Source organism: Apus apus, chromosome 4, assembly GCF_020740795.1.
Source record: "Apus apus isolate bApuApu2 chromosome 4, bApuApu2.pri.cur, whole genome shotgun sequence".
NCBI lineage: Eukaryota > Metazoa > Chordata > Aves > Apodiformes > Apodidae > Apus > Apus apus.
Genome location: NC_067285.1, coordinates 20,854,644 through 21,308,107, shown reverse-complemented (window position 1 = coordinate 21,308,107; position 453,464 = coordinate 20,854,644). Strand labels below are relative to the sequence as shown.

The window sequence follows — 453,464 nt, the reverse complement described above, 5'->3', positions numbered from 1 at the left end:
AGCATGAGCATGTTAACATGCAATACCTATGTGAAGAGTAAATGGTAGGTGAGCAACTGGTGGAGCTAGCTACATGTTTAATGCTTGAAAATAATGTGCTTTCAAATTCCTGCAGTTCCAATGCAGCATTCTAAACTTCAGCTTTTTTTTAGAAGTTCAGACTGACTTTTTAAATAAATATAAAATATGTCAATAAAAGTCAAGTCAACAAAAAGTCAGCTGCAAAATTTTAGAAATCAGGTATGTATTTTTAAGTACATTAAAGAAGAAATAACATACTATTAATGACTATTAACTGTTCATCACTTGCTTTAGTAATTCAGTTAGTTTCTCCAGGCTCAGTTGATGTTAACCATTTTAGCGCTATAGACTGATGTTGCTTCACTGCACTTAAAGGCTTAATCAAGCTCTTTAATATAGCAGATATTACAGTCAGGTGTTTGTGACACCTGATGTTTATCCAAAGAGTGAGTGCAGGGAATATGTGTGGGAGTCTCAACTGATTTTTCACAATAAACTACTGATTTGAACAAAAGGATGTAATTAATAGGAAAAGCTGAGATGGTACAGACCAGAAAATAAAACCTCTCATAGTTTATGGGGGGGGGGAGGAAGCCCACTGCTCTCCAGTGGTTTTATAATTTTCTTATTGCATATAATTTGCTGGGTCAACATACATAGTAAAAAAGCCTTGAAATTCTTATGTGGGGTTATTTTGGGATATTCTTTTCTGCACTCATTTAACTATTAGTTACAACCCCAGGTTTGCCCCATTATGAGAGTCAACCCAGTTCCAATGGAACAGTTAATTCTTACTAATACTTAATGGTGTTTGATCTCAGTAGCTTGGTAAAAGAGGATTAAACTGGAGGTACAGTTGCACTTCTACTATCTGGTAATAATGCCCAGATATGTTTGTGATAAAGACTACATGCACTCTTCAGCAACTGACTCATGATAACTGCCTTTATGCGTTTGTTTCCACTTCTCCCCTGCACTCTAGTTTTCTGTAAAATTACCTAATGGATTCCTCTCATCTGTAGGACATCATGTTCATGGACCAGCATGCATCATCAAAGTTTAAAAAAAAAAAAGTTTTGCCTTGTCAAAGTTTAAAAAAAATAAGTTTTACATCATAGTTCCTCTTACAGAGCAAGAAGATTGCTGGTTTTCAATAAGGCCCTATATGTAGACCTGCTTACCTTGAATACTTTTGTCAGTTAGGTCTCTTGCATGTGGAGGCTCTGAGAAAACTAGAGAGAACACAAAGGAGGGCAACAAAAAGCTGAGTGAACTCAATTTTTAGAGTGAGTAGAGGTGACTGGATCATAGTCTATTAATATCATCAAGGTAGTAAGATAAATTAAGAGAGGGAATTGCTTGGTCTCAGATGGTAAGAGAGAGAAAGCAATCACTTAAGCCTAAGGAAGGAAAAGTGTGAACTAGATAATAAAGGCAGGGAAGGAATGCTTTAAGCAGAGCAAGTGACCAGTGTTTTGAGGAACCTAAAGAAGAGTTTGAGGTACCATCACTCCAGAGGTGTGAGATTTAAATTAGAGATGTGGCTGGTAGATTTTTTTTGTATGAAAAAAATGCCTAAAATTCTAGAGTCAGGCTAAATAGCACACAGGCCAAGTTGCCTTAGCCTAATTTTTACAGTTGTGGCATGATGCAAGGGGTGACCGTGGCCTTGACTAGCCTTTTAAGTGTAGTCTGTACTTCCACAGTCTGTTCATAAATGTTACTGGGGAAAGAAGGAGGTGTGTGCAGTAAGGGATTATAAAAGTATAGAACTGTAATAGTTAATTAACTTATAATTTATACCGAGAACTATCTAATAATTTTCTCCTGTTTTCTTTTTAAGTCAGTGCAGCTTCTCAGTACAGGTGACGTTAGCAGCTAGGATATTGCAGTGATACTGATTTCATGATGCTGGAGAAAATGGCTTAAGACTAAGCTTTCAACTTTTCTGAATGATGCCCTTGTGTTATGGATAATAAGGTTTGCTATTATAAAAAACTGGCTTGGGACAGTAGGGAAATCTTGTGTCCTCTTAAAAAAAAAAATTAAAGTATTCATATTGAAACTTAGAACAGAAATATGTAAAAATGTATTTAAAATAAAATATGGCTTGTTCTGAGGCAGTTTCACAGTTTATAGCAACCACAATACCATTTCTGGCAATTCAGAAAGGACAGTTTTAAGCAGTCACTAGTGGCAGTCAATGAAATGGAACAACTTCTTAAAAGTTTTGTTTTCCTCATCTTATTCTCCTGCTTATAGCATGTCTTCCCTTTCAGACCTGGTTTAACTCTGCAAGATTTGCTCTATGCATCTTTCTCTTGGGATCTGGAATATATCTCTCCCTCCGGTGATTCAATTTCCTTCTTAGAGTTATCAAAAAGTCCTTGTTGGGTAATGAGATGATTCTGGGACATTGCATTGTGCCAGTTTTAAAGATATGTCACTGTTAGCGTCAGAAGGGACTGTTCTGATCATCTGACCTCCTGCATAAGATGGTTACAGAATTTCACATAGTCGTTTTTATGTTTAACTTCTGTCTGAACTTCAATAAACAGCACTTGTTGTCAGGTAACAGCTTGCTTAAATATAATTGCTACTACACCTTGCAGTACTAGGTATGGGGAGGTGTCAGTAAGGTCCAGGTTTTAGCACAGCACCTTTTTGTTTAAGTATCTTTTGCAGGCAGCTTCAGTGTGTACTGCTTCGAGGTGGAGCAGGAGGAAGATACGGATCATCTGCACTCCAAATAGCTCCGTACCCCATGATCAGAATAAGATGGATTGGCTTGATTATTCCATGTGCTTCTCTTGCTGAGTTGTTTCTCCATTATGAAAGCAGTTGTTCAGAAAGCAGACCAGTGCTAGCTGCTAGCTAATGGTTTGGAATATCCAGACAGAATAGGAATTGGGTTTTTTTTAATTTATTTTTTTAATTAGGTATTAAAATGTGTGGAATGAAATGGCCACCTGGTGGCAAAGCTGAACATGAAGTAGAATGTGACTCCTTTTCAGAAATACTTCTATTTGTCTGGCATTTGTGGGGAAACTGTCAGGATTACAAAGGCACACTGACTTCTCCCTGTAGGGCCACATTTCTGTTGTCTGCCTATGTTCCTATCATACTAATGCTAATTGTGTCACTAGCAGAAATAGTTTGATTCCTCAAACATGAGACCACTGAATCAATCAGCTTTGCTTTCACCATGAGGTAAGTTGGGGGAATGTGCATGCCCCTTCCAGAGTTTCTAGCAGATTTAGAGACCATACAACATGAAAAACCTTCAATGCCAAGCTACAGGGCTTAAGTAGCGTTCTGTGGGCTTTGGTATTGTCCTAATGACCAAGGCACATGCTCTTCATTTTAATGAGGCAAGATGGAATATGGTGGAAAAATTGCAACAATAGCACCCCAGGGTAACTGTGCTAGCTAACTTCTCATTCTAGCTTCTGTTATTAAAAAAGTAATTCAAACTATTGTTTTTAATGTTTTCAAGAGGTGTGGTTTGTAGGGAGACATAACACCATTTATCACATCATCCTGATGCATTTATGGGCGAGAGAAACCAGCTTGATTTTCATCTGTATGAATCTTTTCTTCAGGTGATATGACTGCAAGTATTTCAGCATGCAGGGCACTAGATATGCTGCCTAGAAGCTGATGGTGTCTTCTCCTTGCACAGCATCGTAACAATTATGCTCTTCCTCAACCAGAGTTCTGACTGCATCAGCCCTTGTTACTTCACACCCCAGAAGAGACACGTTGCCTGCTGTCTCATGAGAGAAGTGAGCCATTGAAAGAATTAAGAGGCATTTCTCTTGCAACTGCATTTCAGGTGAGGTGAAAGGGTGAATCCTGACTACACTCAGGCTCCTGTCATGTTTGGAAAAATAGGAAGAAAGAAATTTGTTTGAGAATCTCTCTGCTGTTTCATGCTGTCAGACATTCAAACCGCATTTATCACCGAGTTTCTCTCCATTGTAAATAGGAAACTGAAGTAATCTCCCCTGCTCCTTGTTCCAGCAGATGTACTTTTTGCTAAGTCAACAGGAGCAGTGTTTACTCACTGCCCTTCCTATCCTGTGCTCTCACTGCATATACCTGCCATGCAATAAAAACGCAAGGTCAAACTGAGCTCTTGTGTAACCCATCAATTTTAATGTATTTTTCCTTGAGCCAAACTGCTTTTCATGCTTAAGACGGCAGGGTTATCCTTTTTGTTTGGCCCTCAATGAGGCAAGAAGCAAGACCTTGTTGGAAACTGACCTCTGAATGGCTTTTATTTTTTAAATTCATTATTTATTCGGTGAAATAGTTAGCACAGTGCAGTCCAGCTAACGTGTAAAAGCTGTGTTACTGCAAAGCAGCAACTCTCCAGATACATTACTTTTGTTTAAATATGGTTATATGGATATGTTTAGATGTTTGATAGATCTGACAGGGTTTGTTGGCAGCTGTGATGCCAAATCCTGAGATTTTTTTGTTTGGTTTTTTTGGGGGACTTTTTTTTGTTTGAACTTGTTGTTTTAAACCAAGTGCATTTCTGTGATCTTAACTACAGTGCAGTCCTAAAGCCAACCTGCACTGGTGTACCAGGATACATTGGAGGAGAAAGGATGAAGTTAACATCTGGTAAAAAGGACAGCAGGAACGACTCAGCTTCTTTCATCAGCACAGTTCATTTAATACAGAATAGTCAGAACGAATGACCAGATCAGTCATTTAGTACAGTTGTACCAACCCTTCTGCTAAGGCAAATCGCACACGTGGCAGGACCTGTTGCCCTACACACGGTTTGCAGGGTTTGTGTCTCACAGCAGGGCTGTGGCAGCTTTCAGGGGGGTCAGGGACGGGGCGGGGGCAGCTGGTGCTGCCACTTCCAAGGCTTCTGCCTCCCTCCTTTGCCCTCTGTTGTTCAGCTCCAAGCGTCGAGCAGAGCTTGGCTGAATTACCTGGTGCTGGGCAGCTGCAGTAAGCTGTGTCCAGGTTTCTCCTGGGGGGACAACTCCTTTTCCCCGCTCGGCAGGCTCGCCCGGCGCCGGGGCCGTGCGGCTCCTTCCCCCAGCGCCGCAGGCAGGTGCGGGAGCCAGAGGAACCCGAGGTGCGGGACGCCCGCGCCCCTCGCCGCCCCACAACGTGGCTCCCCCGCTGCCGGCGGGGCCTCGCCCTGCCCGGCCGCCGCGGGCGGGAGCGGCCGGCGCCGGGCGGAGCTCTCCATGGTGCCCCTGCCCGCGGAGGGGCTGGGGGGGCCGGCCCGCCCGCTCGCCTGGCGTTCCCCTGCCCTCCCGCCCGGCCTTCGCGGCTCGGCCCAGGGGCGGGACGTGCTGCGGGGCGCCCCCGCCTCCCCGCTCCCGCCTCCCCGCCCGGGGGCAGAGCCCGCGGGGCCGCAGCCGCCGCTCCGCGCCGCCCCGCAGGCAGCGGAGTTTCGCCACGCTCCCTAACGGCCGCGCCAGCGCCGCGGCGGAGCCGGGAGTTTCGCCACGCTCCCGTAGTCCCCTCGCGGGGTGGCGGCGCGGTGCATGCCGGGCCCGAGGCGGACTGTCCCCTGGCTGCGCGAGGAGCTGGGCGCCGCGCCTGCCGCCATGTTCCGCCGGGCCGCCGCCGCCCCGGGCCTCTAGCCGCGCCCGCCGCTGCCGGCCCCGCGCCCGCCGCTGCCGGCCCCGCGCCCCTCTCCCCGCCGGCGGAGGAGGCGGACCGAGGCGCTGCCGCGCCCAGCAGCTGCCGGCGGAGCCCGACAGCGCCCAGCGATGTCCGCCAAGGAGGGGAGCAAGGTGCTGCTGCTGTCGACCCACGGCACCAGCGAGCGCGCCGTCAAGGGTGAGCATCCCCGGGCCTGGCGGGGCGAGGGCGACATGGCTGCCTGGGGGGGCGGGAGCCGCCACTCCCGGCGGGCGGAGGCCGCCCGAGTGTCCAGGGCTGCCCGGGCGCGGAGTGGCGGCCCGTGCCTGGGGAGGGGGGCCCTCGAGATGCCCACGGACGGGGACGGAGCGGCGTGTCCGCGGAAGGGCTGCCCGGCTGCCTGCGGGGGCGGGGGGTGCTCGCCCCGGCGTGGAAATCCGCGGGATCGGCTCTGTTTGCAGAGGGGAGGCCGAGCTGAGCTGGCGTTACCTGCGGCGAGCCCCGGAGCCGCCCGTGCACGGCTGCGGGCCGAGGCGGGGCCGGAGGCCTGGGCCCCCGCACCTCCCGCACCTCCGCCCAGGTGCGCTGCTCGACCTTCTGGCACGGGTGTGCCCGTGCTCTGGGGGCCACCGGCTTCCCCGCTGGGGTCTGGCCCCTCCACGCCTCGCTCTCGGAGGGGGTTTTCCTCAGTCGGCGCAGAGGAGATCCTGGTAATTGCAGAAGCTGACAGCGCCGAGGGAGTGGGAAGATGCTGCCGCCCCTCCTATTGGCTGCTGGTCTCAGGTTCCCAGTTCTGATAGAAAAAAAACTCACCTTGATCTATTTCTTCGTGGCCTTTCTTGGTAGCAGAATCTCCTGGGAAGCTTTGAAAAGTCGAACGTTATACTTCTCAGAAGAGAAAGTAAAACGTTTTTTAGGAAGATACACCTGTGTAAAGCTAAGATAGTCTAGTGACCAAATACCGTATAGTATCAGGATCCTTGTTCCAGAGCACATCGAGTATGTCATTTTAGCGTTTGGGAGGGTAATAACCTTTCGTAACTGAAATATCCTAAAATATATTCATTAGATCTCAACTGTCAGTTAAGATGACAGCATAGGTAGCACTTCAAAACTTTTCTAGGTTATGTTTAGTCAAATTACGGATAATTTTATTTTATTCTTGAAGGTTTTGATATTGAATTGTATTTGGCTATGGCAGTGTAGTTGTTTGTGGTGGCAGACCTAGGCTCTTGAAATTCATGGCTGTACACAAAGCAGTCTGCTTTTAAAATTTATGTTCCTAGGAGCACAGCGTCTGACTGATTTCAGAGGGGTGGAGGTCTGTCAGTTTAACTTTTTATGTAATAGGGGGTCTTGAGAAATGAAAAGGATGCCGTTTGTATTCAGCAGGTCTTAATTAAAGCCTTGGAATCCCATAGTATGTTTTGGAAATCGGCATGTTTTCCAGTAAGCTGGAAAGCTTTACTCACAGTAAGTTGTTACTCATTTTGGATTGCTTAACCTGTTGATTTGTTTGAACAAATTGCAAGAGTTGAAGTAGAAAATGTTAAAACTAGTCTATTAGAAACTTGTAGAAACTTTAACATGCAGTGCTTAGACTTGTTGGATTTTTGTACCTTTACTGCAATTTGTTGTAACAAATTTAGGTCTTCAAACAATGCAGGAAAACCAATGGTAAGCAATTAGATGCTTTAGAGTTCTCTGGAAGCCTGCAGATTTCCAGTCACTTAATAATTCAGCTTATTAAAGGGGACCTACGCATCTGGTTGTTCAAAATCATAGCTAAGACTAGCTTTGTTCTAACAGGATTACAGCCTGGGGTTACTTCTTATTTCTTTGAATGTGAATGTGTAGGAGGCAGAACTATTGTAAAGGTAATTGATTCGATAGCTTCATCTGACATAATTACAACCAGTTAAATATTTGTATAGCAGCATTTTTCTGTTCCTTCTGTTGACCTGTCCTGTCCATACCTATCGTGCTGAATCATTGGCTTCTGGAGAAAACCTGGACAGCTGTGCCAAGCTGTCTGTGTTCTCAATATGAAGGACAGAGTGGTTTGCTTCTCTCCCCATTAGGTGCAGTGCAGTTAGAAATATTTTTTTTAGACAGTGACCCAAGGGTTGCAAGGTTGCAGGTTATGTCAGTGCTTAGTGGGGGCATCTGTGCAACACAAGTAATGTCTGTTGAAGGCACATTAAAATCTGACTACTATATCATATCCCTCTTCACAAACAGATCGGTGCCTCTCTCGTACCAAGAAATGTTCACTGTGCTCTTACCTATTGTACAGTGAATAGGTTACAGATATGGCAATACTCTCTTAAGGTGAGGTCACTGTTTTTGTCAAGACAACACTGCATGCCAGGAGACCTAGAAGTTTTAATTTTTCATACTGGCAGTGTATGGACCAGGCATGCTGGTGAAACTGTTAAGGCAACAGTTCAAATGTCTTACATTTTAAATTTCTGTAATGCTTATGAATCACAGTAGAAATTGCCTCTTTTTATCCTAAGTATCCACTTATACTTTGGGGCTTATTCGTGAATTTCTTTACTGGATTAAGGTTTGGGGATTCTTTTTAAGGCAGTAATTTTTCTTGTTTCTTTTTTTAGTGTGATCCACTGTAGGAGAAATAAAAGTGTAAAAGTGTTTGAAAATGTTACTTTTTTTTCTGTGCCAGCTCTGTTCCCAAGAAAAAACATCCTTGGGGCACCCAGGCTTTCTGTCTCTCCTTGCTGAGACATTTCATTTATAATGTTCTCCTTGAGAACAGCCACAGAGAAAAATGTAGCAATATTATCTGGTGTGTCTGTGTATTGGTCCATGTTTCAGCTTTCATGCTTTCCATGTTCTAGCTCTTTTGGGGAGGAAATGTGAATTCAGAACTTAATGCCTCCTGGTATTTCTATTGTTTCCTCTCTTGCTTTTATTTTTTTTTATGTTTTCCTTCCCTGTATTACGGGAAAAAGGGGAAAAATAATAGAAACCAATAAGTTTCAGAGGCTATGAGAAACTATATCCTTTACCACTAATAATGTATGTTGGCAGAAATGGGCAAGAGGTGCTTACCCAAGAGAAATTATTAAATTATTGTATCATCAGTAACTAATCTTTTCTAACAAGGTAATAATTAGGATTTGTCCCCCCTTATGCTTTCAGCTGTGTATTTAGCAATTAATGGGAAGTGCATATATCTAGAAAAATATCTGGAAAGTTATTGGGTGTAGTATTCATTAAACATATATTTAATAAACCTAAGAATGACTTTAAATATGTAGTCTATATTTTCTAGCTGTGTGAGTCTGTATGCCTTTCCAAGCATGAATTGCATCATCAAAGATCATTGTTGGCATTTAGCATGTATAAAAAGCACAAATTTCCTCTTTTTGTGGCTTAGTTAAATTGCCTAAGTAATTTGTAATTACAGAGTTTCCTGTAAATGAATGGTTAGCTATGGAATTGAAATGTCTGAAGTCAGTTTTTGGCATTTGGTTCCCAAAAGGTGTCTTGTGGCAAGGCTGTTACTGCTTTTTTTAATACAGGTGAGAAAATGTTTGTGTCATCATGATTCACTGTTTTCTTAGACACCCTCTTCATCTTTGAAGGATGATTCTTAGTGTTTTACTGTCTCATGGAAGATAACATTTTCCTCTATTATGTTCTGTCAAAATCATGGGAGGGAGGGGGAAGGGGATACCTTTTTCTTCTAAACTGCTGCTGATATTTAACTGCTGTATTTGGGTCGTTTGGGTTTGCCTTTCTGGATTATTGACTTTTCAGTGGGAGTGAATCTGTGAATCCCAAAATGACTAACTCATAGCATTGAGCAGGGTCCTAAATTATGACACAAAGAGCTACTTTTTAATTATTTCCTTGTAGGAGAAAAAGAAATCATTGCAGTATTTAAATTCAAAGTTCAGTCTGGTAAAAAAAAAAAAAAAGGTAAAAGGATAAATGCTTACAGGCAGCATGAAGGCTGTTTTAAAAATAAATATTATAATATAGATAATTATCTTCGTAGTTATATATAATGATAACATTGTAAGGCACTTAGAATGTTTTTATGCTGCTGGTCAAAAATTATTCTAAAATGAGCCAGAAAAGCATCAGAGTAAACAGAGTATTGAAAGGTTATACTTTAAAAAAAAATAAAAAATCACAGTTTTGTTTTGAGAGAAACTGTGGAATGGAACTGAATTCTGATAAGTCAGTGTTTGACTGGCCTGTATGCTTCTGTTTATTTGTTTGTTTAGGAAGATGGTTAGAGTGAATGAATGTTAAAAATAACAACTACAAAACTCCCCAAAACGCACCCAAAAACGGAAGCCTGCTTTAATTTCAGTAAGGTCAATTGGCAGTTGAGGCTTGAGTAGGTAAGGCCAGAGCAGAAAAATCTGGCAACTTCTTACATGTGTGTTTACTGCATAAAAACTAAGGACTCTTTCACATGAGTCAATTCTTATTGCTGAATGGAACCAAATAATTTTCTTGTTGAAATGTAAGTGGTTTCAGAACTTATCAACAAAACAAATGTTAAAAATGTCCCAGAACCAAAATACATTTGTCTAGTGGATCTAAAAGAATTCTTTGGGGTTTTTGGGTGAAAAATTGCAGATTTATTTTCCATAGCCTGTGGCATAACTCATCTTCTGAGTATGAGAAATGGAGCACAGCAGCATTTTTTTAAAAGCTCTAGATTGAACTGGAGAGCTGTAGATCAGTAGGTTTAATTTAAGCAGACTCATAGCACTTGTAAGAAAGAGTGGACTAACTGTCCCTAGGGAAATATAGTATTAAAGATGAGATGATACAATTTTCATAGCTGGAAATCAAGAGAAATTGTTAGAATGTTTTGAAGGAGTCTGTGAACTGGTTGATCCAGGCAAAACTATTCATCAGGTGCCTTCATCAGAGCCTTTAAAACAAGCAAAAGAGGAAATATCTTCTTTTGGATCAAAATTAGTTAGGTAAGAAAGGATATTAGTAGATAATAAATTTCCATGGTTGCAGAAGGTTAACATCTGTCATCTGTGCTCTTTAAATATATTGATAAGTTATTTAGAAAACAGAGTGAATGGCAAATAACGCTTACTCAGGTAGTAAACTTCCAAAGATGTTCCAGGAAGCTCTTGTTAAATGAGCACCTGGGCAAGGATTTGCAGGAGATGCTGTTCCAATAAAGGCAGAGTAGAGACTACAGGGAAAGAAAAATTCTTGCTTAAACATAGAGGACAGTGAACTCAGGAAAGAAATACTAGGGTCTATATAGGTAATATTCCAAAGATGTTCATGCAGTGCCAGTCTAACAGACTGGTAGGAATTTAGGGATGAGTATAGAAAAAAGTAGACTGCACCATCATGACATTATATGCATCTTGTGTTCTATGAGCATCTTTAACAGCAGTATGTAATTTTGGTTCCCCTTCCTGATTTTCTTTATTTAAATATGTGTTCAGAGGCACAGAGTGGCTTTTATGCGAGGTGGAGCAACAAAGGTGAGAAGTCTGTGACTTGGAAAAGGGTTAGCTGAGTAGGGGATGCAGTTAGATACTGCTTACCTCATGAATGGTATTTAGTAGAAAAGTTGAATAGGAAATAATATAATTCTTATCTCCCTGTGAAAAGGAGAAATGTATTACTAAGCAAATTTTTCCAGAAATTAATATAAGAAAAGGTGAAATACTTTTTCGTGTAATGTTTAATTGAAATTATGGAATTCTTAGATATGAGGTGCAGTGGAGGCAAAAAATATAAAAATGTCTGCTCATGGTCTGGACAAAATAGTGAAAAATAGTTCTATCAGTGATTGTAAAAATAATGGTCTAAATGAAACTCTGGAGGAAACCCATAAACAGCCCTGCTTAGAAAAGAGAGTAAGGAGAAGGAAAGATCTATGAATGTGCAAGAAGCACATTTAAGGACTAAATAATCTTTGGCATAACACGCTATGGCCATTTTAATAGGAGGAGCATCTTTAAATACTTTTCATACAAATAATTGTATTTTTCCTGAGAGAAACTTCCAAAAGCATCAACTAAGGTAACTGCAAAATTAGCCAGTATAAAGGATTAATGTACCATGTACTTGGTATATCAATGGTTTAAGTTGAGATTTAAAATTCTGTAAAACTTTTAAGACTGCAAGTAAATGGTTAGTAAGAAAAAATAAAAGTGCGTGCATTGCTTTTGTAGGGCTTTAAGGTTTATGGGGTCATTTTTCTTTTCATTTAGAATACTTGTTAATGTAGCAGGCAACATGCATTCAGAGAAACCCAAGTAAAGGCATAGTTTTTGTGGAATTTAGGAAAAATATCATAATTTACAAGAAACTAACTTTGCTGAATCTGTGCTTTCTTATTTGGGATGAATGGGGTAACTCATATCTTTTGACAACTATTGATTTTAGCTTTCTGCTTCAAGTAGGTGCTGCTATGTGTTGGTGCTTAACTAATGTTTTCAAGGTTGCTGGTCCATAGACCATCTGTGACATCTTTATGCTATTTCTTTTAAAATCTGTTCTACCAAATGCAGAAGGATAGTTGGATGTATTCTGTCTTCGTAGCAGTCATGGGTGCTGCATCTCTTTCTTCTGCGTAAGTGTTGGCAGAGATGTGAAAACTTCAAGGACAGACTGAAAGATGAAATCTGGGGAGAGAATTTTTACAAGGGCTTGTAGTGATATGACAAGAGGTGATGGGTCAAAACTGGAAGAGGGGGAATTTAAGTTAGACAATAGGAGGAAATTCTTTAGTGTGAGGATGGTGAGATATTGGAGCAGGTTGCCCAGGGAAGTTGTGGAAGCCACATCCTTGGAAGTGGACGGGGCCCTGATCAACCTGATCTAGTGGGAGATGTCCCTGCCCGTGCAGGGGTGTTTGCACTAGATAGTTTTTAAGGTTCCTTGCAATTCAAACCATTCTATGATTCTATGATTGTTAGGCTTTGTAATTCTTCTGAGTGGCAGTACATAGATAGCAATTCGTTTATAAAACCAACAGTCTAGAAAACCTAACCAAACAACAGAAAAACCACAGATGACTACGATACCATGATAATAAACCTGCTGACAAAATGAAGGATACTGGCCTATATTTTCACAGAACACCATGGTCGTATTGATACATATCACATGACTTAGTGGAGTAAATGATTATACACTGTTTCATGTATACCTTCCACCAAAGTAAAATATTCTTTACAATGTCTGTGTTTAGTAACCTTAATAATGTGAGCTGAGCCTTTATCTGTGAAATAAAACCATTCTTAAAACAGAAAATTAAATCTGGGATGTTGAGCATGCTTTTACAGCCAAAGCTGAGTTCATGGAACATGTCATGGGCTCCTGATTATAGAGGAGAAACTGCTAAATTGCTTTCACTGTCAGAGAAAAGAATTATGTAAGTTTTACGGTCTTAAGAGAAAATACTTTGCATGTGGAAGTACAGATCCTTATACATTTGATCCCTGATACTTTTCCTACCATTAGTCTAGTGGCTTTGATCTCATCTTGTTTCATGAGCCTGTTCCAGCAGGGTATCTCTGATACAAGGCAGATTTAACCAAGGTTATGAAAATGGGCATATATATCAGTGTGTTTTTATTTTAGAGGATCTACATATAAGATTTTATTAGCAGCTACTGTTGTACTCGGTTACTAGGCAATGTGAAATCTGCTTTGGTTCTGAAAGTAGCATGTTTGTGTTAGTTGCCATACTGCATCTCTCGGTGGGGTTTATTATATTGGGTAAAGTAGAAAGTCAGTGTAGAACTAGGTTTACACAGAATCACAGGATTACCTTGGTTGGAGTAGACCTTCAGGATCATCAAGTCAAGCCATTAACTTAACACTGACAAGTCCTTAACTAAACCATATCCTGAAGTACTAAGTCTGCATGACTCTTAAATACCTCAGGGAGGGTGACTCCACCACTGCACTGGGAAGCCTGTTCCAGTGCCTGGTAACTCTTTTATTGAGGAAATTCTTCTTCACATCCAATCTAAACCTCCCCTGACACAGCTTTAGGCCATTACCTCTTGTCCTTTCACTTGTAACTTCATTGAACAGACCAATCCCCACCTCTTTACACCCTCCTGTAAGGTAATTGTAGAGACCAATAAGGTCTCCTCTCAACCTCCTTTTCTTTAGACTAAACAACTCCAGCTCCCTCAGCTGCTCCTCATAAGACTTGTGCTCCAAACCCTTCATTATCTTTGTAGCACTTCTTTGGACACCCTTTAGTAGCTCAATGTCCTTTCTGTAGTGAGGTGCCCGAAACTGAACGCAGTACTCAAGGCGCAACTTCACCAGTGCCGGGTAGGATCACCTCCCCGGTCGTGCTGGCCGCACTGTTCCTCATTGAAACTCATACAATTGGCCTTAGCCCATTGATCAAGCCTGTCCAGATCCCTCTGGCCTTCCTGTCGTCAGCCAGATCAACAGTTTCACCTAACTCGGTGTCATCCTCAAATTTACTAAGGATACACTCTATGCCCTCGTCTCGATTATTGATAGAGATGTTAAAGAGAGTTTAGAGGTTTTGCTTTTGATAACTGTTTCAACTGTTACTGCAGTATAAAGGAAAGGTGATTTTTTTTCCCTCTTTGTAAATGCATATGCAAATAGTAATAAAACTCATACAAATATTTTTGTTAACAAATTTCAAAAGCTACTCACTGTTTTTTCCCTAGCATTGCTGTTCAAAATTTTGAATCAATATAGTTAAAATTTTATAATCAATACATATTTTAAAAGTTAAATTGGTTACTTTTACTAGTAAGCAATGGTTTGTTTTGGAAAATATGTTGTTGTAAATCATGGTGGGTTATCTTAGTTACTAATATCTGTACTTCTAATAATAAGATACAATCTGTTATTTTGTACTGCAGTGTGTATTGCTTTACAGATTAATCTCTGAGTGTTTTTCTATTGCTTAGCTTTGCTGGGAATGGAAGCAGGGAATCCTTTAATGACCAACACCATGTTATTTCCTTAGGGTAATTCCTCTTAATTACCATTCTGTTACAGTCCCGAGAGTGCAGGTTATGCACAAAGACTTTGAAACATGGTTTATATTTCTGTCTTGGAACACATCATGCTGCAATTCTTTTTCCTTAGGCTATAACATTCTATTGCTGCTTCATCAAAGGTTTAATTAAATCCATTAGTTTGCAGAAATTCTTCAAATTGAAGCAGCAATACTTCAAAAGTTATAATTCTTAATCTAATAAAAGACGTTATTTGTAAAATTTTTTAAAGGTATGAGCTCTAATGTAGTGTTCACTATTAATGAGACAGAAATTAAAGTGTGCAATGGAGAGAAACAGTTTTTATGCTAAGTGCTACTGTTTTATTCATCTGGGTGATGCAGATAAAATCTTTATCCATGTTTTTTTTGCCGCCTTTGAAGATTTTTCTAAAAAAATTCCTTCTTGAGCAATAGAGAAATACATTTATTGTGTGCAAAACATTTTGTTAAACTCTGAGGAACTTTTTGTATTACTTTGTTTTTTCATGAGGCAAATATAACTTTACAGACACATAACCGTTTCAGATGCTAACACTCAGATTTTTTCACATTACGGATAACCCCTGGATTAATCGAGTTTTGTAAGTGTACTAGTTCAAATAATTTGAGATCTCTCTTTCCAGACACTGGACAGAAACATGTTTTTATAGCTTCCCAGAGAATGTAGCTTGCTAGACAAACTCAAAGCTGGTGTTTATTAAAATAGACATAATTAATTTTTGTACAAATCCGATCTGAAATATATTATGTGGACATAAGAACTTTGTTAAGAAAATTTCATCCAAATTCTGCAGCCATTAGTAGTCATTATAAGTCAGTAATGATTTGCACATAAGAGAATGAAGAACTGCTAGTCACTTCAGCAGGCCATACTCTACAACACTGTTCACCCAAAAAACCCCTCCATAAATAAAGGGGTCATCTTTCACTTAAGTAGGTTGTTATCTAGAAATAATACTACAAATAAGAAAGCACAATTCCTACAAAACAGTATCTTGGAGGTGATGAACCTTGTTTCTCAGTGGGTAGGCTTTTGCAAGAAATTCTACTTTGTGAATTTTCTGGTCTCATATAAGAATGAGCTCAGCTTTGCGTTGCTGAAGGCAGTTGTGGGCCCACAATGAATGTTAAAAACAGTGAGTGAAAAAATGGCCTAAAACTTAATTTATGTGCAGATTTATATAAACCTCCAAATAATGCAAAAATAACATAAAGAGGATGTGAAGGTCGTAAAGTTTAAAAAAAGCAAACAGTGAATGCTAGAATTGATGCTTGCATGGTCATAATGAAGTGCTTCTAAAAATTAGTTAAATCTATCTTGTTGGAACAATGGATTTCTGAGGAACAGATTTATGTTTTTAAACAGTTGTGCGTGCAACAGAAGTGATTGGGTTATATTTCTTAAGTATGTTAAATTTATTAACATTTGGACCACATCGAATTTTAACACTTCCAAATGAAACTTGAATCATTCCTAGAGGAGAATGGAAGGCCATTTATTTTCTGTTAATGAAATATTTTATGTCCAAAAATCAAGTGTCAAATTTGTTCTACGCTGTAAAGTCAAGGCACATTTTCCAGCTTCTTCCTACTTACAAACTTTTATAAGAAGAAGACTAGACAATTCTCCAGTTTGTTTTCTAGTATAATTTCATTTCAGTGAATATGTGTGATTTATGCATGTTGTTTTATTGCTATATTTTTATTATTGCATTAAACAGAAGGGTGGCAATGTGTTACTATGAGTCTTGAAGTTAATTTAAGCCAAGTCAGTGAATGTTTTGGTAGTTAAGCATCAATTTTTGGAATGTAAAGTTTAACTTTGGAAAGTAAGAAATAAAGTATGAGTAATGTATCTGCAAGTTTACTAATACTGCTAGTTGTTCTTATCTTTAATTAGATTAATTTCTCCACTTTTTCTTTGTAAACATGCTTGAAATAATATTTAAATGGAGAGTGATGGAATGGCTTTGCTCCTTTTCTCTCTTCATTCTTACGATACAATTTTTTTTTTTTGCTTTTGCTGTTCTTTATTTTTCAGATTAGTTTTATTCCCTAGAATCCTGCATGAATACAATGATATTCTGAAGTACTGTTTAATGACAGTTTTGGTGTGTCCTCTTCTCCCATGTCCAACAGCCATATTTCATTGGTGCAGGAGCTCAACTGCCATTGTTTGAATTTATGAAATCTGCCGACATTCAGATGTGCTGTCTGGGCAGTTGCTGAGTCTGGCTTGGTCCTCAGTCTCAGACCTCTCTACTCCACTTCTTTGAGACATGGATCACATATGGCTGCTTTTGACCGTTGAGCCAGAATCCAAGGAATTCTGATACTTCAGTACTTTTTAAGGTTGTCTCTAGTATATGGACAGCCTCCTCTGTTAGGTTAATCTTTTTAGAGATGGCACAACAGGAAAATAAGCTCAAAGAAGAAATTTCAGTCTATGATGGCGATCTTGTAGGCTCCCCAAATTACAGTTTTTTCTGGTATTATGGAATTGTTCTGCTGCTTAGGGAGTGGTTTGGCAGAACTTCAAACTGACAGAGTACACCCTGCCCTCTTCTGCCATTCAGGGGCTGAGGGCATGTGAGTGCTGCCCTCCCTTCACCCTCTCTATTAATGATGTCATAGACCACTTATTTTTCATGGTTTTATGCTGAAGTATCCTAGTCTTAGTTACTCCTGTAGCAGAAGTAATTCTAACTTTTTTTTTTCCATTATTGTTCCTTGAATCCTTTTAAAATTACTCTTTCTTGTTTTTTTAAGGTGGGGAAACCAGGGTTACATGCTAGATTTACCAGTGACATAATTGCATCTTCTTTTGTTTTCTATTTGCTCATAGTTCTTAGCATTCATTTTTCTGGGTTTCTTTGACTTGTCATTATCAAGTATTTTCCTAGAATGATAGGAAAGACCTTGCTTCTGAGTAGTAATCTTATAACCTGTGATTTTTATATGTAAACTTAAAATGTATTTCCTTCATTAATTTGCATTTATTAATATTTGATGTGTCATATTTTGCTGAGCCACTCAGTAGCATAGATGACTTCTGTAGCTCTTCATAGCCTGCCCTATTCTTTGTCTGGAACACTGTCACCTGAAGACTGCATCACTCCATGAGTGCACATTCTTTTCAGTGTAATTTACAAATTTATTGAATAGCACAGATTATAGTGAGGCTCCTCTGGTGACCTTCTTCCTCTCCAGGTGCTGGCTATTTCCTCCTTTTAATTCAAGTCCTTTAAACAGCATTGTATCATTTTCTTGCTAGCTTAGGATTTTTTTTGTGTTGGGTTTTTTTGTTTGTTTGATTTGGGTTCTGTTGTTTGGTTTGGTTGGGTTTTATGGGGTTTTTGAGGCTTTGATGATGGGCTTATTTTAAAATGCCTTTTGCATGTCTTCAGCAGATATTAAACTAATCTCCTGCATCCTCAATACTTGTTGAGTCTGTCAGAGAAAGGCAGTATATTGGAGAAAGATGATGTCCCTTTGCAAAGGCTGTTTTCACTCTTCCAAATGTTGTACATATAATGGTGCCCTCAAACTCTGTTTTATAGTTTCTACAAACTTGCACATTATTTATCTTCATTTTTTTTAAATACACAGATAACACTATTCCATCCAGATTTTAATGGTGTCATCAAGTTGGTTGATTGAAAGACAAATTTGCTGCTTTGGATAGCAGCTGTTCTATGATAGATCTAGTCCTAGATGGACTATATTTTTTAAATAGCATTGTTGCAACTACTGTTTCTTCTTTTTAAATGCTAGCCGTCCCGTTTCCACCAACGCATCGCTTGACCTCTGAAGAAGTGTTTGACACAGATGGAAGACCAAGGGTTGACATTTTGAAGAACCACTTGATAAAAGAAGGTCGAGTGGATGAAGAAATTGCACTTAGAATCATTAATGAGGGTGCTGCAATATTACGGAGGGAAAAAACTATGATAGAAGTTGAAGCTCCAATTACAGGTAATAGATAATTTCATTTGTTCAGCAAAAAAATGCTAACATAAAATTTCTGTATGATCTTCCTGAGTTATTCCTCACAACTGCATTTGCTTAACAGGACTGAAATGGTCAGAAAAAATAGGCTGCATGTTATTTTGCAAAATGAAGATGTTATACCTATTGAAAAAAATTAGTATCATTAGTGTAAAAAGACAAACTCACAAGTATTCAAATAGTGATGAATTACTGATTTCCAGTGTTGTAAGTAGGAATAAACATGTACCTGAAATAAAATAAAAAAACCTCAGAATTATCCTGAAATCTAAATATGTGAAGAGAAGCTAACTGGTGTGGTTTGAAGCAAGTATTGTGAACTGGAATTGTGAGTGAAAAATATATCTTTATAGTTCCTCTGTAGGTAAGACTGATGATTACTTGCAGAATCATGTTCTTGTCAGGGTGGTAGTACTGGAAAGTGTTGAAAGATTCTTTTAGTATCTTTAATGCCCTAGGACCACATCCACTGTGATAAAGAACTGACTCCTGGGTTTTTTTGGAGTATTTTCATGGTTTGACTAGTTCGATTTCTGTTTGACCTGGTGAAAGGTGGAATTGATGTCTTTTAGTACTTTTATTTACAAACAATCCAGACTCATATAAAATAGTTTACACTGCATATCTATTATTTATGATAATGAAAGTAGATTTTATTATTGTGTTCAAATCACATTTAGTCAAAATGTGTTTTCTTCTAAATTGGTCTATTTAAAGTTAGTGTCTGAAAAGCTTATTTCAGGTCTTCATCTTGCTTTAATTTGTTAATATTGGGTAACTGAAAACATTTAAACAGTACATCATTATTATTGACATTTTTAAAAATATGAATGATTCAAGTGGTGGAAACCACTAAGTGACAGTCTGAACTCAGAGTCTCTTGAAGCTCCAGATAAAGCTCGAAACTACAGAGTAGTCTGTATGTTTAGAATTATTTATTTCCATTTATTTGGGTAGTTACCCGAAGCTACTGGTATACTGGTGGCTGAAAAAAAGGAAAGTTCTTGCAGTGTTTGTGTAGAGATCTTAAGAAAAATTAAAAGAGGTTACATTTTATTTAGTCTAATACTGTGTAGGTTGTGAGGACAAATGGTCTGCTACAAGGGAATAACAGCCTTTGAAGTGTAGTGTGCCGTATCTGATACTTCTTTCAAAAGCAAAACAACTTTTTTTCCCCAAGAAAAATGTCCTAAAAGATGCTGTTAGTTGATTAGTGACATTTGGCATCAATGGAGGACATAGTCTCTCAAATTCCTGTTAATTGTTATTAGGAAGAATAACAATAATAACTGTTTCCCACAACCTCATATAGAAGTAAGAAGGCAGCTCCTGATTTCCATTGAGCTGGTGGAAGCTCCTGTGGGAATGAGGAGTTAAGAACAGTTGTCTCTTCCGTGCATTTTTTTTCAATTATTTTTTAATTGTGACATGACCTGGCTTTGCTGTACGCTCTTGAAAGTCTTCCCATTTGCTGTCTTTGGCATTTCTGCCTTAGGTTGCTGACCACTGGTTTTGTCCTGTCTCGAATTCTAAAAACACAAGAATAATCCACTGTTTAAATAGTGAAGGTAGTTCACTGAAAGTGACTGAGCAAAGAGAAGATAGTATGATAATAAAAGCTGTGTTAGCCTGACTAAGAAAGAAAAGCATACCTTGCTTTTTTCAATCCCATGTGAACACAGCAGATTGTTGCAAAGCAGCAGGCATTTTCAAATATGCATACCAAGGAGAATTTGCTGAGATACCTGAGGGGCTGGGGAGGACAGTAAAGAACTGTTGAGAACTTTCAGTACCTCAGTGGTCAGTGCATTGACTGTTTGGAAGATACTACACAATCTGCTAGACTCAAATAGGGCTGTCATTAGTATTGTTACAGGTAGTGAGGACAGCATCTTAATGAAAAGCAAAGGGGGAAGCTTAAAAAATTTTTGTTATTCCTGCTTTATACCTTTCTCTCTTCATAATTAGAAGTTCTTTGTGGCTGTTTGCTTAACTATAACTTATTTTCTGTTAAATTTTCTTTCATTAAATTGAACAAAATTTTTGCTTGCAGTGTGTGGTGATATTCATGGCCAGTTCTTTGATCTTATGAAGCTGTTTGAAGTGGGAGGATCACCTGCTAACACAAGATACCTCTTCCTCGGTGACTATGTAGACAGAGGTTATTTTAGTATAGAGGTAACTGAATATATTAATGTTTTGTCCTAAATTTTTCTGTAAGCAGAATTTCATGGAAGTTTTCAAATGAGGTTTTAGGTCTGCTTTGAACATGTGAATGTTTTCTTCCTTGCTATGCTTTCTCCTATGACAAAAGCCTATTTACCAAAGGATATTGACCAACAGTTTGGACTATCCCATTGAAATCACCAGGCTTAATAATTTTTCCTCTTCTTTCTTTAGTTAATTTTTTAAAAGTTGAATTTTATAGTATTATTATGCATAATCCTGCATCTCTAATAATATGCAGGAAGGTGTGCTTATATGTTTTTGGAGAACAGGTGAGTCATGACTGCAAGGTCTTTCAATGTGTTATAGCTGTTTATCTGTATAAAGTAGATTCGTATGTACATAATAGATTCATTTATGTACATAATACATTTTTTTAAAAATAATTACTAGTACTTTAATAAAATTCTGAGGGTAATTCCCTAAGGATGACCTGTGTTTCTGCTGTTAAATTTTCAGGTATTTTGAATTAAAATAATTTTGATTTTCAGCATGTTTATTAAATACACCACATTCCAGAAGTATTCACTTACTTATATAAATCAGTTTCAGAGCTGTGATTTTTAAGTTAACTATTCTTCTGGAGCTAGCTTTGGAAGTACCTCAGCTTGGGATCTCTTCATAGATAAATATCTAGTAGAGTGGCATACCATTTGAAGTAGTAGTTTGCACATCATGGTGTATGATACTTGACTTCTGTATTAAAGTTACGCTGTTCTAATAACATATGTAGGTACAGACTGTGAAGAACATGCAAAGTGCTGTTTGGGGTTGTTAGGGATGGCAGACCATCAGGAGATGCAACAGGAGTGATTGCCTTGAAGTAATTTATGAGGAAAAATTTCAACATTTGAATCTTGGCCTGTTCTTGATTATGTCAAATAATCTATCTTTGAAAATGACTTTTACATAGCGACACTGTATGTTACTATATGAAAACTTGCAATGAAATATTTTTCAACCATTACACTTAGAAAAAAGAATTAACGATGGATGTTGTTGAATGTAGCAATAAGAACTGACTGATTTTTTTTCCTCATATAGTTCTGATTTAATTTTTAATATAATATTTTGTATGCTAGATTTACTTGCAGAATATGTCATGATATTATAAATACACTCTTGAAAACCACTCCAGGTTTCTTAAAAAGCTTGTTTGTCTTCATTGAGATAATCTGCTGTCTTTTCCTCTGGGTGTTGGAACATCAGTGAAGTACATGGCAGATTATCTGAATGAAGTGGAATTGCTGCAAGTGCATGAAGGTGGGACTATGTTTTGTGGTCCTGTTGAGAAAGAGGAATGTAGTACGTAAAAATCAGTCATTTGTTCTCCATTTTAACCTTCTGAATTTTTTTTCCTACTGAAGTTTTTGCCTTAATATTGAAGAGGTTTTAGTTGACCTCCTGGAGTTTTCATATATGATTACTTTAAAATCTTTCTTTGTGATTGAAAGCATAATCTACTTTTGGTAAAATACTGGACTTTTCATGGAAAAGCAAGGCTGAAATTTTCTAAAAACCTGTGAACAGTAACATTTGATTTTTCACTAAGAAATTCTTAATCAGTCTTTTAAATCAGTCTTTTAATCATCTTTTAAAATGTTATGAGTTCTAATAGGAAAGATGATTACATGCTCTGTGCTTGTATGTAACAAACTGTGGGGATCAAAATGGAGTCCTTCACATAAGTGTGTGCAAGTTCTTTTCTCTAGTGGAAGTAACAGAACATAGAAAATTCAGTCATGAGTCTGTCTGAATTTGGTGATAAAAAGCAAATATGCCAGTACAGGAAAGATTAACAAATAATTTTATTTTGTACTTAGCAGGTAGCATGCATCAGAATGTGTAAATCTCAGCAATTTAATAAAATGTAGCATCCATTCACTGGAAGGAAGGCACTATTTTGCCACTTTCGTATTAAGTGTTTTCAAGGTTGCAAGCTTTTATAATTTTTTCATACAAACTGACTTAACTATAACAGTTCAGTCGTAGAATTTGCCAAATTAATTCATGTATTCATTTGATGAATAGCAGTCATTTTGGAAGAAACTGATTATGCTCTCTGCTGGGAAACAGTTTTAAAGAGTCTGGGGATTTTGCCCTGTATGGAGATCTTGGAATGCCAGGTTGGAAGGGACCTGAAGGATCATCTGGTCCAACCTTTCTAGATAATCAATAGTTTATATGAGATGGCTCAGCACCCTGTCAAACTGAGACTTAAAAAATAACAAAAATAATTATAGAGTTGTAGAGATATTGTAAAAGAAGCTTTATCACTGGAAAAACTAATATTTTTCATATTTTTACTAAGAAAATAAGAAACATTTAGAAATAGGTTTAGCTATACTTCACAATAGAAGGATGATATATTTTTCCATGTTTGCTGAGTGTTTTAAAGTGTTCCTTTGTTTTCTTTTTTCATTTGTACACTTATTATTCTAGGCAAAGTAACTTTGAAGAATGATATCTTCAGTGTATTTGTACTGATTCAGAACAAGAATACTAACCACTTGCAGGTTACTTCAACATTCCCCACGACTTCTGGGGTCTTGAGATTTCTGTGCTCAGTTAAAAATGCAAGAATCAGATTTGAAATTTAAGAAATACATTTTGGGCATTCAAGACTGCTGAGTGCTAATAGACTCTTAACTGAAAAAATCATTCAAGTTCTGTAGTTCTGTCCTCAACTCTGTTCACTACTGATGTTGCAGTAATCAAGCCTACTAAGATGGAAGCCTACTATAATTCTTTGAATTTGCTGCTTGAACACTGAATAAACAACCAGCTTTCGTAGTTTTGGAAGGAAAAAAAAGGTTTCCTCTGTCCATTCTTAGTTTTAAAATTGTGTCCAAAAGATATAGCTGACTTAAATGTAAATAGTCTTGTGGAGTTGTTTTCTTCAGTCACTACTAATACACGTCTGCTTTCCTTCTTGTGCCAGTATTTAGAATCATATTATAAAATCAGATTTTAGGCATAAACACACATTATTTGTCTAGATGAAAGGTTTCTGCAGTATTATTCTGCTGAGTTTATGTATTATTGAGTGTCCAGTAAATATAAAAATTATATTCAGTATTTTGTACAGCTGTTCTTAAGAAAAGTAATAAGCAATTTACATTATCTCATGTCTGGAACTGGACTCAGGGAATTAGTGCTGGTTTTTAAAATGGCACATTAAGCAGTACTTGGGTTTGAAGCTGTTAATATTCTTAATCAATGTTTCTTAGTAATAGTTTTAAAAGTTCTTATAAAATAGTGTATTTTACTGGATATCTTTGTTTTTCAACAGTGTGTGTTGTACTTATGGGTCCTGAAAATTCTCTACCCAAGCACATTATTTCTTTTGAGAGGCAACCATGAATGCAGACACCTAACAGAGTATTTTACCTTTAAGCAAGAATGTAAGTATTGCCTAAGAATGTAAAATTAGCTAAGAGCCAACCTGCTGATCTATGGTCCCTCATTTTGCTTGAGATGTTTGTTAGTTTAATGAAGTTCTTATAAACATCTGGGAGGGGCCCACTGAGATGTGTAGAATTGCTTGCAGGTAAGTGTGACATTGGAGTGCAAGTTATGTAGAAGACTGCTGTCTGTAAAGGTACATTACCGAATAAATTTTGATCTGTCAATCCTGATTTTAAAATCCTGGAGAGATTAAGGGTTTTTTTCTGTCTTGGCTATAATCAAGAGTGCAGAGTAACTTGCTGAGCAGCATTGTGAAGCTAGCAAGAAAACCTTGCTGCTGAGTAGGTTTTCCATTTGGGGAACTGATTTCAACTATACAAGTAAGATAACTCTTTTCGTGACGTAAGCTGCTCCTCCATTTGAAGGTTTGTGTAGGTATTGATCCGGTGATAAATGGATCATTTGCCCTGGTAAAATGATGTCATCTATAAGCAGTTCTTAGCTTTTCACTGTAAATGAAAAATCACAAACTTCTCAGTAGTATTTTCCACTGAAGTCTGCTGTGTAATTGTATAATGCAAAATAATTGTTATTTTTTAAAAAAGAAAAATCGTTTCTCCACACGAGATAACAGAAGAAGAAATGAAAAATTGTTATAGTTCTGGAAGAGAACATTTAGCATAAGTGTGCTACTTGTTGTGGTGTTTGGAAATGCTAATTTAAACCCAAAAATATTAATTGCTTTGGTGGTTTTTTTTAAGCATTAATTTTGAGATTTGGTCTTATGATCCACTAAATTACTTCTCCCATCTAATATGTTTTTCTTAATGTTTTATATTTTCTTTCCTGCAGGTAAAATTAAGTACTCAGAAAGAGTCTATGATGCTTGTATGGAAGCTTTTGATTGTCTCCCTCTTGCTGCTCTTCTAAATCAACAGTTCCTTTGTGTTCATGGTGGACTTTCACCTGAAATTAATACACTAGATGACATTAGGAGAGTGAGTATTTTGTGTATTTGAAAATTAATGGAAATGCAGATATTCATACGCTGCTATGCAAAGTCATGTTTGTAAAATTGTGTATATTGTTTTCTGTTCTTGTTTCTTTTGGAAGTGTAAATCAGAAACTGAAATGTAGGCTAAGCAGTATCATAATGAAAAACTCTAGGATTATCTAGTGTATTTCCCATTAGTGGATCTCATTAGGACAGATGGGACTGTTACAAAACACACATTAAAAAAAAACACCTCAAAAACTCCACGTGGTTTCCCATGACAGGTAGTGTATGTACAATGCTACATAGCCAGTTGACATAGTGCTTTGTATATCTTTCTTGATAAGAGGTAGTGTTTTCAGGACAAAATTTAAGGAAGTTTTGTAGTTTTACAATTTTTGGTATATCAAACATGGTATTTCAGTTATTCTTACATTTATTTGAAAACTGGCATCTTGGTTTTTTCACTCTATTGACCATGTGGATTTTGGTTTTGAAAGAGTGTGAAATTGCAGCATTTAGTGGAAATTCAGATTGCTATTTAACATGGCAGATATGGTAGGCATTTGAGTAGCAGCTGTGTAGTGCTTCTCTCTGTGGTTAAGTGTGTTGAGTATATGAGTAAGAAGAGTGAAAACAAGTTTTAAAGTTAAGCAATGGAAACAGTAACTAGTAGTGTGCAATTCAAAGGGAAGAAGATACATAAGGTATCTATCTGTTCCTAATACCTTGATTTCAGCTTGTATGGACTGTTTATGTCAGGTGAAGATTGTAACAGATGGGAATTTTCAGACTTAAGTGCTTTCCTTTTTGCATACTCTTTTTGACTTAGTTAACTTAGCAAACATCCTGGCTGCTGCATTTGGAAATCAAAACCATTCCTCTTGTGATTAGTAACAACTAAAGTGTAGTTGATTTCAGCTTAAAAGATAAATGGGTGCTTCTAAGAATGCTTTGGTAAGGATGGAAGAAAAAAGTTGTTTATCCATATATGGAGGAAGGTATGCAGGGGCCTATTAAAATTTTCTAAATATCAAAGAGAAGGAGAAAGAATGTCCCTAATCAGGTTTTAGTATGTAAATATTGATGGCCCATTTTGCCTTGTATCTTCATTTATTGTATTTCTCATTTTCTTAGCATTTTCTCTTTTACTTGTGCTCCTTTTTCTTTTTTTTTTACCTCTCCCTCTCCTCAGATTTATAGGCTGCTGTCCAGTTGCATTTCATTTCTGAATTCAACAGATTTTTTTTGTACTGACTGGACCATTTCAGAGGCTGGAATGTCAGATTATTTCACTTACAGATAATTACACTGCCAAGCAGAATGATGTGAGAGGAGAAGAAAATGGTAGAAACAGAGAGGAAGAATATTTACAAGCTCATTGGTGTAAGTGGGAAAATGTACTGAGGCATTTTGCATTTTTGGAGCAAATACTAAGTTGTACAGAGGTCTATATGCATTGTGCAGAGAGAAGTAAGACAGCAAAGCAAGTAAATGGTGCCATTCTGATGAGACCTTAATACTTCTCAAGTTACAGATTAAAAGAATCATGGTCAGAGTTTTCTAGAACATAGTGTAAAGGAAACATAGTCTGGAAAACCACTTTGGAAAAATACTGTCACAGTAGGATTGTGATTAATTTTTCTTTTAGTCTCAATCTTGCAGCTGATCAGGTGTCAAAATGTCAAGTAAATTTAATGAAAAGGTAGTTCTGTCATCTTGGCCTGTACTTTCATACGTGCTTCTGTAACGCTCAGGACTACATTGGGATGAAATACAAGCTTGTATGTTTATATATATATGTATGAAAATCTGCGTTGTTTATTGCTTCTGATGAAAACTACATTTATAAATGCAAGGCAGTGTTATTAGAACTGTTCTTTGGACCTTTTTTGTTTTTTAAAGAATCATCTGGTAGCTTGTAAGAGGCACTGTTAATCAGTTGGCAGCAGCTTCAATAGCTGCATGAGAGTGTGGCATGCACTATAATTGTAGATGTGTTTAAATCGGTGATGTGAAATGATATTTTTATATCTAGGACAATATCATATACTTGTGGTACAAATGTATATGAAGTGACTTCTGTAAACAGTTGAGATGATTGTATAATATTACGAGCCTTCTGGTTTATTAGCTGATATTCTTATTAAGGAGAAGTCTTCTGTGTAACGTGTAGGTATAATCATCCAGTACAAGGGAAGAGAAGGGAAATCACAGCTCTTAAGCAGTGTTACTAAGAAAACCTAAGAAAAAAGAAGATTTCTCTGCAGATGCAATTTCTTCTGGATTAAGTGTTTTGTCAGTATTATTCACACTCAGGAAAGTGTTTAAACTACAAAAAGGAAAATATTATTTTTACTGACATAACAATAGAGGACAGCTATCATAGTAGCTATGACAGTAAAGCCTAACAAGAAAGATTGCTGCAAGTGCTTCTTATTTCTGGGAAAATTGAAGTTTGTGAAACTTGCACTAATCTGATTTCTATTCTCTGAACTTCATTTACACAAATGTCCTGATTGTGTTGGTAAAGAGTATCCCTTTCAGACACATGTCCATCAACTCAGAGATGCTGTTCAGTTGATTTCTATTGCACTGCCAAGACTTCAGCTGAAACAAAATTCCAGGATTTTAAGACTAGTGATTTATAAGGAGGGAAGTATTGAGAAAAGATTATGAGGACTCTAAATTCAAAGAAGAGTGACAGATAATTTTCTTCCTCATTTGCAACAGATGGTCATTCATTTCTTTAGATCTTGGTCATGCTGAGCCTTGATCAGCAGCGTGCCTTGAAATACACAGGGGTGCTACTGGGAATATGTCTCGATAATACCTTGCTTCCTTTCTGTGATCTGCTGAAATTTCCTTTTCTTTAGTATTATACAAGATGACTGCCACTCTTTACTGGCCTTCACATTGTTTTTAGGGCTTTACTGTGTGATAGTTCGCAGGAACTATTTTCTATTTTAACACCAGGTGTAGTGATTCTTATTCTTGAATAAAATTTACTTTCTCTGTTACCTTAATCATATTTAGAAAAATGTTAAGCTGATTTGTATTGAGATCTTGTTTTGACATAGTTGCAACATACTCAGAAATAGTTAAAAAGTAGCAAGTGTTTTGAATTAATTCATGTCCTTTGTTAACTTTCTTGCTGTCCTGATGTAGAGAAACCCTTAAGTTGATTATTCTGATTTGATATACGCAATCTGAGTTGAGTAGCTAACAGTGACATTTCCTTAAATGTTGAGATGTCTTGAGAACCATGCCACTTGTTAGACTATCTAGTGAAGGATAAACTGATTTGGTGTGTAAGTATATACTTTTTTTTACAAACTGACCTCCTTACTTCAAGAAGTTGCTACATTGTTGTTCCAATGCTAAGAGACAGTAACTTGTGAGAAAAGTGTGTTGCTTGTAGGAGCCAAAATCTTTAGCCAAATGGATAGAGACATTAAAAGTAAAAGTAACAAGGAAAATCAATGAATAATAACTCCAGAAAATGCTTAGAAATGCTTTCTAGACTTTCAGCCTTCTGTATTGCAGGAGACATCAGTCGCCAAACAGTTTAATCTTCTTGTGTGAGTGCTTCTGTTAGCTTCTGGACCCAAATTTATTGCTGGAGGTTTAGAAACTTGATGGTTTAATCTACAGAAATTCAGGTACTTGCAGAAGTTGATGGACTGACTTCTTCAATCTGGAAGAAATATTCCATACCGGGTTTATCATCCAGTGTGGGAAATGTTAAACCACTAGAATTTTTAATATTGAATAAATTCCAACAAGAACTTCAGTTAATACCTGCCTTGCCGTTATCTGGCAGGAATTTGTAAAGATCTGGACCTCTCCACTTATGTTACAGGTGGCAGCCTCAGGAGCTCTGATTTTCCAGGGCATGAGAGAGCTTGGCACTACTGCTGGTTCCATATTTGAATGGATTCCTATGGACCGTTAGACTCAAATTCACCAGGTGCTCACCAAACCTCCCTTCGAACCTGTCATGAAGAGTTAAGTGTTCTCTAGTACCATCAAAGTCATCTTCTTTGGTATGGGAGGTAAAGTGAGATAAATGCAGGGTCCATCAAAGAACTGTCCCTACATTTCTTGGATAAAATCATCTTGTGAACAAACTCCAGCTACATAAAGATCAAACAAACTTTATATTGAATCTAGGATATCTAATTTCATTTCTGGGACATCAGAGATTGATTGACTCTTACTTAAGCAGGGTATTTTATTTTTAAGTTGACAAATGTGCTGTTCTCCTTACTTCTTCCCCCTTTCACTGTGGTTTCTAGGAAAGCTGCAGGCTGCTAAAGCAGGTGTTTCCAGGCGGAAATTTGTTAAAGCAGCAGCTAGAAAAAAGTGAACAAAGACATTTCCCGAAATGCTTATGGCCCATTACACCAGGGCCATAGCTGAGAAATAAAGCCTGTATGAAAGAAGTCTAAGATGGCTAAGCTGGTCACCTCTTCATTACATTTTAAATGATCCATTATGCAGATGGGTGTCTCGGGGGGGGGGGTTTGGTTGGGTTTTTTTTGGATAATCTATTTAGTCTCTTCTAGTCAGTGCTAATAATTCATGCTTTTCTTTTATAATTCCTGTTTTCTGTACTGTGTCTCTGCTAATTCCTGGTGGTGTCTCGAGATTGGTAGATGTGGCATGTGCATGAAAGAGGACCATTTTGTTCCTTGTCTGTAACTTAACCTTGTATTACGCATATCCATCAGTCTGGAATTTATCTCCCTTCTTTTTACAACTAATGAATCTTATTGCTCTTAACAGGTTTGGTTCTTTTGGCATGCCTTTGCCTTATTTTATGAGGAGGAGAGGAAAAAATATACAGAAACTACTTCTCTATGATATAGTTGGGATTTGTTCTAAAAACGCTTGGTATTGATGGATATGTAGTTTAGCACATTTATGAAACATAAAGATTTAATATTCAAAGAGTCTTTGTGCTGTTGCCTTTTCTCAAACAGTTAGATAGATTCAAAGAGCCTCCAGCATTTGGACCAATGTGTGACTTGTTGTGGTCAGACCCTTCAGAAGATTTTGGAAATGAAAATTCACAAGAACATTTCAGTCACAATACAGTCAGAGGATGCTCATACTTTTATAGGTGAGAGTATGCTGTGATCTGTATGATGTTTTAATGCTGACCCTTGCTGCATACTTAAAGATAATTTCTTTTACTCATAGTTATTTTCATTTCACAGCTATCCGGCAGTTTGTGAATTTTTGCAAAATAATAATTTGTTGTCAATCATTAGAGCACATGAAGCACAAGATGCAGGGTAAGTAATTTGTGTCCTTCAAGAAATTACTTGCAGTGTAAAATAAAAATTAATTGCTTATTGCTATAAGTTGTAAAATAATCTGTTTGGTTTTGCAGTTATAGAATGTACAGGAAAAGTCAAACTACAGGGTTCCCATCATTAATAACAATTTTTTCAGCACCTAATTACCTGGATGTCTACAATAATAAAGGTAAGAACATGCTATTAATAACTATGTAATAATAAAATAAAAATGGCTCACTAGATAAGTCATCTAATATCAACAATTTTTTTGGTAGGTAAGGAATTAAAGGACAAAAAAATCCATTAATAAAAGTTATGTTATGAAGAAGAACATGTGACATAAATGACGATCTCCTGTAAGAGTACCTTGAAGTACAAGTGTGGGCAAATGTTTCCTTTGTAAAAATTGGTGCTATTTGGTACTTACGGATGTATCAGATGGTGTTTTCCGGTGAGGCAAGGCTTTCCTGTGCTGTGAGTTTTCACTCCTCAGGTGATCTTGTGAACTAAGTAAGGAAAGGAGGAGTCAGTTGTGATGGTGCAGGGCCATAATGCCTGCATAGGGGAAATGAAGAGGAAGCAAGTACTGATCTAAATACTGATCACCATTGGAAGTATTATTAGCGAGGTGTAATTAGTTTTTGTCCATCCTCTGCTTAAGATGAAGTTATACAGGAAAACCATGTTTAATAGCGTGGAGAAAGATTTACTAGTCAGAATTACAGAGAAGAGCTTAGCTGTGAGTTAATATTCTACATAGATGAGGACAAAGTTCAACAACAGAAATAATTAGAAATAAAGCCTGCTGAAAATCAAGTATAACATTAAAGTGTGACATTTCAAGTATGTAATGCATGAATGATCTCCCAGTGTTCAAATAGTGTTCCTTTGACACAAATATCTCTTTTCTGTGAGATATATTGCTTTTTCTCCCACCCACCTCCAAAGAACCACCGTCCAACCCATACCACTTAGGGAGGGTGATTAATTGTACAGAAGAAAAGATGAGCTGTTGTTACTTGCAATGATTGTAAAGTAAAGGAGAAATAAATATAGCTTCAACTGCCTTTTAACATTTTTTCACCGTATCTGTGGATGTTGCATTGTAAGAATCCTTTTTCACACTAGCTCTTCCCAGTGTAATACAAGCAGAAGTATGGCAAAATGCAAACACCACTTATTTAGCTTTAGAATGCTTCTGGTTTTGTTTTGCTTCTCCATGCTTCCCCTTGTCCCTGATCTTCTAGATTTTTGGGGTTTTACTCCAGGCTTAGAATGTGGGAAGACACATAAGAGAAAGAAAACCTGAATCTGGATATACTGCTGTTCTGAGTTAGGATTTTGTTAAGGTAGCTGAACTTGCAGCTTTTCTGGACCTTTTAAAATCTCTGTTCATTATAGACTCTACAATAGGATAGTACAGCACCATACTGACATGATACAGTACCTTAAACTGCAACATGTTAAATAAAAATGAAATTTCTCAATTAGAAGCCTGTCCTGTAAATACTGTGAAAGAAAGTGAATGGAGTATCTCTAGGATTTTTTTGACTATGGTATAAAATAGAGCTAAAAATCCCCTGTGACTTTACATTTGTGGTACTTCCAAGTTTTAAACATTCTTTTTAGAAGATCTGTATTTTATTTTAGCTGCTGTATTAAAATATGAAAACAACGTGATGAATATTCGTCAGTTCAATTGCTCTCCTCATCCTTACTGGCTACCAAATTTTATGGATGTTTTCACATGGTCTTTGCCATTTGTTGGAGAAAAAGGTAGGCAAAAGTTACATTTCAGTTAATAACTTTCCTGTTTCTCCCAGGTGAATGTTGGGAAGTTGTTTTTTTTATTATTATTAAATATATTTACCAGTGTGAGATTAATTGCATAATTTTTGTGAAAACTAGTATCTGTATTTATCAGGTAGAAGATTTAGTGAAGTTGTTAAAGTTATTTGGAAGGGGGTATTTTTGCATGTGAAAATGTAATTTCTGAGAAAAGATAGACTGAAATACAACCATTTCTACAGGTTTGGGTTGTCTTGTCCACCTCAGTAAAGACAGTTAAAACTGCATCTAAAAAAGCAGAGTTATTAAGAGGACTTGTAATTTCCATCGAGGGAGTATATCTGCATTGCTACATAGTATCATTGGACTGCATTTGAAGTCAATACAAAAATTTTTCATGCTTACAAAATGCTAGGTTATATACATTATTAATCTTGTATAGACTGTTGAGGTGTTCATGTAAAATTTTAACTTTTCTATATCGTTATAACAGTTTGACCTTCTTTAAAGATAATTGTTTTCAGTTGTGGGTGGTTGGGGTTTTTTTTGGCCCTGTAGAGTTGATAACTCTGAATCTAGGACACTGGGGCTCTGGGTAGTCTTCAGTTAAAAAGCAATGAGGTTAGAGGCTATTTGGGTCTGTTTAAAATCCTTCCATGACAGGAACTGCTCTTTTATAAGAGAGATCTGGAAAGCTCTTTAAACTTCTGTGAAAAATATTCTTGAGATGATACAGTTACAGTCATATAAACCTAGGGTTCTAGATTTGTTTGTATTGTCTTTAGTGAGCAGTTAAACACAGATGATTTCAACACTTTTTAGTGTGGTTAACCCACTCAACAATTTTGTTACTTTTTAGCTGAGAGACCTGACATTTAAAAGGAGATTTTGTTCATAGCTCTCTTAACCAGCAATGCAGTAGGTAACATTTTCAGGGGCCTTTGTTGTGATGGTGTCATGAGAGACCCAGGTACTTTTAAGTAAGTTGCTCAGTGACTCACTGTATGCTTAAGACTGCTGGAATCACGACCCCTGTATTTTGTCTTGCCTTTGAACAAATACATGCTTCCGCTTTTGATGAAGGATATATTGTCAAAATTTTCTGGTCTGTGTTGAACAGATGAAAATCAGAGTAACTTGTTAATTTTTTGTTTGTTGGGTTTTTTAATTAGAGAGTAACTCTTTCTGAAGACTGGAGAAGAGTATCATAGCAGATAACACAGGGATTGTATAAATTAGTCATGCATAAATGTCAACAGCAATTTACAGGGTTTTTAATCATCTGACTGAACTTCTGGAGTCGGTTTCTGAACACTGGGGGGACAAGAAGTTGACTTTTAAGAAAGAATCTGATACATGTGGGAAAGATTTGAGTGGCAGAATAGGGAGATTCCTGGAGAAAGGAAATGTAAGCTTTTTTGAGACAAGTTTGTGTTGTGACTATGTTAATATTTTTAAAGGGGGTTTGAAAAGATGGGTAGTTTGCAGCATATTTATAGAATAGTATTTTTTTGCTTCAGTGCCTCTGCTGCATGCTTGCAGGTGCCAGAAATAGAATAGTTTTATCATGTTAAACCAAAATTTGAGCTGTCAGAAGGTTTTCATATTGAAGTAAATTTTTGCATAAAATACAGTTCATATACTTATCCTAATATAAAAATACTAATACACAAGAAGAGAATTCTTAAATGCATGAGATAGGAGAGAAAGCTCTGCTGTGGTCTTTGATGGGTATTAAAATTTTTACATGCTAATTCTTCTGAGCTTTTTAAGTTCTGTGACAGCTCACATCAAGAACATCTTGGTTTTTTTGAAAACAGTTTACTGAGCAATGGCTCTGATGTTGGAAGTCCATTCACTATAGTTGTTGGTGACTAGTTATATCTTGTGTGCATGAAAATACTAGAAATCCTACAGGGAATGAATTAAGATTTATTTTTTCCTATACAGTAACAGAAATGTTGGTGAATGTTTTGAGCATTTGTTCTGATGATGAACTGATGACAGAGGGAGAAGATCAATTTGACGGTAGGGGTTACTTTAAGATATATAAATCTTTTTAATGGTAATTACTTGACCTGGAATTTTTCTTTAGATAATGACACTTAGGGAAAAGAAGGGAATTGTGTTCTTGTGTTTGTGATCAAGAAGTAGTAATGGTATCTTTTGCAAATACCCATATCTGATTTCTATTTAAAACTGAAACGTTTTGTGGAAAATCCCAATTTCTTGGTACTTTAAATTTGGAACATACAAACTTACTTTGGTAATATTTAGAATAATTAGAAGATCTTAAATTTCTTAATGATTGTTCTTCAGCAAAGAGTTGATACAGGTGAAATTCAGCTATAATATTTCTTATGAAAATGTGCTAAACATAAAGTATGAAAAACAAGTTTAAGTCCTGGTGTTTGAGTCTAAAGCATGAAAGTCAGAAGGAGAACTGTATAATATGTATATTGTATACATTGTATGATATGTATTCACATAATGAATTACAACATCTTTCTATCTTCTAAACTATGATACAGTAGATTGTTAAGGAGATGTTTTTAGCCTGATGTTTATGAAGCATCATTAACATGAAGACTTGTTTTGTTGGGGTTTTTTGGTAGTGTTTATTGTCACACCTAGAAGTTTCTCAGACTTGCTTCAATTTATCCAGTAACAACTGATTTGGTGGATTTTTTGTTTATGGGGGAGGAGGAAGGTTTTAGCTGCCTTTGAGGAACACTGAAGGATCATTTATAAGAATATTAGAGACATGACCCCATTCTTACTGTTGGATAACTATTGTGTTAAAATTCATTAGCTGAATAGTGTTCAGATGCAGCTGTATGTTTAAGATTGGGTTGCATTGGTTATGAACCATTTGAACTTGCTGCCATTTAGGTTGTTGCCAGACATGAAAACTTAGAAATAGTCTCAAATGTGATCCTGCAAACAAAGTAATTTATGTTTTCCAGTCAAGTAATACTACTAACTTGAGCATAAAGCAATTACACCAAGCATTTGCAGGATAGTGTTTGGTGGTATTCTAAGACATTAGGATTTAGGCTGTCCAGCGTAGGTGGTCGGTCAGTTGCATATGCTCTGTCTTTAGTACAGTAGTTGCAGTTTCCTCGTTTCAATTATTTTATTATTCTGTCTCGTTTAACAATTTCTTTGCCTGATGCATCTCTTAATGTCACCTAGGTACTGTCTGTGCTTTATCTTTCTATGTCAATGGATATTTTTTTAACTGTTGGCTTTCAAGCTTTTACTTCTTTCTTGTCAAACTTTAAAATACGTGCAACAATGCCACTACTTGTTCGATGAATGCATTTTTAAGTGTTGCAATTTTCCATTTTATTTTTTCACATTTCTTCTCCATTCCTTCTTTATTACCACTGCCAAGTTAAATATCTTTATTTGTCTCACTCACCTTTTTCTCCATCGTTCACTTCCTTTTTTTCTGGACTCTCCATCTGAAGAGCGACTCATATATGGCAATAAAAAAGGTACAGACCAGACAGAGTAGGAATGTTTTGAAATATGACTTCATAGAATCTGGCAATACAAGTATTAATGCATAAAATACCTTTCTGATGGGAGACATATGTAGCATTTTTTATTATTACAGTTTGATTAGATGTTTTTAAAGGCTTTTGTGTTTTGTGATCAGAAGTCATATTCCAAGACATCTGTCTTTCTGTGCATGAAATTTTTTTCCTCCTTTCTTCCATTCCTTCTCTTTTAAAAAACATTTTCTTGTAGAATTTCATTCTTTTACCTATTTCTAAAATTTTATCTTTGGTCCTGCATGTGTAGGGAACGTTCAGTTGTCTGTCTTGCTCTTTAATAATGTTATTGTGAGCTGTTTTGAGATTGTGCATGGAATGTGTTTATACAACAATGTTCCAAAACTTGGTTTGTATAGTACTTTTTGTTTCCTTCAATTGAGATGTCAAAAAAGTATTTTTTGATTGTATGTGCAATTTGAAGACAGTTGGATACAAAATATAAAAAGAAGCTTATTAACCTAAGTTCATGGTATATCATCTGTTTTATGGAAATTCCAGGTATAGATAATTCTGCGCAGAAAAATTCTTCAGACCATTACTTGGCTAACAATCAATTTTGCTCTCTAGAAATTCATCTGTTCCAGAGATTATTTCCAATACTTGAGAGTGCATTGGATCAAACAGATGTTTCCAAAGATTATGTGAGTTCTTTGGAACACAATCATGGAATGAAATCACTTAGGTTGGAAAATACCTTTTAAGATCAGGGAGTCCAACCATTAGCCCTACTCTACCAAGTCCAGCACTAAGCCGTATTCCGAAGTGCCACATCTAGACGACTTTTAATCACATCCAGGGATGGTGAGTCAGCCGCCTCCCTGGGCAGCAGGTTCCAATGTCTGACAACCTTTTCAGTGAAAAAGCTCTTCCTAACATCTAGTCTAAACCTCCCCTGGCACAGCTTGAGGCCATTTCCTCTTGTTCTATCACCAGTTACTTGTGAAAAGAGACCAGCACCTACTTTACAACATCCTTTCAGGTAGTTGTAGAAGGCAATGAGGTCTCCCCTCAGCCTCCTTTTCTTCAGACTAAATAGCGCCACTTCTCTCAGCCAATCCTCATAAGACTTCTTCTCAAGGCCCTTCACCAGCTTTGTTGCCCTTCTTTGGACATGCTCCAGCACCTCGATGTCCTTCTTGTATTGAGGTGCCCAAAAGTGGACACAGTATTCAAGGTGTGGCCTCACCAAGGCCAAGTACAAAGGGACGATCACCTCCCTGGTCCTGCTTGCCACACTATTCCTAACGTAGGTCAAGATGCCATTGGCCTTCTTGGCCACCTGGGCACACTGCTGGCTCATGTTCAGCCACCTATCAATCAGAACCCCCAGGTCCCTTTCTGCTGGACATTTTTCCAGCCACTCTTCCCCAAGCCTGTAGCATTGCATGAGGTTGTTGTGGCCCAAGTGCAGGACCCAGCATTTGGCTTTGTTGAACTTCATGCAGTTGACCTCGGCCCATCAATCTAGTCTGTCCAAGTCCTTCTGTAGAGCCTCCTTACCCTTGGGCAGAACAACACTCCCTCCGAGCTTGGTGTTATCTTGCAAACTCACTGAGGGTGCGATGCATTCTGTCTCCTTATCGAGATCATTGATAAAGTTGTTAAAAGGAAGTGGTCCCAACACGGAGCCCTGAGGAACCCCACTTGTGACCAGCCACCAGCTGGATTTAACTCCACTCACCACCACTCTCTGGGCCTGGCTGTCCAGCAATAGTATGGGCAACGCAGAATTTGTTTCTTGTGCAGACATTGGGAATGGAGACTGGGAGAGTTCTTTGTCAGACCTCCTCTAATTGAAGGTGCAATCAAAACATTCTTCTGCAAGCAGATGCCACCTTACCGTCTCATCTCAGAACTAACTGTGATTCAGTGGCCTCATTAGTGCAGTCCTGCAGCATGGAGTATTATGTTTGGCCTTTTGGTCTGGCTGTGGCAATGAAAGATGATGTTTAAAAAAACAAAACTACCTAAACCCAGCATTTCTCCTTTTAAGGGCCAGGGACCTTCCAGAGTTGAGACACAGGTATTAGCACTGCCTGAAATCTTTTCAGCGTGCATGTTACAGCTCTACAGCAGTGTAGCCCTCAAATAGGTGGTGTATGTGGGAGGAAAGTTGAGGACTTGTAGGGAAAAATGGATCATTCCTCATTTAGCCCGAGCCTTTTCAAAATCTCTGAAAAGAGTCCCCTTCTCATTCTAGATCCTCAAGCTGGTACTTAATAGTGTTCAAAGAGAGAAAGTAAAAACTTCCAGAACTTTAAAAGTTAAAATGTGAAATAAATTATTTTCAGTAAAAATTGAATGTTTCAGCCTATCCTATTCAAAGTTTTTCCTGAGCCTTCTGGATTGTTTTTTAATTTAGTGTCTGCAATTCATTAAAGTTGTTCCTTTGTCTAAAAAAGCTTTACTCAGTAGTTCCTGGCTTTTTCATTTTGTTTAAGTGGTTTGGCAGATATGTCATACCCTGAGATGCTTTCATTATGTTCTTACAAAGGTCGTCTCTTGCTCCCTTCTTTCTTCATGCAGTTATGTGTTTTCCTTCTTGTGTGACTTTGTTGTTGTTTGCCCTTATATGCTCTATCTTTTGCATTTTTTTTCCAATTTGATGTTCAGGGTGGGAAGTCTCCCTGCTCTTGTGCAGCAGAACGCCTTGTGTACTTGTAGCTGTGGTCTGAGAAGGGTGACTTCTGTGATAAGAGTGTATGTACTCTCATGTGGAAGCTAAATACCAGTGAGCAGGGATGAAGAAGGGCTTTTCCCACAGCTGTCTTTTTTGAATGCAGGTAGACAAAATCTGTGGATGTGCAGCTTTCCTCTGCCCACTTCTGTGATCCTCTCTTCTACATTCTTGCAAATTAGTTTGGCAACTTTTTAATGAGTACATTTCTCCCAAGGTTGAAGAGCAATTATATTTGGAAGAACTTGAATACCTAACAGCTTTCTTGAGTTTGTGCATTTTTGGTCCCCTGTGGTGGAATTCAAAGTACGACTGAGTTACTCTTATCTTGGGGTGATTAATACTATTTTTCTGCAATGGCTGAGGAGAAGTAAGCCTTTATTGTTTTAGTGGAATTAAGGAATCAGCAAAAGGAAAAGAGGATGAGGGGAAGAATGACTTTTATACATTGGAATAAACCAGCTACACCTAGTGTTGGAGAAAGGAGCTTCTCTTTTGATCATGACCAGGCAGGCAAGGGTGGCTCTCCTTCCCAGTCGCAAGCCTTGTTTCAGAGTTTTGTCTTCACTTCTGTCTGTGACAAGTGGTATCTCTGCTCTGTGGAGTATGCAGCATTCACTCCTGATCTTTGGTGTTTGTAATTCTGCAAATGATGCAAACCTAAGAATGCAGAACCTAGTGAGGTGGTAAGGGAGGTAGCACTGCATTTCTTTGGTGTTTTCTTTTGTGGGGTTTTTGTGGGGGTGTGTTTTGGGGACTTGATGTAAAAAAAAAAAAAAGTAAACTACTGATTTCTCTCAGACAGCTGTGTAAGAATAAGCAGCAAATCTTTTCCTATTTTGTGGCTTCAGTATCATTTTGCATTCTGTATTGGGCTTTAACATCTCTTTGAATTCTTTATTGGGCTGCACACCTACACCTTGATGTACACAGATGTCAGTGAAGAATTTCGAGTGTGAAGTTTATGCAGAGTTAGGATAGTTACTACACTGTAGTGGTGGTAATTTATATTCTTGCTAGCTTTAGGAAATCACTGAACATCCTAAACTTTTTTGTGTGTGTTTTGTGGACACAGAGTTGAAGGTGGTTTTGATGGCATTATGAAGCCATAATTTTATAACTTTGTGCTCTTAATTGTTTGGGTAGTGGCTTCCTGGGAAGAGTATTTAAACAGTTGTGTTGAATTTGATGCACTTTAAAATGGTGACGCAGTAACTCATGAGCTTGAGACTCTCTCTTATTCCATTGAAAGTAGGTACAGCTGCTGCACGGAAGGAAATAATCAGAAACAAAATTCGTGCAATTGGCAAGATGGCAAGAGTCTTCTCTGTTCTCAGGTACTTCCCTGACTTCTGCATTCCTAAAACCCTTTTTATTATGTATATTAGGAAAACATCTCTGTTCCAGGATAATGGATGCCAAACATTCCACAGGGAGATCATTACACATCAGAATCTTGTTTGGCATATTGATGCACCCCAATGATGTTGGTATGTTTGGTTAAAGAATATTTTAAAGTTCTTTTTCAGACATGTCAAGAAATTAGAGAATGTGATCTTTAGTTTACAAGTTATTTGTCCAGATGTTAACAATGAGGGTTGGAAAGACAATAACAAAATAGAGAGATTGAAGTCAAGGGTCTAATGGAGGTGGTCAGGATGGGCTCAAAAAATTTCTAGTATTCTAGAAACTTGAGGACTAAAGGGTCTTTGTTTCTGTTTTGAGCTTTTAAAAAATACTATTTTTTGGTACCTGTCTAGATTGAGAGATTTCATTATCACATTTACCCAAAATGTATGGTTTTTCATAGACCATAACTGTTCAAATATGGATAATTTTTTTTAAGTTAATATTTCCTGAAACATAGACACTTTGAACAAAATTGTAGATTTTTTTATGGCACTGAGATACATACAGTACCTCATGAGGCATTCAGTGCTAACTTCAAAGGTAATGAGGCTGCATGCAAATAATTGCTCAGAATTTGTTTTAGAAGTAATGAGTTTTAATAACTCAGAGTAATAGAGAGAGGAAACACTGGTATGGAATAGAAATATTTCCCCCAATTGTTTGGATTTGAATTTACGTTCAATCTTGACATGCATAAAACACAGCATAAAGTCCCTCTCCCCATCCCTTATTTTACTTTAATACAAGTTTTGATGAGCAGATATTTAAGGTTTTGTTACTGTTTTTTCTCACACCAGGGAGGAGAGTGAAAGTGTGCTGACACTCAAGGGTTTGACTCCCACTGGCATGTTACCTAGTGGAGTGTTGGCTGGAGGACGACAGACCCTGCAAAGTGGTAATGATGTTATGCAACTTGCTGTGCCTCAGATGGACTGGGGCACATCTCACTCTTTTTCTAACACTACACATAATGCATGCAGGGAATTTCTTATGCTTTTCAGTTCTTGTCTTAGCGGCTGATACAAGCATAGTGTTATGTGTTAATCAGGCAATGTGAAATGGATACTTAACCAGGGTATAAAACTAAAAGCAAATGAGTTCAGCTGTGTCAGGCCACATTTTTCAGACTTTGAGCTTCCTTAGTTTACAATTTTTCAGACTTTGAGCATCCTTACTTTACAATTTTTCAGGTGGCACAGATGCCTGAAGTGAGGTGACCCTTATAGATTTGATATTGAAGCATTTGATCATTACAGATACAAAAATAGCATTGTAATTTTGCATCATTACTTGTCTGCTTTCCATTAAAATTATTATAGATGTGTTAGTATTTTCATTGACAATGTCAAATACTTGTTGATATTAATGTGAACAAACAGCTACAGGCTGCAGAGTTCCATATTACACTCCACTGATAGATGGAAATCTGCTGTGTTTTGTACCCTGGTAATTAATGCCAAAGTTTGTTCTCTATGTTGTTTGTCAAATGTTCTATGTATAATTGACCTCCCTGAATTGTCCTTGTAACATGCTGTTTCCTTCCTCTGCAGATGTAGCTGCTTTCTTAGATCTGTCTGTCTCTCTCTAGGTATAGATGTATGTCTGTATAAGTGTTAAAATTAAACCACTATCCCAGACACTTGTCTGTCTCTTGATGTAGAAGCAATGTTGTAGCACCCTGTTTTTGAGGTTTGCTGCATTTGCTGCTGCACATTGTCTGTGCATTTTGAACAATAATGTACTTGAAAAATATTCAGTAATTGTTATAAAATCAGTTGAGAATAAAGGGATTGAATTTAAAACTTGTAAATAAATCAAAATAAAAGGGTGTTATTAAGTGTGCATATATTTTTTGCATGAAAATAAAAAGAACTCTATGCAAAATATATCTGTAATCTGGCTCATTCAATATTTTGTAAAAGGTTTTTCTTCTTTTTTTAGTTTGTTGAATCATTGGATCATTTTTATTCACAAGACCTATAAATGATTAATTAGGCTTAGGGAGAATGTTATGATATTATACCAAATGAAGAAAAGAATGAAGTCCAGGTTTCTGTTCATAATGGTGGGTAACTAAAATATACCAGTCTGAAACTGGGCTTCATAACAGCAGCACTCTTAACATAAATTATTCAAAGACTTTTTATTGGCCATCTTCAGGCTTTAATAGGAATTATAAAACTGTTCTATGGGACCACTGAATTTTATGACTATTGAAAGTTTGTGATCTATGAGTACCCCTTTTTTTGCATTATATTTTCCAAGAGTAGCTGCTTTTCTTATTTTGTGGTTTAGGCTGTTCTTTGAATTTTTTAAATTTTCTATGTAGTTTTTTTTAAGCCTTTCACTGCATTTTCTATTAAATTATCAAAGCTGGTTTTTAATAGCTTTGAAACATTAATGTCACATTTTTAGTAATTTTTCAGTGGACATATAATGTCTACAAGTAAGTTTATATGTCCAGTGTATGTATGTGGTTGTTTTGTGAATGTCTATAACAAGAAATGGTGTATGTTTCCTAATCCATCCAACTATTCCAGAAGCATATGTTCTAGTTTTAAGTGTCATTGTTTAATGAAGTACAGATACTTTATTATGCTTAAAAAAATTAAGTCTGCCTTCCTCTCACTCATTTAACAGATTTTTATCCATGTTGCATTACAAATACCAGAGAGGATCAAACTGACTAGAAAATTTTTTTAACATAAAACATTACTTTCTACCATTACTGAAAATGTGGGGCATTTGGAAAGTATGCAAAATGCGTGTTGGATTTTTGTGGGTGTGTTTTTTTCTTGTCTAGAACTTTTGATGGCAATATTCCTTGATGAACTACATTGCTATACCTCATTTGTTTTAGTCATGTTGATTGTTCAGAATAACTCATGCCAACTGTTATTTCTCTTAAATTACAGTAACCTTTTACCAGTAAGAATTTTATTCAGTTTTTTAAAAGTAGTTGTTTTCCAATTAATACGCTCAATTTCCTGCCTTGAAGTAAACAAAAAATAAAATAAAACTTCACTAATTTACACTTTTCTAAACCATCATAATATCAGTGAATTCTTGGCAAAAATATGGTCACTGGTAGTAGAGTTGGATTTCTTACTACAAATATTCAAGTACTTTTTGAAGTATATTGTACTATGGTAATCAATATAATACCAATAATTTAAAGTAGTCTAGATTTGAGAAAATAAAAAGACATTATATTAATTGTAGGGGGGGGTTTATTCTATTGTTTGCTTGAAAATTCACAAAATTGACCAATATATCATGGGTTTTCCAGGTTATAGTCCTACGAGTGCTTTTTTTTTCAATGGCACATCAAGCAAAGCTCTGGTTGTGCTTGTTGCTGTTAAATCTGTGAGAACCTTTGAAAGGTGTAAGGAACAGGAATGTGCATCTGAATTGCTCTTAAAAGCTGAGCTTTTTTATCAGGACAAATATATATAGACGTATATATGTGTTTAAGTCACTGTTAAGGCAGTGTGTATGCAATTTTTGCATATATGCCTATTGGAACTCTTCATGTCAGTACACATTCTGTACTAGATCTTGGCAAATGCCACCACTGGATCAGGAGTTTGTTCAGCCACACCTGTCACATTTGGTGAGATGCCAACCAATCCAACATAATGCAGAGTGGGGCACCAACCACCTTGTCTGTCTAGTGCAGCTGCTTCATGGGCACTGCTTGACCAGATGCTTACTGCAAAACAGCAGACTGAGGGGGAAATGCAAAATCTAGCTGAACTGAAAGGGTTAAACAAAGACAAGTCAGTTTAAAAAGATAATTTTGGAAAAAAGTGCAAAACTGCATACTAAGGAAGAAGTCAATATATTTTTTCCCAGAAGTATATAGATTTATTTTTTAAAAACAAATCATAGGTCACTTTCAGGTAACATGAATGTAGTAGGATAAAAATAGGCTTTGGGAAATGGTGGCCTTTGTATGTTTCTAAATTATTTTAATGTAGATTTATGGGGTTTATTATTTATTTTGCTTGCATTATAGTAACTGAAATATTAAAACCATATTAAGTACTGCTCTTTAAAGTAGTATTTCCTAGCTGCTTACTCTATGAACTGAATATTCTGTGAACTGAATCCAACAAAATTATTTTCCAAATTGAATGTACTGTTAAAAAAAATAATAAATCCCGAACACCTAAAGTCTTTCTCAGCAACATACTAAACACAAGCCTAAATTAAAAATTTTAAGTGCTTCTGTGGAAATCAGTTGAACTAGCCAAATACTTCTTATTTTCTGTTGCTGCCCTTGCTTTTAGCCAGAGGGGCAATAAGAGAGTTTTTTGGCTTTATGTTGAAAGTTGGCAAGGATCTTGTATCAAATCTGTCCCCTGAATAAAGCTGGGGGGAGAGCTGAAACTGAGGATGGAAATGCCATTGCACCCCGGTGCTTAAAATTTGCTCTCAAGTCATGAATTTTCTAAGCAAAGACTTCACAAGATTACCTGTTAAATTAATATGATACAGTGTTTATTTGAGGCTTATCAGGGTTTACAAAGAATATAGTTTTAATTTAGATGTACCTGCAAAAAAGAATCCAACAAAATTATTTCCCAAATTGAGTCTTTATAGTGTCTTTTTAAAGTGCTTGTATTTTCCAGTCAGTTTGTTCTTTTATGTCGAGTTGAAAATTATCTTCTTCTTGACTGTGATGTATATTCCAAGATCTTTTTGAAATAATAGTAGTGCAAGTAGAAGGACTAGGAGTAAATTTTGAAATTTGTATTTATGACCAAGCTACATCATTTGCAGAGATAAATCAGTATTCGTGATCTTTTCAGGAAAAGATTGAAAACAAAGACTTCACAGGTAACAGGAAATGGTGGAAAGAGGTGGTGTGTTGTTTTTTCACATAGTTTCCTATTTGAATGACAAATTGATGATAGTATGAAAGTATGTATTTGATGACTTAAAATCATTCTTAAACTCAGTTAGTTTTACAATTTGAGAAAGTTTCTTTCCCTTAATGTAAGCATAAACAACCATGCATTCAAGTGGCTTTTTTATTTAATTCTGAGATTGCCCTTGGCTCTACGTTTAAATCTAGGAATGTATTTTTTTTATATACTGTGGAATGTGCAGTATATAAAAGGTAAAGTGCTGCATTACCCTTAGATATTCCACATTATTTTAGTAGCAATTAATACAAGTCTCTAATGTATTTTTTTAGATTCTCTTAGTGGAAATTAGAATTTTATGCATGAGTGAGCTTAAGGCATAGTGTAGGCAGTTGATAATATTCAGGAGGCAATTGAAATGTCTAGTTTTTGTTGGATAGGAAATGAAAAGTAATAAACTTAATTTGTTATAAAGAATTCTATTGTAATCTAATGCCATATTCTCGTATATAGTATTTCTTTAGCAAGTCTGCCCTAATAGAAGGTTATTTTGGTATCCTAAGGACCTTGTGTTAAAGCTTTGACTTCTAGAGGTAAAACAATTGGGAAAGATCTTGCATCTAAGAAACTACAGCAGATGTTATGGTCATTTAGTTTAAAAAAGCCTACTAGTAAACTCTTTTTTTCATATTCAAATCAATTCACCCACCAAGACTATGTTCAATTGAGACCTCTTCCTGTTCTAGGTTTTGTTGTTAATTAAACTAAACAGTTTATAAGACTTTGTAAATATGACTTGCTAGATTTGTCCTTTATGATTTAAATTTCATGGTTCAGTTCTCAGAGATACCAGAGCTGAACATAAAGAGAAAAATAATTTCTTATTATTAGAACACTGCTAATGTTATTTTTATAGCATCCTTCCTGGTAATTTAATGAAGCTCATTAATCCATTTTAATCTTCAGAAATAGTAGTCTTAAATAGATTTTTAGTATTTTTTTTAAACCATAGTGCAATTTTAACATCAGTTGAAATTTTCTGTTGCTGTCTTAAAAAGAAAAAAAGTTAATAACATTGGTTAATTAGTTGCTTTGATATACTTTTAGTTGATAAAATGTGTTAGTTAAGGAGAAGTTTCACTTAAAAACAACCCCCAGAACCTTAATTATAATTTTAAAGAACTGTAGTCTGACCCGGCATTGCATACTATATTAAATTGATCATTGCCTTTTCTGCTGTGCGATATTACACTCTTCATCTTTCTCATTCATTTTGCATGCATCTGCTCACTTCTGTACAGCCACTGTAGAGGCAATTGAGGCTGAAAAAGGTATGATCAGAGTCTTTGCCATTGGCAGAGATCTGTGGTGTCTGGGAGGGAATTCAAAACTACTCTGTGTGGGTGTGTTTTACTTTCAACTTACACAAGCAGAGATGAATCAACTGCATTGATTCATCCCTTTTACATGTAACATTCATTCCTGGCTTTAGGATGATGATTATCTTTAATATTTTAGGGAAATTCTTTGGGGTTTTTTGTCTTTTTTCTTTGTTTTTACAAAATAGTTTTTTTGTATAATAGCATGTTGTGATACGTGGTGTTGTCTTGAAGTCCTTAAAAATGGTAGTGTTTAGTGTTTTTTTCTGCATTGAACGGCAAGGTTTTGTTTGGTTGCGGGGGGTTCTATGTGGAGGGGGTTTTGCATGCCTTTTCTCATAAAATCTATTTTATTGACTTTGAACATACTTCTAAAAAACTTTATGTAACATCTGGTAGCGCAAGACATACGAGTGTCATGTTTTTTCTGTAGATTTTGATCATAATTTGCTGACCAAATTTATTTCTAGTATGTATGCCAGCCTGCCAGTATGAGGCATATTAAATTCCATGGACTATCAGTGCTTTTGCACTAAAGTTGTATCTATGTCCTTTGCTAGTGGTACTGAGCAAAATGCCATCAAATGAATGGGTGTTCAGGGTATTCAATGTCAGATCGTTGACTTTTCAGAGATAGTTTAATTGCCTCTTCCTCAATATTCAATGAAGTGAATGACAAACAGCAGAGCAGTTGGGAGAGCTGCCTTCAGGGTTTTTCGGATTTGGTCACAAAGCATCATTTAATGACTGTATTCTTTGTTTTCTAATTAAGGAAGTCAGATCTCCAAAATATAAATAAGTGCCATCTTCTGTTCTCACACACACGTGCAAGAGGTCTGTTGTGAGCGGAAAGCTGTTCTTAAATCTCCAAATAATTCTTTAATCCCAAAGATTTCAGTCTTACTATGTGGTCAACCATTTTTCAGGTCTAAATTCAACTACCAGACCTCATTCATTAAAATAAACAGTAGCAAAATTATACCTATTTTCTATACTTACTTTAAATACATTTGTATTTAAATGATAGTTGTGTAACCACGGTGCTAATTCAGTGATTGTGGTTGTGTCCATTTCCATCATCCACATGATTAGCACAAAATGTGAACCACATCCTGCCGTTTTGCCTGCCTGAAAACTGCAGGATCGGGCCATCAATGTGTGTGCAGGATGTAAATGACTTCTGCAACCCTTTGCTGCTTTGCCTCCACTGCACTTGCTGTGCTGCTTAAATCTTACTGCCATCCCACTGAAGAAAAGGGGGATGTTAAGCCTGATGCACTGAACAGCAGAAACAGTTGGTGCTGATAGCTGGCCGGGCCAGGGACATGCAGAGGCAATCAAGGGGGCCTAAACCCCTTGATTCCTACTCACAGAATATTTGCCATACTTTGTTCTTTTTGTTATGAACTGAAATCATGATTGCTGGTGAACATTTCAGGAGAGCAGGTTAGAGAAGCTTTTACTAATAGAGATGCAGAGCCATAAGTTTGTTTGGCTGGTTTCTTACCTATTTTTAAATATAATTTGTTAGAAAAATTATATGCATTCAACTTATTTTTCCATTACTGACATATCAAATTTGCATTTTGTTAAGCAATACGAGGATTCTCTCCGCAACATAAAATCTGCAGTTTTGAAGAAGCAAAAGGTTTGGATAGGATCAATGAGAGAATGCCACCACGAAAAGATGCTCTTCAGCAAGATGGTATTAATGCTATAAACACAGCAAATGCCAATGGAAACAATGGAACTGGCAACAACAATGCACAGTGACCACATCAGCTTTTGGTTTATTCACTCATGTCTTGCCTGAGAATTCCTAGATAACTGCTTTTTGATGTGACAAGAGATGACATAGCCAGGGGGATTGCTTGAAGTGACTACTTAACAGGAGATGGAAAACTATCTGATGTGATCCCACTGAAGAAAGACCATCATGCTTTGGAGACAACAGCCCCTCTCCTTACGTGGTGACCCATCTCCTGGGAGCGTGCCTCACCCCTGACACAACCATCACTGGCTGCTGAAGCTTCAGAAGAGATCTGGGGAAAGAACGGGGCTGTTACCACTGAAGCACACCTAGACTAGCCTCTTACGCTTTTCATTGTCAACACCTTTAAGTTTACAAATGGGATCTTTTCTTTCAGTAGAGGTAGTTCTGTTTGTTTGGGTTTTTTTTTTAAAATCAGACTTTGACATACAACCCTAAGAGCTAACTATTTATTAATGGACATTGGTTTCATGAAATGTCTTTAAAATGATAGATTACAATGGTCTTAAAATATCTGAGGCTGCAGAAACTGTATTTTAAAGAGACAGAAAAAATGCCAAAAAAAATCTCAGTTGGTCATTCTGTAAAATGCTGACCTCAGGTTTACTCCTTAGATGTTGCTAATTCTATATTGTATTCACTGTATTTTTTAGTTACGGCTTATCAGAAGATTTCTATGTAGGAACGTTTATTACTTGAACACAGATTTTAAAAAAATATTTAATTTAGAAACTTTTTTGCCCAGCTTTTTCAAGACTCTTCCCCACCTTGAATTTAAAAAAATAAAAATAAAAAATTGTTATATATACTAATTTTAAAAGTAAGAAAAATATGGAAGTGTTAATTTTAAGGTACTTTTAATTGAGCTTTGTACATTGTTTAAGTAAATTTTGATTCATATCAAGTCTGTAAAGCTTGGCATTGTATTTTGTGTATGCATGTTTTCATTTTGCAAATATTTAATATATAGACCTATGATGTACGTCTATAGGTTACCTAGATGTTACTGCTACTTTTAGTTTATTGTGAGTATTATGGTTGCATAAATAGCGAATAATCACTGGGCTGAATAGTTGCAAGCTTTTTATTATTTTTAAATCTGTAAAGGAAGCTGAAACTGTATCGGACATAGTTTCTGTTTAGGCAAAGCAGCGTGTAAGCAATTGCTCTGTTCAACTGCTAAGGCATTAGTGAAAGTGTAAACGCGAGACTGCATGTATTTTGGTATCTACAGGATTGCTTGGTTAAAATAAAAATTGAAGCCCTGTGCTAATTTGTTCACAAATAATGGACTGTACTGATTGCCACTGTACTTTATTATATATTTTGACATTTGCTACATGTCCTTTTCATCCCCTGGAGCACAACTTGAAACTTTGGTCACTAGAGTTCATCTCCTTTTTTTTTTTTTTTCCTTTTTTTTTTTTTCCCCCCATAAATTACAATCTGTACATACCCCTAGGTTGGAAGTTTTATGCATGTTCTGAACTATTCCAAGTATTTTATAAACAGTAGCACACAATAAATTTTGTGCATGGGCTGCGGCTCCTATCCTTGCGTATTGTTTTTTTTTGGCATACATAGGTCTAATCTGACCTTGAAAATTGTTTAGAAATAGTCTTCAAAATTTAAACTTTTGAAAAAATTGCCTAAAAGGTCAGATTTAGCTCGCAGAGAACTATGTAAATGTAAATGCTGTTTAATTTAGATGTTATTCATGCTTCTTTTTTTGGCTTTTGAGTTCTCTCTGATAAATAAAATACCTAAACTGGACATCCATTGTTGGTTTGTACAAGCTTTTAAGAGCAAGACTACTTGATTCTAGAAAAGCTGTTAAGTACAGCTGCATTTTGTGTGTTGGTTTGAGCCAAACATCCAAGACTGGTCGAGTGTGTTGGGGCTGCTTTTTGGGCAGAGAGGACTAGCTGTTTTGACAGTCAATACAGATACAACATTTAGTCTTTTTTGGTATATTGTTTTTAAAGTAAGGACAAGCTGCTGATCAGGCTGAAAACTAAAAGATCATAAGTGACATGCTATTGCTAATTGAGTTTTAATGTTATGTTTTACTTTATTGCAGATGCATTCTAATTGGAAACTGTTTGCAAAGTTTGAGTGCAGAAGACTAAGTTAAAAAATGGTAAGTTATTTGGGTTTTTTTACAAGTCACCCTTGTACTTGTGAGCTGCACAGCCTGCATATGATGTCATATTAGAGCAGAACAAACACATTACTAAGTATGACTGAAATTTTACATGTTGAACATTATGATGGTACATTCCACTTTGGAAGCACTAGTGGAAAATACCTCAGCCTCACAGGAGAGTATTTCTTGTGTTATACTCGGATCTTTGCTATGATTAGTATTCTGACTAGCTGGAGTTGTGTATGTGGAGAAAATACAGATTCAGTCTTTGTCTGGAAAGACCTCATTGTAATTGGAGAGAGCTGGTTCTGGTACTTGTGTGGCAGTGAGTGCCCAGCTCTGATGATGTGTGCTCCTTTGATTTCCTTGCAGTATCCATTGTCTTGTAGTAGTTTTTGCCAGATATTAAGGCAGTTGTGCAGTAAAATTTATTGGGCAGTGGCTGAACCTGATTTCTCCTTTGCTGCTGTGTGTATCCTGTCACCCTTCAAGCCAGTTCTTAGGTAACAGGATTATGTCGGTGGGTTTTCTTTGTTTGGAAAGTAGGTAACTCATTTTTCGCTACTCTGTTTCTGAAAGGTGGTGTCTGGAGCTGTCTCTAATGCTTGCATTACTGGGGAGAAGAAATTATATCCTCCCTCTCAGAAAACTGTAAGTAGTTTGCATTGCTCATTTTCTGCTTTCAGTGTACTTGGGTGGGGAAGGCAGGTGGCTTGGAAACTTGGAAATACCTCAGTCAGGCAAAGGCCACAGGTAACAAAAGCTGTGAGATGTATTGTCGTTCCCTGGTTTGAGCTGCTCCCGTGTCCTGGGCTCAGTGGACACTGGGGGGGTCCCAGGGAATAGGGCACGTCTTCCCAGAACTGCCAGTGAAACCATCATGCATATTGCCTCCTACCTGCGGGGCAGGGGGAGGCATCTTCAGAGGTGGGCTGGGGGCTGGGCTGAAACTGGGCAGCAGAAGGACAGAGAGTGCTTGAGCAAAATCAACTTCCATCTATTGTTTGTATTTGAAATAATTTTAATCTGCCCCATGAATTTTAAATTGAACTGTATTTCTAAGTGTAATGTCAGAGAAAGTTTAGTCTAAAGTAACAGACTGAAGTCAGATTTAGGTTACAGAACACTGACGTAAGTGAAATACTTAAGCTTCTTTGATACGGTAAACTTGGTATTTGTTACTGTTTTGCAAAAACCTTTATGTACATGCTGCGTAAGAGTGAAAAGTTTGCCACGTTATAATCAACTCTACCAGCCCTAGCTATATTTGTTTGAGGAATATCAGCAGTAGGGTTTTGTTGTTTGTGTGAGGGTGTATCCTGTAATACAATCATCATTTGTTATAAGTGTTGCTTAGAAATGTTGGGAAACATATTGCTAGCTGCGGGACTTGAAGCTTCTGTTACTTTTATGTCTGGGGACAGATTCACTGTGGCTTTCTAAAAAACAAAATGTTCTATTTAAAACTGTTCTTTCTAAAGCCATTGAAAACACCCACGTAGTCATTTATATTGTTTAGGTCTCAACTGCTTTCAGTTTGGATTTAAATGGGTTCTGTAATGTTAGCATTTTTTTTCATTGCTCAGTCATTTGCTGTATAACCCACTCTTTTACAATGAGATACATCAAAATTAGATCTGAGATTATTTCTCCATTCTGTAATAGTAACTAACCAGTAATGGTGACTAATTTAAGAAATTAAATAGGGGAATACAGTCAGAATCCACCAAGGACTTAAACTCTCAGTGTATTGTGAGTTAAACTCAGTACTCACATGGTTTTCAACATTAGGATGAAAAGACATTAAAGGGGGATAGTGAGTGTAAAATGCTTCACATCACTGCTTCAGTCTTGTTTTGTCAACCACAGTTATCTCAGCAGTTAAGTTTAGGTATTTCAAGAAACTTGTTGGGTGCTGGAGATTTGGCTGAGACAAATAGTTAATCATGCAGGAGTCTGGCAGAGGGGGAGGTGGTTGTGTCAGATTTAAACAGACTAAGGATTAGGGGCTAATAGACAAGATACATATTTTATTATCCAAGGACTACTATGTGCTGTAAATTAAGGCAATGGTAAGTGCAACAAGCTTATTTAATCATCAGGAAGGCATGTTTGATTACATCAAGTTTAAAATTACTCTGACACACGAGGATAGTCAGTATCTGCATAAAGCATGTCATGTCCTTTAGTTTGTTTTAAAAAAGAAAACAAAAAAAACCCAGATAATCCTCTTCTATTGACCAACAATTGCCAACAGCAAACGCCTGTAATCGCCACTTGTATCACTTGCTATCATTGTAGCCAAAGTCTTCTGATACATTTGTGTGAACATCTGTTTAACTTGCACAAGGTCAATCTATGCAAAGGGAAAAAAAGCACAGAATTTAAACACAGTGCAACTCCTAGACAGTCTCCCCACACCTCCTCCCTCACAGACTACAGAACACGTGCCAGGGGTGAAACATGCAATTGGTTAACTCTGCACATCTTACAAGCCAGCTGATGCCTCTGAGGACAGAGGAGCAGCTCCCAAAGCAGGGTCTAGTAGTTGTTCCTTGCTTTGTTAGGACCATGGTATCCTAACTTAGCTGAACCTTTGAACTTGAGGGTGCTAATCTGCTACACAGACAGGCAGCCACAGGTTAAGAAGAAAGACAAGCAGTATTACTATCTAGCTAGAGATAATTAAATTACTATATAAAAGCTGGCTTTAAAACAAATTAACACATTCATCTAAATCAGAACCCCGTAAAAGGTTCATTGTAATTCATTATTTCTACAGCTGTGAAAGAAGGAGTAAGTGAAAAGCTGGCTGGGGTAGACAGCTTTCTGCTCCACACGTAGAGAGGAGAAAGTTTCTTACCTCACTGCGAGTGACTATAATTCTGATGAGGGTAGAATCATCTGTGCCAGCTCCTTTCATTGAGTGATAAAGTCTTTCTGCAAAAAAGGCTGGGCGATTTAAAGCACATTGCACTGCAATAAAGTATATTTTTTGGATCAGTTCCAGTATTGTATAGGGATACCTGGCAGGATCAATTCAGGATTTTTGCTGCAGACAGCTAGAGGGTAAGTACTGATGAAGATCCAGTTCCTATGGATTACAGGAACTGTAGAGCAAAGCTTATTTTCAAGCTGACCAAATGAGTAATTCCTTCACAAAAAAACTGAGGGTTATTAGCAGTTAACTTCTCTGGAAGTCCTTTTGAAAACTGGCTGAAACTTCAATCCTCAAATAGGTTCTCTAAAAACAGTTCTACTCCTTGGATAGCTGCTGCTGAGATACAAGGTATTTTACTCATGTTCCATTGGTAGAATCTCACTAAGAAAAATAAAACTATACCAATAGCTCACTCAATGGTATTGTTTCAGTTAAGATTGTTCACTCTCAGACAAATGCCTTTATTCTTTTATGAGCTTCTTAGAGCTGAATTTTTCCCATAAAACTCTTGAGCAGAATATAATCTTGCAAGTTTTTGCTTATCCGGTATGGCTACAGAAACACTGTCATTTTGGTAGCATTGATAGGAGTGGTGTCTGCAGAGTCACTAGCAAATCATACTGATTCTTACTAGCAGCAAATTGTGCTAAATTTGAACTGCTTTACTATAACAAGTCACCAGGAAAAAGTTAATTTGAAACAGAGTTTCTATTCTGTGAAGCTTTCCTTAGGAAACGCAGAACTTTTTAGGGGTAGGTGCTGGGGCCAGGAGGGGCAGGGGGAAAGATGGCTGGAAAGGGAACTGTGCCTAAAGGAGGTTCATGTTGGTTCTGAGATCATGTGTGAGGGTAGCTCAGTTGTGTCTGCCACACACCCAGAGTCATGGCTCTGTTACACTGCAAGCACTAAGCTGTCTTCCCAGAGAAATTACAGGTAATTTCTATGGAGATTTTTCTTGTTTCAAACTGACTTCTTCGTGGTGGATGCTTATGTTCTCCAATTAAGTGTAAAGTGAATAATTTGAATAATTGAAATTACATTTGTGCCAGCACGGTCTTAGATTGTGTGCACATTTGCCACGTGGTCAGTGTTGAACTGGACTCTTCTTCAAATACGTTTAGAAGGTTTCACTCATAAGGGATAAGGACAGGGAAGAACATATAACTTACAAATTGTCTTCAAACCACGTTCCACATTTCCTGAAAATTCTCGGTCGATGCTGCTTAATAAATCACGATTAGCAATCTACAAATGAGATAAAAATGTGGATAATGAAATGCAGTAACAAGCAGAACCTTAATTTAAAATACACTGACCAAGCTCATTTGAAATCAGTGAAGGACCCCTACCCTGGAGTATGCCTCGACTGTTGCTTTCAGCTGGGGGAAACTTCTGGTTGCCAGAACCATATTAAAGCAAGATTCATCAGTTCCAAGTTTTCCTTCACCTGCTTGGTACAGACGCTGAGCATCTTCTTGAGCTTTTTGATAATCCACAGTTTGGTTCTCATCCCGATTACCCTAAAAGCAAAGACAACAGATATGAGGTGAAATGATGCAGAGAAGGCCATGCTTTAACTGCTTGCAGTGTAGACCCCAAGTATGTTGAAGCAGACAGAGTAATACCAGTTGAAATACATTATTTTAAAACTACTCTTCAGTTTAATATATCTCACCGGTAACAAATAGAAAAGTGGTGCAGAATCTACGTAGGGCATGCTTTAAACTGTTGATCTACTGACTCAGATAATCTCACCTTTACATACCATCTCATGGTTCTAAGCAAGTACTGTATTTAATTCTGTATTTTATTTATAATATAAGCTTTCTCTTTATTTCTTTGTTTCTAGGCATCAAGTTGCAAAGAATCTTCCCAAATGAACTCATTAATTATCTTACTGAATATGCACACCTGAAATATCTCAGGTCTTCTATTTTATTTAGAATTTGCTAATTTCAAGTAACAGTATCTCTAGAAAGTACTTACTTTAGTTTTAAATTGGGCTTACATGTCAGTAGGGCTTATATGACATTTTATGTGCTTTGTTTGGGTGTTTTTGGCTGCCCAGTGCATGGATGGATACTACTAAATATACTGGCTGAGTAGGCTGGACAAATGCTCTCAAATACTATTGTATCTATAGTGGTTAATAAATATTTAAATGATGTGGTTGTCAGTTATTGTAAAGGACTGGATTTATCAAAATAAAAATTAGCAGCATGAGTGTCCCAAGGTTTGCTTTCTTGTGGATTTTGTCTTTTTAATCCAAATACCTAGTGCATAGCTGAAGTCTCACAAAGGAAGAGGCAAATTACATAGATAAGTGTCATAGAAATTCTAACAGCAGATAGGGAGATTGGTCAAAGAAATGGAAATCGCATTAGTTCATATTTCTTCCTAAATGTGGATAACTGTAAGTTATTATTCTTTAATGGAAAAAGATCCCTATTAAATGAGATGCAATAAGCAAGCCGAGTTCAATAGTAGCACCTCCCTGATTCTGGTGATGTGAAGGAAGCCTGGTGTAAATTGAGAGGCAAGTTTTGCCCTGTGGTGCCTCTTAACTTGTTCGTAGGGATTCTCACAAGTACTCTGCACACCATAAAGGTTATCCCATCATATTCACCCAAGTTATTTTGTTAATATATGTAAGAAATAAAAAGCATCTTGCTTTAATAGCAGTGTGGAACACTGCTTTATAGGACCACTTGATCATATCTGCACAGTATTTACACATAAATTCTCTGACATGAATATAGGGTGCTAAATTAGGCCACACAATTCATCATAGATTTATAGATAGGAAGTTATCTCTTCTTTGAGAAGGGACTGAAGTGCCGTAGTTTCTCATGAGGGAATAAATTAATGGCCCAGGGCTAATTTCTTAAAAACATGGCCCTTGCTAAGCATACTCAGACAATTTATTTATGGAGCCATTATGATGACATGCATCAAAGCCAGACCGTAAGCCATTATCTTACCAAAAACAAAACAAAAAAATAAAGCTTACTTGGCACATAGATATAAGTAATCGTTCAAAGTGTCCTGAAGTGTCTGCTCTGATGTCTTGTTCAATGTCCCTTCCAAATTCTGATTTATAGCAGTTCACTATTTCTCGTATTTCCTGGTTTGTCCTCGTGCAAAGGATCTCAATCAGCACTCTCTCCTGAGTGCCTGCTCCCTGTAGGCAGAGGGAAAGAGGACATAACTATAAAGTATTACCTATTCAGTTTTCTTCAACTGTGAAATGAAGCAGTCATCTGTTATTTTAAAACTTAATACAATCTGCATTGTCAGAACAGTATCCTTGCAGTGTGAAAGCACCAAGTCTCCTGTTTGCTTAAAATGGAATGAAGATTCAAAACAGTTCAAAAGCATCAGTTAAAGAAAAAAACAACCAAAACTATACAAAAGTGACATTAGCCAAAGTTAACTGGAAAATGACTTAGGAAGGATATTCTTTGGCAACAATAATCTGGAAACATACTGGAGGAAGGCAGAGTCTTATGATAAACAGGGACATCTCACACTAGACCAGATTGTTCACAGCCCCATCAAGCCTGGCCTCTAATGTCTAATGTACTTTCACTTCCAGCAGTGATTACAGTTTTAATAGCACCTTGTCCCTTTCTAGGTCCTAGCAAAACTTATGACCAAGTTCTGTCCTGCAGCGTTTCATCCTCTGCTGGATGGGCAGCTGCTCTGAACTGGCCAATCCTGCAAAAATTGTCTGGAACTGGGGGTCACAGAAAATAATTTTAAGCCCCACAGTCCCAAAATTTGTCACTTCAGGCTTTTTCAACAATGCAGGAATCAGGTACTCTTAGGTGAGTATTTTAAGACTATCTTAAACTATTTTGTTCACAGGAAAACCATACCTTCATTGCATGACGTAAACTCCAGGCATCGTAATAGGTGCTAGGCATGAAGAGTGCTAGAATCAGTTCTTCTATATTTCCACTTAATTCAGACTTCAGATCTTTAATTAAATCCTGTCCAATTATAAACAAAAAAGGGGCTTTGGAAAGTGTTAGCCATGTGGATTATATACTGAAAAAAGATTAAACTAGAACTTACTTTTGTGACTGATTTCTACCTTTGTGCTGTTTTATTTCTTACAAAGAACTTCCCTACATCCAAAACTTCGACAGCTCAGCTCTTCTCCTTTATCTCCTCACCAATTAGGACCTAGTCAGGTCCTGAAAAATGCTACCACTATAAAATTTCACCTTAAGTTGCACAAATGACAGAGGGAAGCAATTAAATTATCTCAGCCTTTTACTGACTCATCAATCCTCAACCAGTTTCTCAGTTTGCTTCTTATGAAAAAACATACTTCATTGCTGGTTTGTGTGTATTAAAAAACTTAAATGCCCAAACCACCCCCAAGACTAAAATGCGATCAGGCAGTAAAAGCAGCAGCTGAACGTTTGGATTTGTTTACTGATTCAATGAACTAGTGAACATACCTTGCCATACATAGTCTTGAAAGCTGCCTTGATTTTTTGCCTTTGATCATTAGAGCGGTTAGCAACAACATTGATGATAGCCTGCTCGTCAGTTCCTTGGAAACAGAAGGGCGGTGTCAGGTAAGAACTCACCATAATCCCTCTAAGACTGTATGTTATACTCTTGTGTTTGGGTATAGTTACATAAGAAATGACTACCACTTAAGTCTACCAACTTTTCTGTATAACTTCATCTACTAAATAGTCCGAATTGTTTTGGAAGTGTGACTTCTGAAAATCTTGGGGAGAAAAAATGTATTGTTAAATAAAAATAGAAGAAAAGGGCAAAATGTCCTTAAGGAAGTTACACAATAGAAATTTAACCTTCTGTTGCTTACTTACCAAACCCCTTCATAGCTTTGCGTAGAATTTCTGCGTCCCTTTCAGCATCAAAGTTTGGAGCAGCTTGAATTGTGCCCTGGGTGCACTGAACCATTGCTGCAGGCTGAAAGGGAGAGTCAGATATAACCAGCTATCCTGCACAGTATAAACTAAAATCACAACTTTGGAATCAGTACTTCAGAAGGACTTGTCCATTAGTTCCCCATTTTTTCTCTTAACACAGAATCAGGGCAGCATTTAGTCCTGTTCAACAGCTTTTGGGATGCTTTTACCCATGGACAAAGAGCTACTTGATGAGTGAGTATAAACAGAAACAGAGTTATGATTTTGTTCAGGTCATACTCTGAGTGTAGCTGGGAACTAGTAACACAGAATACGCTGTAAATTTTTTTAAACCAGCTGTAAAATTGCATAAGATTGATTAAAGAGGATACAGCACATACCGGACCAGGCACTGGTGATGGTGCTTGTCCACCAGGAAAACCTACTGAAAATAAAAAGATTAAAGGAATTAATTAGCTCTCCTCTTATTATGTAAATGCTATTTAATCTGAAAGTAAAGCCATGTACAGACCTACCACTGCACAAAAACTGTTTCCTAAGTAATGATACCCGTCATTATTAGTAATTGAACTTTTTTTGCCCTTGGAAATTATGGGAAGAAGCAATCACAGGCACATTCTGGTACATACACTAGCAAGGTAATTCTGAAAATACTAAATGTACTGGTGCTGTGGGAACTGGAAGCCTAGTGCTATCTTTGACGAAAGACAATATGGGTCATGTGAATGAAGAATGCCTGTCCCATGCTCTCTTACAAAGTCATATTATACACTTTAAAATGTCTAGCATATAAACAATAACTATTAAGATTTCACTGGTGCCAAAGGAATTGAAGGAATCTCGTGATCAAAAGTACTGTGAGTTTTTTGTACTGGAATTTTATTTTTATCCATAATACATATGTACAATTGTTATCATCTTAACAGCAGTTTATTTATTGTTAAGAGTCAACAAAGCAATAATTTAAAAAAAGGTTTTGCTGTTCTGAATTTCTTCCAAATGCAACTGACATAGGACAAAAATCATCTTGAAGGTAAGTGACCACTGAAAGCATTAAAAACACTGCACTGCTATGAAGCAATTGTGTGCATTCTACTTTCCACTTCCCCTACTATCCTAGGGATCACCATGAACAGAGGTCTGAAAAATGCAGTAATTTCTTTGATATTGACAGAACAGCCAGACACTTACTGAATGTGGACACTGGATTTTACGGTTCATTGGACACGCACAGCTTGAAGAAGTATGAGCACCTAAACCACTACATCATAACCATTAATCAGTGACAGCCATCCCTTTTGGATGTAGCACCTATAGAGATGGTTCTCATCAGCCCCTCGGTGGTCTTGTCAAGAAGAGTGGCAAGAGGTGTACAGCATAGAAACCTTGATAGCTGAAAGTAACAATGTTAAGTGCTTGATTTGTTAATACCTATCCTGTGATCTGTTGGGTTAACTTTGGATGCTTAAAAGTTTCTTATATAAGACATACCTGGAATTTGTGCTGGTCCACCTCCAGCATAGCTTTGGGCAGATGGCTGCATATAGCCACCAAATCCAGGGCCAGCAGGAGGCATACCAAACCCAGGGCCTGTGGGAACTATGAGAAGAAAGTCTTTAGCATACTTTAATGTTTTGTGCTGGAATTCTGACTCATGTACCAGGTTATTGAGCAGACCTGAGCAATTGACTAATCTCTCTGTGTCTGTGCAATGGTCCAAAACCATGAGGCCCTGCCACTAGCAGGCAGGTATGTACTGCTAGGTAGCAATCTGGCTGGCTGCCTGCAGGCTGCTGCCTAAAGCCATCACTGAACAAAGCTGCAGTTTCTTTACTGCTTCTACCAAGCACAGGGAATGGTTACACCAGAAACCACTCCCAAGGGGCACGCCAACAAAGGACCTTACCTCCAGGGTAAGGTGGCATTCCTCCAGCCTGGGAAACTCCAGGGTAACCCCCTGAGGCAGGGTAGCCCCCTGGGGCAGGATATCCTGCTGCGCCTGGATAGCCAGCATTCGGTGGTGCTGCGGGATAGGTCCCTCCTCCTGCTGGAGGAACAGCAGGATAGGAGTACTGACCGGCTGGTGGATAGACAGACTCTTGTCCTGTCGGCTGAAACACAAAAATGGGATGTCTGTATGCCTGCTAACAGGACATAAGAGTAAAAACTCTCAAGCTACCACAATGTCCATGTATATAATAATGTGAATTATATCATTAGATTCAGCCCTTAAAGCAACAGCAGCAGAATTCCTAAAGCCTGGATGGGAGCCTCCTGGTTGGGTTTTCTGATGCTTCTTCCATGTTGACACAATCAGAGAGTGCTGCTGGGTGGAAGACACCTCTAGAAGGCCTCTGATCCCATCCACCTTCAAAGCAGGGCCTGCTTCAGAGTTAAGTGAGGTCACACAAGGCCTTGTCAAGTTTTCAGTATCTTCAGCAGCAACTTCACAGCTTCTCTGGGACTCTGTTCCAGAGTTTGACTACTCTCATGGTGAAAAATGTTTTCCTCAAATCAAATTACAATTACAACCTGTGGTTGTTGCCAGCTGCCCTTTCACCATGTACCTCTGAGAAGAGGCTGGCTCCAATGTCTCCATCACTCCTTAGGTAGCAGAAAACTGAACAGATCTCCACTTAGCCTTCTCTTCTCCAGGCAAGCAGCCCTCCCTGTTCCTCCATGTTGTACTGGGAGGTTACAAGTAGACTTGGTATTCCAGATGTGGCCTCCTAGGCACTGAGCACACAGGAATAACAATTACCCTTGACCTGCTGGCTTTGCTCTTGCTAGACCCTGGTATGTCATTAACCTTCCTTCCCAGGGACATGCACTGCTGAGCCACATGCAATTTGTCAACCACGAAGTCCTCTCGTCCTTCACTGGAAAGCTGCTACTTCTATCCCACATATGTAAGAGCTGAGCTCAGCTAGGTTTGATCTCTATGAATCATTAGGAGCTCAACTCCTGTTCTGTTGGGACTTTAAAGAGCTTAGTATCTTTGGTCTCTCTTGCAAAACCAGTATTTTCAAATGGATCATCGTAAGAACTTAAAAGATGTGTTTTGTTTCCATTTTCTTTAGAATCCAGGCATGGATATTCAATGACTAAATCTGGACCACTGAGTCAGACTGAGTGCCTATTTCATGTTTTAAATAAAAAGAACAAGTCAAACATATGCCTTTGTTTTGCTGTGTATATGAGTTACCAGTCATATCACAAAGGTTCTTATTAGCATTAACATACATTAGAAATATTTAGTTGAATGACCAGGAAGGGAGAACCCTGTAAGTTAAAATTATATACTTGATCTTAAAAATCAGGTATCTAATGTATAGACTCATTACTCACTTGCTGAGAATCATCTTTACCTACTACCCTTAGAAATACGAGTCACACATGACATGCACTACACACTCATTCCTGAGCCCAGAAAACAGAAATAAACTGCAAAGTGGTAAAGTGCTGCTCAGACGTTCTCAGGTTTGTTTGCCCCAAGGTTTCTACCCCCAGATTACTGTGTCCAGGCTATATAATATTCTCTTCCCCAGTGGTACAGTCTAACCTTTCTCTGACAGACTCAACAAAAATATTTTAATGGAATTTAGATTCACAAATCCAAAATTAGGATCCTCAAAAGCCTTGCTCAGATAGCTATCACTATTGCAGAAGAAAATAATTTAACTTCTTTTTTTGCACTGGTTATCACTTTGGGCATCATCAATGAGACTAGAAAATAAATAAATTATTATCAAATCTAAAGGGACTTCTAAATTCATCCACTGAAGTTGGCTATATTTTAGATGCCACCTAGGAAAAAATTGTTTCAGATGTAGTTAGAAATAAATTACAGCTACAATAATGAGAGTTCAGCAGAACCTTGAGGGGAAAAAAGAAATCCTCAAGTTAGAAAAGTCTGGATTCTAACATGTTTGTCTTTAGTTTGGCTGACTTTAGCATTTCAGAGGGAGCAAGGGTAAATTGTAAAGCAAAACAATCTGAGAATGTATTGCATGTATTTATAGCTTTTCAGCATCTTAATGGGATCCAGGTTGAGCTCCATGCTTAACTCTAGTTCTGTACTACAGAAAACACAGAGCATATAAAATTCCCACCATTACTGTATGATGAGTGCCATACTAATAAAACCACACAGTTGCATCTAGCTTTGAAAAATGATGCAGGCATGTAAAAAAGACTGCAGTATCAGCCACATCTGATACTTCCAGCCTTGCATTAAGTTTCATTGGAATTTTCAGTCCATTCAGTCATGAGCTGAAGGAGGAACAAAGTCCTGTGGCTGAAGGATAGGGGGTCAAAGTCAAGATAGAGGGTCCTTTATCCTCAGAAAAATATTTACTTGGTGTCATATGGGAGCTGGGCTACTTGAGTAAAGCATTCCAAGCTATTCCTGAGGGCAATGGCCACTGAAGTTTGTTCAGCATCTTTGTAAATCCTTGGATATAGGCCTGTGGACTATTTGGTAGAGACTGTGGTAAAGCCTGGTTCAGAGATCACCTCTGACTCTGTATATAAAGACCCTCCTATTTATGTATGAACTACTGATACTTTCTAAAAAATTATTTGCTGAGGTAGGTAGGAAAATAAGCCAAAAACAGATGTCACGAGACATTAAAAAAAAAAAAATTAAAAAAATCTTAAACTTCCGTCTTGGAATTCTTACCAGAAAACTGTAAAGTCATCCTCAGGTATATATAGATTAAAAGAGACCATAATCTCTAGAAAATACCATATGTGAACTGACAGCTACTATTTACACATACACAGAGCACAGTAAGAAAGGCTGTTCACAGAATACAAATACATCAGCACAGCAACACGTTCAGAGCCATACTTACAGGATAACCAGGGAAAGCAGGGTAGCCGCCAGAAGGGGGGTAACCTGGGTATGACATTCTGGGTTAAAAAAAAAAAAAAAGATATTTTCACTATCGAGGCACTATATATGAGTTTGTAGTAGTTATTTGCTTGCTAGCTGCCTGTTAAATCACTTGAGCAATATTTAGCAGGTTTAGAATTGCTCCAGAGTACCTGCCAGCTGTTAAACCCACAAAACCTTTCCTTTTTTTCCTACATGTGACCACAGCAAGCAGGATTCAGAATCACAGAGAAGCATCTTCCACTTCGTGATTGACTACCACTCCTATTTTGGGTCAGGCAGACACTGAAGAACGGCAAGTGGCCTGAATCTCCAAAAAGAACTCTGAAATGCAGGATTCCTGCATTCCTGGAAACCTCCAGTTTCCAGCAGGAGGAGGCTGAGCCCTTTGCCAGAACAGAAACAGAGGGGTCAGGCTAGAGCAGGGCCCCAGTCCTGCCCTGCACCAAGTGCCTTTCTCCTGTCTCTCCTCAGCTTACAAGGGTTATTTCTCTGAGTACAGCAGTACCCAATCTATCCTGTGAAAAATGATAATTTGATAGAAACGTGTAATCCCCCAGCATTATTTAATTTGTATTGAAGATCTCTATTTCCTGACAGTAACTTTATTTTGGTCCCATTTTTAATAGAGGGCCTTGGAGAGTAGGAACAGACAGGACAGAGATCATCCCCCAGGATGCCAGCCAGCTGGGTGGGGAGTGTTGGGCCATTAGCCAGGTTATGAAACATTTAATGTCAGGGGAAAAAAAATCATGCTAATCAGCCAGATTCCCTGATCAGGGCCTGGGAATTACCCATGGCACGTTTCTAGGACAATATGCACCTTAGCTGCACAAATCAAAGGACATGGGAAATAAAGAAATTAATAACATACAGGGAATTGTTATTGACATTTCTAGGTATTCATTGGCAAAACCAAATTATTTAAAAGCAGAATTCTTACTGCACTGGACCATTTGGGCAATCCGAAACTTTTTGTGGAAAACATTAAAACTTTGCATAGGTTAGTTCAAATAAGAGCCAAAAACAACTTTCAGAGGAGCACAGCTATGCAGTCTCAAACTGATAAACATTGATTATCACTTCCAAATAAAGAGGGAAGAACAACACAAGGTGTATTTGTAAACCTATACTTTAATCATAAACATTGCTAGTGACTATATCCCTAAGAAGAAACACCTTAAACCAGTACCTGTGCAGTATTTATTACTGGCAGCTGCTTGAATGGACATTAAATTTGGCTTTCAGGAGCCCATTTCTTTTGGTATTTCTAACTTTAACACTAATTGTAACTCCTTTCAGGAACAAGATGACCAGCAGCACTTCCTTTTTATTTCAATTTCACTCTTTCTGCTTACAGGAAAATACTGTGTCAGCAAGACCAAGTATTAAAAACAAACACTTCTTCAGCTTTTCATCTTCATGTAATTCAACAGAAGTTACACCATTAAGAAGACAGGATTGTAAAGTCTGTAAAACTTGCTGAGATGCACTGTATCATTTCCATTTAAATTATATATATGTTATATGATATAAGATATATAACAACTTTATATGTTTTTCATTAAGCAAAATCAACAGCTGCTGACAGCAATTCAGCTGCTTCAAGAGCTGTAAATAGTTTAATTTGTACAATAAATGGGACCTAATATTTTAACCAGATTAAAATATACCAAATTTTAGACTCAATGGTAAGATACTTAATTTAGCATGAATGTAACTTGTCAGCTATGTCTCTGATTTACTAGCAAACACATCCAGGAAAATAGCTTTTCAATGCACAAGTTTCGAACATCTCGCTTCCAAGCAAACAAGCCATCAAGGCTATGTCATATTTTTGATTAGCAAATTAACCATCTGTGTAAACCTGTGACTTACGGTGTACTGGTAAATTGTTTAGCTTTCCTTACTTTCTTGTATTGGTTCCTTCTCTGGGATGCAACCTGTGATGCGAGTTCTTTTGGGCCAGGTTCTAGGAATCATCGTACTTCATTTAATCATCCCTCTCTTAACAAAACCTTGATTCCTATTTGTCATTCTTCTGAATAACAAAAACGAAATAAAGGTGTTTTCTTTGCATCTGCTTTTTTTATTTAGAAAAAAAAAAAAAACAGTCTAGTGTTACAAGAGCCAGGTAAGGATCACAGGTGGACATGATGCTGAACTGGGATTGCCTCTGACACCAGTCACAGAAGTCCCTCCAGAACTCACTATGACCCACAGCAATACCTACTGAAACCTCTTTCAGGACGCAGACGTGTTTTCCAGGAGAGAAGTCACTTGTGCAATGACCGAGATGGGAACACGGGATCGCTGCTGCCTTAGCGCAGCTCCGCTGCCAGCGCAAGTCCTCCCAGCAGAACAGGGCCTCTGACCTTACTGGTCTTATGACCAAAATAACAGCGGGTTTTCCCATCAGAACCCAACTTCCACCTTGTTTCCCCGAACAAGGCCCAGGGCGGGCCCGGGCGGTGTCACGGCGGCCCCGGGCCGCGACAGCCGCCAGCAGCGCCCGGTTCTGCGCTGCGGGATGAAGCCCAGCCCTGGCGGGGGTCACCGCATCGCGCGTGGGACGCGGCCCCGGGGCTGGGACACCCGGGACCCGAGCAGCCCCGGCCCCGCCCCGCGCCCCCGGCCGAGGACGCCCCGCCGGCCCCGCACCCGCCCCCGCCGCCTTTAAAGGACCCCTGCGGGGCCGCCGCCCCCCGCCCCGAGCCAGCCCCGCCGCCGCGCTCCCGCTCCGGAGCGGGCAGAGCGGTCACGCACCGCCCCGCTCCCTGCCTCCCCCAGCCCCGCTCCCGCACTGCCGAGGCGGCCCGGGCCCCGCTCCTCTCCGCACGGGCAGGCCCCGGCCGGGGGCGTGCGGCGCTGCGGGCGGGCCCGCGCCTCCCTCGGCCGAGCCCCGGGCTGGCGGGGCCGCGGCTCCGGGGGCTGCCCCGGGCCTCAGCCCCGGGCCTGAGCGCGGCCGCGCCGCGGTGCGCAGCGGGGCCGGCGGGAGAGGGGAGCGGCCGGGCCGGGCCGGGCCGAGGAAGGTGCGCGGAGCACGGAGCACGGCCGCGCCGCCGCTCCCCTCCCGCCCTCCAGCTGCCTCACCTGAGGGGAAACCGCGGAGCCGACGGCCTCTCTCCCGCACCTGCACCGCAAAGTGGAGGCTGTGGGGCCGGGCGGTGCCCGCCCCGCCCCCGGCCCCGAGCCCTCCCCAGCCCGGCCCACGGGCCCCGCTCCCCGCGCCAGGGGCGCGACGGCCGCATCCCGGCAGCGACTGCCGGCTCACCCGGGACCCCCTTCCTCTCCCAGCAGCTGTGCCCCATCCTGCTGCGGGAAAGCCGCAGCGGGCCCGGTTCCCCTCCCAGCCGGCTGAGAGGTAAGTTCAAAGGCACAAGTGCCACAGGAAGGCAGAGCCGCTTGCCCGCGAAGCGTCCCCCTGGGAGGTGCCGGGCGGCGCCGTCCCAGGGGGTTCCAGGGGGTCCCAGCCGGTCCCAGCCGCCCGCCGAGGAGGCAAGGGAGGAAGAACTCCACAGCGAAGTCAGCCCTAACGCGTGCAGCTGTAAATCGAGCCTGTTAACCAGTAACACATGAGGCTTTAGATCAAGATCAGCATTCAGTGGTGGCAGGTGGTCAGCCAAGTCATTTAGGCCACCAGGCAAAGCATAGAAAATACCTCAGTGCAGCTTTTTATGTGGTTACTCCGCATCAGGATCTAGGCCCCGAGAGGGCATAAGGTAAGAGTGTCTTGACTCCTACATACCTCCTTTAGAAATAAATCTCAATTACAGTAATTTGTATCCAGCTGTGGGAAGTGCTCTTGTTGTTTTGTTTCTGTCTGTTGTGATGTTTATTCATATTATACTTAGAATAGATGTTACATACACATAGTCCTTCTTCTACCTGGTGGTTAATTATTCATAAGAGGTTCAGACCAGCAAGATACAATGTAGGAAGGATCCACTCATGATATTAAGCACTGTTTGCCTGAGATTATTTAAAACAATTTCCTACTTCTTTATGACAAACATGTCAGCAGTTCTGAGACTATTAAAAATGCAAACAATTTTTCCCTGTAACCTGGTGCAGCACTTAAGCTCTTGAGACAACAGCCATTGCTCTATTTGTCAGTAAAACAGTATTAGGTGCAGGCAGCAGAAAATAGATGGGTAATAATTTACTATGATAGCCTGCTTCAAATGAAGAGCACATAAAGCCCCATAAAGAATAATAAATGACCTATCATCTTCAGTCAAATTTGACTTGTTCTCACTTGTTTTCCCAGAACACGTCAGGAGCAGCTTTAAGAATTTAATCCTCACAGGATTCTTCTGCTGACACTCCCTGTTTTTGTCTATTCTATTTCACCCCTGTTAAGCAGATTTATTTCAGGACAGGTATATATTTAAATTCCTGATTCCATGGAAACCAAGTACATGTATAAAAACCACAATTCTTTCTTCCATTTAGTGGAATGTTTGGATTTTAGCTATTCAGGAAAGGAACAATCTGTTTGCACAAACAAGTGGGAAAAAAGCAACAGAAAGCATTTAATAAAACAGCATATGTGTGAAGAATCTATGTTAATTCTATTGCATGCCTATGTGCTAACAAGAATATCTGGAATGACTTTTTTAAAGCATGGAATGGAACCATTGTGGTAATCTAATTTCACTGCCTGTATTTAAGGAAACCCCTTGGCTTGTTTCTGTAACTGGAGCCAGCACATTTAGGAAAGCTTCTAAAACCCCATGCAGAGTCAAGGCAGCTTCTCACTATTTGAAAATTCAACTTCAGTGAAGTTGGGAGGCAAAGCCTTGCTCCTCTCTTTTGTGGTATCTTTTCGTCTTCTGCTGAGATGTGATACTGGACAGAATTCCTGTCTGAAGGGAACTGGCCCTCATCTACATAGTGATGCAAAGTGAATGCTGTCAATAGAGCTGAAACAAAACTTTTTTGTCCCAGAGTAATTTATTGTTGTCACTAAAGCTTTTTTGCTATGTATACTAGTTGTAACATTGTTTACCACTTAATATTATGAAGCATTGCTTTTGATGGTTTATTTCAGCCAATCCAGTTAAATTAAAAAACAAAAACAAACAAACAAAAACCAACCCAAAAAAACCCAAAAAACTTTCCCACAGTTTGTTGTAAGCAAAAAGATCTGGTCAGCTTTGAACCGTAGGTCAAAGTATAACAAACTAACAGGATGCTGCAGTCATCCAAGTCTAAGTTAGGTACTAAAAATACTTTTTGCTGTTGCACTACCTTGTGACTGTGGTAATTAAAATGTAGATAGTCAAAGTTAGCTGTTGAGTTAACCTTCCATGTGAAAAGGGAGTAGAGCAAGTTTGGTTCACTTCAGGAAGAGCCATGTGTTTAGTTAGCTGCTCAAGTGTGAGTCCCTACCCAGTGAGTCACTTTAGGGCTTCACCCAGGGTAGTCCAAATAAAGATCTCACACAAACCTTACACCCGAGCTGTCACCGCAGTCTCTGGTTCTGTTGTGTGGAACGACACTGAAAAAAGAAACTTCACTCTTCCTCAAAGTACAGCAGGTTGTTCTGCTAGAATACTTTAAAAAGCAGCATGTCCAATGTTTTTCACTATCAACCTTTCAGTCCTTGGGATTAAAACTGTACCTTTCAGATTAGTTACTAGTAGATGATGTATGTCCACAGATTCACAAACTCACACACCAAAACACTACTTCCTCTTTGCAGCAGACTTAAGTATTCTGCCAAGAAACTCAAATTACTCAAGTAGGCAAACTTAGTGACCTTCATTCCGGTATACGGAAACAATCAGCAAATTAATTCTGGCAGCAAGGTTTTTTTAAAGTATCAGATTGCAGATAGCAAAATAAAAAGTTTGTTATTCTCAAAAATGTAGAATAATTAGTCCTATTTCCATTTTCCAAGACTTATAACCAAACTCATGGCTTATCAATCACTGGACATGCTGGCTCAGTTTGACAGAAGGTACATTCTAAATGAGGAATTCACTGTAAACCACTTGGATGTCCACTAAAGGCTTGACAAGAACCCATAATTAGTTAAACTACAGAAGATGGGAATTAGCATGACCAAGGATAAACAACTTGTAAGAAAGAACCAAGGCTCTGTTGAAAAGGCAATTTATAGAATTCTGTTCAGTTGGTCTCGGATCAGTTCCAAGTTTTTTCTTAACTAAATAGGACACAAAAGCTATGAATAAGCTAATGATACCTGCTGACAAAACTGTGAGGTGTCACTAATACTGGGAATGATCCAAACCAGGAGAAATATGTGGATCTAGAACTTTTAAAAAGTGTCATGGCAGGTCATGCATTTAAATTAATAATTTTCCTGGCAAATGGGAGTTCAGCTGCAAATGACAGGAGGGGCAAGAGATTGGGGTCCTCAATCATGCTACATGACAGACACCAAAAGGCAAGCAAGGAATTTGTAACAGGAAAGTATTGATGCATTCATTGATTTATATGCTGATACAGGTATGGTCTTTACCAACTCAAGTTCAAAGCAGACTGAAATTAGGTTTTGAGGTGGGCGTCTTAAGTGATCAAAGCATAAACGCTGCATCACAAGAAAGGAGATAAAGCTGAATATGTTCAGTAAAATGAAGGCTACAGTATGATGGCTACCTGTAATAGATTAAGTATAAATACCAAGAAGATAATGAGATAAAAACTTTAGTAAGGACAAAGGAGTTATATTTAGGTATATTTAAATTGGAATTTAAGATACGGTTGGTCAAGACAGGAAATAATTTAATTTGTGATTCAGGAAAACCCTTCCAAGATAGAGTTATGGACACATGAATGACATCTAAATGTCATCTGCAAGCCTTGCAGCACAACAGAGCGCAGGGAAGCTAATTCCCATCAGGTAGCTGCAATTTCCATTGTGGCACACCACCTTCCTACTGCTGAGACTGTCATCAGTTAAGAAATACTGGAGCATTGCCAGCTCCCTCCTGCCATTTTAAGACAGCATTTCTGTTACAGGTAGTTTCTCCTGCAAGCATGGATTTTGGCAGGCAACACAGAGTACCTTCCTGTGCTTGTGGGTTACACATGCACTTGCTCAAAGATACAAATGAGCACAGTCTTACTGCACTAGGAAGATGTCAGAAGAAAGCTTAATGTCTGCATGCAAACTTAAGTGTGGGTAGTCAGAGGTCACCAAGCTCACTGAAAACACAAGGTTTCATTGCCTCTTTGTGCTGCCAAGAGGTGCTTTGCTGAAACTCTGCTCCTTTGTTGAGGATGACTGAGATTACATGTCTGATAAGGGCCAAAGGCAGGAAGCTGGACTGGCGTTACATGTTCCTCCAACTTTTCTAAGTACACAGTATACCTAAAAGGAACAAGAGACTCAATAGTAACAGTAAACTCTTTTCTGATTATTGTTATGAATAGGAAGGAAAATAAGTTTTCAAGGACAACCTCATGCTGAGGTTAAAACCCAAGACCAGCTCAACTAACTCAGGATACAAAAAAAAAAAAAAAATCATCATTTGAGGAATTAAATACTTAAGTGCTAGAAGCTGGTAACAGCCATTTAAGCAAGGTATTTTAAAGCCAAAAAATTACCAGGAAAACATGCTTATTGCCAGAAATAAATATGTAATACAATAATGTCCACTAAAGTTGTACTCATTCAGAGAAGCCATCTAAGAAAAGGCTGAACATGTCACAGGAGATAGAAATGTTTTTTAGTGTATTAGTGAGAGCACTAATATGACTAAATACAATATATGGCATATACAGAACTGTCTATGTGTCTTGACTATTTAAAGGTAGACTTTGCCAAAGTTTTGCAACAATTAATCCCTAAGCAAACAAAAAAAAAGAATCCCCTAATAAATCCAAGAAATATGTGGTTTTCAAATCAAGTTAAAGCTCGTAATTCTTGTTATTTTTTCTGGACTTTTAAGGTTTTCCCACCAGATTTTGTATTGAACTTTTTATTTTTTTAGATTTCTGTGAAGGGGAACAATAAAATAAAACACCTTTAGAAATTCTCTAGATTTTCAAACTCCAGAGAAGGAATACTTAAGTTTCCTAAGTAATAAAACACTCCAGACTTTACAATTAAGCAAAATTATGTGTTACATTTGTCTTTGCAGTAATTTCCTTTCTTCAGTGGCCACTGAAGTTTGATATCAGGCATTCAGAATTCCAGAGTCAAAGTAAGGTTCACAATGTGTCATTTGCTCAGTAAAAAGGGATAGAATCAATGGGATCAGATACTCAATTTTTTAAAGGGCAACTTTTTTTTACTCCAATGGCAAACATTTGTCACTGTTTGTTCTGTGTGTCATACAACCAAACCTATGGATTGTGGACTCTTCTGCCACCTCTACTTTCAGTTAATTTTTCTGCTTAGGAAGACAGAACCTTAGTCCCTTATGACTTATCATAATGAGTCCTCAGGTCCTTGTAAGGACTTGCCAATTACAGAATACCTTTTCTCTATCAGTGATCACAAACTATCTTTATTCTCAGATCAGAGCTTACTAAACAGCATAATTATTCCAACTTGTAGAGCATTTTAAATCTTTCTTCTTACATTTTATCAGTTTTCGTAGCAGGGAATGGTAAGTTTACTGCAGAGGACAGACCAGGGAAAGAGTATTATGCTTCCCCCTGGAAATTTTTTGCAATTGAGAGACTTAACCAGCTATGCTGCTTGCTCTTTTCCTCCACCTATGTCAAGGCATACTTTAAAAACCACTTTGATGTGGAAAAAACCCCTTAGCATTTAGCACTGAGTTACTGGGGGAATTCTCCAGATTGGACCAACCAGAAGAGATCTACGTATTTGTAACCGGAGTCCCATTTTTGGGTTTGTCTGTCAGATTAGCACAAAAATTATTTTGGGGAACACTGGTTTTGCAGGCTTCTCTAACATTTTTAATTTATTTACCAAAAGATATGTGAGGCATAAGAAATAGTTAATTCTCTAAGCCATCACTTGAGGCGCTAATGCTATTGACTTTGACTTCCTTTCCCAAAGGATTAGATCCACATAGAAATCCCATAATGTAAACTGAATTCATATCTCATATTGTCAGAAGGGCATATACACAGCACTGGTAACAAACCAGTGAGCATTGTGTAGTCTTCCATGGAAAAGTATATTATGTGCAACACAAGAAGCCCCACTTGCAGTATACTTTAAAAGTTGGAAAAAAAACCCCACAAAGTAGTCTGCAGAATTGGAGTTGACTTGAATCCACTCCAGTTTCCTTTCCTGATGCAATGTTATCTCCCCTTTCTTCCAAAAGGGAAGAACAGGGTTTTTTTTTTGGACAGAAGCAATTCTTGCCATCGCAGTGGAATTTTTATTTCAAATACATTCTTACAATAAAGCTGCATTTTGTTATACAAGCAGATAAACCTGGGAGACAAGAGATTCATGTATTCCATTTTAAAATACTGGGCTCAGATAAACTGCAGCTGTTTCCATTCATTTCTTAAACCACATTAGGGATTTTTCAGGGCAATAGAAATAAAGATGTATATCAGTCATCTAGGTAATTAAATTACGGTCCAAGGAAATTTGTAACCACCATGGAAAAGTGTATCTGCTCATTCTTCGGTCTCTTTGAAGTGTAGGGTGGTAGGAGTTTCTTTATAAACTCAGAAGTTTTTCGTTGAGAGCAATCTGTGACTGGGTGAGGTTTGCCAAGTAGGTTACCATCAGTAAGTCCTGAGTGGGGAAAAAAAACAGCCAGTGATCAGAAATGGTTGGTTGTCAGTTAGGGAGATGAATTTTTAATACCTGTAAAGCATTTACAATCAGCTCCTAGAAATACTGTTAGTCCTGAAAGTTGTACCCTGAGGAATGCTTCCCTTGCAGGAAGAAGGTTTTGATATTCCCAGAATATAAAACACTGCTTGTGAAATGTTAACTCTGAGTTCACCCATGTTAACCAGGCAAGTCAAAGGGTATAAGCAAAATTAAAAATTAGTTCTGGTCTTGCAGACTGTGGGTGAACAACACATTGAGAAATGTAGCTTTTGTTTTCTAAACATCTGTTACAGAAACAAGGTAGCACACTAAAACCTTGTTCGTGTCCTAAGTGTTATGCCAGAAGACAGAACTGCAGCTCAGGCAAATCACCAGTTATCCCTGAAATCCAGATGGCTTTAAGCTTGGTAATTCATATTTTCCAGTCACTCTAAAAGAGGAAATGGTGCTGGCTTTCAGATTACTTGCATAATTCCTAAGTATTTTTAAACTTATTATCTGATTTGCAGTTAGTTGCAAGATTATTATGGTGAGCTCCTTTATCCACCTTCAGCTCTTAAAATGTCAAATTACTGACAAGAAAGCTCTATTTTCTATTAACATGTTTCTATGAAAAGCTAGATTGTTTTGATCACAAATTTGTGTCTGTATGACAAATTTTCAGAATTGCTGGCAATACACTGAAAAAATTAACTATGAACTTACATTGATATTGCTGTTCAACATTGTCTCAAAGTCCTCTGGTGAAATCTTTGGCACCTGGTTAATAAGATCCATCAGGAATCGCCCAACGGTGTTGTCAGCAGCCACTTTGCCAGACTAAGCACAAGAAACATACACTTCAATGTGAGCAAAACTCAGTAAATTTATGGACCAGAAAGAGAATACATAAAAAACCAAGATGCACAAGCTTACATCAAGGTTATCTGCTGACTCATAAAAACTAGCCTTACCAACACATCCTCTGCATACTGGAGCACCATGGTCAGGGTATCCTGAATCCTGGCAGATGCTGACCCCACCTGCTGTAAGTCACTGGATAAGCCAATCACTCGATTAGGGCTGAAACAAGTCTTCATTATAAGATCCACTGAAAGCAAAAGGAGAAGCACTGAAAAAAACCACCTGGCACAGAAAACAGCTTAAATATTTAACTTTTTGAAGTTTTTTACAAGAGCTTCAGCAAGACAGTGTAATTCCCAGTAGCATGGCAGTTTTACCAGGGTAAAAAAAAAAGCATTTAAACAGTGTCACAACAGTGATTATAACCAAAACAGGAAGAAAACATTCACCTCCTATCCGCTCTGTATCATAATAAACATATTTCACTGTTAGAGGTGTGAACATCACACCCATAGTTTTACCAGGGACTCCCATCGGGGCACTAGGAAGAAAAAAAAAAGAAAAAAAAAACATTTTCAGCATGGACATATTTAAGGGGGGAAGTAATAGATTTCCATCTCAATAATTTCTGTTAGCACTGAAGTGTGAACATGAGTAGGTTACTCATTCTCACCAAAATCAGCAATATTAAGACCACGGATAACTGAGGACAGGACATCAGTCCTGGCATGCTATTAATTGCTCACTTTCATCCAAGAATACTCCTAGCTGGTCTGACATTTGTCAGCATGAGTGCACAAATAACTAAGTATTATCTTCTTAGCCACAGTTCCTTCTTGCTTATACAGGAGGTATTCTGAAATACTCTGTGCCCTTTGAGAAATCACTTAAAGAACATTAAGTATGACAAGTTCAAGTACAAAGCCCTCTCAAAACTTTTACTATACCTATTATTCAAGGTATTTGAAGTTCACTTAGGATTTAAGTAAGCAAGATGTCATGGAACAGCTTCCTTTTTGAAGATGCACAGACAAGAAGCAGTAAACTGAACAGCTGGGGTGAGTGAGCTCTTCAGCAAATAGTGGGAAGCACAGTGAGATGAAACAGATTCATTTCTCAATATTTGATCTTCATTATTAATCAAATTAAATGGTAGGGGCAAAGGGGAAGAAAAACTGATCAAGATGATGCTGTTTCAGTTATGTTTTAACTGCACTAATCGTCCAGCTTGTTTAAGTAAACTGTCAAGGAATAAACCCCGGTACGTACAGGCTGGCATTCAGACAGCATGATGCAAGTAAGTGACACTAGTGCTAGATATCTGAATCCTGTTAAACATTGCAAAGATGTTCAGAACACTGTTAATTAAGTCACAATTTCCGACCCCAGCAAGCCACCAGCTTATGAAAGATTAGGTCTTTCAATTGGCATAGGATGGTCAAGACATTCCAATGGGAAGTAAGCCGTGATCCTTGGCTCACTGCAGGTGTTTTAGCTACTGCATAATACTGTCCAAAATAAGACACTACAGCCCACTGCTTTTCTTGTTCTGCTGATGTGGTGTCTCTCTAATTCAGATAACTCCCTTACCTGACGTAGGCTTTAATGCTCATGCGTGAATTCTGGAGACTCGTGTCCACAGTGAGGTGGATGGGATTGTGCGCTTCCCGGCTGTAATACTCGTGGATCAGGACAGAGTGTTCCGTGATGTCATGACCTGTTGCATACCTTCAAAAGAGGACATGTTGAGGAGCAAGACTTCCAAAATCCAAGTGCCCAGTGTTTGGTATTTTTGGTATCCTAAAACACGGATTTCCAAAGAAAGCACACTAAGCATACTAACTAAATACAGGTGTTTAAACTAGGGAGTTTGTAGTTTTATGGCCAGCTCTCCTAGCATTGTAGGAATCACAGGCTAACTACACCCATGCCTGAAACGTGTGCAGGGCCAGTGTTGTAGTATCAGCCATAGAGTTGGTACAGTTAACATGAGACACCCAAGATTCAGGTGTCTGTCACTATGCTCTGGACCAACTCTAGTTCTGTGTAAGTCACAGCACGCTAAACTAATTTGGACTAACCAATTTGATCTTCCACAAATTAAAATCTCTCTGCAGGAGGTAGAACTAGTTAATCTAGCTCCTTTAGCTCCTTTGCAATTAGCTTGTCACATACGCAGACAAAATTCCTGTCATTAGAACTGCACTTTGCTGTGCCATTACAAGGTTGTTGAGAAGTCTGCGCCACAAGAACAGAACTAAGCTATTCTGTAGGATCAGAGATGCACTCAGGCACAGACCGTGTTCCCATAACACCCTATGGATCTTGCTTGGTGTTCCCACACAAGTACTTCCACCTCTTCTCAGCAGAGAACTTGTGCACTCTCAAGCTGGTAGCACTGCTGCCTCCTGAGGCCTTCAGTACTTGAAACAACCTTTGCGCTCTCCCTGCTTTCTAACCAGTTCTCTTCTGTGGTGCAGGTTGTATTAGAGGTGGCTACGTTCTTCTAACAAATCTGTTCAAGTATTCTCTAACTCATCACTGCTCTGTGATACCTCTTCTAGATATAGACACATACAAACCCTGTAAGGCTCCAATACCATCACCTTCTGTTATGAACTGCAGCAGCTTTACAACTGACTCCACGACAAGCACTGCCAGATCTACCTATTGCTTCTGCTTCTCAACCCGTGACAAGGAGAATTATGTATTTCAAGCAGCTGAAAGGCCCAAGGCAGCTGCCTGCACGTTCTTGCAGAAGGACTTACCAACCCAGGATGATCTCGCTAGGAGACACCTTCTTGTGCAACTCATACATGTTTTTGGCAAATTCCATGTCGACTGCCACCTGAGAAACGGGACAGGAGCTCGTCAGGGGGGCACGGGACGCTCACCCCGTGGCGAGCGGGCACAAAAAGCCCGAGGGCGGCCAGCAGGGGAAGGCAGGGGCCGCGCCCTGCCCGGACAGCCCCGGGGGGCCGCGCGCGCCGTACCTCATCCTCGGACTCGTTGTGAGGGACGGAGAAGCAGTTGGTGACCTCCACGGAGTGCTTGTCCACGGTCCCTGCGGGAGGACAGCGCGTTAGGGGGGCGCGGGGGGCGGCGGGCGCGGGGGGCGGCGGCCCTTACCCAGCAGCGTCCCGATCACCCGCGCCGCGCCCTCGTTGCGCCGCTCGAAGCTGTCCACGATGGAGGCGAGCACCACCGGGTGCAGCCGCACCACGCGGCCGCCGGGGAACGGGCCCGAGAGCGCGGCCGACAGCGGCGGCGCCGGGGCGGCGGGCGGGGGCGGCGCGGCGGCGGGGGCAGCGTTTCCTGCCGGCGGGGCGGGCGCTGCCGGCGGGGTCTGGGCCGGGGCGGCCGCGGGAGGAGCCGGAGCCGGAGCCGGAGCTGTCGCCGCCATTTTGCAAGAGAGAGGGGTGGAGAGCCGCGCCGGCCCTCATTGGCTGCTGTGGACGCCTGTCACGCAGTGTCGCCTCGCTATTGGCAGAGGGAGTGCTAAGCCCCGCCTGGCCTCTGCTAACCAATCCGGGAGAGCGATGCGGTAAGACGCGCTGATTGGAGGAAGAGCGCGCTGCCCGGGGCCGAAGCGCACTCTTGTCCCCACCCTCTCGGGGTCAGAGCGTGTTTTGATTGGCTGCTCGCATTTCCCGCCTCCACACCTATCTGCTCTCTCATTGGCCGTCACCGCGCCCTGCCTGCTGCCTGTCAGGCCGGGAAGGCCGGTTTATTGGCTGCGCGGGGGCGGGGCGCTTCGAGCTGGGGGGCGGGGCGTCCCGGGCCGCCGCCGCCGCCGCCCCCGGGCCGCCCCTGGTGCCCCTCAGGCCTGTGCTCCCGTCGGCTGAGGCGCTCGGGTGGCGGCAGCGCATGGAGGGGCCCCGCGGCTGTTCGGTGCTGCAAGCACAGCAGCCTGCAAGCGCGGCACCGAGCTGCCCCGCAGCGGAGTCGGGTGTCCAGGAGGGCGGCGTGTGAGGGCTGTGCAGCCCTTCCAGCGCGGGCCTGGGCGGCGGGGATGTGCTCCTGGCCTTGTTTTCCACGTCTGTTAGCAGTGAGGCTCCGAAGAGTAAGTAGTTGCCATGTACGGAGCAAATGCAAATTACCTCTATCTGAGGCTCAGTGGCTGCCAACAGATTGTCCTCGTGGGTATATTTTGCCCATTACTTGTAGCGTTCCATGTGTTCGCTCTCAGGCAACAAGTTGTGGGTAGGGCCTGTTGTAAAACGAAGCATGTATACGTTTGATAAATCATGAGGAGAATTAATTCTTTCTGAGCTTCCCTTTTCCTTCCTTGGTCACATTTTTTGCAACTGTTGTAACAACACAGTGACATATATATCTCCAAGTCACTTAGTTCAAAACATTTTATCACAGTTTTTAATACTAGCTTGCCAAACTTTGAGAACTTTGGTATCTCTAAAATGTTGAAGAGTTTTCTTGACCTCAAGCTGTTCCTTTCCCAAAAGTAAAGTGTTTGTGTGGCATACCCATCTTATGAATACTAAATGATCTAGAAGTCACACCTGTGGATAAAATGCTCAGTCCAATGAAGCTATGCCAGTCAAATACTGCATCGGTTCTCTGGCACCACTTTGTTGCTCAGGTGGCTGAATAATTGAGAACATTTCCAGGTAGCTGTTTCTCAGGTATAGCAGAGAGAAAGGTGCAGTGGTGGTTGCTACTTCATGTGTAGTAATCTTTACCTTTTTATAAATCAACTCTGGGGTCCTGACACACTCCCATATTTGGGTTACCAGTTAAAGTAATTTTAACATAAAAACTGATTTTATCATGACTAGTGACTTGCAGTTTTCTCTGCTTCATTAGTGAACATCATCAGTTGATGAGCAGCTTTAACTCAGTCATAGAAGGCAGGCTCCTGAGTGTAAAAGGAGCAGCTCAATAAAAAAAGATAATATATTCTGTCCATGTGCTAGCAATTTGCTTCTTTTACATAAGTATGGAACACTTGTCAAAGCCACAAAGGAACACTGATGCATGGGAACATGAGCAGATTTTATCACATCATAAAAATGCTTCCTAGTCTGTGTACCAGTAAAAACTGGATCTCCTATTCTTAGGCTTTCATCGTGCAGCCTTCATTTCCTGTAGGTGTGCCTGGGTCAAATTGCATAAAGCTTTAAAATGTTTCTGTTCCTGGAGCTTTGATGTGTCATTGCAGAGTCTAGTGTATGAAGTGTTCTTTTTAGAGAGCAACTGTTTGATCTAATTTTTGTTTGCACCAGACTACCCTTGGTGCTTAATTTGACGTAGTCAGCTGCTGATTCAGGTGCAGCCAGCAAGGCTCTTTAAGGACCTACCCATTATACCTTTACATTGCCACCTTTAAAATTGGGCAGCTTAATACGGAGCCATAGTTGTGCTTGAAAAGTGGCAACTGTGATAACCTTAATGCGATACATTGACATCAAGCTGCTGGATGGCTTGCTGGAGGGGGTAGGTAGTCAGTAAAGGTGGATAGCCTGTGTCTCAAAAGTCAAAGATCAGTGGTTGGTTCACACAAAGCCAAATTAATATAAAAATTGTATAATTTTTTGTTTAATGATAAGAAAATCAAGCATCTGATCATGCTTGGAGCAGATGTGTTCAAGCTACAAAACTGTTTTTCCTTGCTGAATGACTAGTGAAAAACAGAGACCTTAATATTTGTTTCACAAATTATCAATTTACTTTTAGAGGAGGGTAGTTATCAGTAACACATATTAATGGTACCTGTTGCTGAAAACCTAGCATCCATCTAATGAGATTATTAAAATGTTTCCATTTTCCCCATTACAGGAGAATACAGCTGCCTGGAGGAGAAACAGAAGACACATTTGCACATGGACGTGGATCAGCATGGTAACTCAGGGCCTTCTAATTTTACATTTTTACTTGCTTGGTTGCCCTGCATCTGACTTGGTGGAGAATGTAATTAAACTCCTAGCTCTGCTCTTGCATGATTTCTCTTTCTAGTCCTTACGTGTGACTGAGTCATTATTGCATTTGCTGTCTTGCCAGCTGCATTTTCAGAGATGATGCTTAATTTCTCTTAGCTATCTTCTCATCTTGTTTGCCTTGCTGGAAGCAGCATCATCTCTCGCTCTAAGGAAAAGTATTTATTATGTTGCATTACAGGTAATATAAAATATATGCGATTTGTTTGATTCATCATTTCCGGACAATTTTACCTGGTTAGTTTTGTGGGATTGAATCTGACATTTTTACTCCATTTATAAGGATAATTTTGCATTGTACCTTCTGTCTAAGAAGTTAGTAGAGTTTTACGGTTACTGCTGCCAAGAGAAAAATCAGTCACTGAACTTAACATTTATTTTATATACTCATGCTTATTTAGGGAAAAATTGATACCAGGCCTCATAATAATTTTGGGAACAAAAGACAGAAGTCCATTTCCCTGCCTGGAATTTCAGGTCTGTGTCTCCAACCTTCACTGTGCTCACAGAGCTCTCACTTCACTTTCCCTCACAGTCACATTACCAGCACTTTTGTTGTCTTCTGGTTATCTGTGTTTTTCAGGATCCCTGTGTTCTACCTCCTGTCTCAGACTTTCACATTGTCATCATGGGTAGTGCTTTTCATTTTTTATTTGAGTGGTTTGTTTTTTTCCTATTACAAAAAAATAATGGTTCCCTTATTTAGTCTTAAAGGAGTATCTTAGATATTCACCTGCTTCCCATGCAGTTGGGATTGCCAGTAGATGAAAGTTGTTGGCAGGAGCCAACTCCCAGTGTAATGTGTCAGCTGATCCAGCTTCCTATTAGCAAGAGGGATTCAAGCCTTTCCCTGCTGTTGTGTAATGTTTTATGGGGCTACCTTAATTAGAGACATAATACTGACGTATGGGACTACTGACGTAATGAAATAAGAATAATACATGTGGAGGACAGAGACGAAGAAAGTCGATAGCTAGAAATAGGAATGTTTGGAAAATGTGAAAACGCCTTTACACATCAGATTTTTGGCCAATGAATGTCAGGGTGTCTTGTGGTGGCTCCCAGAAGACAGACCTGGAAATAAGTGTTTGTGTTGGAAAGGCAGTCTGATTTTCTTTCCAGGAAGATCAATTGATGTAATAAAAGGTACCGCCTCTCCTACCAGCCAGAGGAAAAGTAACAGATCCAGGTGTTCTGTGAAAGGTCTCGTTGTGCCGGCTTCCCAGTGAAGGATGAGGGGAGCTAGCTCTGTGTTTCCACCTGCGTTTGCAGACCGAGAGCCTGTTGTGCTGGGCTTCCCAACATCACCCACCGCCTCCTTGACAGAAGACGGCCACGGCCCGAGGATGCGGGTGCCGGAGCTGCCGGGAGCGGAGCGGCGGTGCCCGGGGCTGGGGGGGCCCGGCAGAGGGCGCCAGGCCCCCGCGGGCTCGCGGGCGGGCGGGCACCGCCTCCCGCCGGTGGAGTCACAGCTTTCAGTCCCACCGGCTGAAATCACTGCCTTTACGGGGGTTTCATGCTTAACTGGTTTTACTGATTGCTGCTGCGATGCAATTTCATTTTGCTCTGATACTAAAGCAACTAGATAGTCATAAATGCAACCCTCATCCTTTGTAATCAATTAGTTACTTAACTCTACTTAAGTAAGTAAGCATAAGTGGAAATTTGTGAATAGTACTTTTCCCACTTATGTTTATTGTATGGTTTTTTACCTGCCAGTTTCTTCAGTTAATAAAAATTAAGGTAGAATCAATGAAATGGAATTAAATAATCTTACCTTAATTCTACCTTAATTATTCTGTGCCAATTCACATGTCACAGAGACCTTTACTTATGGATATTATGGCAGTGCAATGCTAAGAGGTGTTGTACAACCCCAAATTTCACTGAAATATGTGGTAATGAAAGGGTCTTTGTAAACACAAGCTCTCTAACCTCTCAAGAAATTAATTCTTGATGATCTATCATTGTGATTGTTTTCTGCTTTCGACTCAAATCAGAGTCAGCTTTCAAGTGAGGCATTTTATATACTACTCCTATTTAAAACTAAGAAAGAATGTGTTTGCACTGACCTAGCAAAGCAGTTTGGTGCACTACGTTGCAAGATCAAACCTGATGTCATTATATCGTTACATTCTTCCTGCCAGTCCCATGCAGTGAGAACTGAATAAAACCTTGCTATGACTCCCGGCTTTTCTTATTTTTTTTCCTGGGGGAATATAGGGCAGAAGGGTGGCAGAACTCTTGCCCTTTCTATGTAATCAACTTGAATAAGTAACCTCTGGCAGGCAGCCTTTAACACAGTGTCCCTTTGGTAACTTGCTGCTACTGTGCTTCACTTCTAGGCATTTGTGACAGAGCAGTGCCATGTCCTTGAATACCTACTGACCTCCAAACAAAATTAAGTGTAATGTCACTGCTAGCAGTTAAGTGTGAAAGTTCTTGCACAGGCAGGTTTCAGATATTAAAAGCTTCTAACACTTGTAACAGCTAATGTATCCGTGTGCTATTTGTTGGGAAAATAATCCCAGTGGCTAGGTCCGTGTATAGGTCATGCACAGACAGTCTACTCAGGAAAGGCAGGAAAGACCTTACCCTTTGAGGAAAGAGCTTTGAGAGGAAGCTGAAGAGTGCATTTCCTGACCCAGAGACTGCACTTTGGAGAGGGAGGAAGTGTTCAACTAGCCTAAGCAGGAGGAGAACATTATCTGTCTCTGCACTGTTTTCCAATAAAAAAATTGAAATAATTATTTCAGTGGGGGCAGTTCATACTGTTGATACCTCAGCTATTTGATTGCATTTTATATCAAACCTGTTAATTGTGAAAGCTTGAACTATACTATAGTATTTTCAAGGGCTACTTTTGCTAAATGCTGTCTTAACCAATGCCTGTAGATTTGAAACACCCCGAGCACTGACATATGACTTCACCTCCAGTATTCTGTTTGTCAGTTTGTCTCTCCGCATCAGAAAGCATGATACAGCATTGAGTGAGGGGACTGCATAGGGCTGTTTGGACTGGCCTGCACAATTATAGAATTGCCCAGTACTCCAGCTGAATCACAAGCCTATAAAGCTCTGCTCAACTTGAGTTATTGTGGCAGATAGAGGAGTACACATAACTAACTAGGCTGTTCAGGTGAGATTTCCAGCCTCCTTCTGAAAAGATTCTGTTTCCAAGTACAACTTCACAGCTAATGTCTTTCACCCAGTGTTAGTTTGATCTAAAAAGTTCCGAATTTCCAGAGTTGTTTTTAGATGTTCTGAGGATTTTCTGTTGTAATTCTCTCAAGCATTTGTAGCTTGCCACTTAGTCTTCTGAATGACATGCCTTTGCATCTTTTTTTTTTGCACTGGAATAAATAACACGAGTTGATCCATCACTGAAATATCACCCCAGTCATTTGTTTCCATAGATGCCAGCAAGGCTGCCTTCTGCCAGTGGCAGAATTTATGGGTAATAATCCTTCACTATGGCCAGTCATTTTCCTTTACCTAGCTCTGTCTACAAATCTTTCTTTTTAATCTCTGCCCTCTGAAGACTACAGTGGATTCTGTCTCTCTCTGAAAATACTGTAAAACTTCACTCCCAGATCCTTTTGTTGTTAGGATTTTTTCTTAGGAAACAGGAATAAATGTCTTAATTTTTTAAAAGTGCCAGTATCTTACACTTAATCTGTGTATGCCTTGAGATATTCTGTAGAGTTCATTAACAGAACAATCAGGTTTAGTAAGTACATTGTATCTTAAAAGACAGTGGAAGTTGCAACCTTTTGCATTTTAATTCTTGTCCCAGTTTAGCAAATATGAGAAGAAAATCCCTTCCTAATTGCTGAAGGATTTTTGAATGGTATGCAAAACCTCCCCAGAAAAAGACATTGCTTTGACTTCCTGGTAAGAAGTCTGCCAATGTCTTTAAAAGATAAGCATATGTAGGTGTTGCAGCCTTTAAGAGTACTATTCAGCTTTAATTTCTCTTATTCTTGCTTCTGCACTGTAATCACTGTTCCTCACTAATGCACTCTGTTTCATTTTGAGCATGCCTGCCCCTGTGGAAAAAAAAACAAACTAGTCTTTGACTGAGGGCTCTGTTTCTGTTTTTTTTTAGATCTTAAAAAATATTTTTATTTTTAAGAACTGAAGAAGTGATTAGAAACAGAACAAAGTAGCTAAGTAATAGTTTTGAGGGTAGCTTAGCATCTCTCCAGCAAAATGAAAGCCTAGATCACTGGACTAAGAAATATGTGCTCTCAGAGAGGTATCAGTTAGGCATACGTTGCCCTCACTGGAACTGAATCAAATTTTACCTCAGCTCCTGCACTGAGTCTCGTGTTGGCTGATGTGCCTTTCAAAGAGATGAAATCTGTAGGAAAGACTAAACTTAGGGGCATGGATGAAATATTGGTCATCTGAATATAGCATATAGGCTTTCTGCTTCAGAGTGAGTTATGGATAATAACACCACCTTGCTTTGCAAGAGAAATATACAGACAATTTTAGTATGTTAGAAGCTCAGGTATTCTGGCCTGGGAGATGTATGGCTACTGTAGATAGAGTGAGTGAAAAAGCTTCTGTGTCTTTTTTCTGTAAAACATTTCTGAGACTGACAGTCTGCAGTCTTTCAGCAGTGTTTAAATTCAGTCTCTTGACAAGAAAAGCATCTCACTCTGTTTGCTGTTCTTTAGTTTGAAATCAACTAGTAGAACCCCAGAGGGTTTCTCAAGCAGCTGACCATTAAACACAGTCAGGAACAAAGATCAATTGAAAACACATTTATGTTGAAGCTTCCTGGTCTGCTTTTAATTTCTTTGAATCAGCATTGGGAGTTATTACTGTGGTCAATCTGGCCTTGTGTTTGACTTCTTCAGACAAATAATCAACTACAGAGATGCCCAACTGCTTTCTGGAGTATTTAATGTTTTTAATTTTTTAATTTTATTTTTTGTATATTCCAAATATTGCCAAGGTTATCAAAGGAATATGGTTTTAAATGCAAAAATGCAAATGTTAAATTGAAACACATTATTGGAAACAGAACTATATGAGTCTAGAGGGAATTTGCAAGAAACTTACTTTGCAAGCAGTGTTTGAGTCATGGCACCTTAAAGCTTCAGTAGCTTTCTTGAGTCTGGGATCTGAATTTGTGGCAACCTGGATTACTATTTCTGTTCAGATGGAGCTATACAGGCACAAAAGGAAATATACCTCTAAAGGGTTTGCAGTACAGACAGAAATTAGTAATAGTCAGTGGTTTGGCTGAGCTTACTTAGGCCTTTATGGGACAGAAGGAGGAGCCTAAATGCAGCTTGTAGCAGCTTCTGGGCATTAAAACAGTTGAAGCACATGTTGTTTTGTCCATGTCTGTTCTGAGCCCTGAACTATTTCTCTTGTGCAAGAAGCCATGCGACTGCATTGCCACCAGAAGTGTGATGCCAAACACATCGTTTTGTTGTACACCTTGCAATAATTGCTGTGTTTGGCTTTTGGGTTTTCTTCTTTTCCCCTTTCCCCTTCCCTTTTTTTTTTTTTTTTTTTTTTTAATACAAGCTACTGGAGTCCTAAATTAAGTGGTAATACCAGCTTTTAGAGTTTTATATTATGTCTTTTATTCTCAATCTTACAAAAGAAAATTATGACTGTAGCAATACTCTATGAGGCAAACATTGTTCTTGTTTCACCCACTTCAGATTTTAAGCCACTTTCCCATTTTTAGGATTGTTGCATAGGATGTTTGAGTGTTGAAAGATGATGGTAATACAGCATCAGTGTCAAGAAGAAAATAACAATTAAAACACAAACATACATGTCTTTGTGTTATATGTGTTAGTCCAATGCATGGCAAATACACTGCAATGCAGACACACTCAAAATAGTTTAGGCATGAGAAGTCCTAAGGCCCTGTTAGTACAGCAGTCTCACTGGACTAATATGCCCTTCTCAGTGGTGCCACTTAATTTCTGTGCTCAGGCAGCTATATTGCTTCCCATACCCAAGCTCACTTGCTCAGCTACCACAGCTGTCCCTGTATGGCAATGTTTGAGGTGCTGGCATATAACTTCACAGAGGAACAAGCACATGGGAGAAAACAACATCCCTAGCAGAGATCCCAGGCTCTGAGTCTGCATGCTAAATCTTTTTAAGCTAGCATTAGTGATAGCTTCAATATACAACAGGGTTTTAATTATGAACAATGGTAGCCTAGAGCCAGCTAATTATATTTGGAGAGGTTTCCTGAAAAAAAAAAAAGCAGATGTCAGATAGATAGTTGTCAAATGATCAGTTACACTACCATCTACAGCAAGTCTGAGGGCTGTGGGGAAAAAGGTAGTGCGTGGAACATACTTCTCATTTCTGTGGGAGCCGTCTACTTTTTTTTATAGGTATATAAAGGCTCACATAAATATGTATGTTGTTCATTAAGAATTGTAGAGCTGCTGATGGCTGGCTGCAGCAAGATAGCAAAGCTTCACCTTGACGTGCTTGTTACCTTTGGGTGACTGCATTCTTAAACAGAACTCTCCAAAGGTGATGAGACTGCCTGCTGGCCAGAGTTTTGCAAAAGCCTTATTAGGATAGAACATTTCTTGCTTCTATTTTTATTCTTTTTCCTTGAAGTCTTTTATTATTTGTGCTTTTTTTCTGGTCTGCTTTCTCATAGAAGCTCCCTATGCTGTTATGTTTCATGTCCTGGGAAGAGTATCCCTTCAACTGAAAACTGTAGTTCAATATTCTGCTGTAACTGAGATACTCAAAGCAAACACAACTGCCTGCGCAGATAGTGGCTTGTAGCATAGTCCAGTATTTAATAGGGCTTACATAACATAGTGCTCAGTCTTTATCATCTTTGTTCAGCATGGAAACTAGAATTGTATTTCCTGTATGATATCTTCCCTAAGATATTATTCTGACCACGGGTTCGTAACAGTACTGATTTCAGCGTCTCTTAATTGTTGCTAAATGCGTTTGTTTTGTCAGTTGAAGTCAAATTACGGGACACATGCTATGCAAACAGAACATGGTACTTAATTGTTTTAAGTGGCATGTCTAGTTTGTGTCACCACAGGAGAAGTTCTGGGTTTTGGGCAGAACTTTTTCAAAGGCTCAAGACTGCTCCATTAAAACGAAATCTTCATTTTCCGTTGCCCTTTAATCAAATGCAAACCAGAGCTTCCAGGGATTGTAACAATGTTTCAAGTTGAATTTGGCTCTTTTGCAGCCCATCAAAAGTTGTCCTTGACAAAAACAATATTTTAAATATCTGCTCACAAGCACGGGAGCCAAAAGGTTGCTATTTCATTTGGCAAAATACCTTCCCAAGAACAAAACTGAGACCTGAAGCTGAGCCAAAATAAGCTCTAACAGATGCTTAGCCTAGAAAGCACTGGACTGAATGACTAAAATTGTTGAAAGAGAATACAGGAAAAGAGACGGGCAGCTAGCTGGTTCTGCTTCTGACTTGCTGGGTGGGCAAGTGGCATCCCTTCTGTCCTAGCGCTCTGCCAACTAGAGGACCTATCTCCTCTGTCTGCCACCCCACTGCAGCTCCTGGGGTTTAACCCATTTCTTGCTGTGAGTACTGCTATAGTCAACAATAGACCTTCCTCTGTTCGTAATAACAGAGGAGTTTAATCTTTCCCTTTCCTAATTGACTCTGTTTAGCTTGAATAGCAAAAACTCTGTGGATCAAGAGGCTCTGCTGTGGCCTTCCATTCAGACTTTCCATACTGCATCTAATACTTGAGCTTGGGAAAAAAAAAAAAAAAAAAAAAAAAAAAAAAAAAAAAAAAAAAAAAAATTCAGATGCTAGTGAGATTTGAGAATTGCAAAAGCTGGTCTGTTATGACCAAGGTTGATCTAATTGGCCACACAGTCCTCCTTTCATTCCCGTTTGCTGGTTCTGGTCTTAACCTGTCCTCATATAATGCTGTCTTTGCTTTCAGATCTGGTGAGAAAGTAACTTTCTTGGTGTCTTTTCTTTTAATGCAAAGAAGGGGTGTAGGACTTTGAGGGAAGGACAGAGCAAGACTGTGGTGGCCATCAGTTGGATTGGTTCAGGTTGTTGTAAAAGTGCAGCCTGATGATGCTGTTCTATGACAGTTTCTATGAAACTGCTGCTTAAGTACTTGGCCATTCTCCAGATCCTGGCGGTGAGAGGAGGTGAGGACAAACAAGCTAAACAGCTTTCATGGGGTACAGAGGTGTCTGATCCATAACCAGAACTGAAGTCCTGTGTTCTTAAGTCAGACTGTAATCACAAATATCACCAAGATATAAGCAGCTAATTGCTGCTCTTCTGAAAACAGTCAGCCAGTCTAGGTAGCTTTGTTCAAGTTAAGAAATACCAAGCATCAGTGCTCCAGGGAAAAAGCTAAATAAATGTTTGTGCTGTGTGCTGCAGTAGAGGTTGGGACAGATTCTTATCTCAGTGACTCTGATGCATGTCTGGAGTAGGCCTTCTATCTGATTTAATTGATACCAGGGTGTCTTGCAAAATTCAAATTTTCTAGACCTTGAAGTGCAAGGATATTCTTCTAGAGCAAGTGGCAAGAATACCAACCCTGTTCATAAATCTCTAAATTTAAAGAAGCAGGTGTTGTGTGTTTTTTTTATGAGGCTTTTTTATGTAGATTGTTTTGACACTGGGTTTCTTCCCTAAGCACAGTGCAGAAGGAGCTTTGCCTTAACTGTTCCTCTGAAGCCTGTACCCTTGGAAATAATGCAATATGACTGATTTTTCTTTGCAGAAACTCCAGCATGGCTGAATGCAAGGAGCAGGCAATCTCATTCCATGACTGTAATCCCTAACATCTGAAGTCCAGGATCATAGCGGAGAATAGTGGTGGGAGAAAGATGGATTGCTTAAAAAAAAACAAACCCAAAGTCCCTCAATGCCTCCCTCCCCCAGTCTCCAAAACCCAAGTAATTTGCACTTAAAAATAGCCAGCATATGCTTTCTCAAAAGCATCCTGTGCTGTGATCTGATATATAACCAAGTAAGAAAATCTCAGTGGCCAAAAAGGACTCATAATGAGAAGGAGTTATCCTTTGGATGGCATTGGCTCACACTGATTTCAATATCTTCTGTTGTACAAAGGGGGTTCCAAAAGTACTGACTTGGGCTTGTCACCATCCTGATAAATTATTACCGTGATCTTAGATTAATGAGGTGGTATGAACATGGTAATAGCAGGCAAAGCTCTTGGGAAGTTAGGACCCAGGGGAATCAATGAAAATCTAAACTTGACCTTCCCTAGAAGTCTAACTTTGTACTAAATATGTGGCAGCACTGTATTACCAAGAGTGCTTCTTGGGAAAGAACACTGCCAGAAAAATATCTTCCCTGGTATTTCCTAGGAGTCACCTTGGCCATGTCGTTAACAAGATCACTGCGCTGCAAATTGCTTGGTTTGTATGGCTTGGCTAGAGCTGCTTTTGGGGAACATTTGAGTTTTGATTCGCTTACTGGCCCAGAACTTGTGAGGTCTGGTAGAAGAAGAGGCTTTCTTCATCATATATTTAAAGAAGCCTTAATGGGTCGCTCTAAAGAGCTGGGGTATTGGCTTCAGTTTCAGGTTAATAAAACCATGGCAACGTGCTGTGGGATGCAACAGTTGACAGGCTATATATCAAGAATTGTTCTGCATCTAAAGGGTCTATGATATAAATAAGACATTCAGGTTCCATCTGCAAAAGCTAGATGTGCTTGCTTTAACAACTCCTCGGAGTTCTGTCTTCACAGTGGGACTAGGCATAATGTGAAACCAGCTGTCTCTCTAAGCATAGACAAAGTGACAACAAGAAAGACATGCTGATCATTGGATAGAAAATGACATGGAAAAATGTGATGGCTCCAGGAGCAGGCATGTTAGCTTCTGTAATGGGAGCAATTTTTTTTCCCAGTCTTGTTTGACCTCAGATTGCATTGTTCATTCTGTTATCAGAAGTGATGATCTGTAAGCCTGGGACACTGTCTTTTAAATGATGCCTGTATAATTTATCACAGTTTTTCTCTCTGGTTAATCTCTGACATTGTGAAATGCTTCAATTCAACAAAACCTAACTTGCTGAGGTTAACTTCTTAGGTGCATGTGTGGGGTTTTTTAGTGCTATCCTTAAGAAGCCATTTGTAATGCCCCAAACACTTAGTGATGCTCTACAAAACCAAATTACAAGCAATGTTTATTCTGGAGAATTATTAACTTGCAGTATTTCTAGCTCATAGGAAATCTTAGCTTAAGTTTATCCCAACTCAGAATGAACTGCTTGCAGCAATCTGAAAACCAGGAATTTTCACAAAACCCCTTGGAAATGGCAGTTGCTGATTGAAATCACCTGTTTGCTTATTACACAATGAAGTGTTGAGCAAGGCAGAACAGCTGATTAGAATCTGGAAGCTTTGAGGTTTTCAGCCCAGAGCTTCTGTTTTGGGAGGAGATGTACTTGAGGCTCAGAAAGTTTGTGCTTTGCCTTGAATTGTTCAGGTTCTAGGTTACTTGGAAAAGAAGATGAAAAGCCCTTACTGTCTGAAGTCCTGGTTAGTGCACTGGATTACTAGACTGGTCAGACTAGACTAGAAATCAGAGCAGACAGGGCTTGAATGAATTTGATTAAGAAAATTTTTTTTACCAGATCTATCAGTGAAGTCCTAGCTGCTGAGTGATCCTCTGGGAAGTGACAAAACTGAAGAATTGTGTGTACAGAGAACCACAACAGGATGTGTTTGCTGTCCAAAAAGGTAATAAAAATCTGCTGTATTTTTTATTCTGCCAAATACAGAGATTTAAGCCATTTCAAGCTCTTTTTTAAAAATTAGATTTGTACTCCAGTTCTACTGGTGCTTTTTATGTCCTGTATAGGTGCTTGGCTTTCTCAGTCCTGAGATTGGGTTGAAATTTAGCACAGACGAGCAAACTGGCACCTGGGGGAGAAGTAAATACAGCAATGCCCATGACTTGGAATGTATGCTGGTATCAGGGATCTGTCATCCTGTGCTACTCTGTTTTTGATGTGTGGGTCAGGGTGAGGACACAGATGCATAAGCAAATACAAGGGTTGTTACGCTGTTGCAGCTGGTAGCAAGGCGGGGTGTGCTTACGAAGTCTAGTATGACACAAACCAATTTGTTTCTCTGTTTAAGAGAAGGTAATAACAAATGTGCCTATACAAACTTTTTCTGATGATCTCTGTGCAATTTATGGCTGTAAGTGGAAGGTACCTACATAAGGCTAACTATTGTGTTGTGGATAGGACAGTGTGTTTCAGGGTAGTGAAGTCCTTAGTGTGCTAGCAGCTGAGCTTGTGGTCCAACTAGTAACAGAGTTTCAACTGCTTGTGGTTGATTGGAGACTTGTCCCTTGTATAAGAACTAGTCGTGCTTGGAAATCTCCAAAATCTTATTTCTGAAGTATCCTGTTCCAATGGAAGGAAATTGGAAGGCCTGGATTTACTCATCTGAATCTTCTAAAGCCTTTGTCAGGTTCTTCAGCATGTGCCTCGAGTACTAACTTAGTCAGCAGTGTACAAGTTTTATCTATGTGAATACAACATCAGGGCAAGTCAGCTGGTGGTATTGTGTTGAATAAAAAAGCTGTTTCTTGCTTAGAATGAATTTATCTTAATATTTTTGTCTTTTTTTTAATGGCATTGTTTGTGTTGCATCCTCTGTTTTAGCTGACATTTCCTGTTTTCAGTTTTGCTGGTGGACTTCAGTGGTATTTCTGTTCTGCAGGGATCAGTTAAGGAGTTCACCTTCCTTTATGTTGTAACTAAATAGCCTCCTGTGGTTGGACTTGAAGTCACTTTTATTTATAGAATGAAAATAATAAGTGTTATCTACCAGCTTTCAAGCTGTCTGTCCATATGACTGAATTAGATGAAAATTGATGACTGAATTATAGTAATTTTAAGAACTTTATTAGGACAAGTGACCTGCTTTGTTGGGGTTCCTTGCATCTGATGGCTGTATGCAGAGTGAGCTAGTGAATAGGAACTACCATACGTGATTGGTTTGGGTTTACAAAGCAGCACTCTTGTCTCCAGTACTACATACTTGCAGTTTGTCCTTGGTCATTGCAAGGGGTAGGAAAATAGTGTGCACCATGAAGGTGTCTTCTCAAAGGAATAAAAAAAGTTATCTAAAACACCGAAACTAATAGGAAATAACAAGTTCATCTGTATGCATGTGTAGCCTTTTCAAACTGAGGGATGCAGCTTGAGAACTAGCTTCATGAACATTTGAATAATTAATAGATACACCCTCAATCCAAACATATCTGGGTGGTTTTCATATGCTTAGAGGAAGAGAACCAATTCCAGGAGCACACTCCCCAATCTGTTAAGCCATCCGAGCATGCAGGCATTCAAAATATTTCCCATGGGTGATACTGATGTTTTCAACTCCCTCAAGAGACCAGACATTTTGCCTCCACTTTGATGAACTCTGGCTGCCTTCTCTACAGGTCAGGGAGGGAAATGGGAGTGGCTTCTAATCTCTTCTGTGAAGCACTATGGAACACCACAGGGTGTAGCACTGTTGGGGTCCCATAAAAAGGGATGCTTGCAGTGGTAAGGCAGAGCTGGCAGATATAATAATGACCAGAGGCACTGAGAAGTTCAGTCTGCAGCATATGAAGAACCTTATAAGTTGTGCTTTATGTGTATAAAGCAAAGCTATTTATCCACATTTTGTGAGGCTTGTTTTTAGCAGGTAGTATTAGAAATATTTAGGCAGACTATTATCAGATTTTTGACACTGACAGTTCAGTGGGCCTCAGTTTTGTGGGGGTGGTATTTGATACTAACAAAAATGGATACATGAGGGCATTTACAGCAGAGAACACTGTTATGACAGTAGAAAAATAGGATGTTGCAGTCTGTTGACTTTTTATATTAAATGCCATTGATTTGAAGATGTATACTGTAATTTTCCTTCCTAGTAGGCCATTGCTTTTTTTCACATGGAAAAGAGACAAAAGTGTTTCCTGGAGAGCTGGGGGCTAAGAGCAAGCCAGGAATTGGAGGAAGTGTGTCCAGTCTAACGGATAACTGAGGCAGCAGTGGTGGTGCCAGTGTTAAGATATCAAAATAAGCATTCTGGGCATTTGTCTGTGAAAGGTCTGAGCATATCTGGTGAGAAAGCTTGCTTTTCAGTTTTATTGGAGACCCAGGTGCTGAGGAAAAAGCAAAAGTGTAATAAAAGAGATAAAATAAATTGTAAAAAAGATTGCTTGTGTCGGATTTTGGTTGAACAGTAAGATCCAGTTTCCATTGCTGTTGGAAATCTTTTAATCTGCGAAGAACAAAACATGCAAAGCTACAAGATGGAGGTTTGCAAGAATCCTTGACATAGCTAAGAAATGTGAAGTTAGTCTTATTGTACCTATTTGTTAAATCCTCTATTAGATTTCTTGCTGCTCCTCAGAAAATGTTGCTTCTGTCAAACCATTTCTGTATGCAGGAAAGAAGAATTACCTTGGGTTTCTTGCAGACTTGTAAACGAGCTGTTAATTTCCTTCAGTCTTAATCTTATGTAAGAAAAAGTGTTTCGAAGCTTGAAGCTTGTCTGACTTGTCTTCCCGTTCTTCCAAATCATGGTTATAGAAGCTGGTTCTGATATTTTTTTACTAGTTAACCATGGTATCCTAACTGCAGATTTTGTGTCGTTATCTCTATGGACAGGCTGCTCTGTTACTAGGTACTGGTAGATGGGAGAAGGGAAGGGTTCAGCGAAATAATGTGAACAATTGGATTGGTTTAAATATTTAGATCTAATCACCAGCTTATTGTGAATGTTTTGTAACCATGTCTCTTTTTTTCCTGTCTATAAAGTATGAAAAATATTTCCTTCTTCCAATCATATACAAAATTATAAACTGTTTAGGATAGTGACTTTTCAGTTCTTAAGGCTCAGAGGACCCCTTGTGACCCTTAAGCACACCGATGCCATCACCAATAAAGTTATCTTTAGTCTTTGGCCACTGGCTTATTATCCAAGCCAAGCAGCATGGTCAGAGCTGACACTTGCAGGGACCAGATCCTAAATGAGCTCTTAGTTTAAAGAAAAGTACTATTTCTTGCTATTCTTGACATCAGCTAAATAATATGATCGTATTTTGGTGTTGGTCTTTTTGCAGCAAATTATATTTTGAAAGGTGGTGAAAACAATGTTTTCTCTACAGTGTTCTTCTTCATTAAGTACTCCGTTGCATTGGCAAGTATATAAAAAGGAAAAGATCCTTTCTGATCTAGCTCAAGTAGTGTGCTGTTCTGGAAATGCAGTTTCTACTGGCATGAATTAACAGGCTTCCAAAGAATAACAGAGTATTGCACAGAAGATACAGTTCTGTCTTGATATTGCATATACCCAGCATTATATATTTATCTAAAACATAACTGATTAAAGTAGCTCAATATCATCTCCAGCTGGAAAAACACAGCTTTTACACAGCATATCCCTTAGGAAGCTTGAATTTGTGTCTTTTGGATCTAATTACTTTTCAGAGTTGAAGACCACTTTGGAATTTTGGATCCTCTTTGTTGTGTTTAACATATGGTCAAAAGGGCAAATTTGGCATCTGTATCTACTGGTTCAGATTTACTGGTAAGAGTTCTAAAAATCACTTCAGTATGTGTGTGTGTATATATATTTAAAATAGGTTAACAGAACATTATACAATGCTAATATACATGGGTGATTCTGTACTAGAACCCTAGGTATCCCCAGAGGTGAGTTTCTAGGCCACATTTGCTGTATGAACTCTGAAGACTGCTTTTTGTTAGAGAAGTGATGGGTGTAGCAATTAACCACAAATGGACTCTGTTAATTAAACAACAGAATCACAGAATTGTCACAGTTGGAAAAGACCTCTAAGATCACCGAGTCCAAGCATCAACCCAGTAAAAACCACTATGCCCACTAGAGCATGTCCCAAAGTGCCACCAGAAAAGCACTTAACAAACAAAAATAAGCAAGTTTGAAGTTACATGACCACTTTACCATTTACAGCAAGTAATTCTTAGTAGCAGAATGAAACTTCAACAGCAGTATCAAATTTTGTTGCTGGTATCATGAGTCATGTGAGTAAACTGTCCATAACAAGCAAAAATCTCAGTAGGCAACATGTTCTGTGGGCTTGTGTTTGGGTCAGTGTTACTCTAGCATTCACATGATGCAATGGACTGTGTAGAAAACTGCCTAGGGTCAGCAGAACCTGGAGACCTGGGTGTGTCATACAGCTCCATTTCTGCTGCTTGCTTCTCTTTGTAGCTAACTGGTTTGTTCTGGTAGCACAGTGTGTTGCAGAGCACAAAACCAGAAAGTTCTCTGCTGCTTCCTGGAAACCTGATAGCCTATACTGTTAACTTCTAGTGTTTGATTCCTTCTTTTCTACACAGACTCTCCTAAACCATTAGTTCATTTGCATTCTGCTAAAAAAAGATACGTGCCTTCGGGCAGTTGAGAGAATCATTTGTAAGCACTGTGGTTTTGGCCAGTGTACCAGGAATGCTGGCTTAGGCCAAGCTGCTCACATGGGCATTCTTGGAACTGCAGAGCAGTCCCAAGGGCATATTAAGAGCAGTTGTTATAACAAAAGGCAAAGGGCAGTAGCCAGAGGTCTAGAAATGTCTCCCCTTCAAGCATTTTTAAGGTAGTGCCAACGTAGAAAATGTGATATTCCAGTGTCTTGAGAGCTAGTTTTTGTTTTGGAGGAAATTGTGTGTGTGTGGGTTAGAGGGAGCTTGCTTTATGGAAATGGATGGAGAAAGGCTTTTACAGAAGACTTCAGGATGAATAATGGCAAACACAGAGTAGCACATTGAGTATGTCATCACCAGACTTTTTTAAGATCTTCCTGGAAGAACAGTTGGAAACCAGTCTGGCAGTAGTCCATATCTGCACTGCCCTCCTGCAGACCCAATGTGAAGAAGAAGCTTATCTAGGGTAGTTGGTAGTGGCATGAATTTAAAAAGTTCTTCAGTTGCCGAAATTCACAGTATGAGTGGAAGACAAACTATAGAAGTAGCTTAAGTGGTAATTTGTTCTTGCTTTTCCAATTTCTTTTACCTTTAATCTTCCCCTCATCCACCTCATGCCAGGAGGGCAGCTGGAAAAGAATAAGAAGGAAACACAAAAATAAAGGCTAAACATTGAATGCTAAGTAGCACTGCCTTACTGGTATCTATGCTTGTTTAGCATACCCTGAAATTGGGAGGCCGCTGTGTTCTTTGTAGATTTTTTTTGTGTCACCCCTTACAAAACATTATACATAATACATAACATTATTCATGTACTGCAGTTTAAGAAAACTACAGTAGAGTAATGACTCTGCTAATGACCTACAGGAATCCCACAAGTTTCATTTTTTCCCATTTAACACTTTAAAGAAACCTGTTGAATTCTACTAGAAAGACTCATACCACTCGTGGATTTTTCATCCCCCCCTTTCCTTTTTCACAGGGAAAAATTAGCTGTGGCTGTTGAGAACACTTACTACAGCTAGTTAGTGAAATTAAAAATCTCCTCCCATTCCCAGAAATCATACTTCCAAACTTGTCATGCAGCATCAATTCCGACTTGCTGGTGAGCATAAAATTGTCTGGTTCCCCTATAAGTGACCAGACCTTCTGTTTAGTAATTTCTATTGTTCCTAGGTTCTCAGGTATTTTTCACAAATTGAGGAGAGACTCTACAGAGCCCTAAACTTCCTGTTTGCTTTTTCATTCAAGGATCAAACACTTGTCTTCAATGGTTGGTTGTATGTGAAGAGGAAACTGGAGGAGAAAGGGAGTATCCGCTGAAAAATATTTGTTGTAAATTAAACATCCAAAATTATACCAAGACTAAGTAATCTGTTGTCCACTTTAAATCAGCAATGCCAGATTTTCTTTTTAGTGCAATTGATCAGGTGGTGAAGCACTGTCTTGCTCAGTGCGCTGGCAACTGCAGAATGGTATCACAGTATAAAAACACAAATTAGTGGTTGGCACAACAACACTGATTTGCAAATTGTGTAGTTGTGTTGCAAAGTTGTATGAGGAATCCTTTCTTATTTTTCTCCACTTCTGCAGAACATTTTTTCCATTTCTGCAGTGTGATTTAAGTGCTTAGTTATTAGTATTTAAAGGATTGATGCTGTGTGCAAATATCTGAGCACAGAAATGTTGCTTTTGGAAGCATGTTGTAGTTGAAATTGGAGAGCCAATGAACTAAAAGGGCTGTGACAGACTAGGAAGGAATAAAAGTACTGAACCTTGGATTTGTTGAAGTAGTTTTCACTCTATGGAAATAGAACAGTCTCAGAAACTTAACTGCTGTTCTGAACAAACTTCACAATGAGTCCTCACAGCTTTAAGCTGGCCTGCATGAAAAAGCCCTGTATTTTAAGGCATATCTTTTATTCATATACTAAATGAATGACTTAGCTGTTCAGTATCTTGAACTCTGCAGTAAAACACTAAGAAATAGTTACTGAACACTCTCTTCTTAGTGTGGATTTCTGCCTGAGAAGATCCATTAAGATCCTTTTGATCTTAACAAAACTAATTATACTAGGTTTGAGTATTCCTCTTATGTGGTCAGAAGACTACACTTAAAATAATAGAAATTGTGCAGGGGTAATAAATCATGGATGTATTTGAGACTTCGCTGTTGAAATTACAGGTCAGGGTAATATGCTTGTACTTGTGATGCAGACAAAGAAATGGCATACCTTGTACAAACTTCTGAAAAGACTTCTCAATGAGTATGTAAACAGCAGTTAGACACTGATATGTCTTAAATCTTTCAGCTGATAGTATGTTCAGGATAGGGCTTGTTGGAGGCGTGGTTTTGCAATAATTCATCTGACTGGGCCAGAGTTTCTATGTAGAGGCCTTCTGAAAATCCTTGTCTGGGTCCAGAGGCTATGACAGAGGAAAACTTTACCTTTGGGGCACTTACTGGTATGATGCTGGTAATAAGTGGCATGAAGAAAATGTTCATGGATAAGTGATAGAACTGGAAAATGAAATTGCTTCCCCCAAAGTTGAGCTGAGAGTCTGATTTTGACATCATTCAGAGAAGCAGGCTATAGAGAAGTTTTGGAAAGATGGAAGTACTGATTTCTTGTTATCCCAAATAACTTCTAAATGATGGAGCCTCTCTGAAGGTGCTTGACTGTGGTCAGAAATTATACTTCATTTTGCAGGCTTTTGAATTCCTGTGTGTTATTTTCATCCCCCATTTCCACCCCACATATGGGGATCCCTTAAAGTGTATAGCTGAATGGATTTCAAGTGTTTTCCACTGGTTAGAAACATTCTTGTACATTGAATAAGGACTTATTTGCAGCTAAGCTCTTTAAGAATTACTGAAATGAAAGGCAAGCTATAATTATGCTACAAATACTAATTATTGGGAAAATGTAGCAATTTCTAATTTTAAGACTGCTAAATATTCAAAACTGCTAAATATTGTTTTTTCAAATTAACTTCACTTTTAGTTTAAGCAGTCTTATGAAATCGATTAGAACATTTTGGAATGACTGGTGAGCTTTAATATTTTAAAATAATTCAGAGCTGGAAGCTGGCAAAGCTGTTTTAATGGGGAGAAGTAACTGTAATTCCTGAAAGGAGTACAATTGCTATAGAATATCCCCCAAAAGATACGTGGTGCCTCTTATTTTTTCAAGAAACATGCTTGTACTAGAACAACTGCTAGTGACAGACTTTGATATGGAGCCAGGCCTCAGTGAGCTCTGTGCATCCTTTGCTGTTCCATTCTCTGTCACGTGCTTCTATAACCTGTGGCATTGCTGGCTGTTACCTGGAGCTTCAGCAGGTGGTTATGAGGTGTAGACAAGTCTTGCCCACTGATGCCTCTACAAGAAGAAGTCTGTGGGGAAGGTAACACCAGGGACATTCTAGGCACTCAGTTTCACAAATACTGAGCCTGTTTGCTTCTTTAAATTGTACTTTAATGCATTAATGAAGTTCTGTTTAAAAAAATCTGGGTTATCATCTTTGTAATTAAGCAGTGTGTGAGAATAGAAAAAACACATAATCCTGCGAGCCCAGCAAATGGCACTTTATATCCCCAGACAAGGAATCAATTGGATGTAAATTGACAGCTTATGAGGATTGTCAGACATGATCTGTAGTGTGAATAGGAATATAAACCATGTGGAATAACAATTCAGTTTCCATAGAAACTTATTCTGAAATTGAAACCAAAATGAGCTGAAGAGCACAGCCCGTGACATTTTGTTAGCTCTAAGTCTTTATATGTAATATTAGCTATAACAATAGCTATATGATGTGATTTTTTTTTTTTGTCCTTCAAACTTCCATTAACACTGAAAATTATTTGTTCATGGTTAACTCTGCAGTTGCTATCATTGTTCTAGTTGCTAGGGATCACTCCAAGTCCTGATGTTGCAGGTATTATGTGGGGAATAATAGGCTGTAATTATGTATTTAGTATTTGCATCCAAATGGCTTTGGCAGTCACAGGCCAACTTCAAGAATGTGCATGTACCTAGCAGTTATATTCCTGTACATACTGTTCACTCTTTGAAAGCCATTTATATCTGAACTTACCAGCCTCCACAGCTGAGCTCCTAAACTGGTCTAAAGTGACCCTCTATGCAGTAACATACATTTCCTGAAGTTGAAGTCTGCATTATGCCAAGCCCATGTTTATATCCACCAGTTGGATCATGGTTAGGGGGCTGAAATGCTGCTCTGCCACTCTCTTGTGATGTGTACTGTCTATAGCCAGGTCTTTTTTTCTTCAGTGCTGTTAGTCCAATACTTCTTGTGCAAAAGTCACTTGAACTAGAGACCTTATTGAGCTGCTAGGGTATAAAACTAAAATAACTTTGAAGTGACTTAATGCAGCAGAGAATGTCAAATCCTTTCAACTGAAAGTGAAGGGATGTAAGCCAGTTTTGTTCCAGCCTTTAAGTGGGCTTGAAGGCAAGCAGCAAACATCCTTAACCATAACTTTGTTCAAAGTTGCTGTTTTCAGTTTTGTCCTGAAGAAATCTGAGATTTGGCAAGAAAAGAGACAGCAAAATCTTTAAATGATGACTACACAACTAGGCCCGGCTAATCCAAATAGCTTTTAAAGCCCTTATTTGGTTAACAGAAAAGCCTACATTGTTGACCTATTGGCTTGCTTACACTTTAAGCCTCTGGATACCTAGACATCTGGATGTGGCATTCACGGATTAATGAGGTCTCTGTGTAGTAATAGCTAAATGAATCCCTCTTTAGCCTTTAGCCTGCTCTTTAACACTTATTTACAAGCGCTCAGTGCTTGACCAAAATATAATACATATCTGAACTCACTGTTATTAATCAATGCAGAATCATATTTGAAATTCTACTGTCTTGTGCACCCTGATTCCCCAGTCAAACTAAGTTTGATTACTCCTTTTTCAGCATTCTTACGAGTTGTACAACTTAAAGTCTAGATTTTTGGTGCCATTTTAATCAGTTCTTCTTTTGGGACTGTTTTTTAGGGTTTAACTATTTGTAAGGGTCCTGTAATGTGCATTTTGGCTGTTCTTACCTCTTACTGGAAACTGAGACTGGAGTATTACAAAAACGTAACTGGTGCATTCAGTCTTGGGCTGTGTGCCAAAATAAAGAAAGGACTGGAGGCAGAAGGAGGTAGCAATAACTGGAATGAAAAAGGTCATGTTCTCAGAATAAGTAGCTGCAACTTGGCATGAGTTTGGAAATTGTATCTGTTTATGCTAGTGATGAATTTGGCATAAATTAGTCGCCAGTTCTCTTCAGTCTAGAAATCGTAATTTAGTTCTTTAGCCCTGAATATAATATGGAATTCTAATCTTGACCCTGTGAGCCTTGTTTTCTTTATTTCTCTAAAGTTGATAGATTAATAAGGTTGTCTGGCTAGGTCAGAAGATTTGGAAAATTATTTGCACATCCAAAGGGGCTGAAATCCTGAAGACTCCTCAAGCAAATGCAGTTATAGCAAGAGCCTTTAACAAAGATTTTGTAAAATAATGATTTAAAAAAAAAAAAAATCATTAAAGCTCTGGTTAATGGATGTGGTGAACAGAAATATCAGTCTCTTTTGAGGCCATAGTTCCACCTAGGAGATGAATCCAGGAAAAAAAAAGTGGGCTATGCTTTATAAACAATTGATGCAGTTAGGTCTTTAATTCTTTGTGAAGCCTTGCAGAAGACATGCAGTTTGCTGGAGTGGAACATTGACCTCTTAGTCTATGAAACTGTTGTGGTAAATATAATTTTAGAATATTGCATCTTGCAATTTTCATGAGTCTGATAATCTGCACAGCAATAACAGTGAGCACTTATGCTACTGGTGTTAGCAAGTCTAGGCTAGTTTCTGTTGTTGTGACATAGTGCTGTTCTATCAACAAGAGAAGATTCAAAACCCTTTATTTGTCTGCAGTTTTGTTTAACCCCTCCACACCAGCTGAATTGTCAGCCCAGATAGTTACTATGAAATAGAAGGGAATATAATTCCTTAGTGGCTAAAAGCTAGCTGATTGTTTCTAGAGTTTCCAGAGTTTATTTTTACTTGAGTCTTTAGCAGAAGTGGAGTCAAGGATGGGGGAGAGTGTGGGGAATTATATAACTGTAAAACCAAATATAATTGGAACGCCATTTCGTAAAGTTATGAAATAGACCAATGGAAAACTACAGATAAAGAATGGCAGGAAATGTACACAAAACCTGGTTCTGTGGGAATCAATTTCCACAGTACTCTCCTATTAACAGCATGTAAAGGGATGGATCCTCAGTTGGTGCTATATTATTCCTCAATGAGTTGAGCTGCAGTGATTCCCAGTTTAGGCTCTGACATAATCCATCTGACTTGCTGTTTGCACTTGTGCATCTGATAATAATTGTATTGGTGTGGGATATAAACACAGGCATGGCAGAAATAGGAAAATGCCACAGCATTTTTTCTGCAAGAATAAAGGCTGGCAAACACCTGCAAATTCTCCCCCACAACCAACCAATTCTCTGACAACCCTTGATACTTACCATGCAAACTTTTGCTTACAAGGACATTCCTAGAAAGAGAAGACTAAAATCTTGGCAAAGACTAAAATCTTGCTTGTATGATTACTTGTGCATGATTTTATGTAGTCACTGTGATTTGAGTCATGCACTGCATGTAGTGAGCCACAAATTGATACCAAATAGAATAGGGGAAAGAACATGAATGGTGGGGGATTGATGTAAAACAGCCTTGAGTTGGCTGGCATAAAGCCAACAATTTACTCATGCTATTAGGGGTTCAAACAATGCATAAGGAACTTCTAAATTCAAAGGCTGGTCAAATGTTCTTCTACAAAAAATATAGTAAATGTTTGTTGAAGATTTCTGTTATAATGAGCAATTATTTACATCAGTTTTCAGACATGTTTTGCAAAATTTGTTAGAACCATGACTTTGTAGAAGAGCACACTTAATCTGAATCAAAACAACTTTTGCAAATAGATTTATGCTCTATTATTCCCAATGCGCTTGACCACTTTTCAGGAACAGTTCCACTGAATTCAACAGGATCATTTATTGAACATTGAAAATTCAGTCTAATGCTGCAACTGCAGTAAGACAATGTTTCAAATGCGATAGCTAAACACAGTTGTGCAACATCAGGTGGAGACAAGTGTTGCAGATGGAAGGGGTGTTGATCTGCTGTGATCATGGCATCCTCTATACTTGCTACCATTTATTATAAACTCTTTTGGTCCTGTCCGTGTTTTTCACATAATATGCCATGTAACAGTAATATTACAGACTTGTTTCTACTTTGCCATAGGAGCTTGCTTCCCCACTTTAAGAACTGACCTTACGTTCTTTAAAGCTGAATCTTAAGGAGCACAGATGTCCATCTTTACCTGGTCGTAAAACATCTGTGCCCAAGAGTGATGCAAAAGTTCTGGGAAAAATCTTTCTTGCCTGTTTCATTGAGAGTCCCTGAATCTCATTTGCTAGCATGTTTTTGCAGCTATGAATAGTAAAACTAAAAAGAGGATCATGTTGTACTAAACTGCCCAGGCAAAAATGATTTGACAAGACACAGCCTATGCAAAATTAGTCCTTTTTGTTCAAGTAGGTGTTAATTTACCAGAAGAAAGGATGTAGGAGATTAAAAACTCCATAGGTTTCCTATAGTACAATCTGATGTATGCAAACTGGCAGTCACATAATTTCACAGTCATGTTGCTGTGTTGCTCCAGCATCTTCAAAGTCTCTTGATCCAGCCCTGCCTATGGTTTTGCAATGTTGTCCTTTGCATGATCTTGCACAAGTGTGGCCAGCTGCGTAAGATGATATGAACATTGCCTAGTAACATTGATGCACAAAATAACTATCAGAATATTCTCTACAGGGATTACTTACTCAGAGTCGCTTAATAGACTCAGGGAACACTTAAAATGCATATTTTAAAAATACATGACTAATATGCTTACATATTCCTTAATTTCTAATGTGAGGTAACACTGAGATGCTGATAACATCGATATTGGCCTCATTATCTGTAGATAAATATGCCACTCAGATGGTATAATTATGTGTGATAAGGGTAAAACAATGGACATTTTTAATTTTACCTTAATTTTACCTTTTAATTTGCACAATACAATAGATGAAAACTTTGTCTTGTCTTTTGTAATGTTTCAAGTGGCAATACCTTTGCATGTTAAATGTGTTTCTGAGCATTTGAAACAGTAAAAAATGATGAAAGAATAAATTCCTAACTACAAAACACCTTAGATCATCAGGTTTATTTTGTCTAGCAATCCATGATAATCACCATTTACCAGGATTATCTCAAGATGAAAATTTACTTAAACATTTTGCCTTTGAGTTATTCAGACCTGTCTAGTTGTGTAATTGTGTTAAACTACACTTCAGGTGTACACTTCTAAGCTGCCCATAGTGAGTAGCTTAATTTTAAAAAAACATGCAAACCAACTGAAAGCCTCTTACAGGTCTGATGAAGATACAACTGAGGATTCAAAAGGTTAAGGAGAAAGTTTGAAAGGCAAGTGATAACTAGACAAGGTTGCTGTATTTAAAAGAAAAAAAAAAAAGTAGTAAAACCCCACAATGCTACTTTATACATGCAGATATGCAGCCAGAAATGTATTCTAATCTAATGCTGTTATCAGGCACTGAATTTGTTCTGTTTGTAGCCATTCCATATTCTGCACTGAGAATTATGGAGGTGGAGTCTCTGAAATAAGTCAGAACTTATTTTCTATCTTGCTCATGCAGCTGAATTTACCCCCGATAAAAAAGCCCCAAAAAACAGTTGCTCTTCAGCTATCTGTCATTTCTTAACTGCAATTAGGAAATATGATGAACCAAACGTGGCTTGCTCAGTAAGGCTCTGAAATTTTCTACATTAGGTACAAATCTGATGCAATTTGAATAATGAAATATGCTTGGGGTTCATGATTTTAGCTGAAGTTGGCAGAGTGAAATACCTCATAAAGGAAAAGCCATCTAGGTTGATAGATAGTTGTGTTAAGTGGAAGTCTGCAAATTTAAGCTAGAAATCGTAGGTAAACTCTTAATACTGTGGATAAATGAAGTACTGCAAAATGTGTCTAGAATCCAATGCACTTCATGTAGTTTGACATCCTTATATCAAGACTTGCTCTCACCCTAAAGTTTTTGAATAGTTGAGTTACTGTCTTCTTCCTTCTTAACAGCAAGTACATAGTATTCTTGGGTTGCAGTCACGGAACACTCATCCCCTGGAGAACAGTGCCACTATTAGCATTGAGGGGGTGGGGAAATGTGAATCTCTGAAAGATTAAATATAGGATTGTGATATACCAAAGCAGTGCTGTGTCTTGGCTCTGATAATTTTCGTTTGCTTTGATAATTTTCGTTGATGCCAGCCATGGGAAACTGTGCACCCATGTTCTCATTCAGCTTTGTGGTTTGTCCTTAGCTATCTAGCCTGTGGCGTCCTGAAGATACAGATGTTTTGCTGTATAGGAACTTAGCACACCTTTTGGAAACTGCTTAGTGTTCTTTTATGACTTCCATGCACACTGGGAGTCTTGGTTGCCACCTTCAATAGTGGTTTGTAACCAAAACACAGACCAGAGGGGTCAGAGTCCTAAAATGAAGAATGTAATGGCCTGATGTGAGTCCTCACAAGGGGTGGAAAGCTGTCAAGGCAAGGCAAATTCATTGCTGACCTCAGGCTGCACTGTAGTTGGGTTGAGATATATGCATTATGGAGAGGATGTATGTTATAGTGATAGGTTTCCTTTTTCTGTCCAGTGGGAGCTGGCAGAACCATCTGATAAGGATGCTAAGCTGACTTTTAGCCTCTCAGGCAATGGATCCTGACTCTTGCCCTCACTCAAACCCTCTAGACAAGTTGAGCCTGTTAGAACAGGAGATGATGTTTAAGCTAATGGAAGTAAGGACTTTGCTTGCTGTCGCTATGTTTTGCCCACAATGAATAGCAATCCTGCACAGAGCAAAAATCCATTTTTGTCTTGCCTTCTCTGAAACAAAATTACCTTTTTTTCGCCCTGTGGTAAAGAACCTGGCCCTTTTAAATACCTAATGGTAGCACAGACTGTTTTCCTTTACTGGTGCTTTCAGCATCTTTAGCACTATGTGCAATTTTCCAAAAGCCATGCACATGGATTTATTAATGTACCAAACATGATAAATTTACTTGGGGAACTATTTTCAGTCCAGATCACAGTGCTGCTTTTATTTGTTGATGGGCCTCTCTGTTTCTTTGCCAACATTCCTGCAGATTTCTGGTTCTTATTTATTTTCCTAATAATGCTAGTTTCCTCTCATTAATCATTCTAAACCTATACAAAAGTTAATTTCTCATATTACATGAAATTTTTTTCAGGGCGTGGACCTTATGTTACTTCCTGATTATATTATATCTTAATTAGGCTACATATTAAATAGCAAAATACTTGATTAGATCACTTACTATTTCTGTGTATGTCAAACTAGTATCTGCAAGCTTAACCCTAGAGACTGATTCTGGCTAATCATATAGCACATAAATTGTGAGTGGCCTCAATATAAGCAGCTTTGTACTACTTCAGTCTCTCAGCCATCATAGGACTCTTCCCTAGAGGACGATTCAATACCTGGTTATTAAGTATGAAAAGACAGATGTATGTAAGGTAGATATATTTGTCTCCTCCTTTTGGAGCATAAAATGAGCTGGCTAGCTTAGCTCTCATATTTGGAAACCTGGTCTGCAACTAAAATAAGATTGGGCTTTTTTAGCATCAGGTGACTGAAATACATAAAGCAATCCCTGCAGCAGAAGCACGTGTCAGTTTTGATTAAGCATCATCTATATATGTGTGTGTGTAGTACTGAAATGGGTGATTCAAGAACAAGTTCCTCCCCATACTGCATCACCTAGTGAGAATGGGAGTCACTGCTGCACTGCAGTGTTTTTTACATCTCTTCTGTTTCTGAGGACCCTAAAAGTGGTCAGAAAACAAGTAAGGCTTAAAAGGAGGGAGGTTATAGGGAAAGAATCTAAAACGTACTTACCCCAGTTTGTAAATCTGCATCAGTCTGTAGGGTCTGGCACAACTGTGTGTTGGGAGGATGATCACTGGAATTTGAGAAACCATCTCTTGTTGAAGAGGAAAGTGATTTCTAATACCAAATTGTTTTTTCTGGTTATTAGTAATTACTCTGTTTGAGGTTCATGCAGGTAATTTTGGGGAGTAAAACTACTTTTAAAATGCATCTTATGCTGGAAGAGCAGGTATTTTGGAAGGCAGAAGGAGGAATACTGAGGGAAGGATCAATTTCATTCCCTGCATAAAGCTTTCAGTGCTACTTTGGATTGTACCTGCTGAGCTCTGTGCACAGCTATTGAGTAAGCTCAGTACAACTTTCAGGAGGAGAAAATAAACACTTCCATAAAATTTACTCAGGAGGAGCCTGTCTGCCAAGTGGAGCCACCTCCCTCCTTGGTTGTGTTTATGAAAACATGGTTTAAACGGGGAAAACAAGAGAAGAGCAAACAGATTCCTCGACCCACCCAGCACTTCTCAGCAGCACAGCCACTCCTGCTGTGTGGGATCCATCACATGATGGGGAGATGCTTCTGGGAGCTGTTATTTTAAAATATTGGCAGCACATCATGGGGTGGGACTGCTGTATCTTGTATCTTCTTACACTCTCCTACTAGCTGCTTTCCCTGTTTTCTACATATTCTTGCTCTGGCTGTATCAGAGCAAGCATTAATCATAATTCCCGTTTGTCATCTATGTGACTTGTTTCATATACTTTGAATAAGGGTTGTTCTGTGGCTCATGTGCCAAAGACCAGTCACCGGATGTGACACTTGTGAGTCTCTGCAACCCCAGTGGGGCAACAGTCATCTCCAAATGGCATGGATAGCTTTTGACACTGTATTAGCGCATCCACATGGGCCAGAGTCTGTGTGTCTAGATGCATAAGGAGGCAGTGTTATTCCAAATGCAGATCAGCTGTGCAAAGCATGATAAATGTCACTGTGTCTCCTTGCTCCCTGGTATAGTAATGTAGCCAGAACTTCAGTCTGACTGCAGGTTCCTGCTGCGCATTTTACAGCAGCTTGTACTTAACATAGCCTGGCTCCAGGAGGTCCTGCCTTACAATATCCTGTTCCATTCACTAGACAGTAACCTCCTTCCCTTTTATGGTTTGGACAGTGATTGTGTGTAGGAGGGAATGACAGAGAAGTGATAAAGCATATGGAAGCTCTTGCATTCTGTTTTTTTTTTTTACTATCTTGTTGTTTTGAATAGGAGCTAATGATATTTGCAAAGCTTCTTGCTGTTACACAGGGTTGTTCCATTCTTCTGAGGGAGGCCCTTCTTGCTGGGTATTCAGAAACAATGGATCAGTCACAAAAGGATTTTCCTTTATAGTTGTTTCTGTTGGCTAGCTTGCTCCTGATAACATCTCCTGCTGTGTACAAAGAGTGCTTGAGTTAAGGGCTTTAATATCTTGCATGGTCAAGGTTTTGTTTTAAAGGGTGTTTATTTTTGGAAGGGACTGAGGAGCGGCCACATAGCATTGAACTCTCCTATCCTGTTTATCACCTCCGAGCCCAGCCCTTCTCCCAAAATGGGTTTTCAAGATGCAGCACTGTGCTTAACCTCAAGATAAGATTTGGCAGTCAGTTTTCTGCTTTTGGTAAACTATTAGCTGGCACGGGAGTTTCAAAATGGAAATTGCTTGGGGTAAACTACTTAGGGTAATTCACACCTAGAATAATATCAGACACTAGTTGAGCTCTTTTACAAATGAATTTGTTCTCTTTTCCCTATGCCTTAAGTCTGCTGGAGTGTCACTGCCATGGGAAGACTGATTAAGGCAAAGAAGGGCTAATCCACACCCTAGTTGAAAACACTTTTTTTAAGTCAAATGCTTGAAGTCTTATGCATCTTGGACTGACTAGTGTTTTGCTTGTGCTCTTGGCAGAATCCTACACAGAGCTTTTTCTGCATTGCAGGCAATGTAAGAAAAGAAACTAGAGGGAAAACTACTATTTAAGAGAGCTGTCTAAACTAGCGGGATCGATACTAGCAATCCTAATTTGCAGAGTCTTGTAGTTCTGAATAATCTAATTTAGCTGTTTGATAAGTATAATTTTGCTAGACTTCCAGTTGTGTGCTTCAGGAGCATGACTAGAATGCTGCACCAGGAACTCTGGTGTGCCTCTTCAAGCAATGAATTGCTTGAATAATTTCTTGAATGTATGCTGATAAGCAAAGCTGCAGCAGCCCAGGTGCTTAGGTCTGTTGACTTTAATGAGACTTAAGCCCCTTCTTCTCAAGTGCCCTTCTTGAACTGGTGTCAGACTATTCCAGTACTTCCTAAGCAGTTGGATCAAGCAAGTTGGATCAGCAGTTGGAGTCAAGAAAACAAAGAAAACTCAATCTGAGCAAAGGCCCACAACCTGCTTTGGTTAAGAGCAAGTGTTGAATATTCATATTGGAGTGATGGGTAGGAGATAAGGTGTGCAGAAGACTGTAGTGTGTTTCCTGTTGCTGTAAATACATCTTTAAAAACTTTACCAAGATCCCTTGCCTATCTCTTTGACTAATAGAAATAGGGGAAGCCTTTTTGTTCTGAGTGTCATGAGGTGTAAGATAACAGGGCTCCTCTTTGTACAAGCATATCTACCAGTGCTTATCTACAGGATTTGAAATGGGTCTTCCAAATTTAGAAAAAAAATAAAAATCATTAGAGTTTTCATCATGTTCTGCTTCCCTTTAGTAGATTTTGGCATATTCAATTGAAATGGTAGTTGAGCAGAGAGCTCTGTGCCAGCCATAGTAACAGTGAACAGATGTTATCTAGTGAGATTCTGAATTAATTGGAGCCACCAGCTCCCTGAAAGACTAGGATCCTACAGGACTGTTTTCTCAAATGTAATTGAGAGCTGAAGGCAGATGGAAATAGGACTGGGGACAAGGTTAGGGATGCAGAAAACACAGTAGTTTCCTGGGTTTGAGGCAAACTGTGCTAAACTTGTCCCAGCAAAATTTGGCAGTTTGTAACTTGCTCTAAAATTTATATGAATGGTTGCTGACCTGTTATTACAGAAGCTGGGAACAGAGGCGTTGTCGCTGTCCAGACATTTCTAACCCTCCCAGGTGCATTTCCTATAGCAGAAACTGAGGAAGGAACAGCTGCAATTGTCTTATGCTACTAAAGGATTCCTTCTCACACAAGAAATCCCCTACTGAGTGGATTCACTGGGTTTTAAGCCTGCTTAGTGTGGTGTCATGGGAGCTGTAACAGCTACAGAATTGGGTCTTTTAAAGATAGCACTGGATGCAGAACAGCTGATTTCTGAGAAGTGGTGTTAGGATACCTTTTCTGATGTTCCCTCATGGATTTCAGTGCATAGTTCCTGTGTGACATGTTAGGTATTATGTATGAAGCTTGCAGTTTTCTCTAGTTAGCACAATTAGTCCACAACTGTGAGGTTTCTAGGCCTTGTAAGTAGTACCATTTGCAACAGTAATGCTCTACTGTACCCAGAAAGGATTTATCATCCTGATAACTTCTTCTTTAAACTGTTCATCTAATCGTAAACAAGATCCCATGTGGCTGCCTTATTCCTACAGTGACATAAATAGCTATCCTTGTGCACTACATAGGTATTTCACCTCAGTCTCTCCTTCTATCCATCCAAGTGATCTCTTCTTTATTAAAAATAAATAATATTGACTGGGTTTGTTTCACAAAGGATTAGAGAGATTAGTGGCAGAAACTAGATGCAGAAGCAGTTGCTGTTTCTTCAAAAGGTAAACTTTGCTTGTTAGAAGCCTCTAGCAGTACCCCTTGCTCTTTGGGTACGGATCTTTGGGCTTAGAAATAGTTAGCAGAGGCTTGATACAAGGTTACAACAGCTTGTTATGAAAATAGAACATTTATGCATATTGGGAGACATTTTAACAAGTCTGCAGACTGGTTGGAGCAACTGAAATGGGTTGTGCTTAGTGTTGTAATTTTATTGTGTGTTTTGAACAACTAACATTTTAATGAGTGTTTGAGTACAGATAATGTGGATAAAAATTATCACAAAATTTCCATTCCTTTTAATAAAATACTGTGGCATTTGTTCCAGCCAATACTATAGTAGCTCCTTTTCCTGCTGGAGGTTGTCTTGTTCCTTGAACAGTATTTACTTAAGCAAATTCTTTCATGTTTCCTGACATGAAAAGCAGGAGTAAAACCTCAGTGCAAGCCACATAATCATTGTGGTAGTAAACTGCAGCATTTTCTGGTATTTAATTCTTGTAAGTTTTTGTTACAAAACACTTTGTAATGCAGATCAACACATGCATTACAAACAGACTTTCGCTGTGACAGGACATGTGGCTACAGAAAGTGCACAGTGGATGGTGTCCTGACAATGCACCAGTAGATACTTGAAACTGTACTGGCCTTGCACAATATTTTTGGTGGCTTCATTTGAGAGATGCTGTGTCAGGCCTCATGCAGCTTGAAAGTCTTTAGGATCGTAATTTTCATCCCATCTTTTGTCCTGTGAAATAAGGAAGAAAAATGAGCATTGGGCAAAGGGTCTTGCCTAAAACCAAACTGCAAGCCAGTGACAACAGGAAAACACAGTACATGATGGTGGGAGGACTGCAGTGAATCACCTCTCCTGCTAGCTTATCTGTAAAATCCTTCATGAATAGGAGGAAGCAAATGGAATTGCTGCAAAAACACTGACTGCCTTGTTACCCAGTGCAGACAGCTTAAAAGGAGTGAGGCAATGTTCAGCTAATATGCTGCAGAAGCACACAGGAACAGTACAGGCAAGCTCCCTGCACAACCATTTGAAAGAAAGTACTATTGCTGCAGGCTGTATTTGGGCTGTATCTGTGCTAGCAGAATAGAAAGGCATGTTTCTCTTTTAAAATAGCTAAGCCAGAACTCCAGGTGTTTTTATCACCATAGTATCATATCAGTGTTGCTAAAGGCAACACAGGAAAAATTGCCTGTGGTTTGAACTCTTATCACTGTTGAGCAGGTGCAGGGTCATCTTTGCTGGGGAAAGCCATTCTCCACAGCCTCCTGGGACATGCTGCAATAGGAAGAGATTTGGTCTCTGGAATTCCCATAAAAGAGACTTGGCTGACACCTCTTCATCAATGCAGTCTCACACTGCAGTGATTTACAGCTTTGAAAGCCTCAGATGATTTTTAAGCTAAGATTGGATATCCTCGTTGACAACATTTTGTAAAATGTAGTGGAAAAGTTCATGCCATCTATGCTATGAATTTCATTACTGCTGAAGTTACTTACATGTGGACAGAATTCTAGAGGGTTTATAAATAGCACAGCTCTCAAAGGGATAGAGCTGATTTACACTTGGGATTTCATTATTTTTGCCTGGAAGACACTGGGCTACAATGTTTCTGCCAGAGAGGGGGTCTCTCTCTGTGCCAGATGTGTTGGCTGGAACACTGAAAGATAAGCAGTCACTTAACAGGCCCTTGAGTAGATGAAAGAAGCATTCACTAATAGGAAAACTCTGAATTTGCTGCCAGACCAATACCATCCACTGAGATGCACTCTACCCTTCACTGTGCAGGCTCCCCTCCGGAACTGAGGCAGCAGCCTCACAATGGACTGACTCAGGAGACAAGTTTCTTTCCTCTGAGAGTTCTGATACAGATTTCTGGAGTCCATTCAAGTACTACTGCTTTCATTAATGATGTGAAATTCGCAGAGACTTGTAAAAAATGCAAGTTTACAAAGTCCATTTTTTTTTTTCTTCAGAAGTTGGAGAACAAGTTTTCTTGTTAGGTGCTGTACCAAGTGTGGATCAGTGCAAAGCAAACAAATTGATGCTTGATCTGCTCTTCCTTGCAATTACTTTTAAAGCAAATTTATGCTGATTGTGAGAAACCACTTGTGAGATATGGCAGGTAAAAACTTTCATCTGTGCAGACCAGTCTCTTGATGGCATTTGGAATATAAAAGCATGTGCATAACAATCTAACAACCTCCTTCCCCTTAAACAATATTTTCTTTTAGATATCTTTCTTTCCTACTCCTATTGTATTTGAGAGACTTAGAGTCTTTATGTAGCAATAATCTGAGTGAAAGCAAGTGGGAGATAGTAGTGAGTGGTAATAGTTTCTTGGATTACTTTGCCTTGATATATAACTTTAAAATTAATTTTAAACATGAGTAGGTGAAAATATTTCAGCACTGGAGATTTCTGGCTTTTTCTCAGCACTCATCATAAATAAAATGTTTTTAATACATACACTCTGCTTTGTGATCAATTAGCATTTCTGAGGAAACTTCAATATTCTCCTTATGCTACAGCATTATGTGATGTGACCTAAAGGCTGCGACAAGGAAATCCTACCCTTTGGCACCACCAGACAGAGCTGTTGATGCTCTGCTGCATCAGAGCATCAACTGTAGGCAGCTCTATTATGCTGCCTACAGTAAAAATGCTAACAAAAATTATTTCCTGAAGTAAGTCTTAGCAGCTGTCTTGAAACAGAAGAATCTGTAAACAGTATACTGTGTGAGATTTGGTTCTATCCATAGAGGTGTGAGGGGAAGAAAAAAAAATGTATGTGCTTAAGCATTACTAAGGAGGAATAAATCTTAAGCACCACTATGCAGAGACAGAAATTGAATCAGGGAAGGGCCTTTTCCATTGTCAATCAAAAGGCAGTGGCAGATGAGCTTCATTTCCTCATTCCATATTGGCTCTGCTGAACCCATCCTTGGTTTGTTTTAAGACTATTTAGTTACATAATCAAGGAGACCAAAATGTTGTTGAGCTAATTACTAAATATTTTTTTTTCTGTCAGAGAAACTAGATAAATAAATGAGAGAAATTGCTAAAGATGACTCCACTGATATTAGAGTTGGAAAAGAAAAAATAATTTGAATGAATCCTCACCCCTGATATATTTAAGTTGAAATCAGCATAACTTAAAAACTGTTCTCAAAAATGCTGCATATGCAGACACTCAGCACTTGTGAGGAAAAAATACAGGCCCAAGAAAATTCAAATTGGGAACCTGCAATCAACAATCACTTCAAACAATTTTTACTCTATTTGTGGCTATTCTCTCTGGTCTTACTGCTTTTCCTTACATGGTACAGCTCTGGCCTTAACTTCTGTTAACTTCTGTGCTCCTTCATTCCTCGTGTCATGGAAATAGTGCTACAGGACATGTTTCTACCTCACCACTATTAATTTATTTGACAGTTCTGTCTCTGAGGTATTTGATTTGTGCATTCTGAGTGTCAGCTTTAAACAAACATCTCTCATTTTATTTCTTTATGGAAAGCTGAGTGTTAAAAAACCTCACTCACCAAGACTGGTTTTTTTTGGAAACTACAGTCATTGAATTATCCTCATATGCAGTTGTTGAAAAAGGGAGCCCACTATGTAATGCTTTTTGCAAAATGAAACTATAATCCCATTTGGTTAGCATTTATACTCTGTTTATGCTGACCTGCAGCTCAGGCTAACCAGAGCCTGACTGTTTTGAGTTTCATGATCAGCAGTCACAAGATACTGGTTACAGCTCTGCTACGTACTAACTGTCTTTGAACAAGTTTCATCTGTCTCTTTAAGGGTTTCCTTATTTGTCAACAAGAATAATTAATAGGATCTTAAATTGTCTGTGAATACAAGAAAACATTTGAAAATTGGAATGCTGTATATGCTCTAAGTTTTGAGGTGCAAGACTAAGTAGCCCTACATTTATATTTTGGCAATAGGGATCTATGGCACTGGCAAATTCTGAAAGAGATAGATCTGATAACAGAACATAAAAAGAAGCCTCCATGTGATAGATCACTTGCTTCTTGTGTGCTTGGCCCTGCACTGTGTGAAACTTACTACCCTCTCCCTCTAAAGCAAAAAGACCTGTCTGTTTATGTATAAAAGAAAAATCTCTTGGCAAATGGCAAAGTCATTCCTCTGTGATGAGTGCTTTGCAGATTTTGCCTTTTTGCAATTGGAAGAGTATGTATAAATGCTTATCAGAAATGTGAATGCAACTATATTGCATGGCTCTCCTTTTTACAAGAATAATCACATGGAGCAGGCAGCAAGACTATTTAATTTAGGAGAGTTTGCAGGTAGATAGAAAATACTTTTTTTTAGAATAAAGGAAGTGCTGTTATGTAGAGAAGCACCATGAAAAAGCCAATCTAAGGAGACCAGGTAGTGGAGGAAAGCAAATATGCCTTTTGGTATCAAAGGAAACAGGGGAAAAAAGCAGATGAAAAAGAATATGTGATTTATATAAAAGCAATTAAGACACTATCCATTATTTGGGAATTATATGGCTGTTTCTACTATAGGGAAGAAAAGTGAGCATTCACTGTTTGAACTTTTCTCTTGTGATTCTTAAGGTCATTATTACCTAGGCTCATGAAAATTGTGCAAACTGAGAAATAGGGGTAGGGAAGATAGACGGACTTAAACTTCTGTGCCCCAAGGTTCTACAGGATCTTCCCTCACTGGAGCAGGAGGAAGCAAATAATGCACGTGTTCCCAAGCTAAAAAAAAATCTTTCGGTTATTCTTATTACTGCATAAGTGCTGACTACACAGGGTCCCAACAGAACCTCAGTATTCCCTTATTTCAACCCCAAGAAAGTCCTTTAATCAGTTCCCCTTGTAGCAGCAGGTCAAGTAGTAAGGAAAAAAAAGGTGGTATGACATGCAGGAAAACAAGACATTTTTAAAACAGAAGGTCTTACAGGGCTTTGGAGGAAAACATCCATTGCACCTGGCTTCTAGTTTCTTAAAGATTTTCCTAAACAGTGCTCCAGTACTAAACTAGACATCGTTATTTCTGTACTGGGTCATTTGTGAAGTCTGGTAAAGAAGAGAGGCCAAGGCACATGTTTCAGACTTTGATAAGAAAATGCTCATGCTGGGAGACTTCAGTTAGAACACGGCATGTTCACAAACACTGTTCAGTAGCATAGCATTCATCTGACAACACTTTTAGGCACATTAAACTTAACCAGTTGTCAAAAAAAGAGTATACACACCAGAATTCCAGTCAGTGTTACCAAAGTTGACCAAAACTGCATTAATGGTCCCTGCATCTTTTCATGCTCCACCAAGATAATTTTCATGTCTTTACAGAAATACCACTATTCATGGCAAAAAGAAGACTGAATAATTTTGATTTTGCAGAAATGGTTTGCCAAGATACTTCATGCTGGTTTCAATGGCTTTAATTTATTCTTACCTGTCAGGCATAGACCAAGAAAGTGGCATTTGAATTTTGTAAGCTTTCAGCAAGATTTGGATCAGGATTTTGCAGACCTTGTGAACTGTGACTTTAGCTGCTTTTTGGTCCCAGTAAGATAAACTTGCCCTCAAATGATTCCTGGATTTTATAGTCTATGATTGAAAAGAGTTTTAGCCATGTCCAAATTCCTGTCTGACACACAGTCAATATAGCTGAGGGAGGGAAACTAACATTTACATTTATTCCATGGATGCATGGATTGCATTAAAAATTTTAGCCTTGTTTCAGCTTGTGTATGAGCCTTGCACAGCATTTGTTAAGTATGGACACATCAAATGGAACAGGGACCTTCTGTGTTCCTCCACCTTCCTGCTCTGTCCCTGAATATGTAAGAGGAGCCTGTGGTTTGGCACCCTCCTTGGGAGCTCCTGCTTCCTCCCACTCCCAGCAGACCAATGGAATGATCTGTAATTCATCTCCCACATTAAAAGTTCTGATACGAGGGCCTGTCCTTAAGTTACAACACCGTATACCTGCTAGTGGAAGAGTCCTTATCAAGTTACTAATGGTTAGGCACTCTTCTCTGATTGAGTTTGTTGCTTGTGTTATTTTGGTTTTTTTTTAAGGTCTGTATATTTCAAGCGTGGTGAACTTGAAGTTCCTCTTTGAACAGTAACATTCCAATCAGGCTCTAAACTGTCACTTTCTGAAGTCAGCCACATGCCCAGAAGCAGAATCTTTGTCTTGCAATGCCAGAACTGGTTCTGTGGATTAGTGTAATACTGAAACAAGTCAATGAGCCAGTGAGTGGCTCCTAAAACTTTAATGTTTTACACTTGGATGCTTGCCCTCAATACATGGTGGTAAGCAAGATGTGAAATTTCTCTTTACCTTCTGAGAAATCTAAGGAAATCAATGAATAGGCTGGGTTTTTTTCCCTCTTTTTCTGCAGATATACAGAGAAATTGAGCAATGGTTTGTTAGATCTTCAATAACACTTGAATGGTCTTTTCAAGTGCACCATCCTATTGATTGCTTCCAGATGCAAATTAAATGCATAGTCTTTGTCAGGACCTAAATGGACTGGGATCCAGGCTTGCAAATTTTCCTAGAATAATGCTTATTTGGAATGTCATATTTAGGCTCCTCAGACAGTTGGTCCTTACAACAAATGCTTTCAGTGAACAGCTCCTGGCAGAACAGATTTGATACAGAACTAACGTAAGTAGTCTGACTATGTCCATGTCTCACACAAGACTGTGTTATTCTCTATAGTTGTGTTACTAGTAAGTTAAATGGCATATTCAAAGGTTTATGTCAGAAGGTCAGAGAATGTAAATCCATTGGGAAAGATGGAGTGTTTCGGTCAAAGGCTTAGGAAGCAGACATCACCAGAAACTTGTCTGTTTTTTCTCAAGTTTATCAGTTCATTTAGGAAGAGATATTACCTTTGCCTACAAAACTTGTCCCAAAGGATTTTACTAGTAATGTAAGTGCTAGCTAGGATTCAGTAAGAACTACCCAAACATGATATTAGTGAAAGATACTATCAGTTTATGTAGGGATATCAGATTGATTTCCTGTGCACCTTGTTTCTTAATGATACACTAATACACTTAGTCTTTCACCAGTCTTCTAGTGAAAGTTCTTACTATTTTCAGAACATGGTTGTTCATTATTTCTAAAATGGAAAAAAACCTACAACATACTTGCTAAGGTAATATAAACTGGATATGTAAAAGCAAACAGAAAATGAAGTTTCCTTAGAAAAAAATACCGGCTTTGGTACTTACAACAAAGCCAAATAAACAGTTTCTTTCTCATAGCTAAAAGTTAATTCACTGTTTAATGCAATACCTGATTTCCTGTGCCTCTGCTTTATTCCACGAATATTTATGTACTTATTTGTCTGTAGTTTTCTGCTCAGCTGCCTGGTCTTGTAAATGGGAGAAGCTTCTCTGCTTAACTTCAGTTTCTGCCCTAACTGTCCTCCAAAAGCCTCTTCATCTTTGCTGCACTGCCTGCAAATTACTGTCGCCTGGCAGTCTTGAAGCTGGAGGCCATCTGTGACCATGGTGACTGCTGATTTATGTGAGCACACCCATCTTCATAGTTATTCATGCCACCCTCTTTCATACATTTTCCCCTCAGTCACTCAGTTTCTTGTTTTTGGAACATGGAGTGCAGAGTCCGGGCTGGGAACTGCCTAAAATAATTAATATAAGGTGTAAAATAGATGCAGAGCTTTGTGGAAAATATGTTGAGAAATAATAATATGTTTTGAGTGCGTATTTCTCAAAACAAGATTGTATCAAATATAATTACAGAGGAGGATGTATCTGCCAAAATACATAGGCCAGAATCACCCATCCAGCCAAAGACTCCTCTGTCCCAAAGACTTCTCAAGGGACAGCTTAGGAAAGCTTTATAGCTGCCATGTGCCTCTGGAAAGGGGCAAACATTTATCGTTCTGTAAAGCCTATATTAAGGCAAGATAGGAAAACATGTAAGTGGGAAGCACGTAAATCTGTGTAAAGGAAGCTTGTTACATAAATCAGAAAATACATTGTTTGAGAGAACCTATGTCTAATAAGCAAAAAATTAATTTAGTGGTAGTTCAAACATTTTAGAGGATCATGTTATAGTCAACAACAGGGGCCCAATCCTGCCATCACTGAAGCGATAGTAGTGCTGATGTAGTTAGGACAGAATTCCCAAGCTGTTAAGTGAAGATTATTTCTTTTTCTAAGTCATAGATGACAAGTAATCTCTACATTGCCCCTATCCAGTCTTTCTATGTTTTCACATGCCATAGCAGCAATCTGAGATGACTTTGGAGAAAGCTGGCTTATCTATGAGTAGAGCTGGGCTGCAGAATCAGCCTAGCTCTTTTGATTTATTTTTCAAAGCTCTTCTGCATGGTTTCTGTCTCGATTTTTCTTGTCAATGTGATTTAGTGCAAATCTCTGGGGATGCTTTTTGCATTATATGAAACTGGTGTTACTGTTATTGGAGCAGACTCAAGCAAAGAGCTTCTGTTTGTGGAACTGTTCTATGTTACATGCGTTAATAATGTCAAACCTGCAGGAAAATGTCCTGGAACAATGTAAGGCTGCATTTGCAGAGCAATCATCACCTCACGCTTCCCTGTAGTCTTAATTTTTCTTCATTCCTTGCTTCCTCTAATGAACTGTTTTTTTGTTTGAGATGTGGCTGATTAATAGCTTCATGTCAGTGCTCTAATTTGGACCTGATTTGCTAGCAAGGTGCTGAGCACATTTGGTGAGTCAGTGGGAGTGGCTGGTATTCAGCACTTTTGCAAACCAGGACGCTTACTTCAATACCTCAGTATGGGTTCAGAAGCCTGATTTAGGCTCCTGTTTTATTAACAAGACTCATGACAGCCAAATATATTAACTGATGTATTCTGTGAATAATTAGAGCCAGTATTTTTTAAAAAGATGAAGTCACTTAGCCAATTTTTTATGGGATTGTGGGTGTCCAGTGCCCTGAGCTTCTCTGAAAATCCTGTCCTGTTCCTTTTGTTCAGCGTAACTCCAGGCCAGGAGGAATTTCTTTCTTCTTTCTATCAGCTTTGCTGAAAATGTGCTCAGTACTTCTGCTTGCTTGCAGCTGCCATGCCAGTGTAACTGGGACATGGTGAATGCTTTAAAATGGGGAGAGAGTCAAGATGCATAAATTACTGGAATGAATTAATACAATATCATAATTCACCAAAGGAGCTCTGCTCATGTCACAGAATCAGTGAGCAGCACTCTTGCCCATTTGTTGCAATTTCAGAGTGGTCTTTCACTAGGTATGTTTTACCAGAGTGATTGCAGTCGATCCTGGCTGAGGCAATGAATAATGTCTAAATGGAAAAGGAACAGCTTTTGTCTTTTACCTCAAAACCCAGTAAATGAGATACCATCGACTACCACAACTGTTCAAATTATGTTGAAGGAGACAAAAGAGCTAAAAGCATACAGCTAATTGCAAATATTAGTAGAAAAATAATTAGAAAGCAGGTATTACTTCTGCCATTTCCTTTTACTTTCTTTTTATAATATCCTATCATCTTCTCCATCTGAATTGACCGATGCACATGGCCAGATGCCTCAAAGCCTCTCTCTCAGCTAAGCATTAGGAAAGCTGCACAAGGTGGATGAAATGCAGTCAAATTCTGGAACTGAATGCCTCAGACTCTGAGAGTGGGTAGTCTCATCCTTCTTATCACAGCCACTTGCAGAGACAGTGAAGTGGTGCAGGCTGTGATGTATTGAAAGGCTTACCCATAATAGATATTACTCATACATGTTGCTGTGATCTATAGAGATTTTTCAGGCACAAAAAGAGTGGAAACCCAAGTTTTGTGCAAGCTTGCTTGCCTGCTATGTCAGTTTAGTTGTAGTTTCGCTCCTTAAGAAGGCAGCCTGCTTCTGAAAGGGTAATGATTCCATCTCTCCTGATACCCATCTGTGCATTGGACAAGATGGGTGAACAAATGTTGCCTTGTGCCCCCAACCCAGAAAAAATCGTGGAATCAATAGGAAGTTACCCAGTGTCTGTACCTTGTCTGATCAGATGTAAGAAGAGAGAAATATTTCAAGAACATTTCCTTCTGTTTTGAGGGAGCCCAGAGACTGGTCAGCAGCACTTAATGGTCCCTGGAGTAAACGCTATAGGACTGATTGTTGCTTTCCAGTTTCCATGTTTTCTCTGCAGAGTGAGGTGCTGGGTGGAATGGCAGTGCTGTAGGGCTGCACTGCACTGCTGACAGCATGGCAAGTGAACTCAGTAGATGTGAAAAGTCGTATTTTTTCCCCATCCATACACACAGATAGACATAACACTTGCCAATAAATGGAAAAGGGGCATGGCAGGAGGAAAAAGACCATGATTGAGACAACTTGAAGACTGCTGATAACTGGCCTTTTGGCCTAGGCTGATATATTCTTTTGTTCTGTATTTTCTTCAAAAAGCTGATGGCATCCTGAGCAACTTCAGAGTCCTGTAGAACCCTGGAGAAAGGGTCAGTTCTCAAGTATTATAACAAAAGTAAGCCTGAATCCTACTTATCTTGTCAGGTATAATATTCATATCTCAGTTCCTATTTCTGTGCACAGCTCTGTATTCTTATACATATATGTTACATGCAATTTGTAGATATTTGTTGGTGGGAGATTCAGTTTGCAAGGTAACATCACAGAACTTCGTGGGTTAACATAAAGGATACTATTTTTCTTACTTTCCCCTTATTTGTTTATCAGCTGCTATTTGAAGCTTGATCTAACAGTCTAGTAGCCCTGCTGCCAATTTGAGAACTTCCAGGAAGCCAATGATTTTACTATGATCTTTCCAGATATGGAAATCTGGAATAATTTCCAGAACCTTCATTTTTCTTTCATTATAAATCCTGATCATAATGTTCTTGTCTAATAGGTTTTCTCTTGCTCCTCGTAGTAGGTGTTATGTCTTAATTTGCTCTAACAGTTTTTAACACGTTATCAAATGCACATGATACTTTGTTCTCCTCTATTCTGTGTCCCTTTCAAGCTCTCCCCACAACTTGGGCAGTTTATCTACTGCTCAGCCCCCATTAATTATTGCCATGTGTGCCTCATTTTACAGCCAATACTCTGAGCCACTCATGGCTGTTGTGCAAATGTGGCAGACACACATGTTGCTGGTCATACTTCATAGAGTGAACAGACCACACACAGACAAAACCTCTAAGGCTGGGAAGTCAGAGGGGCCAGTTAATTTAATACTGAGCAGCTTTTTACAGTCAGAGAGAGATAACACTGACTTGTTTTTGCACAGAAACTGATTACATGGTGACTTATTTTAAAGGGAGATCAGGTCGAATCTCTATTGATAATATATCCATAGGAATCTATTTTGATACGTATGCAGCTTGAAGTTAACCTCATCAGTTTAACTGGAGTCTCACAAGGTAGGGATTTGGTCTGTTGTTCTTTAAATAAAATAAGCTTCACATAGGTGATATAAATCTATTTGCACATTCTAGGATATGTATAAATAATGTGTAGCTGCTTCGAGCTATTTAGTTGGTTCCAACATCCAAGTGCTTAATTCTATGTTTTTTTCTAGGTTTGTAATATGTCTGCCTGCTGCACCAAAGATGGTACAAAAACAGAACACAAAGAAATGTGAAGTAGTAATGAAGGAAATATTTTTTTCACACAGCATGTAATTAGGGAGTGGAACTTACTGTTGATGAATGTCACTGAGGCCAAGAGTTTAGCAAGATTCAAATTGACAATGGTTTTTTATAGGCCCCTCCTGTAATTACTCTAAGCACAATAAAGAAAAAATCCAAACCTTATGAAAAGGTCTGGGTTTCATGATTAAGCCTGAAGTTTGTGACAGTTTTAGGATGTCATCTAGTAAAGACATTAAAAACTGAAGTTTCTGTTAGACTTTTTTATGATGTCAGTAGTGGCTTGCCCAAAATCTGAATCCTAGTGTTTTCCCAGTATGGACTATTTATTCTGTTAACACATCTTAGTTACTTTTTTTTTTTTTCATATGCTGATATTCCTGTCTAAGGGTTCCTAAAAGCTAAAGCAATTAATTGCAGTGGATTAAATTTGTGTAAAAATACTAGAATTAACATGTTGTGTGGCATGTCACCAGTGCAATTTTGCTATAAAATAAGTTGACTTTTCTTTCTCATTCTTAATTAAGATTGGTTTATGTGTAAGTAGACATTGTTGTGTTTCATGAATGTACACAGATTTATAAACATTTAGAAATGCTAGAAAAATTAATTTACAGAAGTGTGCAGCATGAAATTAATAACAAAGCAATAAAGTCTTTCCCAATCTTCAGTGCATTCTTTGCATGCCCCATTGGGGCCCCCAGGGAAGTGCAATTCTCTGTTGCCAAACGCTTACTTTTGCAGAGACCTTTCTCAGTGTGCTCTCAATCCAATCATGTTCTGAGGGTGAAGAAAACTTGGTGCCAATATCATGTGCATAAACCCACCAGGGCACTGTTCAGCATCTATCTTGTGTAATGTGTTGGGCCAAAGCTGTTGCTACCTTGGTGCTAGAGGGTTGGAAAACCTTTTGACTCCCTCTCCTGTCCTGCTTCTAGTCTGAGCCTTGAGACTTTTGGCAGCACAAACAGCACAGCCTACAATCTTGCTGCTGCGACTCAAAGGTATGACAAAATATTTCAGAGCATAATCATTAAGTGTGTTGCTAGCATCGAGTTTCAGCATGTTCACAAATATGCTCCATCAAAAATGCTGGCATCAACGGCAGGAGTTGTATCTCGAGGCTGAAAGCTACTCTCTAGCGAAGCCATCAGGTCACCTTTCCTTTTGCCAAGGCGATCATTTTGCATCACATTTTCTTCTATGAATCTTTGAAGGTTAACCTCAGAAAACCCAGTGTTGCTGGGTTTGTGTCATTGACAATAGTCCTTTAAAAATTGCTTTCTCTAGACCATTACCATCTAGTCTAGTAATGTCTGTTAACATGAAAAGTGCATTCAAATTAAGTTAGCATCTGACATTTTCTGCAACCCATGTACAGTATGTCACCTTTCTGATTCTACTGCAGTTTATATTGCACTGTGGTCCTCCTGGCAAAGACTGTATTTGCCTAGTCAGTGAAGGCATGGGATGACTGTTGATGTACCAAGCTCATGAAGGGATGTGTTTCTTTTCATTTTTTTAAGCATTAGGAAGTTAGTCATAGTCTTTCTTTACAATATGCAGTTAATTTTCCGTAGCCACCGAGCACCTTTTACAGACTCAAGCTGCAATGAAATAACAGAAATGAATTAAATTTTCCGAGATGATGTTCATTACAATCTGTTTATCATAACAGCTAACATTCAGGCAAATTTAATGTGAAGTGCAAGGCAGAGCAATTTCTTTAATTTGTATAGCTTCAAGTGTCACCAAAAGATGATGTTCACTAAGTTTAATGATTTTCTTGTAATGCATTAGCTGGCATGGGAACAAGAATATATGTACATATATACATACATGGGTTTCCAACAAGAATGTACCTGGCAGGCTTACATTTGTCAATACCTTGAGCTGTGACTGTGTCTGACTATCAAAATTGCTAGTGAGTGTGTCCTTATATCAATCACAGTAAAGTTCTTGTTGAAGAAACAGACAGGGTACACTCCTTGTATGCAGCGCCATAAAATGGCACATGACAATGTTCTTAAAATGGTTGCTACAGCCAGTAAAGCAGGAATGGTCCTGATGCTATATCCAAATATACTTATTAAGTCAAGCTGTATGACTGATGGTTTTAATACTTGTTACATTTGCATATATTCCCTTAGTCAACATGCACAGGACAAAATTCTGTCCCTAAGCTTCTGGGCAATAATGGCAATTAGACTGACTTGGCACAGGAGATTCATCATTGTAGTCCAGCATCTAAATTGGTATCCCTAGGCTTTGGCCAGTAGCCCCCAGTGTTGTTATCCTCTTGTCACTTCTGGAGTGTGTCTCTTTTTGTCCATCCCATCAGGGTTAGTCTAGGTGCTAGGTAAATAAGGAAGCTGTTAATTTGTTAGGAATGGTCTTGAAGCAGTCAATATTCCAAACACACCACTGAAATACCTCAGTTGTAGCAATTTATGTCACTGTTTAACCCAATGGCGTTTCACATTCATAATCCTTATGTGGAAGCTCTGAATCTCCATCTCCTGCACCAGATTACCTGTTTAAAATGTTTATTGATTTATTTGTCACAGATATGGTTTATGTTGCTAAAGAGTCTCAGACAAAGGCTTTTGTACAGATAGATTTCCTAAAATACTGTGCAATCCCAAAGGAAAGAACTACTTTAGCAACTAATGGAGATGTGATTATTGTAATGGCTTGGAGATAATTAAGGGAGTTTTCAGGGTAATTTTTAGGTATGAAAGGATAGATTTCTACTCTCAATACAAAAAATGTCTTCATTTGTTTGAAGAGAAATGATTCCACCTTGAAGTCGGTGACACGTGACGGAGCATTTGATGCACAGGACCTTAGACTCAGAATAGTGGGATTTCTGTCCCAGATCCATGGCGGGGTCATAGACTCTGTGCCAGTCACTTAATTTTCTGAGTCTCAGAAATAATGAGCTTTGCTTTCCACCTGAAAGTGCTTTGAAAGCTACAGAGGAAAGTTGACTCCCAGCTTGGTCATTAAGGGTATCCCAAATGAAGTAGCAGATGTATTTCTGTATGCTTATGAGGTGTATGTCATAATGATGTGGCTCTTTGATCCTTTGTGTTTACAGTATATAGCACTGACACTCCCAGAGTGGAGTGATTTATTCAGTAAACAAATAACAGTGAAAGCACAGTGACTAAGGGTATGTCTTTCAGTAATTCTTTGTAATTTTTATATGTTTATTTCAAACAAATGCTAGCATGATGTGTTGTTATTATCTAAATATTTCAGAAACATTAGGGATTCCAGATGTACAGCTTACATCTCATTCATCACTTTTAAGCTCAGACTAAGACAGACAGACTGGATAGCAGAACACAAATGCGAGGACTCGAGTTTTGGTAGACTAGTTATGACAACTTTCAAGAGAGTACTGCCCTCAGTTTTTCTATTTGTCCATTAATTGGAATCAAACATCCTGTCAAATGAGTGGTAGAGCAGGATGTGTGCTTTGTCCTAGGGCTGTAATACCAGTATCTTTCCCTAAGCCACTTGGTAGATCAGCTGTTGGGAAGCAAGACCAAGCAAGTTTACCTCATTGGGATGGTGGCTACTTAGAAAACCCTGATTTTCAGAGTGCAGATTACAGTGATAGTTTTGGAAAATGAAAGAGAAAGGAGATGAGTGAACAAGTCATTACACTTAAGTCTGATATGAAGAATACAAAGGCCTAGGACTAAATCTAGTAAAGCAGGCTACCTGTGACAGGCTGGGACTCAGCAGGAGTTAACACTCCCAGTTTTAAGTAGATTGGTCAAAGGACAAGTATCTGGAGTTACTACTTTACACTGTCCCTGGCATTATACAGGTTTCATGTTAAATGTCCACCCATTGGGATAAGAGACTGCCCTGGTGTGAAATGGAGTATTTTGGGAGCTTGGGAATGGAGGACAACCGTGCAGCTCTGAACAAGTCCCTTAGAAGATGTTTTGAATTGGGCTTTTGAGTGAAGTTTTCCAGGTTAGTTTAGGTTAAATTTTAAGGTGGAGACAGGAAGTACTCACATTATGAAGGAATCTGATTTATTTTTTTTTAAACACTATTTTTTTTCTCAACCTTAGCTTTGTATCTGGTTTTGTTTCTGCCTCTTTGTTTCTGTTCAGTGTTGCTGTGGTTAGTTCCTTCACACTGCAAATGTTTTAGGCTTGCTGGGGATAGATAAAGATTCCTTCATGGTTGACAGAAATACAGACAGAAAGCAAATTAAATTTCAGCAGAGAATAAGTGCTTTGTTATTCTCCCAAACTGCTTTCCAGACTTCAGTTTTACAAGTGAAAATACTGAGAAATAAACCTGGCTGCCAGTGGTGCTGAATAAGAATCCCCAGGTCAGAGATTTGGTGATGGGCCTTGTTCTAAAGTATGACAAGGTTAAGTTCCCTTGCTTTATTAGTTTCCAAAGACGTTTTGATTCAGCACATCTCTCAGGTTGTTTCTTTACCTATCTTTTGGTTAAAAACAGATATAAAAAAATGCAAAGAAGGCAGAAATCCTAACCAAATATCAGAACTTTTCCAGATCTCTTAATTTCAATTTCAGTTGATTCTTCCAGCAATTTAACTTTTAAAATCTGCCCCTACCAACACAGCTCACAGGTTTTGGAAGCTTTTTTAATTTTTTCACTTTCCAGGGTGGATGGGACTAGAATGGGCAGAAGAGCCCTCTCAATTATTCCAAGAGCGGAAGGGAAGAATTGTCCAGAACCACAGGCTATTTCTACTCTTTTAAGGTAGGAATAATATAAAATCTTGGAATGGGTGATCACAGGAAAGGCAGCCAATCTGAGGAAGGAAGATACTTTTGCAGCTGGACATGGACATTACTCTGTTTTACTTATTGCTTAGCATTTTCCTCACTGTTTACTTCTGAGATCTGGCACACTTCATGCTTTGCACTGGCTTAAGTTTCCAGCTCGAGAAAGTGTTTTGCTACCTGTAGAGAGAGATGGGAAAAGTCTCCCTACTGGTGAAGCTTATTATTCCCTAGGTCATCTCTGATCTCTCATTAGGATGAGATGTCTCTATGAATCCTGATTAGAGATGAGAACATATCAGTGAAAGAAGAAAAATATGTTCAGAATTGCTAAAACACAAACCTGAAAAGCACTTGGACTCTGTTCATACCCCTTTAATGTTATTAATATTATTATTTGCTCATAAACATTCTAGTCTGCTGTCAGAACTATTTTTCACAACAAAAAGTTGAAGAAGCCATTATAATGCATTTATGGAAAGCACTTCAAGTTAATAAATTCTTACTATTTGTATGGAAAACCTTGTTTTAAGCATTATCTGTATCTTGTAATGGAAATTCAACATAACCTGTTAAAATTATGAGCTGTGTTTACCTAGCAAATATGGCTTTATGTTCTCTGTGTGTACAGGTGTGTGTGTGTATGTATTAAGAGATATGAATGACCCTGCATAGCCTTCCAAAGAAGAAGAATCAGTTGTTGAAATGGTTTAATGATTAATTAGGCCAGGCAGAAACATATGCCCACATTCCCTGTCACAACTGCACAGCAAGAAACTCCTTTTGAGGAAGCATGGATTCCTTATACATACAGTCTGTCATAGACCCAGACAAAGAAAAACTTTTTTGACTTTCTGCATTGGGACAGGGAATGTGTCTGTGGACACTGGTATGTGTGGCAGCTACTTCTTGAATTGAAGAGGCTGGAAATACAGGCAATGTGATAGAGGGCATGAGTGTTTTGTACGGGGCTGCACGCAGTAGTGACACATTGGGAAGTAGAGCCAGGTCTCTGAATGTTTAAATCTACACATCCTCCTCCATACCACCCTAACAGACAGAGAGAAGGAATGGGCTGTGATGGTGGAAGACAAAGAGGGAAAATCAAACTTTATTTCTGCTTAGAAGAAAACTTGGTTTCCAGAGCCTGCTTGTTCCCTTTACATAGTTCCCAGCAAAAGAAGTGTTAAACTAGCATTCAGGGCCCCTCTTCCTCCTGGGATTTGGAATATAACAACAGATGTCAAGGTTATCTTTGTCTGATCTCTCCAGTGAGACTCTAGAGCAAGAACAAACAGAATGCTGCTTTCTTCCCTTTTTACTATCACTACCAACAAGAATCATAATTCTTTACAGTGTTTCCACTTAGATTATGAAGAATATAAGTGGGACTCTCTAGAGAGACTAAAATAGTTTTATTTGGAGTCTTTTGAGGACAAAGTCTGCTTATTGAATGAGTGCAAATCTTTTTTTCTAAAAGATTTCCAGAAGACAGTGCTGTCTTGACCCCTCCCATATCAGCTGGGAGCCTGCAGCATTTACCACAGCCAAGGCTGAAAACCGTGACACAAAATCCCTGTTCTGTTCAAGATCACCTCAAAGCTAAACCTTTCCTCAGTGCAGTTTCTTTGCCTCCCTTGTTTGTCTGTGCAAAGGTGGTATAAATCACTGTAATCCTAGTTTAATAATTTCTGATGTAAAAATAAGGCAGTGCTGCCTAGTGGATATATGATGAAATTAGGTTTAGGACTAAAAAAGCCCAGGATCTCTTATCTGCTCTGCCACTCATTTGTCAGGTGATCACGGTCATTTTATCCCACTCTGCTTCAGTTTCTCTATTTATAAAATTGAGACAATTTGTTCACTTTGTATTTTTTCACCATGGATATGAAAGGTGGTCTGGGATAAATAAGGTATATTCTGGCTTTTTTTTTTTTTTTTTTCCCCCCCATGTATTTTTGGCCCTCATCCTCAACAGCTTTGTACTTCAATAGGACAAGAGGAAACGGCCTCAAGTTGTACCAGGGGAAGTTTAGGCTGGATATTAGGAAAAAATTCTTCACAGAAAGGGTTGTCAAGCACTGGCACAGGCTGCCCAGGGAAATGGTGGAGTAACCATCCCTGGACATGTTTAAAAGTCATGTAGATGTGGTGTTTAGGGACATGGTTTAGCAGTGGACTTGGTAGAGTTAAGGTAATGGTAGGACTTTATGATCTTAAAGGTCTTTTCCAACCTAAATGATTCTATGATTTTGTGATCCATGCCATTATTTTGACTCTGCACTTTTCATACAAGACTAAATGGGAGAGGACTCCTTCCTTGATAGTAGCCCATATGCATTAGCAAAGATAGAATGTCAACACAAAAAGCAGGATGGTGAAGATCCAGGCCATTCATCCTGACAGCAGAAACAAATGTGTCTCACTTTTGCCCTACAATTTACTCAAGCAGAAAACAAAACAATAGAGACGAGGAAAGATCTGAAAGAGCTGTCACAGAACAAGTGCACCATGCCAATAATTTGAAGGATTAAGGACCCCAGGCTGTATATACTGACACAATAGCTGGGGCCATCCTGTTCACTGGGTTCATGGATTAGAGGGATGTTTCATATGATTCTGGTTTTCTTTTCAACTCTGGCTGAACAAACATAGCCTGTGTGCTTGCAAATCCCTTGTTAGCAGCGCAAAAAGTCAATACAATTTCCCTTTCACTACACTCTATGACTTCGCCTTTGGAAAATGTTGCAGTTGCTCTGTCTGGATGCCTTTACAGAATCAGCACGACTTTGTGTCTGGTTAAATAGTGGGATGGTGAATGGTGGGAGCCCAGAACAGAATCCTGGAGTCAGTATACCTGCATTGAGGCTGTGTCACTGAGAGACTAATCTGTTACACCACTTGATTTGCTTCTCTAAGCTGCTGTCTTATTAAGTGGGGTAGTTCACCCTCAAAGTGCACTTTTCCTCAGACTATGGTTATGTAAACAACAGGATTTGTGATCAGTGGTGTAATAGATTTTAGTTTAAATATGCTTTCATTGTGCAAATAAAAAGATGGTGCTGCTTTAGTGCTGTGGAAAGTTTATCTGAGTTTGAGTCAAGCAAGGAATTTTTTTCCTCTCACATCACTGCCAGCATGCTGCTAGTAAGCTCTGTCCCATCTATTTCCTATGCCTCCTCATGCAGGGGATCCCTGTTGAAGCACTAAATGGCCCTGTTTGTGCAAAGACCTAGTCTGTGCCTCCTCTGACATAATTTAGAGGCAGTCTGGGAATTTCTTAGTCAATGTGATAAACTCTCACCATCATGAAAGATGATCACAGAAGTGCCATGAGCTTCATTAACTTAGGAGTATTTGTGCCTATATATTTATTACATATGAACATTTGTTGTTCAGAACCTACCAAGTTACATGGTTTGTGGGAATACAGAAACATTTCAAGAGAGGTATCACAGCTCCTGGAACCAGCAAGTGGACTCAAATGCTAGCTGTCTAGTGAAGCGTTACTTTTGTTTTAAACTCACTGTTCAAAATTTCAATGGGAAGTGAGGCAAAAGCACATGTGATGTAGCATAAGTCTTTGTATTAAAAAGGATTCTGATGTAGTTTTGAGTGCTTTTTGTCTGTGTTGCCCATAATCTGTTTATCTCTCTTCTCACACCAGTTATTTAGCCATTGTATTTATCTTGTTTCAGCAAGGGTATTTAGATTAGCATTAAAATTCCAAAGCACCTAGGTAATGTCTCAGGGTTGTAAGTGTGGTGCAGTCTTTGTATCCACACACAGGACAAACCCTTTAAAGAGAGGGATGCCTGTCAATTGATATTAGTGTGAAGGCTATTAGACAGTTGCTTTTAGAGGCCTCTACCTGAAGTACGGACAGTGGTGGTAGCTTCCTCCCTATACTTGTTCTTGAGAGACACCACTCGAGAAAAACGGGATTCAGTCCCTGCTCTCTGGGACAGTTTGCTGAGGATGCAATTGTAGTGGGGAATATTCATTCATTCAGCCTGAGCTGCCTCTGCATTGGATTCAAACCAGTAACTCTGTGATGAAAGATTTGCTCCCTCTGGTAACATAGCACCTCACAGGAAGGGCTGAGTTCACTTCCTAATGAAATTATTGGCCCTGATACATATTTGTGTTCATGCTCTCGTGTTCATGTGTCATCTTAGACTGACTGTTATATTACTAGCATGGCTGCTAGTAACATAACAGTAAATTACATGCCTTTATTTAATACAGCAGGGGCACAAGCAGGAAGGCAAGCTTCCTGCTTTTGAGTGGAGCAGGAAGATAGGGCATTTCAGGAGACAAATGTCTGCTATTTATGAATTGCATAGCAGATGGGCATCTGTAAAATCACCTGCTGACACCAGTAAGGTACAAAGCCCTCTCCTGTTACAGAGGAAATACTGGCTTCTTGAAGATAGGCCAAGTACGGCTTGATGGGGTTTTTATTTGTATGAGCAAAATGGCGCAGGCTTATTTTGTGAGCGTTTTTTGAAAAAAACCTGCTCTTCTTTAGGTGGATGTTCAGAAAAGCTCAACAGGGATTGAAAACTGGGTTATGTATGTAAGTACACTTTCACTTAAAATTGTAGCTTCATGGTTTGACTTGCAGCTACCTGCTGCTGCGGGTGGTACTGGTTTGGTGGCCATGTCAATGCTAAGTTTATCACATACCTGACTCCTCTGTTGCAAGCAGAAAAGACCTTTATTCGTGCATTCCCTGTGATCCTGTCACCTCATTTGTGGTGCTGCACAGGTTCCATAAACAATTGTATAATCTTTCTAAGGACAGCACGAGTGGTACTTCAACAGTGCACATAAAAATATGGTCCAGAACTTCTCGCACTGAGAGGTGCTAATGAGGTAGAAGGTACAGCCAGCTTTGCTTTGTGCTGCTAGTGGATCTGCCTGATAGATGAGCCCATCCTGCTCAGCACCTGTCTGCCTCACTAGAGTCTGGAACAGAACAGGTATTCTAGATTGGCAGATTGACATTCCTGCATCTAGGGATAATGTGTAAGTCCTTTGTCTACTTAAATTAAAGCTACATGAGTTGGTCCTTAGAAGCACTATTTCAAGAGCAGTGACAGGCAAACCACCCTTGCAGACCCCAAACAGGTCAGGAGAGATCAAGGCTACAATGAATTGGCTGTTATCCAGTTAATCCTGGGCTTTTCTGCTTTTGCATGGAGAAGTATACACACACTTGTGCACATTTTGCACTTCAGTAAGTGTTTAAATTGAAAGTGAGATTTTCAGCAATTAGATCAACCCCAGGCCCTGCTTGGAGTTATTCTCACTGCTATTCTTATGATGCAGGGAGTCTTTTATTATTTTTTTTTTTCTTTTTTTTTTTGAGCAGTGGGAATATCAGTTAATAAGATCTCAATCCTTTTTTTTTTTTTTATTATCATTTCCCCTCCCCCCCCCCCCCCTTGATGATATTCAGCCTGGGTAATACGAGGTTTTGTGCCTAAGTGGGTTCAGTGGTTTTGGCAGGATGCCACAAATTTTACCACCCTTCTCTCCACCAGATGAGAAACCATTTATTTTCTGCCCAACCTGGATTTCAGATATGAGATCTGCCGGCTGTCCATTCTGCTCTGAGATGGTGGTCACGTTCCTCTCTCCTGAGGATTGCAAGAAGCAGAGGGCTGCTTGGGATCATTGCTGCAAACTTCCGGTCCCCATCTGGAAGGCAGCTAGCCTGCCTTTTGTATGTATTCATCTCTGAAATGAAGGAGGTTTTTCCAGCTGCCCTTGAGAGGTTAGTGTGCTTTTAGACGGAGCAGTTTGGTGCTTAACTTCTTTTGCATCTTGTGGCAATTTGAGCCAAAATAGATTTGATCTTTTCTCAAACTAATAGACAGATTGAGATCTAATTAATATGTTTTGCAATTGGTTTGAATTATTGGGGGATATTCTTGATTCGTGGGTAGTATTCAAGTACAATAAGTTAGATTCCTGTGGCTGACGGTATATTAAAGACAAAAAGAACCTGTCAGGGGAAAAATAAAGAAAATAGAACTGTAGCGGCTGAAGACGTAAAAATCACACAAGAGGTCTTGACAGCTTCCGAGGGATGAAATTCCCTCTCTGACCACTGCGGTGTCTCCTCACACAAAGGCGGCGCAGTCAGGCCGTACGCGGGCCGGCACCTTCACGGGTGCGGTGCATGTGTTCTCCAGCGCGGACTGGGTTTCCCTCACTTCTGAGGAACAGCTCGCTGATCCGAGTAGTGCCTAAGCATTGATGAAACCTAAATGGTAATATTAACCCCATAAAATGCAGGGTGAATAAGACACGGATTTTCAAAGGCATTTAATTTATTTTATTTGCTCTTTTTTCCCCAGATGATTTATCAGTCAGTTATCTCCTCCTCCTTCCTTCATCTCTTCCTGTTTTTCTGTCATTTGTAGCGCATACGATCAATGCAACGATGGCTGCATTGAAAATCTCTTTCTTTACCGCTTGCTAAGCCTTGTACCGATCCGCACCGCCGAACGGCTTTCCCACCCCTCAACTCTTAGCCCATTTCACCACCCCGGGAGCCAACAGCGACCGATACACGCAACAAGTCGGGCGAGGGGCTTCCGCCCCGCCCCGCTCCGCTGCTGGGCTGGCGGCCGCCGCTCCCCTGGCAGCTCCCTCGGGCTTGGGACTTGGTTTTCGCCCCCGATCGGGAAGCGCAGGCCCTTTCCCCCCCGCCTTTCTCCGCTGCGCTGCTGAGAAGGTTTCGCTCCCCGCCGGCGCCGAGCGGGTGGTTCCCGCGCCGCTGCCGGGCGGGCGGGGGCGGTGCCGGGGCGGGGGCGGCGGCTGCGGGCGCGGGGCTGCGGCGTCCCGGCGCGGCGGGCAGGGAGGGCGGGAGGCGGCCGCCGCTCCAAGGTAAGCTCCTCCGCGCGTTTAACTTTCGGAGCGGCCGGGGCTTCCGCAGCTGCGGCCGCTGGTCAGTGGTCGTGTCGTGTCCTGTTGCCGTTGTCCCCTCTCGCCCCCCCCCCCCCCCCCCGCAATCGCCTTGGCTCCATTTTATTCTTGAGATTATTTATACCCATAAGGACTAGGTGTTCTTTAAAGGGCCATCATGCTGTGGGATAGTAGCGCCTCTCTTTTTATTTTATTTTAATATTTTTTTTCCCTAATATCAGGAATGTGGTCGGTGTTACACCACAATTTTTGCAACCCTTTATTCAAGCCATGTCATTTGCACGTAAAATAGATTGCAGATGTAGAGCAGAAGATCTGGGAACGATTTCTCGTGCTTGTAAATATAAATGTTATTTTTCTGTCAGTAGGAAGGGGGAGCAGAAGACAACATTGCTTTTAAAATAAGAGGGAATGCACAGGGGTATTTTCTGTATGCCTTCGGACGCGGAAAACTGAGTGAATCTGGTATGGGGAGTCTGTTATCTCCTTGTCCCGAGAGAGCTAAGCCCAGGATGTATGCATTACAGTTGTTCATTCATCAGCGGCTGCAGATAATGCAATTACCAAGTCAGCGGCGCATGAATGCTGCCCTGCGTGTGACATGCTGAGAATACTGTACTTTAGGAAGCCAACACTTGCTGTAGTTTGGATAAAACAGAGGCTGGGAATAGCAGGGCGTGAAACTATTGTGTCTTTAAGTGGAGAAGGGGCTACTGGTTTTGTGTGCTTCTATGCAGGCTGTAAATCGCTTTTGCAGTCTGTTCATAAGAAATTCTGGAGTGAAAAACAATTGGCAGCAGCTTTTAGGTATCACTAGTGCCTGATGAATGGTAGATGATTTAGATACCTGAAAATTCACGGTAGTTTTAATTAAATTCTGTCACATAAAGGGCTCCATTTGAGTCTCGGTTTTTTATTTACATACCAGATTCTGTAGCCCTGCTATGGCTACCTATCTCCAAAGGTGTCTTGGAAAGGAAGGGAAAAAAAATCACCAGTGTGATTACCATGGGCACAACTATCCCTTATTTATTTAGTAGGCTATTAGGTAATGAAGAAAAGCCATGCTGGCGCTGCTGTGCAGATCTCCTTTCAGCAAAACTGCCTGTGCTCCTGCTCTTACCTATGTTTGATTTTTAACCAGTAAGTGCCCTGTGCTTTATGTCAGTGCCATGGTTGTTACACCTCCATCTATGGGTATTCATTGTAGCCCCCAAATCAAGGGGATCAGGGTGGAGTCCAGATGGTTATTGGTGGCATTTGTTCTAAGCAGAATGTGCTTTTACCCTCTTCTATCCAAAGATCAGTGTTTGCTTACTTTAGTTGCTGCTTCTTTATTCTGCCTGGTACTGCTGTTAGTGCTGCTGTTCTGGGGCAATATTTGGTACATTAGTATTTCATTTTAATAGATTAAGCTGCTGAAAGATTGTTCTTAGATTTCTTGCTACCCTGTCATCCAAAGAAACTGTATCTGTTCCAGACAGCTTCTCTACCTAGAAGGTAAAGGAAGGCAAGAGGAGGTCTAGCTTGCTCAAGGTTACTAGCAGAGTTGGTATCTCTTGACTTCTAAAGGCAGGACCCTGTTGGTTCTGCTGCACGTATACTGAACGTTAGTGTGTATCACATTAGTGTCTCTTATGATTTCAATTTTTTTATGCTCCCCTTTTCTTGTTCAGTTAGCATTCTTATAATCTTTAAATAGGAGTAGTTATTTTTAAAGATAAGCCTATTCTATAAAGCAAATAGTGGTTGATAATACCAAAACATTTATATTTAGGCAGTCAAAACACAGCAAGTGTTCCTTTTTTGGAATACATCAGATGTTTTGTAAACATAAGCAGAAACACACAGGCAAGCTCACGCTTAAGCTGTCTACTAGAAGAAAGAAACACTGCCTAATAAATTTCACATACCCAGAAGGCTAAATCAAAAGTCAGAAAGAATTGTGTGCTCCATGTGAATATTATTTGCAGTTTCCTTTTTCTCCAGGACACAAGTGATTCAGTGAGTACATATGTAAGGATTCCTCCAAAGGAAGATCATGTGATAAACAGGTCTCTTCTTGTGTTTTCTGTTTGTAGGGGAGGGAAAATATTTCGAGTGGGGAGGAAAAAGGAGGGCTCAGGGGAACTCTGAAGCCCTCTACAACTGTTGAATTATGAGTTTACTGTTTTTTCAAAGGTTCAATTTGGGGAAAAAAAACAGGAATGTTAAAGCTTTGTGAGAACTATCTGTCCTGTTTTAAATAATGTACTGTGTATGTGTTTGGGTGCATGAAAGTGTGCGCAGACACTTGCATTACTATCAGATGGCAGCAGATGTTGGTCACAATGTTTATTTGTTCTGATGTGTTACTGTGTACAATGTGCTAATTAATTGATGAAACTGCTACAGAATGTTTTGTCTCAATGCTGTCCTGCAGCAGAGAGCAACACTGGTTAATTTTCTGTTCCTTTATGTTTCTTTGATGTGTTTCCAGTTTTGTGCTCCTTAACTTCACTAAATGCCTCTTTGGTCTGTTGTAGAACAGGGCAGATGGAGATACCAAAGCACTGTTGTTCACATTCTTGTTTGGTTTGTTTTGAGTGAAGACTGTAGTATATATCTACTAAGAGAGATGAAAAATCATCATGTTTTCTGTCTTTGTTGAGTCCTTTGCAATGAGCCAGAGAGGTTCTGTTGGTCTGATCCTGAAGTCTTCAGTCCCTTCAATAATCCCATTAGCTTCTGTGGAGCTATATATGTGAATGAGCACTATGGAATTAGGTTTTACAATGTGTTGTTTGTGGTGCAAGTGGTAAGAGGGTCAGCACTTTCATTGCTTAGTGTAATTTTTATCAGAGCAGAGGCTGCCTATAGCATTATGGAAACTGCTTGCACCTTTAAAAATGAATAAGAAGTTTTCAGCAGAGAAGTTTTGGGATATTTTTTTTTTTTGGTGAGATTTTTATTTTGGATTTATTCAGCACTGTGAAATGTGCTGGCAGCAAGGAAAACATTCAGTGTTCTTTGAAAATTGTTTTAAATTCAGGCCTTTGAAGTTCTTGGTCATGGGTAGGTTGCTTTATTATTGGCTCTTATTGTATAAAAGAATATGCTGGGGCTTTTATTTGCTGCTCAAGATTTCTGAAGTAGGAGCCAAACAAAAGCCTGGGTTTTCAACAATGCGAGGTACCCAGGTGCTTCCCTTCACTTTTTAAATTTTCCTTGGGTGATTGTCATTTAATCTGTGTATCTAAATAGGGATTTATGAACCTGACCTTTGACTTCAGTATGATTTTGGTCTCTGTGCAGACTATACGGTGACCCTTCTACATGCCACAGTATAAGCAGATTTTGGGCTGACTTGGTATTTGAATCAGTTAGAGGAGAGGTTTTGGGAAATGTTTATGTCATGTCTTCCTACTCAGCTAAGACAGTGCTTATCCAAGCATGGCACTAAAGGCAAATGTGCTACTGGAGGTGTCTTTCGAAGAAGGTGTCATACCACTGCCAGGCATGCTCAGGGTCTTCAGCACTCTGCAGTTTGTTTTGCGTGAAAATTTATCCGTGCTCAACTGCAACTCACAAAGTGGCCATCAGTCACTCTGCAATATAGTTATGCCTCATTCTCCTTGGTGTGTGTGGTTGCTTAGTGTTGCTGAAACAGTCACAACATGCCATCCTAGAGAGAAATGCTATTTAAATACTAGAAGGAATAATACCTTTGTATGTGCCTTCTCATGGTCTCACTAAGGTATTGTGAAGCATGATTAAGTAATTTTGGTTCCCTGCATCATAGATACTCTTCATTGGAATGTGTTTAGAAAAACAAATAGTATTACATGAGAATAATTGGGTAGAAAAACTGGTTTGTGATGTGCTTCTCAGATCAGACACTTCATATCTGAATTTGGGTGTGTGAGTGCTTGTACTGTCAGTTGGTGTTTTATTATCTCTTTCTTCCTTTACTGTTACACCTGTCTAATGTGTACAATTTAAACCTGGATGTTTGAGTTTCCTACTCAATCACAGTTAAAGGAGAAAATCTGGATTGATTTCTATGCAAGTTTATTCCATATCCTCTGAAGTCTCTCTAGGAGCAGAATTGTAAGTGTAGCACTAAATCTGTTTCTTACCTACGGATGCCAACACAGGCAGGCAACGATGCCATTACTTTACAGCCAAAGGAAATGAGATGTGGAGGGATATAGTGATTTCTATAAGAAATCATCTTTTATATCCATAGCTGACCTTGTAATGGTTTATTGATGTTTGCCCTCTTCCTAAACAATAAAAACTTTGAAGTAAGTGGCCTTATGTTAGAAAGTAAACTGTTGCTAAAATCATTTTTTGTTAAGAAGGCTTTTGAAATAATTCCATTTCCTCTTATCCTGAGAATCAAGAGAAGGTTATTCAGTACTGTAACAGCTGGGGGTTTTCACTACCTCCATCAAAATGGGAAAACAGGAAACAGCACTGTGCTTGAAAACATAGTTTGCCTACAGGTCTGATTTATAGCTATCCTGGTCTTTCAAAGAATCAATTATTTACATAATATGAATGAAATACATCCCAAGACCAGAAGGCTATTCTGGTTTTGAATAAACACTGCAACATTCATTCATGTAAGTAGTAGAAGTTATATTTCCCCTAGAGCAGAATGAACACAATTAGGATGAAGATGAGACTGCGGAAAGGGAGGCTGATACAGAATATGAGTCCATTTTTCTTGGTTTCTATGTTTGTATTGATCCTAGCATTTAAAGGTCAAAAGTAGCAGTTGTTCAGTTATTATTATGAGTTTTGTGAATTTCAGCCCATTTTCCAGTGCCTGCAGCGTTGCTGATGCCAGTGAGTACCCTTGCAGGAAGGCCAAGCCTAATGATCCTCACAGTCAAATGTCTTTTATAATCATAGGCATGGTTCTTCCACATCAAGCAGGGCTAGTCAGTCATGTGAGATCTAAAGAGAGAAAGGCCAGATTTAGGGACTGTGCACTTGGAATTTTGCCCAGCCATGTCCATAGCAGTAATGACTCGTATGGTAGTGTCAGTCCTGAGTTAGCTCAAACCCACGGCTCATAAGAGCTAAGAAAAAGCAATAAGCCGTGTTTTGGAACAGAATCTTATTTGGTATAATGTGGAATTACAGCAGTCATAATCTCATAAATATTCAGATCATTTAATATGAGAGTTTATACAGCATTTATGGTAGATAATGATCTATTTATGAAACTGTCCCAGTCTAGGTGAATTTAGAGGTATTTATCTATTTATCATTGATGTTGCTTAAGCTAGGAATAGTAGTAGATCTGTTTCCTACTCTCCATGTTCTTTGTTGTGTTGTGCTCTGTCTCAGCTCTCTGAATCCTGTAGATAATTATTTGCAAGTGGTTGTTCAAATAAGACATGTCTTTGCAGTGGTGGTACTTGTAACTCCTTTTTATTGGCAGATTTTGTAGAATTTTATGGAATGAAGCATTGCTTTTATAAATGGTTATTTTTCTGAAAACTTGGGTGAAAAATATATGCACATGAAGTGTTCTCATCCTCATGGAAAGCCATTCTTATGTTTTGGGCATAAGACAGTCACAAAATGTAAGCTGTACTGAGAGAGTAGCCAGTCATGCAGCACTGAGCTTCACAAACACTTGGTGGATATTGAAGTATAGCTGGCAGTCTTTTGCTTAACTCTAAGTTGAGATTTGTATGGTCATGATAGGAGGCAGCGAAGCCAGTGCTTGGTAGGGGGGGAAAAGCCAGGAAGACAAGTGTGATTTGTCAGTGTCTAGACTGTGTCTTGGAGGATGACCCAGGTCCTAGAGGCTTGGTAATGCACTGGCAGCTGGGGCCTGACATCATGCTGTCCCTAGCAAAAAATCTTGAATTGAGTGCAAGTTCAGGCTGCCTAAAAATGGTACAAGTCCTTACTTCAGGTCATGTGAGACTGGGGTGTTTTCAAATTATTCCCACCTCATCTTGCCCACTTGAAATGATCACTGTGTGGGTATATGGCATGACTAGAGGCCACACTGTGCAAAGTTTGCTTCCAGAGCTGGCTGTGTCTAATATTTTCTCTGGGAATACTAACAGGGTTGCTGAACACCCATCTTGAGGTTCCTTCCAGGAAGTAAGCGGATTAATTTCTCTAGACAACTATGAGGATACAAACTCTGTCTCCAGAAGCCTTAGAGAAGATCTTTGTGTTAATTACAATGGAATCCTCTCCATCATGTAGTGTGAGAGAGAACTACACTTGGTATTCTGTATATCATCTTAGTGTTACCAGTCAAGCCTTGTGTCCCAAAGAAAATTGCAATGAATTACTGCTTAGTACCCCATACCAATATAACATGTGTCTCAAGAAGAAATATTCTTAGAAATCTGTTGGGCACATGTCTGCAAAATTGGGAAAGAATATATCACATAAACATGTTGGGTGACTGTTAAAAGCAATTTATTCCCCAGAGTTACACCTTCAGGAAAAAATTATAAGGTATCGCAGTTTCTCCTGATGCAGTGTGACATTTGAAGGGCTAGAAATAGCACTCTGGTAACACATTATAATAGGTGACTAGATATTTAGTTTTGTTTCTTCTCTTGAAAGGTTTGTCTATGCTGTCAGTACAGCTAGACTGAAAGCTCTTAGACTGATTAATTATTAAAAGAAGTCACTAAATATTTTACATCTTTTATTTTTGTTTTTTTTTTAATCTATTGATACTTCTCTTTCAAGAGTTTACAACAGCAGAGAAAAAACTAATTACAATATAAGCTAAGAACTTACATAGCTTCCTATAAAAGATTAGAAAATAAAGACTATAAATATTTGTTTCCTCCCTATATCTTTGCTTCAGTTTCTTAGCACTTTCTCTACAGTATCTCCCTGAATCTGTTTCATTGCGTAACCAAATAACAAGTAGGGTTTTTTTAGTTTTTTTGTATATTTATGTGTCCAGCAACTTTGTGCTCCCTTCACACAAGATGTTACATCAATGCAGAATAAATGCAAATCCGTGTGGTAAAAGATTTGCTTTCTAGAAGGTGAGATGTGCTAAGCAAGGGTATCACACTGCTGCAAGACTGGGGTAGGCACACATTAATGAAGAATACACAGTTTGTGTTGTACCTTGCCATAGTATTAGGCACTATCTCTAAGCATATCTTTAAGTTAGGAGTATTTACAGCTAACTACATAAATGTATGATGAGCCATAGAATCAGAGACTTCAGACCTGGAAATCGCATTACCTCAGAGACTTGAATATGAATTTAGCATCTTGAGGACATCCTTGCTTGCTATTCTAACATATAGATGTTTGAAAGACCTGTACAAATCATGCTGTGGTTCTCCTAAAAGTGGTGCTTAGTTACACATACTGCAGAGCTATATTACAAACAGTGTATTATAATTCTTGTCTTTTTTTTTTTTTCAGCGGGTTCTGTTTTATTGCTTGGATTCCAACAGCACTGGCACCAACTAAGGTCAAAGTCCTCATAACAGTGGGGTTTGTGCAAATGTGCCAGAGAACAGCATTGACCTGACAGTCTGTTGGGCTAAGTAATGGAGAATCCTGGAAGAGGGAGGACTAGGAGGATGGAGGGGCAGTGGGGTATAGTGCTGTTGACATGGACTCTTGCATGAGGAATGAGATGGAACCTGGTGGCCTGCTACCTTTTCCTTTCCTTGACTTTGTGGCTTGGATTTGGTCTGTGGCATCACTTGGCAGTTTGTGTGTTTGGTAGTGAGTCGTCTCCTGCCTGATAGGTATAAGACAAAGCTAGCAGCAAAAAACCCACAGAATTTCTAATCTCTCTTTCATAGCAGTCTGCACAGTTTTGTGAGACTTTCTCTGTGAAGACTTCCATAAGTAATACACTGCTCATTCAATCATGACATACATTATCCATAGAAAAAATGCCTGAAAGTACATAAAAAGAAAAGAAACCTCTCCACAGAGAGATTGCTATCTTACTAACTGTAAAACTGATATGATAGAACAGATTTTCAAGCTTGGATATACTTACAGACAGTAAATTTTTAATAAAAGTTTTATTAAAATTAGATAATTTATCGTCGCATTGTGCTAGGGGGTCTCAGGAACTCAGGTTCTATCCCTGTTTTAATCACAATGCTGTGATTTTTTTACCTAAAAATTATTTATACTTAGAAATATGAAACAAAACCCCCAAAGACTGTTTTCTATTACAATTCCTGTGTCAATGTGCCCAGTTCTTTAACAAATGCATATGAATAGGGCAAAACACTGGCCATCAGTATTTATGCTTATGATACCGAATGACTGATTATTAGACTTAAATCATGTTGCTCATGTTTTGTTTCAAATTAGCTGAGAAATGTGATGCATGAATCTTTACATCATTGTTAAAATCTTCTATAAGAATGCTAGTCTGTATCTTGGTGCTAAAACTAAACAGAAGGAACTGTAGGAAAAGGGTTTCTTGAGCAAGTAAATTAACTGGAGATTCTTGGGTTAGAAGCCAAGGAGGGACAGAAGGGAATCCTGTTATTTAGTTCTGGTGGAAAGTGGGATAGAATTAGCAGTAAGACATTCCACATAAAGTCATTCTATTCGGAGCAGGAAATGAATGAAGCAGAGGTGTTCCTTTTCCCTGCAGCTGGCTTTAACTTGTTGCACTCCTGCTGGTAAGATGCTTTCCTCAATCTACATATTTTGTATAGATTTTTTTTTGTGGATGAAATTTTGATTAAAAAGAACCCTAGCCTCTTGTTTTGTAATCAGATTACTGGCAGGTGTAGAAGCACCTCAGCATCTCCCCTTGTCTCCTCTATCTCCTCCATTGGAGGGGGGATTATAGTATTAATGTCTTAGGGTGTGAATTTGTAAGGTTGGGAGATGGCCTCGTTAAAGAGAGGACAACAGCCCTTTGCCATCTCACAGCCATCACTTTTGTTCTTTCTTGCTGTCTTGCCTTGGTTTTTACTAGAACAAACAAGCTATGAGCGCGCTCAAATGTGCATATTTTTGTCCACTGAAAACCATAGTGTCAGGCATGCTGTCATTCTGTTGACCCAAACAAATGTTCTGCTGCTGATACTGCACTCACTAGAGCTCAGACACAGTGTGAGCTGAGGTGTTTTGTGACTCGTGCTTTATCAGACCGTTAGCTTTGTTCCAGCCCTTGCCAGCATAAGGGACCCAAGATCTCATCCAAACTTATTTGAGTTGATGGAAACATTGGCTTCAGTGAACTACATTGATCCAGAAAGGCTTTGGACTGAGTTGTCAGGACAAGATGTTAAATAATTTCCCCCTTTTGGTATTTAAATTCAAATAAGTTGGCCTGGAATTAAGAGAGAGAAAATGTCAAAATCCGGCAACGGCATTGTAGTTCTTTGGTACTTTGAGCAATACTTCAGGCACAAGGGATGGAATAGCCCCGTATTACCATAGTGCAGTGTTGGTATGATTCACAGCACATGCCAAAAACTCCTGTTGAACACCCTGCTGTTTGCTCTGTGATTCTCCACACCACTGCAGAGATTCCTTCCTGTGAAGAGATGATGTTGACAACTTCCAGAGGCCAGCCTGCAGGGAAGGTCCAGTTACGAGTGGTTCAGTGTTTCCTGGTGGTCTAGGGCTTGTACAGGTTCCTCAAAGAGAGCTGGTAGAGGAGCTCTGGAGAGGGTGAAAGAGATTAGTAGCTCAATCCAGTAGAGAGAAGACAATGTGGGCATCTCCACCTCTCCCTCCCAAAGCAGAGCTGTTGGAAATTTCCCCAGTCTTAACCTGTTTGCATGAATGTTTTGATTGACTTTCTGACTGTGACTAGAACTGGGTGCATTTTCTTTTTTTATTACATGTGACATTTCTCCTTTTTTTTTTTTTTTTTTTTTTTCTTTCTTTCTTTCGTCAAATACTGTCCTACTTCCTTCTTAGGGTGAACTATTGTTTTGTGATTTTTTAAAAAAACTGTATAAATTACAGAGCCTGGTATTCATAAAGGCTTGTAAATCAGCTGTTTGAAATCCTGAGACTAATTAGTGATGTGCCCTTGTTCTATTATTCTAAAAGCTTATAAGCCCTTGGCCGAGAACTATGGTGGATGTTTCTGCATAATTTTTTTTCTTTTAAAGGAAGACTATATTTTTTTATTAATTATTTCATGCCTGTCTATCTAAGGTTTTATACATCTATTAGTATTTTGCAGTATTGTAGCAGTACTAGGCCACCAGGTTTCCCACCTTTGTGTTGAAGATGGGAGAGTTTTGTAGGAATTTCAGCCTGATTACAGGCTTTAATTAAAGGCCCATGATGGGCTCTAGTACATTTCCTGCTACGTGAGGCAAAGCAAAATGACGGTTAATGGATAGTGGCTTACTCAACTCAGCAACTCAATGCCATCCAGGTTATACACTCATGTAAATCCTTTCAGAGAAGTTTTTTGAAGTGAAATCTAGCTGTTGAATTTATTAAAAACAACAACAAAAACCCTAAAAAACTATAATAATTTTATATAAACTCGTGACCTTCAAAATTATGCTGCTTCTCTGGCACATCAGCTAAGAATTCAGTCACCTGGCAACAGAAACACTTACTGAGTTCTGTGTCCAGGGTCATCCTAGAGCCTGTGTTAGCCTTGTAACAATGACTGACAAGAAATCCTGGCTGCTTGAGCTGCTGGATGTCACAGACCTCCTTATCTTAGGCGATTCCTTGATGCTGAACTAGCCTCCAATTGACAGTTAACTTCTCAGACAAAGCTTAATCCTGTGAAAGGTCTGCTTTACTTGGCATCTTGCCCAACCATGGTTTGTAGTTGTATTAATTTGGTATTAATTAGTTAATTATGTTTCTAATGGTTTAGTAAACTAAGGCCAAATCTGTGAATGCAATTCATTTTGTATTTGGGAAGGCTCCCACTGAAATGAAGATCAATTTGCATGCATAAGGGCCTTGGGATCACTGCCTTTCATTATTAAGGCTCTATTAGAAACTACTCATTGTTATGTTACCTCCTCTTGCCTGTATGTAGATGCACAAAGATCAATAAAAATGCACACAGAAGGTTGGAAATTCATCTGCAAGCTGGTGTCTGCCTACAAGGTAGATGCAGGGGAAAGCATTCACCAGCAAGTTTAACTGAGCCTGGCTCAGCACCTGTCCTTGCCTCCCTGGGACATTGAGCCCACATTCTAGTTGACGTGCTTTGGAACAGAGCTCTGTGAAGCACCTGTCATGCCTCTTGATGTGGTGTCTAATAGGGGAGGTTTCTATTTGCAGCTCTGTTACTGATATAGAGCTGGGTGATGGGTAAATTACACAGTGGTTTTGGTTTTTTTATATATATTTCCACTCCTCTGTCTATGATGTGGCTGGAGGAGTTTTGCTGGCCAGTCAGGGTTGTCTTCTGATGTACAGCAAAAAACTTGGTTTATTTGTGCTAGTGCTTAAGGTGATTTTTGGGCAGGAGAGGGATGTTTTGACCACATCTAATATTTAAATTTACATGAAAATATAAGTGATGCAGGAAGCAGTGTTGCTCAGTACAAGGCAATCCTTCTAGGTGAGTGCTGAGTGACATACCATACACAGCAAGTAGCTGGTGAACTCATAAGAGAAAACATGAGCAGGAGGTCTGACCCTACCTACCTGGCACTTTGCAGGTTTACGGAGACTAACTCTGGTGATACCACTTCATTTTGGATATGCCATAGAAACACAGTTCCGAACATCTGTTGTAACCTACTCTAGAAGTGGCTGTGTTCCCTGCAGTGAGTGCAGGAGCTTTCACTATTTATGACTTTGAGTCATTAGGAGTGGAAAGTACAATAGATGTGTGAGATGGTGTGTTAGTGGGGGGAAAAAACCCACAACATTGCTGGAGTTGACTTAATCATCTTTAGTACAAAAAGCTTCCATTGTAAATATTGGAGCTTTCTGAATTTTCTTTTGTTTGGTCAGTGTTTTGTGAAATTCTGCTTGTTGCAAGGTTTTCAGAAGCAATGTATGTTATCTTTCAATTCTATTTTGTTTTCTTCTCCATGAAATGTTGAGAGAAACACTTTTTAGCCACTGAGTGGTTGTGGACCTTATGTTCCTGTAAAAGCTGTAATTTCCTACTGAGGGCTTTTGTTTCCATTCATCCATTCTGGATATATGCTACATGCTATAATACCCCCTGACTTGAAGAGCTGCATTGTAGCCCCAGCTGGTTACAGTGCTGATGCAGAGATCTGAACTCAAAAGCATAGCTGAAGTATTTGGAGCCTAACCTGAGGCCAGATCTGAGTGTGAGTGAGAAAATGCAAGAGAACATGTGCAAAAAGGGTTCTGGTCAAGGGTAGAAGACTGTTGTTTATGCTCACAGAACAATGAGAGCACAGGTGAAGTCTGGGGCAGATGTGCAGTGTAACAGAGGAGCAGCTAGTCAGCTACTGAAAATCCAGTAATTGCACATAATTCAAATAACTGGATACCCTGGACATTAAAAAAAGTAATATAAGAGTGTCACTTTCCCCAAGGCATTTCATACCCCAGACACTCACGTTGTATAAGTTAACAAGTTCCATAGATCTTCCCAAAGTTCCTATTGGTTCCTACAGAAAAGCCACTGTTTCCTGACCAGGTAATGCTGGCTTCACTCAGTGTGCATCTGTGTGTGTGAATTACATGCTCAAGCCCTCTTAAAGTACCCATGTAAGTTGCCTCCATTTTTCTTGGCTTTATTAAGGATGTGACTTAAGGGTATTTAAAGTGTATTTGATCAGTTGGCATCTTGGTGCTTTTTTTTTTTTTTTTTTTTTTTGGGGGGGGTGTTGTTTTGTTTTCAAGGGCTAACTCAGAATCAAGCAGGTACCTGGCAGAATATTTTTTTTGTTGTGTTAGCTGCTGGCACAGCATGTATCACAGATGTGGCTTATGTTGAGAGAAGGGCTGTGTGCAAAGTTTACTGTGACTATTAAAGCGAGGTGGGCAGTTGCCCTGATGGGAGTTGGGCTCTCATGTCTGAGAGCCCCAGGTATGGACCAGGAGACTCTTGTGCTCAATGCTGTCTTGACCAGAGTAAGAGGACAATCTTAGTAACAGGCCATGGACAAGAAGCAGCAAAATGTTAAAATGTGTGGGTTTCTTATTTCGCTGTAGCCTTCTCTGGTTATGCCAAATGAGTTATCCCCACATCCATTTACTATAGAAGGTATCTACAGAAGTAGTCCTTGGTTAACCTTTGGACCCCCAAATTAGGAAAGCTGGAACGACAAAAGCACAAGGAAGCAGAAAACGAATACAGTTCACCACAGGAATAAGAGATTCAGCACACGTACTCCTGTCAGCTGGGCTTTTACACAGCAACCATTTTCCTTCCTTTATCTAAATAAACCGTTCTGGATTTTAAAATGTTTTATAATTAAAATAGATGTATTTTGTTATGCAAATCTTATTATAATTTCCATTCCTGCCACTTCAATATTTAATAAGAAATTTAATTTTGAGTCTAAAAAATACATTTATTATATGATTGCAGAACAGTTAACTGCCTGCTAGGCTGTTGTCATCAAGCAGAGTGTTTCTTATTTCTGTAAACCCTCCCCATATTTATGGATGAACGAAATTAATTAAATATTTAATGTCCTGGGGACTTTTGCAAGCAATCATTAAGTAATCTATGAAAGATAAAAAGTACACTTGTGACCTTTTGTGAAGGCTGTTTTTCTGTTCTATAAAAAAGGGCCCAAAGGGCCCCTCTGTTTTCTACCTCTTGTTTCTTTCTAGATGAGAAAAGTGTCTTGTTTCCTTTTTTTTTAATTTTTAATTTTTTTATTTTTTTTTTTTTAAATAATTTCTTCCAGAGTGTATGCATAATTGATCTGGTAGAATTATGCGGATGAAAGCTTACTAACTGTCCAGGGAAGAGGTATATTTATTTGAATAGCTTACAAGTTTAAAATAAATAAACAAAACCCCCAAGGTTTTGAACACCTGAATAAATATGTAGGAGAAAAGTTGTTTGCCAGAATGCAGCAGCTTGTTCGGTTAGATGGCTGAAGAAGCTTCAAGTCTACATCTAAGGAAACCACACAGGAGGACAAGCGAGATTTTAAATGAGAAGAACAAGTGGCAAAAAAAAGTCCTACACACCCCTCTCTCATTTTAAGCAGTTTTCAGGCCTATAGAAGTGAAAGAAAAAAAAAAAAAAAAGAGGGCATAGAACTGGAAAGATAGTCTTTTATGTATTTTACCATGGAAGTTGATGTTATGTAAATTAAACTGATAAGCAAGATATTATTTATGGTAGTAAATATTAACTAAGTATGCTGAACAAATCTTTTTGTATTAAATTACCCAGGCTGCCACTGTTTGCTGTAAGTGGAAAATCTTTTGAGTTGCAATGTTTTTTCCTCACCAGTAACACAGATAGCTTCACAGTGTCTGTGCCACTGAACATGGAGGAGTTTAGATAACATCTTTTTCTACTGCTCTGGATTATTAGTAATCACTGTGGCTTCAGAGAATCATTCCTTTACTTTGTGCAGGTGGGATTTGTTTTTCATTTTTTCAGGTCTTTATCATGCCACTGTGGTTTGCTTTATAAAAGCAGACTTTGATAATGGGTCAGTGTTTATATGAGTGTGTGACTGGGGGCAAGAGAGATGCACAGACCTGATGTGGAAGGAAGGGCCAGGAAGGCCACGATGCAGAATCTCTCTGGCAATGCAGACCAAGGTCATTCTCCCTTCCTAGGCAACAAGGTAAGTCATAAAGTCACGCCCTGTCCTTCAGTTCCAGACAGAAAACAAACTCTAGACTCTTGCTTCTCTTTTACTTAACTCTGTATCTTGTTAATACTGTGTATGTATGTCTTCTGGGAAATGTTTTTCAATTGCCTGAATGAAGCTAGCAAATTTAATTGATTTGATTCCCTGAGAAGCTTAAGAGACATATAAAAAATCAGATTTTTTTCCCCCTGAAACTAATTCATATATCCCAAAGCATTGCTCATTAGGAGTTTTTTTTGGGGATTACGAAGTATTCTAGTACTTTGTGATGGGCTGGTTTTGGCTTGATTTGTATGTCTATATACTCGGTGCTCTGCAGGATAAATGGTAACTGTTTTTAACTGTGTATTTTAAGTTCTCTGCTGCCTTTGGAGTAGCTGTCAGAGAGTATTGGAGAGCATTATCTCCCTGCTTAGGGATTTGTGCTTTTGAACCAAGAACACATTTGCTGTCCTCACTGGGGAACTGCAAATGACATGAATACTGTGTCATCAGTGAAGCCACAGGCAACTCACATGTTGTTTCCATAGATGACAAGGTTGCACAGCCTTAGTGCAGTAAGTTGTTCCTTCTTTGCACAAGCTGTTCGTTTATAAATATCATGGGGATCATGTCTTTTGGTGCTCCTCTGTGAGAGGGAGAGTGATATTGAGAAGAATGCAAAATGCAAAAGGAGAATCTTGAGTCTTTGCAACCTTAGCTCTTCCCCACATTGTTGCTGCTTTCTCTCAGAAAATGGATGAGATGGTGGTGCTTTTTTCTGTAGTGATTTACTTTAAATTCAGGCTTAAGTTCCAAGCAAGATTACAAATATAACTTTTATCTATAGACCAGCAACCTGGTCTAGTGGGGGGTGTCCCTGCTCATGCAGGCAATTAGAACTAGAGGACGTTCAAGGTCCCTTCCAACCCAAACCGTTCTATGATTCTATGATGTGGATTTTAGCGAACTGCTGTCACTAGAGCTGTGTTTGATGACTCCAGTGCAGCCTTTCAGTTCTGTGGCTCTGATGTGCACTGACACTAAATTGGGTAAGACAGCCTTGCAAAGTTAATGTAAAAGGACAGCAATGCCTTCTCTGTGTGAAATTCATCATACCAGTGTGCTTATCTGTAAAATCTCTGTTGGTAAAAGCAAAGGGAAATATTTGAAAAGGAAAGCAGTGTTCTGAAGCAAGCCCTGCGGTGTGTACCATGTTGCTGGGATGCTGTCAAGGCTGGTAACTAGAAAGTCTGTCCTTGCTTTTGCCATGCTGTCTTTCGTGGTATTCCAAGATAGGCAGGAATTCCAGCTCCCTCTTGTCAAGAAGCATAGGAACAGCTGTAGAGTACTGTTAATAACTTAATTAAGTTTGTCCTTATTGACCTTAAGGGACATCATTGTGAGCTGGAATATGTATTTTCCACCGAGTACAGTGTCTGTCTGTTTTCTCTGAGGGAAAATGCTTTCACTTATTTTTTAGCTGCTGCTTCAAGGAACCTCAGTATTCTATACAGAAATGAAATCTTGTTTGTTCTTTTTCTGAGCCAACTCAGAGCAAAGAAAGTCCTGTTCCGATACCTGGACAGAGTTCACATTCTGGCCTTTGTCACTGATTACCTAGTGCAAGTTCAGGTGAGGCTGTGTAAGGCTCCATGAAAGGTCTGCACGGAGTATGAAGAGGCTCAGTTGCAATAATTTCATTCTAGTAGCAGTGCTGCTGTAATTGTAATTGCAACATGTAATTAAGGTAATATGGAGCCATATTAGTCACATGTGCCATTTTTTCATTAGGAATATATGATTGTATTTAAATTCTCAGGTGACATAAGCCACTGTGAGAGAGAGAATATAGCCACTAACACCTGCAACTGAGGCAAAAATGCCAATGTAATAATGAAGACCTTTACACTTGGTTCACTGAACCTGACATCATTTCACTCTAACTTGTCTTTCAATCTAATCAGTCTGTGCTAGAATTTAAATTCAGCATTTTATTTCTGTATTGTCATGGTTTCTGACCGAACATTAGACACTGGTCTTTTTATTTCTCTCCAGCCCAGCATGATGGTAAGCAGTAAAGAGCTCAGTGACTGTAAGAGATTGTTGAATAATTGAAGAAAGCATCTACAAACATTCTATGACTTCCAAATGTGGGTGTCTCTACACCCAGCTTATCCCCACCTCCAAACTGTCTCAGCAGCACTGAGTGCTCTTAAAATTCTTTTTGGTCTTCTTCTTCTTTCCTTACTAAGGTCTGTACCACAATCCCTCATGAGCATCCTTTACGATTGTATATGTGTGGCATTTTAAAACTGAGATAAAAATAATATGTCTCAAACTCAGATGGTCACATTTAAATTAGTTTATGAGTTATTGATGTCTTTCAGGCATTTAAAATGATTTATCAAGTACTTCAGATGATCAAATGTGATCTTTTTCTCCTTCCCAACCTCCCTGTTAACCTGCTTGGAAAAGAAAAAATGAATTATTATTTTTGTGGCAATACTAAGGTGTCCTAGTGCAGGGTTATTATTTCTCTGGAAAGCAGCAGAAAAAATGTTCAGAGGAAGGCATTGAAATGTAGTTTCTAAAAGCCCTGAATCAAAGAAGAAAAAAATGAAATCTAGTAAAGATTCAGAATGTATCATTTAAGAGGTTGTCTGAAAAACAAACCAAAACCTTATGTTTAAAACAAAATTCTTGAGTTGAAAGAGCCAGCTCTCCTGATTTGTGAATCTTTAGCTGTAGCCTTGGTTTCAAGGTGCTCATCTTCTAAGATAGCCAAATTCTGTAGTCTGAAGCCCAGAATTGCTCATGCTGTGAAAATCTTAATTAATCATTTTAACTCTAATGAGCTATAGTGCAAGTCCTATCAGCAAATGGAGCTCTGAATGGTGGTTATGAGGTGTAAAAATAATCCATTAAAGTTCTTCAATAATTATAAAATGTATGTCAGACCCAGGCTGGTCAGGACCGAGTACAATTTCTGTCTCCAAATGTGCTGCATGAAATTTGTCCTCTAAACAATTATAGTTATGTTTTCTCATCCATGGATTTAAAGTTAAAATCCGCCGCTTCTATAATTGTTTGCTGGTGTGAATGTTCTTGTAGGCGTTTGCTGCAATTCTGAAATTTCATCTAAAGTAATATTTAGCAACAATTTCTTGCTGGTTTTTGCTATTGTCCTGGTTAAACTTGGGCACTACATTTTTCATAAATGCTTATCTATCCTGTTTTAGCATGTAATCATCTGCTTATTTTTCTCTTTTTTCACTCTTGTTCTGATCTCTTTTTCAGACAGGCTTTTCAGTCTCTTAACTATTACTCTGATGCATCTGAGACACAGGTTATTGATGAACAGATCCTGCTAACCACTTACATGCATGCAAGTACTGGGCTTTGGCATAAAATGTTCCCACACTCCCTGGTTCTGGTGCACTATGATATGTTGTGTGGTGTACTGCCACGTGCATCTGATAGGTGGTAATAGAGAAAGCACGTGGTCTAATGCTTAGAGAAAGGAGCTTTGAATCAGTGTCTGGTTCTGATACCAGTTGTGTCACAGTCTGTCATGTTGGGCAAATTGCTTTGTTCCTCTGCCTCATGGTTCATGAAGAAATGCTGTGACAGGCAGGTGATGCAGGCAGTGTCAATCACAGTGAGGCACTGCATTTGCGCGCTGCTGTTCTGCCTGAGTAGTATCTCCACAGTTTTCCTCTGTTACCTGGCACCCTCATTAACCATATTCCTATTGATGTCTGCCCACCATGTTACACCTTCATTAATTCACCTATGAAATGGGGAGGAATGCTCTTTATCTCACCAAATGCACCCCCACGTGTTTAACATGAGTTGAAACATGCTTTGATAAATGTTTATGGTGTGCGGTGGAGTCTTGAGATATGAGATGCTGTGCCAGGACACCATGAGGAGAGAAATATATCTGGGTCCTGGAGAAGGGAGTTGGATGTAGGGAACAGGAAGACTGTGTTTCAGGTGACTTTACAACACTTTCCATTAGTTACTATTTGTACTTCCATTTCTATGTAAATCCACTCAGTTCTTCTAGCAGTTTCATTAGACTTTATTTTCAGACATTCAGAAAAGCTTGAAGAAGAACTAAAGGATGAAAGCATGAATGCAGCCTGTCATTATGCTGTGTGCTGCTGAACAAACTTTTTCTCCCCAGTGCTCCCAGATAAAATGAGAATTGCTGTACATAGTGCACCAGGAAGTTGTGAGGGTTAATGACTCATCCCACAGTGCTCTGAACATTACAGAGTTCTTGAAAGAGTTTTTATCTCTAAATACAGATTCTGCATTTCTGATGTAAGCTGAAGGATGCAAGCATGTGTTTTGAAAAGCAACTGTTTGCATCTAAGTCAGGCACTCCAAGAGCTTTATGTAACTATTGTTACGAAGTTTGTTGGGAAAGCAGTGGGAGGACTTCTGCCACCAGTTAAGTTGCTTGTACAGTAGAAAGGGCAAAAGCTTGCATTATTTTGAAATTAGTATGGCAAAATTCTGCTTGCTTTGCCTGGACCACCTATGGTTTGGTGGAATAAAAAATAGATTATGAAAGTGTTTGTAGTGAAAGATAAATTTGTAGGAATTGTTGCATTCAATACTTTTTAAGCAGAAACAATATAAAGAGCTTAATCCAGTGCAGAATAAATCTCAGTTTTGTTGCACTGATTGTATAAAACTAGGCTGCTGTGCTCTACATTTGCCTTGAAACTGTTTATATTACCTAAAATGTCATTCCAGAGGAGAATTTGGCTTAGGACTGCAGTGAAAGCCATTTTATTCCTTCTATGGACCTCGTCTCCCAAAGCTATTTTAGTGAGTAGCTAGAAAATATTTTTTAGTGAGCCATAATTTCATTTGTGTTTATGTACATTGGCCAGTTTAATGAGGGAGCTGTGCTGTTCTGTAATCCTGCTCTGCATTATTTCAAGAAGAAGACAGGAATTTTCAGGTGCAGGCTGGGGTTGTGTTTTTTTAAACACTTTATTTAAAACCACATATTGAAATCACTGTGTTCTCGGTTTAGCTACTGAGGAATGAACTCCTTCTGTGCCTAGAAGAGGCTCCGTTAAAAAAAAAAAAATTACTTCCCTTGTTGGTGTTAATCAACACTGCCTTTAACAGAACCAAGCCGTTTTTAAACCATTACAGGTGCTGGTTCTAGCTTTCCCATCTCAGTCTTCAGAAACTCACTGATTGTCCTTAGAACACAGTGATGAGCAGATGAAGAAGATCCACTGCTTCAGCAGTGGAATCAAAAGTCTGCTTAAGCTTTTATTTTTGAGACTATGTCATGGCAGCACTGCAGAAGCCAAATGTAAGGATATGGTATAGAACCATGCTGCTTTGGAAATGGCAGCTCAGTGTTTCCTTGCAGGACAGCTTCCCTTAGGGTGAATCCCCAAAAGGGGGTAGGGAAAAGTATATTTGTTTGGCTGTATTTTGCATTTGGCATTATGCTATGCTAAAGAAATATTTCTGAGTCTTTTAATGTTTGAGACACCATTTGATGCTTGTTCAGAATACTCTCTGCTAATAATTGATGTTATGTGATCTTTTAACTTGGAAGAAATGTTATACAAGTGGAGTGTGCGTATGTATATATATATATATATGTAATACTAGATAGACTTACAAACAGTAGGTTTTTATGCCATTGAATCCTCCTTTGAAAGCGTGTAATCAGTATCTTCTGCTGTAAGCAGCAAACAGTCATGCTAATATGGCTGTCCAGTTTCCTCCATACGTGTTCTAGAAAGTCATTTATTCTTCTTCCAGGGGATTTATCTCTGGAATTGAAGGGCACATAGCATGTCTAACAGGCATGCAGCCTTTGTGTTGAGACTACCAGCTACTGTCATCCATTGTTATCATCTTTATACTTTAAGTGACCTGGAGTCAGTTTTTCAAAGGTATTTATTTGCTTAAGAGCCATTAGACTCTAAATGGGATTTCAGAATTGCCTAAGTAAATTAGGCTCCTAATTCATGCTGTAAATCTGATTAGGCTTCATGTATCTCTAGGTGCCTAAATACCTTTGTATGGCTGCCTGTTGGATTCTAGAAACCAACCTGAAAGCATCCCTGGAGGCCACTAAACAATAGAATACAATAGTTTTTGATAGATTTTTGAAATTAGTAGTATTCAAATTACTGAAGAAGAGGTTAAAAGCTCCGAATGTATTATTGATCTTTGTTTTCTGAAGCACTATGAGTCACCAGCTTGAATGAGTCCATATTGTAGGTCTGGGATGGAGTGGATGTGGGGCTGATAGGACACATACATAGCTTGTGCCACTTCCAGCACCAGCTAAGCTACAGTCTGGAGCCATTTCATGCTTCATCTGTTGGTATGAATAAAGACTTACATGAGACATTAGCAACTATCAAAGAAATCCATGGTGGATATGCCATCGTCTTGAACTTCAGTGTCTCCTCAGAATATTGGCATTTCTTGAATTGCTTTCATTCAGCTTTGAGTTCTTGCAAAAGTAAGTTTGTCTTTCAGGAATGTGTTCAGTAGGTTCCTTTAGGAACTTCTGTTTGTTTCCAAAGAAATGTGTTGAAAATGGTTTAAACAGAACCATGGAATTGTCAGAGTTGGAAGGGACCTCTGGAGATCATCTAATCCAACTCCCCTGCTAAAGCAGGATCACCTAGAGCACATTACTCAGGACTGCAGGTGGGTCTTGAATATCTCCAGAGAAGGGGACTCCACAACCTCCCTGGGCAGCCTGTTCCAGTGCTCTGTCACCCTCATAGTAAAGTTTTTCCTCATTTTTAAATGGAACTTCCTATGTTCCGGCTTGTGCCTGTTGCCCCTCGTCCTGTCACTGTGAACTACTGAAGAATCTGGCTCCATCCTCCTTGCATCCACCCTTTAGTTACTTAGAGGCATTAATAAGATCTCGTCTCAGCCTTCTCTTCCGCAGGCTAGAGTCCCAGCTCTCTCAGCCTTTCCTCATTAGACTGATGCTCCAATCCTCCTATCAAACTTACCCTTTAACATAGTACTTACCTTGATCTTTCTCCTGGCAGAGAAATGAGAAAACATAAAAAAACTTCAGGACTTGCAGGACTGGGCCCTTAAATCTTGATTAGGCCTTCCAAAAATTCAGTTGTGCAGCGGTCTGGTTTTTAGGTGTTTGGAGTTAATATGATTGTTACTGGTTTTGCATGTCTCAAAGAATTGTTGCTAAGTTCTTAACAGTCAATTGAGAAGGTGCTTGTGGAAGAGAGAAGTTTCTTTTCGAGCATATGGCTAAACTCAGCTGAACTGTAAGTTGATCCTGCTTATTTGTCCTTTGTTAAGCCCACTTATATGTTAAAACTCATATGTATTATGTGGGTCGAAAATCTTATGACCTATGTGGGGTATTGCTTTCGGCTATATTAAAATCCCAGTGATAGGTATGCAATGTAGACATTATGTTTACTTTCATCCATTGATGGTGTAAGGAGTCAGGCTTTCTTGAATTTTGGATAGTCTAAAGTGCTTATTGTGGTCTTAAACTAAAATGACATAGTAGTCACAACACCACAGTTGGACACATGTAGTGATCAATCTGAATAATATAATTTGTCTCAAAGCTGCTGGACAAGTTTGAGAGAGATTGATCTATCTCAGATTTGTGTGTGACCATTCAACAAGATTGTTTAAGGTGAGCAGTGAATTCCAAAGGGAAAATTTTGAGTGGTCTCTCTAGGCCTTATATCTAGCATCACACCACAGTGTGATCACATTGCTTTTTCATTCTCTGTTAAGCCTTCTTCAATGATTAATGCAAACTGTTACTCAGGAACACTGTTGAGAGGTATATTTTCTTTATTTACATTTAAGTTTGTTTTTTTTCTTTAACCCTTGGAAATTATTTCATTTTCAAATACACTTGTAATTTCCTGGATACTGAAGAACACTGTTATTAAAAGAGGGCAAAGGGAGAGAAGCCAGTGAAACCTTTGCTAACATACAATGTCATGCTAGAGTAGCTCTTAGCAGTAAAGGGTGGCTCTATATACCTAAGACTTGAACCACATTGTACAGCTTTGTGTATTTGCTGCTTCCTCCGAGCTGATGGACAAAGTCCTTTATTCTGAAGCAGGAGAGGTTCATACTTCCAAGGTAAATGGTTTCAGCTTTGGTCTCTATGTGGATGATGTTTCTAGCGTATTTTCATGTTGGGATGAAGGAAGATAATTAGTAGCAAAATACAGACAAAAAATTGTTGGTTAGGCACAGTCCTGTTGAAAGAGACATACATACCACAGCATAAAACTTAAGTCCCAAATTCCAAAGCGCTATTTTGTCTCAAAAAACTGACTTTGAAAACTCAAGACAAATTCCCTTGTTTCTTTGACTGGGAATTTCACAGGTGCTGAAAGCCATGAGATTCTTAATAAGAGCTGGATTCCTGAATACCTTGAGCCTCTCTGAATATCCTGAGCAGAAAAAGGCAATAATACTCTTCTGAGAACATGCCACATGGAGAGGATAAAGCACCTGTTTTAGATCAGTGTTTTGAAAAAGCCTGTAAATACAGCTGTGAAAATATTACTGTATTCACATTCATAATGGCATACTGCTGTAATTTGAAAATGCTGAAGTTCTGTAGTAAGCTGTTAAATAATTCCATTAATTCACCGTTTAAAGTTTTCCACTGAAGGTTCTTGAATGCTTCTGCCTCCTTTTTTGCCACAATAGGTAGTTTTGATGGGTGCTGGCTCACATACCATGTACAGTTAGTTAATAAATATTTAATTGCCATTAATGCAGAGACTGTTGTTACATAGTAACGTATGTTATACATTAAAAGTCTCAGATCCACCCTCACACTAGATGTCCACCTTCAGACATTGAAATGGCTTGGCATGGAAGCTTTGTGTTTACTGGGTTTTTATTGTGACTGTTATGGGGAAAAGTGGTGTATACTAAATGGGGAAGGATCAAATATAATGAAGAGGGTTGTGGTGTGTGATTCCTAGGCTGTCTCTGAGGCAGCACATGTTGTGTATTTGCACAGTGTTTTTGGGTGCTATGATAATGCAAACAATGCATAACGCATTCCTGGTTTCATTACTGGCTAGAAATATGTGGAAGTAGGAGAAGAATCAATTGTTAAAGACTTAAATATAGACTTGAGCAGAATTTAAGGTTGTGCGAGAACAGGTGGATCAAGGGTGAACAAACTCAAACTATTAGAAATATGGATGTGCACCTTTAATGCCTAAATCTGTCCTTCAAGGTGGCCTTTCTCTTCTGCATTCAACAAAAGGTTGTTCTGTTATTTCACTAGTCTGGTTCACTGCTTAACAGGCATCAGGTTGCCTGTGGGTAGGGATCTTGAATTAGTCCCAAGTCCTGACAATTAGGATATTCAGTGCTCAGACAAACAGAGTATTTTGGTAAATGACATTGCAGCTTGAGAACAGAATATCTCCTCTGTGTGTCTGCTGGATGAGGTGATCTGTACAGTGTAACAATCTGTCCATTTGATAGCATGTGTCAAGTGCCCTAAATATTGTGTTTATTTGTTTGACAGACATAACGCTTTCTATTGAGTGCTCAAATGGTTCATTGGCAGTAGCAATTCATGTATAATAATCTACCTTGAACAATGTTGTTGGGTTTTTTTTCATTAAACATGAACTAAAATGATTTGTTGGGGAATCAGAATGAAAAGCCTTTTAAATTCAAAACACTTAGAGCAAACTTGCTTTTCACAGAAGTTCCTTTGCAATGTCTTTCTCTTTTCAGTGCTTTTCTGTAGCACTGTTCCCAGAGAGATGAATTCAGTAACAAGGGACAGGGATTGTAAGATAAGAGTCTTAAGGTCTGATCAGATACCTCCATGTGAGCTGTGGGAAATCCACGTATCATGGAAAAAAAAAGCTTTTTAAAAAATCCACCATCACCAAAAAAAAGTCCTATTGTTGTGAAGATCTCTGGATATTATGCTTTGTGTAGTGCCAAGAACAAGATCCAGACTCAGGAGGTTGTATTTAACTTTGTTATCATGGAATTTAAAGTTCATGATCTCCTCTCTGTAGAGACAAAGAGGCTAATTTTCCCAGTAGCTTACAGACTTCTCCAAGACCTCTTTTCCCCAGGTAATTTGATTTAACTGCTCTTTGACTACTGAAAACAAAAGGATATACTGTCTTTTACTGCAGCCTGGATGTCTACAAAGGGTGGTAAGGATGATGTATCTACTGTTTCCACATACCTACACTTGATGGATGTAGCACATCATAGTTAGGAAGAAAAACCAAAGCTGTTTTAACTATTGTACCAAAGATGAAGATACTTTTGCATCACTGGTCAGTCTGTCACCATTTATGCTAGGTCTGTTTAATTTATATGGATTTTACATGGCATAGTGAGACATTCTAAGGTCAAACTCGGATCTCCTGGTAGAGCTGTTCCTGCAAATGACCTCCAAGTTCTTGGATCTGATTCCATGAATCTGAAGAGGCAGGCAAAGTGTTCTGTCACTCTGTCTCCTTGGGAAGAACACTACCTAGATGCATTTCAGGTTCCCATTGGTAATTCTAGTCTGAGCTAAAGTTAACATAGCCAGAATTTCTTCTCTGTGGGAAATCAGGAACTGTATCTAATGGACTAGTCAGAGCATCAGTATATTGATACTTGTGGTCTCAGCAGTCTGTAGCAAGGTTGCTTCAATTGTAGACTGGGGGAATTATGTCTATGAGGGATTCTTTCTACAAATTTAGTGCAAATAAGCTAAATTAGCACTAATAAAGACCCTGAACTGGCATCTCAGCTGGAGTAAATCTACCTACTGCTGTATGTGAGGAAGTTCCTATGAAAATAGGGGTTTCTCCTTCTTTAATCTATAAGTATGGATTCATAGTTCTGGTTTATACTTCTGTTGGCCATGATTTCTGCATTTTTCTTCCAGTTTGTCTGGAACCACTCATTCAAGTTTTGATCAGTCACTGTCATTGAGTAGTGTGTTATATTTTACTTTCAGGCAGTGAACAACTTTGAGTATGTACCCTAAGAGGCTTTTTAGTATGTAGAAAGCTGTGACTCAATTGCACATCTGTAGGACACAATATTTTATTATTTGTATGACACAATTATTATTTATATTACAATAGTGTTGGTAGGACACAGGACCACAGCCTCCATTTCTCAGGTTCTAAACAAAAGTAAGTTTAGTTCTTGCCCCAAAAAGCTTGCAGTTCAACCAGACTTTGTAGTGCAAACACATTTTATCTGTGGTCAAATTAAAGTATCATTTTTTATCTGCCGAACTGAAGAATCATATAATGAAGTGTAATCTTGAGAATTGGAAAGCGATTTTCATTTAGCCGAAAACAATACTGTGTAATTCTTCCTTATGACATTACTGAGCAGTTTCTTGCACTCTTAAACTGGCACTGAACCTCAGTTTATGTGGTTTTGGTTCTGACCTCTTCTGATTCATTTATCCTCACTTTATTTGATATCTGTATCTCACATCTAGGTCCATCTACCTGCCAACCATCAATGACAAAGTTGTTCTTAAATTAAAATATATCAGTTCAGCAGAACTAATTCAGCAGTGGAAGCTGGATGTATTGTGGGATTGAAGAGAAAAAAAGCAAAAACCCTACCCATAACCCCCTCAAATAACAACTTAATTTGGGAGTCTTTCCTTGTCTTGTTATCTCTGTTAAATTTGTAGTATTATTTTGATCATACATGTTACAGTGTGCAGGACCACAGGACAAATAAAATTATGGGTTGAAATATGGTTGTGCTACTGGAATAAATTTTGCACTGCATTTTTCAGAGTCTTTTATGGGAAGAACTTTTAATTCCAGTCATGCATCCGGTCTGTTTGACTTATACATACCATGAAATATACAGAAGTAAAACAAAATTCCTTCAGGCATCAGAGAACTTTCTGAGCAACAGCATACACTGAAACAAATATTGTCAGGAGATACACAGGGGAGGTATTTTTTATATATTAAATTCACACATCAAACCACATTGACTTCAGTGGGTTTCTTGGCAAATCATCAAACCTCTGTGATGAGTTAAATAAAGAGGAAAAATATTTTGTCAGAATGGCAGAATTGTAATATCCTAAGCAGCCAGGGAAAACATATAAGTTCTGATTAATGTTGTGGGTTTTTTTGTACTGTTACAGTAGCTTCTTCATCATCATTAAAATTGGGTTGTACCTATCTAGAAAAATGCTAAACACGTTTCCATAAGGAATATGTTGTCCTTCTGACATGGAAGAAGCTTGTTTAGAGGTCTTTTGGTGATTTTTAAAATGGCATAGCTGAGTTGGTTGTGGTTTACATCCTGTGAAAGGGCTTGAAGCCTTTTTGTTTGAAATATTCAACAGTAAATGCCTCTTTTATTTGATCATCCCAAAGCAAAACATAGGAAGATTCTATCTCTGGCAGACTCATGCTCAAGAAAGACAAAGAATAGCAGCCTAAAACCAAAAAATCTCAAATTACTTAAATTTTACTCCAGTTGGAGTAACTCCCAAATATCACTTATCAGAGTGAACATGAAACCAAGAAATATTCTGATTATCAGAGCTCTTCATGTTAAACTTATAAATACTATCTGAGACTTAGATAATATCGATGTACATTAAAGCACCATACTGTTTGGTTCCAAAGAGCACAAGATGTTGGAATAATTCCAGTGCAATATTTTTAGCGTCACAAATTCTCTGAAATTGAAATGTGCTTAGAGATAGCTCAACTTCGAAGAAATACTGACAGAATCCTAAATGTCAAACATGTTTCCTGTCTGTATGTCTGTTTGGTTCCTTGGTTTTCTGTTTGCTGGGATACCTTGTCCCAGATTTGCTACCTTGGAAAGATTCTGAGTAAACTACTTCTGGGCTGCAGGTTCTAGAGGCTCCCAGGATCCACAGCTTACTCTGGTCAAGCTTTCTGCACCCTTTTGCAAAGAATGGTTGAAGATTGGATACTACTTCATTCTATCAAAGAGGAAAAAGTAATTCAAGATGGAAATTTTCCCCACTTAAAAAATATCTTTTTGTGCACTGTTTTAGAGCGTGCATAATTTTGGCGGGTAGATGGACAACTTTAGTTCTACTGTTGATTTAGTTTTGAGTCATTGCAGAATCAAGTATTAAATTGCGGTAAGGTAGGTTATTATTGCTAGCCTTAAATTTTAGATGGGGGATTGCACTACGAGATGAAATAGTTTGTCCAAGTTATTAAAAAAGCTTGCTTCCAAGGAAGCTGGATTCAGCTCTTCAGCCTTCACCACAGGGTCACCTGACTTTCCTTTGTGAAACGAAACCAGTATCGATCTTTGGCACAGCTAAGATCCACACACTCCCACTGTCTTGCTGCCAGTAATCTCCATGTATTTGATGGTCTCTTCAGTTTTAATGGAATTGGATCATGTTGCAAAATGAAACCAGCTTCTTTACACTTGAAGGCTGGCTCCAGTTGTCCATGTGCTTTTTGGTTGATGGTATGAGCTATAACTAAATTAGAAACTTTGTTCCTGTGTACTTCAGCTATAAAAATAAGGATCTTGTTATATGCCTTAGTTCAGGCACAAAAATGCTCAACAGGAGCGTGTGGGTGAAGTTGGGGAAGACTTTTATTTTCTTAGCTTTTAAAGTAAAAAAATCCTAAATTTAGATCAACTTTTAAAAAAATTGTTGTATTTCTTACTTAGGTTTAACGTGGTGTGGCATAAACAGGAAACATCTATCAAAGTTGCCGGTGGTATCTGCAGTAGTGTTTCCCTTTCCTTGCCTGCACTAGTGCTCACAGTGATCATAGCTACTAGTATTTTAATTGGTGCCTAGTGTCCTTTCACTGGCAGCATGCCTGGATTATTTGGTAGTCCCAGCTGGTAGCCATGGGCCACTAGGGTTAGTAGGAATGCAGGCACAGCTGGTCTGGGTCAAATCCCTGTGTGCTTTAGTTTATGAAAATTTCCGATGGCCTCCAGTATGTGCTAGAAAGGATATGGCAGTTAAAATGTATCTTTCATTATCATAGACCAGTTAAGCCTGTCCTAACTTCCTGAGGGAATATGTAGCGATACCCCATAGTTACCAAAGACTGAAACCAGGAAGGAGGTATTAAGCCACAGAGGAGAACAAGTACTTGTTTCTGCTCCTCTGTCCTTTAGCTCCTTCTTTTATCTTAATAAAATGTAAGCTGGATGAAAAACAAAGCTGGGGAAAAAAATGAAAAGTTCTCCATTCTTTGGAGCTTGTCCACTTAGCCCCTAAAGGAAGTCAGAGTTGTTTTCTTTCTCACTGTGGAAGTTTGATTACATGACAGCTTTGCTTTTTAAATTTTGGATATTTTTTTCTCCTTTTCTTCTTAATTTTTGTTTTATTTCTCACTTGCATCACTGAGTCTGGTGCTATTTTGCCTGCATCTCTAGAGTGAAAATAGGCTTTGTGTTCTTGAGCTTCTAATCGGAAGTGATGACAAGCCCTTGAATAAAGCACTGTTGCCCTTGTCCTCGTGGAATATTTTATCATTTCTGATATCACTGGACATGCAACTGTAGGCCAGTTCCTGCCACTAGATATGTGTAGAAGCTGGTCCCTGTTATCTTTGTGCAGGAACACCTCACAGTGACATCTGTGGCTGTGCTGAATGCTATTTTCTCCATTTCATGGGAATAAGATGATGCTTGTGCATTAAAAGGGCCTAACAAGTTTTCTGTGGAGACTGTTAAGTGCAGTGTATAACAGTATTTATGTAATTAACTCATTGGGATTTTAATTAAAAATACTGCTTTTGCAACCATAATTTTTGTTTTCCATCTTAGGATAGTTGCTGTCAGGTAGAACATAAATTGTGGAGGTTTGTTTCAGTGGAGGATGGTATAAAGTCCTAAGCAGACTTGTCCATGAAATCTTTACAGGTCTTATGTTATGCCTCGTACACAGTGTTTACCTTCTCTCATGCATTTTTCAAATGCTTTGTTCAGTCCGGGATGTTTTTCCTTCAGACCAAATTTTCAGGGGGGTCACACACCATATGGTGACAATGGACAGTCTAGGTCCTTTCAGTCCCAAGAGAATTTCTGGGAGAGATTCTCAAGTGAATGATTTACCATATCTTGCCCTGTTCCTTCTCCAGTAGAGCAGAAGTATTCTAGTGACCTCAAAGCTAATGCACTCCAGTGTCTCCGGATGGCGACAGCAACATTTTTGGCAATGTTCTCCCTTTCATTTCCAACGTTTCTGCGGGTTCTTCTAGCAGAAATCATGACCTCACAAACATCTTCTGGAAACTAGTCCCTCCAGACACACTGTGGGGATGAATTTTGCTCTTCATGCCAGGGTACTCCCCGTGAAGTTAAAGCAGCATGAAAAGCATGTAATCTTCTGACTTGTTATGAACTTTTATCTGTGTTGTGTCAATCAGGCAACTGAAGTTCTTTTATTTATTAAACTGTCTCATACTCTGTGGCTACCATTATGTGTAAGAAGGTTTAGAAACAAGTTTCACTATGTCATTTCACATCTGAAACTTTCAAAAATTCTTCCGTAGTGAAAAAATATTTGGCTTATTTCCTTACATTATTGTAGTCTTTTCTTCCCAAATCTCTTGCTTATACAAAAACAAGCTTTCTCAGCTGAATATCTCAGCGTTGTTAATATAAGGACTCCACATTCTCCTGTCATATAATTATTAGGATTTGTTGAAATGACAAATAATTAACTCTGCACTGAGGTGGTCAAAGAATGGTGTCAGTTCTGGGCTTTGGTGTGCTTCCATTGCACGGGGTGAAGAATCAAATCTACAAATTCAATATCTGGATCATGTGAGTTGTATAGTACTCCTGTGATATGCTTGTATTGAAAATTGTTTTACCTGAAACAATTTAAGGAACTATACTATTTAAAACACTTCAGGTATTAATGATACTGCCTCTCATTCCTAATTCTACTACTGTAAGTTTAGAGTAATACTATTTAGAGGGAAGGTGTTTGATCCCATGTAATGAAGATCAGAAGCTTGTGTAGGATCTATCTGTAGCTAAGAGAAACTAAGGCATTTGAGAGTTTGAAATTCTGATGTTGTCAAATAAAAGCAGAAAGAGGAGGAGTCAAATGAAATGTTAGTATTGGTAGTATGGTATTACATTGTGAACTGGTGTAATGCCATTGACTTCAGAAGGTATTCTCACTGTACTTGTTGAGGATCTGATCTTTTGAGCCTATATCTACTCCAATCAATGCTGTTAATATCATAAGAAGTTATCTTAATTACTTCCAAAAATGTTCTTTTGATTTTCCAGATGGTATCTTGGATATGATGGGAACTTACTCAGTTAGTTTTGCCTTCCATGGGCAGATAACAATCTGTTTATGAAAAGTTTAAAATCCTCTCTTCCTATATTAATGTTCTGGTTTTGCCCTGTTTATTCACAATTGAATGTCTCTGATTATTTTAGTTGTCATGTGCTCCTTATTCAATGCTTTGCATAGTAGAACTGGAATAAATTGGCTATGCTATTAGATGTTCAGTGTGTACTTCAGACAATGACCTTTTAGTTATCTCATTTCCTTAGCAACTTTAAAAAGATTAATCATAGAGAGTGGTGTAAGCCAAGAAAAAGATAATTGAAATAGGTCAGAAATCAAGTATTTTTCTTCATGGTGTTTTGATTGGACTCAATATTTTGATAACTTGGTGTAGAGCTCACAACCACCACAATGCTTTGTTTGTGTGCCTGAAATTTGGACGATCAGCGGTAGAGCAGTTCTGAAATATGCAGGGCTACATTTTCTGAGCCTATTTCTTGGTCTTTGATGAGTCCTCAGCAGTCAAATTCTTGTTACTGCTAGAGGGTGTTTCCCTTGGGTGCTGGGGTTGTGGCCACTCTTTTGAGAAACTCCAGACAGAGGCCAGTGAGTCACTGAAGTATAGACTTCCAAGTAGATTAAGTGATGGCTTTCTTCTTGTCAGGGGCATTGCTGCTTGGGTCTGCACATGAGAAAGAATTCCTTCTTTTTTAGTTTAGCAGCATGAGGGAGCAAGGGAAAGTTTTGAAACATCTAGGGGAAGTGTTTTGTTTTCAAGTACTCTTAAAAATCTTTGTCACTGAAATTTAGATTTTAGCTGTTTTGATTTGTCCTACTACCAATTTTATTATAATAACTTTGTATCCTAATTTTTATATTAAAAATCAAGGAGTGACCTCAATACCAACACGTTATTGGCTGTGTAAATAAATAAATAACAAACCAAAACAGAAATCACAAAAAAACCCCAACCCTCACCAAGAAACAAGTGCCCCCAGCCAAACCAACCTGCCCCGCCAACCTAATTGCTTATCTCAAGAGGATAACATGATCTCCATTTCCTTCCTTCAGAGAAACAGGTATGTACACTGCTGTGGGATGCCTCTTAATCAGTCATGATTCACTCTTGCAGATGATGTACTAATGCCACCATAGGCGTGAGAGCTGGGAATGGTTTCTGCTGTCTTTCCTTCGGAAGTTATAGATGGGTGTGTTTTGTTTTTCTGACAGGCAATTGACCAGTCTTAACTGAGTAGCTCTGAGTGGATGAATCATGGGAACAACTAAACTTCGAGGATGAGGATTTAGGCAGTAGTTTATACAGCTTGTTTAATTGCTTAGTAGTACAGCAAGGAAGGACTGGGGAAATTTTGACCTTTCCTGATGTGGTTTTGACTGTATTTTGGGGAGAGACATCATGTCACATGCATGCTGGTTGCTTATAATCTGAATACTAGGCATTTAAACCCTGAGTGAAGGAGACATCTGGGACAGCTCTTTGAAGCTAAGTGAGGCCTGTATTGCCCGTGTGCAGCTAAGACAAATCCTTAGAAAAGGTTACCTAGTCACTGCATAGGGGAATAGACCTTTGCCAGGCCACACTCCTAAACAGTTACACCTTGGCTAAATAAATAGGCCCTTTGAGCAAATCCCAGATTTGACAGTTGAAATAGTGTTTTTCATGCTTCAAGGCTCAAGAACAAAGTCAAGCCTTCCAAATGTCATCTGAGAAGGTATCACCAATCAGGCTTATTTCGTAAATGAAAGGGTTTTGTGTTCTGTGCTGTTGTAACTCTACAAGTGTCCTCTATACCTCCTTGGTTCCATAGATGTTTTTAGAAACTTTCTTGGACCTTGATACATCAGCATGAAGAGAATATTAAATTCTGCCATTCTGATGGGGTGTAATTTTAATCTTTAATGACATTAACTCTTTCTATATGATTATTCAATTATTTGTATTGTGATGGAGACTTGTCTCTGTTGTGAGTCTCAAGGTCTCCTACTTCTAGGATTTTCACAAATGCAAAACAAAGAGACTGTGTTGCCCTTAAGAAGGACTTTAGACCTACTTTGACCTGCTCAGCCTTTCATGTAGAACTCATATGACATTACTGCAAGGTACAGTTCCATTGGTTTTGAAAGCAGATTATAGCGCTAGCAAGTGAGAGTCAGGGAAGGCATAAAGCATGTCTGCTTCACTGCTTAGTTATTCAATATTGCAGCTGGAGATGGGGAGGCCATATACAATGTACAGTCCCCGGGTGACACAAAAGATTTCATTTGGCTGGGGCTGCCCCAAGCTGTCACAGGTGTTCCTTAATTTACAATAGTTCCCTTAAAATATAAATGACTGCATTTATTACATCAGCTTTTTCCTTCTTTGGAATACCCCAGCTGAAGTTACATTACACATAACAAATGTTCTTGCTCCCTTGAGAATTAGTTTAATTACTGATGGAGGTGGGTAAAGGATCTATCGTGTTCGAGATGTTAATTTTACCATGCTTTAATTAAGAAGTTAGGTGTGAAAGGCTGCTGAATACGTTACACTTAAAGGTGCTGAATAGAATGATGGGGGATAGAAGGCAGTGATATGATGAGGGTTTTACTGTCTGTAGGAGTATCAGCTATCCTTCTGCATCTCATTACAACAAGGCTGACATGTGGAAATACATGCCAACTTTTATTTGTTCCTTGTGTTTTCTAACATTAAAGACTTTTTCTGTCTAGTCTTCGAAGTATCAAAACGGCTTGTCTCTGCTTTCAAAGGTTATGATCACTCCTAGGTACCACTGATTTCCATTAGAAACTTCAGGATCCTGTTCTCTTGCTCATTATGTTTGAAGAACAGGGCTTAAACTATCCTATGCCTCTGTGCTGTGGCACAAGGGAGGATGAGGGGTCCATGTTCACAAGAGGACAGCAGGTACTACCATCCTAGAACACCCAGTTGTTTCTTCCTTATGTCTCACTGTGAGTGAGCAGATTCTTTTCAGCATTTAATTTGAAAGTCTTGTTTCCAAGTAAATTAACTTTGAAAACATTTGGGAAGAAAGCAGCAAAAAGTGGGCAGGCAGAAGGAAGGGGTGTCTCATAACAAGATTAAAGAAAACTAGACAGTAAGAATGCTGTGCAGTAGGGTGGCCAGGACATCCCCCACTGAGCTTGTTATGTTTACATGGTAGCTGGGGCAGCAGTGCTATAGAGAGGAACAGGCCTTCACTGGCCAACATCTGAAGGTTTTCTTAAGATTGACCTGTTGCACTTTTAGAAATACTAACTGACCAAGTAAAGTAGTACTTCTGCTCTCCAAACAGCTGTAAGGACAGTTGATGATTTCTCCTAATGTCTTTTTCATCACTTATGTAATGTGTGATGAATGCTATCTGAATTGCTGATTCGTAAGATATTCTTGTGATGTGTGACACAAAGTTTATTTTCAGAAACCTATTTTCTTCTGTTATCTGTTACTGTTTTCTCTTTTCTGTTGTAGTAATTTCTCTTGCTTTTAAAGAGTAACAGTTCAGCTATGCCATTGTCATCCTCTGCATCCCTGAAGACTGGTGCAATACTGGAAAAACACAGAGTTAAATATTAACATGCACTACTGAATGTTCCCACTGAAAAAATCAGGAACATTTCCAAGCAGTGAAAACAGACTTTCCTTCCCTGTAGTTAGTTGAGTTTTGCTGCTTAACTTTTAGAACTACAGCTTGCTTGGTCGTTTTAACATTAAAACATTTAATCATGAGAAATTGAGAGTCCTCTATTTCTTAAGTACTCTCACGCAGACTGCTTCTCCTTACCAGGTGATAGTCTTAGGGGAATAATCTCATGTGGTGAATTAATGCTGGAATGTATACTAAGTGTTTTCAAGGTAAGATGTTGATTTATTTTTCCCTTCCCTCTGTACTTTGGCTGGGAACTGGAAATTTCATTGCTTGCTCTTTTAGTCAGAAAGGTGATGTTAATAAATGTTGTGTTTTGTTATTGATGCTACAGTAACTTCTTAAGGCATACTTAGATTTGGAGCTCCTCTTGGGTTATGAAGGCACATAGCCACCTCTGTGTTAGCTGAGGACCTAATTAGCTGCGGTTGCAAATGTGGCATTTTCTTCTGCTGACTAGAAATGTCAGCACCAGTCTCTGTAGAGATAAAAAAGTGCACAAAGAAAATGGTTTTGATTAAGTCTTTTACTCTTAACAGTTTAATGTATTGAGAACATGTATTTATTCTGTCTTGCTGGTTATCTCAGGTGCTGAGACTTCTGCCTCAGTGCAATGAGAATCCCTGCTGGAGGTATTAAAGCTCTAATCTTTGCAGAGCAGCTCAGGTTTCAGCTGTGGTGAAGCAGGAGCAGTAAAGTCTGTGATCCTGAATTGGAAGGGCTAGATTAGTTAATATAATGTGTGTGCAATGGTATTGTTGAAGCTTCTCTCCCTGTGTGTAAAAACTATGCATGAAGATAAGGAATTAATCCTTCAGAAGTAAAACTGTGTTTTTTGTTTTAATTCTGATTACTTGCATTTGTGCAATAGTATCCAAAAGCAAGAGAGTTTTTAGCATTTGCGTGAGGCATATACTTCTGCCCACAAACAGTAAGGTAAGTCAATAGAAATGAGCCATGCAAGGCATGAATTGCTTAGAAGTGGAAGAGACCTATTTGGCTATCTAGCCCTCCCACATGCCAACGAATAATTGCTTCAACTGGATTTGCTGTAGTGCTGACTAAAACACAACATCACCTTTTCTGTACCAATGGTGGAAAGCCTTCTATGCATCAGTTTTTACACATATGTCTAGCTTTGAACATCAGAAGCAGCAATATCCCAGATAATTATTTTCTGGGCTGTTTAATTTAAGGTGTAACAACAGTCTGAATGGAGATTGAACAGAATCTGATTGCTCAGATGTGTAGTTTTGCTTCATGGGGTGATTTTTGTCTCATCAAAGGAGAACAAGAAGAAAAGGCAAAAATCTGTGAGCATGGCTATCTATGGGAGTGCAAGAGTGCGTGTGTTTGACAGCATGAGAGGTCTGTCCATATTATATCAATTGTGTGAATAAAATGGCTACTTTGCCTTACTGTAGGGAGGGAATGTTGCAAAGGCAACATGTTAAGAGAAAAAAGGCCTCCCTGTGTTCTGGCTGTGTGTGACACACTGTTAATGCTAAAGCAACCTACCATTTCCTATTAAAGCAGTGTCTTGCATGTTCATGAAACAGACTGTAATACAAAGTGATTTAGCTCACTGGGGGCTGATGCATCTTCTTCTGGCATGGACATAGGAGGTCTCTGTGGTCAAAAAAGCAGACAAACATGTTGGTGCTGGTGTTTTAAGCAGCTTCATCTGGTGACTAAACAAGGAATTGCAGGCACATTTGTTTCATTGCATTAATTTCTTGCATTATTCCCTTTGTTTCTGTTATTGTTTCCTTTCCAGTATTTGTATTTGAATAGAAAAAGAGCTCTGTGATAAATTATGTGCGTGCCCCTCTTCTTTGCAGGCCTGACATGTTTATATATACAAAGAATTATGGAGGAATTAAAAGGATGACCAAAGAAGCTCAGAAATTCCTTGGAAGAGCTTGTCAGATTTTTAATTAATGGGCATATAGCAGAGGGAGTGAAATCTGTTGCTCGATACCATAATAGGCAGTGCAGTGCTTCTGCCTCTCTCTGTCATCCTTAACAGATGGGTTTATTTTTGGTAATGAAACATTTATCTGCTTTGCGTCTATTAAAAGCCAGTTCCAGAGTCAAAAATCAGTTGAAAATAACATGAAAAAGTTTAGTGGTGAAATGTGTTTCTTTTGGATACTTGTCACCACTATATCAAATTCTGGTGATTCTTTTACCCTTTACTTTGGTGTGTTGTGGCCTTACTGCAACTTGCATTTTGGGATTTTTTAGGTGTTGTTCCAATAGTACCGAATAATGGTGTGAATATTTAGGTTGTGTAGAGGCATAATGGAATTACTTTCAGGAGAATAATTAGTATACTGCTCGTGTAAATAGTTAGTTTTCAATACTTTTCTGTGTGTGCACCCTTTAGGACTTTTTGTTAGCCACAGATCCCTGCCTACTTGACTTAAGCATATTGAAAGCAGATTTGCTTGTCTTCATGAGCATACTTAAAGCAGTCCACAGAAAACCATGGGTAAGTGGCAGCCTGGTCCAACTCACCTGGTGCCATAGAGAAGGAGTCCACATAGAAGTAATTGTGACAAAATAATGGCATTAGTAAAAAAATATGGGCTCTGCATATATTTCTGGTGCTGATGCAATTCAGCTAGGAAAGTGTTTTCATACTTGTGGACTGAGTAATTAATATCAAACTTAAGCAGGTCAACAACCAGGCTGCTTTCCTTAATCTATCCATAGAGAAGTGTGTGTGCACTCTAGTTTAATGCAGTGGGCTTTTTGCAGGCATTTGTTTGAAATCCTGTGGGATTTATTAGGTGCATTTTATTATGTTTTCAAATTGTTCTACACCATTCTGCAGGTGGGAAATAATTTTCATGGTTAGATCTGAAGTCCTTGTCAACTGATGGAAAATCGACTACCTTCTTTTAGGTTTGTAAATAAGTTTTCTTTAAAGCTGTGTGGTGCCTCTGTGCACTTCTCTTTTGTTAGCTATAAAAGAGGAAAAGGTCAGGATATCAGAAAGGCTTACTGATACAAGGTGACCCAGGAGATTATTGTAGGAACTTTGTTTTCAGAAATCATTGAAGTATTCATACTTCAACAACCTTTTAAAGTATTTATGATTCACAGCAGACATTCCTTTCAGTCTTGGTTGATATCCATCTCAGATGTGACATAAGACTAAATAGATTGATGTAAGAAGTGTTTTGACTTTTTAGCTGATAAAGTGCTAATTATAAGAACCACAACCTGTGTCATAACAGAACCACAGATAATAAACATTGAAAGGTTACTATTCCAGAGGAGTTATGTCATCCAACTCCATGGATGAAACATCTTTTCCATGGAAGAAATTGCATCCTACGTGAAAGGGATTATCTTCTGTACTGTACAAATCCTACAATTGTTCTTACCTACCCATTTCCTTTCACTCTTCCGTTCAATCACAGAAATTATTCTCCTCATTTGGCTCCTGCTGTGGTCTCTGTGTCTATGTACTATAAACAATGCTACCCTTTCTTTCCCCTATCCTCCTATATATGCTTTTGAACAATTTGTTTGCTGGGATTACAGTCCTCATAAAGCTACAAGGTACAAAAAAAAAAGTGTCTCCACCATCAGCTTAATTTTGCTATCTTTCTGTTCTTTGCGTTGCCAAAGTTATTTTTTTGAAAGGCATGCTTGTTGTATGACTTTTCAAAAGCAACACTGCTGCTGTGCTTCTTGGTGCTTTTCTTGGCTTTTTGTTTAAAAAGGCATGGAAAGTCAGTGACTAAGTTCAGGAAAATTATTTTATTTCATTGTGGTGCTGTGAGTTAAACCTTCAGTGCCTTGCACAGGGACTACTTTCATTTGTGATGAAAAGGAACAAGTGCTCCAAAAAGGCAGAGGCAGTGATGCTCTTTCCCTTTCCTCCCTCCTCCCCCACACTCATGTTTTACAGGCATGGATGTTGACTTTGTGATGTGTCATGTACACCGCAGAAATGGGCATGTTTCTTCTTCGCAGGAGGTGTGTGGAAGATGACAGCCTTCACATTATTTCAAGTGGCACAGCAGCCATCCTTTGATGTGCCTAATTTTTGCAGGCAGGAATTGACACAGAGTTAGACTCTTGCTGGGAGAAGGATGGATATGTGTGCTCTTTGTTTTCTAATGAACACATGCTTCTGTATAGTGTGAGCATTGGCTTTTATTTTTATTTATTTATTATTATTTATTTTTAATGTGATCCTGTTTGTCAGCATGCTTGAGCTAAAGAATTCAGCTCCAGAAAGTTTTAGTGCTTATTCCAGGAATCTCACTGTAGCCTTTTCTTGGAAGGACAAAACAAGTTCACTCATTCCAGAATCTGTGTAAAGACAGTTTGAGACACTGTCATTGTACTCAAAATAGTACAGGATAATACCAAGTTCTCTGGAGCCACTGGACCTGTTTCACAAGGCAGGATCTCATTTTGGAAGAGCCTGTGTTCCCATGGGTCTTAAAACTTTGCCTGAGACATTCAGGAGTGAGCTATTTAATAATAATGCTACAGTTCAATGATCCTTCTTGATCAAAAGGCCTGGCATGCAGCTACAATGAAAGGTGAAATTTTAAACAGCCTGGTACCAATTGCTTCATCCCACTAGTCTGGCCGATCCCTATATTTTCTTTCCCACTCTGTGAGAGTGGGCACTGCTCAAGTTCTGCCTGTGTAGAGCTGAGCCATGTGCTCTGTGCAGGGAGAGGACGAGGAGGAGGAAGACATGCTGTCCACCTGAAGATACAATATGGTTAGAAAGGGGCCGACATTCAGCAGTTGATACTTGATGCAATAAATTCAGAACAATATTCACTCCATCAAAAATAGGAACAAGGACGTCTCCTTACCCTTTCTGTCACAGAATAGCTAATATTAGGTTGAAGCTTTCTTCTGGGTTTTGCATTCAGGAGACTGTCCAGATTTGTTGGGTACATCTCTCTGCCAGGTCTTCTAGCTTATTTCTGCTTAAATGCTTAACAGGTGTGGCTGAAGTATCGGCTGGGAAGTTGAATAAGGCATGAGTAAAAAGCAAAAAACTCATGGTGAACCAATAAATAAGTACTTCAAAGTGTGGTTTGAAAGGAGGCAATAAAATGGAATAGTTATGAATGACGCTTCTGCATGAGAGGCAGGGAAGGTTGCCCAGAATATCTGCTTCTATCTCCAGCAGCTTCCAGTACTGCAGCATCTTTATCGATGGTATCTAGGATATGTACTTCTGCTGCTCCTACTTCAATATCCAAACGTTTCACACTTGTAAGTCATTTAGAAAATTTACTTGAGCCTTAAAATAGTGCCTTGGTCAGAACATATGTTCTGTACATTTTGCATACTGCTTAATTAAAAAGTGAATCATTCCGATACTGTTCTCTCGTCTTGCTTAAGCTGTTTGTGGAAGCTGCATGGCTGCCACCATTGTGCGTGCCAGAAAGGAAGTCTGTACATTACCCTCACCAGACCATTTTGCAGAGAGTGGGTGGTATCCTGGGTACCTTCTTCAAGCTGTAAATCAGCAGTTTAAAAGCAGAATTTAATTTTACTGTTACTGCCTTTCTAGCTGTTAGTAATGTAGTTGCAATATGTGTCTGATCCTCAGAGATATCTGTAGGAAGCATGTCTTAATGATTGAGCCTAATTGGACTCTGAAGGAATTTCTCCTCCATTGCAAACCAATGGAAACAATAGTCCTTTGCTGCTCTGAGTTAACATTAGATAAGAATGCTTCGTGTCCAAGTTATTTATCTAATGGCAACACTTAATATTATTGCTATTCATTAATATTAGGCATTTTGCTCTCTTGTAGTATATGGAAAGTTCATGATTTTCCTTGAGCAATGTTTCTCAGGGTATCAGGGTGTGTGTATCTCACTGTTCTCAGCCTTTGGCTCTGCATTCTAGCGAAAAACATCGAAGACTTCTTTTTTTTTAAGTGATCTGACTTTTGATTCTATTTTTAGAGGTGTTTATTTGTGGATTGCCGCTGAGGGTAGGGCATGATTTGAGTCAAAAAGCTTTTGTGCAGGTAAACAATCCCAAGTTTGACATATTACAGACAACCTGTAGTCAGCATTTGCCCCTCACAAATTAATACGGGGGGAAAAATAGTAACCTCCATGTTTTCAGTAGCAGCACCAGCATTAGAGCATGAGAAAATCTGATTATGACTCAAGTCAGGCATTGGCTGGTCCCATGACTGAAAGATTTCAATCGGACAGGGGAGTTGATCCAGAGTAACAATAAGATAGAAACGAAAGATACAGCTGTGATGCTGCTGTTGTGCCTCTCTTCTTTCTTTGAGTTCCTTTATAGGGATGTCAGCACATCATAGCCCAAGCTGGGCAGAACATTGTTGCTCTTCCCTCTTTACAGACAATAAGTGAAAAATTAAGATCTGTGTGACACAGGAAGACAAGACAGCCAGGCTAGGCATGCAGGCAGAATGTCTCTGCTTGTGGAAGTGGCTTTAGGGCATCAGTGGTACCACAGCTTGCCAGCTGCTATCGCCTGCCTGTTGCAGGTGGAGAGGTTGGCAGGTGAGTTCCCACTCTATGGCCTTAATGAAGTGAGAAAAATCTAGATTTAACCTTGAGCAGAGATCCTGAAACCAGATCTTCTACAGGGCTTAGATCACATTGAAATACTCTAAATAGCTTTTCCAGACCTGTCTTCCTAGGCAACACCTCTCTCAATTGATTCTTAGGGACGCCTGCAGGAAGAGACAGGCAAAGGCCAAACTCTTTGGGCAGGAGGAGGCACTTCTTTGAGAGACTGCAAGATGGAGAAGCATCAGCATAATGTCCACAGAAGGGAACTGGCACACTCACTGTATCCCTAAAATAGGTATCCATGGGCTGCATCCTTGGCCATCAGGAAAAGACCTGACTAAATAGTGATGGCCAACGTTGTAAAGCTGACTTTTCTGTACGTGAGAACTCTGACTCACATGTAACTTTGTATTAAATACAACATAATAAGAGTAGTATTAGAACATTTGTGTGCATCCATCAAGCTGTCATTTCTGTGACAAGCTAGGAAATTTTAATTATTTACCGACTTCCATGGTATTTCTAAGGTGTTTAGAACACTCTTGAAAAATTTCCAAGATGATGAGTAGAAGTTACTCTGTATGAGTTGCATACAGTGTTTTCATATTTAGCTCTATTTTAACCTGTGAATACTTTCTTGTCACCGAGTGAGCCTGTGTCTGATGTATTAGATCAAAACGTATTCCTATCTCCAAATTTTAGCAGCAGCACATTCAGTTCTCTGCATTTCAGTAGCTAAAGTGGGTGTTGCAGGGAGTTTGGCACTGTGTCTCTTTACAAATTAATAAACATAGACGATGCCTTGGGTTTCATATAGACATGGAGGCTCTTGCCTCATAAAAGCTGATTCATAGACAAATGGTGTCTCTCAGCTTTAAACGACAACAATCATAGTTGAAGTAGATGGGCTAGAAAAATTGTCAAATTTTCCAGCAGACCCTGGGATGGTGGTTTATTTTAGGCTGAGAGAAGATGTTAATAGTTCATTTTTCTAACAGCTCCATTAGATTGTTATATTCTATAACACTTACTGTTTTTTTTATTTTCCAGGAGGAGTCCAGAACATACCTGTAGAACTGTGGCTTCTCTTTTTTCAAGCTCTGCCAAAGGTATGCACTTTAATGCACTGTTACTCTCCTGACTATTCACCTCAAATGCAGCATGGAAACTTTCAGAAAAGTGGGTTTAAAGGTATTGGCAAAACATGACTACTTCATGGATTTTTAAAATGTGGTATTTTAAATACACAATAACAATGATCTTCTCCGGAAAGTTGTATTGAATCAGAACTAAGCTTGAGAGTTAAGGTTAATGTATACAACAGTGGCTATCCTGCTTGTACTGACTGTTGCAAGTCATTTCAAGGTTGAGCTGCTAATAATGGATAAACACTTGATTCCAGAGTCTGCAGAAGAACAGAGCTATTTAATAGCAGGTCTATACTGACTTAAAAATCATGGTCAGTGTCTGTTAATTAGTATAATCCCCCAAATGACATGCTAACTCGTATGTCACTCCTGGGCAAATAACATGGCATAATGGAAGCCATTATGTGTCCTTCCCTTGATAAGTCTGTGAGTCTTCCTATTTCTCTGTAAGAACATCTTGGTTTTTAATTAAGCACTGACTTAAAGCTCTACTGTTCCTCCTTGGCAGCTTGGTACCTGAAGCATTTTTACCAGGAGAATTGCCTGATGCAGAGAAGGTACTTTCAGCAGATGCATAAAATTTTGACCTAAAAATAGGATAGCGTAGTAAATAAGAACCTGATGTTGAAAGGATCAAAGCTGTCCTTGCTGTCTAGTTTGTTGTATAACTTGGAAGAACTGAAATAGTTTTTGTGGCAATAATTGTTAACATATGATTGCAGAGTTAAGAATAAAGAATAGTGTTTTTCTATAAATTTTACTATAACAGCCCATAATATAGAATGATATTTCTATGATTTTTCTGAACTAATATAAAAAACTGTGTAGCCTAGTGATTAATTTCTATATAATTCTATAGGATGCTGCAAAATTCCAGAGTAAAATTCTGTTTTCTAAGGAATTCTACATGTCAGCTTGACAGTGCCTGGCAGCAGAGAAAGCAATGTGTGATGAGGAACAGCAGGACTCATTTTGCTTGTTTGTTTAGTTTTTCTTCCTTTTGGGCAGAGGGTGGAAAGTGGTTCTTTTGAATTGTCACACCACATAAGTTTTAAGTACTGCAATTTGTACTCCCCTCCGTACCTTCTAAACACACCACCACTCCCTTGTATCTGGAGCTGATGGTGCCCAAAGTTCTCAGTGGGAACCATGGGTGGAGAACATGCTGGTTGCCGCTTTCAGTGTCTGAAGAACCATGAATGTTTTCTAGTTCTGCATTCGAAAAGCCAGGTATTCCTTGACCCTGTGTGAATTCACCAGTGCTTTTTGCCTTCCGAAGACCCCTCTTTTCAGTGTGGAAGAAAGAACAGAGAATGATTCAGACTTAACTTAAACAAAATTTTCTGCAGTAATTCTCAGCCACCCATGGCTTTTCCTGGAAGAGTGCTATACAATAGGCCTTTGTCTCCAAATGGATTTATTATATTTTAATCTAAATGCCTGGCTTGACCCCAGTCTTTCAGAGATTTTTAGTCCCTGAGGCTTAGCTGTTCATCTTTGAGACCTTTGAAAGATGTGACTCTTCTGTGAATATGCAAGGTATCATGAATCTGCTTAGTACTAGAATAAATGCAAATTATTCTAATTATATCTGAGTCAGAGCTTGTTACATTTTAAAGGAACTAAAGACAAAGCAAAATGGTTATGCAAGAAGTTCTGTGGTTTCTACAGAAAACTATTTTTGTGAATTAAATCTGGATTCATTGTCAAAACCAGTGCTTGGTGGGGCAGGGGGTGTACTGTCAGCAACAGGCTGCAGTTCCTACAAGCTCTGAGCTCTGAATTAGTTGTGTAAGATAAGTTGCTCAGTTAACTGTTCTTTTGATTATTTGTTTGGGTACATGAGACAGTGTTCTTTAGAGGGAAAATAAAACAACAGAGATCTCCATCTTCTCCTCTTTGCTTCGAATTAATTTGTTTTAAGCACAAAGGTATTGTACAACTTATCCAACTGGTGATACAATGTTTTATTTTTAATTTGAAAATAATGCTACTCAAATAATGAGGACTTCACCAAGAGGTTTAAATTCTTCTCCTTAAAAGTGTTGTGGTTTGGTAGCTGTTTGTTTGTTGGTTGGTTGGTTTTGTTTGTTAGTTGGGGTTTTTTTGTGTGTTTTTTTTTTTTTCTCTGATGAGGTAGAATAAGAGTGTGGTTTTAACTTAGCCTGTTTAAATGTTCCCTCCTCATTTTAGTTTAATTCTACTAAGTAGTTTAGCCTTGTGGAACACAGCTTTCATGTGAAAAACCTCTTGCATGTGAACTGTAATATTTGATGAGCTGAAAAGTCAGTGAAAAGGATTGTATCTTCAGGGGAAGTGTTTATGACATTGTGACATCTAATTACAAGAGACAGAGAGATGCACCCAGTTTATAATGGGGGCAGATTTTCTAAGGGCTTTCTGAAAGTCTTTGTCCATAACTGATCTGTACCAAGAAGTTTTGCCCCTCCCTGCCCCCACTTCAGAACTGCAATACTTCTCGCTTGGTAAAGGGTGCACACCTTTTCTCCTAGAGAGATAATTTACACCAAATCTGAACTCTGAAATTTGTGTTGGCCAAAGGTAATTACATTTTGACTACTACTGACATCTACAATTATGAAAATTAAGAAAAGAGAGTTATTAGCTCATCTGTTTTACTGCTGTGCCCATACAACTGTGTTCCCTGCAATATATTTTTGTATTGCTTGGTCTAATCTACTTTTAAATGACTGAAGTGGTAGAGTATTTTTTATACCACGGAATAAACTGTATAAAGCCCAATAGATTTCACTGCTACAGGAATTTTTCCTAATAGAGTTGCCTTCTGCTTCATTTTAGACTCACTTCCATCAGATATAGCTCCTTTTCTAATGCACACTGACAATTGTGAAAACCTTCTCAACTCATCACTTAGTCAAATCTCTTTCAAGGCCAAAAGTGCTGTTAATGAAATTGTATTAACTAATTAATAGGAATGAGATCTTGACCCCTTGCAGTGTTGCAAGTAGATGGCTGGAAACTCCTTGTTTCAGAGCCCCTGTGAACCTGGTACAACAGTGATTCTTTATTGCCCTGCATGTCATGTCAACTGTGCACTAACTGTGGAGAGTATGGGATAAGCCTTGTCATCACCAGCTTCATCATTAGTAGCAACCTGATATAGAGAGAACAAACATCAAAGTTTTCTGTTTGTACAGGTTGTGGAAGTTTCAGATAGGTTTTGTTTGTCTCCATGAGTGCTAACCTGAGGCTAGATGACATGAAGGCCCGACACTCCTGCTGCCCCATTAGTTTGCTCCATTAGCGTCACCATATTTTGTTCTTTGGCCCTGAGGCCAAGACATCGTGTGTTGCCTGTTTGTTTGAGCATTCACAGCTTGTGGTGCCATCAGTGATGAATCACCCAGCTCCTGTTTTGTCACTGAAATAAAACGCGTGCATCTGATCTACCACTGGCATTTCTCTTTCACATTTAATTCTAACATAGGGCATGATACACTCAAACCCAGAGGAAAATAATGCCAAGAGTGGTGTAAAGAATGGACAGGACTATTCTTGTCCCTTCAGTCAACATAAAGAGAAAGCAGAGATTTGAAATATTTGCTTAAAATGAGGTTAACGTGGGGGTCTGGAGGGAGATAAGACACAGTGGTTGAAGCTAAGCACAGCCTCACATCCATATTGCTGAGCTCTCAGTTTCAAATTTAAACATGGGAAGAGTAGATAAGGCTGTTTCCAGTGCTTCAAGGTTTTGTTAGACCACTTCAGCTGTTGCACCTTTTAGCTTTGAAACTGCAGTGTCATCAAGCAGCTGCATTTTTGTTATTCCAGAAGCTTCTGACAGTCAGCAAGGTTTGTATCCAAACAATCTCACTGGGTATTGGTGCACAACTTGTTCCAGCAAATGCATTATTGCCTATTAAACATTTATATATCAGCATAAAGTTAGACAAAGATTCACAAACATAAATAAGGCCAGTTCTTTGCACTGTAGAGCTTCCAGTCTAAATCATGCCTAGATGATGACATACAGCACAGCTGCTTGTAGGAGGAAGGGTGAGAAATGTTTGAAGGAAAAGTCAGTTCTGAGATGGTGACTGGAGAAGGGAATTTGCAGGTCTAGGCACTAACAAATCAGAAGGTGTGAAAAGAGTGTAAGGAGGAATTGAAGCAATATAACAAGTTTAAGAGGTAGTAAATTTAAAAGAACTTGTTAACTGTGTTAGTTTGAACATGAAATGGGCAGGAGTGGACTGAAGAATTATCTCGTGTAACTTTTTAACATTTAAGCAGAGATAGCTTCAGTATCCAGATCTGATTGAACGCATCTTGCAGATTTTGAGGATGGGACACTTTGGGTGGCTTTCTACCAACATTCTTTACATACCAGCAGAATGGAATAAAGTCTGTGAAAGTCTGTCTTGAAAAGCAGTAGATACGGTTTCTTTGGTCTTCCCTGATGAAAATACAAGTGTTCATTACTTATTGGTCTGCAGAGCTTTGCACTTCCCCTCCCCCTGCAACCCTGGCTCCACCTGGGAAGCTTCTTTTATTGTTTTAGTGCTTCCAGAACTGAATTATTTTCTCTAGGTTAATACTGAATTGTTGAGGCTTCCTGCATTCCCCAATTGCCCAAACCACCCCCCCCCCCCCCCCCCCCTTTTCTTTTTTTCTTTCCCCAGCAAGATCAAGGTATTGAAAAACAAAGGGTGGTACAGATTTTTTTATTGGTTGCCTGGAATGTGTCCAATATGGGAGCTGAAGGAAACACTGCATCATGAGTATCAAGCCAAATGGAATCTCAGTAAATCTGTAAGCCTAGTGGATTGTATGGGAAGAAAGAAATAATAATATTATTATCTGGGGCTGGGTCTAAGCAAAGCTGTCTAGGTCCTCTCTGATCTGGAAAACCAAAACTGTCTGAGAGAAAGTACATGAAACTGAGAGATAGTTGGTGTTGAGAAAGGAATGGAACCTTCCAGCAGCATCAGCTGCTTTTGTCTGTTGGCAGTACTGGGAACAACAGGGCTCCACAGCAGTTTTGGCCCAGCCAAATCCATCATTCAGATGCATTAATTCTTGTCCATATTGCTGGGAATCTTTTAGCCTGTTAAAATTAGTGAGTGCAAATTCTTAGTATTTCATAAAAATAGTTTCATGGCAATGCTACAAAATTATGTTATTTTTTACCAGTTTTGTTTGTAGTACTTTGAGATTTCATCTGAGATCTGGACTTAGTGCAAGTGTAGTGAAAGATAGTTGCCACTCTGACTGAACAACTTTGATAAATGTTTTTGAAACACCAGAAGATTAAATTAGTTGAACTAGGTCCTTGAGAGAGAGACTGGGTAAGGCTGGAAATGAAATGAAGGGCTTCACCTAAGGCTCTTCAGTACCTACATACCCATTTTGTCCTTGCACCAAATCTGCATGTGGCATTTGGAAAGGAAATTTTTTCTTTGCCCAGCACTGTACTTAACGTTCTCAGACCATTATATTTCTCCTTGCTTTCCCTTACCCCCACTCTCATTTTTAACATGCACATATCAGAGGAGTTACTAATAATTTGGCTGAATGCAGCAGTATTTATCAGAGCACTCATGGAATGTGGGAAATCACACGCTGGAGTGCTACTTGTACAGAGACAGCAAATTCAGGAGTAATGCTGTCAGGAAAGGACATCTTGTCACCAGCTTTTGTTCTCCAACACAGCTGCCAGCAAGCGAGAGCGCTGGTCACGCTGTCTGTCCTGCCTGCCGACTCTGCCAGCTCATGTCCATTTGTGAGCAGTTTTGCAGTGTGACAAGTGCCATGGCTGTGGGATACAGAGAAACACTACAACTACTGGCTACTCCCTACTCGGGACTGAAACCAGAGTGTGGACTTTAAAGAATTAAGTCCCTGTTGACAAGGACTTTTGACTGTCTGTGTATAAGCCTCCATCCAGAGGACTTTCATCCTGGTTTGGACAAAATCTGCATGACTTCAGTCCCTAGTTTGAGGTTTTGTGTGCTTTGGTTCTGCTGCTGACCTGATCTAGTGACAGCTGCCACCACTTCACAGTCTGATGCTGACCCACTCCTTGGGGCAGGACTGGCCAACCATCCTCCTGAGTGCGTTTACGTGCTGCTTTTGTAGACCAATGACAGCATTTAGGATTTCGCCTGAAGTGAGAAGTCCTGCTCATAGGGCTTGGGAGGGGATGGAAGCACTGTGCAGTCCCTCTCCCCACAAAACCTTTCTCTACGTAAGAGTGAGCAGAAGTTGTAATGCCCTAAAACTGGGGTTACAGTGTCAGTCCAACTGGAATGTGTTTCTTTTAGGTTTGATATACACTTAAAAGAAGCTTGTGAAACTGGCTTGAATTGGCCTGATGTTGAAACCAATTTTGGAAATGTGAAGCACAGCAAAAGTAATCTGTATGAAAGTCTAGTGCAGGAACTGGTGCCAAGGAAAGGCAGCTAGAGTGAGGGAAATGGCACAGAGAAGTCAGGTGGGATCTGTGAAGTATCTATAAACTTAAGCTTTGTATCTGTAAATGAGACTTTAGTGGTATCTAGAAAACAGGGGATTAAGGTAGAAGGTAAAGTGGAAAATTATGCAGATATTAATCCTGATTAGTAAAATATTTCCAAGAAATAAGATTTCATGCCTAGAAGAAAAACAAAAAGTGCCAAAGCTGATAGTCTGAAGGTGAAACAGGAACCAAAGCCTATGCCAGGGTTAAACCCATACGGGGAAAGGCAGAGATTGCTGGTTTTTGCCTGCCCCAGAACCAAGCTAGGCAGGTTGATTCAGAGATGGTTGTACCATTTTTGGATTGGATCTGAAAGATCAAGGAGGTAAATTGTTACTTGCATTGGAGAAGTGGGGGCAGGGAAGAAAATAAATGGTGAAGCACATGGGAAACATCTGTTCCAAGGAGCCATTTTAGAAATAAGCTTCAGGAAGAGGGAAGGAGAAGCAGCTGTGCTGCGTGCAGGGGACCACCAGGGCTGCAGTGAGAAACAGGAGAGGTGAGAAGACAAGGCTTTAGGATAAGGCTTCAGCGAAATCCAAAGAGAACACAGAGTTAGTGATAAGGCTTCAGCTGAATCGGAGATGCAGAGTGAGAACCCAGACTGCAACATTGTGGCTGAGACACCTCTCTAGACTGGAAGTGAAAATTCGGAGTGTCTATGAATACTGTGTTGTCTTTAATGTAGACCCAGCTCAGGGAGAGGAACAGAGTGCTTTGGAGTTGTGCTGAAAGCAGGGTAGGTAGTAAGGACAGAATGATTTATCAGAAATTGTGTCCTTCAAAGAGGGGACATATCACACTTATCAGAAGGGAAAGTAGCTGTGTGGAGAACATGAACCCAGCCAAACAGGGAAAGTGCTAGGTTAGGGTTTTCAGACTGCTTCTTAATGTGTTGCAGGTTCTTTAAGTGACCTTTGAGCTTAACACTTAAGAGTACATTCAAATGTTTGGTTCTAGGTCTTCAGAGGTGCCAGGTACATTGCTTCAGAAATACAGGCAATCATACTTGTTCCCAAATAGCTGCTTTGCCTGAACATGACCTGTTCTCTTGATGTTTACTTTATTGTGCTGAACTGTAAAATATTTCACTTTAAGTTCTTCTATGGAGCTGTGGTTTTATGACTGGTGCAAACTGATCCAACTCCTGGCTGCTGCTGAAAGAATATACCCCACTCTACCCCTACCCCAACTTCACACTTACCTTGTGTTAGCTCTAGTGTTGATGGGACATGGTCAGGTAAATTGTGGATTGATTCAGCTAAAACCTTACCCAGCAAAGACAAAATGATGCCTCTCTGACCTGGGAAAGCTACCTTGTGTCTTGTCAAACACCAGAGATGCCCAGTTTCAGCTTTCCCAGAATTGCTGATTGCTTCTTGCATGTGACTGAGGCTTCTGGTACTGATAAAAGCTTTTGGATTAAGTATATCAGTGATCTGATCAACTGTGGCATCTCCCAGTTCTTTCTTCTGGAAAGTAAATTTTTTTCCACTACATTGCTAAAATTACACTGTCCTTGTTTCTGTAGTTGTCTGAGTTAATATCTTTTCCATGTTGCTCATGGGAGACTCACCCAAAGCCCATTGAAAGCAGTAATAGGATTCATGTTACTGATAGCAGTCTTTGGATCAGAAACAAATTCTGTTATTATGCCTGGGAGCTGTACTGTTTAAACTCCACAGCTCAGTTTTTATATCCCATTATTGTAGCACTAAAGACAAATTGGATAAAATTCATCCTGTGTATCCATTTGTCTCTATTACCCTTTGAATGTAGGGGAAATCCTTCCTATACTTAGAGACGACATTTCCCCTAGAATGGATCTAACCCCTGTTTTTCATAAAACCTTTTTTTGGGTGAAAGCATCTCAAAGTGCACCACAACAGCTATGCTCAACCCATCCTGGTACAACTCCTTCTGTGGATGTGCTATATGACCATTCCTACGGTCATGTAAATTGCAGTTGTGGGATTGATTCCTTGCAAGTTGAAAAGAGCTATCCACAGATGGGCAGAGTTATTATACTGGCTTTTGGTTGGGACTAGTATTTTTTTTTCCAGCCTAGGTGGGCTGGAGACAGAAAACCAACAAAACTTTCCATGAGCCACATTAAAACTTTAAGTTTTGCTTCCCTGGTAAGAAAAGCCACTCCCAAAACAAAGTGCTTTCAGGGTGGGTGGGGAAGTTATCTCAAAGAGATGATGATCCAAAGAACAGATTTAGACTGTTGAGGGTTTTGCTCGGCATCTCTGATGTAGATCAGGTTGCCTCAGCCTGCCAGATTTATGAGTTAGGTCAGTCTTGGTTTGGTTCTGTAAAGCGTATGCATTTCTTGAATGGATCCTGAGAAAACTGAGTTGTCTGTGCGCAGGACAAATACTAAAATATTCTATGGAATTTCCATGGAATCACGGCAGTTTGTGTTGACCTCCGTTGAAATCAACCTTGTCTGTCATGGTTGTGAAAATGCTGACATGGGCAACTTGCTGGTCTCTGTTGAGAAAGTGCCTGGTTTTTAGAAGGTAACACTGCTGAGGATTTTATTATTACGTGTTTGGCTGAAAGTGGGAATTGAGAGCTTATCCAGAAGTACTGTGCATGAAGTCTGAAGTTGTGTGTGATTTCTGAGGCACACTGATTTGCTTGCCGATGCTAGCTAATGAGCAGGAGCTCTTTATTATCTTTTAGGGTTTTCTGATGAGAGACAAGCCAGGAGATATCTTGTCCACCAGCAGCTTTGTTCGTGTGAAAACGCAAAGCTATTTTTCAAGGTAAACCTAGAAACATCCTGAAAAAGTCAAATGTAGCAGAATTTGGTACAGACCCCATGAGGCCCCTGATTATGTAATAAAAACAATGGTCTAAAGCCAAAGTTAATAACCTGAGTATTAATAAAATCACTGGGAATTTTCCAGAGATATTAGCATAAGTAGTAATACAGTGAATGCAATCCTGAACCAAAAGCCAAAAGATTGTTGTTTTGATACATTTAGCCACACAGTCCATTTATATTGCAATCTCCCTCTCCTTTTCAATATTTAATTTGAAATAATTATGAATGTTTCCAGAAAGAAACGATTGCTTATGGAAACTGTAAAATAAATTGTGGCAAAATGGCAGGATTAACTGGTTTATGTTTTCAGAGTGAGACAAAAACTTTTCACTTTTTAGCTTTGAAATCTCTTTTTTTCCTTTAAAGAATTGTTCTCCCATCCTTTGGGTTTCTGCTTCCCTAACCTAAATGCCTTTGCTCTCCTTTCCTTTTCATGTCTTTTTTCCATCCAATGGAAAAAAGGGTAAGGAGGAAACAGGATTGGGAGAAACTCACTGCTATCCCAAACCTGATTTTCTTATTTTTAAAATACTTTTTTTTTTTTTTTTTTTAAATGAGACAAGCTAAAAACTCTGAGGAACTGCACAGAAAATCTTTTTGGATTGCCATTGGTGCAATATTATGCTATTTCAGCTGGTACTGCAGGTGTAACTCTCAACTGCGCATGCTGAAGGCTATCTGGTTGCACTTTAAAACACTGTAGCAACTTTCTGATTTGTAAAAACACTTGTCTTTGAAAGCCTTGTCCTAAGTTCAGAGGAAAGCTTAATTTATTGAACCACCATCTCCCTCTGTAACACCTAAGGGACTTCCTATCCAGTTACTGAATTGTCACAAGTCTGTTTCTTTTAGGAGATTTTCATAGAGTTGCTGTGCAGAGAGGAATGCCTGCGGACACAGAAGCATCTCAGAACATTTCCCCTCAGTGTATTGATCTCTCATTCATCTACTGAACAGAGTACCTCATTGTACGTTGGCTGTTGTTTCAATAGCCAACATTCCACTGTGTTGCACCTACTGAGTTACTCAATCAGTAATTTCCTTAATGTCTTCTGACATAAGAGGTGTAGTTGCAGCTGACTGAAGATAATGAGATTTTCTCTAAACTCCTGTTGATTAATCTTGATTTACCCTGCAACTTTTAATTAAAAGAGGGAAAGAAGGGGCGGGGAAGAAGATCTGATCAGTTTTAGTCAAGCCTTAAAGAAGGGAAGTCAAGACTGCATTGAGGAAAGGCAAATTTTCCCAAAGTTATTTTTTATTCTGCTGGTTCTCTAGCAGAAGGTATATGGTAAAGTGAAAGAGAGAAAGGATGCACCTGTCAGGAAACAGTGATGAAGGAGACTTAGGACCACAGTTTGCTGCCATGAATGGGCCAAAGAACAAGACTTGAAGATGATTGATTACAGCCAGGGCAGAAGGAAAGAGAACATCCTCTTGTTTTTCATCCCCTGCCCTGCTGGATATGAAATGGTATGTACTCTTTGGGTTGGGTGAAGTGAGAGGGGACAGGTGTAAGAAACAAAGCCTTGTTTACCTCTGTATCTTCATCATTTCTGAAGCTGCTAGTACTGAAATACTCAGAATTTTCTAAAAGACTGATTCAGTGTAGAAGGGAAGACATGCACAGGAATCTGCATCTCATTAGACCAAAATGTCTGCTATTTGCTAGTTTCTGATGACCATTCTTCTTGTACAAGCATGAAGTGTTGACCAGCCCAAGATTTAGAAATCAGCTTTCTATTTGTGAGGCTCTTCTGTACCTTCAAGGGATTATCTGGCAAAGAGGACATCAGAACTTTTGTTTTAATATAAAGAAAAATTCTAACAAAAAAATTCTGACCAGACCTTAACCTGGATTACTTAGACAAGAAGTAGCCAAAAATAGGCAGCATTTGTATTCTACGATGTGGACAGAAAGTAGTAAATATTTATCTGTCCTTTCCTTCCCTTTGAAATAAACACATAAGACTCTGCTGTCATTCAGATAATCTCTGTTTCTTTACTAACCCATCTCTTCAAGGGAGGCATCTATTTCCTATTGCAACCATACAGAGGCCCTGAACTAAAATATTTTGCATGCCTTTGCTGGCCTCCAGGAAACATTAAACACACAGGGACAGACAAAGGGCTACAAAACCTCTGTTTAAAATTAAGAGCAGAGAAGGGAAGCAGAGTTTGTGGCTGCTTTTCTCAGACCCGATCTGAAAAGGATCTCAAGTCAATTCACTTGTTTTGCATAAAAGTATCTTATTTCTCAATTTTAATTAAGACCAGCTGTTGAACCAGAAGGGTCAGCAGGCAGTTATGCCTTTTGCCACACTCTGAATGCTTGGTCACTACAAGGGTATTTTTAAAGTATGTCTCTTAATGTCTCTTACTGAAAGAAAAAAAAAAAGCAAACCAAACCCCAAAATCACAACCTTGACTGCACAAATTATTTGCTGTTTGCTGCTATAAGAACAGCCGTTAGCCAGCGATGATCTGCTTGCCTTACATTGAAAAAAGCTATTTCATAGACTCAGAGTGGTTTGGGTTGGAAGGGACCCTAAAGATCATCTAGTTCTTGCCCTCCTACATGGACAGGTACACTTTCCACTAGAAGAGGTTGCTCAGAGCCACATCCAACCTGGCCTCGAACACTTCCAGGGAGGCGGACAATATATAAATGGCACAAATGTAATTGAAACTTGTTACAAGAGGATTTCACTGTCAGAATGCATTAGTTTTTGTAACTGTAGGCAAATGGAGAGCAAGCAGAAAATAGGAGTAATAGCTGCTGAAATCTATTATGGAAAAACTCTTGTTGGTGAATAACTTTGCTCATGAAAGTTGTTACACTGGAGTGACCAGCAAAGGGTAGAAGCTAACTGTCAAATTGTGATTACTAGCCAAAATTTCTGAAGAGCTGTGTTGCTTTGGCTTTAATGTACATAGTTAATTCCCCGTCTGTGAAATGGACCTAGTAATACAGGCAATTTCTCACCAAGGACTGTTGTGAAAATTAGGTAAGTGGGAGTATAAGAACTGGCCAGTTGTGGCTCAGAGATCCTTGTGATGCAGTCTGCTGCTCGGGCAGTGGCTAGTGTCACAGGTCTAGAGAAAGGATTAGTGTCAAGGGTAAATGCAAATTGCTACTTCACCTGAGATATCTGCACCTTCTAGTAACTTGTGCTTAAAAACTTCCCAAGCTAAGAGTTTTAGCTTAAGATCATTCCTTCATTTTTCCCAATTTCATTTTTTGAGCTTGCTTACACAGTGGATCTCCACAACACCCTGGGGATAATGAGCTCTGCAATTCAGTGATGTACAATGTTAAGAAGTACTTCCTTTTCTTTGTTATAAAGCTTTTGCCTAAATGTTTCTCTCAAAGCCTGTTAGTTCTTGTGTTCCCAGAAGGAATGAGCCCTGATTCCTAACTTAGCGTTTTTGATGTTTTCAAGATTTAAAGAGCTCTCTCATCTCCTCTCTGCCAATACACTGAAGAATCCTTGTTTATTCAGTGTCTCCATGGGAAGAAACAGTTGAGGAGCTTTCATTGTTCTTACCACCCTTCTCTGCTTCTTACCTAGTTTTAAGTTTGAGGTGATAGTCTGTAAGACTCATGCTATCAATTTTAAATGTTACTAATTGTGAGCTAGTGGTTGTTGTTTGCTTGGGACTTCTTGGTGGACAGTCATTTGATGCATTCATTACTACATTACATGTAGATTTAAGCTTTATAAAGCACACATGTACTTGTGTAAGTCCTTGCAGGGAGGAGAGGGAGGATCTTTTAGGGATCTGTTTTCACCTAGTTAGATGTAATGATTTAAAAAATGGGGAGATTACTATCCAGTATATTACACTTATTTCTGAGCTGAATTAAAGCCAGTCTTTTTAAGAACAATGCAGAGGAAGAATGAAATTCAGAAGAAAAATTGTTTTGCTTAATGAGATTCCAGAACTAAACCATTTTACACCTAAGAAACTTAATCAAAAACTGCTTTGACATCCTCTTCCTTTCTACAGCAGCTGTTTCCACTCTGTATTTTAATGAGTGGGCTGAACAAAAAACTTTGGGGAAGGGCTTTCCCTTCCCTCCCCCTCTTTGGCATCCCTACGTAAAAGGCTGCACTACATGATCACACTCTGCTTCTGTTGAATGAGTAAATGCCTGTGGCTGGACTGTCCAAAGGAAAAGCTACATCATGTTCTCAGCTGGTTAAGCTCTTTAATACAAGCTTTTTAAAATTTTCCTGGATATTCAACTGATGTGATTTTGGCTGCAAGAAGTAAGTATTTAAAATCTCAGAAGATTTAAGACCTTTCCAATTGCTTCTAAATTTTTTCTATAAATGCCTTGTGGAGTATCTGTTGGTTTTGGAGGTAGATTCTGTTTGAAATACTTTTTACATTTCCTGTTAACTGTTTATATCTCTTCTGAATGATTTATAAGTTCCCTAAAGTTGCATACTTGGAGGAAAGTAACTTAGAATGTCTTGTGTATGATGTGTAGTGGAAGGATTGATTCTCTTTAACTTTGTAACACAATGAGACTTACTTATCACTACAGATGTTGTTTCCAAACTGCTTTGAGTCCCCTATTTCTTGATTTGTGTCTGCCTGCTAACTCTTTTTTTAAATCATGGTTGTATGGTTTTATTAAATGTCTAATCAGTCCCCCTTATGTGTGCTGAGACCATCTGCTTTGCAAGTTTGTCTCCTTTCACAGTAGTACAATCATTTCTCTGTCTTTTGTATACTTTCTCATTTGAAGCAGAATGGAGAAAATGTTGAAAACAGCAGCTTTTACATATTTTTTTTTCCCCTGTTTTTTGCACTAGATTACATTCACTAAACTCAGCAAATAGCAGAATTCCCTCTGGAGTACTGGGAAGCTGCCCAAACTCACTACAGTTGCATTTTGCTGGACTATTCTTGTAGCAGGGTTTTCTTTTTTCTTCTTTTTATAGCGTGTGAAATTCTTTCTGTTGTAACTGCATTCCTGATTGATTCCTTTCTCAGATAGGTATCTATTGCCTGTTAAATTTCTCCAAATGAGCATCCTAGAACAAAAGTAATAGAGATGCCATGTGTCTGCCAATCCAGGTTGAGAATAAGACAGGCTCAACTTCAAGAAGCCTTCTTATTAGCTTATTTCATTTGAGGCTGAAATTACTGCCTTACTTTAACAGAAAATCATGGCTGACATTAAGCCTTAGAAATTTAAGGTGAGGGTTTGGTTCTTGACTTCTCTGCTGCAGCTGGAACCACTTAGGACAAGTCTCAAACTTGATGATTTGAGTCAATAATTAGTAGCACAGCTAAAACATTTAAAATGAGACCTAAGGTCAGGTCTCTTGATTATGCTGGCATAAATATGGGAGAATTCTTTTAATTTTAAATGTCCCAGTCTCTGTTAGCATGCGGATACTTGGATTTCTTACAACAGGCATTGTGGTTGATACCTGGGCTGAATTTTCACTCTCATTTTGCTATTTTATTCTACTCCCAGTGATTGCCTGTATCTGTTCTTGCAATATTCATCTCACCTGAGGTTTGCATGGCAGCAAATAGCCTGTGGTTCTGCAAAATGGGAATGTTCTGGGTATTCCTATGGCAACAAATAACCTGTGTTGTGTAGAGCAGCATAGCAGCTGCTCTTGAGTACCAGAGTTTTTCTATAGGCTTTGGTTGGAGAAATTAAAACTGTAGTTAATCTGAGTTTCATTCTGACATAGCTCTGGGCTATGAGCCTGTCTGTTGGGAAATAGAGATTACTGGAACTCGGAAATCATTTTAAAAACAATTTTTTATTTAGGTAGATTTGGATGATAGCTGAAGATTGTAACCCTGTCTCTTTCTCCTTATGGACTTAAATTTTAATGTTTCCTTTATGTATTCATCTTCTTGCTTAGTAACATGGCCTTTCTGAAAGGCTGGAGGTATATTCTATGTTGTTGCAAATAGTTACCTGTTGCTGATCCCAAGCAAAGTCCCAGGAGTGCCTTCCCAATTCTCCCATCAGATGGAGATGGCTGTTAATGGGCTAAGCAGTACCGAACACCATGCTTCAGTTTCCTGTTGAGCATTTCCAGATGACTTCCTTGAAGTTTAAATGACAAAGTTTTTATTCCACAACTTCCTGAGGCAAATAGTTCAATAGAGGCAGTCTTTTAGAGGAAGAGCCAGAACCCAGAGTGTGGTTAATAGAGAGCTTCCTGCCTGTTCTACAGGAGAGACTTCTTTTTTAAGAGTCCTCTGGAATGGCTGAATGGTCTCCTCTTATACAAAATATCCTCTACGCAACCATTGTATAGTAGTTTGCTGCCTTGCACAGTAGTCTGAGAGAGAGAAATAACCAGATGCAGGTGTAAGTGGGCACAGCAGCTTTGTCCAGCCTGCCCCATGGCAGATGAAAATGAGCTCTGGCAGTAAAACGGGACTCACTGAAAGAAAAAAGTTTAATACCTACCTTGGCAGTGCTTACTCCATGTCATCTCTAGCATATTGTTTGGTCTGCCTGCAGTACATTTCCCACCTGTGAATGGCATAATGCTTCATTTGTCTGTATTGGCTGTGAACTAGTCTGAAAAGAGCTATAGTCTTATATACACCTTGCACATTGGGAATAGGATTTGACTGGACCTTTAGATAATGCTGTAATAAAAATACTGCAATATGTGAACAGGTTATTTCAGGTAACTGCATTTCCTGTATGTATCCATACAGAAGGCATGTGTTGAATTAAAGATCTGTTGAAAGCTCTCTTATTAAAAGAGTAACATCTATCACATAGAGTGTCTCTGGTTTACTTCACTTTATTCCAATTAATCCACAGAAGTGAGACCTTTGTGTCTTATTTTTTATTGCAAGTACTGGTAATGTCTGAATGGAGGGAAGCAGAGATTTATATGTTTCTGTCCCCTACTAGGCAAGCTGCAGTAATGTTTAGCCCATGGATGTGCTTTAATATAACTTTCTGAATTATTTTTAGATTCTGTTAAAATCTGCTGGCTCTGTATGTGGTAGATTCTCTAGGGCCAAGAGCGCATAACTCAGGGGTGTCCTGTTGTATAAGAAACCCCAACAAGCCCTTGCCTTGATTAGTTTCTGAATTCCCACAGTTCTATATTCTGAGCTCCCAAGAGTCGTAAGACTCACTTAATTTTCACAGAGAATAAACTCTGAAGCCTATTTCTTTTTCGTCTACCTCTCATAATTTTGTCAGGTTATGAGAAGCTTTTGGCGCTCAGATCTGTGCCAACTTGTTTTGCAGCTCACTCGAGTATCTCTTTGAAGTCTTCATCCTCACTCAGTGTTCTGATATTTTCTGTGTGACAAAATAATTTTCAACTCTACAGATTCTGATGTTGAAGTGAAGAAAAAAGAAATTTAAGAAGAATGTATTAACAGCAGAATTTGGATCCTTATTTATGAGTAAGGGAGAGTAGGTAAAATATGAAAATATTTGTAATAAGTATTGTTTATATTGTTTTCTCTGTGATATATGAATGATTCTTTAAAGATTATATGAAATGAAGGTATTTTGTGAAGAACAGGGTACTAATTATCTAAAATTATATACTCTTTTGTGGCTAGTATGCATAGAAAGACTGTTATCCATTAAGTAATTAAAAGGTACAGGTGAATTCAATGTATCATAGGATGGTTTGGGTTGGGAGGAACATTAAAGATCAGCTAGTTCCAACCCCTCTACATGGGCAGGGACACCTTCCTCTAGGTCAGGTTGCTCAAATCCCCATCCAACCGGTCCTTGAACACTTGCAGAGAGGGGGCATCCACAACTTCCCTGGGCAACCTGTTCCAGTGTCTCACTACCCTCACAGTAAATAATTTCTTCTAAGTATCTAACCTAAATCTACCCTCTCTCAGTTTGAAATTTGTCCTCTCACTACATACCCTTGTGAAAAGTCCCTTCCCAGCTTTCCTGTAGGCCCCCTTCAGTTGCTGGAAAACTCCCTGGAGCCTTTTCTTCTCCAGGCTGGACAACCCTGACTCTCTCAGCCTGTGTTCATAGGAGAAGTACTTCAGCCCTCTGATCGTCTTTGTGGCCCTCCTCTGGATTTGCTCCAACAGCTCCATGTCCTTCTTGTGCTGGCAGCTCCAGAACTGGACACAGTAGTCCAGATGGGGTCTTGTGAGAGAGAAGTAGAGGGGGAGAATCACCTCCCTTGACCTGCTGGCCATGCTTCTTTTGGTGCAGCCCAGTATGCTGTGGCTTTGTGGGCTGCAAGTGCACATTGCCAGCTCATGCTGAGCTTCTCATGAACAAGCACCCCCAACTCCTTTTCATCAAGGCTGTTCTTAATCCATTCTCTGCCCGACTTGTAATTGTGCTTGGGATTGCCCAAGCTACAGAACCTCATATGTAGTCAGTATTCTCATTCTTCCCAATTTATTCATGTTGTGAATCAGGGAGCAGCTTGGGTAGGAGGGAAGGTGGGATTTATAAAAGTAATCATTAATTATGCCATTAGGAATCAAATGGCTCTAGGAAGTGCTTTAGATCTCTTGTTCTTTGCATTATTCAGCCCAGATTTTTTCTGAGATTGAGCAGGTCAGCTTTCCTGAATCCCAGTTCCTCAATGAGCTCTTTGAGAATCTGTGTGCTGCTGAATTATCTTTGGAGAGGAAAATTACACTGAATTGTGATTACTTCACAACACTCTAAATGGAGAAGATTTGCTTTTTCTAAGGGCAAATCTTTTAGATCTGTGGATAAATGTCTTCTAAAAATATGGAGTGGGAGAAAAAGCATATCCATTAATTCTATTTGCATCCTATGCTATTACCAGTAGCAGGATATTATTTCTTGTAAATTCTACATGCTTATGGCTAATGTCTTATCATTGTGTAAGCTTCCATACAACATTTTCTGTATCCTGAGTCTTTTCTCAAAATTGAGGGTTTTTTGGTTTTTTTAGGATTTTTCTTCCTGAAATGTCTGTATGTTTGTTTCTTATAGGTAAGAGGTAGACTGCTGTTAATGTTCTCCTTAATAAGTCATGTGCTGTAAGAGAAGATTGTAAATTTACAAATTGGCAGCAACAAGAATATTTGGCAGGAGGTTTGTCTGCAGATAACACACAAGACTACTACTTTAAATGTTGGGTTTGTTTGGTTTGGTTTGGTTTGGTTTTTTAGCAGATAAAAAGGTTTCCCACAGTTTTTGACATGATCATTTGTATTAGAACTGTTTTTGGAGCAGATTGCATGTAATTAAGTTTATATACTTGTCCAAAACCTCCAATTGTCAGCTCCTACACATAAATGGCAACTCATCTTCAGTAGCAAGGAGGAGCAGGCTGTCTCAGAGCCATTTAAAATGCTTTGCTTTAGTATTTGCCAAGTTCTTTTATTCTCTGTAGGTTTTAATGACTCAGACCTCTGAAATCGTTTCCATACATGGTTAAAGTGTAACCACTGGTTGGAGGTGGAGGGGGAGGATGGACGAACAATTTACTGAACTGATAGTTTTAAACAAACTTGGGTGGTTTTCTTGAAATAGCATTTCAGTCCTAAGTCAGACATATATATTAACACACAGGGCATCTCTCATCCTTAATCATGCTGGAAGCTAGGGGAAATAAGTATCCATATCCAGTGAATGCAGTGTGTTTACATCCAGCAAGGGTAGCTAGCCCCAGTCCTTCATACAGGAAGATGGCCCATCTTCTTAGACAGAATCTTTTCCTAGGGTCTTCTACAAGATTCCTTCAGCCTTTCTGCCTTTGTCCATCTTTTGCATGTGTGTTAGTGAAATAACTTGGTTAATATCACCTTCTTTTAACAGTGCACATCCGTTGCGCTTCTATCTTATTCTCCCCTTGAAGTAGCTTAGCACAGACAGCCCTTTTGAGCAGGTTAGTAACAGATCATCTGCAGAGCTATCAGACCAAATGTTTTCCACCCATTTCTATTTGTGAAATATCCCTTAAAATAATTCATAGTTTTCTGTGTGACTGAGCCCTCTTTGAAGCAAGAAACATATTAAGAGGAACTGATTTGGTCTAGTGCTCACTAATGTCAGACAAACTGAGTTGTCATACTGTTTCTGTCACAAGCCTGTTTTGTCATTTTGGTCAAATCATCTAGCTATTGTGGGTAGGATTTTCAAAAGCACACGCTGCTTATGTAAATCCATTCCCATTCAAGCTGATGGAGGCCCAACTCTTATTTCCGCTAAGGCTTCATTACACTGCCTGGCAAGGTCAGAATCATTAAAGCTAGGCTTTTTGCTCAACCAAAGGGAATATAAAGAGACTCCCATGCAACTACAAATCTGGCTCTGGCAATTTTTCTATGGACTTCAGTGGAAGCAAAATTAAACAAACACAACAGCTTTTTAAAAATTTAATTTTGTGCTTTTTCATTTTCCCCGTTGTTAAAATAAGCCTAATATATAAATGCAGCCAAGCCAGTTTAATGTTTATGCAGCTATTTGAAGATGTCCAGTGCTTTCCAAGTGTCAACTTGCATCATTAACTTGAACTAATTTTTGCTGCTGTTCAGTGAAAAACTTGTATGGTGTTCTATAACTCTCTGAGAAGCATCACCAAATCCAAGTACTTTACTTTGATTAAGAAAAATGGGTGGATCATGAATTTAGGAGCCACAAATGTGGTGTGGACTTCTGATATCCAGGGCTACATTGTCATAGGAGGGTGTTTGGTCCGATGTTAATCATGCAGTTGGTCACAAGACTGTGATGGGAGCCAGTTTCTTTCTGTCCAAACACTACAACAATCTATCAGTTACTCATGGCATTTTGAAACAGGTCCTTGTGAAAGTTCGTGAGGATGTGAGGATCCCTGTCTTCTAAATGCCACGTGTATTTTGCAGACTGATAATAGAGCTTTTTTTTATCACAGTGAATGGCCTTTTATTTCTCTTGTTGGCATTCTAGAGTTCAAATTAATACTGCACTCTGTAGCTCAGGATAGCATTGCTCAATTTTTATTAAAGTGTTAGCAGAAGTAAAAATAAAAATACATTTTAAGGATGTTCTTGTTACGTGAGCTGAGAAGGTTGTTAGATAAATTAAGAGACCACAATAATAAGCATCAAATTAAGGGGAACACAGACTGCCATACAAACAGATATGAACAGATGCCTGCAAACACTTGCAAGAGAAATCTCTGCCTTTATGAGCAGCTGCCTTGCTGTCAGTGGACTTGTCATGGGAAGGCTGTGTATGAAATTGCAAAATTGGATCCTAAATGAAGAACACAACATGGTGCTTCAGTGGAGGTGGTGGGCTTATCTTGAGGCATAGAACATTTGCTGTCTCTTTAAATAAATTAGTATGGTGCAAAAATTATCGTCTAAAATGTTACTTTGGGAAACATCTCATTCTGTTTCCACTCAGTAGCGCTGCCTCTGGATTTGCATGATCAATAATGTACGTGAATCTTTCATGAACTTGATCTATATTGCCTTCTGTTGGTGATGTATTTTTGTCTCTGTAAACACTAGAATAAATAGGAACTGCCAGATCAGATTATTAAATACTGCTAATAATACTGACTGTTTCTGGAATGCAACCTGATTTACAATTAGAGAAAACCTAACTGGGGCTTGTTAACACAGGAGAAGTAAAGCAGGTTGAAAATCAGTAAATCGGCACTTTTCCAGTAACTGTACAGCTAGCTGAGAAGAATCCTTACCATCTCTGATGTCCAATGCAGAGTATGTTAATCATCTTGTGTTTAAATTTATTATGCTTTATCAGCTACAGTATTTTATAATTGGAGTTGTCCAGATCACCCAGTACTCCAAAGAGGTTGTATCCAGAGTCTACCATCAATGAATTCCTCTGAGGAATCTAGACCAAAACCAAGCATTTAAGAAAATGACCCTGACCTCATGTGTGTCAGAGTAGAGAGGGGTGCCAGTATTTTAGTCACATTTGGATGTTCAGCTACATAGCCTCCATGGACCTTAGGGAGGATGAAAGCGTGGCCACGTTATGAAATGTCTGGTTTAGTATTCCAGACCTACCACTTTCACCAAGGAAATGTGCCACCTGACATTTGATTAGTTATCTTAATGCCATGGCATTCCAAATATTGCAGCATAGCCTGGTCTACGTTTCTAGTACAACCACATTTGCAGTCTGGAATTGACACCTTCAACTGTGATATTTGCACTAAATGTGTCTGGATCCAAACAATGTCTCTGCCAAAACCCAAGCCATAACTTTAAAATCCACAACTTTAAGTCTAGTATGAGCTCACGCTAACTACGTATATGCTGTTCTAGTAGAAAAATAAATGTGTGGCTACTGAGTGCCAGTTTTTCAACTTTCCTTTTGTAAAGCAATAAGCATCTCCATATAGCCCTGCAAATAGGGGCTACTGCTTGTGTGTGTCTGGATCTAGCTGGTTGCCATTATTAGCTGTGAACAGACGAGGGTAGACAGAGGGTTTGTTGCTGTGTTTGCTAGTGGGATGTAAATCTCACTTCTCTGTGTAAAACAAACCCCTAATGTTTCCAGGTTCTTTCCATACCAAGTGGAGAAGGAAAAGCACTACCATGTAGGGATCAATTGCAGCTTATGTGCCTGTCCCAGTGCAGGCTGACTCAAATCCCTTATCGCTGACCATAGACAACAGAGGTAACTGTCTAGATGCCTGACATCTGGGTAACTCTAGTTAGGTGAAGTGGATCCTGCTGTTTCAGTTTGTCCCTCATGTTAGTACATGCGGATATGTTCATGTTTGTAGTCCAAGGCATCACTAATGTTATCTTGGGTGAGAATTATGTTTTACAAAGCTCAGGTATGCATAGGCTGGTGTGCAAAAGACAGTTCGGCAACATGTTTTCAGGAGACTCCTGCTGCTGGAAAGCACCTGGTAGCTGGCCTTCATGGGAAATGGAAGATGTGTAAAGTGGTGAATTAGGGATGGCCGGTTCTGCCCTGAACATATCACATAATTGTTCTGAAAGCTTACTGCTATTAATTTTTGTCTCTGTGGTCTGTAGTACTCTTTCTCTGTATTACTCTAGTTTCTGAGGCTTTAAAATGATTCTTATAATAGACAAAGCCTTCCTATGATGTTAGTATAAATCCAGGAATAAATCCAAATTCTGTAATTTTTTGAAACCTAGACGTGCTGGCATCCAAGCTGTACTGGGGGTTCCTTAACAAATAGTAGTACATGGAGAAACCCAGTCCATCGTTCTCGCAGGAGAGCTGGTATTTTGTTTGTATTCATTTTGTCAGGGGTGGGAGGAAGGAGTTGTAGTAAGATACTGTCTGTCCTTGTCTTCTCTTTTTGCATCAGTGGAATAAGAAAACCTGGTTTGATTGTCAGGCATATTGAATTTCTTGAATCAAGGGGGTCTGGTGTACAATGGGTAGAAGCGGTGTCAGATTCCACTCTGCCATCTGCTGAGCTGCTCCACTGCTGCGACCTGAGCTGTTTCCTGGTAGGGCCAGTTTAGATGGAAGGTACTTCCATGTGTGTCACAACTTCCCTTCCCTGGGCAGCTAACTTGTTTCACACAGTTCAACCAAGTTATGATATAGAGGTGACTTATGTTTAGTCCCAGACTGATTTCAAGATCATCTTGTCACAGAATCACAGAATGTTAGGAGTTGGAGGGGACCTCTGGAGATCATCTAGTCCAACCCCCTGCCAAAGCAGCTTCATGTAGAGTAGTAGGTTGCACAGGATGGCATCCAGGCAGGTTTTGAATGTCTCCAGAGATGGAGCAGTGGAGTGGTTATTACTCTCTTCAGAGTCATCCAATTTCGTCATTATGCCGTTTACACCATTTTCTAGTCAGGCTTGTCTTGGAGTGTGTCTGTTGAAGGGTGTCAACTTCACTGTATAAGCATATCGATTAACTCTTAGTATCTTGATTGCAGACGTGAAGCCCCAAATCACTTTGGTTATTTAGAGAAGCAGTGCCTGAAGATGGCTTGCTGTGTTATTGAGGATGCTCTTTGTCATTTCAGGAGTCTACTGGCTACACTGTGTAGACTCAGTTCCTCAGGCTGCTCGTGGCCTCCTTTGGTTCTCTAGTCAAAACATCCTGCCTTTGCAGCAATTTCTCATGTAGTTACAGCAATAGGGACTTATTGGCTTAGAGCTGCTATGAAGTTGTTGAGATGATACATGTTACAGAAATGTTTCATTTTGTTCTGACTGAAAGCAGCATTACTGTTCACCTTGTAATTCTCTTTAAGAAGAGAACGTCAGGACTTTAGCACCTATAGCAGTTCTTTTACTGCATCGCTGGGCAAGTTCTTGCTATTTGTAACAGCATAGTTTCCATTTGTCATGACAGAATATTTCTAAGCTTCACTCATTATTTAGGACTGGATTATATTGCTTTGTTTCTGTAGATGCTTTCATCAGAAACCAAGTCCAGATGTAGTGGGTTGGCAATAGATCAGGATGAACTACCAAAGGTTTTGCTGAGACTAAATAAGGTTTAAATATTTTCGTTCTGTTTCCTCTTCACCTTACTAATCATCCTGGCATTGACAGAAGCAAGGCTGCTTTCCTGAGTGTTGATCACCCTTCTGCATAGCCAGTAACTGCTGTTAGCAGTGTTTAAAATACAAGTGACTTGTTGATGCAAGAGAGAGACAGGAGTTTGAATAGCTAACCCTCCTTGTTTTAGCAAGCCTATTAAGATGTCAAGTGGCTCATGCAGTGGACAAGATTCTGAGACCTGCAGTAGCACAGCCCTGACATTTGGAACTGGCAGCCAGCCCTGAAAGTAACAGTGCGCTCAGTCTGTTTTCACAGTGGTTCTCCTCACAGGTCTATATCTGGTAATAAGCTGTTGCTGGCAATTTGAATGGCAATTCAGACTAATTGCCAACAGTGTTGTCACCTGTCACAAACAATTAATGATCAAATACTGCCTCTTTGCAACTCTGGGCAATTACCACGTGTGTTTAGAAGATGTGTTATAACTTACTGTGATCAGGAAGCAACAGCATTATGCTGACTTTTTTTTTTGCCTTGTGTTTCTTGAAGAGTACTAGTGGAAGCTAATTTGCTTCAAGACATGGCTCTCTCTGGCCCACAGAAGGCATCCTTTGTTTTCAGCACACAAAGCCAAGAGTAAGGGATGGCTTACGCTTGGAGCAGGGTGTGTGACAAAATATTGCTTTAAGGGCACTCATGCCCCCCAAAAGGCCTTGTGGTGAGGCAGTTAGACTTTAAGTCATTATCTCAGAATAAATAACACAACCTCTAATGCCTCAAACAAAGGTCTTAGAGCAATGTGGGCTTTATGGAAAGTGCTGATCCGGTTTTTAGCAGTTGAGTCAGTAAAACAGCATGACTTGGCATCTGCTTAGTTATAGAAGAGGTTGGGGAATGATATTGCTTGCCAGATATGCAAAGCATTTGTGTGATTTTCTTCAGCAAAGATATGAAATACATCCTACTCAGTCTAGGCTAAGGAGGAACCCTGGGGCTAGGAAAGTGCAGGGCTGTGAATGATAAATGGAAATTGGAAAAGCTGCAAACCCCCAGGGAGATGCCTTGTCTCCCACCTGCTTGAGGCCAGCCTGTGGTGGTGATAGACCTGCCTCTGGATTGAAGTCCTAGGACAGTTCTCTATGTGACACAGTGGAATGATGAGATTTGACAGAAGATGAAAGTGAGTTTAGGCTTCTATTTCAGAAGAGTACTGTTGGAACTTCCTGATGTGATTAGGGCCAGTACTGCTTTTCTGCTGATAGGTCTCTGATTTGTGATACAATTTAGTTGTGCATGAAGATAAAATGACAACTGTTCACATCTTGTTTCCTTAAAGCTATCATAGGAAACATCTCAAACACTGCAAGCGAAGTAACTGTAGACACTATTTAGTTACCACTGTCAAATATGTTGTATGTTCTGTCTTCTACAGATGGAATTTTGATTTCTGAAAGCTCTAAGTTAGAGTTGGTTTTTTTTTTTACCTCTCTGGGGTTAGTCTTCTGAATACTTTCCCATGAATTATGCAAGTGAGAGGGAGAATAAAATGTGCCAGTATACATCCACATTTAGTTCACAGAAATTACTAGAGCAGAATTGATTTGAATTGCAGAATTTTGTCTTCTTCTAGGAAACACGTATCAGTGACTTCAGTGGATCAGTCTGTCTTCTATGTCATTCTCTACAAGTGAAATGGCTCACTTGGATATGGAATATAAACTGCATTAAAAATATTTAGTCACCCACCTTTTCTACAGAAGACGTGCTGCATTCCTCTTTCTTGGTTATTACATGACAATTTTATGATAGCAAAGCAAGAGAGGATTAATTTGTACAAGAAGTCAGGTCAGGTCCACGTGAAGAACATATGACTGGTACACTATGACAGAAATGTATGCATACTGTGATTGTAAGTTATGGAAAAACTTCACCTTGTGGACAGAGATCACTCTGCCTCCCTCATTCACGGAATCATAGAACGCCAGGTTGGAAGGGACCTCAAGGATCACCTGGTCCAACCTATTTAGATAATACAATAGTTTATATGAGATGGCTCAGCACCCTGTCAAACTGAGTTTTAAAACTGTCCAATGTGGGGGAATCCATCCCTTCCCTTGGGAGACTATTCCAGTGTTTGACTGTCCTCATGGTGAAAAATTTACCTCTTGTATCAAGTCAGAATCTCCCGAAGTGCAGCTTGTGCCCATTACCTCTTGTCTTTTCCATGTGACACCTTGTAAAAAGGGAGTCTCCATCTTCTTGGCAGTCACCCTTCAAGTACTGGAACCTGGTAACGAGATCTCCCCTAAGCCTTCTTTCCTCAAGGCTGAACGAACACAGTTTTTTCAGCCTCTCCTCATATGGTAGGTCCTCCAGTCCTCTGATCATCCTTGTGGCCCTTCTCTGGACCCTCTCCAGCCTGTCCCCATCCTTTTTATGATGCAGGGGCCAAAACTGAATGCAGTACTCCAGGTGTGGTCTGACAAGCACTGAGTAGAGTGGGATGATGACTTCTTTATCTCCGCTGGTGATGCCCTTGTTGGTGCAGCCCAGCATCCTGGTGGCTTTCTTTGCTGCTGCAGCACACTGTTGAATCCTGTTGAGCCTGTTATCCACGAAGACTCCCAGGTTCTCTCCAGCCTGGTGGATCCCAGTCTGAACTGCACTCCTGGGTTATGTGTTCTCAAGTGCAAGACTTTACACTTACACCCATTGAACTTCGTAAGGTTCCTGCTAGCCCACTCCTCCAGTCTGTCTATGTCATCCTGGAGGGTGGCTCTTCCTTGTGGAGTGTCAGCCTCTCCACTCATCTTGGTATTGTCAGCAAACTTCATCAGGATGCTCTTGATCCTAACATCCAGGTCACTTACAAAGATGTTAAACAGCATTGGGCCCAATATCAATTCCTGGGGTACCCCACTTGTGACCAGTTTGAGGACCACTTGTCAAGGCCATAATAAGTCAGTTTCTCCAGGTGGAGGTTGTGGGGGACTGTGTCAAAAGCCTTGGGAAAGTCCAGGTGGATGATGTCCACTGCTTGCCCTGCATCAACTAAGCACATTACTTTGTCGTAGAAGGCAATAGGGTTTGTCAAGCACGGTTTGCCCCCAGTAAATCCATGTTGGCTTTTCCTAGTTACATGCTTTAATTGACGTGTGACAGTCCCCAGGGGGATTTGCATTGTCTAAAAAGAAGCAGCGGGATCCCAGTGCATGGATATAACTGCACTGACACAACCATGGTAAAGTGAGTAATGGATCATGCTTTATATCAGTACCTCAGCAGATCTGCTTTCTCTTTTTCAGCTCCCTCCTTTTTCAAGGGTTCTAGTCTTATTCCAGTTAAACAAAGAGCTGCTGCTTTAATGCTTTTGCAGTGGGGCTGGAGAATTCACTTACATAAAATTCCTTGAAATCAGTGGGTGTTTTGCCTTAGAACATACCAGGTTTACTTCTGAACTTAAAAGGTTTATTGTCACTACATCACACACACAAGACAAAGAGGTGTGATAATTGGTGGCTCAAGGGGCTGTGGAAAGCTGTGGGTTTGGCTAAGAAACTCTTTCAGCATGGAGGTGACTTCAGGGTGAAGCTAAGGCTCATCAGACAAGGTATTCATGAAGTTGCCACTGTGGCATGGATGTACCTTGACAGTCTAACTAGTGCATACTTCTAACGTCCTTAGACTATTCTGTTGAGGTCTTCTTTACAAAATACAAGAAGTGTCTGGCTCAATAAAAAGCAGGAAAAAAAAAAAGAGAAATTTTAAAATAATTCTTGTGAAAGTTTTATTCGGCTTCTCTTGGCACGTAACACAGCTGGGAGCTTCTACTTATGTGAGCTATGGATACTTTGGAATGAAGTAGTAGCCCTTCTAAGATTTGAATATGTTTCAGGAGTAAAATGTTGGCCATGAGCACACATTATAAATGACTATATTACAGTTAAGCACTGTCACACTCACTGCTTACAGTCCTTGCAGATTTTAGCAGTCAAAGAACTGTGTCTGTAAAGCTGTGTACCTCTTGATGTTAATCTTCAGAATGGGGACATCTTTCTGACTTGTTCCAGTCCTGTCATGCTTGGTTTTTTTGCTCTGATTACTGGGAAATGTGGTGGAACAATGCTGGCTTATGTTTGCTGAGGAGTACAATGCAATGGAACTTCCCTAGATCCTGGGAGCTTAGCTAAAGGGCATTGCATGTCTTTGTTAGTGTTTGAACATCTGCTTAGTTAGCAAACCCCAAGCCAGGTGAGTACCTTGCTATTCTTAGGACAAAACTTATAATGTTTGAACAACTTGTTGAAAATGTTTAGGCCCAGCACTGCTGCAGCTAGCCTAGCTGTGCTACAATAAAGCCAAGTCCTTCTATTATCTGAATGGATGGAGGGGAAAAAAATATTTCTAATCATTATTCTTGGGCATTGGACTAGATGATATTTTGAGGTCCTTTCCAACCCCTAAGATTCGGTGATATATTATAGTAAAACACAAGGCAGCTGAGTTACTGTTCTTCTTAAATATGGGTCACTTTTACCCTGAAGTCATGTCCGAAAAGTCTTTCCAGGGTTTAGCATCCAAAGGATATCATCTGCTTGAGTCAAAGCGTCCTTCACTTCTGACTGCATGCCCAGGCTCTGCTTAGCAGCCCCTTGTCTAGGACAAGCAAGTTGCTTACATGGGGAGTGTCTGCTAAATTCTCCACCTTTGCTAAAAATGTGCAGGTGTGATAAATGATGGAGGGGTGAAAGCAGTGAGAAGGAAGTTTTTTGCCTTTCTGTTAGTATGCTTGTTTCCCCACAGCAATGATTTGGTCTAGTCTATGAAGTCAAAGGAGTCTTTACGTATAAACTTCAGTCTTTAGGTCTGAAGGGAAGGAGGCTTAGCACAAGATCTGGCACAAGGTTAATAGAAAATTCATCTAACCAAGATGTGGTCTCATAAATGACAGCACTGTCTCAGGTTTAAAGTTTTGACTTGGATTAAATGTATAAACATTTGCAAAGACAACAGTAAGAGTAGCTAGAAGTTTATGCATTACTTAATAATGAACAGACCAGGTTAGATTTGGATATCTAATGCTGGTTAAGTTACTCATGTGCTTCTCTCAGATTTTAATATTTTTTTTCTTGTTTGTAAAAATGGAAACATGGAGCAGTGTTACCTCAGAACCATGTCACAAATCACAAGAATACTGGATAGTTTTGTCTTAGCTTTACAGCAGTGTCCTTTCTCCCTTTTGAAATTCTGCAACCATATTTGACTGTTCTGTCTGTGCTATCCTAGACATCTTTGCTGCTTTTGTCAAGCACATGGCTTAGTTGTCTCTTGGCACCAATTTATAATAATCTACCATATCTTTTGTCTCTGACTTTTTTTTTTAATGGTAAGTCTGATGAGTTTGTAGTTCATTTGAGTATTTGTGAGGTGTCCTCATCTCTCAGATATTTAATGACCATATTAGGGAAGCTCTGAAAGCCCAGAGAATCTGGTTTATAGGATTAGTTCTGAAAGTTTAGTATGCTTACAGGATTTGAAAAACAACTTGACTCGACAGCTTGCATTTTATGCAAACCTGTAAACAAGACACTAATCAAAGCTTGGCTAGTTCATAGGTATGAATGCTTTAATAATATCTCATGGCAAACACAAGAAAAGTCTGATTATTCAGATTCATGGATAGCATCTATTCTGGTGAGTGACCTCTTAGAATAGGTACAAAGATATAGGCTGTTCATTCACCATCCCGAGTGACACCTCTAAATATGAAGGACCAGCATATCCGTGCAGGATGAGGAAGCGTTGATGTCTTCAGTGTTTTTTTCTGTAGAAGGAGAAATTCTGAGCAGCTGTGCTCCATTCTTAACTGCATTACCATTGTATCTCACGTCCCATGGGATATTTAGCTATGAAATGTATCTGCCTCTGCTTTTTGATAGAATCCAAATGAATTGGACTTTCAATGCAATAACAAGGTTGTGTTTAATGTTACGAGGTACTTGAATTTTAGGTAGTACCAACATCTTTCTATGCCATTTTGATTTTTGTTTTCCTCTGAGCCTTTGATATGTTTTTCAAGCTTATTTTCTGTAGCCACAAAGGCAGCTGAGGTTCTGAAATATTCATGTGCTTCTTTAATTAAAAAAAAAACAGAAACAACAAACAACAGCAATAATAATAATAGTTTTAAAAGCCCCTTAAGGTTGGCTATATCTACTCTGCAAGGCAATGGAGCTATGACAGTTTTTTTCTGCAGTGAAAGTGCTCAACTTTGCAGAAAGGTCAGGTAGTTACCAGCTCTGAAGGATGATGCCGACAGCTTGGGCCTTCAGAGGTGATAAATAGAGTATTTAAAGGGAAGTCAGTCTTTAGGAATGTGAGAAGTAAACACTGCCAAGGCTTCATGTCTATTTACAGTGGAAATACCCACATGAATGCTTAATTGATCTCACCTGCGGACCTGGAACAGCCTGCACTGTGCCCAGGAGCACAGTGCTCCATAGCTAGGTAGCAGCTAGCTCAGAGCTCTTTCACATACCTCTGTATAGCCCTGTGTTCTGCAAAGTAGGCATTCCCAGGAAATGATTATTTTTTTCAGTTGAAACCTAAGATTCCTGGTTACTTCATGAGCTAGAGTAGCTCAGACTTTGCAGAAAAACCCAGCTATTGTGGGAATCGCAGTCAAAGCACAAGAGCTGGCATGGCTGGGCCTCATGCAGTCAGTCCACATTTGATTTGCAACTGGTTTGTGTCCCCAGAGTTCACAGGGACAGAAACCCTCCTGCAAGGCAGAATCAAATTGTTTCATGCCTGCTGCAGAGTAAACTGTGAAAGGAGCTGTATTCATGGAGAGCTACTGCTCTGGTTCTTATGTCTTCTTTTTGCTGATCTCAACACCCTGTTCTCACATTTCTCAAGTCCTGGCTGACTGAGGCACATCCTCCTGTGTCAGTGGGACAGAACTTCCTGTCAAGTGTATTAATGGAAGACAGATTGGAAAGCAGTGTTCACTGCAAGATTCAGCTCTCCTGTCTCTTGAGCTTTTGGAATAACTGGACATATTAGACTTCAATGCTAAGAGACAGAAGAAAACCTTGGATCTTATTCAGGTTTGGCTCCTTCTAGCTATGCCTGACACCTGGCAGGATGTTGCAGCAGCCTGAGGTGTTTGCTGCTGGGGGTCTCTGTGCACAGGAAGAAGCAACTGAATCTCTGCTAGAGGATCCTCAACTAAGCACAGCATTGTCCTGCCCCCAGCACCCAGAGCACTTGTGCTATGATCAAAGGGAGGCATTGCCTCCTGAGAAATGTCACCAAGTATTTAGAAAATCATTCTGCTAGGCAGTGTTTCAGCTTCTTATTTTATGGCTCTCAGGTCCCTTGTCCTTTGATATCATAGGCCTTTGCATTAAAGTAGGATCTGTGTTTCCTAACTGAGAATGCCTGGAAGATCATGTGTGAAGTCATGTGTTGTATGTTCACACTATTGCCACTTGAAATGTTATTGAATCAGTATGTGGTGTGTGTGTCTGTCCCAGTTAAGTGATTTCACTTAAAGACTTATGAAGGGCGTTTGTTTGTCATGTAAGAATACATGTTAGAATGACTTTTGTTTGCCTTCTGCTTCTGATCCTTTCTGGTTCTTCAAGTTCTTTTCTTCAATGTGAGTATCAGTAACTCCCTGTTTTTATTTCGGAGGTTTTTATTAGATTAGATGAAAACTGAGGTTGTCATGCAATTTTCTGTTTCCATCAGGTGAGGCTTTATGAAAACATCACCCATTGTAAGATTTGACAACACCATACTAGATAAGCAATGTCCAAGGTTGTGTCAAATGGGGAGGTGGCACCTTGTGCTGTGCCCGTTCTTAACTGACTGGGAGATTGTATATCGTTTAGAGCAGCTCCCTAAGTCAGTGTGGGGAATTCTGAATGGTTTCAAGCATCGAGAATCCCCCAGGAATTTTTTGGTTAAAGGCTGAATGTTATTACTTGACTAGGACTATGTGAGAAGACTTCAGTATTTTTGCATAGACATTTTGGAACTATTGCAGTTGCTGGAACAGTGGATGTTAAAAATCTGGGCTGGTATTTTGGCATCATGGCTTTGTTGAAGACAGGGTGGCTTTTAAAGCCACTTTACAAGAAATTAATCTCTGTCAGAGTTCATGCATTTAGTGGTGGTCTGAGTAGGAAAACCAAAAGACCAAAGATGGAGTTTTTTGTGCTTATCTTCATTTATAGGAGCAGACTGAGTCACAGCTGGGGCAGACTTTAGGGGGCGAAAGGCTCTTGAGCTAAAGTAATCAGCTTGCTGCTGTGGTCATTAGCTTTCCAGCTTGCTAGAGGAATAGAAATACCAGTCTTGTACCAGACAATGCTGTAGTCTTCCTCACTGGCAGTGGCACAACCCAAAACTTCTGAGAACTTGAACCAGTGCTTCCCCACAGTTTGGCACCCATCACACACAAGGCCATGTAGGGCCAAATAGGAATTTTACAGCCTTTTTAATTCCAACAATGACTGAGAAAGGGCAGACCCTGCCTGAAGGCACAAGCGTAGGGCTGCAAAAATGGAAGAGAGTGGTGTGTTTAGGCTGATTATCCTTGTAACTTTTCATGTAGCTCTCCAGGCTGTAGGTATTATTTATGTTAATTTAATTGTTTAATCCCTTTTAAAAGCCAGTAAAGCTATTTCCCTACAGTATTCCCTCCTTGCCCTGTGGTAACAAATTCCTCAGGATGAATTTATGCCACTTTAAAAAACTTATTTTTATAAAAGAATATCTATTACATATACTGCCTTTTTATAGTGTGGAGCAAGATAAATTGGCATATCCCAATCTTGCTTCACAATTACTCATTCATTGCTTCACTTACAGCCTGAAATTAATCAGTTTTTCTTCTTCTGTCTTTTCCAGCTAAATATTTCTCTAATCTTTCCTTGTAACCTCAATGTATATTTGTATTTTTTAGTCTCTTAAGCATTTATTTGATGCAGTTGTCTAATCTTTCAAGGTTCCTTGGTATTATTTAGTTATGCATTGGTTAGCGAGTCAGATTTTCTGGGTGGCTGCTCCAAGAGTCTGCCGGATTCTTCTGGGGCTGTTGCCTGGAACATTATTAATCCCAGCCCAGATAATGATGTAGTCCCCAGGTCTTCATACAGAACAGCTTCCATGTCTGTGATCCAGGGCTGATCCTTGCATTACTCCCTTTCTGTGCTTGAGACAAGCAGGAATTTTCTTAAGTTGTGTTTGTGGAGCCCTACAGGCAGGGTGCTGCATAGTCCATCAGCAGCCATAGCAGCCTTGAAACTGTCTCCCGTGTTCTCCCCTTCAGCATCCCAGACCAGTACAATGCAGAGTGTAGTAGCTGTAACTTGGCATGTTCTGGTCCAAACAGTGATCATCTGAGAGCTGCTCTTTAACTGGCTTAGACTCCTATAAATGCCATATGAGCAGGAAATTTTTCTTAATGAGATTTTTTTTTTTAAGGATGCAGCCATACCTGATGTAACTTTGCCAGCTCCTTTGTTACTTGCAGTGTTCAAGCCCAATATACAGATTTGGCAGGGAATCTCATGAGAATTTTTCTCATAGTGATTACAATCAGTTTTCTTCTGTTATGTATAGACATCAAAACATGAGGTTTAAAGAAATATGAGACATGAATTTGTTCTTTAGAACAGGAAGCATTTTTCTTTCCTGTAGTCCTGATGGAGAGCCTTAGCGTTTGCCCTTTGTTTTGCCAAGAGCAGATCATGTTGTTTCAGGGTCTGAGTCTAATTTCTGAATTGGAAGAGCAGCATAGAGAAAAATAACTCCATTTAGTCACAGTGGAAAAATAAAGCAGTCACATATGCAAACACGTATGTATAAGCACATGCAGACAAGGGACAGAAGCCAGCCGTGCAGCAGACATGCGTGCCGTTTCATCACAACATGGAGCTCAGGTCCAGAGAAAGCAGAGGGGCATTTTGCATCAGTTACACAGCTCACAGACAGTATGACTGTGTCAGCTTTTCTGTGAGCTGATAGTGACCCCATGCTGTGCACTATTCCTTTCCTCATTTCCATCTGTTCAGTGTTTCACAGCTTCTCAAATCACTGGAAGCCTGCTATTGATCTTTAGATGTGTTCCAAATTTGCTGTAGATTTTATACAGTGACCTCATACTGCCAGAAAAAAAAGAGATGTCAGGACACCTTCAGCCCAGTATCTGCCCTTAAATAAATGGAAGATGTTTGAAAATCATTGCAACCTGTTTATAACCCTCTGGGAATGCCTGAATTGAAAGAGAATTGCCACCATCTTGGTGGTTGTTGATCTCTGCAGAGTAGATCTTTCTTTTCATAGAGGAATTTGGCCACTTTACCTTTTGTTCTCTCTATTTCGGTGTATGAGCATCTCTTTTGTGCTATATACATGACAGCACCAAATCATTACAGTTGCATCTGTCTTAGTGCAGCATATAGGGATTTCACTTGCAGGCAATACAGTCTCTGCATTAAATCAGACACATTCTGCTCTGGCAATGGCACATCTGCCTGACATGCCCCATTGCTCCTGCAATCTAGAGCTGAACCCTCTTGATGTCATTCCACTGTTCCTTTACTCATTTTCATCTGTTTGTCATTCCAGAGCTTACTGAATAATGGAGAGACAGTGATTGCTCTTGAGATGTCATAAGCTTGTCGTAAGCATTTTCTTTCCTTTAATAGCCTCCTTTGTCAGGTGATGCAGTTGGAGGATACAATTAGGGGAACTGACAACTTATTCCAGCTGTTCTGCTGAAGCAAATGCCAGTGGCTCTTCTCTGTGTTTCCCTGCTCACTGTCCACATTGATTTTCTATTTTTCTTGGCAGAAATACTGAAGCCCATTATTGTAGTCACTGAAAATTAAGGGAACCTTGTCCCTTGAAGTGTCAGAACAGGAGAGATTTTTAGCATTAGGGAAGTGAGGAAAATAAGTACTTGTACTTTAAAGGTTTACTGATATAAAGTCTAAGGCAAGAAACTTGCTCCTGTGCTGAATTTTGCATGCTTCACTCTTTCTCTGTTTATTGAGGTAAAATTCATTACCATAGTTGTTAGCTGTCAAAAATTATGTGGAGTTAACTCATGTGGCTGGATTTTAAAGTCCCAGCTTTATTTACAGCCAAGTAATGTTTGTTTCAAGCTGTGATAAAGATCTTACACCTTAGGACTCCAAGGTCAGGTAGAAATAAAATTCTGTCTTCCTTGCACAGTGTTCTTGAGATGCAAAGGGAGGATGTGAGAGGAAAAGGCACCTGTCTCCTGCAGGAGTACTAGGTGCTGGCTATGGACAGGGTCAGAGCCTAGTAGTGCACCCCCAGAACTGCAGCTACTGTGCCCTGCCTGTGTGGAGTATCTCTGTGTCAGACTGCAGCATTTTCCTCCTTGCTACAAAGCCCTACATGAGTGATATTGCACAGGGTGGGGAAATAATTACTGCATTCTCTTTCTCTCCTTGACTGCTATGATTTCCTTTTTCTGGGCAGTTATAGTTCTCAGCCTTTCTGAACAAAGCATAGTGAGTATGACTTCGGTGAGATTTTTATAGCATTATTTCCCATCCCGGCCCCCCTCTGGCCCCACCCTTGGAATAAGGGGCTATTGTTTCCTCCCAGAGAAGTGTAATCAACATAGTGTCCGGAGGCAAAGTAACTATGTGTTTGACCCTTTGCCTTGGTCACTGACCCACATTTCATTCAAACATGGTGGTAAATAGTGACACTTCTTCTGTCTTTAAGACTTACGTAATGAATGAGGGAAGATAAGAATTTGAGGCATCTCTTACTATTTTGGGGACTGGGCTGCCTACCAGTTTTACTTCTTGAGAAGAAAGTGTTTAGTTTTGTGAGAATGAAGCGTGTGACTTATTCTCCTTGACATGCTTTAGTACATGTACTGAACAGTGATTTACATGAGAATGCATTGAGGCTCTGCTTGAGCTGACAGCACTCTGTGCACTTTAATCTCACATGTGGAAAGAGGAAATGAGTTAATCTGCAGTTAAATATAGAGGTGATGAAAGAGGTGGGAAGGGGAGGGGTTGACTCTAATCTCACTTAGGTTGGGGTCATTTGAGAGTAACCTCTGTATCTGGACAGTGTTACTCTGGGGTAAGTCATATCTCACCTCTGTGGAGCTGACAATATTAGCTAATGGAAAATGGTGACAAAGTGAGAATGTGCCCTAAGCTCTGGCATTGCTGCAGTGTTGTTCTTTCTGTTCACCCTCTACATGTTTTTTTGTTTTTCTTTTCAAGATGTAACCAGTGGATTGTAGGGGTAAGCAACTGCACATTGCTGAAATTACATTTATTGACCAAATCAAAGCGTGGATCAGTGTTGATCTGCAAGTTTGGTTCTCTGGACTTGCTGTAAAGATGTACCATGATTTTGTTCCTTTATTTTGCAGTTGGTGTTTGTTTTCTGTTTGTTCCTGTCCTCAGCTTTGAACTGGAGATGCAGAAGAACTGAGAAACAGGGATACCTCCTCCGTACATATCCCTTTCTCTTCTCTCTTTGTGGGCAAATGTGTTCCTAAAATCTGTGTTAGACTGAGAGCTGCCACTGACCTCTCCAGCTTCCTGTGTGCCAATGTGTTTTTGTTTTGGGAAGACTGCATTCTTGTATACCTTACTGGTATATATTAGCTGCTTCTGAACAGTTTCTCTCTGCAAAGAGCTGCTGGTATGCTCCCTGCTGATATGCCCAACCAGAAAGATAGCCACACCTGAGCAGAGGGGTACTTTGCACCAGGCTGGCACTGCTGCCAGACAGGGTGCACTCCCTGTGTCGTGAAGTGGTACATTGCCTGCAAGAGGTTGGAGAGGAAGTGAAATCAAGTTTGCTAACTCATTTGGGCAGGTAGAAGCAGTCTTTTGGGCATAGGATGAACAAACACTAAAGAGGAATTTCAGCAGCAGTCAAGAGTTGCTTCTTTGGAGAGGGCAGCTTGAGCTAATCTATTACGTGCTGACAGTGTTTTCTCAACAGAGTTGAACCCAACTAGTCCATGTAAGGAATTTGCATTTGGAGTTCACATACTGTATGTGTCATGTTTGCTGAGCAGTGGGTGAGGATAGCCACTGGTTTACATAAGCTCACTAAGATGGAAGGTCTCTCAGTTAGAAGAGTTCTTTTCTATACTGGAGAAAATATAAAACAGTTTTTAGAGATCAAGATCTACCCTGGAATGTACTTATACCTCTTTTGTTGCCTTCACTGGGAATCACATTCTTTTGCAGGATTTGGCCTGGCCTCGCGTATAGATTAGTAACAGCATCACTGTTGTCTTCACTCTTCCTGTTGGCCCAAAGCAATATTCTGTGAGTTGTTCCAGACCATAGGCACGGGCTGAACTCTGGCTGTCTGGCCCTAAGCAGTCCAAATAGATAACATACAAACAATCTGGTAAAATCTAAAAACTCTCCAAAAGCCAATAACATTAGAGATGGCTTATCAATTACAGGCTAATTCTCAGTATTATTATAAATTGTAATTAGCAAAAATGCTACCAGAATCTGATCTTTGCTGCAATAGCTGAGGATGGCATTTTTGTTGCATGTGATGCTTACTAAGCTAGAACTCCCAAAATGGAGTGGGTCAGATAAGAAATTTTTAAAAGATCCATTGATAGCACTTCTTAACTGAACCACAAGTCTTATGACTTCCAGAGTGGAAGAGCATAACCATATCTGAGACGAAGGACAAGCACCAACTTTGCAGATGAAGACAGGGACCCTTGTCCTCCCTTCCACACTGCTGCTTATTGCTGCACCTGTACTGATAGTTCATAACTTCACTCATAGCTTTGCCAGCTGAAGAGTGCATGTGAGCCCTGTCTGATGATCATCAAGAAAATAGATGAGCTTAATTTATCTTCACTGGTGATTCAGTTTAACTCGGTGGACTGTGCCTTCTGCAGATCATGGAGTGCTCACATGGACACTTCTGCTACCAGCACTGCAGGGAGTGTTAACCTTCAGCAGGTGGGATGGTAACAAGCAGCTTTCAATGGAAACATCTTCAAAAGATGGGTGTCAGTTTCCAGCCTTAGAGGCAGTATAGGCTAGTGAAAAGAGCATTGTGCTCGGAAAACAGGAGTCACAGTTTGTTCCTGGCACTGATCCTGGTGTTACGTGATCAGGTCAAGTCCCTTCTCATCCATGCATCTGTTTCCCCTTCATCTGTCTTGTCCATTTAAACTCCTTGAAAAAGGGGCTGACTGTTCTTATGTGAACAATGGCAAAATAATATTTTTGTTCTGCTATAGTCTTATAGACTTGCTTAAAGTTGTTCTTTTCTAAATGGCCTTTAGAACTGAGTATGCTTTGTTGTGTTTTTTTTCTTTTCAACCCTTTGCTTTTCCATTGCAAAGCTGGCCCCACACTGATGTGTTTGATGTTTTCATTGCCATTGTACTTGCTTTGATTTTGCAGCTCAGTGCTTAAAGCACAGGGTGCTGTACAAACAACGTGATGAAGTCAAACAGGGTCAGCCTCTTTTTCTTTTACCTTGAAAACAATGTGAAACTCCTGTGTTTCTTTTGCTTGGCACCTTCAGTTCTTGAGCTCAAGGCTGTGTGTGTCTAGCTGCCCTCCTGTCGTGTTCAGGTGTGAGATCACTTGGACAGAGCTTTCCATTGCTGCCTGTGGGGGTACTGGAAGCTGTGCTGTCTGCTTGGTTGTGTGTGAGATCAAGCTGTGAGGTGTGACAAATAAATGAAAGAATAGCAGTGTGCTGAGCTGAAGTCCATGTCTACTGTGGGTTAATTGTGACTAGGTGCCATTACCATGGATCACAAATGTAAGCATAGACTTGTCTTGCTGGATCATGCCAGGCTACTGTGACAAGGAGTTTTCTCCTGTTTCTCACCTCTCCTTTTGGCTTTTGGCAGCATTTCTTTCTCCATGGGAATGCGGTTTCAGTGTGTCCTGTGTCGAGCCCTTTTAAGAAGTGCCAGGTTACTGGCTGTTGATCTGAGAAAGGGAGAAGGAGCTGGATAGCTTGATTCTGCACTACCATAGTACGATCAGCCGCTGTATCGGCCCTCAGCATGAACAAAGCAGCCTCCAGAAGCACCTGTCAAAATGTAGACCTTGGTACTTCACTACTTTAAACTCATCCCCATCTTCTTCCTGCTGTTCCCTTCCCATGTGACTCTGAAAAGCCCCTTAATGGCAGGTTTGCATACCAGGACAGACTGAGGCTGTGGCAACCTGTAGTTGCCACAGTGATTTATTTGACTGCAGATCTGAACACTAAACTCAAGAAGTGTTTAGGCTTGAGGAAACCCCTACTTAAAAAAAACCAAAATCAAAACAACCAACAAACAACCCCACAGGAAACCTCTTTTCCAGCCACGTGGTGAGGTTTTTTGGTTTTGTGGTAGGCTTTTTTTCTCCACAGTTTGCTTGATTTCAGCACTCACCTGCATTGCTGCATTTATTCACAGCTCCCAGCTGGGAGCACTGGCCTGGCTCTGTGCTGCTTTTTGTAGCTCATGGAGCAGTTCAGTTCACCACTGGGGCCCAGGATGCTGACTGCTTGTCAGGAGTAGTCCAAGTACCTTTTGCATAGTTCAGTAGAAACTCTTTCAGTAGATGTTTCTGTTGCAGTGGTAATCAAACTCTACCAGCAGATAAAGCCATAACACAGCTGGGGTCTAACAAAATTAAAATTTAAAAATGTTGAAAATTTTCTGGCAGTGTCCTTCATCTCTGACACTGCCAGCTGCCCTAATTTTGCTGCCACTGACAGGAAGGGAAGTTTGGTTGCTAATGTTTGTCCAAACTGAATCCTTCCATGAATCCTGCATTGATTTTTCACCAAAAAATAGCTCCTTATGGTCTACTGGGAGTTAATGTGGGGCATATTTTAAAGGGGGAAGTTTAGTTGCGTCTTCTAGACTGGGGCACAGACCAGCCATAACCAGCACCCACATTCCCAAGTCTTGCTGTGCTCCTTGGCTATGTGCCAAGTTAGATCCTTAGTTGTAACAACTCTCAGCACTGGAATATTTTCCATCAGTAGCTTTTTCTGCCATTTACTTTCTCCTCCCCCTCTCAACCTAGCTCATAGTCCTTGTGATGAGTAACGAGTTCTATGCATTGGGCAGCTTTTGGTAGCTGGGACTCCAGCCAGCTTCAGTTTTTTGCCAACTCACAAGGACAGGGCAGGTTGGGAAAGCAAACAAATGGTAGTTAATGCCAGCAGGGCAGCTTCTTGTGTCACAGCAAAACTAAGGCTTGACCTTACTAGTGGAATATTAACTCTCTCTCTCAGTATATACTCTGGACAACTTTATGGGAAATTTTCTTCTCTATAGTAGTGACAAGCATTTCAAATGTGTCCTTTCATTGATCCTTTCTGTGTGTTGGAGAAACTACTAGACTGTCCTGGACAGAAAAATCTAGTTTGCTTCAACTTGTGTTCTAGTTGAAAAACTAGCCTGGTTCTTCTAGGCTTATTGTTTGGGATATTAGCAGGTCTTCTTTCAAGTCTTGAGGCTTGTAAACGTATCATATTTTTGGAGCTCTGTGCACATGTTCTGACATTGCTCCCAGCAAGGTCCCTGATACTCTAAAAGTTTTTATGTTTGAGCATCACCTTCCATTTTCTCCATGTCATGTTTATGCCCCACCTGCACTGTGATGAGGATGTGTAACTGGTGAGGCTTATTGGCTGGCAGGCTGGTTTTACCAGATCCTTGGAGATTCTGGTCTTGCATTGCTTGTTGAACGAAACTTGACTCTACTCCTCCCAGAGCTTGAATAAAACATGCACAAGGATTGGTTCAGTCATCCAGTGCAGGTATGTAATTTTGCTAGTTGGTGTCCTCAGGTTCTCTTTAAAGTTGTTAAGTACAGAAAAGTAGGAAGAAGGTAATATAGGGAGAGTCTGGGTTGCCCACTGGAAGAACCCCTTTCTTCACTCAGTGTGGAAGCTTAGAGTGACTAGCTGACTAGTTCAGCCTGTTAAATTACATTATTAAGGTTGGATGATGTCAGTGCTTACCCTATAAATCAAACTGCAAGGACATCTCTCTAGAGCCAGACTGCTGTTAATGTTATTGAGTGAAACAATGAAGCTGCAGAGCCATCTATCAAATCAGTATAAAATCTAACAATTTAGACTTAATATTGGACTGGAGTTAAGTAGTCACATTTAGTAAACCTCAATGTATGCATGGGGAAAAAAAAAAGGTCCTCTGTGGCTGTCCATCTAGCTGTGTACCCTAGCCAAAGAATTTGTCCGAAGACAACCTGGTAGGTTTTTATTAGTATATGTCTACTACCTGCCCTTCCGAGGGTTTTTGTTCCTGGAGCAGGGAGTTACATTTCGTGGCTGCCATAACCCCTAGCTCCCAGACCAGGCTCTATCAGCCTGTTGCTGCAGCAGGGATAGCTGCATCAGATGTGTATTCACTTATCTTTTTCTGCATTTTTGCAAAGCAGTATACTAAATTAAGCTGAAAACAGCAATGATTTACATGAGTAAAGAGACTGTAGGTTTTAGGGAGGCGTAAGTATTTGTGCTACTCAGCTGTCCTTGCTGCTTGGAGGGGATCTCTAGCAGAAAGGCAGGAAAATGGATGTGGTTTCAGCTTTCCCTGGAGACAGCTGTGAATACCGATTCCCACACAGAGGATGCTAGGATGTGGATCTGGTCAGCCTGCTGTTAATACTAACTCTGCTTCCTGTGGAGTAAGCAGAGGGAATTGCTTCATCTAGAAGTAACATTGTTTCTGTGAATGGCTGATTGGTACAGTCCTCTCAGAAATTGTGTTGGGCAGGAGGACTAGTGGCACTGATTGCATTTTCTTCTTTGACTTTAGGTATGTGCTGTTATGTAGCAGTTGCATGTGAAGAGAAGACGGAGTGGAAGCTGCGGTCCTAAGCTGGGCCTGAAGAGTTCAGCCAGCTGACTGGCGTGAGTACCCTTAAGGGGATGGGAAGGAGCACATCACTGGGAGACCTCAGTCTGTCCTGGGGCACCAAAATCCCATCTGTCTTTATCAGTTGCAGTGAAGGAGTTTTTCTTCCTGTAAGCAGCCTACCTGGGTTGTGCAGCAGAATTCTATATGTTGGTGAGAGCAGCACTCTATGATATGGGGGTTTTTGGTAGGTTAGCCAGTCCAAAGTGCCAGGTCTTGTAAGAGGATCAAGCTCCAAGTGTTGTTTTTGTGGTGAGTCATGGATGCATTAGATAAAACATAGTAATACCAGCAAGGATTAAATTTGCCTTTGCCACCATCAGATGTGTTCCTTGTTATTATCTGCATTTGTGACATCCTTTTCTGTTTATTTTGATGCTAGTGCCATAGTTCAGAAACACATGGAGGTAGCGGGACTTTGGAATTGGAGTGAGGGTTACATTTTAGGATAATAACCAAAGTTTAGCTACAAATCCAGTTTTAGCACTGGTGCCTGCCTGCATGGCAATAGTGAGCAGAATTCATTGACGTGTGATACACCATTGGGTTAGGCTTGAGAGGAAGATGGAAAGCTGTTTAGGATGTAACAAGCCATTTTTAAATCATTCTCCTCCTGCTGCCTTAGAAGCAAAACAACCTGCACCTTGTTGTTGAATCTGGACAATTACTAGGTCTCTTCTAGAGACGGGCTGTTTTACACCAAGCCTGAATATGATCCTGTGCTTTGGCTGCAAAAGGAAGGGAAGCTCCCTTCCCTCAGTTTGGCCACTTTAGAAGGAAGAGAACACAGTATTTGGTTTTCCTCCAGACAGAAAGATGCAGTCAGGATCTGGAAAAAGAGCATCTCCAAGAAACCCTCATTTTCAGAGATATGTCTGAGAGTGGAGGTGCTTCATGCTTGTGCTGTGGTTGACTTATGTCATCAGCCAAGTGGTGACATCTCCTTTCCTTCTTCCCTTATCCCCAGTGCCTGCTCCACCCTACTGGCTGCTGTCAAGTGTTATCAAGGCATAGCTCATCTGCATTTCAAGGAGCACATAGCATTGAGTACCATAGCCTGGATAGCCCATATGGGAGTTTGAAGAAGAATGGCTTACTCTTTAGCCCCTGTTCCAGGTTAGGTGGAGCTCTAAATGGCTCTTTTTACAGTATCTTTTCATATGAGAAAAAATGATTTGCTTTACTGTAGTCTGATGACTACTCCTTTCCTTTCATTGGAGACTCACGGGAATGCAGGGAAGTGCTTGTATACAATGTTATTTTTCAACTGTTGTTTTTTCAGATCTAATTGTGGCATTGTGTTGGTTTTTAATGTGACCTGCAATGCATGCTGCAGGTGAACTATTCTCTTCAGAATTTTAGTGCAGGCATCTGGCACTTAGCGGAGACGAAACAGTTCCAAGCTTGCCAAGCTGGATCAGAGGCACAGAAGGCGGAGGAAAAAAATCTAGCCACTGCATCAAGAAACAAAGCAGGTCTATGAAAACACCATGGGGAAATCTTGACTATATCTCTTGGTCTTGTGGGTGGTGGGAGTGACACAAAGTGAGGAAAACACTACCAAGTAGGTCCAAGGCTGTCTTAATTATTATTCCCAAAAAGGGGAAAAATTGCCCTTAGTGCATGCAGAGAACTTTTGCAGAGGTTGCTAGATTGTTGTTCTCACTGATGGCCATGTTTCCCAGGGCCTACTGGTCAATAGCTGCTGCCTTATTGAGTTCCCTAATTCATTGCTTCAAGTGAATGCTGAAGGTTACTCAGACAGGCTGGTGTAAGGTGCAATGAGTAGTCCTCCTTTTCCTGCTTTCCCTGGGGACAGAGCAGGATGTCTCATACAGGAAGGTGTTGCCAGAATGTTATTTTGGCTCCAGCCAGCTGGTCACACCAGCTCCACGCCAGCTGAAAAGAGGTTTAAATGATGCAGAACTATGCTAGAAACTGGAGCAATAGCATAAAGAGTGAGTTTATAGAACGCAGGAAGATTGAGTTTTCATTTTTTCCATTCAACTTTTGGAAACAGATGGAGAGTTGATGAGGCAGAGATGCTGGAAGGGATGGTGTGTTTCAAATGTTTTCCTTAATGTCTTCCAAATCTGCTCATAGCTCCTGCCTGCTCAGTAGAGGAGGGCAGTTACTATAGGATGTGAAAACTTCAGTACCCCTGTGCCTCCAGAGGTGGATGTTCCCCAAGGCCTGTTGAGCTGTGTGGTTTTGGGCTAAGGAACTTCTGATGCAAAGGGTCATGAGATCAGCTTATGGCCTGATGGGTAACATCTTTGTTTACTTCATTCCACATCACCACAGTGAACGGTCTGGACTTTCTGGATAAGGAGAATGACCCAGGAGTGTCTTGACTGAGCCCTGTACTGACACTAATAGGCCAGTCCTGCCTCTCTAAATGGCCAATGTTGTGGGTTGTTTTGTTTTGTTTTTTAATCTGGTTAGAAGCCAAGATGAATCTAATCAGAGCCCAACAGTGCACTGAGCAGCAGTCATTATCATTACTTAGTCATCCAGTCACTGTTTCTTTGCTCTTGTAAGAAATGTTGGTGTGGTGGGAGTAGCTGGGGGGAGATCAGCTTTTGTCTTTGTCCCCTTGAAGAGGTTCAATAATGTTTCCTCTCAATACACCTATAGCCAAGTTTTGCTCTTAGGAGACAGATCTAGGGGTCAGTGAGGCCTTCAAAACTCTGTTGTAGCCACAGTTTGAGGGAATCTGTGAGAAAGGGGAACTTCAGCCCTCAATAACTCTCAAAGGCAATGACTTTCAGCTGGGGACTGTGAGATACGATTACTCTCTCATTAGCTTTCATAGTGTAAGAATAACTGGTTAATAATTCCAGCCAGCTGGCCAAGTTAAAGAAAAATAAAAATTTCTCCTCAGCCTGATGTTTTGGGCTGGATCTCTACTTATTAATGACATACACAGCAAGGCAGAACTGCTGGAACTTTATTTCCATGAGTGCCCAGGCTTGTCTACTGGAAGACATGTTGCTTCTTTTAGCTCTGTAGTTCTGTTCCTGGAGAACAGAGGATCAGCTATTGGTAGCCTGATTTGCTATTCACTTGTCTTTAGCAATTAGTGTGCAGGGGAAAGCATTGCAGGCAAACACTGGGATGGAGAGCACAGTGTGATTTTTTTTTTATTGCTGCTCCTGCTAGATCTGCTAGTTCCCTTCTTTCCTGCACTCCTACCTCTTCTTTTTTACCCTTGACAGCCTGCCAATTCACTGTCATTAGAAAAGGTGGTAAACTGGGGTGGTGGCACAGAGATTATGCTAAATTTCTGAGTGTTTTGAGTCTGAAGAAAAGGAGAGAATTTTACAAAAATCAGCTTCTTTGTATGTCACAGAAGATTTTATCCTCACTGTGCCTTAAAGTTAATTTAAACTGTACAGCACAAAGGTTAAAAGCACTGGTAAACAGCTAGTGCCATTACAAAAGCTTTTAATATTGATTGGGCTGTATTCTGTTACCTTCACAGCCAGCAGTGCCTTTCATTGAATGAGGTGCTGGTTGGATCAGTAAGGTTGGCTCTAATCTAAACTTAGCTTGTTAAACGAAGTATCATTGTTCTTCTGTAGGAGAGGAACAGACCCTGGATTCCCTGGCCACACACAGTCCAGTGGCCACTGAGCATTCATAATCCTTGTGTCCTATGCCCCAGTTTGGCACATATGCCACAAATCACAGCAGGCACATTTTGTTTCCATTTTGTTGGAGTGCAAGTGGCAGTACAGGGTGCAAAGGGCTAGAGATGCGTATGTGCAGGTGAGGATGCATGTTTTGATTGCATGCTGTAACTGCTGTTAATTTCCATAGGATCTGGGTAAACATAGCTAAGCCCTAAGTTTTTTCCCCTGCCATGTTGTATTTAGTAGGTTCTGAATTGCTCAGAGCAGAGTCAGCAACTGTTCAAGGTAGATGGGCAAGGTTAAATTTTCTTTTTTGCATCAGAGTTCAAATAGGTCAGCAGATCAATGGGAAGTGGGAGAAACTGCTGCTGAGGTGACTGCTAAACAGCTGATAGCTCCCAGCTTTCCAGCTCCTCCTGAGTTATCCAGTCCGTAGAAGAGAGCTGCAGGAGTCATGCCTCTCATGCAAGTCTTCCCTAAGGTGCTGTAGATCCCAGAGCCTAGTAAACTGTGATCCTACGAGGTAGGTAGGTGGTTTTTTTCACCAGCTTACAGCATATCTCTTATTTCCAACAGCCAGAAGGGACACTAGAACAGTCTTCAGCAAGGAAGCTGAATTATGCATTTGCCTTTCTCAGCCATTTGAGAAAATTTTCTAGCAGTTTGTCTTGTAGCCTGTGTTGTTCTCTGTGCTTTAGCAGGCTATGTGCTTTCACTGGATGAATACACCACGTTATTGTTAGAATGGCTTTTTTCTAGCCCTTAACTTCTGCTCTGCAGACGTGCTCCCTCTGGCTGATTAAGTTCCTATCTAGAGCTTTTAAAAGACCTGTGTACACTTTGCAAGGAGTTTTGCTCAGTCTCTGGTGACAGTCTGAATCCCTTCATACCACACACATTCAGAAGTACTTATGGAGTCCCTGTGCAGTTGCACTAAGCTGCCTGGCAGGTTGTAGGGGCTGCTGGCATCAGTATTTCGTTCTGTGGTGACATTGGTTCTCATAGCTTCTGGGAGGACTGAGCTGCTGGACTCAGGTCTGAGGCATCCAAGAGATTTGGGTGTTGGAAGCTTTGGGGCAAGCTAGGGCTCATCTCTGATGGCAGGGAGGGTGCTGTAAAGCTATTCTAACTAGAGCCTGCATGGCTGTTATGTAACAAAGCAGAAGCTCCAGCCTAGTAGGGCAAGGGTGTTGGGTGAATGAGTTTGTGCCCATTCGCAGTACTGGGTGGAACTCTGGCAATAGCACGGTATTTTGTCTGAGTTTTATTTTGCAGTTCAAACCCCAGAACTCAAATGGAACTAAGCTAAAAATGTGAGCATGATTTATATTTGCTTGCCTTCTTCCTCTATATGCAGAACCATGCTCAATCACTTTTGCTTAGCATCTCCTGGATCTGTCAAAAGTACATCATTTTCTCAACTGCATGTTACAGCACCTCTCTGACCTCTTCTGGTGGCTGGAAGGCCCAGCCCCATAGCATATTGGGGTGGGATGAATGAACTAGTATGGCTGTGTGACATTTATCAAGCACAAAAATTGTACAAATTGTGCAGCAAAGTTTTCAATGTAGCTTATAACTGGAACAACCCACTCCATCCAGTGAAAGGATTTGTTTGCTGGCTACTACAGCAGTGGCTCAGAACATCACACCTGCCCCTGTTATGCCAAAAACTTCCTTTGTTATGCAAATTGATTTGTCCCTGCTGCTATTTCCTTCAGCTGTTTTAGAGATGATGTCTTCTGCAAAGACATGGCTATTATGGGAGAAGAATACAGCAGTGATTGTGCAGCAGTAGATGCCAGGAGAATTCTAGCGGGTACTACACTGTTGCTGCTTTATAAAAGTTTTTTGTCTTGGACTCTGGAAACAACCAAGTTTACATGGCCATGTAGCAATGCTAAGCTTGCTTCCCAGTTCTCCACTCATGTAGAATAGCATATTTTGTGAAAATGCACTATTTCATCCAAGTGGCTGTACCAGAAACTCCTCCCTTCTTGCCAAGCTGTTTGAAGGTTGTCGAAGCTTTTTTCAGCAAAGACCTGAAGTGTTTCAGATCCAATCCTTGACCTGAACTTTATTATCTAAGTTTGGTCCTGGGCCAGCCTCTGGATCGTTCCCTACTTTGTTTCTCCCTAGGTGCCATTCTTTTGTTCTCCAGCTGTTATTTTTACAGTATGGTTTCTACTCTGTCAACGTTTTAATCACAATCATTTTTATTACCTGAAGGCAAACTATCAGAGGCTTGCTTATAAACCCCCGCTGCACAGCAAGCAGGGCTTCCAGCTGTCACATTGTCATGTTGTCTGGGCTCCACAATGGACTTGATGGAGATCAAGGAGGTTATCTTTGGGTGGTGAGGGAGGTCTCCTGTTGGGCACTGTTGTGTATGTTCAAGTAACTGGAGCTGGTGATGACTGCAGAGCTTACTTTGGACAATGTTGTGAGCTTTTTTGTTGGCTGTCCTGGTTTGCTTTTGAGAACAACATGGGAGTTTTTGGTGTTGGTTGTTTTTGTTTTGGTTTGTTTATTTTGTTTCCAGAGAGGGCAGTAGGATCTGACCATTCAAACCACACTGCTTTCCATTATTCTTTGTTCTTACTCTTGGTATGTCTGAAATAAACATCTTCCTCCTCCACCCTAACTAAATACACCTGACTTTTAAAGGGTCTTCTAAACCTAGATGCAGACTGGATTTTTGCAAGTAGCCTCTAATGTCTGCTGGGGTAGATAAAACCAAACCCCTAGATAGAAGCTCCCCAGTATCAGCCTTCTGAGACGTGGTAGTAAATGTGGGCTCGAGGGCACTTTGTTTACTCTAATTAGAACTACCAGTGGCATGTTCACACTGAAGTATGGGATTGGTCTTAAATGAAGTAAGATGGAGCAGCAATATTTTCCAACCTCTTCTTGCCCCTTAGCCAATATACCAAGTCAGGATTCTGCCTATATTGGCTAACAATTAAATGCTTAATTTGGTGGGAGGTAAGTATTGGGCTGGTAAAGGGTGTGCTGGGGAGGAAAAGAACTTGTGTTGCTGGCAGAACCTCAGTCAGCATTTCACAGTGCATCAGTGTGGGTTTATGGCTGTGGGTATTTGGAGACCTTTGTTCTGTGTCCTTCACTAACATTTTACTGAAAGAACCTGAAGTTAGAGTAAGTGTTGACCCACACAGCAACCTTTGTTCTGTGCCCTTGTGCAATCAGCAAGCCTTGCCATCTATGTTGCTTTCTAGGTCTTGTTTGAATGCTGAGATGCTTGTTTTGCAATAATTTTCAGTACGTTTTTCTCAATCTGTGAGTTTGACAGCAGATTGGTGCCTGGATGTACATATTTGGGGAATCAAAATCCTGAGACAGGCTGTAAACAGAGGCAGTCTGGAGTGTCAGTCATGAAAGCCAGCAGTGTTTGGTACACTTGTTGTGGTCTGGTGACAAAGGACATTGCCAATACACTGGAGGGTCTCCTTTAAATTATTTCCATTATTAAGACAGCACTTGGTCTTACAAGAACCAACCTTCAATGTCTGATTTCCAGAAGTCTTGGTTGGTTGTTCTGTAGACATTCACTGTAGAAGGAAAGGTGATCCTGTGATGCTTCTCTCCTTCCTTACCAACAAGCTGCCCAGATCTGGGGATGTGTGAGTATACCACTCAACTTTCTAAAAGTTGGCAGCACGTCCCTCCAGTGTGAGTGATGGGCTGTCTAGAAGAGAACCAAGCTGCATTGTGGTGGGCATACTCCACTCTAGGGACATTCTAGGACAGCTTATGGCTTAAAAGCTCTCTTGATGCCTGTTACAAGGCTTATAGAGTGGGCATATAATAAGTACTAGCCATGTGAGCAGTTGGTTTCACTTTGTGTCTTCTCAGCTGCCAAGTGTAGAAACTTTAGCTGCCCTTTAGCTCCTACCCATTGAAATAGGATCTACCGAATCCAGTGCTAATGAAAATACTCCTTCCTTAACAAGCAGATGCTGCCTTAGGGGGGGAGGAAGAAAAAAGAAAAAAAAAGTGCTTTTTTAAGTACTTTCCCTGTACTTTAGTATTTCTTCAAGGTCTGCCCGTCACTTCCCTTCTGAAATGCATCCCATACCCGTGCTACCATGAAGTGTCAACTGTGAACTTTCCTTTCCCTAGCTCCCGAGCTGCAGGAAGAGTCAGTGTCTTTTGTGATGACAGTGGCAGGGGAGTGACAGGCAGGCTGGGTGGGGGTTGCTGATGGTGAGCAAGCCTAGTGACAGCATGGGGTGACTAAGAACCAGCTGGCTAATTAAAGCACAGCAGTAGGAGGAGCAAAGTATTTAAGGGTACCAGAGAGAGAGAGAGGCCTCCACAAATTTCTTGTTACACCTCAGCAGCCAAGTGACTGGGTAACACAGTTAAGGTTTTCTTAACTCTTTCATGCCTCTTATGCAGTGAAATCAAGGGACTAAGAAAATGGCACCATTAACTGAAAACCCTGAATCAAGGTAAGAACCCTGATATGTTTTTTAGTGACAGTGAGCTCAGCTCCCAGGACTTTACATGGCACTGGTGTATGCTAATATGCACTGAGTGGGTAGGTCTATTGGGGCCGTACATACTGGTTTTCAGATTGCTGCTTTCGTTTGGGTAGCCATTTCCAGTTGCTGCTTGAAAAGAGAGAACATATCAAGGTAGTTGTTACGTGGGTTTGTGTTCTCATTAAAGGAAAGGGGCAAGTCCCTTTCCTGAATCTTCCTCCTGACTATTTTTATGGGAAGGAGGAGTTGAAAGCACTTCCTGTATGCTGATTCTGAGGCTATTGCTAAAATAAAAGTGATAAGAATGGATGTGGAGTTCTCAGCAATAGTTGAATTTGGTCACCTGTGGCTGGAGGAGTCAGAGGAAAGCAGAGATGAAAACTGGCTTCTGGAATGTGACTTTCTGCTCTTTCTGGAGATGCTTTGAACGTCTGACTGTTGCTTAACCCAGCAGTTAGTTTCTTCTAGACTGTTTTCAACACTGACTAACAGAGCAGTCACTGTTCTTCATTCCACCGTGTAGGTGACTTCAGAGGCAGCACAGTCCAATAAGGCTAGCAAGCCAGCACTCCAGCCTGAATTCCCTGGCAGGTACAGTTTTGCTGTCTGGCTTTGAATGTGTGACAAAACTCATCCTTCTGAGTTTTGCTGGGACTTTTTTGTGGCAAATATTCAGGTAGAAGAAGCAGTTCCCTGGCAATTATTCTAATGTAACAATGCCTCCAGGTTAGCAAAGACTAAGGAGAACAACCCTGTCTAATTTCAACTTGCATCCCTACGCTTGTCGAAGCTGTGTGTGGAAGCATTGTGTGCCTGACTCCCCATAGGTGTTGGCTAGACTTAGCTATATGTGGTTAACTGGAGGGTTATTGCAGTTGTCTGTAAATGAGATCAACTCTTACACTGGTTTTACTTATTCTGAAGATATAAAAAGCAACCTGTAAGACTGATACATGCACCTTGTTAATACTGTGCCAGCTCAACATATATTAGAAATTGCAGAGGCCTGAGTCTTCCATCTCTGGGTAAAATAGAAACATTGCCTGTATTCCTTGAAAAGTGTTAGCTGTTGCTTAGTTGAGTGCTTGTGCAGAGCTTCAAAACAGCTAGTGCTAGCAGAGGCCATAATTAAAAATTGTTTGGTGTGGTTGCCACAGTGAACACTCATCAATGCCTGTGCAATTCCTTTGCCTTACACAACTGGGAAATTTGGGATATGCCTGGGATGGTATAACATGGTCTGTAGCAATCAAGTGTCTGGTTCATATGTCAGAGGAGCATAAGAATCTTCTCTCTACCTTCACTTCCGTCAAATGTTTGTAATCTGTATTTCAGCTTTGTGACACTAATCAATCTCTAGTTAGTAATTATACTTAACCCAACTTCCTCTTACTACTTCACTGTTTGAGAGTGTGACAGAGGTGAAGACAGCCTTTGTAGTATTTGTTGTACAAAATCATGCAAGAGAAGCTGCTGGATGTTGTTCAGATGATCTAACTGATCGTATTTATAGAATGCCATTCACTGTAGTAAATGCAATGTAGTGTTTGTGTCCCTCAACCCTGCAGTCAGCTGAATAGATCCATTGTCATACATAATTAGGGCTTCTGGAATTTGGGTCTGTTTATTTTCAGCAATTGTTCTGCAGAGGCACAAGTGGCCTCATGTCAGAGGTATACAGAGAGTTAAGTGCAGCACACAGAGAACCCCAGCTGCATAGCTCCTAGAAGTAGTCTCACAACAGCTTGAACTCAGTGCTTCCATTTCTTTCAGCTGAAGTATAAAAGCAGCATCCTTTGGGCTAGGTGTGGTGATTGCAGGTTGTCTGAAAGATTTCCCTTTTGCAAAAAGGTGAATCTGGTGTCATTGAATGCATTGGGATTTATTTATGGCTAAGGGGTAATTTTGATAGTTACAAGGTCCCTGCCCAAATTCCTGGTTGTGGTGTGCTGCTAAATAATTTACAGCTTTCCCTCTAGAGGCTGGTGACCTGAGATCTGTGCCCAGTGAGTTTCCTTGTAGAGGATGTATATCAACTTGTTTGTAAAATGCTTCCATCTATGAAGTGTTAGCATACATACCACAGATGAATCTGAGCAGAAATCTAAGCTGCTTCTGCTCGCAAATGCTGTGCCTTGTGTCTCCTGCAAAGACAAAGATAAGATTTTATTTAAAATATCCTAAAAAATATTTTTCTTTCTGAAGTTTTAAAATGTTAATGTGAGCTGCTTGGGGAAACAGGTGTGGCACAAAGGCATTGGTTTCCATAGCAGATGCGAGTAATACACGGGATACAGCTACTGTCACCTTGATCTCAGCTGTCAAATACACAGAGGGCAGTAGTTATGAACTTGTGAGGAAGTCAAAGCCAAGTTATAGTGTATTTAAAATCTATTGTCATGAAAAGAAATGCTTTTCACTGTAAGGCTGGAGCCCTCAGTACAGGAAAGATAAAGATCTGTTGGAGAGGGTCCAGAGAAGGGCCATGAAGATGATCAAAGGGCTGGAGCACCTCTGCTATGAAGACAGGCTGAGAGAGTTGGGGCTGTTCAGCCTGGAGAAGAGAAGGCTCCAAGGAGACCTTACAGCGGCCTTCCAGTAGCTGAAGGGGCTACAGGAAAGCTACAGGAGGGGCTCTTCATCAGAGACAGCAGTGACAGGACAAGGGGTAATGGTTTTAAACTGAAAGAGGGTTGATTTAGGTTAGACATCAGGAAGAAATTGTTCACCATGAGGGTAGCAAGGCACTGGAATAGGTTGCCTGGGGAGGTTCTGGAAGCCGCCTCCCTGGAGGTGTTTGAGGCCAGGTTGGATGAGGTTTTGTGCGACCTGGTCTAGTGTGAGGTGTCCCTGCTGATAGCAGGGAGGTTGGAACCTAATGACCTTTCAGGTCCCTTCCAACCTTAGCCATTCTCTGATTCTATGATAAGAGCAGTAATTTATCCAGAGGGAACTGGTGATGCAGTGCATGTCAAGTTGCTCTTCTATCTGCTCTGTGCCAAACAACCCTCTGGATGGCTGTTTTCCAAAGCTCTGTGTCTGTAGCAGAGCAGGTTCATGGCTCAAGCAGGAGCCACCTTTCATCCCCACAACCCTGCAGACATAAGTCATTGTCACCTAATGAAGGTTCAATGGCTGATGTGAAATTATTCCAGTCTGTTTCTTTTCAGGGAGGTCCCTGGAGACATCAAATCACTATCTGAACTAGCATCGGCCATAGAATTGTTTTTAGTAGACAGGCCAGAATTAGAATGGACTAAAAAAAAGCTGATTTACCTTTTAAACCTTGCTTTTCAGCTGTTGGGCTTGTCAGCTCTAGGCTTTGCTCTCTGTTTCTAATGACATTAAAGAGTTTAGACTTTGGATTGCCAACCTTTTAAAGTCTTCCACTATTTGCCAGATTTTAATGAGATGGGTGACAACATGCAGGCCAATTTCTTTAGAAATTCTTGTTTACAGCCTTGCAAAACGAAGACCCAGAGGTGCAATCGCTTTCTAAAAATGCATGGATGGGGGGAGTGCAAGGAGGAAAAGCTGCTTAAACGAAAAATTGTGTTGGTGGAAAACAATTTAGCTGTGGCTGTTCATGAATTAAATTTAGTTTGCAAATCAGAAACAGCTTTCAAGCCATGAGGAGAATGAGTTGTGAAGCAGGCTTCCAGAAGGAGCAGTGGAAGCAGGAAACCTTACCAGTTTTAAGCTGGAATGTGAAATGTTCTTGCACAGGATTGTATGACACAGTTGCCTGCAATAGCATGGGAGTAGGCCTGATGACCCAGGAGATCCTTTTCTGCTCCATGCTCTAAAAGTGATGACCTTGAACTGAGTTAACTCAGGTTGCAAATAAACATTGTTTACTCTGAAGTTGCTGACTGTAAGATGACTTAGTTCAAAAGCATCTCTGAGTTCTTAAAGCCCCATCACCTAGTTTACATTTCCTATGAAACTTTTCTTATTCAGAGTGGCACATTCCTCTTAAATTGCACAAAAGCTAGCATATGCCCCATATAACTTAATTTTGCTCATTAAGAAGGAAATAAACATGCAGTATATTTAAAAAAAAAAAAAGCAGTGATACTGCATATGAAATGTGCTGTGTTTGTTTATTTTAACCCCTGTAAATGCAATTATTTATAAGAACACCTAATCCAAGCTCATGCTCAATGCTGCCATTTGTTTCATTTAGTGAGCTTTCACTGCTCCCTCTGCACTCTTAACACCTGCTGAAGAGTGTGTGGAGGCTGATGTCTTGTACAGAACTGGTATGATTCTTTTATATGCACTGCTCACTCATTCATAGTCTTTTAATGACATTTATTCTTAGGAGCCCAGTGTCTTCTAAAAAAAATGACAGTAAGTTCTTTAACTCTTAGAATAAATTTGATAGGGAACATATTTCTCTCCATACTTCAGGATAGAGAATAGTGATACTTGCAGAGAGAGTTGATTGCTTGGGTTAACCTGGAGCTGCCTCCTGTATTCTAGCTTTTTTTTCTTGCCACATTTTATGTGATACAAAGCGAGAAGTATAGAGGAGATGTACTTTCCAGCAAATTCCTTTAAGCAGAGGAACCTTCTGGTGGGAGGCACTGGTTGCACTGCAGCCTTTTGCCCACTTTCCAGATTTGGGACCTCCACATTGCTGGCTTGGCTGGTTGAGCAGAGCATCTGCCTGGGTCAGGGAAACTGGTGGCAGAGTGAGAAGGGGTCTAAGCCAGGGCAAATGAGTGCTGGAAGTGATGTATGAGACCTGATCAGGTGAAAAGTGAGTTTTGTCATTGTTGATTATTCCCTTAAGTCTGAAAGCTTGCAATTTTTCTAAAAGCCTCAACTCCTAGATTATACTAATATAAGACTTTGATTTTTCATTGAAGTGCAGCAACAAAATACTTACAGCTCTTCTATCTGAAGAGGAAACTTTGAAATTGTAAAAAAAACCTCAGAACTGAGAAGGTAAAGCAGATGCCCAAATCTTATGAATGTAAGGAACCTGCCAAATGAGTTTTGAATGTTCATCTAATGTTTAGCAAATGTTTTAAAATCCTATGCAAGTCATCAGAGCTGTAAATAACAAGGAGAGAAGAAACAAAAAGAAATTACTTTTCCCCACATGGACATTAGACCACTGAAAATAACCACTGCCTGCAGCTCTCAGCTGAGATACCAATGCCTGAAAAGCGTGTGTCCTTACTCGGAGCTATTAACGAGCTGTTTGTTACCCCCTGCCATGGTAGGAGGAGTACTCGAATGTTTAGAGTGTGTGAGATAATCCAGAGACTGCTGTGCAGAAGTAGTTGCCACTTATCTGCATTCCTCCTAAATAGGCTTCTAGATGCACTGCTCTCTTTTCCACACCAAGTAGGGAAGGAGCTGCAGCCTTGGAAGAAATGTGCTGGGGGTGAAAGGGAGGAAGGAAGCATTAGTCTGCTTAGAGGTATGACTGAACTGGCAAGGACTTGGTGGATGTTACGCAGAGCCATTGGCATGTTCAGGGTTACAGCTGCTGGCTTATGCTCTGAGGAATTCATTACCTTTAATTGTGTTTTAAATGTCTGCAGCTTTGAAGCCTTGTTGCTACTTCAGGAAAGGCATGAATTCCAGTCTGTGGAGGAGACACTAGTTGGCTGGTTAGAGCAGGGAGCTGGAGAAGGGGGACATTAGGGAGTTTTGGAGTTTTTTATTTTGTTTGTTTGGGTGTTGGTTGTTTTTTGATTGTTTTGTTGTTTTGGTTTGGTTATATTATGTTTTGGTTTGGTTATATTATGGTTTGGTTTGGTTTGCCTGATCTGGCATACTTGTTTCTTTGTTTTTAATCTTGACCAGAGATATTTCATTTTTGGTTCCCTTTGAAAGGCTCCATACTGAAGTGCTGCTGTACCTACTTCCATCTGTGTCTACAGGAAGTTCTCAGGGGGAACTAAGAGCAGCAGAATGTTTCCAGATCCACCTGATTCCACAGCCCATGGACTGCCTGTCTGGCCAACCTGGGAGGGACTGCTCTGTCTATGGATGTACCATCCAAACATGGCACACTGACTTACAGCCTGTACCTTCCCAAGTGTTACAGAGGACAACCCTTGGCTATGCTGGGGTTGTGGAGCCAGATGTGATGTCTGGCTGGGCTGTGTATCTGGTCCCAGGACCAGCCTTAGGGCTGAGATAGGCACAATAGGACTTCAGAATGTGGTTTGGGTTAAGCACATGGGTGAAAAGTAGAATAACTCTGTAGCCCTGATGCAAAAAGGCACTGAAGCATATTCTCAACTCCAAATGTGCAACATAATTTTCTCAATCTAAACAGCAGTTGTTTGTACCTGCATGCAGCAAATACGTGAGCAGCTTTAAATGGAGTTAGGCCAATCCAAAGTGCTCAGAATTGGTTGCGCTCACCCTGACCACACAATCCATTCAGTGTATGGGAACCTGCATTAAGTATGTGTTGGTTTCAGTGCTTGGATAATGCTGATTAGTTTCACAGTAAGTGAACACTGAATGCTTGTTATTTAATTGAATTCCCTAATTGCTAGTAAGTGTGGGGATATGTGGAGAAGTGATTTTCTAGATCTAGTACTAATGAGTTTATACACCTCCTCTATTTAATTTTAGCAAACTTCTTTAATTATCACTTTATTTTTAACCTCAGATGACTTCTTGTGAAGAGTAATTTGTTCCTTTAAGGCTAAATAATTGTGCTTATTTTGGTGTAAATTCTTACCTTAATGCTTTTCTTAATGCGATGGAGGCCAGTGCTTCACATTGTAAGCAACATCAAGACTCTTGAATCAAAAAGGCATCACTGAAATCAGAGTTTTATGGCAATTGTGATGCAACTGTTTTTAAACATGGATGAGACAGTTTAAAAGTCATAAAGCATGGGGTCACAAGTTTAATTGCTCAGACACTAAAATAACTGACATCGCTACCATTGTGGAAGGGGACCAGTGTTTTTCTGGGATTGCAGCAGCAGGGGACCCTGCCTCTGCCCAGGCATGTGTGCTCATTCCTCTCCTGAAAAGGTAGTACACTAAATTCTGCCTCCTATCCCCCTTATCTTTTTTATCTTTACCAGAGGATAGCATCCAGCCTTTTGGGGATGCTTAGAGTGGAAGACACTTTTCTGTTGACTTGCATAAAGCCCATGGAGACAGCCAGGGCTGAATCCAAACTTCTGGGTACCAGCAACCTCCTCAGCTTCAGAATGGCTTTAATCCTAAAGCTGAGTTGACACACACTGACATACTGTCCCTTCTTCCCATTTTCTCCCTGCCCTATGTAGGGACCTGTATTTATCCAGTGAGTTTAACTTGTAACAGTTTGTCATACATAGAAGAGCGTGTTACTACTACAAACCTCCTTAACCTGGATCGTCTATCATTTTAGCCTGTTTCTTTCTGTTTGGCTTGAACTACAGTTATTTCTGTAACTGAAATGTATGGAGATCAGAAACACTATTATTATTTAGTACATTTGTTTAAATTTTCAGGCTATCAACCCTTATTACTTCAGGATACTTTCTGCTAATAGGAAATAGTAGAAACAAAAAGCAGATGCTGAGGAAAAGCAAGGCACCAGACCCCTAAGTTGGGCTCAGCTTTTGTTGTTAACTGGTTTTAGACTGCACTTTCCACTTCACAATGTGATTTATTTGGATTGACCTGGAGTTAGGCTATATCCTGCTGAGCCTTCGCCAACCCATGATGTATATCTTATGTGGATATTTTAATGAAGAAAATATTCAAATAATTAAGTGTTGGCAGCTGTTGCTAGGGTTGCATGCTGGAGAGACCAGATATTGACTGGTTTTACAGATTGGTCTGTTACTCTATTTGCTTGTTGAATTTTCTTTTCCTCCTTTTGAGTATATGTTAAGCATGCTCATTATGTTCTGGCTAGGATGAAACAAATGCTAGTTAAGAATGGGGATGCTTGAGGCAAGAAAGCAAATTCAATTCCCTGAAGGAAATTTCCACTTCTTCCAATGTCCCACTGGTGCCTCCAGTTCATATAACAGGAAATCAAGTATCTCCAACTCTATTATTTGTTTTCTTGTTTTTCTGAGCAATTTTTCCATCTCCTTCACAGTTTAGGGTCTTTGTTTATGCATGATTTTGCAGACTCAGATACATAATTTCTATTTGTGTCATGGAAGCCATTAATTTCTGAAGTCACACTTGATCTCACTCTTTTTAGTGCTGACTTTTGATCAGGAGAAAAAGAATTGGAGCACAAAATTGAAAGGTTTGTAATTCAACCTGGGACCTTTAGAGAGTTGAGAGATCTTGGCAAACACAGTCTTGTTTTGCAGAAATGCCACTCTCTGGCTATTCAACATCTGTGACGTGACATTGATCCTGTTTGTTTGCTGCAGGTATCAAGCCCCCACAGGAGTGGGCCCTGGGTATGAACAGGCCCCACAGTTGTCCTCTGTAGACTGCGAAAACTGACCTTTTTTTCTCCTCTGGTCCCCATCTGGTAGTTTTTCCTCTTGGGCTGGTAATTTCCCAGGAGGAAATTAAAGCTTCTAATTTTCAAGTTTCACTTACTAGAGTCTGATCCTGAAAATATTAGCAGCACTGCAGGACTGGAAATTATTGATGTAGTAGTTAATATGCATTTCAACAACTGTATCTCTTTTGTATTGTAGTATCTTTCAAAGGAGAGACTGATCTTAGCAACAGATCACCTTGAAATCTGGCAGTGATCTAAGGAGGGGGTTTTAGCCTAAAGTTCTTAATCTCACAGATATATATATTTATTTTTTTTTCTTAAAGGTGATGCACATCTTATGTATTAGAAACTAGCTAGATTTGCACTTTGCTACATATGGACTCTTAGCCTTTAATCAGTATCTTATGATTTAATGTTGTGGATTACTCTTAAAGTCTGAAAGTAGTACCTGTATTGGGTGGAAATACACTTTAATTTCTGATAATAATCTGTGAAAGATGTAACTGGTGGTTGACATAAATCCATTTGGGTTTTGGAACTAATTTTTTTAAAGAAGACTTTAACCTTGACTTTTGCGATGAATGTTGAGAACATCATGTTCAATCCTATCTGGACAGACATGAAAAATGATGTAACCACTCTGCCTTTCACTTTAAACAGAAATAAACAAAATCCAGAAGTGAAAAAGGCAAGTCCCTCCACCACAATGAGCTCTGGTAAGTCTGTGTTGTTTTCCACTTGCTTTAATTGGCGTTCCTTTTTATTACTAGAAATATTTCTGTCTGTTTCTGATGCAATTACTCTTTCTTGCCTCTTCTTCTGCCTCCCAGAAAAGAATCAAAGCTCTAGAAAATGTAAGGAATCTGACTATTAAGTCAATAGTGGCATGGCTTTCTAGTAAAAAGTGTCCTGGCTTTGCATTTGTTGTTTTAATTTGATTCATAATGCTAAAAAAATTACCAGTAACATTTTGAGCTGGAGTAGGTCATTTTAGCTTCTTTCACTTTGGAATACAAGAATTCAGAATTATTGATTATGTGAATAAATTGTCTGAAATAATTTTATATGTTTTAGTAGGGATGAATGCAAAGTTTGACATCTGGGTAGATAAAGTTGTCTGTTAAAAACAAAATAAATTGGAGACTAGGAAATGAGGGCTGGTTGGGAAGAGAAAAACTTCTGGGCTTGTCTGGGTAACAGGCAAAATCAGAGTGAAAAAAAACTTAACAGATGCCATACTGCAGTGCCACACATAGGACCTGTGGAATAATATTCTCACTTGATTTTAGCACCCTTTAAGTCTCAGCTGGAGTATTGTGTCCAGTTTTTAGCACCACATTTTGAGAAAAATGTGAACCATTTCAGAGAGTCCAGAGGCTAGGAGACTAATTGGGGCCTGGAATGAGCTGGAGATAGCAGGAATACTTTCCAATTCTTGAATCAAATAGTGCTGGCCCATAGCAACGCCTCAGAGCCAGAGGTTAAATTCAGTTGCAGAGGTTTTAACCCAGAAGTATAATCTGCTATTTCGTTTATGTTGTAGAACACGAAGAAATCGCTGTTGCAAAAACTGTTGTCAATGGGCTGAGCAGCAATGGACAAGAAAAAGGTGGGTTAAGAGTTTCAGAGACATCTCTGCAGCTCCCCCTGCATGTCAGCTGCGTGATGAGGTTGATTTCCCTGGACATTCGGTCAGCAGGGGTTTCCAAATTTAGTTTGCTTGGCGACTGATACAAGAAAAGCCTTGTGCTGCACCATGCCAGCAGCAGCAGAATTTCTTAGCTGAACAAGTGTTCTTTGTCTCTTAAAGGTGGAAGGCTGGATTTGCCTCTTTGTATATTTTTAGTGCTGATTCGAGGAAAGCTGTGCAGTACTTGTGGTGCTTGTGAGCACCTCTGAGTCAGCATCTTAGTGTATTTAGACAGCAGGGGTTTGTGGGTGCCTATCTGTGAAACCTGTTAACTTCAGTGGGAGGTGAAGGTTTGTAGGCCCAAATTAAAGGACAGGAACCATTTAAGTGATACATTAAAAAATCTGTCATAAGCATCAACAATTTAAAACCCAGACTTATCTAAACAAACCCATATTCATGTTAACATCAGCATGTTTGCAGTGTGCTTTATAGCATTCAATATTGTATAGTGATGGTAGGATGAAATGTACATGCTCATTTTCTGCTGGTTTCATTTCCTTTCTTTTCCTTTGGTGCCTTTTTATTCTAGTTAGTATTTTGACTGCACTGTGGACAGATGAATTCAGTCAGTTACAGAGCAGAATATTAGGGTTGTTTCCTAAACCACAGGCTGTTTAGGTTTGGGAGCTGTTGCATTCACAGGGTCTCCAGGACTAGGGAAGAAGCATGGAGAATAGGGTTCAATTTTGGTTCTTCTTTTATAAAAAAAATAATGTAGAACAATCCCATCAAATTAAAAACTAATAATTCGAAGAGGTTTGAAAAAATTCTATCAAGCTCATTTCTTTTTGCTTGAGAGCCCTTTTCCAGATGGGTGAAGTCTATGCTTTCCAGTTTTGCCAGGGACCAGAAAGATCAGCCACAAGAGGGGGTGTACACACCACCCTAATGTGAGTGCCTTCCTCAGGCTGGCCCAGTGCTCAGTGTTGGTGTGTGAAGTATTAGAAGTGTGGTTCCTCTTAACCTGGTTTTGCAGGCATAAGAGAGGTGGCATACATTGCGAGGAGGCTTCTAGCATTTTCCAGTTAATATATGCAGAAATCTAATAGGTTTAAAGGAGAAAATCCTGGCTCTGCAGAAATCAAAAGCACAACTCACATTATTCTGGTGGATCCATGATTTACAAGATGTTCATCTTGTCAGATCCTGTTGAGCTTCACCTCTGAATAGTTTTGCCTTTGCCTACATCCACTCCCCTTCCTCATCTACCCCCCACCCCCCCTTTGTTTTTTTTAAGAGGTCCACATTAACTGCAATATAGAAACGGAGAGAGAAAGTACCAGCTGTTTTGGTCGGTTTTGTAACAATTGCTGGAATTTTGCAGAGTACAATGTGTGGTTTTCCCCTATGTTATTATGTTTACTATAATTAGTATGCTAGCTGATGAAGTCCAATAGAAATTTCTTCAATTTACTGCTTTAATGGATGGATTTTTTTCTGAAATGGTATTTTGATGCTGCTCCTTCGCATGGGACTATTTTCTAGGTTTTCATTTTTCATTTCCTTCTGTTGTTGAACTTGTAAAAACGTGCCATAAAATCCAGAATTCATGTAATGTGGCTAGCTTAACGTTCCTATCTCAACCTTTTCAGTCCTTGTTTTTTTTACTTCATTTTGTTTTAACTGAGCCATATTAATGTTAACATAACATTTTTATTTTTGCATGTGGTGAATCTCAGCTGAATGGTTACTCTAAAATTTTTTGGCTTCTAAAAACTAACGCTTCCAGATTCTTTTTGACCTGCAGCATAGTGGCTGTCAGCAGTTAGTTCAGTAAGCAGTTCTATATGCTGCATAAAACAGACGTGTCCTGAATTAGGACAAATGAAGGGATATTTTTAACAGTTGCATCACTGCTCTCTGGACTGCTTTTGTATTTGAAATTTCCTGCTATTGTGTCTCCAAGTACATTAGAAAATTTTGTGGCATGCTTCCCAAACTCTGTTCTTCCCCTTTTGGATGTGCCATTTACACTTTTGTGTTTGCAGCTGTTGACGTCCCTTTATGTACACGCTCTATTTCTGCCGTTAAAATAATCCCTGTGAAGAAAGTGAAAAGTTCTCCTCACCTAGTGCTGCCTACAGGTATCTTCTTCTTTCTTCGCCCTGCCATGCATTAGTTGCCCATCATTCTCTCTCTTCTCTCTTGCTCTTTTTCTCTCTCTCTGTCTCTCTGCTTCACCCACACGCTTTGGCTAGTTTTCAGCTTCATCCTATTCTCACTGTTACCAGAGCTGTAGATTTCATCAGTAGGTAATAAAGTTAGCTCTTGATGGCACAATTATGCTGCTTCTCTGCAGACATAATTGTGTCTGCTTGAATCTGGGATCATTCTAAGATCTTCTGCTAATGCTTGGTTATGAATAATATTGTTATTACAGCCTCATTTGGAACCAAACTCCTGATGAACCTGTGTATCTTTAGTTTTTATGAAAGTAAATGGATATCAGAGATGATATTTTACAGGTTCAAGCATCGTTCAACATTGATGGAATTGTTTTGATTTTCTGTACACACTGACTTTACAGAGTCTTTGTATGGGTAAATAAGGATGTTAGGCTCTCTGTCGCCCCTGCCACAAGCACATGTTTTCCCACTGACAGTACAAGATTATTTTTGTACTTTGCTAGATTGGGACAGTCAGATTAGTCTAGTGGGTACTGCTTGTCTCTCCTAATCTGTCACTCATGCTCTGTTGGACTAGTACAATGTTACTGTCATGTTTGTTACCATCTGCTGGATTTCTATACTGAGATTCAGGTTTTTGTTTTCTGTCATTTCACCTAAATTTTGAGGGAATTCAAGACCTTAGGTAGTTTTCTTCCAAATTGAAATAGTCTGATAATATTTTCTTTTCAAACCTTTTCAAAACATTTTAGTTTTGCTGAGTTCAGAACACTTTTTCTTAATTCTTACTGTTTTGATTCGATATACAGGTTTAATGTTGTATGAAGATAAAAAAGTGCTTTGATTGCCAAATTTGAATCTCCTCCAATAGGTTGGAGACATTTATGGCAGAGTGAACTTTAAGTGTTTCTATTTCTCTCCAGTGCCTGTGAAAGGGAATCTAGGTGTAGGAGGCAGGAGAACAGCTACCCTTCACTCTCTGTGGATGTCTAAATCAAGCCTGGTGACCCCCAACAGTGTGTCCATGCCTCAGAGTTACAGCACTCTTGAAACTGGAGTCCCAGAGCATAAACCTTTGTCCTATGGTTTAAAAGTGGGTCCATAGGGTCCTTGGGCTTCATGTTGTGCTGTGTGGATGGGAACAATAACCAGAACTGGATTCCTGAGCAAAAGAAATCTTGACCATATCTGGATCATGCAAAAATCAGTTGGAGAAGTCAACTTCTATTTCACCAGGCGTGTGTGTGACCTTAAGGCATGATCAGTTGTGTGTGGTGTAAGTGCAAATGTGGTATGTTTAAGGATTAAGCAGCATTTGATATGTCTGTGTGGATAATCTTTCTCCTTACAGAGGCTGCTTAAATTCTACCTAAATTGACTAAAGGCTGAACTCTAGGAAAGTATCTTCTGATTCTTTACTTATCCATCCTTTCTCCAGTCTAAGTGTGGATCTGAAGCTGTGCTTTTTGTGAAATCTCTGAAGCATTTGAAGCCTATGTAACAGCTTGAACTACAGTGATTCCTATGTAGAAGGCTTTTGATGTGAGCCAGGTGTTTGACTTTTGTTGAGTCTTTTCTCCTGCTGCTGCTGTCCATCTGGAACTATTGATATTTCCCTATATTCCCACACCTTGGCTGTGGTTTGTGTGTTTTGCAACCTTAGCTGAGGTTGTTGTCATGGTCTATAAGCACTATACTGGTGTGGATTTCATTTATCTTACTGAACTCAGGCAGGGAATATTGATCTGCACAAACATGGACTGTTGTCTGGGCAATAAGCAGCAGCCTTTGACCCTTCTATCCACTCTGAAGGTGTCACTGTCTTTATAATAACAGTTCCTGGAGAGGAGCTGCATCCTTCCCTGTGCAGAGAGAGCAGGATCCCCACCTCATGAAAATAAAAATCACTGTATTGTCATTTGTGTAACAGGGCACATGCTCAGTACCATGTTAGGCTTCCTGTGCAGTGTCATGGTAGGATTAGCATCTCTGTGCTGGTAGGCCAAAGTGAAGTCTGATGGCAGCTGCAGGGTCAATAATAGTGCATGAGAAAGGGAGGTGATGTGTTTTCCTGTGGAAGTAGCTTTGAATAAGTGAGAGACTCCTTAGGCTTATTATTCTTATAGGTATCTTAGAAGGAATAACTCTCTAGAAGGATTTTAAGAAAGGGGAGAAAGATAGTCTTGAAGTACTGGTTTGTTATTACTTAATAGGATGATAGGAGGATAAAACCCAAATCCATGGACTGAAATGCACGAAGGTAAGCCTGCACAGAAACTGTGCTGAATCGATCCTCAGCATGATCTGGTGTCTGCCTCACAGGGTGATCTGAACAGGTATATATTAAATCTCCTTCTAGTTTTGGGGATTTGGGTTCCTATGTCAGAAGATGAAATACTGCCATGAAATGGGGAGAGAGAGCAAGCAAGGCTTGCAGTGCCCTTGCCGTTAGGTTGTAGTCAGCATAGTTACAAGACTTTTTCCTCCAGTGGTTGCAAGACTTTTTTCTCTTTCAGTCCTGCACAAAAGGCATTTTTAAGGCTTCAGCACACAAATTGTATTGCTTTATACCACTGGGAAATCCTGATAGAAGAGCCACAGGTGTAGGAGTAGAATCTAGTAGATACTAGTACAGTATCTCAACAAAAAGCAGAACAAATAAAGGAAATGGACTGGTGAAATTTGATTCAAACATTCATCCCTTTTTTTCTTCTTTCTTAGCTGTATTACACTGACTCAGAACTTCTACATTTATCATTTACATGAATATGAAACTGCTTTAATTTCTCAGTGCTTTAAATCCAGAGCTAATCCTCATCTGCATAAACATTACTAGATGGATTAATCCAGAGGCAGCCATGCTAAAGTTACTCTGTAGAGCTTTGAAGACTCCTATTAGCTTTTTGTATCATCTGCTTCAATGTGTCTCCTCTGTGCATGTGCATTTCCTGTAGAAACGGATCCAACTAAAGTCTGCAGTGGAAAAGGAGCTGTGACCCTCCGGGCATCTCCAGCCCACAAAGAGTATCAGAATATCACTTCACCATGTCCTCAGGATATTGAGCAACCTGAAAGTAAGTGAGTGGAAGGTTAACTGGAGTGTTACTCACAATAACCTCAAGTGAGTTCAGACCCAGGGCCTTGGGGTGACTTTTTTAGCAATGATGTAAAACCCAAAATCATGTAGGATAGTCAGAAACCTCTTGCATGAGCCAGACTAGTGGAAGGAGACTGACTCTTGTTCTCTCCTAGTGCAGGTTTTGTGAGCACTCACTCATTGGCTTATGTTTGTTTACAGCTCCCTTTTGCTGTCAGGAGCAAAATTTCTCTTTTTTTCTTTTTTTTTTTTTTTTCCTGGCAGGCCTATGCCACCTTCTTTTAGGCCAGGCGTGAGGCCAAGTGGTGCTACTGCCACCATAGCGTTCACTTGGGTTGTCAAGGGAGTGGGGATAGCATCCCAGACAGACAGTGTCGCCACAGAGCTCTGCCATCTTTCAATAACAGACGTGTAATTACTTAATTGTAGGAGACAGGCAAAGCATAACAAACCTGGCCAGTGTCGTGGGTCTGGCAGAGAGGATGAGCTTCCCAAAGGCAAGATGCCATTAAGCGGGAAAGGGGTCAAACTTGCTCTTGAAAGCAAAGCATACATCCTTTCTGACTGCATTGTTGGAGGAAGGGCAATTCCATTAATTCCAGCCCCAATGTGCTGCTTTCTGCTCTGTCTTCTCCTCCCATCCTGCTCCACCCGTGACCTACCCCCTTTTCATGCTTGCCATTCTCCGTTTCTTCTCTCCTACCCCCTGCCAATGCCTCTCTCCTTTCTATTGATGGCTTCATAAATTTCCATCAGCCTGAATGGCAATGAGCACATTACTATGGAAATCAGCTCATTAATACTTCCTTTGTTTACTCTCTCAGTCACTTTATGAAATGTACTTTGGAGCTGGAAATGCTTTTTGCATATAACTTAAACAGCAAAATGGGTAGAGTGGTGAGGAGGAGCCCAGTGGGAGGTGGGTAAATAGGTGACAAACTCAATGCATTTAGCTGCAGTGACTGGGCTGTAAAGTGACATTGTATTTTATAACTCTACATGCACACACATTTATTCTGCCAAACCTGATCTATTTGGCAATCCTTTATGTCAATTAATGATATACAGTGATGTTGAAAAGGATATATTTTCATACCCTGTATCATGGCTGATTATGAGGACCCTACATTTCCAGTAATTTATGGTGTCTGAACACAAAGCTGCAGCTTTAGAAAGTAACTAGCTGGGCTGCCTTTTTGCCTCTGAAATAGGAATGTCAATGAACAATTGTTTCTTCATTGCTCTGAATGAATTGCCTTGTGTTTACAAAGGTCAAAAACAAGGAGGGCATCATGTTTAGGGTTGGTCTCTATGGTAATTAGGGAGCCCTGTCAAAGCATTTTATGTGTGAAGTAGCTCAACTCTTCAGTTGGTACATGTTTTCTGTAAGTGTAATGGTTTCTTTTTCCTCCTTTCTTTTCCTTTATGCATTTGTGTATCCTTCACCCCCATCTCTTCTGTCCTCCTTTCTGTGAAATGCCTAGGTCTGGAGCCAGAAAACCCAGAAACAGGTACAAACATTGGTTGCTTATAATGTGGCTTGTGTTGCTTTCTTGGAAGTATTTCTTGTTGCCTGGAAAAAAAAAAAAAAAAAAAGGGCGGGGGGAAACTCCCCTCCTGTAGCTGGAGGGAATCCTCTGTGATCTGAATTTTCCTTCTCCTCACAGATGATTGGAGGTCATCATCTAATGCTGAAGCCAATGGGGATGCCCAACCATCTTCTCTCGCTGCCAAGGGTTATAGGAGTGTGCGTCCGAACCTTTCCTCAGACAGCAAGCCACAGGTAAGTTGTTCTTCTGTGACCCTGAGGGTGATCTTCTGGGTTCAAGCACTGGATTCAAGGTCAGGAGTCCTGGGTTGAACTCCAAACTTTGCTGCAGACTTGGGTAAGTTGCTGTGCCTCAGCTTTTCCTACCTTTAAAATGGGGACAATACTGATGTCAGTGGAGTGCTGTGGAGCTTGTGTTCAGGCACGTCACGCTGTTTCCTTGGTGGATGAAGGAGGAGGACAATGCTATTTTTTTGCAAGAAAAAGGTGAAGTAGTCATTATTACTGTTTTGTATTTATGTTGGTCTGTTTCCTAGAGATTGCTTCAGGCTGAAAGCAGAGTTACACCCTACATTAAAAAGAACATATTGGGGAAATGTCTTTCAATTTTAACACTGTAACGGATACAAGCCAACAAGGCAAAGTTTATTCATACCTGAATGTAAATTGTTAAAGACAGTCTTTTAAGAAACATGTAATTTTATCCATTTCCTTTTGGGTGGTCAGTCTTCACAGAAGCAGTCTAAAAGCTGATACGGAAGCCCTTCATTAGAAACCCCTTTATTGTATGAATCGAAGTATCTTTAAAGGTTTTTTCCTTATGAGGGTGTCTGCTCCCATCATCAGGGACCTATAGTAATGCCACAAAACAGACACTGTTCCTGAAATTGGAAGTGTAAGAGGGCACAACTCAGATAAGGGCATAGGAAGGAGCAGCACTGTAAAGGAGAGACCCATTTGCTGCTTGATACTTAGAACTGTCCTGCAGTCTGTTATGTTTCTTGTTGATGAACAGAGAAAGCACTGACACGCATAGTATTTCTTATACAGTCTCAAGGACTGCTGTTCAAACTAAGCTGAAATGGAAGAAAATGGAAAACAGCAATTGCAGGTGCTGAATTAGTATTTCTTTATAATACTGTTTAGAGTTAAAGTAAGGCTTCACCTAACCTAGGGAAATGTTGTGTCACTCTCAAGTCTACAGTCTGAAGCTACCATCCTTAAGTAGTCAAAAGGAATACGCCTGTTCCAGGAAAAAGGAGTACTTATCAACCCTCTTCTTCACTCTCCTCAGGGCAAGAGGGGAAAGAGGGGCAGCATGGGGACAGTAGCTGTAATTTTATGAAGCTATTCTAGGTCTGTATTCATGTAACAAGAATAGGTGCTGGCCACAACCTGTCATATGTGGATGAATTTTAAAGAAAGTATTTTTTTCAGATTTGAATGTTGCAAGCTGTAAAGGCATCTTCATTCTGTGGTTTTGGCCATTTTAGCAGTAACTTAGCCAGCCTTTGCCCATAAAGATAAGACAACGGCATGTATGTAAAACGTAGTTTCATGGTCTCCAGTAGTTTGCAAGAACGCAGGGAGCTACTGTTCACTAGGTGGGTATTTTACTTCTCTTCAGTAATTTAAAGTTTTCAGCTACTGGCAACAAATAAATAAAACAAACTTATCTATTACTAAGTTACTTTACTTGAAAATGGTTTGGCTTTCAGAAAAAAGTTCACTGTAGTTGGAGTTGCCGTTGGCAGGTGGTTGTGGAGTTAGCAACCTAGGTATTGCAAAGTATTCAAAGCAGTAAAGCTTTTAAAAATTATTTACTAGAAGCAGGATTGTTGGTGATCTTGATTCTGGAGGCAAATTCTTATGAACTCAGTTCCTTAAAAAGCTTTCAATTGTTCTAGCCTTCCTGAAATAATTTTCAGGGCTGAAAAATCCTGAAGAGAAGTCAAGAGCTAGCTTTTAGAAGGAAGAAATGCTGACTTTTTACTTAGCCAGCTGTGGCAAGCTATAGTATTCACATGATGTCTGCTTTCATTAGCACTGGTGAAACTTTGCAATGTTCATTTTTTGGCAGTGCACTTAACATGCAACAGACATAGCATAGAGCTCTGAATTTGGCTTTGCGATTCAAATGTCCCCAGTGCTGGGAAGTATTTAACTACACAAGCGTGAACCTGGGTTTAGTTAGCCAGGATGTTACATCTTGACTCAGGCTTTCCCAGGGGCATGGTGAGTGTTGCTGTGCAGGCCTCTTGAAACAATACAGCACTAAGATTTATTTAGCCCAGAAACAGAACTGTGTAGGCAGAGACTTGAGGGCTGGGTAGTTTGCCTGCTGCAGTGAGCAGTGCTAAGACAGAGTGTGTGTGTGAGACTATGTATGTGAGTGAGTTCTGCACTGGCCTTCCAGAGACTGTATTTGCTTTTTGTTCTTGCTGTATTAAAACCTGCTTAACCCTAGTCTAATGATCAAATTCATTCTTCAAATTTATTTTTTTCCCTCCCTTTTCCCTTTCATTTGATCCTGCTTCCTCTCGCCCTCTTTCTTCTTGACTCTGCCTGGACAGGCCCTTGCTCCTCCCCGTCCTCCTCTTCCCAAAGAGGAAAGCTTTGCATGGCGTCCACGCACTGACACTAAAGTGACCAACCTGTTGCCAGTGCCTATCATGGACTGTGTGTACCTGAATGCACCCAAGCCTTATACACAGCGTGCATCACCAAATGCCAGTGCACGGTGTTACTTCTCATCACCTACCCCCTATGGGGCCATCCCCAGTGGGAAGCAAGGCTTTCCAGCAGGGCATTCTCCCTCCCCAGGCCCCAAAGATGAGGTGCATGCTGGGCAGCCACTCTTGGGAAGTTGCTCCTCGTCGGATGCATCATCCATACAGTGTAACCCTGACAGGGCAGATCCCAGTAATAAGGCTGAAATGAATTCCAGTCATGAGACGAAGGCGGATAAAAAGGTCACCAAACTATATGTAGCTTGTTTATCTAACAGCACTTGCTCAGCTGCATCTGAAAATTCCACTGGCACCACACATGACCCAGCAGCCAGCACCAGTTTGGACGCTGAGCTCACTCAAGCACCAGCCACCAACGTTGTTTCCTCTGTAACAGATACTGGAAAGTCTCTTCCTGCTCCTCCTCCTCCTCCTATTCCTCCCAGGCCGTACTTTTACATTGTCCTCAATAAAGACGCAGTTAGTTATGGTGCGGGCCAACCCTCCGGGACTCAGTCATCACCTCTGCAAGCTGTGAGGGACAAAGTGCTAGAGCCCCCGAGCGCAGCTGCCACAGAGGACAGGATGAGAAAAGAGCCTTGCCTTACTCAGCAGCGACAGACACCATACAAGGCAATGGGACGCAGCATGGTACATGTTTTCTCCATAACCTTGTTTTCTTTCAGCCCTATAAATGGTTTGTTACGATGTTTCCTTAATGCTTTATTCCCCTCCTACCTTATTTCTGAGCACTTGTGCCACCTGAGTCTTGTTGTCTTCTACTCAATAATACTTAACACCCCATGCGTGCCCCCCCAGCATCAATCTGTGTGTTTGTGTGTGTGTGGTTATAGGGGTATGGGTTGGGCCACCGAGGATCTCTCTGTTTTAGGGAGATGTAAAAGAATCAAACTCTCTGAGGTGATGGTTAGTGCTTCTCAAGTGATGGTGAATGCAGGGCTGTTCTGTGGTTTGATTTAGCCTTATTGCACACTACTGGAGAAGAGGGGTGGTGAGGGGCAGAAAGATTTTTGTGAAAAATCATGCGTGTTCACAGAAGCCAGGGCTGCAAGACTGAAGAAGTATGTCTCCCTAAGGAAAGATCTGCTGGGGCTTCATATCATTTTGGGTGCATCCTTGCATGACACTGTATGGCTGCGTTAGACTAAAGTACCAATTTCCCCCATCGCATAACAACACCTTGTTTCCTACAGGATGCCACTGCCACCACCACAGCTCAGCCTGGGGTTATAGTAGTCCCCCTCCTCCAGGTTAATCCAGACAGACAGCAAGAAGGCAGCTCCAGCACTCCACCACCGCCTCTGGTTCCCTTTGGGCAAGGCTCCGTATTCCCTGAGACCGTTTCTTCTGGCTCACCCTTGACTTTTCCGACTCTAGATGATTTCATTCCCCCACATCTCCAGAGGGGTTCCCACCATAACCAAGCACCCTCTGCATCTGGCACATTACCCTCTGTTTATCCGAAACTGCCATTCTTCTCATCACCACCTTCACTTGTCCCTCCAGTCACAGGGGCTTTGCACAGGGGCTTGAAGCCTGAAATCACTGGAGTCATCTCACGTACAGTAAGCTTGCCAAGTACCCTCCTCGCCTGTTTCCTAAATTTGTATTCCCAGATTAAAACAAATTTCTCCTTGCAATACTAAACTTGAGAGAGGAGTGATGACTCACTCCCTGCCAGCAGCATGACAACTGAAACCTTGTTTATGTCCTGTGCTAGTGCATGCATGTTGCCTGCCTTGTGCAGCTTTGAACTTTCTATTGACTTCTCACAACAACATTCGACTGTCTCCCTTTGTGCCCATTCCACTGGGTGATGCACATCTTAAAAATCTTCACAGGGCTTGCTCAGAATAATGAATTCTATATAAACAGTGTAGCTACAATTAATGGATCTCTTCAGGCTCTTTTAATAGCATCCTTAATTGTGTTTGAATAACATTTAAAACAGCAACAGCAGACCAGTTAAAGATTAGGGCAGGCTTTCTGTTCCACTTGGAGCCACAAGCCCACATTGTCTCTGCGCAGTTCGCTGCTGAAATCAGTATAAGATTGCTGCTAGTATCCAGTGACCTACAGGCAATAATATCAGTTACTGAGCTAAGAGTCTTCCAAACATGTAGGTGCTATGGGATACATAACAGGGAGAGTTTCTCTTAAATTTCAAATTGCTTATATTTGAAAATTTTGAAGAATTCAGTCAAAAAATACCACAAGAGTTTTAACCTCTTTAAGCTCATCAGCTGTTTTAAAAACTCCTCAGGGATAAGGAGGAAAAGTAGCTCTCAGTTAAAGCTGCAGAGGAGGCAAAAATGTCTGACTCTACTTGTACTGGAAGTCTTATAACCTTTTTTTTTTTTGGTTGGTTGTAAGGGCAAGTAAGAAGCTCAGCAGAAACCCTGTCCTCTCATGGTCATGGTTTTTCTGCCCACTGACTCTGTAGAGATCTAGCAAACAGGCATGTGGGTAGGGAAAGAAAAAAGCAACCAAGGATAGTGTTTTCAAAAGTTCTCAGCACTGGCCTTTCTGGTTCTGTTGAAATTGATGGGTTTTTACTGCAGAGAACAAGGAGAGTTTGGGGGGTTAGTTGTGGGGGATTTTGTGTTGTTCTGTTTGGTTTGTTGTTTGTTGTTTTTTAATTGAGCCTATCCAGAAAAAATTGGCATGCATCATATTCCAAAAGGAGTACTGGAAGTTTTGTTGTACCTGATGTTCATGCAGTGAGAGTTTTGAAACTTTCTTGGGCATGTCTCTTTCAGGTATGTGGCCACAGAATTGTGGCCACAGTGATTTACATGGTCTTTGTTCACCCACTTTGGTGACTTAGCTGGGGCTGCTGAGCCTGTCCTGGTCTGATGTTCCTCTTCTGTTAGGGCTTCTTTATATTTTAGTTACCAAAGTTAAGCTCAACCCGAACTTTTACGCTTTTCCCTGACTCCCACTCCTTTTCCCAAATTGCCTCGTTTGCAATATTATCACAGCCAGAAAAATGGGGCTGGTTTTCTTTCTTAAGGACATCTCTTTCTGAAGACTGTTGATTCTTTTCTGTGCTCATGAAATGCCTGTGGCCTGATCAGATGCTGCTTGGAGCAAGATCCTCTCCATCCAGCAGGATTGTTCTTCCCTATTTTCCTTATAGGCTGGAGAGACTGTATATGGTTGTTCTCATTATGGCCAGTTCTCACTATGGTTTATCTCTGAGCTCTGCTGCCAACTCTTATTTTGGCCCCTGTTCAGCCTCCTGACTGATCCTGTAAGTTTTTTCCTCGGAGTTGCACTTGATTGGAAAAGCCAGGGATTCCTCAGGAACAATATTTTCGTAATATTCAGGGGGTTTTAATAGCAATTAAAATCTCCCTGAGTGCTCAGTTCCGTTTTACAGATCAGTGGCCTGCAGCATTTTACCCTGACAGTGAAGTAGCAGGAGTGCAGATATCTGGTACACTGTTCCATCCTTCCTTTGTTTGGATGCTCATTCCCCCTTCAAATTCCTTAAGAAGCTTTGAAAAATACCAGCATAAACTGGCATACACAGTCTTAGTGACTGTCCCTTGTCTATCTTTTCCTTTTACTAGCCACAAAAGCCCAGTATACCTGGACTGAGTTGTTTCAAAGGTGAACTAGTTTTAAAGCTGACACATGCTGTATTTCTACAGAACAACCAGAGCTATGATGATACCAGAGGTGGGTTTGAAATAAGCAAATAGTGAAGCTTGATGCTTTAGGAGAGCAAGAGCAGCTTGCTATCCATGCTCCGGTGGCAAAGCCATATTGAGTATGTTCCTTGCTAGATTCCTACTTTTTTACCCTCTGTCTGTTTTCATTATTTTAACCAGGTAGCTGTCACACTGTCTCCTGAGTGATGGGGCTAATATTATTCTTCAGACCTTCTTTACCAAACCAGCTGCAGTAATAATGTTTCACTCCAGAATTGCATGAGTTGTGCATGTCTGACTTCTTGCAATAAAGGAGAACTTGTAAAACAAATCTGTGTGTATATGTATCAGGGGAAATATGTCTGCATCTTCCCCCCTCCAACCTTATTTGCTCCTTTCTGGCACCCTGTACTTGCTCCAGAGAGTCTGCTGGATGAATTTAGTGTCTCCTTTTGGAGTTGGAGTTGTGAAACCCAACACCAAATAATTATAGACTGCCTTAGTAAACTAATTGCATTAACAACAAGCAAGGTACCTATAAAGAGCAGGGTATCACTTATGCTTATGCCTTTTTTACTAAAATTTGCTGTGATTATGCTTCTCATTCAGCTTAAATGTGCAGGTTTTTTTCCCAGATTTTCCCAGTATAGCAGTCTTCTGCATGCTGCTAATGATATGCTGCTCTCCTTTTCAGGATCCAAGTCCTATGCTAAATGAGGTGCCCCAGCCTGGCACTGGTACTGACTATCCAACCTCCTTCACTTCAATCAACAAGTCTTCCTCTGCCTATCCCTCTACCACAATCGTCAATCCCACTATTGTCCTCTTGCAGCACAATCGAGGTAAGGAGACTTGCATATAGATATTTGTGGTTCAAACTGAGCAACCTGTTATGCTGCAAGGTATTGGAGAATGCATGTGCCATGGACAATTATACCCAGAGTACTAAGAGCTAACAAAGCTGTCTCCAGAAAGCTGTAGTGACTGGAGCATACAACAGGCAAGTAAGAGGTTAGAGGATTGGGACAATGCCTTCTTTTTCCAATTAAAACCTGTGGATCAGAAGCCATGCCAAGGTTGAGGAAGAGACTTATAACTGGGCAATGGACAAATTACTAGGTTATTTCAGGGTAACAACTTATCCCCCATCAGGTGTCCTGCATGATGGAAAAGGGTCTATGCTCTCATCTCTCTGTCAGTAGAAGCAAGGTAACTTGAGGTAGGTTGTACGTTTCTGTGAAAGGGGATATGTCACTTCTCAGCTACTGCAGTGGGAAAGCAGCCATATTTTCAGTTACTGGGGGAAGGACTTGACGTCTGAATTCTCAGCAGAATTTACCCAATAGTAAATAATACCTGCATCTCTTTACCTCTGACATTAGAGGGAAACTTTGCTTCTCCTTTTTAGTTCCCCTGATGGTTGGCAGTGCCCCAGCCTCCCGGTTCATTGTGCATCACTTAAGACTGTAGCTTATAAAAGGGCCACAGAGGTACAGTACAATTTGCCTTGGTTTCTAGTGGACTTAGGAAACTCCAGGACAGTCAGATTTCAATCTACAACACTACGACTTAACTTTTGCAAAAGACAAAAAAAATAATCAGAATAGGGACAAGGCCTGCACTGCTGATATTGTAGCCCTTCAAATTACAGGCATGCCTTGATGTGCTCCTTTGAAGCCCCTCATACATTTTTTTTTCAGCATATTTTTAAAACAGAGTTCAGTCTTTGATCCTGAAGATTGTGTCCTCACTGTAGTGCAACTGGTTATAGGGCTAATGACTCGGTTATCTCTTCCTTTTTTTGCCAGCATCTGAAGCAGCTTTGCTTATGTGCTTCTGAATGAGGATGCCTGGATTCCTCAACTGCTTCAAGAGAAGGAAATACTACTTGAGGCAGCCCTTTTTTATCTCAAAACTTTTTGTTGAATTTCTTGAGGTGGGATACTCTGTGGGTTGGCTTTTGCATTAAATCTGGAGCATTTTGTTGTGTACCACACAAGGATGTTGTCTCTCTGTAGATTTTAAGAGTATGAGAGACAACTCTGTGTAATATGATGATCCACACAGACTGTCTCTGAGGCAAGTGATGTCAAATTGTTCTGTTTACTAATTGCCTTCACAGTTAACACTTGGTCCTGTCTGAATGTTTCACCTGTGACCATTAGCACTCACAATATTCTGATAGACCGAAGAGCCATCTCTCATCAGATTTTTGTTCTCTGTGATACAGATCATGGCCTGATAAGCAACTTAATTGAGTCTGTGAAGTATCTCATTCTAATGTGTAGTTTTCAATCTTTATTAGTCAAACTTACAATTTGCCAGAATTATATTGAACTGGTTTGACAAGGCATTTTAGTAATAAATCTGTGTTGACTGATATTGCATGAGTCATACTATATATTTATTAGTAAAATCCTGTATAAGTTATTACAGTATATTTTCTGTAATTGGTGGCTTGACAAACAGATGTCCCTGCCATCACACTAATGCTTTTCAAAGGTTGTCACAGGATTTGTTTTCTTCTTTGTCCTGTGGAGTTTCCTTTGTATTCTAAGAAATACTGAGGGTTAATGTTAATGGTCCAGTGAGCTCCCCTCTTTGTAACTGCTCTCTTTAGAGCAGAAAACTGCTGTAAAGCTCTTCAGTACAGTTTATATGAATGTGCTAATTTTCAAACATTTGACCTCAGTTGTCATTCAGCATAGTCCTTAGTTACGGTTGAAGTGGAAAGTATTTTGCCGTCAGGCAATAGGATGTCAGACTTGGGTTTTTTTTTTTTCAAATGTAGAATGGAAATAGTAATCAGATTTGTTATCTTTTCTGCGCTCTTGTTAACACTGTGCCTGTTTGGTAAAAGAATAAGATCATTGCTTGGTTTCTGTTTATTCTTCATGTACCTCAAAACCTATTTTTGAGGTTCTGAGATGTTCTGTTAATTAATTTACTTCCATTGTAATTTTTTCACTTGCCAACATGTTATCTACTCATAGGTATGCATTTTCTTTCTTTTCAATCTATTTATGTATTGGGGGTTTCTTACAGTTTCTCATGCTTTCCATTCCTATCTAGGCTTTATCCCAGCATAGCATTAAGATTTCCTTTTGCTAACTTAGTGTTTTTAAATAGTTTTCAGATCTTGGGTATCTGTTATATTTCTATTCTGATGGCCATAATTCATATTTGGCTTCATCTTTGTGATTCTTATCTATTTAAAACTTGTTTGGTCTCATAGCATATGACAAATTGTTACTAGGTTATGATCCACCTTCCACTGAGTGGTTAATTTTGTTTTGTGCTGGAATACATTCTTTGTGTCAAGATGAAGTTTAATATAAATTCCTCTTGTGTGCTATGAAATACCCTCTGAATTGTAAATTTCAAGGTCATTCTAATGCTGGCAGTCTGAGATCTCCAGTAGTTTAGTTAGTTTTTCAGATGGATAATGGGCCTTTTTTTCTTCTCAGTAGATTATTGATTGCTTTTTAAGGAGCTGGTTATCTTATTCTCTTGAGTGACTATCTTACCAGACATCAGCTGCTGCCCTATTTTATGCTTTATCTACTAGCTCATTAATCTGTAGGTATGTTAGACCCTTTAATTTGGAGCTATAGGAGACTTAGAAGAGGTAATGGCATTTGAAGCACAGAAACTGTACTATATTAATTTTCATCTGCTTGATCTCAGTAAGTTGTGATGAGAGATCTCAGTTTTTTCAACTGGATTTCAGTAATACCAACTGAATAAGACTGATGTTTATAGACAAGTCATATCAGATCTTTTTGTTCATTCCTAGCACCAAAATAATGTTTTTTTTTCCCTTCATATCTGTTGGTGTCTTGATTAGTTTTCTTTTTGACACCTTTATTTTGCACTAAACATATCTTCAAATACTTGTTTCCTCTTCCCATTTTCTTACAGTTTTCAAGTCTTAGACTCTTCCAGTGCTCCCTTCTCTGGGATCTCTGAAGGCATCTATAAGCATTCCTGCACTGTTGCCAGCAGTTATATTCCTCTACTCGACTTTTTCTCTGAGAATCTGTGAGGTTTTGGCCTTTGCTTGCAGTTTCAGAACAACAGATCAAGGATTAACATCTCAGTTAGCTGGTGTGTGCCTGAGACTGCAAGTTCTCTCTGTTCAGGCAGGAGTGTGAAATAACAGACACCTCCTGCTCCTTCCATTTCTGTTTTTCAGCAGCTTTCTTTCCTTGTCAGAGACAAAAGTGAAAAGGAAACCTCCTCTTCATGTAAAAAGTAAACGCATGTGAACAGCTTGCCATCAGTGGTTAGCAGAGCAGAAGTGCTGAGGTAAAAGAACAAAGTTCAAAGATACTGGTGAGGGAACAGCACTTAGTGAGGAGAAATACCAGCCTCCCTTGCTGAAGTTGATCCAGTTAGTACAAACATCTAGAGAAGGTGTGTTCTCCTAGCAAACTGCGTGTAACTGGGGGATTGTTACCTACTGCAGACTTGCTTGGCAAGTGTCCCATGCAACCTCAAAACACAGTTATTTCCTGGGCAGGCATTGCATGGCATGTTTGGGTTTTTTTAATGAATATATAACAGATGTGATTGATACATGAAAGTTTTGAAATCTTTGCATTAACAGTATGAGCTTTCAAGACTGTTTGTATTTTGTATGTCAGTAAAATAGTTTAATGGCTTTCATGCTTCAGATAAAAGGGTTAATTGCTAGGGAGTAGAAAGAGCAGAGAAAGGAGAGCTAAGAACTCTTGCTTTATTCCCAGCTGTGACTTGGACAAGTCATCCCTTTAGAAAGCAGCTGTGACCATCAACTTTAGGGTGGTCAGACATGGAGAAAGATACCACAAATGTCGCAGTCTGGGAACTCAGAAAATGAAAGGTCCTAAACCAAGGAGACCATTCTGAAAATCAAAGCCTTAACTAAGCTGTGTCTGTCTGCAAATCACTGAATCTGTGGCTCAGTGGTATGGGATGAGACTCAGCTTGCACTAACAATTACTTGATCCTTTCCTGTATCCCTTCAAAATGATACAGCAGCATTGTCTCAAATGTACTTCATGCTAGGAGTAACAGAGTTAGTTGTCAACTTTTTTGACTCTGTGGGTCTTTACTGTTTTTTTTATTTGTTTCTGGTCCAACTTTTTTTGTTCTGATGTTAAGAAAGAATATTTCTTAAAAAGCTCTCTGTAAACGTATTGGTCACTGCATCACGAGATTTGTATTATTCCACAAGGCTTCAGTGTGAAGAAGGGACTATGGGCTGTCACTTTAGCAGGGCATTTGAAAACAGATTCTCTCCAACAGCTGCTGCCGTTCTGTCTGCAGCGTATTTCTTGTTTGTCAGAAACGCAGCACTGGAGCATTTGCTGTTTGTGTCTCACCCATTTGTTCTGTATTTCTTTTTGTTTTGTTTCTTCCTTTACCACAGAACAGCAAAAAAGGCTTAGTAGCCTGGCAGGTATGATGTGAAAGGTCTGCTACCCCTCAACTGCTGCCTCTGCTGGAGCAAAGCTGCCGCTTTTTTAGCTTGTGGAGTACCTTTAGCAAACATGCTTCCCAGGAAGTGTGAAGGAATTAATATAAATATTTTTCCTGGCTTAGTCCAGGTTACTTTTCTCCCTGTGCTACCTGTGTTGCCACATGTTAATATACTGAAACTCTAAATTCTCTTCCTCCTAAGTCATAAGATTTACATGCAGTTCAATTTTTCTGGTTGACTTTTGGGTCTTTCAGGTTTATTCCCTGGGGACATATTTTTAAGTTTCTTTACACAGCCATTAGAGTTAGTCTTACTTGTGGTGAGAGGGGGAGGAAGAGAAATCAGTATTTATATGACTCCAAGAGCAGAAGTATTTGTGCTTCATGTCAAGTTGTAGATGTTAATATTGTAGTGTGCAAGTACGCACGTGTGCTGCCACCCTTCTCTCCCCGGGCAGCTCTGTACGACAGGTACAAGAGTCTCACCTTAAAAGAAAAGCAAGTTACTTTCCTGGACATCTCTTACTCCCCACATCTGAAATAGAAGTAGCTCAGTCTGTAGTAGGTGCTATAGGAGCAGTGCCTTATGTACTGCTTACCTACATAATTATTCTTTAGTTATGGCCATGGCAGGGTAAATTGAGAGGTGGGATAGAAGAGAGAAGAATGGTCTAGTTTCAGTTGCTCTTTCCATGTTCTCTTCTTAGAGGCTTAATATGGAGTTTAATAATAGAAACGGACCAAATACTTCCTACAAAATGGAGGGCCCTGTAGACCAGGAGCACAAAAGGACCAAAAGACAGGGCACACACATTCACAGAGAGGTGAAATAGGATGAAAATTCTAAAGAAGGATTTGCTGGATGCTTTGCCCCATTTTTTAAATTGATAAACATTATTTCATTTTTCATAAAGAGGGGGAATAATTAAAGTTTGATGCTAATTTCAAACCAACCACTTGGAACACGATTCCTTCACACACAGAATTTCCCAGGGCAAAATTGTGTTTGCTGAAGGTACCAACAGACCAATGCTTTGTTATGCACGAGTCTTTCCTCTGGTAACTGCCCCTTTCAAATTTCTGCACATTTAATGGCTTTGGGCAGTATGGTGATGTGCATGTGAATAAACATATCTTTTTCTCTTTCTTTCTTCAATGCATGCAGTGATGTAAAAAGGATAGGACTTGGCAAAGTCTTGATGAGGCAGACTGAAAAATCACAGGTGTTTCCTCTCCAAAAAATCCGTAGAAAAAGTCCTCAACAGAGCCTAAGAGTTGCTGTGCTGCAGCACTTCAGAGCACAGTAGAGCTTCAGATCAATCTAAGCTCCCTTGGTTCCTTGGCCTGCCGCTATGTGTGGGTGTCAGTTGGGCAGTGTCAAGGAATTCCAGGTGGAATCAATGTGCTATGGGGCAGTTAGTTGTTTCCCCCATCTTTATGCAGACTCCCATGCAAGAGGGATCATGCGTATGCTAAGCAGTAGTGGAATTTGTTCTTTATGAAGTTGGGTTAGGGCATGACGATGAACTTGGAAGCATCATATACTAACAAATGGGGTTGTCAGGCAGGTGAGTGCAAGCTGTTAAAAAGTAGTGCCTCACTACTTTGTAGTATGCTCCATTAGGTTGAAATCACCATCAGGAAAACATGTCTAGGAGACTGTATCATTGGTGCTTTTTGATGAAGTATAACATTGCAGAGTTTCTAATTAGTCAAAAAGGCACAAAACTCCAAGCCCCAGTCACTGAAAACAAAATTTTATGTTTTCTTACATACATGACAGCTGAGACTGTTGTGAGATATCTGAAGGTGGCTACCTAGGAGATGGTAGCCTGCTTTTGCTGGCATAAAGCATTTTCTTTGTAGATTTCTTTCAGTCCAGATGCTAACCACAGCTAGCAGTGACACAGTCTGTCTCATCAACTACTTGCTAGGATTTTTGCCTTAAAAGAGTGGAATATTGTGATGTGGAGAGATGCTGGGATAAGGTAAAAATTCCCCATTTTCATTTTCAGATTCAGTGCCAGACAAACTAGTTTCTGACAAAGTTGATTCAGCACTCATACGAGACAAACCAGTTCAGGAGACAGTGCCAAGTAAGAAGAGGACAATGGAGGAGAGGAGAAGCATTGTCAAGAGCCCTCAGCACATGGCTGATACCTCTGTTGATGATATTGGCATTCCTTTGAGGGTAAGGCAACACAAAACCTAGGCCAAATTCCACCGTGAGATTCAGAGACACTGAAGCTCCAGAGTCTGTGGAGATTTGAGGGAAGATAGAATTCTAGTTCCAATGTATTTTATTATGAGCGTGTCCCTTTGCTATTAATGACCTGTTTCAGCTGCCTCTGGGGAAAAAAAAATAAAAATTGAAATTTCTTATAATCATTTTTGAGAACACTGTTCTCTCTGTTTCACTCACATCTAGAAGCTAAGGGAGACTTCTGTCTCATTTTAGACGCCTTCAAGGCAGATATCTCTTTTATGCAACATGTTTAAGTACATTCAGTGTTGAGGGGAAATTATAATGAAAATAATTATAAACTTATGCTTACAACTAGTGCCTGGGATGACCTGAACACTAAATGTTTCTAACTGTCCATCAAATCCTTAGGAAATCGCTATGTATGACTAAAATAGGCAGGGTGTCTACTTACAGATGTCCAATCAGATTAATATGCAGAACCTTCCCCAAAATCTACAGTTCTACACAGGTTACAATCTGTCCGTGCCAAGCTTATACATTATTAGTAACCTGACTCAAGCCTATAGCTTCATTACATATAAGAATATATATCTGAGTGAAATCACTCATATTTCAAAGGATTAACCTCATATAGCCTTGATTTTTAGGTAGTCAGTCAGGAAGCAGAGTATAAACATTTTTCATTGCTGGAAGATTCATAAAAACTTTGAAATGTTTATGGAATTCATGGTTATGATTGTGTGTATATTTGCTTTTTCAATAGAATACAGACAGATCAAAGGACTGGTACAAGACAATGTTCAAACAGATCCACAAGCTAAATAGAGGTACTGTAACACAAATGTTTTTTATTTACTTTAAACAACTCCCTTGATGACATTTTGTTTTGTTAATGTGAAAACTGTACTGGATGTTAAATAAAAGTTTTTAATGCTAACCAGTGTTTGCTCTGCACCACAGAATTCAACCCATGTATTTGAAATCTCTGAAGTCAAAGGTGAGAGAACAGTGAAGTCAAAAGAAAGGTCTGAGTTGTTCTGAATGGTGAACTGCAGTGCAGAATCAAATCTATTTGAGATCAGAAAGCTGTTAATAATTCCATATTTAGAGAAAATAGATCCTTGAACTCCAGTTTTAGCTGCTAACCCCACCCCTATATACTTTTAAAGGATCGATTGCCACTGAAACAGCTCTGTGCAAAAGAGAAAATGTTGTACACTGTGAAGTTTTAGTACCTGCATAGTAAAGTTTGGTTTGAAGCTCAGGGAAACCAATGAAAAGGTTTCCACTGACTTTTGGTGAGTTCAGAATCTGAACTCTGCTTTTTCATAACCTCATTTTTTCTCTTTTCTAAACCTGAAGTTATGGTGAGCACCTAAAACCATCAACAGTGGTGCATTCTTAGGGAATCCCCTACTTTGTGGCACTTCTGTGCCTGGCTGCTGATACATTCACATTTGTTCTTCTATGTGAGAAGTGGCTATGGTAGCATTTGCAAACTGAACCCTCTGAACAGCCTGACATGCAAACAAATGCAATTCAGAACTGCACTTACATAATCAGACATAGAGCATGCAAAACTGGAGCTGTATTTGCTGCTGCAGATGCTGTCATGAGCTTTATGCCTATATAGATGCTGTGTTGTTTTGGATGGAATGAGAAAGAGTTGAATTGTTTCCTAATACCAGCGCTCCTAACAGAGGTTCTTCAGCTCAGCCAGAGCCCATGCTTCAGGAGGAGGAGAATGAGTTCTGTCCCCTCAGCTTCCAAAATCTCTCACAAGTCCCAGATATTCAAGGCAGCAGTGAGCAAAGAGGCATCTTGATTTTGTTGTGCTAGAATATCGACACGAGAGGGACTGTTCTGCAGCTTATATAGATTCTTGTCTCACCTTTCTCGCTCTTTAAATCTGTCCTCTCTCTTCTGTTTTTGCAAATCATATTCCTCTACTTAGACACTCCCGAAGAAAACCCTTATTGTCCTACCTACATATTTCCTGAACTTCCTGAAATCCAGCAAAAAACTGAAGGTACCAGAAGTTTAGACAGAATATCTGTTGTCTTGTGCTTTAACTGTTACTGTAGCTCCCTAATAGCAATTAGATTAATTAGATTCAGGTTCTAGATGTCCATCACCCATGTGTTACACTGGCTGGAAATTCAGTTATACCCAGTATACCTTCTTGTGTGATGCATAAAATAACTACATTTTACTAATCCTTTAATTTTTTATTTAAAAAAAAATATTATGCCATTTACTGTAGTATTGTTAAATTAGGCAATAAACTCATGCTGTGATAGGAAATTGGGGGTTGAAGGAGAATCTCCACTTCAGTGTGGATAGTCTCAAAATCCACTGCTTTTCTCTGCTGCAGAAGACAATCCTTATTCTCCTACATACCAGTTTCCTGCGTCCACTCCTAGTCCTATCTCTGAAGGTAATAATAAAGGACCATATATACTTTTCTGCACAAATGCTGCCTTAGCTCTTTATTTTCTTCCTGGAGTTTTTTCTAGTTGCTGAGCATTATGTTGCCTCATAATGATTTGCTGCACTCTAAGCATTGCCTTGACTGTATGATACCTTTTTGCCTTTGCAGTGCTCCTCTGGCTTTGTAACTAGTATTTGACTAATGCTACAGACTTGGGGATTGCTTGTTTTTATGTGCTTACCAGTTGTATTTAGCCATGTGTGTGCAGTGATTATTTAACATGCCTATGATGCAGACTTACATGTAAAGATGTGGTTTAACTGAGATTTCTCCCACCCCATTTTTGGATCAATACATTTTTTTAATAATTTCCTTTTGGTTTTGAATATTATTAACACAGTATTAGGGCCAGACCCAAAATGCCACTGAAGTGTATTGGTAAAAAGGCCAGTTGCTTCAGTGAGTTTTGGATCAGTCCCTCAATGTCATCTTTTAAAATAAACATAACTTGGTAACATAGGTTCAGGGCTGGCCTTAGGTGCACTTGGCATATCTAGGCAAGGAGAGAGTTTGACAGTCTAATCAGCACATCTTGCATCTTCAAATAACTTTATCCACCTCATGTGCTCAGCAGATTCCTTTAAACTTCATGTACAAACCAGAAGTCTTTGCAGTCACGTTTCAGGGTTAGTAAAATATTATCTATTGCAGTGGTAATCCTGTAACTGTGTGCAAATGCATGAAACCACTTGAGTATGAGAAACACTGGAATCTGCTGTACACATTGGACATACAGACATTTCCTGATTGGGAAACTGTTGTTGGTGACAGCCTTGTTGGCTTGGTGCTTTGGTATCGCTTTAGATCCTGCGGTTTAGGAACTTGCCTACTTAGCCTGTGCCTCAAGCCAACCCTGGTGAGACTAATAATTAACAATTTCATTTAATGTTTATGTTAAACATCTGATGGGTACTGTGTAAGAAGAAAGCATACATTATGGGTTTTAGCTGAGGTGTTCAAAGATGACTAGGAGATGTAAGGTGCATTTCACTGTTAAAATTAATGTGGACTAGTGTCATACAAATATCTATGATACTCGCTCATTTCTTGGTGAAACCTGTAGGTGAAGAGTCCTGTTTTACAAATCATAATGCAGTGTTAATAATTTTCTATTGACAGAAACAAAGAGTCTCAGTAACTAGTTGATAAAGGAGTTTCACAGAGATTCAATTTTCTTGTTTGTAATTAAGTTTGAAAATCTATTTTGCTGTTGTCTGAACTAACGTAGCTTGCAAAACCAATTAAGATAATATATTAAGTATGGTTTCCCATAAATGTCCCCTATGCACTTTTGTAAGTGCATATGAAAATAATTTGCTCAATGCAGTGGGAAATGTTTCAAAAATATCTACTTGGATAATTATATCTCCTTCAAAAGTTAACTGTAGATTGTCTAGGAATTACAGGGGAATAGCCTTTTCTCACTAAAGGAATCACATTTTGAAACTACCAATTGGTAATTTTTTAGTCCATTGAGGAGGGTCCCACAGATAAAATGCAGCTCCAAGGGCCAGTAAATCTTGGGTTTATGTTCATCTGGGATTTACTCTTCAGTCTTTATCAAGTCATTCCAGATTTCTGTGTTTCAGTATTCCCTCCTGTAAAAAGGGAAGAAATGTAGACACTCTTCTTCATAAGATATTGAAGAGAAAAAACTTACCTGTTCTCGTTGTTATTGTAGACACTAGAATCTTAGCAATTGGAAAACAGCACTTAACTGCTGTGAATATTTTTTCCTGTATGGTTTTCCTGTTTGAATGATGAGCTAAAATGAATGTTGACATTTCTCTTCAAGTAAGTAAATTCATTTTTTCATTGTTCACCAGCACTAATTAGTACTGAGAGGTGAGTGGCTGTGAAGATAGTTTTAGACATTTGTTTATCTGTATTTGTAGGGACAGAGTTTTGTGATCTTTCAAGTATTTTTCTGCCTGAATAAGCCCATTTTTATATAGGAATGCCAGTCAATTTTGTCAACAATTCAATATAATAACATTAAAGAATTAAGTATTTGTTCTCCATCATTTAAGTTTGAAATACAGGAATTGGCCTGCAAATTGACCTTTGCTATTTTTTAAATGTAAAGGTTATGATAAGCACATCAGAGTCAGTAGCCATCTGTTTGGAACATAAACCTTCTAATTTGTTCACCAAGAAAGCTCAGCAGAGGAACTAAATGTTAAGACTTCTTTGAGCTTTTCTGGAAGGCTTGATTAAGGCTTGAGTGCAATTTCAGGTCAGCTGTCTTAGCCAGATTGGTTTTTCCAGAAGTGATTGGCTGCAGCAGCTGATTTATGACCTCCTTGAGAGAAGAGCTAGAAATTGTTTCATTCTGTTAATTGGCATCACTGAATTCACATAACACTCTTTTTATATGGTCTGTACTTATCTAGCTTATTCTAGCTACATCTATTTTATTTTTCTGTCTTTTTATCTCATTCGCTTTTAGGAGTTTCTTCATGGAGGTTTTAGTACAACGTTTACTCACAGTTCTCTTTGCGGCTATTGCATTGTGTTTTCCTGCATTTTTGCATTGGAAGTCTGGTAGATATCCCATATATACTCCCCAGCCAGTCTGAACCCTCAGCAGGAGAGAATGGTCATGGGCCTGTGGATCCAGTTCTGATCCCAACTCACGCTGCTACTACCTGCAGTTCGCTAAGGGATTAATTCCAAACCCTACTGAAGGTGGTGGAAAGATACGGCTAGGCTTCTGATCAAGTCGAAGTCTCTCTGGCTGTCACCTGTGGAGTGGGGGTGGTAATGCTGCCATTAGATATGCCACCTTATTTTGGGGCATGTCTGCCTTGCACTGTACAAATTCATGTTAGCCTTGAATAAGGCGGCACGTGACCAAAGGCAGCAGTTGTGTCCTGGGAGTGAATTTGCAGTATTGATGCAGTGTTAACTCTTTCGCTGTCAGAGACAGAAGGTTGTTCAGCTTGGGGACCTGACCACACCATTCAGTTACACTGATGTCAATGCTAGCTCTTTCAGAGCTGCTTGAATATCTCTATTGCATCCTATAGACATGTCTTTCCTTTTTCAAAAGTAAGCTCTTCAGAACAGGAACAATCTCTTAGTGCAAGTATATATGTGTGTCTCATGCCACAGACGTGATCTGTGCTTAAGAGATAATCTGGGTCAGTGAACATACTTGAACTGTTGTGTAAGTTAATATGAGGAAGATGTCCCAGCGATTATATGTGATTTGGAGCAGGAGTCCTCAGCTCTGTTACTGTGTCTAGCACCTAGTGAGTTATTTTAGATGCATACTATGGCTTTTAGATCTTTTCAGCTTGTATGAAGTGTGTCTAAAAACCCTTGGTGTAGAGGAGTTTTGTGATAAAAAGCTTTTGTTTTTCTAAAATGCTTTGAAAGCCTGGAGAGAGGTATTAGTGTAGGAATGTTTATATCTAATCTGGGAATTATTTTTAAATGCAATTTAAACCTCACTGGAATTTTCTTTTTTAGGATCCTCTCCCTGTTTTAAGTATTGGGCATGTCACTCAAATCATGGCCAATGTATTAATAAAAGAAATGAAAAGGGTCTTTGGTGCTTTTTCTTCAGGACTTTTGTAGTTAACTTGCAAAATGCTTTTGTTTTTCAGATGAAGATTCTGATTCATACTCTCCTCGTTATTCCTATTCTGAGAGCAGTAAGTAATTAATGTTTCGTGTATAATCTATCAAACAAGAAAGGACATGTAAAGCATGTGTTTGTTTGCCTTCTATCCAATTCACCAATATTCCTGGATTTGTTTTACCCTACAGGCAGAACCCAGCCTTCAGTTCCTCGTTCCAAGAGTGAGATGGACAATATTGATTCAGAGAAGGTTGTTAAGAGGTCTGCTACTTTGCCACTGCCAAACCGTACTTCATCACTGAAATCAAGCCCAGAAAGGTGACCTGAGCTAAGATCTGTTTGGATCAGTACTGGAAGGATCCCTGAAAACTGTGAATGGGAAGGGAACAAAAGTGGTAGCTTTAGATCCACAACTCCAGATAAACTTTTTTGGGGAAGCAGAGGAGTAGTTTGACTCTTCTAGTAGGCAGCAAGTGAACGTCATTGTTGCAGTTCAGTCCCCTGATTAGTCTGCCTTTTTTTTACCAGGCCTCACACAGTCTGTTGCATAGTTTCCTGCTTGGGTTAGGAGTGTGTCCCTGAGTGCGACGTCTATACAGTTCTTACCACAGAGGCACAGTGGAAACCCTTGGCTCAGTTTGACACTCACCATAAAGACACCTCAGAGTACAAGCAAGTAGAGAAGCAAAATATGAATTTATGTTGAGCCTTGGTAAAAGTTTTGTTACATAGAGAATCTCTGAGGAGTCCCACCCATATGAACTTTATTGGAAGTTAGTTCTAGTTCGCTGTGTCGCAGAATCACAATGTATGGAATTGGCAGGGACCTTAAAGATCATTGAGTTCCAACTCCCTTGCTTGGGCAGGGACACCTCCCACTAGAACAGGCTGCTCAGAGCCCCATCCAATCTGCCCTTGAACACTTCCAGAGTTGGAGCCCCCACAACATCTCTGGGCAGCCTGTTCCAGTGTCTCACCACCCTTACACTGAAGAATTTCTGCCTGATCTCTAACCTAAATCTTTCTTCTTTCAGCTTAAAACCATTACCCCTTGTCCTCTCACTGCAAGCCCCTGTAAAAAGTCCCTCCCCAGCTTTCCTGTAGGCCTCCCTCAGGTGCTGGAAGGCCGCTGTGAGGTCCCCCTGGAGCCTTCCCTTCAGACTGAGCAACCCAAACTCCCTCAGCCTGTCCTCATAAGAGAGGTGCTCCAACCCTTGGGGACCTGGACAAGCTAAAGAACTGGGCCCAGGTGAACCTCATGAGGTTCAACAAGGCCAAGTGCAGGGTCCTGCACCTGGGCTGAGGTAACCCAAGGTATGAATACAGGTTGGGGAAGGTCACACTTTAGAGCAGCCCTTTGGAAAAAGACCTGGGAGTATTAGTGGATCAAAAGCTGGACACGAGCCATCAGTGTGCAGCTGCAGCCCAGAACGCCAACCCCATCCTGGGCTGTATCAAAAGAAGTGTGGCCAGCAGATTGAGAGAGGTGATTCTGCCCCTCTACTCTGCCCCGGTGGGACATCACCTAGAATACTGCGTCCAGCTCTGGTGCCCCCAGCACAAGAAAGATGTGGACCTGTTGGAACATCATTTCTGATCTTTCAAGATTACTTCCTTCCTGTTTTTTTGCTTTGCTTATGATCATATATTTTAAACCTCTTTGTAACAGTAATGAATTATTTACCAAATTAAGGGAAAATAGAATGGGTAATGAGTGCTTTATATCCTGCTGAATTCTCCCAGCTCTTGAACTGCTCCTCCCTCACCAACTTCCACATGCTCTTTATATTTTTCACTTGCTGCCTCAAATGAGCAATGCCATAATTTGAGATTGCTGATTCAGATTAGGCCACTAGATCAGGAGACAAAGTATGCTGATAGAATGTCTTCCTTATATAGGAATTTAAGGTATAGTACATTGAAAATTAAAGGATTACAATTATTTTATCCCTTGACAATAGGAATAATTAATTGTGTTTCATGAGGGAGAATTTTCTCCGGGGTTGAAATCTTAAGCAATCAAGTTTGTAGTAGACTGTAAAGATAAGCTGTGATCAAATTTGTACGATGTTTGTAGGACAGTCATTTTGGCTATTGTCTTGCCTTACTTTAAAAGAAAAAATTTAAATTAGTTGTCTCTGTCTCTCCTAAGCCAGTGGAGAGAGTTTGGACAACTCAATTTGGGCAATGTATCAAGAGCAAGATCAGAATTGGTTTACCAGCTTAAATGGCTTGTTTTCTGGGCTTTTTAAGGCGCATTGGATATTCTGTGTGATGTGCTCGAATATATTATTTTCAGAGAAGCTGGACATTGTAGGATAATGACTCTGAGTGCTTTGTGACTAAAATTGTCTGAACTGTGCCAAAGTGGACACTACACAAAATTGGAACTGATTGGATGGTCTATGGACTGTTCTTTAGATGTGCCAGTCTGAGATAATTTGTTCCCATATCTAGAAAATACTCCTTGCATCCCAGAGTGCCCCCAGAGTCCAAAGCAGTAGTAGTCAAGTAATCAGTGATGTGGCCAAAATGAAGAAATTTAGCAAGAGACATTTAGTCTGAGTTCTGCTCAAAATTTGGATGTGTTCAAACTTGTGACCTTAGTTGAAGTCCATCACTAAGCTATTTCCAATCAGGAAAGATATAGAAGTCTGGAAGTTTATTGAAAGTACTTGGAAGAAATCCCATTTGCTCCAATGGTTTCAGCAGCTGAACTGTGTCAAACAGCCAGCTATAGATAAATATAAGAACTGAGCCCTGTCTGAACTGTTCCTCCTGCAGCAGGCTCCTTTCCTAGATTAACAAAAGTATCCTGATGAAACCAGGATTAACAGGGAAAGGTGCCTGTCAAAAGGAAGTGCTTGTCTCTATGGAAACCACAGTGTTTTGGGTTAATTGATCTTTCTTTCCTCAGGACTGACTGGGAGCCTCCAGACAAGAAGGTGGACACAAGAAAATACCGTGCAGAGCCCAGGAGCATTTATGACTATCAGCCAGGAAAGTCCTCAGTTCTGAACAATGAAAAGATGGTAATGTTTGTTTTATCCTGATTTGTGGCTTTATCCTGTGATTGTAAAATTCTCTCCATGTGCCTGTCCATTTTCATTCTGACAGGATTTCTATGCTTACATTGCAGTGCTCCTGTGATGTATTTCCTGTATATTTTGTTTTGAAAACTGTTTTGTATAACTTCCTTCCTAACATTTTTGTTCTCTAGAAAGCAAGATCCAGGGTGATTGAGAAGCTTCTTTCCTTTTGGGCGTGTGGTTTTCTGTGTTAAGTATGGATCACTAACCCTGGTTTTTAATCCATGTTTGACACTGTGACCTGTTTAGCAGCTGTTTTGCCAGCTGTACTTTTTCTAGGGCACAGCATTAGTTGATGCAAGAGAGTTGAAAGCATTATGCAACAAAGTAGGCTGCTTCAGTTTTTATGTTCCTCTGATGTGTTAAACAATGAACGACTAATTTTTAAAGTGCCTGTAATGTGCCTCAGGGCATGCCTCTGGGGTGCTTTAGGACATGGTCCTCTCCCTGGGCTGCGTTTGATCCTTAGCTGGATCTCACCAGTTCTGTGGCAGGGGTGGCAGAATGAGTGTGAGTTGGCTCCCCAGCTACACTGGTGTGTAACCTGGAGTATTAAATGAGCTGTTAGCAATTTCAGTTTGATTTAGTAAGTGATGCTGTGAATTGGCAGCTGGGGTCATGCAAAAGTCTCACTCTGCAGGCTTGTCTGAGAACACTTGGCTAGGGGCAGGGCAGAGAGGTGGTGCTAACCTTGTCAGCCAGTCCTGCATAAATCACCACAGCTCACTTAAGGTGTCCTTCAGTGGCACGAGTGTAACGCTGTAAGTGCTTGAAAATACTGAATGAGGTTACTAATGAATAGCCAGTTTGGTACATATAGCTGTTCTATATAGGCACTAATTTGAAGGATTCTATTAGAAGCACTAATTGCACGCAAAATTCCAAATGTAATCTGGACTTTGTGCCTTAACAGCTCAGGTATTGATGGAGTAGGTAGAGGAATGCTCCTGAAAAACCTGCCAAGGATTTTACACAAGAGCAAACAGCAATTTAAATCAACAGAAATATCAGAATCAAGTCAAGTCTGGGACCTGAATGTTTCTCCTTAGTCCTTTGGTGGGTTTTCTTGGTTTTTTTCCAAGTGCTCTCAAGGTCCCTTTCTTTTTGGAGATCCTGCAACCAGCTTCTTTTCACACTCGTGTCCCTTCATTGACTTGAACAAAGCTGATCCTGATATAGGAGCATGATTCTAGTGCCTACTGAAATGGATGATGGATGACTCTCTTGATCCTGCTGGGCGTTGGGTCAGCCTATTACAGTGCCAGTGAGGAGTGGTTTGAACATGGTATTATAGTTCCATTCCTGCAGTTCAACTTGGAATAAGATTTCTGCTAACTTGAGTGGCAATTTTTTCTCACGTGTACCAGTGGCACTGGTACATGTTCAGACTTCATCACGAACTTAATTGAGCTGTTGAATCTGAGTCTAAAGGCTACAAGCAGGATCACCATCAGCATCATTCAAAAAAAATTATACAGAGCTCATCAAAGACAAGAAGAATGTGATAGCTGTGTTACTTCCAATATTGTTTTTTAAGCTTTAATTTCAAGACAGATCACAGAAGAAAGAAGGTCTTGAAACAGTGGCCTCATGGTCTCCATCAGTCTCATTAAATGCAACAGTAGAATAGTGCTTGGGGACTAGATTTTCAGGGAGACTGCAGGAGATTTGTGGATATCTCCTAATAATCACACCCAGAGCTCTGACTATTAGAATACCGATTCAAAACAATTTCAGAGCAATGAAGAGCCTCCCATTGACGCCAATATGCTTTTTGGTTTATGTTACCTTGGTTTTAGCCAATAACCAAGTGATAGATTCTCTCTGTTATCTCCCCACTGTCCTCTCAGGGGAAGATAAAAAGGGAATACAGGAGAGAGACTTTAAGGTAGGGGAAAAAAACCTAAAATAGGTTTAATAAAGTAGTAATAATACAAATAGAATACAAATATGTAAATGTGGAACCCATGCTCTTTGGTTGGTAATTACTTCCCAACCAGACAAGTTCCAAGCTGGACTCAGCAGCAGATAGGGGTGCCTTAGTCCCAGGGTCCTGGTGACAGTCTGCAAAAGCCTTGGAGCAGCTGAGCCAGTCCTATTCAGAGAGGCAGGAGAAGGTGACCTGTCTTGTGAATGATGATGTTCTTCAGCGAGAGAACAGGAGCACCATGGGCTCAGTATACATAATCAAACATGATGGTAACCATTGATCTTTCAGATTGAAGCATTACCCTTCTTTCAGCATCAGTCCTGAACTCTTGTCCTAGAGCATTTTTTTTTGAAGCCTAATGACTGTGGCAGAGTCTGGGACATCTAGCAAAGCCCCAGCACTGTTGGGAACTCCCCCCTTCCTCAGTAACCCCATTTTGCATTGGCCCTCTGTTCATGTGTGTGGCTCATCACTTGTTGTGATGCAGCACTTGGGATCACAGTGGCATGTCAGACATAACATGTTTTTATTTTCAGTGCACTGAGATCCATTATGTCCAGGGCTAGGCATACTGAAATGCAAGAGTTAATGAGATGTCTTTTGGTGAGTGGCACCTCATAAGCCTCAGCAATGAACCTTACTCTCTAGTCTCACCCCTATTGTTGTTAAACAGCTACAGCTGTTTCAACTTTTTTTGTTTAATTAGAACAGATTCTATGAACAAAAGGGAAGTTCCTTTTCAGCTGCACTGTTTTCTGTCCTGTCTGATTTTCTTTCATTGTAGTTTTGTCTGATTCTCTAACATTTATCTGTGAAGAAACAAGTAATGTCTCTCTATCCATCCCTTCAGAGATCTTTCAGGAATGTGCTCTGACTTGTGTCTTCTTTGATTTAGGAAACCACCTTTCACTCTGTTTGCAGTGTATAGAACAGGGTTTCTCACATATTCATGTGCTGTTAAAGATGCAGTATTTCATTCAGGTCTCACTGAATCTCTCTTTTTTTAACCAAATGAAGATTTTAAAAAAATAAATGTGTGCAGCTTTGGACTCAATGGAAGTGGCTGCCAGAAGAACTGAGGGACAGGATGACTCCTAGTTCTTCCGTTGAGTCTCCCTGTGATTCTGGGCAAGCTGCTTAATCTCTGTGTGGGTCTCCTGATCTGTAAAATGTAATTCATTCATATTCATGTTGCTCACAATGATGCCATTAGGCTTAACTGATGTTTGCAAAGCAGTTCATGGCCTTTCTGAGAGAGGTGCAATAGAAATTTCAAATTATAAGGCCTAAATATTTACATTTTAGAATGGAAACTATGGGATCTGCATCTCTAACAGTCCCTTTCCGTGTATTCTCTGCATAATGTTATCCTTCTCTTTCTTCCATTCCCCTATCACCAATTCCTTTAGACTCGGGATATAAGCCCAGAAGAGATAGATTTAAAGAATGAACCTTGGTATAAATTCTTTTCGGAATTGGAGTTTGGGAAACCGGTAAGTTTGATAGTTGCAATGACCAATGAAGTCAACCTGCCTTTTTTTATTATTATTTTTTATTTTTTTAATGACTGCCACATCTCTTTGCTAGGCCCTAAACCTGGAACAGCTGTCTTACTTATTTAAAAATGTAATTGTTCATAACATCATCCTAGTATTGATATGAAGCAGCTGTTCTGTGACCATTTTAAGTATTTTAAAGCCATTTAAAAACATTCCCCACCTTCCAGCCATATGTATCAACAAGGCGATATTTTTTCACATACTGTAGTTCAAGCTGCATTTTTGCTGTTAATGTTAGAAGTAATGCCCTGTTCTCATTATTGAAAATCCTAATTCAAAGCCCTTATTTTCCCTCGCCTAGCAAGATCTAGAATGGCTGATCAGTAGCTTTAAATCAAACAGAATCACTGATTTATTCCTGGTTTTGGCTTGTAAACTGTAGGTCAGTGGTTTCCAGCTAACCATAAACAGATCATGACCCTGTTTCCTGTTCATCACCTTATGCATGTAGCTGCCCATTGCCTAAATGGGATGTACCAGTCTGTGTTGAACGGCCCTTGCCATTCCCTGAAATTAAAGGAGTCCAAGAACAGTGTGCTTTCTTTCCAAATTGAGCTTGTGTTGCTATGTGTGAGGAAAGGAAGGAAAAGGAAAGAGAAAGAGAGAGAAAGAAAGACAGCCTTGTTTTCCCACTCTAGAAAAAGATGAAGCAAAGCTTAATTATTCAGTAGGACAAAGGACATTTTGATGTCCTATCAGTGGTGTCATGGCTACTGGAAGAAAATGTGACACTAAAGTATTTTATGGCCTGGTTCTTACTCATTAAACATTTCTAACTTCATTATCAAATACTTTTGAGTAAGCTACTGTGACAAACCAGAGGGTCAGTATCAGCCTCTCACATCTATTCAAGTATTGTGGTTGTTTTTCTTCCTCCTTGAGGTCAGTTGTCAAATGCCCAGGCACACCATTTTTGAGTGCTGCTGAGATTTCCCTGCATGTGCAACAAAACAGAAATATGTTTTAAGGTTCAGTACTGGCTTCAAAGGCAACTGCACACTGACACTGAAGAGCAGGTTTTCTTTAAATCTGGTCTTTGTTCTCATAGAAGTGACAAAATTCCTCTGCACAGGATGTAACTGTCTGAAGTTGGGTGTCCAGTCTGATCACATCATAGAAATAGCGTAATTTTTGCTGAAAAACAAAAGTGGATGGTGGCTGGGCAGTCCATTCTGCCATAGAAAACTGTTTTACAGCTATGGATCTTCTAAATTGAAGGAGTTTCAACAATGTTTGAGATGAGAACCCCTAACCTTTAGGCAGTAGAAGTCAGATAAATCCCACCTCACTGAGGCTTTTAAGTGATGTCAGTATAAGGATTTAACCTTCACAAATTGTCATGGTTTAAGATTTCTACAAAGTGAGAAGAAACCTGCTTCTCTTTGCTGCCATGTAATTAATAGCCATATACTCTTGCAGTGAATTAAGGTTTGTCATCTCTGTGATCCTTCAAGTTACTGTAAGTTAATGGAAGATGTTCCAGAGAAAGGAGGGCATTTATGCTCTTGAGCCTTTCTAGGGGTGAGGGTGTATCTGTCCCTTAGAAGTGTGTGTTTGTGCTTTTAGTCATGCAGCCTTGGCCTTCTTTCAGAAGACGGGCATCTCAGGCCACACCAGCAATCCATCTGTTGTTCTGCAGAGCATCTATTCTGGTGACAAGTTCCCCACCTTTCTCAGGGCACTTGTTATGGGCTGCTTTCTTACAGTTTGCCTTGAAATGGTATTCTATGTCAGTTTGCTCTAGCTCCAAAGCCATGCAGCCATCCTCCCTGATCAACTATGCCAGTCTCTGAATGAGGAATTCTGTACAAAGTGCTTCAGCATCAGGCAGTCCAGTTGAGGATGTAATCTTAGAATTTTATAGCTAGCAAAGCTCCCTCTGAGCTTCATTACCACAGCTGAAAGAGCATGCTTTTTGTAGCTTTGCTCACTCTAGTCATGAGAGGACCAGTTTTTTTGTGACCAGCTAGTGGCTAAGCCTCATGCCTAACCAAAAAGTTTCAACTGCCATTTGCTAGCACCAGGGATTTTCAAAGATCCTCTGTTTGTCCCAGATTTTTTTTATTTTTTTTTTTTTTCCCCAGTGCTGGTGACAGTGTGTGCTTCTACAGGCATGATTTCCCCTGGCTTTCTGACTATATTTGCAGCTATATGATGTGGACAGGGAATACCCTTGCTAAAATGCAGCATAGAATTATTGTGAGCCTGTGGGTGTTGTTCTCCAAAGACACTTGCATGGGGCTTTCCCCACTGAGGAAAGCCCATGTGCTTCCTATGGTATCTGCAGGGACACTTTGCTGCACCAGCATCCCAGATGCATTTCTGGGCAGCTCCATGAACAGGTGCATGCCCTGCAGATATATCAGTCTCTGCAGCATTAATTATTTTTCGGTGTGCTGCCAAAACTGAATTCCCATGTGCTTCTTCCTTCCCTCCCTCCTGCTGAACTGTGGCTCTGCAGCTCCATGGAGCCCATCCACAAAACTTGACATTTGGTCAGTCTTAGAGGTCAGCTGTCTTCTGCTGTGATAGCAGGATCGCACACATGGGCACTTTCTCCCAGCCCTTCCTGAGACAGCACTGAGTAAGCTCTTTGCTATAAATGGAAAAGCAGGGGACTGAAAAAAGGGATGCATGTCCTGCCTTCTCCCCACCTTCCCTCAAACCTAAATCTTTGCAGCACCATGTACCTGCAGCTGCTGAATTGATGGATAAGAAATAGGTATTTTGTGTTTGGAACCACACAGTGACTATCCAAATGTAAAGTGGGACAGATTGAAACTACAGATCTGGACAGTCTAGAAAAGGGATTTGGATAAAGACCCAAGTGTTGTAGCACAGTCTCACTTATGATAGATGGACACTGGGAGATTCCCTGTCAGTGACTTGATGGCACTTTAATAATCTAGTCAAAGAAGTCAGTATGGACACCTAGGATGATGCTAAGCTCGCCAGCCAACAAGGTTATTTTTGTTTGGAAACAGGGCAAATGTATTCTGATATCACAAAATAAAAAGAAAGTCTCTTTGAGGTGTGTATCTGGTGAAGTGAGGATATTATCATGGCATTATTTGGGTAGGAGTTTCAGGTATTTCAGTTTGAAGAATCGTCCCTGATATTTACCTGTGCATCCAAACAGAAAAATCGTATTTTGAAGTTGGCACCTTTACCTCTAGGATGAATTTTAAATAAAAATTCCCAAACTTCCATGTGTCCCACTCTCTACACCAAAACCCCCTACAAACAAACTCCCAAGTCAGCAAAATAAAATAACAACTCTGCATTCTCATTGCCCCACAATGCCACCACTGGAAATTCAGCCATTTGTTCACATGGTATGTATTCATAGTCTGGCGGGGCGGGAAAGATTCTCCCTTTATCAAAGGCCCTTGTTTTACCCTTTCATTTTGAAAAGAAAAATTAGCAAAACAAATGCTTTTTATGAATATGTGTGGTTTTTTCCCCTATTTTGTTTTGGGTTTGTGTTAAGAATGCTTTAAACACCAGCTGTGGTGCACCCTTAGAGCACCTTGCAAAAACAAAAATATCCTCAAACACTACTGAAAACGGCCCCTCCCAGACTGCATGTATGCTCCCTTTTGCCTCCCATGATTTCTTGATATTTGTGCTATAGTGGATTTATCCCTCGTTCTATCTCTCTTTCTATGTTGTGGGTTGTTTTTTTTTTTTAATTTCTTTTCAGTGTTGATGCAAATTCCCTATTGTATTCCCGCTCTGTTCTAATCCAGTTTCCATATTCTCTGTGATGTCTTTCCTTATCCTCATTTCCTCATTTCCTTCCTCTGCTTTCCATCAGCCTCCAAAAAAGATTTGGGATTATACTCCTGGAGATTGCTCTATCCTTACTAGAGAGGATAGAAAGGTAATTGTGTCTCATGTACATTGTACTACAGCATCTAGCGCGTATGTATGTGTGTATGTGGTTTTCTTTGTCTTTTTTGGTAGCATTGCTTGGGTTTTGTGTGCTTGTGAGTGATTTTTTTAATTGGGCTGGAGCTCATTAACCTAACAATGAAGTAGCTAGTAAATTGATTTAATAAACAATTCTTAAAGCATAATCAGCCATAATTTGGAGTGGTGGTTTTGCTGTCTTGACTTGCAATGATAATTATACTAACAGCATATTGCATATTGTTACAGTGTCTTTTTTTTTTTTTTACAGGTGGGTTTATAACTTTATGGTTTGTAGAATTAGATTCTAGCAGGCCTGTGCATCTCTTAATTTTGAATGTTATATGCCTAAAACTATTTTCTTTGTAATGACTGAAACATGATTAATTACTACTGAATTTCTGTGTATTGTCCATACCATCTTTGTCTTTTTTCAATTAAAAAGGCTGGCCTTTTTTTTTTATTATTCAAAATTAACCTTCCTTTGTTTTCCCCTAACCCTAAGCATTATTTTTCCATTCTTCTTCTCCTTCTTTAACCAGACTGATCTAGAAAAAGATCTCTACCTCTACCAGACTGAGTTAGAGGCAGATTTAGAAAAAATGGAGAAGCTTTATAAAGCGCCACATAAAAAGCCACAGAAGGTATTTCCTATTCTTTTCATGCTGCCAATCCCCGTTTCCAAACTCTCTGCTCTAATCTATTCACTGCTGGATGATTATTAAATGAGGTTGGGATAAATAATGGTTCTGACTGTTCTGACTGCATGGCTTGCTGTGTTGCTGTCAGAAATAGTAGAATGTGATGCTAAGAATCCGCCTTGAAATCCATTTCAGATACAGTGATTTCCTCTCTCCCCCATTCCCTTTCAGCTGCCCCCCACCCCCGTCCCCTTCAGGGTTTTGAGTTCAGGGTCTGCAAAAAAACCCTCTCTGTTTTTCACATGAATAGGCAGCAGCAATCAGCTTAAAATTCTTGGTTGGCGTCACGTCATCATCTCGTGCCTTTCAAGCGTGTTGCCATCTACCCTCCCTTCATACAAGCCCTGCTCTCTGCTGGGAGCTCACGCATACCCAAGATTTGGATATTCCCAAGAGATTTTGCACACTTTTCCTTATGCTGCACCTTGCCATGGCCGCCTAGGGCAGGTCAGCTGCTGCTTTTTGAGGGTCTGCGAGACCTGAACCATGAAATGATAGATTAATTTGGTAACACGCCATTTTTTCCTTTTTTTTTTTTCTTTTCTGTTGTTGATTTTTTTTTTTTTTTTAAGCTGCGGCATTTCACCGGGACTTGAAAAAGCTCCTTTTTGAAACCCAAGATTTGCTTTTTCCTTCCTATATAGGAATCTTCAGGTAGATGAGGGGACACCAAACAGAGCATTTCTTCTAAAATTGCCTTCAGTTTTTAAAATAATGTGCCTATGAAGTGTTAGATGGATTTAAAGCAAGCGGATAAGAACTGGCTTTTGCTATTGAACCTGTGCAGCTGGCATTGCTTCTCTTAAGTAAGGAAACTGAATGGAAACATTGCTTTTCTTGTTAGAGCTTTGACATTTATTTGAACGCTGAGGAATGTTTTGTGCTGCAGAAATGTAAAATACCTTTAAAGCAAAAGCGGGCAGTGACTGGTTGGGGGAAAAGCTTGGGGAAATAATTATGAGCATGTGTCTCCTGGTCATGGCCCAGCTGGTTATCTCTTCTTGCTTTTGGCTTTATTCACAATGACTCATTTGCAGACAAAAGACTAGGCACTGCAGAACGGCATCAGCTGTGCTAAAAACCTGTCACTGCCCTGAAGGAACTCAGGAAAATTGTTGCTTTTCTGCAAAGACATTGACAGCTTAAATTGCGTTTAGACTTAAACCTCAATGTCTCCTAAAGGCTAATATTCAAGCAATAAATGGAAAACTGCCTAAGCAAACCTTTTCCTTTCTCCTCATGTGTAAGTATGTATCAATGACTCCTTTGTTTGGACTTTTGCAGAATACTCCTCTGGAAACTTCCACAGACCATTCTTCCTAGTAAGTTTTCCAGTTACTTTTGATGACTTTTTTACTATCAGAGAGCATGTAGAACAGGGTTTAGGGCATTGGAAATGGGTTGGCTTTATTTTTTGATGATGGATATAGACAAATGCATATACCTTGAGAATTATATACATATGTTAGATGAGTCTAGGTATAATATCTGCATTTTGGTCTTGAATGAATTTTTAAGTGATTACATGAGTTATTGCATTGCCTAGATAAGAACTGGTGATTGTGCTCGGTAGTGACTTTAAAAAAAAACAAACCACAAACAAGAAACCACAACAAACAGACCTTTAACTCCATCTTGATGAAGTTTGCAAATTGACTGTAATTTCATGCAAATAACTTTATTGTGTGGAATAAACAAAGTTTGTTTCTGTTAGACATGTATGATAGATTGTTAGATATTCCCACTTATGCACTCCAGACCAAAAGGCTGCTGTTGATGGAAGGCAGTAATTTTCCAGCATCCAGAAAGGGAGCAGTGATAGCAGTAATGATATTTCTCAAAGATCTAATGTGGCACTGCTTTTTCGGAGGAATACATAATAAATAGTATACTCTGCCTAAATGAGTTTTACATGGAGTTAGTTTGTTTTAAAAGAGGAACAGACACACACACAGAAAAAAAAAAATTCCAGAGCAAGATGCTGAGCTGTGCTGAGTTACTCGACCCCCGTAAGACACAACAGCTCTGTAGCTATGTGTCTGTTTGAGCATCGCCTAGGTTGAAAAAGTGACAGTATTCCCTTTCTCTTTCACAATGCTTTTCACAAGCTTTTATTTGAGAAAGTAATTTGTGGGACCACATATGACCTGGTTTTCCTTGTCTGGAAACTAAAATCTTTGTGATCCAGACGTTGTGTAATTCTACCTCCACGGCCAGCCCTCTGAGGTGTTTGAAAGCTTTCTCTTTACCCCACAAGTACAACATCTCTCCAAAATAAACAGATGCATGTACAATTTTATCCACAACAAGCAGATGTAACTACAAGCATTTCCACACTCACAAAAATCCAAATCCCTTTTGGACATCAGGATATAAATCAACTTTCAGAATGTTTCCATGAATTGCAAAATGTCCTATTTTATTTTATTTTTTCCAACTTCCCAGCAGACATGCTTTGGCCCCAGAATAGCTTTCTGTGAGACTGCATCTTTTTCTGAAGAGCCTGGTTGGGCACAAGAATTGGTATCCTATGAGCTTAGCTTTTAGGAAAACATGGCCTGATTGCTTAGCAAGTCTTTCGTACCTAGAAAGTACATTTATACCATGACATTGTAGGTTATTTTTAATTTTTTAAGAGAGAAAGTGGTGAAATCTAGAAATAAGATGTGGGGGCATACTTGTGCTTAGATTCATGTCTGAGGAAAGGGGTCTATAATAAATGTCCAGTCTTTAAAGGTCTAAGAAATTAAGATTGTACTCATTTTATCAGCATTTTGTTTATTATATAGCTGCACAGTAGACCCAGAGTCCAGGATTTTTCATTCCCTATAGTGGAAGCCTGAGGCAAAGCTGATCAAAACTGTGCACACCTGGGGATTTCTTTGGCATTTAAACAGTAGTGTCTATAGACCCATACTGCTGCTTCTCTGCATGGTCCCTCAGTGATGGGTTTGAGGGATTGCTCTGGGAGTCTTGAATTATAGTGTTAAATGGGAGACTGAACTGGTTGAGATGAACTCCTGAACAGCTGTGCTTTGTAACCAGTGGACAGGCATGGCTAAGGATTAAGGAGAGAGGACTGGGAGCTGGAAGATACTTGTGTTACTTCTAGCTAGCCACAGAATTTCCTTGAGTCTGCAAAGAAATCATGCATCTGCTCTGTGACTGTGCTGTCTCATCTGTGAAATGGAGAAGGAGTTCTTTCCTGCCACCTGTTCTGTAGGGTACCGAGCTGGGAGAGTTCCCTCAGGTAGAAAATGCATTGGAGTGCCAAACCTAGAACATCGTGGCAATGTATTAATAACATCTTAATTCAGCACCGTTTCTTCATACACGGTCTATTGTGCGTTCACAAGAGTGGTTTTCTCTTACTTTGCATGAAGTTCTTAGCAAACAGAAGTGACCCACTGGTGTCACTCCCCCTTTTTTGTATTTTCCAGCTCTACGTATTCACCCAACTACCATGCAGTGAAAAGGGAGTCAGAACCAGCCCTGGGGGACCCTGCTGGCTTGGAGAATGAAAGGCAGATTTACAAGAGTGTGCTGGAAGGTGGAGATATCCCATTCCAGGGGCTGAGTGGTCTCAAGCGACCTTCTAGCTCTGCTTCCACAAAAGGTAGGTGATCAGGGCACTAGCCTCTTCTCTATTCTGCACGGAGTGTCAAAAGCCAGGTGATACAGGGCAAACTCTGCTGCAGGGTTTAGAGCCCTGGTTAAGCCAGCTGGGGTTTCATCTGTCCTTCCTCTTTGCCATCCCCAGTTTTCCCTCCTTTTTTCTCGCAGCCCACAGTGGCCATTATTTTTCGTGACACTTTTATCTGATCCAGGTTCCTTTTCCCAGTGGAGACCAGCTCCCTTTGTCCAGCATCTCAGCCACACCCTCAAATTCTTCCCCCAGTGCTGCTCAGGCTGGCCTTGGTATACATCTGCTCCCACTGCCTTGCCATGCTAGAGCCCTTCCCTGCCTATTCTGCTCTTCCTGCTGTGGTATCTCAGCAAGCCACATCATGTCTGCTGGCCTGGTTACCTTCCTGCAGCTGGCACCATGTACTCCACAGTCTCCTGCCTACGAAGGCTATGGAGAGAATGCATGGGACACCGAACGAGCAATGCCCTGCAGGCTCTGAGACAGCAAGGCAGCAGAGACCACTGCATCTCCTTCCCTCTCCTCCCCACATCATGGGCTCTTTAGAATATTAGGACAAGGAAGAGCCTGGCTTCCATCAGGGAGCTGTGTTGGGAAATGTATCTCTGAGCCAACTTCAACCTAAAAATGGCTTGAGATAGGGGAGAGGACTGGGGAAGGAATGCATCGGGTTTCTAAACTGCTCTCCCTAAAAATAGTACATCAGACCAAAAATGTCTCTCTCTGCCTCCATCTTCGAGCTGTTTTTCAGTATTATGTCAGGTCTGTGGTGCAGAGTCAAACAATCTGAACAAAAAAAATCTGTTCAAACAGTTGTTGTTCCCCAAACTGCAACTGAACCTGAATGGTTATTTTGACATTTGAATTTGAGCTAAAATTGGAAACAAAAATTGCAGTCTAAGCTGAACCCAGACTGGATCTGACTTTAAAAAAAAAAAAAAAAGGTCTGATCTGATTCCTTGATTTTTAAAGGAAACATGGCCAACCACAGTTTCTGAAGGACACTCAGCTTATTCCTAGTATGGGGAATCTCTAAGCAGGCATTTTTTGGGCAAGGCCAGCTGATTTGGCCTGCTTGTGCTCACAGGGTCAGCCACTGATTGTCCTCTCCCTCCCAGAAATAAACTGTCTAGCAAGCGCTGTGGTGAGGCCATGGTAGGTGTAATGACAGGCTTGGTATTAAGCCGTTTTTGCTGTGTTAGCGCCCCTGCATTCTTGCTGATGCCCTGATCCTGCACTAAGTTCAGCTGCCCTTTTCTATGGTGCTGCAACTTCCCTGGAAGTTCGTGATCCTTAGCACTTTGTAGGAGGGTACCTTCAAAGTGCTCCAGATCTGCTTCTGGCCAAGCCTCTCATTTTAGAGACATTAGCAGCACTTCACCTACTCCTGTACGTGCAGCTTGTTGTGCAGTTTACTCCTGCTTTTATTTACGTTTTGGAATTTTGTTTCTTTAAAGTGCATTTTATGAAATCCAAGCATGTTGTTTCTCCTTTCTGAATAGCTTTCTGGCACTTAAGCTAACAGGTTGTGTTTATTTTATCCTGCATGCTTACCAGTGGATCGTAAAGGTGGGAATGCTCATATGACTGCACCCTCTTCAGTTAATAGCCGAACCTTTAACGCTAGTCATATCGGTATGTTAGGTCACGCATGTAAACATAAGAAGCCCTTATCAGCTGCTAAAGCCTGCATTACTGAAATCCTCCCTTCTAAATTCAAACCCAAGCTAGCAGCTCCAGCTGCTCTTGTGCAGGACAAGAAGGGTATTTTGCTGTCTCATGAGAAAGCTCAAAGCTGCGAAAACCTTCGTAGCTCCATTGCTTTATTTGATACTAAAAAAGCTTTCATGGTAGACATAGGGGAAGGCATAGAAAACATGTTGATGAAGTCAAAGCAGGAGTATGCCATCAAATCTGGCAGTACCATGAGCCTGCAGGAGTATGGCACCAACTCTACGAAAGGCTACCTGTTTCCTGCCTCCAGGAAGAGTGGGATGGAATTTACAACACTTTATAAAGACATGCACCAGATCAACCGGTCCAGGATCCATTTGGGCACAGTCTCCTCCTGCAGTGTGAGGGATATTGCATCTCAATTTGAGAATGAAGCAAAGGACAGGATGGAGCACAGCCTTAGTCGAGAGGATTCAGAGCAGATCCCCAAACACACTGTTTCCTCCCGTATCAGTGCATTTGAGCAGCTGATCCAGAGATCCCGATCAATGCCCTCGCTTGACTTTTCCACTGGACAAAACAAATTCACCACTTGTCTCCAATCCAAAACTTGTCTGAGTTCTGCCTGCTCTGCAGAGTTTCTTCTGGATTTGCCAAAAGCACACCAAGAAGAAAAGGATGCTGCAAGTTTGGCAGATAAATCCTCCCACTCCTGCAGCAATGTGGAGGACACGGGTTCAGATGTCAGTGATGCCGTCCCTATGGACACATTTTCAGCTTGCACAGATGAGATAGATCTCTTCTCAAATGCGTCCAATGACAGTGGCAGCAGTAGCAGCAACCTCAATGGGCCTCAGAAGCATAAAATCAGCAGATGCAAAGGCACATGCCCAGCTTCCTATACCAGGTTCACTACCATCCGAAGGCACGAGCAGCAGCAGCCCTCCAGGAACTTTGATTCCAAGGGGGATGTCTATGGGGACAGACACATGCTCCCCAGAAATGTCTACCTAATGAGTCCACTCCCCTTCCGATTGAAAAAGCCTTTCCAACACAAATCCTGCAGGACTCCACCCCCAGACTGCCCAGGAAGCTTGGCAGTGTCCAGCCCTGAGAACCCAGATGACGCAATACAGCTGCAGGGGAACACAGGAGACAAGAGTCACCACTCCCAGCACCAACTGTGTTCCAGAAACAGGCCTCTTGCCCCAAGGCGCCTGTCTTCCTTTGACATTGTGGAGAGGCTTAGCTACTTCCCCACCACAGGATCTAGCCAAGATAGCTCCATGGGCCAGGCTGGCACTCCTGACTCCTTAAACAATGGGGACCCTGTTCCATATGCCCTCTGTCACAGCCTGGACACAAACAACAACCCACAAAATGAACTTGGGACGTACCTAGGAGGTGGCTTTTTGTGTTCTTTACCAGTGTCCCTTCATGTGTCATCTTGATTTCCTTTCTCATCCCCTTTTCTTCCACAACCCTTGCATTATTTACTCCCCACCTTTGCATCCCCTGACTCTATTTTTTCCCCCGAGTGTGTCTAATGTCCTTTGCGTGTCTTGCTGAGCATTTCTGTTCAGGACTTTTTAACAGCTGCACTTCTGAGAAACAATTTCCGCTGCTTTTCTAATGACAGCGGGTTCAGTTTGTCTCTCAAGCAACTCCAGGGATGCAAGAATCTCAATATGAGATATTTCATTTGCACACATGGGATTCTAAAACAAACCAAGATGATTTGCTTTAAGGAGCAGTTTCTCAAGGTCTAGTTGTGTGTGTGTGTGTGTGTTAAACTTTTCTCAACAGTAAAATGCCAAATCATACTTGGATGGCAGCAAATCTTTTCTTCACAAAGTGCTTCTGTCTCTACTCTTTCTGTTATTTACTCCCTGGTTTTGGCTCTTTGTTCACAAGTACAGCCCAAAAGGGAAAAAAATGCAAATGGATAAATTATCAATTATCAACATCTGATTGGCAATTTGGTCAATGGCAATTGAGAATCCATACTGTCATAATGGAAACAAATTATTTAAAAATATCTATTTTTTTTCCTTTCTGGTTATGCTAGATAAATCCATCTGTATTCTAATTTCCTTGTGTTGTTTCAAAGTAGATTCAGAATCACCAAGGCATTTTGCACCAGTTGATTACATGGAAACTCCAGAAGAAATTCTTCGTAGACGGCATGATGATAAAGAGGTAATGTCCTTTGCTGTCACATAATAACAATTTTAGCAGCTCCATGTAAAACAAGTGTAGCATTCAGTCTTATGTAAGGACAGCTTGTATGTCCATGGATATGTATATTGGAAGTTAGAGCAGCAAGCTGGAATGAATGTTTTCTAATTATAATACTCTCTCTGCCACTGATTTAATGTATAATGTGTAGTCCATTTTAGTTTTTGTTTAAAATGAACTTGATAATTCTTACAAATTGCAGAAAATTATACATATATGTAAAAAGGTTGAAAATGTATGTGAGATGTGGTTCAACACCCCAATACTTGCAGACAAGGATGAAATGGTTATTCTTTAAATGAGTTAGAGTTTTATTGTTCTCTGAGGAAGCCACTCAAGTTCGTATTAATCAAACTGGTGAGAACAGTGTATTTCTTGTGGCAGTCCTCAGGTTTTTGAACAGCAAATGTATGATATTTTAAGCTATCAGATAGTGTGAAGTTTCACCCCAGTGCAAACTAGAATTCTTTATAGCATCTCAAGTTGTTGGTGACAGCATGTAGCAGTCCTTTTTTAAATGGCTGGGCAACACTGGCACAAGCCAAAATAATAGGAAAGCCACAAACTTTTTAGCACTGACTGTGTTCAAGCTGAATTAAAGAAATTATAAAGTGATTGCTTTCCAGGAAGCTGTTAATTTTCACTGCTTGGGGGGAGGTTATATTTTTAGTGTTAATTTTCTCAGTTCAAACAATGTATGTGTGCTTTGAAATATGGAAACACTTGCTCTTAAGTCTGATGTGAAGAGTATATTTTTACTGTCTTCTCCCATGAAACAGTTAGTAATCCCCCCACTTCCAAAATTCAGCATGAAAACTCAAGTAAGAGCCAAATTCTGAATTCACCAAGACCTGCTAACTTCAAATGAGTTAGCACTTCTGCATACAGTCAGCCCCAAAAGGTGGAAGAATCCCTCTGCCCAGGTACTCAAGAATGCACATTTCCATTAGTGTGTCAAAGGTTTCAGAAGTTAAAAAAACCTTCTTGGGGTTTATTTATGTTATTTACAAAGTGTATTATATGAGTCCGAAGTATGGGAGAACCTGATACCTGAAGGTGGTTAGGCACTCTTCCAAGCTCCTTGCAAAGCTCAGGGGAATTTGGTTCCTTGGAACTTACCTGCGGGGCTGATTCAAGTCTTTTGGAAGTCAATGAGAGAAACTCTTTGCTGGTTAAAGGGAGATTGGATCAGCCTTTTGCATTATCAGCAGTCTTCTTAGAGGCTCTCAGGACTTGGCAAAAACTTAGAAAAACACCTCATTGACTTCCATCAGCTTTGGATCAGATCCTCTGTATACACTGAATTTCAATTTTGCCATAATGGTGATGTACTTTCTGTGCTTGTGAAATGAAAGGGTACTGTGTAGTTAGTAGAATCAGTATTTGATGTTGAACTGTAAAATCCCAGCTATTTTCTGGGACTTCAGCGATTTTAAGTCATATTTATGACAGCTTTTGAATGCCCTTAACTAGATTATTTACTGCCCATTTTATGCAATTTCGTGGCAGAAACTTTTAGAGGACCAGAGACGGCTCAAACGTGAGCAGGAAGAAGCTGATATTGCAGCTAGAAGGCACACAGGGGTTATTCCAACGCATCATCAGTTTATCACTAATGAGCGATTTGGGGACCTCCTAAATGTAGACGATACAGCAAAGAGGAAATCTGGGTCAGAGGTCTGTTTTAGTTACCTCAGTCTGCTGCTTGACCCAAAGCAATATTTGCCTCTCACAATGTGGTGCTTTAGGCCGACATTAGCTCTTCAGAGAATGTCGTTTGTTGTTTTTTTCCACCTTCCCCTTTCCCATTCTGGCTTCATTTAGATCTGCTTTGACTCTTGTGCCTGGTAAATTAATTGGTATGTCTATACCAAGCTGCATATGTTAAAGCATGCCTGCTGAGAATTGCTGGTGCACACCTGTGATGCATGCCTTTAAATATCAGCTACTCTTAGTGAATCAAAGGCGTTCTACATCTTTTGCATCATATTGCTACATTGCCTTCTTGTCTGTGCCTTACTTTTAGAAATTTCATGTCTTGTTGATCCTGGTCATGTGACACTCAGGTTTTTTTTAGAAATAGATTGTTTCTTCTCCTATTGAAAAATGCTTAATGTCCTTCAGAAACAATTGGAAGAAGTGTTACCATGTTTCACTTCATAAGACCTGGTTGGTCTTTCTGAAAGAGATAAAGGAGGAGGTTGATGGTTTTCCCATGAGCCCAAGACACTTTTCCCGAGGACTGGATGCTAGTCCAGGTGTTCTGGCCAAATGGCATTTCCTGCCTTAGGGATTGTTGCTGGAGCTCTTGACAGCAGCTCCCAGAGGTTTCTCCAGAGGTGCTGCACTGTGGCAGCCATGGTGGTCACCGTATTGAAGGGGTATGTTTGTCTGCTCTTTGTTTATGTAGTTTCAAAAGCTCTGGTGCCACATGGATGGGATTACTTCTTCTTTTATGCTGTATTGCTAAAATGACTTTTAAATATTCTAAATATTTTGTGGCCCTTAGAAAATCAGCCAAGTAAATCAAGCATTAAAGCTTAGGCCTGCTGTCCATGTCATTTTTGGCTTTATAGCCACTAAAGACATTTCTTTAGACATGTGTTTAATTTATTAATATTACCTCCTCACCTTTGTCTCTTTTCTACCAATTTATACAGAGTACTTGGCTCACATTGCATGATTCAGCAGGGCCAGGTAATCATGAACAAGGACCACATCAATTAAAATCATTAAAATATTTTTCTCCCAGCTAATAAATTCTGCTTTTCCATTCACACATCAAGGTAAATTTGGTCCTGAGGGCCCCAGTAGCTGTAGTTACTGGATTTGTCACATTTAAACGTTTGCTGCTGTTAAATCCATTTCCTGTAGAGCTCTTAATTACTGTTATACCAGAAACTGGCACTTTTTGCCCTAATGGGAGAGACCCACCAGCATATTTGGACTGTACTATCAGTTGTATGCAAGCTTGTAGCAGCAGAGCACCTGCATTCAAGTTCCTTCCCAGACTAATGTTAGCTATAGAAGAGTTTGGGTACTTTTTTTCAGAAGACTGTTGAAAACCTAATAATTTTTTTAATGTGTTGACTTTTTTGATCTCTAGATGAGACCTGCTAGAGCCAAGTTCGACTTTAAAGCACAGACGCTGAAGTGAGTACAGTTTGTTCCTACTGCTCTGAGTGTTCCCTCTGCCTTTTTCCCTAGAACACAGGACTTATGAAGGGCTGTGCAATTGGATTAATGTTCTGGGGGTGCCTTTCCAGCAACTCAAAGCAAGGTGTCCATAGTAAAGTGGGGAAAAGTAGTATCAATCTTGCAGGTTGCGATCTGTGAAGGACCTTTAGGAAAAGTGCATCTGCACCCCTTGTGGTTTTTGGGGCAAACCTGCCTTCTTCACTGGAACAAGCAAGCATTCTGCTCTGAGGGTGGGTGGAGCAATGGAAGAGCACTGTTGCTGATGTTCTTCCTTGTAAGCAGGATGATTGGGCAAGACCTTTGTGTCACTGCCCTTGCTGGAGACAAAAGGGATTCCTCTGTGTAACATCCCTGGTTGTGCTCAGATTTAGGGGCTGGAAGAACTGTATTAGTAGCTCACTGTGTAAATCAGCCATACAGATGGTCAGAAGAACATAGATATGAAGAGCAGCAGCATCCTTTTCACATGTGCTAAGCGTAGCCCAAAGTCAGCAAGGAACTTAAAAGGATGCTTTAAGCATGTCAGTGGGCCCTTGACTCAGGATTTTCTTTATTCAGGACCTGTGAGGGTACAGAGTGGTCACTGCTTCCCTGACATCTGTGAATACACCGGCATATGTTTCTGGTGACGTTGTATCTCTGAGCCCTTTGTGTTCCCTCAAGTGAATCACACAGCACTTTTGTTCTTTTTTCACAACGCTGCTGGGAAGAGAAGACATGGAGGGCCTTTCCCTCTGCACAAACCTAGAGAAGCTCTCATTTTAGCATTGCTAAGGAGGGAAGAAATAAGAAGACAATTCAGTGAAGGACCTGCTGTTTTTCTTCTTGGGTGCTAATGTCCTGGAAATATTTTGTTATATGTTCTATAGGTGATTATTTTTAACAATTTACACAGCAGCACCGTGTAATAAAACTGAGGCATATGTAAGGTGGAACTGTTGTATCCATTGAGCAGAATATATCAGGGTGCGAGATAAAAGCAAAGGAGAGCTTGTGAAGATCATCTCAGGAAAGGCTGGGTTGGTTGTGTTCCTGTGGGGATCCAAGTAGTAGGTTTATCAGGCTAGTACAAGCTGCCCAAAGTAGGAGCTCCTCAAGGTGCAGACATTCATAATTTGAGCACTGAAGGCTGTAGATTGAAATCCCAATTGTTAGCCCAGGTGAAGTCAGTGGTTGCACAACCACAGGCTGACCAGAACTGTAATCATTGCAGGATCAACACTGGTGTGTGAGTGGGTTCATCTAATCACCAAACTAGCTTTCATTAAAATCATGTGTCTCTTTGAAAGGGTCTTGTGACATGGCCTGTTTCAAAACAGGAATTGAGCACTGCTTACTGCATCCAGCATGGAAAGCAGCCAGTGGTGTCTTTTTCTTGAGCCTGACCCCATTGCTGCTGGAGAGTGTGTGGTTAGGTAGGCCCTCATAGGCCAGATCTTTTGACAGGGTGCCCAAAGCACAAGACAGTCCCTGCACATTGTGTTGTGAACAGGGTGGTTCTCAACATGTAGCTTTCACTTCAGGTGGAGCATGATTTTTATCAACTGGGCTGATGCAGACCTTGGTACCTAGAGGTTGCTGGACAGGAAAAGAACTCCTCTGTTCTTCAGTGAAGTGCTGATGGAATGCTTGTGTTGTTAACAGGGAGCTTCCTCTGCAAAAAGGAGATATTGTTTACATTTACAAGCAGATTGACCAGAACTGGTATGAAGGCGAACACCATGGCAGAGTTGGCATCTTCCCACGATCATACATAGAGGTAGCTTCTTTCATTGCAGGTGTTCTCTTCGCACATTCCCTTTCTACTAGTGACGAGTTTAGAGGCTTTTTGTATGTGACTCATTTGATTCTGTTTGTTGTTCATCTTAGCTACTCCCACCAGCTGAAAAAGCCCAGCCCAAAAAGCCATTGCCATTGCAAGTATTGGAGTATGGGGATGCCATTGCTAAGTTTAACTTCAATGGGGATACCCAAGTGGAAATGTCCTTCAGAAAGGTAGGACTTCTGTTGTGCCGATGAATTAAATCCAGACAAATGCTGAAGTTTTTTTAACACTAGAAACTTGCCATTTCCAAATACAAATCTCCAATAAGATGGACTCTGTATTCAGGAGGAATTCCTTCTTATCTGTGTTTTTACTCCATAGTTGCTATGTAGTGCATTGCAGTGAGAGTGTTGCAGGTAGGCTGACTCAGAGTGCCAATTGCTTCATTAGAGCTAGCTGAGAAGATACTTAGAGCACAAGTGCTGGAAACCTGGCCCTGCAAGACAAATTAAATATTTGGTGATATGTCTCCAGTTTGATCCTTTCTGATGGAGATGCACACAATCACATGAGAATGGCAACGTTCTAAAGAAGGAAACTGGGTTCACCTTCCTTCATACTACAAGGCAAATTATTGAGCACAGGCAAGTGAGGTTCTGTGGCTTTGCAGTGACTCACTAGACCTGGCTGCAGAGTGAAGGGTTGGGAGTGTTTTGTGTAGTGGCTGTTCAAAGCAAAGTAGCAGCATTTCTCCACCTCAACCAGCTTTCCATTTTGATGCTCAGATTAGATCTTGTCTCTCTTCTCTTCTAATTACACATGAAGGTGGGGCTTACAGTTTATATTAAGGATCTGGAAGTCACTCCATCTCTTAGCAAAACAGGAAGGAGCTTAGAGAGACCTAGTTTAAACTGCAGACCTGTGCATTCTCCCTGTACACCTCATACTCCTGAGAGTCTCGTGGTCAGCCAGAAACTGCTTGTTTCTTCTTTTTTCTAACTGGCTTTAGCAAGCAGGGACTTGAAACTGCAAGCATAACTGAATGAGCATAGCTAAGTCTGCAAACACCCTAAGTCAGCACCAGAAGATCTGCATTTTCTTCTCTGAACTGAAAAATATCATTCCCACCCAGAGGTTAGGTTTAGGATCAGATAACTGAGAAGCAGAAGAGGCTGAGAGCCACCAACTGTTTTAAATCAGCTGCAGCAAAATTAAAGGTGTAATTGCTTTGGAGTGATGAAGTATGTTCAAGTCAGGACTATGTTGCTGTTCCTTGCCACAGGGTGAAAGGATCACGTTGATTCGGCGAGTGGATGAGAACTGGTATGAAGGAAGAATCTCTGGCACCAGTCGCCAAGGCATCTTCCCTGTCACTTACGTGGAGGTGCTGAAACGGCCAGTGGTCAAGAATGCCATCGACTATCCTGACCCACCATCATCCCTCTCCCCTAACCGCAGCATGACAGCTTCACCACAGGTATTTGGACTAGGTGCAGCCAGTTACAGCACCTTGCAGAACAGAGGAATTTTGCCATTGCTGTGCAAGAAGCAATAGCTGAAAAAAGCTGTAGTTAAGACTAGTGTTTTGTGCGGTAAAAGCCATGTGCTCCCTGCACTACGCTGCAACTGCAGAAAAAGGTGATGTTTCTTTTACCAGAAAGGTTAATTAATGGGTCATTTGGGGATTTGGAGACTCAGCTTTTCATCTCTGATCTGTAGCTCCAATTCAGGTCAGGTTGAAAGGGCTGCAGTTCACTCATCTGAAGAATTTCAGTGCTAGAGATGGAATGAATTGGTGATTCTGCTCCTCTCGAGTGCTTCTTTACGCCTTACAGACCTCCACTGTGATGAGTGCATTTTTTATTGTGACTATTAAAAGGACATCGCAGACTGTTATGGTCTGTAGGAGTTATTATGTTGATCCCAGTCAGCTTGCATCAAGATGTATCCTTATTACTAAGTGTCCTAGCTCACAACCAAGGTTTTGGGAGTTAGGGTCAGGAGAGTGGCCTTTATTATTTCAAACCATTGCTAAATGAACTAAAGTTTTGAGAGCAGGCCAGTCTGGGATCTTCCATTAATATTAGATTCCCTATAAGCCATACTGCAGTTCAAACCAGAACTCAAAATAGCAGCAGTTAATTTTATGGGGATTCCAGAATGCTTGTCACAGAAAACATATCAGGGAAGTGACGAGTCTCTAAATCCCTTTGTTTTGCTCTCATCCTGCAAGTACTCGTGCTTGAAGATCAGCATATGTGACTGGGTCATGACTGTGAGGTTCTAGTGCATCTCCATCTAACCCACAGAACTGAAGCAAGGTCATTCTGAGGTCAAGACTGCAAGGAAAAAAGTGGAGGATTGGGAGGAGGGGATATATGGTACAGGACAGATGGGAAAGACTGCCATGGTGCATGCCTGGTATCTGCCTGGATCTTCCCTAAAAGGAGTGTTTTTATTCTTAGTCAGTGTGTAAATAGAAAAGTCTTGTTGTTTGTTTGGGGTTCCCTGTCAAAGTGGACCTCAGCTGAGCTTTTCTGTTTGAGCTTGGCAGCCCTCCCCATAGCTGTAGCCTGTCTGCCACCAGCTCTCTGCAGGCTTTTCCCTTTGATGGAAGTGATTGTATCCACCCTCCTTTTGTTTCCTTTGCTGTTCTTTTGATTCCTTCCCTAGTAGATCAGCTCTCTCCCTTATTGGCAGAGGACTGAGAAACGCTCTGAGAAGTGCTAATGTAGGCATCTCACTGACATCACTGGTGGTAATAGCTAAGGGGAGAACTGGGTTTTGTGTTCTGCCTTTATAAATACATAGCACCTACTTTAGCCACCTGAAGACCAGACATCCATAACTGGCTGTTTTGATCACTCTCTTCCACAACGTCAGCAATACAAGTTTCTTGAGGAGTAGGTATTGCTCATGCTAGAGTTGGATAAAGTAAAAATTGATTGCAGCAGTGAATTCTGACTGGGTCCACAGCGTGAGTAATTGTTGGAGCTCCAACTATTACTGCCAGGCGGGTCAAATGCTATATGCTGCCATCATGGATGGTGGCTTCAGCTGCTTCCTAAGGGACCTAAGACATGTGGAAGACCTTAGACTTTATACCATAGAATGTTTTGTCTGGGGTCCTTGAAAAGGCTGGAGAATGATATTTGTAGCACAGATACAGATTGGACTCAGTGTTTGGAGTAGCTGTGGACAGCACATTCTCCAACATGGTGCACCTGTCCATGGAAATCTTATGCACGATGCTTGGTCACAGATCTACTCCTCTCCTCATTCACTCTCTCTCCTTTTACTTTTGCTCGATCATTTTGTATTTTCCTTTACTATTTTTTTGTTCATTTCTTTCTTTTTCTCTCCTGCTTTTGTCTCCTTCAAGTCTCCCAGCTCTGAGCTGCTCCATACACCAACTCCTCCGCCTTTGCCTTTCACGCGCCGTGCCTTATCTCCAGAGGTGCAGGCAGTCACATCTGAGTGGATTGCTCTGACCGTGGGAGTGTCCCCCAGCCCCACTCCTGCTGTAACTCCTCCATTGCCTCCTCCGCCTGAAGCCTCCCTCTCTCACACTGACTATCTCTCGCCTTCAGCTGCATCCAGCCCTTCCCCCTTGGTCAGCCTCCGCCATTCTTATCCCTCTGGCTCCTCAACTCCCAGGTCCATTAAATCCCCGTTGCCCTCTTACTCCTCCAGACCTCAGGTCTCCACTCGCAGTTTCTATCAGGCCACTCCACAAAGTGAAGAAAAGTTTGGCTCCTTTTCTTCCAGTGTGAGCTTCTCTGACTCCCCTGGCTGGGCAGTGGAGAGCCCTGAAAGCTTCCTCACAGAGCAGCGTGACACCACTGCCAGCCAAGCCTGGCCCCAAAAGACTAGAGAGGGCAGCAGCACCCCCGAGCAGGGTGCTCAGGCTGTCCCCAAGGTCTCTGTTGAGCGCTGCCTGAAACCATCCCAACTAGACATGCGTGTGACCCCAGAAAAGAGACCTGTGGGTTCCTCTGAGGACAACCAGTTGTGTCAGGAGCTAATGGCTATTGTGCAGGGAGGTAAAACAGAGAAAAGAGGCGTGAGGAAAGGTGATCTGGGAAAGTTGCGAAGCGGAGAAAAGAAGGTACTTCTCCTGCATGTGTGTGTGCTGCTCTGAATCCCTGATTTTAACTGGTGTGTTGAGATCTGTGCTGCTCTGCTGGCCAGGCAGAGCCAGTGGCTGCCACATGTAATTTTTATGATCCTAAGACCTTCTTTCAGGGGTCACCAGTGGCATTCACTGGATAGCAGATCAAAAAGTTTCAGAAGAGAGCTCAGAAGCAGTGTAGTGAAAATTGTCTCAGAACAGTTAATAACACTGGACCGACTCAGTTGGGCACATCTAATGAGGTGATTGTCCCAGATAGTGGCTATTACCAGATGTGTCAGTTGAAAATATCACACAGGTCTCATGCCCTCACTGTGTAGCAAAAAGGCAATTCCTTGCTATTCAGAGATTTTCCAGTGTGGAATGGATCATCATTGGTGATAGGATTTATTTGTTCCTCCTAAAGCCAAGGACCAAAAAGCCTTGTAAATGTCAGCTTGGTTCCTGGGATCACAAAAGCTGTCCCTTCTTGTTCCTGGAGCCTGTGGTTTAGTGAACCTAAGGTTGGGATGTGCATGACTAAGTCAGGGAGGCTTTATTGTTATCTGTGCATTGAATGGAATTTATAATCTCTTTTTATTTCCAAAATGACATGAAAGGGTCTAGCCAAAAATGGCAATTAGACCTAGTGATATTTTTCCCCAAGAGTTCTTAGTTATATGCAGCTGTTTGTTACAATGAGAAGGAACACAGGGGAACCCTACAGTAGCTTCTAGAACATACCTTCTGCTCCCAGTTCTGGTATAGTAGATCTGCCTTTCTTTGAAGCTCTCAGTTGATTTGGGGTCCATTGTGGGCTACAGCCAGCTAAAATACATTACAGCATCCCAATGCTGTGGAATTTCGGAGAGCTCAAAATCATAGCATTATGGCTACACTGCAATAGCCCCTGTAACATACCCCACCTAGCCAATGTTAAGTAATGAGAACCTAGGATTTCTAAGATGACACGTTTCACACTGGGAATCTTGTGCAAATTGATTTCTGCTTGAATCATAAACAGAAGTGTATTGAAAGCTGTCCTGTTTACCATCTGGATGTATTTTTAGCAGCATTTTTTACAAGCATAACCCGCATGTTTAAAACAGAATGAAGTGTTCAGCTCAGACAAACCAACTGGAAACTGCACTTGCCCTTGCATGGAGTTATGTTTTGCTGTGTGTGCATCAGATTTACTGGATAGTAGATGCTCTTATCACTAACAGTGATTGTGATAAGAGAGTGTATTCCAAGCTGACCAACTTTTCTTTTCTTCAAAAGACTGCAGACTCAAAAGCATTCTCTTCATCTGCTCCTCTCTCTTCTTCTGCCCTCTCTTCTTCTACTGTCACAACACAGCCACCTCCCAGACTTACACGCAGAGTCAATAAGCCACAGGTAATCATCTTTGCTGATTACTCTTCCATTACTTGGAGTTGTTTCCATGCCATGCCTTTGTTTTGTCATATGCTTGTTTAGCCATTTATTGATTCCACAGGTGAGAAATTTCTCCTATGAATAAATTCAGAATTTTTATTTTTTAAAAAGTAATCATTTAAAAGTACTTCCAGGCTGTGCAGAAGGCCAGGTGTGAGCAAAATCTTCAGCTGGTGCAAATCTGCATAGCTGAAGTCTGAGTTTTTGCCAGTTTTTACTAGCTGAGGATCTGATTTGCATTCCTCCAAAGGATGAGCCCAGGGCTTATTTAGTTCCGATCTTGAGCTACAGCTCAGTTGTGTTTATAAAGCAGTATTGGTGGCCTTTTTAGCAGGAATGATGTGGTGTGGGATACTTTGGTTCAGGTTTTTTCTAACCACCTGGGAGTAAGGCATACACAACTTAGTACCCACAACATCAGGAACTTGTTAGAACCTTCTCAGGTAGTATTCAGAGGATCACAGCTGTATGCTGAGAGCTATACAAGTCTTTAAAGAGGGATGTAGTTGTCTGTGAACAACCGACTCAGCTGAAGCACTGTGTGGCCGGGATATCCAGGGTCCTGGAACAAACAGCGCTTGCAGCTGCTGCTCTCACGTCAGTCCTTCCAGGCAGCTTCCACAAGATGGCAGTATTTGTAATAGGAAGCTCACAAGCAGCAAAAACTGTACTCAGTTTGTAGTGATGGGTATTGGGGAAGCAATCCTTGGCTGGATCAGTGAACCAGGCAGGTTGCCCATGCAGGATGAGTAAGAGAAGTAGTTGCCCACAGTACATATTTTCTTGATCAATTCATGAGAGTGAGATACAGCTTTAACCCTGAAATATTCCTGTTGCGTTTACTCACCTCACTTCCCTCTGATTGTGAGCTTGCACAACTTTTTACTGAACAATCACTTTCTCCTTCCCTTTGGTTTTCAATATGTGAATCCAATAGGATACATATTCTGCTTCATGTTAAAAATCCACAGAAGTTTTCTATTTTTGCCTTTCTTCTGACCTCTCATCTGCATGGTCTTGCTGATGTTTGCACTGGATGTGTGCAATTCAAAAGAAAAGGAGCAGAGAGCCATGTTTAGAGGACGATGTTTCTCCTGAGTTCTGTGCAGTTCTATTTTGGGTGTTGCATCTCGTTGTAATAGGACCCTGTGGCCTTTCTTTGGAGTCAAAGCCAAGACAATCAGAGCATTGTCAGTGTCAAGTTAAAACTGTGTGTGACATTATCAGTAGTCTTGGCCTCCTTTGCAGCTCTGGGTCTACATTTGTTTAGGGAGCAGGAGTGGTATTTATATATGCAAATGACTTCTTATTATCTACATGACCCAAACAGGTTGATGGCTTCAGCAGAAATGCAGGTAATGCCCTGGCGGTCCTTTCAAAAATCTGTCATTTTTTCATTGATTTTAATCAAATGAGAAAAGCACTTAGTAGACATGGAAATGAGACATGACATTTGCTTTTTGTGTCCATTACTGTCCATCCCTGGGATTTTTAGGTATTTTTACCATTTTTAATTTTAGTTTTCATATTACAGAGAAATTCTGACCCAAGATTTTTTGTGGGTGTAAGACCCCTTTGGTACAGGGCTGGGGTGTAAAGACTATTATGTTCTTGCCTGTCCCATTAAGTAATAGTATAAAGTTCAATAGCTCTTTTAGCTATTCTGAAGTTACTCCCTTCTGTTTAGTTTCACAGTTCAAACTAAAAAGAAATAAATGTGAAAGGTATTTCAATTATATCTTAGAGATAATTTGTTTCAGTATTCCAGTAAAACATTAGATTAAGCGGTAATGTCATCTATCAAATTAATTCATTGCAGGAGACCATCAGTAATCTTCTGGTTTAATTTGTATTTTACTCTGAAGTCCTGTTAGCACAGCATGACAGTTGTCAGTGGTGCTAGCAAGTGTGTGAGCAGTGCAGCAGCTTTGGCTCCAGGGCTGGGGCAGCTGTGGGGTGGGGAAGGCAGGAGTGCCTGGATGAGGGCCCCTGCGTTGCTTGGCAGTGTGAGGGATGTCAGTGAGGGGCTGTTTCCATTTGGGCAAAATTGCTCAGGCAGAGTGGTGAGTAATTTCACCTGCTGGTAGAGAGTGTATGAGGGGGACTCTCAGATCCCATGTTCCCCAGCACAGACAAGCTACACTTGTTTACCATGTTTATTACTTAGCACTATCTCCAAGGTCATATTTTATCCCCCGCTTCCCCCCTTTGTGGTTTTCTGCTGCTCCTCAGGTTCAGCACAGCTATGTTTCTGCCCAGTGTGTTTATTCTCCAAGCTGGAGTTGCACAGCCTGCAGCAGGCGTTGATACCTGCTCCCCACAGGAGATGCATTTTTTTGCTGTAGAAGCTACCTTCAGCTTCTGATCCAGGGGCAGGGGAGTCTTTGCATTGACAACCTTTAGATGAGTCTGCTGTACACCGTGTCCTTTGTAAGAGCTATTTGACCAGCTTTCCCCTCAATTTCACCAGAGCTGGGGCTTGGTGTGTTTTTCTTTTTTCTTTTGGATGGGCTGGAGAGTCCTCCCTGGTCATAGTTCTTCATTCATGTGTGGGAGCATCACTGCTGATGTGTGCCCTTGTCTGAGGGGTAACAATTTGTCTGCCTGTCTTGTCTTTCTGTTAGTCTGTTCTGCTTAGCTTTCTCTTCGCTTATTAAGTCCTTCAATTCCCACCAGAAGGGGATGGAAGAAGGCACATACACAAGAGGTGCAATGGGTGGACAAACTGATGACAGTTGACTTTGCTAGCAGCAGCGAGAGTACTATGGAGTAACCCCACCGTCTTTCTTCCTAACAGTTAAAAACTGCCACTGGGCTTTTCTAGGCTCTTAACATAGAACCTTTTCCTGGTATTCTTACAAAACTGTGGTGTTCTTTAGGTCCCTCCTCAAACTCTGTATGAGGTGGAAACAGCGGCCAGCTGTGCTTCAGGACTGGCTGTACTTCATATTTGTATGATCTGTAGACATGGAGACATTTAAGCACCTGCTTAAGTTTATTCATTTAGTCTTAACAAAGCATGTAGTATGACTGAGGGGTAGGAGTTAAGTTGTCCTGACAGGTTATGAATACTCAGTGATTTTTAGGGCCCTCAGTTTACCTCCAGCAGCAACAGGGCTGGCTCAGTGTTTCGGAGGAAGGAACCTTTTGTGTTTTATAATTTGGAGCTGTGCTCTGCACTTACTGGTTCCTTGATCACCTCTGGCACATGAAGCCATCACTGTAGATAGTAGATGGGCTTTCTGAACCTGTGTTTGAAGAGCATTTGGACCTATGACACTTTTTTAATTATTATTTCTTTTTTCTCTTCTCTCCCTGTGAGAATAACATAGGTTAAAAACCAAACATCTAGGCCATCCTATTAAGGAATGATACATTTACAGCCTAAAATTATAGGGTCAGTTTTTCATCCTGTTTGACTAATGCTGTGTAGTCACTGACTTCGGGGTGCTGCATCACCTCACTGTAGGGCTCTGTAAAGTTAGTGCAGAGACACCCATTGCTTTGGTAGGAGCTGCCTGGGTCTCTGGAGCAGGGGCTGGAGGGGATCCACTTAGCCATGTGCCTTGTCAGGACTGAGGGCTGTTAGGTGGGCAGGTGGCCTCTGCCCTGCCCAGCTGCCTCAGGGAAGTCCCCATGAGGATCCTGCCAGGAAAGGGAATTTGGCCAACTTTCTGATGCTGAAAGGCTGCACCTCCTGGTACTACACATACAAGCCTGCACCATGGAGCATTCAGAAGTAATGCCAATTTTTTAGCTTTCAAAAAACTCAGTTCATAATTATTAATGCTTTTTGGAGAAAAAGATGGTCAGGGAAGTTACAAGTAATCAATTAGAAATGGACCATGTGGTCTTAGGAGCTCATGGAGCACTTCCAGCAGTCAGTTTATTAGTATGGAGCATAGAAATTCTTACAGCTGTCTCTTACCTCAGCCTGGAAATTGGTTTTCCCAGCTACTTGACCACCTGAGTGAACTCTGGTCTCATCAGATTTTATGCACTATACCCAGTTGGTCTGCACAGCATTGATTTGGAGTTTCTAATTATTCCATTTCCCTTTCAGGCCTGATGATAGACAGCTAGGAATGACTTCCAGAAATTCTGTGATGACTTCAGGCTCCACAGTAAATCCTTTGAATGTGAATTCTACTGCAATTAGCCCATCTAACTTACATTTAATTTTTTCTCTGTAGAAATATACTTGGTAACAGAGCATTGTTTCTTAAGGCAGTGATCCCAGATTCCAGCCTGAGACAGTACAGCTAAGTGCAAATAAGTTGCTGTGGGATTGGGTTGGCCTAGAGTGGGTCACAGTGCTTGAGAAAAGAGACAGTTTGCTTTAATACAGTGATGGGCACAGCTCCAGAGGTCCAAGATGTAGTTCAGAGGAGCTTTGAGAACAGGAACTAGACATGAATGAGCTCATCACCTTGCACTTCTCCAAAATCTTTTGGTATGCTTGGGCTGAAGGTGTTACAAACCTTTTTATCCTCTGCTTCTGCTCTGTCTTGGGATGCTGTGAGAAAGCAATTATTTTACTGAAGGGCATTGTTGAAGTGAATAAAGAGAAGAGAAAGACAAAAATATTGAGGGCTTTGTAATTTGGGTTGAAAATTGTGTTGAATGATCACAGAGGATTGCAATGCTTTGTGTCTTGTCCAGTGCACTTTGCCAAGCATTCCTGCAGGTAGTGCAAATCACCCTACACTAGTTCAAGCATCCCATTTGCTCACAGCATTCCTCTTGCTTTCAGGAGGTGTTTGAATATGCAAAAAGCATGCAAAACCAGACTCTGGATACCTGTGCAACCTTCTCAGCATCCTTCCCCATTAAACCTCCAAACACCCTTATTTTCCTAGGTGTGTTCTGGGACATGCAAGTCCTCATGAAGGTTGTGACTGGGGAGAGAGGCAGGGCACGTTCCAGAAACTTCACAGGGGATGATTTTTGGAGCTGGGTTCTCAAGTCAGGGTCTCTTCTGACTTGAAGCTCTGCCTTGTTGTGGGAGTTAGCAGAGCAGCTCATATCTTGGCTTGGTACAAGCTAGAGTGATTTTGATGGGGCTACACTGCATTGTACCTTCTGAGGACCTGTGCTGGTCTTTTTTAAGAAGGAAGTGACTTAACTGTTCTCTTCTGTGTCAAAGTCATTGAGGACTTTTCTAAAAACAGTGACAGATTCCTCTCAGCATACTTTTGGCCTTCCAAGTTTGATGCTGTCAAGTATGTGCTTCTGTCCTTGTTTTTTTGTCCCCCTACAGGAATGCAGTGTGACACTATGTACAATTTCTGGTTGTAGTGGTGTCCATAACTGTTTGCTCTGACTCCCTCCTCTGAACCTGTTTCACTGTCGCCTTTCTCTTTGCAGCATTCTGTGTGCTGCAGTGCAGTTGCATTATTGTAGCCTTAATGTTTCTTGTGTAAATGAAAGACCTTGTGTTCCAAGAAGCATGGTGTTGGGATGGGGAGGGGAAGAGTTGTTTGTTTTCTTTTGTTGTCTGCACTCCATTTAATTTTTTTTTTTTTTTTTTTTTTTGACCAATATAACATCTGCTAAAATGTCTTCCTTATCATTTGCTTGGTGATCACACAGCCTTCCCACCATTCATTGAGAGCTGGACCAGATCTCACAGAGTCTGAAAAGAGCTATGTGGTAAGGCCACTGTTTAAATCAGATGTGTAGTCCTAGACACTCTTCACCCAGGCAACACCTCAGTAGAGATAAAATGCCAGCACCATTTTTAGCTGCAAAGTAGGTACATATTTGTCTATTTGCATATATTGTGTTGTTTGCAAAAAAAAAAAAAGGAACTCAGCACTTCAAAAAACATTCATAGCGGATGAGAGTTGGGCTAATTGTGCTGCCAGTCCCTGGGTATAAGTTAAATGAAGCAAAATGCATGAATGGAGGGGCCCGCCTTGCATTCTTGAACTGACTTCATAGCATTTTTAATTGTGCCACTGCATAACTAATTGCAACCTCTTATGCTGCTGCTTTAAAAAATATATGTATATGTATTTGTTACAAATCTTCAACTAAATGCCAAATTCTTCTGTATCTTGCCTGTTTTTCCATGCTTACACCTGGATCCCTTCTGCACTCCACTACCTGGATATTTACCTGGATCTACAACTCTTTTTTTTTTTTTTTTTTTCTTTTTTTTTCTGGACTTATGTGCTGCATCTGGAATGTCCCATCTCTTCTTGTCTATATTTTCCCCTCCCTTCCCCCTGTTGACTGTTCTTTGGGTGGTTTTGGATGTCAATGCTGCCTACCACTCAGGAAGCTGTTTGCAATGAGATCATAAACATTGCAGAAAAGTCTGTTCATTACTGCAGTACTATTTCTCAGCCTCTTGACTCTCGCCACAAGGTGACCTCTAATGACCATAAACCATCTCTCGTCATTTCTCAGCAACCTCAAGCACAGCAGCAAGGAGCCAGCCCTGACAGAAGTCAAACACCACGAGACATGTAAGTCCTTTTGACTTCCATCTCTTCCAGGGATCTTGTCTCTGGCTGGTGGGTGAAGACCAGGAGGTGTGAAAGCTTCAGTTTTCCAGGAGTTTTATTAGAATTATGGGAAGGTGTTAGCTTTTCTTTAAACAAAAATAGCCACATCATGGTTGTAACAAGTTGTTTAAAACTGGGACAACATCTGTGTACAACATTTGTAACAATGACCTCATGATCTAGGACTGGGTCTCCTTTGGGCACTTGATTCATGCTGGTTACAGAGAGTATCTCAATGTCTTTGAATTCTGAAGCAGGAGACAAATCATTATCCACTGGCTACACCTGGCTCATGGCACAGGTCTCTGCATTCACCCCTGTTCTTAGCTTCTCAGTACAGTGAGCAGACAAAACTGATGCCATTTGGTGTGGTTTTGGCCAGTTCCACAGATGTATTTGTGCGTGAATGATCTGAGAGACCAAGGATGAGGTTTTCAAAGCTCTCTGGTGGGTTTAAGCCTGGTGCTGCCATTAAGCTTGGTGGGGCCTTTCACTGCTGGTTTTGAGGCTAACAACCTGCGCTGTGTGCTGGGGACTGAAGTTCATTGGCAGTTGGCTTCTTAAAGCAGGGACCACTTTAAGCAGAATGAAAAGTCTCACATCAGCTTTATTTTTGCCCCCCACAGCCAGGGGATTCAAGCTTCCCCAAATTTGCCCAGAGATTAAGTTTACTCCATTAAGTTCCATTTTGATAAATACAGAGAGGGTCTGGTGCAAGTGGTGTATCAGGGCAGGATTAAACCTTTTATTTTGTTTGCACTGTTCCTCCTCAGCCATGATTTCTACAGCAACCTTAGTGTAGTAGAGTAGGTAGTATCTTTTTTAAAAGTCCTTCACATTGCTATTTGGTCATGGCTTGCCTGTGTTCCTGGGCAAGGGAACAGTTGTCTCATTTAACTCAGGAATGGGTGTATCCAGGTTTTGTCTTGCATTCAGCGAGATGTCTGCACTTGTACACTTTCAGGGTGCTGCACATTAGGAAGATTCCAGTTGTCACAGTCTATGGAGACAAGCACATGGCAAAAGGGAAACAGAAGCCCTCCAGGTGTCCCACACACTGCAGACATGACACTTTTTACTGCCATGGCCTTGTGACAACAGCCAATTTAATGCAGTTGGCTTCCACCTCCCAAATGGAAAACATGGGTCCAGACTAAATTGAACAAAATATAATAGGAATTAGAAGGGGAAGGGGGACATCTCCTGAAAGGATGTCAGGGAAATCCAATGGCTAATTATGTGGCATTTTTCTGGTTTTAGAGTTAGTTACCAAGCCCTCTACAGCTACACACCTCAGAATGATGATGAGCTGGAACTGAGGGACGGTGACATTGTTGATGTAATGGAGAAATGTGACGACGGCTGGTTTGTGGGTGAGTGTGACACTTGCCTGTTAGCAAAGCTTTTTGAGATGCAGATGAGAAATTTTGTAGAACATCTGGAAGCTGCTTTCATTTGCAGGGTCAAAACAGTGAAAAAAATCAACTCAACTTCTTGCACAATTTCTCTTCTTTTCCCACTAAAAACATTAAAATTGAGGTGCAAGGTTGTGGAGCTTTGCTTTTCCTTTCTCGCTCTCTACTGTTTTCTTTTCTCTGCCCTTAATTTCCTCATTCCCCTCTTCCTCCTGATCCTTCTTGCTTACACAGGTGGCAGAGCAACAAAGGGAACTAAGAAAAACTGGATTTCTGTAGCTTTTCCAAGCTGATGGAGCCATGGCAAGTTACAGAAAGTGGCACGTAGGGGATGAAGGCAACACATGGATGGGAGTTGCAGTCCCAGAAAATCCATCTGTAGCTGAAGTTTAGCAAAATCTAGCCCTTTACTTTCAAAGAATGCAAGTCTGGACAGTGTTCTCCATCTCAGCAATGCAAATCTAGGCTTGTTATCTCTTCTTAAGGGAGATTAGCTCATTTACACTGATAGGAGTTTGGCTTCTAGCCTGTGGGCCTAGAAGCTTTCACCAACACCTTAATAACTGTTAAAAGGAAAGGCCAAAGATTATTAGTAGCAGAACTAGTTCTGATCTTGTCTATACCAAAAGGGTTTTTGACTGGGACTCCTATTTAGTTTTAAAGAGCAGTGCCTGCAGGCAGAGGAAGCTATCACCTCTACCTTTTGAAACCCCTAAGCCTTCTCCATCTTACTCTGGCTTCCTTGTGTTTTATTTTGCAACAGGTACATCCAGGAGAACAAGGCAATTTGGCACCTTCCCAGGCAACTACGTGAAGCTTCTGTACCTGTAATGTAACAGTCGTCCCACCACAACAAATGGGGGGTTGTTTTCCAGATGGTGTTTTTAAACAGTGAAGAAACAGACAATTTATGAATGTAATAGACAAAAGATGATATGTGTTAGGAGGATGTGGTTATGTGGTACAGTATTGAGTTGAATGTGTAGCCCTGCTTCCACTGATTCAGGGTGTGGTTTGTTTGCTGAAGAAGAGACAGTTTCTAGTTTACAGTGCTGCCTTTGTGTATTCCTCTCCCGTTCCCAGCAAGAGTTCTGGTGATAACCTTAATTTGTATGGAGTACTTACCTCTGAGAAGGCTTCAGGGAAGCACATGGTATAGGTTTTGTTTGTGTGTTGAGATATGATAGTGCTTTGGGGCAGTAGGCAGCCTTGCAGCTGCTCCCTTTTGCTGGCAAGGTCAGGGTGGCCAGGCTTTTTGCCTGGTTTTTGCCTTGCTGAAAACTCACTTTGTTCTGCCTTCCACTTCGACAGAAAATCCTTCCTTCATGTCATGCACCTTAAGACCCAGCACAGGCAGAGGGCAGCTGATACAGTTAAACTGCAGAGCTCTGTGTGGAAAAGGAGTTTGGGACTGGTGGTTTAATCGAGAAAAGAAAGCCAAAACAACACAAACACATAAAAATCCCAAACCCTTTAATAACATACTACCAATCTCTGCAGGGTTTTTTTCTTTTGTGCAGGGTGTGTTGTGTGAGTGTATTGTGTGCATCAAAAGGAATTGAGTCCTGTTTTTTTAAAGATAAATCAGCCTGGCTTTGACATTTATCTGCATAAAGAATAGAACCAATAAACAGAACATCTGTGAGAGCAAATTTGTTTGAGTCCCACAGCCGTTCGCTTTCTCTGCTCCTCCTGCCCTGTTGCTGGCCCTAAAGGATCATACACTTTCTGAAGCATACTCTTTGGGATGGAGGCATTGCTTTGTTCCTGACATTAAATCTTAGAGGCTCTGATAAATCTGAGCAACACATCACTGAGGGTGCCTTTTTTTTTTTTTTCTTCTCTTCTTCTTCTCTGTTTTGGTTACGCTGTTGGTGGTAGGTCTCAAACAAAAACATGATTTTGGTTGCCTCTTTAGTCATATCAAAAACTCTAATCAATTTGGAAGGCTGTTCCCAGCAGTTATTACCAGTTACATAGATTTGTATTTCCTTGAGGAAAAAAAGCAACATGGCTTGCCTGTCTGCTTGCCTGAAAGCCACTATGAATACCCTTTTGATAGACATTTTGTTATTAAGAAAAAGCATAAACAAAACCGGTTCTATCAGACTCTGCTTCCTACAGTTACCATACAAATAGCAAAGGGTTAGATTGGTATTTTGTCATAAGCCGTATTTAATAATATAAAATGCCTATTTTTATGCTGATGCTTTTATACAGATTTATTAAGAGTAACTACAACTAACTGTTAGCATGACTTGCAATGTTTTGATAAACTAGCCATGCTCCTGGGTTTGAAATCAAGTAGGCTTCTCTTCAGCCTAGGGCAGCAGAAGAGAAGACTCAGTGTCTCAGAAGTTTGACTGTAAATATGTATATTTAACTTTGTACAGACAATGTACTTACCTTGTATAGAAAAGTAATTTAAACACATTGAGTGAAGAGAGGAAAAAAAGGCAGTTGTGAAAGGTTGGGATTTTTTCCACTTTTATTTAAGTGATGGAATTCCATGTATGTTCACATAAAGAGTTTTAGCACAAAATATCCATTATGAACGGGTTTCAGATATGACACAAAGCACCACTGTTTCTTTTGTGCAGGAGATACCTTTAATCCTGCCTCTTATTTATGGGTTTGTTTTTCTGCTTCGAGTTTGCCCTCCAGTTATTTGCAGCAATATTTAGGCCTGTTGCTATGATTGGATAACACCAAATTAATCTTATCCTGCAAATTAACATGATGATACTGACTGTATATAACATACTCATTTAAAGGTTTATTTTTTTGTTCTTGCTCTTACCATTTAAATTACACACAGACACACACACACAAATGGCAACTTATTTTTGTGTTGATTTTTTGTTTCTTATTGCAGTGGATTACTATTTGACAATAAATGGAACTATTGAATTACTATTGTGTTCCTTGTGCAAATTATTAAATCAATTCTATTCCTTCTCTTTCTGCAGCAATGCACTTTTGCACTAGTGCCCCTCTGTGGCTGTCTTGGGCTGTGTCCATACAGAGCAGCAGTGTCTGCTGTGGGCTTCCCGAGGATTCTGCACCTGAGAATCCAACTTATGACAGGACCTGAGCTCACTGCTTCTCGCTCCTGAACCATAGTCAGGCCATGGCTTTTTCTCAAATAAACCAAGGAGAGAGAAAGCTGGTTTACACGCAGGTCTCACTGTGCCATGGAGTGCCAGTGCAGCTGCTGTAGCATGTGTGCAGACCTGGGAGCTCAGGAGCACACTTGAGTCTGCTGTTTTACAAAGAGTCGTTGTGATTCTATCTCATGAGAAGACCACTCAGGTTAAATAGAATTGTAGAATCATATAATGTCTTGGATTGGAAGGGTCATCTAGTCCAGCCCCCTTACAATAAGCAGGGACATCTCACACTGGAACAGATAGCCCTGACCTTGAATGTCTCCAGGGATGGGGCCTCCACCACCTCTCTAGGCAACCTGTCCAGTGATCCACCACCCTAACATTAAATAATTTTTCTTAATGTCCAACATAAATCTACCCTTTTCTAGCTTAAAACTGTTACCCCTTTTCCTATTGCTTCATGCTTTTGTGAACAGGTCTTCCCCAGCCTTCTTATAGACTTCTTTCAGCTACTAGAAGGTCACTATAAGGTCCTCCCAGAGTCTTCTCTTCTTTAGGCTGAAAAACCTTCCAACTCCCTCAGCCTGTCTTCATAAGAGAGGTCTTCAGCCCTCTGATCATTTTCAGGAAAAGAAACCCCAAATGGCAGCCTCTGTGGAAGGGGTGTCAGCTGATGTTGGATTTGCATGTGCATTTCTAACCTTGATTTGGGTCAAAAGCCATCAGACACTGACTTCTGCAGTACCAGGTAGGGTTGCAGCATTAATGTAAGGGTTTTGTACAAGGTGTGTGGTGAACAAATTGTGTCTCCCAGCCCTGTAGCAGTAGAGCTAGCCAGGGCTTTTTGGTTGTGCCTTGTGTAAAGGAACAGTCCCTTTAGGAGCAGAGTGAGGGCAGGCTGGAGCTGAGCTGCCCGGGTGGACTCACTGGTGCTCAGTAATGCACAAGGACCATGAAAATGCACCCTGCACCTCTGGCTCCTCCAGACTGTCTGAGCGGGGCTGCACCCAACCCAAAGGCTGGTCTTTGATGGGGAGTTTAATGTCCTTGAGGCCTGCACCTCGGACTGAACCAAAATTGGGCAACAGATTCAAACTCTGACGGTGTGACCAGATGGCTGAGCAGACAGATACACATCATCCTGCATTCGCAATGATTTTAGGAAGTCAAACTATAAACAAGCCAATCCTAAACCCAAAACTAACAGGGCAGCAAAAGCTTAAAGGATTTTACACAACCTCAGAAAGCACACAGGCACAAACCCATCTTTATGTTTCACAGGTTACCATCTATAAAAAGCAAAAGAGCAGCCTGACCACTGCTTTGCTGCAGTCATTGGCATTGCCAGCCCTGGCTGTACAGTGCCACGGCCGGGGGGCGGAAAGGCAGACTCATCTGTAGCTACTGAACCTCGGTACTTACTGATGTCACTCTCTATCCTAATGTGCTTGCTAAGAAACAAACCAGAGATGTTTTTGTGACTGCAGAAGCTGGGCATGTGGAGAGGAGAAGAGGACCCAGTGATGTGTCACGGCTCTCCGGAAACTCTCCACACCTAGGGGGAAAGGTGCTCTTTGCCTGTCTTTCTTCACCGCCAGGAGATGTGTAATGATGTGGGAGAAGAACTACTGCTCTCTGATAGAGATGAAATTAATAATCCGGATGTACGTACCTCAGAAGGAAATGGCCCATGGAATGGCAAGTTAATGCAGGAAAAGGGAGAAAGCCAAGAAAGGGGATTGCAGAGGTAAGGGTGTGCCTTGAGATGAGATAGCTCATGGCTGAGTCTTGTAGGGACGGCACCTGGATCAGCAGCCTCATCCCCACGTGCTGACTGCTGCATGCTCCCCAGCCATGGCTGAATCCCGGCTTCAGCAGCAGCCTTATGCTCTGGCTTACTGATGTTCTGTGTTGTCTGGGCTGTATTTATTTACTGAATTAGAAGCAATGTTTGTGCAGTTTGTAAATGCCAGCACCGTTGCTGTGACCAACCTCTCCCATCTGGCCGTGGCCAAATTGGTGGAGGCTTGACATGCAACTGGAACAACTACTTTACCTGAGTCACAGTTAAGGAGGTTGGCTGACAAACACATACAGAATTCCTTCTTTTGTTGGTGGTACTACCTCTAAGGGGCTAGAGGTAAAGAAAAATGCCTAAAGCAGTGACAAATCGGAGCTAAATTAGGGGAAAGGTAAAACCCTTCCCAGGCTCCGCCCTCACTCATCAGTTCCCAGCTGGGAAAGAGCACACAATGATGCTTACTTCCATCACTTCTTTTAGGTTTCAGAGTTTCGCAGTAGGCTAGAGCAGGTCGAGCCGCGTTTGCCCTGGGAGATGCTGCAGCGGGGCGGCTGCCGGCAGCTCTGCTCCCGGTCGCCTCCGCCGGGGGATACGGCAGGACCCCTGAGACCCGCTGAGTTCCCGAGGACCGGAATTCCCGTCCTCCAGCAGCGGCTCGGCCCCGCGAACCTCCGCCGGCCCGGTTTCGGCTTCAGGCGCGGCGGCCCGGCTTTCTCCTGGAGACGGCAGGGGCCGGCCCGGGGGCTCTGCCCCGGGGCGGGACAGCAGGGCGGGGGCGGGCCCGGGGGCGGGCCGGGCCGGGGCGGGCGGCGGGGCTGCTGGCTGTCCCGCGAGGTGCAGTCGCGCACATGGGGACACACCGCATCGTGCTGTCGGGCCCCGGGCCCTGGGGCTTCCGCCTGGTGGGCGGCCGGGACTTCGAGCAGCCCCTCACCATCTCCCGGGTAGGGCGCGGCGCGGCGGGGCGGGGGTGCTGGTGGGGCCGGGGCGGCAGCGCGGCCGGGTCCCGGGTGGGCTGGGTCCCGGGTGGGCTGGGGCTGGCAGGTGGCTGGTGCTACAAAGGCAAGGTTGGTGACACAGCCGTGGCAGGGGATCTTTGCTTTTTCTTCCTCCTGCTTATCTATTTATTTATCTATCAAATGTTTATGGAGAAAGCCGTGGCGGCCCACACAGCCCCTTAACCTGCCCGAGGTCTTTGCTTTGTACCGACCCTCCCTCCTCAGTTCGTCCGTAGCAACCCCCTTACCACAGGCAGCGGGAATCCCCTCTGCTCCTGCCAGCCCCTGAGTTGGGTTTTGCAGCCCGTTCCGTGGAAAGAAGTCAGATTGAGGTGGTGGTGAATGCTCGCCTGCTTTTGCTTGCCATGTATAGTTAAAAGACAAGCCTTTGTTTACAGAAGCCATATTAACCTGTGTTAAGTGCCTCTGCCCGGTTCTGTTGGAAGCCCCATCTTACCCCCACTTCAAGAAAAATAGTTATGAAAAGGTTCACGTTCAACCAGTTTCAGTAGTGTAACTTCATTTGCCCTCTTTTGCTCCACTGTTTGCCTGTAAAACATCAGGGTTCAGGTCAGACTGCCTCGCTTTTCTGTCCACGTACCCACCTGCGCCCGGGCGCTCCCGCGCAGGTGCTCGGGCCCCGCGGCTCCTCGCAGGGTCCGGGCCCGGCCCGGGCCGATCGCGGCAGACAAAAGCAAAGCCAGGGCCTGCGGGCCCATCTCTTCCTGCCTGGGGACAATGAACCCCAAACTCCCTGTCCCTTTGAGGCTTTACATGGGGTGCGCTGCTCGTCGTCGTGTTGGGGCTGGCTGCTGGCCTCCCCCCAGGGGGGGAAGAAGGAATTGCTCCCATTTCCAGCAGTCCCTCCGCAAACCGGAGCCGTCCGAGGAGTCGCTGGCAGCTGGGAGCTCCTGTGTCTGCTGCCATCTTTGTGCGGCTTTGAGGTCCCCACAGGCCTCAGGTGAGGAAGGGCCACTGGAAGTGGGATGTACAAGAACTTGAACTTCTGTGAACTGCCCTTAAAAAAGATCAGGATGGTCAAACGTGTGGTTTTTCTAAATACCTCCTGCTCTGTAGTCTCCTGCCATGGGGTCCCACTGCCTGGAGGACCCAGGGTGCCACGGGGAGGCTGCTGGCTCCAGGAACAGCAGAGGTGGCGAGTGCCATCAGCCCCACAGAGGGGGGGAAGTTATTAGTTTTCTTTGTAATCTCTTTGAATTACAGTAATTATGCCTCATTTGTCTAAAACTTTTTTTTTTTTTAGATGAAAGCAGCTTCAGCATAGGGGAAGTGATATTTACTTCACTGTTATGGCAATTGTTGCTATTTCCTTCCACTAAAAGACTCTCAGGCAGAATTATGTCTGGAGTCCTACCTCATTGCTCTTACCTCTGTTCCTCAGTTGCCTTTGTCAGTGGTTATGGTCACATACCAAGGGACGTAGATCAGCAAAGTAGCAAAAATAACCACCTCATGAGAAATTGTAACCCTGGAGACTAAAATGTAATAAAATAGCCTCTCTGGTGGTGGTGACGTAAATGCTGACAGTTGGCAGCTCTTATCACAGCTTTCTCTTGTGGCCCCTCTGTCATTTGTAATTTCCCTTCCAAGACCTCAAGCCATTAATCTTTCCTGTGGTTAGCTCCTAAGGCTCCTGGGTTTGTCCCTTTAGCTCAAGAACCGAATTCTCAGTGAGTCCCCCCTTCACTATGCCAAAAAAGTTCTAGTCAAGTTTTGGCCTGTTTTAGAGTCTGATCCTCCTTGTGTGATGACTTTACAGGGCTATAGCATCATTTTTCAAGTGGGCCTGAATGGGGTGTCTTGCAGCTCTCTTTGAACCAAAGTGCCTAAATTCAGCCTGTGTTGTGTGCCAGGAGCTTAGATTCAGCTTCTGGCAGCGTCACCTTCATGGCGAGCTCTTGAGCTTGCCATGGTATTTATGACCCTCATTACCATTGTTCCTCAGCTCCTTACTAGTGGCTTTTGGCTTCTCAAGCTCCCTTCTGATCTAGGGAAGGTTTATCCTGATCATGCTGGTGGGAGGCAGCACTGTTTGAGTTGCCAAGGCAGCTTGTTTCTCAGGGGGAGTCATTGGAGTTTGGTGCTGCAGTCCCAGGGCCAAGGAGGATGAGGAGCACCAGTGCCAAGACTGTGTGAGCCAGCAGAGCAGCCTGATCAAGAGCTACTGGCTGGCTGCAGCTGCATGGCACCACTGGCCAGTGGTGCCTTAGGAGAACAGCTAAAGAAAGATAATAGTATTTCCACAGCTGCTCTTGTCTTTTGTCACTACCATACTCCCCCTTTCCACTTGAACAACGTGTTCAAAACTGCTTTGGGCTCAGATATATCACAAGCATCTTCTATGAATGCTTCTGGTTTCTTGGTCATGTTGGACCAATCTGCCTGGTGAGAGCTGAGCTTGAGGATTTCACTAGTGCAGTGTGAGACTTTCCTATGCAGTCCCCCCTCTCTTCTAGAGGGATTTTTCACAGGTGTTTCTGGGTTATGCTTCTTTTTAAAACTGTAGGGTTATATGGACCCTTTATTATAGTCTTTGTTTGGATAAATTTATGTTGATCAGTGTCATGAACTCTAGACCAAAGCCTGCTGGATTGCCTGCAGGAGTAGGAAGACCCTTGTCTTTCTCAACCTTTGGATGACACTGTGCAGTTAGTCAATGGGGTAGAGCTTTTCCCAAATCTGAGCTGTGAATGGACATGCTTGCAGGATACTAGTGTCTGTGGAGCTGTCCTGTGCACAGGGTAGTTCCTAGTCAAATCTTGGTGAGATTGGTGTGGAAACGAGCAACGTGTTGCATGAGGAGACATGTTGATGAAGTGGAGCTGCCTGAAGATCAGCACCCTTGATAGACCCCATCCCCTTCCATCCCTCAGGCAATGTGAGCTGTTTCCTGTTTGTTTGGGTTTGATTTTGATAAACATTGGGAATTTCTGTTTCCAGGTGAATATACACATGGAACTGTCTGATAAACCTTGTTCTTGAGATAATTTTTGTGGCTTGTGCTAGTTTGTTGATTGTGAACATCTGACCCACAATATAGGCAGAGGGGAGTTTTGCTTAATGTTTTGTCCTGTCAGAAGTCCCCGGCCCGGTTAAGAAGGGGTGTCTGGCAAAGCCTATGAAACAGGCCAAAGTCAGCACTTGGACTTCTGTAGCTACATTTTGTTATGACACTGAGCATTTTCCCAATCAAAAAGTGGTTTCAAGACAGTTCAGTTCTGCGAATATATTAAAAAGAGGAAATCTTAGCATTGAACCTGTTGCGGATTTTTACCACAGTAACATGAATTAATCCCTGTTTAGTCTGATTTATCTATTCATGGTATTTTAAAAGCTTAGGATTTATAGCAAGTACAGAATTGGAAGATAATCAGATACTTCCTAGGTTTGGGTTGTTTTGGGGTTTTTTTGTAAGCATGACCCCCTGAGGCATTTCTATTAACTTAAAATTTGATTTAATGATAAAACTGGACTTGGTAGTCCAAAATCAGGCACGGGAATAAGTGCTGTGGTGTGAAAAGACATTGGGTTTGATTTTGGTACTGGCAGATGTCCTTACCCCTGCTTTTAGCTCTTCACCCTGTTTGGAAGCAGCTGAGCAAAGGCATCTTGGAGCCACTGCTAAGGGAAAGTCCCAGTGGTGTGGCACATCTTGCCAATGGGCAAGCTGAGCTGCTTCGTGGGACAGTGGCTATGCAGACACCGTCCTCCCTCTGGAGCATGCCAGCACTCAGCTGTGTGGCGCAAGCGCTGCCTCGGAAGCTGGGCTGCAGCATCTTCCCTGGGCAGAAAGAAAGAATTAACCTACGGCCACAGTCTGAGCCATGGGAAGAGCTGGGAGTGGACAGGGAGGCCTCTGTACCCAGAGGGGAGCTGGAATGCCTCTGTCTCTGCCAAAGGAAACATGGGGCATGGTGGATGTGATAGGATTGAGGGTGGGGCTGGCTTTCCTGCTTGGTCCAGGGAGCATTGGCCAGTCCCTGCTGTGCACACCTATGGCTGCAATTCCTCTGCCACCCAGCCCAGGTTTCCTGCCTGTAGCTGCAAATATGTTGGCGTTACACTTGGCTCTTGTCCTGAGGCTGACTTGGCAGAGGGAGCCAGCTAGGGAAGGCTGCTGGGGTTTATAGGAAGGTGAATGTGGCTTTACGTTTCCGGCACTGATGTTTTTTAACCTTGCAATGCTGCTCCTGGCTGCGGGGCTGGGCGGGGGCTGCGGCAGCACCAGCCGTGCCGTGCCGTGACTGCTGTGCTGTGCCATGACAGCCATGCCATGCTGTGCCATGACAGCCATGCCATGCTGTGCCATGACTGCTGTGCTGTGCCATGACTGTTGTGCCATGCCATGACTGCTGTGCTGAGCCATGACAGCCATGCCATGCTGTGCAATGACTGCTGTGCTGTGCCGTGCCATGATGGCCATGCTAGACAGCTGCTCAGTGCTTGGGGGGCACCCATCATTAGGGTCACCTTCCAAGGTCTTCTGGCCCTCCAGAAATATCTGGGTTGATGTCTAGAGTACTGCACAATGTCTTGCTGCTGGAGGGAGTCCTCTCTTGTCTGAATGTGTGGGGTATGGAGAGCGCAGGTTCCTATCCTGTCCCTACAGACTTCGAAGTCAGCATGAAGCCTGGCAGTTTCTCAGGCAGCTGCTCAGACAAGCCTGTGCTTCAAAGGTAACAGCTGCTGAGGACAGGAGAGGACTTTGCTGATCTACCTGACTGCTGGTTCAGATGAGAAGAAATTGCCCTTAATGGTAGCAAGTGGAAAGCTGGAGAATTTTCCTGCAGTAAAGACAGAGCATCTGGGGTCACAGGACAGGCTTGATCTTTTCCAGCCCTGTTTCCGGAGCCTCAGGGGCAGTTTTATCTTTAGTAAAACATTAAAATAATTAGGATACTAATCAAACACTATGCCAGAGTCATGTCCAGGAGTGGGTCCCTTTTCTCTCCTAGGAGCCAGAGTTGTACTTTCTGCAGTTCACCTTTTCAAACCAGTTTGCCACAGGTTAGTGCATGGCTTGATGTCACCAAACTTTGGAGTACCCTATTTTCTGTCTGTCTTCTTTGAGTTCAGCATCATATGATGGGCTACATCTGGCCCACCCTGTGATGAGTTCTCCAAGGAATCTAAAGAGAGAACTCAATGTTAGGAGGGGATGTACTAGCCGTAATCTTACATGAGAGCTTTAAGCCCCAGAATATCAGTTGACAAATGTAAATGTCGGACTTACTGGGAGAAAGAGTCTTTAGTTCCCTGATCTGCTTGTTACCAGATGTAAAATTATGTATGGTTGCAAGCTTCCTGGTACCTTTCAACTTCAAAAATTACTTTGTCCATCAAGAGGTGTATTTTGTTTGCAAAATGCTTTGGGTTTGAAGGGTGTTGTATCCAAATAACTGCAGCAAATTATTGGGTTTTTTCAGTACAAATGGAAATTACGGGAGGCCTTAACTGCATAAACAATTTATGTTTTTCTGGACTGTGACACAGTATCTTAGATTGTTACTGATTACTGGACATGTTGTTTTGTTTAGAGGATGAAATAAACCATCAGGAAAGGCTCAGCTGATGAGCAGCTTTCTTTATGTCATGTTTCTGAGGTCTTGTAAGAAGTCTTTATACTTGTTTTTTAACATTGGGGAATGTCGCAAGATGAGCTGGAGGGCTGAGTGACTCCTTGACCACTGACTGTGCATCTCTCTGAGCAAATCATCTGACCTTTGTCTTTTTACATTGCCTGCCTGAGGTCGGTCCTCTCTGCACTGTGTCTAATGCTTCCCCTTTTCTGTGTTAATAATCCTCATCTGCCAGCCATCAGAAACAGGCAGGAGGGTGAGGGCAAGCTGGGCTACCAGAGGGGCTGGTGCAGTGGAAGCCCTGACCCTGCTGGGGTGGGCTGATGCTCAGGGATTTAGCCAGCCAGAGGCATGTCCCATTTCTCCTTCTTTTCTCTTGGTGTGGCCTGAGCCAGGACAGAGAAGGCAGTGAGCTTTGGGGCTTGTGGCACTGTTGGACCATAACAATGCAGAGAGTGGCAGCTGGTTGGGAGGAAAACCTCTGGGAGCTGGATGTAAGGAACCAGCCTGTTGTTCCGCCTCCCCTGAAGAGAAGGGGTGGGGAACGTACTTGCCTGAAGTTTCTCATAGCCTCTGATCTCTGCTGACCCAGCTGCATGCTTTTGCTGGGAGAAACTGTGGCTGCTTAGCATAATACTTCAGTGCTGAGGACATTACTCCTGGTAAAACAGCAGTGTGTGTGGGTGGGGAGGATTAAACTGAATGTCAGAGATGTCTGGTTGTCACTGGTGGCCTTAGAAGTATGTTGCTGCATGTCTGTTTTGTCCAGCAAAGACGCAGCTAGGTTTCAATTTCAAGCACAGATGGGTGCTGTTTATCCAACTATTTTTCTTGGCTGATGTTAATTTTCTTGTTTCTTATCTCTTCATCGCTTCTTGCAATGTCTATCTTGGTGTGGAGAGATGGGTGGTGCTGGAGGCTGTAGGGTCCGTGAGAAACTGTGAAGGGCTGATGGAATGAGCAAGCAGTGTGCCTGAGTGGATGGGGGAGAAGGCCAGACAGAATAGAATTTATTTTTGTCTGACCCATCTATCTCAACTCACACAGAGCTGGTTATGCTACTTTTCATACAAATGCTTCCCACCCTTTCTTCCTCTCATTTCCTGTGGGCAGCTGCTTCCCTTAATATACCCACTACTGCCTCTTGGATCCTTGCCTGTGGAAGGAAAAAAGACATCATGTATCCCTGTCCAGTGACTGCAAAGCTTGTAAGGTAGCATGTATGGAGTCAGTTGCATCAAATGGCTGTGTTTGGCTAGCTCTGGGACAGACAGAATGTTTATGAAGAGGGCCTGGATGCTGGATAAGCAGCCAAATATGCCTCATTCCCTCTGCTAAATGAAAGTGTTTTCTATTGTAAATGCTTTTGCCCAAAGACTCCTGGAGACTTGACATGTAACAGCAGAGTCCTTTGTTTGCTGCCAGTGCAAACCACCTGGGAGACAGAAATCTGAACTTTACAAAGTTCCAGTGGTGTTGGCAAGTTGAAGCCGAAAGTGTGTGTGCAGGGAAGGTCAGGGTGGCAGGTCATTTTTTTACACTTTTCATGATTACAGAGCATTATATATGTGTGTGTGTGCACATGCATATGTACAGAAAGCTTTGCTTTGTAGTATAAGAATATATGTTTTTATTCTATCCATACCAACCCTGAATCTGTAGCACCTCTTTAAAAAGAGGGGTCTAAGCCTATAACTGGTGTAAAATGTTATCTACTACACTGAGCTCTGTGTGAGTAAAGAGTGCATGATCAAGCCCACAGATTATGGGGATTATTTATTCCTTTCATATGCTGGGAAATGTGTCTGAGCTGGTATCAGTGACCTAGTTTGATGTGTCTGGTTCTAAGTATCTAGATTATTTCTGTGGGAGCCCTGGCTTCTCACACAGACACCATCCAAACAGAGCATCACCACAGACACACTCCAGGACCTATTTTGGATATAGTATGAAGCAGTGCTGCTCAGCATGTCTCAGCATTGTCTGTTCAACGGTGAAATGATCTAATGGCAAAGTGTTACACAATTGCCTGGGACAAATCACCACAAGGGAGGGCATGGCTGCTTTCCAGCTGAAGCCTTTGGGCACAATGTTATAAGGTGTGAAGAGCTTTATTCACTGTATGATAGTGTCTCTGGCACTGGCGGGCTCCTGGGACCCTGTAATGGTGCCAGTGTCCCCTTTACCAGAGACTACTCAACTCCTGTGGGGGAAGTCCAAGCTAATTAGGGAGCTCTTTTTAAAGGAGCTATGCCTTTGCATGAGATGCAACTTGTGCAAAGTTGTGTTTGCAGGTTTTCTCTTTCAGCCCTCATTGTCTTCCTATGCAGAAGTGCAGCTGTACCTGCTTGTTATGGGGTCAGCTGCCTGTGCAAGGTGTGCAAGGCACTGCCTGCTGCACCCTCGAAGCCTGCTGGTGTCCACTCCATGCTTGGTCAAGAGAGGAGGGAAAGGAGAGATCTGCTGCAAAGCTTTAAATCATCTGAGAGGAGAGCAGGAGCAAAGCAGTTTCAGGAAGTGCATCATTTACTGGATGCCTGTGAGCCTGAAAGCTTTTGTTCCTTTTTGGAGTTCTTCTGGTTGGGGTACATGAGCTGGCTTGTAGCTGTCAGTGCTTTGAGCACCAATGCCTGCCCCCACCCCAGCCACATGCCTGCCCCTGCTGCTCCCCATGGACCAGGGAGAGATGTGACACAAATGAAAGCAGGAAAAGCTCTTCCCAAGTGGCAGGTCTCTGCTCCTCATTCAATAACAGAAACACTTTTTGCTTTCCTGACTTAACTGTTAAGTGAGTAAATCTCAAAAGCAGTGTTGACAGCACTGAGATAAGCCCAGATCTTACTGTGAGGGGGGGAAGGGAACATTACTAGTAGCTATTAATCATCCTAAAAGGGTGGGGGATGGGTTCCCTGCGGTACTGAGCCCTTGTGCAGACATGTTTGCTATGAGCAGTACTGACAGGGAGTACAAGCTGGATACTGGGATATTGCAGGGGAGCAGTTTGTGGAATGTTGCATTTCAGGGCAAGTTATTTCCAGAGCTGAAGAAACTGGACTTAAAAAACATGTTTCCTTTTGGCAAATTAACTTATCTTTTTTCATTACTGTGCATCTTTGTAGCCTCCCCTTAGGGGACAGGTTTATATGACCACCCCTGTGCTACCAGTGGCTCTTATCTGATGGAGAACAGCACTCATATTTCAAATTCCTCTGAAGTGGACAGGAAAGGGGAATGTGACACCACAAGCACCAACAAAGCTTTGAGATGTTACTGTGAATGCCACTCATCCCGGTGGCTCTTGGGATTTCTTCAGGAGGCTGCATTTCAGTGTCCTTGGCTGCTCTGGCTCAGTTGCTCCTTGTGGTACAGGATCATTTCTAGCAGCCTGCCACACGTGGCATACCTTATCAGTCTTTAAATGCAAGTTGCATGGCTAAGCCTCTGACAGTGTCCCAGCAGCGGTGTTAATCCACCATTATTCCTGACCCCTTGGCAGTCTTGTCTGATCAAAAATGAATCACAGTGATAGTGTGCTGAGCTTGGTGCTCCTCACAGGGCTGAGTAGTGTGGCTCTCTCTCTCCTTTGGTAGTGGAGGAAATAAAGGCCTGAGAAACCAAGTAACAATGTGTCTCCCATAGGCTCCTTCCAGTGTAATGGTATCTTTAGGGATCTATCTCATGGTTTCTAAATCTGGTGGGATTATGGGCAACTTTTGGTGCTCAAGATTTCTTCATGGCTGCTAGCTGTCCCTGTCACAAGGTTTACATGAAGGTACTCTCAGGGCAATGGATCCAGTGGAACACCAACAAGCTGCACTTGCTGGTCTTAGTAAGTCACCAGTCATCTGTGGGCTGCAGCATGGGAGGCTATGATCTTCATCTTTAAAGTGGATTTTCTATATCCACCTGGCAGATTTTTCTGGTGTTTTCATTAGCACTTCCTCTGTTTGTAGTCTGCTTACAGCATTGAAAGTGGTGAACAGGTAGACAGACACTCCTCGATTGATCCATCTGAAGGTCTTAGCGTTAACGTTGAGCACCTTGGCGAATGTGGACATCTGTGATAAAAATCTGTGTCCTTCCTTTTTCCATGAGATACTGTCCTAGTAGAGAGATGAGAAACGGAAAGTATCTTGTGATTTTTTTTCTGGTTAGGGAAAATATCCCACTACAGCTGTAAGGAGATGGTTTTGGTCTAGGGAAAGCAGTGATTGCAGCTAATGTCTGACACCTCTAGGAGGTGAATGTTTCCCTCGGGAGGAATGATTTACCATCCAATCCCACATTAGGTGGACTCCCTAATTCGTGTGAACAATGTTTATTTATGTCTGACAGCTCTGCTGGGTTTGCTCAGCTGCTTTCCAGCATGCTGAAACCTAGCAGAAGGCCTTGAATTAATACCAGTTGCAATGCACTTATAAATGAGGTGTGCCTCAGCTGCAAGGCATGTTATAATCTGTACTCATGTCTGGGAGTGGCCCACTCTTCCCATTTCCTCTGCCTGTTAAGTATTTGATGAAAGCCCACAGTAATAATTACACTCCTTCCACAAAGTCATTAAAACTGCACAAAATCTTACATATTGTTTGCAAAGCCACAAACAAATATGGCGTTCTTCACACTCTGCTCAGGCAATAATTTTGACCCAGAGAGGTCTCTTTTGTTAAGGGGACACTGTTTTCACAGAAGAAGGGAAAAATTAATGAGCTGTGTAGCTGATTTGCTTGAAAATGCCAGATTTTAGCTGGGATCTTGTTTTTTATGAGGAGTATCATACCAATGGCATTGCTGCATAGTGTCTTCTGTCTGGGATCCCAGTGAGAATATCCCTAGCTCCTTCTCATCAGTCATTTCTCAAGCAGCACCTCTTTAGCAGTTCAGTGGTGTTTCTGGGAAGCAAAGAGCTTTGTGTATAGAGGAAAGGGAGAAGCAAGATGGAAGAGTATCAAAGTGAGCTGTGATCAGGCTGGAGATGACTCTTCTACTTTTTCAGGAAGTATTGTCAGATTGTGGTTAAAAGATGAAATTTCTGATGCCTTTCACCATTCCAGTCTGCTTGTTAGATCAAGCATTGCTTTGGATTGAATTCACTGAATTTGGTGAGTGTTGCAGCTGTTCCTGGATAAAACCAGTTTATTACAATTAAAGAAGCAATCCAAAATCTTGAACCCTTTCTTCCAAGGAAGGAAGTAAATGAGATTGTGATGCAAATTATGGTGTCTGTGCTTCATGTTGACTGTGTTGCAATAACTTTGATACTCCTTTCTGTTGTCCTTGAAGGCTCAGACTCTCTGGCTGTCCTCAGCACCTTCTCTTTTGGAGAGCATTTCTCTGTCCAGCAAGAAACAAAGCTGCTTTCTGCGTGTCCTTGCTCTCTAGCACAAAGCAAATTGCCTTGTGTGAAAATACAATTTTTATTATTTACCTGTTGTCCTCTCCCCAAATTCCTATCTGTGGGTGCCAAAACAGAATCCTGCTCTTCAGTAATACTGAGAAGTACCTAAGAGTCCTAGAGCCAGACAGATTTTTGCTGAGAATTTACTTAATGTAGTTTTCACCTCTTTGCTTCCAGGTACCAGTGAGAAAAGCCCTGAGTGCTCTAATTGGTTTTTAGTTGTTGCTATGGAAAGCTCTTCCCTGGAAAGTCCATTCACTCTTTTTGTTTTCTCTTAGGTGACTCCAGGTAGCAAAGCTGCCATAGCCAACCTGTGTATAGGAGACCAGATCATAGCCATTGATGGAGTGAACACAGATAACATGACACACCTTGAGGCACAGAACAAAATCAAGGGTTGTGCAGATGAGCTAACTCTGACAGTCAGCAGGTATGTCACTGGGCAAGACTGGGGGTGGGGAGACCGGGGCTGTGGGATGGGCAGTAGCAATTTTTTTGTTTGACAGCAGACCTCTGGTTTGTTTAATTTGAAAGAATCACAGAATGTTTGGAGTTGGAAGGGACCTTAAAGATCATCGAGTTCCAACTCCCCTGCATGGGCAGGGACACCTCCCACTAGAACAGGCTGCTCAGAGCCCCATCCAACCTGCCCTTGAACACCTTCAGGGATGGAGCCCCCACAACATCTCTGGGCAGCCTGTTCCAGTGTCTCACCACCCTTACCCTGAAGAATTTACATCTGATCTCTAACCAAATCTCTCTTCTTTCAGATTAAAACCATTACCCCTTGTCCTCTCACTGCAAGTCCCTGTAAAAAGTCCCTCCCTAGCTTTCCTGTAGGCCTCCCTCAGGTACTGGAAGGCCACTATGAGGTCCCCCTGGAGCCTTCCCTTCAGACTGAACAACCCAAACTCCCTCAGCCTGTCCTCATAAGAGGGGTGCTCCAGCCCTCGGATCATTTTCATGATCCCTCTCTGGACACGTTCCAACAGGTGCACATCTTTCTCTTAGTGCTTTGTGTGACTAGGCACTGGATAGCAAGGGGAAACTGCATTTCAGCCTTTAATCCTAATGCTGCTTTCGTTTGCTGCACTTTGGCCTTATGAAAACAATTTTCCTAGTGAGAAATTGGCTGATAATTTGTAACAGTCTGTCAGCCTATTCTGTGTCTCCTGACAACAAGAAATCAAGCACAGGGCTCATGAAAACTTCACTCGTAGCGGAGGAGGTATGACCAGAGATGACCTTTCTTCCTGTTGCACTAATTTGGTGGTTGAAATCTATGGTTGTGTGTTGTCCGAGCTATTAATTGTCCAGTTCCTGCCATGCAGAGACTCAGAAAGTTTGCACACTTTGGAGCTTCTTGATCAAACAGCACTCACAGTGCTGAACAGTGATGACTCAGGGTGCCTCCAGGTGCCTGTCAGGAATCAGTCTCTCTGAGTCCTGAAAAACTAAAGGAAGGTGGCAGTTGAGCCATGGTCTGTGTCACCAGTGTAGAGCATGGGTTGGTTGCAACCTTCCCAACTGACTTGAGCTGCAGAGCAATAGACAGCTTCATTCCTTTCCTCAGTCACACTTTGTTTTTGGGCCATCTTTTTACAGAGAAGAAATGGAGCCTTGCATTGACTTGTTGCTTCTTAGAAGAAGTGGAGCCTGTTTTATCTAGGGTGCTGGGGATTTATCCTTCCTCTTGTTCTGAACTGTAGCCTCCGTGAGTACCAGCACTCAAAGTCAGATGGTAGATGCAGTATGGCATTTCTAGTTGCTCTGGAGTGAATTTTTCCTGTGGCTGCCTTCCCCCAGAGTGACCACCCATCAGCTCCAAAGCAGATGCAGAGGAAGTGCTTTCAGGAGGAGTACAAAAGCATGCCTTAAATGACACAGTGGTTCAGTAGTTCGGGGCTTTTCTGCAATAAGGATAAATCTTTTACCGCAGCTTGGATAATGCCAGTAGTTCAGCAGACGTCTCCCAGTTCAGGAAGAAGTGATGGGTCTTGGCCAAAAAAAGCCTGACAATTCATTGAGAGAATTCACTGAGGGAAGAAACAGAACAGGTGGTGTGAATGGGTGGTGAGCATTGCAGGAGCCTTTTAGCCCAGAGTGTCTCATACAGGCCTTTAACTTGGCAGCCTGTATTCTTTCTGTCAAGGGGTGCTCCTTTTCCTCTCCAAAATATCTGGCTGCTTGACTTAGCAAACCAGTGCCATGTGATTCTGGCTGGGAGAGAAGAGGGGAAGCTCTTTCAGCCTGCAGGCAAGCTCACTCTTACAGATCATTGAGTCCGTAAAATGTGTTTGCTAATGTTAGTTACAAAGTCGTTAACTTTATAGCTACCCCATGCATGTTTCATGGGCCTAGGGTGTGGAAGGTACCCAGGGAGAGATTTCTAGCTGGTTGTGCCGCTGTGTAAAACTGCACAGGGGTTTTGAGTTCACACAGTCCAACTCTTTTTCAAGAACCCCTTTCAATGAGGTAGCACGAGTGTGTGTTGGATGCTTCTGCTGTTGCACTGAGTGATGCTGACAAAATGGCCAAGGAGAGTGTCAAGTGCAAGGACATGAAAGCAGTGATCTGACTACTTATCCACTCTAGGATTTCATATATTTCATACTTGTTGCTCTACGTAAAGTCAGTTTTAGGTGAAAGGCCTAGGGAGCAAGTCTTATGAGGAGCAGCTGAGGGAACTGGGGCTGTTTAGTCTAAAGAAAAGGAGGCTAAGGGGAGACCTCATTGCCTTCTACAACTACCTGGAAGGACATGGTAGAGAAGTAGGTGCTGGTCTCTTCTTACAAATAAGTAATGATGGGACAAGAAGGAATAGCCTCGAGCTGCACCAGGAAAGCTTTAGGCTGGTGTCACAATTTGACTCGGGATCGACATTTAAATACTTTTGTTCGCCAGTTTTGCTGTCTGTCTAGTCTGCTCCTCCCTCCAGGAGGGCTGCAGGTATGACTCTTCTGCTATTTTAGTATCTGAGGCTGCAGATTCAACAAGCAGAGCAAAGTGTCCTTGATGTCTCAGCAGTAATATAAACATTTAAGTGTTATTAGTCTGCTAGCTTGAAAACTTGCTGCTAATTGAGCAAACTTGCTTCAGTGAGCTAGAGCTCATTAAAAAAAAATAATAAAAAATCAGTAAAAAGAAAATTGGCTTCATCCTGGCTCAGCCCAGGACAGCTGGACATGAGGAAAACATTTTTCTCTGGAAGGGCTGTCAGGCATTGGAACAGGCAGTCCAGAAAGGTGGTTGAGTCACCATCCCTGGATGTGTTTTAAAGTCGTATAGATGTTGTGCTTGGGGTTTAGGGGTGAACATGGTAGAGTAGGGTTAAAGGTTGGACTTGATGATCTTGCAGGCCTTTTCCAACCTAGGCAATTCTATGATTCTAGGGGACCTTAAGTCTTTGGTCCTCCTCCTTCTTTGGGAGCAAAGTTTTGCTGAGGGAAGAATTGCTTACTTGTTTGGAAACTTGATAGCTTAGAGAGATGAGTTTGTATTGGAAAACAGGATACCGCAGGAGGCTTTCTCAGAGGAGAAAGCGCTTCTTTAATGCAAAAGGACAGTAGTGTGCATCGTGTGGTCTTTCCTGGTTGTACTCTGTTGAAAATATTTTATCCCTAGCACACAGCTTTCTCTTTCTGGGCCCCTGTAACTGTGCTGTCCCAAATGCAGCTAGACTTGGTGGTCCAAAATGGGATGTAGTCTTTGTTCCTGAGGCTGGAGCCCTTCTTTACTTTTCAGACTAAGGCAATCACCTTAAAAACTTGCGAGGAGGCCTAAGAGGAGACAGAAGGCATTTTAAAACAGTTGGAGCCCATGATTCACCTTCCTGCTCAACTTAGGTAGAGAAAATGGGTGAGGAAAGCAGGCTATGGTTGGTGGTCAACCTTCCTCTGTAAGAAGGGAAGAGCATAGCTATGGAGTTGGTGAAGGTGGAAGACACTTGGGAAAATTAGTGCCACTTTGCCAAGTGATATATCTTGGGCTTCCTCCACTCTTGTGGGCCAAGCTCTGTCAGTAAGGCTTGACCATGCATAGTTAGTGAGGAAGGCTGACAATATAATTGGGTCAGAACCAGTGGAGGTTTTTTCCTCTATCAAAGTAGCTCTGTAATTAGTTGGCTGAGTATGAAAAGGCAAGTGTATAATTTGCACTTCAGTGCCACCAACTCTTGGGTCTGGTCTTCATGCTCTGCAGTTGTAGCTCATTAGCTGAATCAATTGTATGAAGTAGATGTGCTGGCAAAGACCACTGCTCTATCAGAGCAGTGGCTCCTGGGTTGGAGCATCATGCACAGCTGGTGCTGAGGATGTGCCCAGATGTGCCAGGTTTTCCAGAGTGTCTTCCAGTCCTCCTTTTCTGCTCACCGTCATAGAGATGTCTGGTGAATACATAAGTTGTTAAATTGTTTTATTTTCATATATGATTAATTTAAAATTATTACTTATTTTAATTATTACCTGTGCAAAATGCTCTCTGACCTGCATTTGGGGTGGCAGCAAGGTCATACCAGAAGCTATATTAGAGATGGGTCTGAGCTTACATCAGGTGTTTCAGTTCCACCAAGGCATCAACACTGTTGTGACAGTAGAGACTTAATTTATGACTGTGCTGTGAAGGTTAAAAGTGCACATGGGCTCAAGAGGAGACTGGATGAATTAATGGAAAACAAATCTATAAAGGATATTCTGTCCCATTGCAGTATCCCTGCTGCAGAAAGCCCTTAAGCTGCAAGTAGCTGGAGACTGGCAGGGTGTTTTAAGGAAGTATTGCTCTATGCTTGTTGTCTTCTTTTGCTGTTCTGTAGACCAAAATCAACTTCATATGTGTGTGTTCTGCAAATATGAAACCCTCTTCTCTTTTAATGGTAGCCAAGCCGTTGAGATGTCTTCATGTTTGGCTGTACTAATGATTATTTAAGAGAAGTGTAAATGTATAGAATTGAAAGGACTTTAAACACTTCTGGTAAAGGAAATGCTGTTTGTGCTGTGTACTTGATTGTGAATATCAACAGCATTCCAGTGTTTCCTGCTTTGGTATGTTCCTTAATCATGGTAACAGTCCAAAAATATTTCAGATCAGATTTTAGGCAGGAAATCTAATCTAACACATCACCATTAAAAATGGATCAAATTACTGGCTGAAGAAAACATGTCTGGTCTGCTTTTTCACCCAAAGGTGCAAATCTATTAGTTTCCTAGGATTTAAAACCCAGCCACAAATTGCTTTGCCTAAATATGCTTTTCTAAGTGGCACTGCCAGGTACTTTGCTATTTGATGTGTGAACAGATTTGGAAAGGTCTGTTTGCTGCCTCAAAAATGGGTGTTCAACAATGTTGGCACGTACACCAAATTCCTGCTGATCTTAGGCTGTCTAGCAGCTCCCTGCTCTTTTCTGAGCCTGTTTGCTAATTCATTTTACTTCTTGTTTCAGGCTAGAGAGTGCTTTCAGAAATGTAGTTCCCAAGAAACCAAAGTTAAGGTTTCATTATTGTTTTCAGCTGTGTAAAATCAAGCTGGGCACCATGAGTTTGTATGGTACACACAAGGACTGACCTACAGCAGTCAGTGTGCTTCAGTCAACCCAAAACCACCTGGTTGCTAAAATAAGAAATTTCATGGGCAGATTTTTTGAGCCTTCCCCATTCACAGGAAAGATGAAGTTTTGGATCTTGAGTCTTCGAGAAGAGCTGCTGCTCTTTATTTATTTATTTATTTCCCCCCTTCTTCAATTAGGATGTGTACATCATTGCACTGATATTTTAGAGTCCAGCAAAGCCTCACCCCAGGCTGCACCCCTTCCTCTGATTTTCCTGTAACAGGGGAAAGCAGCAAGATGTGCTCAACAGACTTGAGAGATTTTATCAACTTATTTTGGAAACAGTGTATTTTGGGAAAGGTACTTGCTCTGACAAAGAATGCTCAAAGAAGTGAAAGCTCAGGAGGAACTGATTTTCATAGCACAATATTCACTTGATAGCCAAGAGATCCACAGCTCTGTGTAGCTATAAGTTGTAGATGTACGATAGCAGACGAATGTTAAAATTCTTTCTAAAACAAGTGACATTTTGTCTGTCTTTAGCCATCAAATGGGTGGTGCAACTGTGCAGCCTCAAGCAACTGAAAAGTAAAGTGTGGGGGTTTAAAAAAAAAAAAAAAAAAAAAAAAGTGGCATTCCTACAGTGAGTCTGTCCTTCCCTCTGTGACTGGAGGCAGGTTGGGGGTGGTAATAAAAATATTTGTGAAAAGGGATTGCAAATTTGTGATCTCTTGTTCTGCCCTTACTGTCCTTTTCTTCAAATTTCAAGTTGCTTTTCTGCAGCTCTGCTGCCAGCATATGAGATAAAAATGCACCTTTTTGTTTGCAGAACAGTCTGTTACTTTGCTAAAAGTGATGCCAAGGAATGAAGCTACGTATTTGTTCTTTTCAAAGTGTTAGGATCAGGGAAGTCAGATCCTCTGCCAGCACATTAAATGCATTGTCAGAAAGCATCATGTGTAGATGTTTATGAAGAGGAAGAGAGCCTGTCTGCATTTTACTCAGCAGGTTCAGTTGTACTCTTGCTTGTTCCACAGGTTCCCAGGTCTCAGCTGTGGGGACTAGTTGTGCAAAACCACAATAGGCTTGAATTTGTGTTCTAGGAAATTGGTGGAATCCGTTGACTCATTTAGGTTTGCTTTTTGCTTCCTTGCCAAGAAGAGTTTTCCAGCTCTGTCATCTTACTAATAATTGCTTTGGCCCTGGGAAAAGGCTGATGCTCTGCATGCAGCTATATAAGGACATGCAGATGGCCTGGCCTTCCGCAGCAGCTCCCAACCTCTCCATGGCTGGTGTGGTGCTCCCAGCCCTCCTGGGTGTGTGCCAGCACCTTTTCTAATGATTGACATGTTCAAAGTAATTCTGGCAAGTCAAGCGTGGCATTTGTTGTGTTTTTACAGCCTCTTTGGCAAGGCTAAAGTAGTTAACTTTGTATCTGGCTAGTGGAAGAACAGTATGAGTCTGAGCAGGTGGGGTTTATTTCTTGTAACTCTTGTAATGAAACTGCTTGTGAGAAACTGTTGCTTCTTCTGTGTAACCAGAGTTGTTGCCCTTTTGCTTTTAGTGGTTCTGTGAAGAGACGTCTGAAATGCCAAGGAGCAGAGGGCTATGCAAGAAGGAATAAATTTGGGGGCTCTTGTCTCTAGAAGGTTGTGACTAGCGTTGCTGTTTGAATTGGCAATAGGTACATGCAGCCCAGGTACAGCTTTCCTCACCAAAGTGAATATGTCCATTGATGCTAAACGTGACTGCTCAGGTTTAAATCCAAGGGCATGTACTTTGCAGCTGTTGTAACTAAACAACTGATTAAAAGGTACCTTCCTGGTAGCCTGAGAGCTCTTGTAGTTAGTTTCTAAACATTATTAAAATACCATCTAAAACTCTGGGGAGGATTAAAAGAGGAATTCTTTAGGTCTTTCCTCATTTTTCAGCTAGCAGGCTTGGTGTTGCTCAAGGAACTTTTCAATATTTATGGGTTTATTAGCTACTTTGCTATCTTAGTCATGTCCATCCCAGAAATGTAAATGTATCTTTCTCCTTTATGGAACTTACTCACGCAGTTCTTGGCACACAGATTTAGACCCTCATTTTCCAGCTCTGGATTTTCCCTTGAAGTTAGGGCCTGGCTCTGCGTGCAAAGCATTGATAGCAAAATCTAGACTCTTGTAATGTTTATATTGCCCAATGTTCAAGCCAAACCTCTTGAAAGATGTTGTATTTCACAAATATCTCTCCAGATTCCTGCTTTGGCTTGCATGTGGTTTCCTTCCTCTCCTTCCTGTTAGTACGTCCCCATCCAAACTAGCATCAGAGAAATTTCTTTCTACTCTTGGGTCTTGGTTTCTGTTGGGATGAAACAGTAACTGCATGGCTCATTCCCTGGCCCTGTCTTGGCTGCTCTCTCTCCTGTATTAAGGAAACAGCATAGAAATGTAAACTGCAAACATGTTGAAGTTTGTATATCCACCTGCCTGAAATTAATTTCCTTGACACTAGTTCCTGGGCTTGTTTGTGTCATGTTTCTGTTGTCTCTTTCTGTACTGAGTGTTGCTCTCTTCTGGAGTCTCAGTTGAAAGAATAAGTATTAGAAACTGTATTATAAAATAAATATTCATTAATTTAAGCCAGAGTCTGTGAGATCTTACGGGGATGCCAAAGCCTGCTAGCTTTCACCAAAGACAGGGTAGGATTGCCCACCACACTGTTGGACATCCAGCCCTGCCACCAGTGGAGAGGCAGGTCTGGCAGCCCTGCTAGCACGGCCACACTCAGTGGCAGGGGTGAAGCCTCGCCAAGGGGAGTCTCCCAAATTTGGAGAAAATCTTCCAGAAAGCTACTACAGGGCTACTTGTAGCACCCTGCTGTGAACTGTTGCCAATCCATCTCCTCTGATGCCTGTTCCCTTCTTCACATAAATTAGACATGAAAACATACAGATAAGATACAAACATGATGAGTCTAACGAATCTGTCCTACTGTCCTACTGTCTGTGCCTTGTGTCCACATTTTCCAGTCTTCCAGAAAATAGATCCTGGGCCAGCAATGGGACATGTGGTGAACTTTCAGGTGCTATTTTCCTTTCTCCTGCCACATGTCAGTAAAAGTGCAGGCATTGACACCAGGAGCAGACCCAGGAAACCCTTGCTGAGAGCTGAGATTATAACAGTTTTACCGATGACCCTTGGACTGTGGGATCCATGGGCAGTAATCTGGGATGGAGCACAGGCGTTGAAAGCCTCGCTAGGCAAAGCCAGTGAAAGCAAAGCTGTCTCCTTTTCGTGGCTTTGCTGGAGCCATAAATGGGCTGTTGAGAGTGGCTGAAGGGCTCTGCTGCAGCTGTTGTGAAGACAAAGGGAGGCTTTATCCTCCCAGCCTTAGGGGGACAACCATGCCAGCTATTTAACCTTTCTGTTTGGATAACTTTAAAATGGATTGGAAGTAAAGCCTGCATAGACCTTGCTGCTTCCATTTATATCCAGTGACAGATCAGAATGACACCAGGCTGGGAAACAAAATTGAGTTTTTTGCCTTGCTGGTAAATAAGGGAGAAAAATCTGGTCAGAAAAACTCCCACTGGCTGCAGTAGTTGGCCATAGCTGCCTCCTGTGCACTGGAGACCAATGTGCTGTGTCACCTAAAATGCATTGGGTGAGGGGCAGTGGGATGAAAACAACTACCTGGGGGAAGTTTCTGCTCTGTATTCATATATTGGCCTGCTTTGAGCTTAAGTTTTCAGTCTGAATAAGCCCTTTTGGTGCTTCTGAACTCTGAGAATATTACACTGCTGCAGAATAAAATGATACCTTGAAAGTACTTAGGTATCACTGCTAGTGAGAACTGGCACAGGGATACCTCATGCTAGAAATCAGCTGAAGTGTTCAGTGCTGTCTGAACTGCTCTTTCATCTCCAGCCAACATCCACTTGCTTACAGCCTGGCTAGTAGGGTATTTGATTTCCATAAACTTTGCTGTGTCCCCTGTTTTTCCGGAGGAGGTGAAACTTGGTTGCACGTGATCTCCAAACACTTTCAAGGAATAAGGTTTTGCATTGGTCAACAGGCTGCTCCCATCTGTGCAAACACAGTCTTCAAATGCAAAATACAGCCACCCTAGAGATGGCTGTGACTTTGTCAGGCTTCATAGCCATCATCTGGATAAAACTGCTGGTACCTTAGGCACCTTAAACAGGTTGCCAGAAGCAAGGAGGGAATCGTTGTTTTATACTCACCTTAGGGTGTGTTGTAAATCCAGTCACAGCAGCTGTTGAGACAAGATAGTGATGAGATTGGCATAGACTGGATCGACACAGCCATTACATTGATATTTGTTAGTTTGCATGTGCCCCAGCTTGCCAGTTGCCAGGATTTGGGTGATGTAAGTTGTCAAGTGTCAGCACTGCAGCTGAGCCCACAGGATGCAATAGCCTGGAGTCAAAGGTTTGCTGTACCTGAGTGCTTGTAAAGGACGATATCTGGTGTGACCTGTGTCTTGGTACTTTCCTGTGAAAGGGGTTACAATAAAGCAGACTTTGTTCAGGTTTCTTCTGTGTAAAGTCCAGAGTGCAATAGAGGCAGTAGCAGGTCAATAAAACTTCTCTTCTTCCCTGTGTGAGAATGCTGTCTCCTGTCTCCTCCTGCTGAACAACCCTCTGGATTTAAGTATTAAAATCATATTTATGCAGCAAATGTCTGGGATATACATGTGCATCACATTTAAGTCTGGGCTGTTTAAAAAAAATGTCCTGACATTGTAGGGCTTTTAGAGGAATGGTATAGACCAGATTGAATTTATCATGGGTAGTTCTACCTCTTGTTCCTCAATTTTATAAGCTTTTTCTTTTTGAAGTCTCTTTCCAGTTATCCAGCGTAGCAGGGCACATCCAGTTAATTGTTAGTGGAAGCATTCCTGTTTTCCTAACTAAATACTGAAATTGTAGCTGGCCATGAACCCACAAATACTTGGGAAGTACATTTGTCTGCAATTGCAGATTCCACAAAGGACTGCTGTCAAAACAGGACATGTTTTTCAAAACTCATCCTAAGAGCTTATCAGTCATCTGATTGCTGCATGGCGTGATGCAGTGCTTAGCACTGAACAATGGTTCTTGTTCAGTGATACTGCAGATATTTGTTCCCTACTACTCAAAAGTTAGGGAAGAGTGGCACTGTTTAGTCCATCTGAGATGCTAACTACTGTCTGTACTTCTGAGAAATGTAGGTAGTGTATATTTCCCATAAAGTATGTCAAACAAATCTAAGTACGATACTTCTTCCATACTGCTTGTTTGTCTATTGTTCTTTGGGACAGAGCAAAACTCCAGGATGATGATGGTAAAGCAGTTGCTTTTGGTCACAGAACTTGACTTGTGTTTCAGGATGCTGTGAGTAATTGGTTCAGACCACAGACCAGTGAAGTTTATGTAGACTTTCTCTGACACATTACGTCATCTCAGTTCTTAGTCCCATTGCAGACTTGGACCTTTTTTTTTCCTTTTTATAATTCCCAAAAGCCTCTGTTTGTTCAGCATAGATACCACTGTATAAATAAGCATAACATTCCAAAGACTTAAAACAAGAAAATATATTTAGCTTATCCTAGGCAGCCTAAATTCAAGAACAAAATGTTCTCTGTGTAGTCAATACAGACAAGAATCGTTCCTCTTCCTGGCTACCCATAAAAGCTGAAACATGCAGTAATCTGAATTATTCCACTTGATTAAAGGATATGCATCTAAGGGGTATCTCCAGCTTCTGCTGTTGGGTGACCCCCAACTCTGCTGCCTAGGCTGAAGTTCATGCTTGATGTGTTGCCAGTGGAGTGCCAAAGGGAAGCCAAGACAGTCACTGCTGAGATCCTGTCTTTCTCCAAGGGCCTGATACAACATAACTAAGTCATCCAAGTTACATGCCTAAAATTCCTCCTGATATGGAGAGTGCTATGTACAAAAAGCCAGGGGAATGTTTGGGAAATTGGTCAGCTTCAAGTTTTTTAATAGCAATAACAATGCTCACTGATGAAAACATATTAACTTCAAAATCTGTGTCTTGCAGAACTGAGTCAAAAGTCTGGTCACCACTTGTAAATGAAGAGGGGAAGACACATCCTTATAAGATGAATCTGGCCTCTCAGCCGCAGGTAAGTTATACAGGATCTGCATATCTTGTTTCCACTTACTCCTGTCTGATTTCAGAGCAATTTCTGGCTTGATCCTCCAAGGTGCTGAGCATGTCACCCCACTGGTTACACTGGGGATAGTGCCTGCCCCATACATCCTAGAAATCATGTGCCTTGGAAGCCTTCAGAGGCAGACTCCCTCCCTCATGGTGAGAAGCCTGCTGCTGTGGAGAGCTAGTCTGATACCTTGCCACGGGTAAGTTGCTTGGATCAGAGGCATCTGCTATGCTCACACCTACCATAGGGCACAGAAGGCACTGCAGAGGTGTGGCTCAGTAAATCACTGCTACTGTTACTAAGTCTGTTGATTTTCATAGATAGGAAAGGTCTTGAGAGGGGAGAAAAAATTTTCACTCCTAGTGTTTTCTATTGTGGGTTTTTTTGGTGGTTGTTTTGTTTTTTCCTCATACTAGCAGTCCTGAAGAAAGTGGAAGAGAAACATACCAGCCTTTTATATTTTTGTCTGTGGGGCAGATCTTGCAGCCTCAGTCCAGGAGGTTGGTTTTGTAACCTTTTGGTAGCCTTGCTTCAGTGGTCCACTGCCTCTGTCAAGTAAGTGTAGCAAGAACAGTGACCTGTGCAAGGGCTAGGAGATTTAGAGGATTACAGTGCACAAATCTACAATAACTGCACTAAAATCAATGGCATTTCTCTGGATTTTCATTGAGGCAGTGACATGGATTCTGGCCCTCGCACAAATCCTATGTGAGTCTTTCTAGGAAAATAAGTAAAGATAGTTTGACTCTGCAGTTAATGAAGTGCTAATATGTCTGTTTGGATTGGAAAGGACTTGAACCTAAAGTAGCTCATGTGCAGCAATATGGAGCCCAGACCTTGGCCACCTATCCATGCTCCCTCTCATGCCAAGCTGCTGTGTGTTGCTTTGCATGAGAGCATGGTACAGCATTCTCCAGGTATTTCATAACTCAGCCAAGGCACGATGTGAGACTGAGCTGTTTGGACTTAGGCTGGGCTGGGGCCATGTGGTGACACCTGCCTGTGACACTGCTGAGCTGAGATCTGGTCTGTGTCTTCTGCTGCCCAAACTCTGGAGTTGTTCTGCTGCAAACCTTGAGCTTGGGAGCTATCTCTTGCTAAAGGAGTGGGACAGAGTCTCCACAGAGTTTTTGCTGCAAGGCTGCTCAGGGCTATTTTTTAATTTGGCAGAAGACTTGGCTGCCCCACCACCATGTTTTGCCCCTGTCTGGTCTGGGTCACTGGATAGATATCAGCTGTTGGTTAAGTACGAAACGTAGGTTACCTTAATTAACTGATGCCACTTCTTAAACTCGTTTGTTATGGCAGTTTTAAACCTAATCAATGGTTCTTCATTAGTGTGCTCTGGGTGGAGTGTTTATATGTGTGTGAGTCAGCCCTGGACTGTTCCAGGGAGCCTACTGCAGCTCCATAAGAAACATGAGTGAGAGTGACTAACCTTTAGTCTTTAACTTACAAGTCATGCCCTGCTTTCTAAAATTCAAGTAAAGGACATCATGAAGGTGAGACTGTTCAGTATTCAGCAGTGATCCTGGCAGTGGAGCACATCACCTCCTAAACCCTAACCTTAGTCCTAATCCTGGTTCTTACTCTGGCCAATGTGTAGATACGGCAATGCTGCCAGTTTCTGAGTGTGTCACAATTGAATTTGTTGATACCAACCTGCAACTGACTTCAGCAGGAGAATTTAGTGAGAAACTGACAGTGGACAGATTCCTGTTTCAAAACCTATCTCTGAGCAGTCACTCTTATCTTAATCATGCACTAGGAACCAACTGTTTCTTGAAAATTAGGCTTTGACCCCTTGTGATGGCTGATACTAGAAGAGTTATCTCCTGGTGTAAAAGAAATATTCAAGCTCTCACAAAAGTCTTGCTCTCTTCTTTCCTTCCCTAAAATGAAGCCAATTAAGTCATTTGCAGTGGCCTATGTGAGTGGTGCTTGCTGTTCAGAGCACAGGGCTTTCCTTTAAAGGGCTTTGCCTGCCACATACTCAAAGGAATCCAGCAGCATGAGGAAAGATGTATCATGTCTCCAGACCACAAGCTCCCATTTACTCATACTGCTTAACAATGCCTGAGCATCCTAGTCTGCTGTGCCAAAGAAAAGTGTCATGAGCACCATCAATTTTTAAGGTTGGGTTTTTTTGGTGGTGGTGGTTTTGGTTTGTTTTTTTAAATACACACCCATTTCCTTTTTCAGTAGCTCACTGCAGCAAGTAAGGTTTGTGGTCAGAACTGTCTGCTTAGAGAATGAAGTCAGCAGAGCACACCTACTCCTGCCAGAGCTGTGGCAAGTGTCAGCCAAGTCACTCCGGGGTTGTGTCTTTGCAGCATCACCAAGGACTTCAGCAAGGCCTGCTGCAAATCATCAGCAGCAGAGTGCAGAGAAGGCTGTGCATATATATATACACATGAGCATGGCAAACTGCTAGGAGTTTTACCACAAAGACACAGATCTTATTTTTCCAGCAGGACTAGTAGAAGTTGTGAGTAGAGCTGAATCTTCAAAGGCAGCACTGAGCTGTTTCAGGTTTTTAAATTTTCTTGCCAGTGAAAACAAGATCTGCTTTCCTTGGCAACAGTATCATTAATTCACTTACCAAAGAAAACAGGACCTGCTGAGTCCAAAAGGTTCGTTTAAGTCCTGATCTGGGGTCCTCTGACAATGTTGCTCAGTGATTTTGCTCACATTTCTTTGAATGGAGATATACAAAATCATATATGTGAATAGACTTGCTTCAGGCTGCAGTTATTAAAATAAGTTTCTACCTTTCTTAGAATAAAGTTGATGTTGACTCTCCTACCTTCAGTATTTTAGCTGAAATTTCTCACAATGCTTGTCCATCTTCTTTTCCTCTTCCCATTTTATTAATGCAGTTAAATAATTAGATCTTTGCAAAATATCTTGTGAAATAAATTAGTTTTGTTTGTTTCAAGAACTGTATGACTAGATACATATTTTAAGATCACTGCTTACACATTTTTTTTACCCTATTTTAAGTAGACTATTTGTTTACTTCTGTAGTCTTTTTAGAGGCTGATACTTGGTGAAATGCTGTGTCGTCCTGTGGAAGTATTTTCCCTTACTTGGAATGTAAGGTCTCAAGGCGTTCCACAGCCTCCCATGCATTCCCTGAAGTCCTGAATCCCAAGGCTGACTTCATTGTCTGAGCTGACCTTTGTTCATGAAACAGCTACAGCCTTATTATTATTTCATTACCATTATCTTTATCCCTCTAAGTTAATTTAAACTGAGGCAAGAGTGATGACAAAATCACATTTCATTAAAAGGTGCAGCAGCTTGTAGATCGTGATGGCTCAGTGGCTGAACCAGCTTTGTTTTGGGTGTAACCATGGCAACTTTAAGGGAAGGAAATGAGAGAGTCTTCTTATATATTTACTCAATTATTTCACTTGCACTTCTCACCCAGCTCCCGAGGGCTATCGCTCACTGTAATTTTTCCATCAACAGCATTTCCTCACCACAGTGGGAAAGACTAAAATAACATGTCTGCCTCTCCCTTCTGCTAAACATTTCTTGAAAAAAGTGAGCCCAGGAAGAGAGAACAAGTTACTTTGTGACTAAGGTAATTTTAATGCATATGACATGACTGTTCTGTGTCTTGTCAGACCTGGGTTCTGTGGGAGAAGGTTTTTCTTTTTTTTTTTCCCCATATATTTGTGGGACAATGGTCAATGGGGCTTAGGTCTCTGAGCAGAGAGAGCTCATGTGAGGAATGATTTGAGAGAGGAATGAGTTTTGAGGGCAGTCAACACCAGGACTGTCTCCATAAAAGCTTGTCCTGAAGGCCACATGCTCCATTTGCAGTGAGGCACCAGTATTAATGTCACTCCTTAAGAAGGTGAGTGCAAACTCTTGGTTTGAGATTGATAGATCAGCTATTTGTGCCATGGAAGATAGGGGCTTTCAAACCTGAGAGTGTTTTGTTTCTTTTAAATGAGAAGTAATCTCTAGACATGCAGCTGGAGGAGCTCCAGAGGTGAATCACAGTATTTCTGGGATGACAGACAGACAGCCACTTCTGTCTTTCCAAACTTCTGGAGAGTGCCTCCCCTGTCCTCTTTGTCCTTGCAGAGTGATGTCATTGTTTCTGTCTTGTATGTTTTATCTCCTTGGATACAGAGAAGGCAGAGGCTATAGAAACTGGGTGTGTGGCTGGCTTGGCCTTTGATAAGGCCATGCATGTGTGGGCAATGCATGGAGCAATAGGTATATAAAGTAACAGCATCTCATTTCAGATGAGGGAACTGCACTGGCATATCACAACCTGCTGTTTTTGGTTAAAGGTGTTACCGCATGATTGTGGAATGTGTCAGGGACATGGAGGGAGGGGATGTGGGAAGCAAGCCCTGTGGTTTTAGCCCCCAAACCCTTCCTAATTTCTAATCAGATTTCAAAGCATTGCAAAAGATCTTTCCATAGCTGAAAAACCTCAAACAATAACAGAAAGAGGTGAAAGTAAAGGCACTTCTAAATACTTGTGATTGCAGCTGATGAAACATAGCATAGGGTAGAGTTGGCCATGAAAATGTCCTCTTCTGAGCTGCTGCTGCATGTTTGATGTAAGCAGCCTCCCCCTCCACGCGCTGGCTGGGCACGGGCATTGCCTGAGCTCCCTGGGCAGCTTCCCAAGGGCAAAGATGGGACTCGAGAGGTCTGGTTGCTGGTCTCCAATCTCCTTCCCCTCCTCTCATATGCTGAGAATTGGTCAGGGGCCTGTTTTCTTAGAGCTGAGTAAACATACTGAGAAATGTTTAATCTTGTTTCCTCTTGGTGTGGTTCTTGAGGTGTGTGCTCCAGGATTGCCTGCTCTGGGCTGCTGCGCTCTGACTCAGGACTCAAAAATATCCCATGTTTCTGGGATCTGATGGGGTAGTGGGTTTTTCTGGCTCACTTGGCTGCTTTAGGGGACTGCAGGGCTGTGGGGGCTTTCACTTCTCCCTGCAACTGCAGAGCCCGGGTGCTCTATTTGTTTATTTGTAACATAAGATCAGAGTGAATCCTTTGACTCCAGGAGTTGGAACTTCAGTAAATAACTATGCTGGCCAGTCTCTAAAACATGACTCCACACCTGAAACTAGTTTTCAGTGGCTTTAAGCACCCTGCTGCTCTGTATGTGATCTGCTTTTCCTCTGGGGGCTGCAAGGAGGTGGCATTGGCAGGGTCAGGAGTCAGGCAGGGGAGCAAGGGTGCTGCGGGTGCAGGGGCAGGGGGGTGGTAGCCAGCACCTCTGAGCCCCCAGCCCTGCCACTGCCTCCAGGCAGTGCTGTGGGGAGAGGAAAGCCCCGCTTTGGGGAAAGGAGTGCCTGACCCCTCAGCTTAGTTTACTTAGCAAGTACAAAAAGCTTCCAGCTTTTTCCTGTTTCTGGTGGTTGTGAGGTCAGTGCAGCCAGGATGACTTGGCCATGTCACTGTGTGGCAGATGTGACCCAAGAGTCCACCCTCACCCCAGACCATCCCTAACTTCCCCAAGGGCACATGGGGCCATGGAGGCATCCAAGTGGCTTTGTGACCCTGGTGCCTGGGATGTGCCCCAACTCAGCTGATAGAGGTGGCTTGTTCTGAGCTGTCTGTCCATCTGTCTGCCTTGCTGACAGCTGGGAATTGCCCTGGAGTCCCAAGTCCTGATTCTGGGACGAGCATTTCCCATGGTGGCAGCCCATCCATCTCTGGTGCATGGCAAGGAGGCAGCAGCCACCCACGCCACCAGCTGCTGGCCAGCCCGAGGCACAGAGGTGACAGCTGGTGCAGCTGTGGGGGTTTCACAGGCTGGCCTTCAGCATCACCAAGCATGGCCTGGCGTGAGCGGGACGAAAGGGAGGAAGGGGCCATTGTTTTCCCAGATAATTCTCCATGACGCAGCCTGCAGCCGGTGCGGTAGGAAATGCTGATCTGCTTCCTGCCCTGGCGCAGGGACATTTTCCCTTTCCCGGCAGCCTGGCACTGTGACTGGTGACGCCCTGCCAGGAAGGGGGGATGAGGGAAGCCCCTTGGTGCACCCATCTGGAAGGGCTGCATTGCAGGGCCTGCAGCGCACAGCAGTGTTCCCGGCTGCCTCAGAGAGCGCTGCTGCCACTAACAACTGGCACCCAGAAAACATCTGGCAAGAGGCTGACAAATTTGACCTGAAGCTGGGGCCTGCAAACCTTGTTTGTCCTTGGGACTTAATTTTTTTCTTTATGATTGTCAGGGGGAGTGTGTTGCACTAGTGGTTGAAGGACTTGGGAAGCACAGGGGATTGTGCTCAAAAGCCACTTTGAGCTTTTCATATAGAGGAGGTAGTTTCAGGTAGGGAGGGGCTTTTGGAGGAATTACTTCATTTTGAAAACAAAGCAAGAAGAGACCTGTCCGAGTTCAGAAGTGGCATCCTGGCTCACATTTCTGATTTCACACCCCCCCCTCCAGTATTAAGTCAGAGACTCTCATATAAACGCATGATTCCAGGAGCTAAGGCTTTAACAAAACTGCTGCACAGCACAGGGTCTGGATTGGCACTTCTGGAAAATCCCAGTGTAAATATATTTGACAGTAAGAACACATTATCTTTTGATCTTGAGATCATGAAAGCCCTTGTTCTTAGCAAATTCCTTCCATAGCTCAAGCAGAAAGTGTAGCAGAGTGTGATGGGAAGTGCTGGAGGATCTGGATTATCCAAATGCCCTTTATAATGTTGTTACTTTGCTTGTAATACTTGTCTGTAGACTCTTGGGTTACACACTTTCTACACTGTACTCCAGATGGGACTTTTCTAATCTAAAGACACCACCTTCTGCACCTATATCTCTGTTTAACCTATTACAAACTCCCATATAGTCAGTGGACTTTATCCACATGATAAAACAGATTACAGGTCTTCTGACACTTTTGAAAGCTTCATTTATGGTCTAGGGTGTTACTATATAGCAGAAACCCTACCTGGTGGCCAAAGCTAGGTAAAAAATCTCCTATGTGGACTCCGTGCCTGGGTGCATGTTGCAGTTATTGGGGTGAAGGCACTAATGTGATTTCAGTCTCTCCTCCATCTGGCTATTTTCTCAACATTTGTAGGAACTTCAACATCCTGGAGTCCTCCATCACTGTCAAAGTGATTTGGGCTTGGCTGACAGATTCCAAAATCCTTGGTGGGGGTGGGAATGTGCCCACATGTATGTGGAGTATGTAACTGAGACACTTTACTTCCTTAGGAAACCAGAATTAAAAAAAACAACAACTCTAAATTACTTCCCTTGCACTAATTCTTGGTTAAAACTTAAACATTTCCGCAATACAAGTTGTGACGTGGTTTCAACTTTAAGCCCATTTGACCCAAGAGTATAACCCCTTTAGACTAAAACTTCTCCCTCTGTCTTCATTGAACCAATTATTTATGTGCGTGTCTGGAACCCTCCTACTTGTGGCCTCCTAATGGTGGGCTAACACGTATTTAAGGCTGATATAAGATCACAGATACTTTTCCCCATGGTATGATATACAGGCTGAAGTAATATATTTTTTTTTGCTAAAATCCACAGTTTCTGCCATGGGAAAGACTATTTTTATGAGACACATTATATGCTTTGAATGAGATTGCAACAAAGGGAGATTAGCTAATTACTCCAGGGTCTTTCTTCCTTTGGTGTATGGGAAAGCTTCATGGCTTATGTCCACACACATCGGCCAGAAAGCCGTGGGAGAACAGCCCCACACCTGAACATCTTGAGCTACCCCACTGATTTCAAATGACTTGTAGCTCATGTGTTTGGATGCATGCAGCTCTTCTCTGAGGGATCCAGTGCTGTGCTTTACGCCATAAATAGCATTTGAGTGCCCTGAAGTGAGATGACTCCCATCTGTCAGTCTGGGAATGCTAGCTAGCTGCCTAAGGAAACTGGGGGACATAAAAGCAATTTAAAGAAAAACCTGTGGGGGAATTTAGTCATTCTTCTTTCTAGTAAGTGTTTATCCTGTAACTATAGCTCTATCAAACAAATGCCATGAGGTGTTCAAAGGGCACTGAAGGCTCCCTTCGTTGCTGAAGCCAGTGCCTGTATGGAGTGGGAGTGGGATTTGGTTGTGTTAATTAGAGCTGGGAAGCATGGGCCCAGCATGTCAAGAAGGGCTGTTTCATCCTGTGCCACTGGGTGCTAGTCCTGTAATAGAGCCATTCTCAATCTCTACAGCTGGTTGAAACATTCCAAAATACACATTTTGGTTACCATCTTTTAGTCCTGGATATTTCAGCTGTCTCTGTGAATGTTATGTGAATGTCTCCTTTCTTCTAGCTGCTTTAGTGAGGCCCTGTTGTGCTTTCTCCCTGCTTTGGTCAGTTGTTTCCTCTGGGGAGGAAGTAAGCCCGGGATGTTATCTCTGCCCAAGGCTGTGAATTCCCAGCCTGCTGAGCTGGTGATGAAGCTTAGAAATTTCCTCATTGTTTTAGTGCTGTGATTCAGAGGAGTCTTTCTTACCTCATGTCTTACTGAACTTAGATTTGGCCCCTTTCTTATTAAATTGCAACCAGTGTTTCCAAGTATCTACTAGTACCTCTGGAAGTCTCCAGTTTGCCTCAAACCCAGAACATCTGGGTGATATCTCATACTTCTGGCCCTAAAGAGGTCTCTGGCATTTAGCTGTCACTGTCTGTGGGCAATTTTTTGTAGTAACAGCCGTCATCTTCCCACCTATATTGTGTGAATTTCTTGTCCAGGAAGTCCAACGTTATTAATCAAAGGCAGCTGTGAACCTCAGTCTTAGCTGAAGGAGCAGACATGTTCCAGAGCACTTTTAGTAATGATAAATCTCTTCCTTTTGGGTTGCCTAGAGCCAGACTTTCAGATGTCATTGGAGAGTGCTGCTCTTTCTGGCCCTCATCTACACTTTTCCATAGAAATCAGCTCTACTTTCAGGGATTGTGAGGAATGCAAAAAATCAGGTGTGTGTCAGCTTGAGTTAACAGCTCTGGCAGTGTTTCTGAGCAATTATGTTCCCAGCGCATCAACTCTGAAATGTCCTGAAGGTCAGCCTGAAGTCATCCAGGACGGGGCTGGGGGCCTTGATATATAAAGGATGCTTGTCTTCTTTGGTGGTCATGTGCTCCTCAGCTGACAGCACATGCAAAGACCACCACTGCAGTGGCTGCTCACTCCAGGCTGCCCTGTCACATCCCACCCGCATGCCTGAGCACCTCTGATTTTTGCCTTTGCTCCTTTGCATGCAGGAAATAAGGCACATAGGAAGTGCACACAACCGGAGCGCGGTGCCCTTCACTGCTGCCACAGCTTCTGCCCCCAGAGTGATCACTGCTCAGTACAACAGCCCAGCAGGCCTGTACTCCTCAGAGAACATCCAAACCTTCAACAGTGCAGTGGAGACAAAGACATCACCTGGGGCCCCCGAGCCTACCAAGCTGTAAGTATCTTCATCACCTTTCCTTCCCTGTCTAGGCTCCAGGAGACATGAGTTTTCTGCAAGGGTACCAATTCATTAACCCCAAAAAGCTTTTTTTTCAGGACAAGAGAAGGAGCAGAGGCATGAGCATGGATGTGGTTCCCAGGGGCAGGGCTCAGGAGCGGGCAACATTTCATGAGATGCAGAAATGAAATTAATGCTGTTGTGTTTCTTTGTTTAGCAGAGACCGACGCAGTTCCCACGTGCGTTCAGCATGACATTCCAGCCCGCTGGCCTGAACAGGTGCTTGACAGCTTGTTATGAGCACTGTGTACACTTAGTGTTTTGTGCTGGCTTTGCGGGCAATGCCAGGAAGGATGGGTACCAGCTAGTGTAGGAAGCACATGTGTCCCCGTTCCTGGCTGGCTTGGGATTCAGAGACAGGCTCTAAGTTTTCATCTTTCCATTTTTAATTTTTGAACCTTGTTTTTCACAGGAGTTTTAGAAAGTAGCTGAAACATTGATACGTGTATGAGGGATTTTATATATAGGATTGGAAAGGGTCCCAACCTTTTAAGGGCCTGTTGATTCTTGTGGTTTTATCTTACTGCACCAAAGACATTGCTTTATTGCAGAAGCCCAAAGTTCATTTTTTTTTCATTAGAAGCAATAGACTAGGAGCTTTCTGAAATCTTTCTGGCTATGTTGGTGAAGTTGCTTAGCTGCTCTAGGTCTCTGTATAGCAGTACCAAACTGGAAAACGCTGACCACTTCTACAGCAGAAGCTGCAAGACCAATGCTTTAGATAATACTCAGCTAAATTCCTTATTTGTGAATGGGGAGACAAAAGTAACTTCAGCATCTGCTTTTGCAGGACACAAAGACTTGAGACTATGGTTTAACACAAGTCTGACTGAAAGCAGAGCCCTGGTTTCACATGGGCCCTTCTAGGCAGAGTTACAGTGCTGCAGCTGGCAGATGAGGTGACAGATGTTTGTTCCTTATTTGCTTCTGGTAGATCTCAGCAGCCTCATTCAGGGGCTGAGCAAAGGCAGGGCAAGGACAAAGGGAAATCTGACTTTGCATTAAACTGATGGGACCATTTGGAAGTCCAGTACCGCCTCATGGCTAGTCTGGAGTCCCCTCCAGGTGAGAGCACTCCCTGGAAGCCAGGTATATTTGGCTGGAAACACGTAGGTGATCCCTTTTCCTTTCAGAAATCAGCAAAGAGGTTTCTTCTAGTGCTGTGGCTTAATGTGCTCCTCCTAGCAGGAAGGTCCATTGCCAGCTCTGCTGCATGTGGAGTACATGACATCTCTTTAATCTTTCCCTTGCTGAAACAGCAAGTTGCAAAGGAATGCTGGGGGGACTGTGGGGGACAATTTTGATGCTAATACACATTTGTTTACACAGTCACCAAAAGCAAAATAAATGCTGCTGGTTTTCAGGGACAGCCAGGGGCCTCACCCTGCCATTAAAAGCCCACTGTGATCTCCCCAGTGCACAAGCACAGGATGTGTAGGTTCTCCCTTCACTCGACCTCCCAGCTGCCTTCAAATTCCTGCCAGTCTGGGTTTTTTTGCTGAGTTACTTATGTGTGGCCAACATTGCTCTGGTTTACTTGGCACTTAGCAGCAGCCTGATCCTGCACTGCACATGGTGACATGACACTGGGATCTGGTCCATAGTCCATCCTTAAAGATTGTGTGATGTAAATGCAGGGCTATGATACAGACAGAACCACCAGCAAATATCTCTACTGGATTTGGTGTCACAAAGCAGGTGGGGAGGGCAAGGAGAAGCTCAACAGCTAAGCTCATCTATTTTGGAATCAGAGGTGAGATTGCCCCTCAGTAGAGTGCCCAGGCTAACTCTGGGAAGGGCAGCAGTGGAGGTGGCATTCCTTGACGGGACAGTGGGACCATGAGTGTGAACTCAGGTAGCTAGTTCATAGGAAAACTCCTGTTGCCATGTCTTTGTTGCTTTTACAACCCCCGCATTTGCTAATCAGTGGAGTGTCTGCAGTTTATTTTTTGTGTGGACACACCTAGAGTGCGAGACCAAAGCCACAGCATCAGCCAGAAGCCTGTAATGTTCAGTGCTGTGTCCCCTCCGCACAAGGATCAGACAGCATTCTGCAACTGCTTTTATTGCTTGGAGCATTCGGTTTAGCCCTTCATTAATTTCTTCCTTCTTCCCTCTCTTCCTCCTCGGAATTTCTCCCTCAATTCCACAACGTAAAACGCAAATGAACCCCCAAACCCCCGTGTGACCGTGGGCCTGTAGCCGCCCCTCGCCGCCGGGCGCAGCGCAGGCTCCCCGCGCCTCCGTCCCCCCCTCCCCGCCAGCGCCAGGCGCCCGGGCGCAGCAGCGCGGGCACAGCCCGTCCGGCCCCGGGCAGCTTCGAGCGGGGCCCCAGCAGCTGAAGCACGTGGCCCAGGCCTGCCCCAACAGCCCCGTGGAAGTGGAGGTGCCAGGACTCAAAGTGCTGCACGTGCAGTTCAATTCTCCCCTGCAGCTCTATTCACAGAGCAACATCATGGATTCCCTGCAGGGACAGATCTCTTCCGTTAGCCCCGATTTTCCCAGGTAACCTGCCCGCTGCCTCTGCGGCCGGCTCGGCACATCCGTTCATCCACGTCTTGGTGTCCACGGGTGCCTCCTCCCTGACTCTGGCTCACGGCATGAGTCACAAGGAAGCAGCATTTACATTTCACCTTACCAACATCGGTGCATGACTTCACGGGAGCTTTCTCTGCACTGTGTGTGTGTCCAGTGCCACGGGAAGCACCAAAGCATCATTTCAGCCTGTTGGTGTGTCCATCGCCCTGGCCCATGTGCACAGCAGGGCCTTGACAGCAGCTGCTGGTGTTTCTTGAGGAGCCATCTGCAGCAGATGGATTTTGGTGGCTGCTGTGGAGTGCTGGCATTTCTCCTGCACTGAAACAACTGTTGTGGTTTGTGACTGGAAAGTGCTGCCATGTGTGTTCTTGTGCTTTTGTTTCGCTGGCTGTGGGCTGGGCCGTGGGTGTGTGCTGGGCAGGTTTCATTTCAGGCCAAAGCAGGTCCCCGTGGGTTTCTGTCTTTAGCTGATAACAATCATGAGTTTGGAGCATCCTGGGCAGGCACATGGAGGACCCAGTCTGTGTTTCCACCCTTACCCAGTTGTCTGCACAGGTTGCTGTTCTTGGGGCAGCATCTTTGCCTGTAGGAGCAGAGAATGCTTGACATGCTTTGAGGTCTGCAGGATCTGTGGAGAGCCTTGGCATCATGGGGCCTCGGTGCTCTTTGGTGCTTGCTTTGTGGCAGTTGGGAGCCAAGCAGTGCAGGGTTTTACAGGGAGGACTTCAGTATCGAGAAGGGTGAAACAGAAAGCAGGAGGGTTCCAATCGAGGCTGAAGTGTTTCGAAAGATGTGAACCTTCAGCAAAGTGTGTGACCAAGCAGCTTGCATCTGTGACCTGCGGTTCAGCGAGACAGTCAGTCCCATGGCCTCCACGGGACAGAGGAAAAGGGCACAGCCAGATCTTCTAGCTTCTCCACTGTTCGTAGTCTCCTCCTGGGCTGAGCATCATGTGCTTCAAAGCAGGAAAGTTGGTGTCTTCATCCATGGACCCACACAGCCAAGCTTTGCTGTGCACCAGCAAAGAGATAATGGTAGGCTGTGGGTTTACCCCTGCCTTGTTACTCAGTCCAGTTACTTGCTGTAAGTCACTGCTCTGGCTCGCAGTTGATAATGTGTGTACCAGGAGAGGTCACACTCTGCTGGCAGGCTGAGCTGGTCCAGATGGCTGATAATGCTCACAGAGAAGCCCCAGGCATCAGCAATTGTTTCATTGCAAAAGCAAGTGCCCCAAGTACTGGGCCTTCTTGTAGCCCAGCCTTGAGATCCTTGTGAACTTTACAAAACGTGCTAGCATAAAATAGTACGATGTTAGTAAAGAATAAGCTGTGCTTTTCTGAAGACACTGTGCAAGGCTGTGTCTTTATGGTTTTTACTACCATCTTGCCAATTTTCAAACCTCAATGAGCCAGTGTCATTCAGTCAGTGTTGCAAGCTGCCCATGGTAGCAGCGATGAAATCCAGAAATGGTTTTGTGAGACTCAAATCCACTAAAGTTTGTTGGAGTTGTCCCCTACAAAGTTTCTGCACTGGGGAGATCCTGTGCATGGAAAAGGACACCACTTGCTGGTGATTGCTGCAGGTAAAGTACCTGCTTAACAGGAGGCTCCGTAAATCAGCAGATATGCAGAGACTCATTATTTTCCTGCAGGCACAATTCCTGTGCCTGTGGCCTTGCCCATTCAATAGCTGCTTGTGCTTTTTGGTGAGGTTTTTTTTGGGGGGGTTGGGTTTTGGTTTTTTTCTTTAAGCAACAGTGCTTTCTGCCCTGACAAGTTGAGGTAATTCACTTGGCTGGAAAAAAATTCTAGGACTTGAGGTGTTTGCTTTTTTAGTCTTTCAGAAGTCTTGTATATGCAAGTATATCTAGAGTGCATACCTGGGAGAGCTAATCTGAATGTTTTGCACACTGTCACAATGCATGGTTGAAATGTGATGGCTTTGTTTGACTCTAGTGCTCTTTAAGATGATTTAGCCTTCGCTTTTTGACTGCATGCTAGTGAAACATTCTTAGTATGCAAGCTGCAACGACAGGCTTCTTGCCTAATGTTTTTGTGGGTGGAGAGTGGTAGGAGTATATGAGTTTCCATGTGATGAATATAATGTGGAACATGGATTCATTTAGGATAACCTAGGACATTTTCTGTGCAATAAAAGGCATATCATTAATCTATTTTAGAGACTTCAGTAAATGAGATTTAGGCTTCAAGGGTTCAGATGCTTGCAAGTCTAATGTGCTTCCTGCTCCACTGGAAAGTAATAAAGATGGAAACATCTTATGAAATTCTTTTTATTAAAGCAACATTTTATAACACACACTATGATTTTACCTCTTGTGCTTGAAGAGTTTATAGAAACTCCCAATTGCACATTGGTACAGAAAGTGTGCAGTTGTCTCCTCAAGAAGGACTTCCTTCTGCAATTTAGTCTGAGCTTCCAGATGCTTGTGTACTTTTCAGGCAATCACAGGGTGCAAGGATGGTGAAACCTAATAGACTATACACATTTATAAGGCTGCATTATGTAATTGAGCTGTCAGAGACTTGTCTCTTTTTCCAGAGATGTTTTATTCCAGCCACACGATAAAAGGCATGCAGGAACCTCCTGTGTCCTTTAGTCCATCCCCTAGCCCATCATTCGGTCAGTTTAAACCATTGATTTAAATAATCCCCAGTGGATTTTTCCAGATTCTTTTTTAAATTATAGAACTGTAGACTCATTTAATGGTTTGGGTTGGGAGGGACCTTTAAAAGCCATGAAGTCCAACCCCCCTGCAGTGAACAGGGACATCTTCAACTAGATCAGGTTGCTCATTCACAGCAGTCTTCTCTGGTACTTCGGTGTCTGTCCGTTGGAAAACTTTTTGCAGGGGATATTCTGAATATTCTCCTCCAGTTTTAAGCCTGTAGTTTAGCCTCTACCCACTGGATGTGGAGAATATCCTAGGTAATGCCACCAGCCTTTTTTTTTTTCTTTTTCCACCTTTTCAGCCACCTTGCACTGTGAAAACTTCCCCTCAAGCACCTCGGGCTCTAGGCCCCCACCCCTCAGGGTGCAAGTCCCTTGTGATGCGAGTGGCAGCAGCAGCATCTCAGAGGGCAGCTGAAAGGATGGCTTATTGTCAGCAGGCAGACATCACCTCTGCTCTTGACCTGCTCATTAACCTTACTTAAAAGCTGTAAATTATTGACAATCAGAGGATCTTTTAGTTAGATCCTACTTTATCAAAGTTGCCTTTAGGAACAATTCATAGTGTACTTGCAAAGATTTATTTTTAATGGAATAAACTTTACTTGAGTTTCACAGCAGTTAAGGCAGCAGTTGAAGGCAGTTAATGCATGCAAGGAATATGCACAGATGGCACAGCTACCATGTGGGGTTCTCATCCCAGCACATGAGTACTTTGTTTTCCTATTAACAGAGCAGTAATTGGTCAAAAAGTTCTAGTTTCTGGAGTACGTGTTAATGTTAAAGCAGGAACAACACTGGGGAACTGGCCAGGGGCAGTGAGAGAGAACCTGGTGACAGTGTGGTGTACATGGATAGCCCAGCGTGCCAATCCCACCCAGGCTGCATCTGTCTTGTGCAAGCACATCCAGCACATCTGTGTTTTATGGCATCCTCTTGTCGGTTTGTTTTGCACGTTCATTCTTCAGTTATATGATGCATTGTGAAAATTTTGCTAACGGGACTGGCTATAGTTTTCAGCTGTCTAACAAGTGTGTTCTCTGTTCCTTCCTCAGTTTAGATCAGCATAACCAGCCCCCAGGCAGCATCGCAATAGACAGAGAATCTGAGGTTTACAAGATGCTCCAGGAGAATCAAGAGTCAAATGAGCCACCCAGACAATCTGCTTCCTTCCTTGTGTTGCAAGAGATTTTGGAGTCAGAAGAGAAAGGTAAGCACTCACTGCACACCTAATCTGACTGTGCTCTTCCCTTTTGCCATTCCTTGGACAGTGTGTAAGAGAAACATCTAGAACTTTGTTTCCCTTCCTTAGCTGGTGATTGTGTGTGTAGATGGTTTCCACAGGAACAGACCATTTCACTAACTTTACTCTTAAATTTCCTCTCCTTGATTAGTTTCAGTGTCTAGGAGCCCTTATCATTGCTTACTTATGGAGTGCTAAAGAAATAACGCCCTACAACATTTAGTTATCAAGAAGGAATTTTAGAAGCTGCAAAAACTTATTTGGTTTCTAAAGTTTTGCCTTTTAAGATAATATTTACTGATTAAAGACCATCTTAGATTCAAGGCTTTGAATAATACCATAAAATGGGGCTCTTCAGTGAGTCCTAAAGCTTCTGATCTCCATCCCACTACACAAGCAAAAGGATCCATTTCTGCAGCTGTAAGTAAAAATGTAGAAGCCGGGTTACAGTGAGCAGTTCATAGCTTTTAATCTCTGAAACTTTGTTCTGCTTGACATTCTTGGTCTGCCATCTGGACTTGTGCAGTTCAGGACTATAGGCTTTAAGATAAAAAGCTGATTCACTTAGGTGGGTGCCAAACCATACTCTCTTCTCCCTTTGAATAAAATAAAATAAACAAATACATAGGAAAAGAATTTGAAGAATGACTTTTTTTTTTTTCCTTAGGCCAGTTGAAATTTTGTCTTTTGTGTTATTAGCTTGGCAGTGGAATGTTCAGTTTCATCCAACAAAAGCCTGGTGCTGAGATATTTGCCACAAAGGGAAACAGATTGGCCAAGTGCTGGTATGTCTGAGGGATTTGTAAGGAAAGAGCAAAATGAAGGAAATAAGGAAACAATAGGAAGAAAGAAAAAGGGATCTTGGAGTCTTTAGTATGCTGTTAAAATACCAACCTGGAAGCATCTTTTAAATATTGAGTGTTTGCAACTTGCCCTTCAGGGTTCAGCTCCTGCATGGAAGGGACTGGAGTAGCCGGGACTTCTCACGCATCCAAGGTCCTCCCCTGTGCTTAGTAGAGCTGAAGAAGATAAGAAGCAAAAGCCCATTTTATCTTTCTTTGAAGATTTGCAGCATTATGGGGATTCTCTGGCACAAGGTTTGCCTGCCTGATCACAGGCCAGGATAGGCTTTGGCATTACTCCACTGTGAGCTGATAATCACCCGTGCAGAGCAGGGCCGGGAGGTTACACACTCCCAAAGGAATGTCTGTTCCTGAGGAGACAGTGCCCCAGGCTGCTGCAGCCGAGCTCCCAGCGCTGCTGCCGCCTCAGAGCGTGTCCGCAGTGATGATAAGTTTGTTGGCTGCTTCTCCAATCCTGTCTTGAGGCAATGGCTTGTGAGTAGCAGCAGGGACCCATCTCCTCAGCTGGGACAAGTCCCCTGGGGGCATGGCTGGCTGTCTCAGCTCTGCTGATTGACTGCAGGTGAGCGCCTGGCCCTGGGCATGGGCCTGTGTGCGGGTGCTGGTGTGTGGAAGCAGTGTGGTAGGTCTGTGCCCAGACCTGACCCTGTGCTCTTAGGTGCAGGGTGTTTTGCAGGGCAGAACAGGTTACAGTTCCTGGGGATAATTGTTTAGCTGATTCCTTTAGAGATTTAAAAACGTGCTATGTTGTTGATGTGAGCAAAATGCTACTTGAGGCAAAGGGAATGAGCAGAGGTGATAAAGAAGAGCCTGAAAAATGTGACTGCTGCAGCTTCCTTCCCAGCAAGGGTCACTTGCAATAGCTGTTGGAGGCCAGGTACTTCCTGCTGTCTTTGGAGGGTGCATGGGCTGTAGACTCTATTAGGGATTTTGCATTTCTGGACCCACAGCTCTACACAGAGCTGGATGCAAACCTCTAAGCTTAAGGATGCCCTGGAGGCAAAGCAGTGCATCATCTGCCCCACAGGTGACCAGTGGCACTTGGGCTGCTCTTTGTGCTCAGCTGGGTGACAGAGACATGCAGTGGGCAGTTCCCCAGCTTTTCCCCTGAGCTTTTCTGTCAGTGGTGCTGCCCTGGACTGCAATGTGTGTCTGACCTTGCAGCTCACCAGTTTGTCTTTGCCTTAAAACTGAAAAACTAGTGCAGTGTGGTCTTGGCTTGACAGTAGTCAGAAGGGTTTTATCAGCATCCCTCCCAGACTGAGGTGGCCCATCAGCCTGTTGTTTCTGGTGAAACATGGTGGGAGTCTCTGCAGCTCTTTCCCTTGTTGCCTGGTGTTGAGCCTCTTGCAAAAGTCCTATAGATAAGACTAGTCATAGCAATGGTGTAATTTTGTAAGAGGCTTCTTTTTCACTGCAGATATTAAGAGGTTTGCCTTGTATCCTGTATCAGCATCTGCTGCCACTGTAGGCCTCCAGGTCAGCAGATATCTCCTGTGAAGGACCTGCAAGACATCCCTGTCCCATAAAAAAGGTTGCAGCAGGGAAATACCATCCCTGAAGCATACTATACAGCAGGAGAGTGCGAAGGCAGCCCCAGTGTCCTTGGGGCCCTGCTACACATGGGGTTTGTTAACCAACTTTTCCAGGAGTCTTGGGGCAGCCTGTCCCAACTCACACCAGCCAGCAGACTGGAAGAGGCCTTTGATGGTCTTTCCTAGTCTACCAGGACACTCACCTCCTCTCTCTGATCTGGCAATCGGCTTCACCCTGACTGTGTGATCAGGACATAGCAGGCAGACCAGTGCTGCCAAGGCTGGGACCAGGGCTGAGGCTTTGCTTTGCGCATCTGTGCATGCAACACATCAGCTGAAGTGTGGACTTTTAAGGTGAGAAGGGACAGTAGCTCACCTGACTGCCCAGTCTCAAGCACTCAGATTTCCAGCCTAGGGCCAGGTTCAGCTGTGTCCCTTCTCTCCCTCCTTCACATACCCCAAAATCCCTCCCCTCTCCTCCCCACCCCCCCCCCATGCATGAATCCCTGCCTCATGAGCTGGGGTTAAAGAACATCCCTCCCTAGCAGAGCATCTGCTTGGGAGGAAGAGCCTAGAGCCACGCATCTCACATGCTCTGAAGCACTCTCCTTCCACCCCCAGGAGACCCTACCAAACCATCTGGATTTAGGAGCGTCAAAGCCCCTACAACAAAGGTGGCCTCATCTATTGGGAATGCCCAGAAGCTGCCCATGTGTGAGAAGTGTGGATCTGGCATTGTGTAAGTAAGGCTGTCCCTGGGGTTGCATATCATGGGCCAAGCAGCCCATGCCTGTGTGGGGCTGAGGCACTGCACCCAGAACACTTCACCTATCTACATCCAGGGCATCCAGGAGCTGGCTCAAGGCACATTTATTCTCACCAGTTTTGATAGCACTAACATTGCAGTTCCCCACAGTGAAGCAGGCATTGGATTTCTCTCTACAGAGCCGTATCAATGGAGATGAAGCAAGTCCCTATGAGACACAAACCTTAAGACAGTTGTTGCAGGTTGTGGGGTTTTTTTGCTTCCTACCTGAGATCTGTTTACAGCACCCAGAAAAAAAATAACCTTTCCACTCAGGGTCTGTATTTTTAATGCTTTTCATATCTTCACATTTCCAGACGTAGGGTGGTGACTTGCCTTGGTGGTCACAGGCAATGTGGAGCAGGAGAGCTGCTTTCTGATCCCAGCTTTGCTGTAGGCCCACACATCTCTGCTCTGTCTATGCAGACATAAATTTTTGTTGTCTTGCTGTGGTTATGTCCGACTTGTGGCACAGAACGGGCATGAGTTCAATGCATAGCTGCTGTACCATAAATGTGGCAGCATGAGGGACCCAACTCTGTTCAGTTTCTTAGTCACAAACTCTACAACCACCTTAGCTCAACAGTTTATTTCAGCAGTCAAGTGCTGGTAGTCCACCTACATCAGCATGCAAGAATTCTGATTGGTCCCATGCTGCCCACCATAAACTATCAGGTAACTGCATGGTCCTGGCATCTCAGAGCACCAAGGTCCAGCAGTCATTCTTGAGGCAAACCCTACCCTGTAAAATACGACTCAGAGACAAATCCTGCAAGTATTCTACCAGCTAAGTAGATCTGCAGAGAAAGCACAAAGCTATAAATAAAACTAGAAACTAAGAAAATTATGGAAAGTATAGGTGGCTGCTGGAACAAAATGCTACTCCTGGCAAAGCATTGTGTTGCTGCTGGTGGTAGTTAAGAAGTTGCTATGTAGTTTTCCTCATCATCTACTGGGTTAAGCTGTGAAGTTTTCCAGTAAGAGCTGGCCCACATTTGGTTGGATCCCTTCAGTGCAGCAGTCTTCGGTAGTCTCTGTGCTTCTCCCACACATACCTGGTGTGTCAGTTGGTAGAAAAAGGGCAGTAGTGGCTGGTTGTGCAGCCTTCATCCCCTTCAGTTGGTGATGGGCAGTCATTTCTGGATTTGTGCTGCAATTCCGATAGTTTGGACCTGGAATTTGCTCCCCTCCCCAGAGATGGTCGATGACTGCCATTTGATCCTGGGCATTTGAAAGCTGTTGCACTGTCTCCAGCCATCAGCTGCAGATGCCATTACAGCAGTCTTGTCACCACTGGTAGAAGGACTGTCCCTGTGAAACTCGGGCAGGTCAGTGCTGTTCATATCTGTCTGACCAGAGGTAAATTGTCCACCTTCAGTGCTGGTGAGGGCCTGGGTGGGAGGTGGCTCAGGAGGAGGGAGGCAGTACCTGGCACTGAGGAGTGGTGGTTTCTTCCCCAGAGGGGTGTTTGTGAAGATCCGGGACAAGCAGCGTCACCCCGAGTGCTACGTGTGCAGCGACTGTGGCACCAACCTCAAGCAGAAAGGACACTTCTTCGTGGAAGACCAAATCTACTGCGAGAAGCACGCACGGGAGCGGGTGATTCCTCCGGAGGGTTACGAGGTGGTCACTGTCTTCCCAAAGTAAGCTGGGCTGCTCACAAACCCAGTGTGGATGGTTCCTTCTCTGCTGCTTTTCCTTGGAAAAAAGCATCATCCCCGCCCACCCCCTGCCCTGCCAAATCTTGTTTGCAATAAGGACTGCTAGGCATGGCTTTGAAGTTCCCAGCCATTATTAGTCCTCCATCTGTTCACATGAGATGTCACTAATTGTTCAAAATTTTTTCTTGTCTCCTTTTTCACTGTTTGGGTGCGGTTTTTAAATATACAGATTTTATTTTTTCCCCTCCTTTGTCCTGTCAATCACACAGGAAAATCAGCAGCCAAAGTCAGACTATAACTCGTCTGTGTCACAGGTTGCCTTCTGTTTGCATTCAATAAATGGGGTGAATTCATAAGGCAGCTGTCTGCTTTCTCCTGGTATCCCTGTGCCCTGGACTGGGGTTCCCAGGGCAGCAGAAGAGGTGCCCAGTGTACGCCTGTGTTTGCCCTGGACAGCAGTGTGAGAGAATTACAAATTTCAGCCTCACTTACCTCTCATGCTGCCCAGCTGCTGTTAGCAGCTGCCTGCTGGCACCCAGCAAGGGCCAAGTGGGCACAGCCAGGCCACAGATCACAGCTGGCATTGGCTGCCTGTCCCCAGTGCAAGGTGGCTGAGAGCTGCCTCCAGCATTGCTTGATGATGATGCATGGCTGTCTTTGGGGTTGGTGTGGGGAGTGGGCACATGCCCCACGTACACTGGGTGAGGGCCTGATGGGGTGATCTGTGGTGACATTATTTCTCTACTCGCACCTCTGAATGAGCTACTGGCTGTTCTTTTGCTGTAAAAATAAACAGTTTCTAAGAAATAGTGTCATCTTTGCTTTAAAACACATTGCCAGAAGTTGAAAACAGGAGGGTTTGTATATACATACAGGCCCCCTCTGGTAGGCACAGGGCTGCCCCCACCCCTGGGGTTAGTGAGTGCATCTGCATCAGCTATGGACAAGGTCCTGGCAAGCCCTGGCCATCTCCAGCAATGCTTTAACTGCTGCACCCTCTTTCCTCACCTTCACAACGAATCACACCACAGCACAGCTGCCTTCCAAAAATCAACAAACCACAAAACCAAACTGAAAACACAATCCAAAACAGTCCTCATTTGAGGTAAAGCTGACCTGTCACCAAGATTATAAGCCTCCCACTATCCAGACCAACTTTACAGTTTTTTGGCAGGCTGGGGAGAGAATTAATGGACAAGTCCAGCTAAATTTAGCTAATGCCCAGACTCCTTCTATGGGCAGTAGGAAATAAACACTGCTTAACCAGGAAACTCCTTGTCCAGCTAATCTCTGGGAAAAGCCTGACCAACAAATGCCTGCACACGCTCACACAACCTCCAGCTACCAACACAGCTTTATTTTTCAAGGTGAGAGTGGGGTTATCATTTTTTATCCTATCTCCTCTCACTGCTGGCAATGAGGGTTAATTCTCTCCCCTTCACAGTGTAGTAACCCAAGGAAAGCCTCACTGCTGCAGCACTGGCAAATGCAGGCAGGCTGGACTGGACAAAAAGCCAGTGCAGGCATCAAGAGCAGAGTGGCAGTGCTGAAGGAGTAAACCTGTAAAAATATTGCTCTGGCTGCATCTCATGTCAGTGCTCAGGCCCTGCCACACCACAGTGGCTGCTCCCAACAACGCACTCTCCTTGCACTTTCTGGGCAATCTGGCTGCCTCCATGCTTGGTTGCATGCTTGCCTTGCAGCAGGAAAATGCTGGCCACCAGGGCCATCTGATGTCCTGCACCCCAATGCCAGCAGGCAGGCAAGCCCTCCAGAGCATACAAAGTCACTAAATGCTTTCATACTGTACAAACATCCATCAGCAAAACAGTGTTCATCCCAGATAACCTCACACTCTTGCGTCAGGGCGTCAGGACAAGCACCTGAGCCTTGCTTGGTATTTCCACTGCCCTCCTCAGCCCCAGCCCAGCACTGCACAGAGGACAAGCCCCACTTTGTCCAGGGCCACGTGCTCTATTGCCCCAGCCTAGCTCCTGCAGCAAAGGCTGGCAGCACTGCTGAGAAAACACTGATTGTGCAGGGCTTGACGCACCAGTCGGGAACTACAAAAGGTTTGTGGGGTAACTGGAGCTGCAGTTTCTAATGCAGATACCAGTGTTGATCACATTTATTGCTATGGGAACAGGGTAGCCAAGGCAATTCACATTTATGACCCAGGAAGACTCCAATCACTGTAGCTCACTGAAAAAAGGGCTTCCGTTTTTTATGATGCAGGACAAAATATTTGGCAACTACAGTGTTCACTGTAGTCAAACTTTCCAAACTCCTCTCCAGTTTAACAGTTGGCATCTGGAGTTTGCCAACAATGGCAGAACAGGTAAAGTGGTCACACTTGCAACCACACTGAGTCGCCTGCTCCAGAAGTTAACAATAATGTAAGAAATATGTAAAAGACTCCTATCTGAAGAGAGTCAGGCAGTTTGTGAGCTAGCATCCTGCCCAAGGGACTGTCTCACCTAGGTGTGCAGTGCAACACAAAGCAGACTGTCATTTTTAACAGACATTACCTGGGTTTCTGGTGGTGGCTCTCCCTGCCACAGCTCCCATTTCTCCTTGTGCAGCAGATGGGGGGACTTGTGTGTTCTTGCTGCCTCTCGGCTTGCAGGTGCCTTCCTCACACAGTCTAGGGCACTAAGCTCAGCCGTGGTGTGGAAAGCAGTGAGCACAGCATGAGCAGGCTGGAGAAGAGGGCTTAGCATGGAAAAGAGCAGCACATCTCCCTTCCAAGCTCAGAACATGAATCACTGTTCTTAAAAAACTTCACACAGTTAAAAAGACTCTGCTCCTGGCAGTGACCCAACAGAGCTGGCCTCTGGGAGATAAAGTAGATAGAAAAATGTTTTAAAAAAATAAACCAAAACAGCATAACCAAGACAGTCCTCTCATTATCTCCTCCTCACACCATCAACCACCTTCCCCCCCCCCAGCAAAACAGCACTGAACAGCCTGGCCAATTGCTCCAGTTTGCAGATTTAAGTTTCATTTGCTAATGGCAACCCTCTGAGCCCAACTATTGTCAAGGTGGGATCTTGGTGGCTCAAACATCATCTTTACTAGTCAGGTAAGTAATATTTCTTGACAGATTGTATACGCATAGTTCATTTGAGTGCTGATGAAATGCCATTAACTAGATTCTAACACGAGCTAAGTTTACAACACATTTCTTGTAATCACCTGGAAAAACCATCAACAGCCTCTCCCTAGTGGAGACAGCACGTTAGACTTTGCATTATTCAGGCTAATAAGTAACTGAACAGAAAACTTAGAAACTTTTGTTTTCAGCAATTAGAAACAAAACAGGGCTTTCCACAGGCAAAGGTCAAAGCCAGCCTACTTATTAACTTAACAGATTTATTTGTTCCCTTAGGTAAGGATAAACACCTCTTACTAATATATTTTTTTCCTAAATCAGGCCAACAAAGTGACTGTAAACTAGTTTATGAAATCTGACAGATTAGATAGGATTTTATTTTATTCCATGTTACCTATGCCTTGGCCTAGCTAGCACAACTGCAACTGTGACAGCTCCAACTGCAATTCCATGACTGCAGCTTCTAATTACACCTAGATGACATTTTCACAAAACAGAATTGAAAAGTTTAAAAGCTACCTGTCACCCAAGTTGAAAATCACTGCTTACAGCTGGCTCTTTGAGGTTACAGATCCAAGTAATATCCTCCTTTTCCACCTTTTCTGCCCCACTGTAGGCTAAAACCCTCCCATCCCAGAAAGAACTCCTTGGTCTTCAACCCATCCCCAGAGACATTCTGCATCTTCCCCTTCCAGTACCCTTAGCTCCCTCTATGTGCTTCAAACCAGCACCTAAGCTGTCCAAGCTGACAAGCCAGTCAGCACAGAAGTTACAGGTGCACCAGAAATAGGTTTTTTGGGACCTGCCAAAAGCTGCCACTTTTTTGTTCTGAGTGGATTTGTTTGGGTTTTGTTTTTCAGTGTGAATTAATGGACACAACATAAGCTTTGCTGTTTAAGAAGCTATGCAAACAGCCCTACACCCTTAGAACAAACCAGACATTTATTTAACCAAAATAATTTGCAGAAATTAAAAACAGAAGCTACACAATGGGCTGTAACAAAGGCACGTGTTCTCTCCCTTCCAAATAAAACCATAATTCTTTGTAAGACTTCCACAGGAAGATTTTTACCCAAAATTGCCAGTTTTTACTACTGATCACAAGAGTCAACAGCAAATTTGAAACATGCTTTTTCCTATTTCTTTCAGAGAGCCTACCAAAGCTAGAACATGAAACTATCACCATGCTAAAATTCACTGAAAGAACACAAGGGATTTGAACAAGGCCTTAGAGAAAGACAGTATAAAGGATGAATATAACTGATATCTCTGGAAAACGTGATGTCAGTCCTATTTTCGTCCTGTAAGACTACAAGCCACATTTGTACATTAAAACACACATTCTGCACTGGGGTCTGATGAATCTTCTAGGACCCTGAAGACACCAATTTTCTCCTTTTTCATTTTTTCAGAGGTCTTCATTTGAGCTAGAATTAAAAAAACACACAAAAACACCAAATATCAACAATAAGAGGTTAAGTGTCTGCAACCTCGCTACTGCAGACATAAAAGTTGCATGTATTTTTGTTTGGCTTTTGAAAGCAAGCTGATAGAATAATTTTGCTTCCTCATCAACGGTCTGCAACTAAAAGTTTGTGCTTGAAATAGTTTAAAATACACAGCTGAAAAATAAGAAAAAAATAATTCCAAAACCTCTGGTTAAATCTGAAAGGATTCAAGCAGGTTTAGAATCTGCCTGAACTAGTCTAATTTTCTTCAGAAAAAGCCAAAATGTGACAAACCTACTTACTGAAGTTACAAGGAGAAACACAAAGTTACAGCTCTGCTAAGCAATATTCTTTTCTAAAGATCAAGTATCTACTTCTTGTTTTCTTAGCACTGGCAATCACTACGTTGCCCTTCCATTGAATATAAAGCTAATGAAAAAAGTATTGTCTTTATGTCAAATGTAATAATTATGGCTTACAGGAATGGGAGGTGGCATTTCAGTTTCTAACCAGCAGTTCTAGTAAATATTAGCACACACTGCTAGACTAATATCTGTGTAAAAACATTTTTTAAAGTTTTAATACACTAATTTTGCTTAGCATAGCTAAAAAAAAGACTAAGCAACCATTAAAAATATAGCACACACTAATAACACAAAATAAATGGCATTTTCTTCAACTTGATTGTTTCACAGCCAGAACTTGTGAAGATATGGACTGTGTACATAGTGAATAATTTTCTGTATTAGTAGTCAGTTAATTGAAATAAGCAGTTTATTTTAAAAATTTAGATAATCATGGGAAAAAAATAAGTATAGAATAAGATTGAAGTAATCCTATTACTTTTTCAATTTTTACTCAAGCTGTACATATCACTTACAGAAGACTAGCTATCATCTTCATGTCTAATTTTATAATGACTGATTTTTCTGTATCTATACTTGGAGGCTTATCTTTCCAAGATGCTGAAGCAAAACAAAACATACTAAAAATCTACAGTTTAGATGAACTAGACAAGAATTTTTTCCTCTCAGGAAAGTTAAGTTTTTTTATAGAAAAACTTGGTCAAGAACTAGAATTTGCAGACAACCTCAAAAATTTGATTATAATTTTTTAAAGCATTTGATCTACTGACAAGTAGACAGTAACTCTGAAAAGCTCAGGTTTTTTCCACCAAAAATGTTATATTTTGAATTATTATAGTATCAAAATAGTTTTTTTAACAAGTTTGCTGAAGGAAGTATTTTCTGAGAATTGATCAATAGTAATTTTTTATTAATTACAGCAACTTGCAAGGAAAGCTGCTTTGCAGAACACCTCCTAATCCATGCTTCTCATTCACAGTACATTCAGGGCACAGTATTAATAAATATGGTTTTCTGGAACACTTTTGTTTAAGTTCTATTATTTTCTTTTCAGCAAATCCTATTTGAAATGTCAGCAAAGGGGCCAGAGTGTTGTCCTCCCATGGGTACAACACAGCTGTAGGCAAGTGAAACCAAGGCAATCTTCTCCATACAAAGACTCTTACAAAATACGAATTTACCCTTGAACAGAACAAATACAGATCAAAACCCAGACTTACCAATAAGATCACTTCTATCCAAGAGTGACTCTAGATCTTTATCACTGATTACTTTTTCTTTAGATCCTTTAACCTCCCTGTTGAGGAAGAAAATCTCTCTTAATACAGGTAAAAGCATGCTACAGTTAATGTTACATATAAGTCACTTTTTCCACACAGCAGAATCCCTAGTACATTCTTTCCACTATGAAGATCCACGTACCATGTCATAAGACAAAGAGAGCTTATTGGCAGCTGCTTGCAAGCTGCAAGTTACAAACTCAAGGTCCAAGAACAATATGAAATCTACATACCTCTCATAGTCTCTGGATTTCAGCAATTCTATTAATTCCTGAGGGTCCAGGCAGCTCTTTGACTGTGCTAGACCAGATTTGCCACCTTTAAACTGATCTGTAGAAATAAAGAGATTTTAAGGAAGTACAGAGGATAGGAACAAATTCCATTAATTGTTAAATGGATGCTGGATGCACATATGGAACAAATTACTCTTGCATATCAAAACTAATGCTGTTTTTGCCCTCAGTCAAACACGCCTTACACTAACAGCCTAACTGGTGAGAAATGTCAGAGGTACATGAAGAGTTCACATGCAGGCCTTCCACCTTCTAGCTGCAGTATGCAGAAGAACTGATTGAAGCACCAATTCAACATGCACACACGCACACACAGAGCAGAAAAGCCACGAGTTCTACTTACAGCAAAAACATTGTAATTAAAAGTTAGATGGTGGATGCTGAAGTTTGTTCCCTTTGTACTGTAAGCTGGTTGAAACAAAGTAAGCAGTATTAACCACAAGATAAGAAGAGATAAGATACATCGTTTGCAGAGGACATCCCTCACCTTAATGGACTAGACAGACATGACAAAGTTACCCACCTGACACAGGCGGATTTTTTAAAGAGGTGATGCTAGTGCCTATCTGCTGGATGCCAGCCCAAATATTGAATTATACAAGATTATTACTTAACCAAAGTTGAGCATGGATGAAGACAAGCTCAGTCTTGCCCATTTTAAGGGAGACAGGCCTGGCTTCCTCTTCTGTGCCAAGTTTCCTCCATTTTTATGAACATATGTACCAATTTTATTATCGGGCCTTCACTGATCCCTTTCATCACACTCACTGCTGTTCTTTCCTATATCTGGGTTTCAGAAGTCCTTCCCACATCTTTTCCTTCATCTCCCTCCAAAGACTGGTTGTTCTCCTCTGGAGTGCAAATCAGATGCAAGTTCCAGAGGAATTTGAGCTACAGGAGTCTCTCCCATTATTACTGATATAGTCTGTCACTTTTAGTTTTCAGATTTTCACAAAGTATACAGCATTGAATTAGTGTTGCACTGGTACTGAGGCCAAAAAAGCATTCTGTTCTGCAACAGATTCCAGTTGTTAAGCCCAAGCACTTGTTCTGTACACACCCTACATTGTCAGCCACTGCTGGAAGGCCTGACTCAAGCAAGCTTTGTGATAGCCCTTCCTCATTCACTCCTCCAACCTTCCAGTACTTTTTAGACACTCAAAATACCAGGATCCACATCACCTCTACATTTGTATAGTGGATTTATAGGGACTGAAGGGGACACCCATATCTAAGCTGCAAGATCTAGATATGATTCACCGATAGTTACAAAGATAAAAGTTCAACTTATTGAAAACTGAAGGCATGATCCAACTTGACTCTTTTCTTCACTTCAATGGGTGTAAAAACAGCCAAACAGTCCTGGCAGTTGCATCAAGACAGCAGTGGCAAACACATTAAAGAAAAAGGCTGAAGCTAGGATAAAGGAAGCACCTAACAAAGATGAGCTAACATCACCCAAAACCAGAGGCAAACCACAGCCTGGGTGTGACAAGCAGTGCACTGTGCAGAAGGTACTTATGGTGTGGCCTTTCTGCCTTTATGAAAATTATTCCCCCCACCTTAAAATATATGACAATAAGTCCCTAACCTCCTTTGAAGTTTAATATAAGGCTAATTCTTGTCAGAAGCCCATACTAAGTTACAATAATTGTATTTTCAAGTGAGGTTGGTGTTTGTAAAATGCTATGGGGAGCTACTGTCCAAATATAAAAGAACAGGCTACAGAAGCAAAGCAGGATTCCTGTAGGAACCAAACAAGAGGACACTTAAGAGACACCCCAAGAGACACTTCAATCTAAAAACTTTCTAAAGACTTTTGAGCATGACCAGCTCTACAATCAATAACAAGAATCACAATTATTCTGCACGTAAAACCAAGGACTATTGTTCACTTCAACACTGGTTAATTGTTCAAACAGAGCTATTCTTCTGTGGTTGTATCATACTGTTATTAAATTCGGAAGGACAGATGCAAACAAGATGCTAATTTTTAATTTTTTTACAGTAATTTTACAGTTATGGGATTTGCAATCTCAATCAAATTTAGTAGAAGCCCCACAGAAAGCAGCTTTCTATAGTTTCTACTCATATTACCAACTTTAATAGGAATACTCCCCACTCAAGGAAGTTTGCCAGTGCAAGTGGAAAAAAAATTCATCACTTCAAGTCATCGAAACACTCTAGATGTCATTAGGTAGGTAAATTTCTTCCAGTTAAGATGTTTTATAAATTAAACTGCAAACAGTAAGAATTTTAGCTGCCTTTCCACTTATATTCTGGCTAATTTGATTTTTAAAAAGAAAATTAAGTCACACTTGTCATTGATTCCCAGTATTTTCAATGCTAAAAGTCCAAAAACATTTGGGTCAAACAAACCATCATCTAGCTGACAAGCTGCCAACAACCCCAGAGCTCTACTCTCTTATTGCCTGATTTTACCTGTATTTCTTCCAGGTTGCTCACTGTTTTATCACCCCTCTTTTTTTCCTTACCTACTAGTAAAGGAGTAATCTTAACATGGCAATTCCAGAAATACTAGAAGTGCTTTCCTTTAATCTGCTGCAGAAGTTACGTACAATGTGGCTAGGAATGCATTTGGAGAAGTAATACTACGTAGCCACTTGTTGGGAGGATGAAGCTTTTTGCATTTAAGAAAAAAAGTCTAAACAGTCACAAACTAGAGCAGTAAGAGTCCTCTCCTGAGATCTGGAAAAGCAACACATGCTTACAGGAAGTAATGAGAAAGATACCAACTTTTGTGTATAATCAGCTTCTCCAGCTTCCTCTTGGCAGCAGCCCTCTCCACAATCTTCTGGTCAATAGTATTTGCTGTCACAAGACGATAAACAACCACTGGCTTTGTCTGGCCAATTCTGTGACACCTGTCCTGAGCCTGCAAGTCCGACTGGGGGTTCTGCAAAGACAGAGAAACAAGTTAAAAAAAGGTTAAAGGTGTGTCTGAGACATACCACAGGCAGCATTTTCAGTGGTGAACTCCAAGTCAGAGCAGACTCAATAAGCAGGGCAGTCATGGTATAACAGAACTCTACATCTCTTTACTCTTAAACTCACCCATGACAAGCTCTGCTGCTGTAGCTGAACAGCAAGAGTAACCCAACTAGCTTGGACTGCTTCTGCACTATGTGCTGCAGACTTCAACTGACAGCCATGCTTTGTATCACAAATTTAGCTGAGGGTGTCAGTTGTAGGTTTGCGGGGTTTTTTGTTGAAGGATGAGAAAAGGGATTTTAGAAGTTTGCAGACATTTCTGAAGCTGCTTTCAGCTCTCCTGAGGCTGAATAGTCATGCACACAGGAGAGTTCTGTGAAGATGCAGAGGTCCTCAGTCATTTCCTTCCATATCTCTTCTCCCCAGCCTCCAGACAGGAGCAGCATAATCCTAGCTAGCTAAAACACACATGGCAAGTCACAGGAGGAAATTCAAGGGGCTGGTACTAACAGAGCAGCTGTTGGAAACAGGGAACCTGTAGCAGGTCCAGCTCCATTCAGACAAACAATAAATGGAAAGAAACGTATTTTTAACAGTAACAGAAAAACTCCTCCTGCTTTTGGTGTAACTCAGGGGCAAACAGGCAAGTTTTGGAAAGCAACTCTAACATTGTATTCAATAAGCTAGGACTTTTAAAATCAGGGTGCATATTTAATATATAACATGTTTGCATACATCTATTATTATCTTCATGTAACACTTAATTAAAATTACAGAAGGGGCCTATAACATAATAGGTTTGTAAAGGATCATCAAAAGCATCAATAGAGAAAGCATTTTATGTCACATATCAATAGGTTAACAGTCTGTCAACATACCCAGTCACTGTCGTATATGATAACTGTGTCTGCTGCAGTTAAGTTAATGCCCAAGCCTCCAGCTCTTGTACTCACTAAGAACAGGAAGACTTCAGGGTCAGTATTAAATTTACGCATCTGGAAGAGAATTAATCTATTAAAAAAACCCAGCAGATGGATCCAACACAGCACCAGCCACAAATCACATAGCTGAACTTAAGATTGGTGACCTGGAAGATTTCTCTGATCCTGCACCCATACCACACTGTGGTAGGCACATAATTGCCCCCTAAAAACCCGCACACATCAGCAGTATATTTTACCAGCTTAGCAGAGGTCCCTGTATCTTGCTAACATGTTGCTAGTTAGCCTTTCCTCTTTAAGAATCAGCTCTAACACTTGCATCCTAAGTGTTTAGGGGTTTGGTCTTCCCCAGCCATGACACAGAAAAAGATGGTGCAGAGAAGTACAATTTGCACTAGAGGATCTGTCATCCGCCACTGTTTTTCCATGTCCCCATAAACACTACTACATACATTGGAGATGAGATGGCAATTGCAGTACATCCCCTAAATACATCCTGTGTACTTCCCTCCACATAGGCGTTGCTGTTTTACACCCCTGCAAACCCTCAGAGCTTTTCCAGAACCACCCTGCATGGCTGCTGTTCATTCATGATAAATATATGTAGTTGCAAGGTGGCTATCTGAAACCATTACAAATATGCAACAACAAAGAACTGTGCTGGAATAAATCCACATGCAATTTCAGGCTAAAATTACAGGTGCTCCACTAGGTACAGAAATTCATTTCCTGGAAATATACTTTATTTGGCATTAGACTTACAGTACACTCCCATATATGCTGGCATGACACCCTGGATGCTAGGAAATAACACGTGCAAGGGTAAAACTAAGATTAGTATCTGCCACAATCTAGGTATGTTACATACTTCATATGTGGGTATCAAGAGTATGTGAGCAACCATCATTCTAGGCATACCCCAGGATATTGGTTAGTGACACATTTCATTGCTTCAGTATTTCTGAGAAGCAGACAATAAAGCAGTAGCAAGGATGCCAGTTTTCAACACAGATGTCTTTCGCCTATAAAAGGCTAAATGCTGTGCAAAATCATATCTCAGTGTCAGGAACAAGCAGAATTTGTTAGAAGGCTCACAGGGTATATAAATCTACTTACATTATCTTCTCTCTCTGAGTAGGACATAGTACCATCCAATCGACTAAATTTGAAGTCTCTCAGATAGCAGTAATCCATCAAAATGTCAAGCATCATAGTCATTTGTGAGAACATCAAGACCTGCAAAATGAGGAAGATTGCTCAGTACCAGTTTTTGGTCACAATGAGACAACTACCCCCACAAATAACTAGCTTTACCTTATGTCCTCTCTTTTTCAGTTCCGGAAGCATTCGGTCCAGGAGTAGAAACTTGCCTGAGTTCTTTACTAGATCTTCATCAATCTTGGAACAGGGAGATGGGATCATACATTAGGAGGGAAAGATACCAAAGATCTCCTTGACTCAGAAGCACCAGCAAAAGCTACCCAAAAGCTTCTCACAGAAACAAGCTTTTACTATCTTTTTTTTAAGATTAGAAGCAATGTTAATTTAACCACACTACATTGTATCAGTTAAATCACGATTTAACTAAATCAACTAAAAACTAAATCAACCCCCACCATTTAATATGCTTCAAATAATTTTTAAAAAACTAATAAGCTTTTATCCCAATTCTGGAAGGAGAAGATCTGATTATTTTAGTTTTTCCACATGGAAAAGCACTGTTATTTCTTCCCCAGCTTGTAATTAATGGACAAGGCTTCCACCTACTGGAGATATGGAAGTGCTGCCAACAAGTTACCATGTACCAGCCATGGGACAACAAGGTTTTTAGACTGCTACCTTAGACCCCTCCTGTCCTGAATAATTAATTAGATCTTGCTAAGGGCTAAGAGCAGGGATTTAGAAACTTCTCAGGTCTGAGCCACATGGCAGCTACCTCACTAATGCCTTGATTTTGCTGCACAGGTACTAGATCCTGCAGGTGGGCTCAGCTGTCAAAGAGCCTGCATTTTCTACACATGAACTCATTTCCCCTTATCACCCAGACTGGGCTCTCTGCTTTTTATGCACTGACTTAACATTGATAAACTTCAGCACCTTGCTCCTGAGTGCAACTGAATCTGTTATCACTGAGCGAGCAGGAAACATCACTACACATGCCCACAAACCTACATTTAGAATGTGCAAGCAACTTCCAGTTGTTCAAAATTATTTCAATTCAAATTACTTCATACTTTCCTGTATTGCCAACAGTTCTGTGTAGATTAAACTATCAGCTGGCCTTAGTGATATAACTTGGATTTTTTCCTTTTTGAGGGGAAGAAAGGATGCTGTATTCTCTGAGCAGACAACTCTGGTGTATTTGCTTCAGGCCTTCAACACCTCACACTGAGAACTTGCTGTGTGTAATATTTAAGCCATGAACAGTTGTTCGCCAAGGTCAGCATTTTTTAAATTTAAAAATCAAATTTTGTGAAGAGAGCTTGTGGCAGAACCTAAAACACCTTGAGTCAATGGAACATAGCTACTGTTTGCATTCAGTAAGTGAGCTCCCAGCAGATGAGTGCTGCCCTCAGGAAGAACACTACGGCATCACTATGCCAAGGGTAAAAGGGCACAGAGTCTCTGCAGCTGCTGCTGCAGGAAGCTTCAAATAATGATTCAGTCACACTGCTGGAATTCAATGGGGAGGCATATGCCAAACACATTGAAAAGGTCATTCTTTACTGCTGTCGGCTCACAGTCTAGTGTGTTTTAATGCCTTGAATATTTTTTCTCATAATCTTTTAAAATTATGTACCTTGAATTCTTGTGTTGCAGGGTCCAATGGGTATTCAATAAGATAGGGGTGATTGCAACATTTCCTCAGTAACATCATAACATTCTGCAGTTTAAGGTTCACCTCTGAATCCACAGGAATGCTCACTTCTACCACTGGCCTTGAAAAGATAAATCATCTTACTAGTACAGAAAGTGTCACCTTATTATACTACAGATACTGAAGAGAAAATAATAATAAAAACAAACTCAAGCAATAGATTCTCATGCTGTGTCAAATATTCTCAAAATCCCTCAAATTAACAAAGTTATTACCAAACTTCTTGTAGTGCCACACATGGCACTGAAGGCACAAAGGTTTGCCATTATTGGTTTAAAACACAAAAGGAGGGTCAGTAGTAATAAGAAGCTGGAAAAAAACCCAAAAACGTCTGCAGGTCACCCAACAGAAAAGTGAACAGAAGCAAGCCCTCTCTAGAACAAACAGTCACATCTCCTGTGGAACAATACATAAACTATTCCAAAACCAGCTCTCTGCCTATTCCATTCAAGCCATGTGTACACATTGCAGGATTCACAATGAACACAGCTATTTGGCTCTTTCACATCTAAGTTCCATCTCTAACATAAGGGATCCATGTATATAAAAAAAACCTAATACAAATACATGTTTCTGTTCTTGCCCAGTACACTGGACTACAATAAAAATCTAGTAAAATAAATATATCTCATCCCTGAAGATTAACTTTATTTTCTGTATGCATAAGGGACTTCCCAACAAAACTTGCCAAATTTAGGAATTAAGATAATTCTTCAGCTCCTTCAGTCCTGAACTTCAACTCTGATCTTACTCACCAGCATGAGACCCAGACCTGACACCAAAGCAGCAATAACTGTGCTGGCCATTTGGGTTCCAGGCTTTAGCTTAAGCCTACACATTTTATGAAATTTAGCAAGGAAACTACTCTTTCTTTTTCTCCAGTCGTAAGTCAAAACTTCAAGTATTCCCGAGTAATTTCATAAAAACTTAGGAGTTAACTGTAGTGAGCGCACCAGGCTTATCCCTTCCTTGTCCTGTCTTGAGCCAATGAAAGATACACCTGTGAATGTAACTGGATGACAGAGACGAAATGTTTACCTGAACCTTGCAAAACCTACAAAACCAAACAATAAATCAAGCTCTTCAGCTCTCTGTCCTCATTGCTAGCTGTAGCCAAGACTGAAGCTATTGCAACAAAATTTCAACTACCAAATAACTAAGAGAAGCAGTTCTTCCCTGGCTGGCACCCAACACCATTTTAAACTTGAGGCTTTGGTGAAACCACAGTTCTTCACTACCAAAATTCTTCAATGGCCCAAATTACATTTTACCCTAGGACATTTTAGGTCTTTATGGATTATTGCAGCACTATCACCATGGGACCTACTTAAGACTGTGACTAATAACAACAGGGACTCAAAGCAATTTTATTGCTACAGCCTGCAAAGGACAGGTCTTGGAGGTCTGTAGCAAGAAGTAAATGTTTTACAGTTAACTATAACTTTAATGAGCCAGTGAGGCATCGTACAACCTAATAATGCTATCATGGCCTAGCAAATGTTAGGTAAAAGCAAAGAAACAGCTCATAAAGCTACAAGGACAGCGAACTACGAAATGCCATTTGCCTTGATCAGTTAGAATAAGCAAAGCTCTGGAAGCAAAGAGGGAGGTATTTAGTGTAATAAAAAAAATAATCTTTTGGGGTAGGCACCTCTCTTTTTCTACTTCGTCTTGCATTTTGCTGATCATTTTTTCCAAGTCATCAGGTGAATCATTATGTTCTTCACAATAATCAATCACTTTTCGACTACGACGTTTTGGTCGGCCTGTAGGACTCAACTCAACTACTTCTTCCTGCAAGAAATGATAACGTTGACATCAACAGCAGCTTGTTTCAGATTCAAAGCCCTGTGCTGACCCAAGGATTCTGAATACTGAGAAAACGCCTCAGTGGATATGCACAGCGCAATACTGAAGACTCAGCAGTTGTTAAGTTTTGCCACATAGAAAAAATGCTGCCCAAATTGTAAAGGTCTGTATTTGTAGATCTTGAAAGCTTGCACTTGACTTTTAAAAGCTGCATTAATACCCTAATGATTTTATAGCAGAAACTGTTACCTCTATGACAACTGTCTTCTTTTGCCTCCCAAGCTACAGTTAACAAAGAACATACACTTATATTAATTCTGTGCCCACTGAGGCCAGTCACAGTAACAGCCATTGAAACAGATAATGAAAGGATCAGACTAAATTGAAGCAAAAAGTGGGTTTCGTTACAACGGTACCAAAGCAATACAAATGCATTTTGCCTACAAATCATCAATAAATAGCAAGCCCACTTCAAACATACCTCATTACTTCCAAGCAGTTTCCTAATGGTGCGATTCACAATGGCAGTGTAGAAAGTTTCCTGCTTCTTTGCCAGCGGTGCATACACCACAACTTCTCGTTTAGGAGGAACCTCAAGAGCAACATCAGATTTCAGCCTTCTCAGTAAGAAAGGTGTCAGAATCTGAAAAGTTGAACAGATGTGTAACAATTACACAAAGCTCTCAAGATGGCTAGTTTTACAAAAAATAAAAACCCCACCTAGAAACAGGTCTGTTGATATAATGCTATTTTTACTATTTAAAGAAAGGAAATTAATTTGCAGAGTTCCAGATATCATTTTTTAATATGGATGCCTCCTCCAAAACTTTCACGCACATGCTGGTATTACGTGTGTCCAAACAACACATCCACTGAAATTTTTTATTTTGAAGTCTTTAATAAGGGTGCAGTAGTAGCTACATTAAAGGCCTTTAAAATAATTTTCATTAATTAAAAGTAATTTTATTATGAAACAGCTTATTTTGCTTGTTATATATCTTTTAAAGACCTAAATCTTTAAGCAAAATAAATAATAAATCATCATCAACAATCCTATCTAGAAGATACAATTTAGCTCCACAAACAAGATATTGACACACTTCATAATGATCAGTGCTAGAAATACAACATGAAAAAAACAACATAAAGAATAAGTGAAAACCTGATGTAGCATATGCAAAATGTTTTGCTCCCTTTCTTTAGCAATAATATCTTCAGCGGTCTCTGTAATGCTGGTAATATCAAACCAGGATTCAAAGCTACAAAAAGAAAGCAAGAAAAAAGGAGTAGCTTACTTCATAGCTATTATCTTTCATTTTTGACGTATTTAATCTAGTTTATATATTTCTCTAAAATTAGTCTAAAGACTATTTTGGCAACGTTCTCACACCTGACTGCCTGTCTCCCATGGGTCTTACTTCAGAACAGACTCTAGTGGACATGGTGGTTTTTTTCTGGGTTGACTGTTGGACTCTGACCTTAGAGGTCATTTCCAATCATGACGATTCTGTGATTCTGGTCCCATGTCTGCCTGCCTCACAGAGCTTTCTCCAGCACCTCAGAGAATCTCAAGCAGCACCAGACATTTATGATTAGATAAACATATCCCCCCCCAGATGCTCATGTCTCAGCTCAGAGTTGAGCTTTCTGCAACAACTAAGTGTGAAGAAGGCAAGACATGTTTCAAAGCCTTTATCACCAAATAATCATATTGAATAACAACCGTATCATAAAATAGCTCTTGACATGTTGGCACAAGTTTCATTATTAAAGAATCACAATAATTCCCAAACAGAACAAAGGGGAATAGTTTTCACCATTGGATTGCAACCTACCTTTTCAGGTCATCAAACACATCTGGCAGCAGGAAGTTAAGCAATGACCAAAGCTCTGCCAAGTTGTTTTGTAGGGGAGTACCAGTCAACAGGAGTTTATTGTCCGCATTAAATTGTTTCAATTCTCTGATAAGGCGGCAGTTCATATTTTTAATCCTGTGACCTTCATCTACTATCAGGTATTTCCAGAAACACTGCTACAAAAAGAAATGGTATTTCAGTACATCTCAGCTTTAGCCCATCAAAACTTGTGCCAGATGAGATAAGCAGCACTAGCAAGACTGTCTGATACTGCCTGGTACAAAAAGTCTATTTACTGTTTTTTCTCACCAGACTAGAAGAGCTGAGTCCAAACAGTTAATGGCATACATCTGCTTCATGTTGACTGCATTTAGAAAGCTTTTGTGAGTACATTAAAACTTCTACAAGAAACACATCTCACTGAAACTACCACGTTAACCATGATACTCGCTAAATATAGCTTTTACTCCAACCTCCCCCTCTATCACCTACAGAGTGGTAATGAAAAGAACAGGTATGCTGTAACTATCTGCTTACATCACTTTATTGATAGTGTTCTGCTTAAAGAACTTCTTAAGCATATAATTCCAGAACTGCTGCTACCAAGGAAACAGAGTGAATGATGATATAAATGCTAAAGTATGACACTCACTGTATAAGCAGCATGCATATTTGGTGGGGTTCTTTACTATATTCAAAAGCATTGCTATTAGTGAGGAGATATTGCACCTATCCTTGGGCTTTCAGGAGAACTTAAGATACCTGCAAGGCATTTCTGTCTCTCATTGCTATTTCAAAGGAAGTAATAACCACAGGATGGATCTGCAGTGATCCTTGTCGTCCGTGAATTTTGCGAACCAGTTTACGACGTTCCTGCTGAGCTCCATGATAGAGCAATAGTGGAATCTGAAAAAAAACCCCCACAAAAACGGGTTTAGTAGTCAGGTGAACTAAGCTCATTTAAAACTAAACAGAAGGCAGTAGAGATAATTAGCTGTGTTACAAGAAGGGTGTAAACACAGTATCATGGCACAACATGTAGTAACCACACAAACAACTACAATCAAACTGTTCTCTATAGAGGAAGTGTCAAAGCAAAAATACGAATCAGCATTTAACAATTTGTTCTTTTAAACTTAGGAAATATCTTCATGTCTTTTACCTCTGGAGTAAATCTCTTGAATTCAGACATCCAGTTTGGAAGAGTAGACAAGGGACCACATACTAAGAATGGACCAGGGACTCCTCGCTCCACCATCAGTGCTATTGTTGCAATACACTGGATAGTCTTCCCCAACCCCATTTCATCAGCTAAAATGCCATTGATACCATTTTCCCAAAGCATCTGCATACACAGAAAAAGAAATGTAAATGCAAAATACCCAACACAATTTAATAATAACAGTCATCTTTAGGAATATAACACCTGTAGAAACACTACTGGGCACATTGTATACTACAAACAAGTAAAATTTCTCCATGATAAAGTATGTACTTCTGACTAATAAAGTGCCTGATTAGGAGGTGAAAACCAGAACAGTACCAGAGGAAGGGATGTAAATTAGTGTTATATCAACATGCACTCCAATTGCAAGTACAGTTTACACTACCCAAATTTTTACTCATTCTAGCTCCAAAGGATTCCCCTAGCTCCCCCCACTAAAAGACTAAGTTACTGTGTTGATGTTTGCTTTATCTGATCAGTTAGCAGAATTCTATAGGCACAGCTACTTCTCCTGACCAAGAAAAGCAGCTGTTCCAGCGCAAGTTCTTTGTACAGACACTGTCTATTCTGACAAGTGCCAGAGCAACCTCACAGAACAGAAAGACAAAAGCATCCTTTGGTTACTCTATCTACTATTCATAAAGAAGTTTATTATAACTGAGGCCCAAGGAAGCTGTTTTTTTTTTTTTTCCCCCTTCCCAGAATAGGTCTGTCTTCTCTACATACTTCCCAGTGAAAACAGAGTGAGTTCAGTGGCACTCACTTATGAGATGAGCCTAAGTCTGTTAGAAAGAATATGTATGCTTGTGGGGAAGAAAAAAGAAATTAAAAATTTAGTGGGAAAATGAGATCAGTAGCAGAATGAAAATGAGTCCTGTGTGTCTCTCATGATTAAAAAGTAAAGTAGTTCTAATTTGGCTTGCAAGCAAAAATGGGGAGAAATTAGGTAGTATGTGGGCAATTTTATAGCAAGTTTCATTAGTTTTTTATTTAAAAGACTAAAGACAAAACATTTTTTAAATGGTGTTAGTAACACTAGAATCATCGAATATGCTAAGTTGGAAGGGACCCATCAGGATCTTTGAGCCCAACTCCTGTCTCTGTGTAGGGCACTCCAAGAATCACATCATGTGCCTGAGAGCATCATCCAAACACTTCTTCAACTCAGGCAGGCTTGGTGCTGTGACCACTTCCCTGGGGAGCTTGTTCCAGTGCTCTAGTTAGATCCCAACATACAAAGAACAGAAATCTTTCATTCATGTCACATCTGCAAGGTCTTTAAATACCTATGGGGCTAGGTATTCAAGTCCTTGAGCAAGAAAAATATTAAGACTCTCCATTAGTAGTATGCAGACCTTCGGCTTTACAAAGTACTTATAAGGAGAGGCTGAAAAGACAGTTGAGTTGAACAAGAAAAAAAAGATGGAGAAAGGGAAGATGGAGAACACCACCCAATGTCTAAAGAATGTTCAGAAATGCAAATATTCTCCCAATGCTGAAACTTTGTTTGCTGCTGACAACTACATCTTAACACCAGTCTTGTATAATAAGAAATCATAAAGAACTCTCTCTTCTTCACCTTCCCTGTACTATCTACAATCAGACTTCTAGTGTCTTTCCCCTCCATTTCTGTGTCTCCAATCAGCAACACATTCAACTTAACCAACAATTGCTCCATACCCTCAGCCACTCCATGCCTTCCACTTGGTACCACCGCATTACACCTCCAGTAAAAATCTTTGGCTGCTGAAAAGGCACTGGTTGTCCATTAAATTTCCGTACTGGATCAAGGAATTGCTTGGCACTGTGTCGTACAGCTTGACACAATCTATCCTTAATGACACTATTTGAGTCTCCATTTTTCTGCAAGTTTTCTGGACACAGGTTGTCAGAAGAGCCTTCATCCTATAGAGGGAAGTTCAAGAACACATGACAAGAGGAATGCACATCAAAAGCCCAGCTAAGCCCTCTTTTTGCCCAATTTACACCAGTCAATGTGCAGTGACGTAAGTCTGTCCCAACCCAAAGACTTACTTTAAGCAACTGCCAATTCAAGAGTGGAATTTATTTTTAGGATTAATATTTCTACATAGGAAGATGTCAACATGCAAAATTTCAATGCCTTGAGCAGTGAAAGCTTCTGAAGTGAATGGGCTTACAACTTTCTCCCCCAAAAGCAAGCAGATGTAAAACTTGCCTAGTGGCTGGCATTTAATGCAGCTAATTCCCTTCTCTAAGTGGATTATAGAGAATATTAGAAAGTATCTCACACTGTGCCTGTAGATTTTAAACTACAACAGAAGCAAAAGAGACCACACTTGTTATTTCCATGCTTGAATGTTTAAAAGTTACTATGTCCAGGTCTTGTACACCAGCACAAATATTTCTTAGTAAATTCCTATTTCTTTTATTTTTGAAACTACAGGCATTCTATAAAGTATAAATACTTTCAAATTCAGTGTTCAAAAAAATAAATTAGAAGTTTTCTTCCCAGATTTCTGAAAATAATTATTTAAGTACATTGACTGGCACTGCATTTTAAAACATCTAATTCAGGACCTCAAGCACTAGGAGAGAGATCTTTATTTACAGGAAAAGTTTAAAGATATGCTGTTAAGTATAAAAAACCCTGTGTCCCTTTGAGATTGACACAAATTACAGTAACACATGCCAACATACCTGATTTTCCAGTTTACTTTTTTTTGCCACTGATAATATTTCCTGGAAACAGAGAAAAAAAACTATTCTTATGTGCTTTTCAACCTTAAAGGTTACTACAATTTGTATTTCATGAGAACTTTAAATTGAAAAAGCCAGACATACTTTAAAAAACTTTTCATATAACATCAATAACCATACAAGTGACTCTAAACCAAGGACACAGATGAGAGAACACATTCCAGTTACAAAGGGTAACTGAAAATTCAACTGGAGATGTAGTCTTTTCACAGTTTGCCTCCTCAAAGACTTTTGAAAAAAAACAAACAGCATCTGAATCCTATAAGTCTGACAACTCTGTTACACAGATCTTTGCTGGAATAAAGCCATACAGTACAGGTAGATGGCTGCTGGTTGACAGACTTTTATAGCAATGTATGAGAAGGTATTGCTCTTAAATACAGATGTCACACAGCAACTGACTCAGCAGTTCAAATTTGTGCTACAAAAATCCAGACAAGCCTATTTATAGTTATGACCTACCTCTTTGGACATAATTTCTGAGATGTTGTATGTCCCATCTTCTCTTCCTCTCTTCTTTTTTGCACCTATAAGGGAACATCTGTGTTTATACAACACATCAAACATTAAAGAAACTAAAAACACCAGTACTGACAAAAGGCAAAGCCTTATTAATATATTACCTGATTTCTCCTCTTTGTCATCAACTGGATTTTGACCCTAAAAAATAAACATATGAAGAGGTTCATTATTGGAAGCATCTCTATCATGTCACAGATAAAAAGACATAATCAGCCTCAAACCATTGCCTTTGAAAGCTTCTTGAAACACTTTTACTGCTAAGCAATTTATAAAAATACAGAAAAAATACAAGTTCCTGCTTTTTTTTTTTCTATCACTTAGCATCTTGCCTGAACAAGTAATCATCACTACAATAAAAAGCCTCCTCAAGACAAATTCAAACAATTTTCTTTAATACAATTAGTCAAACATCTCCTTAAGATGACTGCAGTGGTATGCCATTTTTAAACACTTTTAAACATTCTTGTCACAGTTAAAATACAGTATAGTAGACAGATCTTGCAAGTCAAAAACTAAGTCTAGCTTTCTTAGTTTACCTATTCTGATCAAAACTGATATGGTAATTCATCAGTTTTATTCAGAAAGTTGCATAAAATGGCTAGGTAGCCTTACCTTTGCAGATTTTAACATCATCTCTCTCTTTTTTTCTAACTTTTCTTTCCTTCTCTGTTCCTAAAAAAAAAAAAAAGCCATAACACATACATATTTCGTACCTTTCTTATCACCCAAAAGAGAGTACCTTCCAGGATAGAAGAGGTCACAGGCACAGATTACATTGTAACATGGAGTTGTGCACTCCACAGACTTTTTTTGGTTTTGCAGTCCCAATAAAAGTATAAATTTGTTTGATGGAGGCCTACTTTAACATCCTGAAGACAAGCCTCACCCTCAGCCTTCAGTAATAAACACACACAACTCCTACTTGTCAATTCTTTGCATCTTCTATCCTACCTCAAAGTTTTCTAGCTCCCTTAAAACTGTATTTCTTCTATTAAATATTTATATTTATCTTCCTAGCACACAGGCCAACAGAAGAATTGTAAAAATATCAGTGCCACCCTTACATTGTGAATTTAAACTACAATTCACACTCTTTCTGGTCTGAATTATCTATTAACTTATATAACAAATTCTGAATATTAATATAAAGCACCACTTCATTCCTGGGCAGTAGTTCCAGTAGACTTTAATGTTATTTATTTTCATCCTAACAGCATTTTTACTTTTGTTCAAACAGCTGGATGCTAAAAAAACCCAAACATTAGAAGAAGCCCTGCTGCAGACAAGAATGCACATACCTCCTGTTGCTGCTGTTCCATTTTGGTTAGCAAGAATTTGGAATAGATGTTGCTTTTTTCAAGCAAATGTTGAAGCCTCTTATAGCGTATTTCACTTGACTCCCTGTCCCAGGAAGTTCGAGCCTGGCCAACACAAAGAGACATCAAGCATTTATAGATGCTTCAGAGTGAAGACTTTCAATATAAGGGCTGTTCTACAGGGTAACTACAATTTGCCTCACACAGACACAACCTTTCCCTTCCAGTCATTATACACCTGATTCCTGAGTGTATGGACTCACATGAACCTATGAAGTGCTGTAAGATGAAAGGAGGGCTGCGTTCCCTTACATATGTAAGCAGAGCTCTGCAACACACATACTTCCAGTGCAGCAGCACAAGGCATTCAAGGGCTCAAAGGTGTCTCTATTTACAGATTTAGATCAAAATGAAACTGAAGTTTATATTCAGCAGTTTCCCACGTTCAGAATCCTGTGCACAAGGGTGCAGTTTTTCATTAAGAACAAGATATTCAGACAACTTTAAAATGTTAATGCATCATGTACAAAGGTCAATTCCGAATGTGAAAACAGTAACTTGTGCTTGCTTGCTTACAAAAATGCACACATGCCTTTAAAAGTAACTTCTGTTGAATTAGTCAAGACTCCTTAAGACTCAGATCGACTTCCCCAAAAAGTAAAAAAGCATTTACCCTTCTGTATTCATCTAACATTGTCTGTTAGACTGAGACGTCAAAGTGAAAAGGTGTAAATTAGCATCTCTGAGAGACACTTCAGAAAGGCAAGATGCAGAGCTTTACAAGATGCTTATCTCATGCCATTGCCTACAGGAGAAACACTGGGGGAGGGCACGCAAAGACAGAAAGGCAAGGGAATCTTCTCAACCTGAACAGACTAACAGGCAGGGGAAAAGGGTATTAGCTGAATCGTGGGACAGTGTGACATGGAAAAGGGAGAGCATGTTTCTATCTCCCAGAAAGCACACCTTATTTTTCACCAGCAGTACTCCATGTCATTCTTACCAGCTACCTACCACAGTATTGTTTTATTAGGGGGAAGATCTGTGTCCACAAGTTCTTTGGAGGAAGAGACTGCCTTCTCATGATTCTCCATACAGATTTTTCCTTCAGATTAAAAGTACCTCAACTCAGAGAGATGCCTTGACAGCAATATCAAGAGAGACTAAAATTAAACCCAAATTACTTCATTCAGTAAATTGCTATTGCTCACTTTTATCAACACAGCATCCTTTCTTTAACTGGCCAATACAAAGGACTGCTCTCTTTACCAACTGCAAAAATTTCAAGGGGAAAAAAGGGAAAAACAAGAACAAAATTGAAATTTTATGATTTCTCCATTTTGTATTTTGCACTTCAACAAATTGGGGTTTATCACCTTTTTGACTGAAAAGGTTAAAAAATTGCCACTTTTTCATCACTCAACATACTTTTATATATATATACTTGCATAGTGGTATTCTGCCTTCAGCACACAGAAAAAACAAGTGACTCCTTTGTTGAACTGCTGTACAAATCTCCTGGCTGGGGATTTGTCGAAGTGACAAGTGTAAAAAAAACCCAGAAGCTTCAAGAACATCAACTGCCCCCAGGATGCCAGTAAACCTGGGTTTAACAGCATGAGTAATTTCCCCTGGTCTGACTGGCCCCTGATTGCATGGAGAAAGTATGATAGGAACACACAGGACAATGGAGCAATACCCTTGCTATGGGTAAGCTCTGTGGATTCTCAAGAAATGAACAAAATAAAAAAACAACCCAAAGCTCTATCACATTGTAGCATTGTTATAGAACTGGTTGGTTGTGAAACAAACTGTCACAAGTCCTTTCTCAATACTTCCTGTGCAACGAGAAAATTTGCCCCACAAGGGTTTCCTCCTTACCCTCCAAAAGCATTGCCTCCACATTTTTAGTTCTAAGTCTGATCAATGAGTTCCTGAAAAGAAATTCAGACAGGCTCTATCATGACTTGCTGTTTGCAAGAAAGAAGATTAAGATTTCTGGGAGATTAACATTTTATTTTCTGACTACAGTATCACAAAATGCTGCAGCCTAAAAACATCTTATAAAATCAAAATTTCTCTTAGTGAAAAGAGAAAGAGTAATCAAAATTAGTTCCAGGCCTTAGTGTCAGATTTTTCATACTCTTAGAATGACACTTCAGTTTTAAGACACCAGTCTCCTGTAGGCTGAATACAAAGCTATGTAATTAGCAGAATAGGGGAAAATGAGTGCAGTCTGAAAGACAGGAAAAAAGCCAACTGATTTCTGAAGCAGATCTCAACAGCTCTAGTCTGTTAGAAAACAATTCTCACAAGGGCATGTAAGAGTTATTTCAGGCTCGTATTTCCTTATGCATGAAATGCAATACCTTACATAATAGCCTTCTGATATGTGATAATCTGTATCTGCGCAGACCAAGAAGCATCATGTCTTCATGCCCTCTCTTGCAGATTGGTTAATATCAACCAACGCTTAATATCAAAATCTGAAAATATTCACGGCAAGAGAGGAATGAAGCACAGCAGCGGTTCTGTAATTTGCGTCAGGGCTCTTTAATTTCCCTGAAGCGGTCTGCAAAACGCCTGCTGCCTGCAGCACGAGCGAACAGACGCGCACAAACCAGAGCTCGGCTCTCAGGGCGATACACGCACATTCCTCCTGGCACCACCAGCTGCCCCAGCCCCAGCTCCGCCCAGCCCAGCGGTGCCCGCACAGCCGCCTGCGGGAAGGGCCGGAGCGGAGCAGGACAAGGGAATGCGATGCCAGTGACAACAGCTGCCTAAACTGCACCTGCCACCGAGACAGGAATTCAGAAGGATGCCAACTTATTACTCTTCCTGGTGTCACCTTAAGGACACGTTACCTCGGATTCATAGGCTCAGAATGACAACAGCAGAGAGGCGATATACATTGCAAGTTTAAAACTGTATAAAACGCAGCATGCTTCTGCTGGCTGCAGCAGCCCGCCGCCACCCTCCAGAAAGCACCGAACAAGCCTCCCGCGGGCGGTCAAAGGCGCCGCGACCCACCGCTCCCGCCGGGGCCGCGATCGCCTCCCACGTTCGTTTGTTTTGAAGCCGAAGGAGCCGCCCGGCGCGGGCAGGTGGCCCCGCAGCCAGGCCAGGCCAGGCCAGGCCAGGCCAGGCCAGGCGCCCCGGAAGCCCCGGGGACCCCCGGGCCGCGCTCACCTTTTCCAGCATCTGCCGCTCCTTCTCCAGCCCCGCCGCCTCCAGCTGCTCCTCCTCCTGCAGCATGGCCGGCGTGATCACCGCCGCCTGCTCCCCCATCTCTGCTCCCAGCGGCTCTGCAACCAGCGCACAGTCACGCGCGGGCCTGCGGGCCGCCCTGCCCGGCCCGGCCCCTCCCGGCCCCGCCCGGCCCCCCCGGCCCCTGCCGATCCCCCGGCCCCTGCCCGGCCCCTCCCCCCCCCGCCCCTCACCGCCGCTGCTCGCCGTGCTGCGGGCCGGCATGGCCGCGCGCCGGGGCCGTGAGGCGCGGGAGCCGCACGCGCTGCCGCAGACGCCGCCTCCCGCCAAACTCCCGCGCGCGCGCGCGCCGCCTCCCCGCGCGCCAGCCGCCCGCCTCGCGAGACCGAAATACGCGCGCTGCCCAAGCCGCGCGAGAGGTGGCGGCGCTCTCGCGAGGTCGGCCCCGCCTCGGGCGCTCCCGTTCGGCCGCGCCTCGGGCGCTGTGCGGCGCCGCGCGCCCCGGCAGCGGCGGCCGAGCACGGAGCTGCCCGGGCTTCATCGCCCTGCCTGGCGCTGCCAGCCGGAGCGGCACCGGCACCGGCACCGGCACCGGCACCGCTCCCGACCCGGCCTGGGGGTGTGGGCGCAGCGGGGACCGACGGTCCCGGTTGGCGGCAGGAACCGCGGGCTACCGGGACACGCCCGATTTGTACCACGAGAGGGCAGAGGAACCTAAGACCCAAAGGAGAGCTACGCCTCCTGAGCCATGGAAACCCGCGTGCCCCAAGCAGTCTGCATTGAAGGAAACGTTTCTGGTGTGCGCGAGGGCTTTATCTCCAGCTAAATAACACAAGCTTGTCAAAATAACTTTGGCCTTATCACCTCAGACCCATTAAAAGCCGCTGTGCGAGTGATTCCTTCCACCTGACTGTCCCACAGGTCACTACTTCAAACTCGCCCTGCGCACATGGGGACCCGAGCTCCTGGTTCTAAAAAGAGACCTTGAAAGGGAGAGAGGGGGAGGAAAGGGGCAGCAGAAGAACAAACAAGCCTAGTAATAACTGTGGTGGGTGGCATTCTTCTCATTCCCAGTGCTTTAGAGGCTAATTCTGGATGTGGTGGTTTATGGGTAAGTGATTCTGTTTTGCAAGACGCTTGGAGGCTAACTCGAGAAGGTTCTGCATCATTGAAATCTAGCAGGGAGGAATGTTTTTAACCCCCTAAAAAAGTTATTTTTGTGGTGGTGTGGCAATTGAATGCAGCCTTTTTCAAGCTTCTGTTTCTTGCAACTATTCTCAAGACATCACAGTGAATAAACAAAGGAAACCTTTATTTTCTAAGGCAACTTCCATTCTGTGAGACTTAAAGTGCATTCCAAACTATATTGTTAGAGTAGAATAATCACCTAGATGACAACTCATATGCATCCAAGCTGGAATATGATGCTGGCCTAAGTGGATCCTGACACCATTTGCAGGCAGCAAGTGAGGATGAAAGTGTAACTAGAACTTCAGGAGCACTGAGGAAAGTGAAACTGCAAAGATTTTTTTCCTGGGATATAAATGTTAACACCTCTGCTTCTTTAAAAAAACAAAACAAAACAAAAACAAAAAAACACATAAGATCTGTCCTTCTCAGAAGTTGTAAAGAACACAATTTATATCCCTTATCCAAAGAAAATAGGCCTCTCAGTAAAATACATCACAGAATACAAATGTTCCATCTCACTCCTGTATGTCTCTGTGTTATTCTGTAATATCATTAAAACCATTTTTGAGTTGTGAGACAGTAAGACATACACTAGCTTACCTCAGATTATTATCTTAAATCAGACAATTTTGTTTCAGCCATTTCCCGCTCTGCCCAGCACCTTGTCTGTAAGCTGTTTGGGGCTGGAGGAGCTTTGCTTGTGGCTAGTGGGGTTGTGGCTCCCTGTGGATGGCCGTGTCACGGCTGCAATTCATTTTTGCAGGAACACACTGTGCTGTTGTGTAGCAACCCTCATCATGCTCCTTCCCACCGCTGCCTTGGCTGCACCCACCCTTGACCCAGGACCCCCTGCAGTGGCAGAGTGGCTCTGTTAGCTTCAAGGGGAGTATTTGCCTTTGTGTGCAGGGTGTTTCTGCATTCAAGTAGTCATAATTGAGGGCTAGAATATGATTTCCCCTGTTTATTGGTAAAAGTCATCAGACGTAAATGACAGGACGATAATTAAGTAGTCATCTCTGGTGACATTCAGATATCCAATACCCACAAAACGTGTTGCAGTAAAAGACTTTGTAAAACACACCTTTAAAAAAAAAATACGCCATGCGAATGCTACCAGAGCAGTCAGTTGTGGCTGAAGCCTGTTGGACACATTCCACAGTCTGTTTTTAACATCCCACAGGCAGACACACACTTAGAAGGGGAGTATGCAAAAGATTCATGTCCAGTCTTGCAGACAAGGGCAGTTGTCGTGGCTTAGCACACGTGAGCAAGGCAATGCAGACAAACATCCTCCTCCAGTTGCAGCTGTTACTGCGGAGTGACCAGGTGCTGCTTGTCGCTGCTCCTCTCCGACTGCTCTGGAGACAGAGACCTCAGCATTGATATTAATGGGGTGAGGTAATGAGGGGAATAAGGCAATATTCATGTAAATTTTTCATGGGGTATATAATTACAGGTTAGGAACAGGGCTGTTTCCACCATCAAAGGATGTTAAGATGGCAGAGCCGGTAACACTTGCTATAAGTGTAGCAGGATCCAGAAAACTGTGTTTCCACAGCATAAATCCACTGCTTAGCCTAAGCAAAGAGTTTGTAACATGTAACTTCTATCCAGAATCAATGTGTTTCATCTCGGTAGTTGGAGACTTGTAACTACAGTTAGAAAGTCCCCTCTCCATCACCTATTGTTTCAGAAGATGAAAGTCCCTCATAACACACCTGGACACTCATTACAGTATAACACAAGGTGCGGAGAAAGATCAGCCTAGTGGCACAGAGGGAGCTGGGGGAAATTACAGTGCAAGAGAACAGATAAGAGTTAGAAAAATGCAGACTGTAAACAAAGACAGTTCTGTTCTCAGGTTGGCCAAGTGTCTGCTGCTAAGTCTCAGTAACTGTGGGTTGTCACCTTAGAGATTTACTTGTCATTCTGGTATGCAACACAAGAATGCACGTTGATCTGTCATGCTCCTTGCCTGCACAGGTTGCCTAACCAATTTACTACGAACTGTAAAAGTAGTTCCTTGTGCTAATTGCTCTGTCTGCTGAATGACCAAAGAGGAAAGATGGGACTTTGAAGGAAGATGGTTTTCTCTACATGAGAAAAGTGAGACATACAAATTCAGGCTATTTTGCCCTTGTTTTACCTATTTGCAATATAGGTACAAGGTTTTCCTGTTCCTAATCAAATGAGAAAGTCTCCAAAGCACTGTAGCAGCTAGCAGAGACATTCCTGAAGTCTGCTCACTGATCCTCAAGTTTAAATTTTTAAGGTTTTGGGGTTTGTTGGTTTGGTTTTTGTTTGTTTACCTTTTCTCTTGCTTAAGGGTCAGTGCGTGCTACGACACAGCGGTAGCAGCCACGGACACTTGGTTGCTCTTCCTGATATAGTAACAAACTAGTTACAATACAGTAGCCGGATCCTCTCCTCCATCCACAAGCATAACTTCCAGGTGGTCAGAAATTTCAGAGATCATCAAGAGCAGTGGATTGGCAAGTTTAACTAAGCCTCTTGTAACTTAAACATCCAGCTGGGAGATGCATAGGACAAAAGCACTGAAGCCTCGGCAGGTAACCAGCATGCTATACATCCAGGAACGCTAGATGGCTGCACAGCCTCCAGGAAACTGCGGTTACCTTCAAGTTTAATTGTGTCTTTGGGCCTGAAATATGTAAGGTAAAATGTGTTGATCAGTGAAGCAGGACCATGTTTATGTGCCAGCCCCTCTGTGTCAGTAAGCAATCAAGTTCTCTTCTGAGCTAGTAGTCAGAGCTGCAGGGCAGTAGGAACAACATTTGCTGACAGCTTGACTGAAACATCCCACCAAATAATGAGAATACTGTGCTACAGTGATGCAGCCTTCCTCCAGATTCGCTGTCTCCATCAACAGGAGCTGAACATGCAAAGCAGCTCCTGAGACACCCATTTCTAATCTGGCCTTTTGAATTACCTGAAATCCCCATAGATGCCAAGACAAGGGTGGGGTGTGCAGATGGAAGCAGAAACCTATACAGCCATCCAGCTTTAATCAGCTGTATTTGTTTACAAAAATATCTAAATAACACCACCCACCATTCTGTACATCAACACTCCAAGGTTTTTTTGGCATACAGCTCTCAGTTTTCCACCCCCTTAGCCTGGTGTTTGAATGCACAGCTTTTACATTGCTTAGAAGATTGCTTGTATTTTCTCACCATGCCTAGGTTTGGAGAATATGACAACATCCTAAGAGATGACAGTTTTACCCAGTTTATCACCAGGTCCAAATCTTTCAAGCATAAGTTCTGTCAGCAGTGTATTTCCTGGCTTACATTTGGGTAGCTATAACGAAACCCTCTCGCAGTTTCTCTACCCACAACTGTTTGTCTATTTGCAATGATTTGTGACTGCGTGTTCACACAGGCACCAACTTCACACATGATGAGAAACCGCAGTCATTCTGTTAGCCTGCTCCAAAACTACAGGCTGCTTCCACTTGACATGAATATGTACTAGTATCAGAGTTTATGACTTCATTTCCAGGCATCTCAGGTGGGCAAGGTAGCTCCAAATCCTGGGAGGCATCCAACCCTGTTGGACAAAGCTAAACCACCTCTTGCTTGTGGCTGCAAGAAATGAAAATATTAGAGGTGAGGAAGAGAGGGAGGAGCACACAAATCCTGGTGTGCTGCAGCTTGCTACCTGCCCAGCACTCTTGCCAACCTACTAGTGAAGCATGGGGGTCACTGAATGCAGCCTGTGACCCATGATGGATGATGGGAGTTCACAGGCTGTTCTAAGGGATCTGAAAATGTTGATCACATGTGCAGCTTTGCACGTGCTGCACAGCAACCCACAGAGGTACAGGCTCAGAGACAGTCCTTGCCTACATTTGAACATGCCAACTCCCTGCTTCTCTTCACAGTCAGTCAACTCCAACCAGGAATGATTACATTTTTGAGTGTCACATGAGTAAATGACCTCCAAGTGACACTAAAGGAAAACTTGTGAATTTTTTTCTGGAAGGCAAAGAGGGAACACAAATGTGTGTGAGCTCAACCATATCAAGCATGCATGTTGAAAATTTACTATAGGTTGACAGCAGAGTGGGGAGACATGTATGTACAGGCAAACCCCAGCACTGACAACATGTGAGCGTGTGGTCCAAGCACTACAATGTTCATGAAGCTGTCCATGGGTAGTAAATCAGCTCCTTCCTTTGTGGCTTTTGATCACTGTGATTCAGCCACATGGCATGACAGCTGGTTTACATGAGATGATCAGCCTCATCTTTCTGTAAGTCTTTCAGAACAGGGCTAGCTACAAGCTTTATCACCAAGTAAATGTTCTTTACCCATTTAATTGTCCTGGCAAATACCAGGAAATGTTGCCTCATTAGCAAGGCCATGTTTTCACCCCAGAGTAAGGAGATACCCATCCACATCAACTTCTTGATGCTTCTTGCATGCCACCTTGAACTGTACCAGAACCATGGTGGAAAGGGATCTGTCAGTGCCATTAAGAATCCTCTCCCAGGGCATAATCAACACCTTCTTTACTAGGCTTAGGCTGTCTTCAGGAGAATCTACATTGTACATGGTTTTACTGCAACTGTACTTACTAATGCAATTTATGTTTTACAATATAGGACCCAAAATTCACTTAGTTCACAGCATGCACAACGAAGGGAACTTACTATCTCATTTGAAATGCCATTCATTCTGATTTCTCTCTTCCCAGTTTTTTTGATGGCTCAGAAAGGACTTGCACTCTACAGGGGCATATTGATCTGGGACCAGGTCCAGAGGAGGGCCGCAAAGATGATCAGAGGGCTGGAGCACCTCTCCTATGAAGACAGGCTGAGAGAGTTGGAGTTCTTCAGCCAGGAGAAGAGAAGGCTCTGGGGAGACTTCATAGCAGCCTTTCAGTGCTTAAAAGTGGCATATAAGAAAGATGGGGACAAACTTTTTAACAGGGCTTGTTGCAACTGGACAAGGGGTGATGATTTCAAACTAAAAGAGAGTAGATTCAGACGAGATATAAGGAAGAATTTTTTTTTTCAATAAGGGTGGTAAAACACTGGGTAACAGGTTGCCCAGAGAGGTGGCAGATGTCCCATCCCTGGAAACACTGAAGCTCAGGTTGGACAGGGCTCTGAGAAACCAGATCTAGTTGAATATGTCCCTGCTCACTGCAGGAAGGTTGGACTAGATAACTTTTAAAGTTTCCTTCCAAGCCAAACTGTTCTATGATCTCCAGCAATGTGCAGCAATATACACAGACTCAGAGCCTCCAGCCTAGTGAGTCCTGCATGTGCCAGAGCTGTGGGACCAGGCAGCCACAAATGGTTCTGTGCAACCCAGCTGGGGTGGAGAGCCCACCACATAATATATGCTTTTAGATATCTGCTAAGAAGTGAAACTCCCTTCCATCATACTCACCACACCACAGAGGTATTTTGAATCCTACAAAAGGCATGCCAAAAATAAGATTTCTTGCCACAGCAATAAAAGAACAAGGAATGTGTGTAGCTGGTCTGTTTGGCTCAAAGGGGGAGGTGATTAATCACCAGAGAGGGAGGATGACTGTAAATGGCAAGTCGGAATCTCTGGGTATTTTGTTTTTCCTCCCCTCATCACTTTCTCCTTTTAAAAGGAATTTTAAGATATTATTTACAGTAGAGTTCCCTCTGCATGCTTTGACATCTTGTCTGAAGTCAGCAAGTCCCATCCTTTCTGCCAGCATTCAGAAACACTGGTCTAGAAGACAGAGCCTTCCTTGAAGACAAAGGGGTGCAGTGGTTCAGCAGTAGCTGTAGGTGAGGCCTTGGAGAGAGGCTAAGATGGCCAGCAAAACCTCCAGGGGCCACCGGAGGGAATCCCAGCCTCAGTGAACCCAGCCTGGATATTTTGCCCTGTCAGCGTATCCAGGATTTCACCTCAGAGATTTTCTGCATCTCTAGAATCTACTGTTCATGAAAGCTCCTGCTGTGATCCAGTCAGATTGCACAGCCTAAGAATTAATCAGTCAAAGTAAGGAATGCACAGAAGACAAGCAATGATAAGTGGTAGCCTAGTGATGCTCTTCATTTTTAACCTCCAAATCACAGAAATCATTATGGTACAGACTACATGGGGACAACACAGGATAAGCTACAGGTCCTGTGTGGCTGGAAATACTGCACTTGGATTTAAATGTAAACCTGGAGTTTTCCTGCAACTCACTAAGGGTCATGTAGTATCCACTGAAAAATAGAGATGTTAATATTTGCACCCAGATGAAATTCTTTCTTAGATCAGTTCCTGCCCTATGCTTTCAGATGAATACACTGGTTTCCATTTTGTCTCAAACTCTTGACTGGGAGTGAGGCATTTCCTCTAATGCTCTTAGATTGAAACCAACATCTACCACAATTATAAATATTCCAGATTCACAGGGAATGGGAAGCACTATAGAGGTGTGAAAGTGCAGCATTTCTCTCTTTCTTTTAGGTAAGAGAAAAGGCAAAACACACCAAGCTTCTCTCTGAAGATTTTATGCTGTGGTCTTGATCCTGAAGAGAGAGAAATACTAACAAAGCCAGTGATTTTCATCCAAAGGAAGGTTTTTAGGTGGTTTTGGTACAAAATATATCTACAGCTGCCTCTCTGGTATGAACCCGATCCTGAACCTTAGTGCTGGGTACATAAGCAGAGCTCCCAATTGAACCTATAGATGCATCTAATTAATACAGACCTCACAGCAGGGAGAGGTGCTAGGTAAGAGAAGGTCCACTATAGATCAAGTGAGCTTACCCTCTGTGAGGCAAGCCTGTGGTATCTTGAGGTGCTGTGCAATGTACTGTGGGGCTTGCACTGACCTTTTGCTTTTCCTGAATCACTAAACATTGGCCCTAGGACCGAAATAGGAATCACCAGGAGCTGTGAACAATTGGGATGCTACTGTGCAAGTCATATGAGAGCAGCTCATCGGTCATTACAGTACTCTGCTCACAGGGAAACAACCCAGGATCAGTAAATCTGACATACAGCAAAAAGTAAAAAAAACCTGAGCATTTGTGGACTGACATAACTAGGTGCCAGACAGGAGGGCTCAGGACACGTTGTACAGACTATTTGTAATGACATGTTCCTGGTGTTCGGTGTCCATAAATAATGTTTGCAAAAAGGTATAAGGTGCCTTCCCCAGGGGCAGCCAGAAAAAGAGAAATACACAGACCAAAAGGAGCTTAGGCACATTCCAGTTTGGGGAGGAGAAGAAGACTGCAAATACCTATCTAGCAGAATTATTACAGTACCTGTATGATATGTTTACCTTTTCTTACCCAGAGGGCAGGAGTGGGGGAAACACAATTCCTTTCTCTGACAAAGGTAGAGTTCGAGTGCTGTAACTGTATGGACAGCACTCTCTTCTCTTGGAGCCACTCCTGCAAAGGTGTCTTGAGCTGGACTGACAGCAGCCAGGGGGGGTTATGGCAGCTACTCATATCCCAGGGAAATGACAGGTATATGAACTGGTCACATCAAACTTGGGAGAAAGCAAGAGAACAAGGGAAGTGTTTGGATCTGTACAAACAAATATTTTCTTGCTCCATTCTTATTTAGAGGGTTGATCCAGGGCAAAGCATCACCTCTTCAAGCCAAACAAAGCAGCACCGTGCAGGGAGCACTGCAAGTCGCTAATGTCCTCTCTGTGATCCTAGAGGGGCCTCAAAGCACTCACAGAAGAAATGGATCACGATGATAAAAGAGAGTTATCTTCACTTTACCATCATATACTCAGCAGACTTTCATGAAAACTTAGCAAAATGCCCTGCTTCTTCCCCAAATGCTTGTGCCTCAGACCCAAACTCAGTTACTCCTTTAATCCTGTGCAAGAGATCCAAGATCAAAGTTGGTGGAATTTTGTCTCATCACAGCTATTCCCAGCACCTTCCCTGGAATTCAGACAGCTGCTGGTTTCCATTCCTCAGCCATGGGGTAGCCAGATCTGACACTTCAGTCTTAACCCCTGGGTTTGGCTTGAGGTATGAATTGGAGTATGTCTCCTGAAAACTGCCCTGCTCTGTGGAAGATGACTCACCTTCACTACAGTACCCCATAGGAATAAATTATTCACTGGTGTTTGCTATATGGGTATGAATATGTCAGTGGCAAAGAAAGCAATCCCTGTGCAATCTGGGATCTTCTAAGATGGGAGGTGATCTATAACAGTCCATTATATTATCCCCTGGAGAGAAGGAAGAGAATTGAAAACAAACACTTACTGGAAAAAACAAGACCAGCCCGGTATTTAATAAAAATGTTTTGTTTTGTTCCATTTGTAATAATTTCCATCCAATGGACAAACATTTTAGCAATGAAAATGACAGTTCCCTTCCATGGGCAAACTAAATAAGAAGTCACGTCAGTTCCCGTACAATGCCACAGTGAAGGTGACATGTTTTTAATGTTGTGTTGAAATTTTCTTTACTTGTGTTCCAGTAATACTGAAGGCATCAATTTAGGTTTAACAGTCTATTGTGTTCAGTGCTGGAGGGTTTTGTTAGGGTGGTGGTGGTAAAACCAAATATTTGTGGGGAAAGAAGCTGAAGTGACACTTAATTTCCCCTGAAGCCTGTGAGAACATGAATAGGAACACTGAATATGCCCTCAAGACCAACTGAGATGGAGGTTCCTAGCAAAATGAATGCCAACTTGAGAGCCCGGGGAAATTATTGCAGTTGCCAGCTGTACTCGTTCCCTGCATTTTTTATAGGAAATTCTAGTTTTCACCTGCTGGGAAGAGGTAAACAGGAGAAAAAATACACATCCCTGTCCAGGACTTGCTCTTACACACAAATGACAGTCACAAAATCGAGGCAATGAATTGCAGGTAACTCAGTTTGAGTTTATTGAGACCTCATGCCAGCCAAAGTCTCTCTGTGTTGTTGTTTTTTTGTGTCCCTAGAGAGGGCAACAGTTCAGTCAGATTTCCTACAATGGCTGACTCCCTTCCCTGTACCTCAAGTACCTGAACTCTGTATTCTCCACAGAAAAGTGGAAATAACCATAGACACTTCTGCTGCAAAACATATTGAGATCTACCAGTGAAACACCAATAGATACACATTGCTACTTCCATATGCCAGAATATTTCTTCCCAGAGCTCCCAGACAGTTGCCAGCAATCACAGTTGCATTTTCCTGCCTAGAACAGGCCAACTATTTTCTCTTTAATAATCTATGACTTCAATGCCCAAGTGAAAAAAATGAAAAGGGAGATTAATGGACATCACTACTTGCTTTTAAGTGATTTTCTTTTCCCAAGAACATCACACTGGTTTCTGCACTGTCTCAGTGTAAATCCTGCTTTCTGGTACAACCTCTGCACCTCACCCATCCAAATCAACACGCATATTTTCATGCCCTCTAGCAACCGAGCCTCTGCGGAGAAGTCAGCATCTGCCAGATGTGGCTTAATATTGATTAATACAGGCTCCTCAACTTTTTCTCCTCCAAAACAAATTGACAGCACACCAATCACACAGCTTTTTCACCAACACATTGTCTGATTATATGATCAAAATATCCCACCAAGATCCAGTTACACAACCCTTTGCTGAAGCCCAAACAGAATTCAGCTGCCTGCCTCTCAGGCAGGTGTGACAACTGGGGAGCCACCTTACATCAACTTAAACCCCTGTTAGTCCATTTTGTAGCAGAGAGTGTGGCTAGTTTGTGTGATGGTGGGAAAGCAGCATCTGGTTTGAGGAAAAGGAGGAAGAGGTAGGGGTAGGCCAGATCTTCACTCAGTTACCAGGATGAAATCACAACTTTTATCTGAGCTATTCAGACCTCCTGGTACCAAACCTCACATTACTCATCAAGAGCTCCACCTCATTCTCCCTTTGGGTACTGCTGACACTGAGAAATCTTCTCCCCACAACAATGCTTTCCACTAGTATTTTCTGTGCCAGCAGTGAAGTCTGGTCTGCTCTGGGAAGCCAGGAAATCTGCAGAGCACCATCCCTCTAGTGCTTTCAGCTAAACATAAGGTGCCTTGCAAGACACGGAGAGGTAAAACTGATCAATGTTTTGATCAATAAAAATTTACCAAAACATTCAGGATCTATGCCAAAGAATCCCCTAAAAATGACAGAAGGATGCTAACTAGAGTTGTCTAGCCTGTCTAGCAAATTTGTGTTTATCTCTGTAAAGGTCCAGGTATTCAGAGATAGAGCTGAGCTGTGGTTATGTTCATAGCTCAAAACTACCAGATCATAGCTCGCATCTGTGGGGGTAGCAAGTGAGTTACAGATTCATTTGTACGTTTGCATCATGATGGACTTTCTCTAATGTTCTTATTTTTTCTGAATTTTAAATGTTGTGAGCCATTACAGGCATGTATTTGTATAGCCAGAAAGGTTAAATATAAATATATTTAGTTGCTATTGGCCACCAAGAGAGACTCACGTATGAATCCCAGAATCATCATAGTTGGAGAAGATCTCTAAGGTCACTGAGTCCAGCTGTCCAGCCAGGGGAAAAAAACCCAACCAAAACCACAACCACACACCCCCCAAAATGAACACTAATGCAAAACCTGCAAAATCCCACCATGCCCACCAGAGCACGCCCTGAAGTGCCACATCTACATGTTTCTTAAATGCCTCCATTTTATGATTGGTGCTTGGGACCTCAGCCTCAGGTCCAATGTAATTTAATGGTTAGGGTTCAGAAAACCACAAGGCCTACAGCACCAGGGGCGCTGGTGCTGGAAAAGATCTCCCAGGCGGAGCACAACACTGCATCTACGTTGCTACCTACACATCTTTCTAATCTGGGCCACTACTGGTACTGGTGGCCTCAGCCTCAGTCCCAAGCTGTCCTTAGGTTTAGTGTTAGGGTTCAGAAAATCACAAAGCCTACAGCTACAAGGAAGAGAGAAGAGAGAGTCCAGGGAGGTTCAGAGTTAAGGAGTATTTCTATTTCAAGTGGATAAACATGTAATGCTACCTGCAAGACTTGCTGATAAGAATGTGCAGACTCTTGGGTTAGTGCTGTAGCCTGAAACGTTATGCCAGATCTGACAGGGAGTGGTGGTGCACCTCTGTGACAGCTCTGCCTTCAACATTTAACACCACTGCAGCCACATGGTGCAGCTTGGCAGCTTCCTGGGCACTGTAGCCACTTCTTATCCCTTGAGCTTTTTCCTGTGTTGTGGAATTACAGTGGTCCACCTTTTCAAAACGAAAGACCTCTCTGTTTAAAAAAAACACAATATTGCTAAGGGAAGATCCTGTGGATCTGTACTCTCTTCACAGAAACATCCACATTATTTTATAGATTTCCACTAGCTTTCATCTCTGCTTGGGCCAAGTCATCTGAAAACACAAGGACAATGACACCAAAAGCTTGTTATTTTGAAGGTTGCTGATGACCAGGATGAGTGGCTGCTGGCAGCATGCTGTCCCTTGTGCCTGCCACTGAGGACAGCTGAAGGGACACTGGTCATGGTATCTGCTTCATCCAATAGAGGAACAGTACAGTCCAGCACTTCCCTGGTGTTTCAGCTAAGGGACCCAAACCTGCGTCCAGTATGGGGAAACCGCAAATGAGTGGTAAGGAGAACTCCTGGCCTCCCCACATTTTCTTCTTTCTCCTGTTTGTTCCTTCTCCTTCCCTCACTGAATCCTCCCCCCACCTTATCACATTCCCTCCATTCCTCTCATCGCCCTCTGAGCTTGCCTCTGAAGCTCTCAGCTGCACTGCACTGGCTTCCAGATCCCCTTGCTCAGACCAGTGGCATGAGGTTCCTGGCTGCTGCAGTAATGTGGTGGGGAACCCCTTGGACTTCTACCCATCTTCTTTTTCCACAGCTCTGAAAAATACATATATGCACTCTCAATCCATCTCTGCTTTGCACAGCGCCACATAAAATCCTCCTCTTCTTGATGCTATCTATTTACAATAATTCAGTTTCCATAAACTCTCCTCCATTTTTTCCTCACTGAAACACTCTTATCTTATCTTGCAAACCTGAACTGACATCAGGCAGTTTGGTGTTTATATGAAAAAAGGGTTTGGCTTTCAAAACAGTTCAGCAGCCACAAACAGAGCTGGATCTTCAGAACAGCTTAGCCTGCATTTTTTGGCACTAAAATGGGCTTCCAGCTCTTCCCAGAGGGCTTTCCGTAATTGTGTGCTTTAAAAACATGACTTTAAATGTTCCTGAAACAGTCAGATGTGGTACCTTTGCTGAAAAATCAGACTCTAGCTCAGTGAGTCCCTGGCAGCTTACCTGAAATCTGCTCTGCAGCCCTTCCCAGCCCTTCCCTTGTTTCCTTCTGTGGTCTCAGACTGCATGAATGTGGGTTATCAGGGCCAGGTTAAGTCTACTTACTTACCCACCTACTGCTGCTTTTGACAGAATGGAACTTAAGTAATTCAGTTTGCAAATTTTGGGACAATATTTTATTGTGTCTTTGCTTGTTCCTTCACATTAAAACTAACTCAGAAACAAGCAAATTGTGCAGTCGGACTGCAGATTACCCAGATTCAAAGCTGGGTCATCTGGAGGTCAGTACTTGCTCTCATTCTCCTTTTTTTTTTTCTTTCTTAAGAGTACTGCCAGGAACTCTGTGAAAAGCACCAGAGAAAGCTCACCTTAAACAAATCCACAGAAATGCATATGACCATCATTTTAGTCTGACATGGAAACCTGCATGTTTAAATTCATCAGTTCAATCGTATTGGCTTTCGATGAAGGAATGTTGCCCAGTGTCTGTTTTGGTGTACAATGGTTCGGGGACACCTGTCCTCCATCCTGTGAGCCTCAGAGCACCACAGCATCATGATGTATCACAAACCTCTGGTTATTTCAGGATACGGAAATATCTCTCCAGTGCTACATATAGATTATGAATTCATCATGAGCCAACCTGGAAATTTCAGCCTGAAAGGCGGTCTTAAATTAGTAAGCACAGGGAAGCCTGCAGTAAAACAGCAGACTGTCTCAATTCATCCCACATTAAACAAGGATACAAAGAGGAGCAGAGTTTTATAGATAAAAGCACAAGTAGCACTGCTAAGATGAAAGTCAAAAAGGTCCTGGTCCCAAGCCCTGAAAGTCCTTGGTAGCATTTAATTTTCTTAGGGGGTCTTAGATCAGATCTGAACAAAGGGAATATAGAACATATGACTGGCATTTCCCATCTGGACCTAGAAGAGCCCTGCTTTATGGTTAGTTTGGAGGGGAAAAAAGGTCTCTTTGTTATGAACTTGCTTTTGTTACTCCGTACAGCAGCAGTCACTTATTGCTCATAGAAACACCTAGTTTAATACAGTCTCAGAGCCTTAGTGCCCAGGCAGCTTTAAAAAGGAGAACAGTTTTACCTCTTTTTTTTTTTTTTTTTTTCTTCCATGGAGGGAGATGAAAAGCACACACTACTGAACTGATGTACTGAGGAGGCAAAGAACCTTGATGCTGGTGTGAAATCTGGGCTCCTGTGCCCTTTCCTCTGCTTAAAGGTAGCACTAGATGTGGGGCCAAGCAACAGCAGGCACCTGCTGCTTGTACACAGTCTTGTACACAGACCATGGTGTATGGTCCACAGTCACGTTACTAACTTCAGTTCACAAATGGTGGAGCCAGAGATATCCTCTGGGATGTCCAGAGGAAATACACACCCAAGAACTGGATATCAGAGTTGTACACAAATGAAAGAGCATTGATTTGGCTTCAGCAAGAGATTTTTTAAATAGCAGGTTTGCAGAAACAGATGCTATTTGTTAAGTATGTCCTGGGGTTATCCAGACAGGTCCTTGGCTACTGAACACTATCTGCTCATCAAGGACAGTTGTTATCAACATTTTTCAGCCTGGGAAGACTGCCTGTTTTCCAGTGGAGGTTAGCTCTCGTGCAGTGTATTTAAACCTATTTGCCGTCTGCCTGGTTGCCTCAGTTACTTCTCTCAAATACTAGAGCAGGCAGATCCACAGGAACTGGCAACCACTGCTCCAGGCTAATCTTATGGTACCTTCTTTAGTGAAAGCCAATGTGGCAACTCTCAGTGCTCCTGTCATATGGGGCAAATGATCTCATTCCTGATCCCAGGCTCACGTACTGCATGTCAACAGTCCTCAGCTCCTAGTCTTTTTGTAGGAGGTGTACAACAATGTATACCCCCTCCAAGCAGGAAACCATCAATTCTGTAATCAAACTATGAAAGCATAATTATGAATACAATTAAGGTGAAATATAGCTCTATTGAAGTTGGTGAGAGTTTTATTATTAACTAAAGTTTCACCTCTGTGTTTTGGGTGGATAGTTATCCTGTTCAAGCAAAGAAGCCATTATTTAATCAAAGTGACATTTATAATGCGATGTGGCTCTCATATTCAAACCTTCAGGACATGTTTACTTTAATCAGTTCTAATTAAATTACTACACAAGAAAAATATTTAGTTCTACTGGTGTGTGCACATATATTCGGGGGAAAGCAATGCAAATTGTCCAGGATCTCATTAATTGCTATTTGTATTACTTCAAACTCGGGTTACGACTTGCAAGTTACATCTAACTCTCGTCTTACACTCCACTGAATCAGATTTCTCTAAATGGGTAGCAAACATTTCCAAACTAAAACAATTGCAGCATTTATAACAACACAGCATTTGCACCAAGGTTAAAATGAGACAGATATTGCTAAACTCTCAGCCCTGTTAATTGAAAGGTTTAAACAGCACTTTCACAACTGCAGGGATTCTCCAGGGTTAAAAAGCAAATAAACAGGCTGAGGGATGTTCTGGGATACTCTTGCTCCCCAGCTCTGGCCCAGGACATAGTGTTGGGGCGTGCCCAACCTGGCTGCCTCCTGGCAGCAGACCCCCGAAGGGCAGATGGTATCCCTCACTCTGCACTGGGCAGAGTCATGATGGGGATAGAAAAATGGGCCAAGCCCAGGCCTGGCTGGAGCTTTGGTGCACTGCAAACAACTTGGAGGGTGGAAAGAGTGGCCCAGACCAATAACACCACTATTCTGAGCTTCTCCTCATCACCTTATTCCCCAATTTCATGGTGGGAAACTCCTCAACCCTTCCCTCATGACCTCTGATCTTTTCTGTCACGGTCCACTAGATTCTCATTAAATTTTACCAGTCTCCTCTTGACAAAGCAGAGCATGAAACTATGCAGCTCTTCCAGTGTGCTCAGCCTGGGCTGTGCAGAAGGGAAGAGCTCCTGCTGTCATACACCCAGCCCTCCTGTGCTGTGCCCGACCCTCTCCTTAACCTGCCCCACCACTGTGTTTCAGGCCAGTGCCTCACACACAGATGCAAGGTTGGACTCAGTGCCACTCACTACCGTGGGATGGTTCTGTGGGTGAAAGACCTGTGGGAGTGGGAACAAAGCTTTGTTCAGCTCTGGAGAAGCCATGAGCCAGATGGGTGGCAGAGCCCAGGGTCAGTACTGGGCACGGGCTCACAGACCCCAGGGAGGCCAGGAGCCAGGCGGCAGCAGGCACAGCTCTTCAAGGTGGACACCTTCCCACATCTTCTGCTCCTGGTGATGTATTAACCCTACAACTCCCCATCCATCTGTTCTGGCATTACCTGTGAGGTGGTGAGAGAAAGGACAAGGCTGACCCAAAGGCAGCTCCCATGGTTCTGGTGACGGGTGCTGCCCACTGCCTGGCATGAAGCAGGCTGGTGTCAGGAGGTGAACTGGGATGGGAGGCTGCCAAAGTGCTCCTCACAGGAACCTCATAGCACCTATTAGGACTTTCCCACAGAGAGACTGAGTTGAAGGCTGCCAAACTGGCAGGGATGTTGCTCTCCATCACAAAGATAAATGAAAGAATCATAGAAATAAAGGCAGCGCAGCAAAAGTGGGCTCGGTCTCCCACCCCTGGAGAAGGGCAATGCCCCCTGGCAGAGTCCAGCAGCAAATTGCTTCTGGCTGTGACTTGCCCTATGTTTGGGCCATCGAGGTCCCAGCAGAAAAATGACGTGCCTCTCTCCTGAACCTGGCTAAGCCTCCACCCTTCCTTCCTCATTTCCTGAGGGGCTGCCGTCACTCCTTAAGCATCTCTGCTGCTTTCCTACTCCCTGGTGGCACTCTACTCTTCTCCTCCACTACTGCCTGGCTGCCTCACTGGTGTGTGTCCCCATCATGCCCACCACTGCTCTGCTGCCCATCCCAGCATGAGCTAGACACCCTTCTCTCCTTGCTGATCATTGGCACTTGTTGACTCAGACACCCAATGCCAAACCACTGTCAGATTGGGGTGCAAGGGTGCAGAGGGGAAGAAGAGCTGATGGGGAGCCCCCTGTGCTCACGTGCCACCTGTGAGTCTGCAGCATCATGGGAGGAAAATGGAGGGTTGGGTTGTGCCATAACCCAGAAAGCAGCCAGCAAAGTGCACCACAGCACAGCTTGCCTTTGGAAGGTGTTGATGAGGTATGCCAGCTTATCCCTTTATTGGGAAAGGTATGGAGCTTCAGGACAGGTAATCCATAGAAAAGCAAGAGGGACTGTGTTGGTTCCAGAAAACTGGAGAGCAGAAACCTGAGTTTAAACATGTTACAACAGCTTTTAGAGTCAAAGGTCCCTTCAGCCCAACATAGTGAGCACAAAGGTGTTTCCATCATACACACAGGGCAGTGATGTACCTGGCAAGCAACTGGCCCCAAGCTGGCTGACCCTAGTCCCCAGTGCTGGGCTTCCTGCCTGGCTCACAGGGGCTCCTTTCACAGCAGGGAGGAGTGTGAACCATATACCTGCCCCAGGATCCAAAACATGCTCAGCATTTGAGCCTTCTCTGCTCTGAAAAGGCTGGTGGAGACACCAGCAAGCAGAATCAGTGAAGCAGGTGCTGACTTGGATGGCAGCTTTCTGTAGTCTGAGAATCACCTGGGGCAGGATCATCCATGTGAGAGGCAAAGAAGGTGCAGTGAGGCTTTTCTTGTACAGAGAGGCTTTGCTTATTTTGAGTACTGACTGCATTTATCAGACTCCACAGGAGGAGCACAAACTGCAATGTATCTAGACTAAGACAAGTGTCTGGAGCAAGACAAGATTTGCAGGAGTTAACACATTACTGCTAACAGACTTGACAGCTGCTTGCTGCCCAAACAAGCTATTTTTTGCACTGTAAGGGCACTGCAGTAAAACAACTTCCTCTTTTGTGACCCCAAACCTTCACCTGGACAAGCTGTACACGTGCAGGCCAATGCCAAGTTAGCAGGAGAACTGTTTCACAGGAAACTGGAGTCTTCCGGAAACTTCCACATACAGGAATGCAAATATCATGCATTTCCTTTTGGAACATACACCCACACAAACTTTTTTTTGCCCTTGACCCGGCCCTGATGTGAGGGGCAGCTGGCCAAGGCAGTGCAGGCTCCCCCAAGCCATGCCCACTGGCATGTGAGCTCCACAGGGCTCCACCAGGCAGCAGTCCCATGGCATCGGGGTACCCCTGGGGGGCAATGCACACCCTAAAGCAGGTCTACCAGTCCTCACTTAGAGAGATCAACACAGCATTGCTGGCATGGCAGGTGGGGCAGAGGTAGCTAAAACCTCAGACAAAGAGCAACCCCTTACAGTCAGCCATCAGGGAGAGGTCCAAGACAACCCTGACAGCTGCAGCACACATCGTCCCCTCCCTGTCCTTTCTCCTCTGATGGGGAGCCCTGCCCCAGCATGACATATCTCTCCCCTTTTTCCCAGGCTTTCACTTGGATCCTGTGTTGCTCTGCCAGCTACATCCCAAAATCTTGCTTGTACCAGTATGAAAGAGTCAAGGTAATGATTGCACTGCACAGGGTCCTTTTGTGCCACACTGCAGGTGTACAAACCAAACCAGGAGGTCATTGAGCAACCTGTCCAGATCCAGTCTTTAACTAAGGAGGTCAGGGAATGGGATGGAAAATTAGGTCTGATATATATATATGATGAAAGGTTGACAATTATTTTATTGTGTGCTTCAGTGCGAAAACCACAGTCACAATGCTATTGGAATGTGTTTTTCCTCACCACGAATATTCACACCAAGTGGAGGGGCCTTTTACATGCCTGAGAAGTCCTGTGATTTGGGGGCTGCACACATTAAAGAAGATGTGTCCTGAAACTGCAGACAAAAATCCTGTTCTGCAAGACAAGCTGTGGCAGAAGGAGATGAAGTTATTTGCACAGGAAACTTGCCTAAAGCCAAACAGCAGAGGAACACCTGTCCCAGCCAGGAGACCTCACCTGTGCAGAGCTGCACACTCACAGGGCTCTGTTCTGCTACTGCTACTGCAAAAATTGCCTCTTAGTGAGTTTTTTGAAGCAAAGATCACTTTTGACAGGCATCTGCTTTGCAACTGCAAAGCATCTCAATGGACACTGTAGGAATCTTTTTTTTTTTTTTTTTTTGTGGGAGATGTGGGGGTGATTCACACCCTTGTAACGCACAGTCTTAGCTGTGGCATGCAGAAACAGAACAATGGCCCATACAGTTTTATGACACACCATTAAACGTATCTCTCTTGCTTTCCAGGTGCCTAACCTGGAACTTGCACTATAAACAAACCTTGCCACTCGCCCTTCTTGATTCCCAGTAGGGAAGTACTCTCTACTCAGAAGTAATTTCCCACCAGCCCCGAGTCTCACAAAGGTGACAAGAAAGATAGGATGCAGCTGTATGCCCGAGGGATCTAGAGACATAACAACATTACAAACTCAGAGACTTCTTTGGGTGGAGAGTTTACTTATGGCTAAGGAAACTGATGCATCCATCAGAAATTAAGCTGATGCTGACTAAGAGGTTTTTCCTCATCCTGTTACATCCTCTGCAGCTCGAGAGGGAAATTCCTGCCCACTTGCACTAAAGAGAACCCATCCCACACTCTCAGCACATGGGTGAAAAGGAAGGAGCCCTGGCACAAGGCCTGGCAGTAGCAGAGAAAGGGCAGATGTAGCACGTACCATGAACCACAGCATCCTCATGAGACACCTGGTAAGGAGGGCCCAGTTCTCAAACCAGGCTGTCCCTGTGGCAGGTATATTTCACCTACTGGCTGGTTCCTCCCCATCCCTGTGCTCTATTCCCAGCACAGTGACATACAGCTTGACCCTGGTACCCCATGCTGCTGTCACTGACAGGTGTGACTTTAAGGAAAAGAAGCCAACTTGTCTAAAAATTCTCAACTAAATTGTGACACCTGTCAATACTCTCCCTGCCAGACAAAGAATGGAGCTGCAGGATAGGAGCATCCTTACTTCCTCACTGAATTACAGCATCAACTGGACTCAATGTACTTATGTACAGAGGGGATATGACCTTTCACATGTCAAGAGGGTTCCCAAGGTTTAGATAAAAGCACATTAATAATCAGTTTCCCTTTTCTGCACTTTTTTAAGGTTTGGTCACCAAAACCAGGCATCCCTTTGTTTCTTGCTTGTGGGCTGGTTTTGATGCTCCACCTAACACAACCATGAAATGGCAAAATCTCCCTTCAGGTAGATGCATTTACACTGGAATAGAAATCCTAAGCATGCTACAGCTTTTCTCCTGATCCAGTGCTAAGTTATTCAGGAGCAAAATATTTTTATGCTAATATAGCCAATAAGCCTGAGTTGAAAAAATATATAAAACACAGATATACTACTAAAACTTCTCAAGTGTAGACAAAAATAACGATGCACAACAACAGCTTTGTGGAGCCCTCTAGCCTCTGAACATTGTCACATATTGTGGCAACACAGAGCACTTCCAATATTAATTATAATTTACATACACACAAACACACCCTCTTGTAAGAGCACCTAGAGCATTAAAATCTTGCAGCCATTGCCAGCCATTTTCCTTCCATGTTTTGCTCTAGCCCAGGGCTGAAGCACTTGGCTTGTGTGCATTCCAGGGGATGTTTTATTCTTGTTCAAAAAGCTTACTGTCACTGGGTTCTTTTATTTATTACATTTTAGTAACACAGTCATTTATGTTGGCCCCAAGCATTTGTTGAAAACAAGAGGGTAAACTGAGCTTAGAAACAGCCAGCTTGAGACTCTTAGGAACCCAGTTTTCTGACAGAAACAAACATCTTGCTCTCTGCAAAGACATTTCAGAGCACTTTGAGTTGCAGCTATATACAGATATCAGCACAGTAGCCTTTTATCCTTCACCAAACTACTTATTTACAAAATAAGCCTCTGAATAGTATAGGAGTGTGTTCAGCAGTGTGCAAAACGATGGAGCTCTATGGCAAGAAGAACTGGGTGTGCAATGGTATATGGACAGCAGAGCTGGAGGCGAAAGGGTAATATTTTGTCCCTAAAATTCCTCTGGCTGCTAACGGTGTTACTGAATTAGTGCTAAGGCACCTGTGAATTACCCTTCATCTGCTCTAATAATTGAAGTCTGTCCACTGAAGGTGGGACCTGAGACTGTGAGCCCAGGGTTGGTAGCATAGGTAGAGCCCTCTACCCATGGCAGCACATCAAGTGCCAAGTACACAACAGTAAACATAGTGGTGCACAACCCTCCAGCCTGGAACTGTCTCAGGGGAAGAAATAGGGACATCCTTTCCCAACTGAATGTATGGCTTTCTCAAGGCACAACACTCTTTGGCTTTCCTAGAAAAACAGGAACAGACACTGGGTGCACGATGAGTGCCTGCAGTGCTGCACGGAAATCGGATGCAGCCCACAAACACGCGATCCACCGCAGTGGGAGGAAAGGGGGAAGAAGTACAATGAATCTCCCTGCCTGGGGAGGAAGGGTGCTTTCTGTTGGATGACAAGACTTTGTGAGCAATGAAATAATAACTTAATACAAGAGCAATGTGGTGGGGGAAAGGAGGCAATTAAATACCCTGTCTTTTAATTGTAGTTGGTGCCAATCAGCAGACTCCAGTGACTACTACAGCAAAAAGTCAACTCACTTCAGTTGATATCTGGTGCATGGTGTTTGTTTCAGAGGCACAGGAGAACCAGCTCGGGGGAGCAGGGCAAGGGGACAGCTGGACTGGATCTCCCCTGACAGCTCCCCTCCTGCCTGACTTTCTCATGTCATTTGTAGGGCTGTAGTACCCACTGGCTCTCTGTGGTCTCTCTGGGGCTGCTGATCCTGTGGATACCTGAAGTCCACAGAGTTAGGCCGGTTTAACTGGTGGATCAACACATTTTCTTCTGACAGTGCTGGAGTCAGCAGAAGTCTGGATGGAAGAGTAACATAGGGACTGGTGCTCTCTTAGCAAGAAGAGAGCCAGTATAGGTTATAGAGCTGTTGGTTGTAGGGAGCTTGTGTTGCTTACACCTAGTCTAGGAGTAATTCCCCACATGTTTCTCAAGGCAGCCATGCCCAGGGAGTGCCGGAGCTCTTCACACCTGGCCCGTGTGTTTGAAGTTCACTCCAGTGGGGTGCCACCACTAACTTGCCCATGGGAGCTTGTACTGGAGACAGTCCTGCCACTTCCTCACCCCTCTTACCCATAGCCGGCAGCCCCAGCTACAACCAAGGCAGAGCTTTGAATTATGAACATGTAACATGCAATTTAAATGAAGAAAAAATCTGAAACAAACAAACAAAAACCCCAAACATACTAAATCTACTGTATTCTTTCCTCCCCACCCGAAACATTCCAGCCTTTCCTTTCCTGCCACTTGAGAGGGGGGTTGTTTATTGACATTATGCAAGTGCTGAAATATTTTTCTTTTTCTTCTCTCCCGTCCCCTTTTTTCCTTCGCCCCTGCCCCCTCCTCCGGGGGTTGCAAAGGTAGTTCAAACCCCTCCAGTCATCTCGGCTTATCAGCCAAAGGAGATGCATTCCTCTGGGCTGCTCCCTTTATAAGTCATTGCTGGCTGTGCGCCCGCTCACCGCTCCGCAGCCCGCGCTGCCTGCTGCCCGCAGCCCCCGCCATGCCCTAGCCCGGGCCCCGCTCGCCATCGGGGGTCGCGCAGCAGCCCAGGGACGGCCGGCGGCGATGGCACCCCCGTCCCTGTCCCCCGCCCGCCCCTGAGGGCGGCCGCCGCAGGGATGTTCAGCTGGCACCGGAGCTTCACCCTGGGAGCGCCCTGGAGGAGAGGTGAGTCCCCCGCCCCCCGGGGCTGCCCCGGCTCGCCCGGAGCCAGCCGGCGGCTGCCGGCACACCTCCCCAAACCCTCTCCTCCACCACCCCCTTCCTTCCCCTCGGCAGCAGCGCAGACGATACTTAGGGCAAGCCCTGCCCGCTCCGCTCCCGGGCCCCCCGCACCGCACCGCAGCGCTGCCGCCCCAGCCCCATGCTGCGCTCCCTGCTCGCCGGCTGCCTCTGCCCGCAGGCAGGTAAGGCTGCATCCAGCCCCCTCGCTTAAGCCTCCTCCAGTCAGCGCCTGCCCCGACGGAGGAAAGGATCGAGCTTTAGGAACGGATCTGTTTCCCCCTTAAAACGGGTTTATTTCGCATTTGTAAGAGCGGAAGGGCTTGGGGGAGAACAGCGGGAGAGGAAGGAGCAGTCTATGCGGGAAGGAGGGCGAACTGTTCGGGACGGGGACAAAAGGGGCGCACGCTGGGGACTGGCAGCGGAGCAGGGTGCCCTCGCTGTCCCGCCGGTATCGCTCGGGTGCTGCACTAACGTGAAGCGCATCGGGTCTACCCTCAGCCTGTCACGGTGCTGGCAGTGGTTACCGGGTTGCTTTCTAGGCTCGTATATCCCCAATCCAGAAGGTATTATCCCGAGTATGAGAGGTTTTATTTGCTCACTCCTGTTCTGTGCAGATGAGGTGACCCAGGCAGGGAAGACAGCTGGGGTCCTGCAGCAGATAATTTGTAGCTGCAAGTCTGTTGTCAAAACAAGTGATACGGTCTCACACTGCCTTTTTCTGGAGCAGCGGTTTTGGTTTGTTTTGTTCCTTAGCCAGAGCTGCAGACTTCGAGATGGCAAGCCCCAGGTAGCAGAATCCCCTTAGCATCCGTGTTTCCCCTTCAGTTTGGTTTGTGACAACTAAAAACGAGATTTGCAGTTTCTGTCTCCACTATCACCACTGCACCGAGTTTGCTTGGCAGGGAGGCAGATACAGACAGGGTTTGTCTAAGTGTAGGGTGCCGTGCAACAGCAAGATGGCAAAGGTGACAAAACGCTGTTGGAGTGGCTGTGCCTCTTGGGGTTCTGATGTCCCATCTATATTCTGAACTCCTGCCTCCTTGGACTGCTGCAGCACAGGCAGCTCCTGCAGAGCTACCAGAGCTGCCCCATTCATGAGCATCTGGTTAGGCACTTGCTGCTGGGATTGTGCTTCCCAGCTCTCCTGCTCTGGGCTCAGTATGAGCTGGAGCCTCTCTGAAGTGCCCTAGCAGATAACTGTGTCCAGTCTGGAGACTGCATTTTTACCCAATGACCCAAAGGGCTCTAGAGCAGTGCTGCTGCAAGAGCACTCCAGCATCACCACAAGATGTGGGGAGTATTTGAACAGATGCCATTTTACAGTAGGATGAAACCTGCTCTTTCCCCCCCCCCCCCCTTGGATGTAATTCGACCATGAACTTGCTTCCCTCAGGCAATAAACTGCAAGGCTCATAGCAGGGCTAGGAAGGAAAAAGAAGCTTGCTCTTCCACATCACTCAGATGCTGCAGTATCTTTATAGGGGTAGGTTTAAGATTTGGTGGGGGAACTGACTTGTCACACAGAGCACTGAGGAATCAAAAAGATTCAGCTAAAATTTCTCCAAATAATAAACAGGGACAGTGCTCCCTAATCACCTTGACTGGAATGGGGCATCAAACATTATTTGTGTCCTGGTGTGGACCACATCTCCACTCAGAATGAGCCAAGAATATGCAGTTTCCTGAAAGCTTTGTTGCAGGGTTTTTTTTGGTGTTTGTTTGTTTTTTGGTTTTGTTTTTTTTTTGTTTTGTTTTTTTTTTTTTTTTAGAGTGGCAGCTCAGTAACAGGGGTATGGGCTGGATCTTCCCCCCTCCTTTTTGGGGGCTGTTAGAGCAGAAGTATCAGGGTGGCAGGTATCAGCAACTTCAGTTTACTGCAGCTACAGAGCCCTGCATCATGACCTACTCCTCCTTGTCATCTCACCAAGATCCATCTAAAACTTGTCACCACACTCATTGCAACTATAAAAGATTTCAGACATACCAAAGAGAATGGTTACATCTGCTCACTGCTACCCCTTTTGAGCAGAAGCATCTCTCTTGGGTTTGCCTAGGGACAATAGTGACTGCACATGAAGAATGGGTTAACAGTGACCTTTGATACAATTCCCGAGTTCCTTTGGCTTCAGTTGCAATACTGGGGTCTTAATGGCTTTAGTCTGTGGGACCATTAAACAGTTGTTTAACCAAGCTTATTATAGGCAATAAAACCTGAATTACTACATACCTGTCATCCCTGGGGGGCAAGTTCCATCCTTGCAAAGGGCCTTCTGTCTCCTAGTTCATTTCTGGCTGAATACTCCTTTGAGATATGAAGCAGCCTGAAAATCAAAGTAACAGAAAAGTTCTCCTAAATTAATCAGTTTTTGCTAGTGTATTTGTTTCCATTATTTTAATTTTATACTTAGACACATTTGCAAGCTGTGTGCAAATAATCTTTAGCTATTATACAGAGCTGCTTATGAAAGCACCATGTCCTTTAAGGTTTTGAATCTTTCTCCTGAGGGAGCACATGGGAATTCCCAAGGAGAAGGATTTGCAGGTCTTTAGTGAGAGCTGTCATCTCCTTGACAAAGTCCCACAAACAAGTACCATAGGTGACTGTGGGAGGTGAGCCTCCTGCCTGTGCTGGGAGCGGTTACACTGCAGAGTAGGGAGGACTTGGACACAGATCCTTGTGGACCAAAATAGTTCTTGGCCTAGTTTTCACACTTGCCTGTATATCCAAAGAAATAAGTTGCAGGGTAAATGTAGTAATGAGTGGGAGAGGCTCTTCAGCTGGTGCTATGTGCAAGGTCAGGTGTTAGTCTGAAAACTGATGACTGCCAGCCTACACAAGTAACTCCGGTAAACCAGGTGTCTGTGGAGACCTTCTGTGCCCTGGGACTTTCTGCCAGAGGCCACTAATCTGTCAGATCTGTCACTCTATTTGAAAAACTTCACAGGTCACTTGGAATGAAGCAAGCTGTAAAAACATCATGTCCCCTCTAGTTGGAAATCCATTTCCTCTTTAGTTCACCCAACTATATCCATCAGTAAACAATCAAATCTCCCTTTCATTCCTCCTTAAATGCCTGAGAAGTGCCATAATTATCTCCTCCTCTTCTATAATATACGTATTAAAGCAATTAATGCCTCTTCAGCCAGAGTCTTCAAATCCTGTTATCTTTCTCTCAGCATCCATTTTATATGGATTTATCATTACCAGCTGCAGCTATGGGACATCTATAACATTTCTGGCCAGATTATATTACTGAACTACCATCCAGAGAAACTTCACACACTTAACCAACAGTGAGCAAAACAATTCAGTAACTTTGCACTTTTTGTTCAAGGACTGCTCAAGATCTCAGATTTGTTGTAACCATTCCTTTGCATTCAATATTTCGAGGAGATCAATCTGTATATATACCCCCATGAAATCCACATGCACTTAAGTTCCCCAGCTGGATAAGCTGAAATTTTGAGAATTGGTTCTATTATGCAAATATTCATTTATTACATGCAACATGCTCCTCTGCAAATGTGAGCTTTTCAGTCACAATTCCAGTAAAAAACCTCCACACTTCTAAGACAGTGACTTTCAAGCCTTCACAAGTTTCTGCTGCTGCAAATAGATGTTGTAACTGGTGAACTGAAGACACATGACCTTTTCATAAACTTACTTTAAAAATTATTGGGCTCATTATTGTCCTAACTGTCTAGGAGAAGCCCTTGCTCAGCTTGTGCAAGCCCAAGATGCAGTAGCATGCTTATAGACTAGCCTTGCTTGAAAGGTGTTGGGAAGGCAGATTGTCTGCAGAAACTTGGTGCCAAACAGCACCTCTGTCATCATCAGGACTGGCATCAGGTCTGCAACATGCCTGAAAAGCATTAGGAAGTGAGGAGATCCTCACTCCGCAGAAGTCCAGAGCAAAGCTCTGCTGAGATAGATTTCCCTTCCAGAGGGTTAATTGGTAGGGGTTGCTAGGGTTTTTTGAGTAGGGGTTCTTTTGGTTAAACCAATGCTTCCAAGCACCAAGGTCGCGTCCACACAACAACTCCCAGTGCCCACAGGGCTATGCAAGGGACAGCCACTGTCCAGCTAGGACAGTAACACAGCTCCCTCGTGCTCTGCGGGAGAGGGGGGGCAGCTGGTGGGCTAGTGCTGAGAAGGAGATGCCAGCACAGCCCCCCTCCCAACTCCACCCCTCAGCACATACGGGGGAAGAGTCAGCAGCAAAAAATGCCTATTGTTTCAGAAAGGAAGTGACCCCTTTTCTCTTAAATGCTGGGAAACTGAGACCTCATCATTGGTGAGAAAAAAAAAAAAAAAATCCCTCTTCGAAGTGAAAGGGAAATACCACCTGAGCTGTACTGCCGGCAGAATGAGAATGTGCCACGGTGACAGGACTACAAGGAAGGAGACTTTTTTTTGTAAAGAAAGGAAGGAAAGAAAAATGAGGGGTTGCAAGGGCTGAGTGTCAGAGGCAGCCTTTCATTTCTAGGTCATGAGTGTGACTCCAGCTCAGTAGTTACTGTTGCCTAATGATTCTTCAAAAGCTGATGATCAACTTAGTCTGTTACTCAGAGGCCACAGTCCTATCACAGAACCTGTCCTGCATGGCACACGATATAATCCTTGGCACAGCCCAAGCTAGAGAGGAGTTACTGGGCAGTCTGTGTGGGTCCTCTATGGGATGCTGAAAAACCTCTTCTGGGGCTTTGCACATGCAATTTGTTCCTGTGCCCAGGGCTAAACAGACTAGTAGGAATGATGGGGTTTGATTTTGGTCTTCCTTTCCAGGGCAGCTGTGCAAAAATCACTGCTACAGCAACAACCCAAGTAATTGGTGATGCCCTTTATTTCTGAAGCTCTGTTCCTGTGGCACAATAAAGTTGGAAAGTTCTGGCCTTATGGACTTAAATCTAGAGGGTGTTGTGTGTCTTTTGGTAGATGGAAGTGGGGAGAGGAATAGGCACTCGGAGCATTTCTGAACTGTTCACCTTGTGTCTCTCCCTGGGACTGCCACCCAGCATAACCCTACCAGCACCACCCATTGTGGAGGGTTGGCTGTGCACAAGAACCCTGGGGACAAGCAGAGAGGGTTGCCATGGTTCTAATGCTGCTCTCCTTTGTAACACAACAACAGAGGGACACAAACAAAGCTTTGGTTCCAGTTGTGACAGTCATTGTGTACGTTTTGCAGATTCTCCCCAGGCCAAGCAGCCTACAAATCAGGATGAACATTTTGAGAAGCTAGGTAGTCACAGACCAGAAAGGAGGAGAGCAGCACAAGACAGCACTGTAAGGTATAGCTCTGTACTGCTACTAGCAGCACTCATCCCACTACCAGCCCGGCCCCTTCCTATCATCAATACATTTCCATAAGCCATATGTATCAGAAGACCATGTTCTATGACACTTAAGTCAGTACATCAGAGGCCAAAGGACCCCTCTCAGGGACACAGCAGAGCTTAATAGGGCTTGTACTTCAGGAATTACCAGTGAACACGGCTTTGAGCCACAGCTGTAGATGCTATAAAGAAAAAGCTGGACTTCAATTTCAGTGCTTTGGAGCATGGGGATTTGAATAGACTTGAGCTTAGTTTACTGGAAAGGGAGGTGTTTTTGCAGGAATTGAGCCCAAGTAGGATTTGGAATGCCTAGGAGTTTTGCCTGGGCAGTTGAGTACACCTCTTGCATGCAACTTACTTGGGATAAAGAAAAACTGAAAGCAATTTCATGTTTTGATATCCACCCTCCTTCATCAGGTCAGAAATCTCAATATTAATGCACTAGGCTGTGCTCTGGCAACAGCTACGTATCGTGCAACAGGAAAAATATACTTGGACTTAAAACTCCAAAGAAAGGAAAGCCCTGGGACAGGAGCTAATGAGAGGGTATTATCTTTTGAAGGATTTATGTTTCTCTGCCAGGCTTTGCTAACTGTCAACAGAGAAGTATCCTATAAAGCAATTTGGAAACAAAGTAAAGTTATTGAGTCTGGGACACATCAGTTCCTTTTACTGCCTACCGATTACCTTCAGATATTAGCTAATTCACTGTTACCACCTTCCCATGAGATGGGAAAGTTTTATTCTCCAACTGTACAGGCACAGAAAGTCCAGCAACTTGTCCAGGGTTGCACATAATCAGCCACCATCAGTTACAGACTTGTATTAAGACCAAGGGAACCTTGTTTATCTGTAGAATGATTACAGAGCCATAGAACCCTTTGAGAGGGCTACTAGGCAGATAGCACAAGTTAACCTAAGACAACATTTGGCCTAAGCATGTATTGCCAAAGACATTGTAGGAAGCTATATTGATTCCTAAGCATGCACACACAACTCCAATTGCTCCCCCCTGCTGCCATACCAGTGTTCCAGACAGCTCCCTGAAAGTAGCATCTATCAGTCCCTTATGCCCACCCCAGAAGGGGTGTGGAAAACCAGCCCAGGGGAAAGGAAACAGAAAAACAATAACAAAAAAAACCAAAACAAGCTTGGCTCTTTCCCACGAGCAGCAGTGACAAACCTGGCTTGCCTCCAGCATAAGCAAATACATCTTACCAACCTTAATGCTGCCATTCAGCTCTCTGAAGTTCTTCACACCCCCTTTCAGAAGTGTCTGTGCAGCATCATAACCATACCCCGGCAGCATGCTCTCTCCAGCCCCAGGCAGGAGTTGGACTCTTTGCTTTGCTCTGGCGGTAGTGAACAAAGCACTTCCAAGCCAAGCCTTCAGCCAGAACTAGCAGAAAAAATTCTGTTAAGGGCCCTGGTAATGAGCTAATTTATAGCATCTGAGGGTTTTTTTTTTTTGTAATTGCACAGATGAGCTAGATGAGCTTTAATTGCACCACTCTGGTGTTTGCAATGTGCTTGAAAGAGATGAGCATTTTTGTACGCCTCTTCAAGACCTGTAGCAGAAACAATCTGCTTGTTGGAACCTCCATAGTTTAGGTTCTGTAACCCAGTTAGCAGAGAGGAAGAAGAGACTTCCATCAGTGAGGTGCAGCAAGAAAAACTTGAGTTTCAGGTCACTGCTTTTACCATGGGAGATCTCTCTGCTGTAGCATGGATGACCATGGGAAAGTATAATTGAATGACTGAATGACAAGGTGCCTGTGTTACAAAATCCTGCCATCCTTTGCAGCTATTCTGAGCTTGTGGTAGGGGGATGATAATGTTTTGCATTATCACAAGGGCTTGGAAAGATAAACCAGAAATGTTTAAACATTGTGGTCACTCAGGACACAGCAGTGCCAAGATCAATGGCTTGCAGCCTAGAACAGATAAACTAGAAAGTGTTGTGAAACCATGCAATGTTGTTAGTGACCACAGGATGAGGAGAGCAAAGGACTGCGTTGTCCAGAGCACAGACCTTTCTCAGCACTGGGATTGTTGTCATTGAAGGGACCCTCATACTCAGAGACTTCACCTCGGGTTTTGTTTGCTTTGTTTGTTTTTTTTTCTAGTCCAGACAAACTTTCTGGTACACATTGTAGCTTTTGTAGTCATAAAAGATATGAAATAAAGTGTCTGACATCTCCTTCTGTAAGTAGTAAGACCTCATTTTAATAAGCTGCTTCCTGATTTCAGACAAAGAAATATTTGTGTAGGCCAGAGTGGAAACCGGTTAAGCAAGAAAAAAAGGGGTAGATTGAGAGACAGTGAGAGAATCTCCAATCAAAAGAAAGCATGGCATGATTAGTAAGTTAAGGCAATCAGCATCTGTGGGAAGGAACTATCACTGCATTTAGTAATTCCTGGCAACAGTGACTGCTGTATGATTTGTTCTTAAAAAAAAGTGCAGCAACACAATTGTTCTCCTCCTGACTCTCAGTGGTTTTGTTGTGCCATCTGGGGTGGTGCTGCCATCAAAAGAGCCTGTTAGCCTTTTATTTTTCCTGAAGATACAATGCTTTGTCTCACTGCCAGGATGGGTTTGCAGCTGAGCAGGTAGATCCCCCTCATTCCAAGTCAGTAAGGACTTGGCTCCACCTCCTCCTTCCAGGATGTGGCACTGAGGTCCCTCTTACAGGTGCTATTTTGCTGAGCACGAAGCTGCAAACCAATGTGCTGGTGTTGCATATTTGAGGGTCTGGTGCTGACTGTCTCAAAGGTGGCTCCTTACAGTGGAGAGGTGCCTGTGAATCCTGCCAAGGTAGACAGATGAAACACTGTATATGATAAACAAGGTCTTCTTCAAGGGGTTATAAGCACTTATGTGCGTTAGGGCCAGAAAACCCTTCAGATGGAAGTATTTATCACTGACAGCCCTGTATGAAAATCCAGTGTAAAATATTAAATCTATGGCTGCCTACGAACACTAAAGGGCGTTTCAGTGGTATCCCAAAAAATTCTTGTGATCATTTAGAAAGAATTTCAATAAAGCAGAAAATTATCCATGTAATAGCTTAATGAGTAAAGGTCTCCCTTATCTGTGAACATTGCAGAAAGCAAGCAGGAGGAGGAAAGGCTGGAAAGCAGCTTATTTCTGAAACAGGGAGTTTTCTGGGTTACCATGAAGGAGGGTTGCACAGCAGAGCTCTCTCTTGCTCTACTGTTGGTTTCCCAATTATTTAGGGATAATTATGATACCGGGACTGAGTTTGTGAAGCAACTCCTCGTTTGATGTCAGACAAAAAAGAAGGAAGAAGGAGAGGGGAATGAAAGGAAATGAAGTAGGAAACCAGACATCCTGAAAAGTCTATGCCTTGTAGCCCTCTGAGGTGCTCTGGGTCAGGCTCTAGTAATGGAAACGATACCAGAGAAACTGAAGTTTTGTACTGCAGAAATTCCTGGTCCCAAATCCATGAACAGAGGGATTTGGAGCTGAGATTTGCAGTTTGCTAAAGGATGGATGCAGAGCTTTCATACTGGCTCTCATATCAGTGTGAACCAGAAGTCTGCACTGTGAAATATTTGATGCAGAAAAACAGTAAGAAAACCTGGGGGCAGATCTTCATCTCCTATATCCTTTAATCCAGAGACTGTTCTACCACATTAAAGTGTAAAATAACTGTGATGCTAAAGCAAGTGTACTTTCTCCATGTGTAAAAAGTTAATGAGCAAAGCTGCCCTCCTTGCCCTTTACAAAGACTGCAAGAGTTCATTCAAAAAAATTACTTAAAAGCTAAAACCATACAGGGAGTGCAAAAGATCTACAGTGCTTTTCCTATCCGTGCTTGCTTTTTGTCACCTGTACACGTGCAGAAAACACCGCAGAGGATACCAAACAGTCTTCAAACTGCTTCTTGCAATCCAAAATTCACTTAAGCTTATGGAAAATCAGATTTTATTATATCCATTTTACTGCTGGTTCAGAATACATTTATTTAGCCTTAAATGAATATTGTGCCAAAAGAGCATGTACTCCTCTATATCTGTATACAGGTAATCACTAAAACGTTATCTGGCTACATGTATTGCTTTCTACATACCTACTAAATCAGAACTCCATGTGCATTTATGACTCCCCTGAAGGACTCTGAGCTGTCAAACACAAACTTCTGTTGTAGCAAAGCCTACAAGCTTCATGTAGCTCAAGAAAAACAAATCAGGTCTGTCCTCCTCTATCATGTTTCTATAGACAGTTTTACATTTCACTCGGGGATGTGCGTGACACTGAGTTTTGTAGTGTCTTGTGACCTACTTGTTTTTTTTCAAACAGGTAAGAAGAGCCCACCTGCTGAGGACAAAGTTGTGTTAACACATATGAAGATACTGAGCAATGAAGGAATTCAAAACCCAGGGTTAATCCTAGAAGCCCCAGCTGACACAGCTTGCACAGAAGAGTCCCATCTCCCTGGCGCCAGCCTCCCATCAGACTGCCAGGGAAATCCAAATGCAGCAGCTGCACCAGCAGATCCAGAATGTGCAGATGCCCTGGCAAGCACAGACTATGTAGCCACACTGCCCGACCTCAGCGCTTTCGAGTCCAAGTGCCGACTTCACAGATTCTCCAAATTTGAATCTGAGGACTCGGGCGTTGAATTGCCAAGCGGGGCTAATTCTCCATCAACCCCAACGGGTTCTGAGAAGAGCTTTGTGCTTCACAGCAGAGACTCATTTTGTGACTCAGGTGTGCTTAGCACCTCTTCTTCTCCAGAAATCGACCATCTCATAATGAGAACATGTAAAGAGCACACCAGAAAAGTCAGCCACCAACATCCAGAGAGCGAAAACCAAGCTGAGTACTACAGCCAGGATGCAGATACTGTGCAGGGTCCTACAGCTTCCCTTGAAGACTTCAGTGTCCCTCAGGAAGGAAGTCCCGATGAACATTTTGACCAAAGCAAAAAGCGGTCCCTGGAAAAGGAACCTACACCAGAGATGGACCTTCCCAGGGAAAGCATTCTTTCCACCCCAGCTCCCATTGAAGAGCCAAAGACAATTGCTGACCATTTCCCAGATAACTTTGGCAGCATGCAAGACCTTCAGATCCATGGGCATCAGCTGAAGAAATACCCCACGAGTGACAGTCTAGATGAATACATGGATGAATGCTGTAGACTGAGTGAGGTAAGTAAAACTTAAACCGAATCTTATAGCTAGGCCTGTCCAAATACCTCAGTCACAGTTCAGGTCCTATAATCTGTCATGACCTAGAACACATCTGAATGAGACAGAAATCTCCTCTGGAACTGTCGTAAGCAGCAAAGTTTGGCAATTGATTTTTAAAAGCTCTATTCATAGCAGTGAAATTCTCAAGTAATTCACATATGTTGGGTCTGGGTAAGGATGACTAACGGTTCACAGAGATCCGTGTTTCAAAAAGCCCTAGATTAGAGGATGGATTTGATTCTGGTTTTAAAATTAAGATTATTGATTTAGTCATCATTCTCTGATACACAGGATGGGGATCAGGACATTGTTTCTTTTTCAAGGTCAGGTTATTCCTGTTCTGGGAACAGCTGGACTGCTGTCTTTGCCCCAAAGTTTGGCAACTACTTGTCTAAGGGGTATCTCATTCCCGTCCAGGCATGTCCTGTCCTCTTGAGCCAGCTCTCTCAAATACTGATTGAGCAGGGAAGTAATGCACAAATTCAGATCTTTGCTGGGCTGAAGATGGAGACCCCATTTTAACCCTCCAGCACAGCTGTGATGGAAATTCCTGTGTTCTGAGACTGACCGAATTGCAAAGACATGTTCAGCAGCTTGTCCCACTCTTTTCCCTTTGCTGGGTATACCACGCGACTGACAGGAAAATAAAAAGCCCTTCTGTGCACCTTCTCCTACCTTCTTCTTGTCTTTACCTGAAACCCCCATGCTGCTGATATGCAGCCACATCACTGCCTGGCCTGCTCCCAGCAGTGGCTTCCATCAACCAGTGGTGGAAAGAGCTACGTGGTGGGGGAGCTGATTTTTGACAGAGAGACAGACCAAAAAGCCCCATGAGCAAAAGGAAAGGAATGGCAGTCTAAGTGAAGAGACAGGTCACACAGACATACAAAAAATATTAAACAATGTACAACAGGATTTCTTTTTGAGGTGTTTGTTGCAGTAATAATAATGAATTGTAATGGGAGATGAGCGGGAGGAAGCCAAGTGATAAATATTGTGTATATAATTTCACCATGACCTCTCTGCCTGGGAGCTGAACCATCAGGTGATGGCCTTCCTCTCCAGCATGCCAAACTCTCCAGAGAAGCAAGGAAGGTCAGAGATGGCCCATCTCTGTTAACAAATGCATCTTGAGGCCGCACAAGCAACACCTGATCCAACAGAGCAACCTCCTCCTCACCAGAGGTGTCTAAAACACAGTAGAAGACAGATTTCAGACAGTCTGTTTCACACAGTTCCCAGACATCAACCTAGCCTTTCGGCAGAGAGTTCAGAAAAGGACCAGAACAGGAGAGTTTGGATATAAGGAGACTTTATAAAAAGTAACCTAAATTCTCTGTTGCATTCTGGAGTGTGTGCAGCCAGCTTGGTCTTGTCTGAGAGCTCTGGCTGCCCATTAAATTACTTTAAATCCTTTGTGAAATGGAGCCTCAGTTTCCCAAAGCAGAGCATTTAAATAAACAAGAGAATAAATTAGAAAGAAGCTGAAGAGGAAATGAAGCTCTTGGTGGCTTATCTCCCCTTCTTTTTAATATCCTCACTAGCTGAGTGCTAAAGCTCTGTGCCCCAGAGCACTTTTCTTTGTTTGTTTTTCGAGCTGTATAAATACAGCTGTGACCTAGATGCCGGGGAAGTTTGCCCCTCTTCACAGAGTACCTCCAGGCTGCTGTATCTCAACAGCAACACTTCAAACTGCTGGGATGCCAGGCAGCACCCAAGATGACTGAGGAAAGAAATGCCCAGAGCTGCTGCATAGGCCTGTGTCTGCTGCTGCACAGTGTGCCTCAGAGCACAGGGACAGCCACCTGCAGCTGCAGAGCCTTCTGTCCTCACCAAACTTGCACAAGGTTGACGTCCCCTCACTGTCATACAACAGAGGCAGGACAGAGTGAGACCCACTCAGAAACAATGTCCAGATGATCATCTGCCTGTAGAGCTGAAGGATTCATCTTGGTTCACCCAAGCTAAGGCTCTGCTCCAGGCTTACCCTGTGGTTTTCTCATTTGCCTGTAACCTGTCCAAGATACAACATGGTACTTAGGAGCCAATCTCCTGTCTGGCAATACCAGCCTCTGGGATACAGATACCCTTGGAAATGTAATCAATGTTGTATAAAAGATACTAGGCCAGTACAGGGCATTCCTACACTGCTTGGGAAAGAACATGGCAAACTATATTGTTCTAGTGAATCAATTCCTTCTGCATTACATTATTGTTGACAGAGATACAAAAGTGCTTATGCTGGCTTATATATAATGCCAGGTGAGAGCATTATTTCATTCTAGGCGACAGCAACTTCCTCAGTTCTGTTGCTGATTTCAGGAATACAACTTTCAAGTAACAGCAGAGCAGTTGAGTTTCCCCAGCCCAGATGGCTGTGGCAATACCAATAGCACTAGGCTTAGCAGACCACAGCAGAGGGAGGATTGAGTCCCTGGATGAGACTGATGTCCTTCTGGTCTCCTTCACTGGTGAGGCCACTTCTAAGAGAACAGGAAGGAAAATGCCAGAAAAAAGAGACTGGAAATGACCAAATGTTTTGACCATTTGGATTCACTGGATGAATGGCTTTGGCTGAAAATATACATAAAATCATTTCAGTCTGGCATTTCATAAACAAAGGTTTCTGATCTTTTGTTTTGAACTGTTTGTTATTTTTACATTTGCGTACATTTAGAAAGATGAAAGAAAGTCGAAGCTGTCAAACAACAAGTAAAAGAACTTTGAAGCCTAAATAAAAGCATTTCAATTTAAGCCAAATTAAATGTTTGGGGTCAGTTTGAAAATACATAGCTTTTGATGCTTTTGCTTTGCAAACATGTCTTCATGCTCCATAAAGTTTACATTTAAAGTCAGCCTGTACCCCTAAAAGAAGAGAGAGGGTGGAAGCACTGTTGTCATTAAATGAAAAAAACAAACCCAAACAAAAAACCAAACATTATTCACACACTGCTAATTATCCTGGACCAAAGCAGTCAAAATACTACTCTGTAGAGAGCATTATGGTTCAGGGGGAGACATGGGCAACCTGCGATAGTCAGCCCCGTAGCCTGTCCGTGCCGCTCGGAGGAAACCAGAAGCTATCAGTGAGTGCAGCTCCTCCTGGACAGCAGGGTGGAGCCGTCAGAAATATACAGCACGATCCCTCTCTTTCCTGTTATTCACAAGCCTTTTGGTGCTGTCAGCTTCCAGTGACAAATGCTTCCCGCTCAGCCTGTGGCGTCACTAATCAGTTGCTGCAAGCTCATGATGGGAGGTGAGTAATTACGTTTCTTGGCTGTTGGTGCAGTGACTGTTCTGCTTCTATACTGGCCATGCTAATGTGGCAGGAGTGGGCACTGAGGGATTTATGGGAGAATGGAGCATGGTATAAGTCAAAATATCCACAAGAGAAAGCGAAGAGCAGCTCAAGAAGTGCGCAAACCTAAGTCACTGCAAGAAACATCATTGAGCTCCCATCTGAATTAAGAGCTTCCCCTGCAAGATAGTCCTGCCTGCCAGCCTCAGCTCCTGCTGCCAGGTCCAGCCCAGGATAGTTTTCCATTTAGTCTGATTGCAGTAAAACTCCCAGCTCCGTGACTGGTGGCTTCAGAGGGAAAATGTGATTTTACACCTGTCAAAATAATGACTGGAGGGCTCTATATAACTCAGAATTCCCAGTGCAGGTGTTGAGACTGTATTTTTAGGCTTCCTAAGAAATCTGTGTGCCAGCACAGCTGTGATGGTTTATTATCAGCTGAGCTGGGCTACATGTACTTAAAACTGGACCCCAAATCTTAGCCAGGTGGGTGAACATTCACAAGGGCAGAGATCTCTTAGCTATGGGTGTAGTCAGTGTAGAGCACCTTAGCTCCGCAGCGTCAGAAACATAACGGGAGTAAGTCAGCATAGTATAGCTGAGAGCCTTAGATTCCTTTTCTTCCAGCTGAGGGTCTAGTTCAGTCTAATGTACATGAAAGCAAAATCTGGGACCTATTTATACATGTTATTACTTTCCTAGTGCAAATTAAGCCATCGGATTCATAAACTGTCTGCCTGACGCTTTGCATCTTCGCCTCAATAAAATAGGTGAGGTGCTTTTCCTTCTTCATAGGTTTTGTCAACCCCAAAATGGCCACATAGCTTTTGTCCCAATACTACTTGACAATCATCCTGTGGGGACTTGGAAAAATTTCTGTCCTGTTAATGTTTTGAGATGGTTCAACTGGGAGGACAGAGATATCCTGGAAAATGTTTTCAGTTTTCCTATGGTTACTCACCCTCCACTGCTACCATAAAACTCTCTCATAGGTGCTAAGAGGAAAATATTTAGACCAGAATGTGACAGAGAAGATTCTACAGCACACTTGGCATGATCAGGAGATAGCAAGGGCTGTTTAGGTGTTTCCAGTCTATGGAAAAGAATGTCCTGGAAGGGTCCCCAGAGAGGCCTTCTCTGAGCAATCATTTTGGGGGCAACCAGCTAAATTATGCAAATTTTCTATATTGAACATCTGCCATAGCTGAGCAATTCTGATGCTAATGGGCCTTGTAGCAGGACAAGCAAGGTGTAGCATTCCTCTTTAAATTTTTTACCCTTGCATGCTGATCACAGAGGTGGCTGGCCCTGCAGGGATAGGCAGCCACTGGAGGTTCTGCTTGATTTGCCTTTTGCTCATTTGAACTTGCTGGGATCACTTCAATAAAATGCAAATTAATTTCCTATTAAATAGCCCAAACTGCCTGCCCTGAGCAGCCTCTGATAGATAGCTGTAAAACGAGCCTCCGGCACAGGGAGTCCAACCTTCAGTCTGATTTAGGTTCTCTACAAAGGTAAACCCACCTTGCCCCAAGACCTAGAGAAACTGCTCTACGCCTTTTCCCTCTCATTTTCTGGGGACCCATATTTATTCTCAGGAGTTGGAAGTTCTCTCTAGCGTTTGCCAGAAGTCAGATTTTCTCCATGCCTGCCCCAAACACACCTTTGCCTTCATGTGCCTTCTGCCTGAGACACAGAGCACTTCTCCTCCCCCTGCCTATTTTGCCCTATAAACTTAGCAGCCAAAAACACAAAGCAGGACCTTATAGCTTTAGGCACAGGACAAATATGGAACAAAAAGAGCATCTCTAACTGAAAGAGGTCACAGTCAAATGCTTAATGCGTTTTCCCCAGTCCTGAAGTTACAGGCAATTGTTTTTCTTAATCCTTTTTCCCAAGAGCTCCTCTGTCCCTTGCAGTCTTCCCTTGTGTTCCTACAGCTATAATGGGTTGGATTTGGCTCATTGTCTCCTTAAGGGACACGGACATGCCATCAGTCACTGAAACAGCAAACTGAGAAAGGGGAGTTGTTAAGTGTGGAAAAAGAGGGCAAAAGTGTCAGAAAGCTCATGTTTTCAAGAGCAATAAGGAACTTCCGACTAGCCATTTTGGGACAGTGTAAAAAAATTACTATGCATTTTGGGACTGCTCAAAACCTCCAGGTTTTCAGAAGCAGATACTCATGTACTCTCTGAAAATCATGCTTCTGAAGCTGGGCACCCCCAAATCCCTAGCCACTTTCAGAAAGCCATGTAGGCTTTGTTCTTGCTGCACCCCTTCCCCCTGCACAGACATGCTCAGGACTCAGTTTTCTGGCTGGGTAACCTTCGTCTTTCTTGCCACTGCTTCTGCAGGCTCTGCCCAAGAGGAAAAATAAAAATCGTAATGTGAATGACTGGTTGGATTAGAGTAATCACAGTTTTTCATATGATTTCATGTGACCTCTATCCCAACCTCAGACACAAAAGCATCTGGACATAATATCTGTTTATAAATAACATTGTATCATCATTTGTTTAAAAAAGAAGTAAATCCTAATGTTGATTATTTTTGAACACACCATGAGCTTTCTGACATAATGAAAAGACAGGAAGAGTCCCAAGGCTGGCATTTCCCCAAAAATGCAGATTGTTGTGGGAAAGGAGACAGAGTAAGCTTCCTGCTTTTGTAGAGGGAACTTATTTTTTAAAGTAAGATAAACTTAGAGTGCTGCTTTTGTAAAGATTGAGGCTTATTTTACTTACTGTTATCACATGCACATCAGCAGGCAGCGCCAAGGTGGAAGTGAGTCTCTGTGTATTGGAGAGCAGCACTCACAGCAGAGGAGGAGACATTTGCTGTGCATGGGGAACTCCTGGGGCCAGAAATGGCAAGGTGCAGATCAGGAGGCTGGGAAGCACCACTGCCTTTCCTCTGCCACAGGATTACCATCTGCCTCAGGCACAGCCCTTGGCTGAGCACCAGTAAGACTCTGGAGGTCCAGGGTGTATAAAGATTGGTAGTACAAAATATCCTGACATAGAGGCAGACAGCAAGCTTAATCCTACAGACTTTTTTCAGGCATCTCTTCATGACTGAAGAAGCAGCAGGGACATAAGCTGGGATCTGCTAAAGACCAGTAGAAAGATGTTATTTCACTTTGGCAGCTTGGTTAAGGCACACATCCCTCTCACTGACCCACCAGTAATCAGGGTCTAAGTTCAGCTGTGCTGTGACAATTGCAGACTGTCAAAGGCAAACAAATCGAACTCCCAAGTTGGTCACAAAGCAGCAAGTCACTGCAGCCTGCAGATATGTGCTCTTGGAAGGAGCCAAGTTCAGCCTCCATACATGTGATTTGCACTGAGAGCTATGGGCTAAGTAAGCCATACTAACCATCTATACCACACACTAGAACTAGACGTGTTTGTAAGGGCATTGTGACCAGTAAAACCCAAAAATTAGCCTGCAACATGAAACTAGAAACAGACTGTCTTGAGATTTTCCTCTGTGTCAGTATGAAGAGTCCCTCCGATGGTGCATCTTCCTGAGTAACATAGAAAATGCTGTGAGCAAGCAATGCTTTAGCTCAGATCTGGCTATAACCAAAGCCCGAGTGTTTTTACCACAGCCCACACAACTGTAAGGAGTGTGCTGGGCTCCCAGCTGCTAGTAAGGATTGCTCTGCTATGACTCTGTGATCCAAGGTGCATTGTCATTGCAGGTGAACCGAGGTAACAGCAAAGCCCTGGGATCTGGTTTGGGATACCTGGAACACATTTGCCAACTGATTGAGAAGATCGGGCAGCTCCAGGAGCACAACCTGCGTCTCCAAAAGCAAGTGTACAGCTTGCAGAAAGAGCAGAAGATGAGCCAGATAAAAGAGGTAAGGAGACACCATAGTATCTTGGATAAAATTATATATTCAAGCCCCAGATGGAAAGTTCCAAGTTTGTGTGAGTGAAGATGCTAATTTACTTGACTCTACATCCATCTGGGCTGGGTATTCTGGCCTTCAGGGAGCCCTCACCCACCCCTGGGGGTTCAGCTTTCCTTAGAGTGAACTTGGGCTGTTGAGTTTAAAAGCATCCCTCTCACTTCATGTGATAGCCTGCTCAAAGTCAGCAGCTTCTACTTCTCTACAGTTGAAAACTTCCTAAGAACACATCTCCTGCCATCAATGTTATCAAAACATTTTCCATTAAACTCCTTAGCAATTGTGTTTTGAATTAAAGGCTTTCTTTTTCTTCTGATTTCAAACTGTCAAAATCCCAGAATTTCTCACAAAACAGACAAAATAGGAAAGAGAAGCAGTGATACCACTACTCAGCTCCATGCTCTTCCCTTCCCAGCTTCTGAGCTGACAAATGAAGAATCTGACATGAAATGTGTTCCCATTTGTCTTTTTTTATCAGCAAGAACTAGCAGAGGAAATTTACCAAAATTTGCAAATAATTTCTTAGCCCCTGTGTATTTTGTTCAGCTGTACCTACCCGTGCCTCTCAGTTCTTTTTTTTCTGCCATCACACCAGGCTTCCAGCTTTTTTTCTCCCCTCCCTTTATTTTTTTTAATCACTCCCCAAAGGAACAGAAGGGGTTTGTCACACTCAGCTATTTCTTCCGAGCCATGCTGTGGAGAGTCTTTTATTCTCCCAACAGTGTCATTCCTGCCCTGGTTCTGCTCTCCCACTTGCTGGGACTGGCTCTGCAGTAGGTGACCAACTCCTCCTCAGAGCCAAAGCCAAGTTGTGAGTCAGATTGCAGAGCAGTGTAGCCTGTCATTTCTATGTACCCATCTCTCACTCTCAGAGGAATGCAGCCTCCTACATAGAGCCTGGGTATTGTTAACACATTTCCTGAAGCTTTACAACTGTGAGTCATTGCTCAAAGTAACTCTTCCAAGCTGCAAATTCAGGTTCAGTTCCTCATCTGGTGTATGTGCTCACTCCACCCCAGCTCCTACTGAAATGAAAGGCACCCTGCTTTCATTTAAATATTTGAAGCTTTGATCTTGTTGATATTTTCCAAGACGTCTTGGCAGTTTCTTCTCAGTTATAGTTGTCTCAGACTGTTCAGTAGGGAACTGGACCCCAGATGTGATGTTCAGCACTTGCAGTGTGGTCTACAAAACTGGGTGTTCTCTCTTGGGTGCCTCTGTGCTGCTTGCACCTCCCATATCTGAGCAGCTCTGTCATTTTCTTCTTCAGTCACAGCCCCTCCATGTAGAAGGTGTATACTACTATTCCCATTTGCCATGAGACATGGATGTTGCTGTCCACATTACATTTTGGAGGGCTTCTTAAGGCTACTCTCCAAATCACACTCACTTTCCCTTCAGGTTATGTGCATGGAAAGGTTTCCATGCCCCAGACACAACTAGGAAAGACAACCTCCAGAGCCGAGATGGGTTAGTGTCGGGTTAAGAACAGATCATGAGGATGGTAGATGGCCAGTATGCCCAATGCTGTTTTTGAGAGCTGTACAGACATCACCACAGAGTCTGACATTTGAGCCTGGGACACAAAGGGAACATGTTTACTCCACATACTTTGCTTTACAGGGAAATCTTTAATGCCCCCTGCCAAAAGCAGCATCCTTCATCAGATTCTCAAAGCACAGGTATTGGATACTGCAAAGTGCCATGCTGCTGTGGCAACACACCCACTATAAGGTGTTACATTCAAACTGAGTTTTTTGAGGGTCTCCAGAGGTGCTAAACTGGTGTTGGGTGTTGGCCTGTCCTGGTTCCAACACCAATAAACAGTTTTGTTTCCTCTCCACTTCAGTGGATAAAGCTCTCCTTGCTTCCTGCCCTTCTAAGCTCTTGTGCAGCATGATTGTGCACGGTAGAAAACCTCCCTTTCCCACCACATGAGCTACAGCAGAAGTACACCTGATGAAGTACCGCAAGCATGTTGCCAGTCATGTTAACTGTAAACCAACTGTGGCACCCCCTCAGTAAAAAGACACGATACTATTTCCTGAGCACAAATAATAGTATCTTAAAATGCAAGTCACTGTTATAACACATCTGTGTATTTACACAAATACCTTAGCTGAGCAGCTCTGTGTTTGGAAACTTCAATTCCTTTTGGGAAGCAAACACAAAAGATGTTGAATATCAGGCAATTTAAGATAAACACCAATGAACCTATGAAAAATCTACATTGCTAACTCCAGGCTCCTCAGCCTTTTAGATAATTAATTTTTCTAGGTTCTGATGGGTCTGAAGCCAAGGCTGGGATGACTACAATTTGTCTGTACAGTCACATAGTCTTGTTACCTTGAGCCATTGCAGCCTGAGGGTCTGCATACTTTCTTGTCTCGTGTAGGAGTATCTTCTGCAGCATTGTTCCTGTGGAGCTGCCAGTGTCTTCCTCAACTCATATCAAGATGTGAAGACAATTTTTGCTGGGAGGAGCAGACCTCATAGCCTCTTGGTTCAGACAGGAAACCCTTCTGATCTCTCCATCATTCCAGAAATAGGAGCGAACACTGAAAAGCTGAGTGGCTGCAATGGTGAGTTCAAATACTTCTTAACCTGTCCTCCTGTTTGCCATCAGTTCAGTGTAATAATCTGACCAGCCACTTCCTTTTTTGCCTAGAAAGGACAGATGTGAACAGAGAAGGGAATTAGTGAAACTACACCTTAGGTAGAAAGCTAAGAGATGTATTTTAAAATGCTTTGTCTAAACCTAGGATTTTAACACTTGCTTCTTCACGTGTGAAGGAGAACTTTTTGCTCTGCAGATGTGGCTACAAAAATTAGGACAAATGCATTATAAAATGGGTTTCTCCTTTGGAAACTTAGCATGCTTGACTGGGTCCATTAGTGGAGCCCCCTTGTGTGGACTTAAAATCCCCCCCAGCCAAGGTAGGATTTAATCTAATATGGAAAGCCTTATGCCTGTTATTAGTCTCTTACCCTCTCAAGCAGGCACAGAACACGTTCCTGGAGGATGACTTATGCTATAGATCAAGTGGAAAATAAACCCCAGCTGCAAAGCTTGGATCCAGTAACCAACTTTTCCAGAAGGCTAAGAAAGTTTGGGCTCAGCCTATTGATGACAAAGCCAGCTGAAAGGTCTGGATCCAATGTTAGATGTGAGCCAGGCCACTAAGAAAGGATGATTAGTTTATTTCAAACCTTGGACTTCAGCCTGCCTTTAATACCTGGTACAACACAGAACATCAACAAACTTCACAGCAGGGAGGAGTCAGAGTGTAAATGGCCTGTGGGATGTCTAGTGCTGAGGCCCAGAAATGCTCTTCCTAGTACTTTCAGAGCAGATCTGGGTGGGGGAACAAGACAATGAGGAAGATGTTAAAGTCTGCCACGGCTGGAGACTTTATTGGCACATTTACCTTCTTTCCACTGAGCTGTGGGCATGAAAACACACAGGGTCTTATCACATCTAGAGTCTTAGCTTGCTGGCAGCACTACCCAGAGGCTGCCCTAGCAGGACACTGCTAAGAAATGTGAGCAGATCTTTGCATTTCATTGCAGGAAGAGAGAGATACACAGATTCAGGAAACAGCCAGCCAACAGTTGGACTCAGGAAGTCATCAAACAATAAGAACAACAAGGAGAATGAGTTCAGAGAAGCTGGTAGTATGGTTGAGGGAGAAGCTTTTCCATCAAAGGACCCTGCATTAAGAAAGGTGAGTGATAAGCTTGGCAGCAGATTGCGAGTGGGACCTGCGGGAGAAGTAGAAAGAAGTTCTTCTCAGGCAGAGCCGGGAGGTGCTCGGAGAACAGGCCAGCCCTGTCTGCTGCTGAATGAGGCTAGGGCAGTGAGGGCCAGTGTACTCTGTGTCTCTGATCCCAGCCCTAAATGAAGACAACAGCTACATCCATACACCAAGAAAGACAGAAACAATGCACTCCAGACACTGGCATGGGCTTTAACCTTCCCTAACTTCAGATAACTCAAGATGTAAACTCCGTCATAAGTATCTTTGTTACTGCTGCCAGTGAGATTAAACCAAGCACACATTCATTACTACATACAAAAATGTAAGTGGGTCAATCCTTAGCTAGCAATAGTTATTACCAGACTGGCAGCATATCAGTGCAATTAGATGCAGTCCCCAAATTGTGTTTCAAGAAAGCCATGTTGCTGAAGTGCAAGAGAGCCAGGGCGAATGCTTTTCCTCTCCCTTTCTTTCCCATTGTTTGTGGCTGCCTCAGCACTTCCAGGTTCCTGTCGTGATCAAGGAGTGCTAAAATGCCCGGGCAGAGGCTCTAATCAGAGTATTTCTCAGCTTGACAGGAAAGAGGAAGGAGTAGGTCTCTTACAGGAAGACCAAGAAATTTCCACCTCCAAGTAGTAGATCAGCTGCAAATACTTCAATGAACTTCAGAAACCAAGTCAAGGCTCAATCTTGAAAGGTGCTCCATGCTCTGGCTTGTGTCCAGAAAAGCTCTGGAGTATGAGCATTATTTTAAGCACATGGGAAGCCATGATGACTTCACAGGACTGCAGAATCAAGATCCATACTCTTTCAACTGAATCTCTAGTGCACACTCTGCAGCTTAGAATTGTCACTTAGTTTTACATTTTGTTCCCTAAGCATAAAATGCCCCGTTTCCTTCTATTGTGCAAGTACTGTATGGGAATCCTGCCATATTAAGCCCTGGGCTATTAGGTCATACTATACAAGTGAACTGACAGTCAAATACAAATAAGAAGTGAGAGGTGAAGGAGGAAAGACATTATTACACACATGAGGAGGGACTGAATAAAGGACTTCAGCAAGGCTATGGGTAGACTCCAGGGCAAAGCTGAGACCAGATCCCAGCCTGTTCCCAGCATTGTAAGATGGTCTCGCTGTCTTATTATTAATCAATTTATTTGCCTTTTGTTTTCAGGGTCTGGACATCAGCAAGAATATCTCAGTATGTTCTGCCTTTGCAGAACATATTTGATTTTACCTGCCATTGTCATGGACCAAGCCCCTATAGTGCATAGTATTACACCAAAACTAAAGAGGTTCACTGACCTCAAAAGTTTACTATCAAAGTCACAGACATGCAAGTATCATGATTTACTGCATTTGGGCAGTTGTTCTCTCTCCCCGCTCCAAGACAACAGCTAACTGGCCTTCAGGTACAGGCTTTCTGTATTAGGTGTACCTGTGTTTCTGGGACAGCACCAGCACAATGCAGAACTGCTGAGGCTTCTAAAGCCCTTCCACAACACACATTAATCCTGGTAGTAAACACAAAGGTCTGATATTTCTATGAGTAAACAGTCTCACTGTCAGGCAATTAACTCAATAGCACACAAACCAGTGTTGCAGTTTTCAGCTGAGCCCATGACCTCAAAGTTTTGAGCTGAAACCTTAGCAGAGCCCCAAGAATTACCCAACAGGCTCTGCCTGGGCTGGTGCATGCAGCTGAGCAGGCGCCAGGTTGTGCTCCCAAGGTGGCCAACACTCACAGAGCCATAGCTCTGCTGGTGGCACAGTGGGAAGGCACCTGGGGACAGGGTGAAACAATGCCCCAAAGTGACAATGGTTTAAGAACTGAAACAGGAATAATTACTCCCCTTTATGCTAGTCCTGGGGCATGATTTTTTATTGTTGTTCGGTTCCCAAGGTCTTTCAGCCATTAGTTCAGGAAACTTAAGAAAAATTAGAAAACAACAACAACACACACACAAAAAAACCCACACACAAAAAACCACCATGGAACTTTTTAATACATCCCTCCTTTTCAGTTCAGGAGTTCAGATGAGCTCAGCCCTGAGAGAGCAAACATTAGAGGGGGGGCTCATGAGACTCCTTGACCTCCTGATAATCCCTATTAGCATTTCAAATGTAAGTGCCCAATAGCTGTGGCTTGTAGACGTGTGACAAGAAAACAAAGGCTTGATGTCTTCTAATTTATGGTGCACAAATGTCAGCACCTTGAAAAGGGCAGATACCAAAGCACCTGGCCTAATAGGAGAAGGGAATCAAGCTGCTTTTCTGGGCTGTTTTTGTTGTAAAGCTCCCCTGCCCCCTCCTACACCCGGTGCATGGTAGTTGGTAGGGAACCAAACTGTAATCTTTTCTTTTTCTTTAGTATAACAATGAGGTTAAAACGTGCCTTCAGGCAGATACTCAACAAAATGCCCTCACTCTCGGAAACCTTAAGTCAAAAAGAACAGCAAGGTTCTAGACATGGAATTGTTACCAAAAAAATACAAAAAATATAGTATTAATGATGGTTGTGGCCTAGACAGGTACAGACTGGCTGCTAGTTATCATTGCAGGATGTCAAAAGTTCTCTTGCAGGACCTGATTCCTATCAGTCCAAAATAAAGAAGGTCCCTTCTTCCCACTACCCTGGAGTACCCTGAAATATTGTATCATCATGGCCAGATAAGGTCTGCCAGCAACTAGCCTCTGATCCTTTAAGTTTTTTTTTTGCTCCCTAGGTTGAGAACCATGCTTGGGGGAGAATGAGAGATCTTATGAGAAAGACACGGCTGAGAAACCAGAACAAGCTGGGGCTGTCCTCCACTGCTCTGAAGAGGTCTTGCCCACAGTTGTACAGGTAAGAGAGCTGTGGGAGATGTTCACTTAGTGTAGGGAGGAGGTGGTGAGAGACTTACCTCTAGTTGTTGCTGGTCAGAGAAGAAATCTCCTTACCTTCCCTCCATTGCATATTGTTGTCCTGGCCACCACTGCCATTTTCTTCCTTAGTGTCCAGGTGCTCCAAGATCCAAACTGGATAATGTTACCTGTGGGAGAATAATAGAAACATTAGGGTCTCCAGAAGAAAGTGCTCACCCCCAACAGGGCAAGGGGATATTCACAATCAGTCAGAGCCATTCTATAGCCTAATCATTTGTGTTTCTGCTCCCTCCTAAGCATTACAATCAAATGCAATGCTCTCCTCCATCCACCTTCACATCTTTAATCTGCTGGAACAATAACCCATATTGCATCTGATCTGGGACAGGGTGGAACAGTCAGATCAGTTAGAAGGTTTCCTATCAGGAGAAGAGTAAATACTGTTTGCTGAGTGTGTGCTCACATGTGGGTCCTGCTTGTTGCTGTGGCTGAACATTTGGGTCAAACATGAATCATAGAATCATAGAATCATAGAATCCTAGCGGTTGGAAGGGACCTCGAAAGATCATCTAGTCCAACCCCCCTGCCAGAGCAGGGTCACCTAGAGTACATCACACAGGAAGGCATCCAGGCGGGTTTTGAATGTCTCCAGCGAAGGAGACTCCACAATCTCTCTGGGCAGCCTGTTCCAGTGCTCTGTCACTCTTACAGTAAAAAAATTTTTCCTGATATTCATCTTAAACCTCCTATGCTCCAACTTGTATCCATTACCCCTTGTCCTATCACTGGTCTTCACTGAAAAAAGCTTAACTCCATCGTCTTGACACTCACCCTTTACATATTTGTAAACATTGATGAGGTCCCCCCTCAGTCTCCTTTTCTCCAAACTAAAGAGACCCAGCTCCCTCAGCCTTTCCTCATAAGGGAGATGTTCCACTCCCTTAATCATCCTTGTGGCTCTGCGCTGGACTCTTTCAAGCACTTCCCTGTCCTTCTTGAACTGAGGGGCCCAGAACTGGACACAATATTCCAGATGTGGCCTCACCAATGCAGAATAGAGGGGGAGGAGAACCTCTCTTGACCTACTAACCACACCCTTTCTAATACACCCCAGGATGCCATTGGCCTTCTTAGCCACAAGGGCACACTGCTGACTCATGGTCATCCTCCTGTCTACCAGGACCCCCAGGTCCCTTTCACCTACACTGCTCTCCAGCAGGTCAGCCCCCAACCTGTACTGGTACATGGCGTTTTTCTTCCCCAAATGCAAAACTCTACACTTGCTCTTGTTAAACTTCATCAGGTTTTTCCCCGCCCAAGTCTCCAGCCTGTCTAAGTCTCTCTGAATGGCAGCACAGCCTTCTGGTGTGTCAGCCACTCCTCCCAGCTTGGTGTCATCAGCAAACTTGCTGAGGGTACATTCTGTGCCCTCATCCAGGTCGTTGATGAAGATATTGAACAACACCGGTCCCAGTACCGACCCCTGAGGGACTCCACTAGTCACAGGCCTCCAACTAGATTCTGCCCCATTGACTACAACTCTCTGACTTCTTCCTTTCAACCAGTTCTTGATCCACCTCACTGCCTGATCATCAAACCCATACTTGATCAACTTATCTACAAGGATGCTGTGGGAGACGGTGTCAAATGCTTTACTGAAATCAAGATAGACCACATCTACCGCTCTACCATCATCTATCCACCTAGTAATTTCCTCATAGAAGTCTCATTTGTATTAAGAGTGTTGGCTGTGCTGGGCCCTTGAGCAAGTTTGTCTACCAGGCTAGTTATGGCCTGGTCTCTGAGCTACACTGTGTGGTGCATGTCTATCTGAAGTGATGACAATGCTGTCAGCTACCCCTTGCACAGATACTGCCTGTGTACTTGCCAAGTCCTCCCAGCTAGTCTGGTGAATTTGGCATTCTTGTGTATATAATTAGGTAACAGGAAGAGCCTGAGTATGTTACTCACCAAAACACTGGCACTGCATGAATCTAGGCTCCTCCCTGTGTTTTTTCAGCTGAAGTCTCAGTAACCTTGAAGGGAAGCTCAGATGTGCTTAAAACCTTCTCAGGTTTTGGAGGGGTGATGCTGGGGAAACAGCAGTTGTCTAAGCACTCAGGAATGTCCATTGTTCCCCTTAGACAGCCTCTACATACCTTACAAAATGCATAAGGGAACTGGGAATCTTGTAGTTACAGCTGGAAAAAACCCTCTGTAGTTCATGGAGTGATTTTTCCAGCTGGGAAAAACTCATTTGGGACCCAAGCACACGTAACAGGCAAGCTTCCTCCTATTGTTTGTAAACTGAGAGAAACAAAAAGCAGAAAGAGATCAAACAGTTCCATCTAAAATAGATGATGAACCAGCTGGGGAAAAGATACAAACCCTGGTGAACCTTCCCACTAAGCCTATATAGGACCAGGACTTTATTTGGGCTTCAGAAAAGTCCTGTCTCTGTCACTTCCCACTTGGCCCTTTCTCTGCAGCACTGAAGACACAGCTACCTGATGGCAATTGCAGGCTAGGTCCTCAGCTGTACCTCCAATGAGGGCCAGCCCAATAGCTCCTAACAGAAATAGTTTCTGCTACTTTCACATATATATTGGACAACTACTACTGTCAGGGAAGTGCTGTACAATGAGAGAGATGCCAAATGGATGATATTTTTACCTGGCTGTAACTGGCAGCCTCTGGGATCTTGTACACTGATTTTTCCAGACTGCTTTCTGTAGCTGATGAATGGCTCTCTTTTCTTCTGCTAGCTTTGTTTTTCTATATACACAAACCTCTTGCCTCTACTCAGGACCCTTAACTCCCTCCATTTCCTGTTCTCTTGCTTCCTACCTCTTACTCTCCAGCCATACCTGTATCTGCCTTTGCTCTTTTTACTCCATACCCTGCAATAGCAATGCACAGGCACAAGGCTTTTCACAGCTGTCTGGAAGAGCTGGTCACTTGGCTCCTATGGCATTTGGGATACACAGTCACCCTCAGGCTCTTTTTAAATGAAAAGTTAGGCTTAGTGGATCAATAACAGCCCTGCAAGTGCTGCTGGACTGAAAGCTAGGCTCTTCCTACAGTTGTACCAGAATGGTAAAGCAAGGAAGTCCCACTTCTCTGCAACTCTTGACAAAGCAAACATTGAAGCTCTGATACTCTCAGCATTTAAAGTCACTGTCCTTGTTACAATTTATGAAACACATTTGTCCTGGCTCCTGGTCCTGTTAGTACACACAAGCATATGGAATTGGCTGGCTTTTGCTTACCCAGGCTTCCTTGAGCTCATGAGACATTGCCCAAGGTCTTGAACTGGAACAGGTTGGAGCCTGATACCCTGTATTAACATGCAACTCTGAAAGAAGCAGAGATTTGTTGCTTTTGACATGCAGTCCGTCTTGAGTCATTTGGTCAATTAGAAAAAGTCTTTGTTTTTGTAACTAGTTCAAAGCAGGTCCCCTTTCATGCTCCTACTCTATGATGAATGATCTGCCGCAGGATGGTTGTTTTGTTTTTAATCTTTTTTTTTTTTTTTTTTTTTTTTTTTAAACATCCACAAAATAATTTTCATAGTAGAGAGAGCACTTGGTTCCTTCAGCAGGAAAGAAGGAGACCTGCCAAGGTAAACATACTGGCACAGGACCTGGTGGTTTGTCATACATTTTTCTAAACAGGATCAGGTTTTCATTTCATTTTCTTTTTCCTGCTAGTACTTTTACTCCTGCAAAACAATATTTATTTTGTGCAGAGGGCCAGAACATACTAATGAATTACTGTATCATGGTGTTGTAAATTAAGCATCACATGGACCTGGGTCTGACCTCTGGCAGGAAAATAGGTTTCTTCTCCAAATAATTGCAGAATAATCTCTCCATAAAGAGCAAGGAACTTACTTCCATCTCAAAGGACCCATAAGACAAGAACTTTTTGCCCTTCATTATGACTTGTTTTAGTGACAAAACAGTTCAGAGTATAATGGAGCATCATACAGTCAAATACTTGGCCTTGTTAAACAATTACAGTCTGATGCTGCTTTGAACAGTAAGAAGATAATCCATCCTGGGCTGCAAGTTCTGGAGGAGCCTATCTTGCTCAGTTTATTGCCTGTATGATTCAGCTCCATCTGACATTATAAAATGTGTGGAGTTTTCTCTGGCTAGAATGGTGTTACAAACAATCCCCAAAAATCCAGGATCAAGGAGGAGCACATTAGCACCTTCATATAATTTTTTCTTACTTTCCCTAGCTCTCTTTGAGGACAAACAGAAGAGACAGTCTTCTGCTACTTGCCATGACTGCTGCCAGGAAGCAGACTGGCCCAGCAGTTGTTCCAGCACTGGCAGAAGTAGAGGCAACCATCTCAATTGTGCTCAGGAGCTTTTCTAATGCTATTCCTAACCACTTTCTAGGGCAGGTTCTAATTCGGGGATCTCTGGGCAATCCCAGCCTGCCATTCCCTGTGCAGACGCACCTACGTATCTATGGGAGCTGCAGCTTAATGGTGCTGTGTGGGAGTGAGTTGACCTCAAATTATTATACACTTCACAGTAAGCCTGCTAGTTTCAGTTTAACAGCCACCAAAAGCTCACTGCTGTAGGATGACTATTTTGTAGTTAGGGTAAAAGACTGTGCAGTTCCAACATTTCAAAAACCCACCTTCAGTAGTGTAAAGGCTGAAAAGGGCCCTAGAGTCTCAGACCCAGGTATGAATGCTGCTCTTCTCGCAGGGGAAGTTACTGCCAAGGGGGATCTCTGTACTTAAGGTTGAGAAGCAGCCAAAGAACTAAAGAACATCATCATGGCAAAAATTTGACTGTTCCATTGTAAAAGACTTCAGAGGTCTACAAAACAAAAAAATTACAATGTTAGATTAAAAAGAAAGCAAAAGTAGTAGCTGGCAAAAAAAGAAAGTCTGCACCACAGTCAGGACTTGCAGCTAAAATGTTTCTCAAATCCAAGATGCTACTAGCTATTCATTTTCTGTGAATAGCTTTGAAATCAAGTTCCTCCCTCCTCTCCAAGCCCATTACTTCTAAAAAGTGTTCTAAAAGGTTTGTCTTTTATAAGTCCTGGAGGCCTGATCTAACTAAACCATCAGAATCAAACAGGATGCATTATACACATTTCAGTGGGATATAATAAATAAAAAACTAGCTGGAGACAGCCCACAGCAGCTACCTTGGTGTTATTCTTCAAAATGTCTCTTTTCCTACTTATTACTTCAGATCAGAATTTCTAACTTGCCTGTGACATTCACCCACTAGTATCTCCCCCTTGCTTCCAGCTAGGCAGAAAATACTTCTTGCTCTCAACGAAATGTTGATTGTATCAATCCATTACATCATGACTCCATGTCAAGTGATGCATTTTGTAACTCTTTCTTTTTGGAGGCTGCTGCAAATACTTGGACAGTATCTGTTTTAGAATTTCAAACTGAGGAGAAAAAAAAGCTGCTTTGGATGCAGCTCGGATGTTGGGTACGTGTGCACAGCATGTTCATTCCAAAAACACAGCTACATGTTCTGACTGCTGTCAACTTTAATTGTGTTTTTCCATTTGTTAAGGCCCGATATTACATCTTCAGAGCTGAGGAAAACAGAGAGGAACTCCATGATTGCTCTGGGGCAAAATACAAAGAATGAAAACATATGGCCTTTCTGATAACCCAAGTCAGATGGAACAAGGTAAAATAAACAAAGCAGCATGTGTTTCTTTGTGGGTTGAGGATTTTTTTTCCTCTTAGCACAGAAATGAGACAGTCCTGTTCATCCAGACATGCTCCAACATGCAAAGGCAGAAACAAGTCCAATTTTTGAAGTTGAAATTATAGGAACTTATGCCAGCTGATGACTGGCCCATATACCTTCATTTTACATCTCCCACTACTTTATTTTAAAAAACAACCCATCATTTAAATACATCTTTAGTCATACAGGCTACATCATGCAGCCTTTTTTACAAAGAGCAACACATTCATTTCTCTGCATTTAGTCAAAATACTTCCAAACAGTAAGCCAACCAGATGTCTTAGGAAAGAGAAAATCTGCCTGTAATCAGTAATAAAGGAGAACCAGGCCCAGTCTCAGCCTCATTTTCTGCCTTCCCAAATCAGACTGAGTGTTAAATGCAGAAAAACATTGTCTAATATCTCACAGTCACTGCATGTTTCTATTTCAGAAAGGCAAAGTGGCAACACCAATGGACACAAAACCAAGAACCCCAGGGTTCAATCTGCATTCTACAGTTGTCAACAAAGCAGCTCCAGTTTGAGCATTGAAAGGGAAAGAGGGAAGGGGGAGGTTGAAAAGGGTGTGTGGACAGATGCATGCTCAGCTATGTACAGCTTTGCTCCCAAATATAAAGTATACTTATAGAAGTCCTGCCATAGCTTAAAACTGCTGTTGTAACCTATGGGCAGTATAAACAACGGAGACTTTGAAGTAAGATTTGGAAATTCTTCCTCCTCTAAGTTAGGAACAGAATTACCTGAAACGTTAAACCTTTTAAGTTATCATTGCTTTCTGGGGACCTTCACCAACTGAAACTCAAGATTTATGGGACACAACAGCATTTAGAGGAGTGCCAGGCACTCCTTGCCTGGTGCAAAAGTGGCTGTTGAAAGGACAGCCTCCTGCCACGGGGGGGGGGGGGTGGGGGGGGAAGGTTGGGCTACAGTTGTCACCAGCACAACTCCCTTCAGAGCAACATCTGGACAGCTGTGCCATTTTACTGGAATCCAACAGGAAAACAGAGTCTGTAAAGTCAAGACTTCATTCCTGAATCCACCATTAGCTTCTAATCCTGTGGGCCTGCTGCTTCTGCAGAGGCAGCTCAACTCCAGTGCTGCCCAATGCAGAAGCTGGCATCATGTGAGGTCATTGCAGAGACTGGAGCAAGGAGCACCACAGGAATCAGCCTTTTGAGAGGCTGGAGGGCACGTCCAAAGGAAACACCTCAGCTTCACTAGGAAGCACAGCTCTTGTGCTGCCTTTTGGAGGTGGAACTCTGCTCAAATTTTTATTTTTAAGTGACAAGTTAAATCTTCTGGCTGTGCAGGTGGTGGCCTGAAGCTGTAGGTGGGGTAGTGGTACTGGTGTATGGCTCAGCTTATGCTCTCTCTGCTGGGAAAAGGCAAGAGGGAGAGCAGAGCTGCAAGGAAGAGTTATTAAAATACATCTTTTATAGGTGCTGCTTTTTCAGGCCATTTTAACAACTGTGTAATTCTATGACCATTTAGAATGGCCGCCTTATTGCCACACATCCACCAATTCCAGGCTTCAGGGACAGGCAGACATACTCCCAGAGGTCCCCTGGTTACACTGGTCTCTACACACCATCTTTTATTGGTACTAGCACAATAATTAATGCACATAAAGATTTAAATAAACCAACTCTGTCTTTTGTTAAAGGATTATTCTACCCCCTAAATTACAATATAATTGCAAGTCAAGCAATTGTGGTTTAAAAATCCCTCCCCAACCCAAACTGGCCCGAGAACCAAGATTTGAGAAGCTGGCAGGAATGGATTGACTTCAGCAGGCTTAGCCTTTCAGTAACAGATACTTCTGCCTTGCTCAGCTGGATCAGCTCTAACTGTTAGAATTCTCAAAAACAGAGTAGGATCTCTTCCAAGATTCAAAGCACCCCAGCCACACTCTCCCAGGGCAGCTGTAGTTTTCAGGGATGAGTGAAGGCAGCAGCCCAGGTCTGGTTCTGCAAGTACTCAGAAGGGTTGTTACTTAGCATTTCAAAAAAACTGAAACCAAAACCAAATCCAAAACAAAACTCCCAACTGAAAAGAAAGTTCTGTTCTGATTCACTTACTCACCCTATACCTTGCTAGCTTCATCCATGGCTAGAAAGATTTATAACTTGATTATTCTGTGAATAGTCTGTATATCTCCAGAAATACAGGGGGCTAAAATCCTGCATTAACTTACACCCTCCATTATCCTTCCAGCTTTACAGAAACTGTAAGGAATGTGAATCAGTGCAAGCTGAATTGAAAGTGTTTTAAAATGTAGCATCATGAACTAGTATCTCCCACCACTTCCATTGATATTATAGGTTGTGTTTTTGTTTTGTGGTGTTTTTTTTACTAAAATGAACTCGCACTCTTTATTACAGCATTATATGAAATATATTCATGTATTTTCATAAATAAATGTATTTATAACATGTAACATACTGTATAGTTCTACAGTCCAGGATACACTGTAATACAAGCATAAGAAATTTAATAAAAGCATCACTATTATGATATTTGTTTTCAGATATTTTATTAATGAACACCTGGGTTGTAGTTGTATAACAACTACCACACATTTAAGATTTCAAGTAGCATAGCTAGTCAAGAAAATAATTGTTACCTCCAAGGTTTTGAAGAACTTCTTCAGCTCTGGCAAAAAAGGAAGTTGCTGCTTTTTGGTTTTTTTTTTCTGAGGCTGGTGTTGTTAAAGATTCCAAGGGTGAGGAAAGCCTTTGGAAAGTTCAGATATAGCCAAGCAAGGATGTTAATTTTGTGCAGCTCTATATTAGGTGCTGTTCCTGGGCTTTCCAGGAACAGTCCAGTCCTCCTGCTCCAAAGGCACAGAGCAGGCAGACACTGCAGAGCAGCAAACAGAGGAAAGGATGAAAGCACTGGAGACAGTGCCAATGCTCAGCATTAGGGTTTCTTCTCCAAAAAAATCTGGGTTCAGCAGCAGCATCACACAACAGCCTCAACTGACAGGTACTGGCTGGTCTCAGGGCTGCTTTTATTCAACTTCTCCTTCATTCACAGCCCACAGCATGCACCTGGGGACAGAGCAGTTTTCCTTCACCTGCAGGAGTCTAAGTCCATATCTACAGCAACCCACAGCACCCTGAGTTTAGCAGTATAACCAGGCAGTATGGAGCAGAGTTAGAGGGTGCTGACAAAACAAGTCACACACCATTACTCAAAAGAAAGGAGAAAAGTCAGTGAGACCCAAATAAAGATAGTAGATGCCTAGGAAAAAAAGCCAGAAATCCACCTGTGATGGTATAATGAAGAGTACACTTTCGCAGGAGAGAATACTGCAGAACAAGATAGCAACAAAAGCTACTAATGCCCCAGTGGAGAAGGGGAAACAGACCAGTAAGAGAGGGACAACACATCAGAGGAGGAAACCTCTGTGTTGCCTGGTTTTTGCCCTATGTTTCTGCTTCATGTAGAGCAATTCACACCTGACTGTTGGCCCTGCCCATCCCTTCTTGCTAGGAGACACAAAGCAAGGCTTAGGTACAGGAGAGCTCTCATTGAGTGGATAAGGAAATTAACTTCTCTGCTCACGCATCTCCATGTATCATTGCATGTGCCCTGCACTAAGCAGCAGGTGCATCACAGCAAGATCCTGCTCTGCACCAGAAGGGACAGTGCCTGCAGGGGACTCCACCTGCTCTCCAGAGACTACATGGCTAAAGCCCCCTGCCACTTTGGGGCAATTCAGCAACCCCACGGAGGGCAGCAGGGAGCAGCGAGGCAGGGACACTCATCCCCTAGCCACTTCAGCCTCCACACAGGCACCTGAACTCTCTAAGGAAATAGTTTTGTCTACCTCCTTGAGGCATGGGAGGACTCCAGCAGCAACCAGGAAGGTGTTAAGTTCTTGGCTAGCAGACACTGTCAAAAGCAGTGCCAGAGCACTCTGCTTGCTGTCCTGAAAAGGTGTGGTCTATATTACTCCTCTAATTGCCCAGTTAATTAACATTATAGACAGCTGCTAAAGACTTTCATAAGGCATAGAGTTTACTCTCTGCTTTCCCAGTGCTCCACCCGTAGCAAAGCCATTTAGTTGTCAAAGGTATTCTTTAAAGGAGGCAGCTGTTTGACCCATCCCCAGCTAATGAATTTTCTAACCTGTGATCTCCTTTACCCTCCCACTTGGAGGAGTCATATCTTCTCCCGATTAGATTTTAAAAATAGGCAAGGCTTAGAGAACTGGTTACCCTGGAAGTAGCAGGGAAGAGCAGTTCTGCTAGAAAATAAAAATATGATTTCTGAAATTTATTGTTGAAGAAAGGAATTAAAAAGCAGTTCCCACCACCTGTTAACACTTGCCAATCACACACCGTATTGGCAGAAGCCAATTAAATAGAACAATATCTGCTACCTCAAGCAAGATACTGTTCAGTTACTTGCTTCTGCATGTATGAAAGCTGCTCTTCCCACTTAAAAGCCCCTAGCCAGCATGATTAAGACTACTACCATCTTTTAATAAGGAGAATTTCTAATCAAGCCTGTGGAGAGGAAAAAAAAAAAGTTTCTTCCTTCCCTTCAAGCCTCCTTGCTCAGAGACCACCTCCATCAGCTATAAGGGGATCTTAGTGCAAGTGCAAGCACCAGAGCAGGAAGGGGAGGGTGGAGGATGCCCTTTCCCCTCCACCATTAGGAAAGGTTTGCTGGACTGTTTTTACCCAGGATCTTGGGAAACTGAGAGTGATCCTGCTCAGCTGCTGTGACCAACCAACTTCACACTAAACTCCTGATGCTCAAAACAGCAAGTTATATTTCTCACCTCAGAAAAGCACATCTGTGGCATGGTTATGCCAACAGTGGTCTTGAATTAGCTTTAGTCTATGAGCTCTGAAGGCTGCCTGCTCTCAAATGAAGGTTTAAGATTAATCTTTAAATCAAAATTGAATTTCTTTCTGAAGTTAAAACCACTTAGGCCCTTTGATTTTTTCAGCTAGAATGAAGTTCCCATGTTCTCATCCTCCATAAAAAAAATCCACCTGCTTTTTTGTTTCCAGAGCATGAGAGGTAGGTTTGCCTCCAGCACCATTATGAAAGCCCATTTGTGTAGTGCTTTGCAGTCCTGGCCTCCAAATCCTGCCACATGAGCACAGTTCTGACTTACTTGGTGAGCTCAGGGTCAAGTGGGTGATTCCCAGCTTCTTTCCACAGCCACATATCAGCTCAGCATTCCCAAAGGAAAAGCAGCTGTAGTATTTACTTTTTAATTAGTTTTGCTGCACTTCTACTCAGTGTTTGAGAGAAGCCAAGTACTTTTGAAATACACCTTTGCCACTAACAAATGCAGGCATCACCCAGCATCACTCTTGTCTGAGTCCACAGCTTTTCAGAGGCGTGACAAAGACTCCCTCTTGACAGCAGCAGATAGTTAACACTAAACCCAGAATATAATTACCAGAAAGCAAGATGGATTCAGAGAAACAACATTTGGAAAGCTTTCTCACATCTATCAGGATAATTTTTGCTTTGCAAAAAAAGCCTTACAGCCACAGTCCCCAGGACACACTCCTGTTCAGCCCTATATGCTCTGAGCCAGGAAGGAGTTCCACAGTTCAAGTGGGTTTTAGAGCCACTTTATTGCAACACATTGATTTCATGCATTACAGACACTTCCCTTCTCCACACCACAGCAGCCACAAGCACCATTCCCAGAGCTGTCCCAGTTGCTGCAGCAAACACCAAAGCCCAGGGGGGTACAGCAGGCACAGCTGCTCCTGTGTGGGGAGAGAGGCCCAGTTAACACTCCAGTGAGGTACTGGGTTGCCTTACGGGCTCAGTCTTTCTGCAGTAAAGACTTGGACCAGCCCTCTTCCCCAGCTTAGCTACATGGGGCTGACATGCTTACCAAGGCCATCCTTGTTTGTGTCCCATCTTAGCTCATCCTGGAGAAAAATTACAGGACCTTTGCTGGAGACATAGGAGGCACTGTCCTTAAGAGGATGTTCAGCACTCCTTTTACCCCCTACAGAGCAATATGAAGGTTTTAGGTGAGAAGACCTGGCCCTGGAGGCCAGCAAGCTTTGTCCAGTTCAGCTTCAACATCTGAGAAGTTCTGAAGACCAAACCTTTTATGCAAGTCACAGAATTAAAAGCCTATGACAACCTCTGCCTTTTTGCATAAGAGCAAAGGCCCTTCCTCAGTGGAAAGCAGCTGGAAATGCCTTGTCAAGCTGTGGCTCAAGGGGCCTAGTCACGTAGACATAGTCTACATGTCCCCCTACCCCCAGCTGGGAAGCTAGACCCTTGTCCATTTGGATGGGGCAGCAGGAAGGCAAGGACACTTACTGGCTCTAGCAGGGCAAGTGGTTGTGCAGGACTCCTGTACAGACCGGTGACACACTGAGGCACTGCAGTGCAGGTATACCTAGAAAGAATGGGAGACAGCCTGGAACCACTCAGGCAGTACCTGTAGACAGGTGACATCCTAGTCTGGTGCATTCACCCCACCAGGCCCTAAAAGCACCCACACAGTCACTTCTTCACTCCACTTCCCTACTCCAGTAGGGTGGGGAGAGAATAGGAAAAGCAAGAAAACCCATGACTGGAGAGATAAATACAGTTTGGTAAGTGAAGGAGAGGGAAGAACAAAACCAAAGCACAAGTGATGCAAAGGCAAATCACCCACCCCTGCTCCCTGCAAGCAGATGCCCAGCCAGTCTCCAATCATCAGCTACTTAGAAAACAAAATCCTCAAGTGTTTATTGCTGAGCACGACATCATACAGCATGGAATATTCTTTTGAGTCAGCTGTCACAGCTGTGCTGACTCCCAGCTGCTAACCTACCCCATGCCTACTCACTTGAGGTTGAGAAACAGCAGAGCAAGGAGAAAAATCCTTAATGCTGTGCGCGTACTATTCAGCAAGTAGCTAGAACATTGGTGCATTATCAACACTTTTACCCACAAATCCAAAAACACAGCACCACATGGACTGCTATGAGGAAGATCTCTATCCCAGCCAGACCCAGTGCATCTGGTCACAGAAGAGATAAGGCAGGGATGGCTTTGGCTGGCTTCACATCCAGGCTATAACTTTGGAGCTCTGTTGCCTGCTGCAAGGCAACTTCCATACCTTCACTGTACACCTTCAAAACTGTCAGCTCTGCCATTACAGCACTTCTCCCAGACACCTAGAACACAGCTACCCAAGCACCACTACACTGTGACTACTGCTAAGGTATTGATGGGACTAGTTTGGAGTATTAACTGATCCTAGGAGCACTGAGCAAACAGTACAAGGCATGTTGAACTTACGTGCCTTAACTGCTCAGAAGCTCATGAGATTCAGAGCCCAGATGCATACACATACCAAAAGTTACTTCCAAGTAATTTTGCTCAAGAAATTTAGTTTAGAGAATATTGATTAGCACAGAGCACACATCCTAAGCCAATTCAACAGAACAGCTTAGGTGGCAAGCTAGCACTTGCTTTAGGTAGACCTTGTCCTTTCAGTAGTTTCCTTTTCTGTCACCCCCCCAGTGATGCATCTTACCACATCCATCTCAGGGAATAGATATTTTCTTGCATCAACCTCCCTTTCCGTTACAGGAGGGGGTTTTCCCAGCCTTTGGGTCTCCCCACCAAGAAGGCGAAGAGTCTCGTAGTTATGAAGCGGTTCTTACTGGTTACACGTTACTTGTCCTCCATACAAAGTTAGGACAGGATCTTACCAGCCCAGAGAGCATCTCTTGGGAACTAAAGTCCACAAATGTGAATGTGTAGAAGGTGAAACGCTGGTGATGAGAGGGGAACAGTAGTCCTGAAGCAAGACTTAGAGGCACAAGCTGTGTCTGATAGTTGTCCCCTGAATAAGGGCACCTGAGGAGGAAAGGACAGCAGTGAATAAAAGTACAAGCCACTCCCCTGACCAAAGCTATTTACAAGTCACTTACCCATCCACCAAAACAGGCCACTGCAGCTGTTGCTGAGGATTGCTACTTGGCGTAGACCAACAGTGGTGCAGAACCAAAACCAGGTCAGGGTCTGTTCTCTGAAGAATCTTGACTTCTACATAAACAGGGTCTCTCAGAGTCTTCACAACAGGGTAGTCACTGTCATTATAGTAGGAAGTATAGCTTCCATCTGGAACACAAGAAACCCAAGAGCCATTTTAGAGCATCAACAAACAGGTAGAGGCAACCCAAAAGCATCCTCTATAACCATGTCAGTAAGTTCCCACTATGGCTGGGCTTCAGCAAGTCCTATAAACCTCTCATACCTGAGGCAACACGCAGCTCCAAGGACAGAGGACCTGCCTGAGACACACCAGGGAATGGTGGCAATGTGAAGACCTGAACATTGAAGGGAATTAAGCTCTCAGAGATGAAGTAACTACAGCGGACATGTAACCTGGTGGGACAGGAAAAAGCCACATCAAGTAGATAAGAAAGGTCACTCTGATATCTGTTTTCTCCAAGATGACAGTGTAATATCTGCTTTAATTATCCACATCCCCAGTCTTTCCTCCAATACTTCCTTTTAACAAATACTTGAAATTCTCTCCAGAGTTCATAGTAGAGTCTATAGTGTCACTCATCAGCACCAACTTAATTCCCACTAATCAGAGACATACCAGTCCTTAGGCAACTCCAGCACCCCATTGTGAATTTAGAGCTTGTAACAAGCAGGAATTTCTCTAATGGCATCACACACAATGGCACCCAGCAATACCAGCCCCAGGACATTACCTAAAAGTGCTATCCCTAGTAACAGAGCCAAGGTTCCCAGTCTTCACATCCCGGGATGCCACCAACTCATTCTTATATATGGTCTGGTCTCCAGTCACCTGGAATGACAAACCAGGCACTGTTACTCCAGTAAAGTTAAGCTGGATTATTGCCAGGATGGAGATCAGTATTTGGCTTCTGAAAGACTGTAGGGTGCCCATTCAGTAGCCAAAGCCATGTCAGGTTATTCCAGGTCTACAAGCTCCTGCCTAGTGATGCCTGCAGCTCTTACCTGAAAAGTGGTGCCACAGGCAGAGAGTGGGAACTGGTACACAACAAAGGCATTGTTTTTCATGACAGGGACACAGCCAGTACTCTGTCCACTGGCCAGTTGCACAGAGTCCAGGATAATGGGTGGCAGGGTCACATCACGAGAGACAGCAATGGAAAACTGGCCATCTGGTGTGCAGTGAGCTGTCACTGGAGGAAGATATGTAATCAGTCTTGAAAGTCAGCGAGAAAAGGGATGGAAAAGAAGCTCAAACATCACAGCAAAGACAAGGCCAGCAAGTCTCACAAGTTGTCCTGCCTGTAAAACTCATAAAGCAAGTGCTAAGCACAGCAAGACAAGTGCAACCAGCTCTAACAGCAACACTGATTCTGGCCGTAAACCAAAGTCTGTTGCAATACACAGGAAAGGGCTGGACACCTCCGTGAGGTGAAATATTCTTGACAGCCAAAGACATAGCCCTCAGCAACCTGCAGGACTGGTACACACCAATCCTGCTCTGCCAGGGAAGTGAGGAATCCCAGTTTGCAGCTCCTCTAGGGAGAGGGGACAACAGTTGCTCACACTTACCTGTGTTACCAAAATAACAAGGCTTCACCCTGTCCCTAGGGTCATAGCAGCAGCCTTGCACTTCACAGTCTCCCTGGCTGACAGGCAAGGAGGCACATGGTAGCCGGTCTTGGCTGAGGACAGCAGAACAGACACTACTGCTTGGAGCATCCAGGGCTGGAAGGAACAGCAGGAGTTTGCAACAGAAGGACAAGAGCAGGGGAACAAAGACACACAACACTGGTGGCAGGTGTCCTGGTGACTGCACACAAATCAAGACTCAGGTGAAGGTCAAACACACAGCCTGGAGCTGATATGGAAGCCTGCTCAGATATGACCTGCATTTCCCTGGAACAGAGGTCTGGACACCATGGGATCTGTCAAGATGAAATGCTCTGGGTCAAGTCCAGTAATTAGAAAAATCATTGTACCTGGCTCAATCTCTGAACTTGCAAGGTCTCATGCAGTCAGAATATGCTAGCAAACAGGAAGAACCTGCTCACCCTGCAAATGAGGCACAAGTCCCCAGCAAGTTGCTGGCTCCTGTGTCCAAACCCTTCTCTAGGGAGTCTTCTGTACAGCAGAAAGTCTCCTTTCCTAGCCCCCAGACTGACTAGGAGCAGCCATCTGAAAGGAGGGGCATTTGTCACCACAAGATAAACAAGCTGGGTTTCCCAAAGAGCTGTCAGTCTTACCAGGAAGGTCCACAGGGCACATGAGCAGCTTCTTTTCATGAAGAACCTTTTGTCCAGCAGCATTTGTTTCTTCAAGCCCAATCAGCATGAGGTAATTGCCATCCTAGGGGAGAGCCATAACAGTCAGGTCAGCTAGCGCAGCAGTAGCAACAGTCCCAAAACAACACCTGCAGTCACTCACCCATTCAAAGACATAACAGCCAGTATAGGACACCAATACTTTACTGGAGCCATCTGGAGTCCCAGATACCAAGAGTCCACAGTCAGAATAATTCTGCAGAGTGTGTGCTCTCCCCTCAGTATCTAGGGAAAGAGGAGAGAGCAGCAGGGTCTTCAGTATCCCACACTGAAGATGAGGTCCACTACTATCCTACCTTTCTGTAGTAAACAAGGCCCTAGTCTGTATTAGGGAATGTGCCAGCAGGGGAATGTGAGGCAACCCAGCAGCCAAGACCAATTCTAGATCCAGGCACAGAACTCCACCAAAACCCTTCACTGCTTAGTAATATAAACAGCTCCTTGGTTACACAAGATGCACTGAAACTGTTAGGCAACACTTCACATCAAAACCTGCCCCTTTCACTTCATTGCAGGCATGCCTCTGTGTTGTGCAAAGATAGAACAGTAAGAAAGCCTCTTGACACCACACCACTTACCCCAAGTAATCAGCACAAAGGAAGCATTCCCTTCCCAGCCAGGAGGCAAGGTAAGCTGCAGGCTTTCTTGGCCACAAGCCAGCAGTCTGGGATCAGAAAAAATACTACCCTGAGCCCCCACAACCAAAGCAAGAAAACCCCAGAAGATCATAGCTCCAAATGCAGTCCTAGGCTGCCCTGTATTAGACATCCTGCTCTCTTGCTAAGGACCATGAAGTAGCTGCTCTTAGTCTAGCCCTTTTAAACTGTGGAGCCAGCTGTGATCAAGAATTTCTGAAGTGCCCAGGTGGATGCAGCCCAGAAGTTTAACACCTTCCATTGCCCTCACCTGCCTCTGAACCCATCAGAATCTGCTTGAACCCTTAGAAGAAAACTACAGGGAAGGAGCTGAGCTCATGTTGAGATGGGTCTGAATTCATATCATTGGCTGAGAGGAGCTCATCTATGCCATTTATTGCAGTCCCAGAGGAATCTTCAAACTCTTTTTTCTCCCTGAGTTCTTCCCACTGCTGGCCCACCCAAGAAATCTGCCAGCTTTTCCCCATGCACCTGGCTGCTGTTCTAATTGCTCATTAAGTGACAAGAGTGAAAGAAGCTGAGGGACAATGTTATTTTGCTCTTTTAAAGGTGTGACTGCTTCAAATGTCAGATACAGGGGACTGATATATAAGCACAAAAATAGCATTCCATATGGTGTCTATGGAAAACTATGGAGCTCAGGAGGCTTTGCACACCTAAAAGGAGGTGATTCCACTTTAAACATTCCTGACCGTGGACTACAGCTCCACTTGCTGTGTGGTTATGCTGGGATAGCAGCAGGACTGTTCCACGCCTGGCTAACAGGTGGCTGGACTGTATGCTCTGTGGGACCCCTACCCCCATAATCTGACAAGTGAGCCCCTAAGATGGGCTTGAAGCACAGGTAAGGGGAGCCTCTGTGATACCAGAGAAAGCTCTACCAGACACTCTACAGTGGCTTGTGTAGAGCCTTCTCCCTAGCCACACATCAGGCTACAGAACCCACCCAAGCCTGACTGTCCATCTTTCCATACAGACATTTCTGTACTCATGAAACAGAATGGGTCTTTACACACAGCACATGATGCACACATAGTGCCTTCCTGTACCCTACATTTTCCAGTGAAAGCACTGGCATTGCCACTTCTTTTGTAATCTGATTTCTTTGGGACCAGAGTTTACCACCCTTAGAAAAAGGGGCAGGCAACTCAAGAAGAGTACAGGGATCTAGCTAGGTCATGCAGAGAAAACATCAGAAGGGCAAAAGCACAGCTAGAACTCAATGTGTCCATTGCTGTGAGGGATAACAAAAAAAGGTTTTTACAAATACATTAACAAAAAGATAGTCAAGGAGAATGTCCATCCTTTATTGGATGGAAGGGGGAGCATTGCTAGCAAGGGTGAGGAAAAGGCTGAGGTACTGAATGCCTTCTTTGCCTCAGTCTTTCGTAGTCAGACCCATTATCCTTGGGGTAATCAACCTCCTGATAGGGATGGAGAGCAACAGCAGCTCCCCATAATCCAGGAGGAAGCAGTTAACAACCTGTTATGCCACATGGACACTCACAAGTCTATGGGGCCAGATGGGATTCACCCAAGAGTGCTGAGGCAGCTGGCAGAGGAACTTGCCAAGCTGCTTTTCATCATCTATCAGCAGCCCTGGTTAACAGGGGAGGTGCCAGACTGGAGGCTTGCCAATGTGACACCCATCTACAAAAAGGGCCAAAAGGAGGATCTGGGGAACTACAGGCCTGCAGCCTGACCTCAGTACCAGGAAAGATTATGGAGCAGTTCATCTTGGGTGTGCTCATCTGGCAAGTGCAGGATAATGGTGAGATCAGGCCCAGCCAGCATGGATTCATGAAAGGCAGGTCCTGCTTGACCAACCTGATCTCCTTCTATGACCAGGTGACCTGCCTATTGGATGAGGGGAAGGCTGTGGATGTTGTCTACCTAGCCTTTGACACCATTTCCCACAGCATTCTCCTTGAGAAACTAGCAGCCCATGGCATAGACAGGTGGACTCTTCAGTGGATTAGAAACTGGCTGGGCCCAAAGAGTTGTGATAAATGGAGTTAAATCCAGTACATGCTGAGGGAACTGGGCTTGTTTACTCTAAAGAAGAGAAGGTTCAGGGGAGATCTTACTGCTTTTTACAACTACCTGAAGGGAGGTTGTAGAGAGGCTGGTGTTGATCTCTTCTCCCAGGTAACTAGTAATAGGATGAGAGGAACTTGGTTTAAGTTGTGCCGGGGGAGGTTTAAGTTAAGGATATTAGGAAAAAATTATTTGCTGAAAGAGTGGTGAGGCATTGGAATGGGCTACCCAGGGGGATGAAGGAGTTGCCATCCCTGGAGGTGTTCAAGAAGCGTTTAGATGTGGCACTTCAGGATACAGTTTGGTGGTTGTGGTAGTTGGATTGAGGTTGTCTCTATGATCTTGGAGATCTCTTCTAACCTTACTGATTCCACAATTCTATGATCACACACATCCCAGCATGGTGTGGATGAGATGAGTAAGATTTCTAATCTTGACCCTTAATAATGCACTTCTGTTGGTAGCCACCCACACTTCTGTTGTCAGAAGCCCCTCCAGCTCCCAGACATCTGTATAGCACCATTGCAGCACACTTGCCCCTCCAGCCAGCCCTCATCAACAGGCATGGGTAGCAGTTGAGACCAAGGGAGGTGTTTCTTCTGCTCTTCTGCCTTAGCCTACAGCACATCTTTCCTCTTCAGATGTACAGGATGCCACTGTCTCAGCCAGCCAGCTGGATGAGGAAGAGCACTGTGCCTGCTCTGTACACTGCTTATTTCATGCACCAACCATGAGGCCTGCTCCACAAATCACAAGATCTTTTCAGCTGCACAGCAGTGACTGAAACAAATGGATCTTGACAGGCTGCCTGTGTAGCTGCTGTGTGAGCAGCACTTTGGGACCATATGTGCTTGTCCAGCACCTGCCTCAGCACTGAGCAGCCACAGTGGAGAGGCTCCCTGGGAAAATATCTGGACTTTGGTAGGGAGGGAGAGTTCACCTCTGCAGAAGCTGAGCATTGTGCCAAGTCAGCTTGCCTAAATCTCACAGCCAGTCTATGACTGCTGAATGCTCCACTTGACTGCAACACCTGCTGATAACTGTGTAAACAATTACAAACAAACAAAGTACTTTGGAGCTATATAGAGAGTTTTAATTACACTTTAACCCACAAATACTTTTTCTATGCCAACAAAATGTCAGAAAAATGCCCAGCGGTACATGAAAAATGACCTGTGTGAAATGACACTGGGAGTGCTGTAGATTCAAGCAATGCCCATGATAAGAACAGTTTCAGGTAAGCACCCTTTCCTAATTTCTACACATATATTTGACAGTCAGGTTGGCAGATGTAGAGACAGGTTGCAAGTCAAATAAACCTGAAATTCATAGAAATGAAATGCTTTTTTTGCAAGAAGTTGTTATAGGTAGCGGAAAACAGCCTGGCTGAGAGGAAACAGGCCGGCCTCTTCCTCAAAAATCTGCCTCATACATTTGAAAGTTCTCAATGACTGACCTATAAATACCAATCTAGTTAGCACCCAAGAGCACCACAAACAGGACATGCAGAGGACGAAGGTAGGCCAGGAAAATATGTCTGTATGTCACTAGCTGGAGGTGATCATGACCCCAGCAAGCTAAAATCTTCCCGGGATGTCCATCAGGAAAATCCTCTCCTTCGAATACTTTTGAGTCTCAGAGACTGAGGCAGGCATAGTGGCAGTGTAGGAGTTGCCTTGGCTGTAGAAAGCTCTCTAGAGACCTGTGGGAAGAAAAGGAGGTATTAAACACCATCGTCAAGAAGTGGTGGAAAGAGGAGTACAAAATGCTCTGTGCGTTGCGGGCCTGTCTCCGACAAGATTGCTGTGTCTGGCCTGTGCCCTGCCCCCTGTGTACTACAAACTGGCAGTAAGTGGAGGAGTGACTCAGTCAAAACACTCTTCCACAGAAGCTGAACAAGCTTTGCAGATGGCAAGGATACCTGCAGCACGTGTCCCGGGGATGAGAGGTGCTGGCTGCACAGTGGGCAAGAGTGGCATGTTGCTGTACCACTGAGGTCCAAAACCAGAAGGTGCAAGGCAGCAAACCTCTAGGGTATTCTTCACAGTGATGACAGATTTTCTTCATGCTTGAGCTTTATTTTAGAAAAAAGAACCAAAGCTACAACACTAGTAGCCTTTTCTTTGAAGATCCCCAATACATGCCTCCAATGAACTTAAAACCAAACTTCCCAAGGAAGATGGAGAGGAGGGAATTTCAGCCTGGCCCTCCTGTACTTTGACATGGATGGAGGAGACAGACCAGCTCTGCCTACTCTTAGTATCTGCAAACAGAAGTGAGTACTTGGACACTACTGTGATGTGAAAAGGCCCATGGTTTTCCCACAGGGAAAGCTCTGAGGGACTAGACTTAAGGGTTTTCCTCCCTTATAAATAACCAGTGTGTCTGCCGGGGTGTTGGGAATATTTGGAATATAATGATTTTATCATAATAAAAATGAAAACATCTCAAAAATATTCCTAGTTCCAGGGGTTTTGCCCAAAGTATGTTGTAAACTGTGAGACAGAGTTAAGAAGTGAACCCTTTTCTCCAGGAATGGTGGAACTTTACAAGAAAGGCTGTAAGTCCATGAACAACAGTGGCAGAGACTTCATGTCGCAGTGCAAACTCCTGTGAACTCCACTTTCACCAGGTGGAAGTTACTAGAGCTACATAAATGTCCATGAACTGCCCTGCCAATATCTGAGCTGATGCAGGCGTTTAGGTCATCAGTTGAGCAACTAGCCCAGACTTGTTGGCAAATAAGTTTTCCACCGAAATATCAATTACAGGTCTTTAAGAAGTGAAATGAGATTTGAAAAGAACAACTAGGAAATTGTTACACCTATGGGAGAAAGCATAGAGACCTAATGACTCTTAGGGAAGCTACAAAAGTTTTGAAAGCAAAGACCTTAACAGCACCTCTTAGTGAAGGGGAAGCTCGCATCAACACCCTGTTGCACAGCAAACCCAGCACATTCCAACCAAACACCCAGTTCACACAGGCTCCCCACTAATTTTCATCAAGTTCCACATCACCTATTCTCACAACATCCTCTGCCCAGTTGGATGAGATCTATCTGGAAGTGTCACAGCTCAGAAGAGACAGAGGGATATGGCCAGACTGAGCAAGCTGAGCACAGGCAGTGCCAGTGCCACAGCCCTGAGCATTCTTTCTACCTGCTGTTGAGACCTTGTAGGTACACAACCCCTGCAGTAATCTTGGGCAGGAAGCCTCCAGCTCTTTTCAAAGTCCTTGCAACATGCCAGACATGCCCTGCAGCTTCCCAGAGCAATTCTGGCCCTTCCAGGGAAGCAGTTCCTCCTAGCAGATTCAGACATCAGCAAAAAAGGAACTTGTGCATGCCAGCTTCCAGCACTAGACTTGAGGGGCTTTTGTGGTCATTGCAAGTGCAAGGATTAGTAGCCAGGTTGCACTAATGTATACCCAGCTTCTGACAACTGCAATCCTGTCTCATCTTGGAAAGCCACTCCCCAGAGACCCTCTCAAATTATTGATTGCTCCCTTCTCTACCTGCTTCTCTCACTCTTTCTCTCCTCTAGAAGTCCTTGAAGAGGTCAGGGTTCCAAGGTCTAATCCCCTTTTCTTATGTCTTTATTTTACCTCTCCCAGCAAGTCCTTCTTGTCTATTGTGATGTCTGGAGAAGTTTCTGCCCTTGCTAGATGGGTATTTTATACTTTCCTCTCTTGTTAGGCCAGACATCCCTAGGGACAGAGGCTGAGGCAATTGCTGTGCACTGAGGAGAACACGTAAGTATGTTCTTCGGTGCATCACATGTGGTTCAAACTCCACTGATAATATCAGGAAGACTTCAGGAACAAGCAAGGATGGCCCACCTCACTGAGAGCTTGTACAATCAACACCGAAGAACAGAAAATTCAAATGGCATTAAAGTACCTGGGAGATGCTCTCATGTCAGTAAATTTCTGGGAGCACCTCAGTTGAAGAGCACACCCTCATTTCACCTCTTTAACAACGAACTCCAGGTGAAAAAAACCCCTTGCTTTGTTTTATGAGCACATTATAAGTTTCCTAACTTCTCTTGGCATTAGTTGGCTTCTGCAGTTGTCTGAGATCAGGCGTGTCTTAAATGACGAATTGATACCAAGAGAAGTCCTACTTTCATAACACAGGGCAGTCTGATAAATGATTGACTAGCAACATTGCTTAACTCAGCCACGTGATCCAAAATCTGCTCTTGAGCTAACATATCTAACACAGCCCTTCAGTATATAAACTTCAGCTCTTGTAGCCAGAGTTACTGCCTCCTGAGCTGCCAAAGCAAATGGAGCTCCTGGGAGCTGTTGTTTTACTGGTTTGCATTGCTTGCCTGCTCTCCTTTGCAGCATGGAGAGTGAAGTCTGGAAAGGGGAAGATCCCTCCAGGACCAGCTCCCCTTCCTATCCTAGGTAATGTGTTGCAGGTGAAACCAAAGAACTTGTCCAAAACCCTCGAGAAGGTAAGGCAACTTTCTTCTTCTCTCATACTTTCTCTGTAGGTGAGAAATGTTTGGGACTTGTGCATGGGGACAACCTGTGGCCATAGCTTGATGACTGGCAATCCCAAAGAAGCAGAAAAGTCACGGGGATCTCAGTTGCTCCTCCTCATTGCTGTTGCTATATTTGTTCAGACCTTGATAGTTGGGAACCTTCTCCACAACAATTTTTATTATGAGTGGAACAAATCTTCATGTTGCTGATCAGTGAGACTACACTGCCTGCAGGGGGATGCAGTAGCAAGGCCGCTTTTCAACTCCTTCCCCCTATCTATCACAGCTCAGTGAAGAGTATGGACCAGTGTTCACAGTGCACCTGGGCTCTGACCCAGTGGTGGTGCTGCATGGATATGATGTCGTGAAAGAAGCCTTGATTGATCGTGCAGATGAGTTTGCTGCCAGAGGACACATGCCAATAGGAGACAGGGCTAACAATGGACTAGGTACGTTTGTTCCAAGCTCCTTCTGAAGAGAAGGGAAGGGCTGAGGATGTGTTTGGAACACACACATATGAGGGAAGACTGCAGAAAGTGGGTGGGTTCCACCTGGGAAAGGAAGGCAAAGTGGACAGTAATTGCTGGCATCACCACTCCAAGAGGGTAGCAGAGAAATGGAGCTGGGCTGAACTCAGTGATGGGCAGCGAAAGGTCAAGTGGCAACGGCCACTAGTTGCAGCAAGGGAAATTATGTGAGACAGAAGCGATGATTTGTTCACAAGGAGGTTGGTTATATGGTGGAGAAAGCCAAAAGCAGGCAGCTGGATTACAGGACCTCCAGAGCTTGCCTCCAAACCACAGTATTCTATGACACCAGCATGTCAGTGCTTTCACAGGGACAGGATTCACTGTCACCATGAGCCTCTGTTCATCTCTCACCCAACACACTCAAACCAGGTGTCCCCTCTTCCTTCTTCCTCTGCAGGGATTATTTTTAGCAACAACAATGAGTGGTTGCAAGTCCGGCGGTTTACACTCAGCACTCTGCGCAACTTTGGAATGGGGAAGAGAAGCATTGAAGAGAGGATCCAGGAGGAAACTGAGTACTTGCTGGAAGAGATCAACAAAACAAAGGGTACGATCCCTTTTTAATACAGCATCTGTTTGGGAAAAAAAAAAAAAAAAAGAAAAAAGAAAAAAACAAAGGACTGTATTAATAGAGCCCATGTCTTTAGCATAGAACTGAAGTTCCCATGTGTTTGGCCCACACACCAGCTACCCCTCATTACAAAGCAGGAAATAATTCTGTGATCATGTACTGTTCTTTTTGGAAGACGCTCCTGTGTCACTTAGAGACTGTGATCTGTATTTCCACTAACAATCACAGCTCAGGTTACCCACAAAACTTATAAGTAGCCATAGTTTTGGATGGGTTTTTTTTATGGTTTGTAACTTTTCTGAAATTACAGGAACACCTTTTGATCCAACCTTCATGCTGAGCTGTGCTGTCTCCAATGTCATATGCTGCATTGTTTTTGGGAAACGATATGACTATAAAGACAAGAACTTCCTGGCCCTGATGAACAACATGAACAACATCTTTGAGATGATGAACTCCCACTGGGGACAGGTATATTTAGCAGTAATTTCACAGTGGCAATATTCTTTCAGTGGAGCAGGATGCCTTCCTCTCAATGAAGTCCCATTTCAGTCGTCTAACTAGGACCCCATCAATGCCCTGCTGCACAGGATGGAATTCGTCCAAGAGCAAGAAGCACCCTCACCAGTGGAATTCACTTTGCCAGCTAAATGCAGCTTCCCCCTAGCCCTGAACACCCTTTTTTTCCAACACTAAGGTTCCTACTACTACTAAACATGCTCCTACTGCCTCGTCAGGCTGTCCAGCCTCCTAGCTCTGCTGCTTGGCTCAGCTGAGAGGATTGTGGCCATCCTAGGCTTTTTGCGGATATCAAAGGACGGGGTGATGGTCATGTCAGGGACCTTCCTGTTTCTTTCCTTCCAGCTCTACCAGATGTTCCCAAAGATCCTGGATTTCTTTCCTGGCCCACACAACAAAATATTTGCAGAATTTGATGCTCTAAAAGCCTTTGTGTCAGAGGAGGTGAAGATGCACCAAGCCACCCTGGATGTCAACTCACCTCAAGATTTCATAGACTGCTTCCTCAGCAAAATACAGGAGGTAAGGAGACAGGATACAGCCCCAGCTCATCCCCTTCCCTCTCCTAAGTAAAGGAGACATTGGGATAACCCTCTCCTGGGCAGCTGGGCTGTGTGATGTGAAGATAACAACAAAACCCCAAATACTGCCTGTGATAGAGCTTACAGTTCTGGGTCTGCATACTCACTGGCCCTCTACCTGCACCTGCTTTGACCTCAAGACCTTCATCTGCTCTCACTGAAACACAGGCACATTTGCAGTCTGGTCTTACAGATCTTTCACTGGAAAGCAGTTGGCACAGCAAGGGCAAAGAGGCAGCTAGGTACCATTCAGTGCACAGCTTGAAAGAAGTTCGCTCTGGGGTTGAGCTTGCTGCAAAAATATAGCATTGCAATGTCCCAGCTGACTGCTCCACCTTAGCAGAGAACTGCAATAGCCCTAGGTTAAAAGGAAGGCCCAGGATGACACCAGAAAAGGCCACTTTTCTCAGTTCAGACAGACAAATAACCCAGCCTTTTCCCTAGGAGAAAGAGAATCCCAATTCCCCTTTCCACATGAAGAACCTGATAACCAGTGCCTTTGATTTGTTCATTGCCGGGACTGAGACAACTAGCACCACCATAAAATATGGGCTTCTGCTTCTTCTCAAATACCCAAAGATACAAGGTACTGTCTATGATCTCTGCCTCCCTTCCAGCTTTCCTCCTCATATTTTACTCGAATGGGCAGTCCTTGCACTTGCCATTCCCCAGGGTGGCTACTAGAGATCCCTCAGCTTCACTGGCATCATCATCGGTTGCATTCCCCTCACAGGCAGGGACTGACTGCATCCACAGCTTCATCTCCCAGTACTCCTATTTAGCTAAGTCACTAGGAGGACTTGCATGGGCTGCAGTCTAGTGTGTTCTAGTCAACAACAAAACCAACATCAATGTTCCTATCATATGCAATTTGTGGACAGCTTAGGACAACCTGTTTAGGTAGGTTTGGTTTTATTTACCCATTTTGTTGTTTGTACCTCTCATAACAGAGAAAGTTCAAGAAGAGATTGACCGGGTAGTAGGACGATCACGAAAACCTTGTGTGGCTGACCGGACTCAGATGCCCTACACAGATGCTGTGGTCCATGAAATCCAGCGCTTCATAACCCTCATCCCTCTGAGTGTCCCTCATGCTGTGACAAAAGACACCTGCTTCAGAGAGTATGTAATTCCCAAGGTTAGTGGGCAAGCTCTCTCAAGTTCAACAAGGTAGCAGCACATTCACTCTTACATTGTCAGTTACAAGCCCGAAGCTAGAAATTCTAAGAGTCAGAATGGTCTGAGCCAGAAGGTCAGAAATTCTGATCTTGTTGTTACCCAGCCCTTCCTGAAGGTTTTATCCTCAGGCTCTTGCAACTCACTTGTTGCACACTCCATAGGCCTAGACTGTAACAGTAGCTCAGCACAACACCTTCTCTAACTTGCTCTGCAGCTTTACCTATCTGCAGAAACACAGTGGGTTCATCACAAAAAAAACCCAAAACAACAACAACAAAACAAAAAAAACAAAACAAAACAAAACCACACACACACACAAAAAAAAAGGGCAGTGACTTCTCACACAAAACCCAGCAGAGCTGTGGAACTGCTCACCCACCATCCAGGAGAGCCTGTGCAAATGCTGGGAAGCAAAGTCAGTCAGTGGTTATTGAGCACAGAAAGCCCCTGAGCCCCAAAGTTTTGTAGACTATGTTTGCATTCAAGGGGATAAACAAAACCTGCTTGCCCTGTTCTTACACTCTTTTTACACACACACTGCTGGCCACTGCCAGAGGCAGCCTGCTGGCCTAGAGCAACCCATGGCCTGTCCTGGTCTGCTGCAGTAATGCTCATTAGTATTCTGGGTGACAGCAAGGGAGCAGCACCACATGGGTTGTTAACATTTTGATTTTTAGTGGTCTACGTAAAATGAAAAGGCAGGACCCAGGGAACAGTTCATCTTCCAGCAAAGGGTTCTTGTGCCGTCACTGCTGGATTATTTATCCCACCTCTATATCAATGGCTGGTCAGGAAGAGGGAAGGAAGAGGATCGTGGCAGGAGAAATTTGTCAGCAGAGGGGAAGAGAGCTTCATTTCCACAACCTTGTGTGCTTTTCTGAGGCTTGCAGAAAAGAAGAAACAAGTCCACAAGTTTATTATTTTGAAACACTAAGAAAGAGGAAGAATTAGGTGGGGTGTCTCCAGGTGACCAGAGCAAGGTGAGGATAAATGGTCTGAAAGTGAGATGGCACATGCAGGAAGAGCAGCCAAAACCTGCCCCTACTGTGACATCTAGCTGCTTCCTCAAATGAAAGATCCCCAAAGGGAAACAAGAGGCACTGGTAGGGCTGTGCTAAGAAGCTCAGTATTAATTTGGCAGGCAGTGGGATTAAGTGATTTAACTTGCCTCCCCTTCCTGTTCTGCTCTTCTCCTTGTGTTACCTTAGGGCACCACAATCTTTCCTGTCCTCAGTTCTGTCCTCCATGATGGTAGAGAGTTTCCAAACCCAAATGAGTTCAACCCTGAACATTTCTTGAATAAGAATGGCACCTTTAAGAAGAGTGAGTTCTTCATGCCCTTCTCAGCAGGTAAAACACAGGTGTTCTCTCTCTTCCTCGCTCTGTTTACCTCCTCCTCTGGAGACCAGCCTACCTTTCCCAATAACACACACTCCTTCTACCCGGTGTGGTCCCTCTAGTGCTTTCTTGGGGCTCACAGATCTCTGAATAACTCCTCCTTGCTGCTCCCTTTCCTAGCTGCATCCTTCATCTTGTTCAGGCCTGGTAGCTTCTCAAACCGCCTACTAGGAATTTCTGATATAATTACGTGAATGAGACCCACTAATTCTTTCTAAAATACCTGTCATCTTCCTAGACAATCACCAAAGTCATCCTTAACCAACCTTTCTTTCTGGGTATCTACACTTTTCCCCAGCACCTCTTAAGTACTGCTTAGGCTACATGCAATCACTCACCTACCAATAGCCCCAATCCTTTGTTTTCTCACCCGTGCTCTACATTACCTTGTTCTCTCTCATCTTGCCTCCTTTGATGCCTCCTCCATGCTTAAGACCTCTCCTGCTCCTGTTCTTTCTTCACACACCCAACCACACTGCCATGGGTCTTTCTCCAACAAACTCTTCTTTTGCAAAGGTCCTTTGTAATCCTGACAGTTGTCTCACTCCTGCAGCTGCATCTGGTAAATAAAGCTGTGCAACACATCTGCTTAGTACAAACTCTGGTCTACCTGTTGACTGCTGTTTGCTGTTTTCACCTCCAGGGAAGCGAATATGCCCTGGAGAGGGCCTAGCACGCATGGAGATATTCTTGCTCATAGCCATCATCTTGCAGAACTTTACTTTGAAGCCTGTCATCGACCCCGAGGAGCTCAGCATAATGCCAACACTGAGTGGGACAGGCAACGTGCCTCCTGCCTACCAGCTGTGTGCTCTCCCCCGCTGAAAAGCACAAAACTGCTCTCCAGGGTGTCCTGAGCCTGGCTACTCCTTTACATCTCCCGTATTAAAGTCAGTGGCAGGAGCATTGGCTCACCTTTCAAAGGCCTCCAGGAAGGCAGCCCAAACACAGGTACATGCAGAGAGTAGACACCTTCAAAGCCTCCTAGAATTGCCCTGGGTGACATTGCAGCCTGTTGTACTGACACTCTATCCACAGATTCATTGAGCATAGTGGCTGCATCAAACAACTGTTTTTCTCACAAACATGGCTCCCATGACTGTCCACAACCTGTTTCTTCCACAGCATGTACCCCACCAAGAACAGCACGCTTTGCAACTTCCCAATAAAGAAAAATGTATTTATGAGGATTTGAGCTGTTATTTTCTTTGGGTTGGAATAGTAGTGCCCAGATCAGCTGCTCCACTGCAGAGTAGGTCTGCAGCACTTGTTGCCAGCGCCCTGTGGGAGGGGCTGCCCCTCCTGGGACAAGGGTCCCGCCTGCTTCATCCACTGCTGCTGCTTGTGAGGAGCCCTATGCCAGCAGCAGCACAACACAGGTTGGGAAGTGAGTCCTGCAGACTGGGGGCTATAAGCAGCTCTACCTGCCATTCCTGGGGCTGCCAATCCTGATGCCCACAGCCAGACAAAGGATAGCTGCAGCATCCCTCCTGGAGGAAAGCACTCCCCACCCAGTTCAGAAGCTGAAGCTCTGGCTGCATTCACCCCCTTGGTGAGAACACTGAAAGCTCCTGGGTGCTCCTCTCATTTCTCAGGCACCCTATGGCTCAGCCTTTCCACAAGCTGGGAGCACCTTCCCTTTGGCTCCCTCTCAGTCCTCCTCCCACCATCCCTCCCAGGCCTTCTGGTCTCCCTGAGGCATTTGTCAACCAAGCCTGTCACTGTGGCCACAGAAACCAATATGGGGCTGCTAAGGAAATAATTTCTCTGGATGGTGTCTTCTGCCTGAATCACCCTCCCACCCCACTCCATGCTTAAATGTGAAAGTACAGAGAGCAGCCTGGGTGAGAGGCTGAATAGCTGAGAACTAAGGGAAGTTGCCATCAAAGGGACTAAGTTCTGCAGCTGAAGTTGCATTCTCTTTTGAGTTTTCTTGGGCATATCACTTCATCTCACTAGACTCCTGCCAAATGAAAAGATGACTGCATACCTACTTTGCAGGCTGTTGCGAGGAGCTCAGGCACCTGAGTGATGTGGACTCCAACCAACTCTCTGGCTGCTCTTTTCTACCATCAGTGTCACTGCAAGGATTTATATGTTCTTTATTAAAATGAATTAATTTAGGAGGACAGCAAAACAATCTCTTCCAGAGACTTTGGTACTCCAGGGGAAAGTTATTTTGCTTCTGTATCTCAGGGCATCACTGCAAACAAGTTCTTTCCCTATTCCAAGGTGTCTCTGTTCTGTTCTCCATAGAATTTCATGTATGCACAACGAGAAAAGTCTCTTGTTCATAAACTGCAACTGTGCGTCCCCTGGTGTCCAAGGAAAGGATTGTGTCTGTTATTTCTGGCCCCAGCCACTTTGGTAGTTTTGTTTCAGTGAAAGGACAGATGGTTTTCATAAACAGCTTCCACCACAGGTGGCTCTCTTCTCAGCTTCTTCATCCTCGTGGGCTTTGGTTGTGCTTGGCTGTCTGGTCTGTGATGTTTGTCTTGATCTTCTTTTACAGAGATATTTCTTGTCCCCTGTATCACGTTCAAATGAAAGTCCTAGAAGTAAAGTATAATTTCTGTGATGGTTGTCACAAGATACTCAGAGACCTTGTAAGTACTGCAGAGAATACAGTATTCAAGAATTCCCATCTCCCTTTGGAAATGTT

At 41.7% G+C, this 453,464-nt stretch overlaps 9 protein-coding genes across 54 annotated transcripts; 5 read left to right on the top strand and 4 right to left on the bottom strand.

The window, feature by feature from the left end:
- Positions 1-5,551: 5,551 nt before the first annotated feature.
- PPP3CB (protein phosphatase 3 catalytic subunit beta) lies at positions 5,552-55,391 on the top strand. Of its 8 annotated transcripts, XR_007889528.1 has the most exons (16): positions 5,554-5,838; positions 18,446-18,646; positions 20,733-20,857; positions 24,198-24,309; positions 25,166-25,311; positions 30,293-30,432; positions 30,530-30,607; positions 30,706-30,800; positions 32,264-32,389; positions 34,352-34,429; positions 35,875-35,901; positions 39,894-39,978; positions 40,849-40,946; positions 50,153-50,212; positions 50,798-50,869; positions 55,009-55,391. XR_007889528.1 is itself a non-coding variant. In XM_051619920.1 (15 exons), the coding sequence occupies exons 1-15, from the start codon at positions 5,769-5,771 to the stop codon at positions 48,072-48,074; spliced, it is 1,590 nt and encodes a 529-aa protein (XP_051475880.1). In that variant the 5' UTR covers positions 5,554-5,768; the 3' UTR covers positions 48,075-49,623. The 8 variants fall into 8 exon arrangements, 7 of the variants coding, with proteins under 7 accessions (XP_051475887.1, XP_051475880.1, XP_051475882.1 ...); XM_051619920.1 differs by lacking the exons at positions 50,153-50,212; positions 50,798-50,869; positions 55,009-55,391 and adding exons at positions 46,224-46,253; positions 47,896-49,623; XM_051619922.1 differs by lacking the exons at positions 35,875-35,901; positions 50,153-50,212; positions 50,798-50,869; positions 55,009-55,391 and adding exons at positions 46,224-46,253; positions 47,896-49,623 and having other exon boundaries at positions 39,897-39,978.
- On the bottom strand, positions 52,221-66,147 carry ANXA7 (annexin A7). Of its 2 annotated transcripts, none has more exons than XM_051619928.1 (13): positions 66,063-66,147; positions 62,929-62,986; positions 59,979-60,183; positions 59,564-59,671; positions 58,453-58,496; positions 58,010-58,112; positions 57,629-57,723; positions 57,038-57,151; positions 56,170-56,340; positions 54,509-54,679; positions 54,329-54,404; positions 53,082-53,194; positions 52,221-52,574 (listed from the first exon to the last, which is right to left on the bottom strand). In XM_051619928.1, the coding sequence occupies exons 2-13, from the start codon at positions 62,983-62,985 to the stop codon at positions 52,452-52,454; spliced, it is 1,380 nt and encodes a 459-aa protein (XP_051475888.1). In that variant the 5' UTR covers position 62,986; positions 66,063-66,147; the 3' UTR covers positions 52,221-52,451. The 2 variants fall into 2 exon arrangements, with proteins under 2 accessions (XP_051475888.1, XP_051475889.1); XM_051619929.1 differs by having other exon boundaries at positions 58,453-58,493.
- A 6,131-nt stretch (positions 66,148-72,278) lies between these two features.
- Positions 72,279-76,968, bottom strand: EIF3F (eukaryotic translation initiation factor 3 subunit F). Its single transcript, XM_051619174.1, has 8 exons — positions 76,684-76,968; positions 76,548-76,618; positions 76,323-76,402; positions 75,145-75,282; positions 74,004-74,095; positions 73,665-73,801; positions 73,417-73,530; positions 72,279-72,669 (listed from the first exon to the last, which is right to left on the bottom strand). Exons 1-8 carry the CDS (start codon positions 76,955-76,957, stop codon positions 72,592-72,594), a joined length of 984 nt encoding a protein of 327 aa, XP_051475134.1. The 5' UTR covers positions 76,958-76,968; the 3' UTR covers positions 72,279-72,591.
- Positions 76,969-77,437: 469 nt separating this feature from the next.
- On the top strand, positions 77,438-302,667 carry SORBS1 (sorbin and SH3 domain containing 1). Of its 36 annotated transcripts, XM_051619141.1 has the most exons (39): positions 77,438-77,617; positions 79,351-79,413; positions 90,138-90,243; positions 175,508-175,566; positions 217,263-217,357; positions 234,610-234,665; positions 235,493-235,558; positions 237,631-237,726; positions 240,723-240,842; positions 242,350-242,376; positions 242,533-242,648; positions 246,358-246,729; positions 249,515-249,662; positions 254,234-254,263; positions 256,299-256,474; positions 257,253-257,316; positions 258,444-258,518; positions 258,864-258,926; positions 262,592-262,639; positions 262,755-262,884; positions 265,484-265,598; positions 268,995-269,078; positions 272,962-273,027; positions 273,599-273,700; positions 275,042-275,079; positions 277,198-277,373; positions 278,961-280,481; positions 281,191-281,276; positions 282,825-282,992; positions 284,422-284,468; positions 286,158-286,272; positions 286,383-286,508; positions 287,561-287,755; positions 289,661-290,386; positions 291,671-291,787; positions 297,419-297,478; positions 298,109-298,299; positions 299,599-299,711; positions 300,517-302,667. In XM_051619141.1, the coding sequence occupies exons 6-39, from the start codon at positions 234,656-234,658 to the stop codon at positions 300,582-300,584; spliced, it is 5,655 nt and encodes a 1,884-aa protein (XP_051475101.1). In that variant the 5' UTR covers positions 77,438-77,617; positions 79,351-79,413; positions 90,138-90,243; positions 175,508-175,566; positions 217,263-217,357; positions 234,610-234,655; the 3' UTR covers positions 300,585-302,667. The 36 variants fall into 36 exon arrangements, with proteins under 36 accessions (XP_051475101.1, XP_051475099.1, XP_051475100.1 ...); XM_051619139.1 differs by lacking the exons at positions 77,438-77,617; positions 79,351-79,413; positions 90,138-90,243 and adding an exon at positions 133,103-133,152; XM_051619140.1 differs by lacking the exons at positions 77,438-77,617; positions 79,351-79,413; positions 90,138-90,243 and adding an exon at positions 167,962-168,115.
- Positions 302,668-304,540: 1,873 nt separating this feature from the next.
- Positions 304,541-349,981, top strand: PDLIM1 (PDZ and LIM domain 1). Of its 2 annotated transcripts, none has more exons than XM_051619005.1 (7): positions 304,541-304,610; positions 316,936-317,087; positions 328,250-328,334; positions 337,588-337,778; positions 344,123-344,277; positions 347,330-347,447; positions 348,974-349,981. In XM_051619005.1, exons 1-7 carry the CDS (start codon positions 304,554-304,556, stop codon positions 349,158-349,160), a joined length of 945 nt encoding a protein of 314 aa, XP_051474965.1. In that variant the 5' UTR covers positions 304,541-304,553; the 3' UTR covers positions 349,161-349,981. The 2 variants fall into 2 exon arrangements, with proteins under 2 accessions (XP_051474965.1, XP_051474963.1); XM_051619003.1 differs by lacking the exon at positions 304,541-304,610 and adding an exon at positions 305,495-305,608.
- A 3,229-nt stretch (positions 349,982-353,210) lies between these two features.
- On the bottom strand, positions 353,211-375,464 carry HELLS (helicase, lymphoid specific). 2 transcript variants are annotated; one of them, XM_051618999.1, is made up of 22 exons: positions 375,351-375,462; positions 375,100-375,215; positions 371,893-372,015; positions 371,207-371,266; positions 370,696-370,732; positions 370,535-370,599; positions 370,013-370,054; positions 369,014-369,238; positions 367,271-367,453; positions 366,871-367,014; positions 366,088-366,284; positions 365,415-365,511; positions 364,734-364,895; positions 364,095-364,237; positions 362,366-362,504; positions 360,880-360,963; positions 360,682-360,801; positions 359,503-359,619; positions 358,430-358,589; positions 355,613-355,709; positions 355,320-355,396; positions 353,211-353,713 (listed from the first exon to the last, which is right to left on the bottom strand). In XM_051618999.1, exons 1-22 carry the CDS (start codon positions 375,379-375,381, stop codon positions 353,616-353,618), a joined length of 2,517 nt encoding a protein of 838 aa, XP_051474959.1. In that variant the 5' UTR covers positions 375,382-375,462; the 3' UTR covers positions 353,211-353,615. The 2 variants fall into 2 exon arrangements, 1 of the variants encoding a protein (XP_051474959.1); XR_007889436.1 differs by lacking the exon at positions 353,211-353,713 and adding an exon at positions 356,016-356,080 and having other exon boundaries at positions 375,351-375,464.
- Positions 375,465-398,479: 23,015 nt separating this feature from the next.
- Positions 398,480-429,441, top strand: LOC127384384 (uncharacterized). The gene is made up of 8 exons (XM_051618699.1): positions 398,480-398,575; positions 408,055-408,905; positions 415,949-416,110; positions 418,557-418,743; positions 419,732-419,886; positions 422,649-422,767; positions 428,352-428,471; positions 428,965-429,441. Exons 1-7 carry the CDS (start codon positions 398,533-398,535, stop codon positions 428,446-428,448), a joined length of 1,614 nt encoding a protein of 537 aa, XP_051474659.1. The 5' UTR covers positions 398,480-398,532; the 3' UTR covers positions 428,449-428,471; positions 428,965-429,441.
- Positions 429,442-434,137: 4,696 nt separating this feature from the next.
- Positions 434,138-439,608, bottom strand: ZP4 (zona pellucida glycoprotein 4). Its single transcript, XM_051616869.1, has 12 exons — positions 439,419-439,608; positions 438,944-439,065; positions 438,763-438,865; positions 438,089-438,244; positions 437,522-437,709; positions 437,251-437,348; positions 436,782-436,912; positions 436,456-436,645; positions 436,234-436,381; positions 434,849-434,927; positions 434,409-434,525; positions 434,138-434,277 (listed from the first exon to the last, which is right to left on the bottom strand). The coding sequence occupies exons 1-12, from the start codon at positions 439,606-439,608 to the stop codon at positions 434,138-434,140; spliced, it is 1,662 nt and encodes a 553-aa protein (XP_051472829.1).
- A 6,178-nt stretch (positions 439,609-445,786) lies between these two features.
- LOC127384336 (cytochrome P450 2C19-like) lies at positions 445,787-451,992 on the top strand. Its single transcript, XM_051618581.1, has 9 exons — positions 445,787-445,994; positions 446,311-446,473; positions 446,952-447,101; positions 447,436-447,596; positions 447,990-448,166; positions 448,670-448,811; positions 449,176-449,363; positions 450,613-450,754; positions 451,446-451,992. The coding sequence occupies exons 1-9, from the start codon at positions 445,821-445,823 to the stop codon at positions 451,625-451,627; spliced, it is 1,479 nt and encodes a 492-aa protein (XP_051474541.1). The 5' UTR covers positions 445,787-445,820; the 3' UTR covers positions 451,628-451,992.
- Positions 451,993-453,464: the final 1,472 nt, after the last annotated feature.

Excerpts from the sequence above, each read along its gene's own strand:
- LOC127384336 (XM_051618581.1), top strand. The coding sequence starts at position 445,821 with ATGGAGCTCCTGGGAGCTGTTGTTTTACTGGTTTGCATTGCTTGCCTG. Across the intron at positions 447,102-447,435 it reads AGAGATCAACAAAACAAAGG|GAACACCTTTTGATCCAACC; the intron begins GTACGATCCCTT and ends CTGAAATTACAG. Across the intron at positions 448,812-449,175 it reads CAAATACCCAAAGATACAAG|AGAAAGTTCAAGAAGAGATT; the intron begins GTACTGTCTATG and ends CTCTCATAACAG.
- ANXA7 (XM_051619928.1), bottom strand. The coding sequence starts at position 62,985 with ATGTCATACCCAGGTTACCCCCCTTCTGGCGGCTACCCTGCTTTCCCT. Across the intron at positions 59,672-59,978 it reads AATGCCACCTTACCCTGGAG|TTCCCACAGGCCCTGGGTTT; the intron begins GTAAGGTCCTTT and ends TTCTTCTCATAG. Across the intron at positions 56,341-57,037 it reads GTTTACGTCATGCAATGAAG|GGAGCAGGCACTCAGGAGAG; the intron begins GTATGGTTTTCC and ends CTCTGCCTACAG.
- PDLIM1 (XM_051619003.1), top strand. The coding sequence starts at position 305,513 with ATGGGGACACACCGCATCGTGCTGTCGGGCCCCGGGCCCTGGGGCTTC. Across the intron at positions 317,088-328,249 it reads CTAACTCTGACAGTCAGCAG|AACTGAGTCAAAAGTCTGGT; the intron begins GTATGTCACTGG and ends TGTGTCTTGCAG. Across the intron at positions 347,448-348,973 it reads AAGTGTGGATCTGGCATTGT|AGGGGTGTTTGTGAAGATCC; the intron begins GTAAGTAAGGCT and ends TTTCTTCCCCAG.
- ZP4 (XM_051616869.1), bottom strand. The coding sequence starts at position 439,608 with ATGTCTAATACAGGGCAGCCTAGGACTGCATTTGGAGCTATGATCTTC. Across the intron at positions 438,866-438,943 it reads GCTGTTATGTCTTTGAATGG|GATGGCAATTACCTCATGCT; the intron begins GTGAGTGACTGC and ends GCTCTCCCCTAG. Across the intron at positions 434,526-434,848 it reads CACTTGCCCTGCTAGAGCCA|GGGGTAAAAGGAGTGCTGAA; the intron begins GTAAGTGTCCTT and ends ATTGCTCTGTAG.
- EIF3F (XM_051619174.1), bottom strand. The coding sequence starts at position 76,957 with ATGGCGGCGACAGCTCCGGCTCCGGCTCCGGCTCCTCCCGCGGCCGCC. Across the intron at positions 76,619-76,683 it reads GGTGATCGGGACGCTGCTGG|GGACCGTGGACAAGCACTCC; the intron begins GTAAGGGCCGCC and ends GTCCTCCCGCAG. Across the intron at positions 72,670-73,416 it reads TGTTGAACAGCAATATCAAT|GACTTACTGATGGTAACCTA; the intron begins GTAAGTTCATAG and ends TTCCCCACTCAG.
- HELLS (XM_051618999.1), bottom strand. The coding sequence starts at position 375,381 with ATGCCGGCCCGCAGCACGGCGAGCAGCGGCG. Across the intron at positions 367,454-369,013 it reads AAGGCATGGAGTGGCTGAGG|ATGCTTTGGGAAAATGGTAT; the intron begins GTATGGAGCAAT and ends CTGTGTATGCAG. Across the intron at positions 355,710-358,429 it reads GAAGCTGATTATACACAAAA|ATCAGTTTAAAGGTGGCAAA; the intron begins GTTGGTATCTTT and ends TTATTTCTACAG.
- SORBS1 (XM_051619136.1), top strand. The coding sequence starts at position 225,437 with ATGGCACCATTAACTGAAAACCCTGAATCAAG. Across the intron at positions 269,079-272,961 it reads AATTGGAGTTTGGGAAACCG|CCTCCAAAAAAGATTTGGGA; the intron begins GTAAGTTTGATA and ends GCTTTCCATCAG. Across the intron at positions 286,273-286,382 it reads TCCCACGATCATACATAGAG|CTACTCCCACCAGCTGAAAA; the intron begins GTAGCTTCTTTC and ends TGTTCATCTTAG.
- LOC127384384 (XM_051618699.1), top strand. The coding sequence starts at position 398,533 with ATGCTGCGCTCCCTGCTCGCCGGCTGCCTCTGCCCGCAGGCAG. Across the intron at positions 418,744-419,731 it reads AAAGCTGAGTGGCTGCAATG|GAAGAGAGAGATACACAGAT; the intron begins GTGAGTTCAAAT and ends ATTTCATTGCAG. Across the intron at positions 419,887-422,648 it reads AGGACCCTGCATTAAGAAAG|GTTGAGAACCATGCTTGGGG; the intron begins GTGAGTGATAAG and ends TTTGCTCCCTAG.
- PPP3CB (XM_051619920.1), top strand. The coding sequence starts at position 5,769 with ATGTCCGCCAAGGAGGGGAGCAAGGTGCTGCTGCTGTCGACCCACGGC. Across the intron at positions 30,608-30,705 it reads CATGAAGCACAAGATGCAGG|TTATAGAATGTACAGGAAAA; the intron begins GTAAGTAATTTG and ends TTGGTTTTGCAG. Across the intron at positions 30,801-32,263 it reads GGATGTCTACAATAATAAAG|CTGCTGTATTAAAATATGAA; the intron begins GTAAGAACATGC and ends ATTTTATTTTAG.